Source organism: Pleurodeles waltl, chromosome 2_2 (genome assembly GCF_031143425.1).
Source record: "Pleurodeles waltl isolate 20211129_DDA chromosome 2_2, aPleWal1.hap1.20221129, whole genome shotgun sequence".
NCBI classification, from domain to species: Eukaryota; Metazoa; Chordata; class Amphibia; order Caudata; family Salamandridae; genus Pleurodeles; species Pleurodeles waltl.
The window spans coordinates 1,121,159,321-1,121,577,074 of record NC_090439.1 but is presented as its reverse complement, the minus strand read 5'-3'; the positions used below and the strand labels follow the sequence as shown (position 1 = coordinate 1,121,577,074).

The following is a 417,754-nucleotide window of genomic DNA, read 5'->3' as shown; positions in this document are numbered from 1 at the left end:
GGGTGAGCAGGGGCCAGACCTCTTGCAAGGTTGTGCAAGGCAATTGCCCACTTAGTCCATGTCTTTATATGGTTTTGAAATTGAGCAAAAGCCAAACTAGAGATCTGGGTTATCCCTAAGTGTCAAGTACACATAGAATCTTCAAAGTATTTGGGATGTAAATTGCACAAACAAAATTTACAAATTTTAAAATGTAATTAGTGTTTCTTTAACATATGGCACTGTTTTCGCCTTCATACACAATTAGATCTCAGATTGAACTGGGAACCAGTTACCTTTTGATACCTAGTGATTAATATCTACCATTTACTTTCCTTTCTCTGACTTCAAAGTGAGAGGATTTATGCGTCAATCTTGCTGGATACTGGGGTTAGGAAAGAGTTTTTTCTATCACAGGACAACATTTAAATAGACTTCAGAATATATCAGAATTAGAAGTACAAATCAAGCACATTTTTGTTAATTCTGAACTGTGCTGGAAACAAATACCTTTACATGATTAAAACAAATCATTGCATTAGGTGATGCAATTTCCACACATCATCGTCTGTGCACAATATAGTTTGATTTGAAAAACTGTATATCTGTGCAAATGTAATGGTTATTTCAATCAAAAATGTGTTGTCTGTGATGGCAGTGTGTTACCACACCATGCATACTCCACTCCACTCTGCTCTGCAGCACTCCACACCGCTGCACCCTACTCTGTATCACTCCACTTAACGCCACTCCATGCCACTGCACTCTTCTCCATTCGGAACCACTCCACATTATGCCACTGCTCTCTATGCTACTTCACACTATGCCTCTCTACTCTGTACCACTCTACTCTAAGCCACTGCACTTTACGCCTCTCTACACCACTGCACTCTGCTTGTCTGCACGCAATACCACTCCAGTCTAGGCAACACCAGTCTAATCCGCACAACTCCACTCTCTGCCACTCTGCAACGCTGCACTGTACGCCACTGCACTCTAAGCTAATACACTCAATGCTAATGCACTTTACTCTGTAACACTCAACTCTATGCCCCTGCACTCTACATCAATACACTGTACATCATTCTAATCTACTCTGCACCCCTGCACTCTATGCCACGGCACTCTACACTACCTTACTCTATGCCATCACACTCTATGCCACTTTATGCAACTCCACTCTAACCTGCACTTCTCCACTCTAAGCCACCTCACTCTACTGGTAAATAATCTACTTTATGACACTGCACTCTGTGCCACTGCATTCTATGCCACTGCACTCTACCCTGCACCTCTCCACTCTATGCAACAGCACTCTACTCTGAAACAATCTATTCTACGCCACTGTACTCTATACAACTCTGACCACTGCACTCTAGTTCAATGCACTCTACACCACTGCAAGCTGACACTCTGCAACACTGCTCTGGCCACCACTATACTCTACACCACTCTGCTCTGTACTACTGCATTTTGCACCAATATACTCTATTCCACTGCATTCTATGCCACTCTACTCTGCCCAATGCCACTCTATGCAACTGCACTCTACACCAGTGCACTCTAAACAACTGCACTGCACTTTACTCTTTACCACTGTACTCTATGCCACTGTTCTCTGTACCACTCTACACCACTGCACTGACACTCTACTCTGCAACTCTGCACTCTACACCACTGTACTCTATGCCACTGCACTCTAGGCACTATACTCTACTCTACACCACTCTACAATACTCCACTCTGCACCACTCTACACCACTACACTCTATGCCACGAGTCTACTCTGCACTCTGACACTGCACCACTCTGCATTACTGCACTCTCTGCTACTCTGTTGTATGCCACTCTACTCCACTGCACTCTATGTAACTCTACCCCATGCCACTCTATGCCACTGCACTCTGCGCCAATGCACTCTAAACAACTGCACTGTACGCCACTGCCCTCTACTCTGTACCACTGTAGTCTACGCCACTGCTCTGTGCCACTCTACTCCACACAACATCACTGCACTGACACTCTACTCTGCAGTGTTGCACTCTGCACCACCGTACTATACACCAATGTACTATGTACTACTGCATTCTACGCCACTGCACTTTATGCCACTCTACTCTGCATCACTCCACTCTACAGCACTTTGCCCTACTCTGCACCACTCTACACTACACCACTGCACTCCCTGCAACGTGAGTCTACTCTGCAATCTATGCCACTGCACCACTCTACACTACTGCTCTCTCTGCCACTCTATTGTATGCCACTCTAAACCACTGCACTCTACGCTAACGCACTCTAAACAACTGCACTGTACCCCACTGCACTGTACTTTGCACCACTAGGCTCTACGCCACTGCTCCTATGCTACTCTACTCCACTCCACACCACTATGCCACTAGCTTTAAGCCATGCTGAACAGCAGCTACTCTGGTGCATAACATGGCTAATGGCTAAAACACACTAGCAAAGCCAATAACTCTTTCGTAGATGAGACCTATTGCTTTGCCAATGTTTGTTAGTACTATGAGGTACCGAAGTACCTGAAAAAACTGTAAAAAATACAATTACATCATAATAAAGTCTGCTACAAAATGCGCAAATACATTTCGGTTAAATAAAAAAAAAAGTGCTTCTCAAATACAGATTTGAATAATATAAAGTTTATACCTAGTGCTAAAAAAATGTATAACACTACATTAAAACCACACACTCCACAGCTCACCTTGGAACACCATTACAATACCTCTCTGAAAGAAATATCTTTGCCACCAGAAAACTTCAAGTGACTCCTTTTAGTAAAGTCAATGCAGGTTTTCAAGCCCCTTTGTATTTGCAGATTTACCAGTTGCCCACATTTGCATGTCTTTAGGGAAGGAGACCCCCTGGCAAGAAGGCCGTTTCTTATCTGTCTGCCCCTCCCTCCCTCAGAGCACAGGAGACCCCCTGCCTTCCAGCCCAGCTGGGGAATCTCCTCTGCCAGTAATTTCGCCCTGCCTCCGGTGCCCGTTAGGTGAAAGGCTAAAATTACGGACAAATGCCGTCCGTTAAAGCTTTCATCACGGACAACGGACAGCAGGGCGAAATTACGGACAGTCCGTGAAATTTACGGACGGGTGGTCACCCTACCCAAAGGTTATTACGGATTCGAACCCAACAGCAAATGTACAGCTATAAAAGCAACAGGAACAAGCACTGGTAAAGCCAATAGGTCTGGCTCTGTATGTGAATGAAAACAAACTGTCTATAAGACACAACGTATGTTTTTTTCCGAGGAGGGGACCAATTATGCGCGGATGTGCACCTGTGCAAGAGCGTAAAGCCTGGTGTGCCAATGGCTGAAGTGGGTGGACCATGGGTGGAATGCTTGAATTATTCTCAGCCACTGGTATTTACTTGAGCTGCACCACAGTCCATTGTTACTTAGCCACCCCATGCCACCTCAGTTTGGACCCAGCCATATACAAATCATTCTTGTCTCTGCTCCAATAGGAACAGTCCAACCCGAACTGCAAGGTCCTCCCTGAACCAGAACACAAGCAGCCCAAGACCAGTTTTGCCCGGACTGTGGTTTGTCAGTCAGGTATAGCTTGGTTCCAGTGTCACAGAGAGCACAGGACCCACGCCTGGGCATATGCGACACATTCAGGGCATCTCACTGCAGCATACAAAAAAACAAATCTGAGGTTTCCAGCTCACTGTGCACCCTTCATTAAATATCAGCTCTTTGCCAGCAGACTGCGGTAAAAGAGACAATATTGTGTATTGTATCATGTGAGCTGGCAGACTTGTATTTAATTAATGCTCTGTGTCAAGAGTGCCAAAGAAAACAGCCCTTCTGCAACAAGCACTGAACTTAGGGCCTCTCTTCCTTTTGACAGTGTGACAAATGGCTGCACTTACAGGCAACTATATCTTGCAGGAAGAGCCCCATTACACATGGGGTTCTGCAATCCTCGTATCAAGCACCTACGTTCTTTTGTAACTGGTAACTTGTAATGCACCTAGTCTCCTAGTTTAAAGAAATGGCATCAGAACTCAACTTTAAATGCTTATTAAACTAAGTTCTGAAGTCACAATGCCTGTTGCCAGCACTAGCAGCCGAGAGGAAAGGCAGGTTAGGTCACAGACCATAATTAAAACAGATGTTTGAAAAACGAAAATGAAAAGTTGCTTTTCTTTTGCTCTATTTTTAAGCTGTATAGTGACAAGCAGAAAGGAGACATTTATGGCAACTTTTTTTTGCATTCCTTAGATAATTATAGTAAGGTATGAATCCTTCTGCATGTTTCTACACATTTCGAGCTACTGCACTTTTGTTTAGATTGATCTGAATTGAACTGATTCTAATATCTATTTGCGCCAAATATCTAACAGCTTTTTGATGTGTTCAGTTTTGCACTCCAGAGCCTATTTGTAATGTTCATGTTTGCAATAAGCTCTCTCCTTCATATGAAAGAGCTCTGCACTAAGGATTTGAGTGGTTTATGGGAAAGGTGACGGTGAGTCCATATATTATAAGGAATAAATTAGCCCCTGCTGTACATGGTAAGGATATTGCAAGTCGCCTCAGAGCTTCAAAACCTTACAAGGAAACTCAGTCTTTGGCCTTCTTCCTCTATATGTTCATGGAACTCCTCGTTGAGTTGCAATACCTTTATAATTAAGGCTCATGGTTTTCAGTTTTCACTGATTCTTACAGATAAATACAGACAGAAAACAATGTCTTTTGAGTCACGTTTCATACTGTCTTTCATCAATTCCATGCTAAGGCAGAGCAGAAAGATAGTGATGGGAGTAAAAAACAAACAAACAGGGTGAGTGTTGGGCTTGGCACTTTTTGCAGGGTCATCCCCAATCTTTTCGCCTCCTTCCTCCTTTTTTCTGCCCTGTGTATGTTGGCTTTAGGACTCTGGGCACTTTACCACTGCTAAACAGTGCTAAAGTGCATATGCTCTCTGTGTACATTGTATTGTTGATTGGTTTGTTCCTGATTGGCATATTTGATTTACTGGTAAGTCCCTAGTGAAGTGCACTAGAGGTGCCCAGGGCATCAAATGCTAGAAAGTAGGCCTGCAGCACTGATCATGTCACCCACAAAAGTAGCCCCGTAAACATGGCTCAGACCTGCAACTGCAGTGTCTGTGTGTGCAGATTGACCTGCCAGTTCGACCTGACAAGTGTACCCAGTTACCAGGCCTAAACCTTCCCTTTTTATACCTGTAAGGCACCCTTAAGGTGCCTAGGTAGCCCTATGGATAGGGTGCAGTGTAAGTTAAAGGTGGGACATGTACTGCTGTGTGTTACATGTCCTAACAGTGAAACACTGCCAAAGTCGGGTTTCATTGTTTCAAGGCCTATGTCTCTCATAGGTTAACTTTTCCCTTAAAAGTTATTAAAACGCAGATTCCCTTTGGGAGCAGATAGAAATGTGGAGTTTAGGGTTTCTGAGCTCAGAATTAAAAAATACATCTTTTAGTGAAGTTGGTTTTTAGATTGTGTGTTTGAAAGAGCCACTTTTAGGAAGTAGGCATTTAGTTGCTTAAACCATTTTGTGACTCTGCCTGTTTGTGGATTCCCTGTCTGGGGCATACTGCCAGTTGGGCTGTTTGCACCTCTCACTAGACAGTGACACAAGTGGGGCTGGGGTGGAGCCTGCATTTCCTGATGAGCCATCTGGGCTGGAGGGGAGGAGTGGTCACTCGCACCTGAAAGGACTGTGCCTGTCCTCACACAATGCAGTCTCCAACCTCCTGGTGTGTGGCTGGGGCCTGGCCTAGAAAAGAAAGGATCTCACAAACATGTGAGACTTTACTTTGAAGTTTGCCAACTTCAAAGGCAGAAAGGGGGTATAAGAAGAAGACCCAAAACCCCAGACTTTAGATTACTTCAAGGATTCAAGAGGAACCTCTGCCTGGAGAAGAGCTGAAGAGAAGTGCTGCCCTGGCCTGTGACTGTGCTGTGTTGGGCTATCCTGCAGTTACTGCTTCTGCCTGTGCAAGGGGACAGACACTGGACTTTGTTGCAGTCCTGCTTGAGAAGTGACTCCAAGGGCTTGGAGTAGAGCTTGCCTCCTGTTTTAAAGCCTCAGGGACAGCAAAGGCTTCACCAACCAGACCTGAGTCTACTTGCTGTGGATTCTAGCTTGCCAGAGGGTGCCATTCCAGTTCCTGGACCCCCTGGAAGTGAACTCCTGAAGGAAAAACAGTCTAACAACGCTGGACAACACCATGCGACTTTGCAAAGGACGCCGCTGCCTGGAACTGTGACGCCCCTTGCCCCTAGGCCACGGACCTCGCTGAGAGCGATGAATGCAACGAACCCTGTGAGCTGACGCCACTACCCCAGAACTACAACACCGCCTGCCCCTAGGTCATGGACCTCGTAGAAGTCCGGTCACCCTGCAGGCCTCGCGTAGCTGCAGCCTCTGATCCCGCCCCACTTCGCTGACACTGGAGTGTCGTAATTCCAATGTCCGCTATGACCCAATACCAGTGGCCCTGTGATGTCATAGTGACCCCGTGAGGGTGCCCTGCAGCATCATGACTCCGCCGGACTTTGCATCTGCTGGAACCAAGGGACCAACTTCACATCTGACGCCGCTTCACCTCTGCCGCCCTGTAGTGAGGACCTGACGCCGCTGCGCAACAGCTGTTCTTCTGCCCCATGGCACCGGAACCGACGCCGCATCGGACCCAGTTCCCGCTGCTTTCCCCAACTCCGTGCACCGGCCTGTTTTCTACTTGTTTCTTAAGCAACTGTACCTTGGGGGTCAAAGGACTCCGTAAATGGCGCCATTGGCATCGAATTGTAGGAAATTACTCCGTCACAACGCCACATAATACCAACTTGTAGTATTTGTGCCTTGTTTATTTAGATAAAATATTTACTATTTTTCTAAATCTGTGTTGTGTCATTTTGTAGTGCTTCACTGTATTACTGTATGTGTTTGTGCAAATAATTAACACATGGTCTCTGAGTTAAGCCTGCCTGCTTGTGCCAAGCTACCAATGGGGTGAGCAGGGGTTAACTGAGTGTTATTCTTCTTTACCCTGACTAGAGTGAGGGTCCTTTCTTGGACAGGGGTAACCTGACTGCCAACCAAAGACCAATTTCTAACATTGAGATTTCTTAAATAACAACATATGTCAACATCCATTTATGCTATAATGCTAATATTTACCTGTGGGTGTACTGTTATATTTGGCTGCTTCAACGTACAAGTGTATGTTTATTAGTTAAATAAATGTGGAAATATACAATTTTACAACTTTGTTTATTCACGGAACACAAAATAAATTTGGATAAATACTGATAAGATGGCAAAAAAATAAATATGGATGAATACAGACATAAATGTTCAAAAAATAAATATTATAAAACAGGGAACCCTATTTATAATTTAAAACAAGGTGTTCTGTATCCCATATTTACATCCTTTTAATTACAATTAAAGACATTAAGTCAATAGGTAGCCGGGGATCAGTCTCTTGATGGCGCTTGCCAGATTCATATTGCCACACTCCAAATTCTCAGGTGGAAGTTCCTGCCACCATTTGCACCACCATGACACAGTAGAGCAATGAAGGAACAAAAGTGATCAGAAGACAAACATGAGGTGCAACACCCCCCTATATTTACATATAGTAACAGAAGAACCTTACTCTCGCAGCAAAACCCAGCACAACCCAATCAAGCAAACCAACCCAGTCTAAGTAACAGATACTATGTGATGATGTGTGATCCTCTGCATCTTGTGCTTCGGATCTAGATGTTACAAATAAATATTAATGACTGCACTGATTTTGGTAAATTTCAACATAGTTGATGTTGGAAATGGCCCTTTTTGCAGGGTTAGCCCCAAACTGTTTGCCTTCTTCCTCCTATTTTTTCTGATTTGTTTTTGCTGGCTTATTGTCTTTGTGCACTTTACCCCGGCAGATCAGTGCTAAAGTGCAAGTACTCCCTATGTAAAGTGAATTGGAGAGTGGTTTATCCACGATTGGCACATTTGATTTACTGCTAAGTCCCTAGCCAAGTGCACCAGAGGTGCCCATGGCCTGTAAATCAAATGCTACTAGTGGGCCTGCAGCACTGGTTGTGCACACCCACCTGAGTAGCCATGTGAACATGTCTCAGACCTGCTGCTGCAGTGTCTGGGTGTGCAGTTTTAAACTGCCAATTCGCCCTGGCAAGTGTACCCACCTGCCAGGCCCAGACCTTCCCTTTTACCACATGTAAGGAAACTCATAAGGCAGACCTTAGGTAGCCCCATGGACAGGGTGCAGTGTACTTAGAACGTAGGGCATGTACTGGTGTGTTTTACATATCCTAACAGTGAAATACTGCCAAATCTGTTTTTCACTGTTGCAAGGCCTATCCTTCTCATAGGTTAACATGGGGTTTGCCTTTAAATATATTTTAAGTGCAGTTTCCACATTGGGAGCAGATAGAGATATGGAGTTTGAGGTCTCTGTCTGAACTCACAATTTAACAATACATCTTTTGGTACAGTTGGTTTGTAGATTGTCAGTTTGAAAATGCCACTTTTAGAAAGTGGGTATTTTTTTGCTTTACAATTCTGTGCCTCTGCCTGCTTGTGTATTCCACGTCTGGGTCAGACTGACAGTTGGGCTGCTAGTGAATCTCCACTAGACAGTGACACAAAGGGAGCTGGGGTGTAGTCTGCGTTTCCGGATGGGCCATCTGGGCTTGAGTGGAGGGAGGAGCGGTCACTTGCACCTGAAAGGGTTGTGCCTGCCCTCACAGAATGCAGTCTCCAACCCCTTGGTGTGTTCCTGGGGCCAGGTCTGGGCAATGCAGGATCTTGTCAACAACAGAGACTTTCCTTTGAAGTTTGCCTACTTCAAAGGCAGAACTGGGTATAAGTAGGGGACCTAAAACCCCAGACTTTTAGAACAGTTCAGGATCAAGAGGAACCTCTGCCAAGGAGAAGAGTTGAAGATCTGGAGGAGGAGTACTGGCCCTTTGCTGTGTGTGCTTTGCTGGGTTTGCCTGCAGTTGCTGCTTCTGCCTTAAAGAGGGCAAAGACTGGACTTTGCTGTGTATCCTGCTTGTGAAGTTTCTCTAAGGGCTTGGTGTACAGCTTGCCTCCTGTTGGAAGCCTTGGGATATCAAAGACTTCAGCTTCTTCTGCCTACAGCACTTGGAACTGTGTGTTTTGTGCTGCAACAGAAGAAAAACCACTGCAATGCCGTCAATAACGCCACTGACTGCACCGTGACCTGATAACACCACACGGAGCCGTGCCCCACGTCGCACTGCAAGCCTGGTCTCGCAGACGCCGCCACCGGATGCTGTCACCGAGCCACTGCTTGCACCGTGACCTCCGCACTCCGCACCGCCTTGCTCACACCGCAGCCTTGGCCTCCCCGACGACGACCCTCCATGCTGATACCGATGCCACTGCCTGCACCACGGCCTGAGGACACTGCTCGTGAGGTACACGATGCACCGTCCCATCATGCACCGCAGCCCCAGTCCACCAGTGCCAGCGGCATCAATTCCAGTGTCTTCAACAGACAGCCCTGTCTGCACCGCGACCCATGGGTGCCGCACGGAGCCTGCCCTGCGCCACACCGCAGCCTTGGGCCAACTGATGATAGAGTATCAGCAATGGCGAGGACGACGCTGCCTGCACCGTGACCTGTGGGCACCGCACGTCGCATCGTCCAGCTTTGCACTGCAGCCCCGATGCCATCCACACCAGCGCTCCTGACTGTCATCAGCCCGGAGTTCGATCTGCAACACGTGTCAATTCAAGGGACCGACGCCCCACTCTAGATGTCATTGCGGGGATAACACCACCCTACATTTCCAAGGTACTGGTTATGGGTCTTCCAGACACTGTTGCTGGCCTGCGATGCCACAGCCGGCCTGCACTGTTGGATTTGTTGTTCACAACGATGTGATAGCTCCAGGCGCAGCTTTTGACTCCAAGAAACTGTATTTTTAAGTAATTCTTGCAAAATTCATATCTTTATTATTGTGTGTTGGATTGTTCCCGTTTTGGTCTTGTTTTACACAGATAAATACTGGATATTTTTCTAAAACTGGTTGTGTTGTCCTTATGTAGTGTTTTCACTGTGTTACTGTGTGTTAGGTGCAAATGTTTTACACATTGTTTCTGAGATAAACCTGTCTGCTCATGCCAAGCTACCAAGGGGATGAGCAGGGGTTATCTGAGCGGGTATCTCCTTTATCCTGACTAGAGTGAGGGTCCATATTTGGGCAGGGTGCAAACCAGCTGCCAAATAGAGATCCCATTTCTAACAGTTGAGATTTATTAACCAACGGTCATGAGCAATGATCAGAATGCCAGAGCCGCAGGGGGGTAGATTCAAGGGAGGTATTGGGGTGCGACATCCCACAAATAAATGCATCCTTGGTAGTTGGGTCTGGGGGCCAGATTCAGGTCTGCTATGTCTATGTGTGTTGTTGTCCAAGAATAAAAGCCAAAAAAGTTTCCTTTGATGCAAAACAGAAGAGAGACCGACAGTCATTTGGCGGCCGAATTGCAAAATGTGAAGCCAGGTTGCCTTGGAACCAATACTGGCTTCTCTGCTTATCCAAACTGTGTGATATAGGCAAACATATTATTTTACGGAGCATCCTTTTTCTGTTTGACATATGAAAGCACTTTCAAACACTTGAGTTCAGGATGAGCGCTGTGCAAGCACTTCTGTTTGAGTCAGTAGTCTACAATGTTGCTCCATCTATAATAGGAATACAGGTCACTAATGGATTCCTGACTTGTCTCTTAGTGCACTAATGGCATTTTCATTGAGGGTGCGTGACCATTTAATGTTTCTAAGTTCATGTTTAAACATACTCTATTTCACAAGACCTTTTTTCTACTTTTAGATAGGATGTGTGCTGTACAAGTACCTCTTATATTCAGTTTAATAGACCGTAATGATGCTTCATCCATATTAAGAATCTAGGCCATGTGTAGCTTTACATGACTTACCTTCTGCTTCACCATGGCATTGGGGGCCGTGCCACGAATGTTTCTAAAACACTTAATAAATATCTGTCTATGCAGCTATATAACCTGATGTACGAAGATGAAATACTTCTGCATGTTAAAGAAATATACTTTTGTAAATTTTGAAGAGACTGCATCTTACATGTACATGTTGTTTGTTGCACAGTATACATGCCAAACATGTTCATGGCTTAGCGTGTGCGTGGACTCTTAAAGCCAAGCCCGACCTGTGGTTGGGATTTCCTTAGAACTTTGCTGCGGCGCCCACTTCTACTTGCGAGTCGGGCATTAGGCCATCAGTTAGTAGATAGAATGATTGGTAAAAGGCGAGGACTGGAAACATGGGGCCCTGTGTGCATTCACTGATCTGGCACCTCTACCATCAAGGCTTAATAGCAGAGATGAAGTGCTTGTGTAGTGAAGATGCTTTTAAAATAAGTGATCCCAGGGCAGGGACACCAGGTCATTGTGTTGTACGCAATCGTAGTCATAAGTTCCCAGTGAGAACTACCAGGTCCAGGTGGGAAAGGCAGAGGCATAGCTTCGGGGGGAGGGGGGTGGGTGAGGTGCGACACACCCCAAATGCATTTTTGGCTTGGTGGTTGGGCAGTGGCGGCCGGCAGCTTTAGGAGGGAGGGTGGCGGGCAGGGCACACACACACAGAAACTCATTCTTTCACACACAGAGACGCACGCACGCACATCCATTAACCATTCAAGCACGCACGCACGCACCAAACATTCCATATTGAAACATCACACACTTACCTTCGGCCTCCAGGTCCCAGGAGGGTTGGGACTGCTGCCTTTCCTCATTGGCTGACCTTCATTGGCTGACCATAGGTCAGCCAATGAGGGAAGGCAGCAGTCCCAGCCTCGTCACAGAGTGGGATGGGGGTCAGTGAGACTGCTGACCCCACCCCACTCTGTGACGAAGTGTCACTGATTGACACTCGCCGTGGGCACTTCAGGGCTTAAACTGAAGCGCCCAGGGAGAGTGACAATTGGTGACGCTTTCCTCGTCACCCAGGGGAGGGCCTTGAGGCACCGTTGCTGGGCTTAGGAGGTCACGCCCATAGGAGCTGTGACCTCCTCAGCCCAGCAAAGTTCAGCTCGGGCAGCCAGGAGTCTGCGCAAATCACGCATGTCTGCTCCTGGCTGCCTGACCTGAACATGAAGAGTGTCTGTCAGGCTGACCTTTGTTCAGCCTGACAGACACTCTTCATGGGGGGCAATAGGTGGTGGGGCGTGGCCCCTCTGCCCTAAAGGACGGGCCGCCACTGTGGTTGGGTCTGGGGTCCCTGAGTTGAGTTTGTCTGTGTCAGTTTTTTCTCATCATTCTCGTTTCACTAAGAGCTTTTAATTTATTCATTTTTTGGACGGGAAACAAATATATCTAGTGAAAAGTTTTACTAAATAAGATGTAAATCTCCACGCACAGAAGTACCCTTTGGATAGGTGCAAATTTACTTCTTTTTGGATTTCACAAACATTGCAGTAGTGGGCTTGGAAAGCTGCACCAGTCTCAGGTTTCCAGGCGTACTACTGGCACTCAAACACGCTAAAGGTGATGGGCTGAACGCTTGCAAACTGTCTAACTTGTTACAATCGCTCTGGGCACCATTCCAACCCATTGTGTTCCGCCCCGTGTGCCACTGCATATAGAGGACCACCTAATGCAAATCAGTAGTGACGCATCTCACTTTTTTTTTAGTTGGGAAATTTGAGATTCACACCCCTTGAATCCCACTGGCTCAGCTGCACCGCTACCAGAGTGTCGCGCGCACAAGGGAGCCCTGTCCGCGCTTTCACTTTGCACGTGCCAGTAGGCGTCCTGTGGAAACAAGGGTTGCCAATAAACTGGTTTCCTGCAGGACAGTCCCGTTCTTGGAATGTGCGTCACATGTTCACCCCCAGTTGGTGCGGGACACCAAAGGTCTCACTGTGATGGTGATGATGGCCGCGCCTTGGAGGTTATGGAGGAAGTGAGGGCAGTCATGCTCAGTGGTGTCGTGGGCCCCCCAGTTGCTAGTTGAACTGTGAAATACTGTAATAATCAGGGTTCAGTGGGCCCTCAGGGCACCAGTGCCACTGCGCCTGCTGCACCAGTGGAAGCTACCCTTCTGGTCATACCTCTAACGGGCTGTCGCTCTCATGTAACATGCGCTGAGCAGAGATGCCCGCCCGAGGGCAGCGTTTTGCAGCACAAAAGGCATTCTGCACAATAGAGGTTTAGACACCTGTTCACCCTGAAAGATATTAAATGAAGACTGAAGACACCTGCAGTGAAGAGGCCTTGGGGACATTCTTCAAACTCCTTAAAATAGCTCACAGTAAATAATTAGACAGACTGAGGTAATGGCCATCTCATTTCTGACATCCCTTGTGAAACAAAGCACTTAGGCCCATAGTTATATGCATTTGCGTCTAACATACAACTGTATCTCGTACGTTTGCCCCACTTTTGCGTAAAAAAATGACGCAAATGAGGCACTAAAAAAGTATAAATATGGGCTTTAGTGGCATTAATTTCACTGCACGGTTAAAAGGAAAATAAGACTTAACTGTAATGATATGTCAATACAGATGGAATGGAATGTGGAATGTAGAATGTGGAAGGGGACCTGGAGAGGAAGCCAGGAGAGATCTGGAGGAGTTGGAGAGAGGAAATAGCTGGGAGTTACTTGTACAGATTTTATCTACGTTTACCTGAATAAAGTATTCAAGGATACTACAGCCTCTTCGATTACTACAGTATTGGCGACGAGAGAGGGATCTCTGCGCAGGGGGTAGAGCAGACGTTGTAACTCCCAACCCCTGATGGAAAACGCAGAAATAACTGACTCTGGAAGTGAACAGATGAACAGTAGAAGAGCAGAAGATTGACAAAAAGAAAGTCATAAGAGGAAATCTAAAAACAACTGAACCCGATCGTGATTTTGCCAATCCATTATAAAATTGACTGGCATCATCTTATATTCCTCATTTTTCTTTTGTTTTTTTAATTTGCCATAAGCATTAGTGCATAGCGTGATCGCAGCTTAGCGTGATCGCAGCTTAAATTGTTTTCTTTGGATTTGCCCTCTTCTGAAGAAAGTATCGTGAACTGCGTTTGCCGTTACAATCGATTTTGAAAATAAACAGCGTGAACAGTAAAGGAGCGCGAGTCTGAAGCGGTGCTGTCCACGCGCTGTACTGAATTCTTTTAGCTCGTTCCACAACTCATGAACGGAGCGTGCTGAAACCTGCGCGCGCCGTTCACACGTTTAATTTCCCTTCGTTTTACAAGGCAGACGATTTTAGCACAAAGAACAAATCAGAACTCGCAGCAGATAGAGGGGAGTACCTTTTTTTCTTCAAGAACGAATTCATGAGTCTAGATGAGACATCTCGGTCACAAGTCAACATCTCGGTCACAAGTCTTAATCCTGGAAGTATCCCACTAATATTGATGAAACTGGAAAAGGACTAAGGGAAAAGTGAAGAGACTGCATAGAACAAGAAAAAAGACTCTTATTGGCTATGATGGAAATTATTTCGCAGTAATAGTAATACTTTAGACTGTTATTTTAGGAAATTGCAGTAGTTTATTATTTTAGTTTATTGCTTTAGATTATTACTTTAGATTGTTATTTTAGCTTCTTTCACAGGCATGGCAGAACAAGGTATTTTGTCACCACCGTGCTTTTTACCCTTACCTGGTGAACCAGCAGTGACATGGAAAAGATGGAAGAACAGATTCACAACATACTTATAAGCTATTACAGGGGACAAATACAATCCACTTAGGAAACAAGCAATTTTATTGCACCACTTAGGAGCAGAAGGTAGAAGAGTTTATGATGATTTGCCAGAGATACCTTTGGGCATGGGGGATGGTCAGCCTGCAAATGTTTACGAAATGCCATTACAAATGTTAGAGAAACATTTCACTCCAAAAATGAATACTGTATTTGAACGCCATAAATTGTTTTCTCGCATTCAGGGTCACGATGAGGATATAATGTCTTTTGTTGCAGCTCTAAGAGGCTTAGCAGTAACATGTGATTTCCGTGACTTAAGCGATTCCTTAATACGCGATCAGATAGTACGCTGTACAAATAACAAGAAATTTAGAGAGAAATTACTGTCAATTGATCCATCACTGGAGGAATCAATACAAATTGCTAGAAGCATGGAGCACACTGAAGCATGGATGAGAGAGATTGACATGACAAAGAACTGTATGAAGGACTTCAACAAAGAAAGGGCTGTTGAGGTGAATGAATTCAAATTAAAGAAGCGGACGGAAAATGCTGATAGACCTGTAGAGAGGAAAAATAAAAGTATTGTATGCTTTAGGTGTGGGTGTCCTGGACACATAGCTTCGAGCCCAACATGCACAGCACGAACTCTAACGTGCAGATTGTGTGGTAGAAAAGGTCACATAGCCAAAGTATGGAGATCAAAAGGTAAAATGTTGACTAACATTATAAAATCTGTGGACGACATAAAGGAAGTTAGTGAAGAAATTGTACTCACAATTAGAGGCGAAAAAGTGTCTGATTGGAGAAGTGTAGAGTCAGTGAATAATAGTAATTTGAAAAGGGAGAGTGTTGGGGATTTGCAAAAACCCCATTGCGACATAACCCTAGGGTCGACAAATGTAAGAATGTTGGCAGACTCTGGAAGTTTGTATACACTAATATCTAAGGAGGTGTACAAAGATACTTTAAAGAGAAATCTTGAGGATCTACAAAAAACTGATGTGAAAGCTGTTGGTTATGGGGGAAAAAGAATTGAGATTCTTGGAATGTGTTGGATGGACATCATATTTAAAGAGAATGGAGTGTATGGTAAGGTATATGTTAGTGATGAAGGATCAAATCTATTAGGGTGGAGACACCAGAAGGACTTGAGTATTGTGCTGGATCCAAATGCTAGTGAGCCAGTTATGATAGAGGAGCGAATGGATTGTGTGGAACGTCAAGTGTTGAGTCTACAGTGGTGTACAAGTTTAATGGAAAGATTTCCTGAGGTTTTTACTGATAAGCTAGGCAAACTGAAGGGCTTCACGCATAAAATAATTCTAAAGAAGGGTGCAATATCAGTGGTACATAAAGTAAGACCTATACCATTTTTAATGAGGGAACCGCTCCAACTACAATTAGAAAGATTGCTTAGTGAAGGCATAATTGAGCCGATTGAATCCTCAGAATGGTTGGCACCAATTGTTGTAGCACCAAAGGATAATAACAAAATTCGTTTGTGTATTGACTTAAGAGATCTCAACAAAAACATTTGGGTAGATAGGCGACCTTTACCCAATATCAATGAAATGTTGAGCATGATGGGAGATGGTAAAATCTTCAGTGTATTGGACATGTCGGCGGCAGATCACCAAGTCAACTTACATGTTGAGTCTCGCCATTTGACTTCTTTTGTGACGCCGTTAGGGGCTTATCGTTATTGCAGGATGCCATTTGGCCTTGCATCTGCATCTGCCGTATTTCAACGTATAATGCAAAATATTTTCCAAGGCTTAGACAATGTATTATGTTTCCAAGACGATATCATAGTGATTGGGAAGTCGTTTCATGAACATGACAATTTATTGATGGAAGTCGTGAAGAGGATTGGTAAATTTGACCTAACGGTAAAAAAAGAAAAATGCCAATTGAGGAAAGATAGTATGAATTATCTACGACATGAAATATCGGAGAATGATATCAAACCAAAGAAAAGCATAGTGAAAGCTATCAATGAAGCTCCCGAGCCTAATACTAAAGAGCAACTAAGATCATTCCTAGGACTGGCGGAATATTGCTCTAAGTTTGTACCTAACTTTGCAGATTTGGTTGAGCCCTTAAGAATGATATTGAAGAAAACTGCAACATTTGAATGGGGAGATGAGTGCAGAATACCATTTACAAAAATTAAGCAGTCAATTGCTAAGGCTCCCACACTAGGGCATTTTGATGTAAAAAATAAAACTATTGTAATGACAGATGCAAGTAGTGTGGGACTGGGTGCGGTACTATTGCAAATGGAGGGTAATGAAGAAATAATCATTGTGTTTGCGTCCAGGAGATTGCAAGGTGCTGAACAATCATATGCGGCTATAGAAAAAGAAGCACTGGCCTGTTGCTGGGGTATAAGTCATTATAGATACTATCTCTGGGGATTGCCATTTGTGATTCGCACTGATCATAAACCTTTAATACAGGTTTTTAAATGTGGTCGGGGACTGGAAGGAAGCATAACGCCTCGTATTTTGAGATGGTTAATATCAATCATTGAGTTTAATTTTACAGTAGAATATGTGAAAGGCGATAGGAACGTTTTGGCCGATTATTTGTCACAAATGCCAATTGAGGGTGAACAGGTGGAAATATACGAAATGAGTGGAGAGCAGATGCAGGGATGAGTGAACCGGCCTTCGGACAGGATGAATGGGATGAGGCTATAAAAGAGGATGTAGAGTATGGTGAACTAAAGAAAGTAATAAGTGGTTCAGATGATGGGGCATGGCAAGGAAGCTTGAAACAGTACACAGAAGTTAAGAATGAATTGAGTGTGCATGGAACAAAGATATTGAGGCGTGACAGGATTGTTCCTCCTGTAAAATTAATGGCAAGGCTGATAAAAATTGTGCATGAAGGACATTTGGGAAGGAGTTTAACTAAAAGAAGGCTACGGCAATTCTATTGGTGGCCTGGAATGGACAAGGAGGTTGAAGCAGTTGTAAATGATTGTCAGGCTTGTAGTAATAGTGATAAAACAAAAATTGTTAGGCAACCGCCTTTGGGAAATGTAAAATTTCCTGATAAACCATGGGAAAAATTAGCTTTAGATTTCCTTGGTCCAGTAGAGAGACTTGGTAGGAGAAATCAGTTCCTTATAACTCTGGTGGATTATCACAGTAAGTGGTTTGTAGTCAAGAGTGTGGAGCAGATCACAACTGTTAAGGTCATTGAATTTCTCAAGAAGGTATTTCTAGAAGAGGGTGTACCCAAGATTATAATTACGAATAATGGAGTACAGTTAGTGTCTGTGGCCATGACAAATTTCCTTACTAGATTAGGAATCAAGCATGAGAGGGTGGCACTGTACCGACCACAAGCAAATGGTTTAGTGGAGAGGGTGAACAGGATAGTTATGGAGAATATTCAACTATCGTTGGCCAATGGACTAAATTGGAATGAAGAATTAAACAAGATGCTGTGGGCACATAGAATAACTCCTCATTCCATAACTGGTGTGTCACCCTTTGTAGCTCTTAAGGGAATGGAACCGGCGTCGAAGGAGTCCCCATGGTGGTTGCAAGAGAAGAAACAGGTGTGGGTTGATCGTGAAGGCATGAAGGTGAGAGTTATGAGTTCACAAGAACGTAATAAGATACGTTATGATAATAGGAAAGGTGTGAAGAATGTCAGTGTGGAGAAAGGCGATTGGGTGGTGGTAAAGAAAAGCAGTATCGTAAAGAAAGGTGACAGCAAATTTAGTGAACCTCAGCGAGTAGTGAAGGTAACCAATTCAATTGTCAAATTAGAGAATGGAAATGAATGGAGTATGGGACATTTGTGTAAAGTAAATGTAGTTTAAGATATTTATGTTTATAAATTGTATATAGTTTATTTTGGGCATGTATAAAAGATGTACATAGTTGATAAAGTTCTTCTTTTATGAATTTGCAATTGAAAATTTGTAAGGGGGGAGATGTGTAATGATATGTCAATTCAGATGGAATGGAATGTGGAATGTAGAATGTGGAAGGGGACCTGGAGAGGAAGCCAGGAGAGATCTGGAGGAGTTGGAGAGAGGAAATAGCTGGGAGTTACTTGTACAGATTTTATCTACGTTTCCCTTAATAAACTATTTGTCTTATCCAGGTGACTGGTTGACACCTGTTCGGTATAAGTCAATAAGGACGCTCAATGAAGGGCCACACGCCAATTATAAATACAATTTAGCTTTACTAGAATTGCAGGTAAAATGTAGGCATTTAGCACATTAACAATAGTAGAATAAGAATAGCAATGAAAAGCATCTATTTATATATATAAGCAAAGAGTTCATTGACAGATATAAGTTTTGATTAACTATATACTAAAATGCATCGCACTACGATATTAGGGAAGCAGAATATAAATGAGTTGAATACTTTAGATAAGCTTTGATTTACTGCACACCAAAATTCATGTTTCAATTACTGCAGCAGGCTCTCACTACGATGTTCAGGAGGCAAACTATAAACGAACTGAATACTTCAGATAAGCTTTGATTTACTGCACACCAAAATGCATGTTTCAGTTATTGTAGCAGTTCACACTAATAGGTTTAGAAAGCAAAATATAAACGAGCTGAATACTTCAGGTTATAAACACAGTACAGGCATAAATAATCAGTCATAATAATAGAGCAGAGAAACAAAGGTTTTTTTATCCCTGTGTGGAAACTTAACATAGTCCACGACATGCTGGGAAGCCCTCTACCGCCTGCTTGGACCTCTCTCCCCCTCAAGCACCACGAGCAAACAGGGAGGCAGCGCTGGGCCATGGCAGCTTCCACAATTCCATCTGCGAGCTTCCAACTCCCTCACCCACACTTCAGTGCTTAAAAACTCGAAGCTTGGATTCTATCTCATTCTGGCATTTTCTAGCTATGTTATCAGTACTTGGCTGCTCTGCCCTTCTCCAGCCTTTGTTTTCATTCCATCTTCTCCCTGTACTCTCGTTCTCAAGGTTGAGACGGAGTCTTCTACACAAACTAGCTTGAAAATAATATCATTAACGTTTCCACAATGTTTGGGAGGGGGTTTCAACAGGCATTACACTCATCTACACTGCTCAAGCTAATTAACCCTTCGCGTTACAATGTCTTCCGCATCTTTCCCTATACTGAACAGTATTCAAGAATACTACAGCCTCTTTGATTACTACATTAACCATCTACTGAAAGTTTGCAGTGTTCTTTCCTGTGATCTGGGAGGTGTTGGAAGTTATATATTTCGGCATGTGTTCATCACAGCCCAGTGTTAGAGCAAAGACAGATCCTGAGACCGAATAGTGGGTTACAGTGCTTCATCTTTGGGGTACAGTGGTCATCGTCTGTCAAGTGCACCGAGATGGCCATGAAAGTATGATAAAATCACACTCAGATGAGAATGAATGTTGTGGTGAGCATCTTCTGTGAAAAAGGTCCTAATGTCCTACAGTGTCTCTGTTTTAAAAGACTCACCTAATCAGACATAATGGGAGTGAGGGACAGACAGTACATGATCTTCCCAAGGTCAAACAGTTTGCTGTACTCGGAGAACCAATTGTGCAACCGATGGCCACTCACTCCCATCTGGAACTTTCCACACACTGCACATTTTTGTGAATAAAGTGTGAGAGTGAGTGCTGCCTTCCCCAGGGTTGTATAAAATGTTGTTTGGGTTCCAGCCCAGTTTTCCTATCACACATCTATCTCGCCAAAAAATACGTTAAAAAATGATAGCCCAAGAGCACACGACTGTTAATGTATCTGATATTACCACAAACATTACCTGAAGCAAGCACACATGCATGAGTCTCCCAACCCTTGCAAAAACCCATCCTACGTGTTTTACAAGTTCAAAACTGCCCAGTTTGCAGAATATGGGCCACTTTTTAGCTATTTGATTTATTAATGAGAGCAATTTTTATTTTGGTATCTGTGTCTATTTTTTGTCCCAATCCAACCCTGCCCACTCCAGTGAATGGCCAACCTTGCAGGGCAGCCTGGCCTCTAGGGCAATCATGCAATGCCAGGTGGTCACTGTGTGGTCTAGTGGTGTGGCTGTCTGTGGGCTGGTGTCGTGGCTGTGTGGGGGCTGGTGTTGTGGCTGTGTGGGGGCTAGAGGTGTTGCTGTCTGTGTGGGCTGGTGTCGTGGCTGTGCGTGGGCTGGTGGCGTGGCTGTGTATGGGCTGGTGTTGTGGCTGTGTGTGGGCTGGTGTTGTGGCTGTGTGTGGCTGGTGTGGTGGCTGTGTGTGGGCTAGATGTGTGGCTGTGTGTGGGCTGGTGTTGTGGCTGTGTGTGGGCTAGAGCTGTGGCTGTGTGTGGGCTGCTGTCATGGCTGTCTGGGCTGGTGTTGTGGCTGTCTGTGGGCTAGAGGTGTGGCTGTCTGTTGGCTGCTGTTGTGGCTGCATGTGGGCTGCTGTCGTGACTGTGGGCTGGTGTCGTGGCTGTGTGTGGGCTAGAAGTGTTGCTGTATGTGGGCTAGAAGTGTGGCAGTATGTGGGCTGGTGTCACTGTGTGGGCTGCTTTTATGGATGTGTGTGGGCTGGTGCTGTGTGTGGGCTGGTGTGGCTGTGTGTGGGCTGGTTTATTGATGTGTGTGGGCTGTTGTCATGGCTGTGTGTATAAGCTGGTGGTGTGGCTGTGAGTGGGCTGGTGTCATCGCTGCATGTGGACTGTATTTACGTATGTGTGTGGGCTAGTGTTGTGGCTGCGTATGGGCTGGTGGTGTGGCTGTGTATGGGCTGGTGGTGTGGCTGTGTGTGGGCTGGTGTCATGGCTGTGTGTGGGATGGTGTCATGGCTGTGTGTGTGCTGGTGTTGTGGCTGTGTGTGGGCTGCTTTTATGGATGTGTGTGGGCTGGTGGTGTGGCTGTGAGTGGGCTGGTGGTGTGGCTGTGTGTGGGCTCGTGTTGAGGCTGTATGTGGGCCAGAGGTGTGGCTGTGTATGGGCTGGTGTCATGGCTGTATTTGGGCTAGAGGTGTGTCTGTGTGTGGACTTCTGTCGTCGCTGTGTGTGGGCTGCTTTTATGGCTGTGTGTGGGCTGGTGTTGTGGCTGTGTGTGGGCTGGTGTTGTGGCTGTGTGTGGGCTGGTGTTGTGGCTGTGTGTGGGCTGCTTTTATGGATGTGTGTGGGCTGTTGGTGTGGCTGTGTGTTGGCTAGTGTCGTGGCTGTGTGTGGGCTCGTGTTGTGGCTGTGTGTGGGCTGCTGTGGACTGGTGTTGTGGCTGTGTGTGGACTGGTGTGGCTGTGTGTGGACTGGTGTTGTGGCTGTGTGTGGGCTCGTGTTGTGGCTGTGTGTGGGATGGTGTGGCTGTGTGTGAACTGGTGTCGTGGCTGAGATTGGGCTTGTGTTGTGGCTGTGTGTGGGCTGGTGGGGACTGGTGTTGTGGCTGTATGTGGACTGGTGTGGCTGTGTGTGGGCTGTGTGGACTGATGTTGTGGCTGTGTGTGGACTGGTGTCGTGGCTGTGTGTAGTCTGGTGTGGACTTGTGTAGTGGCTGTGTGTGGGCTGGTGTGGACTTGTGTCGTGGCTGTGGGCTGGTGGGGCTGTGTGTGGACTGGTGTCGTGGCTGTGTGTGGACTGGTGTTGTGGCTGTGTGTGGGCTGTGTGGACTGATGTTGTGGCTGTGTGTGGACTGGTGTTGTGGCTGTGTGTGGACTGGTGTCGTGGCTGTGTGTGGGCTGTGTGGACTGATGTTGTGGCTGTGTGTGGGCTGGTGTGGCTGTGTGTGGGCTGGTGTGGTGGGTGTGTGTGGACTGGTGTCCTGGCTGTGTGTGGACAGGTGTCGTGGCTGTGTGTGGGCTGGTGTGGACTGGTGTTGTGGCTCCGTGTGGACTGGTGTCGTGGCTGTGTGTGGGATGGAGTTACACATATCTTATAATAATAAAGACTAGGAGGCAGTAGCAAGCAGCACTGGGGGCTGTGGCTGTTTTCATTTCGTCACGTGCAGCGCAGATGGAGTAATCATAGTTTAGGGCCCAAAGAGCGGAAATGTGCCAATGTTTTTATGTTTTTGATAGAGAGGGAACATTGTGAATTCCGCGGACTCATTGCTCCAGTATTACCATTGCCTGCAGCAAGCACAAATAAATGCACCTCAGAGACCCCACCAGACAGCAGGTCTCAAAAAGTGGAGAGTGGCTCGATTTACAAAACTGGGCCACTTTTGTTCTAACTACAAAGTACACACATGCGGGCTACGTTTATTTTGCAGCCAGGGCCAATTTATTTTCCTAATATCTTCGTCGCAGTTTGACAAGTCTTCACACATAGTTCCAAAAAAAAGGTTCATCCACTTCAGCTTCTTCCTAGAAAGTTTCAGGGTGATCCGTCAAGAAGTGGGAGCGAGGGGAAGACAAAAATGGGTTATCCCAAAACATTTTCCTGTGTAATTTCCCACAGGAATTTTAGATAAAATGGCTCAATGGATTTACACCAAATCTGGCAGAAAGCTACATCATTACCAAGAAAGTTTGCTTTTTGTGCTCTGATGAAAATCCATTCAGCCATTAGAGAGAAATTAAGCTTCAAAATGTATTGAGACTATTGAGTACTATACAGAGAAAAAACAAGAAGTGAAGCATTTTGATTGTCTAGATCAACACTGTGATTGGCTGGCTGCAATGTGAAGAGAAATACTATGGCTACTATTTTAGGGCTTTGGGATTCAGTCGCCATTTCCGGAAAAAGAAAATAAAGCATCATATAAAGGGGCAAGGTAGGAGTACCCTGACCTCTTGAGCCCTAGAAGGACAGCCGCCCCCTGGTGTTCAAAATACAAAACTTGCAGTACTCATCAGGGCCCACATGGACATTAGCAGGGGTACTGTGAAATGACTGCAAGATTAGCCGGGGACCAAAGAAAAAAAGTAAAGTTGGGTGTGTGCCTGTTGACGTTATGTGACTGTGGGGAAGTTGACCAGCAAAGGGAATGGGGGGGCTTGCTGCCTGCCTGATGTTGGGTGCAGGACCCCACCACATTTCAGGCCCTGCGCCCAACCCCACACTGCACACAGCTCAAGACCACTGAGATTCACCAGTTATACTTTACTGAAGTACGTATAACTTGTGCACTTGCCATGCACTGTTTATGACCCTGCATAATCTACTTTCCGCTTCGGTGGTTCTGATCATGAGGTCTTTTAAGTCTTTCCTGTATTCCTGCTACTTTCACTTGAAGCATAGCTGTGTTAGCCTTAGTGTGTTGCTCAATGTTGTGGACCATGCGTCTTGAGTTACTTTAGGATTGCGTCTAACATTGATGAGTTGTCTGGTTTATCCCTGATCGGTGATTCATGTACCAGCTGGTCCTGTTTTGTTCTCTTTATGTTCTCCTTTGTGTCTTTACCTTTATTGTCTGCCTTTTTGCTGGTAAATTGGCTGTATAACTGGTAGAGGATGACGCTGGGAAGAACCTGGTAAGCGTTGCAGATCGCAATCACATAGAGAGAGCTCGTACCCTGAGAATCGATGTTAAAGCAACATTAGCTGCCCATTTGCTAGTGGTTATTTAGGCATGACATCTCTTCTTCTAGACGTTGAGCTGGTGATTCAAACACCAATGCAGGTCATAACATCCCCAATAATTTGTTAACAAATCATGGATGGGGCAAAGCGTTCTCAACGGATAGTTTGAGAGCCGGCGGCTAACTCCTGGGGGAGGCACGGTTCACGTACAGCCAAAGCGGTTGCAGCAGCACTGGTGCCTCAGTACTGCCCATTTGTAGGTCTCACCCGTGACAGCGCATGCACTGCATGTGCTCTCGCTTGCAAGAGATATTGTATACCTCAAGGGGCTTACAGCCCGCCCATGCGCAGCATTTGTTGGCTTCATTGTCACTCTTATTGTTGCTGACTACCTGACCAATGCGGGCTAGTTTCAATTTTGCTTTCCAGTGGAGCATGGACCAAGTACTGATTGTTTCAGCTTGACTGATGTCCCTTCGCTGGTTGCGCTGTGAATGAGGTACCACTTATATTTTTTATTTTTCCCAGTCTTCTTTGTGGAAACTCTTGCCATTTGTAGCTATGTTTTACTGCGCCACACACACTTTAAAGAAGCCCTTTTCTCCTTTGAGATAGATGTTTGTTATGAGAACAGATGTAATCTGCTTTTACAGTGACAACAGATGTTATCTGCTACCATACACTTTCATTATTAAGACATGGTCGAAATTGTTTTTATTATGTTATAGGATTTTTTGCAAAATATCATATTTTTCCCTGCATGATGGGATTAACTGATTTACTCAGAATCAGAGGAACATTGTGCTAAGACCTTATAAGGATTTTTAAAGCCAACAGTCCTTGCCTTTTGGCTATTGGATCTGCCATTGCCTTTTGTTCATGTTGTACATCATAGGCATTTCCAACTTTGGCAATAATTTGAAGCCGTACTACATATCAGTGTGGCTAAAAATAATAGTCAAAAAAAGGACTATGATGCATCCAGCACTAATGCACTTTAGAAAAATAGCATTAGCCCTGACTGCGTCATAGAGCTTTTTAAAATTAGCCATACTGCAGAGCATCTGCACTGCTGTACAGCAGGGCGACAACACATTGCCAAAGCCAGTAGCTCTTATAGGTGAGATCTATTGCCTTTGCAATGTTTGTTGATGATTGTTCCTGAGACAGGCAGTGGTGTGTTCAAAGAAAGAAAGCCATCAAGGCTTTACAATGGGGCTGGTCTCAGAGACTCACCAGTTGGGTTATGGCGTCAGACAGAAGTGATGCAGAATAGCACTAATTTCTGTAGAGCACCCACCTTATTCAGGTGATACATTGTCCGGTGTTTTGCAGCGTCGCTCAACAAAATACCGAACTCTGTCAAGCATAGGTCAGACTGAGTTCATGAAGTGGTGGAGTCCATGAAGCAGGCACTGCTGTTTTGGTAGCCGGGCAGTGCCAGGTTGAAAAACGCATCTAGGGCCATATTTACAAGAAATGACACATTGCTGCATTGGGACAGCGATGCGTAAAAAAAACTTGCTCCCTGGTGCAACAGAATCCTACACCATGGATGCGTCGTATTTACAATATGGCACACCATAGCATAAGGATCCTGCTAGCATAAAAAAAACTGATGCATTTGTGTGAAAATCTGACGCTACTGCTGCAAAAGTGATGCAGGGCTGACTTGCAGCATGTAAAGTGACGCAAATCGGCCCTGCATCAGTTTTGACTGCAGAATGCAGAAAAAAAAGAACAACAAATGACGCTTTGTATAAAAAAAAAAAGGCACACTTCACAGAAGGCAGCCATGGACCAGGCAGCAGGCAGTAGCAGCAGCGACAACAACCCCAGCACAGCCAGGATGCCCAGACAGACTCAGAGGGGAAGAGGAAGTATAATTTCAGTGATGACATCTTGATCACAGAGGTGACATAGCACATACATCAGCTCTTTGGCACCTCAAACTTGCCACTAGGGAGAAAAGAGGCCATTTGGCAGGCCATCGTGGAGAAAGTCAACAGTGTGGGACAAGTGAAAAGGTCTATTTCCGATTGCAAGAAGCACTGGCACAATTATAAGTGTCGGAGAAAGGAGAAACTGGCTAAGAATTTGAAGGCAGCAATGCAGAGTGGAGGAGGGAGCCCAGCCCCCCAGTAGGAGTGGTTGTGGCAGCTGTCATCCCAGAAGAGTTGGTGGCTGGAGTTCCCGGACAAGACAGTGCAGCACAAGAGGAACTACCACCAGAATAGAGTAAGTATCAATAAGGGCTGGTGGGTGCAACAAATGTCAAGTTTTGCAGTTCTGCTAGCTATGTCCTAGTGATCCGCGGACTGTCTGCAGGGCATAGAGCTGGAATCTGGATCATGTCCTGTGAAATGCGACTGAAAGGTCACTCACACTGCGCAGTAAAATGTTGCACAGCTCCGTCAGGCTTCGTCACATGTATCCATAACATTTGTTAAGTTCTGCACCAGTACAGCCCAACCTGTGTATCCTGGCACATGTAGTGCAATGCACAACACGAGCCTACAAAACTACAAGTCTCACAGCTTGCCATTCCCCGGTGGATGGCAGTGCCGCAAGCCATCTTGTTGTGCTGCCCTGTGTCAAAAGTAAATAGCACGAATGTGCTGTATCTATGAGTTTCGGGCATTCCTGTCCTTTTTCCTGCACTGGCACACAAGGGGCTGCCATGCACTAATGCAGGCACCGTTGCATCATGGTGCAAGGGTGTCTGCATTGCAGGGATGAGTATTCTTGTGCAGGAAGGGACAGACCAACTTGCACTGCATTACCTTACTTCATATCTACCAGGCCATGTAAAGCCATGCAAAGTGGCTTTCGTGGCCTGGTAGACATGGGCCTGTAGCCTGTGCTGCAGCACAAAAAGTGATGCATCAGCGGCGCAAGTCACTTGTAAATATGCCCTGGCACTCAGTCACAAGGTAAGTGGTGCAAGGCAGCAATGCAAGTCATCTGGCTTCCCCGTCCTATGCCACATGGAATGGTGAGGAATGCCCTGTACCAAATATTTGCCATGTATCCCTGCTCACTCCCCCTGTGCCGATGCACACTGGCGCAAGCACCCTGCCATCCAGGTCGCAAGGATGCCTGCATTGCAAACAGTATTGTATCTGTGCAGGAAGGGACACCTTCCTGCACAAAGGCAATCATGCCAGGTTGTGTCCTATTCTTATGTGTGTGGCAGAATGAAGCACACTAGAAAAAAGATTAAAAATAGGATAATAAATTACATCACTCCTTGTTATGCGTCACCTGCAGGGGTGTTACACTTGTTGGCAAAACCAGAATCACAAAATCTTGATGTCTGTGTGGGTGGAACTGCAACTATTTCTGAATGGGAAGACATTGCATAGCAAGGATATCAGAATGGATACGTGTTCTGAAAGGTAACATAAACAAAAACATGCACTGCTGTGTCTGCCAGTGTCACACTTGTCTTGCAGCTGGGAACAGATGACAGAGAATAGGCCATTGGGGTTCAACAGCCTACATGCCATGTGGTCCTGGGTGAAGAAGTAGCATCAGGCAGGAGGGAGTCTGAAGGGAAATTGTGCCACCTTACCACATATTTCCTGGTTGGCGCATGTCAAATATGGATCTGTCAAGGGACATGTACAAATAGTCAGCCAGCACAAAGGGCAAGAGTCAGTGATGGGTGGAGACTGAGGTGGATGCTATCAGTCAGTTGCAAAACCAGTTGGACACATGTCACCATCTCCAGCACTACTACCATGTGGGGTACAGCTTGAAGCATAGTCCATAATAAAAGCCAGGTATGTCAGTATATTGGACACGGTCATGCATATTGTTGGCATTGTAGGTACAGGAGAGCAAATGTATGAGCCGGTGACATCATTGTGGCAGTAATTTGTGTCCCTGTCTGTAAATGAGGACTGGCAGAGGAGGCATATACATGTACAAGTGAGCAGCCCTGACTCAAAGGATGTGTCACCTATGCAGATACTCAAATCTGGCAAGTATCAGCTCAGGTGAGTGTCAGTGCTACACTGACCATAGCAGCATGTGATTTGGTACATAGTACCCAATGTCCACAACAATGGACCCAAAAACTGTATGTAAGCATTACAAATGAAGAGACAAAAATAGGTACTGCATGGGAAGTACATGTCCATGCACATTCCTGCAGTCTATCACTTTTCTTCTGTGTGTAGGGTTGTGCAGAATAAGTGTAATGAATTCAGTCCTTGAACACATGAATACATGAGCCCAGATTTACAAATAATGATGTACATCATGTGCGTTAATTTTTTTTACATTTGACATGACATTTCCTTGCACCATCCATGTGTCGTATCTTGAAAACGAAACAAAATAGCGCTAAGGAAAGGTTAGCATAAAAAAAGGATGCAACACGTCGTAAGGAAAAACAACGCTAATGCTGCAAAAGTGGGGTTAGCATGATTAGCGGCACGCTTTTTTACGCTAATCATAATAGTGCCATATTTTGCAGCATTAGCATGAAAAAAAGCCCATGAGAAAGAAAAATGAAAACAAGGACCCAAGATGGAGAATGCAGGACAGGAGAGACCCAAGAGAGATCACAATCAGCCCAGTACAAGCCAGGATGGACCAGCAAAGTCACAGGAGAAAAGGAAGCGGAAGTGTCGCTTCAGTGAGAAGGAGAATAACATCTTGGTCAGAGCACCAACACCAGCTCTTTGTCACCTACAAATTGCCAATAAGTAGGAAGGAGGCCATATGGCAGTCAATCTTCAATAATTCAACAGTGTGGCAGAGGTGAAGAGGACTGTCACTGATTGTAAGAAGCTCTGGCACGATTGCAAGAGCAGAACTAAAGAAAAACTGGCCAGGAACCGAAAGGCAGCACTGCAGACAGGAGGTGGAAGTCCTGCACCCCAGGAGGACCTGGATGAGCTGGAGGAGATGGTGGCAGCGGTCATCCAGGAGGAGCTGGTTATCAGAATCGCAGGGCAGCGCAGACTACCAAGACCTACCACAAATGCAGGGTAAGTTGCAGTGGGGAGCAATCTTAAAACCAACAAATGGCAGAATGCATGCAAAAGGCTTGCATCGGGATACAGTAATGCCCAAACACTTCTAATGCACTCACACCTTACCCCTATATGCACAGACCAACACCCAACTCACACATCAATCCCTACACTGTTGCAACTGAACCACCTGCCCATGTGTAACACTCCTTGGGCAACATGTACAAGGCTTGTTGCACAGGGTGGGCCAACAAGAACTGCGAGACACCTTCATGCACCATCAGGAATGGCCACAAAAGTGATCAGATACAACATATGGGGCATGTCTGTGATCTACATCTGTGCTGCTGTACAAGTAGCTTCCTTGTCACCAAGTAGCAAGGTTGCCTGAGTATTGGGAATGGTTGGTGTCATCCACAAAGGGACACCTTCATGCATAACATCAGCTACAAGTGGTCTTGCTGTCTCACCAGGGGCACATATTTACAAGCTCTTACTGCAACATTTGCATCATATCATATGATGCCAATGTAGACTCAAACCACCCATTCTCCTTGTGCTACCTTAACAAAGTCACACAATGCATGCATAGATCCACTTTGTACATCCTTCCACCACAATATGCCTATGCCATATATGACGTATGCAAGAAAATATATCTTAGGCAGGGAGGAAAGAACAAATGGGGCCGACATTCCATAAAGATTGCACTGTGCTATCTGTACACCTAATGTGTGAGGCCTGCCAAAGGCATATGTGAAAGTGATGCAATCATTCTAATCAATGGACCTCCCTGTGCTTTGTTGCACCAGTGACATCATATATGGTGCCAATGCAGTAAAGCAAGACAATAGTGAAAAGAATCTTGAGGCTACTGGGGAAATGTCCACCATGGTGTCATTGGCTGGGGGAAGGGTGCAGCTAGGAAAATGGTGGTCTGGGATCAATGTACCAAATACACAGAAAGTATGCCCTATGTGTGATGCACAGTGCAACACACAAAAAACAACTACACTCTTTGGAAATACAAACTTGTAACACACCCACTTGTCACTCACACACCACCTTTGAGTTCCTGGACTACACTGAACCAAATACAGATGTGCAATATTTGTAAAGGCATCAGAAGCTAGTTGGGTCACACGTGTTGCACGGGAAGATCCCACATACACACATGGAATGCCTACTACATGCAGTGTCAGGTGTGAAAGGGGTAAATGAGATTTAGGACAGGACAAGGTGTGCAATGTGCCTCACCTTGGCATGGTACTTATGAGCTACTACTATCCACCACTGGAGTGTATGGTAACAAAATGATGCATTGGTAGAGCACTATCATGTATGTGTCAGGATTTTGTGTCACATATGTACCCATTTATGACGAAAGACGTAGTGCAACAGCTCAGCTTGCTGTGCTGTGTTGTATCATGTCAAATGTGCAGGTATGTGAAGTTGTCACAGATAGCCAATGCATCCCTTTAGTAACCTTGTTCATGGCACAACATATGACGGACAATACCAACATTGCCACACAAACAGCATGATGTGGGGGTATTACTTTTGCCGGTCCTAATGCACATGTGCAGGAAGGTCCACATCCTGCAAATTCAAATAACAGAAATGCTGTCTGCCACTTACCATGGTTGTTGATGATTTCAACACATATTGAAAGTAGTCCACAATAGGATTAGAACAATGTCAGTCACCAGTACTACGACTACAATGCCACCCCTGATGTTGTGTCTAAACATGATGCATCCACACATCAACAAGCCTCAAAATGTGTAACATCGTCATACCACCTCACATGTGTTGTCTGAGTGATGGAAGTGGATGGGCTTTCCACATGCATCCCCCTAGCCACTTTGAGTCATGTGTTCAGCATCCTGCACCACACAAGGTAACAATGGACCAGCATGTGTGTATGTGTGCAAACAGGAAGGTCTTCCTTCCAGCAAAACAACATTCATTTCAGAGATGCAGGCATTCTTGCAGCTCTTCAGCAAGGAAACCTGTGATGCATGGATGAGTGTTGTTCTGCAAGGAGGGAGAAATTCCTGTTTGTACAAATACACATGAGGTGGCTGAATCTCACAATGGGTGGTACAGTATGCTGGAAACATGACTCACAGTGGTTTGGAGGATGCATGTTGAGAGCTCAGACCCTTCATTCACTCCAACAACACACGTTGGGTGTCAGAGGAGTCAGTGACTCACTCAAATATCTCTAAGAAACAAATGCTAAATATTCAGTGCATCTCCATTTGTGGTGTCTGCACAAATCCCTAACAACGCCCATAGCATGCATAAGTAACACAGCTAAATCAATGAAAGAGGAACATATGCAAAAGACCATGATAAGTCAATCAAGGTGAGGGTAACACACTGGGGAATGTTGACTGGCAGATTGTGCCAATGGTGACTCCATTGAAATGATGCACAGGTGGCACACTGTGCCACTGGGGGTCCATAAATGTCTGCCTTGATGTGTGGGTCTGTACCATGTCACAAAGCCACCAGTAGCAAGTAAATGATGACTCATGTCAACACCCACCACAGTCCAAATATTGACCTCTCTTTATCCCATTGCAGAGGATGAAGCCTTACCTCCTGCAGAGCTGCCTGTCCTGGATTTTTCTGATGATCTGGATGATCAGCTGCAGACCATCAATGCTGACTCTCTCCAGGAAGTCCTCAGTTCCTTCCAGGCACAATCACAAGTCATAGGAAGGATACACAGCATTGCTGGATCTCCACATGAACCACCCAACAACCAAAACACTGCACTGACAAGTCCAGCCACAGCCCTGGACTCTGAGGGCCCAGACATTACCTTTTAGAGGACAGCGGTAGGAGTTCATCAGGAGCTGGCACAGCAGGAACGGGTGGGATGGAGACCATGGGTGGCAGCTTAGAGGGAGTGCAGATGTGCTTTAGTCCAAATAAGGACAACTCTGCTGCCATCAGAGGCACCCACTCTCACCTATGTGAACTCCAGCAGTCCCTGGCCAACATAGCTGCTGTCCTGAGATAGAGGCTGGAACAATTACCCTCCCAAAATGGCAGCAGCATGATTGACAGCAGGCTAGGGGCCATCCAGAATGTCCTGGACTCCATGCAATGGGACCTGGCCTCCCTTATTGAAAACATGGCTGCCTACCACCGTGATGTTGCTGCAGTGTTGAGAAATCAGCAGTTCCTCCTTGCTGCAGTGATGCCTTTTGCTTTCCCACAAATGGCAGCTGCCGGGACCTTTATTTCCACATCTCTATCCCTGATGCCCCCCTCAACTTCAACAACACCACCACCCGTGGCTCAGGAGGCACCAGACACATCAGAGGATGAAGATGTGGAAGCAACAACATTCACAAGTAAAACCACCCGGTAGCTCCAGTCTGGGCCACATGGACAGAATCTCTTTAGTTCTGTGCTTAAGATGATGCCAGTGTAGTGACAGCTGCCAACTTGCCCTCTTCACTCTACCACCATTGACTCATCATGCCTGGACTGCCATAGTCTCAGTCCTACCTATTTTCAATTTAGACACCTTCCGACTAATGCTCAGCTCTCCTGCACATGTCTCATGGCATGTCCCTCACCCCTGGACTCTGACTGGACATTCAATGGCTTGGGATCTCTTATGGGGTCAGTGAACTGTACATTGTACATCATCTGGTACAAAACTTGCACATGTAAATAAATTACCATAATCACATATGTACTGTATTTTGCTGTGATCCATCAACTGTTTCAAATGTATGCATTGTGTGGATCTAGGACAATGATCACAGAACAAAAGGGCGTGTGGCTTTCTGTCTGACCCAAAGCCACACACATAGACCCAAACATGATTAAGATGACTGATAGCATAGTGGACTATGATAAAATGTCTGAGTCTTCGAAACATGTGATAAACAGGTACCATGCAAGTTCACATATGGCATGTGTGGTTCAGAACACTAGTGTCTCAAAGTATCCCTGATGATTGTACCAGGACAACATTGATGTGACCAACAAAATAGGCATATGTAAGACTGTGAGGGGCAGCTGTTTGTGTGCCAGTGTCCATTCCCCAAATGAGGTGGAGTGCAATGTGCTAAACGTTTCAAGAATGAATGTCACACAACTTAGCACAAACAATAGATGTTGCATGATCACTTGTCTTAGAATTTATACCCATACACAATCCGAGTGCCAGGAACTACGCAGAAAAGTGTACTGAGTAGCTGATGTCATACCGCTGCCAATAAGACAGGTCCTTGACCATAGGAGATACACATAGTCACACATTTAAATCAATACTGAATGCATACCCAAAGGCATTTGTCTAACGTGGCCAATGCAGACATCATAACACCCAGACAGTCAATCATCATGGACACCTTATTGTAGAAAACTAACAAGGTTTATTATCACTAAGAAACACTACCTATAAAAACCTAAACTACACACTAACTTAACTTATACAAAATTATCTTTACTTATCCCTACAGCTAGCTATCCTAAACTAAACTTATCTTTTACATTTAACGCCACACAATAAACATTGCCCCCCCCATCCCCGCTTAAGAGACAATAGATGAGTAGGACAACATGAACTAAAAACATTTAAAAACATATACCCCTATACATACCCACCCCAACATAACCGCTCAAAAACAAAAAACATTCCTAAATCTTACCCCCAACTATACTACTACCTACAACTAACCTACTCTATGCTACCTAACCTATGACTACCCGCTTAAAACCCACTAAAACTATTTAAATGGACACTAGGGGAAGGGAAGGTACTGGGAAGAGGACACTGTGCGCACTTAGAGCTTCTTCAGCTTTTTCTTGATGTATTTCAAAAGTTTGTAGTTTCTTGCATTGTCCTGCTCCAGTTTGGCCAACCTTGCTTTTACCTTCCCCAAGTCCTTGCGCATATCTGCCTCAAAGGTGGAGCCAGTAGCAGCTGGTGGTGGCTGTTGCTGGGATGCTGGTGTAGGATGGGCCGTGGATATGGAGGGGGCTGGAACTGCTGAGGCACCCCTGACCGTCTGCATTGAGGTCACACTCTTCTTTGATATTGTTGCAGGTTGTTTTCCTGGTCCTCCATGTGGAAACGCCTGCCACAACCCTGATGTCTTCTCCCTTCTGTACCTTTTGCCCATCCTGCGGTACCTCCCTGGACCTCACAGATGTGCCTGAACCACTCTGCCCTCTTCTCAAAAGCATGCTTCTGTGCTGGAGTCATTGTGGCTGCCTAAACATGAGAAGAACGTGTTATCAAAAACTGCGTTGGGTAAAGGAAGAACAAGCATGCAATGGAAACAGCATCTACAGATGACACATGTTGTTCACCAGACATCCTAAAACAATGTCAAGACCCAAGTCTATACCAATCTGCCTCCCAAGCATCTACAATATATTGTTCATGTCTCAGGGATAATGAGTATCCAGTGTTGCACACTATCTGTGCACAAGCTTGATACATCTCCTAAGTACCAGGTAAAGACTCACCATACACATCCCATACACCCGTGATGTGATCATGCTCGCTCACAATCATCATGATGGTTAGATCATGTAGGTTCTTCTGCGCACATCCTGTTTGCTACAACCTGTAGACATGTCACACAACCATCTGGAGAAGAGCTGAAATCTCTATGTGTACCCAACTGACTGTTGGCCTTCTCAAAAAGCTCCCTTCACGGCAGGCGCCTCACTTAATTTCTGGAGAGTAGTGAAGCAACTCAACCCATGTACATACATTGTATCATGTCCAGATGAGATGTGTACAAAGTGTGGCACACAGTGCAGCAACGTGCTGTGACAAATATGTTGTCAACAACCATACATTTCTGAAAGCCCACACCTCTGACACATATCTTGACTGACATAACTGTGTTTGTGGGCATAATTACCCTTTCCAAATACTCACTAATCCATTGCAGCATACATTGGCACCTGTGCATCATTCAACTCATTCCACATCCTCAACATACCATCAGACCTGATGTCGATACCCAAGGAGAGATGATGGTGTTTTAATTGACACACATGCCATTTGAACATGGCAAGGTACACGTCATACTCTCTCACACACAACCCTTGATCTACATGTGTGACATACAAGGTGACACTTACTGACTACATTGGGGTCTTCAAAACCTTGCCAATAGTGTAGGGTTGGGGACATCTTCAAGACATGTCAGGAAAACATAGCTGTATGATTGTTGAACATAGATAAGCATGGACAACTGCCACAATGCTTGCATTGCACAACTTTTGACATATGGTGTGGCAACACTTGCCTCCATTAATCAAATTACCTTCAGAAACTATGACACTGATGTTGCAGTAGGAGCCAGTAAGTTCTTCTTACATTTCTGTCCTTGTTGTGTCACTCTGCACATACATAACTCAAGGAACACACACACCCATGAGTACAATATTCCATCGTCATGTTTGTCATCACTTAAAAATCACTTTACAAATTTCCAGAGCTGTGAAGCCCATGATAGACATGTACAGTGGTGCCTGAGAAACATGAACTCTTGCACCATTGCACATGTGAGTTCCATTCTCAGCACTTCAATATGTATATGCGATACACAAGGTTCAAAGCAAGGAATGTGCAAATTGTCTGCAACCAGTGCATTGCTGACCTCTCCTGAATGCAGGTTGGCTGAGACACAAAACTTGCTGTCCTCACCTTTGTCATTACATGCTGCAGTAATCCTTATGTCCCACTGTCATGCACATCCAAATAAGGATGTTGCTTTGTAGAAGGGGTACTTACCAACAGGTCTGCCAGCCCAAATCACCAGGTGATCCATGAGATCCCTTTCACGGGCAATGAGGTCTGCCCACCAGTGCTTCAACTGGTGGTCTGTGCGCTCCACCAAGAGCAGTAGAGCACCTTGCCCCAGCACAGCTTCCTTGCCTCAGTTGGGTAGCCCATGATCACACGGCCACCCATAGCCAGCATGTTGGGGAGGTAGTGACACACCAACCATATGAACCTTCCAAGTTCATCCCCAGTCATCCTCTGTGCCCTTCCCTGGCATCTTGCAGTTTCCCTTCACTGCAACCTAATTATCCCAAAAATAAGAAACTATTCCCCAACTAACCCAACAAACCTAACTACCCCAAGACAGACACCCAACAATGCTCACATAATAACAGGACAACAATTTACAATAAAATTGCAAAATTCACAAGATGGACAAGACACAGACAGGACACAGCACAAAACAATCTCAAACACTCCTCACACCAGCACAACCATCACACAACCTCTCTAAAGCACAGACTACAAGACTGTAAAGTAGAAGTGAAAGTAAAATCACAATACCATGTGTGCAGCAAGGAAGTGCTAATACATCACCTTTTCTGATAAGTGTCGTTTTTTACACGCATGATGGCCATGCATGGATTTTCTTATGAAGGCTGACAAGGCCTGTCAATTTAGATTATACGCACTGGTGCGAGGTGTCATTTTTGGTAAATGCGATATTTGAAGGACTAAGGGATGAATTTTTTTTGACGCATGACGGCGTACATGGATTTTTCCATGAAGGCTGCCAAGGTATGAGGATTTAGATTAGACACTCAAGTGTGAGGCGTCATTTTAGTGATTTGAGATGTATGGAGAAGTACCATAAGCGTCATTGTTTTTGACCGATCACGGGCATGGTGGATTTTGGAGGGAAGGCTGACAGGGCACCCAGATTCACATTCCTAGCTACAGGGGCTATGCATCTTTATTGTTTGTATGGTAGGGCAACATGTGTATGCATGTGTATTTCACTGTGTACCGGAAACATAGGAGTGTGTTACCATATGTTTGTAGGTGGGTATGATGCATGGGAGGATTGATACTGTTTGTATGTGTTTGAAGAATATTTTCCACATACAGGTTTCCACATGTGTACTGTTAGTGGAATTCATAATGTGGGTCTACCACATTGTCATGTCAGAATTTCCACTGTACGTTTTAGAACAAAGCATCTGATAGGATGGGCCATGTGAAAAACATGTTAATGCATATGATGCATATGATACCTTGACAAATCTTTAGCAAACAATGCTGTTGACTAGGGCTGGGTTAAGTTCCGGTAACCTATGACAATGTGAGTGCAAGTATGTCCACACTCTTGTGTGTCTAAGGGCCAGACATCATGATGCAAAGCAACACGTGTAACATGTAATTCCCCATGCCTGCACATTGTTGGAGATGGTGTGCTGACGTGTTAATGTTGGCATGTATATGACATGTTTGTGTGTGAAAAGATATGTTTCATGTATGATAAGTGATCCATACTACTATGATGTGTATAAGGATTTGACACATACCAATTCTCTATTCCAGCATGGATTTATGTAGGCCATTGTCTTACGGCTGTGTACTCATATCTTTGTTAACTATGTTCCCTATGTGGGAACACTTGTACTGTTCATATAAGTTTGTGAGTAAATATGTGACACATACACATTTTCACATGTGAATTGTTCCCTTTTGTCCATACGCAAATAGACGGCACCAAGCCTGGTCCACCTAGGTGGGACATGTATGGTAAGATTTAAGAAGTATGGGGCCAGATGCATCATTCTTTCCACTAGCGATGACCAAATTGCGATTTTTTGCAAATCGCAATTAAGTAATCGCTATTGGAATGTATGAAACTCCATTTTGAATGGCTATAATCACAGGGATGGTGGCCTGCTGGGCTCAGCAGATTACTATGTCTGTGATTGCTTTTAAATAACGTTTTTTTTTTAAATGCAGACCGTTTTCCTTAAAGGAAAACAGGATGCGTTAAAAATGAAAAATGAAAAGTTTTCTTTTCATTTTTTTAAGAGTAGGCAGTGGGTTGTTTGACCACTGCCTACTCTTAAGAAATGTTTTCGCATTCATTCACAAAAGGGAAGGGGTCCTTTTGGGACCCCTTCCCCTTTGCGAATGGGTTACCACCAATTTGAAATTGGTGGTAACTGCAATTGTTTTGTGAACGCATTTACTGTCACAAACTAATCATACATACCTCTACGATTCGGTATTAGGAAGGGACGCCCTTGACACGTCCCTTCCTAATACCGAATCGGTATGTAGTCGCAAATCCAATTTGAGATTCGGTAACAAGTTACCAAATTGCAAATTGGACTTGATACATACCAAAATGCATTTTTGCGATCACAAAAATGTTTGATACATCTGGCCCTATGTGCTTAGCACATTCACTTGGAATGTACAACTCAAACTTTAGTTTTATTGCCATTTTTACATAATTGCATACAATCTGTATGGCAGCGCTGCTCTCAGGCAGTGATGGCACCCTAGTGATCAGTGCTCCAGTGGCACTTTGCATGTCAACACAGGGCCATTGTTGCATGTATTGACACAGGTTGACTGTGGTCACCTTTGCTCAGTTCACCGTGCACAAGCAGCAGGCCACTTACTGTGCCAAGAGTCAATGTAACCTCCTCTGTGGATTGGGGGGGTGTTGGGTGGGGATCTGCCATCCTCATAATCGATCATCAGCGATGCCCAGTCACCTGCAGACATACACCTGCACATTTGTGGTCCCATGGCCAAGTATGTTTGTCACCTTTGGGGTTGTTGATGTCAGGCTTGCCCAATTATGTACTGGGGACTGGCAGCTCATTTGTGTGGGACATGTCTCATCATTAGCGATGGTTTCATGACTTGGCATACATAGGTGACATTATTCCTATGATTCTTTGTTAGGTCATTGATAGATTGTGGAACTTGGTCATGTCTTTAGATCCAGGGTACAGATACTGTAATGTGTCATTAGCTTCTGATTGAGTGATCTCCACATACTGGATCTCAAAGTGACATAAGGGAGTCTCTCAGCTGTCCTTCCACATCATTTATTCAACATGTGCACGCACTCACATCTGCATTCCACACCCTATGTCACATTCACCATGAGTGCATTTTGTAAGTGTGATTACTCATGACAGCTATGATTAGAGGAGATGCGACATTCAACCTATCTGTCTCCTTCATCACACGCACAATTTGGCAAGGGTCTGTGAGTTGTTTGGACATTGCATAACTTACATGCACATACAAAACTGGATTGAGTGTGAGAGACCTAGAGATTGTTTGCCCCTGTATGTCACTCTCTCTTTGTCAAACATGGGAGTGCTACCCTTTTCCTACCTAGGCCACACTTCTGTACAACAGTCTTCACATGTATTTCCAGGATTGCTGCAGGCATATGTCAAGCCAACACACTTGTGTGATTTCTGTGTGACATTGTCAATTGTAATAGCTACAGACTATGCCTACATTCCACCCACACATTCATGTGGTAGTTGTAGGAAGCTGGCTTGGTGTGTGGTGAGCACCTATGCTGTTATCACCTTATACCAGGTCCAGGTATCCCCTATTAGTGAAGTGTAGGCAGTGTCTAGGAAGCCAGGGCTGTCTGGAGGTAGCTCTGGGTGAGCAGCAAAGACTTATCTAGGAGACATGCAAAGCTTATGCAATACCACTGTAGTCACACAACACTTACACACATGAAAGAAAACACTCAGGGCCTGATTACAACTTTGGAGGAGGTGTTAATCCGTCCCAAATGTGACGGATATACCACCAGCCGTATTACGAGTTCCATAGGATATAATGGACTCGTAATACGGCTGGTGGTATATCCGTCACTTTACCGTCACTTTTGGGACGGATTAACACCTCCTCCAAAGTTGTAATCAGGCCCTCAGTGTTACAAAAATAAAGGTACTTTATTTTAGTGACACAATTACCAAACAGTACTAGAGAGGCAACCCTCCAATTGGAGGTAACACACTAGGGCCCATATTTATACTTTTTTAGCGCCGCATTTGCGCCGCTTTTTGATGCAAAAACGGCGCAAACTTACAAAATACAATTGTATTTTGCAAGTTTGCGCCGCGTAAACAATGACGCAAATGCGACGCAAAAAAAGTATAAATATGGGCTTAGATGTGTACTAGTAATCAGAAGCAGGCATAAACAGCAATAGAAAACAGTGCAATAGCAAATAGACAATAGTGACCCTAGGGAGAGCCCAAACCATATTCTAAAAAAATGGAATGCGAATGCAGGCCCCCCACTGAGGTAAGTGGAATGTGTAGAGGGGAGCAGGGAGTACTAGGTAACCCCAAAGGTATGTACTACAGTGCCCCCCAGCGACCAGGAAGAAAGAGTAAAGTACTGGATTTTCCCCAAAACACCCAAAAGGAAAGAAGAGAAGAAAATGCAACAGCCAGACAAGACTGCAAGAAACCAGCGTTGGATCCCTGAAGAGGAAGACCTGTAGAAGACAGGGACCAAGTCCAGAGGTCACAGAAGAGTCCAGGGGGAGCAGGAGTTACTACCTACTCAGCCTTGGTTGCAGGAGTTGGTCGACAGTAGGATGAAGACAGTCAGGAATGCAGCCCTAGAGCAGGTGAAGAGTTCCTGGATGATGCAGTCAATGTCACATGATAGATGAATGATTGCAGTCGGTCAGTGGCGTGGAAAAGCCACCAACAAGCCTTGGCAAAGGCAGAAGTTGCGGTGATGCAAACATGGAGCTGCCGGGGACCAGCAAGGTCCAGGAGGACTCAACCCATGGGGGGAGTCGTGGGAGGACCCTCAGCAAGGCAGAGAGTCTACAGAGGAAGAGGCACAAGAGACCCACTGGACGAAGAACCACGAGTCGCAGAGGAGCCTACGCAGCACAACTGGAAATGGGTCCCACACCACAGGAGAAGCATGCAGAGGGCTGTGCTTCACAGGAAGGAGTGGTGGGGGCTGGGGACACACGTTGCATTAAGCACCTTTGAAGGAGATGCCAACAAGCCTTGGTAGCTGCAAGAGACACAGTGCATGAGGGTACTGTCCTGCATGGGAAGGCAAATGGTTACCTCCACTAAAGTTGGACAGCTGTCAGAGAGGACCAAGAGGACTACTCTGGATGACCACCCGTGATGCAGGATCCACGCAGCTCAGGATGAGAGGAGATCCACGCAGCCAGTCGTTGTTGCAGTTGGTGCCTGAGGATGGAGGGGAGCGACTGACTCCTTCACTCCACGAGAGATTCCTTCATCCTTCTCATGCAGACTAAAGACTTTCCACCCTCAGAGGATGTACAGCCAGGGAAATGTTGGAGAACCTGGAAGGAGCCGTGGAAACAATGTTGCAAGCAGAGTCTTCGTTGTGGATGCAGATTGTCGGTTCCTGGAGGGCCCAGTTGCAGTTTCAGTGGCTAGAACGTCAAAGTAGAGGTTGCAGAGGAGTCCTGCTGGAATCTGACAAGCTGAATCTGAGGACCCACCCAAGAGAGAGACCCTAAATAGCCCTGAAAGGGGAATTGGTCACCTAGCCAGGTGACCACCTATCAGGACGGGGCTCTGACATCACCTGACTGACCTGTCCACTCAGATGCTCCCAGGGGCCTCTGCCAACCTTGGATTCAAGATGGCAGAACCCAGGGACTCCCTGGAGGAGCTCTGGGCGCCACCCCTGGGGTGGTAATGGACAGGGGACGATCATACCCCTTTTCATTATCCAGTTTCGTGAAGAGCAGGGACTGGGGGTCTCTGAACCAGTGTAGACTGGTTTATGAATGGAAGGCATCAAAATCTGCCCTTCAAGGCTACCCCTCCCAAGCCATGTAACACCTATTTCCAAAGGGTGAGGGTGTTACCCCCCCTCTCCCAAAGGAAATCCTTTGTTCTGCCTTCCTTGGCTTGAGCTGTTCAAGCAGCAGAAGGGCAGAAACCTGTCTGAGGGGAGGCAGCAGCTTGGGCTGCTTGGAAAACCCCAGAAGGCTGGTAGGAGCAATGCTGGGGGTCTTCTAAGGAGCCCCTTTAGTGCATGGAATCATACTTCCAATATTGGCAACAGTATTGGGGCATGATTCTGACATGTTTGATACCAAACATGGCTAGGTTCGGAGTTAACATTATTTAGCTGGATATAGGCAGTGACCTTTGTCCAGTTTGCACATAAAATGGTGTCCTCACAAAATCCAGGAAAATGGAACTAGAGTTCGTGGGGGCACCTCTGCTAGTGCAGGGGTGCCTTCACACACAGGTACTTGCACCCTGCCCTCTGGGCTAGGAGGACCTGCCATAGCAGTGACTTACAGTGACCTGGTGCAGTGTCCTGTTGTGTAAAAGGGTGCATGCACCCCTTTCACGCAGGCTGCAATGGCAGGCCTGCAGATACACTTTGCATGGGCTCCCCATGGATGGCATAATACATGCTGTAGCCCATGGGGATCCCCTGGTACCTGAATGCCATGGGTGCCTGGGTACCATATACTAGGGACTTAAAGGGGGGTGTAAGTTACCAAGTTTGAAGGGAGAGAGCATGGTCACTGGGGTCCTGTTTAGCAGGATCCCAGTGAACACAGTCAAACACACTGACAACAGGCAGTAAATGGGGGTAACCATGCTAGAAAGAGGCTTCTTTCCTAAAGTAGTGCATTCTTCTAATTTGTTTTCAGTTCCAGACTATGGGGTGGATTTCAGAAATGTGATGCTGAATCCCAGGGCAGCACCACAATTCTTGTGGCCGTTAGCGCCCCCTACCTCCACCATGTATGCACTGTATTAAAAATAAGGTGCACCATGGGGCAGGGTAGGTGGCAATAGCGTCTAATTATTTGATGCTATTGATGTACTGTTCAGGTTTAGCGGCCAAAATTTTGTCACACAAGTTTGGTGTGTTGTCTGTGTTATGAATTGTATGCTAGCTTACCCATGAGTAGGCCACTGCCATATGTCCATCCTGGACTCGGTGGTTGATATTTGAGTGTCTGAAGATCTAGGCATCATGGACGCTGTCGAGTTATTTTGCAAGGATGTTGGAGAATATTCATTGGTGGTCCACAATGGCCTGCACATTGATAGAGTGTTTATGTTTGCGGTTCCTGTAGAGGTGTTCCGTTGCAGCACGAGGGACACGATGGACATGGGTGCAGCCCAATGCACCCAGCACAGGCAGGCACCCAGCAATTTGGTAGAATCCTTGCTTGGTCTCCTGCTGCAGTTGCTGGGTTTTGGGGAACCAGATGTGGTGAGGTGTGAGGCAGATGATGGACCATAGGAAGGAAGGCAGAAAGGGATGGTTAGGAGATACCACTCACTTGTGCAGCAGTGGTCTGGAATGATCCCAAGGCCAGCATGTGTAGGACAGCCAGGAGTCTGGTCATAGGTGGTATGGTTGTGTGGCTTGCCACTCTTGCGGTGATGTCAGGAGCAATATGGTGGAGCAGCCGTACAATGGATTCCTGCTTCAGATGGTAGAGTCTGGTCACCTCTTGTTCCCTGAGGGCAAGGATGGATGTGTGCTGGCAAAATATCCTCTCCCTCCTTCTGCGCTGCCGTTGTGGCTGCAGTGGTGTTGTTTGAGGTTGATGCGGTGGTGATGGTGTCACTTGGTGCTGTCACTGTCGTCTTCTCTGGGTGCCAAGTTGTTGCAGTAAAAGGTCCATGTTGTCCAGTTGCTTGCCAATGTTCCTTCCGAGTGTTTCCCTTATGTAGTTGTGGATGGGCTTCTTTTTAACAGCTGATCTAACCAGGCGTTAAAATGTTGGCACTAAACAGAATTAGCGTAATTTTTGGACCCATTCTTATGCATGCATCGTTTTTCCATCAGCTGGTAAATATGGTGCTAGCGGGCTAGCGTCATTTTTTGTGAGGGAACGCCTACCTTGCATATAATTGTCGTTATACGACGCAAAGGTGAGGTGGTGCTCCGAAAAAATTACGCTGTCAGGAATTTTGTTGCTATACTGCTCTACAGACAAAATCTTAATATGGCACTGGGTTAGCACCGCTTTTGCGTTAAAAAAAATGGCACAAAGGTGGTGCAAACTTTTTGTAAATCTGGGTCATGATGTGCATGGTAGACAGCACAACAAGGCAGTCTCATAGAGTACAGTGCGAAATCCAGATGGTAGGATCATAACAACATCATGAGCAGAGCCATATCACATGCACAGGAGCAGTGGAATGAATACTGGCACACGGAATGCAGCCACCATGGGCAATATTTGCAATGCAAACAGTGGTGGGGTCAACATGTCAAAACACAATCACTATAGGCATCATTATTATGTGTATGGCAGAAAGCAGCACTCAGAAAAAAGATTGCAACTAGGATAATAAATGATACCATTCTTTGTGATGGGTCACCTGGGGAGGTGTTACACTTATTGGCAAAACCAGAGTCACAGACTCTTGTAAGTGATGTCTGTGTAGGTAGAATGCAAATCAACTTGATGGGGACAAAATTTGTTTACATACGTCCAGGAAGAGTAGGCCCAGTGACCTGTGTAATAGTGTTGCAATATGTCCCATGACTCCAAAGGTCTGTCTGGTCACACAGTGGTTGTAGCGGTGATGCAGAGATGGTGTCATTTGAAAGGCAATTACAGTGCGTGTAACAGAAATCCTAGACAAAAATATTGTTTTGAAAGTCAAACATTACCAAGTCATATTGTCAAACAGTTTACCCTTGATAACATCTCACAAAGGACACTCTTAACATTTCTCTCTCTCATTGCAGAGGATGTACCTACACCTCCTGAGCAGCTGTCTGTCCGGGATGACGATCTGGGTGAGGATGACAGTGTGCTCCCCCCCGATCAAGATACCCTCCAGGAAATCCTGTGCTCCCTTGACACACCATCTCCGGTAGCAGGAAGGGCCGACAGTGTTGTGGGGTCTCCAAAAGATCCACCCAGCACACAATGAATACCACCTGCCACACCACCCACAGCCCTGGACTCTGAGGACCCCCAAGTTAAATTCCAATGTCGAGTCCAGTGGGAAATGCAGGATGCTGTGTGGGTAGGGATGGAGACCATGGCGGGCGCCTTAGAAGTAGTCCATAGGTGCCTCAGTAGAAATAAGGACACCTCTTCCGCTATACGAGGCACTTGGACCCCACTCTGGGGATCCACACCTTCTTCCTCTGATGTGTGTGGGCCTCCTTTGCCTTCACCTCCAGCATCTACAACACCATCCTCATGGGAAGTAACACACATGTCAGAGGAGGAAGATGTGGACTTCACCTGTTTCCAAAGTAAAACTGCCCGGTAGCAGTCTTCTGCGCCAAGATGCCATGCCATACCTTCCACAGTGCTTATGACTATGCCAGTAAATGTCACAACTTGTAATGACTTCACTTTGCTGTCCCACTTGTTGACCTCACCCATGTGTATATTGTCAATGTGGCCTCATCTATTGGCATTTTTTTCATTCCCTCTTAGTCAAAACACTCCTCTACTCCACATGGCACATGCAGTGGTTCACCCATGGACTCTGTCTGGTCGTTCAACAGCAAAAAAATGTCTGGGTTTGTTGCTGTAGCAACTGTGCCTGTGATTCAAAATATATTGCACATGTAAATAAATGCACTGATTCAAATCTGTTTGTTGTATGTCTGTAGGAGTATGTAATAAATGGAACCTGGTGGATTGTGTGAGGCAAAAAGAAAACAAACTGCCCAAAGGGACACATGTTTAATGGTGCCATGGACAAAACTCCAAAGGCTGAGAGATATTGATCATGTGGAAATTGATCATGTGAACCCTATGTGTACGTAGACTAGCATGTAGTCACCCAAGGTTTAAAGCATGAAGTGCAACATGTGCTATGCAGTCAATGTTGAGGGTGAATTAAGTCACAGCACTGGTGGGGAGTCTATCTATGGACACTAGTCAAAAAAAACTTCACTACTGTAACAAGGAAATGATGGAAACCTCAGAGTGCATAAGGGCCTGTCAATCAGTGTTTGACCACGGATATCCCAGATTCATGTCAATGACTTGACATCACTACATCTACCATGCATGTGGCATGACACACACACACAGCAATAAATTGAGTCAACATGGTTTGGTCTGTCTCCCCTTTCGCATTAAGAGTGCCACTTGCAGAGCCCCACTATGTTTGTCAATCCCAATGCCATTCTGTGCCCAAACTGACTGATTCCTCGCCATAGGCACTTCACCAAGTCACGCATGTCTAAAAACAATGCCAGCAAAGACAAATGCATGTAGTTAACATTACGTAGGCACACATGCTAACACCTACACAGAACACTTGAGCTAGACTCTTATGTAGATTTCAAACATATTTTGCATAAAAATAAACATAAAACGACCTAACTACGCTACCTTAACATACTTAATCTAAATTAAACTTATTTTAAACTATGCTATATGAACTACGCTGTCTTACCCTAAAAACGTCTAAAACTACCTTATCTTAACTTAGCCTACTCTAAACATATAACAGAACAGGTTAAACATCAACCCCCCACCTTAATACACATTTACATACAGAAACAACATACACTATGCCTACACAAAAACTACCTACACATATTAATCTTTTCATTTTTTTAAACACATATATAACACATCAAGCCCCGCCCATAAAAAACCCTAAACACCCCTACCCAGTAAAATTTTACCCACCCCACCTAAAACATTAAAACAACTATTCGTACTTTACACATACACTAACTCACCCTAAACTAAGCTATAAAAACATTATTTCCTTAAAAAAACTATACACATGGGGAATGGCAGAAAGTGTCCCAGTGGATTGTTGGGGAATGGAGGGAAGGTTTCTCCACAGCCTGCTCCCCTTCCTGGAGAAGCCAAATGGCAGTATCCATTTGGTACACCAGGCCTGCGACTCTGTATTTGAGGTCCGAAATGTCTTTCATGATAAGCTGCTCATAGGAGCTAACCTGTCTTGTGCCTTGAGCCTGGGGTACTGCCGGTCCCGTGGGCTGGCTGATGGAGGTGCTGGCAACAGGTTCTGCAGAACCACCCTGGTCAGCGTCGACATCCTGGGTTTGGGTAGGCCTGTAGGCTCTTGGTGGTCCTTGTGGTGTTAGCCGCCATATTCCTGATGCCCTCTCTTCAGAAAATTGCCTCCCCTTTGCCTCATAGGCTTTAGTAATGAACCAGGTCTGGTGGTAGCATTCAAGGCGGATGTAGTGTGTCGTCTTGTGCTCCGGGGTCATGTTGTCTGTTTAATCAGAATGAAAAACTGTCAAAGGGTAACTGAGAACTGGTTCAATCATCATGATACGTAATTTCAGTTTCCTACATCGCATGTGGCATTTCCTAAACCAAAAACATTATATCTACGGTTAAAGTGAGCATACATCTCCCTAATATGTATCATCGCCATATTTACTAAGGTCAAAGTACCAAGCCTTACCAAATGTTGGCCAATACAATTGCATCATCTTGGCACATCTCGGTATGACCATATGAGTACAGACTATGTTTAGGAACAATACTGTTGTGTACCCAGGGTATAGTACACATGTCATAATTACTAATCATTGGTGTCCCTTCTGCATCCTGCAATGGGCCTAATTCCACCAGCATTAGCCAAAATAAGATGAACAATGTCTGCAAAGTACATATATTGTGTCACAGCATTGTGACACAATATATGTGGCACATTGCTACCTTGACATGTGGCAGGTATTAGATCTTGGAATGGAGGGTGGATAGCTAACTCACATAACGCAGAGATGTATGAAACATCTCCTATAGGGACTGATGTAAGTCCGAGGTGGACCATGCCACGGCTCATTAACTGCAGCCAGTGTAATAGCACGTGTCCCTCTACACAGCCTAGAGTCTGTCCTATATGTCAGAGATGCCATCTTGCTGCACATCAGCACATCCAGGGTGATGGGTGTGTGCAGGCATGCTCCACATCTCATCTGCCCAGGTACCTTGTGATGTAAACAGCAATTGCCGTCCAAAGTGTGATCCTGTTTGGGATACAGTTTGAAGACCATCAGGTGCAACACAATCTGAAGGTGGATTGCACAATTGCATGTTGTATGACTACACTGTGCAGACATGCCTCTGAGCAAACACACCTTGGCATTTCTGTTAAGAAGACAGGGTAAATGGATGTTTTTGTATCCACCATAGAGTTTGGGGCATTAGACAACATAAGTGAGGCCTTCAAATGGATTACAATGTGTGGAATGGTGACTCCTTGCCTTGCTACACTTAAGGGCTTATTTGCAAGGCCATCTGTCCCACGGGAAGGTCGCTTTTAGTGACGGTCCTGTGGCACACACAGCAGGGTCATATTTAGAAGCCCATTTAAAGCCACCCTGCCTTGCCTTTTGTGTCCTTGAAAATATAGCCCATAGTCTTTCTGTCTTTACTGTTGTGTGATTCCTCCCCTCCTGCGTGGAATAGCCATACCAATTGGACTGAGAATGCAATGTGAGCAACTACAGTAGAATTGTGCATCTGAAATGCATTTTAAAGGTTTACCATCCACAGCCACGTTCACCTATGAATCCACTACCACATATTTTCACATGGCAATTTGGTCATAGCTCCTCTGTCAGCCCATCTATCATGTGGTTTATCAGACATTGGCAATATATTCACCTTCACGTTAGTCAGATGCCACTGCACATGCTACATGTAAAATCTAGCTTGCTGAACTACCTTTCATATGACACGTGTTTTCTTTGTGTCAGGGATGTACATTAGACATGGTATTGTACACAGTATCCTATATCACACACAACCCTTGCATTACACAATAAGCACTCAGGATGACACTGACTGGTAACATCTGGATCCTTGAAGCTCTTCACCTCACCGACTGTGTAAGGCACTGGTCCACCTACAAGACATAACATGATAATTTGCACTGTGAATGTAGATCACGTACACTGTGGGCAAGTGAAGCACAGTACATATGAATAGCAATTGGCAATGTAAATCTCCAGGTTATAATAAATCAAATGGCACAGTTGACATACCTTAATGATACACACTGGTAAAGCAGTTTGAAGTGTACACACATATCATGAGCCAAAACATGCATCTGGTGGCCAGATTGTGGAACCAGTTCAAATAACTCAATACTATAAAATGTCTCAAGGGTGCCTGACTTCCATGGCTCTATGCACATCAACTACTCACATACCACACTTTGCAAGGTACTGCAATACCCGTGCCTTTCTCATATCTTTGCATGCCATTGACTATGCTATATACATCACACAGTAGCCATCCTTCACTTAACTAAGATTAGTACTTCAGCCAGTCAAGGTTTAGTTTATTAGTCAATTAAAATCGTAACCTATTACAATGTATACATAAACGTGCTGCTAATAAAATCAAATTATTAAACATGCATTCGACAATTTAAAAAATGACTATTAGTAGAAGACCAACGCTCCTTATCCATATTTCCTCCATAGTTGCGAGCCTAGGCTTCTAGGCACTTATCACTATTAGAGGGCTAGGATACCCCCCTACGCTGTGCTAACTGGCGGGTGCCCCGGAATGCCAATTAGTCAAATAAAACCATTGACTTTGCCTAACACACCTAAACGCGTCGCTAACAGAATCAAATTATGAACACACAAAACTAATATACCTAAACATGATATTAATAAAATCAACTTACAAACGCGTTGACCAAAGACATTGGATAAATAGCCCGAAGGGCCGCACACAACCCTTGAAGGATGTCATAATTAACGGGCTGATCTAATGAACACATAAGGTACTAGAGTACTAGTACTGTTCGTCACATGCAAATAATGTCTATCCACCCAAGATTAAAATGTTACTAAGGGCCATGTTACAGGGTGGGGGCTGGATAATATTCATAGCCCTTAGCAACCTGTCATGTCTATGGACCCTTCAGGGAGTTAGCCTTAACTTGCTGACCCTGAAACAGAGAAGAGGGGCAAGGGCTAAATTGGACTTGCAGCCAGCAGCAGGTCCTCCACAATGGCGGAGGAGCGTCGCCCCACTGGCTAAGAGCCAGCAGCTGAAAAATAAAACAATATTTTGTTATTGTTTTATATTTCAGCTTCTGGCAGAGCCAGCGTGTACAGAGAGGGGCAGGGCTGAGCCATGTGAGGGGGAGGAGGAGTGGAGTGCACTTACAAGTGCGCATGTGGGTTTGGCTGGCTGTTTTAGGGCCATCAAACTGACATGCGCACTTAGGTTTCTCCAACCCAGCTGTGTTGCACAGCCAGGTTAGAGAAGAAGCACAGACTCCCATGCACTGTCTTAGTGGCACTCCAAGCCACTCGGACCAATCCCGCACTGCTCTCATGCTAGCTATCACATGAGAGCAGCACCAGGATTGCATGGGGAGCCTGTGCTGGGACACAGCGTTGGCGGCAGGACAGGTACGTTTTTTTATTATTATTATTATTATTTCCCCTGATCCCCCCTTCCACCCCTTTTAAGATTTGTGGCGGCTTCCACTGCTTACCGCGCCCTAGTGAACCAACTAGTAAAGTCGAGTTATTAACACACAGTGCTAATACACCCGGACATGCTACCAATAAGATCATTTTATAAACACACTAACTTAAGACATTTGATAAAAAGTCAGAAGTACTGTGTGCAAATCTTAAAAACTGTCATAAGTTAGCTTGCTGGTCAAAATGGGAGCACAAAGTGCTGGAGTGCTAGTACATTCAGTACAGTGCTAGTGGTGCCTTAAAATTGTACTAAGGGGCCCGAGAACATTTACTAAGGGCCCGAGATATGGGATAGGGACTGGATGGTACTCATAGCCCCTAGTAACCTGTTGTGTCTCTGGGTCCTTTGGGGGGTGACCCTGATATGGCGAGATAGGGCAAGGGGTAAATTGGGTCCACAGCTCCCTAGCGACCCAACCCTTCCATAAGCCCTTCGAGTACCCACACTTGGCTAACGGTCTTATCCTCGGGCTGAGTAGCAGGATTCTCTTTAACAATATCCTTAAAAATATCAAGAAACTGCACCAATCGGATGTTAAGTGTTAGGTTCTGGGGATTAAACACTTCTATTACTGCCGATCTGCACAATCTAATCCCCAGCAGCTTGAACTCAGTACTTGTAAGTGCTGCTTAGTACCAGACATTGTCCATACATGTCCTGTGCAGGCCAAATGATATTAGAAAAAACGAACACCAGTGTGTATGAGATATGTTTAGATGTGTCCAATTCAGCCTAACATTTGGATAAAGTCATGTGAGTGGGGTCCCCTGCAAGATACATTGGGCTTTATTGACAAGAGGCATGCATAGCTACTGGAGTGTAGTTTATAAGAACCACTCCAGTGGCTCAGCCCTCTCAATCTTTTGTATGAGGCCATACAAAGTCACCCTGCATGGCGTGGCATGCATTCAGAGGTATGGAGTGAGGCAAGAAAGTGCGATTGTGGAACAACACCCATCTTATCATTATGATGTCCATATCTACGAATAAAAGGAACCTGCTACAACCAAACTCATCTGGACGACGTGTTGATTATGAACTACTTCTGAGTGCTGCGGTATCTTGGAAAAATGTTTGCATGGTGTTTCTCTGGAACACTATATTATGCCTTTGGGTAGTGGAGCATACCTCGGTGCTTAGCACCGAGTTCTACCCTACTTTGGACAACCACCAAGATGAACTATCATTGACTATACGCTTATAACTTTTAGGAGGTGCACCACTCTCTACCACCGCCACCCATACCTTTCTTTGTATAAATTAATGGAATGCCCCATATTATGTGACTTCTGACCAATTCTGCACTTTCGATTTGATGCCGGCCAGCACAGCCAGAAGCCTTGTTGAACTGCCCTGCACCACAACTTGTGAAATGCGATGCCACAGAGTTTTGCTGACACCTTTACGTGTCACTTATGTTATGTAATGCCCCGTTACAACAGTACCTGCTTGTGGTGTAAGAAGCACCTCTGAGCTGCCCTGCACTACCTGCGTCGTTATCAGAGAAGTGGCCCAGGGGTATCACAGGCAGGTGCGGCTGCTTTATGCTTCCCTGGAATACTTTTGTATTAACAAATGGGCCACGTACACTTATGCGGGCCTGTCTGTGACACAGATAGCACTGGGGCACATAGAGCACCAGCGCTAACGCCACAGCATGTTTGCTCATTTGCATAGTCACATGCAAATAAGGGAATCCCTTTGCCTCTGTGTTTGCACTGCATATTACACATGGGCCAGAGGCAAATAATCTGTCGGAGGTGCACTGATAATGCATCACCTTGAAGAGGGTGCCCTGTCAGTGTGCCCCCTGATGGTCGACCTCTGGATGGATGAAAGGGGCTATTCTCTATCCCCCAGACGTCCACTTGAGGCAGGTGAAGCCGCTCACTGTACCCACCTACAAAGGGGTCTCAAAACACACTAGAAAGTGCAGGCAGCTTGACGCATGCACAGTGAAACACAGAGCTGCAGCCTTAAACACGCTCCATTTTTCATGTAACAGCGCTGGCTCCAGGGCATCGCAAGCATGCAGCTGCCCCGGGTGCAGGTCATTGCATGGGCTACTGACAATCCAGTATTGTAATGCCTCTGTGGCATGCTTTGCCTTTAAAACATATTTTTTGTGGGGGCATGACAGTTTTGCGCAAACACACGTCAGCAACAGAAACTATTAACACAAATCTATAGACAAATGGGACACAGTGATGCACTCACAGAAGATGTGTACTTACCCGCTTCTCCACCAAGTAGCGCTCCAATGTAGCTCGGGAGGTCACCCTCCCAGCTGACCACATCCGGCCACCAATGTTTGAGCCGGGGAGCGTCCGATCAATATTGTAGAGGCGAATTGTAGATTGCGGCACCTTCTTCCACCTGGTCGTCCGCTCCTGTGTGGAGTATCCTTGGATCATCCATTCACCACTAGCTCTCATGTTGGGCAGATAGTGGGTAATGAGCCACAGAAAACCTCCAAACTCCTGGCATTCATATTACGTGCCCTTTCCTTCCCAGACATGTCGTTCCCCAACAACAATCCGACCCACAGCAATCCTAAACTACTCAAAAAACCCACAACTACCCTAAAGAACAATAAATCCCCAGAAGACAGATAACCGAAAATACACAGCACAAAACAGTAAAATAAACAAATACGAAGCACAAATACAACTTTAGGGACACCACAGGGACAGCACACACTACAAAAAGACACCAAGACACTCTCCCGCACAGCCAAAACAACCCTCCAGCAAGCACAGACAGCAAGACTGTGAGGCAAACTGAAAGTAACTTCACAGTTCCTGGTTTGTAGCTTGCCTGAGCCACTGCGTCATTTTCTGGGCGGATGTGTCACGTTTTCAGTTAATGCGTTGTTTGTTTAATGATTCAAATGGATACAAAGCCACTGTGTGAATTGCACACATGGCCTGACAAGGGACCATGCGGTAATTCTGATGCATCAACGGGGATGCATCACATCCGCCTGGCGCGATGGCTGCAAAAAATCATATATTACGTGAATGTGTATTTTTTTTATGCAAAGGTGCAAATGTGCTTTGCTCAGTGTTTTTTGTGTTGAACTGCATGCTAACAAGTACATAGATCAGTGTATTGCACAGTGTAGTGGAGGGGACATGCTTGGGGGCATATTTAAAAGTTAATGGCGCAGGGCAGCTCCACTAGCCTTCTTGCTGCCCTGTCCTACGTTAAAAGAAAAGGACAGGAATGCACCGTTACTATAGGATACAGCGTATTCTGATCCTTTGCCCCTGCACGGGCACACAATGAGCTGCCGTGCACCTACACAGCCACCCTTACACCGAGTAAGGGTGTCTACATTGCAGGGATGATTGTTTATGTGGAGGAAGGGACACCTTTTTGGACGAAAGACGACAAATGAAGTAGTTCCCTTTTGTCTATGTGTGCTGCAAAACACTGCACACATGGATATAGTCAATGACAATGTCACAGACACATTTCTCTCCTGTTAACACCAACCTCCGTGATGCTCTGGTTACGTTTCATTCCCTGGTTTACATACATTGTGTAATCAGTCACTGCCTACAATCCGTGGTGAATGCATGATAACGGCCATGTTCCCTACATGGAACGCATTCCTGAATGAGATGTGATGCTTTCCATCACTGGATGCAGATTTGTACACATTGATTTAAGACACATACAACGGGTGCCCCTTCCCTAGTTTCTGGATTGAGTTGGGACCTTTCGTCTAATGGATGGATAACAACAGTGCAATGTTGACACAAAATGGTTTTTGATTGAGGCATTAATGTTCTACATTTCTTAATAGCATGGTGTTCATATGGAAGGATCCTGCCCACGGAAAACTTCCTTTCTTGAATGTTGTGGTGCACAGGACTCTCATGCATACTGTCTTTGCTTTGCAAAGCAAGCATGCATAGCTGTGAGTGACCTTGTGATCATTGGTTAAGGCAAGGAAGCGTGAAGCACAGCACAGCTTGAGATTGTGTCAAGGAGTTGTGGCATGTGCGTTGCAGTGGCTGTTCACAATAAAGACACATGGAGTTTGACACTGACCCAGGTTCTTAGGCTCATATGAACTTAATGCATGGCCAAACCTTTACACATCCCCAGAAGAGGCGTAACAAGGTGAATCTTCATAAAACATGCTTGTCTTACAAGTTACCATGTGTGCTGCAACATGCAGCACACATGGTACACGCCATAAAAATATGTATGGGTTATGTACATGAAGCTGCATAGGTGCATTTGATGGAAGTTGATGTCAGATTGGATGAAGCCATAAGCATATTCAGCTACTCCATGTTACAATCCTAAAATTGCTCATCCTGGATATCCATGTGTGCTGATTGTCAGAACATCCTGCAAGTCACATGAAACACACACATGACACAGGGTAGATCAAGGCTGCCTGCTGATGTGCCTTGATTTACCTGATAGCTACGAGGCCAGGATGATCCACCCAGTATGATTTGGCATGCTCTCATGGATATGTCTGAGATGCTTGTGCCGCCTGAGGTCTATGTTGATATGTGCATACCAACAGTTACCAGAGAGTCATGTTGGACAACCGCCATATCATGTCATGGTACATACACATCTGCTGTATGAACTTGAGTCTGGAAAGATATGTGTTGCATGAGCACAATGTCATTATACAATATTTTTGACTAATATCTTTCTCATACTTTTGTTTTGACAATGCCAGCGTGGCTAACGAACAACGGGTCTGATTTCTTCCAACGAAGGCTCTGCTATCGGCAGGCATAACCGTATGTGGAGATATTGATGGGTAACTTGTACTTCGGATGTGGGTATGCATTCACACAAGTTGTTAAGCTGTGCATTTATTGTCACATTCTGCCACTCTGACCTGGAATGCATCAGTGCATGTTACCTTAGCTGTACATTTAGTACCTGCTTCTGTGTAAAGTTTACATGATCATACTGTTTGTGTTGTATTTTAACATTCACACATGAAATGCTGTTAGAGGAATTAGCCTATTGTTTGTATCTCAGTGCAACACAGGAACATGGTATGCAACATCCCCGCCTGGTCCATTTCCATAATCACCTAGTGGGGCTAACGTGGCAGCATTGGTAGTAGATTGACAATCTAGTACTGCCATGTTTGTGTATTTTCAAGTGACGCGTGTGTTGTGATATGTCATAATGTATTGCATATTTGCATGCACACATTGTTGAGGCATGTCTACTGTATGGGTTGGACTGAGGTCCCAAGCGCATACTAAGGCCCATATTTACAAGGACCTTTGCGCCGCTGAAACATCACTTTTAGTGATGGTCTGATGGTGCAAACTGCAGGGCCATATTTACAAGGCCACGTAAAGCCACCCTGCATAGCTTTTCATGGCTTTGTAAATATGGTGAGTTAATGCAGCATAAGAGACAGTGAGGCATGCCATGGGCATTACAGTGGGTGTTCCCACATAACACCCATAGCATTTGACACATACCCAGATTTGCAAGATTTCATCAAGCTGGGAATGCATCAATAGCCTGCACATCCCAAGAGGAGGCGTAGGGGAAGTGCAAAGAGGAGAAATAGCTTTATTTCTCCTCGTTTTACCTTTTTCTATTTGTGCTGCATTCTGCAGCAGACATAGAAAGAGGAACACACCTCTTGTGATTGTTTTGTGCAATAATTCCTGCAACACAGACACCTTTGCACCATGTGATGGCGCATGGCTAGCCATTGTGCGCCAGCGCAGAGGAAAAGAACAGGAACGCGCATATATTATGGATACAGCGCATTCCTGCCCTTTTCTTCTGACGCAGGACAGTGCAACAAGAAGGCTTGCGGCTCTGCCCTGCGTCAAAAAACTTGTAAATATTCTCCATATTATTTTGAGAAATTTCACTTATACACAAAGGTTTGTAAGTGTTTTGTTGTCTGACTTTATTTACAAAGCAACATAACACATGATGAGCTGCACAGACTTTGCCACATTACAATAGTTGTTTGTGATCTGTATTCCCAACAGACATGCATTTGCCACAGGTCCTTGGCATAGACACTATTTTTGCATTGCAAGATGTTGTCCAGCCGTTTGTTAGACATTGCTACATACCTTCATTGTGTGCCAATGACTAGCAGACATGAATAGATGTTTTAGTGATTCTCAGTAAGTTGGAATCAAGAATGCTTACACGTTGTTAGAATATAATTTCTTATTTTTTTTCATTTTGTCAGGTATACTATGCATTTATTGGTGGCTTGAATATGGCTCTGTAAAAAAATATTCACAATTTGCTCTCTCTATTGTGTCATGGCAATTGATGCAACATTTGGATATGGGCCCTCTTCTTCCTCACTGTCCTCAGCTGGGCCTTCTTGCTCCACATTTTCCGCATCCCATGGGACATTTGTCCACACACAAATATTGTGCAGAATGCAGCAGACCCGGATGATTTTACAGACAACAGGGGGGAGAGCAGGGCCGGACTGGGAACCCAAAGCAACCCTGGCAATTTTGTCAAACCAGCCCCTGGCTTGTGGGGGGAATAGGACAAAGCACTGAAGATTTTGTTCTTTTGCTACTGGGGACCGATATTGCAACACTGCTGCAAAACCGGCCCCCTGTAACAAAACTAGCCCTGAATGCTGAAAAACCAGCCCCAAGCTTCCAGCCTACCGGGAAAACACACAATGGCCCTCATTACGACCCTGGCGGTATAGAACCGCCAGGGCCGCGGCATGCGGGAGCACTGCCGACAGGCCGGCGGTGCCCCGCGGGGCATTCTGACCGCGGCGGCTTAGCCGCGGTCAGAGAAGGGAAACCGGCGGTCTCCCGCCGGTTTCCCGCTGCCCCCAAGGAATCCTCCAAGCCGGCGCAGCTTGCTGCGCCGGCTTGGGGATTCCGACTCCCCCTCCCGCCATCCAGTTCCTGGCGGTTCTCCCGCCGGGAACCGGATGGCGGGAGGGGGAGTCGCGGGGCCCCTGGGGGCCCCTGTAGTGCCCATGCCAACGGCATGGGCACTGCAGGGGCCCCCATAAGAGGGCCCCAAAATGTATTTCACTGTCTGCATAGCAGACAGTGAAATACGCGACGGGTGCAGTAGCACCCGTCGCACCTTCCCACTCCGCCGGCTCGATTACGAGCCGGCTTCATGGTGGGAAGGTCGTTTTCCCCTGGGCTGGCGGGCGGCCTTTCGGCGGCCGCCCGCCAGCCCAGGGGAAAACTCTGAATACCCGCCGCGGTCTTCCGACCGCGGTGCGGTATTCACGACGCGCAACTTTGGCGGGCGGCCTCCGCCGCCCGCCAAAGTTGTAATGAGGGCCAATGTCTGCTATGGCCAGTCTAGCTCTGAGGGAGTGGGGGGAGGAGTAGAGCAAGAATACCCCAGACAACCAAAGACACCTAAAGTGTGATTTGAGAATCCGGAAAGTCCGCTCGACAGCGGACTGGGTACTGCTGAGGGCATTATTGTCGCTGTGCCTCCATCTGGGGATGTGCATATGAGGTCATGACCCTTGGCTGCAAACCATATCCTTGGTCAGCTGTGAAGACGGGGGGTCCAATAAGCCAACGTTCATAATGGTTGTTGTGACCAAATTAATTTAAAACTGTTTTATGTAATGATTGACTCAATCACTTTTCACACAGTACAGGAGGTGTACTGATGTTGTTTGACATGTATGCACTTCAATTTTTGTTATGCCTGACACTGTGCTACACATACAAGTACACTTACTATTTTTCCAACTTGTGAGTGCTATGGCCATGGCGAGACATTAATCTTATGGATAGTCAATTAGCAATTGAGCTGACATATCATACTTCCTAATTGTTTCTTTTTGGGACTTATGTGGGATTTCTGACCTCGTACATGTTGAAAGCTTCAAACTTTGTCAAGTGCTGATGATGTTACCCCATCTATTCACACATATTTGTCAGTGACAGTAATAATCACTGTTGCTCATTAGCTACAGCCATGTAGAGTTTAAGTGCATATCATTGTGCTACATGGTAACATACACACAGCAGTACACTGTGTCCACGGTGTTGAGTGTACATTAACTTGGAAGGTTTTTGAGAGTTTGGCAGTGTTCAGTGCAACTCTCAAACTCTAAAAACTATCCTGCCTCACTTATTGAGGACAGTTTTAAAAACATGTTTCTACAAGACACATTGTCGTGGGTTTGCCACTTGCACTTGCAGACAATGGACAGCATTGCAACAAGACGGACAATATATGAAAATAGTAAATGCATGACACTTTGTAGGTGTGCTGCAGAACGCAGCACACATATGAAGAGTAACTAACAATAAAAATGAAGTTCTGTTGCCCTTGTTACACCTCCCCTGGGAGGCATATATATTTATATGTGGAAAATGTGCAGTTCACCGTGTCCTTTTACATCTGGGAATGCATCAAATGCATTAGGTGTTGCATGGATAAGCTCAATATAAGGCCCATGTGACACATCTTTGATGCAGAGTGAGGTGACGCAGCACTTTGCACTGCCTTGCCTTTGTCCATATCTATGAGGCCATGCCAAGGCACACAGAGTGACTTTACATAGCCTCATGTGTATTATTGGGATACCTGCCTCACCAGAACGTCATGGAAATGGACACCCCAGCAGTACAGGCTTCTTGTACATGAGGCCCACAGTGGTTTTGCAGGTCTTGACGTGAGTTGCACGGTTCTATTACACATGCACCATGTGTTATTTTGCAAGTATGAGGCACACACCTGGTACATACGCACTGTCTCACTCACCCACTCCAAACATGGCTAAATTGAGCAACATGAGGTGATTCATGTGCTTGAGATGTACTTACCAAACAGTAGGCCATTCCTCTATCTCCTTTTCTAGAAGTGCTCATTAAGGATGGAATTAATGAAGATGTATGAATCATGGGCACTTACTTTTTCTAGCACATTCATGAACATCGCCAGATGGCCGCAGGTTGATTACATATGTGTGCTTCCGGTTTCTAAATAGGTGTGATGTAGCAGCAGGAGGCACCAGTTGCACATGGGTGTAGTTCATTGCCCCCAACACGTGGAAACCCAGCAATGCTTGTTTTCCAGTTGTTTCTGGTGTGTGTTGGGGAACATGAGGTACTTGAGTGTGAGGCGTATGATGGCATCAAGGGTGGAGGGGAGGAATGCAGAAAATGATGGCTGGAAGATTCTTGCCAATCTGGCTGTGGTGGTTTGGAATGAGCCAGACACCAGCATGTGTAATACAGCCACCATTTTAGCCCGCAGAGGGATGTTGGGGGACCTCTGTGATATTGTCTGCAGCCTTGGTGCAATCTGGTGTAGGAGCTGGACAGCGGACTTCCTCCTGAGCTCATAGTAGATGATGACCTCCTCCTCCATGAGGTCAATGAGGGTAGTCCTCTGGCAGAATATCTGCTCTCGTCTCCTGCGCTGCCTCTGCGGGGGCTGGAGTGGTGGTGGTGGCGACCGTCTTCTTGGTGCTCTGGGCTGGAGTAGGAGGAGCTCTATGACGTAGTTGAGCTTGCTAGAGTGATTTGGTCATGTTCTGCTTATGTACCAGTGCCAATGTATTATTTGTATCCCTGGGTTGCCGATGTGCAGGAATTTTTACGCATTTTTTGATCAGCGCATTATTTACCAGCGATGCGTCACTTTCCCAAAATCTTGTAAATATGGATGGGTTAGTTCTGCATGGGTTTTTAAATGGGAATGCCTTCCTTGCATATGATTACTGTTAGTTGTTCAAGAAAAAACTGGCCCAGGGCAGTTAAAAATTACACATATCACTGAATGTTTCACTTTTTAAATTTGGAGCAGTGAATGCGCCATAATTGCGTCAATAAAAATGACACAGCTACAGTGAAAGCTCCTTGTAAATATGGGCCCTAGTCTGTAATCAAATGTATCCTCGAAAGAACTGACTGGCCCCGAGAAAACAGAGAGCATTATTACGACCTTGACGGAGGGGTTTCCTCCATCACAAATGTGACGGATAGCCCGTCTGCCGTATTATGATCCCATTATATTCTATGGAGATCGTAATACGCCGGACGGGACATCCATCTCATTTGTGATGGAAGAAACCCCTCCGTCAAGGTTGTAATAAGGCTCAAGGTGTTTACACACTTTCTATGTGCAGAAGGCCGATTTCAAATGCCAGTTACATCTCGATAACTTCGGTCCCACTGCTGGCTAGCCAGATCTTAACTCACAGCCACAATCTCATATGGGCTACAGGCCACAACCCCCCTGGGGTTAGCATTTGTAATGTCAACCTGGCCTCCCTTCTTCTGTCAGTTAACTTAATTTCAGTTTCATTTTCTGCTTAGTGTTTTTGTACTCAATTAACTAATTTCACTCCATTGCTACAGACATGGTCAATATACCCAACTTTATTGTATTTGAAATAGACTTTTCCAAAAGGTGGGCAATTTTTACTAGATGGGTAATAATTTTTGGACCTCGGTTTCTGAGCAATTTGATGTAAATCAGAACCCCTCCATGAAAAACATCAACCTTATTCACTGTTACCCCTCTATAATTCTATATATTATCATTATTATTCACAATATCTCTAAATGTGATTATTCCGGGCGACAAAGTGATCAAAACAAAGGACAGAAGTGCAAAAATAAATGACATCATTGAAAATCTAAATCCAAATGTGATTTCTTAACTCACAAAGTGTTGGAATGGCAGGAAAATTATCAAAAAACATTGTCACCTAGCTCTGTGGAACAGAGGGTAAAAGTACAAGATGCACAAAAAACACGGAGGCTCCTTGAATAAGAAGGGGTGAGGATGGAGTAGTGGGAGAGGAATGAAGTTGGATACATGGGGAAAGGAGTGTATCTTAAAAAATTAAAATGCATTTATGTATATTAAAAAAGTAAAACGCAAACAAATTAAAGCATTTAGTTAAAAAAAAAAACAAATTTAAAATGTAAATATCTGAAATAATTATTTCAGTCTTTGAGATTTCTAGATCACATAGATTTGGTTAGGATTCAGAATTGAATGATCTCGTCCCATTAGGCGACCCTATTAAAACCTTGAGTGTAGACCGCACATAGATACCAGGTCCAGGGAGAAGCAAAACAGCAGTCAAAGACGATGAGCCACTACTTACCAGTAACCTCTGCATTACAAACGAACTGCAGGTGCACCCCTTCGAAAAGACCCCGAAGAGAAACAGCAGCACCAGGGTGAGATCCATCGCTCCGGGAGAAGGAAGAGAAGACCCCTTAATGTACTCAGGTGTGAGACAGAAGGGCAATTATCACATTTCCCAGGTCCATGCATTGGTAGCTCATCCAAGCCAGGTTTTTTTCCTGTGGATTCTGGGACTTGTAGTCTGCTTTAACCCATTCTAAAACCAGCACTACACCTCCCAGGATTTAAAAGGCAATTCCTGGACTGGAGGAACCGCTCATGCATGGAACATGGATAACTTAAAGGTCTGCAACATATACCCATAGCTCTCAAGTTTCCCAGGTCTATGCTTTGGTATTTCAACCAGTCCAAGCTTGTGTCCCCTCTGTTTTATGTTCGTTCCGGTCTCTTGCCCTGATCTGCTCCCTCAGGGCAGCAGTGGTCATGGCAGACACTGGAAGGTTAAACATACTATTCTAACTCGAGTCCTAGAAAATTTGGGGAAAGAGCAACTTTCCCACAAATATTCCAGGAATTTTATTTACTTTTCTAACACCAGTCCTGGAATATTTTGGGGAAAGTTATAAATGCTCCAAGTATTTTTAGGAAGGATTGAAAAGTAATAATTTTGAATTGTAAAAAGTTCTGCCCTGGAGGTGCAGCTCAATGTAAGAAACTAGGAATACCGGGTTTCGTAGACCTTATTTTTTCGATGTGAAAACCAGGGCTACAGTCCCAGAATGCATAGAAATGATTAGAAGTGGATGAACATACGCATGCACCTAGTACAATTGTATTAAATAGTGATAATATAATGACAATCAAGGTAAATATATTTTGAGAAAAGTAAAAATAAATACAAATGTACATCATATATAAATACTTAACCATACAGCCAGGAGAAGAAATATTGGCCCTCATTTCAACCTCGGCGGTCTACTCCAGAGACCGCCAGTGTTGGTGGTCTTCCGCCGACCATATTATGACTGCTGGCAACCCTCAGCCCTTTTTTAGACGGAGAGCCGCCAGCAGCCATACTGACGGTTGGCTGTGAAGTGGAGGCTGCTCCACCGTCACCGCTACGTCATCAGAACACCACCCACCGTAATACAACTCAGTATTCGGCGTGGCGGTGTTCTGGTGACTGGGTGCTGGCGGTGGAGCAGCCCCCATGGATCCCGTTCCCTCCCAGAGGATCACCGAAACAGGTAAGGTGATTGTCTGTTAGGGAAGGGGCATGGGGGGTGTTGTGTGTTGTGTGCGTGCATGGGGGTGTGCGTGTGAGTGTGTAGAGGGGTTGTGTGGGTGTGTGTATGCATGCGGGTGTAATGTATGTGGTAGAAATGTAACTTGTATGTATGTGTGCATGTATGTGCGCGTGTATGTGTGTGAGTGGTGTGAGCGTGCGTGTAGGGGAGTGTGGGGGATATGTGTGGGGGTTTCAATGGGGGTAGGGAGGTGGGGCGGGTCCTACTTCCTTTGGGGGATGGTAGGGAGGTCGTGGGTGTTGGATGAGTACTCAGGGGAGGGGGGAGGGGGAGACCCCAATCAATGCCAGGGAACGAATTCCCTGGCACTGATAGTGCATACCGGCATGGATTTCGTGGCGGTTGAAAACCCCACGAAATCCATGCCGGTATGCGGGATTCTGTTACGGCTGGCGAACTAGTAACGGCTGCTGTTCTGGAGACCGTTAATGTCATAATGGGGCGGTAATGACCACCGGCCTGTTTGTGGTCTTACCACCCTATTTACACCGTCCACCAGGGTTGTAACGAGGGCCATAGTGTTATAGTAGAAAAGTAGAGGATATTATCTTAAGATGAGCAGACAGATCAACATCATTAGAACACAGCTTTTCCAGGCCTGGGCTTTCACTAAAATAAAAAACACGTGGCATTCTGGGAGTCTAGACTGACACACCTGGTAACACTGACAGCTAAAAGGAAAGCCGTGGTAGGTGTGTCCTAAGGACATACAGTCATTGAGTAACTCCTAACTTCAAGTCAGTCTGCACTGAAGTGAGTTCATCCCTAGGCCTTAAGTTCATCTCAGTCTGCATTGAAGTGAGTTCATCCCTGGGTTTTCAGTTAATGTGAGTTCATAGCTGGGTCTTGAATTCATGTCAGTCTGCACTGAAGTGAGTTCATCCCTGGGTCTTCAGTTAATGTCAGTCTGCACTGAAGTGAGTTTGTCCCTGAGTCTTAACTTCATGTCAGTCTGCACTGAAGTGAGTTCATCCATGAGTCTCCTGAGTCTTAAGTTCATGTCAGTCTGCACTGAAGTGAGTTCATCCCTAGGGTCTAACACCCCTGGTGCATTTTACGCAGCGTTTTTCTAAACCAAGACATCCTCTATAGAAATAAAATAAGAGTTTTTTTTATTACAATATTTTAATGTTGCACTGGGGATACCAAAATGAAAATGATTAATTTATTTTATTTGAAATATTTCCTGGGGTTACCCTGTTCCTGAGTTCTTCAAACGTTGCACTTAGAAAGAAGGGGAGAGTCGCCTTGCTGTGCGTCACTGCGTCACTTTAAAGGACAGGACTGCGCCGTATTTAAGGAATACGGCGCATTCCTGTCATTTCCTCTTGCACTGGTGCACAATGGTCACCAACACGGGCACCTTTGCACCATGGTGCGAGGGCATCTGCGTGGCATGCATGATTGTTTTTATGTAGGAAGGGACATCTGGGAGGATGTTTCCTCTTTCCTTGGGTGCTGCAACGCCCATGGAACGCCTCCCTTGCGCAGAGTAAGGCAGCACAGCGATTTGCCTTACTCCATATCAATGAGGCCATTCAACGCCACGCAAAGCATAGCTGAACGCAAGGAATGTGCCAATGTTGCATCACAAGAAGTGACAACAGCGGCGCAAGAGGGTCATGAATATGCCCCCAAGTGCATTAAACAATCTATAACTTCAATTAAACTTAACATTAATAGATGCCACTTTGCCACCAGGCATGCCATGCTCCAGTTTTGTTTTGTTTTACAGATTCTTTATTTCAGGTGTCCGAGTTCAATTGGATGAATGATAGGTCACGGAACAACAACTCCCAGAATGCATCAGCTTCTTAAACTAAACGCTAGGACCAGTGTCTTCCGTTTCCTGGTCTTAGCTGGCACCCTTTATTAAACTATCCCTTTTTGATGATGCTCCACTCCCCTTCCTAACCAACACTAATTACTGCAAGGCAATGCCATCCCGAGCGCGCCATCAAACGAGGCACAGCTCCCTTGGCTGAGAACTTGTGTTTACTCCCTCTCTCCACCAGGGAAACAAACCCAACAAAATACTGGGGAATGATCAGAATACGCGTCTTAAAATGTCATCACATGGAGTGACATCAGAGGAAGTGACGTCATAATGGTATCAGATAACTCACTTGAAAGAGAACTGGTCTCATTTGCAGTAAAACCTGAGCTAGTTTTTAATGTATATTATATATGAATGTAAAAATAAGTATATAATCTATTATTCGTAGGTGAACCAAACATATATGTACATATGCTTTCTGTGTAAAACCAAAGAAATTAATGTTTTACACAAAAAATGAGCCTAAATTGAAACATAATCTAGGTATTTATAAAAAGATCTAATCATTTGCACAGCAAACTTTGAGTAAATGCTGATGTGTACACAGCAATTCAGATATTAAGAGGTTATGTGTAATGTAGTCATTTATAAATCAAATTCATGTAGTCTGTAGCAGGGATGACATAAGAAGTCAAATGTATTATTTATGATCCGTTAAAAATATAACAGTGCACAATAATATTTGTGGTCATGTATATGTTTTACCAGCGCTCCGAAGAGGCCTCCTGTCTGCATGTGCGCTTTATATATATATGAAAAAAATGGAATTCCACAGAAATGTGAACACATTTTACTTTTTAGGAATCGTACGATTTCCACATATCAATTTGTAATTTACTTTAGAAATGATTCAGCGACAAGTTTTCTGAACTGCTTCCACAGGTTTATAAAACATGCCAGCATATTTCATTTAAGAGTCAATAGTTTGTTGCAACCCTGGGGATGTTATTTTCACAGCACAAAAAGCCTCTCATCTCCCACTAAGGGGATTGGACGTCCCTTCTCTAAATCATAGGGTGCACTCTGCCAACCAGGTCCACCCCTAAACCCTGCGACTTGCACACTGTCCCCCACATATTCATTCCAACAAGATAGCTGCTTTGCAGCTTTGTGAGCATAAGGCAGCGAGAGACTGGACCGTATGAAGTAAATTTGTGTATTATGACCGTGGCTATAAACACCTCCTTGCACAGTGCCCAGTGAAAGCTGAATTGACTCAAAGCACTCTATTTTTATTACGGTCGAGTCTGAGCATGTGCTAGCCCATGCAACTCTCTTATGAGACACTTGTCAACAATAAGGGCTTGGAGCCCGCCCGTTGTTTACCATTTGTTGGCTTTGTGGCCCTCTTTTTTTACAGCCTCATAATTCGTCACTGCAAGCCAAGCATCATTTCCGTTCCTCTCTGTGGAGCTGGGATCAAGCACTGATTGATTCAACCTAATCAGTGCCCGTCCAGTGCTTCCAACATGACTGGGGTACTATTTTGTTCTTTTTAACTTCTAGTGCCTGGCAAACAGAAGGCATGTGACTGGCAAAATTGTGCTCAGCAGAACAAACATAATTGCAAAGATTTGTTTTCTATAGTTAACTTTCTTTTAGTTTGCCAAGTCTTCTTTTCTCACTTTGCACTCATTTTCTTTTGTTTTTGCTTGCGGGCGCTGTTCTCAAATGAAGAGGTTCATCTTGTTCTAAATAATGCAAAGCAACATTGTTTATTTCTTATGTGTGATTTCTGAAATAATGTTTCAACACATAATCATGAAATACACCACAATCCAGAACTCTCTGATCCACCCCACTCCAATCCATGTCAATCCACCCAACTCAATCGAATCCACCCCACTCCAATCCAAAACACTCACCTTAATAAAATCCACTCCAATCCACCATATGCCAATCCTTCCGATCCACCCCACTCCAATCTGCCCCTCTCCAATTCACCCCATTCCAGTCTAAAACAATCTGCCCCACTCCAAAATAAACTGTCCCATTCGAATCCAACACAATCTGCCCCACTCTAGCCGGCCCGAATCCAATCCAAAACAATATGCCCCACTCCAATCTAAAACAATCTGCCCCACTCCCATCTAAAACAATCTACCCCATCCCAATTTCACCGACTCCAATTCAAAACAATCACCCCCACTCCAATCCAAAAAACTCTGCCCCACTCCATGCTGTTCCACTCCAATCCAAAAAAAACCTGCCCCACTCAATTCAAAACAATCTGCCCCACTCCAGTCCAAAACAATCGGTCCCTCTCAAGTCTGCCCCACTCCAATCCGCCTCACTCCAATCTGCCCAGTCTAATCCGCTCAATACCAATCTGCCCCACTCCAATCCAAAACAATCTCCCTCACACTAATTCATCCCACTCCACTCCAAAACAATCTGCTCCACTACAATTCGAAACAATCGGCCCCACTTCAAACCTTCCCACTCCAATGGAAAACAATGTGCCCCACTCCAATCTGTACCACTCTAATCCAAAACAATCTGCCCCACTCCAATCTGCCCCATTCCAATCCACCTCACCCCAATCTACCCACTCCATCTCAACTCACCCCCCTCAAATCCAATCTACCCCACTCCAATCCACCCCACTCCCTCCCCAATCCACCCCACTCCAATCCAGTCCACCCCATCCACCCCACTCCAATCCAAAATAGTCTGCCCCACACCAATCTGCCCCACTCTTGACCAAAACAATCTGCCCCACTCCAATCCAAAACAATACTCCCCACTCCATTCTAAAACAATCTACTCCACTCCAACCTGCCCTACTCAAGTCCAAAACAATCTGCCACACTCCAATAGGTCCCACACTGCCCCACTCCAATCCAAAACAATCTGCCCCACTCCAGTCTGCCCCAAAACAATCCACCCTACTCCAATCCAGTCCACCTCACCTTAATCCTTTACACATCACTCCAGTACCATCCACCCCAATCCAGCCAAATCCAATCTGCCCCACCCCACTCTAATCCACTCCAATCCAATTCACCTCAATTCAATCCACACTACTTACCCCAATCCAGTCCACCCACCCCAATCCACCTCACTCAATCAATCCACCTGACTCCAGTCCAATCCACCCTACTGCAATCCAATTTACTCCACCCACCCCAATCAAATCCACCCAACTCAATTCCACCCGTCCAATCCCCCCCACTCAATCCATTTCACCCCACTCCAATCCACCCCACTCCACCCTAAACCAATCCACCTGTCTCCAGTCCACCCCATTTCAATTTACCCCATTCCAATCAAATCCACCCCATCCAGTCCACTCCTCTCCAATCCAGTCCACCCCGCTCTAGTCCATAGCACCCCGCCCCACTCCAAACCACCCAACTCTAATCCTGTTACGACTCAGTCGTCCCATTTCCAGGGGGCGCTGTAAGGGGACTGTCAGAAGCCTGGGAATCACCTTGAACACCTATCTAGAGTCCCTTGCTGACTCCTGTTTATTTCTCTTTTCTCCATGGTACACTTGTGTAGGACTACATTTGCTTCTTGGGACTGCAAATCCCATAATGCACAGCTTGGTAGTCAGGAAAACCCGGATTCTGTTTCCCATTGTCTTCTATGGGAGAAGTCCAGTTGCTCCTTTTCACTGGATCCTCTCCTCCAGGACTTGCAAGTGTCCGAAACCACACACACCTGAAACCTCTCCTGTGCAGCCCAGCTTGGAACTGCTTATAAGCAGCCATTTCCTCAAGCTCCCCGTCGTGCATCGGACTTCAATTCCTTTGTGTTACAGACCCCTTGTCGGATGGTGTTCCAGTTTTGTTCCTGTTCTGTTCCAGCTTGATCCTGTTTCCTGTTTCTCTGCCCTGCTCCTGATTGTTCCAGCCAGAGTCTGCTCCCTACTTCTTAGCCTTGTACCTGTTTGTTTCTTCCAAAGCCTGCTCCCTGTTTCTCTGCCCTGCTCCTGCCTTGTTTCAGCCTGAACCTTCTCTCTGTTTCCCAGTCCTGTTTACTGCTCATTTCCTACTCCCTGTATTCCAGTCCTGTCCTTGCCTGTTCCAGCCAGAGCCTGTTCTCAGTTTCCCAGTCCTGTCTCTGTCTGTCCCAGCCAGAAGTTTGCGCCCTGTTTTCAAGTCCTAGACCCGCCTTTGCTTCAGCCTGAGCCTGTTCCTAGTTCTTGCCTCTGCCTCTTTGTTTGTTCCCTTCTGTTTCTGTTTCTTCTTGGTTCTTTGTGTCTGGTAAGTGTTCTATCAGTCTTCACCAGTGTATACGTGTCCTCCTGTGTACTGGGGTTGGCTCCTGGTTTCCAGGAGGCAATTCCAGCCCCCATCCTTGTCCAGTGTTATACGTTGTATTTCGTGCCTAACAGTGACAGTGTGCTATTGCTGTTTTCTCAGGAATCGCCTCTGTGTTTCGAGCTGGACCCACAAGAGCGTGTCCTGTGTATGTAAGTACTATCCTTGTTTGTGCTCTAGGGTCCAGAGACAGAATCACTTCTGCTGCCTCCTTTCTATGGGGCTGGCAGGGTGACTATCTGTAAGAGCAAACTGCACAGAGGCATTGAGATTCCCTGTCACTGTGGGAGGTTCTGCGCCTTACTCTGTGTGCAACCCCAGCGTGTTTGTCCACTGGTAATCCGTTTCCTGTTTGTTCACACAAGGGTTGCTCTGCTTTTACTTTCCTGTTTCCTGTGCCTATCCATAGCTGTCCTTTCCGTGTATGCCTTTAGCTGCTCCTCTGCCCCAGTGTACTATCTCTTTAGGATATTCGGTGACCTCAAGGGGTGTCCCAACCAAAGTCCTGATCAGACCCGCCCAAAACCGTGACAAATCCATTCTACCCCACCCCACCCCAAATTTGTCTTATCACTCCAATCCAACCACCTACCGACCAATGTACTCCCCGCACTCCAATCCAACCAATACCCAACTCATCTCATTTCAATCCACCCCACTCCAATCCATCCAAACTATCCCACTCCACTCAACCCAACCCACTCCACCCCAATCCAAACCACCTGAATACCCCAATCCAATCCACCCCACTACCTCAAGACACTCCCACCCAGTACCTCAAGCCAGTCCACCCTGTTCCACACCGCTCCATGCCACTCCACTCTACGCCACTGCACGCTATGACACTGCACTCCACAACACTGCACTCTACAACAGAGTACTGTAAGACACTGCACTCTACGGCATTCTCTGCCACTAAACTCTACTCCCATCTACTTCCCTAATCCACTCCATGACACTCCACTCTAACCAATCCAGTCTAAGATACTGGTATACATTATGCCAAAAACACATTGCCAAAGCCAATAAATAGCTCTTGTATAGGCGATACCTATTGGCTTTGCCAATGCTTGTCCTTGAAGGGAACTCAGGCACAACTATGAAATATCATGTGCCCAAGATCACACAAATTGATCATGTATAGCAGACAGGGTTGGAACCCAGGTTTATTGGTTTGCAAAGTCTGCAGCTAAGTTTCAAACCCCATCTCTGCTCAAGGAATCACTAAGCCCCGTCTACGGCCTTTAACACTCAAAACACAAGCTTTTTAGAAATTCAAATAATAGCGACGAGTTAGAATCTGTTGTTTTTTGTTTGGAAGTTTGTTCCTGCTGATACTCCAGTCCCGTGAAAAAATAGAAATTCCACAGTGATAAATTATTACTTTAAGTGTTCACTTTTCAGTAGAAAATGCTCACCTAGTTTTCTACAACTTGTTTTCTCGAGCTTTCTAATCAGATACTTTCTTGTAAATGAAATGACTGCTTTTATTAAGCAGAGTTGACCCCTGGAAAGACAGACAGACACCCCCTCCCACACTCAATGCAGATCTGTCTGCCCTGGGCACTCCTCTCTGCTGCACCAGAGGCCTCCTGGGATGTCTCCCCCATCTTCCCTTCATGGTGGACCTGGGGGTCAGAGATGAGACCCCACTTGTCTCCAGGCTCTGTGGCCTGTAACGTACCCCCTGGACCACCTCACCTCCCGGAAGTCCGTACACGAAGAGACCCACAGCCACAGGTGGGACTGCTGGGGCCAGTGAAGGGCGCTGCTCTGCAATGTCAGATGGAAATCACCTGTAAACAGGCTCACCTGGAAGGGAGAGGTTCCTCTCTGTGAGATCCTGCGGTGGGATAAGGGTTTTCACTTGTGATCCGCCCCCGTCACTATCACTATTCACAATCTCCCAGCTCCGTGGCCAGGCCACAGCACGCAGAGCCCACGCGCCTGATTCGTAAAGATTTTGTTGTTAGAATGAGTAACTAAGGGCCTGATTTAGAGTTTGGTTGAGGGGTTACTCGTCACAAATGTGACGGATATTCAGTCCGGCTTATCAAAATTCCCATAGGATATAATGGAATCGCAATATGGAGGACGGGATATCCGCCACGTTTGTGATGGAGTATTCTCCTCCACCATCCCCTAAATCAGACCCTAAAACTTTCTCGTGACATCTTTAATAAAATATTTAATTGCTTTTATAAACCATAAATCATTGTTTTAGTGGACCAAAACAAAAGTAGCACTGTCAAATTCGGTTAAGGTCTCCCCCCCCCCCCCCCCCCCACACACACACACACTCCTTCCACCTCAGTCTGTCTGGTGGCACCACCCATCCCATATTTTATGGAATTTTTGTGGGAAACTTCTTGCTTTGTACACTCTTTGTTCTGCGGCCGCACAGATATCCATTCCTTTTGTTCACTCACCCAGGCCAAGGGTGGTGGGTGCAACCAGTGATGCGCTTACCTCTTGCCATCCAATACACCCATTCCCACTTGACGTCTGGTGCATTAGTAGCTGCTCCTCTCGTTCCATCCTCAAGAGCGCACGGCCAGAGCCAAGGGTCAGCGGGTATCCCATCACTCTGCCCAATCAGGAGTATGTCCCCAACCAGTCTAAATAATTTGGGGGCATTTCCAGGTCATGTGGATGAACTCTGCTTGCTTCTCATTACAGGGCGGGCATGAGGGGTCCCTTCGCCTGCTCATGTGCCAAAGTTTGGTGGGATCGTAGTGAGTGCGGTGGAATCAGTTAAATTGGATCAGTCTCAGTTTGAATGGAACGGCCAATCACCAGGCCGCCATTTTTACCTCCACTCACTCATCGTCCTCCAATTGACCGCCTGCAGACTTCACTTTTCGCATAGTTGTGTGAGGGGGTCTGGGGAATGTATGACAAACTATATATATAATCAAGATGCTTTTCTTAGAAATATGCTGTGCTAGAGCGCTTTGCTTCATGCAAATTGTGGCACAAACAAGAGTTCATGAAAAGATCTCCAATGCATCTTTAGTTCCGACTGAGGCTAACATCAAAATTCAATAATGTGAAGCATTTTAGGTTCCACACGGAAGACAGAGAATGGTTAAGTTTCAAACCATAAAGGTCTTTGAAGAGAGGACGAGACCTGGTGAGTGAACATACAGATCTTTATTTATTCTTGGAAAAAACTCCTTCCTCCGTCCCCTCCGACAACCTCTATATCCGCCCCTTGCCGAATCCCCAGTCCGCTGCGTTCCACATTCGCTCTGAATGTGGAACGTGTGTACTAGCTAAACCCAACACACCCCCCTTCCTTCACAATAAACAGAAAGAAATGAAAAATAACTTAATTAACCAAACCATACATGCGACTTACTAAATGACCTAATGTACAACGTAATCTTTGAACTTCATGGGGCACGACCTCATTCTTCTTGACACCCCTTTTTCCGCACTTTCCTCCATGCAGTTTTCATTTGCCTCCATTCCCAATCTTTCACTAACATACTCCCTTTTTAACTCCGGCACAATGGAAAGAAAAGATTTATTCCATCTCTTCCCATTCTCTAGCACAATAACATGATCCAGAACCTTCTCCACCTTGGCAGGAGCCGAAAACTTTGATAAACCCTTTCGCACAAAACCAGGTTTCTTAATTCTCACCCAATCTCCCTGACGGACAACAAGACCTTTATCCTGTTGTTTCCTTGTTTTATATTTTTCCTGCACAGCAGACCTCACGTCCACAACCTTACCCAATCTCTCCATGTCAACATCCTTCTTCAACATCCAGTCCTTATTTAATTTTGTACCAGCTACCCTACCTCTTAACAACGTGAATGGGGAAATTCCTGTACTAATATGAGGTGTTGTCCTGTACCCCCATAGTAAATCTTCAACAGATTCCTTCCAAGGTAAGCCATTGACTAGTGCCAATTGCAAACTTTCCTTTATCACACGGTTAAATCTTTCCACCAAACTATTGCTGCGTGGATGGTACAAAGATGTCAGGGTATGCTTTATACCCAAACTTGTTAGAAATGTTGCCATCTCCTTGGAGACCAATTGTGTCCCATTATCTGTGACTATTTCTTCAGGGAAACCCTCCCTCAAGAACACTTCTTTAAAAAAAAATTTAACAACACCGGTGATTACGTGATCTACAAACTTTACTTCTGCCCATTTAGTCATGTAATCCATCATCACCAAAGCATACTTGGGTGCACTTCCAATCACCCCAAACGGTCCAGAGATGTCAAATGCTAACTTTGACCACGGTACATTCTTCACCTCGATGGGGTCCACCGGAGATGGATAAGTTACCTGTGACTTGTCACTCAACGCGCACATTATGCTCAATCGCTCTGTCAACCCCTGGCCACCAAAAATCCTCTCTCACCCTACGCTTCATGGCACAAATTCCAAGATGACCCTCATGTGCCAACTCTAAAATCCTCATACGTAGGCTGACAGGTACTATTAATAAATTACCTCTCCGCACAATATCACCAACAATGGACAATTCTTCCTCCACTCTTTTGTAAGGAATTAAATCTTCCTGTAAATTCTTTGCAGTAGGCCATCCTCTACAAATATAACTTCTTACTTCTTGCAACACCTCATCATCCAAACATGCACTCAACCACTCCTGTTCAGTTAATGCACCTTTCGAAACTTCACCAATGGCATTAACAGCACACACAATTTCCAAATCATCCACTGGATCAGTTTTTTCATCACACTCTGACATGGGTAACCTAGACAAGCAATCCGCCACCCGATTCCTTACTCCCGGCATATACTCCAATTTATAGTTATATTCTTGAAGTCGATATTGCCATTTTGCAATACGAGGTGTGGCCTACCCCCACTTTTGGTGCTAAACAAATCTACTAGTGGTTTATGATCAGGTCTTAGAACAAATTCCTTTGCCCACAAAAAACTTCTGAAATGTTTGACGCCCCACCACATGACTAAAGCCTCCTTCTCAATTGTAGAATATGTGTATTCTGCCCCTCTCAAAGTCCTGGAAGCAAATGCAATAGTTTCCTCCTTCGCATTCTTCCTCTTCTGCATAAATACAGCACCAAGACCCACGTTGCTTGCGTCAGTAGCAACAATGCATGTATCATTAATGTCAAAAGCTTTGAGGGGATGAGTATCAGCTATGCTCTTCTTTATTAACTCAAATCTTTCTTCACATTCTTGATTCCATTGGAACTTGACACTCTTCTTTAAAAGATTGCATAAACATGCAGTTATATCTGAAAAATTGGGAACAAACTTTGCGTAATACTCCACCAAACCTAAAAAGGAACGTAATTGTTCTTTATCCACTGGTTTTGGTGCATTCCGGATAGCATCCAAAATTTTCATCTTTGGTTCCGCACCATTCTCAGATACGTGGTGCCCCAAATAGTCTACACCTTCTAATGCAGTGGGGGTGAATTGGGGTAAATTGGAGTGGGGGAGGTTAGAGTGGGGTTGATTAGGGTGGGGTGGGTAGAGTGGAGTATATTGGGGTATTTTAGAGTGGGTTGACTGGGGGATAGTGGAGTGGAATATATTGGGGTAGATTGAAGTGGGTTGCGGTGGATGGGAAAGAGTGGAGTAGGGTGGATTTGGGTGGAGTGGGGTAGACTGCAGTAGAGTGAGGTACATTAGGTGGCATATAATGGAGTGGGGGTAGATTCGGGGAATTAGGAGTGGGGTAGAATGGAGTGGTGTGGGGTAGATTAGGATGGGTTAGTGGGGTAGATTGAGTGGAGTCGATTGGGTTGAGTGGAGTAGAATGGGGTAGAGAAAGACGGGCAATGTTTAGATTTTTTTTTGTTCCTTTTTTATGTGGTGTGCTTTTTGCGCTTGGGGCGGAGGAGCGTCAACCTTGTGAGGTCATCGAGGGTCACAGTGTGTGATGTCACTTCTGCTACAGCTGACGTATATAGACGCCCAGGCGAGAGGGCGGTCATGTTCACGGCGACGCAGCCTATATTGGAGTGCGTGGTTAAGAGCTAAACACTTCTCTCTGGTTATTACATACAACACCAGGTACGTCAGCGGCGGCCTACAGTATTTTTTCTATACCTCGAACAAAGCCCAAGGCCACAGAGCTCTTTACAACAGAACGAGAGACTACGTTACACCTTTTTAGGGTCGAGCCTGCGTTGCATGCGCTCGCGCATGCGTATCGCAGCGAGACGCTTTTGTATTTAGAAAAGGGCTCGGAGCCCTGTCAACTTCACGTCAGTGTTTTTTATTGGTTCGTGGGCTTGCCTAATAAAATCTGCTTGCTTTCATTAGTCGAAGGCACGCATAGGTCATGCCTTTTCCGGTGGATGGCCCTCCTCGAGCGCAGCGACCAAGTACAGAAAACATGCGAGGCTCGCTGTTTTACATCGGCTTGTGGACTTCTTTTTCTCTAATTTACGAGCGCGATCTCGCTTGGCAGAAGTCGAGCGCTTTACCTACTTCATTTCACTTTTTCGGGTTATGTACATTAAGGCACTTTTGCCGATAGGTGAAAAGTCGGGTTAGGAGTTTACAACGCGTCCAGCTCTAACATGAGCAAACGCGAGACCCGTTGCATTGCAAATGCTTGTTTAGAATATATGTTTAAGGCACAGGGAGAAAGCTTCGGGATCCCCATTGCTCCGCCCACAGCCGGGCGCACCTTCACGTTTGCAAATCCCTCGTGTGGGGCCCGGGGGACAATGTTTGAACACCTGCACACACTCGAGAGCAGAGAGACACCCAGGAACGGAGCAGCACAAACAGAAGAAGAGAGGGCGCAGGGCGGATTTACATAAGCAAAGGCCTGCCCGCCGCTGCTGGGGCGGCCCTGCTGGCACCGGTGCCACCGGGCACCCCCCTCAGCTGCCTGACGCAGCAGAAACTCATGGCAAGGAAATGCTGCCAGGGGCACGTGACCGGGAATCCCAGGCTGGGTACGAGAGAGAGAGGTGCCACACAGACAGTCCCCACGCTGGACATACGCTGGGCACCACAGAGAGCAGTGGCACAGGGCTCCCCTGCACGTGATGGGTACAACAGAAAGCAGTGCCACATACTCCCACTGTCAAGCACGTGTGGGCACAACAGAGGGCAGTGCCACACAGCTCCCCTGCTAGGCACATACTGGGCACAATAATGTGTGCCACACAGGCAGTCCCCATGCTGTACATACGCTGGGCACCACAGAGAGCAGTGCCACACAGCTCCCCTGCTAAGCACGTACTGGGCACAATAATGTGTGCCACACAGGCAGTCCCCATGGCGGACATACGCTGGGCACCACAGAGAGCAGTGCTACACGGCTCCCCTGCACGTGATGGGTACAACAGAAAGCAATGCCACACACTCCCACTGTCAGGCACGTGTGGGCACAACAGAGAGCAGTGCCACACAGCTCCCCTGCTAGGCACGTACTGGGCACAATAATGTGTGCCACACAGGCAGTCCCCATGCTGTACATACGCTAGGCACCACAGAGGGCAGTGCCACACAGCTCTCTTGCTAGGCACGTACTGGGCACAATAATGTGTGCCACACAGGCAGTCCCCATGCTGTACATACGCTGGGCACCACAGAGAGCAGTGCCACACAGCTCCACTGCTAGGCACGTACTGGGCACAATAATGTGTGCCACACAGGCAGTCCCCATGCTGTACATACGCTGGCCACCACAGAGAGCAGTGCCACACAGCTCCCCTGCTAGGCACGTACTGGGCACAATAATGTGTGCCACACAGGCAGTCCCCATGGCGGACATACGCTGGGCACCACAGAGAGCAGTGCTACACGGCTCCCCTGCACGTGATGGGTACAACAGAAAGCAATGCCACACACTCCCACTGTCAGGCACGTGTGGGCACAACAGAGAGCAGTGCCACACAACTCCCCTGCTAGGCACGTACTGGGCACAATAATGTGTGCCACACAGGCAGTCCCCATGCTGTACATACGCTGGGCACCACAGAGAGCAGTGCCACACAGCTCCCCTGCTAGGCACGTACTGGGCACAATAATGTGTGCCACACAGGCAGTCCCCATGCTGTACATACGCTGGGCACCACAGAGAGCAGTGCCACACAGCTCCCCTGCTAGGCACGTACTGGGCACAATAATGTGTGCCACACAGGCAGTCCCCATGGCGGACATACGCTGGGCACCACAGAGAGCAGTGCCACACAGCTCCCCTGCACGTACTAGGCACAGTAGAGAGCAGTGCCACACAGCTCCCCTGCCAGGCACACGCTGGGCACAGTAGAGAGAAGTGCCACACAGCTCCCCTGCCAGGCACACGCTGGGCACAGTAGAGAGCAGTGCCACACAGCTCCCCTGCCAGGCACGTGCTGGGCACAAGACAGAGCAGTGATGCACAGGCTGCAGTTTGTGGAGTTCTTGATTGCAGTCCCGTGGAACTGGACTCGCTGTATCAGCTTGGAAAGCTTGCAGGGCTGGTTTGGGGTTTAATTTGGAGAGGGCCGCGGTCCGCAGACCTGACACAAGGCTTTGCAGCAGGCGCCCAGGTGACTCAGCTACCAGTCCGAAGAGACGCAGAAGTGGTAGCACTCGTAGGATGCACACTGGACTCTGGCAAAACCATAGATCTGGGTCTGGCTGAAATGTTGATTCTACAGCTCGTCTGGAGACAGTGGGTGATGTAACCTCTTCTCTGCTACATCGATCTAATCCAATTCCAGCTCGGGTCGAATATAAAGAACTCTATAATGCACTGAGCCCGTAAGACCCAGTAATATATTTTTGAAAAATAGAACCAACGGTAAGTTTCTTGTACCTTTCGGGAGCTCTTTGAGAGTCTTTGTTAAAAAAAAAAAACAGAAGGTGGGTGGCAGGGCCGTAAAGTAAACTTCTCGCTCTCATGGAGAATTGAATATTTATTTCCAAATGTATCTTACAAATGAGCCAACGCATCCACTAAACTGACGTGTCCTTTAGCTGCCACTGTTCCACACTCTAATGCTCAGAAGTTTGACACTCTACATTCACCTAAAAAGAACAGAACAAATCTTTGTTTGTGAAATTCAAATTTTGAAAAAATAATGAACTAAAAATTAAAAAAAATAAACACATATGCGATTGGAGCTTGCATGAAATTACTTTAAAACATTTGTTTTAACTTCCTTAAAATTACGTCACATAGTCTTGCAGGTATACAGGACGTTTCATTTTTATCAGATTTACTACTTGAAGATGTCACCGGATATGCCTAACAGTTCAGAAACAAGTGCAAACTCCTCCCATTGAGCACAACTTTGCGCATTAACAATGTCACTATTCTCAAAAACATTCGTCTCAGACCCTTCTTCCCTTGTAACCTCTGGTTCCGATCCCAACCAATTGTACCTTTTACTTCCTAGCTCATTCAACAACTCATCCTTCCTGTCTCTACAAATCACCAAGCGACTCATATGCCTAACCCGTCCATCACTCAACTTTGCTGAATTGGTGAAGACCTCCAAAACCCCTAGCGGACCAGAATATTTACTTTCTCCTTTCTTGACTTTAAATGGTAACTTTACACGAACCTTCAATCTAGAACATTTTGCCCCCTTTTTCTTATCCTTGTACATGTTATAGTTTTCCTGAGATTCCATAATATTTTTCTTTACTTCAGCAGGCGACCACTGACTTCACCTAGATTAAGTAACCGCCCTTGATTATCCTTGGTAAAAGGAACTCACCCCCTCTCCTTGTAGTAAACGGACTATATCCAGTTACCATAGGTGTGATGCACCATTTCCGCCGGGATGATTGACTGAAGTTACTTTATGTTCAGTGCCACTCTGTTTCAAACATTTTTCATCTTTACATTTTTAAATTGTACACCATTGTCTGTTATCACTTTCTTTGGGAGACCCTCCCTTTTAAACATCTCATCCATTAACAAAATTACACTTTCAGTTTCAGCTTTGCTTACAATTTTTATCTCCGGCCACTCAGAGAAATAATCTATTGCCAGTAGCACTCATTGGTCCCATAATGTCAATACCTAGAGTTGCCCAGGCCATCTCTGGACAAGGCATAGTAGAATGCAGAGGCCTCAAGAACGTTTGTGATTTATCTGCATTCATACACAAACTGCACTGCCTGACACCTCTTTCTACCTTCACATCCTGCCCAGGCCACCAATACACTTCCTTAATCCTTCTCTTGGTTTTGAAAATACCCAAGTGCCTATCATGACAAATTTTAATCAAAACCCCACTTAACCTCTTATGTAGGATAATTCTCTCACCTCTGAACACATCGAAATAATACAGAGAGTGTAGAAAAAGGGGAACAAGACAGGTGCTCAAGGACTGAGTAAGGCACAAAGTACAAATACGGCGCACTCACAGGGGAAACGCCCAAACCCCTCTAGTTTACATGGTAAACAAACATTTAAAAAAAACAACCGATGTAAGAAACTCATTAACAAATGATTATCAAACAATCTAATGGGAAATATGTATAAGAAATGAATACCGCACTTATTTATAGGCTTGATATATTCTTAAAAGTCCGAACATTGCAAGAACAACTCTTGAGAAAGTTAGTCAGTCTTTTTGGATTTATTCACGAAGTAATTTGGAATCCAAATATTGATGAAGCTTCTTCAGAAGAATGCGTCAAATCCATATGATGCACTTCACAAAATTCCTCGGTACAATGTAGATACAGTTCCAGTAAACACAGCCCACCGTTGATGGGATCTTTACATCTTGAACAACCCGCCCGCCAACACGTGTTTGGTCTTAGGGGAATAACCCCAACAACTTCCTCAGGGCTGAAATTTCATCAAAACACAAACTTGAAATAAACAATACCATGAAATCTGTATCAAAGCCAAGCCACCACCTTGTGAATATGAAAACAAAAGGAAATAAACTGGACGTTGCAGATGGGAAACCAGAATGAAAAGAGAAAACCAGGGATAACAAACCCAGAGCGATTGCTATGCAAATTAGTAGTGGCATGTGATCACACTGGAATACACCCAAAAGAAAAACACCCTGTAGGTCCCCAATGTAATTACATAGAACAAATTTAGCCAATACCTGATAGAATAATCGAAGATCACGTTTATGATCCAAAAAAGAGAACAGTGCTGTATAAGCACTTTTTTAGTACCAGTAACCACCAATGTCGAGCGTCAACACCAACAGTCGTATATGAACACAAAACAAAATGCCACAATATATCGAAAGTCACGCAGTAAAAGTCGAACGAAGGACAGATCAGACAAGAATACACATAGAAGACTACTGTGGGGAGGACGATGGAATAAACAGAGAAAACGTACTAGTGTTTATGACTTATAACGATCTTGCAGTAAAAGTCAGACTAATAGAGGACAAAGTAGATGAGAATTATATGAAGACTATTTCTTCTGATAACAAACCTCCATGTTGAATATTTCTAACTGCATCTGGTTCGCAAGTACGCTAACCGGACCAATGAAAGGGAGTTGTTAAATGGACCACAAGCATACACATGGAAAACGGACTATTGAAAAGGGGACGAGGGGATAAACATGACAAGATAAACATGAAAAATAAACTAATGCTTATGACTTGTATCAGGGCCATATTGTCTATCGATATAGGCGAAAAGGAATACTGAAACGCGAGTAAGCTCAATCGAGACAAGGAAAGGGAATACTGTAAACAAGTCATGAACAAAAAGTTAGTGTACTAGCTGGAAACAAACACCATAAGTGAACTAGTGTTGCTAAATTGCTAAAGGTCATCATGATACATCGTGTAAATCACCAATAATACTATAGCACCAAATACCTAATAAAATCACAAACTCGTGTGTGTGTGTTAGTAAGGTAACAGGAGCATAGCAATTGTAATTTCAAGAATGTTATGAGAAAATTATTTTCCCTGTTTGTAAACACAAACAAAATCAATAGAAACCAATCATAACATACAATCAAAAATAAATAAAAACAGCAAATGTATATCTATCATGAATAACCATAATATAAATACGTTGTAATGAAATGTCCCCTTTGATAAAATGAAGGGTAAACATCAATATGCATCAAATTATCAACAAAGATATAAGATCATCCTTCAGAGATATATGTGTAAATTAATAACATAAAATTAGTCCACCCAAAAATTCTCCAACTCTCCATTAGAGTCGAGGTCCATTTCAACCGCTTAAGGTCTCATTATCCAAATTGCTTCTTTTCTACGTAGAGTAAGCTCCCTATTGCCCCCTCTCACATTTCTTGGAACATGTTTAAAAACAAAAAATTCAAACGTTTTGTGACTGCCCTGTGACTCACAGGCAAAAATGTGTGCAACTACAGAATATCTCTCATCCTAATTTTTAAGCGCCCTAATATGTTCGCCAATCCTGATCTTGAGAGGGCGAATAGTGCTTCTCTCCCCAAACGGTATCAACGTAATCTGATATTTCGGATGTGCACTCATAGTGTGTAAAATAGAGTTGCAATCCGTAGCTTTATGAAATCATCTACTATGAATCCTGTTGTCTTCTATAAAGAGTTCAACATCTAAAAACTCAATTACCTTGGAACTGTATTGATAAGTAAATCTGACATTCATAGTGTTAGAATAAAAATAAAAAAATACAAAATTCAATTAATTCTTCTACATTACCTGTCCAAATAATGAGACAATCATTTATGTACCAACCCCAGTACAGAATATGTGTTTGCCATTGAGTAGAATCTGCTCCCCAGACCCATCTGTCCTCAAACCACCCCATAAAAAGATTTGCATATGATGGGGAAAATCTGGAGCCCATCGCTACCCCCGTCTCTGTCGATACCATTCCTCATTAAAAAGAAAGAAATTGTTTGTAAGGATTATATCAATCATTTCAATCAACATTCCCATGTGTTCCCAAAGGCTAGCCGACCTCCTGTTCAAGAAATGTCTCACAGCTGCTTGACCTAGGTCATGGCTTACACAAGTATAGAGTGAAACGACATCCAGTGTAGCCAACAACATGTTGACATCCCATTCCACATCTTTCAAAATGCTCAAAATATGGGTAGTGTTCTTAATGAAAGATGGAAGATTACAAACAAAGGGTTGTAGAAAAAGGCCCAACATATTCAGAAAGTTTTTCGGTTGGACCTGCGATGCCAGATACAATAGGTCGTCCCGGTGGAAATGATAGTTGCTTATGGATCTTAGGCAAAGTATAAAGACAAGGGAATCTCGGATGATCAACTCTAAGATATAAATATTCATCTTTGTTCAATAAGTCGTGATGGTACCATGTCAACAATCTACCATTTATTAGATTCATTAAACCAGGAATCGGATTATGCGTGATATGTTCGTAACATAAAGCATCATTCAATTGTAATGTGATCTCATTGTCAGAATCCACTTTATTCATGACTACAACATTCCCACCTTTATCAGCCTGCCTTATGATGACTTTTTCCTGTTGAAGTGTTCTAAGTGCCTGAAGTTCTTCAGAACTAAAATTACAATGAAGTTTACGAAATTTGTCCCTAGAAAGATATTTATCAAAATCGCTGCATACCAAGTCAAAGAACACATCCACATTATTGTTACTAGTAGATTTTGGAGTCCAACGAGATTTCTTCCTTAAACCACTAGCGATGCTAGAGTTGGATGGAATATCTAAATCTTCCAATACTTTCAAAGTGTACTACGATCCTCCTCTCCTTCTACAGTGGATAATAAAGTTGCTGTGTCATGAATATCCCTAATAGACAGAGCACTCAATTCCAAACCTTGAGTAGAAGAACAGGGTGGTTGTGAAATCGTATGATTAAGTACAAAGTGTTTTTTTAGTTTCAATTTACGAACAAATTTGAATAAATCCACCTTAGATCTACGTGGGTCCCCAAAGCTAGTGGGACAGAAATTAAGACCTTTCTCCAAAAGAGACTTGGCCCCTGGTGAGAGCTCAATCTTAGACAAGTTAATCACATTAATAGATGATGAGTCACTCACTCATAGACTCTCTTGTCCCAAGATCTTGTTTTCATCCCCCATAATTCTCTTATTTTTTGGGGTAGCTCGTCTCCCTCCCCTTCTGGTCTTCCTGTATTTGGCCTCCTTCTGTTTTGGTCGTATTTGCCCTGTCTGAGTGCCTTACATTGCTTGGTTCTCTGAACACACTGTCCTGGACTATGGATATTTCATTACTTACCTCCCTTAACTTCTTCAATTCTGTGTCCAATGTTATGTTTTCAGGCCATCCTGCACAATAAAAGTTTTTATTCTATTCAAATTGCTATCCTGCACACTCGCATCCTTCCATTCATTTACACTGATAGCTTTATTTGTAATTTTGTCGTCAGCCCAAGCTACACTGATTTATTTCCATTTTACAGGTTCTTCCAAAGGTAAGGGCAATCTACAGTCTGCAACACTATTCTTAAACCCCGGCAAATAGTTCATTATATGCTATATTAAAAATCTAACAATCACATAGACATCCTTGTTATCCTTGGTGTCGCTTTCAACAATTCTTCCGTAGATTTCACCTGGGGTTTATGGTCACACTTCACTTCCACATGAAATTCCCAAATGAAGCTCCTGAAGTGTTCTAATCCCCAGATAATCCCAAGGATTTCTTTTTCAATACCGGAGTACTGTTCCTCTGCTGGTGAAAGTGCTCTAGATGCATAAGCTACTGTGTACTCCTTACCATCACTGTCCTTCTGGAGTAACACAGTACAGCCTTTCACATTTTCAAACTCCTTTTGCAAAATTTCAGACCACACAAACTTACATTTGTTTTTTAACAATTGTCTTAAATTATGTTTTTTTGTGTGCGAACTTGTGTACATATTTTGCATAAAATTCGACCATTCCTAAAAATGATCTTAATTCATCCTTATTGTTAGGAGTAGGAGCATTCAACAATCCTTTCAGCTGAGATTTCATGACCTAAATAATGCACTCCAAATTTGCATTTAGTGTATTCAGCTGTTAACCCAGTGTAGGAGGCTGGACTGGCTTGTAGTGAGTACCAAGGGGTACTTGCACCTTGCACCAGGCCCAGTTATCCCTTATTAGTGTATAGGGTGTCTAGCAGCTTAGGCTGATAGATAATGGTAGCTTAGCAGAGCAGCTTAAGCTGAACTAGGAGACGTGTGAAGCTACTACAGTACCACTTAGTGTCATATGCACAATATCATAAGAAAACACAATACACAGTTATACTAAAAATAAAGGTACTTTATTTTTATGACAATATGCCAAAGTATCTTAGAGTGTACCCTCAGTGAGAGGATAGGAAATATACACAAGATATATGTACACAATACCAAAAATATGCAGTATAGTCTTAGAAAACAGTGCAAACAATGTATAGTTACAATAGGATGCAATGGGGACACATAGGGATAGGGGCAACACAAACCATATACTCCAAAAGTGGAATGCGAACCACGAATGGACCCCAAACCTATGTGACCTTGTAGAGGGTCGCTGGGACTATTAGAAAATAGTGAGGGTTAGAAAAATAGCCCACCCCAAGACCCTGAAAAGTGAGTGCAAAGTGCACTAAAGTTCCCCTAAGGACAAAGAAGTCGTGATAGAGGAATAATGCAGGAAAGACACAAACCAACAATGCAACAACGATGGATTTCCAATCTAGGGTACCTGTGGAACAAGGGGACCAAGTCCAAAAGTCACAAGCAAGTCGGAGATGGGCAGATGCCCAGGAAATGCCAGCTGTGGGTGCAAAGAAGCTTCTACTGGACAGAAGAAGCTGAGGTTGCTGCAGGAACGAAAAGGGCTAGAGACTTCCCCTTTGGTGGACGGATCCCTCTCGCTGTGGAGAGTCGTGCAAAAGTGTTTTCCCGCCGAAAGAACGCCAACAAGCCTTGCTAGCTGCAAATCGTGCGGTTAGCGTTTTTGGATGCTGCTGTGGCCCAGGGGGGACCAGGAGGTCGCAAATTGGACCAGGAGGTAGAGGGGACGTCGAGCAAGACAAGGAGCCCTCTTAGCAGCAGGTAGCACCCGGAGAAGTGCCAGAAACAGGCACTACGAGGATGCGTGAAACGGTGCTCACCGAAGTCGCACAAAGAAGTCCCACGTCGCGGGAGAACAACTTAGGAGGTCGTGCAATGCAGGTTAGAGTGCCGTGGACCCAGGCTGGACTGTGCACAAAGGATTTCCGCCGGAAGTGTACGGAGGCCGGAGTAGCTGCAAAAGTCGCGGTTCCCAGCAATGCAGTCTAGCGAGTTGAGGCAAGGACTTACCTCCACCAAACTTGGACTGAAGAGTCACTGGACTGTGGGAGTCACTTGGACGGAGTTGCTGGATTCGAGGGACCTCGCTCGTCGTGCTGAGAGGAGACCCAAGGGACCGGTAATGCAGCTTTTTGGTGCCTGCGGTTGCAGGGGGAAGATTCCGTCGACCCACAGGAGATTTCTTCGGAGCTTCTAGTGCAGAGAGGAGGCAGACTACCCCCACAGCATGCACCACCAGGAAAACAGTCGAGAAGGCGGCAGGATCAGCGTTACAGAGTTGCAGTAGTCGTCTTTGCTACTATGTTGCAGTTTTGCAGGCTTCCAGCGCGGTCAGCAGTCGATTCCTTGGCAGAAGGTGAAGAGAGAGATGCAGAGGAACTCGGATGAGCTCTTGCACTCGTTATCTAAAGTTTCCCCAGAGACAGAGACCCTAAATAGCCAGAAAAGAGGGTTTGGCTACCTAGGAGAGAGGATAGGCTAGCAACACCTGAAGGAGCCTATCAGAAGGAGTCTCTGACGTCACCTGGTGGCACTGGCCACTCAGAGCAGTCCAGTGTGCCAGCAGCACCTCTGTTTCCAAGATGGCAGAGGTCTGGAGCACACTGGAGGAGCTCTGGGCACCTCCCAGGGGAGGTACAGGTCAGGGGAGTGGTCACTCCCCTTTCCTTTGTCCAGTTTTGCGCCAGAGCAGGGCTAAGGGGTCCCCTGAACCGGTGTAGACTGGCTTATGCAGAATTGGGCACATCTGTGCCCAAGAAAGCATTTCCAGAGGCTGGGGGAGGCTACTCCTCCCCTGCCTTCACACCATTTTCCAAAGGGAGAGGGTGTAACACCCTCTCTCAGAGGAAGTCCTTTGTTCTGCCATCCTGGGCCAGGCCTGGCTGGACCCCAGGAGGGCAGAAGCCTGTCTGAGGGGTTGGCAGCAGCAGCAGCGACAGTGAAACCCCTGAAAAGGCAGTTTGGCAGTACCAGGGTCTGTGCTACAGACCACTGGGATCATGGGATTGTGCCAACTATGCCAGGATGGCATAGAGGGGGCAATTCCATGATCATAGACATGTTACATGGCCATATTCGGAGTTACCATTGTGAAGCTACATATAGGTAGTGACCTATATGTAGTGCACGCATGTAATGGTGTCCCCGCACTCACAAAGTCCGGGGAATTGGCCCTGAACAATGTGGGGGCACCTTGGCTAGTGCCAGGGTGCCCTCACACTAAGTAACTTTGCACCTAACCTTTACCAGGTAAAGGTTAGACATATAGGTGACTTATAAGTTACTTAAGTGCAGTGTAAAATGGCTGTGAAATAACGTGGACGTTATTTCACTCAGGCTGCAGTGGCAGGCCTGTGTAAGAATTGTCAGAGCTCCCTATGGGTGGCAAAAGAAATGCTGCAGCCCATAGGGATCTCCTGGAACCCCAATTCCCTGGGTACCTCAGTACCATATACTAGGGAATTATAAGGGTGTTCCAGTAAACCAATGTAAATTGGTAAAATTGGTCACTAGCCTGTTAGTGACAATTTGAAAGAAATGAGAGAGCATAACCACTGAGGTTCTGGTTAGCAGAGCCTCAGTGACACAGTTAGGCACCACACAGGGAACACATACATATAGGCCACAAACTTATGAGCACTGGGGTCCTGACTAGCAGGGTCCCAGTGACACATAACAAACATACTGAATACATAGGGTTTTCACTATGAGCACTGGGCCCTGGCTAGCAGGATCCCAGTGAGACAGTGAAAACACCCTGACATACACTCACAAACAGGCCAAAAGTGGGGGTAACAAGGCTAGAAAGAGGCTACTTTCTCACACCCAGGTTTTTGCAATTTCTCCAATACTCTCTTCACTCTAACATCATGTTCTCTTTTTTACTCTCCAATAATCAGAATGTCGTCCTGGAAAAAAATACCAGGTGAGTTCTTAATAATAATAAATAAATAAGTAATTTGCGCATACGTTTTTGAAACATGGCATACGGACATACCAGTAATAACCCTGGGGAGTCATAAAAGTTGTTAAATTCTTACTTTCAGCATGTAACTTCATCTGATGGTACATCGATGACAGGTCAATGGCTGAAAACCATTTCATATTCTTTGTCATTGCTAACATTTTGCTTATTTTCAGCGAAGTAAATCTTTCTACCACAATATTTTTATTTAGTTCTCTTTAGTCCACGCCTAAGTGGACTTTCCCATTAGCCTTGCAAGCCTGACTAACGGCGCAATCCATTCTGAATCATCCACTTCTTCAATAATGCCTGACTTAAATAGAGCGTTTAACTCCTAACTGAGTTCCTCTCAAAATCCACGGGATTTCTCTATTCTTGTGCACCCTGGGTTTGTCTTTTTTTTTTTAATTAGGACTATTTTGTGAGAGTACCTTTCTAGAGTACCAATCTTACGTGAAAATACATCTGGAAATTCTTTTTTTTAAACTGAATTCAATAACGTTCACTATCATTCATCACTAAAACCTATTTTATATTATTGGGGTCCAAAATTATGTCTAATTTTACTTGTTCTATCCACCACAAAAATGATTAACCTTCCTCTACAACATACAGTTTCCTAATACACTTTCTCTCTTTCAACTAGAAAGTTACTTCTTCATAACCAATTAGAGGGATCGGCTCCCCAGTAAAAGTCCCATCTGAAGGAATTAAAGAAGAACCTAATACCTCCTTAAACTTAAATTTCTCATCCCAAACATCTTTGTCAATTATAGTGTAAAGAGACCCCGAGTCTGCAACGATAAGGGTTTCTACTCCTCCCAATTTTATCTGACAAACCGGCTTATTTCTGAACTGCACTTAAAAGGTTAACAGTGGTATCACCCAATGCACTAAGGGGCATATTTATACTCTGTTTGCGCCGGAATTGCGTCGTTTTTTTTTACGCAATTCTGACGCAAAACGAACTCCATATTTATACTTTGGCGTTAAACGCGTCTAGCGCCAAAGTCCATGGAGTTTGCGTCATTTTTTAGCGTGGACACCTACTTTGCGTTAATTATATGCAAGGTAGGCGTTCCCGTCTAAAAAAGTGACTCCGCGGCATGTTCGCCGTATTTACACTCCCCGGCAAAATTCACGCCCGGGAGTGGGCGGGTCCAAAAAAATGACATACGGCCGCTTTTGCGCCGTTTTTTAGCGCCTGCAAAAGGCAGGCGTTAAGGGACCTGTGGGCTCGGAAGGAGCCCAGAGGTGCCCTCCCATGCCCCCAGGGACCCCCCCTGTCACCCTTGCCCACCCCAGGAGGACACCCAAGGCTGGAGGGACCCATCCCAGGGACATTAGGGAAGTTCAGGTAAGTATTTTTTTTTTTTTTTTTTGGTGGCATAGGGGGGCCTGATTTGTGCCCCCCTACATGCCACTATGCCCAATAACCATGCCCAGGGGACAGAAGTCCCCTGGGCATGGCCATTGGGCAAGGGGGCATGACTCCTGTCTTTGCTAAGACAGGAGTCATTTCAATGGGGGTTGGGAGTGAAAAAAAATGACGCAAATCGGGTTGAGGCGAAAAATTTGCCTCAGCCTGACTTGCCCCATTTTTTCATGCCCAAGCCCCATATCCCCCTACGCCGGCGCTGCCTGGTGTACGTCGTTTTTTTCAACGCACACCAGGCAGCGCCGGCAGCTAACGCCGGCTAACGTCATTGAATAAATACGGCGCCCGCATGGCGCTTCAGAATGGCGTTAGCCGGCGCTAATTTTTTTGACGCAAAACTGCGTTAGCGCAGTTTTGCGTCGAAAAGTATAAATATGGCCCTAATTCCCTTAACAGCTGTACCTTCACCAGCGGCCATTTTGGATTCAGAATCACCATTTTCCCCACCTTGAATTACAGAAACCTTCGTTCCATACTTCCACCCCCTCCTACATACTTTTACAGAATGACCCTTGAGGCCACATTCTCCACATTTTTTATTTCTTGCAGGACACCTTTTGCTATAAGCAAGATGTTCCTTCCACACCTATGTCATTTTCTATTCCACGTTTTAGAATCACTCGTCCTCGTTTCGTTCTGACTCTGTACATCTTTCTTACTTTTGCTTCTACATTTGTTAACTTCATCTTTTTGGTTATCTGTCGTATCACTATTAATAGCTTTGGCACATTTATTTGATATCTCTGCTTTTTTCACCAAACCAATTACCTACCCTAATTGAGCCTCCCTACGTACCCACAACCTTTCCTATATATGTTCATTATTAACATGCATGATGATTTGATCACAAATCAGCTTATCAAGTAAAGATCCAAACCTGCACATAAATGCAAATGTTTTAAAATTAGATACAAATTGTTGAATTGTTCATGATTTTTCTTGTTTCTGGTAAAGAATTAGTGCTGGTCGATAGCTAAAAAAAAAAAAAAAACAGACGTAAAATAATACAAGTCTAAATCTTCTAATGCATTCCTAAAAACATCGTTCTTGTTTGCAAGTCGAATCTTCTTCTCAGTAGAGTTGTATACTTTAAGACCCTCTGGACCTAAAGAATGTAGCAGCATTTTCTTTTTTCTGATTGGAGAAAGATCTTCATCTGCTTCTTCAATAGTATCAATGTAGTCTAGAAAATACTCTCTCCATTCTTGCCATTTAATGGGAGGAGCCCCTGTAGTTGTCAAGAAAGGTTGTGTTAACGTGAATGTTTGAGATGTCCACATATTAATACATATGAAAAGAAATAAAAACAAAAATTGCTACAGTCATAGAGAATTCTTCATAGAAAACAGAGTAAAATTCTTTAAAACATTATTAACTACAATGACAGTCAACCGCATGTCATAATCTATGTGCGAGATTGTGCTTGTTTAAAAAACAAATACACAATGCAAAGTCAAAGTTGTACTAACGATCGTTATATAAGGGTGTGCCTGACTCAGAGAGTCATACTACAATAGGCGTCGACAGGCCTTAAATTGGGGTGACTGTCACCAAACTCTCACTCACCAAAGAAATTACAGGCTTATTTCAATAACATATTTAGGTAGGCGTGCCTGTCACCAATCTTTCAAAATATTCATACACAAGTATGTCGCCACACTCATCATACGCAGCGTGCTCCGTGATGACAGACTGGAAGGGTGTGCCTGTCACAGATTCTTCAAATACACATACACCAGTGCGAGAGGCAAGAGAGAACACCCCCAACTCAAAATAGCTTCCCCTATGTCAACGTGCTAGCATAGGCAGGGTGCTTCTGTACGTATCCGCAGTGACGTGTGAATCACTGAGGCTCCCTCGTGCCGACTCAGCCATGCAACTTGACGCGCTGACAGAAGAGCATTTATGAGCTGAGGAATTCTATGGCAGGCCCGGAGGCTTCGGATTATGCTTCTCTTTCTTTACTGTCAATCAAAACAGCAGCCAGTTAAGCTTATAGAAAATGAAAAACTACATATCCCAAGAATCCCTGTAGTCCGGCCTGACCAGTCCCAGGCTTACTACCAGTATAAGAGTCACAATAACAAAAGTCCTTTCTCTTTCTTTGCTGCTGCATAGCCAGAGAGAAGGTCCCTTTTTATTCTGCTAACATAGACTCTTGGTTTATTAAGTTAGTGTATGTTTTTTTGGCCCGTGGAGCAGGAGCGAGGCTGAGCGGCTCTCTACTGCAGGGCTTAATTTAGGGACACGCTTCGCGGTCCTGCCCTTTTGTGTGATTGCCGCCCGCGCGACAGAGGTTTTTTTTCCCCCCTTTCTTGTGTGTACGTGGCGAACGCTGTTCTGTAACCATTACGGGTCTCCCTTGGAGACTCGCAGAGAGCGCTGGTGAGAGAGCTGTCCGCTAGCTATTTCTGTGGTTATTACCTCACGCATGCGCACAAGCTGTGACTTCCGATTTCAATTGAATTTGTGTTGTGTGCATCGTGCAAGGGAAACTCTAACTTTCTGCCCCCTGGAACACCTGACGGGGCGCAAAAAATGTTTAAGGCTTTTGCCTAGGAGATGGTGCAGGTGCTCCCGCCACTCAAATCTTGGTCTTGCTAGTGAGACAGTGTCTCAGTGAGATTACAAACAGCAGATTCTGCTTTATTTTTTACCTGCAGGGGTTTTCTCCCCCCTTTGAACTCCTTCTGTACCTCCTGCACTGGCTTATTTTGCTGAGGAGGACGAGTATTACCAGGAAGAGCTGGAAGAGCCCTTCCAAGAGCAGATGTAGGAAAGATTGGTACAGGCCTTGGGCTATCATGTTCAAGACTCAGTTAATCAGGCTTTAATTAAGGCCTTAAAACCTTTTGCAATACCATTAATTAGATATGGGCAAAGAGAACTGATGAGTCCAGGATAAGAGATCCTCAGTCTGAGGAAGGCGATATGAAACCCAGACCCTCTTTAGGACCTTTGTCTTCAGTGGAAATCCCTTCGCAGATGGCCACAGCAGTCCTCAAAGATCACGAATATGGTCCTGGGTTAACACCCGCTTCGGACGTATTTCCACCTCCATCAGGTTCTCGCAAAGAGCTGTTGCAATCTTCGGATTCACACTCGGAGTCAGAGTTCTCTGAACCCAAACAATCAGGGAAATGCAAACATAAATCCCATCATGCCCAGAATGAAGTGCTGACACAGAAAAATTGGTTATTTGACCCTGAAAACGTTATTCATCCCCGTTCCACCGAATTGGTCCCATGTGTGGAAGTGGCCCATTATGTACAAGACAGACTGCGCAAAAGTTTTGATAAGGATGTGCGCAGTACATTGTGCTCAGAATGTCCTCGCCCTTCACTTCTTGGGAGAGTAGCTGATACTCTTGAGCTGGACCCCAGTGTGGCTACCTTCTTGAAGAAATTTAATAAGGATCCCAAGAAAGGGCTTGATTGTGCCTGGAAAGGTTCCTAAGACAAGATGTTGGATCATTCGGGTCCCATTACTAAGATTCTGGAATTAGCTGTCTAAGCCAAAGAGACTGGTACCCCTTTGGACCCGGAGGCCATTCTTGAATGGGCTCAAAGAGCCATCTGTCTTCTTGGAAATGCGAATTGCGCTATGTCCACAGTATGGCGAAAATCATTTCTTATGAGCATCGACCACAAATTAGCAGAACTGGCTCCTAATGAACCAGGAACTCTAGCTAATGGACTACTCTTTGGGGAACAGGTTCGTTAAAGACCTGGGTAAATACGTTTTCACCATTGCAGCTCTACATAAGGCCCAGACTTCGATTAAACGAATGTTCAGTGGAGGCCTTTTTACCAGGGCCGGACGCTATCGGGGTAGAGCGTCAGGCTGAGGCTTTCAACAGACCTCCCCAACTACACCTCTAGAGGCCGTGGCAACTATCAGTCCTCAGGATTCTATCCTTCCACGGCCAGAAGAGGCCGAGGTCGTGGTTATAGAGGAAAATGTGTTAAGCGCGATACAGATTTTCCACTTCAGGTGAGAATTATTCCCTTTTCAGAGGTAATCCTTGGTGGGAGGTTGGAGAGTCCTTTCCAAGTGTGGGCTCACATTACGCAGGACCCTTGGGTTCTGCAAACGGTGCAGGGTTACAGACTGAAATTTAACTCCACTCCATTTCAAAGTCATCGTCCTCTGCCTCTCCTTTTTTCCCAAGAAGAGAGTATTTTCATAGATGCAGAGGTTCAAGCACTTCTTCACAAACCGGCCGTAATCCATTCAGAACTACATTCAAATGGTTTTGTCAGCACTATTTTTCTGGTGCAAAAGAAAGGAAGAGGTTTTCGCCTAGTTTTAAATCTGAAAGATTTCAATTATTGGATAGTGTATTGCCATTTCAAGATTGAAGGTATCCATTTACTACGAGACCTGTTGCATGAGGGGGATTGGTTAGTGCACCTCGACCTCAAGAATGCATACCTACCCATGCCAATTTTCCGCCCCCACCGACGTTTCCTTCAGTTTCTTTGGAGGCACCAATGGTATGAGTTCAGGGTTCTCCCCTTTGGTCTGTCTTCAGCCACTTGGTGCTTCACCAAACTGCTACGGCCTGTAGTACAATTTCTTCGAGAATGAGGTGTTCGCCTCATCATTTATCTTGACGACATACTAATTATGGCCCAAACCAAAGACTTAGCCTTGCTTCATCTGGCATGGGCGGTTCAAATCCTCCAGGATCTGGGTTTCTTGATCAACAGTGAAAAGTCAGTGACTGTTCCCACACAGTGCGGGACTCGGTTCAGGCCCAGCTAAGATTACCGTTGTCGAAATGGATCTTGATCAGGAGAGAGTTACGGAAAGCCCTTGCCTCTCCGACTATATCTTTACGGATTTTGGCCCGACTGGTGGGGCTTCTTGCTTCGTCAATTCAGGCGATCTTTTCGGGCCCGTTACATTATGGAGCTCTTTAACGTCTAAAGATCCAGCATCTTCGCAAGGGTCTTGCAAATTTGGAGCAGATTCCGTTATCCGAAGAAGCAAAGATGGAGATTGCATGGTGGCTGTATCATATGGAGGCATGGAATGGCAGGGCCATTTTTGCATCCTTGCTGGAGATAGTGATAGAATCAGATGCCAGCCAATGGGGTTCAGGAGCTGGTTGTGGTTCGACAGAGACGGGAGGACGGTGATCCTCAGAGGAGTTGAGTCTTCACATCAATTGTTTGGAGTTGCTAACGGGGGCCTTTGCTATTCGCTCACTCTCCGCCATCAAGGTCAGTTGTTGCATTCTGTTACAGATGGACAACATCTCAGCAGTGAGATATATAAATCGACTGGGCGGGACCAGATCTCGCATGTCAGTGGAAATTGCCAAAGAAGTTTGGCATTATTGTCTCCAGAACCAAATTCATGTAATAGCGGAGTACAATAGGGCCCCTCCAATGTAGTGGCAGATTGGAACTCTTGTTTTCTGAGGGACGGCAGCGATTGGAAACTTCGTCAATCGATTTTTCAAAACCACACGGAGAGATGGGGTTCCTGCCTGATAGATCTTTTTGCATCGTGCCTCAACTCCCAGCTTCTACAGTTTTTCAGCTGGAGACCAGATCCTTTAGCGATGGACTCGGATGCGTTCCTTCAGGACTGGTCCTGGGGTCTTCTTTATGCTTTTCCCCCATTCTCAATGATTCAGAGAGTCCTGGCGCAGGTCAAGAGACAATTGGCCAAAGTCATTTTAGGGACACCTCTCTGGAAGGCTCAGGCTTGGTTGCCAGTTGCAATGTCCCTATCATGTGCACCTCCAGTTCTAATTCCATCATTCCCTTCTTCGCTCCTGGACCCTTTGGGCCTTCCTCATCCTCTTGTAATTCAGAGGCAGTTGACTCTTCATGGCATGTTGGCAAATGCCAGGAGTTTCAAGTAAAGCTATGTTCTTCCTGTCCGAATCTTGGGCTCCCTCCACCCATAAACGTTATGAAACCTCGTGGAAGAGATGGTTAGGTTGGTGCTGTGAGCCGAGTATTGATCCCTTGGGGGCCCAAATTTCCATGATCGCAAATTTCCTATCAGAACTAGCAACTCGAGGATTAGCATACAGGACTATTAATAATTTCAGGTCAGCTATCTCAGCAGGTCATCCACACGTGGATGGTAGACCGGTTGGAGAACATCCTTTGATTTCCAAAGTCCTGTGGGATGTAGATGTGGTTTTACGTTTTATCAGATCTTGGCCGTGTAATGAAGATTTATCCTGTGAACAATTATCGGCCAAACTTACGGTTCTTTTATGCCTCATCTCATGCAGATGAGTCTCGGATGTACGAGCATTGGATTTGATAGGTAGAGTACTTACTCCTTCTGGAGTTTCATTTACGATTTCTAGACGTACAAAAACTGCATCTAGGTGGATTTCCTATCCTGCCTTTCCTCATAATCATAAGCTGTGTGTCGTACAATGCTTGAAAGCTTATGAAAGTTGTACGCAAGAGTGTCGCAGAGATGTAGGTGGTCAACTGTTAATTTCCCTGCAAAAAACCATTTGGTCCAGTATCATCAGCTACTTTAGCTAGATGGGTCAAGTGGCTTTTGGGAGAAGCTGGTACTGACACTTCAGTTTTTGGTGCTCATTCAGTGCGGGGGTGCTACGGCCTCCAAATCTCTTGGAGCTGGCTCCCGTTTAGAGGATATCATGGCAGCGGCAGATTGGTCTTCAGATACTACTTTTAACCCCTTTGCCACCATGGACGTAATGGTTACTTCCATGGCTGCGTCTGTGTGGCGCCATGGAAGTAACCATTACGTCCATATACCGGCCCCCGGGGGAAGTGCTAGCGCTCTCTGAGGGCCACCCCCACAGGTCAGGGCTGGAAGGGGAATCGCTTCCCCTTCCACCCTGACGATGTCTGATGACATCAGCAAACAAAAGCGTGCTGACCTCATCAGAGGTCACCTCCCATTGCGTTGGAAGCATGCTTCCAGCGCGATTGCGGAAGAGAAATGCTTAGCATTTCTCTTCCGCTCGGGAGGAGGGGGCCAGCAGAGACATGAAAGGAAAGCAGAAATGCCATCTAGACACCAGGGATTTTTTTTTGGGGGGGGTATGGACACAAGGGGAGCGGTCCCTTGGGCAAGGGCCGCTCCCCAAGGGGGCAAATAAAGAAAAACCCCTAGACACCAGGGTTTTGTTTTTCTTTTATGTTTAGGGAGCGACCCCTTCAGCAAGGGTCGCTCCCTGGGGGGCCAAATTGTTCTAGGCGGGCAGAAACCACTAGGCACCAGGGATTTTTTTTTAAGTGAACATAAAGGGAGTGGCCCCTTGGGCAAGGGCCGCTCCCCAGGGGGGCAAATAATTTTTAGGCCATTTCTGCCCCGAGGGGAGGGGCAGAAAACCCCCCTAGATACCAGGGATTTTTGTTTTTTTTCTTCTTTTATGTTTAGGGAGCGGCTGCCTGGGGGCCAAATTGTTTCTAGGCCATTTCTGCACCCCCTGGGGGAAGAAACCTCTAGACACCAGGGATTGGTGTGTGTGTGTGTGTATGTGTGTGTTTTGTTTTGGGGGGCTGCCCCTTGAGCAAGGGTCGCTCCCCATGGGGGCACATTACTGTTGGCCATATCGGCCTATTTTTGGAAGGCCCTTGGGGGCAGAAAGCCCACCAGAGACCAGGGAAGATTTTTTTTTCGAAATAAGAGGGTGGGGGTATGGCATACCCCCACCCCAAATAAATGGGGCTAAAGTTGTTCTGCCCACCAGTGGGCAGATGGGGCAATTACCGCTGCTCCACACCCCGGGGGAGGGGGGGGGCAGAAAGTCTACTAGATGGCACGGAATAAAAAATAAAAAAAAGTGGGGTGGTGGCTACCAACCAGTATGGGCCTGGTTATGCCCCCTCCCCAACTGAAGGGGGTAACAGTCTTTCAGCTCTCCCCCCGCACAATAAAACATTTTATCCCACGGCAAGCAAGAAGACATTTGATTATTTTGGGTTTTGGTTTTACATTTGGGCCATAAGAACTTGGTAACTCTCAAAATCGTCCAACTTGGAATGGTGAGGGCTGCACTTTTTTGACTTTGGAACGCTGCCATGTAGAAAAATCTACAAGACCCAGACACATCTGAAAACAACATCTGGCCGATTGCAGGATGGTGTGCTTCACATGCACCCTACACCATTTTCTTACCCACAATGCCCTGCAAACCACCAACTTTGTTGAAAATCACGCATTTTTCCCACATTTTTGTGATGGAACCTTCCAGAGTATGCAGGAATCTATAAAATTCCTACGACTCAACATAGTCCCATCTATACCGATAAAAATTCTGCTGCACTTGTCAGCCTAAATGTTTGTTTTTTCCAAACTGCCCTTTTGGACCCGCTTTGGCTCCCCCTCAATTTTGACATGTTTTTGACTCTTCCCTGTCATAGGCACTTGGCCCATCTACACAAGTGAGGTATCATTTTTACTGGGAGACTGAGGGGAACTTTGGGTGGTAGGAAATTTGTCCCGGTGCGGTGATCCCACACAGAAATGTGGGAGGAAAGTGATTTTTTCAGCTAAATTTGTGGTTAGCTGAGGATTCTGGGTAAGGAATCATTGGGGGATCCACGCAAGTCACACCTCCTTGCACTTCCTCAGTGTCTAGTTTTCAGAAATGTCTGCGTTTGGTAGGTTTCCCTAGATTGCTGCTGAACCCAGGACCAAAAACGTAGGTTGCCCCCTATCCCTCCAAAAACAGTTAGTTTTGAATTTCATAATTTTTATGTGTCCAGATAGTGTTTTGGGACATTTCCTGTCGCAGGCGCTAGGACTACCCACACAAATGAGGTATAATTTTTATCGGGAGACTTGGGGGAACGCTGGGTGGGAGGAAATTTGTGGCTTCTCTCAGATTCCAGAACTTTCCGTCACCGAAATGTGAGGAGAAAGTGTTTTTGTAGCCAAATGTTGAGGTCTGCAAAAGATTCTGGGTAACAGAACCTGGTCAGAGCTCCACAAGTCACCCCATCTTGGATTCCCCTAGGTCTCTAGTTTTAAAAAATGCACAGGTTTGCTAGGTTTCCCCAGGTGCCGGCGGAGCTAGAGGCCAAAATCCACAGGTAGGCACTTTACAAAAAACACCTGTTTTCTTTGGGAAAATGTGATGTGTCCCGTTGTGTTTTGGGGCATTTCCTGTCACGGGCGCTAGGCCTACCCACACAAGTGAGGTATCATTTTTAATGGGGCGACTTGGGGGAATGCTGGGTGGCAGAAAATTTGTGGCTCCTCTCAGATTCCAGAACTTTCTGTCACCGAAATGTGAGGAGAAAGTGTTTTTTAGTCAAATTTTGAGGTTTGCAAAGGATTCTGGGTAACAAAACCTGGTGAGAGCCTCACAAGTCACCCCATCGTGGATTCCCCTAGGTGTCTAGTTTTTAAAAATGGGCAGGTTTGGTAGGTTTCCCTAGGTGCCGACTGAGCAAGAGGCCAAAATGTTCAGCTAGGCACTTTGCAAAAAACAAATCAGATTTCAACGTAAAAATGTGATGTGTTCATGTTGCATTTCCTGTCGCGAGCATCAGGCCTACCCACGCAAGTGAGGTACCATTTTTATCGGGAGACTTTAGGGAACACAGAATAGCAAAACAAGTGTTATTGCCCCTTGTCTTTCTCTTCATTTTTTCCTTCCAAATGTAAGCCAGTGTGTAAAAAAGACGTGTAACTGAGAAATGCCCTGTAATTCACATACTAGTATGGGCACCCCGGAATTAAGAGATGTGCAAATAACCACTGCTTCTCAACACCTTATCTTGTGCCCATCTTGGAAATAAAAAGGTTTTCTTGACACCTATTTTTCACTCTTTATATTTCAGCAAATGAATTGCTGTATTCCCTGTATAGAATGAAAACCCATTGCAAGGTGCAGCTCATTTATTGGCTCTGGGTACCTAGGGTTCTTGATGAACCTACAAGCCCTATATATCCCCGCAACCAGAAGAGTCCAGCAGACGTAACAGTATATTGCTTTAACAAATCTTACATTGCAGGAAGAAGTTACAGAGTAAAACGTAGAGAAAAATTGCTGTTTTTTTACCTCAATTTCAATATTTTGTATTTCAGTTGTTATTTTCTGTAGGAAATCCTTGTAGGATCTACACAAATGACCCATTACTGAATTCAGAATTTTGTCTACTTTTCAGAAATGTTTAGGTTTCTGGGATCCAGCATTGGTTTCACACCCATTTCTATCACTGACTGGAAGGTGGCTGAAAGCACAAAAAAATCGTAAAAATGGGGTATGTCCCAGTAAAATGCCAAAATTGGGTTTTCTGATTCAAGTCTGCCTGTTCCTGAAAGCTGGTGATTTTAGCACCGCAAACCCTTTGTTGATGCCATTTTCAGGGAAAAAACCACAAGCCTTCTTCTGCAGCCCTTTTCTTCCATTTTCTTTTGAAAAAAACAATATTTTCACTGTATTTTGGCTAATTTCTTGGTCGCCTTCAGGGGAACCCACAAAGTCTGGGTACCTCTAGAATCCCTAGGATGTTGGAAAAAAAGGACGCAAATATGGTGTGGGTAGCTTATGTGGACAAAAAGTTATGAGGGCCTAAGCGCGAACTGCCCCAAATAGCCAAAAAAGGGATTGGCACCTGAGGGGGAAAAGGCCTGGCAGCGAAGGGGTTAAGGTGTTTTATCATAAACCCATTGTAGATAGTATCAACTGTGTTGGAAGGGCTTTAAACTAGCATAATCCGAAGCCTTCGGTCCTGCCATAGAATAAAATATTTTCTAGCTATTGCATCAAGAATTTTCAATTCTATTAACGACACAGAGGCAAGGATTATCCCACTCTTTTTTTGTAAGATCTGCAATTTTATTGTGTGTTATGATTTAAGATCTATAATGATGGTATTGGGATGTGTGCATAACTATCATGTTTTTCCCCCCCTTTTGTGATTTATTCAATTCCGAATAGTATTGTTGGTACATTTCCTTTTATTCTTCGGGTTCCGCTAATAAAGGCAAGTAAGATTCCAGACAGATGGCAGTTCATGACCTCATCGCAGTGGATTCGTTGGTCAACATGTTTGCGGCAAGTTGCTGGATGTTGTAAAGAAGTTCTGGTTTGAGACAAAGAAAGAGGAAGGACTTTTGTTATTGTGACTCGTATACTGGGAGTAAGCCTGGGATTGGTCAGGCCGGGCTACAGGGGTTCTTGGGATATGTAGTTTTTCATTTTCTGTAAGTTTAATGGGCTGCTGCTTTGATTGATAGTAAAGAAAGAGAAGCATAATCCTCCCCTCCGTGTCCTCAATAGAATTCTTGACGCAATAGCTAGAATTTGTTTTATCCGCTGCAGGCTTCACACGACACAAAGGAGGTTGCGCGCAACTTCCAAGGTAAAAGGTCACTTTGTAAACGATAACCACTGTTAGAAGTCCAAATTAATTCATGCAGAACAGTGCTATATTTGTGCTTCACCAATGCCTTTCACTACTCCACGCTGATTGTGCGCTTCACAACGGTAGTGCGCCAACAATGAAATCCAATAAGTTCTGACAAAAGCGTTAATGTGAACCACTTAAGACAATACCTGAAGCAACATAACCTGTAGATTTCAGTGTAGCCCCGGAAATAATGTGGTGCTACACAACAGCGATTAATATTACACACAGCCCGCAGCGCCTGTTTTAAAAAGTCAGTCCCAGGACGCCAAGTCTTCTTACTAGGTAGGTTAAACTGCCGCCAGCATCTTCCTGTGTTCCTTCTTCACTTCATCGCCATTATGGTTAAGTAAACTTCTCACTCTCATGAACAATTTAATATTTATTTCCAAATAAACCTTCTAAATGAGCCAAAACGTCTACAAAGCTGACATGCATCCTTCAGCTGCCACCCGCAGTGTTCAACATTCTAATACTCATAACTATGTCATATTCAACATTCTACATTCACTTAAGAATAAACATACCAAGGACCTTTTTTTGTTTTGGCCCATTCTCTCTATTCTGCCTTCTGCAGGTGCCAGTTAGTTTTCAGCGGGAGAGGCGCATGAGAAAGAGCTGTAAAAACGCATACCCTCTTCATTGAGTGGTGAAGCAAGAAGAAAAACAGTTTCCTAAATGTGACCAGTGGAAGGATACAAGTCAGTCCATGAGAGAGTTGGTAAAGGGGCCATGCTCCAGGGGAAGGGAGAGACAAACACTAGATGTGGCAACAAAAGCTATCAAATAAAAAGCACACACGAGTGAGAAGACAGCCAGCCCACTATAAGCAAAGGGCTGGCTGTAAGGCCCTATAAAGTTTTTAGTAAACCCACAACTGGCATCTCTTCTGGAGGGGCAGCCAGTGGAGGTTTCTGAGGTGAGGGGTGATGTGGGTCTGTTTTGGGAGTTCCAGAATGAGTTCTGGCTGCCGCATTCTGTATGGTTTGGACTCTTAAAGAGCTGGGAAGAAATTCCTGCATTGTCATAGTCGAGGTGGCTGATGACGAGGGCCTGGGTGACTATTTTCCTGGTGTTGACTGGCATCCATCTGAAGACTGTGGAGCATGCGAAGGGTGTGGAAGCAGGAGGAGGCAACCATTGAATTGTGGTTTCATGGTTATTTTGTTGTCAAGGGTGATGCCTAGGTTGCATGCATGGTCTGTAGGTGTTGGTCCGTGATCTGCTGGCCACCAGCTGTGGTCTCAAGAGGAAGTGTGCTGCCCAAAGATCAGTAGCTCTGTCTTGTCGGAGTTGAGTTTGAGGCAGTTGTTGCTCATCCAGTTGGCTACGTTGGTCATGACGTCGCAGAAGTTGGTTTTGTCATTGGAGGAGTCCTTGGTGAGCGATAGGATTAGTTGGAGTGTTGTCAGTGTAGGAGATTATGTTGAGTCTGTGAGACATGACAACGCCTGCAAGGGGTGTCATGTAGGTGTTGAAAAGGATGGGGCTAAGGGAGGATCCTTGGGGTACACCACATATAATGTCCTTTGATTCGGAGGTGAAGGGAGGCAGCCGGATGCTCTGTGTACGACCTGCAAGGAAAGAGGCGATCCACTTGCAGGTGGTTTGCTGTATGCTGATGTTGTAGTGTCTGTTGATGAGGGTGTGGTGGGAGATGGAACGATCTTGGTGTCGAAGTCCAAGAATGAGTCACAGAGGTCATGGAAGGGATGGATGGTGTTCTCTGTGGCTGTCGGGTTGGAGAATTCCTCAACTATTTTGATGAGCGCCTACGTGTGGTTATCTGCAATGTTCGATGTAGGCTGTGATGGCTGCTTCTTGGCTTCCTTGATGCATAGGTGGTATTTGCTGAGAGCTGCTTTATGGGGGGCTCTGTCGGTTAGGTTCCTTGTGGTGCACCATCGTTTCTCGAGTCAACAGCAGTTGCGATTGATGGTTCTGAGGTATGGGGTGTACGAGCTGGCGTGTTTTGAGGTTTTGATGGTTTTTGATGGTTTCAATGGGGCAACTGTCAGTGCAGTTGGTGATTCACGCTTAGAAGAACTGGACAGCTTGGTCGAAGTCTGATGATGCGTCGACTTGGGTGATGCTGAGGGTCTATGTCCACTGTGTCTCGGTTACCTTGCTCCGGCTGTGGTGGGAGGAGCTGTGATGCTTGGAGATGGCATGCTGAGCATCGGAGATCGTGAAGTGGACGATGACATGGATGGTCCAGGTGAGATCTGTGACGAGGCTGAATTTGATTATGTTGTTGTTGGCGGTAACACAGTGTCAAGAGTGTGACTGGCTTTGAGGGTGGGTTCTGTAACTAGTTAAGTGAGGCCAATGTTGCTCAGGTTCTCAGGGAGGGTGGAAGAGTTGGTGTCATTAGGGTTTTCGATGTGCAAATTAAGGTTGCCAGGTAGGGTGTAGTGGTAGGAGTTGATGGCTAGAGGTGCAATGAGGTTAGAGATGGTGTTGCAGAAAGCTGGTCGGGGTCCCGAGGGTGCCTCTTATCATGGTCATGGCGTTGGTCTTTAGTTGAAAGTTGAGCTATTCCATGAGAGGTGTGGGGGTTGATGCTGGTGAGGGTGCATTGGATGGTTTCTTTGAAGATGACGGCAATGCACCCGTTAAGTTTGTTGGGGAGGTCTTGGTATGTCATCTTGTAGCCATCAGGAGTTGCAGGGGCAATGTTGGGATTCGAAGGGGGGTTGAGCCAGGTTTTGGTGAAGAAGGCAACGTCAGGGGAGAGGGTGGTAATACTAAATGTTGGTAATTAGTTCTCACAGGATCTCCAAACAGATGGTCTTTCTCATTACAAACTGCAATTGTCATGAAGGCTTCCATATCTTTACAATGGGAGATTAAGTTTTATCTTTTCTGGCTAACAAGCCTTTCCAGACAGTGGCATCCCGGAAGCATTAATCTGGTGACATGTTGAACAGCTTGTAAATTCAACTGGCCAAAGGAGAGGGCAGGGGCCCTAAACTGTTTTAGGTAGGTACAAGTTGGTATCAAAGAAACCTGCTCACACACCCATTCGGAATCAATCTGAAAGAGTTTATTAACAGAAATACATTTTAGTTATCTGTGAGTCACAAATTCAACTGACCAGAGGTCCCCTCCACCATCCGTCGCTCCAGCAGCAATGGTCACTGGAGCAAGCTCGTAGGTGAAAGGCAAGATGCAAATATATACCCTACAGAAGTTCTAAGTAATGGTCACGTCAGTGTCTTACAGTAAGCACTAGCAGGTGCTAGCCTGAGAACATCAGAACGAGAAAAGACAGCCTCCAAATAGTAGCAGAAATGTAAACAATTTCGTCTGGGCAAGCACTTCGTGGATTTTCACACTTCGGAAGCAAAGGCAGTTCGCGTCAGAGATGAGCATTCCTGTGGGCAATGTTATCCTAAGCAGGAGACCATGGCTGAAGTAGGACACAGTAACACTAACGCAGGTAAATAAAATGTTTCTGTTTCACAGTGGTTCTGAACATGTTTCTTGTAGGGGTTTCATGCCAAAAATGAGTTATTCTTAAAGGAATAATCTTGCTTTTCTTAAAACCTTTCTCCAGTACTGGGAACCCTCCATAACACTGTTTGGAGAACCCGGCGAGTTAATGTATAACCTTCAAGCATTTTTCATTTTAAACACTACAGAATTGGTTTGTAAATTACAGACTTAATTTGCACACCTGAGGTCCAATAAATAAAAAGTTAACTTTCCAGGTATTTAAGTGGCAAGATAAGCAACTTAGCCTCTAGACTACATTTAGGGTGACCTCTGACCTCAACCCAAGGCAGCAGGCTTCCATTAGCCATTTGGTAGTTTCATGCCGACTTCCAGATCTATCCAGGGCTATTTATTTATGCATTGTAGCCACAGTGACTTCCCGTCATGTCATTTTGTTTCTTTTAACACAGGACACTGTAATGCCTAGTTCCAAAATGGGCAAGATGAGATATAGACTCATTGGTTGCTCTCTGTTGAAAGTCACCTCATGCGCTGGAAATAGAAGGGCGCAAACGGAAAGGTGTGACCAGTCTCTTGTGATTTCACCTGAAGAAAATAGCTGAGCGGGAATCTATTTTGCTCAAAAGTGATCCAAAATCGGATAGACCACCATGACTTGAACCCAACTTTTTTCTACCTCCTCATGCTTATTATCTACAAAAAATACGAATGTCATCTGTGATGTTAACCTAATGCAATGTACTGTAAAAGACTTGATGCTTGTACGGAAATGTCTTTTCTTTGCATGTTCACCCCCACATTTCTGGACTGATGCTGCTGGTTTTCAGACTTAGAGTGCACAAGGCCGTTTAACCAGACCTTAGTGCAAGTATTCTAACCCCTTACAAAGTGTATGTTTAATTGTGTACCCCAACTGGCATAAGCTGATTTACTTATAAGTCCCTAGTATATGGTACTAAGGGTGCCTAGGGCATGTAAGGCAGAGTGTTCACTCAGGGCTGCAGCACTGTTTGTGCCGCCCTGTTTGTGATAAAAGTACAAAATGGCTCCCAGCCTGCCACTGTAGACTGGAAGTACAGTGTTTTCACTGTCATCTCGTCCTTACCATTTAAACCAATGTCAAAGGCACACTTTCAATTAATAATATATGCAAGTCTCCCCTAAAGAAGGACTATAGAGCCCTATGGCAAGGAGCTGTATCTTGTCATGTAGGATATATATTTTTAATATGTCTTAAAAGCAACACTTTCAAATTGTTGTTTTGCTGTGGATAAGGTAGTAGCCCCATAGGCTAGAGTGTTACCGGTTGGCACCCCAGGCTGGCTAACTTCTGAATGGGACTACCTAAAGGTAAGGTATCAAATTAATTGTGGTATTAAACCTGACCAGATGCCTATGTCAAATTCAATATCACAATTAAAGTTTAGCAACTTTTAGGAAGTTGCCACTCTGCACGCCAGATAGCCCAGCAGCCTCACAAAAGGCCCTAGCACACAGACAGCTTTCTGACCACCTGGGGAGACGTGCGAACGACTCCCAGGTTCAGGAACAAATGCAGTTGCCGCAGAGTGATGAAGTGTTACCTCCTCTCCCAGGATGGCCATTCAGAGTGTTAGCCCAAAAGGTGAGCTTCAATGGGGGAGCCGCCTTTGTAAGGGAAGTAGCAATAACACCTGAGTAGGATGCTTTTTCTTGCAGACAAAGTGGAAACACAGCCAGGGAGTGAAAACCTATTCTGTTTTTGGTAGCCACACATCATTGAAACATGCAAACAAGTAGGAAGGGACCCAGTAGCTCCTTGGTTAGTGGCCTTGTGGTCCCCTCGAGAATTTTTCATGGAATAAATATGGCACCTTGACCCCGAGATCATGCTGGATTTGGAGAGAGGACCATAGAAGGACTGCCAAGCTGCCCTTGGGATTGCACAAAGGGAGACTAAACTGTGCAGCCACAGCTATCCAGGGTTGAGCTTAAGGTTAAGTAATTGACCCTGACTGGACCCAAGAAGGTATTTGTGAGTGGACTGCACGGTTAGGCTCCACAGTTATATCATATATTACACCCAAACCCTCACGATGTTTTGTATTTTTCATACACGTTTAGGCAATGGTTCTAATGATATTGTGAAGAAACGTAAGTATCTCATACATGTTATTGTCTCTCCCACTATTTAATGGTTTCCATTGGACCAGGACATATTATTTTGTACAACTCATGCTCTGTGCTATTAATAGTGCTTTGCTCTGAATTTTTACTTTTTGAATTGAAAATCAATCAAATAAACTAAGGAAAAAAACCACAAGACACTATGGATCTAATCACCAGCAGGCATTCTATTGGTGGCCTGTACAGCCAAATAACATAGAAGTCTCACGGCTCTACAAATTTCACATTCCAAGAACTTACATGGGACATTCCATCCAACAAGTTTTTGGGCTATTGAATGGTCCAAAATACAAAGTCCCAGAATTATCCAGTTTTTTTCCCAAATGTAACTTGGGGTTCTCGGCATAGTCCAAGTCACCGAGTCCTCAGAGATGATAGCACTTGTGCCTCAAAGGCAGGTGTTGCTGTGATCCTTTTTGTATATATAGGTACTTGTTTTCACTTTGTATAGTTATTTACTGCATAAATAGTATTATGGGAAGCATGCAGCAGAGCACTGTTCCTACTCCTGCTTTCTTGGCAACTCCAGGTTCTCCCCAAATTGAACGGAAACAGTGGAAGGAGGGTTTTGAGGTCTACTTGGAGGCCATAGAATGGGAGAATATTAAGCAAACTAGGAAGTGTGCTATTTTAAGGCATTCCTTGGGCTCTGAAGGCAGGAAAGTATTAAAACAAATTACCTATTGTCAGTGTGATGGAGGGAAAGGATGAATATGCAACGGCCATCAAGATTTTAGATGCCTGGTTCAAGAAAAATATTATTATGTAAAGGCATACACTTTATGCCAAACAACAGCTGTCCGGTGATTACATCGAATCTTATGTTGGAGAGTTGAGAATTTTGGCTGCTACGTGTAGTTATAGGGTGTTTGAGGAAGAGATGATTAGGAATCACATTGTGGAAAAACCAACAATGGAAAGATTCAGGATAAGGTGTTGAACGCAGATGCTCTGACCTTGGACAAAGCTATTGAGATCACTAGTAGCACAGAAGCAACTACAATTTACATGGAACAGATGTTGCTTAGTTAACATGTACATGCTATCCAGGGTGGGGAAGCCATGAAACATAAGGAAAATAAATTGGAAAGAAAACAAAGGGTCACTGAATGTTACAGGTGCGGGAATAGGAATCATTTGGGTAATGTTACTGTTTGCCCTGCTGTAGTTAAAAAGCATTTTGCTAGGGTGTGCAAATCTAGCAGCGAGAAGTGTGTTTCCAGACAGATTAATGTAGTTGAAACCACCGGCAACAAGGAAAACAGCTCTGAATCTGATGATGAAAATGTAGTGTTTTGTGTACAAGATCGGAGGAGGAAGTTAAAGCAGGTCTAGACAATGATGTGATGCAAATCGGTCTGACAAATGTCAAAAGACTGTTTTGCCAGGTGAATGTGGCAGATGTTCCTGTCATATGATGGCTGAGTATGGATCCTTCTTCACTCTGATTGGTACAAAAGAGTGAAAGAGATTAAAAAACACTACCTTGAAAAAGTCATGCATGCAACCAGTTGCATATGGAGGAAAGTCTGTAAACGTTGTGGGTGAATTTGATACTGTGCTGGACTTCAAAGGGAACAAGGAGCAGGCACAATATATGTGGCCAAGAGTGGGTCTTGCCTATTATGGTGGCGGGAGTAAAGGAAATTGGAAATAATCCTGAATCCTAATAGTCCGGAGCAGGTCTTGTTGAAGGAAGGTTGTGTGGCAGCTGTGAGTGAGTACCCATGAGTGAAAGCATTCCCAGAGATTTTCCAAGAGAAACTAGGAAAACACAAGGGTTTTTCCTCATCAGATTATATTAAAGTCTGAGGCCATTCCGGTAGTGCACAAGGTGAGGCATGTGCCTCTAACCACGAGGGAAGAGCTCAGGAAGGAGCTAAAAACTGTGCGATCAGGGTATCATTGAGGCCAATGAAAGTTCTGAATGGTTATCCCCAATTGTACTACCAAGAAAGACTAATGGGTCATTGACGATGTGCATAGACCTAAGGGACCTCAAGAAAGAATTTGGGTGGACAGGCACCCCCTGTCAAAAATAACCAAGATGTTGGCCTCCCTAAACTCTAGACATGACAGCTGCCTACCACCAGATTGCACTGAAACATGAGTTGAGGCACTTAACATTGTTTATCGTGCTGGAAGGTGCTCTCAGATTTAAATGTATACCATTTGGTTTGGCTTTAGCCTCTTCTGCTTTTCAGAGAGTCATGGAGGCAATGTGCAAGGCCATACCCAACATTAAGTGTTTTCAGGATGACATTCTGGTCTTCGGTTAAGATATGTCCTCCCAAGTCCTTGGCAATGGTCCTATCAGCTTTGAGAGATAAAGACATGACGTTGAGGGCAGACAAGTAGATTTGCAATTGAATGTGTGGACTATTTGGGGCACAAAAATTCAGAAAAAGGGGTGGAACCAAAGGAGAGTTTGGTCAGGGCAATTTCCGAATTCCTGGCTCCCACCATCAAGGATCTGGGCCGATAATTTTTGAGATGCTGGAATTCTATTCCTGTTTCATACGCAAATGTGTGGAGAGAACCTGCAATCTGAGAAATTTGCTCAAGAGGAATGAAAAGTTTGTATGAAGCAAAGAGGTAGATTGTGAATTTGAAGTAATGAAGAAGGAAGTTGCTAGCGCTATTCCTTTAAAATTATTTGACACACCTGACCTCTCAATCATTGTCACTTACGCCATCAATAGAGGTTAGGGGCTGTACTGTTGCAAATGTGTGAGGGAAAGGATGAAGTGGTGGCCTTTGCATCTCGTGCCTTGAGGAGGCTGAGAGTACATCTCTGTTATTAAACATGAGGTCCTGGCCTGTTGGTAGGGGGGGTTAAACACTTCAGGAACTTCTTATGGAGTATGGAATTCACAATCAGGGTAGTCCTCAAGCCTTAATTAACATTTTTAATACCAGAGGTGCTTGTAATGCCATGCCAAGCACTGCAAAATGGCAGTTTAGGCTTTCAGAGTTTCAGTACTGGGTGGAATACATTCCAGGTGTGAGGAACATTTTTGCAGACTGTCTGTCCCGATTATCCCTGAATGATGGATAAGGAAGCTGTTGACACCGATGATGATGATTTTGGCAGGGTGGGTGCGATATCCAATAATATTGGAGAATGCATTTCAGAGGATGAGTGGAGGTCTGCTCTAGAAAGCGATAAAGATTTGCTGGATATCAGAAGTCTCATTGGCAAGAACTAGCCCAAGGACAATTCTTTCATGAATGTTGATGCTTACAAGCATATTTTTTCTGAGTTAAATGTCATGGACAGGTTGCCTAGAAGAGGGCATATTTTGATTGTACCCAGTGGGATTTGTGGCAAAGTGTTGGAGCTAGTGCATGAAGGCCATGTAGGGATGAAAGGTATGAAAAGGAGGATTAGGGACAGGTTTTGGTGGCTGGGGTTAGACATGGAGGTGGAGCATTTTGTGAGAGAATGCATGGAATGTGCCATTAGCAACAAGTCTAAGTCCGGTGGAGGCTGTGCCTATTCCTGACAGAGCGTGGACCAAATTGGTTATTGGCATCATTGGACCCATCAATGTGGTGAAAGAGAACTGTAGGTATGGAATCGTACTTATTATTTATTACAATGGCCTGAGATAGAATTTCTTCTGAGGTAATTGGTTTTCTGCAAACAGTATTCATGAGAAAAGGCGTACCTGATGATGCGATGGATAGTGACGTTCAATTTACGCCTGGTGAGTTTGTATTTGTTTTGTCCCACTGGGGTGCGAAAAAACACCAAAACGTCTTTGTACCACCCTTGTAGTAACAGCCTGGTTGAGAGGTGTAACAGGGTTATCAAGGAAAACATTCAGTTGTCTATCGCCAGTGGGTTGGATTGGGGCAAGGAAATGAAGGACGTAACGGTGGGCAATTTGCACCACTCCCAAAGCGGCCACTGGGGTACCTCCTTTCACTCTTCAAGGGCCGTGAACCTGCGACCAAGTTAGATGGTCTATGGATGGGGTGTTCTATGAAGGAAAGAGAACTAGCATCTGTAAAGTTGAGATATGAAATATTATAAAGGAAGTATGGTAGTGTTGTAATCCGGAAACGGCTCATACCTTGTCCATCAAATCTGTAGATCTGGTTAGGGTTCGGCTCCCAGGTATTAGGGTAAAATGGGGATCCAGATTCTCCCAACCGAAGAAAGTCATGAAAGTCAAAGATCGAGTGGTCATGCTGGAGGGTAACAAATGGTGGAACAAAGAAAGGTTATCACCTCAGTGGGGTGGCAACGTGCATGCAAGTTGTGATGTGGGTAGTGATGTGTGTGCTGGTAGTACACGTGTTTAAAGGCCATCCTGTGTGGCCTCCCACACGATTCCAGGACTATGTGTAACCGTCCGTTTATATGGACTAATGGTGATGTGTTATAATCTAATTATTTATTTTTTAATTTATTTTCTGTGTTTTTCTCTTCCTGCTCGTTTGTTATCAAGTTTGGAGGAATAGGTTGTAAAGGGGGAAGATGTGCCGGGTTTGAATTCTGGCATCAGACTCTTAATGCAGTTCTGAGAATGTAATGCTTGGAACGAGACCGTCAGTTGGAGCAGTTTCTCTGCCTGGTCGGTAGTATCCCCTGAACTTGTGTATCGTCAGAGGAAATAAGTACTTGAAAACGTACCTTGTGGTCCTGTATTACTTCCCCATATCTGGTTACTTTAAAATGACTCAATCCTTCAGCACACAGACAGTTACAAACCATCGCCAATTTCTTATCTTTAGAAAATGTCTCACCTCCATATCCTACACCTTCTACCTATGCAGTAAATACTTGAGGTGGAAAGCAAAATAAACAAATGTGGCAGGCTATGAGGGCTGAATCAGAGCCAGTTGAAAGCCAGGGCGGAGGGGCTATGACAGTGCCAGGTTGGCAGGCCTGGGGCAGAGCAATGCCACATTTAGGTCACTGGGGCTAGGACAGAGCCAGTCAAATGCCAAGCCAGTGGGATTGGGCAGCCAGTGCTGAGCCGATCACATCATATGCGGCAAGGATGGTGAAGAGCTATTCATATTTCAGGTCATTGTAGCTGGGGCAGTCTGCTGTTCAGCCTGCCAGGAGAGCAATGATGGAGCACACTGCATGACAGGCCACCAGGGGTAAGGAGGCGTGGTATGGCGCAGTACTGGAGTCATGGAATGTGGGGAGTACTGATGGTAGAATGTGTATGGTGGGCTAGTTTGAATGTGGATGCAATTGACTAGGTAAGAAGACACTGGTAGCTGCTGGGCCTATTTGCTCAATTGGCTGTATATCAGTAAGGAAGATTACCTTTTTATACATCAATTGTTTGGATGTTATTCCTTACAACAATAGTGAGAGGATGGGAGAATGAAGAATGTCATGTTGCTGAAACATATGAACATGTTGCAGAAAGCGTCAGGACGCAGAGTGCTGCTTTGACGGAAACTGAGTGCATGAGGCAGTCCAAAGTGTTGTCTATAGGTCATTGGTTGAGATGTTTTGGAATGATGAGATATGTCCTTGGTGAAGAGGTTTTTGAGATGACGAAGTGTTTGGCGGATGGCTAGCCATCTGAGAAGAGACTGGATGGATGGAAGGCTAGGGAAGTCTCAACACTGAAGGAAAATATTTTATCCCAGTATGACAAAGTGGTATCGCCTCCAGGTACACAAATTTCAAACTGCAAGGTCTTAAATGAGAAATTCCATCTAATAAGAAAAGAACTGTAGCACTGTCACATTTAGGACATAGGGGGATGTCGAACACCAAAAGGAAGGCGAGTAAATATTGTTGGTGGCTCAGAACGGATGCAAAGATTGAAAAGTGAGTGATACAATGTTATTTGTGTGGGATGAGTGAGAAGTTTACACAGACTTATGGTGCGACAAAATGTACGGTGGATTTACTGGATGGGCCTTGGAGGAAGTCAGCCATACACATAATGGGGTCCTTTTAGGTAAAACCCCAGGAGGTACACACAGCGCATGGCCTGCAGCAATGCCATCTGTACCACTCAGATGACCCAAAGAGCAAGCAAAGGCATAAACCACAGACCACTCTTCCTTGCTGTGTGGTGAGCTGTGTGTGGTTGTACATCACGCAGGGCGCAGGACTCCAGACACACTGCATTCATGATCTCTATCACGTTCCCAGACATAGGGCTGTTCGCCCACAGCACAACACAAATGTGACAAACAATGTCTTTCTAAAGTCCAAACAACACACAAGACCTCAAAACAAGTGTTTTATTAGAAAAATATGATTTAAAAATATAAAATGACAGCACATGTTCAAAGATCCATTTTGTGAGGTAGAGTGAGACCTTAAGCAGACGCGTGACGCAGGGTGCACTATGGGACCAGTCTCAAAGAGGACGTCATATTCATGCGCTGAATAGGATTACCCTGTGTTGGGCTAAACAGAGTCAGCCAAAGGTTGTTGGCCTATGAAGTGTGGCGGTCCGGGTGGTAGCCCTCGCTAAATTTGCAATTTACAATATAGCGGGTGGTCAAAAAGTAACAAGTATAAAACATAAAAACACTTTCTGAATACCACAGACGAAAACAAAGCAGAAATTAAAAGTTACATTCGTAACTCAAAATTATAATAGGCACTGGGCAGGGTCTATACAGGCCTCTGAGATGTGAAAAATAACCCAGGTCCTCAGTGACCTGCTATCATTTTTAACCTTCTAGGAGTCGACTCACCATGGGGAGCTTGACAAGACACTACAGGAACACCCTGGCACCCTACACTGAAGATGGTGACGTAAACAAGACGTGTGGCAGAAACTATATAGGGAGATCTGGCGTCACTTACGCAAGGTCTGCGATTGGTCTCCCTGGCACTGCAGGCTGGTACCACGCCATCGGACCCCTTGGTGCAACATACTTCACATTGCATCGAGGGTCAGCCAGTGTTGAAAGATACAAGTGAGTAATTTGCTATGAACCTGAATAGTACACTCAGTCCTGAGTTCGGAATGAGTGATGGCAAGAAGAGAAGAGAGACACTGACTGCTGTGTATGTGGCCGGTCAGTCAAACATTACAAAACTTCATCTTGGAGTCTGTCAGACCCCTTTTTCATGGATCAAGAAGGTTTCAGTTCCAGAAATCCACTGATGTATCACCTCAGTGCAAATGTTGGTGCTTACATCCACAATGGTGTGACCATAAGTTCCATTATGTTATTTGGTGCTCATCAGTCACGTTGAAGGACTTGTTCAATGTCTGCTTTGCTTCTCTAGCACGATGTTTGATCCATTTGACTTCTCTACTCTCCTCTGCATTAGAAATGTGCATATTAAATAAACTGAGGTTATTATTAACACAGCAACCTTAGTCTTTCCAACCTCCACCACTGACACTATATGGGCAGCTCTTTGAAGGATGCGGGTGACGTTAGGGCAGTTCTGCAACAGATGCATATAACGTCAGTTTAATTCTTCAACAGACGTCTATGACATTAGTGCTGCTTTTCAGATACGTATGTTAGTGCGGTCCCTCAACAGATGCGTATGACGTTAGTGCATTTCGCCAACACGTGTGTGATGTTTGGACAGCTCTTTGACAAATGCATATGTAGTTAGTGCAGCCCTTCAATGGATGTGCATGACAGTGAAGAAGATCTTCAGATGGGGCGTGTGATCTCAGGGCGGCTCTTCAATGGATGAGTCCAATGTTAGGGCAGCCCTTCCGCAGATGCTTATGACAGTAGTGCGATTCTTCGAACGATATATATCACTTCTGGTCTCCTCAGCCACTACACTCTATACCACAACATCGAAGTATAGTTGTTCCATAGGGATGATAGTGTTCTTCAACCAATGCATATTATTTTGGTGCAGTTTGCCAATGGAGGCTTATAACCTTTGGAAGTTCTTTGACTGATGCATATGATATAAGTGCAGCTCCTCAATGGATGTGCATGACAATAGGGAAGATCTTCAAGGGATGCATATGATATTAGAGCGGTTCTTCAGTGGATGCGAACGATGTTACAGGGGTTCTCCAGTGGAAATGTATAGCATTAGGGTAGTTCTTCGATGGCTACCTGTGATGTTAGGACACTCTCTGGACAGATGCAGCCTTCCCAGCATTTACTTTCAAAGTGCTATCTCACTTCCAGCGAATAATCTCCTCAGTTGCCAGGCGTATGAGCTCGTTAAAATCAAAATGGATGTACTTCCGCCAATATCTCCGGTCCCGCCCATACACCTGAGGAGGATAGCAGGGACTTCCTGTTAAACAAAAGAAAGGCCCAGTCAAAATAGAATAATTATCACGGGTAATACCAACAAGAAAAACTCAAGAACAACTTTTCCATCAGAAAACAAACAAGCAGACACAAGGATGTGGCGCAGTGAGTAATGGAATGCAAATATCCATTAACGTTTTTAAGACAAACATGGAAAAAACAAAATGTTAGTTAAAATACCCATTTGTATATTTAGCAACCAAATATGCATGTTTCAATATTATCAGGGGATATGCCTTCTGCTTTCTTTATATATACTTGGTAGAAGCTGGTTACCGGCAGCTGATCCATTATGGGACGCGACTGATGCCTTTGAGGGCTGTTCGGTGAATGATGTCACAATAGGTCTCAACTGAAGCAGACGTCATCGAACAAAGCAACATTCTAGAATGCCTACTGTCGGTGATAGTGATGCATGCTAGTCGCTGGATGGCCCTTAAAGGTTCTGAGATGTCTCCTAATTGTGCTGGTGGTTTCAGTAGTAGATGACATGACTACTACACAACTCATCTAATACATTCCTCGACAACTTCCATACTGTACTCTAGCAGCTGTCTGCTTCCCTACAAATTAACCTTCAGATCCAGGGCTTCTCGCCCTTAGCCTTGAAACACAAATGTGCCACCAACTGCAGAGATGAACAATTAACACATCCCGGAAAACCTTAACACCTAATGCTAGATCGTGGCAGTCTTACAGGTGCCCTCCATTCAGCCAAATCTGCTTATTTTGATCTCATGTCCCCTCAAAAACTGCCCTTTGAAACCACTGTATATTTTGAACTCCGTCCTCGTCCTATTACCTCTTTGCAATCTTAGGGCTAGCGACTTCACTTTATATTGCTCTTCTTAAAAAACACAATAGGAAGACACGCAACAGGCTGCTGACTGTAGCAGTCCAATACTGTTGCACCAGCCTCATGCTATACACCTCTGTCTGCCAAACCTGACTCCTATACCTCTATCTTACCAAGGAACTGATGCAAGTTCTCAAATCAGGCAATCCATTGTGTGCTCCATCAGACTCGTCTACATCCTCCCATCAGGAAATCACCTCATTCAGCCTTCTGACCCATCTTTCCACCTTTTACCACCATTCCCATCTTGGTGATTTCTTCTACACAAAATGGTTAAATCTGCAGTCCCACTCCTGTTACAAGCTGCTGGATATCCCTCCTCCCCATCCACATACTGCCCGCAGCCAAACTATCTTTTTCTACTCAGCCCTCAAACAACTAGTATGCAATTAACTCACCTGTACTCCTTTGGGCTTCCAACATTCTTAACCTGCCACAATCTGTTTTTCACCATATTCCCTCCACTGACACAGCACATGTGACTGAGAGCAAAGGAGTTACAGCTATAAATTAAAGGGTGTGGAACTCTTGCAGGCCTACAGGTTGAAAAAGCGCGGGACTCAAGAGGGTGCTCAGCTGTCTTACTTGCTATTACATGTTCCAAAGATACACCCTAGCTCACAACTGTGCCCCTGGTCCCCATCTTCTCTTTAAAGTTTCTGGAAGGAAGGCATAGTTGATTGTGTCAAACGCTGCTGACAGGTCCAAAGAAATAAGAAAACATAATGTGCCTCTGTCCAATATGTGTAGGATTGCCATCACTGTGCTGCAGCCAGGCCTGAGGCCGGAATGAACATCATTAAGCAGGTTATATTTTTCAATGAAGTTTATTAGCTCCTTCATGATGCAATTTTCAATAGTGTTTGCTATGAAGGGTGGGTTAATTGCAGGACGAACAATTTGTTAAAGTCTTCAGGGAACCCATCAGGTTGTTCTCAGAAGGGGGTAACCTCTCCAGTTTTCAGGCACACAAGGACTACTTGTTTCAGAGAAATGTTGACTACACTAGTCAATAGAGTGGGAGGGGCAAACTCATGCTGTCAAGATAATTTGCTAGAGAGTGTGTACAAGTCAGTTTGAATAAGATCTCCATTCCACTGATATTTTGCTCATTCGGGCCTTTTGTGGTATGTCGGTTGTTGCTGCGAGAGAAAAACTCAATCTTTATTTTGAGAAATTGACAGTGTTCTTTAGTTTGAGAAATATCAACAGCAGCGGGAGGCTTTGTGGACTTTCCAACCATGTCAAAATGTTTCCATGGGCATTTGTTGCTGAAATTACCTTCAGTCTCAAGAAGGTACTTTGGCCTCCACTTACTGTTCTTTAAGGCTTAGGTATGTTGAGTAGATCTTATAGATTCCTTTTACAGGGGTCTTAAGACCATACATGTCCATTGCTTTACAAGTTTTCCACTCCCCAAACATATCTTTGAAAACTGTTGTGTAGCTAAATAGTTGTGACGAGACTGCACACCTGCTCCCTGCATGAAAAGTTAGAGGGATACGTTGTTTTGGGAGTAGAAGGAATTAGGACACAGTTTCCAATCTTCTGGTCCTCAGTGGGTGCAGTTAACTCCAAGGTTTTCAATGCCAAACGCGGGGCATTTTGATGCTAGTATTTGGTGTGGGATGAACCTGATGATGCAGTGATGAGAGAGGGTGACTTCATGCAACCCAAACTGATCTGAACCTCAAGTGATAAGTAACAAAGGCTGATGGCTAATAGAAGACAACACTTACCAATGCCGTGAAGTATCCGTGCGACCGCACGGCCTGAAAACTTCTCCTCACTACGAATGGACAGAAACTGACTGATGTCAGCACGGATCAAGCTCTCGCAGTCTCGCAGCTGAAAAGACAGGCAGAGGTATTTGAGTGACATGATAAAATGCATTCAAAGTTAACAGAAGGTGTAATGGGTATCTACGGCCTGGTCAAGAGAGTTCAATAACACAGACAAATACAAGAAGTGTGTATTATGCCTTTGGCAAAAACAGCTAAGTTTGTCTTACCTCACTAACCCTGCAAATCCCCCGGATGTCTCAGCCATGCTAACCTCTGGTGCAAAGTGTGTATGTATTAACTTTTGTGAAAACTGTAGTGTCTTCCCAAAAAAAAAAAAAAAAAAAGGTCAATGTTACACTGTACTGTTGTGCCTGGCATGCAAATACACCCATCAAGGCAACACCATCCAGCTTGCTTGCCAACGATGTAGTCAATGCCACCCCATGCCCAGAATAGTAACCCTGCACAAGAGCCACAAAGTGGTCAAATGTTGGCTTCATTGCCAAGACCACCATCCTGCACAAGAGCCACCAAATACATCAAATATAATACATTGACCCCCCCCCCTCACCGGAAGTAGAGTGAAATCTATTCTCTCAAGGACACCAACGCTATCCCATTTGTATAAATCAGGAGCCTATTTTTCTTCTGATTCCTTTAGGGCTCTCGCGCCCTGGAGTTCGCTTCAATTACAATTGCCACACACAGCTCCCTCACGCAAAGTGCAAGCCCGTATCTCCTTGATGGCACCATGCACACGGAGGCATGTGATAAATGAGGCAATCAAACAATGGTGCAATGCTTATTTTGTAAAAGGCAAAACAAGAAAAGAAGGAAAAATAAAAGGTGCCAGGGATGAAGGTTTTTCTTAAGAGCGTTCCACTGCCAAATGTCTTAGTTGCCAACTACAAGGGTGCGTAGTATTGGTTCTTCCTCATGCCTCTTTCGTGAGCCACCCGTCACCTCCTGTCTCTTTATTACACTCTGATAGGTTCTTTTCAATCCCTGCTTTCTTCCTTTGTCACCATTTTCCAGCATGGCCTACTTTTCCTCCTCCGTTCTTTTCATTTGATCCAAGTCAAAGTCTGAAGATGAAAAGGAAGTCCTGGCCCTCAACAAATGACTGCCTGGGCCATCACCTGCAACCAGCAGCACAAATGAAACACTAGAATAGTGGTCCTAAATTATTAACTTGTTATTATCACCAACCAAGAAATGACTTTACAATATCGCTGCCTTTACCGTAAGGTCTCAATATGGTTCTCCTGATGTGCTTTTGAAGTCAATTCCAGAAATGTCCACACATTAGCACCCTTTATGAAATGTGCTGCTTTCCCTCAATTACTAACAACCCTGAATATTGCTAATGTGCGCATGTCCTTTGAAATTCTCCTTGTGCTTCATACTTCCACTCCTATCACTTGGACAACTGCCAGGCTGTCCCTTGACGGCCCTAGCAATGGGTCAGATGTATCGAGAAGTTCAGTCGCTGGAATCCTCTCCTCCTCAGCTTAACCCGCAGCGCTTCAGTTGTCCAGCGTTTACCGCAACTCTCCACACAGGATTTCCAATCTCATGATCATCTATCCTAAATCATTTCCTGGACTTTTCCTTTCTGCTTCTCATTTCTCTATGATGTTCTCCAAGAATTAATAGCTAGCAAATTATTAGTCAAGTGTCTGCGGATAAGCAAATGCCCAAGCACAAATGTGAAAACCCACAGTCGGCTGGCAGGGGGTGGTGGGACAATGGAGGATTTCAACTGGTCCCAAACTTTGGTAATGCACTTGCTTAAAATTAAATTGAAAAATTCTCTGTGTATAAAAGAAAAAAAATACTAAACATGCTCCCATAAATCAGTCTTTTAAGGATCTTGCATATTGTGCTTGAAAACTAAGAAACTGCTGACCTTCCACCTGGCATCTTCCATGTATTTACAAGGTTGCATGGCTTTGCTATAATATACGGAATAGCATTTAAAAAAAAATGCCCACTCCAAATCCAGATCATTGCTAAATGGGGCAATCAAACAACAAACATATTTTTTGACCACCATCATCTTAGCGTCTGGAAGCTGACTGATCGCCCGTTTTATGCCACTGTGACAAGGCTGTACCTATTTCTAGTTGATCGGTCTTATTTTGAGGTTAGGCTCTGGGGACTTTGAAATTGGGCAGATTGTGTTATTTGCTTATTGTCTCTTGATAGCAGGCTGGAAAATGCTTGATAAGTGTGTACACCTCTTGCTAACAGACCACAAACCAGATGACTACAGCTCTTGCCAATGGTAAAAGCCTAAGTTCCTCAAGTTGAGGTAGAAGACAGAGAATCTTAACGTCACAGAAGCAGGGTGAAAGATTTAGTGTCCACTATGATTCTCTCCAACTCTTTGGTAAGGGATCAACTAACTAAAATGAGTCGCCTCTGAGGTCCCACAAACTTAGGTCTCTGGCATGCTATGAAACATCTTCTAAAAAGGACAAAATAAAGATGGTCTGAAGAACAGTAGTGGTGAAAGACCCTGCACACCATTAATCCTGGCCGGTTAGTACTGATTACTCAAGGACAGAGAGCAACAACACAAGAACAAACACACTGAGACACACATACACCAACCACAAAACCTCATCATCCCAAATACAACCTACTAGTCTCCAAGACCTTATCAATAGTGTTTCTACTGCTTTCCAATAACCTATATGCTCACTCACACGATTCTCTAGTTCCAGGACTTATCATGCGGCCTGGTTTTACCTAGAACACGTCTGGAAGTTCTGCTCAATCTCCCACTGGCTCCTTTCTCAAACAGTGGACAGTACTCACTTTAACATCCTGGAGCTCCTGGTCCTCATCTTCCTCATCTTCGTTGTCGCTGAGTACACGTATCCCGTTCTCATCTGTGACCAACTTCTTCTCAAAGTACTCCATCAGCTGAGCCTTCAGCTTCTCGCTTCGTTCTACATTCACCTCATCTGCACACCGGCTACAGCTCCTGAAAGCCACGCTGCTCAATGAAGGAACATGTGATTACAACAAGCTGGTATGACTAGGTCCAAAATAAGGAAAAATCAAATGTCAGCTGGGAGTTTGAAGGAAAAGTTAACAGGGGCTGAATAACTAAAGCCTGACCAGTCACAACTTAGCAGAGCAAAGAAATTCAGTCAAAAACTCAGTAGGACAATTCATGTACATTGGAAAATTCTTCTTCTAGGGCTGGATTAATTTCATGACATCCACACATGACATCTGCATACTAATGAAACAACAGCAAGAGAAAAACCTACAAATCAAACCATTTTGCTCCAAGTAACATAAAATGTCCACAGTAGACCAGTGTACACCCCATCTTTACTGCTGACTGCCAATCTAGCAACCCTCTATGTTGACTGCCATTCTAACAACCCCCCACGTTTTGCCTTTTTGTATCTAAAAAAAATAAATCAAAAAAACGGACATGACCTCTGTGTATCACACCCAACATTCCAGCTTCCATACAACTTAACAGGGCATGTGTGATTGCTGTATACTGCTCCGTTTATGTCTCAGAGTAGAGATCATGATATAATGTTCCTGTTATTATAATGGTTTAAAATCACATTCCAGGTTATCCTGGTTCCAACAGGAAGGCAATCTCTTCTGAACAATAGCCAGCCCATCACATCACATCACTGGCTATGCATGCTCGCATGTGTAGATATACAGTTGTTCATAGTGGAGCCTTAAAGAAATCAACTAACACAACAAATTATATCTTAGCTTGTCATACAAAAGAGAGAACACGTTATGTGCTCTAAGTAACACTTTAGTTGACCTATACTCCCAAAGATAACTTCCCACAGATTACTCATCTGTAAAAATACTCTAAAAGTTAAGATTGGAGGTGAAAATTTGGCAGCTCTACTCTTCTGGATCTACGACCAGCAAGAACTACAGATAAAGGAGTGATAATCTAGGTGTTATCAAGAGAAGTGACACACCCTCCCCGCAGAGGCACCACCAGCGGTGATAGGTACACCTTAAATCCCTGCATCACATAAGCGAAGAAGATACAGAGCAAATAACGCAAAAAGTGTGTGCCACAAATACACCATCCCTACTATTGGTTCCCAGAAAAAAGGGAGGCCAGAGGACTATGAGAAATCTAGAGGAAGCTACCATATGCCTATGAAAAGGTGTTACTGTTTATTTGTAGTATAACAATGCCCATTCCTTAAGTCCCAGGATTCATTCACGAGGATGGTCTTTGCGCGCTCAAAGTCTTTGGGTAAGTCTAAGAAAAAACATTAAAAATCCAAGCGGACTTGGCTGCTTCCCACCACTCACATTCTCCTGAGAAGGCGCAAGGGTGTCGCCAAGCTTCTTGGTCTTGCTCCTGCTGACCTTACCTTGGAGCCCATTCTGCAAATTGTCCAGGCACAACCAGAGTGTCCGTGGCCATCTGTGACACCAAGGCAGATCAAAGAGTTTCATTAAGCCATGCTCAGACTCCTCAGATCCTTAGCGTCTCCCTCTGGCGCACCTACAGATCCCTAGGAGCCGAGAGGTCCCCCATTTGGGATACTGCGGTGGGTTCACCCTAAATACCAGTTGGACTCACTGAATCACTGGGCCTTGCGCTGCCCCTGAACCAACTACACACTGTTCCCCAGCCTAGATTCCGAAACAGACTTGATGCTGGAGGACGGGGTGCCCATCGTGCTCTCTGGCTCAGAGTCGGCACCGCTACGACCTCGGCAGACTTTGTGCTCTTTCTCTCGTAGCGTCACTTCCCTCACTTGACTTACCACCTCCACGATGAAGAACACATGTTGCATTCCTTATTTGATACAGATTCAGGCAATGATTATGATGTAGTTGGTTTGGTACCATGACCTTCAAGAAGCCAGTGGCCTTGACATTTCCTCTGAGTTGGGACTCCTTCCACCCCCAGGCCCTGCCAGAGGAGTGCGCTTCTTATGCAATTGTCATGTGTAGAGCAGCCTAAGTTCTTGAACTGCAGCTCCCCACCTTAGAGATCAAAACCAATGCCTTAATGGAAGTGCTCTAGCAGGGTCAAACATCTACTGGGCCCCTCCTCCTTTTCAATAAGGCTCTTCTGGATACTCTCTTAGGGAACTGGGCCAAACCTTGTCCTGGCCCCCAACGCCAATCGCCATATTGCGAGATGCCAGAGTCCTGTCCCAGGCAACCCTGCATTTTTGTCTCAACACCCCTCCACAGAAAGCCTGCTGGTGCAGGTATCTACAGTAGGACAAAACTTAATATCTTTCCATCTACTCCCCTTAATAAGGAGTTCTAATGAGTGGAGGCCATTGGGAAGAGGAATTTTTCTGCCACCAGCTTGGTCCCTCTGGTTTCTGAATGCCAGTTGCTGGCTGAGCCTCTATCCTCATGCTCTTTGGGATTCAGCAGCTCAATTCCTCCTGTGCACCCCAGAAGATCTCTGACCTGTCCTAAACCAAACTATACAGATGGTCATGATGCCGTCAAGCTCACAATTCGTTGTGGCTTGGACACAACCAATTCCATGAAGCAGGCCATTCTCTGCCAAGCCTGGCTGTGGTCAACGGGTTGTTGAGGCTGTATCCAATCAGCCCTCATGGACATGCCTTTTGAAGGGACTCGCCTTTTTGGGGACAAGGTAGATTCTGCTCTGGAGCAGTTCAAACAGAGCAGGGCCACAGTACAGTCCTTGGGCTTATCTGCCCTGCCTTACAAGCCAAATTAGTCCTACCATTCATTTAGCAGTTTCAGCAGATGTGCCCATACTGACAGCCAATTCAGCCTCTGCAGGGTGCCCAGCAGTTTGGCGGCCAGGGAACCCACCACTCCTGCGTTCAAGGTCAGTGAGGCACTTCTAGTCATTTTAACATGCCCTTAGTGGAGCTCAGCCACCTGGCTGGAGGCAAGATCCAACGATTCTTGCACAGTTGGGAGATAATACCATCTGACAGGTGGGTCCTGCTGAGTCCAAAAAGGGTACACCCTGCCCTTCATTGCATCTCTGCCACATCTTTCATCCTCCTCAAAACAACTGATGGAGGAGCATCTGTCCATTTTGGAGCAGAAAAGGGGCTATCAAGTGGGAGCCTGCACCAGAAGTAGGTGTAGTTGTTATTCCAGCTACTTTCTAGAGTCAAAGAAGGATGGAGGCCTTTGTTTTATTTTCGACCGGTACCCTCTCAATGCCTTCCTCCGAAAAGAAACATTCAAGATGTTCACACTGGCCCAGAATTATCTGCTCTTTACCCTGGAGAATGGATGGTAATCATAAGTAAGTAATTAGTTTATTGTGTACTTAATTAAAACTTTAACAATACAATATCATAAAAAAATATTAGGGCAATACATTCTAAAATCATACATGACTTAAAATTTAGTTAAAATACAGTATGAATGTAATTATATTTTAATCAGCATTTTAAGAAGGCGTATCATCACCCTGAGTGCCACCTTAAGCTTGATCTGTCTAACAGACATGAGAATGTAAAAACAAAGTGCGTGTTATCTAAAAATGCAAGGTGCAAGACACGCAATAACAATAGCGACAAGAGTAATCACTGCAGGACGATAATGGCGAACTGCTTTTTCCCCGAAAACTTAATGTAGCGACAATTCAGAATAGAGTTTGTGCCGTTTAGAATTGCAGTTGTTTCCTTTCTCAGAGTAGGATAAGGTGTGTAACACTTTTTTTTTACCAAGAGAACACAATCTGCAACAACCCGTTGGGACAGACTTTATCCATGACAATCCGTTAAATACCCTTGGGAGAAGGCCAAAGCGATAATGCGTAAAATCTGTTTCGAGATGACTGGACCACCCAGTCTCTAGGTAAAGCTGGGGTTTAAGTGTCTTATAGCCACTTGAAATCATCCAGGCGTGGGATCTTGAAGATAACAAGGCTTTGTCTGTTAACATAGAAGTTTTTTTCACCAAGCCATTAACACATTTTTTTAAAGCGTTAGGCGATAAAGAATTTTCCTATATAGCATGTATGGCGAAGAATCAAGTTAAAGGCGGGCGGGTGCCGTTTTATTTATTTGCATTTCATGCCAAAGAGCTTGGCACAATTGGCTATCCGTAGCGCATCACACTCTTCTCCGTGTTTTTACGTAATCTCCCTTCCTTGCAATCAACTGATTCAGTAATCCGAACTCTAGGCTTAACTGCGCAGGCAAAGTATTTGGGGGAAGATGGAAGAATGATCTAAAGGTTTTTAGAATTGGATTTAAAATTCCTTCATCTCTACCACGAAGAGCTTCACTTCCAGACGAAACGCTGGGGATGAGCTTTGCTCCTATTACTTACAGAAGAGGCAGGAAGCTTGGACTTGCCAAAGCTCATTGTGGGGAATGAAAAACAAGGGTTAAGGTGTTCCCTTTCCTGACAAGATGATTTCTGTGCTGTTGGAAGGAACCTCTCTCATCGAAGAGTAACCCTAAATATCTATACGTTTTTACCAATTCCAATTGCTCGCCTTGTAAGAACCATTTATAGGTTTTCTTTTTCCTGGTCCTAACTTCCATTATCTTGGTTTCCTTCAGGTTGTCATCCCATTGGCCGCAGAGAATAAGGACAATTTATAAATTAAACGGTGAAGCCCTATTTTAGTTTGGCTAAGCAGGATCACATCGTCCGTATAAAGTAAGTTTGAAATAAACATAGAGCCAGGTTTAGGGGGAGGAGAGTTTACTGTGTCAAGGGCAGGGGACAAGTTGTCTAAGAAAAGTTAAACAGAGAAGGAGCTAAAACGCAACCTTGCTCTAGTCCCTCAGATGTACATGTTTTCCTGGACAAAGTGGAACCATCTCCGGTCCTCACCCTAGTCCAGGTGTCCGTGCACAGAAGCTGCATTGCTTTTAGCAGGTGAGGCGGGATACCCATTGTTGACAACTTGCTGCAGAGAATGTTGCGGTTCACCCGATCAAACGCAGCCTTATAATCTACATAGCATAAGTAAAGGGGCTGTTTTTTTTGTTTTGCAATTCTTTATTGGTCAAGTCATCATAAAACAGAACACTGCATAGAGAGAGAGGAACAGTTGTGAATGAGTCAGTGACATCAGCATTACATGTTCATTGCCCATATATGGTCATAAGGCACAATGTTTGCTGTACATGGAGTTGATTTCGTTCCGTACACAAAATAAGGCAATGGTTAAGGCATAACTGGGGGTTTGGACCCCGTGTGGAGGGGAGCCCTGGTAAGGCTGGTAAAGGTCAGTAGGTGGGAGACACAAACCATGTTGAGATGTGTGGGGGCGTAGGCACAGGAGGCGAAGAGTTTAGGGTTGGTGCACATATGCCTGGAGGAAGGGCGCCCACGTTTGAAGAAAGGCCTCAGTCCTATTCTGAAGGTTGTAGATGATGTGTTCATGTGAGGCTGTCTGATACATAGCCGTGAGCCACTCATCGTGAGAAGGAGATGTGGGGGAATGCCAGTGCGGGAGTATGCAGAGCTTGGCCATGGCGAGCACTGTGTGTAGGAGGCGGGCCTGCAGACGAGTTAGGTCCGGGGACACCTCAGTATCATCTTCAAAATCAAGAGGCAGGGGAGGGGTTCCAGGATTGGCAAGGTTTCTCACAACGTGTTTCCCACTACATCCCAGGAGGTCTGAATGGAGGGGCAATCAAAGTGCAAGAGATCGAAATGGGCATGGGGGCAATGCCAGCAGTTTGCATGGGGCAACAGGCTTGCCGCCATCTGTTTCCAGGCGTCCAGTGCCAGTCATAGAGTGTTTTAAGAAGGCAGAATTTCATCTGAGCCTCCCACGCTCCTCAGCCACAGGCCTCAAATAAATCTGCCCAGCCCTCCATTTCGTATTCAAACTGTACCTTCATCTGCCATTTGATGCGAAGGCTGTTTAAAATAAGCAGGGAAAAGTGCTGATGGATCAGGAGGTTCTTAAGCCTGGACATCACTCCGTGGAAGTGGCCCCAGGCCCTAAGCAGGAAATGACTGCAGGGTCCAAGGACGAGCTCCCATACTATTGGCAAGGCAGTGTTGGAGTTGTAAGTGCCACCAGGCCTGTTGCGGGCGGAAGCCAAAATCATCGTGGAGCATTCCGAAAGGCTTAAGGGCACAGTTAGCCAGGACCTGACCCAGGTGAGTGATACCCACCGAGTGCCAGCATTCCAAGTCCAGTGTCTTACCACCGATCCACAGTCTGGAATTGCCCCAGAGCGGCGCATGCTCATGGAGGTGGGGGTCCACCCCAAACAGGCGATGAGCTCGTCACCGGAATTTCACCATCGCCTGTACCATCGGATTGGCATGGAGCCCTACTCACCATAGAGTGGGCTCAGTTCTTGAGGGAACTTCAGTAGCGTGTGTTCCACCTGAACCCTGTGTGTGTGTGTGTGGGGGGGTCCTATGTCTCCTGTGGGGAAGCATGTAGGCGAGTTGGGAAAAGATGGAGGGATAATGCATAGTGTTTCACGGAGGGCATGCCCCGACCGCCGAAAGAGCGATGGGCCATATGTTTGGTGCTAGCTAAACGTTGACGGGAAGAGCCCCAGGCGAAGGAGTGGATACTCTTATCGACAGAGCGTAGCACGGAGAGGTTGGCAAACTGGGGTAGCATGCCAAGGGTATATGTTTACCGTGGTAGCGTCACCATGCGTACTGCCTGCACAATCACTCACAAGGAGAGGCCCAGCTGTGACCATTTCTCAAAATCTTGCTTCATACGTGCCAGCAAGGGGTCAAGATTGTCTGCAAGCATGCTATCCAGGCTTCTTGTTGATATAAATCCACAGGTATTTGAGACAAGATGGCGTCCACCGAAAGAGAAGATCTGCAATAGCCGCGCACGTGGTCACATGGGAGAGGGGTAGTGCCTCGTTCTTGTCCCAGTTTATCTTATAAACAGACAGCACCACAAATTCGGCGAGGATGTTGCTTAATGTCAGGAGTGAGTGTGGAAGGTCCGTGAGGGTAAGTAGGACCTCGTTCGCATAAAGATAGAAAGTGGACTTGCCACCTGATATGGGTGTTCCCGATATGAGTGGAGCGTGTCGGATGGAGGCCGCCAGTGGCTCCATAGCCAGAAGGAACAGCAGAGGGGACAGCGGACAGCCTTGTCCAGTCCCACGTCTAATGGGGAACGGCTCGGACAGGAAGCCTTCCCAGTTCACCTGTGCCGTGGGTGATTAATAAAGCAAGCGGACTTTGGCTATGAAGTCATTGTCCAGCCCGAAGTGTTGCAGAATCGCAAGGCGGTACGACCATTTAATCCTTTCAAATGCCGTTTCAGCAAGTCCTGTAAGTCTCTGGCTGACCACAGGGTGTGCGCAAGGGTACTGAGATGATTCCTGGATGAACGAGAGGGTACAAATCCCACCTGCGTGTTGTGTATGAGGGTCAGGATTACTTTCTGTAGGCAGGCCGTTATGACCTCCGCCAGAATCTTGATATCCCCATTAAGTAAGGAGATGGGCCTATAGCTCCCACAGAACAGAGGATCCTTTCCTTGCTTAGGGAGGACTGCTTTCATTGCCTTGGAGATGGAGCCTAAGGAGCCTATGCGTGCTGTTTCTGAAAGGCCTCGTACAGGGAGTCAACCACATCCTTGCCCACCCACTTATAGAATTCCACAGATAATCAGTCCTCCCCAGGTGCCTTATAATATGGAAGTCTAGAGATGGCCTGAGCGATATCTGCTTTACTAATTTTGCACTCCAATAAGCTCCCCTCGTCATCATTGAGTCTAGGTATGCCATCAAGGAACGCAGCGAGTCGGGCGGGATCCTCCTCCATCTCCGGGGTATAACAAGTGTGGTAAAAGTCTGAATTCGCAGACAATATCTTGTGGGCGGGTGGGGATAGCGCCGTCCGATGTTTTGATAATCGGTATGGCCAGCTCTGCCCCCAAGAGGTGACCTGCCTTCTCTCCTTGCTCGTAATGGTGTCCCTTCAGCCTTTGAAGGGCATATTCTGCCTTAGACGTGTAAAGGGCATTGAGACACTTTTTGGCCTGTTCGAGACGGAGGGGGGGGGGGGGGGATCCACAGTGTAAAGGCAGGTGAAAGTCACAATCACACTCTCCAAGTCCTTCTGTTGAGAGCGCCACTGGGCATTGGCGAGGGCTGCATCCCTCATGAGCTAGCAACGTATGATCACCTTCGCGGCAGCCCATAGAACCCTGTGGGAAGAAACCAAACCCTTGTTATTTTCTCAGGTGGTAGAAACGTGGGAGCGTAACTGGGCTTTGCCTTGGAGCGTGAGGTACAGTGAGATGTTCAGGTGCCATGGTTTGCGTTCCTGGGTGGTGAGTGCCAGGACAGGGGAGTGGTCCGAGAACGCAGCCTTCATGATCAGGGATTCCCTTACATGGGCCATCGTCCTCTGGGAAGTTAAAAAAAAAAAAATAAAAAAAGAAATAATAATGGTCAAGCCTAGACTGAGTACCGTGGACCGGCGACAGGAAGGTATATTCCCGATCTACAGGGTGAGAGAGACCCCAATGGTCCACCACACCGTGATCCATCATAACATCACAGAGGAGAGCTCTGTCGGCATTGTTGCAGTGATCTAGAGGGCCAGAGCAGTCAAGCACTGCGTCGTGAGCCAGGTTCCAGTCTCCTCCAAGGAGGAAATGGGTGGCTCCAATCTCTGTCAGGAGGCAGTTGATTTGAAGGAAGAAAGATAATTTAGTCCCGTTGGGGCATATATGGAACCAGCGCACAAGGTGTGTTCACCAAGTTTTACTTTGACAAGGATATAGCGACCGTCCGGATCAGACAAAGTCTTGAGGACAGTGAAGGGTAATGATCCTCGTAGAAGTATCGCAATGTCACGTTTTCTGGATGATCTGGAGTCTGGTGATGAGTTTGCCGGGCAACTGCTAGATTGTGCCTGCCCTACCTAGTCACGATACAGTTTCTCAGATTCCAGGTGGGAAAGGTGGGCTTCCTGCTGTAGGGCGACATCCACGTGCTTGGATCGCAAGTAGGACAGTACTTTTGTTCCATTTAATATAATGCGTTAGGCAGTTTACATTCCAGGAGATGGCACGTAGTGTGGCAGCGTCTTAGGCCCTGGGTGAGACATCAGAGGCGTAGGGCAGGACGGACCTTTCGGGGGAGTGTGTGGCTAGGGGACAAGGGCAAAGGTCGAAGGGACCGAGGGGGGCGGGGGGTGGTGAAGATGGGAGCTGATGCAGGAGAGAACGAGAGGCAGAGGAAGAGGGAGAAAGCAAGGGGGAGGTATGGTGTGGTAGGAATCTCTGTCATGGTGGGGAGGGAGATGGCTGTTACTGTGAGTGACATGGGCGAAAGCAAGAATAGTAAGAGTGAGAAAAAGAAGTGAAGGGGGAGAGAGAGGGAGAAGGAAGAAGATAACAGTGTGAGGGCCCGAGCCAAGGAGGTGACCTCAGCAAAGACCTGGAACTATGAACCACTCCTGAAAGGAACAGATAAGCACAGGTCCTACCCCTTCACCTGGGTCCAGTCCACCATGGGCGGAGGCAGGGGAAGGGGGCTGCTGGTCAGCGGTCTTCCCTCTCAGGTCCAGTTGCCAAGGTTCAGCGATAAGGCGTGTGCCAGGCGTTTATCCAGTGCACTGGCAGAGTGCACGTAAATCGGCCCAGGCTGGCTGAGGGTTGAGCAGCCAGCAGGGTATTTGAGCGTGTTTTTTTGGGTTGTATTCAGTGTGCAAGTGCAGGGCCCCTCGTCAGGACCAGCGGTAGTCCACATCCTTTCCCAGAGCATAGGCCATGCTGATTGCAGAGGGGGCCTTCCCCCACGTGGCCCAACATTGTGTGTTGAGGGCAGGAGAGATGGGGCGGGTTTCCAGTGTCCATTGCAGGGGGGCCAGGTGTGTCCAGGATTCCTGCTGGCCTCTTCAACTGGGCGATGGCTGGTAGAAGAGCAGGTCTGGTCGCTCCCCGCGAGGGCACAGTAGGTGCTGTGCGTCAGAAATTAAGGCCGTACTTTGCTCACATCCACAAGCCTGATTCCGAAACGCAGGCTGTTGCGCTTGCGCCGGGTGCCGTAGCGGGCCGGGTCAAGCAGTCAGAACCCTGCCGCTGTCTCAGGGATCATAGGGGGAGTGGGAAGGGGTACCCCAACAGCTCCTCGGGCTCCTCTGTAGCCCCTTGGTGCACAATGGCGCATGGAGCTTGATCAGCAGGCGGCCCTCATCGCTTGTGGCCAGACCACGCCCCTGAGGGGGGTTGGTTTTTATGCTTAAGTTTGGTCATAATTAGGGATAGTGCCAGAATCTTTGTTGAAGTGCTGACCCCTTTGGTAAACCCAGTTTGGTTGGAAGTTACAATGTGATTATCATTGGCCCTTTGTAATAAATCTGTACTTACTAAGCTAGCAAAATATTTTGCCTCTATATCTGAAAGGGTAATCAAAGATAGTTTGCTGAATGATGCCAGTCCCCATTTTTGAAGATTGGATTGAATATGGAACCCTGCCAAGAATCAGGAATGTTTTGTTGTTGAAAGGCACTGTTGAATACTGTTGTCAGAATGGCCTCCCAACACATTATTATTAGATTTTGTTTTGAAGTTGATTGTTCCTCCCATTTAATTTTCCGATATAGTTTCAATAAATTTTTCAAAGCGCTATGTATTTCATGGCTGGCGGGATATTTCTGTGCATTTCTACGGATACGGTAACACTCCTTCCTGACGGACCGACAAAAGGCGATAACCTTGAGCCTACTTTGCATTTGTTTATGACCGTATAAAGATGTACCGTTACCGTTAATTTGATGACCCATTAGTTTGTCACTAAACAGTGACCATATAATGATCGGATCAGTAGGGGCCTTACTAAAGCAGTCGGTGGCTAGACTTAGGCCTGAGTGCCCAATACCTTGAAGACTGTCCTCGGTCCAGCGAATCTTCCGGTAGTCGATTGCCCCGAGCACTCCAGATAAAGAAATTGATTTATCATTAAGTTGATTTTGCATGTTTATTATTGTCTGCTGCTGACCATGGTCACTGTATGTTGTTTCAACTATCTTAAAGGAGATGACTAGGTGAAACAGTGCAAGCGTAGTGGGTGTATAATCTATTACAGAGTCTGGGATGGTGGATTCAGACCTGCAGGACACCCATTACCATATTCCCGTCCTGCAGGCCCATCGGCACTAACTGCGGTCTGTGGTGGGACAGGAGCATTTTCAGTTCACAGTGCTTCCCTTTGGTCTCACCAGTGCATCTTGGGTGTTCCTGAAAGTGATTGCGGTTGTCGTAGCCCACCTTCTGAGGTCAGGGGTGCCAGTCTTCCCCTACCTTGATGACTGGTTGTTGAAGGGGAGGTCAACTCAGGCAGTGGTCAACCACCTCCAGACTACGGCAAACATCCTATCATCTTTGGGGTTCACTATCAATGTGGCAAAGTCACACATGATTCCTTCTCAGATGCTCCCCTTCATCAGAGTAATTTTTGGATACGGTTCAGTTTTGTACCTTTTCCCCTGGAGAGTCCAGGACATTCAGGCTATCATCCCAGTCTTTCAGCCTATATCCTGAATCTCAGCGAGGTTCACTCGGAGTCTGCTGGAACTGATGGCCTCCTGCAGGTCAAACATGGCAGGTGGCATATGCGGGCTTTGCAGAGGGAACTGGAGTCTCAGTGGGCCCAACATCAAGGGGACTTCTCCGACCACACCCAGATTTGGGAGGAGAATGCAGAAGATCTGCAGTGCTGGTTATGGGACTGTGATTCAGTCAGCAGCAGACCCCTCTACTTATCCTAACCACAGCTGACAGTGGTCACCGATGCACAACTTCTGGGTTGAGGCAGTCACCTGGGAGAGGTGTCGATCAGAGGCCTCTGGTCTCCAACATTGGCCGGGCTCCATATCAACCTCCTTGGACTCTGGGGCATCCGCTTGGCATTGAAAGCCTTCCTTCTGTTCATCAAGGGGAAACTGGCGCAGGTGCTCGTGGACAACACCACCGCCATGTGGTATTGCAACAGAGGGTGGTGTAGGGTCATGGACCCAGTGGCAGGAGGCACTATGCCTCTGGAAATGACAGGACCATAACAGACTTTTTCTGATTTTGAATCATCTGGCATGATCTTTCAATGCCAGGGAGAAAAATTAAGCCAGTGATGCCTATTAGGTCATGAGTGGAAGTTACACCCGGAGGTGTTGCAAGATCACTTCTGCAATTGGGAAGAACTTTGGCTCGATCTATTCACCCCCGCCAAGAAGAGCAATGTCAACAATTCTGCGCATAGGTGTTTTCAATGTGTCTCTCGCCAGGAGATGCATTCTGTCTGGAATGGAACTCAGGATTCCTGTACGCTTTCCTGCAGATACCTCTTCTGCCCACAGTTCTGAAGATCAGGACTGACCACGCCCAAGTCATCCTAATGGCTCCGGATTGGGCATGGAGAGTATGGTACCGAGGCTTGAGCATCTGCCATCTGATCAGGCTGCCCCTCCAGGAGGACCTGTGATCACAGCAACAGGGCAGGCGTCAGCACCCAGGCTTTCGCTATCCCAATCATCATGCTTAGAGATTGGGCGGTGACAGCTGAACATCTTTAACCTTCCTCTGGAGGTGGTTGATGTCATCTTGGCAGCCGGCGTCCCTCAACAAAAACTGTATACATGTGTCCTTGGGACAAATGTGTGGTTTGATGCAGCATATACTGACCACCTCCAGGCCAAGTTATTAGAAGTTCTGTTTGTTTTGTCTCTCTCTCGGCAAGACTTTTGGCACAGTTAAAGGGTGTCTTTTGGCCTTTTCATGGTTGTCAGACCAGCCCTCATTGTTTAAATCAGCTGTTATATCTTTTTTGAAAGGCCTGCAACACTCGTTTCCTCCCCCTCCTTTTCTCATGCCACAGTGGGACCTTCACTTGGTCCTCGGGTATTTGAGGTGCACTCTGTTTGAGCTACTTCACAGCTGTCCTTTGCGGTTTCTTATCCTCAAGGCGATGTTTTCCTCACCATCACCTTGGTACAGCAATTAAATAAGTTTCAAGCACTCTGCGGTAACCCATCATACACCTCCTTCTTGCAAGTCAAAATGGTTCTGCGGTCGCAAGCATCCTTCTTGCAGAACGTTGTAAAACCATTGCATGTAGGTGAGCGTTTACATTGATTGTACACGAGGACACTGGATTGACGATCAGCGCTTTGTGGGTTTCACTGGAGATAAAAAAGGCAAGGCTGTGCCATCTCCAGCTGGACTGTGCTCTGCACACAGAGGTACTGCTGAGAACGTTTCCAGATCCAGTTGGATGCCTGGTGAATCTTGAAAAGGTGAGGAATCTGTGGTTAGATGGAGTCTCTCCCAGAAAGAGCATTACAGAACGTTGTAACTAGATCATCTCAAAAGTTGTCTAGTCAACTGCTGCTGAGAGCAGGCCTACTGATGGAAGAGCTGAGTGAAGATTTTCACCCCAAAGTGCAAACATTCTGCCTCCAGTCCAGAAGGCTGAACAGCTGGCTCTGTAAAACTGGTCTATCTTGGATACAGTTGTGGAGACACTTGTTGACTCCCGTAGTCCATCAGGAAACATGTTTTTATTCTGAATAACTTTTCGTAATTCTGAACTGTGTGCAGTTATTCACCCTTTTCCTAGCCTTTTGCAATAATTTGGGAATTTGCTGTGCCCCTTGTTAGGGAATGACTCAATGTATACACAGTAAAGATTTGCTTTACTTGACGGCCTTTTCTACCTGGTGCGTTTGTATACACAGGGTTCTGTGTTTACAGCTCTTCAGTAATAGGATATTGAGGCAAACACCTTATCACTAAAACTTTTGTTCATACCCAGGGACATTATAATTTATTTTTGAAATTTCTAGCATGTTTATCATCTGAGATGTACTCATACGTTTGTGAAGGTGCAGGTCCTTAAGACATCCTGCTGGTTAATATTACTCAAGGAACAACTTTAAAGGAAAATGTTACTTACCCACTAAGCATCTGTTTGTGGCATGTAGTGCTGTAGATTCACATGTTTGCATACTCCTACCATCGAGTGCTGGATCTGGAAGTGTGCAAGTTGATTTTCTTCGAAGATGTCTTTTGAGTCACGAGGTAGAGTGCCTCCTCCTCTTGGTGATAATGCGAATGGGCATCAACTCCATAGTTAGATTGTTTTCCTGCAGGCAGGTGAGAATGGAGTGTAAAGTGAGTAAGTAAAGAGATGACCATGCAAATGATAATGTAAAGGAACCGCAATGGCCACAGGTGTCCAGGGAGGAGGGTGGGTGCATGTGAATCTACAGCACCTCATGCCACAAACAGATGCTTGCTGGGTAAGTAAAATTTTATGTTTGATGACATGTGTGGCTGTAGATACACATGCTTTGCATAAACTGTAAAGCAGTGCCCTCCAAAAGTGGTGGCTAACTTGTGGGTGCTGCTGGTGTTTGGACAAGTGTGCGTAGTACTGTCTGACCTACATTAGCTTGTTGGAGTGCTAGAACATCAACACAATAATGTTTAGTAAAGGTGTGTGGTATTGACCATTTAGCTGCTTTACATAGATTAGCTACAGGAATGTTGCCAGGAAAGCCACTGAAGCCCCTATTTTGTGAGTAGAGTGTGCTCTAGGATGTATATATAGGGTGCTTTAGGCTTTAAGGTAACATGTTGGTATACATTTAACTATCTACCAAGCGAAGCCCAATTTGGAAATGCGCTTTTCTTTTTGGAGGAGGCGAAAAAAGCAACAAACAGTTGTTTGGTTTTACGAAATGTATTAGTGCAGAAAGGTGGCCTGGTGTGTGGTGGGTACCCAAGGTACTTACACCTTATACCGGGTTCAGGTATCCCCTCAGTGAAGTGTTGGCAGTGTCTAGAAGCCAGGGTCTCTAGAGGTAGCTGTTGTTAAGCATCTAAAGGCTTATAAAGGAGACATGCAAAGCTCATGCAAGACCACTGTAGTCACACAGCACTTATACACATGAAAGAAAACACTCAGCTGTACAAAAATAAAGGTACTTTATTTTTGGCACAGATTATCACAAATCACTAGACAGGTGGCCCACCCTTAGGAGGTAAGTAATACATTAAATATATACACTAGCAATCAGAAATAGGCATATAAAAGGTTAGAAAACAGTGCAAACCGTAATAACCAATAGTGACCTTAGGGGGAGCACAAACCATGTACTAAAATAATGGCAGGCAAACAAGGAACCCTCACCTAAGTAAGTAAACTGTGTAGAGGGGAGCTGGAGGTATCAGGAAACCACAGAGGTAAGTAACACAACACCCCCCAGCGACCAGGAATGCAGGAGTAAAACACTGGATTTTCCCCAAACCACCCAAAAGGAGGAAAAGAAGAAAAAGACACACCGAGAAGACTGCAAGAAAACCATTGGAGGATTCCTGAATAAAGAAGACCTGTGGAGAGAGGGGGCCAAGTCCAAGAGTCACAGTAGAGTCCAGGAGGAGTGGGAGGTACTACCCACCCAGCTGTGGATGCAGGAGTTGGTCGAAGGTTCTGAAGAACAGGTCAGCACTGCAGCCCAGGAGCCAGAGAAGACTTCCAGATGGATGCAGAAGATGTCCCACACTGGAAGGAAGATTGCAGATGGGTGTTGGTGCAGGATTTCCAACAACAAGCCTTGGAAAAGGCAAACTCGCGGTTAGTGGAAAAGTGGTGCTGCTGGGGACCAGCAAGGCCCAAGAGGACTCAACCCATGAGGGGGAGTCACAGTGGACCCTCGACGTCACAGAGTCCACAGGAGCAGAGGCAGCACCCACAGGACGGGGACACAGAACTACAGAAGGAGCCCATGCAGCACTACAAAATTCTATCCCACGCCACAGGAGACACAGTTACGAAGCTGGGATTTGCAGGAAGGAGTGCTGGGGACTGGAGCGGCACGTCACCTGGAGATCCCTTGGAGGAGACGCAAACAAGCCTTGGCAGCTGCAAGAGAAGCGGTGTACGGGGGTGCTGTGTTGCGTGGGAAGGCAAAGGCTTACCTCCACCAAAGTTTAACAGCTGGCAGAGAGGGCCAAGAGCACTACTCCGGACCACCACCCGTGACACAGGATCCACGCAGCTCAACAGGAGAGTAGATCCACGCAGCCGGTCGTCGCTTGTTGTAGGTGCCTGCGGTTGCAGGGAAGTGACTCCTTCACTCCAAGGGAGATTCCTTCTTCTTCGTGTACAGGAGGAAGAGGAAACTGTTGCAAAGCTGACAGGAAATCTGGATACAATTTTGTAGATGAGTCTTCCTCATGGATCTGCAGCTTGTAGGTTCCTGGAGAGTCCAGTCACGGTTCCGGAGGCCAGAAGTCAAGTAAAGGTTGCAGGAGTCCTGGTGGAATCTTGCAAGCCAAATCTGAGGACCCACCCAAGAGAGACCCTAAATTGCCCTGAAAGGGGGATTGGTCACCTAAACAGGTAAGCACCTATCAGGAGGGGGCCCTGACGTAATCTGCCTGGCGTGGCCACTCAGATGCTCCCAGAGTTCCCTGCCAACCTTGGAAACAAGATGGCAGAACCCAGGGACCCTCTGTAGGAGCTATGGGCACCACCCCTGGGGTGGTGATGGACAGGGTATTGGTCACATCCCTTTCCATTGTCCAGTTTTGTGCCAGAGCAGGGACTGGGGGTCCCTGGACCGGTGTGGACTGGTTTATGCACGGAGGGCACCAAATGTGCCCTTCAAAGCATACCAGTGGCTTGGGAAGGCTACCCTCCCAAGCCCAGTAACACCTGTTTCCAAAGGGAGAGGGTGGTTACCCCTCCCCCCCACTCTCCCAAAGGAATTCCTTTGTTCTGCCTTCCTGGGCTTGAGCTGTTCAAGCAGCAGGAGGGCAGAAACCTGTCTGAGGGGTGGCTGCAGCTTGGGCTGCCCGGAAAACCCTAGAAGCCTGGTAGGAGCAAAGTCTGGGGGTCTTCTAAGGAGCCCCCAGAGTGCATGGACTCATACTTCCAATACTGGCAACAGTATTGGGTATGATTCAGACATGTTTGATACCAAACATGTTTCCATTATGTACCTGGATATAGGAAGTACCCTATGTCCGGTAGACACATAAAATAGCGTCCACACACTCACGAAGTCCAGGAAAATGGAACTGTAGTTTGTGGGGGCACCTCTGTGCCCTCACACACAGGTATTTGCACCCTGCCCGAGGAGGGCCTACCATGGTGACTTATAGTGACCTGGTTCAGTGACCTGTAGTGAAAAGGGTGGATGCACCCTTTCACGCAGGCTGGAATGACACACCTGCAGATTCACTTTGCATGGGCTCCCCCTGGGTGGCACAATGAATGCTGCAGCCCATGGGGACCCCCTGGTGCCCCAATGCCCTGGGTACCATATACTATGGACTTACATGAGGGCACCCGTATGCCAAATATGGGGTGTATGTGGTTCAAGTAATCAAGTTTAAAAGGGAGAGGGCATAGTCACTGGGGTCCTGGTTAGCATGATCCCAGTGAAGATAGCCAAACACACTAACAACAGGCAGAAAATGGCACCAAGAAAGAGGGTACTTTCCTACAATTTGTTTTTAAGAGCTCTTTTAACATCTAATGTATGAAGAGCCTTTTCCGCAACCGATTCTGGGTGAGGAAAGAACATAGGTAATTCCACTGACTGATTAAGGTGAAAATGGGAAACCACCTTTGGAAGGAATTTGGGGTTTGTGTGAAGTACTACCCTATCTTTATGTAGCTGGAAGAAAGGTTCTTGTAAGGTTAGTGCTTGGAACCCACTGACACATCTGAGCGAAGTGATGGACATGAGAAAAGCAAGTTTCCAAGAAAGAAATTGGAGGGAGCAATTGTGTAGTGGTTCAAACTGTGGACCCATAGGTATTTTTAAAACAATGTTAGATTCCATGCAGGTGCTAGTAGAACCCGTGGTGGATTAATTCTATTAAGACCGCCATGAAGGCTTTAATGACAGGTATCTTAAACAAAGACAGGTGTCTATTTTGAACATAGGAGGTTACTGCTGCTAAATGTAAACATATGGATGTGACTGCAAGGCCAGAGCGCTGTGGAAGTAGCAAGTAGCAAACAATGTTTTGTGTTGTTACCTTAAATGGTTTGATACTGTTATGACAGTAACAGACAAATCTCCTCCATTTAGCTGCATAACATGATCAAGTAGTAGGTTTGCATGCTTCTTTTATGGCAGGAGACTGAGATAACTGAATTCTTTGACCTCAGAAGCCAAATTGCTAGGTTGAGTTTCTTGTGATTTGGGTGCCCAATTTCTCCATAATTCTGAGTTCTTACAGGAGGAGAGGCGAAAGGAGCCATGAGGATTTGCTGTTTGTAGTGCACCCATGGACTTTGCAACCTCAGTATCTTTTTTTGTTTTCTCAAGAGCCTGGTCAACATGAGGACCAAAAAAGTGTTCCTTATCAAAGGGGACATTTAAATGCTCTGTTGGACCTCTTTCTTAAAAGCTCAGATATGCACAGCCAGGAATGGTGGTACAACAAAACACTGGTGTTAATGTCCCTGGCAGCAGTGTCTGCAGAGTCAGGTGGAATTTGTCCCCTAATATAAATAGGGTCACATGGTGAGGTCCTTTTATTTTTATCAACCCTGGGAGTGATAATACAGGCTCGCACAAGATCTTTTAAAACATCATCAGTGTGTCTTAGCATGCCCTTGAGCATAGGGAGTTACTGATTTTTTTCCCTGTGTGTTGTGGAAAGGTTAGAAAAAAAATTATGGCAACAATAACCTCACAATGGCCGCACCTTCCTGTACTTTTTATTGTATACAGTAATGGTGCTCATACACATCTGTGGTCTGGTGATAGTATTGCAACTATATCAGTGTGGTTCCCACTTGGTCTATTTCAGATGCATTTCGCTTGAGGTGTTTGAGGATCGTCAAGACATATGAACCTCCCTTTTTAATTATGACTATTGACGTATTATTATTTATCATTGAAACAATTACTCAATAGGTGTTCTTTCACAAATAAATTGTACAGCCCATCATAATTACTTACACCACTGCCTTGAATCCAACCATCTAGTGTTTTCACTGAGTAGTCAACAAAGTCAACCCAGGTCTGGCTCGAGGATTTTTGAGCCCCCCTGAACCTAATCCTGTACTCCTCAGTGGAGAATCCAAAGCCCTCAATCAGGGTACCCTTCATGAGGTCATAAGATTCTGCATTTTTTCCAGAGAGTGTGAGGAGTCTATCCCTACACTTTCCAGTGAACATTTCCCAAAGGAGAGCACCCCAGTGAGATCTGTTCACTTTTCTGGTTACACAAGCCCTCTCAAAAGCTGTGAACCACTTGGTGATGTCATCACCATCTTCAAATTTTGTCACAATCCCTTTGGGGATTTTTAACATGTCAGGAGAATCTCTGACCCTATTTATATTGCTGCCACCATTGATGGGTCCTAGGCCCATCTCTTGTCTTTCCCTTTCTATGGCTAGGAGCTGTCTCTCTAAAGCCAATCTTTTGGCCATCCTGGCTAACAGGAGGTCATCTTCACTGAGAGCATCCTCAGTGATTTCAGAAATGTGGGACCCTCCTGTGAGGGACTCACTATTTCTGACTAACACAGTTGGAGACAGGACTTGAGGGGTCCTGTTCTCCCTATTTAGGACTGGAGGAGGGACATTGGCCTCCAAGTCACTAATTTCTTCCTCTGTGATGTCATCATCAGAGGGGTTGGCTTTTTCAAACTCTGCCAACAGCTCCTGGAGCTGAATTTTGGTAGGTCTGGAGCCAATGGTTATTTTTTTGATATTACAGAGAGACCTTAGCTCCCTCATCTTAAGATGGAGGTAAGGTGTGGTGTCGAGTTCCACCACATTCATCTCTGTATCAGACATTATTTTGCTAAGAGTTGGAAGACTTTTTAAAGAATCTAAAACTGTTTCTAGAATCTAATTTCAAACTTTTAACAAACTTTTAAACTCTAAAAGACAATGCTAAACAGGGACTTAACACACAAGGCCCTAGCAGGACTTTTAAGAATTTAGAAAAATTTCAAATTGCAAAAATGAATTTCTAATGACAATTTTGGAATTTGTCGTGTGATCAGGTATTGGCTGAGTAGTCCAGCAAATGCAAAGTCTTGTACCCCACCGCTGATCCACCAATGTAGGAAGTTGGCTCTGTATGTGCTATTTCAAAGTAAGGAATAGCATGCACAGAGTCCAAGGGTTCCCCTTAGAGGTAAAATAGTGGTAAAAGAGATAATACTAATGCTCTATTTTGTGGTAGTGTGGTCGAGCAGTAGGCTTATCCAAGGAGTAGTGTTAAGCATTTGTTGTACATACATATAGACAATAAATGAGGTACACACACTCAGAGACAAATCCAGCCAATAGATTTTTGTATAGAAAAATATCTTTTCTTAGTTTATTTTAAGAACCACAGGTTCAAATTCTACATGTAATATCTCATTCGAAAGGTATTGCAGGTAAGTACTTTAGGAACTTCAAATCATCAAAATTGCATGTATACTTTTCAAGTTATTCACAAATAGCTGTTTTAAAAGTGGACACTTAGTGCAATTTTCACAGTTCCTAGGGGAGGTAAGTATTTGTTAGGTTAACCAGGTAAGTAAGACACTTACAGGGCTTAGTTCTTGGTCCAAGGTAGCCCACCGTTGGGGGTTCAGAGCAACCCCAAAGTCACCACACCAGCAGCTCAGGGCCGGTCAGGTGCAGAGTTCAAAGGGGTGCCCAAAACACATAGGCTAGAATGGAGAGAAGGGGGTGCCCCGGTTCCGGTCTGCTTGCAGGTAAGTACCCGCGTCTTCGGAGGGCAGACCAGGGGGGTTTTGTAGGGCACCGGGGGGGACACAAGCCCACACAGAAATTTCACCCTCAGCAGCGCGGGGGCGGCCGGGTGCAGTGTAGAAACAAGCGTCGGGTTTGTAATGGAAGTCAATGGGAGATCTAGGGATCTCTTCAGCGCTGCAGGCAGGCAAGGGGGGGGTTCCTCGGGGAAACCTCCACTTGGTCAAGGGAGAGGGACTCCTGGGGGTCACTCCTCCAGTGAAAGTTCGGTCCTGTAGGTCCTGGGGGCTGCGGGTGCAGGGTCTCTCCCAGGTGTCGGGACTTAGGATTCAAAGAGTCGCGGTCAGGGGAAGCCTCGGGATTCCCTCTGCAGGCGGCGCTGTGGGGGCTCATGGGGGACAGGTTTTTGTACTCACAGTCTTAGAGTAGTCCTGGGGTCCCTCCTGAGGTGTTGGATCGCCACCAGCCGAGTCGGGGTCGCCGGGTGCAGTGTTGCAAGTCTCACGCTTCTTGCGGGGAGCTTGCAGGGTTCTTTCAAGGCTGCTGGAAACAAAGTTGCAGCCTTTCTTGGAGCAGGTCCGCTGTCCTCGGGAGTTTCTTGTCTTTTCGAAGCAGGGGCAGTCCTCAGAGGATGTCGAGGTCGCTGGTCCCTTTGGAAGGCGTCGCTGGAGCAGGATCTTTGGGAGGCAGGAGACAGGCCGGTGAGTTTCTGGAGCCAAGGCAGTTGTCGTCTTCTGGTCTTCCTCTGCAGGGGTTTTCAGCTAGGCAGTCCTTCTTCTTGTAGTTTGCAGGAATCTAATTTTCTAGGGTTCAGGGTAGCCCTTAAATACTAAATTTAAGGGCGTGTTTAGGTCTGGGGGGTCAGTAGCCAATGGCTACTAGCCCTGAGGGTGGGTACACCCTCTTTGTGCCTCCTCCCAAGGGGAGGGGGGTCACAATCCTAACCCTATTGGGGGAATCCTCCATCTGCAAGATGGAGGATTTCTAAAAGTTAGAGTCACTTCAGCTCAGGACACCTTAGGGGCTGTCCTGACTGGCCAGTGACTCCTCCTTGTTGTTTTCTTTGTTCCCTCCAGCCTTGCCGCCAAAAGTGGGGGCCGTGGCCGGAGGGGGCGGGCAACTCCACTAAGCTGGAGTGCCCTGCTGGGCTGTGACAAAGGGGTGAGCCTTTGAGGCTCACCGCCAGGTGTTACAGCTTCTGCCTGGGGGAGGTGTTAGCATCTCCACCCAGTGCAGGCTTTGTTACTGGCCTCAGAGTGACAAAGGCACTCTCCCCATGGGGCCAGCAACATGTCTCTGGTGTGGCAGGCTGCTGGAACTAGTCAGCCTACACAGACAGTCGGTTAAGTTTCAGGGGGCACCTCTAAGGTGCCCTCTGTGGTGTATTTTACAATAACATGTACACTGGCATCAGTGTGCATTTATTGTGCTGAGAAGTTTGATACCAAACTTCCCAGTTTTCAGTGTAGCCATTATGGTGCTGTGGAGTTCGTGTTTGACAGACTCCCAGACCATATACTCTTATGGCTACCCTGCACTTACAATGTCTAAGGTTTTGTTTAGACACTGTAGGGGTACCATGCTCATGCACTGGTACCCTCACCTATGGTATAGTGCACCCTGCCTTAGGGCTGTAAGGCCTGCTAGAGGGGTGTCTTACCTATACTGCATAGGCAGTGAGAGGCTGGCATGGCACCCTGAGGGGAGTGCCATGTCGACTTACTCGTTTTGTCCTCACTAGCACACACAAGCTGGCAAGCAGTGTGTCTGTGCTGAGTGAGAGGTCTCCAGGGTGGCATAAGACATGCTGCAGCCCTTAGAGACCTTCCTTGGCATCAGGGCCCTCGGTACTAGAAGTACCAGTTACAAGGGACTTATCTGGATGCCAGGGTCTGCCAATTGTGGATACAAAAGTACAGGTTAGGGAAAGAACACTGGTGCTAGGGCCTGGTTAGCAGGCCTCAGCACACTTTCAATTGTAAACATAGCATCAGCAAAGGCAAAAAGTCAGGGGGCAACCATGCCAAGGAGGCATTTCCTTACACCCCCCCCCCCCAAACGAAAGAGGATGAGACTAACCTTTCCCAAGAGAGTCTTCATTTTCTAAGTGGAAGAACCTGGAAAGGCCATCTGCATTGGCATGGGCAGTCCCAGGTCTGTGTTCCACTATAAAGTCCATTCCCTGTAGGGAGATGGACCACCTCAACAGTTTAGGATTTTCACCTTTCATTTGCATCAGCCATTTGAGAGGTCTGTGGTCAGTTTGAACTAGGAAGTGAGTCCCAAAGAGGTATGGTCTCAGCTTCTTCAGGGACCAAACCACAGCAAAGGCCTCCCTCTCAATGGCACTCCAACGCTGCTCCCTGGGGAGTAACCTCCTGCTAATGAAAGCAACAGGCTGGTCAAGGCCATCATCATTTGTTTGGGACAAAACTGCCCCTATCCCATGTTCAGAGGCATCAGTCTGCACAATGAACTGCTTAGAATAATCTGGAGCTTTTAGAACTGGTGCTGAGCACATTGCTTGTTTCAGGGTGTCAAAGGCCTGTTGGCATTCCACAGTCCAGTTCACTTTCTTGGGCATTTTCTTGGAGGTGAGTTCAGTGAGGGCTGTCACAATGGATCCATATCCCTTCACAAACCTCCTGTAATACCCAGTCAAGCCAAGGAATGCCCTGACTTGAGTCTGGGTTTTTGGAGCTACCCAGTCCAGAATAGTCTGGACCTTGGGTTGGAGTGGCTGAACTTGGCCTCCACCTACAAGGTGTCCCAAGTAAACCACAGTTCCCTGCCCTATCTGGCATTTGGATGCCTTGATAGAGAGGCCTGCAGATTGCAGAGCCTTCAAAACCTTCTTCAGGTGGACCAGGTGATCCTGCCAGGTGGAGCTAAAGACAGCAATATCATCAAGATAAGCTGTGCTAAAGGACTCCAAGCCAGCAAGGACTTGATTCACCAACCTTTGGAAGGTGGCAGGGGCATTCTTTAAACCAAAGGGCATAACAGTAAACTGATAATGCCCATCAGGTGTGGAGAATGCTGTTTTCTCTTTTGCTCCAGGTGCCATTTTTATTTGCCAGTACCCTGCTGTCAAGTCAAAGGTACTTAAGAATTTGGCAGCACCTAATTTATCTATGAGCTCATCAGCTCTTGGGATTGGATGAGCATCTGTCTTGGTGACAGAATTGAGCCCTCTGTAGTCCACACAAAACCTCATCTCTTTCTTTCCATCTTTGGTGTGAGGTTTGGGGACTAAGACCACTGGGCTAGCCCAGGGGCTGTCAGAGCGCTCAATGACTCCCAATTCCAGCATCTTGTGGACTTCCACCTTGATGCTTTCCTTAACATGGTCAGACTGTCTAAAGATTTTGTTTTTGACAGGCATGCTGTCTCCTGTGTCCACATCATGGGTACACAGGTGTGTCTGGCCAGGGGTTAAGGAGAAGAGTTCAGGAAACTGTTGTAGGACTCTCCTACAATCAGCTTGCTGTTGGCCAGAGAGGGTGTCTGAGTAGATCACTCCATCTACTGTGCCATCTTTTGGGTCTGATGACAGAAGATCAGGGAGAGGTTCACTCTCTGCCTCCTGATCCTCATCTGTTACCATTAACAGATTCACATCAGCCCTGTCATGGAAGAGCTTAAGGCGGTTCACATGGATCACCCTCTTGGGGCTCCTGCTTGTGCCCAGGTCCACCAAGTAGGTGACCTGACTCTTCCTTTCTAGCACTGGGTAAGGGCCACTCCATTTGTCCTGGAGTGCCCTGGGAGCCACAGGCTCCAGCACCCAGACTTTCTGCCCTGGTTGGAACTCAACCAGTGCAGCCTTTTGGTCATACCAAAACTTCTGGAGCTGTTGGCTGGCCTCAAGGTTTTTGGTTGCCTTTTCCATGTACTCTGCCATTCTAGAGCGAAGGCCAAGTACATAGTCCACTATGTCCTGTTTAGGCTCATGGAGAGGTCTCTCCCAGCCTTCTTTAACAAGGGCAAGTGGTCCCCTTACAGGATGACCAAACAGAAGTTCAAAGGGTGAGAATCCTACTCCCTTCTGTGGCACCTCTCTGTAAGCGAAAAGCAGACATGGCAAGAGGACATCCCATCTCCTTTTGAGTTTTTCTGGGAGCCCCATGATCATGCCTTTTAATGTCTTGTTGAATCTCTCAACCAAGCCATTAGTTTGTGGATGGTAGGGTGTAGTGAATTTATAAGTCACTCCACACTCATTCCACATGTGCTTTAGGTATGCTGACATGAAGTTGGTACCTCTGTCAGACACCACCTCCTTAGGGAAACCCACTCTGGTAAAGATACCAATGAGGGCCTTGGCTACTGCAGGGGCAGTAGTCGACCTAAGGGGAATAGCTTCAGGATACCTGGTAGCATGATCCACTACTGCCAGGATATACATATTTCCTGAGGCTGTGGGAGGTTCTAGTGGACCAACTATGTCCACACCCACTCTTTCAAAGGGAACCCCCACCACTGGAAGTGGAATGAGGGGGGCCTTTGGATGCCCACCTGTCTTACCACTGGCTTGACAGGTGGGGCAGGAGAGGCAAAACTCCTTAACCATGTTGGACATATTGGGCCAGTAGAAGTGGTTGACTAACCTCTCCCACGTCTTGGTTTGTCCCAAATGTCCAGCAAGGGGAATGTCATGGGCCAATGTTAGGATGAACTTCCTGAACAGCTGAGGCACTACCACTCTCCTAGTGGCACCAGGTTTGGGGTCTCTGGCCTCAGTGTACAGGAGTCCATCTTCCCAATAGACCCTATGTGTTCCATTTTTCTTGCCTTTGGACTCTTCAGCAGCTTGCTGCCTAAGGCCTTCAAGAGAGGGACAGGTTTCTTGTCCCTTACACAGCTCCTCCCTTGAGGGTCCCCCTGGGCCTAAGAGCTCAACCTGATAAGGTTCAAGCTCCAAAGGCTCAGTTCCCTCAGAGGGCAGAACTTCTTCCTGAGAAGAGAGGTTCCCTTTCTTTTGCTGTGTTGCAGTTGGTTTCCCAACTGACTTTCCTTTCCTCTTGGTAGGCTGGGCCATTCTTCCAGACTCCAGCTCTACTTGTTCACCCTGTGCCTTGCATTGTGCTCTTGTTTTCACACACACCAGTTCAGGGATACCCAGCATTGCTGCATGGGTTTTTAGTTCTACCTCAGCCCATGCTGAGGACTCCAGGTCATTTCCAAGCAGACAGTCCACTGGGATATTTGAGGAGACCACCACCTGTTTCAGGCCATTGACCCCTCCCCATTCTAAAGTAACCATTGCCATGGGATGTACTTTTCTCTGATTGTCAGCGTTGGTGACTGTGTAATTTTTTCCAGTCAGGTATTGGCCAGGGGAAACCAGTTTCTCTGTCACCATGGTGACACTGGCACCTGTATCCCTCAGGCCCTCTATTCTAGTCCCATTAATTAAGAGTTGCTGTCTGTATTTTTGCATGTTAGGCGGCCAGACAGCTAGTGTGGCTAAATCCACCCCACCCTCAGAAACTAGAGTAGCTTCAGTGTGGACCCTGATTTGCTCTGGGCACACTGTTGATCCCACTTGGAGACTAGCCATACCAGTGTTACCTGGATGGGAGTTTGGAGTGGAACCTTTCTTGGGACAGGCCTTGTCTCCAGTTTGGTGTCCATGCTGTTTACAGCTATGACACCAGGCCTTTTTGGGATCAAAGTTTTTACCCTTGTACCCATTGTTTTGTGAAGAGGCTCTGGGCCCACCCTCCTGTGCAGGTTTTTGGGGGCCTGTAGAAGACTCTTTACTATTTTTAGTTTTGGTTGTCTCATCACCCTTCCCCTGGGGAGTCTTTGTGACCCCTTTCTTTTGGTCACCCCCTGTTGAAGTCTTGGACACCCTTGTCTTGACCCAATGGTCCGCCTTCTTTCCCAATTCTTGGGGAGAAATTGGTCCTAGGTCTACCAGATGCTGATGCAGTTTATCATTGAAACAATTACTCAATAGGTGTTCTTTCACAAATAAATTGTACAGCCCATCATAATTACTTACACCACTGCCTTGAATCCAACCATCTAGTGTTTTCACTGAGTAGTCAACAAAGTCAACCCAGGTCTGGCTCGAGGATTTTTGAGCCCCCCTGAACCTAATCCTGTACTCCTCAGTGGAGAATCCAAAGCCCTCAATCAGGGTACCCTTCATGAGGTCATAAGATTCTGCATTTTTTCCAGAGAGTGTGAGGAGTCTATCCCTACACTTTCCAGTGAACATTTCCCAAAGGAGAGCACCCCAGTGAGATCTGTTCACTTTTCTGGTTACACAAGCCCTCTCAAAAGCTGTGAACCACTTGGTGATGTCATCACCATCTTCAAATTTTGTCACAATCCCTTTGGGGATTTTTAACATGTCAGGAGAATCTCTGACCCTATTTATATTGCTGCCACCATTGATGGGTCCTAGGCCCATCTCTTGTCTTTCCCTTTCTATGGCTAGGAGCTGTCTCTCTAAAGCCAATCTTTTGGCCATCCTGGCTAACAGGAGGTCATCTTCACTGAGAGCATCCTCAGTGATTTCAGAAATGTGGGACCCTCCTGTGAGGGACTCACTATTTCTGACTAACACAGTTGGAGACAGGACTTGAGGGGTCCTGTTCTCCCTATTTAGGACTGGAGGAGGGACATTGGCCTCCAAGTCACTAATTTCTTCCTCTGTGATGTCATCATCAGAGGGGTTGGCTTTTTCAAACTCTGCCAACAGCTCCTGGAGCTGAATTTTGGTAGGTCTGGAGCCAATGGTTATTTTTTTGATATTACAGAGAGACCTTAGCTCCCTCATCTTAAGATGGAGGTAAGGTGTGGTGTCGAGTTCCACCACATTCATCTCTGTATCAGACATTATTTTGCTAAGAGTTGGAAGACTTTTTAAAGAATCTAAAACTGTTTCTAGAATCTAATTTCAAACTTTTAACAAACTTTTAAACTCTAAAAGACAATGCTAAACAGGGACTTAACACACAAGGCCCTAGCAGGACTTTTAAGAATTTAGAAAAATTTCAAATTGCAAAAATGAATTTCTAATGACAATTTTGGAATTTGTCGTGTGATCAGGTATTGGCTGAGTAGTCCAGCAAATGCAAAGTCTTGTACCCCACCGCTGATCCACCAATGTAGGAAGTTGGCTCTGTATGTGCTATTTCAAAGTAAGGAATAGCATGCACAGAGTCCAAGGGTTCCCCTTAGAGGTAAAATAGTGGTAAAAGAGATAATACTAATGCTCTATTTTGTGGTAGTGTGGTCGAGCAGTAGGCTTATCCAAGGAGTAGTGTTAAGCATTTGTTGTACATACATATAGACAATAAATGAGGTACACACACTCAGAGACAAATCCAGCCAATAGATTTTTGTATAGAAAAATATCTTTTCTTAGTTTATTTTAAGAACCACAGGTTCAAATTCTACATGTAATATCTCATTCGAAAGGTATTGCAGGTAAGTACTTTAGGAACTTCAAATCATCAAAATTGCATGTATACTTTTCAAGTTATTCACAAATAGCTGTTTTAAAAGTGGACACTTAGTGCAATTTTCACAGTTCCTAGGGGAGGTAAGTATTTGTTAGGTTAACCAGGTAAGTAAGACACTTACAGGGCTTAGTTCTTGGTCCAAGGTAGCCCACCGTTGGGGGTTCAGAGCAACCCCAAAGTCACCACACCAGCAGCTCAGGGCCGGTCAGGTGCAGAGTTCAAAGGGGTGCCCAAAACACATAGGCTAGAATGGAGAGAAGGGGGTGCCCCGGTTCCGGTCTGCTTGCAGGTAAGTACCCGCGTCTTCGGAGGGCAGACCAGGGGGGTTTTGTAGGGCACCGGGGGGGACACAAGCCCACACAGAAATTTCACCCTCAGCAGCGCGGGGGCGGCCGGGTGCAGTGTAGAAACAAGCGTCGGGTTTGTAATGGAAGTCAATGGGAGATCTAGGGATCTCTTCAGCGCTGCAGGCAGGCAAGGGGGGGGTTCCTCGGGGAAACCTCCACTTGGTCAAGGGAGAGGGACTCCTGGGGGTCACTCCTCCAGTGAAAGTTCGGTCCTGCTGGTCCTGGGGGCTGCGGGTGCAGGGTCTCTCCCAGGTGTCGGGACTTAGGATTCAAAGAGTCGCGGTCAGGGGAAGCCTCGGGATTCCCTCTGCAGGCGGCGCTGTGGGGGCTCAGGGGGGACAGGTTTTTGTACTCACAGTCTTAGAGTAGTCCTGGGGTCCCTCCTGAGGTGTTGGATCGCCACCAGCCGAGTCGGGGTCGCCGGGTGCAGTGTTGCAAGTCTCACGCTTCTTGCGGGGAGCTTGCAGGGTTCTTTCAAGGCTGCTGGAAACAAAGTTGCAGCCTTTCTTGGAGCAGGTCCGCTGTCCTCGGGAGTTTCTTGTCTTTTCGAAGCAGGGGCAGTCCTCAGAGGATGTCGAGGTCGCTGGTCCCTTTGGAAGGCGTCGCTGGAGCAGGATCTTTGGGAGGCAGGAGACAGGCCGGTGAGTTTCTGGAGCCAAGGCAGTTGTCGTCTTCTGGTCTTCCTCTGCAGGGGTTTTCAGCTAGGCAGTCCTTCTTCTTGTAGTTTGCAGGAATCTAATTTTCTAGGGTTCAGGGTAGCCCTTAAATACTAAATTTAAGGGCGTGTTTAGGTCTGGGGGGTCAGTAGCCAATGGCTACTAGCCCTGAGGGTGGGTACACCCTCTTTGTGCCTCCTCCCAAGGGGAGGGGGGTCACAATCCTAACCCTATTGGGGGAATCCTCCATCTGCAAGATGGAGGATTTCTAAAAGTTAGAGTCACTTCAGCTCAGGACACCTTAGGGGCTGTCCTGACTGGCCAGTGACTCCTCCTTGTTGTTTTCTTTGTTCCCTCCAGCCTTGCCGCCAAAAGTGGGGGCCGTGGCCGGAGGGGGCGGGCAACTCCACTAAGCTGGAGTGCCCTGCTGGGCTGTGACAAAGGGGTGAGCCTTTGAGGCTCACCGCCAGGTGTTACAGCTTCTGCCTGGGGGAGGTGTTAGCATCTCCACCCAGTGCAGGCTTTGTTACTGGCCTCAGAGTGACAAAGGCACTCTCCCCATGGGGCCAGCAACATGTCTCTGGTGTGGCAGGCTGCTGGAACTAGTCAGCCTACACAGACAGTCGGTTAAGTTTCAGGGGGCACCTCTAAGGTGCCCTCTGTGGTGTATTTTACAATAACATGTACACTGGCATCAGTGTGCATTTATTGTGCTGAGAAGTTTGATACCAAACTTCCCAGTTTTCAGTGTAGCCATTATGGTGCTGTGGAGTTCGTGTTTGACAGACTCCCAGACCATATACTCTTATGGCTACCCTGCACTTACAATGTCTAAGGTTTTGTTTAGACACTGTAGGGGTACCATGCTCATGCACTGGTACCCTCACCTATGGTATAGTGCACCCTGCCTTAGGGCTGTAAGGCCTGCTAGAGGGGTGTCTTACCTATACTGCATAGGCAGTGAGAGGCTGGCATGGCACCCTGAGGGGAGTGCCATGTCGACTTACTCGTTTTGTCCTCACTAGCACACACAAGCTGGCAAGCAGTGTGTCTGTGCTGAGTGAGAGGTCTCCAGGGTGGCATAAGACATGCTGCAGCCCTTAGAGACCTTCCTTGGCATCAGGGCCCTCGGTACTAGAAGTACCAGTTACAAGGGACTTATCTGGATGCCAGGGTCTGCCAATTGTGGATACAAAAGTACAGGTTAGGGAAAGAACACTGGTGCTAGGGCCTGGTTAGCAGGCCTCAGCACACTTTCAATTGTAAACATAGCATCAGCAAAGGCAAAAAGTCAGGGGGCAACCATGCCAAGGAGGCATTTCCTTACACAACCCCCCCCCAAACGAAAGAGGATGAGACTAACCTTTCCCAAGAGAGTCTTCATTTTCTAAGTGGAAGAACCTGGAAAGGCCATCTGCATTGGCATGGGCAGTCCCAGGTCTGTGTTCCACTATAAAGTCCATTCCCTGTAGGGAGATGGACCACCTCAACAGTTTAGGATTTTCACCTTTCATTTGCATCAGCCATTTGAGAGGTCTGTGGTCAGTTTGAACTAGGAAGTGAGTCCCAAAGAGGTATGGTCTCAGCTTCTTCAGGGACCAAACCACAGCAAAGGCCTCCCTCTCAATGGCACTCCAACGCTGCTCCCTGGGGAGTAACCTCCTGCTAATGAAAGCAACAGGCTGGTCAAGGCCATCATCATTTGTTTGGGACAAAACTGCCCCTATCCCATGTTCAGAGGCATCAGTCTGCACAATGAACTGCTTAGAATAATCTGGAGCTTTTAGAACTGGTGCTGAGCACATTGCTTGTTTCAGGGTGTCAAAGGCCTGTTGGCATTCCACAGTCCAGTTCACTTTCTTGGGCATTTTCTTGGAGGTGAGTTCAGTGAGGGCTGTCACAATGGATCCATATCCCTTCACAAACCTCCTGTAATACCCAGTCAAGCCAAGGAATGCCCTGACTTGAGTCTGGGTTTTTGGAGCTACCCAGTCCAGAATAGTCTGGACCTTGGGTTGGAGTGGCTGAACTTGGCCTCCACCTACAAGGTGTCCCAAGTAAACCACAGTTCCCTGCCCTATCTGGCATTTGGATGCCTTGATAGAGAGGCCTGCAGATTGCAGAGCCTTCAAAACCTTCTTCAGGTGGACCAGGTGATCCTGCCAGGTGGAGCTAAAGACAGCAATATCATCAAGATAAGCTGTGCTAAAGGACTCCAAGCCAGCAAGGACTTGATTCACCAACCTTTGGAAGGTGGCAGGGGCATTCTTTAAACCAAAGGGCATAACAGTAAACTGATAATGCCCATCAGGTGTGGAGAATGCTGTTTTCTCTTTTGCTCCAGGTGCCATTTTTATTTGCCAGTACCCTGCTGTCAAGTCAAAGGTACTTAAGAATTTGGCAGCACCTAATTTATCTATGAGCTCATCAGCTCTTGGGATTGGATGAGCATCTGTCTTGGTGACAGAATTGAGCCCTCTGTAGTCCACACAAAACCTCATCTCTTTCTTTCCATCTTTGGTGTGAGGTTTGGGGACTAAGACCACTGGGCTAGCCCAGGGGCTGTCAGAGCGCTCAATGACTCCCAATTCCAGCATCTTGTGGACTTCCACCTTGATGCTTTCCTTAACATGGTCAGACTGTCTAAAGATTTTGTTTTTGACAGGCATGCTGTCTCCTGTGTCCACATCATGGGTACACAGGTGTGTCTGGCCAGGGGTTAAGGAGAAGAGTTCAGGAAACTGTTGTAGGACTCTCCTACAATCAGCTTGCTGTTGGCCAGAGAGGGTGTCTGAGTAGATCACTCCATCTACTGTGCCATCTTTTGGGTCTGATGACAGAAGATCAGGGAGAGGTTCACTCTCTGCCTCCTGATCCTCATCTGTTACCATTAACAGATTCACATCAGCCCTGTCATGGAAGAGCTTAAGGCGGTTCACATGGATCACCCTCTTGGGGCTCCTGCTTGTGCCCAGGTCCACCAAGTAGGTGACCTGACTCTTCCTTTCTAGCACTGGGTAAGGGCCACTCCATTTGTCCTGGAGTGCCCTGGGAGCCACAGGCTCCAGCACCCAGACTTTCTGCCCTGGTTGGAACTCAACCAGTGCAGCCTTTTGGTCATACCAAAACTTCTGGAGCTGTTGGCTGGCCTCAAGGTTTTTGGTTGCCTTTTCCATGTACTCTGCCATTCTAGAGCGAAGGCCAAGTACATAGTCCACTATGTCCTGTTTAGGCTCATGGAGAGGTCTCTCCCAGCCTTCTTTAACAAGGGCAAGTGGTCCCCTTACAGGATGACCAAACAGAAGTTCAAAGGGTGAGAATCCTACTCCCTTCTGTGGCACCTCTCTGTAAGCGAAAAGCAGACATGGCAAGAGGACATCCCATCTCCTTTTGAGTTTTTCTGAGAGCCCCATGATCATGCCTTTTAATGTCTTGTTGAATCTCTCAACCAAGCCATTAGTTTGTGGATGGTAGGGTGTAGTGAATTTATAAGTCACTCCACACTCATTCCACATGTGCTTTAGGTATGCTGACATGAAGTTGGTACCTCTGTCAGACACCACCTCCTTAGGGAAACCCACTCTGGTAAAGATACCAATGAGGGCCTTGGCTACTGCAGGGGCAGTAGTCGACCTAAGGGGAATAGCTTCAGGATACCTGGTAGCATGATCCACTACTGCCAGGATATACATATTTCCTGAGGCTGTGGGAGGTTCTAGTGGACCAACTATGTCCACACCCACTCTTTAAAAGGGAACCCCCACCACTGGAAGTGGAATGAGGGGGGCCTTTGGATGCCCACCTGTCTTACCACTGGCTTGACAGGTGGGGCAGGAGAGGCAAAACTCCTTAACCATGTTGGACATATTGGGCCAGTAGAAGTGGTTGACTAACCTCTCCCACGTCTTGGTTTGTCCCAAATGTCCAGCAAGGGGAATGTCATGGGCCAATGTTAGGATGAACTTCCTGAACAGCTGAGGCACTACCACTCTCCTAGTGGCACCAGGTTTGGGGTCTCTGGCCTCAGTGTACAGGAGTCCATCTTCCCAATAGACCCTATGTGTTCCATTTTTCTTGCCTTTGGACTCTTCAGCAGCTTGCTGCCTAAGGCCTTCAAGAGAGGGACAGGTTTCTTGTCCCTTACACAGCTCCTCCCTTGAGGGTCCCCCTGGGCCTAAGAGCTCAACCTGATAAGGTTCAAGCTCCAAAGGCTCAGTTCCCTCAGAGGGCAGAACTTCTTCCTGAGAAGAGAGGTTCCCTTTCTTTTGCTGTGTTGCAGTTGGTTTCCCAACTGACTTTCCTTTCCTCTTGGTAGGCTGGGCCATTCTTCCAGACTCCAGCTCTACTTGTTCACCCTGTGCCTTGCATTGTGCTCTTGTTTTCACACACACCAGTTCAGGGATACCCAGCATTGCTGCATGGGTTTTTAGTTCTACCTCAGCCCATGCTGAGGACTCCAGGTCATTTCCAAGCAGACAGTCCACTGGGATATTTGAGGAGACCACCACCTGTTTCAGGCCATTGACCCCTCCCCATTCTAAAGTAACCATTGCCATGGGATGTACTTTTCTCTGATTGTCAGCGTTGGTGACTGTGTAATTTTTTCCAGTCAGGTATTGGCCAGGGGAAACCAGTTTCTCTGTCACCATGGTGACACTGGCACCTGTATCCCTCAGGCCCTCTATTCTAGTCCCATTAATTAAGAGTTGCTGTCTGTATTTTTGCATGTTAGGCGGCCAGACAGCTAGTGTGGCTAAATCCACCCCACCCTCAGAAACTAGAGTAGCTTCAGTGTGGACCCTGATTTGCTCTGGGCACACTGTTGATCCCACTTGGAGACTAGCCATACCAGTGTTACCTGGATGGGAGTTTGGAGTGGAACCTTTCTTGGGACAGGCCTTGTCTCCAGTTTGGTGTCCATGCTGTTTACAGCTATGACACCAGGCCTTTTTGGGATCAAAGTTTTTACCCTTGTACCCATTGTTTTGTGAAGAGGCTCTGGGCCCACCCTCCTGTGCAGGTTTTTGGGGGCCTGTAGAAGACTCTTTACTATTTTTAGTTTTGGTTGTCTCATCACCCTTCCCCTGGGGAGTCTTTGTGACCCCTTTCTTTTGGTCACCCCCTGTTGAAGTCTTGGACACCCTTGTCTTGACCCAATGGTCCGCCTTCTTTCCCAATTCTTGGGGAGAAATTGGTCCTAGGTCTACCAGATGCTGATGCAGTTTATCATTGAAACAATTACTCAATAGGTGTTCTTTCACAAATAAATTGTACAGCCCATCATAATTACTTACACCACTGCCTTGAATCCAACCATCTAGTGTTTTCACTGAGTAGTCAACAAAGTCAACCCAGGTCTGGCTCGAGGATTTTTGAGCCCCCCTGAACCTAATCCTGTACTCCTCAGTGGAGAATCCAAAGCCCTCAATCAGGGTACCCTTCATGAGGTCATAAGATTCTGCATTTTTTCCAGAGAGTGTGAGGAGTCTATCCCTACACTTTCCAGTGAACATTTCCCAAAGGAGAGCACCCCAGTGAGATCTGTTCACTTTTCTGGTTACACAAGCCCTCTCAAAAGCTGTGAACCACTTGGTGATGTCATCACCATCTTCAAATTTTGTCACAATCCCTTTGGGGATTTTTAACATGTCAGGAGAATCTCTGACCCTATTTATATTGCTGCCACCATTGATGGGTCCTAGGCCCATCTCTTGTCTTTCCCTTTCTATGGCTAGGAGCTGTCTCTCTAAAGCCAATCTTTTGGCCATCCTGGCTAACAGGAGGTCATCTTCACTGAGAGCATCCTCAGTGATTTCAGAAATGTGGGACCCTCCTGTGAGGGACTCACTATTTCTGACTAACACAGTTGGAGACAGGACTTGAGGGGTCCTGTTCTCCCTATTTAGGACTGGAGGAGGGACATTGGCCTCCAAGTCACTAATTTCTTCCTCTGTGATGTCATCATCAGAGGGGTTGGCTTTTTCAAACTCTGCCAACAGCTCCTGGAGCTGAATTTTGGTAGGTCTGGAGCCAATGGTTATTTTTTTGATATTACAGAGAGACCTTAGCTCCCTCATCTTAAGATGGAGGTAAGGTGTGGTGTCGAGTTCCACCACATTCATCTCTGTATCAGACATTATTTTGCTAAGAGTTGGAAGACTTTTTAAAGAATCTAAAACTGTTTCTAGAATCTAATTTCAAACTTTTAACAAACTTTTAAACTCTAAAAGACAATGCTAAACAGGGACTTAACACACAAGGCCCTAGCAGGACTTTTAAGAATTTAGAAAAATTTCAAATTGCAAAAATGAATTTCTAATGACAATTTTGGAATTTGTCGTGTGATCAGGTATTGGCTGAGTAGTCCAGCAAATGCAAAGTCTTGTACCCCACCGCTGATCCACCAATGTAGGAAGTTGGCTCTGTATGTGCTATTTCAAAGTAAGGAATAGCATGCACAGAGTCCAAGGGTTCCCCTTAGAGGTAAAATAGTGGTAAAAGAGATAATACTAATGCTCTATTTTGTGGTAGTGTGGTCGAGCAGTAGGCTTATCCAAGGAGTAGTGTTAAGCATTTGTTGTACATACATATAGACAATAAATGAGGTACACACACTCAGAGACAAATCCAGCCAATAGATTTTTGTATAGAAAAATATCTTTTCTTAGTTTATTTTAAGAACCACAGGTTCAAATTCTACATGTAATATCTCATTCGAAAGGTATTGCAGGTAAGTACTTTAGGAACTTCAAATCATCAAAATTGCATGTATACTTTTCAAGTTATTCACAAATAGCTGTTTTAAAAGTGGACACTTAGTGCAATTTTCACAGTTCCTAGGGGAGGTAAGTATTTGTTAGGTTAACCAGGTAAGTAAGACACTTACAGGGCTTAGTTCTTGGTCCAAGGTAGCCCACCGTTGGGGGTTCAGAGCAACCCCAAAGTCACCACACCAGCAGCTCAGGGCCGGTCAGGTGCAGAGTTCAAAGGGGTGCCCAAAACACATAGGCTAGAATGGAGAGAAGGGGGTGCCCCGGTTCCGGTCTGCTTGCAGGTAAGTACCCGCGTCTTCGGAGGGCAGACCAGGGGGGTTTTGTAGGGCACCGGGGGGGACACAAGCCCACACAGAAATTTCACCCTCAGCAGCGCGGGGGCGGCCGGGTGCAGTGTAGAAACAAGCGTCGGGTTTGTAATGGAAGTCAATGGGAGATCTAGGGATCTCTTCAGCGCTGCAGGCAGGCAAGGGGGGGGTTCCTCGGGGAAACCTCCACTTGGTCAAGGGAGAGGGACTCCTGGGGGTCACTCCTCCAGTGAAAGTTCGGTCCTGTAGGTCCTGGGGGCTGCGGGTGCAGGGTCTCTCCCAGGTGTCGGGACTTAGGATTCAAAGAGTCGCGGTCAGGGGAAGCCTCGGGATTCCCTCTGCAGGCGGCGCTGTGGGGGCTCAGGGGGGACAGGTTTTTGTACTCACAGTCTTAGAGTAGTCCTGGGGTCCCTCCTGAGGTGTTGGATCGCCACCAGCCGAGTCGGGGTCGCCGGGTGCAGTGTTGCAAGTCTCACGCTTCTTGCGGGGAGCTTGCAGGGTTCTTTCAAGGCTGCTGGAAACAAAGTTGCAGCCTTTCTTGGAGCAGGTCCGCTGTCCTCGGGAGTTTCTTGTCTTTTCGAAGCAGGGGCAGTCCTCAGAGGATGTCGAGGTCGCTGGTCCCTTTGGAAGGCGTCGCTGGAGCAGGATCTTTGGGAGGCAGGAGACAGGCCGGTGAGTTTCTGGAGCCAAGGCAGTTGTCGTCTTCTGGTCTTCCTCTGCAGGGGTTTTCAGCTAGGCAGTCCTTCTTCTTGTAGTTTGCAGGAATCTAATTTTCTAGGGTTCAGGGTAGCCCTTAAATACTAAATTTAAGGGCGTGTTTAGGTCTGGGGGGTCAGTAGCCAATGGCTACTAGCCCTGAGGGTGGGTACACCCTCTTTGTGCCTCCTCCCAAGGGGAGGGGGGTCACAATCCTAACCCTATTGGGGGAATCCTCCATCTGCAAGATGGAGGATTTCTAAAAGTTAGAGTCACTTCAGCTCAGGACACCTTAGGGGCTGTCCTGACTGGCCAGTGACTCCTCCTTGTTGTTTTCTTTGTTCCCTCCAGCCTTGCCGCCAAAAGTGGGGGCCGTGGCCGGAGGGGGCGGGCAACTCCACTAAGCTGGAGTGCCCTGCTGGGCTGTGACAAAGGGGTGAGCCTTTGAGGCTCACCGCCAGGTGTTACAGCTTCTGCCTGGGGGAGGTGTTAGCATCTCCACCCAGTGCAGGCTTTGTTACTGGCCTCAGAGTGACAAAGGCACTCTCCCCATGGGGCCAGCAACATGTCTCTGGTGTGGCAGGCTGCTGGAACTAGTCAGCCTACACAGACAGTCGGTTAAGTTTCAGGGGGCACCTCTAAGGTGCCCTCTGTGGTGTATTTTACAATAACATGTACACTGGCATCAGTGTGCATTTATTGTGCTGAGAAGTTTGATACCAAACTTCCCAGTTTTCAGTGTAGCCATTATGGTGCTGTGGAGTTCGTGTTTGACAGACTCCCAGACCATATACTCTTATGGCTACCCTGCACTTACAATGTCTAAGGTTTTGTTTAGACACTGTAGGGGTACCATGCTCATGCACTGGTACCCTCACCTATGGTATAGTGCACCCTGCCTTAGGGCTGTAAGGCCTGCTAGAGGGGTGTCTTACCTATACTGCATAGGCAGTGAGAGGCTGGCATGGCACCCTGAGGGGAGTGCCATGTCGACTTACTCGTTTTGTCCTCACTAGCACACACAAGCTGGCAAGCAGTGTGTCTGTGCTGAGTGAGAGGTCTCCAGGGTGGCATAAGACATGCTGCAGCCCTTAGAGACCTTCCTTGGCATCAGGGCCCTCGGTACTAGAAGTACCAGTTACAAGGGACTTATCTGGATGCCAGGGTCTGCCAATTGTGGATACAAAAGTACAGGTTAGGGAAAGAACACTGGTGCTAGGGCCTGGTTAGCAGGCCTCAGCACACTTTCAATTGTAAACATAGCATCAGCAAAGGCAAAAAGTCAGGGGGCAACCATGCCAAGGAGGCATTTCCTTACACAACCCCCCCCCCAAACGAAAGAGGATGAGACTAACCTTTCCCAAGAGAGTCTTCATTTTCTAAGTGGAAGAACCTGGAAAGGCCATCTGCATTGGCATGGGCAGTCCCAGGTCTGTGTTCCACTATAAAGTCCATTCCCTGTAGGGAGATGGACCACCTCAACAGTTTAGGATTTTCACCTTTCATTTGCATCAGCCATTTGAGAGGTCTGTGGTCAGTTTGAACTAGGAAGTGAGTCCCAAAGAGGTATGGTCTCAGCTTCTTCAGGGACCAAACCACAGCAAAGGCCTCCCTCTCAATGGCACTCCAACGCTGCTCCCTGGGGAGTAACCTCCTGCTAATGAAAGCAACAGGCTGGTCAAGGCCATCATCATTTGTTTGGGACAAAACTGCCCCTATCCCATGTTCAGAGGCATCAGTCTGCACAATGAACTGCTTAGAATAATCTGGAGCTTTTAGAACTGGTGCTGAGCACATTGCTTGTTTCAGGGTGTCAAAGGCCTGTTGGCATTCCACAGTCCAGTTCACTTTCTTGGGCATTTTCTTGGAGGTGAGTTCAGTGAGGGCTGTCACAATGGATCCATATCCCTTCACAAACCTCCTGTAATACCCAGTCAAGCCAAGGAATGCCCTGACTTGAGTCTGGGTTTTTGGAGCTACCCAGTCCAGAATAGTCTGGATCTTGGGTTGGAGTGGCTGAACTTGGCCTCCACCTACAAGGTGTCCCAAGTAAACCACAGTTCCCTGCCCTATCTGGCATTTGGATGCCTTGATAGAGAGGCCTGCAGATTGCAGAGCCTTCAAAACCTTCTTCAGGTGGACCAGGTGATCCTGCCAGGTGGAGCTAAAGACAGCAATATCATCAAGATAAGCTGTGCTAAAGGACTCCAAGCCAGCAAGGACTTGATTCACCAACCTTTGGAAGGTGGCAGGGGCATTCTTTAAACCAAAGGGCATAACAGTAAACTGATAATGCCCATCAGGTGTGGAGAATGCTGTTTTCTCTTTTGCTCCAGGTGCCATTTTTATTTGCCAGTACCCTGCTGTCAAGTCAAAGGTACTTAAGAATTTGGCAGCACCTAATTTATCTATGAGCTCATCAGCTCTTGGGATTGGATGAGCATCTGTCTTGGTGACAGAATTGAGCCCTCTGTAGTCCACACAAAACCTCATCTCTTTCTTTCCATCTTTGGTGTGAGGTTTGGGGACTAAGACCACTGGGCTAGCCCAGGGGCTGTCAGAGCGCTCAATGACTCCCAATTCCAGCATCTTGTGGACTTCCACCTTGATGCTTTCCTTAACATGGTCAGACTGTCTAAAGATTTTGTTTTTGACAGGCATGCTGTCTCCTGTGTCCACATCATGGGTACACAGGTGTGTCTGGCCAGGGGTTAAGGAGAAGAGTTCAGGAAACTGTTGTAGGACTCTCCTACAATCAGCTTGTTGTTGGCCAGAGAGGGTGTCTGAGTAGATCACTCCATCTACTGTGCCATCTTTTGGGTCTGATGACAGAAGATCAGGGAGAGGTTCACTCTCTGCCTCCTGATCCTCATCTGTTACCATTAACAGATTCACATCAGCCCTGTCATGGAAGAGCTTAAGGCGGTTCACATGGATCACCCTCTTGGGGCTCCTGCTTGTGCCCAGGTCCACCAAGTAGGTGACCTGACTCTTCCTTTCTAGCACTGGGTAAGGGCCACTCCATTTGTCCTGGAGTGCCCTGGGAGCCACAGGCTCCAGCACCCAGACTTTCTGCCCTGGTTGGAACTCAACCAGTGCAGCCTTTTGGTCATACCAAAACTTCTGGAGCTGTTGGCTGGCCTCAAGGTTTTTGGTTGCCTTTTCCATGTACTCTGCCATTCTAGAGCGAAGGCCAAGTACATAGTCCACTATGTCCTGTTTAGGCTCATGGAGAGGTCTCTCCCAGCCTTCTTTAACAAGGGCAAGTGGTCCCCTTACAGGATGACCAAACAGAAGTTCAAAGGGTGAGAATCCTACTCCCTTCTGTGGCACCTCTCTGTAAGCGAAAAGCAGACATGGCAAGAGGACATCCCATCTCCTTTTGAGTTTTTCTGGGAGCCCCATGATCATGCCTTTTAATGTCTTGTTGAATCTCTCAACCAAGCCATTAGTTTGTGGATGGTAGGGTGTAGTGAATTTATAAGTCACTCCACACTCATTCCACATGTGCTTTAGGTATGCTGACATGAAGTTGGTACCTCTGTCAGACACCACCTCCTTAGGGAAACCCACTCTGGTAAAGATACCAATGAGGGCCTTGGCTACTGCAGGGGCAGTAGTCGACCTAAGGGGAATAGCTTCAGGATACCTGGTAGCATGATCCACTACTGCCAGGATATACATATTTCCTGAGGCTGTGGGAGGTTCTAGTGGACCAACTATGTCCACACCCACTCTTTCAAAGGGAACCCCCACCACTGGAAGTGGAATGAGGGGGGCCTTTGGATGCCCACCTGTCTTACCACTGGCTTGACAGGTGGGGCAGGAGAGGCAAAACTCCTTAACCATGTTGGACATATTGGGCCAGTAGAAGTGGTTGACTAACCTCTCCCACGTCTTGGTTTGTCCCAAATGTCCAGCAAGGGGAATGTCATGGGCCAATGTTAGGATGAACTTCCTGAACAGCTGAGGCACTACCACTCTCCTAGTGGCACCAGGTTTGGGGTCTCTGGCCTCAGTGTACAGGAGTCCATCTTCCCAATAGACCCTATGTGTTCCATTTTTCTTGCCTTTGGACTCTTCAGCAGCTTGCTGCCTAAGGCCTTCAAGAGAGGGACAGGTTTCTTGTCCCTTACACAGCTCCTCCCTTGAGGGTCCCCCTGGGCCTAAGAGCTCAACCTGATAAGGTTCAAGCTCCAAAGGCTCAGTTCCCTCAGAGGGCAGAACTTCTTCCTGAGAAGAGAGGTTCCCTTTCTTTTGCTGTGTTGCAGTTGGTTTCCCAACTGACTTTCCTTTCCTCTTGGTAGGCTGGGCCATTCTTCCAGACTCCAGCTCTACTTGTTCACCCTGTGCCTTGCATTGTGCTCTTGTTTTCACACACACCAGTTCAGGGATACCCAGCATTGCTGCATGGGTTTTTAGTTCTACCTCAGCCCATGCTGAGGACTCCAGGTCATTTCCAAGCAGACAGTCCACTGGGATATTTGAGGAGACCACCACCTGTTTCAGGCCATTGACCCCTCCCCATTCTAAAGTAACCATTGCCATGGGATGTACTTTTCTCTGATTGTCAGCGTTGGTGACTGTGTAATTTTTTCCAGTCAGGTATTGGCCAGGGGAAACCAGTTTCTCTGTCACCATGGTGACACTGGCACCTGTATCCCTCAGGCCCTCTATTCTAGTCCCATTAATTAAGAGTTGCTGTCTGTATTTTTGCATGTTAGGCGGCCAGACAGCTAGTGTGGCTAAATCCACCCCACCCTCAGAAACTAGAGTAGCTTCAGTGTGGACCCTGATTTGCTCTGGGCACACTGTTGATCCCACTTGGAGACTAGCCATACCAGTGTTACCTGGATGGGAGTTTGGAGTGGAACCTTTCTTGGGACAGGCCTTGTCTCCAGTTTGGTGTCCATGCTGTTTACAGCTATGACACCAGGCCTTTTTGGGATCAAAGTTTTTACCCTTGTACCCATTGTTTTGTGAAGAGGCTCTGGGCCCACCCTCCTGTGCAGGTTTTTGGGGGCCTGTAGAAGACTCTTTACTATTTTTAGTTTTGGTTGTCTCATCACCCTTCCCCTGGGGAGTCTTTGTGACCCCTTTCTTTTGGTCACCCCCTGTTGAAGTCTTGGACACCCTTGTCTTGACCCAATGGTCCGCCTTCTTTCCCAATTCTTGGGGAGAAATTGGTCCTAGGTCTACCAGATGCTGATGCAGTTTATCATTGAAACAATTACTCAATAGGTGTTCTTTCACAAATAAATTGTACAGCCCATCATAATTACTTACACCACTGCCTTGAATCCAACCATCTAGTGTTTTCACTGAGTAGTCAACAAAGTCAACCCAGGTCTGGCTCGAGGATTTTTGAGCCCCCCTGAACCTAATCCTGTACTCCTCAGTGGAGAATCCAAAGCCCTCAATCAGGGTACCCTTCATGAGGTCATAAGATTCTGCATTTTTTCCAGAGAGTGTGAGGAGTCTATCCCTACACTTTCCAGTGAACATTTCCCAAAGGAGAGCACCCCAGTGAGATCTGTTCACTTTTCTGGTTACACAAGCCCTCTCAAAAGCTGTGAACCACTTGGTGATGTCATCACCATCTTCAAATTTTGTCACAATCCCTTTGGGGATTTTTAACATGTCAGGAGAATCTCTGACCCTATTTATATTGCTGCCACCATTGATGGGTCCTAGGCCCATCTCTTGTCTTTCCCTTTCTATGGCTAGGAGCTGTCTCTCTAAAGCCAATCTTTTGGCCATCCTGGCTAACAGGAGGTCATCTTCACTGAGAGCATCCTCAGTGATTTCAGAAATGTGGGACCCTCCTGTGAGGGACTCACTATTTCTGACTAACACAGTTGGAGACAGGACTTGAGGGGTCCTGTTCTCCCTATTTAGGACTGGAGGAGGGACATTGGCCTCCAAGTCACTAATTTCTTCCTCTGTGATGTCATCATCAGAGGGGTTGGCTTTTTCAAACTCTGCCAACAGCTCCTGGAGCTGAATTTTGGTAGGTCTGGAGCCAATGGTTATTTTTTTGATATTACAGAGAGACCTTAGCTCCCTCATCTTAAGATGGAGGTAAGGTGTGGTGTCGAGTTCCACCACATTCATCTCTGTATCAGACATTATTTTGCTAAGAGTTGGAAGACTTTTTAAAGAATCTAAAACTGTTTCTAGAATCTAATTTCAAACTTTTAACAAACTTTTAAACTCTAAAAGACAATGCTAAACAGGGACTTAACACACAAGGCCCTAGCAGGACTTTTAAGAATGTAGAAAAATTTCAAATTGCAAAAATGAATTTCTAATGACAATTTTGGAATTTGTCGTGTGATCAGGTATTGGCTGAGTAGTCCAGCAAATGCAAAGTCTTGTACCCCACCGCTGATCCACCAATGTAGGAAGTTGGCTCTGTATGTGCTATTTCAAAGTAAGGAATAGCATGCACAGAGTCCAAGGGTTCCCCTTAGAGGTAAAATAGTGGTAAAAGAGATAATACTAATGCTCTATTTTGTGGTAGTGTGGTCGAGCAGTAGGCTTATCCAAGGAGTAGTGTTAAGCATTTGTTGTACATACATATAGACAATAAATGAGGTACACACACTCAGAGACAAATCCAGCCAATAGATTTTTGTATAGAAAAATATCTTTTCTTAGTTTATTTTAAGAACCACAGGTTCAAATTCTACATGTAATATCTCATTCGAAAGGTATTGCAGGTAAGTACTTTAGGAACTTCAAATCATCAAAATTGCATGTATACTTTTCAAGTTATTCACAAATAGCTGTTTTAAAAGTGGACACTTAGTGCAATTTTCACAGTTCCTAGGGGAGGTAAGTATTTGTTAGGTTAACCAGGTAAGTAAGACACTTACAGGGCTTAGTTCTTGGTCCAAGGTAGCCCACCGTTGGGGGTTCAGAGCAACCCCAAAGTCACCACACCAGCAGCTCAGGGCCGGTCAGGTGCAGAGTTCAAAGGGGTGCCCAAAACACATAGGCTAGAATGGAGAGAAGGGGGTGCCCCGGTTCCGGTCTGCTTGCAGGTAAGTACCCGCGTCTTCGGAGGGCAGACCAGGGGGGTTTTGTAGGGCACCGGGGGGGACACAAGCCCACACAGAAATTTCACCCTCAGCAGCGCGGGGGCGGCCGGGTGCAGTGTAGAAACAAGCGTCGGGTTTGTAATGGAAGTCAATGGGAGATCTAGGGATCTCTTCAGCGCTGCAGGCAGGCAAGGGGGGGGTTCCTCGGGGAAACCTCCACTTGGTCAAGGGAGAGGGACTCCTGGGGGTCACTCCTCCAGTGAAAGTTCGGTCCTGTAGGTCCTGGGGGCTGCGGGTGCAGGGTCTCTCCCAGGTGTCGGGACTTAGGATTCAAAGAGTCGCGGTCAGGGGAAGCCTCGGGATTCCCTCTGCAGGCGGCGCTGTGGGGGCTCAGGGGGGACAGGTTTTTGTACTCACAGTCTTAGAGTAGTCCTGGGGTCCCTCCTGAGGTGTTGGATCGCCACCAGCCGAGTCGGGGTCGCCGGGTGCAGTGTTGCAAGTCTCACGCTTCTTGCGGGGAGCTTGCAGGGTTCTTTCAAGGCTGCTGGAAACAAAGTTGCAGCCTTTCTTGGAGCAGGTCCGCTGTCCTCGGGAGTTTCTTGTCTTTTCGAAGCAGGGGCAGTCCTCAGAGGATGTCGAGGTCGCTGGTCCCTTTGGAAGGCGTCGCTGGAGCAGGATCTTTGGGAGGCAGGAGACAGGCCGGTGAGTTTCTGGAGCCAAGGCAGTTGTCGTCTTCTGGTCTTCCTCTGCAGGGGTTTTCAGCTAGGCAGTCCTTCTTCTTGTAGTTTGCAGGAATCTAATTTTCTAGGGTTCAGGGTAGCCCTTAAATACTAAATTTAAGGGCGTGTTTAGGTCTGGGGGGTCAGTAGCCAATGGCTACTAGCCCTGAGGGTGGGTACACCCTCTTTGTGCCTCCTCCCAAGGGGAGGGGGGTCACAATCCTAACCCTATTGGGGGAATCCTCCATCTGCAAGATGGAGGATTTCTAAAAGTTAGAGTCACTTCAGCTCAGGACACCTTAGGGGCTGTCCTGACTGGCCAGTGACTCCTCCTTGTTGTTTTCTTTGTTCCCTCCAGCCTTGCCGCCAAAAGTGGGGGCCGTGGCCGGAGGGGGCGGGCAACTCCACTAAGCTGGAGTGCCCTGCTGGGCTGTGACAAAGGGGTGAGCCTTTGAGGCTCACCGCCAGGTGTTACAGCTTCTGCCTGGGGGAGGTGTTAGCATCTCCACCCAGTGCAGGCTTTGTTACTGGCCTCAGAGTGACAAAGGCACTCTCCCCATGGGGCCAGCAACATGTCTCTGGTGTGGCAGGCTGCTGGAACTAGTCAGCCTACACAGACAGTCGGTTAAGTTTCAGGGGGCACCTCTAAGGTGCCCTCTGTGGTGTATTTTACAATAACATGTACACTGGCATCAGTGTGCATTTATTGTGCTGAGAAGTTTGATACCAAACTTCCCAGTTTTCAGTGTAGCCATTATGGTGCTGTGGAGTTCGTGTTTGACAGACTCCCAGACCATATACTCTTATGGCTAACCTGCACTTACAATGTCTAAGGTTTTGTTTAGACACTGTAGGGGTACCATGCTCATGCACTGGTACCCTCACCTATGGTATAGTGCACCCTGCCTTAGGGCTGTAAGGCCTGCTAGAGGGGTGTCTTACCTATACTGCATAGGCAGTGAGAGGCTGGCATGGCACCCTGAGGGGAGTGCCATGTCGACTTACTCGTTTTGTCCTCACTAGCACACACAAGCTGGCAAGCAGTGTGTCTGTGCTGAGTGAGAGGTCTCCAGGGTGGCATAAGACATGCTGCAGCCCTTAGAGACCTTCCTTGGCATCAGGGCCCTCGGTACTAGAAGTACCAGTTACAAGGGACTTATCTGGATGCCAGGGTCTGCCAATTGTGGATACAAAAGTACAGGTTAGGGAAAGAACACTGGTGCTAGGGCCTGGTTAGCAGGCCTCAGCACACTTTCAATTGTAAACATAGCATCAGCAAAGGCAAAAAGTCAGGGGGCAACCATGCCAAGGAGGCATTTCCTTACAATTGTTTTAACATATGTTGTTGTTTAATCAGCCTTGATAAAGTCCTCAATAGGACGAAACACGTGTTGGCTGAAGCCTGCAAATACAAGCAAGATTGTTCTCAGATGGACCTATTGTTGATTCATTTGTTCAATTGGCTGAATTTTGTAAATACTGGATATTATTATGTTGATTAAATAAGATTTATTCATATTTGCCACATACCATATGTATTATCTATTTGTTAAACATTTGTTTCTGCTTATACTTGGATATTTCATTGTAATTTTAGACACCATTGTTATTTGTGTATAGATCTTTTAATCCATCCTATTGGACAGCTAAGAATACGTATATTTGGGTGCTCCACAAGTTGTTTTTTATGGTGTTGTGGAAAGGGTTTCAAACAGAAAATCCTCCTCTACAGATTCTTTATCAAGTGGTACCTGATGGTATTTTGCAGCCCTGCTAATAAGCTCCTGATAGGAGGTGGTGTAATCAGGAGGCGATGGCCTAGCAGGGTACAGATCAGGCTTATTGTTCCGATGAGGGTCGATGTCATAGGCTGACCAGGGATCGGGGGCTGTGGTGCATCAATGGTATTATCCCCTACCCATGCCCAACGGTGGAAGAATGTGGGGCCCCTGATGTTTAATGGGTCACCCAGAGAATGAGGGGGGAGAGGACAAGGGAGGTGAAGGTGGGAGAATAAAGGATGGTGGTGGAGGTGGAGGAGAAGATGGGGAGGAGGATGCAAGGGACTGGTGGCCTTGTCATTCTTCTTCGTCTTGGTCAGCACTGGCAGATCAATGGCCTTTCCAAAGAAGAGTAGGCACTTGGATAGAGGTGGCGCGGAAACCACAGTCTTAGCAAGAATGTACCCAGTGTGAGGCTGTATTTGGATTTGCTTCTGACTGGCATCGCACTTTTCCTGCGTCTTGTGAAACGGTGCTGATTTTGACATTGAGATGGATTTCGGTTTCGGTGCCCAAGTGGACGGCCCGAAGTTTTATGTGCCAAAGATGGAGCTGGCTGCTAGCACCGAAGGGGTCGGCTTTGGTAGATGTTTCAGTGCCAAGCCTGAGGGTGGGGCACCCAAATCTAATTTTCGGGGCTGACCATGGCTTGTTGGCAGTTCGGTAGGAGCTGAATGTTTTTTTAGGAAGAAGGACAGGGATGTCAGTACTCACAGTACGCTGACCCATCGGAAGATCCTGCACCTCAAGGTTGATTTCCAATTTGGGGTCAGATCCCTTGATGGAAAAGGTCTCTTCCTCAGTCGCAGAGGCCTCAGAGTGCCTTCACCTCTTCTTTGACATCCTGGTCCAAAGAGGTCAGGGGTGTTGTCGACTTCTCTCCGCTGCATCTCCCTGTGACATGCCCTTTGATCTCGTAGACTATTTTTGGACCAAAATGATTGGCAGGCCTTGCAGTTCTCTTCTCTGTGGTCTGCAGACAACAGCGGTTGCAGACCTGATGAAGGTCAGTCGGGGGTACCTAGCATGGCACCTCGGCACGGTATTCTATGGGGAAGCTGAAAGGGCTAGAAAGACAGGCCTGAAAGGGCGAGATCTAAAGGACCTTTGTTCGTGCGTGTCAATTCCACGGGCAATAGTTTTCCGATTTTGAAATGCAACAGTGGGAACACGTTCGATAACAATACCGACAAGGGTAAGGGTGGATCTCGAACGGAAAGGAGTCTGAAACGGTCTCGATCCAGCACACAATGGTACACATCCGAACCCGACAGCAGAAAGAAAACAATCTAGCAATGGAGTTGATGCCCATTGTCACCAAGAGAGTCACTCTATCTCGTGACTCAAAAGAATTGTTTGAAGTAACCAACTTTCACACGTCCAGACCCAACACTAGATGGCAGGAGTATGCAAAGCATGTGCATCAACAGCCACACATGCTATCAAACTGAAGCTTTTTATCAGGCAGTCCTATTGCGTGCTCAGTAACGTACTGAAAGTTACCACCTAGCACATTTGCTGAGGTGGCCCCCTGGAGCTCAAGCCCCCGCCCCCTGCACCGTGGGAGCTGCGGGGGCTTATGTTACACCACTGTGCATATGAAGTCATTTTTTTGGGCAAAAGTTTTGGTGAACTTCATATAACCAGAAGGTGCACTTTCACCTAGACACCCCTATAAATCAGAGCAAAAAAGGAATAGAGTGGACACATAGAGGTTCCTCAGCTTCTTCATCTCTTGCTTGCAGAACACAGAAGTTAGTTGTGAGCTTCTCTGAGGCTGAGAAATGTAAAGTGGTGTCTAAATAACTGCATTATTTGTCTATCACTCGTTACTACCGCTTGGCAAAGAAGGAAGCAGTAAGGTATTTTCTTCTCTGGGGCCCTTCTGAAGGAATTAATTACCTTCTTAGGACATATGTCTAGCTGCTAGAAAGGCATGAGTGTATACTTTAATGAAACTTTTCTGGAGCTGAACTGCTCCATTCTGGAGTGGACTGCGCCGCCTATCGGCATGCAGAGATACTGCTAAAAAGGTTTCATGTTCCAGTCTGCTATCTGGGTAATATTCAAAAGGTGAGAAATATGTGGTTATAAGTCTCTATCTTAAATAGTCGATCTCCTTATCATATACTTCTCACTGAGACTGATTATTACAGGCACCTCAGTTTAGTGAACCGAATTCCTTGGTGACACAAGGATTCCATTTTGGAAGCGGGAATGCATTAATTTACCTAATATTCAGTTCATTGGAAACAGGAGCCCCCTTCTCCCACCCTAGTGGACTACGTCCTTGAAACCTCCCTGGAGAAAAACAAAAAAAATAAAATTCATGCTGAAGGCAAACCTATCAATTTGACTTATTCCCCCCAAGAGCAGAGAGAGCCTCCAGATTTAGCTCCCACTAATGACAGGTGGAGGTAGGTCTACACAGAAAGGGTTGTTGGAGCAGCCTAGGTGTGCACCTTATTTATTGGAACATGTAAAACATACATTAACTCAAGGAGCAGCATACTGGCACCATCACTGTGACTTGGTATAAATAATCTGCTGTAATTCCCCCCCCAAGCAAAGAGGTGCCTATGAAGACTTCTAGAATTTACAGACCATGAATGATTACAAAACGTATTGAAAAATATGTGAGTATTTTAAAATGACACTGGGGCAGCATGCGCACTCCCTTCGCTCTCACAGAATTGGGCTTAGAATATTTAACGCAAAAATTGCTAGATTGCTTGGGGAGGCTAGTGGCTATGCCAAATAAAGCACAAGTTCTGATGAACAAGTTATTTGTCTTCAGTAACACTCTTTCTGTTGGATACTATTATTGCAGATTGCTCACCTAAGAATACGCGCCAGAATGGATCCAGAGAATTTCATAACAATGCTCCTATGCACAGGTTGGTGGCACTGTACGGCCCCATACCCCTCGAAAATGACAGTGCGGAGTTGCATATAAACACCACTCCTGCACGTTGGCCTCAATATCTTGTCTTTTACTTTTGTGCAGCCTTAGACGTGGAGAATAAACAAGTGTTAGTAGCAATGTGCTGAATACAAACGTGTGAACTTTTTTAGATGGTAAAAAGCGACCAATCTACACAGCAAGGAGGAGCAAGGGCAAGGAGCAACCTCCAGTTAGATACGGTATCCTCCAGAAAGAGCGTTAATGAAGATGAGTAATTTGTTCTTCTAATGAACACATCTAACTACCGATTTCTCGCCTTAAAATAGATAAAAAGTATTATCTCCCAAAGGTGGAGGGTCTGAGGAGTGGGCTCAGACCAAAACGTCTTGCAGAACTAAGCAGGGGAAGTGTCAATCCAGGCTACCATGGCTTTCAAAACATTAATACCTTTTGGGCATATGCACCAATGTCCAAGTCATAGCCTGGCAGATAAATGACAGGCACCCTGAGTTCTCAGTACCAATTTTTATGGAAAAAAGGTTGTGCACGGAGATTACATTGAAAGTGCCTGAAGTTCACTCATGAGTCCAACTGAAGTAATCTCAATTAGGGAGACAGTCTACAGGATCAGGAGTCGCTTCAAGCTGCTATGCACAGGCACTAAAGACAGACACACGAGGAATGTCAAGATCCATTTAAGGGTCCACTGTGGCATCACAAACAGTTTGGGAGGAAACATGTGTTAAAACCTTATCGCAAGAGACAATTGAAACAAAGACGGTCGATCTGTCAGCCAGAGAAAAGTTGAATGGGCTGACAACCTTATACAGTATTCACTAAAAAGGCCTTACCGGGCCAAGGTCACAACAATCAATAGGACACCTGGGTCACTTGATTTCGTCAGGAAACTCATAACAACTGTGTCAACAATAGTGAAAAATAACATTGATTTTTCTCTCACACTCTAGGACCAGACTGGGGAAGTGCCTCAGAAGGTTTTGTAAGTTTGTGGCATGCAAGAATGAATGTATGAGTGGAAATACTAGCACACAAAATGACTGCATGAATTTAGAAAAAATGCAGCCCCTAACTGTGAGAACTCAGTGTGAGGGATCTTGGAACTCTGGCCCTGATGAAAGCCAAGTAACCCAGTCAGGGCACACTAGGGCTGAAACATGTAGATCTGACTTTTGATGCAGAGTATAAAATGTAACACTGGTAGCATCAAACTGTGTTTTTAAACTTGTCTAGGGACCAGGGGATAGAAGACACGCCAGGTGGGCTAGCACACTCTAAGATAATTTTAAACTTGAGCTCTCTTCTACTTCCTTTTCCCTCTACAAAAAGCACCATACAAACAGCTCCCTTGGACTGGCAAGGTTGAGGCTGCTCAAATACACATTTGTATCTGTGGGGAGGACTCCATGATGAAGCATGCCACTGAATTAAAAACTCAGTGTGTGAGAGTTCCTTAAAAAAATCCAACCGAATTGTCCATGTAGGTTGCACAAAGACAGATGCCCCAACTCTTTCTTGATGTGAGTTTGAGATATTGTGGAAGCTGAGTGAGTACACGGCCCAGCTTCTACCTCCCCCTTGTGCTTGAAATCGGCAAAAAGATCAATCCAGGACTTTCCTCATTGCTTTTAGATGCCCTCTGGAGACCAAAGGCCTCTGGACTCTACCTCCCTTGCAGGGTAGGTATCTGAAAATAAGTGTCTTGCAAGTCCACAAGTACAATCCAACGTCCCGTTAAGAGTAGAAAGGATCTGAGCCAACATGAGCATTTTGAATTTGTCCTTTTACAAGAAGGCATTCAGGGATCAGAGGTCCAAGAAAAGTCTGAGGCCTCTGTCTTTTTTCCAGACGAGGAAGTAGCAGAAATAACAACCCTCCAACGTTCTCCAAGTCCGATATCCTTTTAACTGCACCCTTCGAGAGCAAAAGAGACACCTCCTGTAGCCTGGGTTTTTCTGGCTTTTGCTGGACCTTCTACTAGTTTTAGAACTCTGTGCATTTTACCCCTGCTATCCAGTTGTACAGTTCCTGTGCTCCCCTTTTATCATGGTAGGACTGGCATATTCCTAAAGAATAGATTTAACTTGCCTACAGGTCCCTAGAATAAGGCACAAAATGTACCCAGGACTTGGATGTTATATGCCCCCCGTGGACTGTAGCACATATTGTGCCATCCAATCCAATGGCAGTGCAAACAATGCTTTAGGTCTACCAGTGTAGCCTGACAGCCGCAGTGAAAAAACTGCAATTTGGCCTGTCAAAATAAACCCTTTTGACAGGCCAAAACCTCCCTTTTTGGATATTAAATGTTACTATTTTCTTACAGTGACTAATACCAAAAAGCTATTTTTCAATGTGGCAGGCCTAGCTGCTCTATGCAGAAAACCATAGTACATATTAAAACTCTACTACTGTATCTCAGGAATGGATCTAGCTAGAAAAACAAACAACTATTTTTAACAGTTATTAAAAATCCAATTTAATGGTGAAGTATGATTTTGAATAGCTATTAAGCAAAAGCAACTGTTAGAAAGTTACTTTTTCTAAGATTGAATTTCCTGGAGGCTAAACTGGCATGTGGTCTCCCACGTCTGACAGTAACTGGCACTGGAATATCTGTGAAAAAGGTGAGAAATGATTCCCAGGAGCAAACAATAGGCTGACCTTAATGGGTAGAGATGACGCCTCTGAACGTGGCAGAATATGCAGCGTGGGGCTGTTCGCATTCTTTTTGCCATTAGCGTTTCAAATCCTGCTTGGATGTCAAATCCTGCTGGATAATTCTACTGGGTTTAGAAATAACACTGGGGCGCACTTGAAAGGAAGGGAAAAGGGGTGCCAAAATATTTCTTGGGTATCCAAATGGAAAACCTGTTTTGTTCTACCAGATGTCTGCCTCTAGGCTTAATAAGGATATTGTTTCTGCCCCAAACTGGACTTTATCAATAGATGTGGGAGAGCACTAGGATTACCATTGTACTCTCCACATACACCCCCAGCCCTCTGATCTTACGTTTAGTGTGGCAAAGAATTTCACCATCTTGAAAATGCCCACAGTGGGTTGGTTAGAACGTGCCAAGTAGCCCTTCCCCACTTACTAGCTTGTGCCAGGCATAAATGTGGCACCTCCAAGCACCCATTTCAGAACACTCCTGGGCATGAGGAAGATCAGAAAAGCTCTTGACCTAGTGTCTGTAAGAGGAGCCCTAAAGGACTGGGCCTGTTCTCTCTTGTACCCAGGACAAAATGGATTCCAAGGGTCTTAAGGCTGACCTCCTGTTAAAGGTACAGGGACACAAGCTAGAGGAGGCCTTCTCCTGAATTGCCCGTCTAACCTGAGGCAAACGGACCAGGACTGGACTCTGCTGTTGGCTTCTGCCTTGACATTCTGCCAGTCTCTAAGTGCCACCCTTAAGGTCCTGAGGGTTTTAGAAGTGCACTGCAGGGGTGGATTGGGACTTCCAGGACTAAAGCCAGAAGGCAAACTCTTTGATTAGGACGAACCTAGTTGGTGTATCGGACCCATGCTCCATTGCAGTCAGCGTCCGATTGTGTCTAGGTCCCGGTCTTCCACGACCATTGACTATCATTGGTACTTTATGCTTCTTGGCACAATGCCAACTTAAAACTTAAAAAAAACCTCACATCTCAGCTTCCCCCTTAATGGATTTTTATCATTTTGGTGTTATCTTGTTTATTAAATTTGACTCTATCTTTCTGATTCATTTTGATATTTTTGTTTTGCATTTCGATTTTATTGCTGTTTGGGTCTGCATAAATACTCTACATGTTGCCCTAAATTAAGCTTACGTTAATGCGGTCTGCTGTGCATTACCTACTAGGTGTTGAGCTCAGTTAATTTAGTAACCTTGAGGGCTCACTCTGACAGTGGCTGAGTTTATTCTTTGAGGTGGGTAGTCACCCGCCCCAAATAATAATCCAATTTCTTAAAAGTCACATCTGAAAAAGTTAGTAAAGAAATAACAGTAACTCTCAAAAATTGATAGTTTAATTACATGTTTGTACCAAAGAGCTGAAAAAGCTGCATCTTTAAGATTTAGAAATCTTAGTTGACTCCTGTGAACACAGCTAAACCTGATTACCCTTTTGGGAAGACAAAATACAAAAAATAGTAAGCTGGATGGGTGAGGTACACAGATAAACATATTAAATACAAGTCTTTTTCACTGCTGTGTTACACGTACACCAATAATTCCCAGCAGAGCGATGAGCAGTCATTCAAAAATATATGCATGGATCAAAGATCTATTGCTGGAGACGATAACATGCCCAGTCCTGATGTGTTTGCAAACTTCGTGTGTTCAGTTGACTGAATAAAGCAGATCCTAAGCTCCCTATATATAAAGGATGGTGCGCACGCAGACCTGCATAATGCCATAGGTCACATCTGCCAAACTAGGCATTCTTTTCCAAGCTATAGACATGCCTCATTCCAAGGTAGGTTTTGTCCCCAGAATCACACTCGACTCAAGGAGCAGTCAACCCTTGTCCTGAAGCACAAGGGTAGGAGGAGTGATGTAGCAGGTCTCCATTCACAAGGGCAGTGCTTTGAATAAAAAGCAAATCACAGCTCACACCACAGGTCTCCTGAGGCCCTCCTCGAACGAATTTCCACCATCTGAGCATACTTAAATGTGCCTAAAATCCTTCTGGGCAATTCCATCCTAGTACCAAAATTGACAGCCGCCTTCTAGAATGTCTTGAAAAACCTGCCATGCCCCAAAGCATAATCTGCAAGAATATACACAAATGCCACACTGAAGGGGACTTGAAAATCCGCAGCCACTTGTACTATAATATCAGCAGGTGCTCACCACTGGGGCACTCTGAAATAATAACCTGCCCTGCAGCATGAAAAGTCAGAGCATACTCAACTGGCATTTTACGCAAGTCATGGAAGGCACAACAGTGGTCCATGGAATAAAGCCTTCAGCAGGTGTCCACCTTTAGAATGCTGTTCCGCAATACCTGGCTCACCTGAATAAATTGTCTAGGCATAACTATCTGCCACCATGAGGCAGATCTGTAGGAGCAGACACTGAACTTATTCAGCCATAGGCCAGGAGAGTAGCACATTGACATTCAAGCTCAGCACTCACCTCTGGAATGGCCTGAAGCAGGCCTGTAGGTCCCGTCACTAAACACTAGCCACCCACAGGCCATGAGGGTAGCATATAGCACTCAAGGGCAGCACTCACCTCTTGAACGCCTTGAAGCAGGCCTGGAGCTGGTAGAGCGCAGCCTTCTCGCGAGTAACCACCTTCTGGTGCAGAAACTCGCAGATCATGTCCAGCTCCTGGTCCGAGAGATCGCCGTAGGAGCGCAGGTGGAAGGAGAGGTTACTGAACTCACAGAAAACACCGCTCTTGCCTGTGCCTCGGAAACCTACGGCAGAAACACAGAGACTGCAGCAAAGGTGCATGCTTCCTAAACGTTGTAACCATGTAGAGAGTAACAATGTTTCACAAAGGCATCATAAGAAATGTACTATAAATACTTGTTGAGCGGAGGAGAATCAATGTGCAGCTACTCTGGATAGGGTGGAAGGGACACAACCGAGCCTTTGGACATTTAATGCAATCCTCTCCCATTGTATGCTTTTTTCTCATATTTCACTTCACACAATGTTAGATAAGCATTCTCAAATGCAAAAAATAGTAAAATTGCAATTTAGAAAAGTGTACATTGACACAAGCCACGCATTAGACCTTGACCCCAAAAAAGTTACTGTGAAGTAGAGTGCACATGGATACAAGGAGAATATGTGGGCAAGTGGTAGTGTGGTTCACTGTGAACATGCTTATGGTGAATAAACATTTACTGCTTACAAGTGCATTTGTTTCATTGTTTTAAAGGGAGATGGTTGGGATGATGCAGAGGTTAGGACTGACACCTTTATTGTTATGCCACTGAAAACAAACGCGGCAAGGGCAATATGCACAGTTTAATGTGACAACACAGTGATATTTCCATGTCTATACACATTAAAGCCAGACCTTTTGGCTTTGCCGAAACATTGCAGTGGTGATACTTGTGGTGCAGATGATGTTTGGTGGTGGTATTAGTGGTATTGGTTAATGTGTTGTGGATGTAGTGATATTGGTGCTATCGTTATTTATGGTACTGGTATTGCTGGTGTAGTGTTAGTGGCTGTTTGGTGGGGATGGCCGTATTGGTGCGGGTATTAGGGATAATAGTATTTATTAGCGGTGGTGATGGTATGGCGGTGGTAGTGATCTGGTACTGGTATTAGCACTGGTATGATACTGGCAGTTTTAATCAAGTAACCACATATTAATGCATAAATCCTGTACACACCGCTCTTAATTACTTTTTGTTTAGCATTTCGGGATGGCCCTGACCCCAAGATGGACATATAATGTGATTAAAAAAAAGCAATTGTGAGGGCATGTTTGGGTCTGGCGTGGAATCCAGTCATGACAAAAGCATAAAAAATACTGCCAAAGTGAAAACATAAAACGCATTTTATATACAATGGACATGTGAGACAAAGATGTCATTATGGCTAACAGTGTGTTGTTTGAATGAGGTTTTCCAACAACAAAGGATGAGAGAGAAATACTCTTCTAGGCTGATATAAGAATTCATTGACAATGTCTCAAGACAGTGGCTAAACGAGGCAGATCTGAACAAGAAAATGAAGGAGATGGACTCCAAGCCCACTCAATACATTTTATAAACCATACATACGTATGACAGGCAGCTATGGTGTCCACCAAGATGTAAAAAGTCCCTGAGGCATGTTCTGACCATCTTGATGAGGAAACTTTGCAGTAGGTTTTTTTTTTTTTTTTTAATATATTTTTATTAACAATTAACGATTCGCTGTTTTGCAGTACATACATACATTCATATATTGTTGGGTACATTTTGTTCATATCTTTCCTTTAACTTATAAAGCGAAACATATCGATCAGTTTATTGAGTGCTGCATATATGCAATGTCTTGCTTTTTATTCGTTTTGGTCCGCCTCATATTTGTGTTACTCCTAGTTCTAGCTTATTAGCTATCATGTCCTTAGGGGTTCTGTTCATTGTTCTTTTGTGGTACCCTTACGGTTTGTGTGTCTGTGCTACAGCTTTAACCCTGTTTTAAACTATGTACAATCTTGGAGGCTGTTCGTGGGTGGTGTGTAAGTTGCTTGGAGGGTCTCACACTGATGGCTCTCATATTATTACTGCAACTATTACTATGGGGGATGACTATCTGTTTTTGGTCGCTCACCTATTATTCTTTTGTGTTTGCTGTCAGCCAGTTTTCTTCCTGTCATCTTGTTTTTTGTCTGATATTTGTTGGTGGTATGTTTGTTTGGCTGCTTGTTTTCCCAGAGTCTCTTGCCCTACTTCTCGTGTTAGTACCGTTGGGGTCTGCTAGTTTCGCATCCTAGTACTCACTCAGGGTCCTATTTCTGTGTGTTCTGCACTGGGGGGCATTGGTCCTTTCCTTATGTCCTCCCATTTTATCACCAAGTTTTCCCATTCTGGGGCTATGGGAGTCTGTCTGATGCCTTTTGCTTCCTCCGCTTTCAGGATCTGTAACTCGGCTCTGGACCATCTCGTGACATAGTTTTCCCATTCAGCTAGCGAGGGGGGGCTGGAGGCCTTCCAGCCTCTTGTAATCAGCCTTTTGTAAAGGGCCAGTGCAAAGTCTAGAAAACGTTTCTCGACCTTACCCCGTATCGTATCTGTTTTTAGGCCCAGTAAACATATATCGGGGGCTAACGGCAGTTCCGTGCCATATAGTCTTGTCATGACTGCTGTCATTGCTGTCCAGCTCACCTGTAACACTGAGCATTTCCACAACATATGGTCGAAGTCTGCCTCTCTGTCACTGCACCTGGGGCAACTCCTCGGAGTTCCCCCGTATATACGGGTTAGTCGGTGGGGAGTGAGGTATGTTCTATGTAGATAGTTGTATTGGATATATTGTAAGCGAGTGTTGCGTGATATCCCCAGAGGGTATGCCAGGGCCGTGTTCCATTCTGTCTCAGATAAGTCGTGTCCTATCGTTTTTTCCCATCTCTTTCAGGGAGCGCAGGGGATCGAGTGCACAATCTACCTGTGCCCGGTATAATTTAGCAATCAGGTGGGGTTCTTCGCCTAATGTCAGAAGGGGGTGTAATACTCCGTGGATCGTGGATTCTGCATTGATCGTGTCCCAGTGATTTTTCAGAGTATGTACAAGACTCCCAAAAAAAAGGAATTGACCCCGGGGGACCACCTTTCCCATTAAGTCATCGAAGTTTCTTAACACCCCTTCCTTGAAGAGCTCACCCACCGTCTCTATTCCTGCTCTGGTCCATGGTCCCAACCCCAGACTTCTGGAGCTTGTCCCCCTTGGGTCTACAACTAAGACCGATAGCGGTAACGCCGGTGAATAGGGATGGCCCGTTCCCGTCCTTTTTGTACATCTCTTCCAGCATGACATTGCGACTTTAGTCATTAGGTTGTCTCCAATGGGGGCAATCCGCCTCTCAATCATACGTGCTATTATTCGAGTTATGTCCAGAATTCCGTGGGGAGTGAGCAGATCCATCTGTCCTTTGCCCGCCGCCCAACCGGACATCCTTTGCAGTTGAGACGCTAGGTAGTATGCCTCAAAGTCGGGCACCCCCAGACCACCCACCCGTGATGGTCTACATATAGTTGATAGTGCTATCCGCCTGCGGCCCTCGTCCCATATTAGTTCTCGGAGCAAAGCGTTTAGTTCTCGGAACCACTGCGAAGGGATCCATAATGGTAGATTAGTGAAGTAGTAAAGGAGGCGAGGGAGCATGACCATTTTGGATAATGCCACTCTGGCCATTACTTTTAGTTTTAGTGATCGCCAGAACCCAACCGCTGCGCGCAGGGAGCGGAGGGACTAATCTAGGTTGCCATCCTGAAGGTCATCTAACTCATGGAATATTTGGATGCCCAGATATTTAAAGGTCCGTGGGGCCCAGTTCACGTCTTCCGGACATGTCCTGGGGGGACTGCAGTCTGGCAGTATGGGAAACACAAATGTTTTGCCTCGGTTGAGGCGGAGTCCCAACAGCTCTCCGAAATCCTCCAGGATCTCCAGAGCCCAAGGGAGACCACTGGTTCCATCTCTTAGGTACACCAGAATGCCGTCAGCATATAGGGAAATAATGTGTTCGCTCGGTCCCCATTCAATTCCTTTGCCCACTCCCTCCTGCCGCATCCGGGCTGCCAATGGCTCAATTGCCAGTGCAAATAGCAATGGGGATAGGGGGCATCCCTGTCTGGTTCCCCGATATACCGGGTATGTATCGGATATTGTTCTGCCCGTCTTTACCCTGGCTAGTGGGAATAAATATAGTAGGTCCACCCATTTAACCCAGTCCTCCCCCAAACCCATTTTTAGCATCGCAGCTCTGAGGTAGTCCCATCTAAGCGAGTCAAAGGCCTTCTCGAAGTCAACTGCCAGTAAGACTCCCTCAGGAGGTTTCTCTTTCCTATGCATGTATAAGATAGCTGACATTCGCCTTAAATTTAGTGAGTTACTACAGCCAAGTATAAAACCGTTCTGGTCTGCATGGACCAATGTGGGCATAAGGGGAAGCAATCTACTAGCCAAGACCTTGCTGAGAATCTTAAAATCGCTGGTCAGCATTGATAAAGGACGAAAGTCAGCCACTGATGCCTCCCTGTTTTTTGTCTTGGGTAGTGGCACCACCAATGCCTCCCATAGGGTGGACGGTAGCCCCCCCCCGGCGGAGAGCCTCCGCGTACACCTCCGCCATCTGGGGCACCAGTAGTGTCTTATATTTTTTGTAAAAGTCCATTGGGAGGCCATCTGTACCAGGTGTTTTCCCGGGTGCCAACCGTACTATGGCCTCGCTTATCTCCTCCCTTGTTACAGGACCCCCCAGGCTCTCTCTCTCTGCCCTGTTCAGGGTTGGGAGAGGAATCTGCCGCAGATGATTCTCAAAGGTCTCCGTCTCCAGGACGTCAGGTTTCCTGTACAGGTGCAAATAATACTCCTTAAATGCATCGTTAATTGGGCCTGGGCTGCGTCTGCTTATTCCTTCTTTGTCCTGTACACTCGTTATGGGTTCTCCACCCCCATCTGGGCGCACCAACCACGCCAGAAGCTTCCCCGATCTGCCCTCCTCAGATTGTACTGATGCTAGGTATTTTTGCATGCTGTGGCATCTAAGCTGCTCTACAATCCGGGAATGCTCTTTACGAGCTTGACTATACTCCTCATTCTCCTGATCTTCCAGGTCCTGTCTCAGCTCCCGAGTGTATTTTCCTCTCTAAGGCGGACAGTTCTATTTCAAGTGTGCATTTCACCCCCACTGATTGACCCAGGCAGAAGCCCCTCGTCACCACCTTGAGTGTTTCCCATTCTGTGGCCCTAGATGGGGTGGATCCATTATTGATCTTAATATGTTCTGCCAGGTGGCTCCGGAGGGTGTCTCTGTATGACTGGTCCTCCAGCACTCCGGGGGACAGTCTCCAAGACGGTATTGGGGGCCTGTCCTCCGAGACTCTTAGTGTCAACAGCAAGGGGTTATGGTCTGACAATGTGCGGGCAAGATACTCGGAGCGAGTCATATAGCGCGCAAGACCCGCCGTGCATGTCATTCTGTCGATTCTAGTGTGTAGTCGGTGGAGGCCTGAATAATACGAGTAGTCTCTGTCTTGTGGGTGGTGCTCCCTCCAGATATCCACTAGTCCCCAGGCGTCCAGCCATTCACAGAGTTTTTTGGCTGTCTTAGTAGACACGGCGCCCTGTAGTGGGGGGACTGATCTGTCCATGCTGGTGTCTAGTATTGCACTGAAGTCCCCTCCCACCAGTAGCTCTCCTGTACACTGACGGGTAAGATGGCTCAACAGGTTTGTTAGGAAGGGGACCTGGTCCTGGTTGGGGGCGTAAATGCAGCTCATGACAATTGGAATACCATGGAGCCTCCCCTCGATTATCACGAATCTGCCCTGCCGGTCTATGTTGGATGAATCCACTTTTAGAGGGACCCCAGCTCTGACCCATATCAGTACCCCTCTCGCGTAAGCTGAGTACTCCGTGGCAAACACCTGTCCTCTCCATCTGCGCCTCAGCTTCTCCACCTCCCCCGATACTAAATGAGTCTCCTGCAGCATTGCCACCTGCACACCTCTTCTCTTTAAGAAAGTGAGGATTTTATGCCTCTTGGCCGGAGTGCCCATCCCCCTAACATTCCATGTTAAGAGATTGTAGTCAGCCATTTTAATATAGTAGTCTGATGACCGTGCCCTTGGTTCACCCGGGCTTCCGGAATACTCCTTCCCATGATCAGACCTATGTGATCGCTATACCATACCACCCACTCAGCCATGATAACCTGAAACCATAAACCCCAACTCCCCAACCCCGGGGCGCCTGCAAACCTGCAGGTAGCCCAGAAAAACGTGCAACAGTGCAAATTGTTCAACCATGTAGCTACAGTTCTCGCCAGCCTATTTGGACTAGCGAGGTACTGATTCGGGCGTGGCCAGGTCCGGAGGGGCCTCCCATTCCCCTGCCGTGCCCTAGCATCGAGGCCTCTCGTGTCGTATTTATCCAAGTTCGTCAGCAGTGTGCGGTGTTACCTTGGGAGCTCGTACTGCGTCGTTCAGACCCCCATCCGAGGACAACACTGTCTCTTCTGAGTCTTCTTCTCAGCCCCCCGAGGGGGAAGCCCCGTTCCCGACCCGGGCCGCCGCCTCCAAGGCCGACCTTTTGCCTTTTTCTTTTTGTGTTCGTGTTGGCGCCAGTCTCGGGCCACTCTTGGGCCCTCTCGCCCTGGCGAGTCCGACCTCCAGTCGCGTTCCCATCAGCTGCTCGTTCAGCCCGAGGGCCCCGTTTCTCTAGCCACTCCCAAGCCTCCTCCGGTGTCTGAAGGAAAGTGGTTTTCCCCTTCAGTATCACTCTCAATCTGGCCGGATACAATAACGAATACTGGATCCCCTCGTCTCTGAGAGCCCTTTTGACTGCCAAAAAGGAGGTTCATTTGTTCTGAACATCCAGAGTATAGTCCGGGTATAGCGTCACCTCTCCGTTCTCTACTCTAAATGGGCCCTTCTCTCTAGCTTTCTGTATAAGAGTATCTCTGTCTTTGTAATGCAGCAATTTGGCGGCCTGCCAGGAGCGAGAGGTTCCGAAGGCATCCGGTGTGCTCGTTCCAGCGTGAAGAAGGGTGACAGGCACCCAGGTACAACCGTTGTACTAAACCATTTCTCCAGAAAGTTCACCATGTTGGTTCCTTCGGTCCCCTCGGGAAGGCCCACCACACGGACATTGTTCCACCTGTTCCTTCCTTCCGCGTCCTCCGCTCTGTTCAAGTCGCGCTACCTTGGATGCCAGGGAGGTCACCTCGGCTGCAAGGTCTTCCTTTTTTGGCCCGATGACTGCCAATGTGGATTCCGTTTCCTTGACCCTGTCCGCCAGTTTATGGTGGTCTGCTTTCAACAGGCCCACCTCGACCGCTACTTGGTTGATGTCTCGTTGTATTGTGGTCTTTGTGTCTTCAATCGCTCCTAATATTCTGTCTAGTGTTTCCTGCACGTTGGGATGTGAGTGGGGTTGATCCTCCATTTCCGTGTGCCCTGGCGGGGATCCAGTATCCATGTTTTTCTTCTTGTGTCTAGCCTTGGGGGGCATCGGCTGGGAGGGCGGGGGGGGGTCGCACCCACAGCACGCAGGCTTGATTCTATGAGCAGGCTCTCCCTGCACTGAAGTACGGTCCCTTGGCAGTCGTAGGCCCGGACCTGGTCTCAGATGGGCGCCAACCAGGTTCCTCCCGTGTCTCCTGTAATCCTCGGTTTACTTCTTTGATGCCTCGGCCGCTATTTCCTCCGGCATTCACCGCAGAGCGAAGCATTCCCCCAGGCCCCGCCGCCGGTCCGCAGTTCGTCTGGCGACCGCCTTTGTTGCCACACTGCTTGGGATTTGTGGGTCGCCCAATTCTCTTCATTCCCCAAGGGGGAGCTGCCCTCTAGTTCCGATGCTGTCTGTTTTGGCGTTTTAATTTCGCCTCTCCGAGCACGGCCCTTGTGTTCCGTATTCCAATCAGGTCTCGATCGGCCCTCCGACACTTTCACTAGGCCATCGTTTCAACCACGACCTGAGCAATGTGGTCACTGTATGGTCTTGTTCTGCCCAATTCATCACTATGGGTCGGCGGGTCTCTCCCTCGATCTGCTACTTAGAGGTCCTCAACCTTGCCCCTCAGTAAAGCGGAGCGCACGCTCGGCCCAACCGGGGCCTCCAGTCAATCTGTTGTCGCCGCACCCGGCTCTTTATGAGCACGATCGCGGGCCGGGCTCAGGCCAGGCCAGCACAGGCCTGCTCCTCTTCACTCCTGGTCTTGCTCAGCCCTCTGCCTCCGGGCACCACATTGAGCGAAGTCGTTCAGGGCAATCCCGGTTACTGCCCCGTGCCCTCCAAAGCCGCCGTGCCTCCACGGGGGTCTAGGCCGCCTGCCGCCCCCGCTCACCTCAGGGGGGTCCCGATCGCAGGTGTTCGGCGAACAGAGCCGCTCCTGCTTCGTTGCAGTCTGGGCAGCCGCCGGCACCGGTCCCCGGCCCACACCCGAGTCCCGATCTCTGGCCGAGCGGCAGGCCCTCAGGGGCCGGCGGCACTCCCCCTCGAGCTGTCACCGAGGAGTCTTCTTTATTCCGCGGCACCGGCTGGGGCCCCCAGTCGATCCGTGAGTGCCGCACTCGGGTCTTTATGGGCGCGTTCGCGGGTCGGGCCCAGATCAGTTCAGGCCCGCTCCCCCTCATTCCTGCTCGGCCCCCCAGCCTCCGTGTATTCTGTTCTTTTGGGCGCAGTCGCTCGCGGCGGTCTTGGCTGCCGCTGGACTCACCCCAAAGCCGCCGTGTCTCCACAAGGGCCCGGGCCGTACCGCCCCGGCCTACTCCAAGGAGGTCAGATCCTCCTCTCCGACTACGAGCGCTCGGTGAGCAGGGCCGTTTCAGCCCCGTTTCAGTGCCAGGCGGCCGCCAGCTCCGGTCCAGGTCTGCGCCCGAGTCCTGGGCTCCGGCCGAGTGGTGGGCCGCGACCTCAGGAATCCGCCGGCTCGTTCCGTGCCAGCGTGGCAGGGCCCCAACAGTATTCTGTGGCACCCCTGTAGGCTCCTTCAGGCCCCCGCCGTTTTTCCAGCCCCGATTGCACTCGGGTCGGCTCGATATAATCGGATAAATGCAGACCCCTCCGGTGCTAGGGGGTTATGCGTGCGCCATCTTCGGCACCTTGGCCACGCCCCCCACTTTGCAGTAGGTTGAAGTAATTTCCAGAGTTGCCAGACTGTATGCAGTGTTTTAGATTAATGGTTAGCTGCAGTCACCCAATTTCATAGGAAAGTACAGTTGTATATTTGCCAATGCTGTGTAATGTGGCGCACACCGTGGCCCTCTCAAGGCAGTCTGTACTCAAGAACTTCCTATCACAGAGGTCCTGACTGTAGGGAGCAGACTCAGAAAAAATTATACCCCATCACCTCACGGGAGAGTTGTTGGGCTTGTCAAGTGGAATTGCTGCAGAAAGACCAGACAGTGCTGGCCGCCACTGTTAGGGTGGCGGTGGAAATGTGTGAGAGTTGGAGTGGGCTCACTGATTGAAAAGTGATATCAACTTACCTAGCATTCCCAAAGGGCTTAAGCATCAAAGGAGGGACAGACTTCAAGGTCACAGCAGAAAGGTGCAGTTGTAAAAGGTCATTTACTGCAGCAAAAAATATGCCACAGGATGAAGGGGCCAACTGCTATTTATACACTCTAGAAACTCTTTTCACTGGAGTAGCAGTGAAACAATAGGAGTAAAGGCTTCAGCGAATCATTCCTGGGGCGAACAGGTAATGGCTCATAGAAAGTGGGCTCACAGGGAAAATACCCTTTGTCAGACATGATGCCCTCTCAGTCAGAGGGAAAGCACAGACTTGGCAAGAGGTTCACCGACATGCTCCATTTTCTCCATCATACATGGGGGACCACGCCTGACACAGAAACGAGGCACCACAAGTAGAAGATTAAAATTACTGTACCTCTGCAGAAGACAAAAGGAGCAGTGGAAAAGACAAATGCAAGACGCCCAAGGGACATAAAGTACAGTACTGAAGAATCATGACTTCACTGCAAAAGACACCTCAAACATAAACCAACTTCAGCAGGTTCCTTGTGCTGAACATGTCAACTGTTTTGCCAACAGTTTGTTGAGGGGTTTCTTGGAATGATTTGGAAGAGCAGCTGACAGCATCGACCATTCAGGAACACCAAATCGTGTGGGTGCTGTTTAGGAGGGTGCTGTCTGCCTGGGCAACCATGGACAATTACTCCTTCAGGAACATGGAGAACAATACTGCACTCAACAGATTCTCCATAACCAGGCCCCTGGGTATAGGATAATATATGGCATCAACGCCAATGTTAAATAGTTAAAGCATGAATGGAAGGTGCAGAGTCCTGTGTTTCATCCTGGTTCATTACTTTAACTTTCATTCCTCTGCGGTAAATAAGACATCTACCTTGCCTAGAGTAATGTTGTCACTGAACTCAATTGTGTGATTATTGTGTCATACTAACTGACTTTCAAATCTATGACGTTTCCCAGTGTACACCGTGATTGTTTACCCAAACTACTGCTTGGGATGCGAGTGTGCACAGAATTTGCACCCATGCCACTGAAACTCCCATGGTTCTTACAAGGACATTGCGAATAACCACTGAAGAAAGTAACAAAAGTTTCCTTCATCGACAGACAGCAGGTTATGTAAAAGGGGTAAGTCAGTGCATCCCATCTGGAGAAGAGGATGATGCCCAAGAATTAAACTTCCTTGTTGGGCCGACCAAAATAACCAATCATCTGGGGAGGTCATTGATCTTCTGAAGGACTCTCAGAATTACTCAAGTTGGACGTAAGGAATTTAGGAATGTCCAAACCAACACCTGGCTGTACTCCAGTGTTCCTGCACACTTACCTATCCATATGGCAAACTGCTTGCAGTTGTAGTCGTGGTGAGCAGCAGAAACATCTATGGTAGGGTACCTCAAGGCCTTCATGCGGACATCGAGGTCTACTTGTAGGGAAGTGGGGATGCCTGTTGAGTCAACTCGCTCACTGGTTTTGAATCTCAGCGATATGGTGAAGGGATGACCACTGCCACACGTTCACTGCCAGGCAGTCCGAGGTGCAGAGAGCGAGTGTCCCACTTCTCTGTGTAGAAGTCGACTGTAATGTCAACTCCATGGATACTGGACGCTCAAAGAGAGGCCTTAAAATCCAGCAAAACAGCTTTCAGCTCCAGGAACTTCAGGAGGAAGGATGACTTGGACTCGTCCCACAAGGAATGTGTGAATAGAATTCTGGCGAGTTGGCTGTGACTGCTCTCTCTGGCCATGGGGGGTTGCTCCTCAACTTTGAGACACGCTTTGGGTGCTGGGGAAGAATCTGACCTCAGTGCTCTTGCAAGTTAGTTGCACGTGTCTGCAGTTCTAGAAGCATCTGGAATCACCAGGATAACATGATCACTTTCTGTTTGATTTCAGAGCATCTCTCTGTGCTAGAGAAGAAAGTTAAAGCACACAGATCTGAAATGATCCAATGGTCTTTAAAAGAATAAGGTGTTAAAAGAATAAAGGAAGATTTAAAGTTGTTTTCAGAAATTGAAGATGGTCCCAGAGACCCATGCCCAAATTTGACTGCTGAACGCTCTGTAGCCGCAGAAAGGGAGGCACCTGAGCAAGATTTTCTGAAGACGTGAGATTTTGTACTACGCCTGATTGGCAGACTTGTTGTGGCATCTTACACACTGTGAACAGGAAAGAAAGCATCCTGCAGATTCATTTATCAGAGCCAGTCATTGTTCGGGCAGCATTTTGAGTGTCTGCAGATGGAGAAACGGGTTTTCATTTTATAGATCTTGCATAGAACAAAGACCTACACACAATTTTTCCTGACCTAGAACTAATGAGAATCGTAGCAGAATGAAAATGTCACTTACCCAGTGTACATCTGTTCGTGGCATCAGTCGCTGGAGATTCACATGTTTTGCATAGCTCGCCATCTGGTGTTGGGTCGGAGTGTTACAAGTTGTTTTTCTTCGAAGAAGTCTTTCGAGTCACGGGACCGAGTGACTCCTCCTTTTGTGTCCATTGCGCATGGGCGTCGACTCCATCTTCGATTGTTTTCCCCGCAGAGGGTGAGGTAGGAGTTGTGTTGTAGTAATAGTGCCCATGCAATGGAGTGACTAAGTATGTACGTATTTAAGGTTAAAATAATATATATACAAATAGATGAAGGTAACTTCCGAACTGCTACAGGCTCCCGGGGAGGCGGGTGGGCACATGTGAATCTCCAGCGACTGATGCCACGAACAGATGTACACTGGGTAAGTGACATTTTCAGTTCGATGGCATCTGTCGCTGTAGATACACATGTTTTGCATAGACTAGTAAGCAGTTATCTCCCTAAAAGCGGTGGCTCAGCCTGTAGGAGTGGAAGTAGTTTGAAATAAGGTTCTTAACACGGCTTGACCTACTGTGGCTTGTTGTGCGGATAGCACGTCTACACAGTAGTGCTTGGTGAACGTGTGAGGCGTAGACCATGTGGCTGCCTTACATATTTCTTGCATTGGGATGTTCCCTAGAAAGGCCATGGTAGCACCTTTCTTTCTGGTTGAGTGTGCCCTTGGTGTAATGGGCAGCTGTCATTTTGCTTTCAGGTAGCAGATTTGGATGCATTTAACTATCCATCTGGCTATACCTTGTTTTGATATTGGGTTTCCTGCATGAGGTTTTTGGAATGCAATAAATAGTTGTTTAGTCTTTCTGATGTGTTTTGTTCTGTCAATGTAGTACATTAATGCTCTTTTGACATCTAATGTATGTAGTGCCCTTTCAGCTACGGAATCTGGCTGTGGGAAGAACACTGGTAGTTCTACTGTTTGATTTAGGTGGAACGGTGAAATAACCTTTGGTAAAAATTTAGCATTAGTCCTTAGGACGACCTTATTTTTGTGTAGTTGTATAAAAGGTTCTTGTATTGTAAACGCCTGAATTTCGCTTACTCTTCTTAGAGATGTAATGGCGATGAGAAATGCAAACTTCCAGGTTAGGAACTGTATTTCGCAAGAGTGCATGGGTTCAAAAGGTGGACCCATGAGTCTTGTTAAGACAACATTTAGGTTCCATGAAGGAACAGGTGGTGTTCTTGGTGGTATAATTCTTTTAAGACCTTCCATGAATGCTTTAATGACTGGTATCTTATATAGGGAAGTTGAATAGGTAGTCTGCAGGTATGCAGATATTGCTGCAAGGTGTATTTTAATGGAAGAGAAAGCTAGGCTAGATTTTTGTAAGTGAAGCAAGTAACCTACTACATCCTTTGGAGTTGCGTGTAATGGTTGGATCTGATTATGATGGCAGTAGCAAACAAACCTCTTCCATTTACTTGCATAGCAGTGTCTAGTGGATGGCCTTCTGGCTTGCTTTATGACTTCCATACATTCTTGGGTAAGTTGCAAGTGTCCGAATTCTAAGATTTCAGGAGCCAGATTGCTAGATTTAGCGATGCTGGATCTGGATGTCTGATCTGTTGGTTGTGTTGTGTTAACAGATCCGGCCTGTTGGGCAATTTGATGTGGAGTACTACTGATAGGTCTAGCAGTGTTGTGTACCAGGGTTGCCTTGCCCAAGTTGGTGCTATTAATATGAGTTTGAGTTTGTTTTGACTCAATTTGTTTACCAGATAAGGAAGGAGAGGGAGAGGAGGAAAAGCGTAGGCAAATATCCCTGACCAGTTCATCCATAGGGCATTGCCTTGGGACTGCCTGTGTGGGTATCTGGATGCAAAGTTTTGGCATTTTGCGTTCTCTTTTGTTGCAAACAAGTCTATTTGAGGTGTTCCCCAGAGTCTGAAGTAAGTATTCAGAATTTGTGGGTGAATTTCCCATTCGTGGACTTGTTGGTGATCTCGAGAGAGATTGTCTGCAAGCTGATTTTGGATCCCTGGAATAAACTGTGCTATTAGGCGAATTTGGTTGTGAATTGCCCATCGCCATATTTTTTGTGCCAACAGGCTCAACTGCGTTGAGTGTGTCCCCCCTTGTTTGTTTAGATAATACATTGTTGTCATATTGTCTGTTTTGACAAGAATGTATTTGTGAGTTATAATTGGTTGGAAAGCCTTTAGTGCTTGAAAAACTGCTAGCAGTTCTAGGTGATTTATATGCAGTTTTGTTTGATGTACGTTCCATTGTCCCTGTATGCTGTGTTTGAGGTGTGCTCCCCACCCTGTCATGGAAGCATCTGTTGTTATTACGTATTGTGGCACTGGGTCTTGGAAAGGCCGCCCTTTGTTTAAATTTATACTGTTCCACCCTAGAAGCGAGAGGTAAGTTTGGCGGTCTATCAACACCAGATCTAGAAGGTGACCCTGTGCCTGTGACCATTGTGATGCTAAGCACTGTTGTAAGGGCCTCATGTGCAGTTTTGCGTTCGGGACAATGGCTATGCATGAGGACATCATGCCTAGGAGTTGTAATATCATCTTTGCTTGTATTGTTTGTGTTGGATACATGCGTTGTATGATGTTGTTGAAATTTTGAATTCTTTGTGGACTTGGAGTGGCTACTCCTTTTGTTGTGTCTATTATGGCTCCCAGGTATTGTTGTACCTTGCACGGCAAAATGTTGGATTTTGCAAAGTTGACGGTGAAACCTAGTTTGTAGAGGGTTTGTATGATCTGATTTGTGTGGTGTGAGCACTTTGTCAGCGAATTGGTTTTGATTAGCCAGTCGTCCAGATACGGGAATACATGTATTTGCTGCCTTCTGATGTGTGCAGCGACTACTGCTAGACACTTTGTAAAGACTCTTGGTGCGGTTGTTAAACCAAAAGGCAATACTTTGAATTGGTAATGTATTCCTTTGAATACAAACCTTAGGTATTTCCTGTGCGATGGATGTATTGGTATATGGAAATACGCGTGTTTGAGGTCTAAGGTTGTCATGTAGTCGTGTAGTTTTACCAATGGTAGCACTTCTTGTAGCGTGACCATGTGAAAGTGGTCTGATTTGATGTATGTGTTTAGTATTCTGAGGTCTAGGATTGGTCTCAGTGTTTTGTCTTTTTTTGGTATTAAGAAGTACAGTGAATAAACTCCTGTGTTTATTTGTGTGTTTGGTACTAATTTGATTGCATTCTTTTGCAATAGTGCTTGAACTTCTATCTCTAGAAGCTCGGAATGATGTTTTGATAAATTCTGTGCTTTTGGTGGTATGTCTGGAGGGAATTGTAGAAATTCTATGCAATAACCATGTTGGATAATTGCTAAGACCCAAGTGTCTGTAGTTATTTCCTCCCATGCTTTGTAATAATGACCTATTCTTCCCCCCACTGGTGTTGTGTGGGGGGGGGGGGTGAGTGACATCTGAGTCACTGCTTGGTTGTAGGGGTTTTGGGGCTTTGAAATTTTCCCCTATTCCTAGGGAATTGCCCTCCTCTGTATTGGCCCCGAAAGCCTCCCCTGTACTGTCCCTGGTAGCAGGCTGGTTGCCTGCGAGGTGCTGGCTTGTGTGGCCTGACCCCGAAACCCCCCTCTAAAGGGTGTCTTGCGGAAGGTGCTGTAGGTTCCTCTGCTCTGCGGGGAGTAGAGTGCGCCCATGGCTTTAGCAGTGTCAGTGTCTTTTTTTAGTTTCTCAATCGCCGTGTCCACTTCTGGACCGAACAGTTGTTTTTCGTTGAATGGCATATTGAGAACTGCCTGCTGTATCTCTGGCTTAAACCCAGACGTTCGCAGCCATGCGTGCCTTCTGATGGTCACAGATGTATTGATTGTTCTTGCAGCTGTGTCCGCTGCGTCCATAGAGGAGCGTATCTGGTTATTTGATATGTTCTGCCCTTCCTCCACCACCTGCTTTGCCCTTTTTTGTAGTTCCTTGGGTAGGTGCTCAATGAGGTGTTGCATCTCATCCCAATGGGCTCTGTCATAGCGCGCAAGTAGTGCTTGAGAGTTAGCGATGCGCCACTGGTTTGCAGCCTGTACTGCGACTCTCTTTCCAGCTGCATCGAACTTGCGGCTCTCTTTATCTGGGGGTGGTGCATCCCCAGATGTGTGGGAGTTGGCTCTTTTCCTAGCGGCTCCTACTACGACGGAATCTGGTTGAAGCTGTGTGGTGATGAAAACAGGGTCTGTAGGAGGTGCCTTATATTTCTTTTCCACCCTTGGTGTTATTGCCCTACTTTTGACCGGCTCCTTAAAGATTTCTTTTGCGTGCCGAAGCATACCAGGGAGCATAGGCAGGCTTTGGTAGGAGCTGTGGGTGGAGGAGAGGGTGTTGAATAAAAAGTCATCCTCGACTTGTTCTGAGTGGAGGTTTACGTTGTGGAATTGTGCTGCTCTAGCCACCACCTGAGAATATGCTGTGCTGTCTTCTGGTGGTGATGGCTTTGTAGGATATGCCTCCGGACTGTTGTCTGACACTGGGGCGTCATATAAGTCCCAAGCGTCTTGATCCTGGTCACCTTGGCTCATGGTGGTGTGAGCCGGGGAATGTGATGGGGTTTGTGCTGGTGAGACGTTAATTACAGGTGGAGGAGAGGGTAGCGGAGTCACCTTTTTCACCATCTTTGTTTGTGGTGCTTGGTCTGTTTGAAACTCCAGTCTCCTTTTTCTCCTAATAGGTGGAAGGGTGCTTATTTTTCCTGTCCCTTGCTGTATGAAAATACGTTTCTGCGTATGGTCCACTTCGGTGGATTGCAGCTCTTCCTCAAACCTATGCTTTCGCATCTGAGATGACAGTGATTGCTCCTCTGTATAGGAGCCTGAAACTGGGTCGGTTGCGGGTTGTTTCGGCACCGAAACCCTGTCTGTATCTTTTTTCGGCTCCGAGGTGACTTTTTTCTTTTTTGGAGTCGAAACCTCTCGGCGTCGATCTTCGTCAGTGCCGCTGTCTCGGCGTCGAGCCGTGTCTACACCGCTATCTCGGTGTCGATGTTTTTCTCCAGCACTTTCTCGATCCCGAGGAGGCTGCGTGCCGGTGTCTCGACCGGAGTCGGACGGTCTCGGCACTGTTTGGGCCTTTTTCGGTGCCGATGGTCGGTCACCGAATTTATGGGTCGAGCCATGGCCTGGTGGCAGTGGCGTCCCCTGGGCCTTGTCACTTTTCTTTTGAGTTGTTTTCGACGTCTTACTCACAGTTCTTTGATCGTCGAATTCCTCGGAGTCCGATTCGTGGATCGAAAAGGTTTCTTCTTCCTCTTGTTCCTCGAACTCTCGGTGAGCTGTCGGCGTGGACGCCATCTGAAGTCTTCTGGCTCGACGGTCACGAAGTGTCTTTCGGGACCGGAACGCACGACAGGCCTCGCAAGTCTCTTCACTGTGCTCAGGTGACAGGCACAGGTTACAGACCAAATGTTGGTCTGTATAGGGGTATTTGTTGTGGCATTTGGGACAGAAACGGAACGGGGTCCGTTCCATCGGCGTTGTTCTACACGCGGTCGGGCCGACCAGGCCCCGACAGGGGATCGAAAACTACCCCGAAGGGCACCGGAGCGCTTCGATCTTCGATGAGGTGTTGAATCTAACTACGCCGATCCCGAACGCAACAATACCGACGAAAATCTTCCGAAATTTTGCTAACTTTCCGTTCTGAAACTCGGAGCGACAGGAACACGTCCGAACCCGATGGCGGAAAAAAAACAATCGAAGATGGAGTCGACGCCCATGCGCAATGGACACAAAAGGAGGAGTCACTCGGTCCCGTGACTCGAAAGACTTCTTCGAAGAAAAACAACTTGTAACACTCCGACCCAACACCAGATGGCGAGCTATGCAAAACATGTGTATCTACAGCGACAGATGCCATCGAACCTATTGTTTCAGAAAGGGTAAGCCGATAAACCTCGCAGATGTTTCGGAGGTTGAGATTGAGGTGGAATGGGGCTAGGCGGAGGCTGCTGCGGAATATGTAAAGCACACCCATTCCATGGCACTGCAGGGGTGACTCGAGTCCACTGGTGTTTTGGGGATGGAGTGGGGAGCTTATTTCTCTTGACCAGCGGGAAATGAAACTGTGGAGATAGCCCTAGAAAAGACGGTAGAGGAAACCACTGGGATTTTCTCGCCTCTATGGACACAGGACACAAAATGCATGATTTTGATTTTCCTCTAATATGTTTGTTCGTTAACTGGCAATTGCAAAGAAGGTGGCTGCTGAAGGCTTGGGACTGAAGTGTCCCTTGCCTTGAAAGACTTTATAGCGTTTGCGGATCGCAAGGATTCAGATCTTGCTGTCAATTCCCAGATGGCACTTTCAATGTGGTTGTAATTCTGACTTCAGATCCTTGAGGACTTCAACCACACTTGCAGACACATGGAAAGGACAGTGTTCAAGATCCTGGAAGCAATACCGAAATTCCAGGACATCAGCCAATTCATTGCAGCCTGAGCTTAAACACATACTCTTCTTGAATTTAGTCATGGAGCAAGGACGCACAGTGGGAAAGCTCATGTGAGAGGTGTGGCCCTTAGCTAGCCACGATGGCACCAGCTTGCCTGAATGAGACATCTAGACTGAGATATCTTTCTGAAACCCAAGATATTTTGTCTCAGAGTCCAAGTGGGAGGAGGGCTAGTCACACTGCAGGGAAGCTGCCATCACTTAGGCTGGGGCACTGGCTGTGTGAGTTATTCCAAGCAAGCGTGGCAAATTTGGAGATTTTGTACTCTAAACCAAGAGTTGGTTTCATGGGAGACCACTACAAATGACTAGGCACCCAGTTCCTATGGCAGTGTCTCAATGGATAGCATCTCAAAGACTTTAGCTTGCACCAAGAAGGACCACTTGATAAGTGCTTCAGATCAGTTGTCCATGGCAGTGCCTAGGTTAACCAATCACAGCTTCTTTAAAGAGAAGCTTGGGTGATGGATCAGCAGGAGTGTTTCTTGTGCCCACTGGTCTTGCTTGTATGTTGATAGGCTGGTCTGAAAGAGCCAGTTGCACATGTACTGATGATTCAGGAATAGGGATAGTGCAGGTTGTCCTGGAGGTGGCATGAAAGTGGCAGGGGGGAGGACTTCTCTTATTGGGAGTTGAAGTGGCACCCTGTGGAGTACGGATCGAACAGTCCATGAACATATGTTTGGAATTCCAATCACTCGGTGCCCAGGACATGTTGCTTGGGGACAACAAGCACCATTGTTTATGTTATTCACTGGGAAAATAGGCACAATCCCCAGCAGCACAAACCCTTTGGTTGCCAGTTTATATATGCATTTAGCACTTATACAAGGAAAGCCAAGTCAAAAGGCAGCATGGTGCTGTACAGGGTCTAAAGCAAGCATGCAGTCAACAAGTTGTAGGAGAGGAGGGTTCTGGGTTCAGAAAAATACTGTGGATGAATTGGGATGTAGTGTACTTTGAAGAGGTTTACAGTAAAACTTTTGAGACAACAACAATTGCCTCTGGTAAGGTGCAATATGCATTCATATAAACAAGATCAAATTGAATACATGGGTCATTAACTCAAAGCCTTTACCATTATGGAAAGTAGTCAGAGCTATAAGCTCAGCTTGCACTAGTGACACTGCTTTCACCTTGGAATAAGTGTACACGTTTCCAACATCTGACAGCTTGTAGCTATTTGCAATGCTTTTGGACTATATGCAATCACATTTAGAACAATGGAATCAATATTAGTGATCGTTTTCCAAATAATATTTGCAATTTGAAAAAAATGGACAAAATTTCCCAGCGGTTTGCTAAATCATCATACATTTTTTTTAAATAACTTTAAATATAGTTTCTCTAATACAGCATTAAATAAGACAGGTTTGATGCATACTATTGTGTTAAAAACATTAATGGTTTCACACTCACTCAGGGCAACACAGTAAAAAATGGTGGATTCTAATAATGATTCAGTGGGGGACCCCGAGTTCCAGTAGTGATAAAGTGGGGGTACACAGAAGTCAAAAGGTTGAGAACCACTGCTCTACAGTTAGGAACCGATACAGATAGATGCACAGTACAAACAACAGCTTTACTGTGACACCTCCTGTGGTGCAATACAAACTTGTGTAACTGAAGAAACAATTGTGCTACTGAACAAATTCTTACTGCATGGTGTTGTGTCATATTTGCTGTTATAGATAAATGTTATGCATGTTAACTATGTTAATGTGAACACAAATATATATCCAAAGTATTGTGTTACCAACTTCAAATGTGACAAGACAAGAAATTTTTTTAGAGAAAATCAGTGCTGCCCTGCCTAATAAAAAGGGAAAGGAAGATTTAAAACTCATAGCGGCATATTTATACTCTGTTTGCGCCGGAATTGCGTCGTTTTTTTTTACGCAAAGCTAACTCCATATTTATACTTTGGCGTTAGACCCGTCTAGCGCCAAAGATCTTGGAGTTTGCGTCATTTTTTAGCGTGGACACCTACCTTGCGTTAATGATATGCAAGGTAGGCGTTCCGGTCTAAAAAATGACTCCAAGGCATGTGCGCCTTATTTAAACTCCCGTGCAAAAATGACGCACGGTAGTGGGCGGGTCAAAAAAAATGACGTCCAGCCGCTTTTGCGTCATTTTTTAACGCCTGGTCAGGGCAGGCGTTAAGGGACCTGTGGGCTCGGAAGGAGCCCAGAGGTGCCCTCCCATGCCCCCAGGGACACCCCTTGCCCACCCCAGGAGGACGCCCAAGGATGGAGGGACCCATCCCAGGGAACTTAAGGTAAGTTCAGGTAAGTATTTTTTTTGTTTTTTTTTGTGGCATAGGGGGGCCTGATTTGTGCCCCCCTACATGCCACTATGCCCAATGACCATGCCCAGGGGACATATGTCCCCTGGGCATGGCCATTGGGCAAGGGGGCATGACTCCTGTCTGTGCTAAGACAGGAGTCATTTCAATGGGGGTTGGGAGTCAAAAAAAAAATGGCGCAAATCGGGTTGAGGCCAATATTTTGCCTCAGACCTGACTTGCCCCATTTTTTGACGCCCAAGCTCCATTTTCCCCTACGCCGGCGCTGCCTGGTGTGGGTCATTTTTTTTTACGCACACCAGTCAGCTGCGCCGGCTAACGTCATTCCATAAATAAGGCGCCCCCATGCCGCTTTGGAATGGCGTTAGCCGGCACTAAAATTTTTGACGCACAACTGCGTTGGCGCAGTTGTGCGTCAAAAAGTATAAATATGGCCCATAGAATTATAAAGTTGTGAGACTCAATAGCCATTTTAATTCCAATCTTGGAATCGTGTATGTAAAGTCTAACTCATCTGTTTTTTTTATTCTCTATAAACATATTCAGTCTTTCATTGCATTTCAATTTACAGAACTTATGTATAAACTACTAACAAGGAGAGTAATTGCAAATAAAAATAAATAAAAATGCAAAGACAAGACCCAGGATATACCAGAGTAACTGAGGGATGACTACCTACCCTTCTGGAACTCCGTGTTCCACTGCAGCTGCCGGAGTGCACGTTTCACCGGGAGGACTTCCCACCCCATGGAGTCAGCCAATTCGACCACGTTAAACTCCAATTCGCTGCAGTGGGTATGGTCTTTGCCCGCCAGGCGTTCGCGGGCCAGGCACACCGCAATGGGAGGGCAGCTGAAACAAAAGTGAAAAACTTCCATGTGAGTACAGAGGAGGAAGGAAATGATGGACACAACAAGACAGAACTGCTACAAACTAACAATATTGGAAGAATTATGCCACAATAGATTCCAATAACCCAGAAGATGTTACCCAACAAAGCAACATTCCAGAATGCTTATAGCTGATGATTGTTAAAGACACAGGAATGGGTAACGCGTACTGCAAACAGAGGATGACCATTATCAACCTCTACAGACACTCCATCTGCTTTAAACTCTCCTCTGTAAATGCTACACCTAAATCTGTACCATGCCAGAAATCTTTCTGACGTACCACCGCCTTAAACGTCACCTCCTATATATTTCATACTTATTATGTACAACCCTATGAAAACCTGCTCTCGTGAATTTTACGCTATATAAGACAGCAAATAACATGGTTCTCCTTTACTGCAGATCCATTTGTCCAGGGCGCCACTGCGGTGTGAAAAGCTAAATCATTCTCCAGTAATGAATTTGCTTGTTACTGCACTCTCGACTATAAAGCTTGAATTGTTTAGCACAAGGATGCATCTATCTAAAATTCCATAACTATGGCCCTGCAGTCCGATACATCTGTTATATATTGGTGTGCTGTGGTATTGCTCATGTTTCACAGGTACTATTCAGAAGTCTGTATTATATCGACAAAATATTTTGTAGATATGCTTCAGATACACAATATACCAGTGGAAATGTGCTTATTTGGAAGTCCTGAAGTATTAAAGGCATGCCATGAGTAATACTCTTGCAGGCTCTAAAACAGAGGAGACACTGCAGAAGAGAAGACCTTTGGGAGGAAGTAGAGCTGCATTTGACCCTTTTACAACTGTGTTGACTTGGGTGGCAAGTTAAAGCCTGGAATCGAAAATGATCACTCAGCTCCTTTTTTCCGGTGAGGCAGATGATGGTGTTCCACGTCCAGGGCCCCTGGAAAGGACAGACAGTCTGGTTCTCACAGTTCTGTGACCAGAATTTCGGATTCTGCTCCGTTCTTACAAAGGAAGCCCCCTTCTTCCAGTGATCAAGGCATGCGATGATGCTCCCCTCGGTTCATTTTAAGGTTGGAAGTGGGCGTAGGTGTTGATGATGTGCATTTGGAATTCAGCTGGTGTTGTTCAAGGAGTTGCCCCAAGGAGTGTATATAAATATTAAAGAGTTAGCAAATGACAGACGATGAACTGTTATTCTTAAGATTTTGTTTTTCATATCTTTACATTTTAAAACATATCTGAACTTCATCTGGCCCATGCCACTTCCTAACAGTAGGCCAAGCTAATCCCATGCGATAATTAGTACACACAGATTTCACTTTGTCATTATAAATTAAACAAAATCAGCCACCAGCAGTTGCTGATCGGATACTGTTGGCACCATGTAGCTCTCTATGGGGTCTGCATCTCCGGTAACCTGTTGCTGTGTTCACCTGTGCAGGTAAGACCTGGAATCTAAATCTGGTCAAACCTCAGCCCAGAAAGAGACCCTGGGGCTTCCCCTGTCCCTCCATTCAACAGGTAGAAACAGTGGACCTTCAGAACCGGTATTCTGTAATGCTTTAACTTCACAAGAAGACTTCTGCCCAGCACTTAAAAAAGTGTTCCTAGGGTGGGATCTCTCTTGCTGTGCCTCTTGAGGCTAGGAAGAAGCCTGGGACAATGAATGAAGCTGCTGTGCTTGACAAGAGTAACAGCGGTTATCTAGATGAGTCCTGTTGCGGCTTGAAAAACAGATCCATCCTGCTCACTGTGTGATATTTTCTGCTCAGTCATGTTTTTCTCTACCAGAAATTATCGATTACTGACCTTGCATACCATGGTACTGAGCGACAGATAGCAGACGGAAGCAGATTATAGTTCAGGTACGAAACCATTTTAATTCTGCTCCTGGTGGCAGCCTACTTGTCCTCCCCAGGTACATCTGTGCAGTGGAACGTGGCGAGAGCCACAAGACAACTGTAGGAATGATGTCCTATGGATAACACAGGGAGTGCCTGCTTAAAATGGATGTCCTCCCTCAGGTTTTCTCTGTCCTTCTCTGTGAAAGTGACAACCTGCATGCGCTTTGCCCTTTGCGCCCCACCCAACCCAAACTCCTTTTGCTGTCAGTAGAGTGGGAGTCTCCATCTACTTCACTGTAAGCCTAATTCCTCCTGTCACTGCACATGTGGTCCAATTCCCTTTTGTGCTGTGCATCACCTAGCCACGATGAGACTTGGCTGGTTGGTGCTGGTATATTGTTTCTGTGGAAGTCAATATGAAGGCTTGACTAGTTAATACCAGTGTCTTGCTCCTCCTCAAGCTTGTGTGGAGGTGCATGGTTCTCCCAAGAGCCTTGACTATTTTGCATCCCGGCCGGTCATGACTGACCCAAGATTAATTTATGTGGCCAGAGGGCTGAGGATTCACAGGGAATCAAAACAGAACTGGGAATGGGGCAAGTCCGGACTATCCGCGACCGGTCTGGTACCATCCCCTAAGAGACGACCCCGGAAGGAGATTGAGCAAGTTTCCCTTCATTGCATGCCTTGGTATAAGATCCCCTTTGCTGCTGTCTGTGTCAACCTGATTCCAGAAGCACTGGGTTATCTCCCTAGTCCTTATGGAACTATGGATTTTTTGAAGGTGTTCTTGAATATAACCTTGAACTGTGACTGCCAAACCAGTTTTGATCACAGCTTGCTCTTTCCTGAACTGTGGACTATGAATAAGGTAGTCCTTTAATCACACTGCAAACTTTGTGCTTGGGACCTTGCAAGCTGACTTATAAACTTTGGACATGAGTGGTGCCCTGGTTCATATTTAGTGCCTGAATTTAGGACTACTTGAAGTTGAACATTTTCATTGGATTATCAGCCACTTGGGTCAAACCCACTGTGTTGTTCAGCCTTGCACACAGGTCCGATTAAAAACTAGAGAAAGAAGGCACACATATCCTAAAACATTTTACACTGCAGCATATTGTCTGGAAAACATCTGCTCCACCGGCTAAATTGTGATAAACAGCACACATAGTAAACCTGAGAAGTTCAAATTCATTTCTCTGCTATAACCTTTCACCCCACCTACTGAGTCAACATAACACATTTGATTTGTCCTGCATTAGTGTTCCCTGTGCACGCATGCCCTCCCCTCTTACATGCTAAAATGCTCCTCTTAGCAACGTAGAGCCCAGCACTGGCCTGCAGATGCTATCTTAGCTACTGCACTTCACTGCCCTGTGAGCCTGGGAAATGTAAGACCTTTTTACCATGCTTACAGTGCTTCTCTGGTTGGTCCTTTGAAAATGTACCAGTGAATAGACATAGGCGTCTTTTCACCTGTATTTATGGCTGGGTCATCCAGCTCTCCAAGTAAGGATGAGTGTTAGAAAATACATTGAGGCGAGTGAAAGCTGAAAAAAAGATGTTTAAGAACCCTCTCACCGTTTTGCCACTGTTCGGAGTTGCTGAGGTCCACCATAACAGATGATTCGACAGGCAGAAAGTGTGGGATGTAGCATCTCCAACCAGTTCCGGGGATGCAACTCCAGGTAGCACAGTAAGGTTTCAATCCCTGGAACGAAAGAGGCCAAAAGAACATGATGGGGGGGGTGTTTACCACCACTGCCAATGGCTCAATTTTGCCACTGTGCACGCTTACGATGTGCACATGGCTGGATTTTGCTAGTGTGTAGAGTACAAAGAACCCATGAATACATCTGATTGCTGGCAGTTGTAGGAAGCTGGCTCTTATCAAAATGAGATATACCATGCAAAGAGTCAAGGGGTTTCCTTGCCAGTAGGCAGGGGCTTGCTCTTGCAATCCCAAGATGCTCTTTTAGGGGGTAGTGTGGTCAAGCAGCCTTAGGCTTATCAGAGAGGACTGTTCGACATCTGCAAATAAACACACAGTCAATAAATGAGACACATGACTCAAAGGAGACATGCACCAATTTACAAAAATAACAAGTACCTTTATATATGTTTAGGCAGCAGGATCAATACGATCAGGTAAGTACATTTTGCAAGAAAAATACTTTCAGGTTTCAAAAGTCAACCGTGCATGTATCAGAAACGGCGATGTTTTCCCATGGAGGAAAAACAAGCACTGCATTCATGTATAGTACAGCGACTTATGGGACCAAATTTCCTGACTAATGGGCAAGGGTCCAGGTCACACCAACAGGTCACACCAGGCGGCACTGGGGCAGCAGGGTGCAGAGATGTAGTACGGCATTGGGTGCCCAATGTTAGTCAATGGGGATCAGTATGGTTGAAAAAAGGCTTCAGGTTTGGACCGGGAGTCCAGTCGAGGTAAACCAACAGGTGGGTTAAAATCTTGATACGCTCGGGGACACCTCATGTCCTCTTCTCCATGGGCGAGGGGCAATGGGTGCAGAGGTGTCTTGAGGCGTCAGGTTTTCTCACCAGGAGCACTTGCGGTTGAGGGGGCCTGTGGGCAGAGGCTGCAGGCAGTATTGGCGAGTCCACAGCCCACCTTTGTCTCTGGAGGGCTGGGGGACCACACTGGCAATGTTGGCCCACTTCAGCCCAGGCTAGGTGCACAGGTGCAGTGGTGCTTTCAGGTGTCGGGTTTCGGCAGTTCAGAGTCCTCATAAATCTCTTGGGGTGCCTGCTAGATACGGGGAAGCAGCTCCATTGCCCCATTGGAGTTCCTGAACCTTTGTGGAAGGCAGGGAGTCCTCCCAGGGTTTTGGAGGCACAACAGCTGTATGACGAGACGACTTTGGCGCAATTTGACGAGAGCAGCAGACAGGCTGGAAGGGCTGTGTCCAGGTCAGGTGCTTCTTTCTCAGTCTTTGCTTTTGAGGCCCTTGAGTGTCCTTCTTCGTAGGTTAGCAGGAATCCGCTTTCCTGGTGCCAGAGGCTCCCTAAATACTGAATTTAGGGGCGTTTAGAGGCGTGTAGGGTAGTAGCCAAAGGGCTACTTACTCTTGGGGTCACTACGTCCCCTATGTGACCACTTCATGGGGGGAGTGGGCATAACCCTGTCCCAGAGTTTCTAATTTTGACACACCAAGATGGCAGATTTCTAAATGTTCTGTCCACATCAGGCAGCTCACCTTAGGGGTGGGACTGACCTGAGGGGTGAACACACCTCTCTGAATACTACATTTCTCATCTGTCTGGAACTGGGCCCTGGGACAGGGGGGTTGGCATCTCTCCTTTGAATGAAGCCAGATCTTTGAAGCCCCCTGCCTTGGAATTTAGGTTCACAGGTCATCCGGTTGGGTGGAGTGTGTAAACACCTCTCCCAGAGCAGGTTTTTTTTCTGACCGCCCGGGAGCAAAGGCTCTCCACCAGACACGATTCTGACCTCCCAAGGTTGAGGCAGGCTGGCTAAAATTAGTGCCCTCTGGGTGCATGTATTAATAAATACATCACTGGCATCAGTGAGGGTTTATTAATACAAGATATTTGATACTAAACATCCCTATTCTCAGTGAAGCTGTCATGTAGCTGGGGAACTTGTAGTGACCAGGGTCCAGCAAATGTACTTAAAATGGCTTCTCTGTTCACCCGCTATGTCTAAGAATCGACAAAGACATAGGGGAATATCTGCTTGTGCAGATATGCCCTCACATGTAATATAAAGCACCCTGCCTTAGGGCTCCCATTGAAGACTCTGAAAATTGCACTGTTGATTTTTTAAACATCAAAGTATTTTTAATTTAAAAACTGCTTAGCTTATAATGAAGTTCTTTGGTTCAAAGCATATATAAAAGCAAGTTATTTTTCGAAATTGGTCTTGGATTTATTCTTTGAGCGTGTGTCTCATTTATTGCCTCTGTGACTACAACAAATGCTTAACACGACTCCTTGATAAACCTAACTGCTTGCACACACTAACACAAAAAGAGCCCTAGACCTATCTATTTCTGCCTCTGCAAGCCTTTAGGGATCACTGGACTCTCTGCACAGTGTACTTCATTTTAATACACTATATAGAGAGCCAACTTCCTACACCGCCCCATTCCAGAAGTGATGCATCTGTCACTACTGTGAGATCTGGTTGGGGAAGGGAGAGGGGTCTGCCTCTAACCCAATTGTGGTTCAACCTCACCAACAAAGGTATTTTGCAGTTTCTCCAAGATTTGGACCATGTTGGAGAGATTCCCCTGATGCTGCACCTACTGGAACTTAAGGTCCCACCTCAGAGCCTGCATATGCCATTGGGCATGTGTTACAGCAGAATGCAGGAGCCCATGAGACCCAGCAGCCTTTGAGTCAGTCTTGCTGAAATCCAGGATAAAGGCTGAAACATTGGCATCATAGCCTGAGTATCCTGGACGCGCTGCTCAGGAGAATAAGGTCGAAACTGCACTGTGTCCAGAACAACTCAGAAGAAAGGGAGCATCTGAGAGGGAGTCAGGCGTGACCTCTGCAGGTTTATAGATAACCCCAGTGAATGCAGGAGGTTCACCGTAGTCTGGAGGTGGAAGACAACAGCCAGGGGCAAGCCCACTTTTAACAGTAAATCTTCAAGTTGGGGGAAGACTGGCACCCCAGATCTCAGCAGATGAGCTGCGACCACCACCATCACCTTGGAGAACACCTGAGGGGTACGGGTGAGATCAAAGGGAAGCATGGTGAATTGAAAGTGATTGTGGCCTAAAATAAACTGCAGGTAGCGCCAATGGGCAGAAGGATGGATATATGGAAATCAGCATCCTGCAAGTCCAACGCTACCATCCAGTCTCCTGGTTCCAGGGCAGACAACACCTGAGCTAATGTGAGCATCTTGAACTTCTGCTTCTTGAAGAAGAGATTGTGGGTTCGCAGATCTAAAATAGGCCGAAGACCTTTGTTCTTTTTGGCTATCAGAAGGTAAATGGAATAACAACCACTGCCTACTTCCAACATCGGAACCCTCTTTATGGCTTCCTTGGCCAAGAGAGTCATGACTTACTTTTGGAGAAAGGACAATTGATCCTCCTTCAGCCGTTCAGGAGATGGAAGCATAAGAGGGGGGAGAATTCAAAGGGGAGGGAGTAGCCCCTCCAAATGATCTGCAAATTTCACCTGTCTGAAGTTATGGACTGGCAGTGGTGGAGATGATGGCTGATTCTGCCACCAACTCAACGCCCATCATCTTTGAGGGCAAGATTAGGAGGGCTTATGGGGGGCACTGGTTGTAGCAGGACTCTGGCTACCTGACCTGTGCTCTTGTGCATGGAGAGGCTGGGTAGCTTGCGCATGACGGTGGCTGGGATAAGGCTGGCACGGTTGAAAGCCCCTTTAGTAGCCACGAAAGGGAAGAAAGGCAAGACTAGGGGTGAAGCGGGGCAGCTGAGAGGCCCAAGGACTTGGCCATAGCCCACAAGTCCTTAAAGCACTTCAGCGTAGAGTCTGCCTTATCCCCGAAGAGACGATTGCCATCAAGGGGCATGCCCATAAGGGAAGTCTGGACATCCCCCGAAAAGCCAGATGTCCTCAGCCAGGCATGGCGTTGAAGGGCCACCGTCGACTAAACCAGTCTGCCCAGCACGTCAGCTGTGTCTAAACCACACAAATAATGGTGAACTTTGCTGCATCTCTCCCGTCTTTGAAGGCTTGAGATAGGAGATAGCACAGCCTGGGCCTCCTCCAGCACATGTGGCAGCACTTGTGTAACTGGGTCCCACAAAGTGGTTGAATAGCGTCCTAATAAGAATGCAATGTTCACCGACCACAATGCAAGGCTGTTGGAAGAAAAGATTTTTTTTCTAAGCTATCCAGCCTCCTGGATTCGTTGTCTGGGGGTGTGCAGGGAATCCACCATGGGAAACAGGAAGCTTGGACCACCAAGCTATGCAGGTGGGGTGTTGGATGAGGAAAGATGGCCCCCCCCCCAGGGCGGGGCAATTGTTCTATTCCCAGGAGTCGCTGTACTGGGCTTGGACCAGGTTCCCAGAAGTGCTAGTGCTTTATGAAAAGGGGGTAGCACTTCCGTCAAGGTATTCGTCACGACAGTCACCGAGGAAAACTCAAGGTCCAGGAACTCAGCCGCCCTCTTCACCACCATAGCATATGTTGCTCCCTCTTCCATAGCCAAGTCAGGGCAAGAAAGCATGCCAGTATCTAGAGACTTATCCAGTTTGCTGGCATCATCCAGTCCACTTGTCCTTCTAGCTGGTATTATAAAGGGTCCAGCGACCCCTCCCATTCTTCCCCAATGCCCAACATTTCAGAATACGGTTCAGGAGTCGACCGAGTACACGTGGGTCCTGTTGTCGCCGGAATCGGCATCCGGCAACTCTGTTGCGGCTGTGTGTCGGGTTTGGGTATCCAAATTTGGCTGCTGCTGCTGGTGGTCGCAGGGAGCATCAGTGTCAGGGAAGGTCATGGTGGCGCGACCGACACCAATCTGGACCAGAGATTGGATCCACCGGAACCCATCGGAGCCAACGCCGAAGCCACCGGCTCAGAACCTGATGGGGCCTCCTCTGTCCCCATGAGGCCCAAAGGCGCTTCAGAGGGGTCGGCCAGCTCAAATGCATGGTGCATGGCCTCGTAAAAGTCTTTAATCTGAGCGGAGGTCGCTCCGGCTCCTGGAAAAACAGGGAGGTGCAAAGTCAAACTTGCCAACAGCTCCGCAGAACCATGCCATGAGAGCCAATGCTCAGTCATCGCACCGGCTGATGGACGAGGAGAAGTCGAAACACGCTTTGACTTCTTGTATTTCTTATGCCTCTCTCCTGAATGTCCAGAAGTCATGGAATGGTGAAAAAGAAGACTTGGGGCTCCTGGAGCCGCCACACAACCTTCCCCTTTATTGGGACCCAAGACCTCCTAGGAGCCGCGCAGTGCAGCGTCGCCTGGCAGGCCGCTAGCAGTTTCAAGGACAGCTGCCTCAAAGCCTTTGGTGCTATGACTCAGCAGTCCGAGCACGACTTGGAGCTGTGGTCAATTGACACCACCTACTGGTGACCAGGGATACTGCTCACGAAAAATCTTCCTGATCCAGTCTGACGTCTGAGAAATTCAAAGGTAAGGAATCCGCAGATAGCTGTCTCTATCATATTAGTCCTCCTAACAGCATCCATCCCTGTGACTAAATCATCTTTCCCCGATACGCTGACTTTTCCTTTCTCCACTATAAATAGTGGTGTTCTTTTCAGCCAATATATGAACACAGAATCTATCATATATGAGAAGAGAGAACCTCTCGACTCGCAAACAAAACCACTATCAAAAGAAAGCTGCATTCACATCAGTCCTATTGTCAACTAGCCGACTAGATCTGCTATCGGCCATTACATTTCTATTAAGGGGCCCAATTATGAATTGAATGAAACATTTTCCTCATTTGGGATTCTACTCTATCCAATCATGATAGGTCTGGTGGGGTCACACCTCCATTTCCAGAGTGCAGAAACACCAGCTGCTAAAACTGCATGTTGCTGAGAAAGGGCTGCGGGCACAAGTTCAGCTGGGCTCCTCTGCTCCCCTCCTACGGCATAGGGAGAGTATGTAATGCTCCCAACTGCCAACACAGCGACTTGCATAGAACCTCGCTACATTGCAGCCAGTTCACCACCTGTACCGCCAGGGGGTAGGACCGCCTGGCCGAATGTTGACCACCTTCGACTTGGCAGTCCACCTAACCCCCTGTGGTATTTTGAGTATCCTTACCTCCAGGGATTCCATGGCGGCAGCCCCGCCACGAAATTGCTAGTGATAAGGTTACTGGTGAAAGGAATACTCATTCCTGTCGATACTACAGGACTCCACAACACCCCCCCTCCATGTAGGAGCCCACCCAACCCCAACAGAAGCCCCGACCCCCTCAAGCAGGGACACCCCCCCTCCCCATCCCCATACTGTACCCTCCACCCCCGAACCCCATACTGTACCCCTCTACCCCCCACACTTGCATACATGCACACACACACACCACACATACATACATACACACACACACATCCACGCTCACTCTCTTCACACACACATGCAGACTTGGCCACAACACACCCCCACCCCTGCATACACACACACACACACACACTCCCCTCCACCCCCGCATACACGCAGTCACACAGACACTTGCACACACACAACACCCCCCATCCCCTCCGTTCACACACACACACCCATTCACACACACAACACCCCTCCCCCCCACCCCTCTGTAGGTCGATCATCTTACCTAGTGGTCGCGGTGGTCGTCCAGGAGGGAACGGGGTCCATGGAGCTTGCTCCGCTGCCAGCGCCCTGTCAATACAATACGGCCACGAAGTCTACAATGTAGTAATATGGCAGGCGGTGTTGTGGTGACGTGGCAGTGGCGACGGAGCAAGCTCCACTAGACCGCCGACCACCAGTATGGCTGCTGGCGGCTTCCCCACCAAACAGTAGCAGAGAGCAGCCAGCAGCCATAATATGGCAGTCTGAAGACCGCCAACACTGCCAGTCATGTGGCGGGCGGGACTTTGGCAGTCTAAGAAAAAGACTGCAGAAGTCATAATGAGGACCTTAGTGTTGTCTTGATGTGCTCTATAAAACATGTCTCTGATTCACTATAAAGGCCAGACACACTTCTCACCTTCCTCCCGAGCATCCAGGGCCTGAACAGTTGGCTCTATGGGAACGGCACGCTCGTGTTTGTAGCAGACCCTTGGTTGTGTTCCAAGATCTGTCTTGGACGGCTGCGCCGGTTCCTCACACTCCTCTAGTACATCCATCATCTCCTCGTCATCGACTTCCCCCTACCACAGAAACCATAGAAAAGAAACAAAATGACAATAGTGAAAGGCTGGAGAAGGTGGGTACTTGGGGAAACATACTCACTAAGTATTGTGCAAAGACTCACTGATACGAAAAAACATTACAAAATTAGTCCTACAATTAAATTAGTGTAACGAAATATTAAACAAGAAATTCTATACAGTAATTAGAGTAACAAAACATTACGCAAGTCATCCTACAAAGTAATTAGTGTAAAACATGAACGAGCAGTGCTAGTAAAGACCCACTGCCTTGATGGCTCTTCAGGGAAACACTAGGAGTCTTAAGAGCACAATCAGCCACATGGTTGTTTCATACCTTTAAGTAGAAATAAGAAACAAAACGAAATTAGCTACTTATCATAGTAACTCTTGTATTTCTAGTCTTTGCATCCCTCAGGGACACCAATAGAGAGCCATCCCATCAGATGATACCAGAGAGTAGGTGCTCTAGAACTTAAAATGCTTAGAAGCCAAATCACAGGAAGCCGGTCAGATGGCATCTGTCATTCCTCTTGTCTACATCCCTTAAATTCAAGCAGCCAATTAAAAAATATATATATTAAGGATTGTAGAGAGTAAAGGCCCGGATGGTGAAGGACTAATTATACAGGTATTAATACTGTGAATAACTAACATTATAATGGTCCGCTACCTTCTATCCAACCAATGGGAAGATTCCTCTGAATTAAATTATAGATGGGATTTGAAATGAACAAAGATCAGAAGAGGTCTAGCCAAGATTGCCTGACCAAACTGTATTTTAGCTTGAATTTCGAATCAAAAGAATAGTGATTACAAAGTTGTAGACCCCGGTGGATGTCTTGCATATGACATAAATAGGGGCATGCACCTGATAGCTAACAGAAGCTATTTTGCTTGGATAGCTTGTAGGTGAAATCCAGTAAAAAGGAATTACCTGAAAGGAACATCAATCAAGAATGCAGGAAAAAATCCACCCCACCATAGAACCACCAAAGTTAGCAAATAGTTCAAGGACTAAAATAACTCTTGATTTGTCAAAGTAAAATCTAAAGGGTCTTCAAATCGAAAACCCTGATTGAGTAGCACAATTACTGCCTCTGAAGATGTGATAAGCAAATGCCCAGGCAAGCAGACTTTAATTATCTTTAGTGAGTTTCAACTGTAATAAGTGAAGTGGGATAAATACATTTTACAGTTGCTTTGTGGGCTCACAAGATATGTTTACAGAAGTTCCTTAAGGGCAACAGATGGGTTTTGTAAGAGTGTCCAATTGCTTACATGTTTTGACAGTGTAGATTATACAACCCTACAAATCAGTTAAAAACTGTCTTATTAGTAAATATCATTGGTACTATATTTATCGTGTACATTTACAATACAAAACCAAATTCATACTCTTGCCCAGATTGGGATGGTACTCATCCTCAGGGAGAGTCAGTTTTTGTATAAACGTTTGCCAGTCTTTCAGATCTTCAGTCATTTTTATATTCCTACACGTCAATTTCATATTTACTTCCTCTGCAGCCATTCATTCAGATACATTCAGGTATCCTTGTTCACAGTTCCTTACCTGTAACTCCAGTTCTCTTGTAGGGGAATTTTCATAAGTCATAAGCGTTGAATAGTCACGCCCACGTGCAGGGAGCCCGGAGCACTTCTTTAAAATATATCTTAACTGGAGATTTTCACCTTTCTTCAGGAAGGCCTGTAAAGACACTTAGGAAAGGCACAAATAATGCAGCCTATGTACATAGGCTACCCTGGCCGAAGCCTTCATCATGAAGTCAAAAATGGGTCGGTACATTATAATATAAGAGTACCTTGTAAACAGAATAAATCTCCCTCACAAACCCTTTTTATGAGTGAGATGAAGGAGAGCAGGACAGAGTATCCCCATAGGCTCCCATTATGTGGCTAAAATAGTGGCTGTGCCTTTAAGAATCCAGTGACCACCAGTATCCCATCATGCACAGCTGGTGGCAGTTGCTTCAGTTCTTTTTGAAGGCGATCTGAGACCTATGTAGTTTGTATGGACACCTGTCTATTCCACCAGGGAGGAGCGAGGGTTGCTTATGACTTATCATGGAAATCGCCCTATGAGAGAATGAAAATGTCACTTACCCAGTGTACATCTGTTCGTGGCATCAGTCGCTGGAGATTCACATGTTTTGCATAGCTCGCCATCTGGTGTTGGGTCGGAGTGTTACAAGTTGTTTTTCTTCGAAGAAGTCTTTCGAGTCACGGGACCGAGTGACTCCTCCTTTTGTGTCCATTGCGCATGGGCGTCGACTCCATCTTCGATTGTTTTCCCCGCAGAGGGTGAGGTAGGAGTTGTATTGTAGTAATAGTGCCCATGCAATGGAGTGACTAAGTATGTACGTATTTAAGGTTAAAATAAAATATATACAAATAGATGAAGGTAACTTCCGAACTGCTACAGGCTCCCGGGGAGGCGGGTGGGCACATGTGAATCTCCAGCGACTGATGCCACGAACAGATGTACACTGGGTAAGTGACATTTTCAGTTTGATGGCATCTGTCGCTGTAGATACACATGTTTTGCATAGACTAGTAAGCAGTTATCTCCCTAAAAGCGGTGGCTCAGCCTGTAGGAGTGGAAGTAGTTTGAAATAAGGTTCTTAACACGGCTTGACCTACTGTGGCTTGTTGTGCGGATAGCACGTCTACACAGTAGTGCTTGGTGAACGTGTGAGGCGTAGACCATGTGGCTGCCTTACATATTTCTTGCATTGGGATGTTCCCTAGAAAGGCCATGGTAGCACCTTTCTTTCTGGTTGAGTGTGCCCTTGGTGTAATGGGCAGCTGTCGTTTTGCTTTCAGGTAGCAGATTTGGATGCATTTAACTATCCATCTGGCTATACCTTGTTTTGATATTGGGTTTCCTGCATGAGGTTTTTGGAATGCAATAAATAGTTGTTTAGTCTTTCTGATGTGTTTTGTTCTGTCAATGTAGTACATTAATGCTCTTTTGACATCTAATGTATGTAGTGCCCTTTCAGCTACGGAATCTGGCTGTGGGAAGAACACTGGTAGTTCTACTGTTTGATTTAGGTGGAACGGTGAAATAACCTTTGGTAAAAATTTAGGATTAGTCCTTAGGACGACCTTATTTTTGTGTAGTTGTATAAAAGGTTCTTGTATTGTAAACGCCTGAATTTCGCTTACTCTTCTTAGAGATGTAATGGCGATGAGAAATGCAACCTTCCAGGTTAGGAACTGTATTTCGCAAGAGTGCATGGGTTCAAAAGGTGGACCCATGAGTCTTGTTAAGACAACATTTAGGTTCCATGAAGGAACAGGTGGTGTTCTTGGTGGTATAATTCTTTTAAGGCCTTCCATGAATGCTTTAATGACTGGTATCTTATATAGGGAAGTTGAATAGGTAGTCTGCAGGTATGCAGATATTGCTGCAAGGTGTATTTTAATGGAAGAGAAAGCTAGGTTAGATTTTTGTAAGTGAAGCAAGTAACCTACTACATCCTTTGGAGTTGCGTGTAATGGTTGGATCTGATTATGATGGCAGTAGCAAACAAACCTCTTCCATTTACTTGCATAGCAGTGTCTAGTGGATGGCCTTCTGGCTTGCTTTATGACTCCCATACATTCTTGGGTAAGTTGCAAGTGTCCGAATTCTAGGATTTCAGGAGCCAGATTGCTAGATTTAGCGATGCTGGATCTGGATGTCTGATCTGTTGGTTGTGTTGTGTTAACAGATCTGGCCTGTTGGGCAATTTGATGTGGGGTACTACTGATAGGTCTAGCAGTGTTGTGTACCAGGGTTGCCTTGCCCAAGTTGGTGCTATTAATAGGAGTTTGAGTTTGTTTTGACTCAATTTGTTTACCAGATAAGGAAGGAGAGGGAGAGGAGGAAAAGCGTAGGCAAATATCCCTGACCAGTTCATCCATAGGGCATTGCCTTGGGACTGCCTGTGTGGGTATCTGGATGCGAAGTTTTGGCGTTTTGCGTTCTCTTTTGTTGCAAACAAGTCTATTTGAGGTGTTCCCCAGAGTCTGAAGTAAGTATTCAGAATTTGTGGGTGAATTTCCCATTCGTGGACTTGTTGGTGATCTCGAGAGAGATTGTCTGCAAGCTGATTTTGGATCCCTGGAATAAACTGTGCTATGAGGCGAATTTGGTTGTGAATTGCCCATCGCCATATTTTTTGTGCCAACAGGCTCAACTGCGTTGAGTGTGTCCCCCCTTGTTTGTTTAGATAATACATTGTTGTCATGTTGTCTGTTTTGACAAGAATGTATTTGTGAGTTATAATTGGTTGGAAAGCCTTTAGTGCTTGAAAAACTGCTAGCAGTTCTAGGTGATTTATATGCAGTTTTGTTTGATGTACGTTCCATTGTCCCTGTATGCTGTGTTGTTTGAGGTGTGCTCCCCACCCTGTCATGGAAGCATCTGTTATTACGTATTGTGGCACTGGGTCTTGGAAAGGCCGCCCTTTGTTTAAATTTATACTGTTCCACCATAGAAGCGAGAGGTAAGTTTGGCGGTCTATCAACACCAGATCTAGAAGGTGACCCTGTGCCTGTGACCATTGTGATGCTAGGCACTGTTGTAAGGGCCTCATGTGCAGTCTTGCGTTCGGGACAATGGCTATGCATGAGGACATCATGCCTAGGAGTTGTAATATCATCTTTGCTTGTATTGTTTGTGTTGGATACATGCGTTGTATGATGTTGTTGACATTTTTAATTCTTTGTGGACTTGGAGTGGCTACTCCTTTTGTTGTGTCTATTATGGCTCCCAGGCATTGTTGTACCTTGCACGGCAAAATGTTGGATTTTGCAAAGTTGACGGTGAAACCTAGTTTGTAGAGGGTTTGTATGATCTGATTTGTGTGGTGTGAGCACTTTGTCAGCGAATTGGTTTTGATTAGCCAGTCGTCCAGATACGGGAATACATGTATTTGCTGCCTTCTGATGTGTGCAGCGACTACTGCTAGACACTTTGTAAAGACTCTTGGTGCGGTTGTTAAACCAAAAGGCAATACTTTGAATTGGTAATGTATTCCTTTGAATACAAACCTTAGGTATTTCCTGTGCGATGGATGTATTGGTATATGGAAATACGCGTCTTTGAGGTCTAAGGTTGTCATGTAGTCGTGTAGTTTTAGCAATGGTAGCACTTCTTGTAGCGTGACCATGTGAAAGTGGTCTGATTTGATGTATGTGTTTAGTATTCTGAGGTCTAGGATTGGTCTCAGTGTTTTGTCTTTTTTTGGTATTAAGAAGTACAGTGAATAAACTCCTGTGTTTATTTGTGTGTTTGGTACTAATTTGATTGCATTCTTTTGCAATAGTGCTTGAACTTCTATCTCTAGAAGCTCGGAATGATGTTTTGATAAATTCTGTGCTTTTGGTGGTATGTCTGGAGGGAATTGTAGAAATTCTATGCAATAACCATGTTGGATAATTGCTAAGACCCAAGTGTCTGTAGTTATTTCCTCCCATGCTTTGTAATAATGACCTATTCTTCCCCCCACTGGTGTTGTGTGGGGGGGGTGAGTGACATCTGAGTCACTGCTTGGTTGTAGGGGTTTTGGGGCTTTGAAATTTTCCCCTATTCCTAGGGAATTGCCCTCCTCTGTATTGGCCCCGAAAGCCTCCCCTGTACTGTCCCTGGTAGCTGGACGGTGTTGCCTGCGAGGTGCTAGCTTGTGTGGCCTGACCCCGAAACCCCCCTCTAAAGGGTGTCTTGCGGAAGGTGCTGTAAGTTCCTCTGCTCTGCGGGGAGTAGAGTGCGCCCATGGCTTTAGCAGTGTCAGTGTCTTTTTTTAGTTTCTCAATCGCCGTGTCCACTTCTGGTCCGAACAGTTGTTTTTCGTTGAATGGCATATTGAGAACTGCCTGCTGTATCTCTGGCTTAAACCCAGACGTTCGCAGCCATGCGTGCCTTCTGATGGTCACAGATGTATTGATTGTTCTTGCAGCTGTGTCCGCTGCGTCCATAGAGGAGCGTATCTGGTTATTTGATATGTTCTGCCCTTCCTCCACCACCTGCTTTGCCCTTTTTTGTAGTTCCTTGGGTAGGTGCTCAATGAGGTGTTGCATCTCATCCCAATGGGCTCTGTCATAGCGCGCAAGTAGTGCTTGAGAGTTAGCGATGCGCCACTGGTTTGCAGCCTGTACTGCGACTCTCTTTCCAGCTGCATCGAACTTGCGGCTCTCTTTATCTGGGGGTGGTGCATCCCCAGATGTGTGGGAGTTGGCTCTTTTCCTAGCGGCTCCTACTACGACGGAATCTGGTGGAAGCTGTGTGGTGATGAAAACAGGGTCTGTAGGAGGTGCCTTATATTTCTTTTCCACCCTTGGTGTTATTGCCCTACTTTTGACCGGCTCCTTAAAGATTTCTTTTGCGTGCCGAAGCATACCAGGGAGCATAGGCAGGCTTTGGTAGGAGCTGTGGGTGGAGGAGAGGGTGTTGAATAAAAAGTCATCCTCTACTTGTTCTGAGTGGAGGTTTACGTTGTGGAATTGTGCTGCTCTAGCCACCACCTGAGAATATGCTGTGCTGTCTTCTGGTGGTGATGGCTTTGTAGGATATGCCTCCGGACTGTTGTCTGACACTGGGGCGTCATATAAGTCCCAAGCGTCTTGATCCTGGTCACCTTGGCTCATGGTAGTGTGAGCCGGGGAATGTGATGGGGTTTGTGCTGGTGAGACGTTAATTACAGGTGGAGGAGAGGGTGGCAGAGTCACCTTTTTCACCATCTTTGTTTGTGGTGCTTGGTCTGTTTGAAACTCCAGTCTCCTTTTTCTCCTAATAGGTGGAAGGGTGCTTATTTTTCCTGTCCCTTGCTGTATGAAAATACGTTTCTGCGTATGGTCCACTTCGGTGGATTGCAGCTCTTCCTCAAACCTATGCTTTCGCATCTGAGATGACAGTGATTGCTCCTCTGTATAGGAGCCTCAAACTGGGTCGGTTGCGGGTTGTTTCGGCACCGAAACCCTGTCTGTATCTTTTTTCGGCTCCGAGGTGACTTTTTTCTTTTTTGGAGTCGAAACCTCTCGGCGTCGATCTTCGTCGGTGCCGCTGTCTCGGCGTCGAGCCGTGTCTACACCACTATCTCGGTGTCGATGTTTTTCTCCAGCACTTTCTCGATCCCGAGAAGGCTGCGTGCCGGTGTCTCGACCGGAGTTGGACGGTCTCGGTACTGTTTGGGCCTTTTTCGGTGCCGATGGTCGGTCACCGAATTTATGGGTCGAGCCATGGCCTGGTGGCAGTGGCGTCCCCTGGGCCTTGTCACTTTTCTTTTGAGTTGTTTTCGACGTCTTACTCACAGTTCTTTGATCGTCGAATTCCTCGGAGTCCGATTCGTGGATCGAAAAGGTTTCTTCTTCCTCTTGTTCCTCGAACTCTCGGTGAGCTGTCGGCGTGGACGCCATCTGAAGTGTTCTGGCTTGACGGTCACGGAGTGTCTTTCGGGACCGGAACGCACGACAGGCCTCGCAAGTCTCTTCACTGTGCTCAGGTGACAGGCACAGGTTACAGACCAAATGTTGGTCTGTATAGGGGTATTTGTTGTGGCATTTGGGACAGAAACGGAACGGGGTCCGTTCCATCGGCGTTGTTCTACACGCAGTCGGGCCGACCAGGCCCCGACGGGGGATCGAAAACTACCCCAAAGGGCACCGGAGCGCTTCGATCTTCGATGCAGTGTTGAATCTAACTACGCCGATCCCGAACGCAACAATACCGACGAAAATCTTCCGAAATTTAGCTAACTTTCCGTTCCGAAACTCGGAGCGACAGGAACACGTCCGAACCCGATGGCGGAAAAAAAACAATCGAATATGGAGTCGACGCCCATGCGCAATGGACACAAAAGGAGGAGTCACTCGGTCCCGTGACTCGAAAGACTTCTTCGAAGAAAAACAACTTGTAACACTCCGACCCAACACCAGATGGCGAGCTATGCAAAACATGTGTCTCTACAGCGACAGATGCCATCGAACCTGAAGTTACAGGTAAAATACCGTTCCTTCTCTCATAAGGGATATCCGTGTACAGCCGCAAGCATTGAACAGAATAGCAAGCCCATCCCTACAGAGCGCAAAGGAGGAGACAGAGGCTGAACTAGAAAATGTAAGCGAATAGGTTTCTGAGGGAAGCCTGCCCTTCTTGAGCATATGCTCTAGCGTCACAATCTAGGCAGTAGTGCTTGGTGAATGTATGAACTGATTTCCAGGTTGCTGCTTTGCAAATGTCTAGAACAGGAATATTGCGCAACATAACAGTAGTAGCCCCTTTCGCTCTAGTAGTGTGTGCTTTTGGTCTGGCAGAGTGTGTTTTGTTAGCCTTTTGATAGCACAGTAAAATACATGAGACTATCCATCGCGAAATGGATTGCTCAGAGGTGGCTACGCCTGTCTGGAGGGGGCCATAGTTGATAAACAATTGGTCCGATTTGCGGCTGTCCTGTGTCTTGTCAAGACAGAATTTCAGAACTCATCTCACATCCAGGGAATGGAGGGTTCTTTCTGCTGGAGTAGAGGGATTCTAAAACAAATGTTGGCAAAGACATTGTCTGGCTGACATGGAAGTCCGAAACCACCTTAGGAAGGAATTTCGGGTGAGTCCTCATGTCCACTTTGCTAGAATGAAATACGGTGTATGGTTCATGTGAACAGAGTGCCTGGATCTCGCTACTCCTGTGGACAGATGTGATCCCCACAAGGAAAGTGGTTTTCCAAGACAGATGTTGGAGAGAGGCCTTTTGTATAAGGTTCCAGCATAAGTCGTCAAAGGACTGTACTGAGTTCCCATGGAGCGAAAGAGCGCCTAATGGGAGGAAAAACTTTTTCATAACCCTCTAGGAAATCCTTGATTACATTGATTCTGAAAAAAGAAGTTTGTGAAGGACATTTTCTGTTGGCAGTAAGAGCTGGCATGTGAACCTTTATATAAGAGAATTGCAAGCCAGATTGTGCCAAATGGACTAAGTATGGAAAACTGACATCTTCCTGGCAAGTGGTAGGGTCCTCGTTCTTAGATGTACACCATATGCAAACTCTGTTCCATTTGAAGGCATATGCAGAGTGTGTGGAAGGCCGCTTCCCCTCCGAGGCACACCATGCAGGCTTGTGGCAGATTCACTTGTATGGACTAGCTCAGGAGCCATGCCGCCAAACTCAAAGAGGAGAGATTGGGGTGCATCATCTGGCTTCCGAATTTTGTCAGTTGATCTGCTCTGCATAGAAGCTTGACATGTGGACGGACGGACTGGTGAAGGAGGTCTGCGAACCACCACAGAATCATCCTGACTCTCGAGTGGAACAGCTTGATGAGGACTGCCGGGTTTAGGGGAACTGGTGGAAAAGTGTAGAGAAATCTGCCAGACCATGTGATCCATAGGGCATTTCCCCCGTGTCCCTCGCTGGAAGTACCTCAAAGCGAAGCTTTGGCATTTGCTGTTTTCTGCAGTGGCAAACAAGTCGAAGGCCACAGTTCTTTACCGTTGAAAGATGTCATGGACAACGTCGTCGTTTAAGACCTACTCGTGGTTTTCTTGGAGGAGTCTGCGGAGAGAGTCGGCTTGAGTATTTTGTACATCTGGAAGGCGAGTCACAGTGATCAAGAGGTCTCTGGCCAGAAGCTATTTACAGATTGTTTGGGCTTCCTGAGACAAGGGCCTGGACCTCGCCCCCCCCCCCTGCTTGTTGAGGTAGTACATAGTTGTTGTACTGTCCATCTGAACAAGCAGGGAGTTGTAGCTGAACAATGGATGAAACGCCTTCAGCGCGAGATGGACTGCGTGCAGCCCTAGGAGACTGATGTGACATGTTGATTCTCTCTGTGACCACTTGCCCTGAATTTGGAGGTGATTTACGTGGGCTCCCCATCCTAGTAGAGGCATCCGTAATTACGGTCTGTGGAGGAATCTCCTGATGGAATGGTGTTCTTTGTAGGAGATTGGTTGGAGAGCACCATCATTTCAAGGACAGATTAGCATGATGGGATAGCTGAATCCTGTTGTACCAAATTGCCTGTCAGTTGGTCCCACTGGTCCTCGAGGCATTCCTGTAGGGGGTCTCATGTGGAGATGGGCATGCGGTGTGAGAAATATGCAGGAGGCCATCAAGCCAAGGAGAAAGGATACGGTTCTTATAGTTGGATGAGAGGTTTTAATGACAGCTTGAGATTTCCGAAGGATTGATAGGCGTCTCTCCTCTCAAGCACACAGGCTTGCTTGGAGGGTGTTGATGAAGGCCCCCAGATAGAGTAATAATTGCACTGGGACAGAGGTGGACTTCACATGGTTGACATGAAGGTCCAGCCATTGTTGGAGATCGCAAGTCCAATTGTAGTGAAGCTGAGCCTCTTGAGATGTGGACGCCTTGATCAGCCAATCGTCTAGATATGGATACATGAATACTTTGTGTTTTTGGAGATGGCCATGCTTCTCCCCACCGGAGTGGGTAACGGAAGAGGGGGAAGACATGATTCAGGGGTTTGATCCTGTTGGTTTCCTACCTCCCTGAGCAGGCCGCTGGCTTGATCTTCCTCTAACCTGCTTTTTCTCATAAGGCTGATAGGATCTTTGGTACTGTTGGGACCTAATACTCAATTTTTAACGATCCTAATACCAACAAGAGGTGTGAACCCTCTGGGAAGAAAAAATACCATTGGAATGGCCTGAAAGAGAGGTTTCTGTAAGCCGATGGCTTTTAATGTATTAATTTCAGCCTTCATCATCGCCGTCTCATCATTGGTGCGAGTGCCAAAGTGAGTGGTACCAGAAAATGGTAAACTGAGGATTCCCTGTTGTGATTCTGGCTTGAGAGAGGTAAGGCGAAGGCAAGAATACCATCGGAGGGCGACGCCGTGGCAGTATTCATGTGCCACCAGTAGAGAGGAATCTGCAGCTGCACTAATGACTAGACTGGAAACCAACAGGCCTTCAGTGAGAATTTCATTAAAGTCCTCTCACTTATCTCTAGGGAGATACTCAACGAACTGATGCAGTGATTCCCACAGAGCTCTGTCATATCTGCCTAATACGGTAGTGGCACTTACGGCCTTCGTCATGGTTGCTGCATTACAGCAGACCTTCCAGCCCACAGCGTCTAGTTTGTGACTCTTGTCGAAGTAGGAGCAGTGGCATGTTGTTTCTTTGCAGCCACTACAATGACAGAGTCTGGCGTTGGGTGCGTACGAAGGAAGGCTGGATCCTGCTCCAGGGGACTGTATTTTTTTGAAGCCTTGATGGAGCAGGCTTGACAGACGATGGTGTTAAGAGGAGGTCCATCGCAGGTTCTAAGAGACCTGAAACTAGAGGTAGCAAAACTAGAGGTAGCAAAGGACGTTAGGCTGACCTATGTTGCAGGGTCTCGAAGATGACAGATGTTGGAGTGGACATCAGAATGTGTAGTTTGTAGGCACCTCTGACCAAAATTTCTTGAAATGTAGAAATGTTATCCACAGGTGAAATGCGTGGAGGTGGGGAGTCTGAGAGATTCAGTGATTACTTGAAGAGGAGGTCTCAATGGTTTGTCTGGATAAAGACCTTACTGAATGGTGCCGATGGTGTGAGGGCCTTGACGATACAGATGAGCACCTTTAACTATAATGGCAGTGTCTAGAGTGATGACGTGAGAGATAACGGGAACGACATCTGGATCTTGGCGAAGGAGCGAGTGGCGCTGGTGGCAATGGAGGAGGCGTTCTGGGCCTTGGTGCTGTAGTTGGAGAAGGCTGTAGAGGAGGAAGCGGAGAAGGCACTGGCAGAGGAGAAGCTGGTTCGTCGCATGACATAGAGCAGGTGCAGGAATAATCAGAGTCTGGTGAAGTGTAGATCCGTCTCCTTTTTCTGCACCCTTCCTGAAGCCTGGAAGAGCCGAAATAGTTATTAACATTGACCGTCCTCGCTCCCTTAATGCCGATCTCCTCTTCAACAGTGAACAACGCCAACGTCTTAACACCCGGGTATGCCTCGATATCGGGCAACTGTGCATCAACATTGATTTTGATTGCGCCATCTGTGTAGACGACAGTATAGCTCTCGACAGCGAAGTGGCCTCGTTGTCAATGGGCTCCTCGACATCAAGCGAGGTCTGTGGGATGATTGCAGTCATAGACCTCGGTACCCGTTGCCTTGACACTGATCTGCGGTGCTTCCTCAACGGAGACCAATGGGTAGACAGCGAACAGATGGGCGCTGTACCTCTTCTTGACATCAAGCGGGACCGATGACGTTTTTCAGCAGTTTTCTATCTGGAATGCCCTCCAGAGACAGATGACAGAGCCCTGGTAGAGGACTGACCCTCCCCAGAGGTCCCACCTGCAGATTGAGTCTTCTGCTTTCATCACTCCTCTGCACCCTGAATACGAATCTTCTCCCTGTCATGAAGGGTGCATCTTGAGAAGTTCCTGCAGATATGGCAAGTGTCAGGAACAGGAGTATCTGGAAGACAGAGAATACATACTCTGTGAGGATCTGTCTTGGCCGTTTTTCTCCCACAGTCTAGGCACTTATCAAAAAGAGGTGCCATTTTTTAATCCACAAAAACACAAATTCCTGTCAGAAAATGACACAAAAAGGCAAGGAGGGACCAAAGACATTGAGTGATTAGACGGTCAGTAAAATTTGAAGGTGAATTTTCTTTAAAAAAAAAAATATTTTAAAAAATGTCCGAGCTCAACGCTCCAGGATTCTGTCTGCAGGAGCCGTAAAAAAGTACGGAAGCAACTGCCACTAGCTGTGCATGATGGGATACTGGTGATCTCTGGGTCCTTAAAGGCACAGCCTCTATTCTAGCCATAAAATGGAAGCCTATGAGGCTACTCTGTCCTACTCTCCTTCAGCTCCATCATAAAGTTTGCGAGGGAGATTTATTCTGTTTACAAATTACTCTCATATTATAATGTACTGGCCCTTTTTTGACTTCATGATGAAGACTTAAAACAGGGTAGCCTATGTGCATAGGCTGCATTATTTGTCTCTTTCTTAAGTGTCTTTACAGGCCTTCCTGAAGTAAGGCGAAAATCTCCACTTAAGATATTTTAAAGAAGTGCTCTGGGGTCCCCGCACGTGGGTGGGACTATTCAACGCTTATGATTATACATGGAAATCCCCTATGAGAGAACATCTATTCACTTTCCTTGCCTTTTTTTAGGATCCTTAGTTTTGATAAAGACATGCCTTCAAATTAATTCTCAATGATAAATTTGTGATTTACTTAAATGTGTTTGCCACAGATTTCCAATTTAGCTCCCACACCATTTCGGCCCCACACCTGGGGCATTGCAGCTGACAGTCGGTTTCATCACGTGATATATGTGCGGTCTCGTACCTTCTATGTCATGTATGGAAATGTATTAGTTGGAATCGGGCATTACAAGATGCCTTCCAAGATAACTGCCACACTCTGTCATGGTCTCTCCTCAAACCTTCATGTATATATTTGTAACAGGGGGTTCTTCTTCATGAATGCCATTTCTGATAGCAGTGTACAGTGGTGATACGGCCACCTTGTACATAGATACATCCAACAATACCACTAGTCTACCTGATGGTGCTGGTGTGTGCCCCCTAGTGGGCCAGTCTTTCCACTGCTCTTCGTATTCTTTGTATTAGACAAATTATGTCAAGGGCAATGCGAACACCACTTCTACCTCCAGAAAAGTTATGATTTCTTGCACATGTTTAGTTGCCCGATATTATTAATTCCCTTCCGTCCAGGATTTTGAGGATTTGGTTGCATTCATGTAGAAGCCATACAAGGGCTTCCTGCGCCTTAATTACGTGCAACGCTACCATCCTCCTTAATTTGGCTGCTGTCATCCCAACTGTTGTTTACTTACTAACCCCTCAAAGTACTGAACATCACAGCTAATATTTCAGTACACGACCACAGGCGTCTTGGAAGTTTGATGCTCAGTCTACCTCTTTAAAGAACCATCCCACAACAAATCGAGGCTGTGTCGCCAAGTATCAGCTGTGCATGTCGGGCACCTTTTCCAACCTTCCTCGCACCAGTTAAAGATGAGCTAATTTACCTCTATATCTGTTACAAACTTACAGCATTATTAAAACTAGGGAACTTAGGGCCAGATGTTACTGTTATTCAGGTACAAAAAATGGCAACCAGACTCCTATTTTGCAAACTGACCTACCTGGTAGTAGGATGTTTTGCAAAATAAGGTTTCTGAGTGGGTTACAATCCGACCTACCTAATTAATATTAATCAGGTTGGTTGCTAATGGCGACTGGGCAAAATCACTAGGATAGTGACCTGGAAGGCTCTGCAGATCACCAGTGATTGCTTTTTAACAAATAATAAAAATAAAAAAATAAACACAGAAAGCTTTTTGATGAATAGCTCAATAGAGCCAGGTAACTAATTCCAACAGTGTGCAAAGCCTGGAGGTTTGCATCTGTCTCGGGTTCAACCCGCTATAAGCCCCACCGCTTTTTGAACGCACCCTTTATGCTTCCATAAGTAAGAAAGAAACATAACGCTAGTCCGAACTAAGCCAACATTTCAGGGAAGTTCAGAAGGGTGCCACCCGAGGATAGATCACCTACCGCTCACTTCCTTCTAGGGTGCAAGGTCTCTTGTAGTGAAATTTAACCGAGTCAGTAGCTCCAAAATAGATACTGCCTAAGTGAAGGCTGCCAGTGGCTAAACAAGATGAATAACAGATCAATGAAATAGTCTACATCACCTCAGCGGAGAACCTACAGCTTACTCTGTTCACAGACGTTACTGCTATCAAAAACTAAGTTTTCTATGTGGCCCATCTAATGTGATAAAAAACCTGAGGCTGGAACTGCATACTGGACAGAGCATTCTGAACAACAGTCAAATCCAACACTGGGAATAATTAAAAGAAAAACACCATTACAATGTGCCTCCGTTTGTAAAGAATAAGTGTGACCCAAAGAATTCATGCAAGTCCCAATGGCTGGCAGGTAAGCTTTGCAGGAGTTGACTAATTCCCAAAAAAGGAAGATGGGATGTGAAATACAAGACAGATGCAAGTGAATATGCGAGAGGCTCAATACATCGTTGTAGTGTACAGCTGCAGAAGAGTGGACATTTTCTCATGCAGTCTTCCCAAGTAGCTTGCATAATTTCCACGTATACCATCAGGAACCAAGTCCCCAAATTCAAAACTGAGGGGACTGTTGAAAAATGACATTTCTGGATGCATGGCCTTTCCTGTGATATAAGGTCGTTCCTGGGACACACACAGGAAAGAGGGGAGCCTGCACTAGTCTAATGAACTCAAATAACCAAAACTGGAAGGTCACAGAGAAGCAATCACCATCATGAAGTAAGGCCTTCTCCAGAGTAAGTTGGTGCTTACTTTAAGGGTAAGAGAGAAAAGTGGTATTGGAATTTGTGCTTCCAATCCTCATACCTCTCTCCCTGCATGCAACATTTCAAGTCTTTGTTTGTGCAGGTAGCTAAAAGGCCTACTTAGGATTTAGGATGACCGCACTTCTGAAAAGTTTGTTTAGAAAGATCTTTGTGGAGGGTCCAATTCCTGAGGTGTTGACAAGAACCTGCTGAGCTTGCCCAGATCTTTGATTTCGATTCATACCATGGGAGTCGCAAAAAGGGATACTCGGTTCTGAGTGCTCACTCCCGTGTATTCAGTGTCAAACAACAGACATATTTCAAATAGGATGTCTTGCAGTCTAGTTTATGTAAAACACTGCTGTAGCCTGGCCATGCAAATCAAGACCATGTAATATAGAACCCACTGGAGTAAGGATCTCCTGGCAGTAGTTAGGCTTGAAGCAATGCCAGGGTGTTTTAAACCATCCTGGCCCAGGCTATTTCAGTGGGTGTTGGGATTGAAAGATCTCTTCTCAAAACTCTGTCACACATGCTGTAGGAGGCTGGACTGGCTTGTAGTGAGTACCAAGGGGTACTTACACCTTGCACCAGGCCCAGGTATCCCTTATTAGTGTATAGGGTGCTTAGGCTGATAGATAATGGTAGCTTAGCAGAGCAGCTTAGCCTGAACTAGGAGACGAGTGAAGCTCCTACAGTACCACTAGTGTCACTTGCACAATATCATAAGAAAACACAATACACAGATATACTAAAAATAAAGGTACTTTATTTTTATGACAATATGCTAAAGTATCTCAGTGAGTACCCTCAGTATGAGGATAGCAAATATACACAAGATATATATACACAATACCAAAAATATGCAGTATAGTCTTAGAAAACAGTGCAAACAATGTATAGTTACAATAGGATGCAATGGGGACACATAGGGATAGGGGCAACACAAACCATATACTCCAAAAGTGGAATGCGAACCACGAATGGACCCCAAACCTATGTGACCTTGTAGAGGGTCGCTGGGACTATTAGAAAATAGTAAGGGTTAGAAAAATAGCCCACCCCAAGACCCTGAAAAGTGAGTGCAAAGTGCACTAAAGTTCCCCAAAGGACATAGAAGTCGTGATAGGGGAATTCTGCAGGAAAGACACAAACCAGCAATGCAACAACAATGGATTTCCAGTCGAGGGTACCTGTGGAACAAGGGGACCAAGTCCAAAAGTCACAAGCAAGTCGGAGATGGGCAGATGCCCAGGAAATGCCAGCTGTGGGTGCAAAGAAGCTGCTACTGGACAGTAGAAGCTGAGGATTCTGCAGGAACGACAAGGGCTAGAGACTTCCCCTTTGGAGGATGGATCCCCCACGCCGTGGAGAGTCGTGCAGAAGTGTTTTCCCGCCGAAAGACCGCCAACAAGCCTTGCTAGCTGCAAATCGTGCGGTTAGGGTTTTTCGATGCTGCTGTGGCCCAGGAGGGACCAGGATGTCGCCAATTGCGTCTGGGGACAGAGGGAGCGTCGAGCAAGACAAGGAGCCCTCTCAGAAGCAGGCAGCACCCGCAGAAGTGCCGGAACAGGCACTACGAAGAGGAGTGAAACAGTGCTCACCCGAAGTTGCACAAAGGAGTCCCACGTCGCCGGAGGGCCACTTAGAAAGTCGTGCAATGCAGGTTAGAGTGCCGTGGACCCAGGCTTGGCTGTGCACAAAGGATTTCAGCCGGAAGTTCACAGAGGCCGGAGTAGCTGCAAAAGTCGCGGTTCCCAGCAATGCAGTCTGGCGTGGGGAGGCAAGGACTTACCTCCACCAAACTTGGACTGAAGAGTCACTGGACTGTGGGCGTCACTTGGACACAGTTGCTGGATTCAAGGGACCTCGCTCGTCGTGCTGAGAGGAGACCCAGGGGACTGGTGATGCAGTTCTTTGGTGCCTGCGGTAGCAGAGGGAAGATTCCGTCGACCCACGGGAGATTTCTTCAGAGCTTCTAGTGCAGAGAGGAGGCAGACTACCCCCACAGCATGCACCATCAGGAAAACAGTCGAGAAGGCGGCAGGATCAGCGTTACAGAGTTGCAGTAGTCGTCTTAGCTACTTTGTTGCAGTTTTGCAGGCTTCCAGCGCGGTCAGCAGTCGATTCCTTGGCAGAAGGTGAAGAGAGAGATGCAGAGGAACTCTGATGAGCTCTTGCATTCGTTATCTAAGGAATTCCCCAAAGCAGAGACCCTAAATAGCCAGAAAAGAGGGTTTGGCTACTTAGGAGAGAGGATAGGCTAGCAACACCTGAAGGAGCCTATCAGAAGGAGTCTCTGACGTCACCTGCTGGCCCTGGCCACTCAGAGCAGTCCAGTGTGCCAGCAGCACCTCTGTTTCCAAGATGGCAGAGGTCTGGAGCACACTGGAGGAGCTCTGGACACCTCCCAGGGGAGGTGCAGGTCAGGGGAGTGGTCACTCCCCTTTCCTTTGTCCAGTTTCGCGCCAGAGCAGGGCTGAGGGGTCCCTGAACCGGTGTAGACTGGCTTATGCAGAAATGGGCACCATCTGTGCCCATGAAAGCATTTCCAGAGGCTGGGGGAGGCTACTCCTCCCCTGCCTTCACACCATTTTCCAAAGGGAGAGGGTGTGACACCCTCTCTCTGAGGAAGTCCTTTGTTCTGCCATCCTGGGCCAAGCCTGGTTGGACCCCAGGAGGGCAGAAACCTGTCTGAGGGGTTGGCAGCAGTAGCAGCTGCAGTGAAACCCCTGAAAAGGCAGTTCGGCAGTACCCAGGTCTGAGCTACAGACCTATGGGATCATGGGATTGTGCCAACAATGCCAGGATGGCATAGAGGGGGCAATTCCATGATCTTAGACATGTTACATGGCCATATTCGGAGTTACCATTGTGAAGCTACACATAGGTATTGACCTATGTGTAGTGCACGTGTGTAATGGTGTCCCCGCACTCACAAAGTCCGGGGAATTTGCCCTGAACTATGTGGGAGCACCTTGGCTAGTGCCAGGGTGCCCACACACTAAGTAACTTTGCACCTAAACTTTACTAAGTAAAGGTTAGACATATAGGTGACTTATAAGTTACTTAAGTGCAGTGAAAATGGCTGTGAAATAATGTGTTCATTATTTCACTCAGGCTGCAGTGGCAGGCCTGTGTAAGAATTGTCAGAGCTCCCTATGGGTGGCAAAAGAAATGCTGCAGCCCATAGGGATATCCTGTAACCCCAATACCCTGGGTACCTCAGTACCATATACCAGGGAATTATAAGGGTGTTCCAGTAAGCCAATGTGAATTGGTGAAATTGTTCACTAGCCTGTTAGTGACAATTTAGAAAGAAATGAGAGAGCATAACCACTGAGGTTCTGGATAGCAGAGCCTCAGTGAGACAGTTAGTCATAACACAACTAACACATTCAGGCACACTTATGAGCACTGGGGCCCTGGCTGGCAGGGTCCTAGTGACACATACAACTAAAACAACATATATACAGTGAAAAATGGGGGTAACATGCCAGGCAAGATGGTACTTTCCTACACATGCCAAGATGAAGTGATACCAGCATAAGTGGATGGGTACAAGAGGCACCCACTTATGCACAACAAAGCACTGCCTCTGTCAGTGTGCTTATAAAAGTACCATGCTACCCTATAGGCACCCTTCTTTACTTTTGCAACATGTTTTTGCAATGTTAAAAGATAAGTTTGCATTGTTTTCCATGCTCTGACTTGTGAACATCTATGAAAGGAAACATGATGGATGACATCTAAACATACCTTAGTTTGAAATTCTAGCCACTAGATAATGTTTGAAAACGTACAGAAAGTTCAGCCAATCACATCTTTGTTTAATTCAAACCTTCCTGATGTCCATTCATACACAACAGATATATGTCAGTCATATTTGTTTTTTATATCAAAAAACAAAACGGCTGACCGAACATAAATAAAGTAACCCAATGAAAGGTATGAAATGAAGTCAACAATAGATGCTCAACACACAGGCTGTAATTTCAAGTAGGCCTTTCCTCTTTATTTGTAGATACTGTTGCTTCTGGGGATTTCCATCTGAAAACTTAAAATAACACTTATTTCAGTTTTAGGACTGCCTCACAGCTGTGCCATTTTCCCTTGACCAATCTGCACCAAATCCCCAAATGTGGGAGCAAATGGCAATAGTTACTCTGTAGATATGGTTAAGTCTGAGTTTCCACTGAAAAGTCATTTTTATGTTTTGCTAATTACTTTGGTCACAGCATGTAAGATGTATAGTTTGGTCCTTGATGGAGGGATCAGAGGTAATAAGGGGGAAGGTTGTTATGAAAATATGCATTTTCCATTTTAATTCCGATATGACAATCTTTTTCCCTGTTTCAGCAAAAATGAATGAACAAGAGTACACCAAAACGTAGAAAACTAAGATTTTACTTAGGGGGGTGCCCTTGCGTGGATTGGTTTAAATCCGTTCAGTAGTTTTTAATAAGTTAGTGGTATGAAAAAAAAGGTGTTGGGCAGACATACGAAGGGGTAAAATATAGAACTACCTTGACTTTATTTATAGAGGATCTTCCAGTCCATTTAAAAGAAAATACAGGAACATCATTGTTCATTGGTAATTCACAGGTTTGTAGCTGGATTAGCAAATCTGCAAGCTCCGACTGGCTGGCTGTCAAATATTTCTGTTGTGCCCGCGATTACCAAAGCAGTACATCATGCTGCGAAAAATCTTTATAATATGGACATAGTGTCCATTTGCAGCAGGGGTAGGGTGCAAGGTGTGGCCATTGATCAAGCCTTGTGGCCACATGTGGACGAAGTGCTTCTGTAGAGGGGGGATGCAGTATATTGTCAAAAAGGAATCTATTTGCTTAAACATAGTTCAAATGAAGTTAAGGTTAGGTTTGGTTGTAGCACCTTAATATGTGCTGATAAAACTCTGAAATTCACTTGAAAAATACAGTTAAAGTGTGTTTATAAAAATAAAACTGAAAAATTCCCCCAATATAGTTAGCTCTACAAACTATAGCTCGTACACCTGCCATGCAAACAATAACTTACATAGGAGCCCTTTAAACTTGAGTTCGCGCTCCCGCTACCGCGGGTAGCGCGTTTTGGCAGCAGGAGGAGGCGGCGCCCTGGAATGAGGGCAGGAGCCCTTTAAACTTGTTTCGCGCTCCCGCTACCGCGGGAAGCGCATTTTGGCAGCAGGAGGAGGCGGCGCCCAGAACGAGAGCAGGAGCCCTTTAAACTTGAGTTCGCGCTCCCGCCATGCGGGACGTGCCCGGGCGAAGCCCGGTCCAAGGGCGGGCCCGTCCTGCGCCCATCAGCGCATGACAGAGGCTGGGCCAGGCCACCCCCCTGATATCCTTTTTTTCGGGACCCGCTGATATCGGTACCTACATATAGGGTTGGGATGTGTTTTTTTTTTTTTTTTCATCAGGCTGACTCCCCTGTGGATTCCATGACTCAGCGTGATACAGAGCTGTAAAGAGACATTTAAGGACTCAGACTTGCAGCTGGTGCCGGCTCTGTGGACAGGGGCAGGAGCCCTTTTAACAACTTTTTATCACTCCCACCTTACGGGGGAGCTTGTAACCGGTGCCGGCTCTGTGGACAGGGCAGAAGCCCAAAATAACTCTTTTGCACCCCCGCCTTGTGCCCGCCAGAGCCAGGAGGAGGCTGGGCTGGGCACACCCTGTTGATATTTGATTTAGAAATTGCATATACCCTGCCTGTGACTAGCTAAGAGTGCCTAGCATAGTTAACCCCTTATATATAATAGGGAAAAGAAAGCAAAACCAAATAGGGAACGGTATTAATACCAAAACCCAGAGAAGTACTAATACGATTACTAATTACCTTACAGATGCAATGGGGAAAATAAACGAAGAAATCATTAATGTTGAAGCACGTTTAGTGGCAACAAAAAATGTCCTACATGAGGCTATCACCGAAGTGAGCTTTGAGGCTGTAGGCTTAACCTCTGAATTAAAATCCCCAAAAGAAAAATTTATTGGGCCGGACCCTAGATTTTCCCTAGGCTCTTTACTTCCTACAGATATAATAGAGGAAATTGATTCACCGAACAGTACAGATGACCAAATCTCTTCACCACCCAAGAAAAAAAGAAGCAGTCAGATCACTAAATCTAAGTCCATGCTAGTACACCCACAGCTTCCCAAGAGTAACAAAAATTACAGAAATGGATGGGGGTCATGCAGTAGTACTATCATCAGATAACGATGGTTCCTTACAAAAACGTATGGAAACCCTTTTTAAGAGACTGCATGGCAAGTTAGACCATATAGAGTCAAAAGTATTGTTGGAATTTAAGGAGATAAAAGAACGCATAACCAAAATAGAAGTAAGTGTTAACTCAATGACTAAACCAAAAACTCTGTCTCTTGGCAGTGATTTTATATCAAACGAGAATCAAGAGCCTGCAGTCTCAATGAATAGTGCATCGACAGGGATAGCAGATCCTAACAAAAGGAGTATGAAATGCCGGCACCCCATACAGGAAGAAATCCCTCAGTCCAAGGCACCTATGATTAATCAAATGGAGCATTTGGATAGAAATCATAGATGCCAGTCCCTTACTAGAAATAGACCTGTGAAAGAGGTACTACAACTACCGCCAGATGCTACTCCATATACAATCATTCTCAAAAATGTTCCCAAACTGGGATCAAACATCGTTGAGACCTGGCCAGATTTACGCAATAAAGTAGTACCCTGGATGTCAGGGAATATATGCACACCAGATATACTATTTTGTGAAATCTTATATGCAAGGAGAGTTGACTGGGTGGGAAATCTGGAGGAGGAAGAGGGAGATTGTATTGTGGTCAACTTTCGTAATCCTCGTTTTGTGGGCCAACTGCTAGCAGATTTGGATATAAGACATCAAAATTGTAAAGACTTGAGGAGGGAGATTATGGCTGTTCCCCTAGGATACTTTTATAGAATGATGTATACCTCAGGCACAAGAGATACAGGGGCTACAGGGAATACACCCAGTATCTTGGACAGGCATAATAAATTAGAGCATTCCAACCGTTTTGCCCCCCTGAGTAACATGGAGGATCTAGATTGACTGCAGGAGAACATGAGTAGAAAAGTGATTTTGTTATCCAATAAAACACAACCTATTACTATAGTCCCCAAATCAAAATCTTTAAGTGGTATTGGCGGTACTGAGACAGATGGGAGACCCTTAGTAGGAGACCTAATTATACTCATGTCGTGGAATATAGCTGGAGTAAAAACAAAAATGGTCGAGAAGGAATGGCAGACTATAATAAGTTAATCACATATAATCTGCCTACAAGAGACATGGCACACGGGATCCTTTTTTATGGAAGGCTATGCCACATTCTCTACACCAGCCTCGGCCTCAGCCAGGGGAAGGGCAAAGGGAGGACTAGCAATTTTGATTTCAACACTGGTACCGTATACACTGGTGAAATCCTCCCTTGATTCCCCTCACTACCAGTTTTTATATTTTCGGATAGATGGGATTTTAGGAATTGTATTAATAAACTATTATAATAATAAATTTGATGGTACCAATAGAGTAGTGGCATTGACTCTTCAGGATGACCTACAGGCCTTTGTAAACTATTTAATTTCAAGCTATATAATAATATGGGTTGGAGATTTTAATACCGGGACATGCAAGAATACTATAGGAAAGACATGTGGATTCATCGACGATGGGGGAAGTGCTCAACTGCACTTTTTGCATAACAACTATGGAACCGCATTGAATGAAATATTATTTAGACATGACTTAGAGTTGATGGAACAAGATGGGCATAAAGGAGTGAAGCTTCCGTCGTTTGTAGGAAGAGGACATTTCTCATTAATCAACCATATACTAATGTCCAAGAGTTATATGGACATGGTCGATTCATTGAAGATTGAGCCTACTATCTATAGTGATCATTACCCCTTGTTACTGACTATGAGATTAGCCAAACCCTTTAATATAGGTGAACGATTAGCAATGGATATAGGAATAAGAAGGGAAAATGGATTTGCAATTAAATGGACTGGGGTAAATGAAATAGATGTGATGAACAAAGTTGTGACACAACACCGTCAATAAATTTTCACATGCACAGAATATAATCAAAATCTATATACGATTCTAGGATCCTTTAACCAGCTCAGAAACGCCATTGCAGGAAGCTTAGTGAGAACATCGGGGAACAAAAAGAGTGAAAAAGTGGGGTGGTTTGATCACAATTGTTCATGAGCTAGCCAGGAACTAAAACAAGCCCTGCAGGCCCGACCAAGAAATAGAGAAGAAGTAATTATTAAGTGCTCTAACTATAAACATGCATTAGAGACCAGGAAGGCACAACTGAGAGCTAGGGCATGGGCTAATCTTGAGCAAGCAACGACATTAAGAGATAGTACTCTATTCTGGAAAACAATTAACCAACCATTCCTAAAAAATAGTGATGTACCCGAAATAACCGTACACGTTCCTTTATTGGAATGGCTTTCTCATTTTGGCTCAATTTTTAACCCAGATAATCTGACTATTCACCCATCAAATATTGGGATAATTGAGGTCAAGCCACCCTTCTTGAAACCAGTTAGTCTAGGGGAAGTGAAATCTGCTATGGGAAGATGCCCGAAAGGGAAGGCGCCGGGCCCTGACGGGGTGCCAGTAGATGCTTATTTGACACATGTCGATTTATGGTGCCCTATTTTGACCCAAGTTTTTTTGCGTGTGACAAAGGGATATATTTTAACAACATGGAGTGAAAGTATAATTGTCCCTATTTTTAAAAAGGGAGACAGAGGCGACCCCAAATGCTATCGGCCAATTTCACTTTTAGACACCTCTGTTAAACTGCTGGGAAGAGTACTCTTAGAAAGATTAGAATCATGGGCAACTAACAATCATATACTCACAGAGGCTCAATTGGGATTTAGGACTGGGGTTGGTACCCTGGAACAATGTATAAACCTTAACTTAATAATAAGTAAATATACAATAGCAAAGAAGGGTCATGTGTTCCTTTGTTTTGCAGATCTTAGCAGTGCTTTTGATGTGGTGAATCATGCTAAGTTGTGGAAAGTTTTAACAGATATGGGCACACCATTAGATATAATAAGCTTCTTGGCACAATTATATAATCATTTAACAGCACGGGTGAGATATGGAAGAAATGGCGAGTGTACCCCAGGTTTTAGGATAGGGAGAGGAATACGTCAAGGCTGTGTTTTGGCGCCTCTTCTAGTCTCCCTTTACATAAATGGAGTAGATGCCCACCTAAAAAATATAGAAATTGATAGCCCTAAAATAGGAGAATGTTCTATCCCAATTATTTTATATGCAGATGACGCAGTACTGCTGTCACGAACTGCAAATGGGTTGCAGCGGTTAATTGAGGGCTTTGTGGAATTTATGGCGGAAAGAGATATGATGGTGAATATGAGCAAAACAGTGGTAATGACGTGTGGACAGGGAAAGGCCAGGAAGAAAACTTACTTTATTAAGGGCCATAAATGTGAAGAGGTGAATGGATTTACATACTTGGGTATACAATTTTCTAATATGGGTCATTGGAAACAACACCTAGAAATTATTAAGATGAAGTATATTAGGACAACTGAAGCTGTCTTTAGATTTTCCCAAAAAATTGGTAATAAACCCCTAAGGGAAATGCTGCAAATTTACAAAAGCAAATCAATCTGCAGCATCACATATGGTTCTGCCCTTTGGGGCCTGATGCCCGAGATCCATTCATTACAAGTGCTAGAGAACATTTTTTAACAGATTACTTGCAGTCCCAAATACCACCTCCACATACAAGGTACATAAGGAACTGGGCAGCCCTTACGTGGAAGATCTAATATATATTAATGCGTTGTCGGCTTGGCATGGCATTTGGTCAAAAGAAGGGACGCATTGTACCCAAAAGATTATTAAAGATTGTCTTACATTAGAATATTGGGATAGAATCCCATGGTTCATGCATTTAAAAGATCTGTTGAAAGGTATAAATCTAGCACCAAATTTGGAGAACCCAGGTATAGTCCTCCAATTTAGTAAGAAAGAATTGAAAAACCAATTAATGGCATGGAGGGTTAGTGATAGAGAAAATAGAGAATGCATGAAATCAACAGTAGCACTCAATATGATCGAAAACAACGAGGTAATACCAAATTACTTACTGACAGTTGTAAACACTCAGCATAGATTTTATCTGACCCGATTACGTTTTAGAATGTTGCACTTTTTGGTAGCCTTCCGAAAGGTGAGGATTTGGAGTAAAAGCCTACCGAAGTGCCCCTGCGTGTGACTATTTGCACAATCTACAATGCACTTCATTATATCTTGTAAATTTTATCATGACATTAGGAAACAATTTTTAAAACCACTATTTATGATTAACAAGCTATTTTATTGTAGGGAAGCTTTTAACTATTTATCTAAATTGGATACCAATGAGAAATGTGAAGCAGTGATAAAATGTATCCTACATGCAATATAACGGAGAAAAAAGTTGTCTTATCTAGAAAAACTCCGATATGAGAATGAATAACCGCATAATTTGTTGCAGCAAAGGTTTTACCTATTTATTTACTAGTAATGTATCTTGAAGTATTTTATTGTATAACCCTTTTTATTTTAAAGAGATCGTTTATCTTTTATGGAGTAAAATCCGAATAAAGATTGTTTTGAATTGAATTGAACTTACACACTAAATGCAACGTGCATCACTATAGGAAAGGACAGGCAACAATCTAGGCCTTTCATTGATTGAAATCTATATTTCAAAATCATTTTTTAAATAATATCCTTTTGAACCATGCTTGTGAAACAGCATTTTGTAGAATAAAAGCACTTGATTGGTATATAAAAATACATACACAGAGTGATATGGTACAGTGATGACATCCTACTGATGCAACGTACATCTCATTAAAATATACATCTCATTACAGCATCACCTCTCACCACTACTAAGGTGATCTCTGACTCAGACTCTAGTGTTTGAACCACAACAATCTGGCCAAGGAAAGCAAAGTCAGCAGCCAGACCCCTTAAACTTCTTACCATGTTTAGTGCCTGCGTCTTCTGCTGGATTTCCCGACACTTGCATTTCAGAAAAACCTTCTGCACCAGCTTCTTAATGGTGAAATAATCCACGGTATCCGCAAAGATGTGCCTTCTTAGCTCATTCAGATCACCACCCTAATAGAGTAAAAAAATGGAGAGGTTCCAAACAAGATGCAGCAAACAAAATATACAGAGAGAACATGTAGAGATCATGACATGCAGAACATACAGGCAGATGTTTGGCAGAAGACCTTCAGCCTCTAATACTTGAGTACTTTCTGTAGACTAATTTATAGACCTCTTTCATCCATATGCCTGTGCCATTCTCTGTAGGAGATGCCATGCGGCCACAACAGCAATACGGGAAGTCTGAGTGCACAGAAAGCACTGCCTGTGCCAGGGCAATGCTTCACATACTTTTGTGACTTTTTTTTACTGATTATCTATATATCAAGATGGTATAGAAAAGTTTGTGGATGACAGCAGTGGATGGTTCAAAGCACAGCATAGAGCCAGCAATGCTCACTTCTTGATCTCTTTCACTACCAATGTGTTTCCGCATTCTCTGGGTCAGAGATTTTTTTTTTTTTGTTTTCAGTTTTCAGTGTAGTTTAAAAATGTATACAAACTGCACATTCAGATCTGTGTACCAGCGCAAACACATTGAAATCATATTACATACTGAAGATATAATGAAAAATATGGATACATTTTCATTTTTGTAACAAATTTGATCAAGATTTTTGTTACACTTCTCAAGTGGACAAAAATAAAACAGCTAACGCTAACCAAGGAAATGCTGCAATGAACGTCTGGAGTTCGATGCCACAAAATAAGTGGTTTTTGTAAGAAAAATAGTCTACACAATCAATTATGTAATATTAGTGCAGATAACTGAATTGGGGTATCACTGCTTACGCTGCTCTGTTCATTTGATGCTGCATTGTTCAACTGATAACCAGTATAAAACTTATGTCATAAAGATTTTTTCCTTAGGCTATAAAAATATCCAAACAGTACTTTTTACTTTGCTAGATCCCATACACAAAGCTAATTCGCATCACAATACGTCTCTTGGACAGGGTAGTGTAGTGAAGATTTCCACACAGGGTATTATGTAAAGATCCTTTATTCTCAACTCTTACAACATGGAAAAAGAGGAATGTGGCTTTGCCCTCGCCTCAATCAATCAATCAATCAATCATTGGATTTATAAAGCGCACTACGTACCCGTGAGGTCTTCAAGGAGCTGGGGGGCTGTGAAGGGGGGTCTTGAGGAGTCTTCTGAAGGTGAGTAGGTCTTGAGTCTGTCGCAGGTTGGTGGGGAGGGTGTTCCAGGTTTTGGCAGCGAGGTATGAGAAGGATCTGCCGCCGGAGGTCTTTCTTCGGATGCGGGGGACGACGGCGAGGGCGAGGTTAGAGGAGCGGAGCTGACGGGTGGGGGTGTAGAAGCAGAGTCTGTTGTTTAGGTAGGCTGGTCCGGTGTCGTGGAGCGCTTTGTGAGCGTGGGTAAGAAGCTTGAAAGTGATCCTTTTGTCCACGGGGAGCCAGTGAAGGTTTCTCAGGTGGTGGGAGGTGTGGCTGTGGCGGGGTACGTTGGGGATCAGTCGGCAGAGGCGTTTTGGATGCGTTGGAGGCGTAGTAGGTCTTTCGCTGGGATGCCTGTGTAGAGTGCGTTGCCATAGTCCAGCCTGCTGCTGACGAGGGCCTGTGTCACTGTTCTTCTTGTTTTTGTCGAGATCCACTTGTAGATTCTGCGGAGCATGCGGAGTGTGTTGTAGCAGGAGGAGGAAACTGCGTTGACCTGTTTAGACAAGGTGAGGGAGGAGTCGAGGATGAAGCCCAGGTTGCGAGTGTGGTTGGTCGGTGTGCCACCAGGAGTCGTCCCAGGCGGAGGGGGTGAGCCTCAGCCTCAACTCCCGACCGCCACTCCACAGAACCTTCACCTCTCTCCCACTAAATATTATAGCCTTAGAGCCTGCTGTAGCGGGCTATACATGCTATTAAAGTCCTACTCCTACAGCAGGCTATAAGGCTATTAGAACATTTTGCCACTAGAGGGCAGAATGTTCTAATAAATAAAACAAAGTACTCACGGACCCCGACCACAGTGAGGCCGCCAGTAAAAGCCCGGAGCACTCCATTGTTTTCAATGGAGCTCCCAACATTCCAATGTTCTAATATCTCTAACTCACCTCCTACATCCCGCTGCATTCAAGCAGCAACAACACAGGTAGCACTGAGAAACAAGGGAGCTGTGGGAAATTGAATCAGGAAGTGGGCTTTGGAAGAGGAGACAATGGTAACAACCCTAGTCCCCGTACTCCTCCAATCCTCATCTCCTGGTTCATTCCTTCTGTTGATGGTGTGGGAGGAGTAGTGAGAAGGAGGGTGATGAGAGTTGGGCCGCTGTTTCCACCCTCTCTTCCACCTCCAGAAAAAGTTAAGCAAGCTTGAGAGCATGGCTAAGGAGGAGTTGGCCCAGTTTCCCTCAGTTATTCGTGTAGCCCTACCAACAAGCTGGATCCTTACATGGACTTTCTGCTAGGGAATCCCTTCCAAGTCCATGCGATGAGTTTGAAGTCTTTTGAGATGTCACAAGAATGTTAAAGAGGTGGCCTGGAAGTGAGCACTGGACTGCTTCCTTTGGAAGTCTTCTGGCACCCAGAAAGGATCAGGCACCGGAAAACTACTTTTCACCACCCCCACAGGCAAGGCTGCTTGAACTGTGATCTGTACACTTTAGAGGGGGGGACAGCAGATGGGTTTCTTGAAGAAAGTGGGTGTAATAGACTGGGAGTGAACAGGATTTTATTTTCAACGAACAACTTTCCAACATTCTTGGGAATATTCACTCAGTAGTTCTACTTTAAAGTGTGACCGATCCGGAGTGCTCTTTAACTGCAACCTCAGTACAACAAACAAATGAAAATGACATTTCCTATGCTCCATGTGCGCTACCTCTATATCTCATCACCATCCTCCAGATCCCACACTGAAGACTGCCAGGTCCATACAATCTGCCTGTTTACAATAACACAACAAGCTCTACAGCTGTTTGTGCTTTCACACTTTAGCCCTTAGTCTTGCCCCATTGTTTGATGAATTTACAAACTCCAGGTATTTCATTTTACTGATCTCACCAGGATATTCGTACCTCAGGGTCCAAGAAGAGGTGGCAGTGCGCAGGCTTCCCATCTCTGCCAGCTCGGCCAATCTCCTGGACATAGCTCTCAAAGTTCTTGGGCATGTTGTAGTGCACAATACCGCGCACATCAGACTTGTCCAGGCCCATCCCGAAAGCCACGGTTGCCACCACGACGCGCAGCTGGCCGCTCATGAAGTTGTTCTGAACCCTACGCCTCTGGGCTGCAGACATACCAGCATGGTAGGATTCAGAGATCCATTTTAGAGGCTTACGGATCTTTTTTTTGGCTGTAAAGAAAGGACAAACAATAGAACAGATCAACTATAAAGCAATGGTACAATTTCAAGCCGGAACCAATATTTTTTTCAGAGGAGGTGAACCACAGAGAAATGGCGAGTCACCATAGGGAAGTACTACCTTCAGCTTTCTTTCTTTTTGACTTTATGTCTTCTTCTTCCCCCGCTTCCTCCGTGGTCACCGGTTTCAGCGTGACTCCTTGGAGACAGGTACGCAGCAGGGCAGCTATACGAGCAGTCTCCTCCCTGCGGGTGCAATAAACGATGACAGAGTCCAGACAGCTGAACCGGTCACCCTTTAATAAGGAGACCAAAGCCTGCGAGACAATTGGGAACAGGTCAAATCCAACTTATTTAGGTCTTCAATGCAGTAAAAGTAACGCAGGCTTTTTAAGAAGCATGTGTTTGGATCCTGTATATGGGGATTTTTTTCCCACCCTATGACTTTAAAACTTTACATTGAACTCCAGTAGCAGCCTTTTACATTTACATTCACTATAAAGGCCAAAAAGCATTTGGTGTACTTTATGACTTCAAAACAGGTAAAGTGAGTGGGCATGGAAACAGGAAGGTGCTGGACTGTTTTCCCGCCACAGATTGTATTACTGATTTCTATTATGCGACAGAGAAAGATCACTGTGACTTTCTTTTGAAGTGCAAGCGGAGGACTCCAGACATATGACTTAACCATTTAAAAAAAGCCATGAATGGAAAAGTCATCCTCAACCACCAGATGTGGTGCCACTTCCAAAACCTACTCCTCTCCCTGGACCTTCCTCCTGAATCTTCTACACTTGTAACCCTCACTTCTTCAACCCCCATCCTCCTGAACAGTTACATTGCCTTCACTTATTCCTTCTCAGAGCAAGACCATTCTCTGCTATTGCCTCACAAGGAAGGTCACTGACCATTCCCCCCGCCTTCACATCATGCCATTGTGTGTGATAAGTTGTTGCTTTTGTAGACTTCAACCCCTGGATAGACATTCCTGTCTCCCACTCAATCACCTCCATCTGGGACATGGTGGCCACTTATTACTCTTCATCCCCTCACTTCCAATCTCATCAAGGGCTGGGACCTTGACTTCATCCTTCAAATAGAAACTACTGCCAAATCCTAGACCCCCATCACCTAGTCAACTACCACATTCACTAGGACCACCAACCACCTTACCTTGAAAACACTTCTCTTGAAATAAGCAAGTAGAGGCAAAATTGCTATGAAACGACTGTAACAGAAGAAACCTCTCCACTTTATGGGAGGCACTGAAAAACATCCTCTTCGGCAAGTCGTACTCGGACTACTCACCCTTATGTCAGAACCTTCCTACTCTGTTGTTTACATCAGTGGTTCTTAACCTGTGGTCTAGGGACCCCTTGGGGACTGCGATGCCTACTCAGGGGCAGTGGGACTGTTTAGAAAATTAAATAATATTAACAGATTAATAAGGTTATATAAATAAATAAGCAACATTGAAAATGTTAAAACAGTCTGTAAATGTGGAGGAATATGAAATTGGAAGCTAAAACTGAAGTCGGTATCCTCAGATTGATTCATGGGAGCAGTCAAGCAGAATATAGTATAGACGATGAGTGGCCTCAATTGAATTTAGAAAAGCTTCAACTTTAGATTTTTTTTATTCATGCAAATTAAATATGTCTTCGGTTCTTGATAACATTATATTTAATTTGTTTGATGAATAGTTGTTTCCATATTAGTGTGTACTGTTTTGCAGTTCAAATTATCGAAATTGCTCAGGCCAGGGTTCAAGAATCCAATAAAGATTCGGTGGGGGTCCCCAGATTCCAATAATGATTCAGCTGGGTCCCTAAAATCCAATACTGATTAAGCGGAGGTCCACAAACGTTTAAGAACTAGTGGTTTACGTCATTGTTTCTGTGCAGCTATTTTAAAGCTGTACTCTTTTCCTTACTGTGTACTCCATGTACTATACTAGAAGCCTTAAACCATTAACTTGCTTGTTCTGCAACATTAATAAAATACTGTAAATACACAAATTAGCTGTGTCTTTGTCATTTACAAAATATTAATGCCCAGAGGTGTACACGTGCTGATAGTAAGCCATATACATAGGCAGAAAATCCAGTCCTAGCTCCATCAACAAGTGTGAACTACGCTTCATGGGGATATTGCAGCAAATATGCCAAGGTGTAGAGAAAGAGGACGAGTAGACCATCATAACCAGGCAGCCTCCTTCCACCTATTCTCCATACCGCACCACTGTGGAAAGCCCAGAGTATCCCAAAATCCCTGCCTGTTCTAATGGGCAGTGCTTCTCTGTTAGGGATTTGCTAATTAACTTTATATGGAATGAGAACCAGGCACGTCAAGATGAGAGACGAAGAGGCCTGGAGGTGCTCCTGCGGTAGAACCATTTAATTTCCGAACAGAATAGGAAGTTCGGTGCATGGAGAAGGACCAAGTGCAGAAAGTCTTGCAACAGTGATTCTGTAGAAACGCATCATGAGAGCTTGGCTGGCTGTCAATCAGCTCCCTTGAATACCACAAGAAGGTCATGAGTAGGTCCTGATCTTAAATACTGGAATGTACTGTGTAATACTGAGTACTGCTCTGGGATGAAAAAGTACTTTAGTTTGAACTATTAGCAGATAGTGGAGTTCAGAGCTTGTGCCCTCCCACACTAGCTCCGTGAGAAGCCTGTGAATGCTATCCTCAGAGTCAAGTGCGAAAAAAAAGTTGTACTTCGTCCAGTTTGCAAAGACACAGTATGGCAGACCACAGGCCATCATGCTGCCTGCTTCAGCCCTGTGGCCCTCAGACCAGGGTCTGACAATGATCATCTCTTGGATGATATCCAGCCATCTCTCAGATGTGCTATCTAAATAGTCGGCTGCAGCAGCACAAAGAGCGTAGCAAACATGGTTAAGTGGAAGGGACAGGACAAATATCAGACTAGGCAGAGTGGGAAAATTAACTGCTTGCTGAAAAGCAGAAGTCTTTGGGACGCTGAGGATACTAGCCCAAAGGGAGTGAGGCCATCCATCATGGCCAGCAGACATACAAGAGCAATTATGCCTTGGCCAAATCCAGGCATGGGCCCTGTGGTGGGTAATGCCAACAAAGGATTCCTGGTATGGACACCGATTTTCACACGCTCTTCTATATGAAGCAAGCTCAAAATTGTCCTAAATGGATTATTGAGCGTTGTCTAGAGGTACCGAAACACAGTGAAAATAGTGTATAATAGGCCCAACAGATATATAGTCATGTTTCATTGAAGTGCTGTTTTTTCCCCAGAAGAATGCAAGTAAGTGTGACAATGTCTTCACAAAGCAGCAGCCAACACGTTTTTCATCCCTTGGACTTTTTCAAGGATGCAAACAATATACATACAGAATTCAGTGTAATTTATGATTGTCACTGTTACAATGACACAAAGACCATTATATGCAACAGTGGTAGACCACACCTTACACATTAATATCAATGATGCAGATCATGTACAAAGCAGAAAAAATACACTACAAGAGATAACAAGCATATGGCACAGAAATGGCAGCTCATTCAAAAGGTCCGAACCCCTGAAGTGTGCCAAGTGCAAACTCACTAAAAAACTGCTGTCAAAGCTACAACAGGAGACATACACATACACTAACAGTATGAGCTTGCAAAGTTGTTGAAACACATTAAAAACCTGTGATGGAGAAAAACATACGATGATGTGATCAAGTGCAAACCTGCATGCACCTAGAAAGGGAGATCACAGAAGATCTGGGAATTCATCTAATATTTCCCAGAGAAGCCATGAAGAAAGACAGTAGGGGAATACCTGAGATTCCTCGTAAATTGCAAAAAGCAACTAGAGTTGTCAGGTCAAAGAATCGTCACATGGGTTGCTAAAAAAGAGAAGAATTACAATCAGGACCATTGCACAAAAATTTTAATCACACTATAAGTAGTGAAAGCTTTACCGAGATGAAAGTAAATAAAAATAAATACCCTGTAATATGGGTGGACCATATGAATACAGGAAATGTCCCTGCAAAGTTTCAAAGTTGATTGTTTTAAGTGAGAAGGATGGATGATAAGCCTAGAACCAAATGTAAATTATGGTTACTATAAGTGAAACGGGTAGGAGCAGAGTTGCTGCTATAATGAAGTACTCCATTCGTAAAATGATATAAGTGCCAGGGCCCTCATCAGATCACCACTGCAGATTGCCCCACCCATTCCACCTGCCACCGTTGCCAATGACAGCCACTAACATCACACTTTTGCAACTGACAAGTCAGACTATTCAGGCCCCCAAAGCTATTAGAATGGCTTAGGTGACAGGTATAAGTCATTCTTAATCTATATAGAGTTAATAAACAACTGCTGTAGTGCTCATCTCTCAATTAGATAGCGCCACCAGGTGGCAAATTGTCATAAGTGCCAGTGTTGACAATTAAGTGCCAGTGCCAAGCACCAGAAACCACTGGCTCAAATTAAGTACTGCTAAAATGCGAGCTTCATGTAAAAAGGCTTTTACCTCATGCTGAGCAATAGTATGAAATGCAACCTTCTCTCCTAGAGATGAATGCTGAGTTGCTTTATCAATGCTGTGGCACCTCAGTCCCAGTAGAACCCGAGGAGGGACTAAAAGATTTAACAAAAGAGGGGAAGCGGCGGCCATATTATACTAGACAGCGATAGAAATGCCATGGGTAAGAGCAGAGATGCTGCTATAAATCGAAATTCATGTGAAAAAGGCTCTTATCTCCTAGTGAGCATTAATATAAACACTACCTTCTCTCATAGTGAAGAACGGCGTGTGGAGGATTTAGTTTTTTTAAAGCGCCTCAGCACCTCAATCCCAGTGGAAACTGAGAGAGGACTGAAATATTTAACAAAAGAGTAGAAGAGGCGGCCATATTAAAGTGAAGAAAGTATGTCTACCTACTAAAAGTCATCCACAATGCATCCAAAGCATCACAGAGATATAAAGTCGAGTGTGAAGAACCCGCTAAAAGTAAGATAAGTAAGGAAGAGATGTGAAAGCCCAAGAACAACATGGATCTTCCTGGAAATAGAAAAGGTGCTCAAAGTTAAACGTATGTAATGAAGACAGTTGTACTAGGTGAAGCTGAGGAAGGACTGGAAGGTTTCCCAGACTAGTGGAAACAACAGGCCATATTGTACTAATAAAAAGGAAGTATAACTACTAACAATGGTGAAAACTGTTTATCCAAATCATCACATGTACCATAAAAAGAACTTGAAAGCAGATGGATCATTATCTTAAGAGCAGTTGATATGGGTCTCAATTCGGACAAAGAGTTGCATGTATTCCTGTTAGATTGATGCATTAAATATTATAATGGTATGTGTCCTGCATCCTTCTGCCATCTGTTGCTATTACTGATTTACTGTTTACAACAGCTTGTGACCTACATCCGTTAATGTATTTACATCAATACCATGAATGGGTTTGTTTTTTTGTCAATTGCTTCAATTTAACATTAGTTATAGTCTTTTCACTTTACAATATTATGCACTGCCATGGAACTCTTCGTACTCAGTTTTATGTCAATAACTACTATTTGGGCTAGTACGCGTGACATGAGTATTACTTGTATGTGTAACAACACTATTATACTAGCACATGCTGTCACCACTAAATTGTTCTAAGTATTTGACTGTGCATAAGGTCATATTACCTTTATATTCCTACACACTGTTCTTCAACACACTGCGTATTGTGCAGCTATATCCATATGTATGTATACTTTTATTTGCATATATATAGGTCAATCCTGCGCTGTGTGTCAGTTAATGTCACGACGTAGCATATTATTTACACACACCAACATCTGATGTTCTACTCTCTCCTGTTCCTCTAAAGCTGTGTGGTTTGACTATTTGTTTCTGTTTTGCGTGTGTGGGATGACTTTTTTGCTCCCCTCTTTTTCTTATTACCTGAGATGTCTGTCTCCTTTATACCTCATACTATGCCTTCTGGTACATGTGACAATTTGGATAAACAGTTTTGACAACTGTTGGTAGTTAAACTTATTTTTAATCAGTACAATAGGGTCACTAGTATGGGAAACCATCAGGTCCTTCTTCAGCTTGACCAGGTACAACTATCTTCATTACATACATTTGACTATAAGTACCTTTTCTATTTATAGGGAGAACCATGTTGTTCTTGGGCTTTCATATCCCTTACCTATCTTACTTTGAGCTGGTTCTTCACACTCAGCTTCACATCTCTGTGGCGCTTGAGATGCACCACTGTGGATGACTTTCAGTAGTTATACAGACCTGGTCCACTTTAATATGGCTACTGCTTCTACTCATTAAATGTTTCAGACCTCCCTCATTTTCTACTGGGATTGACGTGCTGCAGCGCTTACAAAAAAACTAAACGCCACACACTGCCTTACTCGCTGTGAGAGAAGGTCGAGATTTATATTAGTGCTCACTATGAGGTAATAGCATTTTTCACAAGAAGTTCGATTTATAGCAGCATTTCTTCTCATACCCATGCCATTTATATTGCCGTCTAGTATAATATGGCTGCTGCTCCCACCCCCTTTTGGTAAATCTTTTAGTCCTTCCTCAGTTTCTACTGAGACTGAGGTGCCCTCGCATTAATACAACAATGCACCTCACTTGGCGTTCATCTCTACGAGTGAAGGTTGCATTTCATACTATTGCTCAGCACAAGGTAAGAGCTTTTTTACATGAAGCTAGCATTATAGCCACAACTCTGTTGTAAACTAACCATAATTTACATTTGGTTCTAGGCATATCATGGCCATCCTTTACACTTATAACAATCAACTTTGAAACTTCGCAGGGACATTTCCTGTATTCGTATGATCCACCCATATAACAGGGTATTTATATTTCTATACTCACACGTTGTATCTAGGTAGCATTTTCATTACATGTAGTGTGATTACACTAACTTTTGGTGCAATGGTCTTGATTGTAATTCTTCTCTTTTTTAGCAAACCATATGAAAATTCTTTGACCGACAATTCTAGTTTCTTTTTTGTAATTTATCAGTAATCTAAGAGTATTCCTCCACGTTCTTTCTTCATGGCTTCTCTGGGAAATATTTGCTCTATGCCCAGATCTTCAGTGATCTCACTTTCCATGTGCACGCTGATGATTGGCCTGATCACATCATTATATGTTTTTCTTCATCACAGGTTTTCGGTGTGTTTCAACAACTTTCTGAGCGCATACTGGTAGTGTATGTCTCCTGTTGTGGCTTTGACTACAGAGCGTTTGCACTTGGCACACTCCAGGGTTCGGACCTTTTTATATAATTTGCAGTTTCTGTGCCATATGCTGGGCATCTCTTGTATGGTGTACTTTCTGCATCATTAATATTATGGTGTGGTCTACCACTGTTTGTATATAGTGTATCTTTTTGTCATTGTAACAGTGCCAATCATAAATTACAGTGGATTCTGTATGTATATTGTTTGTATCCTTGAATGGTCCAAGGGACGAAACAGTGTCAGCTGCTGCTTTGTGAAGACTTGTCACACTTACTTGCATTCTTCTGTGGGAAAAAACAGCACTTCAATGAAACATGACTATATGACTATTGGACCTATTATACACTATTTTCAGAGCACTTTGGTACCTCTGAACATTAGTATTTCGTCCTGGTTCTTCCAGGCTGCACATTTTTTACCCACAGTGACAGGCTGTTTTCATAATGTTCATGGATTTCACAGGAGACCTTTGTGAGAATACTAAACCCCATTAAACTTGGCCACTCTTGGATGTGCGGGCCCTCCAGCATTGTCACCAATTTCCTTGGAGTAGTGATGGTGTTGCTGGATCCCCAAGATCAGACCCCAAAGTTTTCTCAAAGGTGGTTCCAAATACTTGTTGATACCTTGCTGATGTGGTAAGAAAGAACCACTGTTCTTAAGGATCCTGGAATCAGCATTGCCATGATTGATACAAGTTTGTGGAGCTCCAGATCTTCATTAACGGGGACCAAGGATCCACTAGGGTGTCACCAACTCATCGCTAAGATGCACATTCAGATTGGAGAACTGAGGAAGTCCCGAGGGTGTGGCAGGACAGACCTCTCAATGGACTGCCTACTGAGAGATGGCTTTTTCAGCTTGGTAATAATAGCTGTGGTCCTGACTTCACCAAACACAACCTGCCTTGGAATATCTAAAGAGGAGAAGGTCCCATAGTTAGAACTAACCCAAAGAGTGTGATAAAGGCTTAGTCCAAGGAGGACCCATCAGCTACACCCGACCATGGTCCAGAACTGCCTTTTTCCAATAGAGAGCAGCGGGATCACCCTACAAGTGTGCAGGTGTTCCAGTCATGGAGATTACAGGGACAGCAGGAGTTGTATGCCACTGGAGGTCCCAGGATGATTGAGTTTTGCTGGGCCCAGCCAGAGTGCCCTGATTTGGAGGGGCTGCGTACATTTGGTAAATTAGTTAGACATTCAAAAAGAAAACGAAAAACTCGGGGAAAAATACAATACTTGATTGGTCTCACGCTTAATACTAAACATGTGACCTAAAAGTGTGTAAACATTTTGAAAATGGTCATTATAATGGTCTCCACTTGGGAGTGTGGAGCCATGAATATGTAAATTCAATTTATACAAGTGCATGACAGATTACGTAACTGAATAATACAAAGAAATATGGTCTACTTTTCTAACTACACAGTGGTTAATGTCAGGAACAACAATGTGTGATCATCAGTTGCTCATTTGTTTTATTTATTTCAGCTGTTATACAGCTTTAAGCTGCCTCAGGAAGAATACTTGTGGTTTAGAACACAGCTAGACTGAAAAAACAAATGTTTCACACTAACCTGAGGTTTGTGAAACACGATGCATTATAACATGAAATACCTGATTAAATCAATAAATTGAGGCCTGGAAGAATGAGAAACATTGAATAAAGGGACAAATACACTCCTTTTAATAATGCATGAATATCAACTGAAATGACTAAAAGTAACTGGAAATGCATGCACATTGTGCCCTGTAGGACAGCTAGTAAAGAGCAGTTCATCTTTCCTGTGTGGAGAAGGTTTCTATGACCATGGGTACTTAAAAAGAAGACACACATAAAACTTAGAAGCAAGAACAAATTTAGTACAATGGTGCACAGTGTAATGGGGTCCTATTTTATTTTTTAATTACAGGACCTCCTTAGATTATCTGAAGCCCACTGCTTTTGAGTCACTCAAGAAGCCACAAAGGACCATCTTAGGCCATGGTTTGCTTAGTTTTACCTGATCCTTCTCCCGGTCCATAGACACTGACAAATGGAGGTTTGATGGAACGGCCGCAGAGCGCACAGCTATTCCTCCTTCCTCCTCCTCTGACACACCCAGGTGATGGCTAATATCTTGGGCTGTGGCCAATGTAGCTGTGGCTGTAAGCCCCAGCAGGCAGCGCACACCTAGGCGATCCCGCAGCACCTAGAGGAACAGTAACAATGGATCAAATGGCAAAAAAAAACGTAAATGTTCAACCGTAAATTGTATCAAGCATCTTTTTGCTCTTATACATGATAACACTTTCTAAAAGAAACATGTAGTGGTTAGATTGTATAAATTTGACAAAATGTAAAACTGTAAAATTAAGAGACAAAAACATACATCTGAGGGCTTTAACTTACAACGACTAATGACACTTAATTGTGGCTTTCCATATATCCAAGAGAAACTAATTCAAAATACAAAGCCTACCATAATGTGTCAGGAGCGGAGATGTTGGCACCTAATAAAAGGGGAGGGTGCAGTACTAATTAAAGCAAAAACAAGGACCCTTAAAATGATGGCACGTAAGCCACATCCCAGAACAAGCAAGTATTATTGTATTATCTCAAATACAGTAGCTTAAAAAGTACCCAATGCTGAGAGAAACATGCTCATACACAGACCTGATACAAAAAGGTCTCCAATGAAGTGCGATTCCAGCCTGTGCACAAGACATCTGAGGAAAGCTCAGTGCACTTGTTTTGTATTGAGAATTTTACAAATAACAAACCACCTGGCCAGTCCACAGTCTGCGCCAACATAGAGCTACAGAGCCATTCAACAGGGATACAATCATCCCGTAACAATCCAATCCAAAAGTGTGCTCCACCATAGGACTAAGGGTCTAGGCCACAGAGTGCACTAGAAACAAGACACAGATACCAGCATAGTGTTGCACTACCGCTGGGTTACCAGTTTAACAATCAGCGCTGCCATTGAGCTACAGATGTTGCACAGACTGCACCACTATTGAGCCACAGAAGCAGGATCGTCTGCACCACCATTAAGCCACAGATACAGCTCAGTCGGCAGTACCATTGAGACACATGGACAGAATTAAGTGTGCACCACCATCGAGCCACACGACCTGTTCACAGTTTGGTGGACCTGTATTGCATTGGAATGGCAAAGGTTACAATACAGCCAAGACAGCAATGCAGGACACAGTATGCACTTCATCTGCAATACTGATTTTACATATATGATACTTTACCACTGAGCCAGAGATCAGCATAGTATTATGTATTGCTGTCAGGTTGGAAGTCCTGGTTTGGCAAGGAAAGCCTTGCTGTGACTTTACTAATCTGCCCTGTGATTTTAACCCTACCTTTCCACACATGCCACAATCTTTGAGTACAATGAAGTGTTTCCAACTTTTTGGTAACTGTCTGTTTATGATGTGATCCCAAAGTGTACCCCTTGTTTCGTCAAGACTTACCATTTCCCCCTCATACCAGATCTTCTTACCTATGCGAGGGTCTACTGGCTAATCCCTGGAACATCCTTCTAGTCGTGGATAACGAGCGTCCTATCCTTTCACTCATAGTGTGTGATCTTCAGAAAGTACTATCAAAAACATGCTCTCAGTCAATGACTTACAATGGATTTATTGATTTATTGCAGACTACTTTTGATGTACATTCTTCCTGCAAGAGGAAATGTCCCAAGGATGGGGGGGCGCGGGGCGGGGGGGGGGGGGTAATGCAGCTATTTTTAGGAACCATTTACAATGTTCTATTACAGCAAAGCTCTAGGAAGAAGGGTTTAAGGCCCTTCGCTCCCTCTCTTCCGTGGACTTTCACTCCCTTTTCTCATTATTTACCACCCAATGAATTAAAATTGCTCAATGCACTCTATGACTACGTTGGCGAGGCACTCTGCTACCCCAAATTCACTATCCACTAACTTGTCAATGGGTGGATGGATGACTGACTTTGTAGATGGATAAATTAGTAACTGACCGGGTACATGGATTATTGAAAAAAGGCATGTCCATGGAAGTGAATGAGCAGCATCAACAGGAGTGGACAGCATCACCCTGTCAGCAACACAGTGGTTTTAAATGGTCTCAGAGGCTATAACTCCAAGCACCCTCCCCTCAGCAATCCATGCGCTCACGAATCCATCTATGGCCTCACTCACCCATTCATCTAGCTATACATCCATGCATTCATCCTCCTATTTAATAACTCACACGCTCACTTACCTAGTCAATGATGCATCCACTCCTCCATGAACTCACTCATTGATCAATGAACCCATACAATCACTGACTCATTCACCCATGTACTCATCCAACTATTCATCCACCCCTTGACTCATTCTCACATTCCTCAAACACCATTCTGTGCGATCACACACATAAAATCATCCAATCAATGCAGAAGTACTTCATTTAGAAAAGGAAATGCTAGGCCTAGAGGTTTTGCTAATGATAACTTCATAAAGCACTTAATACTGCACTAACAATTGTTAATATAACACAATTTAAAAGCACTCAATTTAAAATCCTGGCAAGGATGGAAGATTGAGCTGGCCTTCTCAGGGCTCAGACTTGTGACCTGCTTGTCACAAGAGATGTGGAAAGCCAGCATTGAACACACTGAGCCGTTTTGCCGGCCTGGCAGAGCGCAGGAATATGAAAACATGGCACATGAGATAAATAACTGAGAACTCTGCAGCAAGTGCAAAATTTCCCTTAGCTATCCACCAGGAAAATCACAGCACATGCTCCATTTATTTGTCAGTAGGTTGTCTTTAAATAATGGAACTGACAGAAGTGACGAGTGAAGTTCTGCCTTGAATTTTATGTTACCAATGCCAGTCCCGTAGGAGACGGCAGCTGTGACAGAAACAAGATTCTTTTCTCAGTTCCTTGTGACCAAGGATGCTTCAGTGCTTTGGCTGGGGAAGGCAGATAGACCTGGCACAGTACTCACATTCTCATCTATCCTATGGTACAAGCACAATTGTGATGTAAGTGTCTGTGCTTTTGGTTCCTGCGCACCTGGAGGTCACCTCCTGGTGCCGGCTGTGCACTGTTGTCCTGCTGGCTCTCGCAGACTGACACTGGGAGGGCTACGGGAGAGAGTCATGTCACTTATGCAGCATCTACTGGCAGGTGCATGCGCATTCCACTGTGCAATATTCTCAGCATTGTAACAGTGACCATAACTTTACCTTGGTAATTCAGGTTCTGGAACAGTGTTTCCTAAATGCGAATTGGGCATTTAGGAAATGCAATTACCACCAAATCCAATTTGTTGGTAACCATGTGCAATTTTAAAAATGCATTTTTAAAAGTGCCATGTAGCGCACACATGTCCCTAGGGAGTATGTGCGCTTTACACGTACACAATTTTGTTTGAGGGTGGGGTTCAAAGGGAGCCTTAGGCCCCCAGCACCCTTGGATTTGTTTGACGCTCAGCCCCACCACTTCACCGAAGTCCCGAGATGCTGACCCTTCGCAGAGTCTCCCTACACCTTTACCCAAGGTACTGGATCCCTTGCAGCAACCAAGGATTGTTGGTGGTCCAATCTGGATTCCAACAGCACAAAAGAATACCTACCATCGAGGGATGTCAAGATCCACAAGGCAAGCATCGAGAGTGGCCCCACTGACCTGTTTCCCCTCTTCACCAGGTCCCTAAGACACAGAGCGAGGCTCTGGCCGCTGCCAACAGACGCCTCAAAGCACCCCTGCAACTGAGCTCGACAGTGCAAGTCCATAGGAGGTGACGGTGCCAACGGAGTCCTGAGATCCTCAAAAGCTGAGCCCACGCTTGGGTTTGGCCAGACTGGTCCTCCAGTCGCCGGCTGCAGCCTCTTTCTGCAGGGACCGAGAACTGCAAGAGTCTTCAGTAGCACAACCCTGCCAGACAAAGCACCACTGCACACAAGCCTGCCAGCCTTAGTTTGAGTGGACCAACGTGTCCCTGCATGCTCCAGACCTCAGCACTCCTTCAGGTTCAGACAGACTGTCCCCCTCCTGTCCCTGCTTGCAGCCTCTTTTCCAAAGACAGTTTCCATTCAAAGTGAACAGGGCACATGATGCAGAAACGCCCCCTTTGCACCCAGGCACCCCACTGCGACCCAAGGTGATCTGTTCGTGCTGCCTTGGACCTTGCTCCATATTCACCTTAAGTACAGGAGAACAGTCCTGTAAGTCGCTGCTAAGTGACCCTATGCAGTATATGTTTATTCCTCAGAGGATAGCATTACCCCTAGAGCCCACAGTATAAGTGCATTTTATTGTGACTTAAAAACAGATAACTTGAAAAGTACTTACCCGATTACAATGATCTTGGTGTCTAAATTCATAAAGAAATCAGTGCTGTTTTTATAACTTGGTGTTGGATTTCTTTATTGAGTGTGTCTTGCTTACTGGCTGTGTGTGTGTGTGCAATAAATGCTGGACTATCTGTATAGTGTCCCCTTACATTCGGTATACTAAATAGATAGCCAGCTTCCTACAGAGTTTAGCTGTTGTGGAGTATCCACCAGCCAAGCATCACTATTTTTCCTACTAGAGGTGCAATGCAGCTGGCAGCCATTTTTGTTGGTGTTCTAGTCATACAAGGCCTCAATGTGCTGGGATGGTGAAGGTGGTGTAGGACGGCAAACCTGCCTGTGCCCATCTACGCACAGGGCCTGCCATGCTTCCAGATTCACCTCCTAGAGACCAAGGAATACATTTATTCACCAAATAGGCTGCTGGACATCAGGAAAGAGTGGGCTGACCCTGGCCTACTACAGATATTTGACATGATTGACCCTACTGCTGCGGACCTCAATTCAAAACTTGAGTTCACAGTGAATCATTATAGTCTGGTCACAAAATATCAAATTCTTAAAACACGTTTTACCTACCACCACGGGTAAGAAGGGATCATGATTAAAAGCTAGCCTTGTCAACACTAAGTTGATGGTAAAATGTATTTCTCTCCAATACCCTCTTTCTTTTCTTTCTTTTTAATTTCCTCTAAGCTAGACCTTCAATTTATACGTAAACCAGGACAAATGACTCATCGCTACCAGATATTGCTTCAACCTGTCCACCAGGCTTTAAGGTTATTCATTTGTCAAATTGTGCCAATAAATGGGGAGGCTTAGCTATTAGTTTAAAAGAACATCTTAAGGTAAAGCCTCTAGACCTCAATTCGTTTTTTTAAGGCAGAATTACTGGAATTTACTATAGTGCAGACGGCTAAAATAGTTTAGGGTGGAATCCTTTGTTCTGAAACTGAACTGAAACGTATTTTGCAGATGCTTTACCTGACTTTCTTGCTCCACTTCTGCTCCAGTATTCTTGTTCGCTGCTTTTTGTGGACTACAACATCAGGGTTGAATTAATGATTTTTTTTTAACCATTAGTTTGGAATGACCACCTTATGATTGAATTGGATATAGTCCTCGATTATAGGATGGGAGAAGATATCCAAGATAAAGCAGTTGTGAAGGATATACAATACAGGGGTAAACTCCTGTTGCAGGAATTCCCCAATTTTTTCATTGCAAACGTTTACAAGGCCTGGGCTATTTACACTGATGCTGCATATAACAAATTGCAAGAAAAGATTTTCACAGTACTGGATGTGGACATGCCTATGGCACCCTATAAAATTAGGCAAACTCGTCCGATGGCTCAGTAGTTCTATGATTCATTAGAAAAGGGTGAATGTGGGTGCAAAAGACTGGCATGCAAATGGCGCACCAAATTTGACCCCTCAGTTAGGATTAACTATATAAATGCACATAAGACATTACTATAAAAGGCTGAATTATTTGCAAATGAAATTCTGGAGTAGCGTAATTAGACAAAGTACGTTTTTGAAATTGTCAAATCTGTGACTTCTCCTGATTGCTTGGCTTCCACATTTGAGCACTCACAAGTCCTTTTTAATAACTTCTCTAACTTCTTCAGTGATAAGATTTCTAGATCATCACTGGTTTAAAAAATAAATAATAAAACTGCCAGCAGGCGCTAGCTTCAGCTACAGTGGGCCTGTTCCTGCAAGGATTTTCCTGGAAGAAGTTTGAGCTATTATCTTTGGATAAACTCTGGGGTCTGGTTTTGGTCAATCTCTCCTGGCTTGCCATCAGACTCGATTCCACAGTCAGTCTCGAAATATGAATGGAGCATTCTTTGTCCACATCTGCTGGCAATCTACAATTATTCCCTCTATCTGGAAGGGATCCCTTTAGCATGGAAGAAAGCTTTATGTTTGCAACCAAAAAGCCCTACTGCAGATCACAGTTGACTAAGCAATTGCAGAGTTGTATTCCTTCTATATTCTCAGGTAAGCAAAGGGAAAAAGCCATCAATAAGCAACTTTCATCTTCCTTGAAACCAAGCCAATTTTGGCAGCATTCAGTGGGATTTCATTCAGGATACAGTATGGAATGTGCTTTGGTATCCATCCTGGATGACCTTTAAATGCTAGCCGGCAATGGTAATACATCTACTCAACTTTCACAAGTCTTGACAGCTGCTTTCATTAGGGTGTCAAATGCAAGACTCATTAAAAGTCTTATTGAAATTGATATTTATGGATCTGATTTGAACTGGATCAAATCCTATCTGCATTCAATAGTCCAATCTGTTCACTTGCCACTGTATCACTCAAAGTTTGTGGATGTCCCATAGGTATCCTCAGTTAGTCCAAGTCTCTTCAACATCTACGTTTGCCATTTGGCTGAACTCATACGCTCTTTTGGATTCTGATTTTTTTTTGTTGTGCAGAAGACACTCAATTACCTGTCTCACTGGACAATTTCTCTCTCTGTGCTCCAGCTAAGTTTCAGGAAGGTATGCTCCAAATAGCACACTAGGTAGCAGATAAACCCTTAAATTTTAATTCAGATAAAATGGATGTCCTTCTGACTCCTGTCATAGTACCTCACACAGCCTTTCGATCACCTTTTGTCCTCCTGAACTGGCTACTACATTACAAACTGTTCACCCCTTAGGGGGTCATTACAGATTCAACCGCTTGCTCACTGCTCAGGTTAATCAGCTTCAGCATTGTGCTCCCCCCCTCGTGAGACTGCTGCAGAAAGTTTGCCTTCTATACCATATCCCAGAAGACATCTAGTGATCCAGATGACCCTTCTTCGCTGCCTGGATTATTTCAACTGTTTTTCTGTGCATCGGCTGACATAAATTCAAAATGCAGCAGCAAAGCTGAGCCTTCAGAAACCACAAGATTTTTCTTCATAATCTGGACTGGATGCTTTACATTTGCGACTGATTCAGAAAAGAACTATGTTCAAATCTCTTTTCTTTCTTTTTTTGGACATGCAGAGCTTTTTTGATTCACTTTGTCCATGTTACCTGCGAGCTAAATTTCAACATTACTCTCCAACAAAAACTTTGAGATCAGCTCATGCTCTTCTTCGTAAGTGCCCTGGTTCCAAAAAGTCTGCGTAGTTGGCTTTGTTTTCTCTGTCCAGGCCACTATGTTGTGGATCTATGGTGCACTTTATAGGATTGCATTACTACAACAAAATCTACCTCAAAAGTAATTCCTTCTCTCTATCTTATTAAAGCAATCATTAAAAAAAGTCACAACTGGACATTACGTGGGAGATGTGGCTTAGTGGCTAGACCTGTCAAATTTAGTACATGCGGAACCAGGTTTGAAGAATATCGGACTTGGCTCACTTAGTCTTATTTTGCCAACTTATCGTAGTCTGGTTCCATTGTAAGGTGCTCAAGTGCCCTTGAGTCATGTTTGTGCTATTAAAAATGCAAAGATAAAAAGGGGACTATCAAGCCAAATGGAATTGACTGAAAAATAAAACGTGTAGATCAAAGCAGTCAATCACAGACAGCCAAAATGTGAAAGCAGCTGGTATGTGTGGAGCTTTCACAAGCAGGACTTATTTAGACAATAAAAAATATTGGCAGGAATGCTCACCCATTGGAAGATTTGACTATTTGATATTTTTGCTTTGGAATAAAAAATGCAAACATCCAAGAAACTGCAGGAATACTTTTAAGATGGCCAGACACCCTGATCTATGCCTTTCCCCAATTAAGTTATTTCTAAAAAAAACACATTGCATAGCTTAAACAATTTAAGGGAAGCATGATTCTTATCGAACCACATTGGGCAAGAAAATTGTGGCATCCAAACCTATGTCTGTCTGAGGAACCATACAATGTGTTGCAGACTGAGTTGGGTGAATACTACACACACAAGACAGTTCTTGAACTGGATCGTCATGACTGCGTCCTTTATAGTCATTTCAGTCGGCCACCAGGCTGCACAAGCCTTCTAACAGAGGATAAAAATTGCGCAACAAGATCTTCATGAACTTTCAAAGGAAAATATTCTGCATTTGGTGCATGAAGAAACAAACTGATTAATCACAAAGAGGTCCCAAGAGGAGATAGTAATGCTTGATCGCTTTCATTTGGCTACCAATTTCATATCATTAAAGTTTATTTAACAGCTGCACAGGCTAACAAAAATGTCCTTTGTAGCTATTCTTTTTAACTGCTCATTGACTACAAATTTAAGGGAGAGTTTGAAATGCATCCCCCCGCTCCCATGAGAAGATCTTTCTGCCTGGAAATCAAATACAGTTTTTCCTAAACTGACAGGCTCTCCAACTGAACTAATACTTTAATCTACTCTTCAACGTAGGTCTTAGAAGCGGTATGCATACTGTCATTACCTAAGACAGAACATCAAGTGCAGATCCTCTGTTCCCATGACATTTTTAAGAGCCTTCCATAATCATGCTTCCTCTGCGAACGCACACACATATTCAATTCTGAAGGTTATTCTAGATTAATTTATACACTTAATTTCTCCACCATAATGTTTTGGCACTCATTGCTCGCTAGCAAAGATGTTGTGCTACACGAATGTTTCAACAGAGCCAATGGGTACTGCCTTGACTAAACATAATCCATTAGAATATCCAACCCACTCTTTGTTAATTCTGAATCCATACACACAGGTTGGTCTTCCTCGGACTACTCCACAGCCGCACTGGTGCTGTTAGAAAGCCAACAGACCCGTTCCAGGTAGGTCTACAGCTCACTCTACAGAAGACAAGGTACCTACAGATTCGCCGATGACAAACATTCCCCTATCTCAGATCTGTAGATAGAGTACTTCTAGAACAGCCCAAAACTCTACCATCCATGATTGTCTTTATTCTGACTCAAAAAAGAAGCAAAAGAAAATCAGGGCTGAAAAGAAGTTACGGATGAGTTCCATAGGATATAATTGACTCGTAATACGGCTGGTGGTATATCCGTCACTTTACCGTCACTTTTGGGACACCTCCTCCAAAGTTGTAATCAGGCCCATAATGTTTACCTAATTCTAGTGCACGTTCTGCACCCAGGTATTCCCAATACGTTCACAAATAACACTCCTATGTTCACAGTAAAGGTACAACACTGGATAGGCGAACTGTAATCAAGATGAATTTCTTTCTCTGATCCATTCAAACGGTCTGACTCTGCACTGCAATCTAGGAAACCTGGGACAGTTTCTACTGTAAAGTAACTGTAAAACTTCTCCCTAACATGTTTGCTTCCAATCCGGCCCCACTCTAATCATTTGACTTTCAAAATGAGACAAAAACGACTCTCAATCTTTTTGTGTTTATGCAAATTGTTTAGATGTTGATGTCTTTTGAAAAGATATGGTTCTCTCTGAACATCAGATGTTTAATACTTATGAATCGCACAAAGGTATCTATGAGGCACACCAAGGATTAAAAATAAGTAATATTTCCAAACGGATTGTCTTCTGGGTTGGGAGCAGGAGAAGCGACTGCAGGTGACTAAAAGAAGGCTATTATCATAAGACAGTGAGCCTCATAGGGATGCTGTGAGATTAGGGTGGATGGATATCCCTTAACCAGAGCTAGTTGGCTCCGATACAATTAAATAAGGTGAATATTCTGAGCTTCGGCTGTTAGCATTAAGCTATGGGTGATCTGTAGTTATTATGGGCAGGCAACACTACGCTGAAGGATGTGAAGGGGAACAAAAATATTCTATTGAGGGGACTGCAGTAAGGGCGGTGCGAATTACAATATTCTAGACAGTATTGTCAAAAGGCTGGTGTGCTTACAGTAAGATGGAACGTTAGTTACCTAGGAATTAATAAATGGCAATCTGATCAATGCCCATACTAGCTTGAGAAGAGAACAGTCTGAAGAGTGCTGCATAGTGACGGCCATTGGAACAATCTGCTCTTCATACCTTACAGAGGCGCAGGTAACAAGGACGGAAGTTGTGGGACCATTCAGAGACACAGTGAGCTTCATCGATGCATGCGAAAGCCACAGGAGGGAGTTGATCAGCTGGCGGGAGGCAACTCGATCCGGAGAACCCTCCACCAACCAGAGCCTCTGGTGAGAGCAGGAGCACATGCACAGACCCTTGTTTCACCTGCACACACAAGACGTGGAGGAACAGATGAACATCTGTAACTCATGAACAAAACCCCAAATACAAGCCCACCTTTGCTTCACCTGCAGATGGAAGGACAGCAACCAAACATGGAACTTTAGGTAGTCCAGCTTCACAGACAGAAAAAGTAGTCAGGGAGGGCATGATGGAGAGAAAAGCACATAAGGGAAAAAAAAGCCAAATAGGAGGAAGAAAGAAACTGAAGAGGAAATAGGACGGAGGGCCCGGGGCAGAGGGAGCGAGGGCAGTGACTGAGGGAGACGGATACAGGGAGCAGGGTCAGAACACAGGGGCAGTGTCCAGAACGCCAGGCAGGGGCAAAATATCAGAGCATCAGGTGTAACACTAGAGCACAAAGTAAGACACAAGAAGTAGTGGAAGTGTGGCACATGGGGCAGGTCACAAGGGCCAGAGAAGATGGAGCTAAAAAACTGAAGGAAGGAAGTTAGATAAACGGGTGGCAAGAGACAGACACATGAAGGGATTAGGAGGAGGAAGTGGGACACAGGTGGCAGGGCTAGGATATCCATGCGAAGTGATGGGTCCACATGAGTGGAGGGAGTGAGTCAGAACGATGGACAGTGGAAGTGACAAAGATGTATAGAGAATGGGACACAGCAGTCGAGGGAGCAGGGTACAGGCCAAGAGGAAAAACGAAACCGACATGGAGAGAAAATACAAAGGTCCAACAAACAACTTATTGATAATGGTCAGAAAAAATGTTTAGCATCACCCAGACTAAAATGAATGGCACATGGCGATAGGTGCTATCCCCTCATGTACAGCACATTAGAAAGCTGCTATTTTCTGTAATTGATTTATGGTGTGAATAGTCCTGAGGATTTTAAAAAAATGTGCTAGGACAACTACCCAATTAAACAATGAATCAGTTTTACTCTTCAATAGTACAATTAAAAACATTCCGTGGCAGTGGCATACATGAAAAGTGCTAAAGAGAAGGGAAGGTGATTGAGGTTACCTACAGAAACATAGGTCAGTTTCCAGAATCTCTCCACCATCCTTAAAGTTCTTAAAATAAAATATATATAACATGTTGTAATAACGATAGTTGCTCCCGAGGAAATGTTGTTGTAAAATGTTTATTCAGATAAATACCGCAACAGCGCAGCACAGAAACGCTCCCTCGCCCACCTCCGTCTTCCGTCCTTTCCCGTATCTTCCAACCGTCTTTCTCTCGAATGTAGAATTCTCGACATACGCACGTATGTCGAGAATTCCATAACACAACATATCCACCCCCTTTGCAAACAATGAATGACATGCACAAATTCCTTATAACTTAAAAACTATGTACAAGATAAACATCAATAGTATAACTTAAAGACAACTTCACTCAACATAATCCCGTAAATAACTTGGTGGTTTACGAGATCTTAACCCTACTCTTTTGTTTTGAACAATTTCTTTACTCATATCTGTATGTGTCTCCAACTCTATCTCTTGTTGGCATTCGTTTTGTAAACAATCTCTCTCCTGTATACGCACTCTTCCTTTATCTAACATATCCTCATCACTCGTAAGTAGAAACCCACTATTTTCATCAGAAACCCATCTTTCAGAACCCAACTTCCTCCTTTCATTCCCATCCCTTTTGCAATACAGTGCTACTTTCCTCTTATTCCAACGTTCACCATTTTCCAAAACAACATGAAATTCATGTACATCTCTAACTAAGTAGGGTCCCCGAAATTTCATGCAACTATTTCCAGTATTCACTGCTCTAATTTTCACCAAATCTCCCTTCTTAATATTATTTTCCCAAAGAGGTCGTGATGTATCTCCATTCTTATGTATCACGTCTCTTTCCTCTAAAACTGAAACCAACCATGGTGGGTTAACTTTTGTACATGCTATCCTGCCTCTCATCCCCTCAAAAGGAATTTTACCTGTAACACTGTGCACTGTGGTGCGATACGCCCATACAAGGTCGTCTACCATGGTACGTATATTCTTACCACTTCTTACAGCCATGTTGATAACACCCTTTACCATCCGATTGCACCTCTCTACCATACCATTGGCCTGTGGATTGTACAATGCAGTGCGGGAATGATGTATTCCTGTCTGTTTAAGAAAACGTTCCATTTCATGGGAAACTAACTGTGTCCCATTATCCGTAATGAGTTTCGTTGGAAAACCTTCTTCATGAAATATTTCCTGCATTGTCCTAATAGTTGTTCTAGTAGTAATCTCTTTCAAAAATTTGACTGTCAACCATTTTGAATGCACATCAATCATCACTAAAGCAGATCTTAAGTCCCATGGAACACCATTCAAAGGTCCAATGAAATCCATGCACAATGTATGCCACACTATGCCAGGATCTGGTATGGATCCCAATAAAGCTTGTCTGCCCACTTTCAGTCTCTTTTCACTCTCCATACAATCAACGCACCTCTCAACCCAATTGCAAACTTCCCCATCAATCCCTGGCCACCAAAAATTTTCCTTTAGTCTTTTTTTCGTTAAAGTCTGCCCTAAATGGCCTTCGTGAGCCAACCAAAACAGTTTGTATCTCACACCTACCGGAGGAACAAACTTGTCACCCCTCACCACGATACTCTTAGTGAGAATAGACAATTCCTCTAGAATTTTTGCATAGGGTCGAACCTGAGGATTTAATGTACTCTCTCTCCTTTCTCCACTAATAATTAAATTAATAACGTCTCTCATCACCTCATCTTTCTCCATTTCCTCACACCACTCCTCACGGGACACCACACCCTGAGTGCATTCAAGCACGTCCTCAACACTTGCAACAGCACCTTCACTCTCATAGTCTTGTATGCGTTGTTTATCTACATCCTGCCAATTCAAAGGCAAACGAGATAGGCAATCGGCCTGAACATTACGCCATCCAGGAATATATTCAATGGTAAACTGATACTCCTGCAACTTTGCAGCTAATCTCGCCAGACGTGGAGACACTTTGTTGGCACCCCCAGGTAACAGCACCCTCAACAATGGTTTATGATCAGTGCGTAGCATTATCTTATGTCCCCAAATGTAAGTTCTGAAATACTCAATGCCCCATGATGCAGCCAATGTCTCTTTTTCAATGACCGAGTAATTCCGTTCAGATTTGGTCAATGATCGTGACGCAAAAGCAACAGTCTCTTCTCCTTTATCAGAGGTTTGTGAAAGCACCGCTCCTATACCAATTGCACTCGCATCTACTGTTACAATAGACTTAGCTTCAAGGTTGAAAGGTACCAACACTTTAGCTTCACACATTTCTTTCTTTATGTTTTGAAAAGTTGACTCCTGATCATCCCCCCATTGGAACTTTTGCCCTTTTCGTAAAAGTTTTCTTATACTCTCCGTTTTATCAGCAAAATTCTATATGAATTTGGAGTAGTACTCAATGAAACCCATGAATGATCTCAGCTGTTCTTTGTCCTGGGGGGATGGAACCTTTTCAATGGCATCCAACAGTTTCCTCATTGGTTTTACTCCATGTTCAGAGAGGGTATAACCCAAATACTCGATTTCTTCAACTAAAAATTAGCATTTTTCTTTTTTAAGTGTAAGACCAGCTCTCATAACTCTCTCTAATGCACACTTCAGTACTTGGTTATGTTTTTCCAACGTTTCACCGAAAATCAAGATATCATCTTGAAAGTACAGCACATTTTCAACCCCTTCAAACACATCACTCATTATTCTCTGAAATACACCTGCCGCAGAGGCCAAACCAAATGGCATCCTATTAAACTGATAAACCCCTTCCATAGTAATAAATGCTGTTAACTCTTTGGACTCCCCATGCAATTTGACTTGATGATACGCACTCCTAAGATCTAACTTGGAAAAATATTTCCCCCCTCTCAGGAGTAAGACTAATTCGTTAATATTTGGTAATGGGTAATTATCTACTACTATATTCTGGTTAAGTGACCTGAGATCGACACAGAATCTCAAAGACCCATCAGACTTACTCGTGATGACCACTGGAGAAATCCAGCTCGATGTTTCAGTACGTTCTATGATGCCCTCTTGTACCATGTCACCAATCATTTTCTTTACCTCATTCCTTGCCTTAATAGGAACTCTCCTCAATTTATGTTGTACCGGAACTGCATCTTTCTTCAACATTATTTTGTGCGTATACCCTTTAAGTGCCCCTACTTTATTGGTGAAGACTTCTTTATATTCCTCCAATATATTACCAACGCTATCATCCTGCAACGCCATGACCCTATCATCTGTCCTGGGATCCAATCTTATATGTAAATCATACTGGTGATGCCAACCCAGAATTGGTGGACCATTAGTAGCCACATAAACCTTACCCTCAATTTGTCTCTCAGCAAAATTTATGTCGGCCAACATGTAACCAATTATATCTATTTTCTCACCCTGATTGATATCCTTTGGTAGAAGACGCACACTGGGCCATTCTTTAACCATTAAGCTTTTGGGTATAATAGTGTATAGTGAACCAGAATCAATCATTAGGCGTACCTTTCTCCCACGTACTACAAAATTTGCCGTTGGTCTTGGAGGTCTATGTACACTTTTCACCTCCTGTCTAGTGTTCTCTATGGATAAAACTCTATCTACTTCTTCGACCTCCTCCATGTAATCTTGATGTATGGTACCCACTCTAGATTTTCCATTATTCTTACACATGCGTGCAAAATGTCCCTTTTTACCACATTTCATGCAATCCTTACCCAAAGCAAAGCATGATTTTGAATCTGCATTGTGAAACTTACTCCCACATCTCGTACATACCTTACTATAAGACTTGTTGACAATGTTATTCTTATTCGCACCCTTGTACACACGCCCACCTTTTGTACTTGCCAAAACATCACTGCCTTCTTTTATAACACAAGTTGTATTTGTATCAGAACTACCATTGGACACACTCTTTCTTTTCCATCGCTCTCATACAATATTCAGATTGTTCAACAACTTTTGCTATATCGATAGCATCCTTCAACGACGGATTTTTGGCTGCCCATAATCTTTCTTGCATTTTTTTGCTATGACACTGAACAATTAATTGATCTCGTATTAATTCTTCGGTCATCGCACCAAATTGACATTTAGTGGATAACTCCCTCAGCCTTGTGACAAAATCATCAATACTCTCCTCTGATCTTTGTGGTTGGGTATAAAATGTATGCCTTGCCATGACAATGTGGACTTCTTTCGAGAACCTTTTTTCCAGTCTTTTCCTCGCCTCCTTATACACATCCATTTCCAATTGGCCTTCTTCTACTGGTGGTTGAGGTAAATATTTAAATATACGCTGACCTTCCTGACCTATAGTACTCAAAAGAATAGCTTTTTTCCTTGCAGGTCTCAAATCCTGGCCATCCAGTGCCACCAAATAATTTTCGAAAATGTCAATCCATTCACCCCAAGGAATGGGTGGATTACCTGGTTGTGCAAGAAACGGGGGAGGTGGTACTATACCTTGAGTGCTGGTAGCCATGGTGATTCACAATGTAAATATTGGACCTTTCCCTTTGTTGAATATAATATATATATTTTATAATACCAGCATTTATAATGACTTTATAATGTCTTCAAAACATAAATCTAAATGACATCAAATTTTGTTGATAGACAGTCACACTTTTGTGTATAATCTTGATGTCATTCAAGATTAAATTGTCTTCTTTTTAAAATGGAAATCTGAATTTTACTCCCAAAATATCCACCTGGTATATGAAATGCAATTTTGTACTCCCAAAATGGCTGCCACACCAATAGACGATGTAAAACCCGAATTTCTACTCTCAAGATGGCCGCCACGTTATAAGAAACAGGATTTATACTCCCAAGATGGCTGACACATTAATGTACCATTTGATCCAATGTATTTCCTACCCCCAAGATGGCCGCCACGTCATTCCACGTTTTCTTTAAGGGCGGTAGGGGTTGTTTTCTTTGGGAATAAATCTTCAGCTTATTAGCCTCAGTGCTCCAAATAATTGCGCGTCGATCCTCCTTTCCTTCGTGTCCTCCGAACAAGGAAGTCACTTTTGCCAGTCACCACCAGGATCGCAGGTCCACTCTCGCGTTTCCGTGCCACGGTAATCTGAGGTGGAGGTAGGCGCTCGTCGCCAATGTAATAACGATAGTTGCTCCCGAGGAAATGTTGTTGTAAAATGTTTATTCAGATAAATACCGCAACAGCGCAGCACAGAAACGCTCCCTCGCCCACCTCCGTCTTCTGTCCTTTCCCGTATCTTCCAACCGTCTTTCTCTCGAATGTAGAATTCTCGACATACGCACGTATGTCGAGAATTACATAACACAACACATGTCAAGCGTTCTCAACAACCAAACTATGTTTCATTTGTTACAAAAACAATCAAATAGCCGGGGAATCAGCAGTGCAAGACGTAATTTGGAGAAATTTCATGACATCACTCAAATCACGTAAAACACACACACTTGTGGATAAACTACAGACAAAGGTACATTGTTAATTTGTTTTAGAGTTTGGACAGCACTGACATAAGCAATAGATCCACATGACTTTACAAGTAACAAGTGAAATACAACTTATGAAGAGATTTCTTGAAGAAAAGCAACAAGAAGCCACAAAAAAACAGATTGGTTGTAAGCATAGTGAGTTAAAAACGAGTGCAGATGGTTTTCAACATCTTCGTGAAGGTGAGGCGGTCGGTTGGGTCCCCAGTGATGATGGGAGTGAGCTCAAGGAACGTGGTGCAATGCCAGTATAGGATTGCTTCCACTGACCGGGAAGTGTTCAAGAAAGGTGACTGTATAAGGAAGGAGGGCTCGCTCTAAAGTCCTCTCTGCCCACCAGAGATGGTAAGTGGCAATGCGAGGTAGTGATGTGTTCCCAGGTGAGCAGCTACGGGTCGGATAACAATATAAGTGCAAGGCACCCCTTGCTAATTCAAATGGAATTACCAGCCCATACAGAATGCTGAGGTTGGCTCGGGCAGTCAGTAGGCTTACAATGCTGGCTCAGACAACCTTTTGGCTGCATTTTACGTTCAGTTTCCAGGACATGAAACAGACAAGTGAGAAATATAGGGCATGCTCATTAGTCTATTTTAAGAGATCGAGTGGGAGATGGTGCGAATAGCCTTACAGTCCACATGTGATTGGTACTAACAGCTGATAATTTTCCTCCCCATCGTTACGCACCATTGCCTTCAGCTCTGATCTATAATTAAAGGATGGGCAAATCTCTTCCTGCGGACAGCATAAGCAAACAGCAATAATTAATGGTTTTGGTGACTTTGGCAAGGGCAGATATTTTCCATATTCAGCATAGACCTTTGATTTTCCTCTTTTCTTGAAATCAGGTACAGATTCTTTGGGTTGCCACTGTAAATGTGCATATGGAAAGGAGGCCTGAATGTAGGAAAGTGAAGAAAAGCATGGAGTAAAAGGAGAACAGGCACAAAGGTAAAGGAAGAAGAAATGGAGTGAACACTGAGCTCTACACTAATGCCACTGTCTTAGTTACGCATCCTAAGAACTCACTCAACACTCACTACAGAAGCTACGCACAGTGATCACACCCACTATGACACTTCCATGAAGCACAATACACGTGCACACTACTCTGAGCACTGACGCCCAGCTGTACCAGTTGAAGGGTCGCAGCACAACCGCTTACCTTCTCTATGGCGGCCTCCCTCTGGCTCTTGGTCATATTGGAGTGAATGCACACAGCCTTCAGCTGCGAGGGTAGTCCTGAGACCTGGAGTGCAATGTGAAGAACAGTGGGTAAGAGACAGCTTCATGAACTTACTTTTAGCATTACACAAGGGCCCTAACTCTCTCCAAACACCTCTAAATGCATCCAGGACAGAATCTCAACTCCTGTATATTTAGAAACGGTCTTAAGGATCTTATGTTCTAAGAGTCCTTGCTTGTTTTTATTCAGTCTTCTCGGTTTAGTGCTTTGAGGCACCTTCTTTGTAGTAGAGTGCTACAGTAGAATCCTTATTCATTCATTTCACTTGTAGCACTTGGTTGTTTTAGAGGCGCTCCTCCTTGTCACTGCTCAGGCTCCCATCCTCACCTCTAGTTGCAGAATTCCTAGAGTCTGTCAGTGTGAATATTTTCATTTATTGCTTGTGTTGGACTGTTTGCATGACAAAAATGGACAACAGGCTTGACCATTTTGTCTCCCTCAGAGTTGCAGAGAAATAGCTGAAAATAATGTGGTAAGAAACTTGGCTCCTGCATCGAGTAAGGCAATTCCAAATCAACAAACCTGGTTTTGCTAGCTGTGTGATTCATTTCTATTATAATTATACTAATTTTAAGTGGCTTTGTACCTTAGATTAAGAGTTGCAAAGTTTTAGTTTGCAACCTTTGCAAAGTTACGTAGATATTTTTTTCAACTTCACACAACAGCAGATTTTTAAAAGCTTTCCCAACATTGCAAGTAGCAAAAGAGATAATATATAAAGATATGCCATTGTTTGAGAAGTATGAACATTTTCCTGGAATGCAGTGAAATGAAGTAATGGTGAACTTAAACCGGGAAACTGAAGAAAACATTGTTGCACTTTTACTTAAAAAAACGACAAAGGATAGTTTTGGTGTATCAAAGCCAACTTTGCAATGCAAAAGGAATTCAAGAAAGGAGCAGTCAATGGACGGAGATGGGAGCATGGTGGATGTGAGAGAGGGTCTGGTACAGCTATAAGAAAAGCAAGAGCAACACATCAATATAATAAAGCCCTGTGGTCTTTCCTGTTGACATACCTGGTCATCCATCAAAGAGACGAGTGGTGATATCACTAAGGTGATGCACTTGGACCTCTTTGCATAGAGATACGCCGGAAGCTGGTAGCAGAGAGACTTTCCCATTCCGGTGGAGAGCACAACCAGTGTGGACAGACCTGTAATACAATCAAAGTAACATCATGTGAGGAACAGACTAATCACACAGCCACATAGGCATTCAGGTAAGGAGTGGGTTGAGGTAGCATTGGTTCTTCAGTGCAATCCTATCTATTGAGACGCAGAATCAAGTGGTGGTGGGGGTGGGGGTGATATCAATCTTTGATGGCCAAGCTCCACTGACTCTGGCTCTATTGCACACTCAGAAATGTAAGCTTAGGCACAAGCGATCAATTCAATGATTATTCCTGATATGCATCTGTTTTGAAATGTTGAAGGGGTAGCCAATGATCTCAAATATCAAAAGAGTAGTGTTGTGTTTAAGAGAGTTGGGATTCATCTAGCACTTACATGGATGTAAGTAACAAAGTCTGTATTTCATTATGTTTCTTATATTAGTTTTTAAAACGAGGAAATTAGCAAAAGTAAATACAGGTATACTGTCGGATCTCTCATTTCACATATGACATATCCTTGTTGGAATAGTTCACACTTATTTTATGAGCAAACTGCTTAAACTTCTATATATAAGGTCAGAATGCACAGTCTCTTAATTCAGCAATCAAATCAACTATCAGAATAAAACTCCCACCTCATCACACACCACTCCCCGCACGCTGTGAAGGACTCAGACACATTACCATAGCAGATGAGATATGGTCACTAGATCACCTTGTCACCGCTCCTGCCTTTGAGATCTGTTTATGTGGTGTAAGAGGTTTGGGAATATTTCATTGACGACGTTTGCTTGACTGAGGCCACATGTGGAGAAAAGGTCTACTCTTTGTCATTGCTATTATGCTATGCTATGTACTGTAGCGATACCGTGCTTCTCTCTCCCCTACCCCTTCCCCACTTTTCCCATCCAGCTTCACCCCTCTCCCCTGCACCTTCCAGTTGTCTTGTGTTTTTCATCACAAATGCCAATAAATACCATTAAAAAGACAATCAGAATAAAAACCTTTCTAGGCATCATCATCTTGATGATAATAAAAAAAAATATCACAAAAACAGTTCTGATTTGTGTTGGAGACTGGGTATTCTTGTGTGAGGCCCTCTAATTCCTCATGTTTGGTTTGCTACCATGTTACACCCACCTATATTGAAAAATTACAATCAGCGTGCAGCCACTTTCCCTGGCAGGGTCCAATGAACGTAAACCAAACCTTTAATTCTTACTGCTATGATGGTCACAGTCATGACCTAAAAGTTAACCTGCAAAACCAATGACATTGACAATGGAAAAGACCACCTTCAAGTACACTATCCTAATCTATCAGTTAGAATATGATTGCTCTGATAAACAATACTCTACTTTATCGTGACCTTGACAAAGAGCTACGTTTTAGACCATCAGCTTTGTCACAACCTCATCGTTTCTTAAGGTACACATGTGGTAAAGAAATAGTGAGGGCACACTGTGTAGACCTAGAACTGAGCCCAGAATCATGAAAAATCGCAGGCCCATATGTTTTTCTATAAGTGATATGCCAACTATTGCTAGAAGCTGTCGAAACTCTCAGGTTTGTGGTTCCATCTGCTCACGTCATATCAGGAAGCGATCCCTGCTGTATATTTGTTCAGGTGTATTTTGCTGTGGACTCCGCTCCGTTTTGGAATACTTTGTGCAAACCTGCAGAAGGGTTGTCCATTCTTTAACATATTAGTGAACAAATGTGGGCGGTAGGTGGGGAGTATAATCTTAGGGATACACCAGTTGGACCACAAACATGTCTAGTGTAATCTGTTTCCAAAAGACTATCTTCTGCCATCTACAATCCATTAGGGATCTGAACCTGATCAAATGATCCGGTTTGTAGCTGAAACGTGCTGTGTAAAGGCACAATTAAAAACATATGTTTTAGTGACTTCTGAGGTTTTTTTTCAATCAGTATGTCATTTTACTACCAAAACCCTAATTCTTCGACCGTGGTCATGGTCACAGGCGATGCACATGTCATAGGGGCTCACTGAATAGGTCGCTCAAAAGGTAGCAGTTGGAAATGTCTTTACCCCAGATCTGTGCTCTAGTTTTTTAGGTTGAGCATAAGCGTTCGACCTTGTGTATACTTTTAGTATACTTCTTATGGCTTAAAGCGATTTAATTTGTTGACTGTAGTGCCCTTTAAAAAGGCGTCCTAGCTAGTGGTCAGTTCTACCTTTTTCTCCCTCCTTTTTCTGTTTCAGAGCAGTTACCAACTACTGTATTATTCCACTTTGGTTTCTTTTTCTGTTGCTGTGACAGACTACTTGCTTATCTCTTTTATTGGGCCCATAAATCTTCTAAGGCTGTTCTGCTATTGTTAACTTCATTAGAGCTTTGTTGAAATGTGAGGCACAAATGTTTGCAAGACCTTTCATTCTGTTAACATAAAAAAAAATACTTTTCCAGCCTTATTTTCCAATTTCTGTTCAGACGTTTACACAACTCTAGATAGGGCAGCCATCTTCTCATCTCTCCCCAAGGGCTTGTGATTTCTAATGTCAGTAGTTGCCAGAGACCACCAAAACATGGCAGGAAAAGACAAAATTATGAGGCAGGGTTGGGCAATTTATATGGCAAGAAAAGTCCAGTTCTGAATTTAGAATGCCAATAGCTCTAACTCAAGAAAATGCGACACCTATTGCATTGCACATTTTTTCCCCCCCAGTTATGGCTTTCGTCAACATAAGTGGGATGATGAATAGGGGCTGTGGACCCTCAGTTTGCAATTAGCTTGTAAAATGTTTTTGCCTGAGTTTACAATCACATATAACCATTTCTAGTTAGAAATACATCCTTGAGCTCTCCCTTAGAAATAGGATACTGTATGTTCCTCGATCAGTGGTTGAACCAGCTTGTCTCCAGACTTTTCTATGCATTTAAAACCTTCACATACAGTTTACAAGCATATGTGCCAGGGGAATCAGGCTCAGCAACTGTCAGTCAAATCAACATGCAACAGAAATGCAGGATATTGACTCCTTGAGCTAATGTCATCAGAAAAGGGGCAATGTGCCTGTGGCCATGGGAAGAATTTGGGCTGGTTTTTGCACCGGGAAGCTTAAATAGTGTTGAAAAAAAAATTCTAAATAGGGGTGAATTTTTCTTTTTTTAATATTTCTTTTTATTAAACACAATGTGGCATACAATGAGCAACTCTGAGACATATAGCATAATTGTACAGATGTGTGCATCGGGACACAGAACCCACTGAGGATTAGCACAAAGGGGATAAACGTTTGCAACTTCTCTCTTCAAATCGATTTCGTCTAAACTGTCTAACCCAGTCTCACCACCACACTACTAGCACCCTGTTAGCTTCCTATCCTCCCCCCCCCCATCACATTCCATGGGTGGTTTTCCACTGGCCCCACACCTTCTCCCATTTTTTAGGGCAGCCCCAACTTTGATAGATCACCCTCTCCACCCTTTCACACCAGTCTATGTACGATACCAGGGGTGAATGATTTTGGAAACAAAAAGTGCAGTCATGCCATTAGCCTTTCTTAAGTGGCTAACAAAAGTGACATTAGTGGTATAGGAGATACTGGCGTAGACTATAAACGCCACCCAAACACTAAATCGTTATTAGCTTGCATCAGAAATTAAATGAACCCAAACAAATGCAACATGGAGATTCTCATGGCAAAGATAAGACATGCCATACTGAAGATGTACCTGCTCACTCAACAGCTCACAGACAAAGGACATTAGCAATAATTTACAAAGCTTTGAACCTTAAAAGACAGCTGGGCTCGTACCATGTCAATGGAACGTCCCAGCTTCCAAAGGGATTTAATGGAGGAAACAACAGATGCCCTGGGAACATGGACACTGAGAGGTCCTCATCAAGGCTGTGATAAAAACATGGATGCACCCTACAAGTGTATCTCATCAGAGAGGGTTAATGCAGTAGAAAGTGCTGTACAACACACTGCCAGCAGCAGAATTCCAGGCCCAAATATATTTGCCCTTCATGGACCCAACAGAGATAGAAAAAATATAGCAACAACAACTGCCATCGAACTAGGGAACAGTCCTTGGAAGGTCAAGAACAAACGCCAACCAGAAAGCCATCACACCTTCCCTCATACATGCTAAAACAGACTAAATTAAAGACAAGTGCATCAGAGTTAGAAGATTTTTGACCCTCTAACTTAAACTCCTGAACCAAGTAACTTTCAAACTTCTATTATAGCCTTATAGCCCACCATAGCGGGCCATTTACGGTCTGCTCCCGAGAGGGCCTTTAATAAGGGAGTGGGACTTTAGTGGCCGGTATTGTCCAGTTAGGGAGGCCTATAAGGCTATTCGAGCATTCCGCCGCTAGAAAGCAGAATGCTCTAATAAAACAAAGGCATCAGCCGGAGGGGATTGAAATACGCTCAGGCTCTGTGAGGCCTTTGTTCACCGCTGTTGCAGTGTGACAAACATTGGAATGTTGGAGCACCAGGCTTCTACCGGCCATTAGAAGCCACAGCACTCCATTGTCTTCAAAGGAGCTCCCAACATTCCAAGGTTCTAACAGGAATTAAAACCTATCAAGGTTTCCACAAAATGTAATCTTACCCGAGAGAATTCTCATGATTGCAATTTCTTGTCCTGGTCGGAAAGAGCGATATCCCAGTTCAGAGAGAGCTTCTAGGACCTCTCGAGGAGTCTCTGCCCAACAAATAAAGAGGAAAAGGCAGAAGTGAAGTAAAAGACAACATTTGCTAGACAATTATTTCATTTTTTTTTTAAAAAGATCTTTGGCTTGTTCTTTCAGTCAAGCTTTACACAACTAGTTTAAACACTAACACACACTAGGTTACTCGCAAATGCCTAAGCTAAACTATAACTTAAAAAGGGAAGGTTTTTACATTGGAAAGAACAAACTCTGCATGCCATTTCCTTCCCAGCTCGCACATTTTCACCAGTAACAGTACACAAGATCTGGAAACATAATCGGAGACTACAATTAGTCAAAAATGCACTCATCTGAAAAACTGATGTTTATTAGCCTCCATCTGCAGCAATCATGAGGGGAACTTCTTCATGCACAGAAATCATGGATGAGGATGTCTACCTCATTCAAAGTCTCATTGAAAACAGCATCGAACAAACTTTCAAAATAACTACACATACATAAATATAGCATTATTGTCATGATATAGTCCAAACCAATCGCAGTACCTTTGTTCAAAGTATTCGTCATGCCTAATAGTTATGTGCTCCTCGCAGTCAGCTGTAATTGTGAACATCATCTTTATCCTTGTGCTCTTACTCATGTCTGTCACTGTCAACCTAGCTTCAGATCCAAACCAGTCCTCTTTATATAGTTTTATAAATCAGGTCTTGATGCCACAGACCTTTGTCCAAAACTAGTCATTGTCACCAAGGCTTCAGCAAATCATCCAAGGCAATAACCATCCGCATGCATTCAACTCTACCTCAATCACACTAAAAACTAACATATTATTTTCACAATGTTATGAACTCAGCTTTACACACTTCCCATAGTCAAATCAAATCTTTTTCCAAGCCAATCATGTCCAATGGCTTCAACGATGTCAACAGAAAAAAAAATACACCCACAAAACTTGCAGTCATCGGTAGTAGGCTTGCCATAAAATGAAACAACACAGCTTTGCTCTCACACAGACAAATTACATGTGCGCTCATATCCAAGCTAATTCAATGCAGTGCACACAGCACAGAACCATCATCTTGGTAATAATACTAATACTCATCACACCTTTATTGACAAAACCATCAATTACTCAATCACAAAATCATCCTTCTCACTCAAATTCTCATCTTTGTCACGCTCTCATCTAAAATAATTATCATGCTTTTATGTTGATTTGTTGCATAACACCTGGAGAGATTTTTTACCTTGGACCTTTCCATTCTCTCCCAACGGGTACATCGGTTCCATGGGAGTGGGCGCCACAGGCGGCTCGTACGCTGGTCTGACTACATCAAGCGGAAGTGGCTCTTCTATTTCTTGGAGTTCCTCTTTGGAACATTCACTTCCAAAAGGTACTAAAACCAAAGACACAAGTGAATTCAGCCTGCATGTAACAAATGTATTTGTACTGCAAAGGAAACACCCAAAGTGTTCTTAAGTGGACTGTGAGGAACAGGATCTCCCCTGCATGGTGTACAGGTCTGCCCTGAGTGCCCGAATATGGTAGCTGGAACCTTGGACAACTGCTCCTGTCGTGGATTTAGCATAAAGGGCAAAGGTGGCAGCATACTGTGTTTGAGAATCCCTAGTAGATCTCATCTTTTCATCTGGGTCACTAGAGGGGAGGCCTGTTGGTCCACTCATGTAAAGTGCAACTTCTATACCCTTACCCAGTCCTTTGTGCTAACATCCAGAGTGTGTTATGCATGTTGATGTGTGTAGCCTGCTGGGTCCAAGTGAGACAGATTAATGGAGGCCAGCGGGATCCCTGCTTTTGAAGAAGATGGAGATAAAGGTTGTGCGCCTAGACAGAGGAAGTGTATTGCTCACATTACTGAAGCTGGAAGGAGGAGACCTAGACACTGAAGTGAGGGGAGGGGAGAAAGGACTTCTTTACATATTTGATGAGGCTTTTTGATTAGCAAGAAGCTACTGATTCGTCTTTCCCGAACACAGCCATTAGGCACAAGGTAAGGTTGAGGGGTGGGACTGTAGACTCGGCTGTGCGAGGTGCTGCCAGTCATTGGATTGAGCGGGTGTGCCTGAGAGACAGGCAGGGAAGACAGATCTGTGAGAACTGATTCCACTTGAGTGGTAAGAGACGGAGCTCTCAAACTGTTAGGAGATGCACTTGAGCTATATTCATGCTACTGTTATTACCTAAATATACAAGGGTGGGCCAGCCACAACCGAGGAGGGAGCCTGCAGACGTGCGGAGGGTGGCAAACTTCAGTATTGTTTGTTATTAGTCATGTGCAGTATTGCTTTCTTTCTTGAACAGATTTGAGCATTTGCTTTTTGAATTGCTGATTGATTGTTGAGCTCTGAGCTTGCGAACGCACAAAATACCTCCCTGAGAAACCTGTGCCTATTTGCCCTTGTCACAACTGAGAATCCAGGGCTGAAGGGATTGTACACGGCTTAGTTAGCAGAGCCATAGTAAGATGTACTTTGGCACATTAGAGGCAAACAACGTCAGCTCTCACAGCAGAGGCACAACAGCACCTGTATCTGCCATTTTCCCATTTACGATGGCAAAAGGAAAAAAATATTCTTCAGGCAACACATCTGGAAAGCACAACATGAGACCATAATGACCACTGGCAATGTTGAGTTTAACTCTGCACTGAACTTGACAACATGCTTTCCCACCGGGCAGCCAGACCATGTTACAAAGTTAAACTGATTCAAGATGGGAAGACGTGGGATGACCTTTGGCAAGTTCTCAGTCTTGTTTTTCCTTGAGGTTAAAGCATTGGTTGCACGTCTGCCATAGGACCTGGAGAACACAGATCTTGAAGACAGTCACAGATGCCTCATTGCCAGTAAGGCGAAGGACAAATTATATGTTACAGGCACACATACAAAAAATCTGTGAACATAAATGATGTGGGCTAAAGGTTGCGTACAGAAGTTGAATAGGCCCAGTGAAACTGCAGTCCATTGGTGGAACGCCATATTTCAGTGGAAGAGCTTGCAAGCAGAAGGGAGAAATGACTGCCAATTAAGAACGTTTGCAAAAGAGAATAATGCCACTCTAGAGCCTCCAAACATCAAAAGCCTCCCCGGGCTCTGACCCCGCTGACATGGACCACAGTGCTCAGATCATCCAGGACTGCCAGAAGTACAGGTTCTGTCCCATGACATGACTCGAAGCCGGAGTGCAAATGGTGTAGTACAGTGGAGGCCTCAGAGAAAGTAATGAGTTGTTTAACTATATGGCATTCCAGAAGCTCCTGCAGAGAAAGATTGGTCGACGATTTAACAGAAATGATTAATCAGCTTCAGAAATGGAGGATTAACTTCAGTTGTAGAGGATGGGTAGGAAACAAGCTGCAAGGACTGGGACAGTGTGCCACTTGAGAGTTCTGGAAATGGGGCAAAAGCAAAACGGTGACATCACAACAGGCTTCCACTTTTATAAGAGTCAATATATGAAGACACGATAAGAGCCAGTCCCAATGGTGCTGTGCTGTTTGTCCAGGCAAAGATTTTCAGAAACGCTAAAGAGCCTGAAGCAGCCAAACTATAAGTCACTCTACAAAGACATTAAAGGAACAAAGGTGCATTTGCTGCCAAAGTGTACCTGGATTAAGAAGTGTAGAACATGGGGAAATAGCTTCTAAAGGCACATACAGTTCAGCTGCAAACACAGTAAAACACTCAAAACCATAGTGGGGTGTATGGATAGTCAGGAAGAAGATGGATACAGCCAAAGCATTAGCCATAAGTGCGCCACTGGCTGAACCTGTTCCCCAAAGTACTGCCTTAAAAGGGTCCAAAGTTGCTTAGCAATCTCCTGGCCACCATCCACCTCACAACTCAGCCTGGCTGTTCTCAGAACCTGTACTGTGGCCCAAGTGAGGCTGCAGTCATGCCCAGGCATACTCACAGAGACAACGTGGAAATCCAGTGTGGCATATGTTGTTGAATCTTCAAGGACTTCCAGAGGCTACTTTCATTGTTGCTACACAGTGTGCCCACTATGGTGAACGGGAGTGCACCATTAAAGAGGGAATGGCCAGAAGAGAAGCACAAGAGGCCTCTCCGTACTAGATCTGACCCCAGCGCCGTGTTGTAGGCCCTAGGAACACAAGTCAGACCCGCACCCAATGGCATTAAACACCTTACTTGATGCCACAGAGCCCTTAAGGCTTGTCTGTCCTTGTCTTTAGACTCTGAACCAGAAGCAACACAAACAGCACCCCACTACAGAGCAGGTCACTAGAGGCGCCATATTAGAATGCTACATGAGCCAGCCTTTGGTCAGGTTCAGATTACTTAAATGGGAGGCTGCAGAAAATATCCTCATGAAAACAGATTAAGCTAGATATGATTGTGTTCCTACTAGTGTATCCCAAATTCATACTATCCCCTCCACTCACTGATACATTAAACAAGCGTTGGCAAAGTCAATAGGTCCCACAATGCCAGAGCTGTTAGCATGGTCAATGTGAATGTTTTTAGTCATGTTGTATAGCAGCACATCTGCTGTTGAACATGGCTGAAATTCAGGGAAAAAAGCAGTATGATGTGGCTAGCGCCGGTCAACTCATAGCGCTTTTTTGTGTGTCAGAAGGGGCGGGACAATGTACTGAACACAGGAGGGGGTGAAGAGACTGTGCATGCGCTGTCTAGCCGAGATGTGGGCTCTATCCCACTGATTGTAAACAAGTCTTGAAGGGACCTAAAAATAACCTCTCTGTAAAAACTGAAGGAGGTAACACATTCTGGATTCAGACAGCTAGCTCACAAGAAGCCGAAAGGCAAATAGCAGTTATTTCCCCACTAGTCGTAAGTCAATTCTTTTCCCGCCTGAAGGCTCGCTGTCTCCCGTGTTTGAGATAGGCCACAGCGTAATCTTCTGGGTCGAGTCCCGGAGACACTAACTTTGAGGACAGGGCAGAAAGCCTGCAGATTTAACTGCCAATAAATAAGCATGACCTCCTCCTGATGGCATTATTTTACAATAGCCCTTTCAGCCATAAAATGAAGAGGCTGGTTTTAGTGAGTGGGTCTGTGCCAGTGGTGAGATAACAGCCAGGGCATCCATGTGCTCTGTCTGCAGCCTTACTTGTTCTGCGTTTTAACAAGCGGTTAGCATTCTGTATTTGCATAATGTCCAAAAGTTTATCAAAACACACAGACTGGTCTCAGTGTGTAGAAAGCTGGCTATCTACGTATCTACCAATGTAGGGGCACACCATGCAAATATTCCAGACAACCCTTATTGGTTTACAGGGCTTAAACTAGTAATCCCAAATGCTCTTGTTGTGGTAGTGTTGTCGGGCAGTTTAGGCTTATCAAATGGTAGTGTTACGCATTTGTTGAATACACAAGTCAATAAATGACACACTTGAAGAAATTCGAGACCAATTTAGAAGATTAACATAGATTTTTATATTAATTTAGACACTAAGATCTTCAAGATCAGGTAAGTCCTTTTCGACTTAATGATTTTTAAATACACAGAAAATACAGCTGTCAGATTTGAAGCATGAGCATAGCATAGGGTCACTTGCAAATAAATGACTTGCACAACTGTTCTTCTGTCCTTAAGGTAAGTAGGGGTCGACGTTCAAGAAAGCACCAACAGTTTGAGTTTACCTGCCCTGGTGTGTCTGGGTGCAGAGGGGCTTCCAGCAGTGGTAGCCTTAAACGCTCACGTTGAGGTCAATGGGAAAAGTACCTGTAGGAAAAAGGCTGCAAGGGGGACTGGGGATCAGTCCGGCAGAACCCAAAAGGGGGCTCAGCTCTTGAGGGTCTCAAATCCACGGAGACACCGTGGGTTTCAATGGACTCGGGCTGGGGCACTCTGATACATAGGTATTTTGTCCAGCGGGCTGGTGAGTTTAGGGCTCTCGCAGTTCTCGGTGTACCTGCACAAGAGGGTAAAGAAACACAGCAAGACGACTTCTAGCGTGGAGCTGACCTCTCTCAGTTTGTGTTGCAAAAGTTAACCTAAGTGGGAAGTGTATGCCCAGATGTGGGTCCAGTGCTCACTGTGACACTAGATTCAAGCTAGCCTGGCTGAAACCAATCACAGGATGCTTGTCTCAGTCCAGGGAGGACCTGGCCAGGCAGTTCGGGCTGGACTGTTCCCATTGGAAACAGGGTCAAGACTGATTTGCATATGGCTGGGTCCAAACTGGGATGGCATGGTGAGCAAAAGAATGATGAACTAAACCCAGATCTATGACTGTGGTTGAGTGTTTGAAACGTTTCAGCACTCCGCCCATCATCCTTCTGTGTTGCTGGAATAATATTTGCAACACTAATGGAGGGCTGGATGACTGGTCTATGGACACGAAGACTCATGTGGAGTGCTGAAACACAAAAAAAAAAGTAGCTCCTAAAATGGGAGCAGTGAAAAGGTACTAGTACTTGGGAATTGCTCTGAGGGAGGGCTAAACACAAGAAGAGGCATGACGCATGTATTTCATGGGCAAACTGGAACGAAGGATACAAGAGCGATGATAGAGCGAACAAATGGCAAGTCTATGGGCAGACTGAAGCCCACTGAATTGTAAACAACATGTCTCTTTGAGACCGCGTATGAGTTGTCTAGCCGAAACCTAAAAATGGATGGCTCTCTGCTCAGCATTGGCATACCATGTACAAACCTGCATAGTCCACAGCAAGATATGCCTGACATAATATACTGCATGGGATGGCTTCCTGATATCCTAACAGCAGTACTCCTGGTATGGCAATTCTGGGATTTTAGACCACCTCTAAAATTGCTTTGTTAAGCACTTACAGGAAAAACATGTGGGATTGTGTCTCTGGTGGTCCTGGTATCAGTCTTACTACTACACAACGTGTCCTTACCATTTCTGTAGCACATGTATATCCTAAAAACCCATTAAACAGTAGTTGGTAGTGTCGAAACTTGACTCTTTGTGGGAATCTACACCTCGCACCCTAGACAGGAGCAGGACGATCGCCTGCGTGATTAATTCTCCCAGGCCACTCACTGGATTCGGTGCTGGTGAAATCAATCTAAAAAAGCAGACTGTTCGGTTCCTCATTGATTAATCTGAGAAGGTGGAGTGATGGCACCAGAAATTTAATCTATTACTCAAAGCTTGGCAGAAGCTCCCCTAAAAGTTCTTGGTCCGCTTCTTGACCACAGGAGGGTTTCATTATCCTTCAAGAAGCGACATCAGTCCAACCTGCTCTCTGACGACAAAATCCTCCTCGAAGGGGCAGCGCGTCTGCAGATGCATTTGCTGACCTTATGGTAAGGAAATGAATTCCACACATTCTGGTCCATACTGTTGCTACCCGGCCATCAATATTTCTTGGAGGCATAGACGTAGTTGCTGGGCACAAGTATCTCCGACACTAAACTCTATGTTGGAGTCTGATTGACAACAAGATTTTAGGAGTAACTGATCGTGCTCAGAACTCATGTACTTTTATACCTAACCAGAGGAGCTGGTGGAGGTGCCCTCTTGCTTTTGGCTGCAGTCCAAAGAATCAAGTGGAACGGATTATTTTAAAAAATGATGTAGATGAATGAAGACTTAACAAGGGAGGCTACAAATGATCTGCAGCAGGCCAGTCTAGTTTTCTAGTCCCCTGGCCAGAATTTTGTGGTAAATGTAAATATCAGCAATTGGTTACAATGTAACTGAGAAAGCCAATGTAGAAACAAGATAGTTTTTCACCATGATGGATTCAAGACACCTGCAGTGACACAAGTGACTGACTGTATACAGGTTCATATACAACTAACCTAGCTATAAAGCAAAAGAAAGCTCTATTTGCACAGTACAGACAGGGAGTATAAACACTTAGTAAGCCGCTGACCTTGCCACTTCTTGGTAGTCTCACAGACCTGCATGGAAAAACATCAGATGTCAAACAACAGTTTGTCTGGGAGGGCACAAATTAAGCATTGCACCACCAGTACTTTTACGCTTTGCAGGTCCAACCACTAGCTGATCACGAACAGTAGAGTGTAACTTCAACAGGTTTTTCCACTTGTTGCTAAGGTGGAGGGAATATCCAGGAGGGCTCTGTGGTGGTGAGAAGACTAACTTCTGGTAGCCAGCCCAAAGACCACCTTCCCTGCCACGGGCACATTGTAGTCCTTAAGTAAAAGCCTAACTGAAGTATTTTGGATGTTCTATAAAGAGACAAGAGACCACGCTGGGAGTCCATGGCAGAACTGGAATTATTTAATATCAGGTTTACAAGAGCTGCATCAATGTTAAGATGAACTGTGCCAGCAAACGGGGCAATGTGGGTCAAAACTAATGAATATTGATAATAAGCAGACTTTCAATACACTTGATTTGAGAATGAGATATGTAATGGCAACACATATAACACTGCGTGAAATGGGGTTGAAAAGGCACTTCCTTCCCCCACGAAGGGTGAGGAAGCGGAGAGAACAGATAGAGATTTTTGGTCTGGTTAAAGGTGACCTATATGGATAATGTATTTAATGCTTGGGGGACACAAATGAAAAATTATATAGAAAATGTAAGGTTGTAAAAGCAACATCTTAAGCACATTCTCAGTAGGAAAGCCACATTTGAGAGAGAAATATTTGAGTATACTACTTCATCCAAATCACTCAATGGAAGCACCACAACCATTCAAATGTCAACCAATTAATATAGAGATTTCTGTATTTCAATTTTATAATTTAGATTATATCACCTAGATTTGGTGAGATATCACGTAAACCTCTGTAATACTGTAGCTGGACTGTAGTAACTTGATTGCAAACACATGTAAGACTCTTTGCAGATTTTCCGGCCTGAACAGTCTCCAAAGCAATTACACCTTTGATGAAACAATGGCTTTCCATTCAGCATGCTGATGGGGAAGAGACATCTGCAGGATAATCACTTCTCATTCATCAAGGACACATGATCACCATTGTTGGGCTATTCCAGGAGCAAGTAAGCAGTTTTGGCACTTAGTGAAAACTCATCCTTTTTTAGCCCGGCTTATTTATAAATGTAGACGTACACCACAGCACCTCAGTAGTACGTGATCTGATGAGCTGAGCAGTAGGAGGGCTGCTTAGTTCTGCATGTGAAGCTATACAAGGGCCACAGCCTGAATTACCTGCCACATCCATCACAACAGAACCACTACTGAACAGCTCACCAGTGTTACCAGCATATTAGCATCAGCGACCTTGAAATTTCCATGGGGCACCTTTAAGCACAGTTCCACCAAACCTCAGGTTTGGTTCCAAACACCAACCCTGTTCCAATTCGTCATTTAATACAGCTTTGCCAAAGCCACCCAACCCTGTCTAACCCCTGCCTCACTCACCTGCACTGGTCTGCAGCTGTGTGTTTGTCAAACGAGCTACTTCCTCCAGAGTAGGCAAAACTATCTCTTCTTCCTCAACATCATCCTCCTGTGGTAGAAGAGGTGCAGCTGCTGCAGGAAACAAACACAATCACTGAGAACAACAGCAGAGCAATCACACTGGCAGCTGAAACACAACGAGGGGCAAACACCCCAGTACAGTGGTGGCAAGAGAATGGCAGGGCTACAGTTTCTAGCTGACAAAACAAAAAAGTTAAAACTAAATGTCAGTTGCAGACATAGAAATACTGTTGGCTAGTTTTGAAAGAGCGGATTAAAATTAAACTCTGCAACCAGAAGGAAAAGGAGGTTTTACCCTAAATGTTACTTTTCACCAAAGGTTGTCAAGCTCAGGTTATTGCTCTGAGGCTTTTATTCAGGTTCTGGAAATCAAGGGATACCCAGCAGTGCTCTGGTGCTTAATTTATTTACCACTTTTGTCCCAGGAACTAGGCATTATTGCACTGTGCATTTGATGCTAAGTATTCCCATTTGTGGGTTGACTTCAAAGGTAGACCGGTCAAAAAGTCACGACTCATCTTCAAAAGTTATAAGGGTTTGGCTCTTAGAAAAAAATTGCAACCAAAACTGTTCACTGACCAATAAGTTAGATCTTGCAAAACACCTCAGTCTTTTTTTCACAGCAGCAAATTGTACAAGAGTTAAAAACTATAAAACAGAAACATTAGGTCTGTACACCTTCTGAGGCTGAAATATAGTCCTAACATATTTAAAATATTTATCAGATAAGGTTCAACATGTTTGAATTGTTATCAAAAATGCCAAAAAAGAAATGGGAAAAAATAAATAAAATAAAAAAAACTGAAAAGGGTCAATAATGCAGTAACATTAGAACCAGTGGCAATATGTGCCTAAAAATGTAATTGCAAAATGTAAATAGACATTATTAACTACTTGGGTAACTTCAGCAGTGAACTGTGCATCTGGCACCTTAGTTTTGGTGTTTTGCTTGTGGAAACCAAACAAGTTCTTTGGGAACAGACAGGCCTGTCTCTGTTCTCAATTCTTAGTGGTCTTGGGTTTAAGAAGTGAACCATTTAGTTTGGAAGTAGTACCTGCAGGCATGACATACATAGGTCTTAGAAGCCTGGGGCTCCTATCTAACCCAACTTTATAAGATCAAAAGACACCTACCTTTGCCCTTGCAATCCGAGGCCCAGTGTCCAGTCTCTCCACAACGGAAGCAGGTGTCTGAGCTTCGATTAAAGTGTCTGCCACCACCTCCAAACTGCTCCCCCTTTTTCAGATACTTCTGCTTCCACATCTGTCAAGGAAAAGAGGCATCATAAAACTGGCCACACAGCACTTTTGAGGGCTAACAGACACAGCAAATGCACAGATTCAACTGTCACAATGTTTGCACAGCAACACACACATTAACTTCAGTGAACATTTGTGGATAATCCTTCAACTGCAAGCACTCCAAAGATGACAACTACTCCTTTCCAAGCACTGTTTCAGAGATGTAACCTTGACGAGAAGCAGGCTTTTACCGAAGTAGACACCATTCACATGTTGAGAACTGATACTCATAGCAATTAACCAAAATATCTCAGCGTGTACCTGTGTAGGAAGATCATTTTGCAATTTTATGCAAAATTAGGGCTTTAGCATCTTCCGAGCTCCAATGAAGACACAAAAGTGGAAGAGGTTCAATAATAGTTGGTATTGTCTTCTCCAACATTCTAATGTAACGCCTTTCTTTTCCTCCTAAATTAATGTAGAATATTTGAAACCCAGTAGGTGGGATGTTTGATTGGCATAATAGTTCTTCCTCATCCTATAATGGTCATTAAAGTCCCTCTAGTGCACTAAAGGTTACTGCCTGCGGGTGGAGTCTTTAACCACCTTCCGAGTGGGCTACAACGATCAATTGATGGATTGGTAATTATTTTTTTAACGTTTGTTTAGATAGGAAGGCTACCCTGTGTACCTCTGGCAAGCTATTGTTCATTGAGGAATTCATGGATGACAAAAGAGCTATATGATATGAGAAAACGAAGCTCACAACAAAAAGTACCCAGCCCGAGAAATCATAATAAATGGGATAAAGTGGTCCCTGACCTAAACTTAACGATACTGGATGTCACCAAGAAGCTCCTTCGTAAGATCACTAAACTCTGAGGTGACTTGCAATATATATATATATATATATCACACACAGACACACCCCTCCCCCTTAGTGGCGTTCCCCACTAGGTAGTTATAGTTAGGACCTAGTTTCTATAGAAAAAGTGTTTTCTGTTTCGCTAATAACTTTGGTGCCGTTTGATGAATCTTCACAAATTTTTCCAAGAAAATACGACACTCACTTCAGCGCCTGCCTGGAACATTTTTGGGTGATCTGAAAAGCATGGCCTAGAGAAAGGGGGTGGGGTGTGAGTATGGGGGGCAGAAATGCTTTTTCCCTTTCATTTTTCCATAGGGATTTTAAACAGCGATAGCACAGAAACCACTGGACGGAATTACACCAAATTTGGCAGAAAGCTAGGGCCTGGTTCAGAAAGCAACGTTTTCGTGATATGGTGTAAATCCTTTGAGTAGTTTTAGAAAAATTAAAGAAAACCCAAATTTGTATATACAGGGACACAAAGGCTCCGCGAACCCTCCCGATTTTGTGCTGAGATATGATTGGCTGCAAACACTTCAACAAGGAAGTGTTAGCAGCCATGTTGGGACTCGGCTTCAACAGAGACCCAGAAAAAAAAAAAAAAAAATAAGGGAAGGGGCCAGGTTAGGAACACTCTGACCTCTTAGACCCCCCTGCCCCTCCAGAAAAAAAAAAACATTTTTGGGTGTGGGGGGGGGGGGAATTTTCAGCAGACGTCGCAGTGGATCTGCCGAAAATGAAAAAAAAAAAAAAAAAAAACAAGCATGGGCTTCCGTGCGTGTTTTTTTTTTTTTAATAAGACCTGGGGTGGGACAGGTCCCGGGGGCATTGTTATTTTAATGCTGGGGGGGCACACAGCCCCCCACTGCCCCGGGGACTGCCACCTCCCCAGGGATATAGACAAATTCAATTCAGGGAGGGGGAGGAGGGGGGTGATGGGGGCAGCCCTGGGACCCGCCACCTTCCCAAGGCTTTCCTAAAATTTAAAGTAGTGGGGGTGCTGTGCCTCAACCGGTTTCAGGACCACCACCTCCCCTGGGCGTTAAACAAATATGATGGGTGGCCTGTGCGCCCCCCTCCTGCTGCCCCGGGGACCTCCACCACTCCGGGGCTTAAAACAAATACGATTGGGAGGGGGAGGGGGGGAGGGGGGGGGTAACGCGCCTCCTCCTGCTGCCCCAAAAACCAACACCTCCCCAGGGCTATAATAAAAAGAGTGAAGGGGGTCCGTTTCGGACCCCTGTAGCCCTGGGTTTAAGGTTCATACTAAAATGTGATCTCACTATTTTTAATTGACAAATACATTTTTCTTTTCAATTTGTCCAGAATATCTCATTCTAAGTATAACCATCAAAGCCTAAAAAAAACTCCCTCTCTTTCCCTTTCTTTCTCTCAATTTCTCTTTTTCAATCTCTTTCTCCCACTCATGCTCACTCAGACCCTTACTCACCCACTCACAGCCCTACTCACACCCTCACGCACCCCCTCACAGACCCAAACACTCGTGCACCCACCCACAGATCCACTCAGATCCTCACACCCAGTCACAGACCCTCTAAAACACTTATGCATCCACTCACAGACACTGACGCACCCATCAAGACACTGATGCAACCACTCACGCACCTACTCTCAAACCACTGACTCTCACAGACCCACTCACAGACCCACTGAAACCCTCAAGCACCCACTCACAGACCCACACAAACATTGACGCACCCACTAAGACACTGAGATGCACCCACTCTCAAACCCAGACAGAAACTCTCACAGCCACCCTCACCCTCAGATACACCCTCTCACATCTATTCTCACACCTAGAGAGACAGACCGCGGCCAACTCCCGCTGCACACTGCCAAAGGGCTGTGCATAGTGTGGGGTTGGCTGCAGGGTCTCGCCGCAGGCCAGGTTACATGCAGGCCTGATGGGCCCATGTTTTTTTTTGGATGCCTGGCGTGGGGGCAGATGGGACATTACAGGAAAATTCTCAGCATGCATCACACATTTGAGGTGTAATACACATACTACATGTACCAGTTAGGGTGATTTTATCATAACATCAGAGTCAAGTCATTCCCACCAGAGAGTGTATTGGTGTTTTAAATGGCAGCCATGCATGTTGAAGGAGATTTGGGTGTGATAAACTGAAAGACGGGTTTAAATTCCACCCCACCAAAAATAAAGTAACATAATGGGGAGCTGCACCCAACGGCCATTAAGTCAAGGGAGCCATGGGTTGAAAAGGTTTGGGAATCACTGACGTAGGATATCATTCATTTAACTGTTTGATTTGCATGTTTTTACCATTATATGCTCCCCTCAAACAAGTATTGTTCTCTAGGTTTGCACTTCAAAATAAAATGAGTTACTTACTTGTAACTGCAGTTATCCAGTATTGGTGTCTTTCATAGATTCACATGCTTGAATCCTTCCCTGACGTCGAAGTGGGAGTCCCACGGTATCATAGAAAGCAGTATGCAACAACCACATAGGCTATGACGACAGCAGGCCTTGAATTCACTAGCCTATCTATGTCCTTTTAAAAAAGGACCAAATAAGGTGACAGCACCTTCTAGAACACTCCCAAGAGAGGCTCTCTCCCTCAGATCTTCAGCACTTGGGTAAGTTATACATCATGAGGCTATAAGGAGAGCCTTTAAGGGGAGGAAGGTGGGTCTCATATGAATCTATGAAAGATACCAATACTGGATAACTGCAGTTACAGGTAAGTAACTAATTTTCTTATCCAGTATTGGATGTTTCATGGATTCACATGCTTGAATCGGAATAACCTAATTCAAAACTACATTGCCCCATCTGGAAACAGTTTCTCATTAAGAAAGATCAGTTATTGATCCATACAGAATTCAAATCATACATTAACCATGCAGCATAACATAACAAATAATCAAACAGACAAAAAACATGAATTACTCCATATAAGAAAATATACAATTTTTAATTATTGATTTCACAATTTTGAAAAAATAGACCAATCTAAATTCCCCTACCACAATAAAGCAAAAAAGACAGAAAAAGTTCAAAAATAAAGTCCTTGTGATTAAAGACATGGAAACCAGCAATCTATCTGCAACATTGATACGAAATAAAAAACCCCAAAACTTAGTTTAAAAGGCGTGTTGGTTGACCATTACGCAGTTAAATAGATCTCATTTCAACCGGGTAGCGTTCCCCTAGTTCACATTGTCCTCTGATGGACTTCGTAAACCAATCCACGCTAAAACATAATCATCAACGTTTCGACCCGACGCCAGCAATAGGGCCAACTCTGGGCTCCAAAGTGGGTCTTTATCAGGACTTAAAGGTAAGAGGAAAACCCATAGGATTCAGTCTATGGAAAAATAGAGGCTCCAACTTCAGATGTATACTCCACCCTCACTGAGGCCCTTGTTCGTTTGAGGGATCCTAAGGAATTGATGGTGAATGCATTCCTAGAGGGATGGATGCCCTGCTTAAATTTTTTGGGGAGGAAGGCAATGAATTCAGAGGAAATTTCCACGCTATAGATATAAGACATTTTGGGACTATTCTGAAAAAGTTTACATCTGAAGCTGGAGCCTCTATTTTTCCATAGACGGAATTCTATGGGTTTTCCTCTTACCACTGAATCTTGATGCCTTGTCGCCCAGTCCTGTAAGACAGTAATAATTGATCAGTCTTGCGAATGGTTTTAGTGCGTTGGAGACAGAACCTAAGACATCTCTTAACATTCAAGGTGTGGAGAGATCTTTTTGCTGGTGTTGTTGGATTGGGAAAGAGAACGTACCGAGAATAACTGGTTGATTGAGATGAAACTGAGAGGGAACCTAAGGAATTAATTTTGGATTTGTTCTGAGAATGATGAAATCCTCTGTGAAGCACAGGAAAGGCTTTTGCATAGTGAAAGCTTAGATCTCACTAACTCTTCTGGTGGAAGCAATTGCTATTAAGAAGACCACTTTCCAAGTAAGAAACTTCACATCAGCTCTGTGAATAGGTTCAAATGGGGGTTTCATTAATTGTGAGAGAACAATGTTAAGGTGCCATTCTGGAGGAGGTGCCGTTACTGGAGGAAAAGCCCTGAACAAACCCGTCATGAATTGCTTAATTAGTCGTGATGAGCAAAGAGATACTGTGTCTCAAGACTGTCTCTATGTAGAAATTGCTGCTAAATGTACCTTTACTAAGCAATGAACGAGCCCAGACTTCACAAGCATTATCAGATATGGCAATATCTGCTCTGGAGAGGTTTCATACGGGTGCAAGCTATTTTGTTAACACCAAGAACAGAACCGCTTCCATTTCAATCGGTATGTTTTTTTCATGCTGTCCGCTCCCACTTTAGAGAGTATGTCTCTACATTCTTGAGTGAGCTTCAGATGTTGGAATTCTCATAATTCAGGAGCCATGCATGTAAGTTTAGTGATATCGAATCTGGGTGTAATATCTGCCCCTGGTGCATTGATAGAAGTGCTCGAGTTGGTGGGAGGCTTATTGGTTTGGCTTCCAACATAAGGAGAAGTTCTGTGTACCAGAACTGCCTGGGCCATTTGGAAACGATCCGGATTAGGCAACAGATTTCGACCTTCATCTTGGCGATGACATTGGGAAATTAGCGGGGGTGGAGCGGAAGCGCATGCATAAATCCCAGACAATTGCATTGAAAGTGCATTCCCCCAAGACCCTGGAAGGAGATATTGACTTGCGTAAAATTGGCATTTGGTATTCCCGTTTGTTGTGAAAAGATCCAGTGCTGTTTTTCCTAATATTGCAAATATTTTGTGTAGCTGGGTTTGGTTCCGCGCCCATTCGTGACAATCGTTCTTGGTTCTGATGAGTGCGTCCGCTAGAGATTTGTGCACTCCCAAGATGAGTTCGGCTTTCAAGGAGATGTTGTGGTCTGTTAGCCAGTTCCATAAATCCTGGGCTTCTTGTGAGAGTGTTAGAGATTTCGGGCCTCCCTGCTTGTTGATATAATACATGCGGGTCGTGTTCTCTGTTCGTACCAGCACTGAAGAGCCTTCTATCCTTGGGAGAAAGGCTTGTAATGTGAGGAAGATGGCTTTGAGTTCCACGCTGTTGATGTGTATTAGCTTCTGATGTTCTGACCATTTTCCCTGGATTTGTAGATCTTGGAGGTGACCTCCCCATCCATCCATTGACGAATCCGTTGTAATAATAAATTCTGGAACTAATGGCAGATAAGTAAGGTCTTGGGAAAGATAAGATTGGTAACACCACCATTCCAGTACCTTTATCATCTTTGGAATGATGGATATTCGATCTTCGAATGATCCTTGTGATTGATTCCACTGAACTTGCAATACCTCTTGCAATGGTCTCATTTTGAAACGTGCATGTAGAACTAGGTTGATTGCAGAAGATATCATGCCTAGGAGCGATTTGGACAATCTCACTGAAATGCACTTTTTTCTTGATATTGTTCTGGTCAAAGATGTCAGTTTCTGTTGCCATTCCTGCAAAAGGAAAGCTTTGTTCTGCTGCGTGTCCACAACAGCTCTGAGGAATGTCACCTCTGAGTAGGGATCGAAGAAGATTTCCTTTCGCCGACTGTGAGACCCAACCTTTGAAAAAGTACGAGGCAGGCTTTCATTGCTTTGAGTGTTCTTTGTGGAGCTGAGGCTTTTAGCAGCCTGTCGTCCAGGTACGGGAACACCTGATGGCCTTGATTTTGGTGAGCGGCTGCTACTGGTGCCAAACAGTTGGTGAAGATGCGTGGGGCTGACCTGAGTCCGAAAGGTAGGACTCGGAATTGATAATGGGTACCAGCTACTGTGAATCGGAGATATTTGCAATACTTGGGATGAATGGTGATATGAAAGTATGCATCTTCCAAGTCTAGAGATGTCATATAGTCTCTGCTGTTTAGGAGGTTCAAAATGTCTGAAAGAGTGATCATTCTGAAAGTTAGTTTGCAGAGGTATTTGTTTAGATGCCTTAGGTCTAGGATAGGTCTCCATTCCCCTGGTTTCTTGCGTACGAGGAAAAAACTGGAATAAAATCCTTTTTCTCTCAGATCCATTGTAACTTTTTCTATTGCTCCCTTGGAAGGCATCAACATGGTTTGTTTTTTCAATAAGTGAAGATGAGGAGGATGCGCCCCCTTTGAGGGATTTTTTTGGTGGTTTCTTTGTGAACTCCAAGGTGTGACCATAAGTTACTATGTCCAACACCCATTGGTCCGAAGTGATGGTTTTCCAATTGTGGAGATATTTGAAAATGTTTGCCCCTACTTGCTGATTGGAAGGTTGAGTAGCTGGTACCTGGGTTGGGTGGTCATTGCTTTCGTCCTGTGTCTCTGGCCTGATGTGAGGATCTCCAGCGAGTTCCCTGTTTAGAGAAACCAGCATTAGTTGGTTGACGATATCCTTGTGCTGGTCTATATTGAAGTTGGTAAGGTTGAAATTGCCGGAAACGTTGATAAGCGCCTCTATAGGTGGAGAAACCTTGTCCTCTTGCGCCTCTAAAGAGTAATCTTCTGTACTGTAAGGTACCTAGGGACTTGGCTGTGCCAGTTTTAATGGCAAGAAGAGTCTCATCTATGTGCTTGCTAAAAAGCATGTCACCCTCATAAGCCATATCAATAATTTTTTACTGTACTTCAGGTTGAAATGAAGTGGCTTTGAACCAACCTTGACGTCTCAGAACTGCTGCACCTGCAAGTGGGCGGAACCCTGTGGAGGAGATATCCATGGCTGTATCAATAATCTCAGAAGAGGCACGTTCGACTTCCTGTAGGATCCTCTTTGCTTCCTGTCTTTAGTCTTCTGGAATCAGGTCTAGCATAGACTTGATGTCAGACCACATCTGCTTGTCGTAACGCACCAAAATAGCTAAGGTGTTGGCATCTCTGACTGTGATGGCTGACATGAGGGAAAATCTTTTGCCTATTGTGTCAAGGCGGCGTCTGTCTCTTTCCGGTGGTAATGAGATGGGGGCTAATGGATTCTTAGATCTTCTCTGCGTCGCTTGGGAGACTATGTAATCTGGTCTGGGACTCCCAGTCAGGCATGCAGGGGAATCAGGCGCCCTGTATTTTTTTGTCAATATGGGGTAGGCTCACCGGCACTGTAGAGGGGTTCTTCATGATTTTAATCCCTCCTGCCAGATGTTGTCAATGATGGCTATTCACCTAACCGATTTCTGTGCCTGGTCCTTGAAATCATATAAGAGGCAGTCAGAGTGCTTCACTGTGATGGGTAGGTGAAATCTTTCTGCTGCCCTTTCCATAATACTATGAAACCCCCCAATGTCTTCCGGAAGGGAATCAGCAGGGGGATTTGAGGTGGACATGGAGTAGGGATGATGAAGTCATCCCAGCCATCTGACTGAGCCAGTTGTTCACCTTCCTCTCTGTTCTCATCTTCCGAGGTAGAAGAGTCCTCCCTAGGAGGGGGAACTGCATGTGGTGGAGGTGTCATGCTAGGCATAGTTGGAGGTGGGGTGATTGGTGGAGAAGGAGCTGTTCGTGGAGGGGTTGATGGTGGTACCGTTGTCTGAGGAGGACAACGTTGTCAACAATCCGACAACATTTCTTGAAGGTCTTGTATTAATGAGCGAGACATCTTGTCTGTGATGAGGTTTTGAGTAGTACTGAAAATTCTTTGTGTGCTTATGTGTGGAGGGTTGATGATAGTAGCCCTCAAAGTCTTGGCTCTGGTCGTCCCTCATAATATTCTTCAATCCTCTTCCTGATATTTAACTTGGAGTTCTGAAGGGCTATGCACTGGTCTAAACGGGCCCTCCTCATCCGAATCCTCCATGTCCAGAAGGTGACGGTATAAGGGGTGGAATGTTAGAAGAGTATGAAAGACTAGGCTTCAGAAATGTCTTAATTTTTATCCTCATCGACGTCGTCGTCAATGGTGGATTGCAAGACGACGGTGGAATTGTCAACGGTATTGGCGTCATCATCGACAGGGCCGTTGTCGACGAGGTCTATGTGGAATGGCGATGTCAACCGAACAGTACAGAGTGTCGTCGACGGGGTTGACCTTGGTGGGGGAACTGATGTGCCCCTTGTCTCCATGGCAATGGTCGACAAGATGGGAACCTGAATTGCAATATTCGTCATCAGCGCCGTAGATGGTCTCACCGACGATATGGTGGGGACGGACACCATTGACGGTGCTTTCAACGTCGACGGGGTTTTGAAAGGAGATTTTGTTCCTGTTGTCGACGTATCTGTGGTAGTCTATTACATGGAGTAGAAGAGGCAGATGAAGTTGCCTCTGTAGAGGAGTGTTTTGGTTTCTCCTTTTTCTTGGATTACCTCGTCTGGTGATACCTTTTGAGGGATTTTCTGCCCTCCTCAGAATAGACCACCAGAGATCTGGCTCTCGTATGTGACTTAGGTGAAGAGTCACTATCTGACTCTGTAAATGTCTTTTTGGGCTTCAGTTTTCTGTAGACACAGCAACAATCTGCCTTCACTGTCTCTTAGAGTTTTTGTTGGAAAAGTGCAGCAGATGTTGCATTCTTTTGCCTTACGTTTAAGGGTAAAGGCAATAAATACAGTTCTTATGTGGATCACCCACATGAACTCTCTTTTTCCCCACAGGTCTTGCAGGGACGAAAGGTGCCTTTTCTATCAGACATAGTGAATATAGATGAAAATCGAATACCTTTTTATGAAGTAGTAGAAAAAAACGATCAGAGCTCAGGGAGACTCCCTTCACACTCGACGTGCAGTGAAAATGTGAGGGAGAGAGCCTCTCTTGGGAGTGTTCTAGAAGTTCTGTCACCTGATTGGTCATGGTTCAAGTTTGGTCCTTTTTAAAAAGGGACATAGGCTAGTGAATTCAAGGCCTACTGTCATCATAACCTATGTGGTTGTTTCATACTACTTTCTATGATAGCATGGGACTCCCACTTCTACAACGGGGAAGGATTCAAGCATGTGAATCTATGAAAGATCCAATACTAGATAAATACAACATACATACTTTAATGATCAGAGATCAATCTGAACCAGACTCAGAGACTGGCACCAGGTACAGGAGTATAAATTTCCGTCTGCGGCAGCAGATACAATCCTTTTGGATCACAACTAGGAATTGAAAGAAGGCCACCAACAGAAACTATTACATTTCAGCAATTATAACACTTGGGGACAATGAAGATGTAAGATGGTCAGCACTAGATTGAAGAATACTCCAAGACCTCGAAATAGGCATAACCAAGAGAAGGTATGTTAATTACCCACCATTATCCAAACAAATCATCAGTCATGTCCCTACCTGCTTCCGAAGATGGTTTCCTTTTAAGGCATATCCTTTCACATGTGACTTATTCTTTAAGTTTATTCTGACAAAGTTGGCATTATGGTTTATAGAGGGTCTGCAAGAAAAGAATTAGAAGTTCAGAAAACAAGCATGTGTGTTAAAAAAGCAAGACTTTGCTTTGCGACCTGAATTCTGCTCTAGTGCTATCACTCTTTAGAAAAGGATTTTTTTCAGCCACTTACCTCATCCTTGAGCTAGTGAGTGTTCCTTTTTAAGGGCATTCTACGAATAGCAGAGTTTTTTTTCACTTTAGAGTTTAGTGCTAACGGAAGACCTGTTCCACCCACCCAGTGGTGGGTGGGGCAGGTCTTACAGGGAATAAGTGACCTTTCATCTAAGCAGTTACTGAAAAAATGGATAACAACTCAGATCCTATACCCTGACAAGAGAAGCCGGCATATATGTAATAACGTTGCACACTGCACTCCACATCGTAGCATGGTACTAGCAACTCAACAGCTAAAATTATTTTGTGAACCAATAACCTTAAGGAAAAGGTATATATTAACTCCCCTGTATGGGTCTGTGTGTGTTTGTGTGTGTCTGTGTGTGTGTGTGTGTGTATATATATATATATATATATATATATATATATATATATATATATATATATATATATTTCAAGATTGTCCTTTATAGGGGGGTTGCTATATACATTTTCCTTAATACTGTTGGGGGGGGGGGGGTAGAAAAATCTGCTTTTACGTAGTACAGACAGACAAGACATATATACCTCCACAGTGCACTGTAGGTCCAATGAAAAGACACAAAATAACTGTTCAACGTGTATGCATCATTGTGCAGAGAGCAAGTGTCATGCACAGTTACGAAAACCTTTTTATCTGCAGAAAAAAAGGCAGCATTTCACAAATGGCCCTATAGAACACAATCAATGGGAAAGTACAGACCACTGCAGAAAGAAAAGAGTCCCTAAGCTTGGGTTGGCTGCAGCACCCCAGCACAAGTGCTTCCCATTTCCTCATCAGGTACCTGTATGCCAGAGGGCTCTGGTGGAGGGTTTCTTTTTTTCCAATCTGCTGCACAAATCTGCTGTACGATTGAAATAGTAGCCTTTTCATTCTGAGGCGATTGTTATGGGCGGACCCAGTGCCACAGGTAACACTCCATTAGTTGCCAGAAAGAGGGTCTGAAGCAGGAACTACACTCTCTTTACTACTATAAATACCCTCTGCAAACCCTGGTTCTGCACCTAGTCAACCATTCTTATGTAGTATTTGAATGAGGTGGCCAAAAATGTTCAAGCTGTGGGGCGAGGACTGTTGCAGAGGACTGAGACCATAGAAAGGGAGGGGAAAACCATAATGCACAGAAACTTAGGGCCAGATGTAGGAACCAGTTTGCGACTCGCAAACGGCAAAAATTGCCGTTTGCGAGTCGCAAACTGGAGTTTCCTATGAAGAAATGCATTTTGCGAGTCGGGACCGACTCGCAAAATGCATTTCTGACTCGCAAATAGGAAAGGGTGTTCCCTTCCTATTTGCGACTCGCAGTGGTATGCAATTCCATTTGGGACCGCGTATGCGGTCGCAAATGGAGTCGCAGTTACCATCCACTTGAAGTGGATGGTAACCCACTCGCAAATTGGAAGGGGTCCCCATGGGACCCCTTCCCCTTTGTGAATGGACCCCAAAATATTTTTTCAGGGCAGGTAGTGGTCCAAAGGACCACTACCTGCCCTGAAAAAATACAGAAACAAAAGGTTTCGGATTTTTTTTTTTAAGTGCAGCTCGTTTTCCTTTAAGGAAAACGGGCTACACTTGAAAAAAAAAAAAAAAAACTGCTTTATTAGCAAGCAGTCACGGACATGGAGGTCTGCTGACTACAGCAGGCCTCCATGTCAGTGAGTGCCCATAGTCGCTATGGGGCCGCAATTTGCGACCCACCTCATTAATATTAATGAGGTGGGTCTTTGCGACCCCATAGCGACTCGCAGACCGTGTCTGAGACACCGTTCTGCATAGCAAATTGCGAGTTGCAATTTGCGAGTCGCTCAGACTCGCAAATTGCAAGTCGCAATTTGCTTTGTACCTACATCTGGCCCTTAATCCCCTTAGACAAAGAAAAAGATGAAAGGAAGCAGATGGCAAAAATCATCTAAACCTATGCTGATTTTCTATCTGGATGCTACTGCTGAGATCACAGCTTTTAACTTTTTTGCTTCAGGTTATCACTTTGCCAACACATGTTACAAAGAAGTACAAAAAACCTTGTGCTGGGACAAAAGACGACTAGCTGGCACAATTGCCCACCTTGATGTAGACGCACCTGGATGTCTTTGCTCCGAGGGTAGATGGGATTTTCCCTACATCTTCTTCAATGTCTCCAAAGAGGTTTTCTGTGGGCATTGTGGATTTTTTGGTTGTGGAAGTTGGGGTTAGCCCGTCTTCTTCATTCACATTGTTCTGGTCAGCCTTTGTTTTGCGTCGGCGAACTGGTGCACTCTTCTTCTCCATGGGTGCTGTTGATGCCTTAGTCCGCCGCCTCTTTTTGGCAGTCCCTTCTTCCACAGATGGCGCATCCATTGTAAGTTCTTTTTCCACAGAGGTGTCCCTCTGTCTTTTCCTACCGGCTCGCTTTATCTTTTTTTGGGGTGGAGAATCATCAGTGCTGGGTAAAGTCATGCCCGCCTCTTGTACGCCATCACCTGCTGGATTGTACATAATGGCAGGTCTCTGATCTTGCAGCTTACTCGCTATAGGACTCTCACAATCTCCAGCAGGCACAGTCAATCCGACTGCACCTGAATGATGTGTAATATGCCTCCTTTCTTCATTCTCTTTCACAGTCTTTATAGCCTTCAATGCTGATCCAATGCTCTTCATTGCTTTGTGACAGTGAGTTGGCATCTGATCTTCAGTCTTCCCAGCAAGGTCTTGGCTGTGTGAAGCTCTTTGAGGAGAAGCAGCCCTGGCTGATGAAGTTTGATCACCACTTGCTAGATCAGTTTGTATCAGATGGTCTGGGCTCTGTAGCAAACGGGTGTCTGAAGAAGAGGGCTGAGGGTGCAAAGGAGAAGAAATTTCCAAATCCGCCTTGATTTTAACATCTGTGGCAGGGGCTCCTTCCGCTTCAGGTCTACTTGCTGCTTGGCCCTTAATACCCCGACATCTGTCCAGCCAGCTAGGGTCCAAGGAGGTCAAGCGCTGGCCCACTGTTTGCCTCAGCTGTAGGAACTTGTTTGGTTGCAGAGGACTAGAGGTAGGTGTTAAGTTCAGCTTGGGCAGATTGAATCCTAGCTTCAGAGGGGGAAAATCATCATCTGTTTCAAGGTGGGAACCGTTCTCTGATGGGGTGATAGAGGGTAGTGGAGAGGCAGTCACTGAGGTCTGACCTAAGATGTCAGAGAGGCCATTCAGTGGCTTTCCGGCAACACTGTTTCCTGGGGGCATGGTGGGTGTAGAGCATGGATTACAAATACCAGTTATGGGACTCGAAACAGGAGCATTGGGAACAAAGCCATCAGAAAAAGCATTGGTGGGATTTCTGGTAGGGGTGACAGATTTTGGTACTGCTTCAGACAGTCCATTTCTTGGTTTCCATTTGGGAGAAAAAGGTTTTCTCAAAGATGAAGGACTCCCCTGCAAGCAGAAAGAAGAGCCAAAACGTTACGTTTGCTATAATTTTGTCACAATACAGTTATAAATATGCACTATTTGGGCAAATGCCAATTATCTGAACTGCTAAAACATCATTCAAGCTTCAATCATACTAAACTTCCATCTGTGCTTAAATTAGACATAAGAGTTTATTGCTCAATAAAAACCTTAGTCAAATTATTACATCTCAATATATCAATAACTCAAACATTCATTCCATTTAAAAACTCATCATATTGCAAATTCATAAATGTGTGTCAGTTTACATAATTTACCATTTACACAATAACTACTTCATTCATATTTCTAATTATTTTGAGGTGAAGATTAATTCCATCTGTGACTCGTTGAGTCTTTCTGGCTTACAGGCTGACTAATATGTGGGAGGCTGCTCATCTCCTTCTGACTCTGTCTGGTGTTTCTTCTTTTGCCCATCTTCCAGTTCCACCAGAAGCCGTAGCTGAGTCTACCGCTGCTTTGATCACTTCCCGTATCTATCTGTGGAACAATTTTACTAGATCTCAAGGTCTTTTAAAACTGGCTATCCACATGAGCTGATTCCTCCAAAATATTGGAATGTGTCCAAATCTGCTCCCCTCCAACTTTTCTGGAGGTGTGTAATGGCTCACTTATCAATGGCTGGGTCCCTAGTGAATGGGAAAGGGCATTCATTGTTCCACTGCTGAAGAAACCAAATGCAGACCAATCTGGCCTATTGAATTTTTGCCCAATTTCCCTACTACCTGTTGCTGTTAAAATCTTGTAGAAATATGTTAATCAACAGCTTTCTAGATTTTTGGAACAGAACCATCTATTAGAACCCAGACAGTGTGGTTTTTGACCAGGACACATCACTGAAACTGCACCGGTTTCAGTTTTGGATGACTTAAGAATGCTAGCAGACCAGGCTAATCCAGCTGCCTTAGTCCTCAATTTGTCCGTAGCTTTTGATATTGCTCTGCATTCCATCCGTTTAACCAGAATGATGGAGGCTGGGACTGGAGGATCTGTGTTACAGTGGTGTAAAGCTTATCTTACAGATAGGTATCAAGCTTTGTACCTCCCCTCCTTATGCGTCGGATCATAAGCTGGTAGGACATGGTGTTTCACAGGTTCTTTCCTCAGTCCAACTCTGTTTAATATTTACATTCGCCCTTTTACCCTATTGGTGAGGTCTTTTGGTATCATTTGCATGAACTACACATGTGACACACAGATTAGATATAGCTCTGGAGAAAATGGGGTCTGCCCCTTTGGCCACACCCCACCAGTATATGTCCTCTGTCACCTCTTGTCTGAGACTTAATGCTTTAAATTTCCTTTCTCACTCCTTCTTTGCTAAACATTTTCTTCCTTCTTTTGGCCTCCTTTCTGGCTTGTCTTGAGCTAAATCCATGGTGAATTTGTTGGACAATGTGTCTTTACAGAAACAGGCTAACCATGTTCCCTCTTAATGTTTTACTGTATTGTGTTAAGGGTGCTCATAAAAATAGTTCCCCAGCTCTCTCCCCAGGCCCGTCAGATTGTGGAACAGGCCACTGTCCTCAGTAGTCTGGACTATTGTAACTCTTTGCTTCTAGGAGCCTCACACAGTATTCTGAAGAAGCTACAGCGAATTCAAAATATGCTGGCTAAAGCAGCTGTTGGTGCACCAGGTTCCTCTTCTCTTAACTCTCTAAACTGGTTGCCACTGATTTAAATGATTTTTTAAAATCTTTGTTCATAGTTTACAAGGTTCTTCACCAATCTGGCCCAACCTATTTCAACAATAAATTTAAGTTTTATGTTCCAAGTTGTTCTCAGGATTTTTTCCTAGTATTCCCAGAGTCTTTCGAGTCCATTCCAACAGTAAGGCCTTGTCTGTGGTTGCCGCCAGATTGTGGAATCTTATGTCTCTCTTTGAACAGCACATCGGTCCTGATTAAATTCAGAAAGCCTGACAGATTTGGCTATATGCCTACCAAGTTGGTTTTCTGGTTTGACTGTTTCTTCCATTTGGCAGTGGGATTTCTGTACTCCACTTTCTATCCTCAGGACACCTTTCTGGAAGTTGTGCGTTTTATAAAACCCCTTAACGTAACATACACTAACAGCATCGCAGCTTTAGCAGCACAATTGCTTTTAATGTAAAGATTCTGAACATTGGCAATTTTGTCTAGTATGAAAACTGATTAAGAGTTTAAGCAAAAAGTAAATGCTTTATTTGCATGTTTTAAAAGCATTAACTAAAAATATGGATTGTGAAATCATCTAAAGCTATGCTAAACGCAGCTAAGCTTAAAACACAATTAGAAGCACTCAGAAACGTCTTCAAGCTACAGGATAAAGCATCTTAAAACTGTACATAAACATACTATCTAAAGCTGTACATAAACATACCATGTGTGACGACAATTCGTCTTTTGAGCCACACAGCCAACAAGGTCCTGAATTTTCCCTAAAAGTGCACCAAAGAATCGGTGATGTGGAGGCTGAAGAGTCCTGCAATGTGATAACCCCACAGGGATGTGTAATGTGCAATGTGATAACCCCACAGGGATGTGAACTTTTGACTGATGAGATTGAACTTATGTTGGATTTTATTCCGGCACTGTTTACAGGTTGGAAGAGGTGGGGGGTTTGCCTCTTTGTTGTATGTACGAGCACATAATACAATAAAGATGTTAAAAAAAAAATTAATCACACAGTTAGATAATATCGTAAATGCACAGCTAGCCTGGCTCGTCTAGTAATATATTAAATAGTGGTGCAGGTAGTAATAAGATAGTGCACAAAGGAAATGTGCATGATATAGCTAAAGAACCGTCTGCAGCAAGTCCACCATGATTAGCAAAAAAAGGATTTTCTGCACATTCTGGAACGTGTGAAGTTTAAATACCCTTATAAATTAGAGGAATGTATTGGTGTACATGAGAAGGTTAATTATCCACTTCTAATAATGCTCAGCTGGAGACCCAATGAAGTTACTCATCAAACATCTCAAGCTCATGAGGAGGCTACTAATTTAAATAAAGATAATAAACTATAACTTAAAGTCTCTGAAAGCAGGTTTGGAAATCAGATATAGGATTGTAAAAGGGGAACAAAATTCTATCTTTTTTATGATGCAATAGTTTGAAGACTGCATGATAATCTTGGTTTATTATTGGTCACTGGAGGCAACTTCAATATCGTAAGAGATAACACACAAGATAGATCACGTTTAAGTGCACAAGGACCCACTACAAAGTTTACAATTTAGTTGATGCATGGGGAGGCATCACCCAGGAAAGTGGCATTATTTGTACTACTCCAAGGTGTATGATGCCTTTATTCTAGCAAAGATTACTTTTTGGCATCAGAGCACGTGGGTATTTAGGTCACAAAAATGATTGGTCACTCAATGTGCACTGTATCCTAGAACCCTACCAGATCATGAACCAGTTGGGTTATAACATGCATTTCACATTGTTTACCTGAGCTCACTTACATGGAGCTGATAGCTCTAGTGATGACTGATATTGCATTCTTATCACTTCCTGTTGGTAACTCAGACCTTTCTGATGTGAAATAAGAGGTCAGTAAATACATGCTGTCCAATTTGAGAGAAAAATCAGATATTTTGCTTAGGGATTTTTATACCTAGGAATAGAGATCCTTGGAACAATTGGTCTGGAGCTAGAAGCAGCAGGGAAGACATTAAAGGCATGACTGTTTTATAGAAGTCTACTAAATAAAGCCAAGCTGTTGGTGGATACTCTATTCTAGAAAGAGAAGTGTGATGAACTGCATGGAACGGGAGGTGAAGTTCACTTCTCAAGCAACAATGTCAGAAAGAATGCTATAAGTAATTCATTGGCCAAAGCTTTGGCCCTGTTCTTTTGATTCGAGCAGCCTCATAAGCTAATATACCCCATAAAAAATGCAAAGGAAGAAACAATGACCCAAATTGAGGATATATTTGAGAATACATTTGAGTTGTTCTATAAACAAGGGGTTTTTGATTTCCCAAATGAGGTTCTATCCACACAAGGCATAATTAGGGCATTGTCTGTGGTTAAAATAATGTTTGAGTACATGTGTTAATGCTGTTTGAACTTGTACTTATGGTTCATTAATGAAAACCCTTTATTGTTAGGTTGAGCAATCTAAAAAAATGTTGCAAGTTTGGACTGCAGTGCTCCAAATATAAAAATGTGTACACATATTTGTAACGTTTGACAGAATAAGGCAACGTCTAATGCTCCCAGAATGCTGTCTGATTAGATCCAAATATCTGCAGAAGCTTCAAAGCAAGATTGATGATTCTTTGCTTTCAAAATAAAACGTTCACTAAAAATGCAACTAGGAAAAAAAATGTTTTGCTAAACTATTGTGAAATTTTAGGTGTCATTTCCTTGAGGCATCATTTAGTAAAATGTGTTGATGCATGCTAGTATTTCCAACAAATATTCAAAGAAAAAATCTATGTAAACAGTTTCAGCAAGATTATGGACAACATGAACATAAACAGGCATTGGTGAAGCCAACAGGTCTGACACTGGTGGTCAGCCATTCGGTTTTGTCAATGCGTATCTTGTTTCAACATGTTTTTTTGTAAAACGTTATTGTTGTGGGACCATCATAACAAACATTGGCAAAAAGCAAAAATATTTTGTCCTCAAAAAGCACAGTGCCCCAGTAGTTCCTGGCATAAACAAAACTACTGTGTGCCAATATGCTCCCTGTGAAAGAGCAGCATGCTGCCACTTACAGTAAAGCCAGCCGATAACTAGGGAAATACAATTTTAATAAAAACAATAGGTCTTGGATAACCAATTAGGGGCACAATTCCTAAAGAAAATCAAAAAGTGCGCCCATGGTATATGTCCTTGCATTAGCACAGATTTACGACTTTTAATGAATTCACAAGAATTTATAGAAGTATACCAGGAAATGGTACTCCTAGAAAATATTTGTAAATGACATTTTAGAATAAGAAAATATGCATGTGTAGATCTGTTGGGCATCTACAAGATCAGTTCCCTTCCAACCACTTTTTCCCAAACCTGGAAGACCTTTTACTCCTGCCCTTGTCAGGAGTACATTTCCAACCTTTCTCAGTATTGGTAAAGATTAAAGAAGAGCTGATGAAAACCCCTAAAACATGCAAGTTAGTGGGCTTGCACAGACTCAAAAGGGCTTTAAAACTCTGGAACTTTTGCTTGCACCTATCTCTAGCCCCAGGATTTAGATCTGCTGAAAGTTGGGAAAAAAAATGGAATTGCTTGTTTCCAGATCCTACAATAGCATAAGTCCTAGCATAATCAGAGAGGCTATTATCACAGCTGTTGTACAATAAGATTGCTGCCATAATTTGTCACCACACTACATGGCACCAAAGGGGCGAGTGGATTATTTTTTTTTTTTTACAGGACAAGTAGGCTTATGATGCAACCTGTCCCGTGGACAAGTAGATATTTGATAAAATTCTATACCCCTGCATATAGGTGTAAATATTGCTATCAGTGTAAAGGAATTAATGACAGAAAAAACAGACATCAATAGGTAACGGCATTGGTGAACGTGATACCACATCTTGTAAACAATTTAGAGAGAATTTGTGGAACTCAATTGAAGTTACTAGAATTACTCCTTCTTCAAGAGAAGCAGAAAGTTTAGTTTTGTTAAATGTCAATAAAGAGCCACGGTTATCTGGTTCATAAGGCCATCTATTTGGGACATTCATATAAAATGGTAATGTATTGGTGAATGGGCCAGGCCCCCCAATGAAGCCCCCTAACAGATCCACCACCTGCAACATAAGGAGATCATACAATGCGATAGGCAGCTGTAAGAAAATGCTAGCAACCAAATTTAGCATTGCTAGATGCTGAGAAAGAGTTTGACTCTGTGTTGACAATATTTCAGTAACTGAGCATAATTCATTTGAGCAGTAAATGGGTAGTGTGTCTATATGTATGTATTTATCTATTGTACATACATAGTGCAAAGCTAGTCAAAAGCAACAGTGTTTAACAAAAGCACAAGCCCAGGAGTTTGAGCCCGATCATTTACAATGATGGAGATAAAAGGTACATTCTACAATGTGCAGGGGCAAAGCTCCTTGAAGAGAGGAACATTCATTCTGGTTCGTTCTGAATTGCAGGAGGGTCTCAGCAGTTCTTGTGTTAGCTGTGATGTGTACTGTGTTTCCAATCCTGGGTTTGGAGATAGAGAATCCTTGCCTTCTGTATTTTTCCTTCTTATGGTTAAAATTGTATGTAGTGGCGTACATGCTGTGGTATTGGTGAACTGTATGATTCCCCTCCGCCTTCCTTACAATACCCCACTCCCAAGGTGAAATATTAATGAGGGGAATTAGGAAAGAACCAGATTAACAGTGATGTATGAATCTACAAGAAGATTTTGGAAGCACAAGAGGATTCTGTGGCATCTTCAGTAGAGCTGCAATATTCCATATTCTGTGGAAGAATGTAGAATGTGGAGTGTGGAGTGCTGGGGAGGGGGCAGGATTTGCAAGATGTCAGGGGGTTGTAACTGGATAGCGTTTGAGGTTGGATGCAGACCTACTTGTGGATGAAGGGTTTTGTGAAGGAATAAAGTGATATAAAAAACTAGGATATGTGATACTTCATTATATTTTTCCATTCTGCTATATGGGCAACTGACATTAATATCCAGGAACACTCTGGAATCTTTCCAGGCTACCCTGGAAACCATGCAGGAGCTTCAGTATAAAGTTGGCCCTGCCTGTCCACTGTGTTATTCTGGTGAGAGCAAAGTAAGACACATCATTTGCACTCAATGTCAAACTGCCGCAAGAACTGGCTAGGTTTGTTAGATTATTGTGGTTTTTGTTTGGTTTTTTTTTTACCTAACGCACAAATGAGAGAAGGAGGAATTATTTGACAAAAAGAAAGAAGTCCTTGGCAAAGATCAGCATATTATATCAGAACCAACCTCAGATGACAAGGGATTAGAATTCCTTAAATAGATTAGTTACAAAATGTACTGCTACGTTGCTTAGAGGTTTCATGGTGGGTGGAATTCATACAAGTGTGATAAGGTCTGGGGTCACTCAGCTCTTAAAATGTTTTTAGGCCCTGCGTGATGCTGCCATGTGGTGAAGTATGTGCTGCTGCTAGGTGGTGGGAATGAACTGATTGATGTAAAGGCTGAATTGTTTTGTAATGTGTGCATTTCTGTTAAAGGTTTGCAAAGCGCTTCCTATATCACAAAACCTCCCAGAAATCGGAGGTTCAGGTTCTTTACCATAGGATGCAGAGGGTTGTCAGGATGGCAACCGATCCAGTCTTGAACCTTACCACAATACCATTCACTTAAAAAATATATATGCTCTGTACACAAAGTAGGACAAACCAGTCTCATCTAATCAGTTATCTTGGTCTAAGGCACCAATAGTTGATTCAGTTTAAAAAGAGGATTAGATCACTTCACCAAATAAATTGGTGACATTCAATCACAGTCCCGTCTCCACTCAAAGATTCAAAGGTACAGGAAACATTGAAAATTGATGTACAAGATTACGAATCCATGTATTTACAATTACAGGTTTCACATGCACATTCCCCTCTCCACCAAGGCTCTTTTCTCTCACCTACCACCCCCATTCCTCTCTCTCTCTGCACAGTCTTTGCTGGACAACTTTCCTTTATTTTCTCTATCTGCCTCTTCTAATGCACTCGCTTTCTTTGCAGCTATGTTCACTCACATTAATAATTACATGCAAACGAACATTGACCATACCTTTATGGCTCCACCAAGGTTGGCTTTCAGCTTCATCCCAAAAAACTGCGCTGAGGCCTTGAGGGAATCCCGGTCCTTGGATGTCAGCTTCAGAGGCATGGCTGCACGGTTCAGGTGACTGCCCCAAATGTCTGCTCCAAATTCCTTCAGAGAAAGAAAAGACAATGTGACATAGCCCGAATGTGCTGATCAAAAAACATGGGCTCTGCTCATCACCATAGAGGTTCCTGCTACTTCTGTCAACTGGTGCCAAGCATTGGGGTCACTGAGAATGGATTAAAGAGCCTTGTGGACATACAACAATGCAGCCCCATTGTAACTTGTGTATGTCATCGCACTTCCCCATACCTGGGTGTTTGGTCTCCTGGCTAAAACATTTCAAAATGTTGTTGTATTTATTTATAATGACCAAATTCATATTAATGGTGCCCATTGCCCATTATAAATAACACTGCATTGGTTTAACAGCCTAGGAATCCATCCCACTTGCTTTCCAACACAGACTCACAAGTTTGAACCATCTGCTCGTACTAATTATCCTTTCACACAGAAACAGCAGTGTCCCAAAGCTGAACATATAAGTTAGATCCATCTCTTCCTATGCATGAACACAATTTGCAATCTCTTACTTCTGGCTATATTAATAGCATAGAAATTGTTTACTACTTTTCTGGTGGCTAGTCCACAGTATGTCGAGATTTCAACTTCCCATCAGCGCATGGTGCTCCAACCACTCCTGTAGTGTGCAATGCCATATTTCGCTTTACATGCATTGCCAACAGCCTCAGTAGGATGCTGTGTTGGGATGAAAGCCATCAGCATGCTTTTGAAAAGTACCACCCCACATTCTTTTTTCTGCTCTTCCCTATATTTCCCCACCACTGAACAGTCTGCAAGTCCACAAGAGAGGCTCGTCAGAGAAGGTAAGTCATACGCATTCATAGTGCCTTAAAACTGCTGGACGGTATCACACTGATGAGCTGAGATACAAAAAATGCAATCAGAAGAAGTAGGCTTTAAGTATCTTCTTGAATTGTGTTGAGGGCTATTTTGCAGATTTCACTTGCATGGGCCTACCTTACAGTGCAATTTGTTTAATCTTGGGGACCACTAGCCAATACATATTATGGGATCACAGTGACCTAGATAGTGTGTTACATTAGATTCCAGTTTTCCAATGTGTCAGGCAATCTTGATGTAAATGTTTTATAAAAACATAACTAGAATACAAAGTGTGATCCTCTTTTCAAACAGGAGCTTCTCGTGGCAACCTAAACCAATCACCACCCAGGCTGTGTAATTCTGATCTTTTGTAGGTTGCCAAAGAGTTTCTTTGTGGCTTCTACAAACAGGGTTTCACAATTATATGACCAACAGCCAATTACAGCTGTAGCTATGATAGCTGTATTCGCTTGTGACACCAAAGGCTGCACACCACCAATAAGGCAGATGTAATGGCAGCAACACTTGGTCACCTACTTTACCTGCGTTCCAAGTCACCAGACTGCCCACCACTGCTCCCAGGGTTTTATCTTCCACTGAGATGGAAATATCAAAGTTACTAATGGCCATGCTATTGTGTTAGCTATAAGGAAGAACTTACAAAAGCAAGGTGCATAGCTAAAACCCAAGGGAAGCTATGGGGCTGCTGGTAATTATGAAAGTGAGCTTATTTCAGGGTATTAGATCATATAAATTGCCTAGAATCCCTCCTCTGCAGGGGTCAATTTTGTGTTGCAGAAGTGAGTCTCACTATGTGCTTTTGTAATGTTAAGGTGAATGAAATGTGTCCATTTGGAACTACCTGTGCATGGCAGTAAACGATTGTGCATGATGTCCGATGTCCTATGCCCACAGTGAACCTAACTGCCTGCACATCAGTATGTGGAGAGACTACTTCGAATCCAGTTTTAGGTCAAGGAGGAGCTTCCCTTTTTTTGAGTGCAGGTTTCTCCTATAGTGAAGTCCATCGCTTCACCTGTTGCCAAGCAGCTGTGGCCTTTACTGGGGGTTTACTGGTGCCAATCAACATCCCAATTTCAAAGCTATCAGACCGGTGCCTGCTTGAACCAACATCCTGTAGGTAAAAGCACTCATCTTTGATTCGGAGAAGATTTTGACTTTTAACAAAAGCAGAGCTATGGTGGCTCAGACTTCTATGGGTGGCTCACTTGTAGATAAATACTGGCAAATTGCAGCCAGTAACACGTTCATTATCTAGACATATGAAGACCCTTCACGTCAAAGTTGGGAAGATGCAGTTCCGGGTGGGGGAGCAAAAGATTTTAGAATTCTTCATGCCTGGACTTTTAAAACACATTGCTACTGTGACCTGTGAGAGAGGAGAAAGTGTAACACTGGGAAAGGAGAGTAACTGCATCCTGAACACTGAAAGATCTGCATGAGGACGAGATGAATGAACATCTGCTTGGAAGAGGACTCAAGGATCAATGAGATTCCCACAACTAGCTAGACTAGAAGCAAGACAGACAACAGTGAAGGTCTGCATGTATTGGGAAGCTGCCCTTCATTGCTACTGGTGGGTCTGTAGAATTTTTTACCAACCCTATATCCTTGAGACGTCAGTATCTATCCTGCCCGAGTGTCGGAGAGCTCTTGCACCCTCACACTCCCAGGATGCATTCAAGTTCAATTGGCTAGAGGCTGTTGGCCTCCTTGCAGAACTAATAGATCCACCTATCTAGCCCTCGTGTCCCAAAATTGTTACTGAAAGTTGTGCCCTCATACCAAACACTGAATGCCAGTTCCCAAATGGAACTGATGGAGTCCTAGGGCTTACTGCAGCCCTGAAGGTGAGGCAGTCTACCAGTCCTTCCATGAAAAAACAGAGCTGGTCTCTTTGCTTAACTGCCCCACTCTTCAACCCTCACTACCACCCATGATGCACAAGCTTTGGGTAGCATGTAATGTGGAACCACTGTTGTAAGGAAATGCCTCCTTGGCATGGTTACCCCCTGACTTTTTGCCTTTGCTGATGCCAAGTTATGATTTGAAAGTGTGCTGAGGCCTGCTAACCAGGCCCCAGCACCAGTGTTCTTTCCCTAACCTGTACCTTTGTTTCCACAATTGGCCAACCCTGGCATCCAGGTAAGTCCCTTGTAACTGGTACCCCTGGTACCAAGGGCCCTGATGCCAGGGAAGGTCTTTAAGGGCTGCAGCACGTCTTATGCCACCCTGGGGACCCCTCACTCAGCACAGACACACTGCTTGCCAGCTTGTGTGTGCTGGTGGGGATAAAATGACTAAGTCGACATGGCACTCCCCTCAGAGTGCCATGCCAACCTCACACTGCCTATAGGTATAGATAAGTCACCCCTCTAGCAGGCCTTACAGCCCTAAGGCAGGGTGCACTATGCCACAGGTGAGGGGATAAGTGCATGAGCACTATGCCCCTACCGTGTCTAAGCAAAACCTTAGACATTGTAAGTGCAGGGTAGCCATAAGAGTATATGGTCTGGGAGTCTGTCATACACGAACTCCACAGCACCATAATGGCTACCCTGAAAACTGGGAAGTTTGGTATCAAACTTCTCAGCACAATAAATGCACACTGATGCCAGTGTACATTTTATTGTAAAATACACCCCAGAGGGTATCTTCGAGATGCCCCCTGAAACCATACCAGACTACCAGTGTGGGCTGACTAGTTTTAGCAGCCTGCCACACACCAGACATGTTGCTGGCCACATGGGGAAGAGTGCCTTTGTCACTCTGTGGCTAGTAACAAAGCCTGTACTGGGTGGAGGTGCTTCTCACCTCCCCCTGCAGGAACTGTAACACCTGGCGGTGAGCCTCAAAGGCTCACCCCCTTTGTTACAGCACCCCAGGGCACTCCAGCTAGTGGAGTTGCCCGCCCCCTCCGGCCACGGCCCCAATTTTGGCGGCAAGGCCGGAGGAGATAATGAGAAAAACAAGGAGTCGTCACTGACCAGTCAGGACAGCCCCTAAGGTGTCCTGAGCTGAGATGACACTGACTTTTAGAAATCCTCCATCTTGCAGATGGAGGATCCCCCCAATAGGATTAGGGATGTGCCCCCCTCCCCTCAGGGAGGAGGCACAAAGAGGGTGTAGCCACCCTCAGGGCTAGTAGCCATTGGCTACTAACCCCCCAGACCTAAACACACTCCCAGAACCTAGGTAACTAGATTACTGCAAACTGAAGACGAAGAAGGACTTCTGACCTGAAAGCCCTGCAGAGAAGACGGAGACACCAACGGCTTTGGCCCCAGCCCTACCGGCCTGTCACCCCACTTCAAGAAAAACTGCAACAGCGACGCGTCCCCCAGGGTCCAGCGACCTCCGAAGCCTCAGAGGACTACCCTGCATCTAAAAGGACCAAGAACTCCCGAGGACAGCGGCTCTGCTCCAAAGAAGAAACAACTTTGCAACAAAGAAACTTTAAAGGACTGCACGTTTCCCACCGGAAGCGTGAGACTTTCCACTCTGCACCCGACGCCCCTGGCTCGACCTGCGGAGAAACAACGCTACAGGGAGGACTTCCCGGCAACTACGACCCTGTGAGTAGCCAGAGTTGACCCCCCTGAGCCATCCAGCGACACCTGCAGAGGTAAACCAGAGGCTCCCTCCGACCGCGCCTGCTTCTAAGAACCCGACGCCTGGTAAAGGCACTGCACCCGCAGCCCCTACGACCTGAAGGATCCTACCTCCAGTGCAGGAGCGACCCCCAGGTGGCCCTCTCCCTTGCCCAAGTGGTGGCTACCCCGAGGAGCCCCCCCCCCCCTTGCCTGCATCGCTGAAGAGACCCCTTGGTCTCCCATTGAATTCCATTACAAACCCCGACACCTGTTTGTACACTGCACCCGGCCCGCCCCCGTGCCGCTGAGGGGGGACTTTTTGTGCTGACTTGTGTCCCCCCCGGTGCCCTACAAAACCCCCCCTGGTCTGCCCTCCGAAGACGCGGGTACTTACCTGCTGGCAGACTGGAACCGGGGCACCCCCTTCTCCATTGAAGCCTATGCGTTTTGGGCACCACTTTGACCTCTGCACCTGACCGGCCCTGAGCTGCTGGTGTGGTAACTTTGGGGTTGCTCTGAACCCCCAACGGTGGGCTACCTTGGACCCAACTTTGAACCCTGTAGGTTGTTTACTTACCTGCAAAACTAACAAACACTTACCTCCCCCAGGAACTGTTGAAAATTGCACTGTGTCCAGTTTTAAAATAGCTTATTGCCATTTGTGTGAAAACTGTATATGCTATTTTGCTAATTCAAAGTTCCTAAAGTTGCTAAGTGAAATACCTTTCATTTAAAGTATTGTTTGTAAATCTTGAACCTGTGGTTCTTAAAATAAACTAAGAAAATATATTTTTCTATATAAAAACCTATTGGCCTGGAATTGTCTTTGAGTGTGTGTTCCCCATTTATTGCCTGTGTGTGTACAACAAATGCTTAACACTACCCTCTGATAAGCCTACTGCTCGACCACACTACCACAAAATAGAGCATTAGAATTATCTCTTTTTGCCACTATCTTACCTCAAAGGGGAACCCTTGGACTCTGTACAAGGCATTTCTTACTTTGAAATAGTGCATACAGAGCCAACTTCCTACATTGGTGGATCAGCGGTGGGGTACAAGACTTTGCATTTGCTGGACTACTCAGCCAATACCTGATCACACGACTAAATTCCAAACATTGTCATTAGAAACTGATTTTTGAAATTTGAGCTATTTTTCTAAATTTGTAAAAGTCCTGCTAGGGCCTTGTGTTAATCCCTGTTAGCATTTCTTTTAGAGTTTAAAAGTTTTGTAAAAGTTTGAAGTAAGTTCTAGAAATAGTTTTAGATTCTTAAAAAGTATTCCAACTTTTAGAAACATAGGGGGTCAGCCGCCCGTCAAGCGGTAACCGCCGTGCGGCCGCCAATGCGGCCGCACTCCCGCGGACCCCATTACAACATCCCCGCTGGGCCGGCGGGCGCAAACCTAGTTTACGCCCACCGGCCCAGCGGGGATGCGGCCGCAACATAGGAGCCGGCTCCTAATGGAGCCGGCGGTGTTGCGGCCGTGCGACGGGTGCAGTAGCACCCGTCGCGCTTTTCACTGTCTGCTATGCAGACAGTGAAAAGCTGCATGGGGCCCTGTTAGGGGGCCCCAGGACTCCCCTTACCGCCAGCCTCTTCCTGGCGGTGCAAACCGCCAGAAACAGGCCGGCGGTAGGGGAGTCATAATCCCCCAGGGCAGCGCTGCTTGCAGCGCTGCCCTGGCGGATTATCACCGCCGGGGCTAAAACGGCGGGAAACAGCCGGCCCTGGCGGTGCGACCGCGGCGCTACCGCCGCAGTCGTAATACGGGTCTCCGTACCGCCAGCCTGTTGGCGGTACGGACGCCACATTACCCCTGGCGGTCGGAGACTGCCAGGGTCGTAATGACCCCCATAATGTCTAATGCAGAAGAGATTGTGATGGAACTCAACCTCACCCCTTACCTGCATCTTAGGATGTCCGAGTTAAGGTCTCTCTGCAAAATCAAAAAGATTAAAACTGGTTCAAACCCTACCAAAGTACAGCTCCAGGAGCTTTTAGCAGAGTTTGCTAAAAACAACCCCTCTGATGATGGCCTCACAGAGGGGGACCCTAGTGGCCTGGTGGATTTCCCACCCCCAGTCCTAGATAGGGAGCCCAGGGTCTCTCAAACCCTGACTCCAAATGTGATAGTCCGAGATGCTCCTTCTCACACAGGAGAGTCCAGCAACTCTGGAAGTATTGAGGGCAGCCTCAATGAAGATGACCTCCTGTTAGCCAGGATGGTCAAAAGATTGGCGTTAGAGGGACAGCTCCTAGCCATAGAAAGGGAAAGACAAGAGATGGGCCTAGGTCCCATCAATGGTGGCAGCAACATAAATAGGGTCAGAGATTCTCCTGACATGTTGAAAATCCCAAAAGGGATTGTAACTAAATATGAAGATGGTGATGACATCACCAAATGGTTCACAGCTTTTGAGAGGGCTTGTGCAACCAGAAAAGTAAACAGATCTCACTGGGGTGCTCTCCTTTGGGAAATGTTCACTGGAAAGTGTAGGGATAGACTCCTCACACTCTCTGGAAAAGATGCAGAATCCTATGACCTCATGAAGGCTACCCTGATTGAGAGCTTTGGATTCTCCACTGAGGAATATAGAATTAGGTTCGGGGGGCTCAAAAATCCTCGAGCCAGACCTGGGTTGATTTTGTTGACTACTCAGTGAAAACACTGGATGGTTGGATTCAAGGCAGTGGTGTAAATGATTATGATGGGCTGTACAATTTATTTGTGAAAGAACACCTGTTAAGTAATTGTTTCAATGATAAACTGCATCAGCATCTGGTAGACCTAGGACCAATTTATCCCCAACAATTGGGAAAGAAGGCGGACCATTGGGTCAAGACTAGGGTGACCAAGACTTCCACAGGGGGTGACCAAAAGAAAGGGGTCACAAAGCCTCCTCAGGGGAAGAGTGTTGAGAAATCCAAAGGGAAAAGTAAAGAGCCTTCTCTAGGGCCCCAAAAACCTGCTGAGGAGGGAGGGTCCAGAGCCTCTTCACAATCCAATTTTGGGTACAAGGGTAAAAACTTTGATCCCAAAAAGGCCTGGTGTCGTAGCTGTAATCAGCAAGGACACCAAACTGGAGTCAAGGCCCGTCCCAAGAAAGGTTCCACTTCTAACTCTACTCCAGCTAACACTGGAATGGCCAGTCTCCAAGTGGGATCAACAGTGTGCCCAGAGCAAATCAGGGTTCACACTGAAGCTACATTAGTCTCTGAGGGTGGGGTGGATTTAGCCACACTGGCTGCCTGGCCCCCTAATATGCAAAAATACAGGCAGCAGCTCTTAATTAATGGGACAAGTGTAGAAGGCCTGAGGGATACAGGTGCCAGTGTCACCATGGTGACAGAGAAACTGGTTTCCCCTGGTCAATACCTGGCTGGACAAACTTATCCAGTCACCAACGCTGACAATCAGACTAAAGTACATCCCATGGCTATGGTAACTTTAGAGTGGGGAGGGGTCAATGGCCTGAAACAGGTGGTGGTCTCCTCAAATATCCCTGTAGACTGTTTGCTTGGAAATGACCTGGAGTCCTCAGCATGGGCTGAGGTAGAACTCAAAACCCATGCAGCCATGCTGGGTATCCCTGAACTGGTGTGTGTCAAGACAAGGGCACAGTGCAAGGCTCAGGGTGACAAAGTGGTGTTGGAGCCTGGAAAAAGGGCCCAACCCTCCAAGAGAAAAGGAAAGAAGACTGGGGAACCAGCTTCAACACAACAAGAGAAAGAGAACCTCTCTTCCCAGGAAGAAGTTCTGCCCTCTGAGGGAACTGTGCCCATGGAGTTAGAACCTTATCAGGTTGAGCTCCTAGGCCCAGGGGGACCCTCAAGGGAACAGTTGTGTAAGGGGCAAGAAACCTGTCCCTCTCTTGAAGGCCTTAGGCAGCAAGCTGCTGAAGAGTCCAAAGGAAAAATAACAGGAACACATAGAGTCTATTGGGAAGATGGACTCCTTTACACTGAGGCAAGAGATCCCAAACCTGGTGCCACTAGGAGAGTGCTAGTGCCTCAGGAGTTTAGGGAGTTCATTCTGACCTTAGCTCATGATATTCCTCTTGCTGGGCATTTGGGACAGACCAAGACGTGGGAGAGATTAGTCAACCACTTCTATTGGCCCAACATGTCCCAGAAGGTCAAGGAGTTTTGTGTCTCCTGTGCCACCTGTCAAGCCAGTGGTAAGACAGGTGGACACCCAAAGGCCCTCCTCATTCCACTTCCAGTGGTGGGGGTCCCCTTTGAAAGAGTGGGTGTGGACATAGTGGGTCCACTTGAACCTCCCGCAGCCTAAGGGAACCAATACATACTAGTAGTAGTGGATCATGCTACTAGATACCCTGAAGCAATTCCCCTTAGGTCGACTACTGCCCCTGCAGTAGCCAAAGCACTCATTGGTATTTTTACCAGAGTGGGATTTCCTAAGGAGGTGGTGTCTGACAGAGGTACCAACTTCATGTCAGCATACCTGAAGCATATGTGGAATGAGTGTGGGGTGACTTACAAATTCACCACACCATACCATCCACAAACCAATGGTCTTGTAGAAAGATTTAACAAGACATTGAAAGGCATGATCATGGGGCTCTCTGAAAAACTCAAAAGGAGATGGGATGTCCTCTTGCCATGTCTGCTTTTCGCCAACAGAGAGGTGCCTCAGAAGGGAGTAGGGTTTTCCCCCTTTGAACTTCTGTTTGGCCATCCTGTAAGGGGACCACTAGCTCTTGTAAAAGAAGGCTGGGAGAGACCTCTTCATGAGCCTAAACAAGATATAGTGGACTATGTACTAGGCCTATGTTCAAGGATGGCAGAGTATATGGAAAAGGCAAGTAAAAACCTTGAGGCCAGCCAACAACTCCAGAAGTTGTGGTATGACCAAAAGGCTGCTATGGTTGAGTTTCAGCCAGGGCAGAAAGTCTGGGTTCTGGAGCCTGTGGCTCCCAGGGCACTTCAGGACAGATGGAGTGGCCCTTACCCAGTGCTAGAAAGGAAGAGTCAGGTCACCTACCTGGTAGACCTAGGCACTAGCAGGACCCCCAAAAGGGTGATCCATGTGAACCGCCTCAAACTCTTCCATGACAGGGCAGATGTGAATCTGTTGATGGTAACAGATGAGGACCAAGAAGCTGAGAGTGAACCTCACCCAGATCTCCTCTCCACAGACCCAAAAGTTGTCTCAGTTGATGGAGTGATCTATTCAGACACCCTCTCTGGCCAACAGCAATCTGACTGTAGGAAGGCCCTGCAACAGTTTGCTAAGCTCTTTTCCCTAACCCCTGGTCAGACACACCTGTGTACCCATGATGTGGACACAGGAGACAGCATGCCTGTCAAAAACAACATTTTCAGACAGTCTGACCAAGTTAAGGAAAGCATCAAGGTGGAAGTCCACAAGATGCTGGAATTGGGAGTCATTGAGCACTCTGACAGCCCCTGGGCTAGCCCAGTGGTCTTAGTCCCCAAACCTCACACCAAAGAAGGAAAGAGAGGGATGAGGTTTTGTGTGGACTACAGAGGACTTAATTCTGTCACCAAGACAGATGCCCATCCCATTCCAAGGGCAGATGAATTGATAGACAAACTAGGTGCTGCCAGATACTTACGTACCTTTGACTTGACAGCAGGGTACTGGCAAATCAAAATGGCACCAGGAGCAAAAGAAAAGACAGCATTCTCCACACCTGATGGGCACTATCAGTTTACTGTTATGCCCTTTGGTTTAAAGAATGCCCCTGCCACCTTCCAAAGGTTGGTGAATCAAGTCCTTGCTGGCTTGGAGTCCTTTAGTGCAGCTTATCTTGACGATATTGCTGTCTTTAGCTCCAGCTGGCAGGATCACCTGGTCCACCTGAAGAAGGTTTTGAAGGCCCTGCAAGCAGCAGGCCTCTCTATCAAGGCATCCAAATGCCAGATAGGGCAGGGAACTGTGGTTTACTTGGGACACCTTGTAGGTGGAGGCCAAGTTCAGCCACTACAGCCTAAGATCCAGACTATTCTGGACTGGGCAGCTCCAAAAACCCAGACTCAAGTCAGGGCATTCCCTGGCTTGACTGGGTACTACAGGAGGTTTGTGAAGGGATATGGAACTATAGTGACACCCCTCACAGAACTTACCTCCAAGAAAATGCCCAAGAAAGTAAACTGGACTGTAGAATGCCAACAGGCCTTTGACACCCTGAAACAAGCTATGTGCACAGCACCAGTTCTCAAAGCTCCAGATTACTCCAAGCAGTTCATTGTGCAGACTGATGCCTCTGAACATGGGATAGGGGCAAATAAATGATGATGGCCTTGACCAGCCTGTTGCTTTCATTAGCAGGAGGTTACTCCCCAGGGAGCAGCGTTGGAGTGCCATTGAGAGGGAGGCCTTTGCTGTGGTTTGGTCCCTGAAGAAGCTGAGACCATACCTCTTTGGTACTCACTTCCTAGTTCAGACTGACCACAGACCTCTCAGATGGCTAATGCAAATGAAAGGTGAAAATCCAAAACTGTTGAGGTGGTCCATCTCCCTACAGGGAATGGACTTTATAGTGGAACACAGACCTGGGACTGCCCATGCCAATGCAGATGGCCTTTCCAGGTTCTTCCACTTAGAAAATGAAGACTCTCTTGGGAAAGGTTAGTATCATCATCTTTCGTTTGGGAGGGGGGTGGAGGGGTAAGGAAGTGCCTCCTTGGCATGGTTACCCCCTGACTTTTTGCCTTTGCTGATGCCAAGTTATGATTTGAAAGTGTGCTAAGCCTGCTAACCAGGCCCCAGCACCAGGGTTCTTTCCCTAACCTGTACCTTTGTTTCCACAATTGGCCCACCCTGGCATCCAGGTAAGTCCCTTGTAACTGGTACCCCTGGTACCAAAGGCCCTGATGCCAGGGAAGGTCTCTAAGGGCTGCAGCATGTCTTATGCCACCCTGGGGACCCCTCACTCAGCACAGACACACTGCTTGCCAGCTTGTGTGTGCTGGTGGGGATAAAATGACTAAGTCGACATGGCACTCCCCTCAGAGTGCCATGCCAACCTCACACTGCCTATAGGTATAGATAAGTCACCCCTCTAGCAGGCCTTACAGCCCTAAGGCAGGGTGCACTTTACCATAGGTGAGGGCATAAGTGCATGAGCACTATGCCCCTACAGCGTCTAAGCAAAACCTTAGACATTGTAAGTGCAGGGTAGCCATAAGAGTATATGGTCTGGGAGTCTGTCATACACGAACTCCACAGCACCATAATGGCTACACTGAAAACTGGGAAGTTTGGTATCAAACTTCTCAGCACAATAAATGCACACTGATGCCAGTGTACATTTTATTGTAAAATACACCCCAGAGGGTATCTTCGAGATTCCCCCTGAAACCATACCAGACTACCAGTGTGGGCTGACTAGTTTTAGCAGCCTGCCACACACCAGACATGTTGCTGGCCACATGGGGAGAGTGCCTTTGTCACTCTGTGGCTAGTAACAAAGCCTGTACTGGGTGGAGGTGCTTCTCACCTCCCCCTGCAGGAAATGTAACACCTGGCGGTGAGCCTCAAAGGCTCACCCCCTTTGTTACAGCACCTCAGGGCACTCCAGCTAGTGGAGTTACCCGCCCCCTCCGGCCACAGCCCCACTTTTTGCGGCAAGGCCGGAGGACATAATGAGAAAAACAAGGAGGAGCCACTGGCCAGTCAGGACAGCCCCTAAGGTGTCCTGAGCTGAGATGACTCTGACATTTAGAAATCCTCCATCTTGCAGATGGAGGATCCCCCCAATAGGATTAGGGATTTGCCCCCCTCCCCTCAGGGAGGAGGCACAAAGAGGGTGTAGCCACCCTCAGGGCTAGTAGCCATTGGCCCCAGACCTAAACACACCCCTAAATAGAGTATTTAGGGGCTCCCAGAACCTAGGTAACTAGATTCCTGCAACCTGAAGACGATGAAGGACTGCTGACCTGAAAGCCTGCAGAGAAGACGGAGACACCAACTGCTTTGGCCCCAGCCCTACCGGCCTGTCTCCCCACTTCAAGAAAAACTGCAACAGCGATGCGTCCCCCAGGGTCCAGCGACCTCTGAAGCCTCAGAGGACTACCCTGCATCTAAAAGGACCAAGAACTCCTGAGGACAGCGGCTCTGCTCCAAAGAAGAAACAACTGTGCAACAAAGAAACTTTAAAGGACTGCACGTTTCCCGCCGGAAGCGTGAGACTTTCCACTATGCCCCCGGCTCGACCTGCGGAGAAACAACGCTACAGGGAGGACTCCCCGGCGACTATGACCCTGTGAGTAGCCAGAATTGACCCCCCCCCTGAGCCCCCCAGCGACGCCTGCAGAGGTAAACCAGAGGCTCCCCCTGACCGCGACTGCCTGCTTCTAAGTACACTGCACTCGCAGCCCCCAGGACCTGAAGGATCCGACCTCCAGTGCAGGAGCTATCCCCAGGTGGCCCTCTCCCTTGCCCAGGTGGTGGCTACCCCGAGGAGCCCCCCCCCTTGCCTGCATCGCTGAAGAGACCCCTTGGTGTCCCATTGAATTCCACTACAAACCAGACGCCTGTTTGTACACTGCACCCGGCCGCCCCCGTGCCGCTGAGGGTGTACTTTTTGTGCTGACTTGTGTCCCCCCTGGTGCTCTACAAACCCCCTGGTCTGCCCTCCGAAGGCACGGGTACTTACCTGCTGGCAGACTGGAACCGGGGCACCCCCTTCTCCATTGAAGCCTATGCGTTTTGGGCACCACTTTGACCTCTGCACCTGACTGGCTCTGAGCTGCTGGTGTGGTAACTTTGGGGTTGCTCTGAACCCCCAACGGTGGGCTACCTTGGACCCAACTTTGAACCCTGTAGGTGGTTTACTTACCTGCAAAACTAACAAACACTTACCGCCCCCAGGAACTGTTGAAAATTGCACTGTGTCCAGTTTTAAAATAGCTTATTGCCATTTGTGTGAAAACTGTATATGCTATTTTGATAATTCAAAGTTCCTAAAGTTCCTAAGTGAAATACCTTTCATTTAAAGTATTGTTTGTAAATCTTGAACCTGTGGTTCTTAAAATAAACTAAGAAAATATATTTTTCTATATAAAAACCTATTGGCCTGGAATTGTCTTTGAGTGTGTGTTCCCCATTTATTGCCTGTGTGTGTACAACAAATGCTTAACACTACCCTCTGATAAGCCTACTGCTCGACCACACTACCACAAAACAGAGCATTAGAATTATCTCTTTTTGCCACTATCTTACCTCTAAGGGGAACCCATGGACTCTGTCAATGCTATTTCTTACTTTGAAATAGTGCATACAGACCCAACTTCCTACAACTGTATAGGGTAAGAATGTTTTTTAGAAGATGCTGTGAGTGCGTGAACAAAATGGCAGTTTCCATTCAGAAACCGGACCGCCTTTCCTTGCAGATATACCATCCTGATTGTTGCTGTTCCTTGTGCACCAACCAGCAAGAAGCGTTTAGGTACATGCTGAGGTGGGGGAATGAGATTAAAACAAATATAGGAATAGCATCTCTAGGAGCAGAATACATATTTGCTTTCCTTGCTTCTGCCTGCCACAGCAAAATGCTCTGCTTCTCACCTTGTCGTGTGATAATGTCCCCTAGCAATGCATATTCCTTTGCTCAGCTGCTACCAGCCTTTCCCACTCTCTGCCTTCTTGACCACCTGGAAAAAAGCAAGATGCCTTTTTTGGGACCAAACTAATGCTCTGATTGGAAGTATCTTTATGTGAGTGCCACACAGCATTATAAATATTGGCCCAATCCAAGCATCAGCTGGATCTGTTAATGTAAAGTCTACAGAGCAGCTCTGACAGACAATTGCCAGAAACTGGATCTGGCTGGTTGTTGTTTCTCTCAAGGTCAGGCCTAGGACCCTGTAGAAGCTGGGCAGATGTGACATGCCTTGAAGAAAGGCCATGCTGCACAGTATGAGAACAGCAGGTCTCTGACCAAGACAACAAAGAGAAAGTGGATTGAAGCATTCAGAAAGCTTATGTCGGGGAAGTGATGTGTCCAGGAGTCCAAATTCCCATACAGCCCATATGGCCAGAACTGATCCAAGATGGAATCCCAAGTCCAGAGATCCATGCCCAGCATAAAAATAGAAGACTGGAAATGTGGAGGCCATGCATTATCCCAAGACTCCCCCGGTGTCATCTGTGACTTTGGGGGAGCAAATATCTGCTTTTTCCGACCCCATTGGACACAGTGGCTTTCCCTCTGCACGGCAGACTTGGCCTAGTTACCTGTTGGCACATGTTCACAAATATCTTAAGGCACCATGTTCCCCAATGGACACCAATAGTAAGCAGTACCCAACATAAATAATGCCCAGTAAACATGTACACTCTGTGGCCCAGAGTAAGACCAGACCTCACCTTTCCTGTATCTCCTTTTGTTTGTATAATGCATTAAGACTCTATGGGCTGACAGCACTATGTAAAAAACTACAAAATACAAATACAAATAAATACTCCACCCAAATCGCCTGCTGCCCCACATCACTGGTAAATCATTACTATACTCAAATCTAATAATTCAACCTGCACCCCATCAGGTCACGCAGGCAATCAGCATTGGATGACTCAGCACTTTGTCCAAACTTAGCTCTGCAAAACTAGAAATTATTTATTTTCAGGCTTCATCTACACCTACCTGTTACTTTGCCCTCTTATTCCTCCTTTTGGCATCATTTCTGAGCCTTCAGCTACAATATGACTCACAAATGACCCATCTGCTTAAAACGGCCTCTTCACTGGGATGGACTCCACAAGAATATTCAAGACATTACACCTCTTTCCTTTTTCAGAATGCCTTTACAAATATGCACTGTATTGCATTAAACGTTTGTTATGTGTTTCCACAGATTAACCACGCAAAGCGATTCTGGATTGTTCGGTAAGAGGATACACAGTTTGTTATGGATGGTTGGTAGAATGTGTGTTTACAGAGTGATCTGTACTACCTGAGTTTGGTGGCTTTGAATGAGGGGTGGAGGAGGGCCCCAAACTTGTACCTACACATACACATGGAACGCATCCAAGGGATAATGTAGCCTTTGCAGATGCTTACTTTCTTTGGGTGATTGGGTTAGAAGCTGTCCCAGTGCTTGTGTCTGGTTTGAGGTGCGTGGATTCTTAGTCGTCCCCGGTGAGAAGCATAGCTATTATGGATGAAGTTTGGAGGAGGTTTTAATCCGGATTAAGCGATCTTGCAGCTGATCCTGTGACATGAGTGTGATAGATAGGGTAACGGACGCCTAAAATATAATTCTCCTCAAAGATAAAATAACCTGAACCTATGCTGAGTGAGGAGAAGCCAGGAGACTGACAAAGCAACATTTCCTACATCTCCAATTCATCATATATGAACGACTCTTCCATGCCTTTAAACATACACATCCAAACTGAGATTGCTTTTCAATATCATACCTTTACCACATTTGTCTGAAAGGTCATGCTAATAAACACCATTAACTACTCAAGCCAATACGGTGCCCTCATTGCCTACTTACCGTCTGTGGCTCTGTCGCTGGGGGAGCAAGACCCGGTGTTCGAGCAGAGGGGCAGGATTCTGCAACACTCCCGGAAGTTGAGCTGTTCTGCTCACGTCCTTCCTTAAGAGCTCGATACTCTTTGTACAGATCTGCAGAGCAAAAGCAGCAAGTGATCCGCAGTGTCTTCAGCAAGGTTCAAGGTTACAGGGCAGAGGACTCTTCCGCTCTCATGAAGCTATTAAAACCAGCAAAAGATGCCAGGAAGAAGACTGAGCCCTGAAAATAGCATGGTCACTCATCAGTAGCCAGTGGATTGGTGGTTTGAGTGCACGTCTGCCACTCATGTAGCTGATTCTTCCCCTGCCATATCAGCCTTTTAAATGTACTTGTTGGTGACGGAATTTGTGGACAATAGCCCAATACTTGAAACAAGTTGAAGCATTTTCACAGTGTGCTTTTTTTAGACAGAAATCAAATTGTTTATATGTTCTTAAGCATCAGGGTCTGCCTGAGCACTAAATAACTATTACAAAATGTAGACATAATACCGATCGAAAAAAAACAACTACAAGTTATTGATGTAACAAAAAATTTAAAAACTATTTTCAACCAGAGAGCAATAAAGAATAAAAGGCAAGTAAATCCCAAGAGTAAATAAAATGAGAAAACATTTAAGCATCAACTTGATAGAAAGACATTAAACACGTAATACAAGAAGATGATTTCAAACAGAGCTTACTACAATGAGCCCCAGGGAACATGCAGAGACTTTATTACTCTGAATCTTAACTGGGTTCTCTGGTGCAAACAGAAAACTTCTAAACTTGAGCTACCAAGTAAAGGGCATGGGGAAGTTCAGTGTGGCTGAATCAGGCTCATGGTCTACCTTCCTGCCTACCCTGGAGAGAGCCAATGAAGGGACAAACCTGGCTCTAGCTCAGCTCTTGGTCACAGAGGCATGTGAAGCCATCTTAGAGCCAAGGTCAGTATCCTGGCTACCAACTCCTCTCACACGGCAACTGATGCTTTGAAAAAGTAAAAATACAGCATCCTGCTCAACAAACAGAGCTGAAAAAGATGTAATGACATCACTGGTTTAAATGAAACCTGAAATGTGTGTTTTATTCTGAATGTGCCTATACTACTGAAATTGTAGTTGACATGTGGGTAGGTGGAATAAGGTTACAGATATGTTCCCACCAAAAACCCTCAGGGCACCTTTGAGGTCTCGTTCCTTTGCATATTAATTTTATTGGCTTTACTGCAGGCTGGGTTTTTCAGGAAGTAGCTGCTTTTGTAGAAACAATGGAGATCAGAGATATGAATATCTAAAATTATAATATTCTGGCTTCCTCACACTTACCTTTGTGCTATGAAAGATAAGACAGGTTAATTTTTAGTCCCATCTAGTTTGCTAAATTGCCCAACACTCAGATTGTAAATATTCATTTTGCGTTTTATTCTTTAGTCTTTTGAGGTTGAATCATACTCGGTTTGCCTAACTAACTTCCAGCAAGAGTCTTAAATAGTGTCTCCTGAATAATGACCTAATTTGTGTGCTTTGTGGGTGAACTTTGTTGAAGACAGTGTGCTAAATTAGCACTTTTGTAAAACTGATGGCAGGAGGGGATATCTTTCAGTGGCTAATCCTGTCCTCCCTCACTTTACCAAATGGTGTAGTCCCTGTCAAATCATTTAATTTCACTGGACCTCTTTTGCTTGACTCAAAACTAAAAGATCCTGTATGTCGTTTGCACTACACGAAAAACAGACTTACATATAGTTTGACTGTTTAATGACACTCCATATTTATACAGTTAACCCTACAACATGAATCACCACTTGGTTCACTTGTGACAACGATGTGAGAAAAGGTGAAGCAGTGACCCCTAAATATGTGTAGGTTTTATGTGGAAAAGTTATTACTATTAATAAATGTCACTAGGTGCAGTAATGCAACCTAATGTCCTAGATTTATGTACGTAAAATTATTAAAATATACTTTTTTGCTACATGCTATGGAGTTTTTATCGCTATGTTACTTAACTTTTTTGTGCTGTTGATATAATTTTATAGACAGGCTTGTACTTTGCTCAGTCTGGGTCCCACTGCGAATTTCCTGCAGCTCACTTTTATTCCAGACCCCATCAACCCCATCTTTCAAGCCTGGAAGCAACTATAAGCAAGTTGCAGTCGGGGATGTGGATAAGGGACTTGTGCCTTTTCACTCAGGACCTTGTGCAGTCAGGGACTACCCCTGTGTTTGTATAGTGATGTTGTCTCTCCAAACACATACTTCAAACTTTGTTTAGTATTTGGTACATTTTAATGACACTTCAACAGCACTGTACGTAGCAGTGAGGATTTTTTCTTAATTTAGGGCATGTCTTCATTCACGCTCTGAGAATCTCTAAATCTCGCTGACGCTTCCGACAAGCTCCATATATGTAGAACTAGGCTGAGTAGAATTAAGTAGGAATACTTACTCTTCGTGTCCTCCGTTGCATTGTCAATGTCAGCCTGTCAGGGAAACAACAAAGCACGTGTTGAAATGCAAGCCTCACAGCTCTGCCATTCACTCCTCGCGGCTCAACCATTGGCTCCTAACAGCTACAGGCATCTGCTATTCGCTCCTCAGACATCAGCCACCCACAGCTCTGCCTTTCATAGCTCACAACCCAGTCACTAATTCCCCACGGTTTGGCCAGTCGTTCCGAAGTACTCGGCCTTTCGCTCCTTAGCGCCTCGCTAATTTCAGAATCCCCTCTGGTCGCCGCTTTGCAATTCAAGGCACATCAGAGCCCCACACACAGTTCTACCCTTAGTAGGTAAAAGCGGTCATTGACACTTGCAGCACTGACCACTGTTAGGTCATACCCCACCACTTTTCCCATGTCCTACTTGAGCCTCACAGCCTTGAAGGTAGTTCTGCTTTTAGGCCTCATGGCTGAGCTATTCATACTCAAAAGCTTTGATACTTATGCTTCACAACTCTGTACACAGCTCTGACACTCATGGCGCACAGTTCTGCTCAGGGATCTGTCATACCTTCCTCACATCACTGCACACGGATCGCCTATACATGCCCAGCAGCCCGACCCGGCATCCCCGCTCCGCCGACCTAGCCCTCGCAACCGTCCCACGCGTTCGCAGAACTACAACTGGCGGTAGATCATTCTCGCATCTCGCAGCCAAAATGTGGAACACCCTCCCCACCACCTGCGCCAGACCAAAGACCGCCTTACCTTCAGGAAATTTCTCAAGACCTGGCTATTCGAGCAGTAGCAGCACCTCCCCCCTCAGCGCCTTGAGACCCTCACAGGTGAGTAGTGCACTTTACACATTCCTGATTGATTGAAAGATCACCCACCCTTAGACCTACCTTGTTGGGCTTTCTTTTGTGCTGCGCCAGGAACCCTGTCTCCCAGTTCTTAAGCTGCACCTTCAGCTCGTTGTAGCGATCCATTGCCCTGGATATAGCCTGTTAATGCACCTGTGACAAAGAGGACAACAGCACTTCAGTTCGAAGTACAACACAGACAATACCACAGCATGCTGTTCCACTGTCACCTATGTAGACAACCTCAAGGGAATCAGCACAGTTCCACTGTTCTTGAGCTCTCCTCGTCCAAAAGCCAGACATGGTGCACACTTTTCAACCATGACCTGCTGTTATTACTCATCCCTTCTAGCGCCTCCACTACCTACATGCAACCTCAACACCCCAGTTTTTTCCACAGTATGTTGAGAACCTTTTGCCCCGGACAAGGCAGCTGTTACAGTGCATGACCCAAAGGCGGAGTGGCTACTTGACAGATTGGGTGTATTCAAAACTGGGGTACTGTGTAGCCAAAGTATTGTTGTTCTTTAGGTCTGTTTTTCTGCCAATGTTTCCTCTGCCTAAGCAGTAAACCCATCCACCGCACTGTACCTGGCGAACTGCAGCCATGCCCCTGCTTCAGCAGGTTACTAGAGCACTTCCACAGGTCTACTGTAGATTCAATAGAGTGGAGAGGGTATTTTGACGTGTGACTCGCCTCGTACTGGCCACAGCCTTCTCCTAACATGAGCACCAACACAGCAGTGAAGCAAGCAAGAACAGTGGGTGTTGGAGCATTAGGCCTAAGGGTTAGGGACAAATACACTGGTCAATATAGTAGTGAATAAAAATAAATAAAAAAAACTTGCGCAAATGCAAGATAAGAACACACGTCACCCAAGGAAAAATATGGCCAACTTTGTACAAAAGTTTCACATCACGCATAGTCTGTGCCATCTGGAAAGACGTTGACACTGAAAAAGGAATAAGGGTGCTTCAATTAAGAACTAAACCAAAGTCAAGAAGCATCCTAAACTTAAATACATCAGCTACAAAAACGGCTTTACATTTCCAAGTTAAAAAAATCACTTCGAAACCAATTTCAACACCTGACCACTACAAAATGTTAGGCTCACAAAATATCCCAAGAATATTTAGAAAAAAACGCCTGCTTCCAGACCACTAATAATTCTCGGCCTGGGAGAGGAACAGAACCTGCTCTAGCAACCATCAGAGAGGATCGACCTGCCTTTCACAGTACAAGCAGACCAACCACCCTAATTCTTTGTAATCCGTTTGTGTTCTCTTGAGGCATAGGCCATTATGAACCATGTTATTTTGGTATCCAGACCAAAAGAGTGAGTAGCTTTATCAATGATATCTTTAGACTTGATCTACTGCCTCCAGGAACACGAAGAAGTAAGAATCAGATCTAATAAATCCTCAACTCCTGAGGTGTCATGCAAAGAACTACCTTGGGCATCCCTTTCTTCTGCTCTTTGACAGTTCCTATAGGCCTTTCACTCCTTGAACAATGTTAAACACATTTACAGACGTTTGACAATGACACTACAATGGACAGCCATTTGGAGAACGGGCAACATCACTAGATGCCTAGGCAATGTGAGAGAATATGTTATCTGAGGGAAACGAAATCAGAAATCCTAGTACTAAGGAGAACAGACCTCTCTCTTCCTGGCCCAGCTATCTTGGCATAAACCTGTCACATCAAACACAGTTAAACACCAGGTAATCATTTGTACCAAGGCTTGCATTTTCTTCTGAAATCATTATCCTGGTGAAGGAAGTCAACCGGGAAAATCCTCCATGCTCGGGAAGGAGAATCTGCATACACCTGCCAAGTATTCACCATGCGGTGCTGATGAGATGCCGGATTATGACAGCAGACACTACTTCAATTTGGTCCACACTGACCTTCAAAAAGGACGTAAGGACATGCTGCACAGAATTCAAACTCGGGATGTCCCTATGTGTATGAATTTGTGTAACTATGACTACTTGAAAAAGAGTGCTATAAGGGGGAAGGCTATCTCTTGTGTCTAAATATATTTGTTTTTATCAGTGAATTACCCTGGTTTCATTATACTCTTTTCTTTTTGTTCGTTTTAGTAATTAGGTCTTAGGTAGCCGAAATGAAGCACTTAATTGAATACTGTTATGTATTATTATAAAGAATGTGTCTAATGAGAACATGATCTGTACCAAATAAACACATCATAGCTCTAATTGATGATAACATGGTCCGTTAGTGTAGTTTTTGAGTGATGTGGACATCGAAACACTTATCCAAGATCTGAAAGTTATGCTTGCCCACCACATAAGATCGTGCCCATCATTCCTTTAAGGTTCAAGGGCATTTAATCACCTCTCTTGTTTACTTTTGTTACCTACTTTTCTACATATGAATCTTATTGCAACACTGTGTATTGTATGTATTACATGTTCTAGCACTGCACCTTTAGTTTCTATAGTCAGATAACAAGCAATGTTTCAATAAAAGTCTTAATAAAGTATAGAGGGATTGATTGTGCAAAATGGAGAAATAACTCCCAAATGTGTTCACTCATCTAGGTCAATGATAATGAGGATAACTTATAACAATAACTAGGACCACTGGAAATATGCAATTCTGTGGCTGCAATGTTATCTGTATAGTTATAGATATGCAATTTTTGCCACCTAATCTGTCATCAACTGCATTGTTTGCACATTTCACAAAAAACTGCTTTTAGTTGAAACTGATCAAAAGTTACTCACTGAAAAGTGTCACACGTTGATCATCACAGTGACAAACCGTTTCAAGAGGTTAAATTGTCACCTTTCAGCTGATGACTTCTGCATTGAGTTGTTAAACTGCCATTAATGAGGTGAAAATTTGCTCTGTCAATGTTAATAGTTGTTAAAATGACAAAATAACAAAACAATACTGCTACAGACTGAACTGCATTATACCGCATAATTAGCTTTTTCTTGCCACATACTTTTTGTCAGTTCTGCCACATCATTGCTGTGCCCCCTATTAGAACTCTGGGAATCAATATCAAAAGTGTTCCTGCTTTCTGAGGGACAGTTACAACTTCCGTGGAACTTGTTCCACGAATGCAGAACCTATTACAGGCTTCAAGAAATCTACTCGCCCAATCACCATGGGGAGCCAGATTTTATTACCGTGGAGACATTTTTAGGACTGAATGGTACAGTCTGACCAGCTGGTATAGAAAAGGTGTTCTGTTCATTCGGAAAGTGAATTAGCAATAAAGATACCTTTAAAACTTGTTTTACTCTTGTCACAATTGCTGTGTGTCTAAAGACAGAGATGAAACGTCGGGCTATGTCATCTGACAAATCGCTGCTTATATTTATACTAGAGATTGGTGTTTACTTTTCTTTATCTGACTAGAAAGCTAGAAGATTTTGTAAAATGAACTGTCTGACAAGTGTGTTGAGCACACAACATTCAAATAGCTTGTAAATGAACAGTACAAATGTTTCAAAATATATTTCAGTAGTTTGGAAAGCACTTTTTTGTAATTCTGAAGATAAATGGAAAGAAAATTTTAATTTAACCAAGACTAATCAGAATATTTTACTTGGTAATGTGCACATGATAAATGTTTGCTGAAACCTCATTTCAACACATTATTGTTTGCACCTATATAATTTTAACAGTAAAATGCATGTCAGTGGGAAAGTTTGTGGCCATTTCGATTGACAATGTTTGTCGTAACATTTGTCTGATTTTTAGAGGCCTGCATAACATTCTGTTAAACATGAAATGGCTTTGAAGCCTGCTCTGGTCTGCCTACCTTCATCAACAGGTAAGCAACGAATGCTGTGCACCCCTCATGATCCCTCATCAACAGACAAGCAACAAATGCTGCGCACCCCTCATGATCCCTCATCAACAGGCAAGCAACAAATGCTGTGCACCCCTCATGGTAGCAGATATTTCAGAGCTACTCTTATGTATTAAGAAGGGAATTCATATAAATGTAATGCTGTCCGTCTTCATATTGACTCTTTTTAAATTTATAATCAACATAGTTCTTTTAATATCTGCTGTAATAATTTTACATACACTTTGCTTTAGATTGGCTTCGGCTAAATCCTTACAAAATAATACCCCAGATTTTTAGTGAGGGCTCTATTTGGGAAAAGGGTGAAGTGAACCCACTCAAAAACCTGCCCTATGTCTCGGCAGGTTTTATTATTAGAATCCTCATAGAAACTTTCTCTTGGTAAGTTCAGATTCGAGGGACACCATCAGTCTGTTTTTCCAGTTCTAAATGGCAAGTTGCTTTGTGGACAAGGAAAATGTACCTGGTTTGGTCAGGATTGACCCGGACACGCAACACGGCCTGTTTGGTGACTGAGTTCAATGAAAAGTGAAGGTGAGATAATTGTAGGCGATAACACAAAGATTACACACCTTCTGACCTGGCGCTTGATGCAGAGGAATGCAATCAGGTCAAAAGGGGAAGGGCAAGTAGTCAACAGGTCTCACAAGCACAACTGGGCATCCCATTGTGGATTTGTTTCAGGCGGCTTTCTAACCGTCCTATCGTTTGAGAAAGATCTGACTATTACCCACATGCATGTGATAGTTGATGTAGTGAGCATCAAGTACGAGAGGCAGCTAAGTGCTGCAGCCATTCAAGAGATGGACAAAGAGGATGAAGCCTTGGGGGCTCCACTTGTGGTGGGAATGGTCAGAGTGATTGGCAAGGCAGAGGTCTGAGCTGTTTATCTTGCAGTGAGCAGCTCTTTTCGGAGGCTTAAGATGGTGGCTTCAGTGCTGCGCCAGGGTAATATCTTAACTGGAAATTACGTAGCAAGTCGTTTTGAGGTGGGTGGAGAGTTGTGACACAACCACTTATTCTTGAGCTTTAGTGATGCACGGGAGCCTGTACATAGGCATAGAGTTAGATGTAACTCTCAGTAAATAAGTGTTTGTAAACATGTTTGATGAAATATGAACATTTTAAAATAATTGATGCTAGTTTAAACTGCACATTTAGCCAATCAGGATTGTTGCCCAAAGACTAATGAAAGAGAGGACCTCCCATGAGTTCATTGGAGTTACCAAGATGGGCACCAATAGCAAAGAACAGTAAGCCCTTATCCTCTTCACTCTCACTGAAGAGGGACAAGTATATCATAAAATGCCTGCATCGTTGCTTTAGGATACTAGCTTTGTAGACAGGAGAAAGAGCCTAATTCCTACTCTTTCAGAACAAAATAGCAAAAAACAAGTCTAAATTGCTTATTGGTGTTCCAGAATTGGAAAACAATGTAGGTTGTGATTATTCGAGGTTCAGAGTATGCTCACTTGGAGACTGTAAACTAGCATTAAATACTACAAGAACCTCCACTTCCTCCATTAAATGTAACCAGAAAAGCCTCTATTAATATATGGGAGTGAACTCTGATGCCAAGCACAAAACACTGCATACATAGAATAGTACACGCCAAGCAAGTGAACTCTGCACTCCTAATTATGTAAAGAGATGTTTAATAAAGAGGGAAGCTGACAACACTGTGTATGAGTTTCCTGGTAGACTAGAGTAGATGATAATAGAGTAGGCAAGGTGTAGCAGAATAAGAGTTCTTGACAGCTTGTTTCTGTATTCAGTTTGAACAAGTGGGAGGGCTTTCCTTAGAAGGAAGAGCAGCACATTTACACCCTTTGCCACAGCTTTGATTTGGAAAGCAAAGGTGAAGTTTGGATTAATGACGATTTCAGAGTTCCTCACTGTTGAGGAGATTGATAGATGTGTTAAGGGCATATAGGCTAGGCAAACAATCACCGGAATCAATTATTTGGCACTAGTCAGGCATAGGAAACTCTACTTTCTCTAGTGGAACACCGCCCAACGCATGGAGATGTTGGTTGGAGTTTCTGCTCTATTTTCCATGGGGAAGTTGATTTGAGTATCTCTAGCATAGATGTGAAAGACCACCTGGTGCCGCTCCAGAGACCTGGCAAGGGGATTACATAGATGTTCAAAATAAGAAACCTAAGAAAAATTCTTGAGTAATGTTGCACATCACTGTGGATAATTCAATGTATCAAAATCTGACTTTTGGCATATGATGGGTGAGGAATGATTGCCAGAATGACACTTTACAAAGTAGCTCAGAAGATAACTGCCCAAAGCCGGATCCTTTCTAGAAGTGTTTTGTGGTTGACACTGACATAGGCCAGACAGGATGAGGAGTGCTAGGGTGGCTTTCTAATCCTCAAAGTATTCATTCCCTTTTGGTAGATAGTACTGGTTTTGTGCCCTGCAACAGGTGTAACTCAGAATGGAGGTAGTGAAGATAGTTACGTTCCACATACTTGTGAAGTTTTCTTGTTACATTACGTCTATGATTTTGCAGAGAAGACGAGGGCTGAAAATAGGCTAGTAGTTGGTTTATAATTCTGTATCACTTATTTATTTATTTTTAGGAGAGAGGCGATGATGGTGTTTCAGAGGGTCGGACAGTATCTGAAAGTTAGGAAACAATCAGGTCTGTTATGTTCAAGGCCAGATTGGGAAAGAGGTGTAGAGTTGTTTAAGGGATGCCGCTGAACATGGGACAGAATACTCGTTGGCTCATTTTAGGTTTAGATCCCTAGTATATTCCAAGGGTTGGATGGACATTAATGTAGATTGTAGGTGTAGAGCTGGGAAGAGACAGTAACAAGGCACTTGGAAACTGGCAATAGAATTCTAGACTTTGTCAATTCTGTATTTGAACAGGGTGAAAAGGTCTTTGCAATGTTGCTGAGATGGCACTATGGTGGCCTTTACTGTCTCTCTTGCAATATCTTTAGTCTTTGGATGAGGACTTGTCCAATTGCAGTTCCAGTTGGGAAGTTTAACCCCTCTTAATTTTACTGGCGCTTAGAGGGAGCTAGCTAATCTATACCAATAACCAGTTGGAGGGGTTGCTGAGAAAAGCACTGGAAGCATTTGACACAAATTACTTTAGATAGCCATGTTTCCACGATTTTCAGGTCATAGCCAGATCTCTCAGCTTTGACACATATGTGATGCTAAAAATGTCCCAGATTCTGCATATAGATGAATTATGATACTAATCATCATCGGACAGTGGTCTCTTAAGGGTGCTACAAACACAGCACAGTACTTCACTGGCATCATATGGATTGAATTTAACAACATGGAGACCCATTGTCAGAAATGTCTTGGATTCATAACGGATTCTTAGATACATCAAGAGCAAATGCAACCTTATGCTATTAGTGCCTGAAACTTCACTGATTCGTAAACACATTTGCCTAAGAAACCCATCACAATTATAAACAATAAATACTTCCATGCAAATGTAGGAACATACATTTTGTTCTTAACACAAAGTTTAAATAGATATTAAAGTAATGCAATAAAATATGCCTTGTATTTTATTTGAGCTTCAATGTAAGGAGAAAATTCAGAAATGCTCTACCACATGTAAATCATTTTGACCTCAATAAAAGCGTGCAACATTCTAAAACAATTCAAATTTTACATTTCCTCTCCCAAATTTTTACACTCACGTACTTTGAAAACAGTTCACTGAAAAACCCAGCAAAAAACTGTCAAGCTAAAACCATCTCAGTAAGCCATTTACTAAAGTACCCTAAGAGTTTCCATCTTATGCACGCCCATTTCTGCTGCTTTGCTAAAACTTTACTCACTCCTAATGTTCTTAAACAGTGCACACTGAACACTTAAGGGGCACTACTCATTTTCTCTTAGATCAGTGGTTCCAACATTTTTACTTGTGTGGACCTCCACTTTATCATTACTGGAACCTGGGGACCCCCAATGAATCATTATTGGAATCCAGGGACCCCCCCCCCACTGAGTCATTACCGAAAGCTGGGGCATAGGGAAGGTCACACAATGTGGTCAAGTGAGAAATCTGAATTCAAAATGCATGACTTCTCTTGCTGGAGCCTACAATTCATAGACTAGACAACTTTTCCTACAATGTTAGCTTCTCCTAGTCCCACGAGTAGCGTCTCTTTCCTACAAAAGGACACTATTCCATCTGTTGCTAGGCAATCAAGCAAAAATTAACAATTAAGTCTGTGACATTTCCTAATAGGATGTTGCAAAACACTAGAGGGGCTTGATGGCGTTCTCTATTACAAAATAAATGTATCAAAGAAAAGAAAATCATGTAATATACAGCTAAGAACAGCTCACAGTAGCGTGAAATTTCAAGTGAATTGATTCTGTACTAATGACCACAGGGATACTGCTCCCAAGCTGCATTCCTTGAAACTTGAAAGATCTGCCTCCCTATTATTGTATTTATACAGAGGAGTTGAACATATGGCAGACATAGATCTATGGTTAAAGCCTAGAGTATATTTGGAGATTTTTTTCTCTCAAAAATCCAAATTCCCTAAATCAGTTCTTGAGTGAAGAAAAGCATTGATTGTTACGATTGTGTGTGCAAAACCTAAAATTTCAATGCAGGATTCTCAGATGGTAAATTCAAAAATTTGAGTTGGGATATCATTCCTAAAATACATGCCACTTTCACTGGGGTTTGGAAAAGGGCCCCACAGAGAAAACCCATAGGGTATAGAGTGGGGAACGTCACCATATAACTTAATTTCCGTTTTTGATTTAATTTCAAACGTTTATCAGCCATCCAAGCATGAACATTTTCCAGTGGATTACAGGGACTGTTTCCGGGTTTAGTTGATTAAACAAAATTGTGCATTTATATTCCAGCGTTCTTTTGTGCTACATACTACCACAATATTCCACAGGTTAGAATGTGAATTTCTGTTTGCTTGTGAACATTTCCTAAAAGCATTATTCTATACAGTGTAGTCAAAAGTGAATGTGTGTGTGTTTGTTTCACCAAAGTCTGTCTTGAAAATGAAAATGCATGCACTAGTGCTCTAGTAATGACTATGGCCTACTGTTGGAAATATTGATACAATACATAAAACGTTCCAAGTGAAAAGACAATAAAAAAAGATGAATTTGCAATTGGACTGATGCAAGATGAAATTTAGAGAGAAGATCAAAATAGGGAAAAGACTTTTTGAAAAAATACTTGTTTTTACTGAAAATGGGACAAATGGAGTAAAATAGATTTTTTGACAAGTAATACTTTTCACTTGTAATATTTTAATTGTAAAAATAGCGTATTAAAAAAAACAGCTTTGCAGAACTAGGATTTAGAGCAGGCTTCTCCAACCAGTAGCACGTGAGCTACTGGTAGCTCTCCATTTACCTATACATTGCTCTCCAGTGTGCAGCCCTGCCTACTACGCAGTTGTGTGGTTGAATTAATATATGTATACCAAAACTGAAAAGCGTATATTTGAGACGAAAATGTGATTTTTGTTTTCAGAACTCCCAAACTGATGCCTGGAGAAAGATAGATTTCCAAAATATATTTTAAGTTGTTATTTAAGTTATAAATCATGAGACACTGGTGGGAATTATTACTAATACTACTACTCTGGTACCAGGGCATTGCAGCTATGGCTGTCGTATATGAAACACGTAATGGCATTCCAAATTGACAAAGCCTTTTTACATTACTGCTGGCAATCTCACCAGAAGCAATGAGGTTATCACTGATGATACTCCTGCATGCGGTGGCCACTAATGTAATCTTGTCTGATATGGTCACTATTACCACACTAATATTAGTAGATTGGTATGATTGTCATTAAGCATAAGCGGCACGAGACCCCCGATTTAGAGCTCAGGGAAGTACAGATAGCTGTGGTAACAACTACGAGTGACATTTTGAACTCTGTGGCATGAGTCATCAGGATAATCAGCATATACCAATACTGCATATATAGCACACAAAAAGAAAGCACATAGTCAAACAAAAGGACAAATCTATATATATATTTATTTATTTAGTCAGAAAAAAACCAAAGGTTTAAAGTGGAGTTATACATGAAGAAGGTAGTGGGATTGTAACCTACATTAAAAAAAAAAACTTACAAATTCACTGGCAAAGCACTACCAATTAAAAAACAAATAAAACACTGAAATTCAACAGTTAGGTGGGCTAGGGGATCAGTGTATTCCCTGCCCCCTTCCATATATTTTCATAAATATTTCAGGGCCAGAGACCGAGTCCCTGAGTCCTGTGGTAGTGGCTGCAACAATTTTCTTCATGTTGCGGCTACCAATAATATTGCACAGTGCCGCGGACCCAGCCAAATCAGAATTCCTTTTTTTAAATTTTTCCCCACAGCAACAAATATCTATACATTTTTAACCTTAAGTTCTCTAAAACGGCTGAACGTAATAACACAAAAAGCATGATTTATTGCTTTATAAATAAATATCCAGATTTCTGCCAAATTTGGTGCAATCCTGGTAAGCAGTTTTCTGGATTATCGTCTCATTTTGCTTACGGAGACTGCAAGGGGAATAAAGTGTTTTGGTAACCCCATCAGCCCCCCACCCCACCTCGTTTCTCAGCCCCTGCTTGGCAGATCGCTGAAACCATTCCAGGAAGGAGCTAAGGTGGATGAACTTTTTTTTGGAAAGTTTACTGAAGATCTGTCAAACAGCACCGAAGTTGTTATCAAAACAAATTGAAACTGACTCATGTATAACTACACAGTGGCTATATATATCTATATATCAAACACACACACAACATTCAACACGAGTGGCTCTATTGAAATTAGGCAATTCAGCAGCTGCAATGTTTTCTGCATAGACATAGATCTGCTGCACTGGTTTTATAATCCAACATCATCTACATAATTTGCAGATTTAAACAAAAATGTCTAGCTCAAATGGATCAAAATTTAAAAAAATTCTAGCATGTCAAGAATTTTCAATTCTATTAAGGACACGGAGGCGAGGATTATGCTTCCCTTTCCAAGCTTTATTTTGTCAGCAGCCAATTAAAATAGAGATTTTAAACAACTACATTTCCCATAACGTCAAACAATCATGTGACCAACCATAGAATGTCCTCCATATATAACCTCTTGACACCATAAGGCTTCCTCTTTCTTTGCTGCTCCGAAGTCAGTTAAGTGCACGTTCTATCTGTATTAATTAGGAATTGTTGTATTGTACTGCGTCGTTAGGCACTGCTTGATTCTTCTTTGTGTTGCCACACGTTCTTCTTTGGGGAGCGATTCGGCCTCCTGAGATGCCGAGTCTTTTTTCCAAGGTCTTTTTACTGAATGTTATATTCTTCAACCTTATCACATGCTTCCAGACAAGGTCTTGTGTGCCCCCTATATAAATTCTACCTAAAATCTAGATTTTTATTCTGTGTTCTTGTTGGCAAATTGACTTGAAATGCACTACCTATTCACATTTAAAAAGGAATGCAGGTAGAATCAAACAATCTTTGGGTGTGTATCAAACAGTGCTACGAAAACTGAGAATGTTCCCGATGTGCTCAATACTGCAATGTTAAACAAATTAGAATGCAGAAGAGAACTTGCAAAAATAGTTCACACTTCCAGAACACCTGACCACGGATATAGGTACATGCTCAAAGAATAAAGATTAATTGACTGCTGGCAAAAATAGAGACTTGCCAACCAGATTAACGCAGAAACCGAGAGACGCTGAAATCTGGCAGCAGTCAAGAGTAGAAACGGAGAACCACATTCTGCTACACTGCTCTGAATACAAAGATATTCTGGACTCAAATATCCACTCGCATTACTGTTTTTTGTTGTAAATAAAAGTTTTAGCATGTGCCCCACTTAGACCTTTAACCTCTTTCTGCCCAAGGAATGACCAGACTGGGCAGATCCTTTCAGCATCCCTGTCTTTGTGAAGTGGACCTCAATAATGCCTACATGGACATTCATGCTGAGTTCGGTGTCATTGTATTGGTAGGGAGCCGTGCCTGCTACAAAACTCATTTTTTCAGAGTTTCATTTTTCGTTTGATGTCAGGTGTTAGAAGTAATAACAGCAGAGTTGACTTTCCTGCTTAGACAGAAAGTATGTGTGTAGCGACACCTGGATGATTGGTAGGTTAGGGGTTAGGCTCCTCTGAAGCTGAAAAGTTGCTTAACCAAGAAACTCCTGGTCTGCTGCCACAATCATTCTAAAGCTAGACTGTCGTAATATTCTAAAATACATCCGGCAACCACTAAATGCTAACCAACTACCTCAAGATAAGTTGTTCGAAAATTGATATATTCTAATGTGGAAAATAGACCAAGAGTCACCACTTTAAAACTGGGCCCCAGTAACTTGGCCCTCATCAAATCACTTCAACGCAGGAGAGGAATTTGGAAGTGGTAACGGACTGTTATGTCCCCATTGTGGCACAAATAAATCAAGTTACCAAAGGGATGTTGTACATCATGTGATGTCTATACCAAATCTAACCCTGCATATGCTTCCCTCGGAGTACAGTCCATCTCTAGTCTAGTCCCCCATCCCTCCTCTACTCACTTTGCAGGCTATAGACGACTGACAGTACAGCAACTATACAACTTCTGAATCTACATATCCTGATCCACATATCCTGGCTCTCCAGTCCTTACACTAGCTGCCCATAGATAGACATATCACCTTTAAAATTATATGTACTGCACAACAAGGCACTCAGTGTGCTCAACCATTCTTCCTTCAACATTAATGCCATATCTGTTGCTAAACAAGGCCACTACATTCTAGAATGGCTCACTCTTGACCATTTCTTCTATCTTAGTCTTGAACTTGCAGAAGTCCTGTCTCAGTCCAGGTAGCCAACCAGTGGAAATTGATTCCTGCAAAAAAGAAGATTTACAAGCTGTCAGACTGCGGTGTGGGGCCCGTGGGGCAGGCAGGGGCTACTGGTCCACAGACATGGGTCCGGTGATTTGCCTCTACTGTCCAAGGGTCCTTCCTACTATGGCTCTATAAACTGAGACAAATACAACCCTTTCAGCACTTGACTCAGTGGTAGCAATGGCGAGCAGTCATAGGCTTCTCAGGGAAGTTAGTGTGGGGGTAGATAGGCTCAGTACTCAACACCAAAGGCAGCAGCATCTCATTGCCCCGCTCCCCTGCTTCTCTAGTCTCTGTCTCGAGGCTGCTCATCCTATTCTGTCGGCCCTCTGTCAGCTTGATGCCTCACTACCTCTCCCTTTTTCATGCCTCTCTGGTCATGATCTCTATTTGCTTATTACCATTTCTCTGCTTTGCCCCTCCTGTCAATCAACTTGACAACCTCTCTTCTTTTTATTATGTCCTATCTATAACTCTTGCTCTCTTTCTCTTCTTCCTTCTTTACTCGTATTCAAACTTTCCTTTCTTTCTGCATCTTTGTACTTTGTGCTCAATCTTTTACTTTAAATAAAACCTTTGCTAAACAGTTGGTCTCACCCAAACTGTTTATTTCTCGATTTTGACCCACTCTTACTTTCTCATTCTTTCTGCCCCTCCCCTTGTTTTTGACTTTCATTGAGCACTGAGTCTCCCTGGATCTTCCCCTCTATCCATCAATCCCTCCGCACACTTTCCTATCCCAAAGAGCAAATATGTCATTAGTGCAGCAGGTGCAGCGGTATCAGATCCCAAGGGTGTGAAGGGTCTGCCGCACTGCTCCTTTGGCTCTTTCACTATCCAACAGGCAAGGTTTAAACTTGCTTGCATTAGGGCCGATGGTAAGCCTTTCATGCCACTGCAGATTCACTGAATCAGACACCAAGCTTTCTGTAATTCTGTTTTTCACCCTCACGATTTGGATGGCTGTCTATCATCTCCCATACACTTTTTCTTCCCTTCCTTCCTTCTTCGTATCCTCCCCCCATTTCCTGTGGGCTCCCTTTTGCCTCTCTCTCCCTTTTGTTTTTATTGCTCTCCTTACAATCTCTTATCCACCTGCACTTATCCTGATTCGACACCTGGGCTCAAAATATGGAAGATGCCAGTAATGCAAGGGAAGCCTCGCGCTGAGTGCGCAATCCTGATACTCGGCTTCTTTGAGGATCGACCATGCGTCTGCACTGTCAATAGACAGCAGCACTGATAGCAGTGTTTGTACAGATTGAAAGCTCCCCCTCCACTTCCACAGAATATTATAGTACTAAACTACTCTCTCTTCAAGGCTGTTAACAATTGGTGTGCATATAGGGTTATCCCCAGTAACCAAGGAATAACTGAGTGTTGAATACTGGTAAGGAAGGAGAAGTTTGTGTTACATTGAGTAGCCAGCAAAGTCCTCAACACAGTGAACACACCTGAACGGGTACTAATCTGCAGCACAAACTCAAAGATAGCTGCAGAGGTTTCAAATTGCTGTGAGTGACATTTTCATTCAGTGTAAATATGAGTGACATTTCAACAACTATGAGTGACACTTTTTCGGGAGCAAAATGAAGCAATGAAGCATACATATATCAAAAATTACACTCATTTGAGCAAGGCAAAACTCTAAGAAGATCTCAACCGGCCCAACAAAACTCGAGCATAAGACTGTATTAGCAAAAATATTGTGGGGCATGCCTCGAGACAGGAGAAGCTGACTGACGCACACACATTATTTAACCCAAGGTCACAGCGCGGCCGCAGGGCCCGGCTAAGTGCGTGTATCATTTCAAAATTAAAGAAGACACACTGTTGAAATCAAAGCAACTTCGCGACGGCCCTGGGATCCAACGCGCCGCCCGCTATAAGTATCAACATTGCGGCGCGCACATTATCCATGACTCAGTATGCGCTTGTTATGCGCCCCTGACACTATTCGCTCGGCCAGGCCTACGCGGGGGTTTGCAGCAATAACTACACAGCACACAGAAGTAGTCAGTGGGGAATTAACTCTTGGCGCGAAAACCAAGACCTTTATTATCTAGGCTCCTTAAGTCAGGAGCCAAACAACAGGACAAATCACAGAGGGGTTTCTACCCGGCAGCATACCGGCGGCTCGTGTAGACCACCCCTGTCACACAAACGCAAATGGTAGCGACATAACATTCCTCCTCAACTTCAAATAAAATAACAACACAAAAATATCCCAGCACCCCAAAGTGCATCCCAAAAGTATAAACACTGACAAAGTCCATGAGAACAGTATATTCACGTCAGTTCCTCCCATGCTCTAATGACACACATAGTCTTGCAGCCTCACAGGAGCCGACAGTCGGGGACGCAAAGTATACCTATCCCCGCCTCTCCTCTTCACAATGTCAGTCGGGGAAGGGTCATCAATGAACTTGCGAGTCACGCTGTCTTCCGCACCAGCGACACTACCATGTGACACACCTCCTGATGGCTCGGTCTCATCATGGGGCAACATCAGGGACTCCGAAGACGGCCCCTCCTGTGCAGGAAAGTTCTGATCCATCCTTTCATTCAGCAATAGCGGAGGTACACACGAAACTGGCAAATGGGAATCAGGTGTGGGCAAGTAGTAGGGTTTAAAGAAAGACACTTGTTAGAATCTCCCTGCCTCGTTGGGCCGTAACCATCGTGCCTTTCACATTCACCACGGTCCAGGGGCTAGGTTCAAATGGGAGCCGGAATTTGCCTCCTGACTATCGATTTTTTACCAATACCCAGTCTCCTGCTTTCAAACTTCGCACACGGGCTCGCCTCTTCTGAGACATCCGATCATTCTGCACTTGACGATTTTGCAAACGACCAGCTACTTGATCATGAAACCCGATCAAGGTATTCACTTGGGGCAACGTATCTCTCACACCCTTTAAACGGCACACTTCACTGGGAACAGTACCTGTGGTAACATGGAGAGTCAGGCGGTACTCCCTCAGAAATTCAAACAGAGCACATTCCACATCCTTGTTCTGAGAGACCGCAATTCGCAGCACTTTATTTAATGTTCTCATGAAGCGTTCAGCTTCCCCATTGGTTCGGGGCCAGCGAGGAGGGATTTTTCGATGATGAATGTCATGTGAAGCCAGATAAGCTGTAAACTCATTGCTCGAAAAAGGGGGACCATTATCAGTTCTCAATTATCTGAATATGCCATGGGAGGCCATGATCTTTTCTAAACATGGCACCACTCGATCAGTAGTAGTGGAGTTCAGAACTTCCACTTCTGGGTATTTGGAGAAATCATCTATGGCAACCAACATATGCCACCTGGCAGAAAGACTGCCCAAATCCACACTCACTCAATACCACAGAGAGGATGGAATCGGCTCTGTAATGATAGGGGCGGGCATGTCAGCGGGGCTGAGAGTCTGACAGATGTGGCAATGTTGAATCGTCTGTTCTACCATGGCATCCATGCCAGGAAACGATACTTTGCTTCTCAATCTCGCTTTTGTTTTTACAATCCCTTGATGAGAAACATGAGCTAAATCAATAGTTTGTTGCTGCAAGACTTCGGGAATTACCAAACGATGACCTCGCAACAGGCACTCTTCTGGTGACACCACCAATTCTTGTTAAATACTGTGCAAAGAGGACAACGTCGCTTTGGCTTCCGTCGTTCTACAAGACATGTTTTGCTTCAGTAAGTGCCACTTCCCATCTCGAACACATGAGGTGGCTAACTGCAACACTTCATCTGCTTGGGTGGCCCCTTGAATTTCTTGGATAGATATGGGGCGTGGTCGTGACCGTTCCACCACCTACCTTACATACTCCTCCACATCCTCCGACTCCACTTCCTCCTGAGTGGTGAGGGGTCTAGCGTCTCTGGACAGATAATCTGCCGGGTTTTGTGCTCCAGGTTGATACACCACCACAAATTGATACTCCTGAAGCTGGAGGATCCACTTTTCTATTCTGGATGGAGGTTGAGATGCGGATTTGTTGAAGAGAGGTATTAGTGGCTTGTGATCTGTATGTAGCACAAACGGATGACCGTAGATGTATAAATGAAGATGACAGCCCGACTGGACAGCCAGCGCCTCCTTTTCTATATGAGAGTAGCGTTGTTCTGTGGCCGTCAAAGCCCTGCTTGCATAGGCTACAGGGACCATTCTCCATCAGTTCCTTTCTGAGACAAGACCGCTCCAAGGCCCATGGGACTGGCATCCACCGATATTTCAATGTCTTTGGAAGAGTCAAAATACACTAACGTGGTGTCCGCAAACAAGGCTCGTTTAGTTGCTTGAAAAGCCTCATCATGGAGGGAAGTCCATTCCCACGGAGTGTAGGTTTTTGTAAGTTCCCTTAAGTTCCCTTAAATCTTCCACAGCAGGTCACCATTCCTAAAAAACTACGGACCCCAGTGACAGATGTAGGAGGGAATGCCGATTGAATATCGGACACCTTTTCCGGATCAGGCCGGACCCCTTGTGCCAAAAAGTGGTAGCCAAAAAAAGCAATGTCTTGGCTTAGGAATTTGCATTTCTCCCTATGTAGTGTCAGTCCGTTTTGTTGAAGCCTGTGGACGTAGCACGGAGTCTCTTAAGATGCCCTTCGACGGTGGGAGCGTATACAAGAATATCGTCACTCACGTTGATGACGCCTTCAAACCCAGCAAACACCCCACGAATCGTGTCCTGAAACACCTCAGCTGCACTAACAATGCCGAAACTGAGACGCGTGTACCGCCTCAGCCCCACATGGGTGGAAAATGTGGTTATTGCCCTAGATTCGGGGGCGAGCAACAGTTGGTGGTACCCTACCCGAAGGTCCATCTTAGAAAACCAGCGTGATCCACTGACCTCCGCCACAATGTCATCCACCTTCGGTGTGAGATGCCGCTCCCTCCGAATGGCCACATTCGGCAGCCTCATGTCCACACAGATGCGCACCTCGCCTGGTTGTTTTGGCTTGCGGGTGACGACTATGGGCGAAACCCAGGGTGTTGGCCCCTCAACCTTCTCAATGATGTCAGCTTTTTCCAATTTGGCTAACTCCTCTTCCACCTTTGGCCTCAGGTGGAATGCTATGCGTCGATGTTTCAGGGCCACTGGTTCAATAAATTTGCCCACATGTAGCTTCACCTGTCGTTCCTTCAGACACCCAATACCTTGGAAAATGTCTGAGTACTCTTCTTCCAGACTTTCTAAAGCCCCCAGATGTACACTAAAAGCAAATGTGCCCAATTCCAGCTCCTCAGCTGTGCGACAGCTTAATAACATCCCTGTTCCAGTTTTCGTGACATATATCTTTGCCCTGGTGGTGATGTCTTCATGCACAATATCTGTCATGAATACACCTGCCAACGAAATTGGTGTCGCTGACCCAAATGCAAACACTTGCACGGTGGTGGGCCGAAGTTGGGGGCAAGTGGGGAGTTGCCGGAACTCCGACTGTGCGAGAATATTTATAGAGGCTCCAGTGTCAATAAGGGCAGGCACATGATGACCTGCAATTTTTACTCTACACCTCGGAACTCTCTTCCAGTGCATAGTGCCTGATCGAGTGGTATGGATGACATACACTGTGCCTTCCGGTTCATCAACGTCATCCATGTCCGGCACATCTTCCTGTTGTTGGATAGTTTGTGCAGCATGTGTAATTTTCGGTCCACCTGACTTAGGCTTCGAGGGTGACCGGCAAACTTTCGCAAAGTGGTTGAGATGTTGACAATTTGTGCATTGCTTCCCCATCGTTGGACATTTACCTTGGTGCGGATAGGCTCCTCCACACATATAGCAGGTGCGACCCCCGCCCACTGATTTGTTTTTTTCCTTCCTTTTTGTGGGTGTCTCCGCCACCACGGCATTTACAGGTTCCTTTATGGGTTTTGCGAGTGCTGACTCCATGTGTGCCGCCCTCACGCGAGACAGTTCCTTTGAGCAACCCACTGTCAGCATGTCCGCCATTGACATGCCTGGAACCTGTAAAATATGTTCTCTCAGCTTGGTGGAATGACAGCCTTGAATGAACTGCGCGCAGATCTCGTCGGCCAGGTCTGGTAATATGCATGTACTTGCTAAATCCCTGAGTCTTGCATAGAAAACGTCAACGGACTCCTCAGGGAGTTGCCTGGCTTGCCTAAGAAGGAAGCGTTCATAGTCAGGATTCGCCAGTGGCTCAAAATAGGCTGCGATTGCACGTTTCAAAGTTTGATATGATAGCAGGGCCTTCTTCTACCACCAACTTGCTGATCTTATGGACTGTAGGTCCACCCAAATGTAAAAGCATCAGCCGTCTCCTGTCGGGGTCTATTGCTGCTGCCTCAAAATAGTTTTCCAGGCGCTCTACCCATGTTTTCCATTTAGCTGCATGTGAGGATGAAGGCCCATCAAATAGAAAAGGTTCCAGCGTAGGAAATGAATTCATGGTGCTGACAAAGGTTATGTGCAGGCAGGACCCACTCCAAACTGTGATGGCGTCCTCTCTGGAGCCCAAAGTGAACAAACTGTGCTCCCTTGAATGTTCAGACACTCAGTTACTTATAAACCCAATAGGTGCAGGCCTCCTATCATTCCACAAGGTGGCTGATGTTGATTTCTTGGGATTTTACCACTGCAATGCCTTCCTTATGTGGTGTTGTGCTGTTTATTGCATGTTACTTGCTCCTGTCACTCACCAGGAGTCCAGCAAAGGCAGCTCCCTGCTCGGCTCTGGTCCCCAGCGCTCCCCACGGCCTTTCCTCTAATTTCCGTGGGCGTGGGTACCGCTGGCTGCCGCGTCTTCACCCGGTGCTCCTCTGCCTTCCGCCCAGCGCTCCTCGCACACCGCTGCCTGGTGGGGTGTGACTGCCACCAACCCCGGCGTCTGCTCGGGCGGACTCACCGCAGCACTTCTTGCCGCCTGTCTGGTGTGGCCTCCGCCGACACCAGTGTTCGCTCTACTCGGCCGGACTCTCCGACACCAGAGTCTCTTCAGCTCCGGCGGACTCACCACGGCCGCCACCAGCGCCTGCTCGGCTCGGGCAGTCTCCACGCAGCTGGCAACCAGGTAATTATTCGGCTGTCACCTACCAGGAAGCTGGGGTTTGCGAGGGTCGTCTCTCAGTCTCTTTGCCAGTTTGTTATGCGCCCCTGACACTATTCGCTCAGCCAGGCCTACGCGGGGGTTTGCAGCAATAACTACACAGCACACAGAAGTAGTCAGTGGGGAATTAACTCTTGGCGCGAAAACCAAGACCTTTATTATCTAGGCTCCTTAAGTCAGGAGCCAAACAACAGGACAAATCACAGAGGGGTTTCTACCCGGCAGCATACCGGCGGCTCGTGTAGACCACCCCTGTCACACAAACGCAAATGGTAGCGACATAACATTCCTCCTCAACTTCAAATAAAATAACAACACAAAAATATCCCAGCACCCCAAAGTGCATCCCAAAAGTATAAACACTGACAAAGTCCATGAGAACAGTATATTCACGTCAGTTCCTCCCATGCTCTAATGACACACATAGTCTTGCAGCCTCACAGGAGCCGACAGTCGGGGACGCAAAGTATACCTATCCCCGCCTCTCCTCTTCACAATGTCAGTCGGGGAAGGGTCATCAATGAACTTGCGAGTCACGCTGTCTTCCGCACCAGCGACACTACCATGTGACACACCTCCTGATGGCTCGGTCTCATCATGGGGCAACATCAGGGACTCCGAAGACGGCCCCTCCTGTGCAGGAAAGTTCTGATCCATCCTTTCATTCAGCAGTAGCGGAGGTACACACGAAACTGGCAAATGGGAATCAGGTGTGGGCAAGTAGTAGGGTTTAAAGAAAGACACTTGTTACAATCTCCCTGCCTCGTTGGGCCGTAACCATCGTGCCTTTCACATTCACCACGGTCCAGGGGCTAGGTTCAAATGGGAGCCGGAATTTGCCTCCTGACTCCTGAGTATCGATTTTTTACCAATACCCAGTCTCCTGCTTTCAAACTTCGCACACGGGCTCGCCTCTTCTGAGACATCCGATCATTCTGCACTTGACGATTTTGCAAACGACCAGCTACTTGATCATGAAACCCGATCAAGGTATTCACTTGGGGCAACGTATCTCTCACACCCTTTAAACGGCACACTTCACTGGGAACAGTACCTGTGGTAACATGGAGAGTCAGGCGGTACTCCCTCAGAAATTCAAACAGAGCACATTCCACATCCTTGTTCTGAGAGACCGCAATTCGCAGCACTTTATTTAATGTTCTCATGAAGCGTTCAGCTTCCCCATTGGTTCGGGGCCAGCGAGGAGGGATTTTTCGATGATGAATGTCATGTGAAGCCAGATAAGCTGTAAACTCATTGCTCGAAAAAGGGGGACCATTATCAGTTCTCAATTATCTGAATATGCCATGGGAGGCCATGATCTTTTCTAAACATGGCACCACTCGATCAGTAGTAGTGGAGTTCAGAACTTCCACTTCTGGGTATTTGGAGAAATCATCTATGGCAACCAACATATGCCACCTGGCAGAAAGACTGCCCAAATCCACACTCACTCAATACCACAGAGAGGATGGAATCGGCTCTGTAATGATAGGGGCGGGCATGTCAGCGGGGCTGAGAGTCTGACAGATGTGGCAATGTTGAATCGTCTGTTCTACCATGGCATCCATGCCAGGAAACGATACTTTGCTTCTCAATCTCGCTTTTGTTTTTACAATCCCTTGATGAGAAATATGAGCTAAATCAATAGTTTGTTGCTGCAAGACTTCGGGAATTACCAAACGATGACCTCGCAACAGGCACTCTTCTGGTGACACCACCAATTCTTGTTAAATACTGTGCAAAGAGGACAACGTCGCTTTGGCTTCCGTCGTTCTACAAGACATGTTTTGCTTCAGTAAGTGCCACTTCCCATCTCGAACACATGAGGTGGCTAACTGCAACACTTCATCTGCTTGGATCTCCCTTGAATTTCTTGGATAGATATGGGGCGTGGTCGTGACCGTTCCACCACCTACCTTACATACTCCTCCACATCCTCCGACTCCACTTCCTCCTGAGTGGTGAGGGGTCTAGCGTCTCTGGACAGATAATCTGCCGGGTTTTGTGCTCCAGGTTGATACACCACCACAAATTGATACTCCTGAAGCTGGAGGATCCACTTTTCTATTCTGGATGGAGGTTGAGATGCGGATTTGTTGAAGAGAGGTATTAGTGGCTTGTGATCTGTATGTAGCACAAACGGATGACCGTAGATGTATAAATGAAGATGACAGCCCGACTGGACAGCCAGCGCCTCCTTTTCTATATGAGAGTAGCGTTGTTCTGTGGCCGTCAAAGCCCTGCTTCCATAGGCTACAGGGACCATTCTCCATCAGTTCCTTTCTGAGACAAGACCGCTCCAAGGCCCATGGGACTGGCATCCACCGATATTTCAATGTCTTTGGAAGAGTCAAAATACACTACGTGGTGTCCGCAAACAAGGCTCGTTTAGTTGCTTGAAAAGCCTCATCATGGAGGGAAGTCCATTCCCACGGAGTGTAGGTTTTTGTAAGTTCCCTTAAGTTCCCTTAAATCTTCCACAGTAGGTCACCATTCCTAAAAAACTACGGACCCCAGTGACAGATGTAGGAGGGAATGCCGATTGAATATCGGACACCTTTTCCGGATCAGGCCGGACCCCTTGTGCCAAAAAGTGGTAGCCAAAAAAAGCAATGTCTTGGCTTAGGAATTTGCATTTCTCCCTATGTAGTGTCAGTCCGTTTTGTTGAAGCCTGTGGACGTAGCACGGAGTCTCTTAAGATGCCCTTCGACGGTGGGAGCGTATACAAGAATATCGTCACTCACGTTGATGACGCCTTCAAACCCAGCAAACACCCCACGAATCGTGTCCTGAAACACCTCAGCTGCACTAACAATGCCGAAACTGAGACGCGTGTACCGCCTCAGCCCCACATGGGTGGAAAATGTGGTTATTGCCCTAGATTCGGGGGCGAGCAACAGTTGGTGGTACCCTACCCGAAGGTCCATCTTAGAAAACCAGCGTGATCCACTGACCTCCGCCACAATGTCATCCACCTTCGGTGTGAGATGCCGCTCCCTCCGAATGGCCACATTCGGCAGCCTCATGTCCACACAGATGCGCACCTCGCCTGGTTGTTTTGGCTTGCGGGTGACGACTATGGGCGAAACCCAGGGTGTTGGCCCCTCAACCTTCTCAATGATGTCAGCTTTTTCCAATTTGGCTAACTCCTCTTCCACCTTTGGCCTCAGGTGGAATGCTATGCGTCGATGTTTCAGGGCCACTGGTTCAATAAATTTGTCCACATGTAGCTTCACCTGTCGTTCCTTCAGACACCCAATACCTTGGAAAATGTCTGAGTACTCTTCTTCCAGACTTTCTAAAGCCCCCAGATGTACACTAAAAGCAAATGTGCCCAATTCCAGCTCCTCAGCTGTGCGACAGCTTAATAACATCCCTGTTCCAGTTTTCGTGACATATATCTTTGCCCTGGTGGTGATGTCTTCATGCACAATATCTGTCATGAATACACCTGCCAACGAAATTGGTGTCGCTGACCCAAATGCAAACACTTGCACGGTGGTGGGCCGAAGTTGGGGGCAAGTGGGGAGTTGCCGGAACTCCGACTGTGCGAGAATATTTATAGAGGCTCCAGTGTCAATAAGGGCAGGCACATGATGACCTGCAATTTTTACTCTACACCTCGGAACTCTCTTCCAGTGCATAGTGCCTGATCGAGTGGTATGGATGACATACACTGTGCCTTCCGGTTCATCAACGTCATCCATGTCCGGCACATCTTCCTGTTGTTGGATAGTTTGTGCAGCATGTGTAATTTTCGGTCCACCTGACTTAGGCTTCGAGGGTGACCGGCAAACTTTCGCAAAGTGGTTGAGATGTTGACAATTTGTGCATTGCTTCCCCATCGTTGGACATTTACCTTGGTGCGGATAGGCTCCTCCACACATATAGCAGGTGCGACCCACGCCCACTGATTTGTTTTTTTCCTTCCTTTTTGTGGGTGTCGCCGCCACCACGGCATTTACAGGTTCCTTTATGGGTTTTGCGAGTGCTGACTCCATGTGTGCCGCCCTCACGCGAGACAGTTCCTTTGAGCAACCCACTGTCAGCATGTCCGCCATTGACATGCCTGGAACCTGTAAAATATGTTCTCTCAGCTTGGTGGAATGACAGCCTTGAATGAACTGCGCGCAGATCTCGTCGGCCAGGTCTGGTAATATGCATGTACTTGCTAAATCCCTGAGTCTTGCATAGAAAACGTCAACGGACTCCTCAGGGAGTTGCCTGGCTTGCCTAAGAAGGAAGCGTTCATAGTCAGGATTCGCCAGTGGCTCAAAATAGGCTGCGATTGCACGTTTCAAAGTTTGATATGATAGCAGGGCCTTCTTCTACCACCAACTTGCTGATCTTATGGACTGTAGGTCCACCCAAATGTAAAAGCATCAGCCGTCTCCTGTCGGGGTCTATTGCTGCTGCCTCAAAATAGTTTTCCAGGCGCTCTACCCATGTTTTCCATTTAGCTGCATGTGAGGATGAAGGCCCATCAAATAGAAAAGGTTCCAGCGTAGGAAATGAATTCATGGTGCTGACAAAGGTTATGTGCAGGCAGGACCCACTCCAAACTGTGATGGCGTCCTCTCTGGAGCCCAAAGTGAACAAACTGTGCTCCCTTGAATGTTCAGACACTCAGTTACTTATAAACCCAATAGGTGCAGGCCTCCTATCATTCCACAAGGTGGCTGATGTTGATTTCTTGGGATTTTACCACTGCAATGCCTTCCTTATGTGGTGTTGTGCTGTTTATTGCATGTTACTTGCTCCTGTCACTCACCAGGAGTCCAGCAAAGGCAGCTCCCTGCTCGGCTCTGGTCCCCAGCGCTCCCCACGGCCTTTCCTCTAATTTCCGTGGGCGTGGGTACCGCTGGCTGCCGCGTCTTCACCCGGTGCTCCTCTGCGTTCCGCCCAGCGCTCCTCGCACACCGCTGCCTGGTGGGGTGTGACTGCCACCAACCCCGGCGTCTGCTCGGGCGGACTCACCGCAGCACTTCTTGCCGCCTGTCTGGTGTGGCCTCCGCCGACACCAGTGTTCGCTCTACTCGGCCGGACTCTCCGACACCAGAGTCTCTTCAGCTCCGGCGGACTCACCACGGCCGCCACCAGCGCCTGCTCGGCTCGGGCAGTCTCCACGCAGCTGGCAACCAGGTAATTACTCGGCTGTCACCTACCAGGAAGCTGGGGTTTGCGAGGGTCGTCTCTCAGTCTCTTTGCCAGTTTGTTATGCGCCCCTGACACTATTCGCTCAGCCAGGCCTACGCGGGGGTTTGCAGCAATAACTACACAGCACACAGAAGTAGTCAGTGGGGAATTAACTCTTTGCGCGAAAACCAAGACCTTTATTATCTAGGCTCCTTACGTCAGGGGCCAACCAACAGGACAATTCACAGAGGGGTTTCTACGCGGCTGCATACCGGCGGCTCGTGTAGACCACCCCTGTCACACAAACGCAAATGGTAGCGACATAACAGCGCTCAGGCCCACTACACTGCAGCTCAGTTGATCTGTGCATTATTGTACCGCTCCGTTTGACATTTCAGGAGGCGCTATAATGCGTGATTTTCCATCTGAGTGTGATGATGCAGACCACCACGCTGATATTAGTTAGACTAACGCCTGATGCATGGGTCTTGGCGGGGCTGCTCAAACTCAACTTACCATCCAATAACAATTTCTAAGTTTTGCAATTTTATTTTAAAAAACAAAAACAAGACACAACTGTAAGTGTCAAAATACAAAAAACAATCTCGCAGAGGATCTTAGTAGTGGTTATACTCAACTACTTGCGATATAGTGCTACTCAAAGTGTCACACTTGAGGAATGCAAAGGCCCCACATAACAGCACTGCAAACAGAGAAATGTCACACCTACGCATACTGAAAACTGCCTTATTTTTACAACCGTGGGCTGTAAATATATAAATTGTTATTGTATAACTTACATAAACCGGATGTCCCTCCCGTAGAAAATCAAAATAAATACACACTAAATAGGGACACCAATTATACCTACTTGAACACTTGTCATGCTAAACCGTTCGAAAAATACTTGAGGCCTGTGAGCTCGTGCGTCAGTGCGGTGCACGCGGTGACGTCACATGCGTTGGTGGTGGTCTTGACAGAGCCCATAGGTTCTGGGTCTCACCTGTAAAGAAAGCTCCTGTTCCAGCCCTCAGTAACTTCACATGTCCCGCGCGCGCAGCCCCTCGCACCACAAACACACCAGCCTCCACCAATCACAAGCTTCAGCGGCCTCTATTGGCTCTGACAGGCATAGGCATAGAGGGCAGACTAGCGCCTAATTAGCATAAACACAGAAAATGGACTTTACTTTTTTTGTCTCATTTTGAAACATATTTCTATTTTTTGGTTGCATGTATCCAGGAGAAATAAATCGGCCGTTATAGTTACGCTCGTGCTTTGTGAAAGCAAAACAACTCGTTTTGAAGGTGGAATTTGGTCATCACCTGTACTCGAGTCATGGTCTTGGTCAGATTAAATCATTTCAAGATGGCTGAAAATATGCGTTATGACAGTGACTGCTACGCATACCGCAACACGGTTGCGCAGATTGCATTGTGAAGCAATAGTTGTTATAGAGTGGTGTTTTATGGAAATAAGTGGACAGTGGGTGGAGGATTCTACCTGTGCGCATGCGCAGAGTTGTCTGAAAGGTGCCATCGTCTCCCATTACAGTGTCACCACAAAACGTCATCAGTAGTCGACCAGGAAGTGAGCTGTTTTTAGCGGCTGAGCAGGTCAGTTTATGTTTGGGATCGGGGTAAAAAGTGATTAAAGGCCAAAGAGGCGAAATTAAAAATCCTTATGGAGAGGTTTTCAATTCTGTTTTCAAGATATCGCTTTTTAAAGTGTGAATGAGTGAAACTGGCCCTGTTCATAGCTCACACATTCGACTTTCCTAAGTTATCTGCTGTACGAGCCTATTCTCCCTGGTTTCTCTGCTTTCCATCGCCCATGCCTTCACGGAAACTTTAATGAATCGCTGAAGGATCCCTTATATGCTCGGGGAAATCATCAATATATTTTGAATCCATCAGACATCTGGAATGCATTATTTATTTTCATGTAGTGATAATTGCAAATGGGTCAGGTTTTCATTTATGATGCTAGGGGGAGATCTATGGATTTATGAAGACTGCTGCTTCTTTTTGACTTTGCATGATACTTCATTCAACGTCGTACTTCTTTGGATCTTGTCACTCTTTTATGTAATTCATCATTCCTATGTAAGGTGCTACTTCTTTTGTAAAGTGCTATAACATCTTCATGTATTGTCTAAAACCGCGCACATGAGTTTTTTCTTGAGAGTTGCATAATGTATACGTTTCTTGACCTTCTATATGAATTGAGAGTGTGTCAGTTGTATGTCAGGCTGGTTAGCATCTGAAACCGAGAACCATAAATTAACGTTCTTGGCTGATTTCTACTTTGACTGAAAAAACATGCAACGTGTGACTGCCAAGCAGTTTGCCAAGTGAATAGAGGCGTGCAGGCCAACACATTATTAGGGTGATCTGAGCCAGAGTCAAACCAATGATATGACATGGCGGTAAGAGCCATACCACTAGCCAAGCTATCAACACATGTGCATGTAAATTAAGCAATGTACACGATATGACAATATGATATAGACTATACACAAATCAAAACTGCGTATTTCTTTAACATGCATCTCACTTACATAAATTAGATTGTATCACCATCAACAGGGCATTAACTAAAAATGCTGGTTTCTAAATATGAACTTAGAAACATTCATATCCCCAATGTACTAATGACGATATTCTTAGTGAACCAAGAGGAAAGTCGGTTGTTCTGTGTACCCTATTTGTGGCCTAGCTTGCTATTGTAGATGGAGCAGCATCTAGCCCTTTAAAACATCTACAAGTGAGATTGTTGCGCAGCACGCACCCCCAACTGATGTTTTTCAAGATGCTCTCAAATATAATTGATCTTGGGTTTCATGTTGCATCCATCAGCCATTGGTGGGTCTTTCTCTCCCATTCTTTAATTCTTTGAGTAGCTGTTGCCTTAAATACTTCTGTGTTCCTATTTATTTATTTATTGTGATTTTTGTATAACTTTCACCAGACCCCAGGGGTATTGGAGTGTTTTACACATTTAGAGGTAAGAACAGTCGAAGTATAAAGATATAAGAACTTTTGTAGTGAGAGGAGAAGTTCAAGTTCACCATTGAAGGCCCTTGTTCATGAGAGATTTCTCCGATCAATGATCATAATAATAAATGGGTTAATGTTCATATAACTGTAATCCTTCCTCCGCAACACAGTCGACCACTTTGAAGCAGCTGACTGTCAGCTGATCAAAATTGGAAGAAACAGTGGAAGAAAAGCGAGTTAAGTTCTTTTTAGGTCTCTCTTACCAGTTGGTAAAAAGATCTATTGTCAGCTTACAGTGCATTCAGTGTCCGTCCATTACATACCATTGATTGGCTTTATTGTATTGTATTGTATATTTATATATCGCTTACTACCCCTGACGAGGCATTGAAGTGCTTTTCGGCGAGTAGCACGCTACTCCGAAACCCAAAAAGAATTAGTGGTCGATTAGTATAAGGAAATATGAGTACAGTTTTAGTATTATTATGAGTTAATTTGAGCCGCGGATATGAGAGTTTGTTAGTTAGATTGACTGGAATAGTGGAGGGGTGGAGGAGGGAAGAATCCAGAAGGGTTAATTGGGAGTTTATGGTAATAGGATTTAGGTTTGGGATGACTAAGGGAGGATGGAGGAGGGAAGAGTCTGTGGAAGGGGTTAGGGAGATCATAGTAGCAGGGTGAAATAAATGAGGGAGAATATAGTAGGGTTGTTTGGGAGATCATGGTAGTAAAGTGAGGTTTGGGTGAGTTAGATGTGGAAGTGGAGGCAAGAGCTCAGGCAGAGTTATTTAGGAGATGAAAGTAGTAGAATGGATTTGGGATGAGTCAGAGTAGGAATGGAGGATAGATTGATAGAGACATGACATATGGTGATGGGTAGATAAGTGTGATATAAGATGAGATCAGGGATTCATAAGTATTTAGTATAACAACTTATCTAGGAGTTATGCAATGACCTATGAACATGTTAAGCATAGACTTACATACATATATATGTATATATACACACACACACACATGAATACACATACATATGCACACATATATGTACATACATATGCATATTTAAACCATGAGTAAATATACTTAGTTAAACAGGTTTAAAGAGTGTGTGTGTAATTTATTGTTATGACATAGTAGTGAAAACATATTTTCTAAAGAACTATATATAACTAGAATATACACATAATCAGAAAAAAATATTTATCAACATAGGCATATACAGTCCATAGTTGTGTGAATATGGTGGTTATGAAGGAAAGAGCCAATTCTTGAGTAGTTTTCTGAAGACAAGATAGTTATCTGTGGCTCTTATAGTTGGGGGTAATGAATTCCATAGTTTGGCTGCTTGAACGGAGATGGATGTACCACCTATAGTCTTTTTCTTGTATGGTGGTGTTCCAAGGCAGGGTGTCAATCTTGAGCGGAGGTTTCTTTGTTGAATGTATTTGGTTATTTTGTTTCTGATAAAAAGCGGTCCTGTTCCATGTATAGCTTTGTGGGTGATACAAAGCAGCTTGAAAGTGCATCTTCTGGCAACGGGTAACCAGTGTAGTGCTCTCAAGGCAGGGGAGATGTGGGCTTGTGGCTTTACATATAATAGTAGCCTGGCTGCGGAGTTCTGAATACGTTGTAGTTTTTTCATAATAGATAGAGATGATCCATGGTAGAGGCCATTGGCATAATCCAGTTTGGATAGTACAAGCGAGATAGTAGCTTGCACCTTGTGTGGAAATCCGAGGTGGGGGAAGATGCGCCTAGGCATTCATAGTTAACTTGGAGTCCATGGTGATTCCAAGGTTTTTAACTTCCTTGGATAATTGAGGAGGTGGTCCAAGATCGTCAGGCCAGGCACACAGTGGGTCATAACTTTTCCAGTCACCACATATGAGTATTTCTGTTTTGGAGGCATCATAGGTGTCCTAACTTTAACATTGAATTGTTAAATGCTGCTTGAAGATAATAACAAATTGGTCACATTCAAAATAATAGACTTGCTTGCCCCTATTAACTATAGGGAGGCTATTGATTTCAAGATAAATTGCAGCGAGTTACCAATTAGCATAACAGAATTCAAGACAACTCGCTGGATCTCTGGGGTCAACGGGGAAATTTAATGGCTCTTTAACCATGAGCAGTCATTTTCAACATCACTTGTTTCACATGATATCCACACTTACCTATAGTCTAAACTTCTTCTACTATCACTCTTTCCTGGATTGGTCTTGTGTAGCCTCACATATGGCATTAATGGGATGTGGGAAAACATCATGCCTATATTTTCTCCACTGTCCTCACTGTCAGACTGGCCCTTGCGGTAGCAGCAAACTTGTTGCAATACTGCTTGTACTCTTGTTGCCTGGAACACACTTGCTTTCGTTGTATTATAATTGTTTCTCCTAGGAAGACCTTTTCCCCCTGTGGTCTAGGTGTTGATTTTTCCATGTTTACAGAGAAATCCAGTCTTTAAAGCGTTTCTATCACTGTTTAGACGTGGTCTGAGGAACTGGAAATAGAGTTCGCCTTCACCAGCCAGTCTAGGTAGGGATGCGCATGTGTTCCCTTTCTTTGTATATGCACTGCTACGGCCGCTAAGCATTTTGTAAATACTTTGGGTGCTGATTTTATTCCTGATGGTAGTATCCTGAATCAGTAGTGTGTTCTGTATATTACAAAGCATAGAAGCTTGTTGCGTCTGTAGTTAATTGGGATGTGCAAGCAAATGTCCTTCATATCTACAGTTGCCAAGTATTCTACTTCCCCCGACTTGTGGAATTACTTCTCGCAACGTTGTCATCTTGAATGTTTGCGTCTTGGAGCTTATTTACGAAGCAGAGGTCTAATATTGGTTGCAGTAACTTGTTTAGTTTTGGAACGAGGAAGTATTTTGAGTAGTTTCCTTGGTTGACTTATTTTGCAGGTACTCTTTCTATTGACTGTTTCTGCTACCGCTCTTTCATCTCCTGCTGTAGTTATGACTTTTGCTTGCCCATTTAGGTTCTTTCTTTACATCCTACATGAACAGCAAAATAAAGCTAGCCTGGATTTCATTTTTAAACCCTGACACAGCCACGCGTGTCTCCTCACTGTTGTCCCTGACACCAGTTGTCTGCTTGCTGTGTCAGCATCATCTACCGCCAATTTTAAGCATATGCTGGCAATATTCTCAACTTCCTCCACATGTTTTTCCCCATTCTATTATTCTGGCAGGTGCGTATGTAGTTCTCCCACCTCTCCCCAGTGCAGGTGGACATATCTATTGAGTAGGGCATTAGAGTTGGTGATGCACCACTATGTAGCAGCTCCCCTTTCGAACTCGCCCCCACCACTTCCATTCTGTTATTTTCAGTATAATGGGGTGGCCCTGATGAAATTGGCACGTTAGCTCTTTCTTGGTGGTGTGGTCACAATGATGGAGTCCGTAGTTCAGTTTTCCCAGATACATGCCAGGTCTGTTTGTACTTCTTTTCTACTCTTTGAGGCCTTTCCCCTCATTCAAAATGCCAGCCACTCTCATTTGCTTGCTTCTTATTTGTTACCTTCTGTGGGCTTTACTTTCTCTTCTTGTATTTGTCCCTCACTTGCAGCTTAAACACATTACTTGTGTTCTTCTACCACCCATTTTTCATGCACTATTTTTTCTTTTTGTTTAAGCACTCCACAAGAATGCATACATTTTCCAGCTGTCTTCCTTGTGTACTTCTCCTCTCCACAGCGCTCGCCTTGATCTCTCTTGCCTGTGTGCTTCACTCCCCACCCCTCTTTTAATGCGCTTGCCCAAATGTGCAAAGTGGAGACCTGTTGGCTTTGCCAATGCTTGTTTTGAATATGTTGTATGAGGGGGTCATTTTAAATGACTGGGAGGAAAGAGTTGGAGATGTTGGGGGCGCTGCTCAAGAAGGGCTGGTTCAGCGTGTAAGGGTTTTTTGAAGAATGGAGTTCCAAGTCTGAAACAGTGTGAGCTTCGGTGTTTCCAGGATCCACCCAAAATGATGAGTATGTGTGCTAGGTAGTTAGGTGTGTAGAGCATTGTAGATGATAATGGTACTTTCTACTGGCATCTGGCCTCCAAGGGAGCCAGTTGAGGGAGAGCAAAATGGGAGAAACTTAATCATACCTTTTGGAGCCTGAGACTAAGTGTGCTGCAGAGTTGAGTGCGACTGATAGAAGCTTAACATGTGATCTGAGTATGTTGGTCTTTTGACCATTTCCATAATTAAGCTTATTGAGTACAAGAGATTGTACTGTGGTCTTCATTGATCAGGGTAAGTTGTTTGATTTAATTGGGAGCCTGATGTGGTGTTGCATGTTCCTTGCTAGCGCATTCATTTGATTTTGAAGATTTAGATTCTTGTACAGAGTGAAACCTAGGGATTTCATAGTTTCAACAATAGCCAGTTTGCAATCAAGCATACCTGTTGCATCTAGCCATGATTGTATGGGAGAATTGCTTTGTTTGGGGAGAGCTGAAGAAATTCCGTCTTCTTTGTGGTTAGTTTCAGGTTATGGAGAGACATCCAGAACTAAAGCATCTTCATTTTTCTTCAGAGCATGTGGATGTCCTCAGGAGATGAGACTTTTACATATATTTGTGTGTCATTGGCATGCAGGTGGAACAAGAGTTGCTCATCAAAGAGGTCAGAGGTAACATATAAGTTGAAAAGTGTGGGTGAGAGCATTAAGCATTGTGGTACTGCTTGTTCGATGGATGTGGGGGTTGAGAAGTAATTTTTCAGTTTTATTTGTTGTGAACAGTTGGAAAGCTAAGTCTTTAACCATGCTAGAACCGATCCTTCTATTCCCACGCGTTCTTTGAGTAGGATTTTTAATAGAAAAGCATGATTGACTGCCTCTAATGCTGCAGACAAGTCAAGAAGAAATAGAAGGCAGGATTTGCCTTTGCCTATTATAGTGAGTGCAACATTGATTATATGTGCAGCATTGCTGATGTCATACTAGAGCTAGTTCCGAATCTGGATTAGTGGGGGCCAAGATGGTATGTTTTTTTATGAAGACTTTCAATTGTTCCTCCTTGTAAGTCGCCAATAATTGTGCAAAAAAGAGGAGAATGAAACTGGACAGAAGTTGTTCAGGTCTTCATGGTCAGCATTGGGAGGATTTGACCTATTTTGAGACTGCCAAGACTGCCTGGGACAGTTCCCTTTGACAAGGAGTTGTTGATCATCAATGTCAGGTGAGATGAAAGCAGGCCTTGATGTCTGAGTATTTTAGCTGATAAGGGTTTCATGAATTGATTGTATGGCTTCAGGTTGGCAATTGTAGCTAGGGCAAGCAAGTGTGGAATGTTTGTAAAGGACAAAACCCTTTTGATAGTGTTTTACAGTTATGTTGTTTATTCTTAGTCCTGTCTGAAATTGGTTCAAGAAACAGCATAATCATTTCTATTTTGTTGTCAAACGTTTGGTGACTGTTTCACAGATTTATTTGGGTTTTGAGATTGTTCAGAGAGCTATTGTGCTGGGTAGGTCATTAATAGTCAAACAATTTTCTCTGTGGATTTTTGGCTGCGTTGATTTCTTCTTTAATGTTGTTAGCCTTGGCTTTAGAGTCATTAGACTAGGCCTGGAGGGATTTTTGGGCCATAATCATTCCTTATGTTTGAAGAGCTTCCTTTCATTAAAGAGTCCTTTTGGAGTTCCAGCTCGTTGATTTGTTTGGTGTTTTTTTTCATTTTAAAGGGGCTGTTTTGTCTGCAATTTCTCAAATGGCTGTATTTATGGAGGATAACACAGTTAGTCCCGGGATTATGTGCTATATGGTGGAGTTCTAATTTTCTAGGATAGATGAGTGGATGTCATTGAAGTGTCTGACCCAAGTCTAGGGATGATTGGGTTGTCCTCAAGAGGACGTTTTGGCACAGAGATGTTTGAAGTGTACTAGAAGATGGTCAGACCATTCAACAGGTTTATGGTAACTAGTCTTGACTATAGCATAGTTGCTCTTGAGTATTCCTTTTTTGGAGATAACAACGGTTGAAAAATTTGCCTTTTGTAGAGTGGAGTTGAAGTAAGAAGGTTTTGAGCTGGGAGACTGTGGGGTACTGATTGTCTCCCTTGTATAGATTGAAGTGTCTTAGGACAATATGGGCTTTAGTAGTACTGATACTCTCCACAGTAGTTTCAGTTATTTGTTGCACAGTGTTGGACCTGGCCTTTTTTACAGGGTCATCCCCAAACATTTGCCTTCCTCCTCATATTTTTGTCTGACCCTTTTTGTTGACAGTAGGACTCTGGAAACATTACCACTGCTGATCAGTGCTAAAATGCATGTGCTCTACCTTCTAAACTTTGTATGATTGGCTTACATCTAATTGGCACATTTAATTTACCTGTAAGTCCCTTGTACAGCGGTATCCCTATACCCAGGGCCTGTAAATTAAATGCTACTAGTGGCCCTGCAGCGTAGATTGCGCCACCCACAGAGGTAGCCTTTCAAACCTCCTCAGGTCTGACACCACAGGGCCTGCGTGCAAAGTTACTGCCACAGGGACCTGGCCTCTAAATTTACTTGCCAGGCCTGGAACTCCCCTTTTGCTACATTTAAATCACCCCAAGGTATGCCCTAGTGAGCCCAATGAGCCAGGTGCTGTGAATGTAAAAAGTAGGACATATGTCTTAATGTACTGGTAGTGACAAACAGCCTTTTTAGGCTTCTCACTACTGTGAGCGCTGCTCCTCTCATAGGATTGCATTGTAAATGCCCTAACCTATATCTAACTGGTGTCTATGAGGGGTAACATAAGCATGTTTGGTATGGTTGTAATGGTAGTGAGAAATGCTGCTTACTGGTGGATTCTTTTTTTACCATTATAGAAATGCCACTTTTAGAAAGTGGGCATTTCTCTGTGCTTAAGATTCTGTTGTTTTGCAGCTTGACTCCAATCCATTTATGGTACAGAGTAACAGCTAGGCCCTGTGCATACTTTTCAGACAGCCTCAACACAGGGAGGGTGGAGGTGTCACATGAGTGCATCTGCATACTGAATGGTCTTCCTGTGCTGGGGGAGGTCGAGGCGGGCACACCTGCATCTGTAAAGGCTGTGCCCTGGCCTCACACAAAGGGCAAATGTCTGGAGCCAGTGTTGGAGGAGAGAGGGGACATTCCTGGAACCGGTTAGTGCTGGTTGGAACCCCTTCTCCACCTGTTGGGGAAGCTGCACAAAATGAGTATAAACACAAGGGATTGTCCCCCACATTTTTAGAGCACTTTTGGAACTGGGACCGAACCTCTGCCAGAGGAACTGCTGGACCACACAAAGGACTCATCTGGAATGCTCTTCTTTTGTTGCCCTGCTGCCTGGTGTCTGCTGGGTGGCCCAAAGGACTCATCTGGATTGCTTTTCTGTATGTTGCCCTTCTGCAGACCTGCTTCCTACTCTGAACTGTCAAGGTTCTGTGGGACTGCTAAGAGGAACCGCCACTGGTTGCCCTGGTGTGCTGGCATGCTGTGTCGCCCCTCCCCCCCCCACCCACCCCCACCCCCACTTTCCCAACCCCACCAGTGCTGTCCCAGAGACCAACACTGGGTTAGTGTTGCATTGTATCTTTCAGGTTCGCTGTGTGCCCCTGGTCCTTATCAGCTGCATATTGAGAGCAGTTCCCTTTTCTTTTATTCTGCCCCCCCGTGCATGGAGGGTGAAGTCTGTGGCATTCTCTAGTATCCAGGTGCTTAGCGAGCGCTGTTGTGAGGCCTGTGGAAGCGTTTGCTTTATCTCTTGTCTGCGTATGCTGGACATTACCTACAGGAGCCACTGCCTACCCTCCAGATCCTATGGACCCTGCCATCTACCACTGAACCAAGCGCCCGAACACTGTGGGACTTTTGTTTGTAGCGTGACATCTCTACCCTGGTCTGAGGTGCAGGCTTGTGGCAAGGACTTTGCAGAGGGCACGGGTGGTGAACGTTTGCCCCCCCCCTCCTTCTTTCAGCAAGAGAAGCTTGTAGGGCAGTCCAGCGTGGCCCCTCCTGAGGTAAGCTGCTGTGCCAAAGGCATGCTTGCCAGAAGGGTGCCGGATTGGAGGAACAGAGCGCGGCATATCTGTCATATCTGTCTCCTGCCCCAAGGAGGGCCAAGTGCGGGCTAGGTCCCCGGGGAGCGGTCTCATGTCTCCTTCGGACCGCATTTGGAAGTTAGGAAAAGAGCACCCATGCGGCATATCCGCAGCGGCTGCACTTGCCTCACCTGCACGTGGGGGGGCTCTCTGCCCCCGCCGACTTCTGCCGAGGCTTGGTGCCCCCCTTTTCTCTTCCTGTCACAGACATGCAAGAGTTCCTTAGCCAGCATTTCCTGAGAATGCCCCCATATTGCTTAGGCCCTGGAATCTACTGTAATCTCTAGACAAGTGCGCAAGTTCCTCAGCACCCGACTATCTTGTGAACGTACGCATGTCAACCAGGCCGTAGGAACTACCAGAACCCAGCTAACCGCAGCAAAGGGGTTTTCTGGGTCTACGAGCCTACCTGAAAGTGAGGCCTCTATTTTCAGATATTTTAGGTGCCCCAAGGGCATAGGGATTTTTCACTGAGGTCCCGATCCTGCACCTCCTGCTTCCTACAAAAATTAACATATATCGCCTAAGAGGAGCACAGGAGCTCCTTGTCTTGACATAGTGCACAGGGATCCAGTGTATGCTTCCCAAAAGGAGTGCAAAAACATGCTGTGGCCTCTGTAGGAAAAGTGTTGCGAGGAGCCCTGAATGTTCTACCTTCCCATCATATGTTTTGTTCCCTCACACTCATTTTATGCTATATGATTATGACCCGGAGTGGTTTGCGATGCCCTTTTGCTGTGTAGTATTTAGTAGCACTGCAGGGTCTGCAGTGCATGCATTGGTAAGTAGGGTTTTAGGGTGACATATGCATTGGGCGGGTATGTACTGTTTCTGTGACCTAGTTCAGATGGAAATGTTTTCTCTTATGTTGCACTCATGGTGATGCCTTGGCATTCACGATAATGTGTTTATTAGGGCATGTGCATTGTTGGTGATAATGATGATCTGCCACTCTGGGATATATTATTTCTATGTACATTTACCTTGGTGATAATGATGATGATGATCTGACTACTGGTGTTGCAGAATACAAACAACCTATATGTTTATCTGACTATTGCCTGCTTTTGCAGAGTACTAGTAACCTGTGTGATGTTCTGACAAATGCTTGTGTAGTAGGGTATTACTGATACATGTAGTGTTTGGTCTAATGATGTTCTAAGCAATACAGTTTATTTTTATATGACTTGTTGTTGTGTTTCCTTTGTGGTGTATTTATTGTGTCACGCTTTACACATTACCTCTGGAATAAGTCTGACTACTCGTGCCAAGCTATCAAGGGGGTGGGCAGGTGTTATCCTGGGTGTGTAACTCCCTCGCCCTTACTAGAGTGGTGGTCCCTACCTGGCTGAGGTGTCTACCCTAGCCAACCAGAAACCCAATTTCTAACACACAGTAAGAGCATTTTCCCAAAGGAAGATGGTAGATGGTGTGAAGTAAGAGGGGCTTGAATCGGAAGCTTTTATTTGCACAGATTGGATGATCCTTGATTGGACTGTTTTTAGAGTTTTACACTGAATCAAGGTTCTCAATATGACTGCCATTCCCCTTCTATGTTTGTCTTCTCAATCCACTTGGGCAATTGCATAACCTGGAGGGATGGGGAGGTCTAGATTGGGTTGTGATGAGGTGGTTAAAAAGGTTTCATTGAGGAAGAGTAAATAAAGACCATGTGACTTAGTCACGTCTCCACTTTTGAGCTTACGTTTGGACGCAAATGTGCAGTTGTGGAGTAAACATCTGAGACATGAGGTCACCATCATGGAGCCAATGTAGTTTGAATTGTGGATGTAAGAAGGTTCTTTGGATTCACATAGTTTTTTGTTATAATAGGGGATGCAGCTTCTTTTTTCTGAGATGAGAGGGATTGAGTAGTACAGGGTGGGTGGGGGAGGAGAAGAGAATACATCAGTGTTGTAGGAAAGTACCAGCTTCTCAGTGAAGTTCTCACTGAGAGCTTGAGGTGCTGTCCTGTGCCATATATTTTTGTTATTGCATGGTTTCAGTGGCGGAATATAGGGTTATGTGCAGTGTAGGAAGGGTAGCTGTTGTAAGTGGGAGTGGGCACTGAGATTCAGAAATATGGCAAAGTTCTGTGCTCAAGAGTAGTAAAGGTGCTGCCCTTTAATGAAAGTGACTCAGAAAGGGCTATCAGTTTAAAGCTGAGTAGTACTGGTGATTCTCTTATCCCTCGGTTGTTCTTAATGGGCTGTATGAAAGGAGAGGTAGTGTGAAATCTGTCTTCCGACAAAATCTCAGTTGTTGTGAACCTGTTCCGAAAGGTAGACCTGGGATCTGGTTTGTGGGGCTTTTGTGTGAAACATCAGGGATGTTGTGTTCATTATGCTTTAGAAGTAGGGTTGAGGACTTGTAAGCTTGTATGACTGAGGGTGGAATTAGTTACAGGATTGGGGATGGATTAGGCTGACGCCAGACTGTTGTGGGATGATGTGTTCTTGTGGGAGTGCCAGGCTCTAAATAGGGAGGCAAAAGGAGTGCGTGACTCCTTATGTTGGCGAGGTGAGGTGTAGGTGATATGCAGGGTTGGTGGGGCTGAGAGGGTAGTTTGGCTTGAGTGCATCATGACTGATGTTGATTTCTGTGATTGTAGAAACGATTTGAAACATTGGTTGTTTTGTGAGCGGGTGTATTCTGTGAATTGAATCATTATATTTCTGTCATTATAAATGGGGGTGGTCAAATTTCCATGGAGACTTGCTGAGGACTCGGTGATTAATTTTCTTCTATGGGGAATTCCTTGCTACTCAGTGAGGTTTAATTCCATTTTTAAAGTTTCCAGCTGGGTGGTTGGTGGAAAAGACAAGGTCCGTTTTTCGACACCCATTACAACCACTAATGATGATTTAATGGTAAGTGTATTTGTGAATTGTTTCATATCGTTATGTTTGAATTTTTATTTTTGTGGCAGTTTTTTATTTTGGATGTCCTTTGCTCAGCTGGTTGAGAAGGAAGTTGTTGCTCTGATGCCCCATACTGGACTCTTATGACAAGATTTAGATGTAGTTTAGTCAGGATGAGCTTGGATAGGGGGTGGGCTTCCAGGAGGTCTGGTGGGACTTTGAGCACTTGGGGACCTAATAATTCATTGTAGCTCTATAAGAGGTTGAAAAGATGGCTAGAGCAGAAGACATATATATCTGAATTCCATGCACTGATTGGGGAACACGTGTTGGCCTCAAGCGGGGAGGTAAGGAGGGTAAGATCCCTAGTCTGTGCAATCTGAAATAGTGCCAAAGAAATGTGGAGCAGGTCCCCTGAGGTGTTGAGCCGATGAGACTTGATAAGATATAGGGTGTGTTAAACCTTTTCCTGATCTGGTCCATTTGTGGCCCCTACAGGTAAGACATAAGTGGCAAGTGAAGTATCTGATCTCTGGGCTCCTGTGTGCCTGAAATAGTGTGGGGAATCCAGATGAAGTCCTTGCTGCACGCCTTCTTGGGTGAAACTTGGGAGAAAATAAGAGTGCAAGAGGCCCATGATTACAACAGCTGTTCTAGCCGGCATAACCACCGACATAACCACAAGCTGAGAGTGGGCATCACTGTTCGTCAGCAAAGCCCTCAATGTGGCTGCCAATAATTTTCTCAAGCGGCCTCATTTGTTGAGAAGGATTCTAAGAAAGATTGGGTTGCTAAATGCGTTTGCCTGCTGCGCAGTAGACACTCCAAAAAAAGGGTCACTTCCATGAATGGTAAACCCACACTAGATGCAAGAAGTGGGCAGCAGGCCCTGGCTCACATTGTCAGATATGCTGTAAAAATGATCCACTGCATTCCAGCCCACCCACTGTCTGTGTACATTTACTGCTTTGTCACCGGCTGCAGTGTTTGCAGAGCTGATGTTCTGTCTGGTTCCTTTCTTTACTGGCAGCTAGACACATGTGTTTCAAGGACCTAGTATTTCCCCAAGTCGGTCCTTTCTTCTTCTCCCTATCTTTCACCAGTTTGCCTGGCCTTTCTTGCCAGCTAAGACTCATTTGATGTGAGTCCCGGACTAGGAACAGAATAGCAGTTGCACTACATGCCTTAACCGTGACTCACTTAGATTGAGCCTCAGTCGAGTCTCTCATAGTCACTACCAGAGGCTCACAGCCATCTGCCAGGTGCCTGCTCTCTGCTCTCATCTCTCGTTCTATATTAGATAAGTAAAAACCACATAGGAGTAAGGAAGAGTGGTCAGTCTGTGTTGAAAGTGTGGAGTCCAAGGGAGCTCTAGTACTTGAAGAAAGGAGAGGAGGGTTTTGGAATGGAGACAAAAACAAAAAGTGATAGACCCTGTGGTGAGAGTGGGTGAGCAATGAAACCTGTGGTGAGAAGGGAGCACTATCACTGAACCTATGGTAAGAGCGGACATTGGGCTTGGAGCTTTTGGTGGGAGACTAGAGAAGACTGTGTGAAACGTAGTGAGGGGTGGGGAAGTTTGTGTAAGTTTGTTTGTATTTATCCCTCTTTATGTCGAGTGGGCCTGTGTGCAGAAAGAAAGTGTTGTATGTTAACAGTTTGTGAAGCCTATGCTGCAAGAGAATACGTGCTTTTGGCTTCTGGATTTCTGTAGCACTTTTTCCTTTGGACAAGTACATTTTTTTCAAACAATTCACATGCCTGGAATGCGTGGAGTACTTTAATCTTGCATGGCCCCTCATAACACTACCTACTTCAATCAGACTTCTTAGCAGGCGATCAGAAAATGCATACTTTACACTTTTTTCTTATAAATACATCCTTTCTGGCCACTTTATGATTCTTGGCTAAGTATGTGAAATGCTGCCCTTTGTGTGTGTGTGTGTGTGTGTGTATAGTTTATCAAGTTCTGTATCACAAAAAAGTTTGTATTTTCTGTAATGTTCTCTACATTTTGCCGCTGTAACTTCATTTATGCTCAGTGAAGTGAAACACGTTAGGCAACAATTAACATTGACATCTTAGAAAACTGGATGATTGTCAAGAAAGAGTGGAAGCAGAGAAAAGATGAACTTGTAATTTTGTCAAATACACTTTATACATTCATATTTACTCAGCTTTTGCCGTACATCCATGTACACTGTAGCTGAATCTGAAAAAAGGAAACAATTTCCTGCTTCTCTTTGCAGAGAACCATAACTCCATTTCACTCAAACCAAGATTCAGTAAGGTGCAGGCAAAGTACACCACATCCTGCTCTGCTATGTTTAAAAAAAATATTAAATGGTAATTACAAACACTTATTTTTGATTGGTTCATGTATTTGCTATGTATGCTTAGTATTCTTTTCAGTTTTTATTATTTGCCTTTCTGTTTTTGTTCTTTTACACAATTATGCTTTCCTTTTGACTGGGTCATTAACTGCAGTTTGCTATATCTTTTCTATAGTAGCCACCCCTTCATTCTGTTACTAGTTTCCTTACAGTGCTAACTTGTTATTGGGCTCCTGCGTTGTTCCATCACTCTTCATTTTTGTGCATTCTTCACCAACATATTCATCATCTATAGACTTAATCACTCATTTATAAACTCACCCCTCACCCATCTACAATATATCAAACATAAACTCGCCAATAATAAATAAAGAGGTGCTTTCAGTTACAAGCCAGACCTACGGGCTTTGCCATTGCTTGTCTTAATTATTTTTGTGACTGGTTCATCTGCTTCACCCAATAAAACTTTGTCTGCTTGACATAACAAAATACACCTGCCTTTTGTTATGTGGTCTTATTGTTTCATGAACAACTTCTTACCTCTTTTTCAAGAGTATTTGACCAATTATACATTCATAATTTTCAGCTTTTCTTACATTTATCAATACTTTTTTCAGTTCAGGTTTTACTTGAGTCACTCCTCAGACACTGCACTTCATTAGATCTTTAACTTTCTTAGCCAAGCACAGCATCAACAGCCTTCTGCTGTTTTGGTATTACTTGATATGTCCGTTTTTGTTGAACTGGTATATTCTTATGTTCTTTTCTGGATTGTAGTTTTATTTTTAGATTCAGTCTCCTCTTTCAGCCTGTGGTTACCCGTGCCATTCAGGATTTCTTTTTCGTTCACATTTCCTCATCCTGCTATTCCAAGGGTTTTTTACTTCTTCACTCTAATTTATGCTATCGATTCAGTATCAGTATAATTGTTTCCTTTGGGTTAAATCAAATGTTTTTACAGACTATGCCCAGAAATGTATCCCTGTTGACTGATTTCAGAATCAATTATCTTGTTGTACAGCTAAGGAGCTATGGATAGTTAAGCCCTACCTTTCTATGAACCCATCCAAAATAGAGATGCTTTTCTACCCAGCATCATTTTGATTTGTTAAACATTTGTCTGTTTCCTTCATGATCAAACTTGAAAGTTATTATTATTATTGGAATCACTGCTCTTGTCTTGCAGTGTTATTACCTAACATTAATTCCACTGGAAAACAAGGCGGGCCATAAAATATAGGCTTAAGCTCTATTGCGTCAACAGGGGTGTGGAATTTAATAAAATATCTACTTGTCCATTGGACAGGTAGCTTCATAAAGCTACTTGTCCTGTAAAAAGAAAATATAGTTTAGTGGGGCACATTACTTAACATATGGTCTAAGAAAAACAGTTGCATTTGTACACTTAGTCAATTGTACATCATCATCGCCAGCACATGCCCCACTATTATCCAGAGCACGCTGTTCCAGATGTGCCTGCAAAAGTGCCTAAATGTCCCTAGATCTAGATCTTGGTGGCATGCCAAGTATCCATCTTTTGATTGTGACAGTGCAAGTTGGTTTTTAAGCCTTATTCTTTATCAAATGTGTTTTGTGTATAGTAAAATATTTTTTTTCTGAAGATGATGGCATTCAGATATATATCTGTTTTTTCAGAAACCAATAGCAACTCCACTGAGAGTGGCAAAATGTTTCATGGAATACCTGCGTCAACCGGAGTCACAGGTGAGTCAAATGCAGTCCTTATAATCAAGAGTTAGCAATTAGAAGGTGCTTTTTACAAGTGGATCTAGATTTATTCCAGTCTGATGTCGATCTGTAAGATGCATTAGCAGTGCTTTGTATCACCACAGCATGTATTTGGAGCAAACATACCAGATGTGAATGCAGGGCTTGTGTTGTTGGAGACATTCCTTTTCTACGTGCACATGAGATTGAGATTTTATTGGACAAAGTTTCAGGTTTGCTTTTTATTGCCTTTGCTTACAAGAAGATTAAACGTTTAGAGAAGAAATTGAGAAAACAAAATAGAGGTGGGGAAAGAATCTGATTAAAACAGAAAACTTAGTATGGAAGAAGTAAGAGTTCCTATCCAGTAATTAAAAATATTCAGTCTTAAGCCTTATTCAGCATTCTCTACCCTGGGTCCATTTTCATTTTGAGACTTTCAAGTACTTTTGGTTCACAATGGTGGGAGGTTTAAAATAAAGGACATTGAATGTGGTGAGATCTGCTGTGTAGATCACTTTTCCTGTTATGCCTTCTTTTTCTTCTCATGAATTTCTTACTTTTAATTTCCAGTTCCGTTTGCAGAAAATACATCTCTTCAAAAGTTGTTGCTGAGAGTGTGGGGGAATGGTGGCAACAAGGCAATATTTGTCACGTATAGTTCAGTTTGAAGAGGAACTCCAGGGAACATCATAAGAATCCTAAACATAATATCCTGACATTAAAGAGGTACCGATGGAAGTGAGAGCCTCAGGGAACAAACACAAGGCTGTGGAAGTTCATACGGCAACTCCAAAGAGCAGAAGTATAGCCAAGGTCTGCGGGCTTGATGGAAGGTGATGTGGACCCTGTCTCTAAGCCTCAAGAACTGGAAGAGCAATATGTGATGATCTCATCCCTGTGTTGTAAAACACTGAAAATGATGGAACTGAAATACTGAAAGCCTGGGAAAGTGCTGGGAGAGTACACAGGTGTACAATCTATATGTTCCTAATGGAATAATTCTAGCACAAGTACAAGTACACCTATTGCAAGAAAGATGCCTGAAAAAGACTAGAAGAAAGCATATTTCTTGGCCCGACAAGGTCACCTGCCAGACACAGAGGGGGGAAGAAACACAGGAGCATTCACCCAGGGCTCTAAGTGGGCCTGGTCCTAAAGCAAAAGCAGAGACGAACCCCTATCGGGCTCTCCATTTTTGCCCTCACCCTCTTGGTAAAAAAAATCTTAACTCTGCAGCAGCACCACCTTGATGTAACTTGAAAGATACTCGTTATCGTTCTTTCGGCGTATCATCATTTCAGAACTGCAGCATTCTCAATATTTTATACAATGAATCCATTATTGTTGCTAATTTATCTTATGCAGCTAACAACCATTGACAAAGCCAATAGTCCTGACTTCTTGTAGGTGTAATGTTACTTGCATTATATATCTGAATGCAGTCACAGAAAGAAGCAGCAGAATACCAGGCGGGCAGCACACTATGCTAAGCACTGATTTTTAACTTGCGTGTTTTTAAGCCACTCCCTTAATTATATCAGCCACACCCCTTTGGGAGCCCCTCCAGTCTTTCCATCCCACTTAAAGCCCTGCATTCACCTTTCACATCTCTGCAAGATTATTTCTCTTCGGGCTGTGGATTGATAGATGTGCTCCAAAGGGTAGACAGGAACACTTGTATGTTAAATACTAAGGTTTATTAGATACAGCAGACCGTGCCACCATTGGACAGTAGTGTTATGCTGGTTGAGAAATCAACATGACCTTGCCCTGAAGAAGCAGAGTAGATGCGAATTGATACCAAGTCGGTCTGAGTCATGTCAGTCTTGAAGAATCATAGTAATATGGATCGGAGGATGGAATTAATGGAGAATTCCCTCAGTGCTAAAGTCTCCTAGGATGTAGAGGGAAACGATTTGAGAGGTTGCCTAGGCATATGGCTGTTTGAGTTCCTTGGAATTCCTAAGGAGGTACTTGAAGAGGAAGTTTGCAGATGCTGAAGTCAGTGAAGATGAATTAAAATATTAATATTAAGACACAAAGAAATCAAGTACACAGTATTCCAGTTACCCGCCCTAGCCTGTAAGAAAGACTGAGATGAAGGGACAACAGGACATTTTTTTTTCCAGATGCCTCTAGAGACACAGAGATAAACAGAAGGGAATTTGCACCCCTCAGCTAAGACCTTAAGGCAAGGGAGCACAGGCAAAGACTCAGTGAAGTTTCATGTATCAACTGAAGCAAGAGATATGTATATATTTTGTAGAAAATACTTGTGGCTTACTCTCATCTATAACAGTGGGAAATACACGCAGTAGTCAGCAAAGGAATGAAGTGTCCTGTCAGGAGCCAAGCAGGGCAGTTTGAGACATCAGATGCTCTAGTCGACTCATGGAAAGGACTTAATGGACTTTAAGACACTGGAAACCAGAAGACACGTTGAGATAGTGCCTTTCCTTAAGTTGATTGTACCACGCATAAAGTCCTCCCCACTCCCTCCAAACTTATAATGATTTTGATTCTTCAAGAGTCTGTACACCTCAAGGTCTAGTGTGTATATCACGCCTTGTCATGGAGGAGGTGCAGGAAGGAGGAACCAAGGGAAATCATCAGACTGCGGGCAGCTACACTTGCAACTACCGGTGGTAGTTGTTGAGAGTAATGAAGTTGGTAAAAGGCCAAATAAACCTGTTGAATTTCTTTATTTTGACCATATTTTTACTGCACGATGCAATAGTACTGGCGCTGAGTCCTCTATACGCGTGAAGGTGTTTTAGACGTAACTGACTCTTCCCCATATCTGTTGTTCTTGTAAATGCAAGACTGATATAGGACTGATCAGACACAACCTTGACATGTAACCGCTGATAGCTACTAATTCTACCCCTCATCTGACAGTTCATTGATTCTGAACCTGCCTCCACTATGTTTAGAGGCAAATCTGTCACACGGATGACCCTAACCCAGCCCTACTGACTTTCTGCAGGTGATCCTGGTATGCGGCTGACTTTTGCTCATTCGTTGAAGCCTTCCAGTAATAATGCTGAAATCTGTTAGATCCTGTCAGGTGATGCAGTGCTTCCAAGTTCCCCTTGTCATGGATGACAGTCTTGCCAGTAGCACTCCGCCTCAGGGGCATGAAGCTTTGATTTGTTTTCTATAAATGTGTGCTTCCTAGTTTCTGCATGTGAAGTGGTGTTTGTTAATCTCACCTAGCATGGAGTCTCTATGAATTCAAATAAATACAGATTATATATTAGCATCAGAAGTTAGATAAATGTTACCTGAGAAATTGTACTAGCTACTAAAAGTATATAAAACGTCACATTGTGTTTTTGCTGCTTAATCAATGTAAGATTGTGATTCCTTTTCAAGCACATGAATAAGATATCCAGGCAGAAGAGGGTAGAGTAAGGTCACTGAAAGCTAACCCAAAGTTTCCAGATCTCCTGAATTTCTGCCAGTGCAAAGTGACACCATTGCTGGGAATTAATTTACTACACACTTGGGATCAGTAAAGAGGTCAAACCAGGTTGACCTTGACTTTCTATAACTCCTTGAAACTTTTCTGTAGTGTGCTATAGGAAACAATGTTGCTGTTTATTCTTTTATCCTTTGTTTCCTTTTTTGGGGGGATGTTGTAGCCTTTTAATACATGATTTGTTGTCCTTGAAACCAGACTGTCATTCTGAGATTCGCTGTTCATCCATTGTGTTCTTCATTTTCAGCGCCTGCTAATAAACCAGAGCTGTATGAGGTGAGTGCATCCCTGGAAAGATGACCATCCTACTCCATAAAAGTGAAATCATGCTGTGTGTTATGTCAGTGGTGGACAGCTAAATGGAGTCACTTATTGATTCTTATTGACAAGCCCCAAACTGTTTTGTATCAGGAAAGGGGACTTGTTTATGAGGAGTTGGTCCGTGGTGATGTGACATGTCATTTTATTGTATAAGTTGTGATCTGGGTTTTAGCAACACTGTTTGACCTTTTGTGTACTTTAGAAAGTGGAGTTGTGTTGGTAGCTTGACAGCTAGCACTTTTCATGTTCTGGGGTGAGCCTCGTCTCAGACTTTTCGAGAGTGTCTGCATCAGAGTGGTGAAAGGCAGTAGTCCTTGATGCTGTGTAGTGAATGCCATATACAGATCTGTGCGCAGCGTAGACAGTCGTTAATGTAATCCAGACGTTGGTCCTGATAAATGTACATCTGCAAGCCTCTTCTCTCACACACATTATGCTGTGCTTTCCTGTCATACTCGGAGATGTGGCACAGAGCTACTCAACCCCTATGAACTGCACCCACCCACACTGCCAAACTTATGTGGTTCACCAGGGACTTTCTCTGTGACAAATAGTGCTTTACTCTTGAATCTGCATGGTGCTTCTCCAGGTCCAACCCAGAACTCGCGGCTCTCCACGAGGCATCAGGGGCATAACTCCTGAACTACTTCTCCCATCCAAATTGAGGGCAATGATTGCGCAGTCAAAAGAATATTAATTTAATTTTTAGAGGAAATCTGCTAGGGAAGTTGGTGTCTAGTCATGTGGAGACCAAATTAATGAATCACATAGTATCTTTAATCTCTTCAGTGTTGGAAGGTAGGAGTTTTTTTCTTATAGATAGGTCTTTGTCTTTGCTAGAGAGTGTGTGGAGCCGTTTGAGCTGGGGTATATTTTGGGCCCCTTTGAAAACCTGCTTGAGATGAGCAGAGAAACTGCCTTGGTGCAGTGCTGGATTTTGTGGCTTTCCCTTTGATGCATTTTTGACTGAGGTACAATATCTTGAAAGTGATGTAGGCCGTGAAGTAGAAATATGTTTTACTGTCTCATCTTCTGAAACTGGAGAGCTGCCCATTGTCATGGAAATGTTAAGAGCCTGCACTTCTGATTAAATTGGTTATGAAAACAAGTAATTAATTAAATAAAACCTAATTCTGGAGCTATGATGTTCTTGAGGTCTTCCTTCATACCTATAACATTGCAAAGTTTAGCCATCGGCAGGGCTTCTCTTGCTCCCTGGCATCGCAGAGTATTGATTGATCATCTTAACAATTATTAAAAGGTTAACACATACATCTGTCACTCTGAACATCTGTTGCAACCAGCCCTTTTCCCATCTTTCTAAGAACACATTAGGAACTGAAATGTGGCTTTAAGATTTGAGTAAAACATCATTGTGCCCCATATACTCTTGACTTCTGCTCTGATCCTCCCTTTCGACCGTTTGAGGATGTTCGTTGAGCAAGTATCCGAAGACACTAATGTACAGTGAAGCTAATCAGTGACGAACTAAGAAAAGGTCAGAGATTTCACAGGTGTAGCTTTAGCAGTGATATGATCTTCTTTAAAACTGATAGTGGTGCATATAAGAACGATAATTTTGTAAACAATTAACTCCTTTGCCCACTTAATTTTCAGGAGGTGAAGCTGTACAAGAATGCCCGGGAGCGAGAGAAGTAAGTCCCTGCCAAAGCTTCTTTTTTGTATTTTCCCAATGCATTTTATTTCTGACATGATGGTCAGCAGTAGATTGTTGTTGGCTCAGTGGGCATTAATGCCGGTGAACAACAGCCAAAGAATGTGAAAATGGCTGCAGTGGTTGTTAGAACACTGCTCATGTGTAAAGTTATTATACGGTTTTAATGACTATTGGTTATTAATTCTCTGCCAGAGATCTCTTCATTAACTAGGTTGGCAGCTCGTAAACTGTGGTACGCTGGCTCCCCGGCTGTTTAGAAAATTAAATATGGTAAATTAATAAAGTATATGCATAAAAAAACAAAATGTTAATTTAAAATTCTTAAAAAGCTATTCAAATGTTACGGTATTTGAAATTGCAGCCTTAAACATCAAGTTGGTATCACTAGTTTGCGTCGTGGGAGCAGCACAAGTATAGACATTTGGTGGCTTTAAGTGAAGCACTAGTATAATACAACTAAAAGTATGCACTAGAAGTGAAAACGACAATTATATGCTGCAACCTAACACATCACTTTAACTTCTAGAAATAAAAATAAGTTTTGAAAAGCTCCAAGCATCCCATTAAAATGACATTTTTTTTAATATTTCTTGTTTGTCAGTTAAAGAAGACATTTAATTTTTTGTGTTTTTGTTTGATGTGTTTTTGTTTCTGTACTTTTTGTGTAGTGTTTGCAGTTTAAATTGTAGAAAAATGCTAGTCCTCGGCTTCCAGCGTTGATTTAGTGGGAGTCCACAGGAATCAAAAAGTTTTTAAAAAACACTGAGCTAGACCAAGGTCAGGGAGCTCATCCCAAACTAGGAAAAGGTCAGAGAGTTCATCCTGAATGAGAGAATAGTCAAATAAGTTCACCTTGAGTTCAGGAGAGCTCTAAGAGCTCCTATTGAATTAGTTAAACTCTAGAGGGTCTTCCTAACAAGGCATAAAGTGTCTACGTGCTCTCCTGAACTACAGAAGCTCCAGGCAGTTGTGGAAAATGAGTAAAGATCATAGACGGGGCTTGGAGAAAGGTTAGCGACCGTCTCCTAAACTTGGGAGAAATTCAGGGAATTCTCTGATTATGGAAGAACAGTCGGCATGCTTCTCCTGAATCCATTAGTATGGCCAGAAAGGACTCAGAGAATGGAATGACGCTGTAGGAACCAGAGTTAAGGTCAAAAAGCTCATGCAGAGCTCCACCATGCTCCTACTAAATGATGTATGGCTAGTGAGCTCCTCCAACACTTTCTTATGGTGGGATGTCCGATACTTGGAGACAGTGGGAAAGTGGGAGAGCTGATCCTGGATGTGTTGATGGTGACTGTGTTAGAGTCCCTCTTAAACCTGCTTGTGGAGTGAACGACCCTTCTGGACACTGAGATGGTGAGACATCTGCTACTGCGCCTGGTATTAGTGAAAGAGAACATTCTGTAGCTAGAAGGTATTGGAAGACGTGATGGTGTTGATGGAAGAGTTCCTCCTGTATGTTAAGTCGGTGGGAGAGTTGCTCCTAAAATGGAGGAGTTGGGAGTTCTTCACCCAATGGAGGTGGGAGAGATTTCTTCTTGGTCGTGTGGGTATGTGAGAACATCCCCTTGAACAGTTGGTGTTGGGTGGTCCCACCATAGAATTGGTGGTGTAGAATAGTTACTAGAGGTAGTTTTGAGGATGAGGATAATGGTTGTGTTGTATGTATATAAGTGTTTTTGTATACTGTGATCCCAGCCACAAGGCAGCGAGCTCTGATCAAAGATAAGCATAACGTCAATGAGCGATTAGAGAGGTAGCTGATTTATGGACAGCTAATGTCCCGGTTCTGTCAGGACTCTGGGCGGGGCACCCCTTGAGGTCACAGAATATCTCCCTGTGGATGTAGTGTACCAAAACAGAAGAGCAGATAAAGGCATACACTGGGAACGAACAGCTATAGTAAAGCACAGAAACAGGATAGTGAAGGCAGAGCAACTTTTGTGTGAACAAATAGGGAACGGATCAGTAATGGACAACCACACTGGGGTTACCACTAAGGTTGTTCACAGGAAAGGCTCAGAACTTTCCACAGCAACAGGGAACGTCAATGCCTCTGTGCAGATTACTCTTACAGATAGTCACCCCGCAAGCCCCATAGAAAGGAGGCAGCAGAAGTGATTCTGTCTCTGGACCCTTAGGGCACAAACCAGGATTGTACTTGCATACAGGAGACAAGCACTTGTGGGTCCAGCTGGAGACACAATGGCAATTCCTGGAAAACAGCAATGACACACTGTCACAAATAAAGCACTTGAGACTACATACAACACAAGACAAACGGCGGGCAGGAATTGCCTCCTGGAAACTAGGAGCCAACCCCTGTACAAAGGAAAGCACTTATACACAGACACAAGAACCCAAAAGGAAATTACGGAGGAAGAGCTAGAAAGGAGACAATCAATCAAAAAAATTATTAAGCCCGCTACTCACCCGGAAGGGTCTCAAAGCGCGGTGTGGGGGGCGGGGGCAAAGGGGGAAGCTGAAACTTAAAATATACACAGGGATTCTAGGAAAGTGTAACAAGCAAGAGACTAACTACAAGAGATCTAGAGGCTGCAGGAGTCACAGAGAAAGAGGACAGAAACTAGGGGGCAAGTCTGCGATGCAGAAGAGAGGTTACAGGCACTAAGGAAGAAGCGAAAGAATAAGTAAAGGGAAAATAATTCCAGGAACAGAAGGAACAAACAAGGAAGCAAAGCAGGAACAGGACTGGGAAACAGGGAGCAGGCTCTGGCACTGAAGCAAGCAGGAACAGGACTGGAACACAAGCCAACAAGAGGTCCAGTATCCAAAGGAAACAAACTCCAATGCACGACAGGGAGCTTCGGGAAATGGCACCTTATAAGCAATTCCAGGCAGCAGCAAGTCCAGGGCAGACTCACGTGGCTGGGCTTCACAAGAGTGATCACAGTTGTGTGCAGTTCTAGTCTCTCAAGTCCTGTAGGAGAGAATACAGTACAAAGGAACAGCAGGACTATTCCCACAGGAAGCAATGGACAGCAGATTACAGGTATTACTGACTACCAGGCAGTGTGTATTATGGGACCTGAAGTCCATGGAAGCAAATGTAGTTCTTAAATAGCATACCATATCAACATGGGAAGCAAGCAGGGGGTCAGAAAGTGACTCTGGATGAGTGTTATTGGTGATTCCCAGGGCGCAGATAGTCCGTTTACAGCGCCCCCCAGGGATGGGATGACAGTCGTAACGGTTAATGCATTGTGATGTAGTGTTATTTAAAGAGGTGAGTCTTCAACTCTTTCCTTATTGGAGCAGTGTTTTGGTGGTCTAGATCCATTATCTGGTTGTTTCAGATCCTGGATGCATAGATGGAAAAGTCCTGCTGCCTTTGTGCCGGTGGTGCTGCTGGTGGTAGAACTTCTAGACCTGTTAGTGGTAGCTGTGAAAGACAGTAAGGAAAAAGCCGCTCAAGGCCTTAAGCGAGGACTCAAAGAATCAGTACTCACAAATAAAAAAAAAGATTTATATATTTTGGCAAAAACTAAGAGGTTATACACATATGACTGGTGATCTGTAGCTGTCTAGCACGACTGTAATGACTTATGTTTTGTGACCTGACTAGCATGTTCTCTCCGTTAGATACGATAACATGGCTGAGCTGTTTGCTGTGGTGAAGACACTGCAGGCACTGGAGAAGGCCTATATCAAGGATTGCGTGTCTCCGAGCGAGTAAGTCCAAAAATGGTTTCATAGCATGTCTTTAGTATGGATCTGTCCTGTAAAGAAGCCACTTCACCCACACTAATCCTAGCCCGAAATTGTAACCTTAGCCTATCCGTACTCTGATTGCTAATCCTACTGCTTATCATTTTTACCACCAACCCCATTAAAACTTGAAGTGAAACCAGGGTTGCACCCTGATTATTACACATGTTCTACTATCCTTATCCCAGGTACACCGCAGCATGTTCCAGGTTGCTGGTCCAATACAAAGCTGCCTTTAAACAGGTGCAGGGCGCTGAGGTGGGATCCATAGATGAATTCTGCAGGAAGTACCGGGTGAGCAGGGCTGTGTGCATCTTTGTACTGTTAATAAACTGTAAAATGAAAATGACAGATGATTATGATTTCCTCTAACTATTGCAGGGTTTTGTCTGTGCTTCTCGCCTGACTGGCCTATTTCGTACTCTGCTAGCTTTGTCTGTTTCATCTCTTTTTAGTCTCTAGCTAGCACTCCATATGTTATTTGATCCCATTTGTTCCTTTTCCTGTATGTGCCTGTATCATCTTTTCTTTTCTTCCCATTTTAATCACTTTTTTCAAGTGCATTGCCAGGCCTTCTCACTATCATTAGCCCCATCATATTACTTCTCCCATGTTCCTGTTTCATTCACACTTTCTATGTCTGGACCATGGAATGCTGTCTCTGCTACTCCTAATTAGCTGTGGGTATGACAGGGCATTCTTTATCTGCCTGGTGCTGTTTCCCACAAGTAGGATGTTTGATTCAGACTATTAATCAAACAAGGAAATATCCCTTGCAATGAATGTGGCATACGATTTTGACTGTGCTTTACAGGAGTGCTGGTCAAGAAGATAAGAAGGTGTGTGTTTTTATTGAGGAAGATGATTTTATTAATGTTCTACAGCAAACTTTACATTGTATTTCCGGAAAACGTTCACACTTTATTATGATAATATATGGTATTGTAAGATCTCTCACGCATTCATTTTGCAACTTTAATGGCTGTGCTGGATGTTTGGGTTGTCCTTTTTCCATGGGTTTCTGGCCCTGTGGAAATGGTAGTTCGGCAGTGCATGAGTTAACTGTACTCTTCATTCCCTGCAGCTGGACTGTCCTCTTGCCATGGAGAGAATTAAAGAGGACCGTCCTATCACCATTAAAGATGATAAGGGTAACCTGAACCGGTGCATCGCTGATATTGTTTCAGTAAGTAATACCAACAGACTCATCAAAGCTTGATTAAAGTTACCAGGTCCTTTCATTCTTAATATATGAATCGCTCTTTAGTTTTCTCCCCGGCTAGGATTTCAGTCTGTTTTCCCCCAAGGGATCAACTCAAGTTGATCTGTTTAAGATCTCTTCCCTCCTTGCATTCACTTTTTTCAAGGCTACTGTGTTTTGTATATTGTTCTCCATTTCTTTACTTTTCCTCCTGATTGCTATGTTTTGAAATCTCATTCTCCTGCTCCTCATTTTGCTAACTTGGTTGTTGCGTTTGATATCCCATTCCTCAGTTTCCTCCCCTGGTTGCTGTGTTTGCTATCTCAGTCTGGCTTTCCTCAGTTGTCCTCTGCAGTTGATGTGTGTCCTACTCAGCCCCCATCATTTCTGTGTTCACTCTTTGATATCTCCTTTCTTCTCCTCTGCTGCTTCATGTCTTTGATATTGAATTCTCTCTTTCCTTGGTTTCGTCCAGTGATTGCTATGTTTGCTATTCCATTCTCTCTTTTCTCAGATTCCTCTGCCGGTTTCAGTGTTTTCTATCTCTTTCTCCTTCTCTGGTTAATTTGTGTCACACTCGCCTCTGTTTCCTCGTGTTATCGCTGTGCTCAGTATTTGAGGCTCATTCCTTCTTTACTCATTTTCGTCACTTAGGAGCTATGTTATATAAAGCATTGCCTCTTTCCTCAATCCTTTCTTCTCAGTCCAGCTGCTGTGTTTGGTATCTCATCACTTTCTTTATTTCCCTCTCCTGGTTGTTGTATGTAATAGGAGATCCTCTTTTTTTTCTCCATTTCCTACAGTGATTTCTGTAACCTCTGTTAGGTATCTTATTCCTTTTTTCCTCCCCTGTTTGCTGTGTGTCACACGTTGCTCCCACTTTCTTCTCTCTTTTATGTGTAATACCTAGTTCCTTCGCTCATCCCCTGGTTGCTGCATGACATTTAATTCCAGTTGTCCCCCACTAGTTTCTGTGTTTAATATCCTATTTCTTCTCTCTGCCCCTAGTTCCTGTGTCTGGAGGTGGCTAAAGAAAGAGGGAATTGGAGAGTGGTGTCTGTCTTTGTCTCATTTTCCTTTTCCACAGTCCTCTCCACCATGTGTTATGACCTCTTTTCGTGGTCTTATTCCCTCTTTCCTGCTGATTTCTGCATATCCTGTCTTGTTCCCTCTTTCATCTTTTCGCTCACGTGATTGCCATGCTATTTGATAGCCAGTTTCCCCTTTCCTCAATGTATTTCCTTTGTTCTTTGCTCAGTTGCTGTGTTGACTAGCTCATTTCTTCTTTGATCATCTCTTACTTGTTGCATTTAATCTCTCTCTCCCTCGGTCTAGTGTGCCTTCCCTGGTGTTCTTTGCCTGCTTTATCATTCCGGCTTTCCTCATATTCCATCCTTTGTGATTGGTATCCTATTCCATCGCCCCTTTATTCCCTCACAGGTTGTGATGCTTTCTTTTTATAGCTCATTCTCTCTTTCCTTTGTTCGTATTTGTTTGGAGTTTGTAAAGTGCACAAACACCCATGGGTTAATGACACCAAATAGAAATTGTACGCTGTTGCGCTTAGAGACGTTGTAAGAATGTAATCTGCAAGTAGCATAGTTTCATTGCTGTCCTAATTGTTAGAATATTTCAAAATTATCCATTAGAGAGCATTAGAGAGCATTCCACAAGCTAGGGGTCAGCAGTGAGAATGCCCCACCTACCATGCACTGTTTCATGACCTGGGACTAGTCAACTAAAAATGATAAATATGGTACCACCCGTGCTCTACTAGACCTCACCTAGACACTTCCCTGTTTGTATCCTGTTTTAGTTGTACCCTTCCCTTGTCCCCATCCCCTTCTTCTCACCTCACTGGTAGTGAATCTCATCTAACCTCTGTTATTTTTCAGCTCTTCATCACAGTCATGGACAAGCTGCGCCTTGAAATCAGAGCCATGGATGAGGTAGGAGCAGATCCTCAAATGGTCTGAGAATATCTCGGGCCTTTTTTCTCTCTCTGTGTCTCTCTGTCTGTCTGTCTGTCTGTCTCTCTCTTTCTCTCTCTCCCTGTTTCTCTCTCTCTTTAACACACATTCTGTCTCACACACACGGTTTGCACCCTGATCTTGTTTACCAAGCTGTATGCCAGGAAGGAGATATGTTTTGAGCTTTAGTGAACTATAGCAGGTGTCCCCTTCAAAGTCTCCGTTTTCCCTTTCATTTCTATTGGTTATGGGTAGATATGTATGGGCTAGGTATAAAATCTATGATTTGTTTAAAAATGCTCCTATGTGTATTTATTTCCAGTGTCTCCTTTGTGTATGCTAAAGGTATGTGCCAAGTAACTTTCCCGTACTATGCTGCCTCTACATATAAAATAGCTCTCACTAGAAGTGAGAACCTGCAGGGAGCTTAGGTGTTCAGACGTGTCTCCTTCCTTGATTATTCATTGTGTGTGAGACAAAAGTTGGATTTTCGTATCTCACAAGAGTAGAACCTTTCAAGCAGGTGGTTAGATCCCATTTCTAGGGCATTGTTCAATTATGGTTAGAAGGAGCTCGCTTACCCATAACATGGCATTCGATCTGGAAGGCCCCAAAGTTCTCAAGTGTTGTTATGTTGTATATTTAGCCATTTTATTCTCATCCACTCACTTATTGGTGAAGTGTACCTTTCAGCTGGCTGCAGTCGGCCCAATGAGGAGCTGCCTGATGAATATATTTTCTGCATAATTGGGTCATGATGAGAGTTTGAATGATGTGCCTTATATCTCATGAACATCCTTTCAGGCTTTCTGCATGGAGGTGGTAGTCTCGGTCCTCAACAAGTCTTCCCACCCATACACTGATCTATTTAAGGGGTGTGAAAGGTTTTTATCATGTATGTTTTGTGTGGTTCCTGATTATATAGTTTCCAGAGTTTTCTGCATTCCTTCTGCTGAAGGCAAAACATACAATAGCATACCTAGTGCTGTGTTTCTTTGCAAGTTATTTCTTACTCCAGAAAAAAAGATACGTCAAATTGTACGTGTGCCAAAAAAATTTAAAAACTGGGGAAATTTAATACTGAAGTACTTAGAAAGTCCCAATTTTTATGCAAAAGCCTGAGTCGCATAGAACTTCATGACCTTAATATATGTTTTGTGAGAAATATGCAAGCTTCTTGAGACAAAATATCTACAACATCACACTGTACAATATATTGACTGGTCAAAATGCTTCTGTTCAAAAGGTGGTCCTGTGTGCCATGATTTCTCATTCCACACAACGAGGGATAAACTCACAGTAAAGCTATTCATGTTTCCTGAACATTGATGTTCCAAATTGTGCAGGTCAAGAGACAAAGTGTAGGCCTTTTAGTGTACAAAACTTCACCTTCCTTGTGATTTGAAAACTAGTTGAAGGTGTTATTGATGCACTTCTGCGTGTTCCTAGATCCAACCAGACCTGCGGGAGCTGATGGAGACCATGAATCGAATGAGCCACCTCCCTCCAGACTTTGAAGGCAGAGAGAAAGTCAACCTCTGGTAAGCGAACAAGAAGCCTCAGAGACTTTAAACGCACTCTTTTCTCTCTCAACAAATGTTGGTCTTACACACTTGCAGAGGTTAGGCTCACTTATGCAATGCAGGCACTGTCTGTTCTAAGAGTGGGTGAACTGACGTACACCCTTTACATAATTTAGGAAACATAGTAGGCGCGTCCAGTGAAAACATCTAATGTCCAACTTCCTCGATTTGACTTTTTTCTGAATGACGTAGTGTGCAACTTGGTGGCGGTCACCAGTGCAAGGCCATCCCAGCTGGTTTCACAGGCTGCACTTTGCTTCACTTAACCCTTTCCGCTGTGTTTCTTTATATTTGTTATTGTACCTAAGGGGATGACACTGCAGGTCCTCTTCTCTCAGGTGTATCAATATGACAAACATTTTTAGGGGTGTGGCCAGGTAACTCAAACTACCCATGTTTTCCAGAACACCAACCTTCTGAAGATTTATGATTCTGAAGGCTTAAGGCTTTCCCAGTTATGTTAGACTTTTATTGGCGTGCTCACCCTAAGACACCCAGTCACAAGTTTACAGCATGTTCGGTCATTGTATCCTGTTGAAGAGAATGCTCTTTATGGCACTGTGATGGAAATGTGATTAAAACCAGACTAAATGCTTATTACCTCTGCACCTCAAAGCCATCATCGGAATGATTTATAACAATTGAGATACTCTTTCTGCATTCAGCTGTGTAACTGTGCAAAGACTTTTAAGTCACAGTCAGGCTAGGGTTTTCATTATAGTGAGACACACTGGACTCTTCTACACGAGAAATCACTCTTTAAACGTATTAACCCATTTTGAAACAACATGCATCTAAATAAAAAAACACAATATAAATGTGTACAGTCAGCCAATATGTAATCTCAACAACACTACTCCTTTAAAGTGCTGTGTTCAGGGTACTGGCTTCTAATAGCTATAACTGCGAACCAGTATTCTCCTACCCGAAACAGTCTGCCTTCATTCAGTAGCTTTGTGCAGATTCAGTCTAAACATAACTTATCTGCCTCTGTCTGTGTGGCTTCAAAGTGCCATTTTTCCCAGATAGAAAGCTGCTTTTCTTTTGCTTGAGATTCATCTTTTCATGGGCTTTCCAACATATTTATCCGCGGCGGTACCTGTAATATAGAAAATTAACTTTGTACCCTCAACTGGCTGCACTGTGACTCAGCAGACTGAGCCGTGTCACAAAAGGAGGTAACATGGGTGCCTGCGGACAAGACTCTGTGCACAGTTGAAAAGGTGAGGTAAAGCGGGGGCTATGGACAGCGCACTGAAATGGGTTAAGAAGATTAAGAACCAACCGCAGCATGCTTTATGAACAAATCGCTGAGCGGATGCAAAAACAGGGCGGTAGACAGATGCATGCGGACGGTTCAAAAAGTGAAAGTGCATAGGTCTCTGAAATACCACTACACATAAGTCAGCACTGCCGTTTAAAGAGAAACCTTTAGAAAGGCACAGTGGCAAAGGCATTGATTAATAACTGAAGTACATTTCAGCATACACCAAGCCTGTCTAGTAATCCACAAGTTGATGCAGTGCTTTTCATGTTGGACAAATAATACCTCTTTGGAATGGAAAGGTGGTGGCTGCTCATGTCAGTGGCTGGCAGAAGCAGCCAGGACACAGCCCTTTTTCCAGGGATTGAGCGTTAATGGTTGTGGTGTGATCCTTGACTTCACTCATAGCCGCGTAGTGCCACACAGCTATGTGTTCTTCATTTGTTCTAATGTTTATATCTTTCCTATAACCCTCATAAGAAAGGAACATATAGGTGTACACCTGTGGCGGATAGTAGATCTAAACTAGGGTTCTTCGATCTTTGTTCCACTAAATGAGAAAGCTCCCAATGTTATTTTCCAAGGACATGATCTACCAGCTAGACTTTGGAATTAGTCATCAATGCGTGTTATGATGCGCCCTTCCAGACCTACAAAGAAAGAAAAGATTTGTGTCTGTCGGAGAATTCCAAGAAGCCATTCAGAATCTTCTATTGCTTTCATTGCTCCTGAGGAGGTGTTTTTAATGACATTGTAAATAAATCATTTGTTGCAATATGCACCATTTGGGGTTGTTGGGGATAGTAGAAACATTTCGGACAGGAAACTAATTTTGAAAAACTCGCTCTGGCTCATACTAGGGCAAAGAGGCAATTTTTTTACATTGATGTGAATTCCCTGTATATTAACAGTGCTGAATGTCTTAGTATTAATAATTCTTGGTACATCCAGAAGGGAAGTTTGGCTCTAGAGTCAAGTAAGCGGCTGTGATCCTAAAGTTTGGAAACACTCTGTGTGTGGGAAACCTTTTGATGTACGAGACTTACCCTGTGGAGCAGTATACTCCGGTGATAGCTTATTACAGGGGAGCATCTTCTGAGTTTCACTATTAGCCAAAACATGGCTCTGCCCTATGGTTTTGGGGGTTGAGGAAAAGGGAGGAGTCTGTATAAATTGGTAAGCTTTCATTTACTTCTGCGGGAGATATGCAGTTTGAGCTTATGGGTTCGTGCTGAATGTAGCCCTAAATGAAAGGCGACATGGCAGTAGCTGGTTGCCACAGTATATCTGCCACTTTATCACCTTTTGGGATTCAGTCCCCTAACCGTAGGGCTGCACACCGGTCTCTTCACTGGAGGCCTTAGTCCATTAAATTTTCTTTATACAGTGCAGAGTTTTAAAGTTGCATTTTGCATGAGCTTTCCGCCATGGGGTTACTTTTTTCATTAAATAGTAATAAACCACACGAGCCTCCAAGTACTTGCTTCCCTATGGCTGCATATATCATTCTGCTGTGGAGTACAGAAGGGATGTTACTTGCTACAGTCCCACTCATTTGGAACAGTTCTTGTTTCTGTTTGTTCTTATTGCCTCTGGTGGCATCTGTTCTACATCCTGCCTTCATCTGGTCTCATTGTTCTGTCTCTCTCATTCATCCCCCAGGCTGCAGAAGCTGAGTGGCATGTCTGCCTCGGATGAGCTGGACGACTCTCAAGTCCGACAAATGCTCTTCGATCTGGAAGCCGCTTACAATGCCTTCAACCGCTTCTTGCACTCATGATCGTACTCTGGCTGCACCTTGGACGCCCTAGACCTTCAAACCTCTACGGCTCAATGCAGACATCTCCTGTCTTCACTGTCTGTGAACACATGCAATGTCTGTCCCTCATGCCGCCAGGTCACCACTTCTGGCAGGGACTGCTCCATCCTCCTGTGGCAGCCCCTCATCTCCTCATCTGTCCTCCTCCTCCACCACCTTCATTCGCCTGTGGCAACTAATGTAGAAAATAGGATTTCAGTGATGGTCTTAAGGTGGTAATGGTAACCTGGAAAATATTTAGTTTCAGGACCAACAAATCCACTTGTGAAGTCAATATAAGTCGTTCTGCCCTTACTGGACTTTAGCATACTCTAGTTGTTTTTAACTCTAATAGCTTCATCTTAAAGTTACCCTTCTGTTTTGAGTATGCCAACTTTGTGTTTATTATTTGTTGGTAAAGGGCAAAGCTAAATTTTGTATGTTTTTGCATGAAACCCTTCTTCAATATCATGCCTGCCCTATCGTAGGACGAGGCACAACTCTATTAGTCTCCACAAGGAGCAAAAGTACATACTTCATTCACAACCTGCATCTGCTAAATTCATTTTGACTGTGTTATCCTACATTCTACTTTTATGAACCTGATGGAAAGAGTTGGCTGATGAGTTGCCCCATTTTACATGACCCTTGGAGGCCGTGACTACAAATTGACTCTTCATCCTCTTTTGACAATAGATACAGCACTACAACACCTAATGGTTAAACATTATTGAATCGATTTTAGCAAGCGGTCTGCATTAATAGTCTTCAGGGTGGGACACCACAACATAGCTGACCTCTCTAGATCCTCTGCAGGACTGCCGTGTCCTCTGATGTTGACTTGGACTCAGCTACACTGTCCCTAAAGATTCTACTTTGTCCTTGGATGATACCCGAATTTTGGAGAGAAGTATCCTACAGGTTGTGAGCTACACCTCTTTGAACTTGTGGTGTGTGGTTTTTTTTTTTTTTAATCCTGTAGACATAAAATGTATATGGAGATGTTATTCACATATAGGATCTTGAGATTTATGTGAGTAAAACCCTATTCAGTGTGTTTCCCGCCTGTGTTTTTTAGATGGGCTTAGCAGAAAGAATTGTTAACGTTACTTAATTTACCACACTTATTCCGTCATGTAAAAGTATATGTCTGAATTTACTCTTTCGTTTTCCTTGAAAACTCTTCTCTACTGTGCCACTTTAGGCAGATGCCAGAGTCCGTTATCTCCACCGCTGTCCGTGAAGCAGGCATCCAGGTTGCTGAGAATTGTTCTGCCACTGTAGACCTCTTGATGTGACTTCGTTCCCTTGATTTTCCCATAGTGAAAGCTGCAGCAATTGTAAAAGCTGCAGTCTCTGTCCTTTGATAAAACAGTCACAGCCTTTTTTTGATCACTTGCTCTTCCATCTGCTCTTAGAACAAATAAAACTGTATTCTGCGAGGCTCTGATTAAAGAAAATCCCCAAAGAACAGCAAGAATATTTCTTTACAAATGTGGTAAGTAACATTAAATGGAGGGATGGCGCACGCAAACTATTGGGCTCACTGGTGGCAAGCTTCAACCTTCTGAGCAATCTAGTGCAGTAACTCTCATTTGATTGGGGAGGGGGGCACCCAAAGTATGGTCGTGGGATTAATAAGAGCCAAAAACACGTTGGGAGTGTAGGCAAAAGGAGAAGTTAGTGTAAATCCAGGTTCGAACCCCAGAGCTTTGTATAAATAAAACAAAAAAATTCTCCTTGTAACTACAAAAAGAAAGTGTCAACGTAAATGCACATAGACACAGGGTATTTGCAGAACCTGCCTGAATACTTGCATGTATTGTAATTTCTGGGCACATTTTGTTGTTGATGATCATGCCCCATATTACTCTAAACTGTAGGACCCTGGTGGGCTTTCCCATTCTCCTGCAGTGACAGTGGAGGCAGGTTGGCACTTAGGATTCAGGTACTCCCTGATGTCTTGAGTGCATGGAAGCACTTCATCCTCACAGCGAGGGCTTTTGGCACTGCGAAAAGACAAACTACCATGTACCATTCAAGTCAGTATGGACTGGGGATAAGACATTTCCTCTTGCCCCCAGCCTGTGCCATTGATGTGAAAAAGGAGATGCTTTCTGTCCACAGTCAGACTTAAGTCTCTTCATTCGCAGTGATACTGGTTTTTAAAAATGTTGTTCACCATAGTTGTCATTCCAAGAAAATAACTAACAAGTAAATGTATGTCACAGGAAAATGTAATTGTATTGGGTTAGGTCTGCAAGGGAGAAGGCAGGTGATGGAGAACATCATGAAATGCATCATTGGCCGGTTAACTATATGCAACCAGTCATGTATGTATCCAGCAAAGTGCAAGGGGTTACAGCACTAAGGGGCATGATGGGAAGGGAAAATATGTTGTGACTGTGCAGCAGTAAGTAATGCAAGGTTGCACTCTCCACCTTCTACTCTAGAAGGGTCCAGTTTGAGCAGTTATCTGTATTCCTACTTGATAGCAGTGAATTGCACCCCAGCACTAGCACAGCTAGTTGAAGAACTTTCCAGAGTTCAGGACTCCTGCTTACAGCGACCGACTGTAGCGGTTATTGAAAGAACACTCCAGCTGTTGAGGGAAAGGAAAAAAAGTACCAGGTTAAAACTGATGAAGAGGAAAAGAAAACTCACTGGACAAATATCCGTGTTGGAAAACCACTGAAAGAAAAAGGGAAGAGAAATCGATTGTAATGAAAGGGCATGGAAGAGCAAGAGACTTTAACAACGTGGAGTCGTGTGCACAGTAGCATGGGTAGTGAACAGGCACCAAGGCTTCACGACTCCACAGTGACAAAATAGGTATAAGTTAGTGAAAGTCAGATTTTATTTGGTCTTGCGCAGTCTGGAATAAAGAAGTTCATTTGGCTTCTGTCTTTGTGTTGATGCTCATGCCCTCCTGGAACTTGCAAACCAGCTACGAATTGTAGCCTGGGACTCCTAACCAGCACAGGCTAGCCCGAAGAGAATCTCACTTGAACACTTGCAGACTATGTTGAAAAACACCAGGTCCAGGATATTAATTCCTATAGCTTCATCTCTCCACACCACCAATCGCCTTCACGTCATTATGTGATGGGATGTCAGTACCCACCTCCTTTCAGTGCCATGGGCTCTGACTGCGTGGGTGTGTGTGTGTGTGTGTTTGTGTGTTTGTGTGTGTGTGTGTGTGTGTGTGCGTGCAGATGGATAGATGGATTCATGTATCTTGAGGCTGCTGCACTTGGAGCTGCTCTCCTTGTCACATGGTGAGCTGTAAAAAGACACTGATGACCTTGTGGGGCACTGATAACTGCACAGTGGGCAACAAAGCACTTGGAATTACTGTGATGAGACAGCACCAGCACCTGGTACCACTGAGAATCATGACACTGCGACTGTGTTGATGGCTTTTGTGCATTTACATGTCCTGCTCCACTGGTTCTGAAAGCCTGCTGTAAACATGTCGTTCCAATGTCTTTTATCGAAAACTGTGTCTCTGACAGCCAAAATGAGGTATAACATGCAGTAGTACTGAAAATAAAAGGATGACTTGCACATTCAAAGAAGTGAGGCAGCCCAGTATGAGGAATAACATCTGGTATTAGTGACATGCAGATTCCAATTCTAAGATCACATACAGAACTGTGACTCCAACAAGTGTGTTAATCAGTTGACCAGTCATCAGAACACTCTTTGTTTACAGCGCCTAGGGCTGATATAGCAGGAATAAGTATGAGAAAAAACCAGCCATAGGTTAAGGAACTGCAAGTACTTGTTTGCAATATTATTTTCTCCATAGTGCAGCATAGTGCAGATAATGGAAGACCCAGCTTTCACTGAGGGAGCATTGTACCTTGAGCACCATAGCCAAAGCCTCATAGGAGCACGAAGCTTTGGCACTGTATGTGATCGGATCATCACGCCAGGCAGCACACAGAAGTGGAGTGCGTGACCAGAAGGGACCCTTGGCACCTGTGCCACTTATATATCAGATTCACTCCCTCAGCCCTGCACATCTCTCACACTGTTCTAGGCATACTCAGCCGTCCTGGTCTATGCTGACTTCATCTAACATATTTCATCACCGGTAGTGGGACCTGACTGGCACTGCCAGTCAATGACCTGACTAAGAATACATTTGGGGGTTTCTACCCCATACACCACTTCTTAGAGCTACTCCCCTGTGTTCAAGTGCTAAAGAAATGTATGTGGGGGCATATTCATAACTGGAGTTGCTTCGCTCTTCCACAATGCAATGTGGTGCATGGACGACACAAGCCCAAAATGCGATTTATGAAGCCACGCAAGGCCGCTTTGCATGGCCCTGAGTGGCTTCATACATCTGGAGTAATGCAAAGCAGTGCAAACCGCTGTGTTGTGTTACTCTGCCCCAGGGAGCCATTCCATGGGTGTTGAGTAGGTGTTCCCATGCAACATCCATGGATTTTGACAGATTCCCAGATTTACCAAGTGGTAGATCTGGGAATGTGTCAAAATGCTACGCCTTCCCAGGTGAGGCCTAACAAGGAGAAATACCTTTATTTCTCCTTGTTACTTCCTCTTTCTATGTGCGCTGCATTCTGCATCACACATAGAAAGAGGGAAATTGCTAAGGGGATTTTCTGTGCAGGAAGGTGCCCCTTCATGCACAAAAACAATCCTGCTTACAACGGAGGCACTCTTGCTCCATGGTGCAAGGCTGCCTGCATTGGTGCTGGACATCCAAAACAACACCAGCGGAAGGACAAAGGCAGGATTGTGCTGTATTCTTTTGAATATGGTGCCTTCTTCTCCTTACTTAGCACGCAGCGCACCGTAGCAAGGTGACTTACTGCGCTACGCTGGGCCACTTTGTTATAAATATTCCCCTTGTGTCAAGGTTTGTGCCAACAATAATGTAAGCTCCAGAAAACCAGAGGTAAAAGGCTCTGATGTTTACAGGTTAAACTAAGTGACCCCTCATTGCCTTGGGACTCCTAAAAGGTTCCCACACCTTGATTTGCAATACATAAGACAAGGGGGCATCCATCTCTTGGTGGAAGGGAAGAGTATAAGCTGATTCTGCTCTCTATGGCTGGGTTAGGATTGAGACAAATAAAACACAGGATCAGCTATGGCTTTGAAGAAACTTTGCCATTTTGTGTAGGGAAGGTGAAGCTAACACCTTGTGCCCTTTGTCATCATGGCCATATACAGTGTTATTGATGCCCAGTTTCATCGCTCTGTGTAAATGACACTGTCCACAACCTACAAACAAACCAGCATTTCCTGTTTGGGTCTCACACCTGCTCCTCTATCTCATGTCCAAAACCTTTCCTAATCTCTGTCTTTTTTTGATTTTTGATTTTATTTTTACATGACAGGACCATTCAACGGTGGACATTTCTTTTCCATTTGACACACAACTACAGTACTTTCTCTTTTGACATTATAGCAGTGTGGTTTACAACACAGAAATATGCATCCTAGAAGTTACTGTTCGAGAGTCAGTGAAAAAGGGTTTTATTTTTCTATATATCGACTAGGTTGCGAAGGCACAGAGTGGGTGGGTTAGTTGGTCTGATGCATAGTGCATGAACCTAATTTAGTGTTAAGATAATGGCAGTGGCAGAAATGGTACTGGTGAGCAATAACATGAGAGGAGGCCTTAGGTGTATAAACGTGTGATACAAATACTATACCAATCTTGAGTACTGTTCTTAGGAGTATGTCAGGTGCAGATAATCTCAGTATTTTATGCAGAGATCCCAGATTTGACCAAATATAGTTGCCTGGGCTTGTAATGTGCGTATAATGCATTCATGTGACGCGAAACCTTGCAGGAAAGTTGTAATGGGCCCGGCGAAGAGGTAGCCTTTATGGCGGCAGTGTCCCCATCGGAAGTTTGGCAGATGGGTCATCCCATCCGCCGACCTTCGAAATCAGGCCCTCAATGTTTGATTCTGATGGATATCATGTTCAATATGTGGCTGAAATTTTGAGTGGGAACTTCCACAGCCGGTCATCTTTCCATGGTGCTTCAGTCATTTATGTTACTTGCACCCTGCTCCATAATATGAGTTGTATTGATGCCCATTTCCTGAAGTCCTTATGTGTTTTGGCGCTAAGCGGCTTCAAATTGTCTGGTATCCTATTGCCCAGGCTTCTGTTGACCAGCACTCTAAGACTTTTTTTTCCACTGACCACAAAACCATGTTATTCTTCAATGTGTCTCAGGAAGTTCTTGGATATGGCTATGAGTTCACATTTATTCCAGTTGATCCTACAACCAGAGTATAGCAAGAACTGCATTAGAGAGGTAAGACTGGTATCTATATCCCGAAAGGACTCCAAGATAAATCTCACATTTTACCCATGCATCGGGTTGTCTTGTCGCTGTTTTACCTTGAGATAAAAACCTGGTCTTATGCCTACACTTTTGAGTGTCCTCAATAGGAAATCCCATTAAATAAGGTGAGCTGCTTTACAGCGTCTTGTAATAATACTACTGTGTCATCTGGGTCGTCTTCAACCCCCCACAATATGTCTGATGAAAGTCATAAATGGTTCCTGGGCGACATACGGGGACTTAGCTAATATTTTTAAATTGGTGTTAATCAGTGACATCAGTTAAAGTATCAATGAATCTCTACCTGGATTTGTTAACAGTGTCCTTGTACTACTGCCTTCTCATCTCAAGTAGTGCATCTCTTCTGCTTCTTCAGAAACATCATAAAGTACAGATAATATTTGAGATTGATTAATTTTATAAAACTCCATGAAAGACAACCATCACAAATATAAGGTTACTGGTTTACTTATACATGGCCATTTGACTTTCTCTCAGCCTATGTTGTGCTGCGAGACGTTCACCTGCTTTTTAACCTTATTTAAAGTGTCCCCACTATGAACAGGTTATGTATATTCCGCTTTAATGGTGAATGGTGTGTTTAAGTCAATTTTTGTGTGTTTTAAAACCCTTCCTAAATCTGGAGGTGGGTGTGTACTGTAGTCAGCAGTTCAATTTCTGATTTTGCATTCTAGGGTGATCTGCTGTTGTCAAAATGGGTGTATTTGTGTGGTAGCGTTCTTTATCATGTTTTCCATCATGGAGCTTTTCCCGCAGCGCACAGTGATTGTGGATATATTAAAAAAGTATTGTTTGTCAAGATAAGTGCTTAAATAATCCCTTATTTTTGCCTATTCTTCTAGGAGCTTGCATTTCTCTGTATTCATCAACCAACGATTAGTTGCTGGGAAAAGAGGCCCAAGTTCAAGTGTTATTGGAAGAGGGCAATTGTCAGAGATCCCACCTTCCAGTAGTGATCAGTCGGTCAGTGACTGCAGAGTGGACCTAGATATGAAGAAATAATAAATTCTAGAGCCCGTGCTGTGCACACAGGGCATAAACAGGGACGATTCTGTCTATCATTCTAGATACATCTTCTAATACATCTGCAAAGACAAATGGAGATGTTGTGTGAGAAGCATTTTCATTAGTTTGTTTTAACCCCTTCTGTGCCGTGGACGTAATGGTTACGTCCAACAGCACAGTGCTCATGTGCCGAGGATGTGACCATTACGTCCACGGCACTGAGCTCAGAGGGAGCGCTAGCGCTTTCTCTGTGGGCTTCCCTCCCAAGGCAGGGATGGAAGGGGAAGCCCTTCCCTTTCCCCTTCCAGCCCCAACCCCCCCACCCCCCTCCGACCCCGCCAGTGACGTCTGATGACGTCAGCGCACATTCACGCTGACCTGATCAGAGGCATCTTCCCCAACTCGCACTGGAAGCTCAGCATTTCTCTTCCGATCATGTGATGGGTGCCTGAGAGGCTTCAATGGGAAGGAAAGGAATTTCCTTCCCTTTGAAGTCTCTCAGAGCATTTCAGAAGCCTAAAACAATCTGGCTTCTGAAATGCCCACTAGACACCAGGGATTCATTATAAAAAGTGAAACTGACATAAAGAGAGCAACCCCTTGGGCAAGGTTTGCTCCTCTGGGGGGGGGGCAATATTTTTCAAGGCCTTTTCTGCCCCCCCGCGGGCAGATCAGCCCATTGTTGTTAGGCCGATCTACCCCCAAGGTGGGCAGAAACCACTAGGTGCCAGGGATCAATTTTTAATTGTTTTTTTTGTTTTTTAAAGTTGGGGAGCGACCCCTTAGGCAAGGGTCGCTCCCCTAGGGGGCAAATTATATTTAGGCCATTTCTGAGATCTACCTATTTTTTTTTAGAAACCACTAGACACCAGGTATACATTTTTTTTGTTTTGTTTTTTTTAGAGATAGGGAGCAACCCCTTAGGCAAGGGTCGCTCTCCTGGCGGGCAAATTGTATTTAGACCATTTCTGCCCCCATCGGACAATTTTTGTTAGGCCACAAACCACTAGGCACCTGTGATCTTTTGCACCAATTTCATGCAAGGGGAGCGACCCATTAGGCAAGGGTCGCTCGTTGTGGGGGGGGGGGAATCTATTTTAGGCCATGTCTGCCTCCCTGAGGGCAGATCGGCCTAGTGTTATTTGGCCGATCTGCCCCCAAGGAGGGCAGAAACCTCTAGGCACCAGGTATATTTTTTGTGTTTTTGTATTGTTTTTTAGAGATAGGGAGCAACCTCTTAGGCAAGGGTTGCTCTCCTGGGGGGCAAATTGTATTTAGACCATTTCTGCCCCCTTTAAGGGCAGATCGGGCGATTTTTGTTACCACTAGGCACCAGGGATTTTCTTTTTTTGTGCCAATGTCACTCAAGGGGAGCGACCCCTTAGGCAAGGGTCGCTCCCCAGGGGGTGAGGGAATTTATTTTAGGTCATTTCTGCCTCCCCCCCCCCCGGGGGCAGATCGGCCTTTTGTTATTAGGCCGATCTGCCTCGGGGGGGGGGGGCAGAAACCTCTAGGCGCGCCAGGGATCATTTTTGTTGTTGTTTTTTTTTGTTTTTTTTAGAGGTGGGGAACAACACCATAGGCAAGGGTCGCTCCCCTCGGGGGACAGATTTATTTTTGGCCATTTCTGCTCCCCTTGGGCAGAAACCACTTAGGCACCAGAGATTGGTGTGTGTGTGTGTATGTGTGTGTTTTCTTTAGTCGGGCAACTCCTTAGGTAAGGGTCACTCCCCATGGTCAACAGTAAGGTTACTGTAGACCATATCTGCCCCCCTTGGGGGCAGGTTGGCCTATTTTTGGAAGGCCTATCTGCCCCCAAGGGGGAGCAGAAAGCCCTCCAGAGACCAGGGAAGTTTTTTTTCTCCAAAATAAGAGGGTGGGGATATGGGCAGATGGGGCAATTACCCCTGATCCACACCCTGGGGGGCAGAAAGTCTATTAGATGCCAGGGAATTAAAAAATATATATATATTGGGATGGGTGCTACAAACCAGTATGGGCCTGGTTATGCCCCCACGCCAACTGAAGGGGGTAGCAGTCTTTCAGCTCTCCCCCGCACTGTAAAACATCTTATCCCACAGCAAGCAAGAAGACATTTGATTATTTTGGGGTTTTGGCTTTACATTTGGGCCATGAGAGCTTGGCTAACTTTCAAAACCGTCCCACTTGGAATGGTGAGAACTGCACTTTAAGGACTTTGGGACGCTGCCTTGTAGAAAAATCCACAAGACCTAGACACATCTGAAAATTAAACATCTGGGTGATTCCAAGGTAGTGTGTTTCACATGCACCCCGCACTGTTCTCGTACCCACAATGCCCTGCAAACCTCCAACTTTGCTGGAAATCACACATTTTTCCCACGTTTTTGTGATGGAACCTTCCGGAATCTGCAGGAATCCACAAAATTCCGACCACCCAACATTGTCTCATCTATACCGATAACAATTCTGCTGCACTTGTCAGCCTAAAAATGTTTTTTTTGCAAACTGTCCTTTTGAACCCCATTTGGTTCCCCCTCAATATCGACATGTTTTTGGCTCTTCCCTTTCACAAGCACTTGACCCATGTACACAAATGAGGCTTTCATTTTTACCGGGGGACTGAGAGGAATGTTGGGTGGTATGAAACTTGTCCCAGTGCGGTGATCCCACACAGAAATGTGGGGAGAATGTGATATATATTTTTTTTTTTTAGCTAAATTTGAGGTTTGCCGAGGATTATGGGTAAGGAAACATTGGTCCACGCAAGTCACACCTCCCTGGACTCCCTCGGGTGTCTAGTTTTCAGAAATGTCTGGGTTTGGTAGGTTTCCCTAGATGGCTGCTGAGCCCCGGACTAAAAACACAGGTGCCCCGCAAAAACAGGTAGTTTTGTATTTGATAATTTTGATGTGTCCAGATAGTGTTTTGGGTCATTTCCTTTCACAGGCATTAGGCCTACCCACAAAAGTGAGGTACCATTTTTATTGGGAGACTTGGGGGAACACTGGGTGGAAGGAAATTTGTGGCTTCTCTCTGATTCCAGAACTTTCTGTCACCGAAATGAGAGGGAAAAGTGTTTTCTTTGGCCAACTTTTGAGGTTTGCAAAGGATTCTGGGTGACAGAACCTGGTCAGAGCCCCACAAGTCACCCCACCTTTGATTCCCCTAGGTGTCTAGTTTTCAAAAATGCACAGGTTTGGTAAGTTTCCCTAGGTGCCGGCTGAGCTAGAGGCCAAAATCCACAGCTAGGCACTTAGCAAAAAACTGCTCTGTTTTCTTTGTGAAAATGTGATGTGTCCACGTTGTGTTTTGGGGCATCTCCTGTCGCGGGCGCTAGGCCTACCCACGCAAGTGAGGTACCATTTGTATCGGGAGACTTGGGGGAACACAGAATAGCAAAACAAGTGTTATTGACCCTTGTCTTTCTCTAATTTTTTTCCTTCCAAATGTAAGACAGTGTGTAAAAAAGACATCTATTTGAGAAATGCCCTGTAATTCACATGCTAGTATGGGCACCCCTGAATTCAGATATGTGCAAATAACCACTGCTTCTCAACACCTTATCTTGTGGCCATTTTGTAAATACAAAGGTTTTCTTGATACCTATTTTTCACTTTTTATATTTCAGCAAATGAATTGCTGTATACCCTGTATAGAATGAAAACCCATTGCAAGGTGCAGCTCCTTTATTGGCTCTCGGTACCTAGGGTTCTTGATGAACCTAGAAGCCCTATATATCCCCGCAACCAGAAGAGTCCAGCAGACATAACGGTATAGTGCATTAAAAAATCTGACATCGCAGGAAAAAGTTAGAGTAAAACGGGGAGAAAAATGGCTGTTTTATTTCAACCCAATTTCAATATTCTTATATTTCAGCTGTTATTTTCGGTAGGAAACACTTGTAGGATCTACACAAATGACCCCTTGCTGAATTCAGAATTTTGTCTACTTTTCAGAAACGTTTAGTTTTCTGGGATCCAGCATTGGTTTCTCATCCATTTCTGTCACTAACTGGAAGGAGACTGAAAGCACAAAAAAATAGTAAACATCGGGTATGTCCCAGTAAAATGTCAAAATTGTGTTCAAAATTGGGTTTTCTAATTCAAGTCTGCCTGTTCCTGAAAGCTGGGAAGTTGGTGATTTTACCACAGCAAACCCTTTGTTGATGCTATTTTCAGGGGAAAAAACACGAGCCTTCTTCTGCAGCCCTTTTTCCCTTTTTATTTTTCTTTCTTTTTTTTAAAAACAAAATTTCGCTGTATTTTGGCTACTTTCTTGGTCTCCTTCAGGGGAACCCACAAAGTCTAGGTACCACTAGAATCCCTAAGATGTTGAAAAAAAAGGGCGCATATTTGGCATGGGTATCTTATGTGGAGAAAAAGTTATGAGGGCCTAAGCATGAACTGCCACAAATAGCCAAAAAAAGGCTCTGCACAGGAGGGGAAAAGCCCTGGCAGCGAAGAGGTTAAGCAATATCAAGCTTATAGCATAGATCTGGTCTTGTCTCCTTCTCTAACATGATGGTTCTGATCCCAACATCCTGACCTGAAAATCCCCCAGTTTTCCCTTTTTTCTGTTCGATGAGCTCTGTGCCGTCCTATCACATCTAACAAGTAACCCTTTGCTTTCCAACTTCACAGAGTCAATTATTTTATTGCCCAGCCCCCCACAAATCTAGACCAACCCTGTCATTAACCTGCACTTTCCCACTCAACTGTTGCATAACCTTTGTTCTCCTAATGTTCAGCCGTTGCTAGGGCCACGTGATGCCAGTATTGGCATTTCTGGAGCAAACCCATGTGGACAACAGCATTGCTGTCTTGTCATCCTTGTAGGAAAGTACCGCTGTTGGCATGGTTACCCCCACTTTTTGCCTAGTGTTGATGCCAACTTTGATTAAAAGTTTGCTGGGATCCTGTTAACCTCGCCCCAGCACCAGCGTTCTTTCCCAAAAGCAGTACCTTTGCTTCCACAATTGGCACGCCCCTGGCACACAGTTAAGTCCTTGTAAAAGGTAACCATGGTGCCATGGACCCTGTGGCCAGGGAAGGTCCCCAAGGGCTGCAGCAAGGATTATGCCACCCTAGGGGACCCCTCACCAAGCACATGTTCACGTCCTTGGAATCCTGTGTGTGCTGGTGGGGAGAAAAAGTCAAAGTCGACATGGCACCCCTCTCAGGGTGCCATGCCCACAAAATCACTGCCTGTGGCATAGATAAGACACCCCTCTAGCAGGCCTTATAGCCCTAAAGCAGGGTGCACTATACTACTTGTGAGGGCATAGCTGCATTAGCAATATGCCCTACAGTGTTAAATTCATTCTTAGACAATGTAATTGCAGTGTAGCCATATTGGTTATATGGTCTGGGAGTTTGACAGTACAAACTTCACAGCTCCATAATGGCTTCACTGAATACTGAGAGTTTGACACCAAACTTTTCAGCACAATAAACCCCCACTGATGCCACTGTGGGATTTATTGAAAAATGCACCCAGAGGGCATCTTAGAGATGTCCCCTGTATGTTAGCCAAACTGTTAGTGCACAACTGACCAGTCTGTGCCAGCCTGCCAATTTCAGACACGTTTCTGACCACATGGGGTGAGAGCCTTTGTGCACTCTGTGTTCAGAAACAAAGCCTGTCCTGTGTGGAGGTGCTTCACACCTCCCCCCTACAGGAACTGTAACACCTGGCGGTGAGCCTCAAAGGCTCAAGCCTCGGATTACAGTGCCCCAGGGCACTCCAGCTAGTGGAGTTGCCCACCCTCCCGGACAAAGCCCCACTTTCGGCGGGAAGACTGGCGGGAAACTTAGGGAAAACTGGAACTGTTTCTGAAAATTACATTAAGTTTCAAAAACTGATTAACTTATTGATTTCAAACAATGTACTATTGATATGTGTGTGAAATACGAATCTATTGACATACTTACCTGCAACTTGAATCTTGTGGTTCTAGAAATAAATTAAGAAAATACATTTTTGCTATATAAAAACCATTGGTCTGGAGTAAAGTCATTGAGTGTGTGCTTCTTCTATTGTCTGTGTGTGTACAACAAATGCTTTGCACTACCCTCTGATAAGCCTAACTGCTCGACCACACTACCATAAAGGAGAGCATTAATATTATCTACTTTGGCCGCTGTTAAACCTGTGGGGAACCCCTGGACTCTGTGCACACATCCAGCTCCCTACAATCCTAAAATGTGCCTGGCTCTAAAGGACACATTCTTCCTCAGACACAACAGAACCGATGTCCACTGCAGTCTCTGCATTCAGTGATCCCTGGCTGTCAGTGTGTTTATTATGCTGACCTTTAGCTCATTGTTAGCAGCAAATGTGGTCTCTTTTTTGACTTAATCATCCCTAACAATTTTAATCTCTAGTACCACCAGCAATATTTCGAAGAATACCATTCTGTGGTTTGGTGCCTTTACCTGAAAGGGGTGCATACCTCAGCACATCACTTACCAGGCGGGTACAGTTTTAAGCCTCCTGCTGTATTTCTGTTCTCCTTGTTACAAGCTCATCAGGTAGCCACGTTAGCACTCATTTCCAAAAACATCTGTCATCTACCAATATCTGTCCACAACCTCTCTGCCACTCTGATTCTGTGCTAGAACTTTGCTGCCACCTTGATGGAAACCAACGTCTGTCTGCAAAATGTCCACCCGGTGCCACCACTGACATGCAAAGATGAAGTCCCTCAAGACTGGCTCATCTTACCTCTTTCTAAGTGTGCATCTTGCCTTACCCTTCACTACGTTCACCGCTTCTCTGAATATCGACATCTTTAGAATGCCCTGACACTACGGCAATGGAGGCCCATTCAATCCCTGGAAATGTCATTTTGGTTGGCGGGTAAAGGTGTCCGAAATAAACTAGCTAATGCATCACACATTTACAACAATCTCTCAGACAAACCTCAACAATCTTCTTCACCCTCAAACAGAGAGTCATTGAGTTAGTGCGGCACATGCTCAGACCTTACCCACCTCTTTGTAGCCCATTCTAAGACCATGTGTAATGTCTCATACGTGTTTGGACAAAATATTGGCTAAAAATATTGAGTTACATAAATATAGATTTTTTTTACATTGTGACACAGATATTTTGTGATGCAGAAATATTGTTGACATTAATATCGATTTTTAGGTAAGTAACATCGTCTGCATTGATATCTCTGTCCTTAATGTCAATTACAATAATATGGCAGTAAAAATTTTGTTTTTTAATTATCTTTCTGTGTTTTAGTCATATTTTAATTGTATATGTTGTATATTGTTTGTATAATTGTTGTTCATTTTTTTTAATATTGTTTGACATTTTAAGTTAATTTATTTTATGTAATGGTTAGTAGCAATATATAGTGTCATAGCGGACTGTGAGGTGTGCAGGGGTACAAGGTGGGTGGTTAATTAAGTATTAATTACTTATAAATTAATTAATACTTTTTATAAAAGTATTTAATTGAATTATAATTATGCAAATTGTTTAATACATATATTGTTTATATCATGTATTAGCGGGTTGTGAGGTTCGCAGGAGTATGAGGTGGGACTTCATTATTTATTAATTAATTTGCATTAGAATATTTAATTGAATTATAATTATCCAAATTCTTTAATATGGTATATATTACTCGCAGCTTGTTGGGTTTGTAGGGTTATGGGGTGGGAAGCTAATTAAGTATTCGTTAATTAGGTGTTATTTATTATTAATATTAGAATATTTAATTGAATTATAAATATGCAAGTTGTTACTTAAATAATTGTATTTTTATGTCAGATATTATTTGTGGGTTGTTGGGTGAATATTAAATATTTAACAATATTTTTAATAGATTATTAAATGTTAATTTTGTATTTTATATTTTAGGTGTGTGTTTCGTTTGTAGGTGTATAGGGTGGGCAGTTAATTAAGTAATAATTAGTTACTACTTAATTAGTAGTAACATATTTAATCAATTTATAATTAAGTATTTTTTCAATATTTATATTTTCAATGTTGTATATTAGTGGTAGGTTGTGCGGGTAGGATCATAGGAAGGTATTTAAGTAATTATTCATTTAGTAATAGTTTTTATTTATGAATATGTTCATCTTGTTAGACTTTTTATGTGGGAATTTAATTAAATATTCAACTAATAACATTTTTATGTTTAAAAAAAATAATAATAATTACGTAAAATTTGAAAATCTTGTTTACAAGTATATATAGTTTGTATATTAAGTTATTAAATTATGTCATGTTTTAACTGAACAAAATTCTTCTTTCCAATGCTTTCCCTTTGGGTGCATAGACTGGAGTGAGAATAGTAAATTTTACTGAACCAGAGTCCAATACTTTCAGTACTGTTGCATAGACTGGAGTGAGAATAGTAAATTTTATCGAATCGGAATCCTATGCTTTCCCTACTGTTGCACAGGCTGAAGTGGGATTAGTAAATTTTACCCCTTCTGAGTCTAACGCTTTCCCTACTGTTGCACAGATTGGATTGGAAAAAATAAAATACATATCTATGAATTTTAATGCTACAATTTCCAGAGTTTATTATATTTATTAATATTTTTAAATGTTCTGTAATATTTTTATTTGATTCCTTTTTACATTTAATGATATATAAATAAATATATAACTGTTGTTTTTAGTATTTTTTTAATTTTAATTAATTTGTTAACGTATTTAACATTTCATATTTGGCTTTGTTAAATTTTTTTATACTTTATATATTTATATTTACATAAATACATATAACTGTTTTTATACTGATAAATTGGAGAAAATACAGAATAATATAATTAAATATATATTTTTAATAATAGTGGCATATGTAGACATAAACATACATAAATATTTGTATATATATATATATATATGTGTGTGTATGTTTATAGTAGTAAATATTTCTTTTTAATAATAAAGGTTACCTACATTTATTGAATATACATAATATTAATGTTATGTATTGAAATATTTAACATTTACTATTTTATACTGTCTAATGAACAACAATGTTTTTTCCTATTTTTTATGACATTAGTGTTAATCGATATTTTTTTCTGATAGTTTTGTATTTTACATTATGGGGGGTCAGTATGAGTTTGGCGACGGGTTGAGTAAGGGCCAAGAGAGAGCAGTCTGAAGAGCTTTGATGTCTGTGGAAATTGCAAGGCCTTGCAATAATCCTCTGATGTGAAGTCGATCAGGGTACCCCAAACCAACAAATGCAGGCAGATTACCCAATTCATTAAGTGTGGCACCGCCTATGTGGTTTATGTGTTAGAATGCCCATGTGGATTTTTGGGGTATGTGTATGGTGTCATAAACCTCATACGCAAGAGAATATTGGAACACACCAGAGCCATTATTAACAAAGACCGGCATTATCTTGAAGCCAGGTACTTTGAGTCACATCACTACAGCAATAGAAGGTACCTTACATTTTTGGTTTGGAACATGTGGTACCTGATGTGAGAAAGGGAACAAGCTGGACAAGCTGAGAAGAACTGAATCTATATGGATAATAGAACTCAATACCAAGTCCCCCAGTGGGTTGAGCTCCGATGAAGAGCTATTTGTACCCTTAGATGGTTAGACTCAATGGGTCTTATATGTTTGTGTTTGTGAGTTCTCTGTTATTTTGTGACAACCTTTTCTGTTTTTATTTGAGGGACAGTAGGAAGGGACTCTCGTCTGGTTTCGCTGGTTCTGAGAGGATGCCCCGGCTGGGGCACCATGTCCTATCTTCCGTTTCATCAACGCTGGTGTTTCAGGATTATAGGGTTGCACTTTAATTTTTTTTATTTTCTCTCTTACATTTTGACAGACTTTGCTGCCCACTTGGGCTTGATTTCACTTTGCCCACTTGGTCTGGACTTTGTTTGTGTTAGACTAGTGCAGGGCACATTTATATATTAGTTACCTGGACTTCTTTTTGATCCAGCATTCGCATCATTATGTTTATTTATATTAATTTGAAAATGGAGTTTGATTTACTGACTGGTTTCTATTATAATTTTGGTAATGTAACTGCAACACGATGCTTCTATTTGTTATAATTCCATAGGGCGCGAGTTATAGTTACTTGAAATAACTCTAACTATAACTGCTGAATTTCTATGGTTTTGTACGAGTAAATTCAGAACCTAACTATATTGATCCTTTCTATCATTGTCAGTCCCTATTTTCATCCCCTGGGCCCGTGCACCGGTTCTTAAGACGGCAGCTTTAACTTTCTGCACAGGTTGCGACCAGCCAATCACATTACCGCTTGTGTCGTGTGGAGCTGCGGCGCTCTGCACAGGAGTCGCAACACATCCACGTCCCAACATATAAAAATTTGTTTTCCACTTAATAACTAGAAAATTACTGAACAAATTCAGACCAAATTACAAAAGGTTGCTTTCTGGACCAGGACCTAGCTGTCAGCCGAATTTGGTTTAAATCCGTCCTGTGGTTCAGACACTATTTCTGTTCAAAATCCCTATGGAAAAATGAATGGGGACAAAGTGAAAAAGCGTTTTGGGCCACCCCCCCCCCTTCCCCCCCCCCCCCCCATTTTCCTGGGCCCTGCTTGACAGATCACCCAGAAAATTTCCAGACAGCAGCTGAAGTAAGCGTCATATTTTCTTGGGACATTTCGTGAAGATTCATCAAGTGGTGCCAAAGTTATTAGCAAAACAACAAAAAATCTCTAGAAACTATGTACTAGTGGCAACTGCTACTATATAATATTTATATATATATATAACCATAGAAATTCACCTGTTATAGGTAGAGGTATCGCTAGTAACTCTAACTTGTGCCCAAAGGTAAACATTTTACTGCAAATATTACATTTATTTTATAAAAGATGTTATCAAAGATGTTATGAGTGCCGTAATTTGTGGGGTAATTGGCAGTGCATGCACAAGCTGGTCATTATTTGCGAAGGCCTCGCAGCTGAAGATATCCAAATTTATTTTCCCTTTAATTTCTCCAAAACTACTGAACAGATTTACAACACATAAGCGAAAGAACAATCTGCGTACCAAAAGCTAGTTTTCTCTCAAATTTGGTGTAATTGCATTCAGTGGTTTGGGCTGTAGTCGTGTTCAAAGGTCCCAAGGGAATTAGCATGGGAAATGCAGCTTTTTTTTTGCCCCCCTCCCTTTTTTCTCAGCCCCCACTTGACCGATCACCCCAAAACGTACCATGCGTAACAGGAATCACAGGAACAATTGTTATGGGAAGTTTAGTCAAGATACGTCAAACGGTGCCAGAGATGTAGGCAAGTCAAAAAACGCTTTTCTATAGAAACATGCTTAGAACTATATAGCACTACATAGGTTTCACTTAAAGCTTGACCTACAAATTATGATGTGACTGACTGGCAGTGTCCCCTCCTCATGCGCCTCCAACATAATATTCTGCAACTGAACAAAAAATGTTCCACCAGGTACACACAACAGAACCCATAAGAAGGGAAATGATAACATTCCAACACCCCATAGTCTTCCTGCTTTCTTACCATGATATTGAAAAACACGTAGCATAAACCCATTTTTTTTTTAGTTTAAGGTTAGCTTTATATGCTACATACACTTAAAAATAAAAATATTAATTCGGACAGGGCAACATCTACTGCAAGAAACTAAGCTAAACGTGCAAATGACATTTGAATGTTGAACACTCAAGGAAGGTTAAGACCCTATTTATAGACCGCAAAGAGCAGCCCCTGGACCAGAAAGTGCAATAGACAGGGACACTGGTGGAATTGGAGATGTTAAGGGTTGCAGGTCTTCCCAATAATGTCACAAAAGCTTCTTAAGAGATCAGCTCCTGTCTTGACAAATGAGCCTGAAATATAGTCAAGCCTTTTCTTTGCTATCTTACGTTAAGTGGTTATTTGAACATCAGAATCACACTTGGGGACACTACTTGACACATACCCTGACTATAAGACTATTTCAGCTTCACAAAATATTTGGAGCTTGATTCACAAAAGTGTAAGTTTACCTTTGTGAACCTGACCCTATGTGTGCATTTAAGAGAGCTTAAGTTGAGAGTTGAGGTCTGCTCTTTGCTACGCATGTAAACCCCTTCTCATTCAAAACAGCATATAGCACTGATCACTTATTGTAAACATACCAGAACTGCTATTAATTGAGTATCATGCATGGAGTGGAAGAAAGTACGATTTTTTTGCGTCTTAGGCCCATATTTATACCTTTTGACGCAAACCAGCGCCAGCGCTGGTTTGCATCAAAATATTTACCGCCGGCTACCGCCATTCCAACGCACCAGGCCGGCACCTTATTTATGGATTGGCGTTAGCCGGGGCTGCGGCTTGGTTAGAGTTTAAAAAAAAAAAGACTCTAACCGGGCAACGCAGGCATAGGGAAGAATGGGGGTTGTGCGTCAACAAATGGTACAAGTCAGGTTAGAGTAAAAAATCATGGCTCTAAACGGACTTGCGCCATTTTTTGACGCACGACCCCCATTGAAATTACTCCTGTCTTAGGAAAGACAGGAGTCATGCCCCCCTGCCCAATGGCCATGCCCAAGGGACTTCTGTCCCCTGGGCATGGTCATTGGGCACAGTGACATGTAGGGGGGCCCAAGTTAGGCCCCCCATGCCACTTAATAAAAAAAATACTTACCTCTACTTACCTGGGATGGGTCCCCCCCATCCATGGGTGTCCTCCAGGAGTGGGCGAAGGTGGCAGGGGGAGTCAGAGACCATGGAAATGAGCCCACAGGTCCCTTAAGCCTGCCCTCACCCAAGCGTTAAAAAACGGTGCAAATCAGGCTGGGCGCCATTTTTTAAGGCCCACCCCCTCCTGTGCATCAAAATGACGCAGGAGTATAAATAAGGCGCACATGCCTTAAAGTCATTTTTTGGATGGGAACGCCTACCTTTCATGTCATTAACGCAAGGCGGTTTCACGCATCCAGAAAATGACGTACACAGCGGAATTTTGTCGTTCGCGGGGTCAGGCGTCAAAGTATAAATATGGTGTTAGGTTTGCGCTGAATTTGCGTCAAACATTTTGATGCAAATTTGGCGCAAACAGAGTATAAATATGCCCTTTAGCTTAAGGTATCTGCATGTTTTGGCAGTGGCATTGTTATGCAGGCAAAGGCCAAAAAAGAGATCTTCCTGAAGGAGAAATAAACTGTGCTGTGTTTTTAAGTGTATTTGGATTTTGTTCTAAATGTGGTGATTATTTTTCTTAACTTTTTTGTGACCAAGTTATCTTTTTTCATTGGCCTCGGTCTTCTATTTATTGTATGACTCTGGTCACACAGTGTTTCCTTTTTGATAGGAAACATATGCTTTACCTCAAATAAACCCATCTTTTCTTAGTAAAAACTAAAATTGAAGGAAAATATTGAGGACTGAGTTCAATAATGCTAGCTCAATGGGATACTTTTTTTTCTCAAGCTAGGTGACTTCCTGACATGTACCAACCCTATTTTGTGAGTCTGTACCCTATTACCGAATCGCAAAATAGGATCTGGGATTCACTATTAGGAAAGGGAGTGTGAAAGGTGTCCCTTCCTAATAGCAGGGCCATGTATGAATGTTTTGCGACCGAAATGAGGTCACAAAACATTCGTATATTACCACCAATTGGTGGTAAGCCATTCACAAATGGGAAGGGGTCTATAAGGGAAGCCTTCCCCTTTGAGAATGGAGTGCCAAAAAATTTTCAGAGTAGGCATTGGTCCCACCGAGGACTGCCATTTCTTAAAAAATTAGAACAAAACATTTAATTTTTTTGTTTTAAATGCATCCGATTTTCCTTTGAGGAAAACGGACTGCATTTAAGAAAAAGATTTATTTAAAAAGCAGTCACAGACGTGGTGTGTTGACCCCAAAAGGCCACCATCCCTGTGAGTGCCAGCCATTTCCAATGGGTCACAAATTGCAACCTGCCTCATGAATATTAACAAGGCAGGTCCCTTGAGACCCATTTGGGAATCGCAAACAGTGTCTCTGACACAGTTGCACATCGCATTTTGTGACTTCCTAATTGCGAGTTGCAAAATGTTGCAATAAGGAAGTTGCAAATCCATGAAATAGTACATGTGGCCCCAAAAGAAGTGAAGGAAAGAGAAAACGCTTACATTTAGGTAAGAGGCAAGGTAAAAGGATAGGTTAGAAAAGTGATTGATGTCTAAATATCTCTGTAGCCTGCTAGTCAGATTTCTGAATGAAGACAAATTCATGCATCTTTTTCAGTGATACAAATGAGTAATTTAGTAACCTCTTCTCTATTAAATACTTTGAGTTTTTTTCTCTCTCTCTTTTTCTCTCTTTCTCTCTCTCTCTCTCTCACACACACACACACACACACATTAAAAATGTGTAATGCTCATCAGAGTGCACAATGGCACAAAATTATGTGAGTTATTACCACCAGCAAAAAGCGTATAATACTTATGAGCAAATAAATAAGCAAACACTTTAACAAATTTACCATACATTTCTCTTCAATTATTTGAGCAACTCTCCAAATCATGAGCACATTTAGAAGAGTGAAGGTAAATCTGCCATGACAACTTTCTTCATGTTTTAGCACAAATCTCTAAATGAGGCAGTAATTGTCACAGATATTTATTCTTATTGAACTTGTATGAATTATTTTTACTCTCCCTTTTACTGCATTGATCTGTAAGTCTTAATCTAAGTGTATTAACTGGTTGAACTCAACATTGGTAAGACTAGTTTGGATGAACCATGACAGTGCTTATCAGTTCACAATTACTAATGTTGAAGGTCTCTATAAATTGGAAGTGCTGGAGCAGAATTCACAGTGCCGAGCCTCCTCTATACCATTCTGCTAGTGAAATTAAGTCATGTGTAATTGCTGCGACACCTGCAACATTGTTTAAAATATGTTGGGTGACGCATTCTCCTTGGTGGAGACCCTACAGTCCAACTTGTCCCCTTCAACTTCTATGTGAAGCCACCTTGGACTCTACTCACCCACAACAGTTCAGAATCAGCCAGTACACTGACAACATAAAACTATTGGAAGTTTCATCTTCTCCTGAACTCCAGTGCTTCTAACGCAGCATGGGCCTCATTGAGACCTGGATGTTCAGCACATTGTAGGAAGCCGGCCTGGTGTGTGTTGAGCTCCTATGGTGTTATCACCCTATACCAGGTCCAGGTATCCCCTGTTAGTGAAGTGTAAGCAGTGACTAGGAAGCCAGGGCTGTCTAGAGGTAGCTGTGGATGAGCAGCCAAAACTTATCTAGGAGACATGCAAAGTTAATGCAATACCACTACAGCCACACAGCACTTACACAAAAGAACCACAGTTTTACAAAAATACACATACTTTATTATAGTTAGCAACACAAAAGGATGATGGACGGAGTGCTGAACAATGCAAACACTCACCCCCAGTCACAGATCTGGGTTTAATCCATCGTTCTTTTGCTCACCATGCCACCCCAGTTTGGACCCAGCCATATGCAAATCAGTCTTGACCCTGTCCCTCATGGGAACAGTCCAGCCCGAACTGCCAAGCCAGGTCCTCACTGGACCGGAAACAAGCATCCTGGGGCCGGTTTCAGGGTTTCTCCCTTCATCAGCCAGACTAGCTTGAATCCAGTGGCACACTGAGCAAGGGACCCACTTCTGGGCATACCCTTCCCACTTGGGGCAACTTTAGCTACACAAAAGGATGATGGACGGAGTGCTGAACAATGCAAACACTCACCCCCCAGTCACAGATCTGGGTTTAATCCATCGTTCATTTGCTCACCATGCCACCCCAGTTTGGACCCAGCCATATGCAAATCAGTCTTGACCCTGTCCCTCATGGGAACAGTCCAGCCCGAACTGCCAAGCCTGGTCCTCCCTGGACAGGATTCAAGCATCCAGGGACCGGTTTCAGGGTTTCACCCTTCATCAGCCAGGCTAGCTTGAATCCAGTGGCGTAGCAAGCAAGGGACCCACGTCTGGGCATACCCTAGCCACTTAGGGCGCACAAAGCAAAATCACAAATTAAAATGATGGACGGAGTGTTGAAACTTTTCAAACACTCACCCCCAGTCACAGATCTGGGTTTAATCCATCGTTATTTTGCTTGCCACGTCACCCCAGTTTGGACCCAGCTATATGCAAATCAGTCTTGACCCTGCTCCCAATGAGAGCAGTCCAGCCTGAACTGCCAAGCCAGGTCCTCCCTGGACAGGATTCAAGCATCCTGAGACCGGTTTCAGGGTTTCACCCTTCATCAGACAGGCTAGCTTGAATCCAGTGGCACAGTGAGCAAGGGACCCATGTCTGGGAATACCCTTCCCACTTGGGGCAACTTTAGCAACACAAAAGGATGATGAAAGTTTCAACACTCCGTCCATCATTTTATTAACTCAAATACTAGAATACCGAATAGACAATTCCTCAACTGAAGGTAAGTAAACACACTATTATATACACATTAGCAATCAGTAAATAGCCTAGAAAGCAATAAGCATTGGAAAAAGTAATAGCAAATAGTGCGGGCCTTAAAGGTACCAAACCATATCCTAAATAATGGTATGTGAATGGCAGTCCCCCACCCAAGGATGTGGAATCAGGAGAGGGGAACTGGAGGAACTAGGAACCCCAAAAGGTAATTAACAGTGTGATCCCCAGCGACCAGGACAGCAGAGATAAGTCCCTGTTTTTCCCCAAAACCAACAGGAGGACTTTGGAAAAGAATTGTGCAAGACCTAACCAAGTCTGGAAGAACCCAAAGGTGGATCTTGACAGAAGAGGACCTGCAAAGGAAGGGGACCAAGTCCAGTTTGAGAGAGAGTGTCTGGTTGTGGCAGGAGCCACTACCCACCCTTCTGTGGAGGCAGGACCAGGTTGACGGTGGACGAAGTAGGTCAGCAGTGCAGCACCGGAGATGACGAGGAGTCCCAAGAGTAATGCAAGTGATATCCCTTGTCGGCGGTCGAGATGCAGTCAGTCAGTGGAGCTGGAAAACCACCAACAAGCCTTGGGAAATGCAAGAGACCGAGAAGAAGGTTTGCAAGGCTGAAGAAGACCCTCAGCAGCTGGGAGAGTCACAAGAGGAGGAGGCAGCCCCCACAGGTAACCCATTGGCAGCAGCCACAGGAGTCACAGTGAGGGCCACTCAGCACACCTGAAGACAAGTCCCACGTTGCTGCAGCAGCAGGCAGGAGACTGTGCTTTGCAGAAAAGAGTGCTGGGCACCAGGGCTGCAGGGAGCATGAAGATCCCTTGGAGGAAGAGCAAATCAGCCTTGGTAGCTGCAAGAGTCACAGTGCAGAGGGGAACTGTTCTGCAAGGAAAGGCAAGGGCTTACTGTGTCCCAAGTTGGGTAGCTTGTAGAGAGGACCAAGTGGACCATTCCAGACTACCACCTGTGATGCAGGATCCATGCAGTTATGGAGGAGAGCAGATCCACACAGCCGGTCGTCATTGCAGTTGGTGTCTGCAGATGCAGGCGAGTTACTCCTTCACTCCAAGGGAGTCCCAGTGGCCAGGAGATGAAGTAAACGATGCAGAGGAGTCCTGCTGGAATCTTGCATGTCGAATCTGAGGACCCACCCAATAGGGAGACACTAAATAGCCCAGGAAGGGGGACTGGTCCTCTAACATGGTGACCACCTATCAGGAGGGGGCTGTGATGTCATCTACCTGACCTGGCCACTCAGATGCTCCCAGTCACCCTTGCCCACATTGTATTCAAAATGGCAGAATAAAGTGGCCAGCCGGAGGAGCTCTGGGCACCACTCCTAGTTTGGTGATAGACAGGGGAGTGGTCACTCCCCTTTCCTTTGTCCAGTTTCATGCCAGAGCAAGGACTGGGGGTCCCTGTCCTGGTGTAAACTGGTTTATGCAAGGAAGGCACCAAATGTGCCCCTCAAAGCAAACCGGTGGCTTAGGGAGGCTACCCCTCCCATGCCATGTCACACCTATTTCCAAGGGAAGAGGGTGTTGCCTCCCTTTCCCACAGGAAATCCTTTGTTCTGCCTTCCCCTGCCTGAGCTGGTCAAGCAGCAGGAGGGCAAAAACCTGTCTGTGGGGTGGCAGCAGTGCGGGCTGCTCGGAAACCACCAGAAGACTGATAGGAGCAATGCTGCGGATCCTCTAAGGAGCCCCCAGAATGCAAGGAATCATACAACCAATATTGGCAACAGTATTGTGGTATGATTCTGACATATTTGATACCAAACATGCACAGGTTCGGAGTTACCATTATGTAGCCCAGTACATGTGTAAAATGGCTTCCCCACACTGACGAAGTCCAGTGTAATGGAGCTGGAGTTCGTAGGGGCACCTCTGGTCATGCAGGGGTGCCCTCACACACAGGTACCTGCACGCTGCCCTCTGGGCTAGGAGGGCCTACCAAAGGGGTGACTTACAGTGATGTGGTGTTGTGACCTGTAGTGAAAGGGTGCATGCACCTTTTCACGCAGGCTGCAAAGGCCGGCCTGTAGACACATTGTACATAGGCTCCCATAGGTGGCACAATACATGCTGCAGCCCATGGGGAACCCTTAGTGCCCAAATGCCCTGGGTGCTTAAGTACCTTATACTAAGGACTTAGGCCAGTATGCCAGTTGTGGGGTGTGCAAAGTCCTAAGCAACCAAATTTAGAGGGAGAGAGCACAATCACTGGGGTTCTGGTTAGCAGGATCCAAGTGAAAACAGTTAAAACATATTGATAGAAGGCAAAAGTGGAAGTAACCATGCCAAAAAGAGGGCACTTTCCTACACACACATATTATTCTGGCAATTCACCAAGAAAAGCAAATAGCAGCACCTAGCTGAACTATATGAACTTGAGTTCAAAACCCATGTTTCACCCAATGCAAAGCCACTTCGATTTAGTCTCAACACTCACCTCACCCTGAAGGAACATACCGCAGAGAAAACCAAGATGTACTTATACCAGATATCCGTACTAATGAAGTGAAAGCATTCATTCAGAAAGTGACTTCAGAACTGCAGGTCAAGCCCTTGTACTTTTGTATCTGCATATTGGCAATGTCTTACATCAACACTATGCAAACTCCATATAAATCAGCGTAAGGGAATAATACGTCACTTCTGTGAGGAAGAAGTATTAATTAAGAAGGCACCTACAATCAGATGAGAAGCATGGGCCAGATGTACAAAGCATTTTTCTAGTCGCAAGTGGGCCGATTCGCAGAATCGTCCTGTTTGTGACTAGAAGAATGCTCTTTGGGATGTACAGAGCCCAAACTGCGACTCGGTAACTTGTTACCGAATCGCAATTTGGGTTTTGCGTTTCGGTATTAGAAAGGGGCATGTCCAGGGCGTCCCTTCCTAATACCGAATCTAAATGGTATGTATGATTGTTTTGTGATCGTGAATGCGGTCGCAAAACAATTGCAGTTACCACCAATTTCAAATTGGTGCTATCCCATTCGCAAAGGGGAAGGGGTCCCCAAGGAACCCCTTCCCCTTTGTGAATGCATGCGAAAACGTTTTTTAAGAGCAGGCATTGGTCCCACAGACCACTGCCTACTCTTAAAAAATGAAGCTGAAACGTTTCATCTTTTTCTTTTTAATTGCAGCTTGTTTTCCTTTGAGGAAAACGGGCTGCATTTAAAAAAAAAAAAAAAAATTGCCTTATTTAAAAGCAGTTACAGACATGGTGGTCTGCTGACACGTGCAGGCCACCATCCATGTGATTTTTGCGATTTGTGGTGGGTCACAAATTGCGACCTACCTCGTTAAAATTAATGAGGCAGGCCTATTTGCGACCCACCTGGGATCTCAAAAGAAACTCAATGGAGTTTCTTACATTTGAAATTGGGATTCCCTAATTGCGATTCGCATGGAATCGCAATTCCACATATTCGTACATGTGGCCCCATGTCTGTTAAGTGCTTCAGCTCAGTGCATTGTAAAACACAAGCCCATATTTAAGAAAAAGAGCTGATGTGGCACTTTTTCTGCACCCCCCTACCAGCATTTGTAATACAGCGCACCAAGGCGGTCATTAGCACAATAGCATAAAAATGTTTGACGACGCTATTGTGGCGCTCTGCTACACTAGTGTGAAAAATGTCGACACTAACGTAGCAAAGTGCAAGAAGGCCCAAAGATTTGGAAGCGTCATTTTATCGCCTGCTCTGAGCAGGCATTAACAATGATGCAAAAAATGGCACAGTGAAATCTGTTAAATTTCACTGCGCCATTTCTGCAGGCCTCCCAGTGCTGGAATGCCCCCCCATGCATACACTATGCCTGGTGCAGGCATAATGTGGCGCAAGGTTTACAAGGTGACGCATTGCATGCATTGCTCCACTTTGTAAATATGGTGTGGGGAAAAAGCCACTTTAGCGCTGGCTTAGTGCCAAACAAAATACGCTATGGCGGCGCTAAGGTGGTGCTAGGGGCCCTTAAATAGGCCCACAGGGTGCAGTTGGACAGGGAAATCCCTCACTGACAGTAGCTGCACCACCTCCTTTGTGCTCGCAGTGAACCAAGGCGGTTGTTGCATGTTACAGGTAGCATGAACGGTGACAGCGCAGAATCAGAATGCTACCTGGCGCACTGAATGTCAAAGTCAGGTTTTTTTCTTTGAGGTGGAATGAACACCATGGATTTCTAAAGAGGGGTACTAATATATCCGAAAAATGCTTTTCCCAGGATGGTCAGACTTATACAAGGAAGAGCTAGGACGAGCATGTAATAGTACAACACACTTCATTCCTTTCTAGGGTCGAGCTCAAAGCTCTCCATCCCTGGTGTAATATCTCTCTGTGGGCTTGTAACCACAGCCATGTCAAGCCCATTTGGTTGGTTCGTGGGCTTGCCTTTTAAAATTGATTTAATTAGTGAAAGGCATGCCTATATCATGCCTTTTCCGGTGTTTAGCTCGCCTCGAGTACACCGGTAAATTACTGAAAACATACGCGGCTCCGTCTTTTCAGTATGGTTTCTTCACTATTTTTTCTCTTTATTTCGTAGGTAGCATGATCTTGCTGGGCAGTAGTACAGCGTTTTGCATGACATCGACCCTGTTACATGGATAATTTCACATTTGCCGGTAACATGGATAACTGCACGTTTGCTGATTACATGGATAATTTCTCTTTTGCCAATACGTTTCACTGTGAGTGAAGTTCTGATTCCTTTTGTGTGTTTGCTTTGTGCTCATGGTGGCTGTCGGCTCGCTTATGTGAAGCTGTTTTACTTTTCAGTTTATGTGGCAAGAAAAGCCCGGTTAGGAGTTTACAAAGCTAAAAGCTTTAACTTGAGAAAACGTGAGACCCGTTGCATTGCAAATGCTTGTTTTTCATTGCACTCAATGACCATTTGCAATATAAATTTTAGCCTAGCAGGTTGAATCATTTCCTTTGTGCATCATTCCTTGGGTTGGCTTGATCTGCTTGTCAATTTCTCCTCCCTGATGTTCAGGAGTAGTTTGATGCTTCGCTGTTTTAATCTCCAACCAAGGTTTTCTAGGATTTACAGTTAGAACACTATTGATCGGGCTATCAGGTAAGAAGGATCAAATTGTGGTGCTTGTGTCCTTTTACTCCTGCTGTACCGGTGGCCAACTTACTATGGGCCCTGAGGAACTGGGCCAAACACTACCCATTCAGGACACAAGATATTACATCAGTTGAGCAGTCCAAGGCTCTTCAGGGAGAGGTAGGAGTAAGATGTGTAAACTCATTATTCAAAATACCCAGTGAGCTCAACAAGTTGACTCTCTAGTCTAAACTGCCTTTGTGTAACAGAGCAGTATTTATTATACAAGCAAACACAACACACTAAATAAACCTTACATTCATCCCCCACGGCTAGCCCCTTAGGACTTAATAGAGCTGTGACCATTCCACCCCCCCCTCCTCCACAAACTCCATCCCCGATGGATTTCGGGAGGTGATCCACTAGCAGTGCACATCAAGGTCTGGCTTTGGCCTTGAAACTTCAGCTCCCCAGACTGTAACTCACTGAGCTTGAACAGGATTCAAAAGGGCCTGTGGCAATACTCCAGTCTTACCCAAACACGGACTTCAAAGTATCTGGGAGCTTAGGCATTTCCCCCACCCTCCAGCAATGAGTAGCTCCCACTGCATCCTCCTGTGGATGACAGAAATGGTTTCCAGGTGCAGCAGCTCCTTTGCGGTTCTTGATGGCTAGCTGGTGAGGCATCCGTGATGTGACAGAGCAACTTCTGGTGTTGTTGCCGAGTCCCTCCGTTGTTCGTGGGGCCTTCCCCTCTATGGGTGATGTCCTCAATGGTCCTAGCGGCCATCTCCAGTTTTCTGGGGGCTAGTGGTGCGAGCAACGGTTCCCACCATGCCAGATCTTCCAGGTGATGGCCCCACAGATTTAGTAGTAATGGCGATGGTCCTGACAATCTCAATGGCCTCCTTCTGGCATACAGGGGTCACATATATATGCAATGACTCCAGTGAGATCTCCAATGAGATCAGTGACGTAGGGTGATGGCCTGCAACTTCATGGTCGATGGACAGTTGTAGCGACTTCTTCAAGAAAGAGGACAGTTCCATCCCAGCACTGGGTCCGAGGGGACCTTACTCTTTCCGCACTGGGATCCACTTTCTGGAATCCCTGCTGGGCATTGCTCCCTTCAGGCTCTCTTCTCCTCCTCACAGGTCTTAGCAGGTAAGCAGAAGGCTTGTGCTCCAGGCACGGGACAAGTGTTTTAGGCTTCTGGGCATTGTCCCCTCCTCCACTTAGGAGACTTGCAGACCATGGTCCCCAGTCTCGGATGCAGCAGCTCGAAATCTTGATGACCTCCTTTCTTTTGATGAACAGGGCTGTTGAACAATTTGTGAGTCTCATGCCCTCACCTTTATAGTCTATCTCCAGACACAAATGTGCATTGCCGTGTGATCATTTGAAATTCAGGTTGTGGTGTCAGCTCCTTTGAAATGATCTCTCTTCCGCACTGCCCTTTGTGAAAGGGATATCCTGCCACAGCAGTTCTGATTGACACATAACACAGGCCAGTGGAGTAACAGGGGAATCACATCTGGCTTTCAGCCTCCAAGAAAGGATGCCCGAATTGTTTAAAGCCCTAATCCTTCCTGTCTACCAAGATTCCCTGATCCACAGTGCCAATCTTACCAGTTCCACCATCTCCCTGAGAATGAGTCACGGCCCCACTGACCATTAATACTTCCTGAAATCAAAGAGATGTGCAGAAAGGATGGTCTGCTCCCTTTCCTTAACCCCAGCTCTCAGGAGTGTTAACAATACATGTCTTGTTTCTTTGGGTTGCAGTTATCATTCCCAGACTGCTTTCCAGGCTATGGGATTTCCAAAATAGAACTCACTGGCCTTCATTTAATGTACCGTGCCTAGGCACTAAGATGCATCCCAGCATGAACACAAAAGTATCATGTCACCTCATGACACCCAACTCATCCTCTCGCTCACAGACAACTCCACCACCACCAAAACCAACTTCCACCGATACATGACAAGCATCGTGGACTGGATGAAAGAGAACTGCCTGCATCTGAACACAGACAAGACTGAAGTTCTGATCTTCAGGAAGAGCAGCAACACATGGAATGGCTCCTGGTGGTCTTCAAAACTAGGACCAGCACCCACTCCCCCCAAACATGCCAGAAACCTTATAATCATAATTGACCAAAGGCTCACAATGCAATCATAGATTAATACTGTGTCCTCCATCTGCTTCTTTCTGCACGTGTTGCACAACCCCCAAACATGAGACGCACTATGGCACAGGCCCTCATCATTAGTTGACTAGACTGTGGCAACACCCTCTACACGGAAATCGCCTCACAACTCCTACAAAGCCTTCAGACCATACAGAAAGCCTCAGCCAGACTCATCCTTGACCTTTCCCGATGATCTCACATCACACCACACCCCAAGCAACTCCACTGGCTCTCTGTGCAGAAGAGATGCGTATTAAAACTGCTGACCCATGCACACAAACCTCTACACAACCAAGGACCTTCCTACATTAACCACTGCTTGAATTTCAGCCAACCGTCAAGAAGACAATGCTCCACCTTCCTATCATTTGCCCACACTCCACGCATCCACCGAAGCAGAAGTGAAAGATGTGCTTTCTCACGCATAGCAGCAAAAACCTGGAACACCCTCCTGGCTCATTCCCAGACCATCATCTCTCATTTGGCCGAGCCCTCCCTAAATATGATCCATACAGGCCAACGTGAGTAAAATACTCAGTAACAGAAGTTTGCATGAGTTGGTCAGTAGGCCCCACTCCAGTGACACAGGTTAAAAGGCCTGTTCTCATGACTAATTACAACTGAGCACAAAAACTTACATCTTGCCACCACTGTGTTCGTGTGACTCAACTCTAAGAGCTGCCCTATATCTTCAAGAGGGCAATGCTTGGTGCATCCCTGTTGATTTAAACAGACTACCATACAGTTAGACAGGCCTAGGTCATGGTGTACATGCATGATCCATGTTCAACCATAACAAAAATCATTACCAGGGGTCCAGATAGCCATGCAGCTGGAGCACTCAGATCAGGGTCACTCATCCATCGCCCAACATTGTATAGGAGATTATTTTTACCCCATTGTGTTTTTTTTATCCAGTCAGTCACCATGTTAAGGAGGTATTTGCTGCCTTCTGCATATATTATTCTTTGAAGGGTCACATTGTGGTTACTGGGAAAGGTCACTTTTTTCTTGTACCATCTACAAGGACACAACATGGATATTCACAGCATCTAGTCCTCCACACGTGTATGCCATAGCATGCCTTTCTAAGGATCTGAAAAAATATGGCCTCGCTTCGATTAGACTGGTTCCTATTGCCATTCCTCACCATCGTCTAAACAGCCGCCTAATCATCTACAATGCCATCATTAGTGACATGTCTGCCTGTCTGGCTCACAAGCCCACCCTTACAAGTGTTCTCCGCACACTCACAGTGTATGAAATCGTGTTGGTTGTCTGGGGTGTAAGCCTTGGTAAAGCAGCAACCACACTCCTTGTGTGGGTAAAGCATAAACAAACCCCAAATTAACCTTTGCGTAGCCCCCCTGGTAACTAGGCACAGAGAAGTGAGGTTTAACTTAGAAGCAATGAGTAAAGCACGTATGCATGACACAATAATGTAGCCTAAATAAAAAAGTTTATTTTTTATTTTAAGTCCACAGTCATTTCTGATTTCTTTGTAAGATCCTCACATACCCCATTGGTGTCATGCTTCATTATAGGATCTCATCCTGGTCCCTAAAAACCAGCACAAGCTTGACCATATTTCAGGGAGCACTTTGGATAATCTCCTACCAATTTTGTTAAAAGTACCTTGGAACACCTAGGCATCCCTTTATTAATAATGATCCTGCTATGATTAAAAAAAAAGGTGGAAGGGAGGGGTGCCTGTGGAGATAATGGTCCTACACCCTATAAATAATCAACATGTTTCCGCCCTAAGCAGTTGGCCAAAGAGTCCAGGGCTTTCTTCAGGACTAAGTCATTTTTTGTGCCACAGTGTATTGTCAATTTTAATTCAATGTCAGACTAACTGCTAATGTAGTCAAAACACACATAACATACAACATATATAAAGCATGCAACAAGGGCTGGATTCCTGTTTCATGCAACAGTTTCACCTCAGGCTCTGTAAAAAGAAAAAAATGTGATGGATGTGTATATAAGAAGGATTATTTTGTGCCTGTCAGTGCATCATCATCTCAGTCTGTGAGAAAAATAGGCCATTGACTAAGGAGGTAAGGGCCTGATTTAGATCTTGTCGAACAAGTTAGTCAGACACAACAGTGACGGATATCTCATCTGCCAAAATACAAATCCAATTTTATCCTATTGGATGTATATTTTAGCAGTCAGGATATCAGCCATCGTTGTGACGTAGTAACTCGGCCGCCAAGATCTAAGTCAGGCCCTAATTTGTGTTGGGAAACAAACTAAATATGCCATTCTTGGTGTGTTTCAAGTTTGTGCAGTTTCTTCTTATCTGTAGCCTGTGAACGTTTTTCAACGCATGACTAATTGCATGGAAAAACAATCTGTGTTTGGACAGCCCAATCATTGGTGCATAGTTCAAAGTTGTTAGAACAACAACAGCGAAGCACCTACCATAAAAATTAATTAAGTAAATCTACATGGGACAAGTGAGGGACATGTCCTTGTAGTCTCACGCTACCTGGAGTAAAAAGTATTTGTGCAACACTTCAAAGAGTAACACAGTGAAAACACACCACAAAAGGAGCCCACACAGAATTTGAAAAGTAGAGTAGGTTTCAATAAACAAAACAAGACCAAAACGACAAACATCTAATCAGTAAAACCCAAGATGATGAATTTTAAAGTTTTAGGTGAAAATAGCAGCTAAAACCTTAAATGGCCAACCGGAGATATCTGAATATTGCCAAACAGGGGCAAAGTTTAGGCTGACTGTGACGATGTGCAGACTGGCTACAGGAACCTAGTTCGGTCCACTGTACAAAGTACATTAAATCCTGGTTGCGGAGTGTTGCATGTGGCCGTGTTGAAGATGTGTCCATCAGCTGAGCTGATGCGTCGGTTCCGAGATGTGGTGAGGTGGCAGTGTAAGGTGCTGTTGTGCCAATGTCAATGATCCCGTCAATGGGGCTTCTGATGTCAAGGCCAGCATTAGGGATGTGAATCACAGTCGAGATGATGTGTTGTTTCCGTAGAGCAGTGAAGCTGCGATTCGGAGATTAGGCTTAGTCATTGAGGCTGCCGTCAACGGGGAATGTGAGGATCTGCTCCAGGCAACTGTCACACTGCGGACATACTGAAGGCACTGCATCAGACTCAAGATGCGGTATGCAGCATGGATTTGAGTCTTTTGCAACAGGTACAAACCATGCAGCAGCAGCAGCAGCGATGCGTCTCTACTGCTCAGGGATGCACCAATAGGATATGTGTCAATTCTGCTCAGGGATGTGCCACTCAGTAGAGGCAGTGCATCAGTTCTGCTGGCAAGCACCGGATGCCCACGTCCAAGGGTTCATGACTGGGGTGACACCACTTGTCAGGGCAGACTCGCTAATGGCAGAGTCCAGGTACAGAAGTAGGGTTGTTGAAAGTCTATGTCCTTGAGACTTTAGATCAGAAAGCCAGCCAACTAGCCCTTAGAGTGACTCTAGGTTTTAGGTTCAAGAGATGCAGGTCCAGTCCTTCTCACCCAGGCAAGAGGGCAGCAGGCAGCAGGTCAAGACAGCAAGCAGGAGTCAAGAAGAGGGAAGTCCTTCATTAGTACAGAAGTCCTTCCTGGCAGCATATCCACAGGTCCAGAAGTGAACTGAAGTAGTAGTGTCTGAGGTCCAACTTTTATACCCTAGTGCCCTGGTTCTGGAAGGTGGAAGAAACTTCTAGACAAATGGGTTGAAGTGCAAGGAGCTCCCTGACCCCCCCCCCCCCCCCACCCCCCTCCTGGCTTCAAGCTGGCTGGAGTGACTACGCAGAGTCTTTAGGCCTTTTATGTGTAGACAGGGCTCAGCATATTCAAGAGTGAGTGAGGCTGTGTCCAGCTCTTCCTTCCCATCATGTCAGTGGTGGCCCATTAAGTCACACCTAAGCTCACATTGTGTGTTGTTGTCTAGGAGGAATACACAACGCTCAGCTGTCACGCCACCCGAAACATGTGAGCAGAGACAGGCAGCAGGCATCAATTGGCTAACATAAGAAAATGCCAACTTTCTAAAAGTGGCATTTTCGAAATTGCAATTTTAAATCCAATTTCATGATAAGTTATGATGCTAACTTGTGATTCCAGAGTCACCACACTTTAAAAGTCTATCTCTTTTTGGTTGTGAATTTCACTTCTAAATAGAAATAAGGTGATCCCAATGTTATTCCATTGGCGAGATAGGCCTTACAGTAGTGAAAAACAACTTTGGGAGTTTTTCACTACCAGGGTATGTAAAACTTAAAAGTACACATCCTACATTTTGAAAACATTGCACCCTGCCGCCTGGGTTGTTAAAGGCCTACCTTACAGGTAACTTCTATGTATAAAAATTAAAGGTTTAGGCCTGGCATAAGCGTTATTTTCCCAAGTTGACATGGCAGCGTGAAACTGCACATACAGACTCCGCAATGGCAGGCCTGCACCATGGTTATAGGCTGCTTAAGGTAGTGGCACAATCAGTGCTGCCTGGCCAATAATAACATTAAATTCACATGCCCTGGGCACCTGTAGTACCACTTTACTAGGGACTTATAAGTACATTAAATATGCTAATTGTGGATAAACCATTATCACCATGTTTAGAGGATAGAGCAGAAGTACTTTAGCACTGGTTAGCAGTGGTAAAGTGCACAGAGTCCCAAAGCCAGCAACAATGATGTCAGAAAAAGTGAAGGAGGAAGGCAAAAGGTTTAGGGAGTGACCCTGCAGAAAGGGCCACTTCCAACATTTTGTTAACTCGGCTTTCCTTTGTAGGTATTTTTAATACCATTTCTGGACTGCTTCCACTCTTCTTTCTCAATGTGTGCGGGTGATTTTGTTGTTGACTTTTATATCTGCTTTCCTGAAGAAGACTTGTGGAGTTCAGCAGGCTGTGCTCTCGGTCCCACCTGTATGTTGCATGGGTGGTTCACCTTATCCATTCTGTTGTCTTGTCATCAGTGGCTTATGCTGGTGTTTCTCAGGTTTTAATTGGTCTGAATGATGATTTGGACCATGCCCCAGTTAATGTTCAAGCCTTTCTTTTAATGGAAGCCTCTTAAATGAGAGCTCTAATAAGCTTTATTGAAAGAAAACTGAGGTGCTGATTATTGGTTGTCCACTTCAATCTGGTCTTCAAGATGGTACCTTCTGAGCGAGGCTTCTCTCTGTCCCCTGCCAACAGTGTAAAAAAGGAGGTTTTTGGTTTGATGATAATCTCCTGCTGCCTTAGCAGAGGAGTCATACTGCCACGGATTGTGTTTATTATATACGCCTATTCTGAAAAAAGTATTCATATCTCCCTGCTCTTTGGATATGTTGCTTGCTTGCATGATAGTTTTACAGACTCGACTATACCAATAACTTGGCTTAGCTACATTTCTTATTTGCATGACTTCGGGAATGCTGCTGCACACCTTTTTCTCAATCTTCCTCATCACATGTCTGATCACAACCTCCTTCCACACCTAAACTGGCTCCAGATCAACAAACGGGTACTGTTCAAAGCCCTGTGCATTTATCACTGTGCGTTTTGGAAAACAGGCCACCTTAACAGTCAATGTATGTTATGGCCCCAACTTGCTGGTTATGTTCCTCAAAACACCAGTTTTTCTTTGTTCCTAAGATTAAGAATGTTCGCTGTGAATATCAGACTTAATCCTTGTTGGCTGCCAAACTGTGGAATCAACTTCCCTATCCACTCAGAGCTCAGCGCTCTCACACTCTTCTGTAAGACTCTCAACACCTGTCTCTTTTCTCTAACTTTATAATCCCATGTGGCCATCATTCTAAGAGTTTAGGGCCGGGACGTCCCTTAGAGCAATGGAGCCCTTCACAAATATCAGATGCATTCTCTTGTTTGCAAATGGAAATTGAATTGGACCCCATTTAGATATATCTATACTTGCAGCTTAGATCAGCA

At 44.9% G+C, this 417,754-nt stretch overlaps 2 protein-coding genes across 4 annotated transcripts; one reads left to right on the top strand and one right to left on the bottom strand.

The window, feature by feature from the left end:
* Nucleotides 1-111,801: 111,801 nt before the first annotated feature.
* On the bottom strand, nucleotides 111,802-346,930 carry RECQL4 (RecQ like helicase 4). Of its 3 annotated transcripts, none has more exons than XM_069220936.1 (25): nucleotides 346,816-346,930; nucleotides 320,896-321,006; nucleotides 320,000-320,033; nucleotides 317,532-317,662; nucleotides 301,478-301,621; nucleotides 292,398-293,710; nucleotides 290,067-290,166; nucleotides 279,830-279,959; nucleotides 278,636-278,746; nucleotides 270,541-270,690; nucleotides 269,233-269,325; nucleotides 264,543-264,679; nucleotides 263,443-263,526; nucleotides 255,594-255,782; nucleotides 245,333-245,521; nucleotides 236,190-236,385; nucleotides 235,782-236,059; nucleotides 232,622-232,759; nucleotides 206,055-206,217; nucleotides 198,953-199,082; nucleotides 195,333-195,505; nucleotides 174,100-174,286; nucleotides 119,292-119,472; nucleotides 116,424-116,532; nucleotides 111,802-113,811 (listed from the first exon to the last, which is right to left on the bottom strand). In XM_069220936.1, exons 2-25 carry the CDS (start codon nucleotides 320,977-320,979, stop codon nucleotides 113,690-113,692), a joined length of 4,566 nt encoding a protein of 1,521 aa, XP_069077037.1. In that variant the 5' UTR covers nucleotides 320,980-321,006; nucleotides 346,816-346,930; the 3' UTR covers nucleotides 111,802-113,689. The 3 variants fall into 3 exon arrangements, with proteins under 3 accessions (XP_069077037.1, XP_069077039.1, XP_069077038.1); XM_069220938.1 differs by having other exon boundaries at nucleotides 278,636-278,743; nucleotides 346,816-346,903; XM_069220937.1 differs by lacking the exon at nucleotides 346,816-346,930 and adding an exon at nucleotides 346,684-346,802.
* A 362-nt stretch (nucleotides 346,931-347,292) lies between these two features.
* VPS28 (VPS28 subunit of ESCRT-I) lies at nucleotides 347,293-381,896 on the top strand. Its single transcript, XM_069220939.1, has 10 exons — nucleotides 347,293-347,428; nucleotides 363,734-363,802; nucleotides 367,537-367,565; nucleotides 369,228-369,265; nucleotides 372,898-372,987; nucleotides 373,212-373,317; nucleotides 374,108-374,209; nucleotides 376,120-376,173; nucleotides 377,644-377,735; nucleotides 380,704-381,896. The coding sequence occupies exons 2-10, from the start codon at nucleotides 363,766-363,768 to the stop codon at nucleotides 380,819-380,821; spliced, it is 666 nt and encodes a 221-aa protein (XP_069077040.1). The 5' UTR covers nucleotides 347,293-347,428; nucleotides 363,734-363,765; the 3' UTR covers nucleotides 380,822-381,896.
* The last annotated feature ends 35,858 nt before the right edge of the window (nucleotides 381,897-417,754 follow it).

What these genes read in the sequence shown, in the direction of transcription:
- RECQL4 (XM_069220936.1), bottom strand. Translation starts at nt 320,979, where the DNA reads ATGGATCGCTACAACGAGCTGAAGGTGCAGCTTAAGAACTGGGAGACA. An exon ending in CAGCGACAGAGCCACAGACG is followed by an intron (nt 301,622 to 317,531) that starts GTAAGTAGGCAA and finishes CTTTCTCTGAAG; the next exon opens with GAATTTGGAGCAGACATTTG. An exon ending in CTCGGAGCAAAGACATCCAG is followed by an intron (nt 290,167 to 292,397) that starts GTGCGTCTACAT and finishes CTTTTCTTGCAG; the next exon opens with ACCCTCTATAAACCATAATG.
- VPS28 (XM_069220939.1), top strand. Translation starts at nt 363,766, where the DNA reads ATGTTTCATGGAATACCTGCGTCAACCGGAGTCACAG. An exon ending in GATTGCGTGTCTCCGAGCGA is followed by an intron (nt 372,988 to 373,211) that starts GTAAGTCCAAAA and finishes TCCTTATCCCAG; the next exon opens with GTACACCGCAGCATGTTCCA. An exon ending in AAATCAGAGCCATGGATGAG is followed by an intron (nt 376,174 to 377,643) that starts GTAGGAGCAGAT and finishes GCGTGTTCCTAG; the next exon opens with ATCCAACCAGACCTGCGGGA.